This window comes from Pleurodeles waltl, chromosome 9 (genome assembly GCF_031143425.1).
Source record: "Pleurodeles waltl isolate 20211129_DDA chromosome 9, aPleWal1.hap1.20221129, whole genome shotgun sequence".
Lineage (NCBI taxonomy): Eukaryota > Metazoa > Chordata > Amphibia > Caudata > Salamandridae > Pleurodeles > Pleurodeles waltl.
This window is the reverse complement of record NC_090448.1, coordinates 767,734,561-768,311,276: the sequence shown is the minus strand read 5'-3', so window position 1 is coordinate 768,311,276 and position 576,716 is coordinate 767,734,561. Positions and strand designations below refer to the sequence as shown.

At 45.8% G+C, this 576,716-nt stretch overlaps 1 protein-coding gene across 1 annotated transcript; it reads right to left on the bottom strand.

Moving 5' to 3' along the window:
• Positions 1-143,724: 143,724 nt before the first annotated feature.
• LOC138258715 (somatostatin receptor type 1-like) lies at positions 143,725-427,058 on the bottom strand. The gene is made up of 2 exons (XM_069206000.1): positions 426,610-427,058; positions 143,725-145,783 (listed from the first exon to the last, which is right to left on the bottom strand). Exon 2 carries the CDS (start codon positions 145,493-145,495, stop codon positions 144,410-144,412), a length of 1,086 nt encoding a protein of 361 aa, XP_069062101.1. The 5' UTR covers positions 145,496-145,783; positions 426,610-427,058; the 3' UTR covers positions 143,725-144,409.
• Positions 427,059-576,716: the final 149,658 nt, after the last annotated feature.

Genomic DNA, 576,716 nt, shown 5'->3' with positions numbered 1-576,716 from the left:
CTGAAACTTGTGGTTGTCCATTTCCCTACAGGGTATGGACTTTACAGTGGAACGCAGAGCACGGACTGACCATGACAAGGCAAATGGCCTCTGCAGGTTTCTCCACTTAGGCGAGGAGAACTACCAAGGTATAGGTTAGTTGCTATCCCCCTTTTGTCTGGGGGGGGGTCTTGTGGGAAGGTGCCACTTTTTGCATGGTCACCCCCCACTTTTTGCCCTCAATGCTGATATGTATAACTCTGTTAGTGCATGGAAAGCCTGCTAAACAGGGCCCAGTGCCCTCTCTCTAAATTATGTTGACTTGTCAATTACCTGATTAACAATATTTTACCCCTGCACAGCCCTAGTAGGTGTTACCCTTGGTACCCAGGGCATAGGTGGTAAAGGAGTCCCCAGGGATGCAGCACAAGTTTGTGCCACCCTGGGTGACCCTCCCAAAGTATTGATGACAGACCTGCCATTGCAGACCGCTAGAGCAATGCAAACTGCTTGAGTTTGACTATGCCCTCACCAAGAGTACCTTATATGTGCCAGACACCCCTAAGGTCGGCTTCTTGAACCCAAGTTGCAGGATGCATTATATTTAAGATCAAGGCATGTAAGCAGGAGCGTCCATGCCTCTGTAGCATCCTTTCCATAAGTGTAGGTCAGTCCATAGGATAACATGGGACTTAAGACTTGGTTTACCAGGGGTGCCAGCTCTGTGATGGTACCGCCTAGATATGTCAAGTTTGGTGTCAAACACCATCACTTCTCTTACCCAACATGATTCTTGTATTATTTGAGAAAGAAACAGGGACCAGGGCACTCTGAGTCTCTATAATAAATATATAGTCCAAAATGAGTAGAGTTGCAAGGAGTGTTTAATCCAAGAACAGACAACAGCCAACACGTGTTTCGTCCTAGTGGACTTTTTCAAGGCTGAAACATAAACAGATGGCAATTCTTATACATGAGATGATACAATGTATGAGGATCTGTCACATGGATACACATTTTTGCACGAGGGATGAACCCTTTAGAATACACGAATATTCTACCAGAAAGGCGATACCCCATTGTTTGAACAATAAAGCAATTATAGTAGACTTCTTTAAACTTTTTTTAAAAACAAAGGGAAGATAGTGCACGTGAATGAGATAGGTGAAAACCACCTGGAGGTGCCTTTTCAAAGTGGGTAGAGAAGTTTCCCTTGTGCAATAGGGAAGCATGCAAATAAACCTTACATTTCAAACTGGTGTCCAAGACAGAGATAGATGCATGCATGGTAGGTGGCAGGTAGGAGGAAAAACCGTGTATGCAAGCCAAGATTAGAATAGGAGTACTACACAAACAGGTGGTAGTTACCTCATAGATTCAGACTTGGATGAAGAATAGTTTCACCAGGGCTGCTGTAGCCCCTAAAATATAGCATTGGTTCTAGGGGGAGAAACCAGATGAGACATGTTTATGCTACTGAAATATCATAGGCTGGGTAAACTGGATAAATCAGTAGGAAAAAGAAAATAGTAGTAACCTACCCAATGTAAATAGTCAGTCTTGCCATATTTTGTGGCTAGTGCTCCTGTCTTTGGCACTATGCGGCTTGCCGTACTCGTAAGTATTGGTCAAATAGTATATTCGTAGTTACATACGGTGATAGACACGGGGTCCCTCTGGGCCCAACCTGCAAAGAGTGACATAAAAAGAGTGGGTATGTCAAGGAAAAATTGAGATGGCAACTCCAGCTAGTAGTCCAGAAATAGTATGAGAGCTGCTGCCTACACTCTCATTCTTGTTAAAAATAACTGGGTGGTTACACGTCTTCATCAATATAATTCGAATGGTCTAAACTAGGCAATATTGTGTTCTCCTGGTGCTCGTAGTTAAGGCTGACAAATACTAAAAAAAAGGAATCGTGCCATAATGGCTGCCAAAAACTGCAGGTCGCGGTAGAAGAGAGAAAAAGCCGTAATGGCCAAACCAGAGAAAAATAATAAATATAAACACACGTATCCGTCTCTCCATTATGGTTCATGAAGGACGTGGGCATGGTCAGCCCGGCTATATTTAAAAGAGCGGGAGAGTCCAGACTCGTTCTAATCTGGAATCCCCGTCAAAGTACTTGCATCAAACTAAGCGAAAAGAAGGGAAGATCTGCCTCGTCGGGGTTCCTGTAATTAATGCTCAGAAGGGATAAAGTAAGAAGGGAAACGAATGCCGGTGCGGTTCTGCAGCTGCTGGGACTGGACTGCACATACCTTATTTCTTTCAGTCACTATACGTTTAGTAATGCATCCATTAGTGCGGAGAGCGCAAGGACAGCGCGTGATAACGCTGTCTTGTTGCCGGTGTATTCTGCGTCCTGCAGATTGTCGGCGTCTATATGCGCGCGCCGAAAACATTAAAAAAGGACTACGACCTAGTCCGATAGAGCGCTTAGGGAGCCCTAGTGCAGATGGGCATTGGCAGGCGCCATGTTGGTGGTATTCCGGGTCAGATAGGAAATGTCCATATACAGTTAAAGAAAAACCTGCCAAGAGTTTGAAAAAAGGGGAGAGAGCTACAAAGGAAAGGACTGATACAATGGTATAAACGTTGTAAACAGTATAGAAGGTGAAAGATAGTAGAGTGGATACGTAGCTCGTGTGTATTATAAAGGTGGATGTAAGTGAAAAAAGGAAAGATGAATATTACCCGATGCCAGCATGCTTGTATAGTGTTGCCATTATCCAACTGTTTTCGGCAAACCGTGCCATATGAGTATGAGAGGCATGTCACACATTTAAAATAGATCATAGATCTCTGTGTAGCGCAGACACAGTAACATTTTCGACATAAAAGAGACAAACGTAAGTAAACAGCCTTAAAAACGGACTAGTTAACATAGCAGTTTTGAACATGAGAGATGAGATATGGAAAATAAGAAATTGCTTTTCTTTTTACATTGTAAGAAAAACCGCCTGTGAATGGGGTGATAGTTGTTGATATGTTTTACAATATCAATAAAAAGGACACAATGCAAAGGAAAAAAATGTCAATATATGCATCAAAAAAAAGAAATTGTGGTTATAAATACGTCGTGTAATATCCAGAGTCAGTACAGACCAAATACACAAGGGACGACATCAATTATATACAGTGAAGAGCATCACAACAGCCCGCAGATGCTCATAAGAATACATGCAGGTCCTTGTGGATATTAAGGCCCTGTTCTACTGCCCGTAGTTTTATAATCCATCTGCTCTCTAAGCGTCTTAGGGCCAGTGTGCGGTTGCCTCCTCGGGGCATATTATTTAGAGAGTCTATCCCGTGTATAGTTATATCCAAGACTTCTCTTTGTCCATGTTGTTCATTATAATGTGATGCTAAGGGGTAGTTCGTATTGTGTGTTCTGATGGCTCTCAGATGCTCCTGGATTCTCTCCTTGAGAGGGCGGATGGTGCTGCCTACATAAATGAGTCCACAGACGCATACAATGCAATACACCACATGGCTGGTATTGCAATTAATGAAGTTTTTGATTTTATGTTCGACCTGGGTATTGTACCGAAATTTCTGTGTTTTGTCCTTAATGTAATCACAGATGCTACAGTGTCCACATTTGTAAGTGCCTGGTGGCAATTTTGGTAGCCAAGTACCTTTTTTGACAGAGGGCAAAAAGCTGTGGCATAGCTGATCCCGTAAAGTAGTGCCCCTTTTGTAGATTATGCTAGGTTTCGTAGTAAGTCCTTTCTGGAGCACATCATCTGTTAAGAGCAGTGACCAGTGTTTGCGTATGGTTTTGAAGATTTGAGAGCTGAGTGCACTGTGTCTGATGATAAGAGAAATGCGTTTGTGTGGGTCTTTCTTTTTTGGGTTCATAAGTAGATCCGGACGTTTAATTTTCAAGATCCTATTGCATGCCTTTTTAATGATCTGTGGGCGATAACCTCTGGATCTGAACCGTGTTTCCATGTTATGTAGTTCTTCTTTGAACACCTGGTCCTCGCTGCAGTTACGACGTATTCTAGTACTTTCTCCATAAGGAATAGCATCAATTTGGGGTCTCGGGTGAGAGCTAGTAGCATGAAGTACTGCATTGCAAGCTGTTGATTTTCTATATAATTTGGTGCATATTTTGCCCTGTTTGATATAAATGGTGAGATCCAGGAAGTTGATGGAAAAAGGGCTGACTTCATGGGTAAATTTAATGTTGTAGCTATTGTTGTTTAGATGTTCTGTGAAAAGTGTAAATGCGTCTAACTCGCCTGACCAAAAGACTAGAATGTCGTCGATGTACCTGCCCCAATACAGAATATGTTGCGTCAGAGATGGTGGACAGGTACGCCATACATGAGTTTTCTCTAGAAATCCCATGTAGAGATTAGCGTATGATGGAGCAAATTTGGCCCCCATCGCCACTCCTTGCATTTGGCGATACCATATGCCATTATGCATAAAAATATTGTTGTCTAGGACCATTTGAATCAGGTCCATCAACATGTTCGAGTGGTCTAGTAAGGAGGCATCCCTGGTGTCTAGATAGTGTTGTATGGCAATGAGACCTTCTGATCTAGGGATGCTTGTGTACAGAGAGGTGACGTCTAGTGTGGCTAGATAATGTCCTTCCGTCCACTCATAATCTGTAATTTTACAGAGTAGATCTTTGGTATCTCTAATGTAAGAGGGTAGGTTTTGGACAAAAGGCTGTAGAAAGATGTCAATATATTCCGATAGTTTTTCTGTAGGAGAGCCAATGCCGGAGATGATGGGCCTACCCGGGGGAAACCCACCCTTTTTATGGATCTTGGGTAGGATATATATACAGGGTACCGTTGGTGTGCAGTTATATAGATATTTAAACTCCATGTCCGAGATCAGATCCTGGTTCATAAATGTTTGGAGCCTCTGTAGGATGTATCTGTTAACATCTGGCATGGGATTGTAGGTAAGTTTACGGTATGCTGTACAGTCTGATAGTTGACGGTCCACTTCAGATATGTAATCTTTCCTGTCCATAATAACGATGTTCCCCCCCTTGTCAGCTTCTTTGATGACAATATCATTGCATCTAGAAAGAGAAGAAATAGCTCTTTTTTCTGCTAGTGTAACATTGTACGAGGAGATGGACTTGTGTCCCAAAGTGTATTGTTCTTCCATGTGGTAAAGGTCATTAGTGACCTTCCTACAAAAGGAATCAATGGCATAGTCCCTGGGAATCACAGGTGTAAATTTGGAAGTGGTCTTAAGACCGCTGAGCGTTCTGATGTTGGAGTCTATGTTAAGATCAGTGAGGATGTCAGTAAGTGATGGTGCGGAGCCCTCTGTATGTTCTATTGATAACAGAGTTTGGATATCTTTGACATCTCTAATCGTCATGTTGCTAGGGGTGTGGTAACCCGTGATAAGTGGACAAGCAGGGGTGTTAGAATCATAGAAAAATTTGAACAATTTGCATTTCCGAATAAAATTGAAGAGACTGATATGGAGTAAGGTGAAATCTGGGAGGGTAGTTGGAACGAACCCCAAACCTTTTTTGAGAATGTTGGTTTGATCTCGGTCTAGGATTTTAGAGGATAGGTTGATGATACCGATGGAGTCTGGAGTGTCAATACCTAGTGTCCTCTCATCATCAATGTTGGGCATTGCGAGTGCTGGAGCGTGTGGCTACCCCCTCTATTCGACTGTTTGCGTTTATGTTTCCCTCGTCTTGTGACCTTATGGTGCCCGTATCTCTCTTTTGGATTTGTTTTTGGCCCCTCCGGAACCTCTCTAGCTCCAATAAAAAAGGTGACCTATGTGTGGAGGGAGATCTTGGTGTCTGGTCCCTCATATCCTCACTCATCCCACTGGATATACTAGATACATCTGTATCGCTATTTACTGGGTTGCACGGTGGGAGATTTTTTTGGATGCCGGCTGGTTCCCTAGGTATGTCAGGTTTTGTATTATCATATTTGCGTGCAAACGTGAAAACCCTTCCATTTTTATAGTCACTGTCGTCTCTCCTAAGCTTGCGTAATTTTTTGTCCTTAATATATAGTTGATGCTTTTGTAGGACGTCGCTGAGGATGTTGAAGTTCTTTTGTTTGATGTCAGGTGAGTCTATGTCATTAATCTCTTTTTCTAGTAGTGCAATGTCTTGTAGGAGTTTATCCCTTTTTGCTTTGGCATCTCGGATGAGAATATCCATCATCCCGTATGATGAGGTAATTAGCAACTGTTCCCATTCCCTTAGTAGGTCTGGGCTGAGGTCGTCAAAGGATGGAAATAGTATGACCATCAGGCCCCTAGGAATATGTTGGTTATCCATGTATTTCTGTAGGATCGTGTAATCCCACCAACGGGAAAGTTCCTGTTTTTTAAGTCGTTCTAATTTAATAAACTTAGTTTTAAGACCTTCGTGTGGTGTTTTGGAAGTGCACGTTTCAGTGGTCTGGGAGTCAGATTGAAATAGTTCTTTTAGCAGGGTATCCCTATTGTCATCGAATTTGTCCATTTTTAGTATGTTAAGACGATGCTTATACGTAGTAGGTTAGCAATTAAACAATACGTTTGATCCAACAAAGTACAAATAATTAGTCACAAAATTAGTGAACCTCGAGTTCAAGGGCGGCAGAGTGCAAACAGCATCAATTTGTATTCAGTACACATTCATAACAAGGAAGTGGTTAATGCTATATTGTCGCACATCTGAAGCCAATCAATTTAAAATCGCGTAGCCTGTATTTGTGCGCGGTGCCAACCTGGTCGGAGAAACCCAACCACAAAGGGTTTCAAAATTGCGGGGTATTGAGGGAGGGTTGTCATCGACCCAGGTGCACACTAGTGCTGGGCCACCTGTTTGACCCCCATCTTTGTGCTGTGGCCGAGCAGCCCATGCTTCTTCCTGCACTTGCTGCCAGCAAGACAGGTTTCTGACCTCCTGCCAGGCAGCCTGGACACTCTGAGGAGTCAGAACGAAGGGCTGAGGCAGGCAGGGGGTCACACCTCCCTTTTCTCAGCCTGGCCGGTGAATACAGCCATCAGGGGGATGAGCTTCAAAGGCTTTGCCGCCCCTAGTAGCCATCAGTGCTGTCCTCTAATGAGGAATCAGCCCTCCCACTGCCACCAGGCACATTTGCTTGTGGTCAGGGGGTAGATTAGGTATGCAGGACTGTGCACACCCCCAGCAGGCTGATAACACCTTTAGGGTAAGGAGGCCAGTCTGTGAACTTAATTTTGATTTCTACTGTCTTAGGAGTGGCAGAATAGAGGGTTCTGGGTAGCTAAAGGTGACCAGTCCCACCGGATGTGGTCACCTCAAGGGCGAATTAGCTGTAGGAGCTAGCAGCCCATTGGCCACTAGTCTCCACACCTCTAAGTCCCCTAAATCCAGGATTTAAGGGGCACTGCTGATGCTAGAACCTCAAATTTGATTGATCATTTTCGAAGGACCTAAAGAAGCTCTGCATCACCGACAGCCGGTCTCTGCCCCCTGCTACAAAGCAAAATAGGGAAATTCTGGCCCAGAGGCAACAGACTGGAAACTGCATGATTGACCTTCATCCTTGGCCTAAGCTCATCACTCTCTCTCTGACTAGAGGGACTGAAGCCAGAAGCACTTTCAGTCTCCCTTTGGGCTGGTGGCACCAATCCCCTGCAAAGTGCAGGCAGAAACTGCAGCAGGATCCGAAGTTTCACCAGCCATCGGGCCTGCAGCGGGATCAATGGAAACCAGGTGATCCAGTGTCTTCTGGAAGTTGTAGTCCAGTCTGCCTCCAAGTTGCAGGCTGCTACCCCACTTCCTCAGACAGGGGTGACTTCCCAAAGAATTTCTGTCCCCTTACTAGTACCAAGGCTTGTTGGTTGCCAGTCCGGTAACGAGCCCCTTTACTCGATGCTGCAGAAGCAGAGCACAGCGTGCAGTGTGCATCCAACATCTGCAACCCGGCCCCAGCAGAAATTCTGCATTCCTTTGTCAGCATTGTCATGCCAGCAGGAAAAACAGCACCAGTGCAAGCTCCGTTCAGCACCATAGACAGCCAGGACAAGTCTACACTCAGACCGCATTTGCCTGGTAGGAGCAAACTGACTGTTGTAGAAGGGCCCATACCACCTTTCCCTTGTAAGGGTTCACCGCAGCTTGACCTCCAAGTGGTCGATTTCTACCAGTGTCATCCCTACCATTGACTTCAACGCAGGTCTCGTTCAGCACCGCGCACAGCCAGAATAACTCTGCACCTGGACTCCATGAGCCAGGTAAAACTGTTCAGACTGTAGTGATCTGGTGCCATGGATTGCACTAACTTCATCTGAAAAGGGTTAACCCACTTCCTAAGTGCATTTTCTCAACATCTGACATTTTCCCACTGACTTCAATGTAATGTTTAAATGCCATTTCTGCAGTGATTTTGTAATGCTTTTAAAATCGATACCTCCAGTTCTCCCAAACCTATACTGTTTGTTTTGGTGTCTAAAATTATATAAAAATAAGCTCTATTCTTTTGAGTTGTGTCCATTACTTATCGTTCATGTTTGTGCTGTGAAATGCTTAACACATGTTCCTCTGAGAAATGCCTGACTGCTCTTTGCACACCACCCAGACTGAGCTTAGGATTTAATAGTGTGAATCCAAGAGCCATCTCTGAAGTATTGTGACAGTATTACATGGTGAGGGCTAACCTCCACACCACATAATACTCCACTTTCCTACAAGCACCCTCTAAATCTGGGTGCCCGTCTAGTGGTCTCATAGTATGGGTCAAAAAGACACCAGAGCTAACCATAAAAAAGCTGGCTATCAATAGCAACGACATTCTGGGATTGTCCCTTAGGGGTAGAAATGGTAGAAGGGTAGATCTTTATACTTTATCTTTATGTTTATACTATTGAAAACTGATCTGTACCACGTAACAAAGAATCCACTACACTACACTCAGTTGCTCATCATCTTGCTATGAGAGTAGACAGTTCTCCGTTCATAATTGCCTGTGATTTTAATACCATCATTGAGCTGATGGACAGTTTAGCGTCTATCATAGGTCTAGAAGGTGAAGCTAGAGGTATATCCCTATTTGAGAGTGAACCTTTATTATCTTGGCCAGCAGTAGCTACACAGCTTTTGTCAATAACATTGAATTAGGGCATGCATGTGAGAGAGCATAACTTGGCTGTGACATTAAGGCCCTCATTATGACCCTGGCGGTCTTCTGACCGCCAGGGTAAATGTGGCGGTAGTACCGCCAACAGGCTGGCGGGACATACCGCCACATTATGAGATTGGCAGGTTGGCTGCACCCCAGCACTCACCTGATGCCCCCACCTCCCCTCCATTCAATATCACCCCCAATACACACACGAATCCCCCACTCCCTCCGATACATTCACACAAACCCATACACGCACACACCCGCAGACACGCACACACCACAGAACTGACACAACCCCCTCAGCCACACACGCATACATCACCCCCTCCCTGCATAAACGCACACAGACACCCACATGCAGCATGCATTCATACACACACTGGCATACACACATTCATACAAGCATACTTCCAGACATACTCACACACTATCTTACACACAATCACACTGACATGCAGACACGCACTCACTTCACCATTCTTATACGCATTCACTCACATGCATACAACCACGTTACACCACAACACTCACAGTCGCATTCACACACACACTCACACTTTCATGCGCACACACACACAACACCCCCTAACCGCCTCCCCTGTCGGACGCCCGACTTACCTTGACCGGCAAAGAGGTCGTCCGGCAGGGAACAGGAAGGGGTATTGCTACCACCAGCAGTGCCCTGCAAGCATAACACCGCCAGGCCGTATCACTGGTCATAATACAGCTGGCGGCATTCTACTGGCGTGGCAGTCCTGGTGTTGGCAGCACCAGGTTACCACCTTTCGCCACTATTAACACTGCCGGATTTATTGTGGCAGAAGTCAGGCAGTGCTCATAATATGGCAGACGGATGGTAGCTGCCGTGGCGGTATGTTGGCGGCCCTTACTGCGGCAGTAGGTGGTATTTACCGCCAATGTTATAATGCGGGCCTATGTCTCTTAAAAGGTAAAATGAAGGAGTAATTATTTTCCTATGCAAATGTATGAAAATGGCTTTTCATTTAAACATGGTGCACTAAAATGCATACAAGTGCGCGTATGAATATGACTTTCCATGCAAACCACATTTATAACCTTTTTGCTAGTATGTTTATGTTATAGTGTTTTAGAAATTTTATTTCTATAATAACTTTTGTATTCACCCTGAGAAACATGTGGAAAAACTCTTTAAACTAAAAGTGCATTCATGTTCATTTTAGTTTGGCCAAAGTGAAGGCACAAGTTATTTTTGTATTTCTAACTTTCAACGTCAAAGTTTGTTTTGTTGCATATCTTCCTAAGCTGATGGTGTGATGGCACGAGTCTTTTGCTAATAATGATACTATTATGTAAAGCGATAAGAAGGCCTGAGAAGTTGTGTTACCAAGGTCGAGAGGAGTAATTTGAAGATGGCAGCCAAACTCCCATCTGAAATTCTTGAGCATGGGAGTGAATCAGGGCTGAACTGATTTTGTTTCAAAGGCTCAACTGTCATTTAGACAAATGATTTATAAAACAGTTGTTCATTGGAAGGTTTTGGCTGAGATGTTAGCTTCTGGAAGAATCAAGATTTAAGTTTAATTTGGTTAGTTGTAGAGGCAGCCCCTTGATCTCTCTGAGGTTCAAACATCTTCTTTATATTAACTAAGTGACTTCATGCTACTCCCACCTTTCTTGACAGAAACTTCTACAGAAGTTCTGTTGTGCTGACATTTTTCTCTGAACTTTTTATAGATATTAGAACACTTAGCCTGTATTCGAAACATCCTACACTGTTTCTCATTTTCTGTATCGCTGTTATTTATGTGTTGGTTTCTAATATGCTTGTTGAATTTAGGATGGTACATCGCTTTTTTTCTTCTTTGGTAAACCTGTATATCTATAGTATATTTAGAGACTCATATTTGTAAGTTTGGATTTGAGTCTGTAATTAACTTTTAAACTTTAATTTGGTCTCTAGGATTCAATGTGTGGCTGACAGGTTTTGCACTGTAATTGGCATTGAGAAATATTGATGCATGTCTCCTCACCGCTCGGAGCTTGGAAAAAGATTAATCGGGCCCCACATTTAAGAAAGAGTGTCCAGAGCCAGATCAGGTGCATGTAATGGGAGGTTCTTGTCTGATACAAAATGTGCTCATACATTTGCCTGTGGCCATATTCAAAGTAGAATGGGTTATGTGTTCCTAGGTCTTGACCTATGGCATATGACAGCAGACTTTGACATTCCTACCTGGAGAGACAGTGAGCACAATGGACTGAAGTTTACATTGGGTGACCTTTTTCTGAGTTATTCTGCTACCACGGGTGACAAATCAGAAACAAATATAACTTTGGGCAACAATAGGAAATCAACCAAATTTTCTAAATTGCGCCTTGAAATGGAAACTCTTAACTGGCATTTATGATGTTTTTAATGACACTCTCGAACTATTTAATGATCATCCCTGCGATGCATCCTTATTGTCGGACCATCATTGTGTTTTATTTGCTTCCCGAAGCTCTGTTTCACTAAGGCCCAAAACGGTGAAAGAGACCCTTTTCTGCAGTCTCCAGCATGGTACTTCATGGAGTGTTGCAGGCCAAAGGCCAACTAATCAAAGCTCTCATAAAGGGGGCCCAGGAGGAAATCTGTGCTGCACGTACAAACTACGAACAGATAATTACAACCAGCAATCAGAGCTGGATGGATTCAAATTGTCTAGCTTTGATTGAGGTATAAAAAAATCAAAGATTCTCAGACATTTTGGCACATCTTTGCACATGGCTGCCCTAGATCGCACAGCTCTGTAGAAATAACAATTCAACCACAACAGTGGGTAGAACTTTTTTCTTCAAATTATGCTTAACCTAGTACAGGGTTGGATGTACCTGTGACAAAAAAGTTCGACCTGGAGAGTATTACTGTAACCACTCCAATTTACTATAATCTCCAAGAAACCCTAGGACTACTCAATATGCCCCCTGGAAAGGCACCTAGCCCTGATAGAGTTCCCAGTGACCTGTTTCCATCGCAACCTTCAGTATGGCCCATATATACTGTACATGCACTTTTGATCAAGATACTGGCAGGTGGGAAAGTCCCGGACTCTTGAAAAAATGCTGAGATCATCCCAGTCTAGAAAAAGGGAGATAGAGAAATTCCAAATGAATATTGGCCTAACAGCCTCATAGATAACCTTCAGAAGGTTTTCTCTCAGCAGATTCTAGTTCGATTATAGGACGGGACTGATGAAGCCTCTATCCTGTCTCCGCTACAGACTGGGATTCACTCCAAAGTGAGCATAATAGATTGTGGCAAAATATCTCAGGCTGTCCAGGGGCCACCTGTATTTGACCTTCGTGAACATTAGGGCAGGTTTTGATTTGGTCCCCAGGCAGCATTTCTGGTCCACATTAGCTGCTATGGGTTGAGATCATGCTTTGCTGGACATACTCATTAGATTAGATAACAATACCTATACACAGGTTAGGTGGGGGTTGGGAGGTGACCTAACTGATCATATACTAGTGCAGCGGGGGTGCGACAAGGGTGCGTACTCGTACCAACGCTGTTCTCACTGTACGTAAATGATGTGGCTAGATTCCTAGGTGACTGTGCTCCTGATTCCCCAAGGCTAGGTAGCTGCTCTATCCCTGCACTGCTTTTTGCTGACAGCACCCTCTTGCTCTCTCAAACCCCATCAGAGCGTCAAAACCTCCCTAATAAATTCACTGAGATTTGTGATACTCGTGGTTTGGAGGTCAATACCACACAAATTAAGAATATGGTTTTCAACCTGCACAGAACCTGCATAGGCAATTATCCTTAATGAAGGAGATGCCTGTGCAAATAGTAGGAAAATTTGATTATCTGGGTATCAGAACTGATAAGAGCGGAATCTTTAAATCACATATTGAGAAAAGTGAAATAGAGCTGTTACACTCTACCTCAGCAATTGCTAAGAGGCTGAAAGCAAATTCTCCCAAATCTGTATGGGTGCAGTGCTCTATGGCGCAGATATCTAGGGGGCTACAAATACTGAAGGTCTGACCATAAAAGAAAACTTTTTTGGGAGATAATTATTTAGCCAACTGTAGAGCACCTCTATGCTTCTGTTATTTTTCAATACAGGCCTTAAAAGGGCTGGAGATTTGACATTGCTGAAACCCCTTCTATATTGGTCAGGCTGCAGTTCACTACAAAGCTACATCATTATAGGCTGGCAGTGGATGCGTTTGTGAGCCTGGGTAAAGCGCAGCTTCCACCCTAGCTGAGCTTGTCAAATTCCACCTTAATGACTTAGGCTTGGCTGGGTACTGGAGTAGTTCATCTACAATTGTTGCTAGTGCAAAGGGCAGCTTTAAACCTGGCTTTTGGGATAGAAACGCTATTGGGAATCATTGCAAAGCCAAATCCGGTGGTCTGGTGGAAGAATTTTTATTTTTCAAGCTCACCCCTGCTACAGAAATGTATGCAGACTTGATTCAACCGCACATAGCTTGCATATTATAACATTTAGGTTGGGTACCCTATTAGTTAATACATTTATAAAAAGCTGGAAATCTCACCAATCTACCTCAGCAGGATGTGTGTTATGTAACCATGTAAGAGAGAATGTAGAATATGTGTTATTCTTTTGCCCTAAGTACGACAGGCCTAGATGGAATTGCAAACCCTTATGCATCTCCACTGGGGAGAGACAATACAGGGAGGCTTATTTTATCTTGCACTCTGACACAAGTCAGTTTTTAGTATATGGAATCAACCGATATTTATATGCAGTATGGTTACATAGGAAAAGGTCGGGAGTAGCGCTCTAAATATTACATGAACTACATTTATGTATTCCCTCTTGGCTGTCATATATTATCATAAATTCAGGGAAATGATAGGCGCTACGTTTTGAAAATTGTACAACTCTTTTTTATGGAAATATCATTGCTTCCATATTTATATTTTTTATGTTTTCTATTTAACCCCTGGTAAACATGTTTTATACTTTAGTGGGAATATTAATTATATAATAAATATTTTTATGTGGTGTACTTTTATGGTGTTCGTTGCATCCGCCCGAAATAAACGTGATGATGATAAAGTGGTGCTCAATTTGCAATTGTGGATAAAACCACACCCCACACCAGTATTTTCAGCTCTGTTGAGGTACAGATGTTGTATTTTGATATGACTTCCCCGGCAACAAACTAACCTAAAGTATTGCGCAGGGGGCAGTGAACACCATTAGCATGATTCCACCCAGGCATCTGCACGTTCTTTTTAACCCCTTCTTCGCTGCCAGGCCTTTTCCCCTCCTGTGCCGAGCCTTTTTTTTGTCTATTTGGGGCAGTATGCCTTAAGGCCCTCATAACTTTTTGTCCACATAAGCTATCCACACCAAATGTGCGTCCTTTTTTTCCAACATCCTAGGGATTCTAGGTCTTTTTTACACACTGACTTCCATGTGGAAGGAAAAAATGGAGAGAAAGACAAGGGGCAATAAAACTTGTTCTGCTATTCTGTGTTCCCCCAAGTCACCCGAAAAAAATGGTACCTCACTTGTGTGGGTAGGCCTAATGCCTGCGACAGAAAACGCAACATGGACACATCACGTTTTCCCAAAGAAAACTGACGCGTTTTTTGGAAAGTGCCTAGCTTTGGATTTTGGCCTCTAGCTCAGCCGGCACCTAGAAAAACCTACCAAACCTGTGCATTTGTGAAAACTAGACACCTAGAAGAATCCACGCTGGGGTGATTTGTGGGGCTCTCACCAGTTTCTGTTACCCAGAATCCTTCGCAAACCTCAAAATGTGGCCAAAAAAAAACTTTTTCCTCACATTTTGGTGACAGAAAGTTCTGGAATATGATAGGAGCCACAAATTTCCTTCCACTGAGCGTTCCCCCAAGTCTCCTGATAAAAATGGTATCTCACTTATGTGGGTAGGCCTAGCGCTAACGACAAGAAATGCCCTAAAACACAACATGGACACATCACATTTACTCAAAGAAAACAGAGCTGTTTTTTGCAAGCCTTTTTTTTTTTTGGGCCTCTAGCTAATCCGGCTGCTAGGGAAATCTACTTAACCTGTGCATTTCTGAAAAGTAGACACCAAGGGGATTCCAGGATGGGGTGACTTGTGGGGCTCTCACCAGGTTCTGTTACTCAGAATCCTTTACAAACCTCAAAATCTGCCCCAAAACACTTTTTCCTCACATTTCGGTGACAGAAAGTTCTGGAATCTCAGAGGAGCTAGAAATTTCCTTCCACCCAGCGTTGCCCCAAGTCGCACAATAAAAATGGTACCTCACTTGTTTGGGTAGGCCTAGTGCCCACGAAAGGAAATGCCCCAAAACACTATGTGGACACCACATTTTCCCAAAGAAAACAAAGCTGTTTTTTGCAAAGTGCCAAGCTGTGGATTTTGGCCTCTAGCTCAGCTCACCTACGGAAACCTACCAAACCCGTGAATGTTTGAAAACTAGACACCTAGGGGAATCCAGGATGGTGTGACTTGTGAGGCTCTCACCAGGTTCTGTTACCCAGAATCATTTGCAAACCTCAAAATTTGCCCCAAAAAAACACCTTTTGCTCACATTTCGGTGACAGAAAGTTCTGGAATCTGAGAGGAGCCAGAAATGTCCTTCCACCCAGTGTTCCCCCAAGTCTCCTGATAAAAATGGTACCTCACTTGTGTGGGTAGGCCTAGTGCCCGTGAAAGGAAATGCCCCAAAACACTATGTGGACACATCAAAATGATCAAATACCAAACTACCTGTTTTTGCGGGTTCCTGCAGATTCCGGAAGGTTCCATCACAAAAATGTGGGAAAAATGTGTGATTTCCAGCAGAGTTGGAGGTTTGCAGGGCATTGTGGGTAAGAAAATGGTGCGGGTGCATTTGAAGCACACCACCCTGGAATCACCCAGATGTTTAGTTTTTAGATGTGTCTAGGTCTTGTGGATTTTTCTACATGGCAGTGTCCCAAAGTCCAAAAAAGTGCAGCCCTCACCATTCCAAGTGGGACGATTTAGAGAGTTAGCCAAACCCTGATGGCCCAAATGTAAAACCAAAACCCAAAATAATAAAAAGTCCTCTTGTTTGCCATGGGATGCCATAAGATGTTTTAGTGTGTGGGGGGAGAGCTGAAAGACTGTTACCCCCTACAGTTGGGGTGAGAGCATAACCAGGCCCATACTGGTTGGTAGCCACTACCCCACTATTTTTTTTTAATTCCCTGGCATCTAGTAGACTTTCTGCCACCCCAGGTGTGGATTGGGGGTAATTGCCCCATCTGCCCACTGGTAGGCAGAACAACTTTGGCTCCATTTATTTGGGGTGGGTGTATAGCCATACCCCACCCTCTTAGTTTGAAAAAAAATCTTCCCTGGTCTCTGGTGGGCTTTCTGCCCCCCTTGGGGGCAGATGGGCCTTCCAAAATTAGGCTAATCTGCCCCTAAGGAGGGCAGATATGGCCAACAGTAATGTGCCCCCATAGGGAGCGACCCTTATCCAAGGGGATTCCCCCCGCCAAACAAAACACACACATACACACACACCAATCCCTGGTGCCTAAGTGGTTTCTGTCCCGGGGGCAGATCGGCCTAATAGAAATAGGCCGATCTGCACCCAAGGGGAGCAGAGCAGAAATGGCCTAAAATAAATTTGCCCCCCAGGGGAGCGACTCTTGCTTAAGGGGTCGCTCCCCTTACGTGAAATTGGTGCAAAAAATAATAATCCCCGGGGCCTAGTGGTTTCTGTCCCCTTGGGGGCAGATCGGCCTACTAATAATAGGCTGATCGCCCCCCAAGGGGGGCAGAAATGGCCTAAAATGATTGACCCCCTGGGGAGCAAACCTTTCCCAAGGGGTCGCTCCTCTCATGCCAATTTCACCAATAAAAATCATCCCTTGTGTCTAGTGGGCATTTCAGCAGCCAGATCGCTTCACGATTCGGCTGCTGAAATGCTCTGAGAGACTTCAAAGGGAAGGAAATAGCGCAATGGGGGACGGCATGTGATGAAGTCATCAGACGTCACAGAGGGGTCGGGGGGGTCGGGGTGGAAGGGGAAGTGATTCCCCTTCCAGCCCTGCCATGGGGGGTGGGGGGAAAGCCCACGAAGGGAGCACTAGCCCTCCCTCTGAGTTCCGGTAACCATTACGTCCCTGACACAGAACCAGTTAAAAATGTCTTCTCAAGTGGTGCACTGAGATCTCACGTGGGCACATGTTGTTTATGATTGACTTGTTTTGGACACTAGAACTTTACTTTTGCGTTGGACGAACGAGGCATGAAGGATTTGGGCTAGGAGCAGCCAGGGTATGGGAGGAAATTACATAAATTAACTGGTATTGGTGTACAAGGCCTTTTGGAGAAGTGATCCCATCCAGGTCAGAACTTGTATTAAGCCAAGTTGGAGTGACGTGAAAGTTGCAGAAGTTGGCTAGGTCCCACAGTGCAGTCTGTTGTTTCACAAGTTTGAATTTCTGTAGTATTTGAACTTTCTATTGTAGAAAAGTTGAGTGGATTATTATTTTGAACATTATAGAAAGCCTAATCTATGTGCGCTTTCTCCTCACAGAATAGGATAGGCCCAGGAAGGGGAATGAGGGGGGGAATACGCACTTACTGGTGATAACATCAATCTCATTCTTGATGCTGATCCGAGTGAGTCCCTATTTTCCCATGGTGGCTTCATGATTGTTATGACAGGGGAGGTACAAATAAGGCCATATATTTATGGCATCAATTGAGGTGGCAAGTTATGAGGCTGTTTTTTTTATAACCTGTAATAGATAATAAAGTGTCTTTTTGGGCGGGGTGTCATTGTGTGTCATATGCCTTAGTGAAAGGAATTAAATGCCCCCCCCGGCTGCTGTTTGAACTGTGAAATACATAAAGAAACAGGGTTCAGTAGGCCCCTCAGGCCCCTGAGCACCAGTGCCACTGCATCTACTGCACCAATGGAAGCTACGCCCTTGGGGTACATTAACACATCCCATTAGAAAGAGTTAGGAAAAAGGAAATAGTATTGAGATTACTGGTTAGGGATGGCTGAATTGCCCTTTCAACACTACTTGGAAGTATGTGCTTGATTTTGAGTTTGGCGAAGGGAGTATGTACTGTTGCCATGGCAGAGTACTTTACTCCTTCTGTGGAGAGGTTACTCCACCTGCCAAATTTAGAGATGTCCACTGGCTCAGTGGACATATTTTGCATTCCCAGAAGTGATATCCAGGCAGTTCCTGTAAATTAATTGAAAGTTTCAGGGACAGATCAATCAACATGACGGATAAGTGCGTCAAACTTTCAACATTTTTTAATTTTCAAAAACAAATTCCAAATTGTGATTCTGTTTTTGGAAATAAAAAAAACAATGCTCCAACCATGGACGTTTTCTTCTAAAGAGTGGGGATCATGTAAAGGTTTTTTGTTTGACACACTGCCACGTTTTCTATGCTGCATTTGAAAGCAAAAACTGGCTATGTGTTTGCCTACGCTAGATAGGGTGGGAGGACACATGCACAAACCCCCGACTGCCCTTACTCTGTCAGGCCACAGGAGGTGTAGTCTCTCCGTCTCTGTTGTCTACATACTGAAGTTCTGCCTGCCTCTAAATGAGGTGGGCAAAACTTTGCTTTGGCAGAGAGGGCACTCTGTCGCCTTCGCCATGGAGCCCCCTTCCTTGCCAATGTCTAGTTCAGGAATTAAATGTTTGGTACTACTAGCAACCTTGACACTTATTTGATTTTGCAGCAATTTATCTAAGAATTGAGCACACATTTGCCCACTTTCCTTCATGGGCGATAAGCATCAACTTTGTAAAACCTCTATATGCACTGTAAGAATCATTCTATATGGTCCTAATGGGACTGCTCCACTGGCACCACTTGGACTGCATATTCATCTTGCCCCTGGCTCTGTGTGGGATGGCTGATTAGTGGACATTGTACCAGGCGTGACATAGAATCCCAATACTCCTCAGCTCTGTGAGGGTCTGTGCTGCATCTCAGAGCCTATCCAGGCTGCTGGAGACTGAGCCTTGCATGGACAGTTCCATGTACAATGTAAACGCTCAGGTTCCTCCGTCTCCAGTTTCACACCCTGCCCAGATTGTGGCTGCACTGGACAGCCATACTTCATAGAGGTCCTTTGGACAGCTAGGCCTCAAGGAAGAGCAGATAATGAATATCTACCATTGGACTGGATGTATTTCCAAAAAAGAAGTTTTTTGATCGACAGAGCTCAACAGGGACTTTTGCAAGAAAGTTATAAAAGAGTAATGTTTCTGCACCCTGGAAACATAGGCGTGACACCAAACCCTGCCTTGTTGTGGGTACCTCGACAATTGCACCGTCCCGACATATCCAAAAGCTGTGCATCCTATGTAAAAAACCTTGGAGGACTGTCAGGTGCTTCGACAACCACTTAGGGCCGTATTTATACTTTTCGACGCACAACTGCGCCAACGCAGTTGTGCGTCAAAAAAGTTAACGCCGGCTAACGCCATTCTGAAGCGCCATGCGGGCGCCGTATTTATTCAATGACGTTAGCCGGCGTTAGCCGGCGGAGCTGCCTGGTGTGCGTGAAAAAAAAATGACTTACACCAGGCAGCGCCGGCGTAGGGGAAAATGGAGCTTGGGCGTCAAAAAATGGGGCAAGTCAGGCTGAGGCAAAATTTTCGCCTCAACCCGATTTGCGCCATTTTTTTAGACTCCCAACCCCCATTGAAATGACTCCTGTCTTAGCAAAGACAGGAGTCATGCCCCCTAGCCCAATGGCCATGCCCAGGGGACTTTTGTCGCCTGGGCATGGTCATTGGGCATAGTGGCATGTAGGGGGGCACAAATCAGGCCCCCCTATGCCACAAAAAAAAAAAAAAAATACTTACCAGCACTTACCTTAATGTCCCAGGGGTGGGTCCCTCCATCCTTGGGCGTCCTCCTGGGGTGGGCAAGGGTGGCAGGGGGTGTCCCTGGGGACATGGGAGGGCACCTCTGGGCTCCTTCCGAGCCCACAGGCCCCTTAACGCCTGCCCTGACCAGGCGCAAAAAAACGACGCTAAAGCGGCTGGACGTCATTTTTTTTGACCCGCCCACTCCCGGGCGTCATTTTTGCCAGGGAGTATAAATACGGCGCACATGCCTCGGAGTCATTTTTTAGACGGGAACGCCTACCTTGCATATCATTAACGCAAGGAAGGTGTCCACGCAAAAAAATGACGCAAACTCCATGAACTTTGGCGCTAGATGCGTCTAACGCCAAAGTATAAATATGGAGTTCGTTTTGCGTCGAATTTGCGTAAAAAAAAACGACGCAAATCCGGCACAAACAGAGTATAAATATGGCCCTCAGTATCTCCCTTGGGGTGGAGGATCCATCCCTGCATCTGCGGGCCCTGACCGCATTTTTCTGGAAACTTGTTTTGCTGGCCATCAGGCCCACTGAAGGAGCAACATGCCAGGAGAAGGTCACTGTAGTTCCAAGAGATAAGCCCCATCTCTTCAGCACGTTTTGAGATGCTGGACCCTCCAGGAACCCCATTGCACCAATACCCTGGGTACCAGAATCTTTGCCAAAACCAAGGCTTGTTGAGTCTCCAATCCAGACACCACTGCCGCAAAAGTTGACCTGCTGATGAGGGACTTCAGCACTGATGAGGCCCTCATTGAAAGTGGACCTGCTGTCTTGTTTTCTCTCCTTTTCCAGGTCAACCCAAGAACCATAAGAGGTGTCTAAAAATATGTAAAAACCGGTTATTTTTAAATATTGTTCTTGGATTTCTTTTTGGGTGTGTGTAACATTTATTGTCTCTGTGTGTTCAACAAATGCTTAACACTCTCCACTGATACGCCTAAGCTTCTTGACCACACTACCACTAATAGAGCACTTGGTATTATTAAAGTAAGCCCTGTAAACCAAATAGGGGTTGTCTGGACTTTTTGCATGGTATACTCTTACATTGGTACATCATATAAAAGCTAGCTTTCTACAGAATGTTCCTTTGGGGATTGACTGGATCACTGCCAGTCAACCCTTAGGACAGAATCTACATAAGACCTTGGTGCTCTCTTCCCAGCTGCCTGCCTATCAGATAACTTACTTGTGCAGCTGCTAAAGAGAAAGGTGTGCCCTAAAGAGATCCACTGTATACAACCCACACATCCATCCACCTTTACCCAGGGATTGGAAGACCCGGGACTGGGGAAATAAAACACATTTAAATGTGCCTTATATCCCTTGTTGTCATCAAACTCCAAAGACCACAATACATCCTTACCGTTCTTGCTGGTGTATCCCTTCACACTGAGGCACATATTTATGAAGCCTTTGCGTTGTCCTTGCGTCTTGCACAGCAAAGCAAGGACAATGCAAGGACTTCAGTAATATTTACAAAGTCACTCTAAGCTTGATTTGTGTGGCCTTGCGTAACTTTGTAAAGAAGTGTAACTCAAGGCAGTTTCTTGCGCCACTTTGCATTACATTTCAACTTGGGAGGTATTCCGTAGGTGGTGTAGTGGATCCTAGTTGGTTTTATTGGGAATCAGGAGAAAACTTAGCCTTCTAGCTTGCAGGCCTGTGCTCCCATCACATAGTGACTTTTAACCTACTTAGCCTGCTCTGTTTTAGCACATTTACTTTATTATTTCTTCCAAGATGGCTGCTATGTTTATAGTAAGGGCGGTGTTTTGATTTCACATTATCAGTGCCATTCAATGAAGGCTTCATTATCAATGTCAGAAATAAGTAGGTATTCACATCATGTAATTTTCCTCTTACGTGTGACAGTAACATAATGTACTTTTCAGGGAATTATTTATAAAATTGCTGCCCCATGCATGCCTTCTTTTCTATTGTTTGGGAACATACCTGCGTCAGGGGTCCTACATACCTCTGACACAGACAAGGTTATTAGAGGAATTCCTACCAGATACCATCACCGCTATCTATGCTACACGTCACCTTGATGCAGACCCAGCCTTTGTGTACCCACGGAGTATGATATAGAGACCTGATTCCAAAGTAATGAGGGTTGGGGGGGCGCTTCTCAAGGACATGGTACTGGCAGATTAGGTTTATCACACCTAGCTCTCTTTAGGTTAGAGATTAGGTTCATCATGTTAGGGTATTAGGGCCTGTTTCACATCTCATGCTATTGCAAGATGGGGGGGGGGCTATATTCATGACTCATTTTTACAATTCTGTTTCTTGCATTGTTCATTATCCTAATAATTATTGCAGCCCATGCATTTCACAGTATATTGCGGTCTTGTTAATAAAACCTATTGAAAACTTTACTGCATCTCCTTCATTGCCTGAGTGTGACTGAGACTTGTTGCTCATGTGAGAAAAGGATCATCTTTGTTTAATAAGACTCCCCTGAGATGTCGCACTCTTGAGTCCATGCGTAGAGGCTGCCACAAATCACCTTTTACTATTTAGGTTTTTGGTGAGGTACTGCTTGTGAGCTGGGAGGGTTGGGCCGACAGTTGTGACTTGTTTTAGGATTGGCCTAGCCGCCTGTCATTACTAAACCAGCAGTCTTGCCTAGAGCAAGAGTCCAGCTATGACATGGCACCACCAACGGTTGTATTCAGGTGCTAATTTACGGATGCCCTGAGTATCTCTGTCTCACACACAACAGGTACCCTAAGTACCATTATACGGAAAAGTCAGTGGTCTATGGGAAGATCCTCCTCAGCTGAGCAGGGAGCACCTAAATAGGCTCTAGGTTGTTCAAGCTCGAACTCTTAAAAATACTTTTTCCCCATTTTGTGTTCCACCTCTTTACCCATTACACAATATTCCTGAGAATGTCAGACATGCATTAACACTACATCTGATATGGCACGGCTTAGGTGATGAGGGCGGGGATGTCACATTCATTGTTGACGCTCATGAAGCTTATCAGACAGAAACATTCTATTCCAGGGTTATCTTTCCTGAGGAATACCCTAGCATATTCACATTCCACACATACAGAATTGCAAATGTACCACAACAGTACCAAGCATACCAGTATCTTGAAATACTGATTACTGATCAAGAACATCAGAACTGGTTTAATGGCGCCCTAACACACGTAATACAACCCGTGAGATTAGGTCTCTTAGGTAATGAAGGACCAATGTGGCCAATATTTGCCACATATACACCTCACCATGGTGTCCAAATCATGCAGGCAGCTGATCTGCGCAATCTTTACAATGAGCTAGTAACACTTTATAGAAAAATTGTTCAGTTCGTAATGCGAGATCTGAACACAACACCAGCGCATCTGGCACCACCAACACCCACTGGATATCAATTGGCCACTACTGGGATTAATCCACAAACAGTACATTCTATCGCTGACAATGTGCCACGGAATGAGAGAAAATCCTGTTCTGGATAGCTTAAAAAACGAATCAGCTGGAAGCTGTGTTTCCCCATACGGGACCACAGGAAAAACATAGAATTCTCACAATGTGCTTGCATTTGGAATGGTTCCCTCAGTGGATGACTGCGCCACATGGGGTACAGTCTTCGCTGCAATTTATACTACCACACATGGTACCCCGACACTTGCCAATTTACTGGAAGTGTTAAAACAAATACAGAATGAGCATGGGAATTGCTCCAGCCTTAGATTTGGGGATGAGATTGATGTGTAACTTTGACGCAGTCTCCTCAGTAATACTTAGTAACATGAAAGGGGAAGTGGTAGCATTGGTTATATGCCAGCAGCTCCGATAGATTCCACACTTGGAACAAGAGAAAGAGCTACCGAAAATAATTTCAGATACCTATTCCAGTATAGGATGGGATAGTTTGGAAACCAAGCCAAAAAAGCCTGAAATACAGCAGAGTAACACCCCTAAGGAAGCACTCGAGGGTTCTGAAAAAAACTGGGATAGACAAAAACAAATTAATGATAGACGAAGTCAGAGAGCAGATTCTCCACACTAGGAGAACTCCAAAAGGAGACATAATCTGAGAAATAGAGAAAATATAAAAGCTACACACAGATATACTGATTCACGTCCCACTCATTCCTTTTAGGACGCACCGGATAGACGTAGCGAGAGAGTGGGCCGGTCAGAGTAACATCCTGACTATGTAATACAGAAGAAAGACTCACTGCGGTCTTCAGACAAAAAAGAAGACAAGTCCCCAGAGCAAAAGCCACAGCTTAAAAAGAAAAAGATGGCAGCGTTGTCAATTAAAAATGCCAGTAAACTTGAGAACATTGCTGAATAACAAGACGTGGGCTGTGACACTGCTGGACAACGCGGCAGAAGTCACAATATGTCGCCAGAGTCTGAAAGATCATCTGGATGCTACAGCAACTTTATTGCATTATACCGCAAACATTGGGATAGGGATTCTCCTTATCATGTAATGCCGATTAGGTCTACACCTCGGCCTCTGCCATAATATCCTGCTAAACACGAAGCTAAAGCACCAGTGAGGGAGATCCTCACTCAACTCAAGTACAAGGGATTAATTAAGCCCTGTGCCTCTGCAATGAATAACCCGTTATTCCCCGTTGCAAAACCCGACCGTTCATATAGAATAGTCTTAGACTACAGACACTTAAACAGTTTAAACACGGACATACGCAATTCGAAATTCACACAGCTCAGCACTAGTTAACAACATAGTGCATAAAAAATATTAAATGAACTTGGATATTTCCAATGTTTTTTTCTGCCAAAACTTAGCACACAAAAGTCGGGACCTGAGTGCATTCTCATTTGGCTCGCAAAAATGCTTCTGTTGTTTGCCCCAAGGCTACAAGGATACAAGAACAGCCCAGGGCTGTACTCAGCCCGTGTAACATCAATATTGCATGATACTGATCCTGAGGAGTTGTCCTATGTGTATGACATCTATCTCACAAATGACGACCTCTACATTCATCTTGCAGGGTCAATTGTTTCATTCTGGGATTCGCAGCACTTGGTTACAAATTTAATTTTAGGACACTAAAATAGCCTTTCTCAGCTTATTGTTCCTGGGATATAAGCTATCAAACGAGGGCAAGATCCTGGCCCAGCACTTTTTAGAAAAATGTGCTCAACACCAGCCACCAAATACTATCAAGAAACTACAGTCTTTACTTGGTTTCTTCAATTTTGGCAGAACATACATTCCTGATTATGCACAACGCATCAAGCCACTTTATGATTTAATACTCCCTGATTTTTCTAGCAGACCCTGGATAGTAGAATACACACACATTCTTAGAGGATTGAAACAGGACATGCTAGAAGCAAAACATTTACACACCTGTGATAACAAAACAAATTTGGTCATCAGAATAATTGCTGGTGCTATTGGGTTCACTCTTGTCATCTTTAACAAAGGCGACACAGTGCCCATAGCATGTAAATCACATTTATATTCCAATGCAGAACAACGCTTTGCACCAACAGAAAAACTTCTAATTGCAGTGCAGATGGCATTCATCAAGGAGATTCCACTTGCCCAAGGGAAACACATTATTGTTGTTACCCCGGTGCCAGCCTTAGAGGCCATCGCCAAGGCAAATGCTCCTAAAGCTAAAGCATTACATCCACGTTTGATTCAATGGGCAACCTACCTGATTGCCTTTGATGTTGATAACATCTTTGATTCAAAACTTCAGACAGAAGAATTTCTCCAATACGAACAGAAGTACCCCGCACCTCTAGACATCTTGCCTCTTGACAGATACCATATTGTCATTTACACTGATAGTTCAGCACAACTAGCTGTAGGTACTAAACATCAGTACTCAGCTGCTTGCGCAGCTGTGAGTGGAGTGATGAAGGATGGTACATTCCATACTCACAATACCTACATGCAGATCCTGGGGAACTGCACAGCTCAACTGGCTGAACTTAAAGCCCTTATCCTAGTGCTGGAATATACGGATCTAGGAAAACTCACATTGATTGTCTGTGATTGGTATTACTTTGTCCAATCTTACAATGATTATCTTAATAATTGGCGATTGAACAGGTTTAGATACTCAAAGGGGAACACCATAAAACACAACCACTGTGGGGGAGGGTGGCTGATCTTAAGGATAAGCTACCTAGTGCTCATGTAGTCCATAAATTGGGCCACCAATGTGTAGGTGTACACGTTATAGGCATTAATTTGGCTGATAAAGAGGCCAAATCCGCAGTAGCTACGGCTTCTGTTGCTGCAGTTACTTGTTCCCAGATGAGATTGGATAATGAAATATTAGCTGCTGTGAAAGCTTTGGCTGAATGCAAGCCTCTCCCAAAAGCATACCCTACAAAATACTCATACCATATCAGTGCACAGAATGTTGCCTAGGCAACACTTCCTGGAGTTGGAGATTGAGTGATTCCCAACCAAGACTAGAGATTGGATCTAATCAAAGTAGCACACAAGGCTGTCACCTCTGCACATGCTGGTGTTGCAGCCACAATAACACTCTTACAGAAATGCTTCTGGTGCCCGGGTCTATACAAGCAGACCAAGCAATATGTTCTTTGCTGTGACATTTGCCAGCAGATAAAGGGCTCAAATATCAAACCCCCACCGCAGACATCCCTCTTATTGTCCAACAGGCCACTACAATGTGTGTACCTGGAACCATTGTGGTCCCCTTCAACCTGATGGTGCATACAAATACATCTTAGTCGCTGTAGATTCTTGTTCTAGATTCCTGTGGGTATGGCCGCAACGGTCAGTTGACGCTCAAACTGTTATAAAAGACTTACTGATCTTTATTGGTACATATGCGGTTGCAGCATTACATTTGGACCAGGGCCCTGCCTTTGACTCTAAGGCATTCAGGGACACCATGAGGACGATGAGTGTTTAACTTGATTATTCCTCACACTACTATCCCAAGGGAAATGTGGTTGTGGAGAGGAGGAATCAAGATCTAAAGCAGTCCTTAACAGGTAGCGTATTAGGTTCTGCCCGCAGTTGGTTTCATCACCTATATGGGGTCCAGAGAGCACTGAATATTCTGCCAAGATGGTCCTTGGGAGGACGCACGCCTTATGGGTTCTCTTTGGGATACCTATGTATGTCCCAGATCTAGATGGCCCTGGTTTGGTGGCAGCAGATACACCTTTTGACATACGTGAACCTCTCACTTCTTACAGGAGGTTCAGCAATATTGTGATGATAATTCATCCGCCAGTGCTGCCACTTTAGGAATATGGGATTTGCCAACAACTTGTACTGGCTCGGTTCCTAAAGTTGGGGACCTGGTTCATGAGAAGATTGCTGTGAAGAAGGAGTTCGACCCATCCTACAGAGCACCGGTCCAAGTCATGTGAATACAAGGTACCAGAACTGCCATCCTGCCACTGCTGCCTGGTTCCAAAGTAAACAGATTTGTCTCCATTGACAGCATCAAACTAAACCATGTGGCCGATACTGCACAGTAGAACCAGAGGTCCCTTGGATAGTTCCCGGTCCCCTCTCACTACCCAATAGGACATACCTTTTCAAAGAAGAAAAAACAACACTTCTGACTACACAAGCATGTACAACGATGCTACAAACGCCTCCTCGAGCACGGGGAGGGCAGAAAATGAGCTTTTGCTGATTTCTGTTACCACTTCACCGACAACAACTGTCCAAGATGTGGCTGTCTTCTACTCTAACTCTGTAAAAACTGACGACATTGTCTACTATGAGCCTCCACGCGAAGTGGATCCATTCACCAGTAATGCACTGACTTCTGTGTGTGCAGAGACTGCTTCTGGTTATTTCATCGATCTTGATGACTTTTCTTTAACTTCATTCCCACCTGAAAGTGTTTCAAAGATACGTAAACTGTACAGATGGCTGAAAGATAACTATTTAATTTATCCATGGACTGTTTTCTTTCTCCTTATAAATGGTCAATAGCTTCCTGAACGGTCTTCTGTCATACCAGTGGATGAAGTTTTAACTCCGTATCGTTCCTCACACAAGGTCCGCAGAGACTTGTTCCTTGTGAACATTTCAGCACTACCAATTCCTGATGAGATTGTATGGGATAAAGTTCCATTTGATATATATGGGACCACTGAGGTCATTCAAATTCCATATGTTTTCAAAATTTCAATGACTGATGTAATTACACCTGGTGTTGTTTCTGATGTCTGGGATATTCAAACAGTTGCTTCCATGCTGGCTGAATTGCAGGATTACACTGTATTTGAAAGTGATGATATGTACACCAACACAAGGAATTATGGGGAAATGTTCTGTTACAATAATTGGGGACATTACTACCTGCACCGAGCACCTAGACACAAATCAGTAGTTAATTACACACAGTGGGAACACTGTTCAATTCCGCCTGTGGGGAGTCCAAAATAATATTCAGATAAATTCACATATTTTTCTGGGCATGACATGAATAACAAAGAATCATTCTACTTCAGGTTACCACATTATAAATTTAGGAAGACTTTGCTAACAAACAGAACATTAATCTATTCTGATTCCCTTGTTTCCTGACTTGCAGTTGAAGGATACAAATACTGTAAGAACACTACTGATGTGAAGAGTGTATGGGGAACGCAAGATTGGCAAATTGAAGGTATTCAAGGTTTATTTAGAGCCTGCCTTATTCCTGTTCAAATGATCTTTTTGAATGACACAATACAACAGACGTTTTGTCTAGGGTTAGCAAAAATAAAGGAAATGAATGCGCTGAGTATTCCCACATAGGCAAAATTCAACAATTGGCCGTCCTTTCTAAGTGTCACTGAGAAAGAATTAGATGCAAAGGTTCAAGCTGGTACCTAAAATTCTTCACTTTCCAGTCTCAGTGGGTGGTTCTTGTGGCCAGTAGACACAAATGGGTGTCAGATGTGTTTTGCGAATTCCCCAGGGTGTTTAAAGATTAGCTGACAGAACCAATGCTTTGTCTCAGGTCAACACTCGGGTATTGTTACTACATACAGTGTGGGTAAACTGTGCCAACAATGGTTGAAGACTAACACCTTAGCAGACGTTAAAGAACATCCTAATGCTCTATCAGAAGATAAACACTTACAGGACTTCTTGTTAGCTCCAAGAAAGCTAAGCTCTTAAAGATTCATCTATGCCATCTACAATGAGATCTGGAAGCTTTCTCAAATGGAAGCAGCTGCATGTTTAAGGCAGAAAGATAAGGAAAATTTGGAAAAGACTTTAACAGTTGTCGATAATCGCATGAATACTTTGTCCAACAGAACATACTCTCTTAATAACTATGGCCCTTATTACAACTTTGGCGGGCGGCGGTTGCCGCCCGCAAGTTGTAACTGTCGTGCGCCCGCCAATGCGGCGCACTTCCGCGGTGGCCATTTCAACATCCCTGCTGGGCCGGCATGCGGAAACCTAGTTTCCACCCGCCGGCCCAGCGGGGATGTCGGCCGCAACACGGGAGCTGACTCCAAATGGAGCCGGCGGTGTTGCAGCAGTGCGACGGGTGCAGTTGCACCCGTCGCGCTTTTCACTGTCTGCTATGCAGACAGTAAAAAGCTCCATGGGGCCGTGGGAGGGGGCCCCTGCACTGCCCATGCCAAAGGCATGGGCAGTGCAGTGGCCCTGCGACTCCCCTTTCTGCCAGCCTTTTCATGGCGGTTCCTACCGCCATGAAAAGGCCGGCGGGAGGGGGACTCATAATCCCCTGGGCAGCGCTGCAAGCTTGGAGGATTACAAGCGCCGGGACCAACGTGGCGGTAAACCAACAGTCCCGGCGATGCGACTGCGGTGCACCCGCCGCTGTCGTAATACACAGGATTCCACCGCCAGCCTGTTGGCGGTGCAATCCGACGAAACAGCCCTGGCGGTCTTTGACTGCCAGGGTTGTAATGAGGGCCATAATGTCAACTGCCAAAGACATTATTCAGAATGACATGTCATTTTTACAGCACGGACAGAGTTAACCGCGTTCCAACATGCAGTTAGGTTGGACACTACAGGTTCTGAAAAATGGCTGCATTCCATGGAAGTACATTAACAGTAGTGACCTATTTGCTGCTTTTTATTTATCCACAGAACAACATACAATGGCTAAAAGGGAAGCAAGTGTCACCATACTTGATTTAGAAAAGTTGGAAAAGTTGCCTTTCATGGTTGCAGAAAGTCCATCAACAGTATGCCTCATACAATGGCATTATAAATCTGCCCCTTTCCACCTTTCATTTTTGGAAATTCTTGAAACAACTGGCTGTGGGCCGATATGAGTGGCTAGGTGATAGCTGTATTAAAGCAGAGTGGAAGTTGACCTTTGAATATAAATGTCTGAACAGGAAAACAGAGATCTTTCTCAGTGGAAGCGAATTTGAGACTGCTGTTAGTTATTCAATGATTTGCAAACATGTGTCCCTTCGTGGCCTTTGCAATGTGGGGGTCACTAACATGGCCTGTTTTCTGAAGGGTATTCCTGTCCCTTTGATTCCTCCAGTATTTCATATACTTTCGAATGGAAGTTATGTGGTCCTGAACGAACAAAGCTGTTGTTGTATGAGACCCGAAATTGCCTATGCAATTTCAGCCTCTAAGATCGTAACATGTTGCGGACATGTTTTATTCCCACCCCCACATGCGATAAGAGTAGCAGAAATGTGGCCTCACATTGATATACTTATGTAAATGATGACAAGCTGAGCAGACTAAAGGCGCTACTGTTCCAGAAACAAGTTGTGTTGACATCGTCTAGAGAGCCGTATGCTCTCCAGATAGCAAGATCATCAGCTGAGATACAAGCCCTATTAAATACCAACTTCCCCAAGCATTTTGGATAGCTGATGTCCAGAATATTCAATGCTTCGAGCACTACAGGGATTGTGCGCTTCATTAAGGCTGTTGGATCTGATTTCGTGTCCATCTTCCAGACTGTCTTTGGATTCATTCCTTCAGCCATCCATTTACTCTTTTCAAGTGTGTTTGGCAGCTTTCCTGTGACTTTGGCATTGATCAGCGGGACACTACTGTTGTTGTTCCTGATATGCAATGGTTGTGCCTTCCCAGTAATGCGTGTGATGGAGCTACTACCACCAGCCCAGCTGTGCCGAGATCACATGGTGCACTTTTTTGGTGCTCCTTTGCTGGAAGAATTGGAGCATGATTGGTCAATGTCATTCCGACCAGTCTTGTGGTGTGTGTGCAACCAGACTTTCACTTCACCTGGTTCCTCTTCCTACTTTCGGTGTGCCTTGCTGTTCCACCAGTGCCTCCTGTGGACCAGGAACTGCTGATGCTCCCGATGAGGGTTCATTCACCGCCGTGCCCATGAGACTGAGGCTGATTTGTGAGGCCACTTATGAGCCGCCCTTGGTGGGCTATCTGGCTCCTTTAGGCACTTTGGATGGTGCTACCCTCGTGGGTGATCCTGCATCTGAGGCTGCCTCGCACTATTGCTTCATGGGTCCATCTGCCAATCCTGTCATCGATCTGACATCTAACAATGTGGTTTCTTTCCTGAATGCTCTTCCTTTCAATGGCTTTGAAGACATTCTTCAAGATCATGACTACTGCTAAATGAAATTGACCATTGGCTTATTCTAAAGTTTCAAGGTTTTGCCAAACATTGCCTTTAACTTTGGCCTGCTGTGCTTGTCATGATCGAAATGTTGTCTCTTTGTATGTTTTATCTATTTTTAACTAGTTTTAATTAGATTTGAATAGTTTTATAATTTTTAGCTTGATTTAGTCCAGAGCATTTTAGCTTGGGTTCATTAACCTTCTCTGCCATCATCATTATGGCGTCAAACCTGTTCTGGCAATGGGGAGGATGTAGTGGATCCTTTTTGGTTTTATTGGGAATGAGGAGATAGCTTAGCCTTCTGACTGCAGGCCTATGCCCCTGTCACCTAGTGACTTGTCACATACTTAGCCTCCTCTGTTTTAGCACATTTATTCAATTATTTCTTCCAAGATGGCTGTTACGTTTATAGTTAGGAAGATGTTTTGATTTCATGTTATCAGTGCCACTCTGTGAAGGCATCATTATCAGCATCAAAGACAAATGATATACGTTGGTATTCACATCATGTACTTTCCCACTTACGTGTGACAGTAACATAATGTACTTTTCAGGGAATTGTTTATATAATTCCCCAAGCATGCCTTCCTATCTATTGTTTGGGAACATACCTGCATCAGTGGTCATACAAGATCTGTATCAATACATCTCACACAGACAAGGTTATTAGTGGGATTCCTACCAGATGCCATCAATTATATCTATGCTACACTTCACCTTGATGCAGACCCAGCCTTCGTTTCCCCACGGAGTCTGATGTAGAGACCTCATTCCAAGGCAATGAGTGTTGGGAGTCTCTTCTCATGGACATGGTACTGGCACATTAGGTTTATCACACCTAGCTCTCTTTAGGTTAGAGATTAGGTTCATCATGCTAGGGTATTAGGGACTATTTCATATCTCATGTTATGGCAAGATGGTGGGGATCTTTATATTCACGACTCTTGTTTTAACAATTCTGTTTCTTGCATTGTTCATCATCCTAATCATTGCAGCCCGTGCATTTTACAGTAGATTGCAGTCTTGTTAATAAAACCTATTGAAAACTGTACTGCATCTCTGTTATTGCCTGTGTGTGACTGAGACTTGTTGCTCATGTGAGAAAAGGGCAATCTCCGTTTAAAGAGATGTCACACTCTTGAGTCCAGGCGCAAAGGCTGCCACAATTTACCTTTTACTATTTGGGTATGTGTTGAGGTACTGCTTGTGAGCCGGGAGGGTTGGGCTGACAGTTGGGACTTGTTGGAGGATTAGCCTAGTAACCTACAAACAAAAGTGCTGTCATCCCGAAACAAACAGCCTTGCCTAAAGCAACTACGACAGTGGAGAATGGGTGTTCCCTTATTTGCAAAGACTTGTAAAATTGGAAATGCGTAAAAAAACTACACCTACTCAAGGGAGGCATAACGAGAAGAAATATCTCCTCCTCCTACATGTGCTGCAACCTGCAGTGCACACAGAAAGAGGATAATGCCTCGAAGGATTGCTTCTGTGCAGGAAGGTGCCCCTTCCTGCACAAAAGCAATTCTGCTTGCAATGCAGGCACACTTGAACTATGGTGCAAGTGTGCATGTGTTGGCGCGAGGCTGCACACAGTGCACTAGCACAAGGAGAGAGCAGAAATACTCCATATATTTGTAAATATGAACCATTTCTGCTTTCTCACTTTCACGCAACGCAGCACAGCAACTTTGCTTGCTGCCCTATTGAATGGTTAGTAATTATGTCCCTGAATTTCTATATACTTGTTGACCCACCACAACCGAGTAAAGCAAGATACTGCGGCCTCTTTGAAATAGAATGACAACAAGGTAAGAAGGGCATATTTATCACAAAGGAACAAGATTGCTTGCGTATTTAGTGCACTATTTGCCTACCTTTTGAATACTATTTATTTCACTTTGAGAGGGAAAACGTATTGTTTATTCAGATGTGTACTGAGTTGTCTTTATAGTCATCAAGTGTATGCATTGTTCCAGATGTCATTTCTCCACAGTTAAGTGTTGTCTATGCTGTCCTGTAGCCAAACCTATCATTCCTGGCCTGTCTTATATTTCAGTAATGAGGTCAACTTCCTTTACATATTCCACACCAGGTAATGGACAATGAACGAATCCACTGGAAATTGAATGTTAACTGATAACATTCAGTGGCGAACAAGTACTCTCCATGTGATCCATAATATAATATATTAGCCTAGAGCAACAGCGGTTCTCTTGTCACAGATAAAGAATACATACTCCTAGAAGAGTAACCCATGTTAGCAGGGGAGACCCTGTAAAATAAATAAATCAAAGACAGTAAAAAGCAAATAAAGCATTTGTCATTCAACAGACCTGTGACTTGGGGTGGGAGACCTCATGTGGTATGTGAAACAGGCAACAATCATACACAGTGCATGCGGTACTTGCAACAAAGGTACAAAAGGTATGATACACAACAATATGACTATGAGAAAGAGTACAAAAACTGCTGGCTGTGTATTCAGTCGTTCTAAGGGGGTACACAAATGTCAATTTGAGTAAAACTACATATCACAATAAGGGTCCAAGGAATAGCCATCAATATTTAAACACAGGTGGTCTGGGTCGGGGGCCATAAGCAGAAAGGGTTAGGAGGCAATGCCTGAAGACATCCTCTATGTATTGTAGAGATTAAAGAGGTCAGGCCTAGTTTGGTTGATTCTCTTCAGTAACCCCAGTCAACGAATGAAATGAAGAGAAGGGTAATCTCTGGACTATTCTTGAAATTTGAATTACACTGATTCATACAAAAAAGACCGTTCCTACATTTTGTTCTCTTTTTTCAACCACAACAGGTACAATGTGTGATCACTTTGCCAGTACACACACCATGTGTGCCCAAGGGCCAGATGTACTTAAATGCAATTTTGCTTTTCCTAAATAGCGACTACATAGAAATTGCTATTTAGGAAATGCAAAATGCAATGTACAGAGTAATAGTGATGCCTACAAAGTACCAATCGCTATTAGAAAATAGCAAATAAGGAATCCCATTACATTTGTGTCAATGGGCTGGTTTTGCATTTCACAAATAGCGATTTCCTATTTGGGAAATGCCAAACCAAGGATGGCAATGAGCATCCCAAAAATAGGGGCGCACATGTGCAGCACACATATTCCCAAGGGGCATGTGTGTGCTCTATTGCAATTTACAAAAGCATTTTGGGGTACTTTTTTAAAATTGGGCATGGTTACCATCGACTTCAGTTCGATAGTGATTGCATTTCCGAAATGCCCAAATCGCATTTGAGAAATGCTTTGTACATCAGAATAGGAATTGCAAATAAGTAATACCTATTTGCAATGTCCACTTCTGGGGGACCGCAAATTGTGATGTCTACAGTGTAGAAATTGCAATTTGCGTTTACCTGAAAGGCCTTTGTACACCAGAAAAGGCCGCCTTGTATTTCTTAACAGCCCAAAATACCAATTTGGACCATTAAGAAATGCAAAAGGACTTTGTACATCTGGCCACAAGTTACGTATGTATTGAATACAAAGAAATAACTGGTGTTTTAACTCTTTTGATTTCTTTGTTTCATTGGATACCACTTCTGGTCTTAAAGTACTAAGGGCAGCAGGTATGAAATCCAAAATTTGTGAGTCAGTAATTGCGAATTCATGTGTATTACAATTACAGAATCGCAATTTGGATGTACATAGGCAGGGATCACCTATTTTGCGATTCAGTACAGAGTCACATCGCAATTTGCATATTTGCTAATTGCGATTACCAACATTGAGAACAGGCTGCTTACTGAATTGAAAATTGCCACCCGGAATCACAGTTTGCCACTGGGAGCCGCAAATAGCGTATGGGAGCCAAAAACAGGGAAACTACACTTACTGGTGCTGGATAATGAAGCCTTCTATCCGTGTGGGAGAAGTATAGCCAGCACACAGAGCAAAGGCTCATCAAGCAGAGAAGAGTAACTGCAGCCATGACCAGTCAAACAAAGGACACAAACCCAGAAGGAAGAAAGAGGAGCTTAAAGTTTTCTGAATAAGAGTTGGAAGCCATCACTGAGGAGTGCTGTCTGCGTCATGATGTGTTGTTGGGAGGGCAGCAATGACCGTACCTGACTCCCAAAAAAATAAATGGCAGGAAATACAGTCAAAAGTAAATGCCATTGGAGTCATCCACCACTCAATTGATGAAGTATGCAAAAGGTGGAATGACCTTAGGTCAAGGACAAAAATAAAAAGTTGGCAGAACAGATAAAGAAGTCACATGGAACTGGTGGGGGACCATCTACAGTACCACCATCCATAGCATTAGAAATCATGGTGGAGATCACACTGGAGCCGAAAGCTGTCATGGGAATTGGGGACCTGAACAGTTCAGCAACAGGAACCTCCAAATGTAAATGGCACCGATGACCTATTCACACTTCTCAGGGTACCATACACACAATCACAAACGCATGTATCAGTCACAAATTCCATGCCTAAAAGTCCAGTGCAAGTATAGTGCTTCATGGGTAATGTAGTCCAGTAATCAACTTAGGAATAAAAAGTCATTTTAATGAACCATTCATCAAATAGTTATTGACAATGTATCCCCTGTGTCCCACAGATCTCCCTCAGGAATCGATTGATGAACCCAGTGATGATGCCAACATGGCAGCAAGGGAGGCAGTCAACATTGCTACAGAGGAGTGCAACGCATTAAACATGTTTGCACTGACCCAGAACCCACAGAGGACACAGAAATGGACAACGAGGATGTAATCCTGCCTCATAGTCCACATACATAGAAAGGTGAGAGCCACCCACAGAGATTTGCAGGGCATGGGTGCAGAAGGCATCATCTGGCATATGATGCAGGTGAGGAGGAAGGCAGCACAGAACTGTTCCTGGGTCTCGAGGCATTCCTACTCACAATCAAGGCCTGCAAAACAAACAGTTGTGCATGATGAACAGAAATCTACATCAAATGCAGCAGACCCTAAAACATGGCTTTGGGAGTCTGGGGAGACAATTGGCCACCATGACCGGGAACATGGTCAGCCCTATCAATGGCCTATGTAGGGAAAAAGTGGTGGACCGTACCCCTGTAAGGTGCCTTGAGCGCATCGCTGCTGCACGGATGAACCACCTGAGTCAGTCCATTGGCTTTTTGGCCACAATGACAACATGCCTGTCGCGACACACAGTCACACTCCAGATGGAATTGTGACATTGTGCTTGAGATGTGGCCAAGTGACTATCCCACATTACTGCAGCTGTTACCTACTACAGACCTCCCAGGCAGCAAGAGGCACTGGTGACATCCCCAGGTCAATGAGGAGACTTTCAGTGTAAGCAGCATTTCAGACTCTGAAGCCCGCATCCTGTAGCGCAGTTGTGCCCGTCATACATCTGTAGAACAACCAAGCACTGGCCATGTAGGTCGTAGCCAAAGAAGGGTGTGATGGCCTAAGTTTTGTTTTGCTAATGCACATGGCTAGATTGTGTTAGGTGATGTAACCCATTTATGTTGCATTATTTGTACGTGCTACTTTATTCACATTCAGAAAAGGCTATCCTGAGATTAAAGGATGTTTGATTTGGACATCTTGGCTAAGTGTGTTTAATATTTGTGAGGGTAGTGTCAGTCGTCACCTACCTGACAAAGTAATGGGTTGCCATGTGATCCCGTCTAACCTCCATAGCTATGCTACCATCCCGAGGCTGTTGTAGTGGTCGGTCATGCGACTCATCCTTAGAATCTTCGTCATCTATGTTTAGATGTAGCCCATGCCTGGTTGCAATGTTATGTAAGGTGTCACATGTAGCCACAATTTTGCATGCAATTTAAAAAGCATACTAGAGTACACCTCCACTTTTGTGCAGTCATCGAAAATGTGATTTTAGCATGCCAAAGATCCTTTCCATGATGGCTTTGGTGTGCTGTTGTGCTATGTTGTACCGCCTCTCATTATGATTTGCGGGGCTAGGTATGGGGTCAGTATCGATGGCCTCAACGCATATGCACTGTCACCTATGTGACAAAAATGCGATTGTGAGCATGGCTTTACCTTGTTATGCACTGACACATATCTACAATTTAGGTTAAAACTTCATGTCACCTAGTAAATATCCATCATCAAACTCACCATGTTCTAGGCATTGATGTATTCCACTGTGCCTGAAGAAATATGTGTCATGTGTGCTTCCTGGGTATTTTGCCACTATGGGGGTCATTCCGACCCTGGCGGTTGACTACCGCCAGGGCCGGGGACCGCGGATGCACCGCCAACAGGCTGGCGGTGCATCCATGGGCATTCTGACCGTGGCGGTACAGCCGCGGTCAGAAACGGGAAACCGGCGGTGTCCCGGCGGTGTCCCGCCGGTTTCCCGCTGCCCTAGGGAATCCTCCATGGCGGCGCTGCAGGCAGCGCCGCCATGGGGATTCCGACCCCCTTACCGCCAGCCTGGTTCTGGCGGTTTTGATCGCCAGAACCTGGCTGGCGGTAACGGGTGTCGTGGGGCCCCCTAACAGGGCCCCACCAAGATTTTCAGTGTCTGCCAAGCAGACACTGAAAATCGCGACGGGTGCAACTGCACCCGTTGCACCCCTTCCACTCCGCCGGCTCCATTCGGAGCCGGCATCCTCTTGGAGGGGGGTTTCCCGCTGGGCTGGCGGGCGGCCTTCTGGCGGTCGCCCGCCAGCCCAGCGGGAAACTCAGAATTACCGTGGCGGTCTTTTGACCGCGCAGCGGTATTCTGACGGTGGGACTTTGGCGGGCGGCCTCCGCCACCCGCCAAAGTCAGAATGACCCCCTATATCTCTGATGATATTGTGGGCATCGCATACCACCTGGATATTCATAGAATGAGCAATCTACCTATTGCAGAACACATATTTAAGATGTGCAGGAGGACAGATGGGTACATGTATCCCATTAACACACCCTAATACATGGGGGAATTTGGCAATCCTATAAAAGTTCAATTTGGTGTGGTTTATTTCCTCTGCATTTCTGAGACGGCAAATGTAGTTGTGCATGTGTGAGAGTATGGCATCATCATGTGAAGAAACATGACAAGGCACTTTAGGACACCCCTCCAGCAACAGCAATCACCCCCTGGTAGCTACCCAAGGCCAAAAGGTGCAGTGAGCACTGCACTTGCATGTGTGGGGATGGAGCAGCTGTGCAGGTTATGACTTTCTAGCTACAGTTTTAGCAGTTCTTTCAGGTCTAAGATCACTGTGCTGCTCACCCTATATTTCTCATATATTTCCTCCACTGTCTGTTGGAATATGGTCTGCCTGGTTCTTTATATCCTCTTCTGTCTCCGTCTCCTCCTCCTCTGCTGGGCAGCCTGGAATCGCATTTTCAATGCAATCACGTAGAGAGCAGCCATTGTGGAAAACACAGAAGCCTTCTGGGTCTGCTTTTCTACTTTGAATCTGCTTACCACCTGTTTGGAATCAGTGCTAATTTGGATGTGCAAAATAGCCTATTTGCGAATAGACACTAACTGTGACTGCTGTGAACATATGATTTGTGAGTCGCAAATTGAGATTTCTTAATGTTACTCGCAAAATTCAGTCGCAACATTTTGCGATTCGGTAATTGGTCACATTGTTATTTGGGATTCGGAAATGTAGTTTGTGGATACCATTTTACCATTTCCAAGGTTGCAAATAGCGATTCAAGCTATTACCAAATCACAAAACTTACGTATATGTGGCCCTAAATGCTTTTCCTTGACATTATTGGCATGAGAATGAATTTTTAGACCATGACCTAAGAAACCAATGTTGTCTAATGAGAAACTCTACTGAAAGCAATACATTTTTTCTGGATAACCTTTTCCGATGCAGTCAGAATCCCAAACTCACACTTGGCCCTACATTTCACTCAGGAGGAAGGAAAGATAGAAATACCTGTTTACTTCACTGCTAAATACCTGCTACAGCTGTAAGCTTCTTACATGTGTTTCAATTTCCTCTCTCGTCCTTTTTGTTTCTACATTTAGCATCTTTGGACCTGAGGAACTACAGTGGTATTGGGAGGACAACTGGCATGAAAGAGACAAGCTAAATCACTATACAATTTCTTCATCATTTTCCTGTTTTCCTGTCAAAAGCAAAATAGTGCTGCCATTGCATTGCTGTACATGCATTCTTACGTTCCTATTTTAGTCAGAAGTGAAATATTTCTCCTCATTCCTGTCCCCATGTCATGGTACAGGTGCTCAACCCCTCCTCCTTCTACTGTCCACTTTGCTTTCCGACTCATTCATCTGCAGTGAAGCGACGGCAGATCCAGTATCACCAGGGATTCGTTTTGGTACCAAATAAAGGTGTTACATATTTCTATGTTCAAGATGCCAAATTATGGAATTCATTAACCCCAAACATAAGATCATTGGATAACTATCTAATCTTCAGAAAACTGCACAAGAATTGGAGCTTTCCTACTTAACCACCACACTCAAACACAAACGTGCAGCATATCCCTCTGTATGTAAAGAGTTATAATTTGATCATAATTATATATTTAAATATTTGAATATGTGTATTTCATTGTACAAATGTGTAAACTAACTACGCTCTTTAAACATATATACATGTTCTTTAGGCGTACTTAACAAATGTATATATTACTTATGGTTAAATATGTATAGATATTATTTTATGCTTACCATGTATACAGGTCACTGCATAGTGTTCATATAAGTTATGTTCAACACTTAAATTAACTCACATTTCCCTATCCTAGTCCACCACTAATCGTTTGTGCTTTCCAGAGTAGTGTGCTATTAGCTAAAAAACACTTTGACACCTCATCAAGGGTAGTAAGTGCTACATAAATACAATTACAAATACATCAATTGTATTCTCCCATACTTACAAGGAAGCAGTGGCAGTCAGTAATTAGAGAAAGGGGGGCAGGTGGGTGCACACAAACCCATGAACCCTCACACACACTCATGCATTAGCATGCACACACACACACTCATTCACAACACACACTCACAAATGCACATGCATTCATGCATGCACACACCAAACATTGAAAACAAAAACGTACATGCTCAGCGTCTCAGAGAGGGAAGCCTTGGTGGCTCCAGAAGGGTTGGGACTGCTGTCTCCTATGATTGGCTGCCAATGAGAGGAGGCGGCAGTTACATCTTCATCACAGAGTGGAATGGGGTCCGTGAAACAGGAGTTGCTAATACCCATTCTGCTCTCGGCACTTCAGGGCTTAAAACAGAAGTGCCTAGGCCTGAGGCAATCACTAACGCTCCCCTTCGTCATGAGGTGGAGGTCCTCCAGGTGCTTTGCAAGGCTGTGACATCCTCAGACTGGTAAGGTTCAGCAGAGGTGCCTGATCATTCAGTGCATGTATAGCACCTAGCTGCTTGACCTTAGCGAGCAGAGTGGCTGTTAGGCTGATCATTGCTCAACCTGATAGACACACTTCATGTTGGAGAAAAGGCAGGGGTAGGGCCCTCTACACCCTTGACGAGGGGTCCCGGCTGTAAGGAAGGACTAGATAGAAAAACATACTTATGTACTAAGATAGATGCAGAAGGAGATGGTTGCATAAATTTGTTTGAAGATGTGTGTTAGGAATGGGGTTTTTGGGGCAAGATGGTAAGCATGTAGAGACGCTGATAGCAGGTCCCGCCCAACAGTGACGTGCGAGCGAGCTCTCGCTGCTGTGAGCACAGACTTGGAAGACGTGGAGCCGGCGCGTCAGGGTGAAAGGCGGAGACGACGCAGGGAGGCTCAATGTTTGTGCGAGAACCCCTCGGAGTCTTTATACCGGGAAGCAATCGAGGCTGGTGCTGCGTTATGAGAAGGGACTAAGGAACGGCCCCCCAGGCAGCAGTTTATGGATGCTGATTTTACCAATAAGGTGCATACTTTGCCTTGTAGCGAGTGAAACGGATCGTGTGAGCACGATAATAAGGAGAATAACAAGAGGAAATTGGTCAGTGAGGCAGGCGGGCGAAGTGGACATGGTGCCAAAAAGTGTGCGGACTGCAGGAGAGAAGGTGGAGAAAGGAGATAACACCACTATTGAGGGCTGCTCGACGAGCGGGGTTCGTCAAATGCGAGGAAAGAATGGGAGCAGTAGTTGCCCAGCAGGTAGGCGGTCTGCTTTGGGACCGATTAAATCACTCAGCAAAACCGACGGGGGCTCTTAAGGATAGTTTGATCATGGGAAGGGAGGTTCAGCCTGATCATAGGGCCAAGAGTAGGCCAAAGCCCAATATTACTAACTTATTTTCTAATGGTGGTCAAGAGATTGTCACCACGGAGCCCTTGCCCCCATCGGAAGACACACTAATTAACGCAAAGGATAATCAAGAACTGATAAACTCGTTAGTGTAGAATTACCAGCAGTTCTGGATACCGACATGCCATTAACATGGGGGAAGAGACTGCTGGATGAATCCAGGTGGTGGATGGAACAGACCGAAGAAGCCAACGGGGCAACCACTAATGTAGGCACGCAACCACAAGCAGATATCGTTAACGAAGGCACACAAGATATACGTGGCATGGTTGACAAACCCCTGAAACCCCATGACAAAAAAACTTACATCAGGAACAGCAAGGAGCTAAGTCTGGAAGATGGCCAGGCCACAAACGGCCAGGGAGGTGAGACAAAAAAGACCGAATGGGGCGGGAAGAGTGTGGATTGGTCTTAAGATGGTGCTGAGAAGTTTTACTCATTAACTGAAGACTCAGAGGTCATCAGTAGTAGCTGTAATTTAAGCAACGATGAAGGAAGCATTTCAGCTGGCTCTGAGAGTCTATCATAAGATACAAGCCCAACGGTAAAACAACAACAGCGACAGCAGAGGTGCACAAAGCTGAGATCTGGGTCAGCTACTGGAACTGGCAATTTAGACGGTGCGCCATGACTCTTAAATGGGACTATTCAGGGATCAACCTTTCTAGCCAGGAGATAGGCCCAGAGACCATCCTATCTTCCAATGAGGTACTAGGAGAAAATAGTATGGAGGATCCCATGAGAAGTACAGGTAGTATAGACAAAGCAATGTTGCAATTGATATATGGTACAATACAGGAACTGCAAACTGAAACGCGAATGGAGAGTCGGAGAGCATGAATGGCTACCAAACAACTGCAGCTTACTTTATGGAAAGTGGCAAAAACTTGTAGGGAAATTGAGGAAAAACTAAACACAATGGAGAACAGAGCTTCTGTAATAGAGGCAGAAGTCGAGGGACTGAAAGATCAGGCAGAAACCCACGGGGCAATTAACCAATATCATGTGGAAGTTGGAAGACTACAAAAAATCGACAGAGGAGGAACAACTTGCGCTTCTTGGTCATAGAAGAAGGGGTGGAGGGCCTTTTCAGAACTTACAAAATGGGATTGGAAGGTGGAAATACAAAGGGGGTTATTACAACTTTGGAGGAGGTGTTAATCCGTCCCAAAAGTGACGGTAAAGTGACGGATATACCACCAGCCGTATTACGAGTTCCATAGGATATAATGGACTCGTAATACGGCTGGTGGTATATCCGTCACTTTACCGTTACTTTTGGGACGGATTAACACCACCTCCAAAGTTGTAATAACCCCCAAAGTGCCCATTGATTTCTATCAGTCAGGTGAAAAGAGTACAACCCTGAATCCAAACACCCAAGAGCCATACTGGTGTTCTTTGGCAACTATTTGCTAAGACAAGCTATCTTTGAAAAGGCCTGACCAGGTGCCCCTCGATGCATGGACAATCTCACTTTTTTCACTCGACCAGACTATTGTCATGTGACTGTAGAGCGTAGATGGAAAATACGACTATTGATCAAGCCCTATCAGGATGCTGGGGGGAGGGAGCTTTTTTGTTAGCTCCAGCACGGTTGAAACTGATAATCAAAGGGAAAATTAGAGTATTTACCTCAGAGATTCAAGAAAAGGAGTATTTGAGTGAATTGAAGCAGCAGAATCTGCACAAAATTTGAGCAGTGACAAAAAGGGAACTAATATACAGCGAAAATGGGGGTTAATTTTTACGGACTATGGTGGGATCACATCCCGGTGGGGGGTGGGGAAGCTGTGGGCGGCACTCAGTGAATCATCACTCAGACCATTGGTGGTCTTATTGGTCCATTGACAGGGGGCGTGGGGTGGAAAGGTGGGTGGTGGAAGAGGGGGCAGGGTGGGGGGAGTGTTGGGAGGTGTGAAGAGGGATGGGTGGGAGGATGGGTTAGGGAGGGCCGTGGGCAGGCATTGGGGAAAAAAAGGATGAATGGGAACAGGAGGTGGCAGAGGACGATAAGGGAGGAAGATGTTACAAGGCAGGAGGAGAAGGATAAGGCACTAAGGGGGTCATTCTGACCCCGGAGGGCGGCGGTTGCCGCCCGCCTGGCGGGAACCGCCATTTGGCCGCACCGCGGTCAAAAGACCGCTGGTGCCATTTCAACTTTCCCGCCGGCCCAGCGGGAAAGAGGCCTGCAACACTGAAGCCGGCTCCGAATGGAGCCGGCGGTGTTGCAGGCGTGCGACGGGTGCAGTTGCACCCGTCGCGCTTTTCACTGTCTGCTAGGCAGACAGTGAAAAGAATGCTGGGGCCCTGTTAGGGGGCCCCTAGACACCCGTTACTGCCAGCCTCTTCCTGGCGGTGACAACCGCCAGAAACAGGCTGGCGGTAAGGGGGTCAGAATCCCCATGGAGGCACTGCTTGCAGGGCCGCCATGGCGGATTCGCCCAGCCGGGGGTAAACCGGCGGGAAACCGCTGGCCCCGGTTTTCTGACCGCGGCTTTACCGCCACAGTCAGAATGGGCAAGGAAGCACCGCCAGCCTGTTGGCGGTGCTTCCGTCATTCGCGGCCCTGGCGGTCTTTGACCGCCAGTGTCGGAATGACCCCCAAAGAATGTTGAAAATCGATATACGGTGCAAAAGACCGGTTGCTAGGAAGGGTGAAATGTATGTGATTATCCACAACTGTATAAGCCCAAGGGTAATTTGTGAAAAATGGTGGGCAAATGGCTAAAATGTGAATTGCTGCTATAAATATTCGTGGGCTAAATAATTCCCAGAAGAGGTGGAGAATAGCTGAAGATATGAAAACACAAGAGTGGATATATACTGTTTACAGGAAACACATATAGATTATGGTAAAAGATCTATTTTCGATTCCCTTGGGATGAGAGTTGTGAGATGCGCCAAACGGAATTTCAAGACAAAAGGGGTGGTCTTATTAGCCGGCAGTGGTAAATATTAGTTCACACGATGAGCAGCAGATAAGTATGAAAGATGGCCCGTGGTAGAATGCCAACAAAGTGAAGGATGGTTCACCTTATGTTCCCTTTATTGTTCAGCGATGGACGATCCATCAGTATTAGATTGTATATCAGCAGAATTGGCGGAGTGGCCGGCCCCATAAATAGTGTGTGGAGATCTGAATTTTAATGGTTCTTGGCATGGCTTGAAAGACCTAATTGAGATCAACCCCAATGGATATAAAGGACATAAACCTAGAGTGTATAAAGCTCTCTGTAGTCTGTAAAAAGAAAGGGGATTGGTGGATGGCTGGCAAAGGTTGTGTGTATCAGACCCAGGACACACATGCTGTTCGGCCCCGCATATGAAATTGGCCCAATTAGATTATTTTGTCATGTCTCCCGAACTGCTGACAGGGGTTTGTATGGAATTATACCCATAGTTAATGTCAGATCATAACCTGTTAATATTAGAAATAAATATGAAGGATTCTAAATGCAACAGGAGGGAGTGGACCTTTGAGAGAGGGCTTTTCAATTATCTAGAGTACCTCCACCATAAGAACATACGGCTGAGGGAATCTCTTGAATTTAACAAGGGGTCCGCCCCAGTGGAGATTGTATGGGACACCTTAAAGGCATGGAGACATTTTTAGCTTTAGTATCAATAAGCAGAAGTATGCCCAAAGTCAGGTCAAGGAGGCACACTTCAAACTTAAGAGGCAGAAAATCAACTTATCCTAGCTATCGATGGGGACATGGAGGTAAAGGTTGCGTTACAGAAAATTGCTATAGCCAAGCAGCAATAAATGAAATTCCAGCAAAAAAAGTGGTGGAAAAATATCTCTCAAATTGGGCTGAATGCTATGAATACAGCGAGAAGGCGGGTTGCCTATTGGCGATACAAGCTCGCCAAAAGGCAGCGGCTGGTATTAATAGATAAATTAAAGATCCGCAGGGAAGGCTTGCCTCCGATCTTGAAGGTATTAGGGAAGCTTTCCACAGGTATTATGCAGAACTTTATAAGGCCACCCCCGGTAGACGTGGAGGCAGTTAATAGGTTTTTCAGCACGGTAGGGGCCGGCATTACCACGACGGAGGATCAGGAGGCACTGGGGGACAAAATCAGGATGGAAAAACTTGAGGAGGCAATCTGCGGACTTCAAATTGGAAAGCCGATGGGGATGTATGAAATCCCCCTAGAATCTTATAAACACTTTAAGACTATATTGCTGCTTGTGATGCTTGAATTGTTTACTTAGGTGCAACAAGATAGTAAGGGTCCTCCCTCCCCCGCAATTGCTAAAACAGTAGTTTTTCTGAAAAAGGGAAAAATACCACAAAATCCCAGCTCATATAGGTCTATTACTTTAATAAACAGTGACACTAGGATATATTCTAAAATTTTTGCACCACGTTTATCTCCTATTATTAGGAAACTAGTCACACCAAATCAACACAGTGGTGTTCCCCGGAGGGACACCTCTGATCACATTAGAAGAGCCACATCGCTGTTGGATGCAAGTGTGGCAGAAATCTATGTCAGTGGCACTATTAGGCACTGAAAAGGCCTTTGATAGGGTTCATTGGCAGAGTTTTAGAGATGTACAGACTCGGAGACAAGTTTGTGAAGGCAATTAAGGCTATTTTTGGGCAACCGAATTCTCGTGTACAGTTGATGGGAGGGCAATCTGACATCATTTAAATTGGGTGGGGTACCAGACAGGGGTGTCTGTGCTCCCCACTGTTGTTTGCACTGTACATCGATCCCTTGCTCAGGCAGCTAGAAAACAACCCAGCCATTTTACCAGTTAATATGTAAGCAGCTGATATAGCAGTTATAACAGCCAACCCAGACAAAGCCTTAAGGGAAATAGAGAATGTGGCAAGCAACTTCGGTGACATTTCTGGGTATTTATTGAATACACAACTGCCATTGACACCCATAGAGTGGATAATGCAGTATATGTAGGCATAGATATTAGCCCCACAATGGGACAAATAGTCAATCTAAACTTAATGCCGATTTTAGGGAAAGTTAAGCAAGACTTCATTAGATCGAACAACTTGCATTTGTCTATAATCGGGTTTGTAATATGATTAAAATGATTTATCTCCTCAAGGTGCTGTACCTGTTTTGGACCAACCCACTGGACTTTGAAAAGTCATGGTTTGTAATAATGGATCATCCAGTAACAAGATTTATTTGGGCATATGATAAGAGCAGAAGAGCTAGCAGATTAATGCCCCTACCTAAAGAGAAGGGGGGATGGGACTTGCCAAATCTTAAATTATATCAATTGGCAGCCGCCTTCCATTATAAGTGCCTGTTAATGACAAGCACAGGAGATGTGGCAGGGGAGGGACATCGGCCAAATATTTACAAATTATTAATTAGGCCAATAGCTAATGGGGAATTGTTGACCTTGGTACAACCCAGTTACTATAAGAAAATACGGTTTAAGGTGCTAGAAGCCGCTTTTAAATGCTGAAACCCCTGGCAGAAGAAAGCTGGACTCTGTAGATTTAATCGTTATACGCCAACCCATAATAATCGTTCCCTACCAGAGATTTTTAAGGATCATTGCTTTGCAAAATGGAGCTTGTGGGGTGCAGAGGTTAGGAGATTTTTGTGAGGGAACTCTGATAAGAACATTCGAGGACCTCCAGGAAAGATATGGGATGGAACAGCAGGAGTTTTGGAATTTTTCAAGTACCTGCAAATAAAAGATTTTTTATGCAAGAAGACTTGCGGGCCGGTTGGGTTTACTAAAAACCCACTTATGGAGTTGATAAGAGGCCCAGCCATCAATAAGCTTCCTGTATTCGTTATTCATATCAGAACAGCTTGATCACCTATAGCAAGAAGTGGGCAGCTAGGCTAAATGGTGGGGGCAAAACATTTTATGAATCCCTTGAATTGGGGCGTACAACTTTAATCACATCAGCATTACAGGCACAGCATTATAAGACAATATATGACTTATATTTTACCCCATCTAAAATAGTTAAATAGGGAGGACGGTGGGGACTGGTTGTCCAAGGTGTTCGGTACTCGGGGCAGATCTCATACATATTTATGTATTATGGCACAACACACTTTGGGGGTGATTCTAACTTCGGCGGGCGGCGGAGGCCGCCCGCTGAAGTTCCCCCACCAAAATACCGCTCCGCGGTCGAAAGACCGCTGAGGGTATTTTGGGATTTGCCCTGGGCTGGCGGGCGGCCGCCAAAAGGCCGCCCGCCAGCCCAGGGCAAATCAACCTTCCCACGAGGACGCCGGCTCAGAATTGAGCCGGCGTAGTGGGAAGGTGCGACGGGTGCAGTGGCACCCGTCGCATATTTCAGTGTCTGCATAGCAGACACTGAAATACTTCGTGGGGCCCTCTTACGGGGGCCCCTGCAGTGCCCATGCCATTGGCATGGGCACTGCAGGGGCCCCCAGGGGCCCCGCGGCACCCCCTACCGCCATCCTGTTCCTGGCGGGAGTCCCGCCAGGAACAGGATGGCGGTAGGGGGTGTCAGAATCCCCATGGCGGCGGAGCGCGCTCCGCCGCCATGGAGGATTCTGCAGGGCAGCGGGAAACCGGCGGGAGACCGCCGGTTTCCCGCATCTGACCGCGGCCGAACCGCCGCGGTCAGAATGCCCTGCGGGGCACCGCCGGTCTGTCGGCGGTGCTCCCGCCGACCCTGGCCCCAGCGGTCTCTGACCGCCGGGGTCAGAATGACCCCCTTTATTCTGAATTTATTGTGTAACTGCTCTACCAGATGATAGCTTATCTCCTTTACTGTGTTGGTAATGAATTATTTCTCATTCATCCATTTAATAAAAGAAGGTAAAAAAAGAGAAAAAAAGGAATGGGGTTTCTTGTTGGCTAGGGTAGCTTGACCATGATACAAGGGGTGAGCACAGGTTATCTTCGGTGTGTAACTCACTCGCCCTCACTAGAGTGGTGGGTTCTGCGTGGCTCAGGTGCATACCATAGCCAACCAAAAACCCCATTCCTTACATTGGTGATCAGCTGTGAGGATTGGACTTACGTTTGTGTTATACCACAGTGACTCAGTTTGCACTACAACTCTACACTTCAACCATTACGTGTTGTATTTTGTGATGCTCCTGTTGTCTCATATCAGTCATTTTTACTTATTACTCCTATTTCAGTCAGTCAGTCAAGAGAACTTTATTAAGGCTACAAGAGCTACAAGAGCCAAAAAAGCATATAGCAGCAGTAAAGAAATACACAAGGTTATATAAAATATTTACACTACATTTCTCTAAATAAAATTAATAAAATTAAATGCACTCCCAGAGAGAATTGATACATTATTGCTAAAACCATTATACAGATAAATGTTTTCTTTTGACAATCCAACTTGCCCCAAGAAACTTACTAACGTCCGGCGAATGTCTGATCTGAGAATTTGGAAGGCTATGTCGGACCTTCGAACTCCCAGCAGTCTACAAGCCGTGGCCAGCCATTTCCTTCGAGAGGCAGCGTATGCAGGGCAGACAAATAAGACATGAGGGAGGTTTTCAATGAGTGCTTTGCAAGCTGGGCAGATGGTTATTTCTTCATGTGACCAGTGACTGGTAAGTAATCTTAGTGGCAAGGTGCCTATGAGGAACTGGAAGTACAACTTCCTTTCTCTTGGCACCATAATTATGTCCCAGAAAGCCTCATATTTGCACGTCTCCTTTAGGTTGGCAAAATCACATGATAGTGTGGAGTGAAGTGCAACCCCCAGATCTTCAGAGACTACCATATGCCAGTACAATTATTTGAGGTTGCTTTTCGAGGGAAAGGAGGCAGTAGTTAGAGAGTCCCAGAGTTCTCTAAGCCCAAGCGAATAAAGTAGCCCCTTGATGTGTCTGACCCAGGGGATGCTATAAGAATGGTCAGCTTCTAAAATGACCTGAAGGGCTACAGTAAAGCTACAGTAAAGGAGGCAAGCTCTGGGGTAGTCCAAAGACGCTGCCAGTACAAAAGGGGATGTAGGTGGGTCTTATGGCCAATACGTTTCATGCCTAGGTCCTTAAAAAGGGGGAACAGTGGAGTACTTCGCAGGAGGGACACGAGATTTCTTAGGAAATTATTTTCATAAATCGTTATTTCTTGGGCTTTGGCATAGCCCCACAGTTCAGCCTCGTAAAAGGCTGAGCTCACAACCTTGGCTTCATATATCTGGATTGCAGGGTGTATTGGTTTGGTATGAGAGAGGTTAAAATCCTTTATTAAAACCCCTGTTGTTTGCTTTAGTTTTAGCGCTTGCTTTGCAACACGTGATTTCTAAGAAATTTTTTCAGTAAACATTATGCCCAGGTAACTAAGGGGGTCATTCTAAGTCTGGCGGGCGGCGGAGGCCGCCCGCCAGACTTCCCCCTCCGAAATACCGCTCCGCGGTCGAAAGACCGCGGAGGGTATTCTAAGTTTTTCCCTGGGCTGGCGGGCGGTCGCCAAAAGACCGCCCGCCAGCCCAGGGAAAAACCCCCTTCCCACGAGGATGCCGGCTCGTAATCGAGCCGGCGGAGTGGGAAGGTGCGACGGGTGCTGTTGCACCCGTCGCGTATTTCACTGTCTGCCAAGCAGACAGTGAAATACTTGTAGGGGCCCTCTTACGGGGGCCCCTGCAGTGCCCATGCCAGTGGCATAGGCACTGCAGGGGCCCCCAGGGGCCCCGCGACCCCCCCTACCGCCATCCGGTTCCCGGCGGGCGGACCGCCGGGAACTGGATGGCGGTAGGGGGGGTCGGAATCCCCTCGGCGGCGCAGCTAGCTGCGCCGCCTTGGAGGATTCCAAAGGGCGGCGGTACACTGGCGGGAGACCGCCAGTGTTGCCGGTCCGACCGCAGCTTTACCGCCGCGGTCGGAATGCCCTTGGGAGCACCGCCGGCCTGTCGGCGGTGCTCCCGTGGTCCTCCAACCCGGCGGTCATTGACCGCCAGGGTTGGAATGACCACCTAAATGTGCCCACCTTTTCAAGTGGGGTACCCTCGAGAATAAAATTCCCTCTGAAGGATCTGTGGGGATTGAGCGTCATTAATTTAATTTTAGAAGCATTGATTTCAAACCCCGCATGGAACAAAATTCCTTAAAGCACGTTTGGAGTGTCCGTAATCCGCTTGGGGTCTTGGATATCTGGAGTGTATCATCTGCAAAGATCAAGACCAGACTTTTTTGTGTGCCAAACGATGTTGCGTCAGCCTCCACTCTGAGTCGAGGGGACGATATCATTAATGTACAAGGAGAACAAAGGTGGGGGCAAGGACACACCCTTGCTGTACACCCATTGACACCTAGATTCTGTCAGTTAGCTGCCCCTTGTCATCCCACCTGACACGTGCATAATTACCCTCATGGAGCTGAATTAATGGTTCAAGAATGTGCTCGGGGATTTCCATTAGGGAAAGTTGTGATATGCGGCAGTTTAGTGATGTTCTAGTCCAAATGGTTAAACCCCAGAATGCCTGCCATTGGTACTGGGCAAAGCAGGGATATAAAAATGTGAGTAGCCAGTTCGAAAAAGCCTATAAGAATGGTCAGCTTCTAAAATGACCTGCAGGGCTACAGTAAAGCTACAGTAAAGGAGGCAAGCTCTGGGGTAGTCCAAAGACGCTGCCAGTACAAAAGGGGGATGTAGGTGGGTCTTATGGCCAATACGTTTCATGCCTAGGTCCTTAAAAAGGGGGAACAGTGGAGTACTTCGCAGGAGTGACACGAGATTTCTTAGGAAATTATTTTCATAAATCGTTATTTCTTGGGCTTTGGCATATCCCCACAGTTCAGCCTCGTAAAAGGCTGAGCTCACAACCTTGGCTTCATATATCTGGATTGCAGGGTGTATTGGTTTGGTATGAGAGAGGTTAAAATCCTTTATTAAAACCCCTGTTGTTTGCTTTAGTTTTAGCACTTGCTTTGCAACACGTGATTTTTAAGAAATTTTTTCAGTAAACATTATGCCCAGGTAACTAAATGTGCCCACCTTTTCAAGTGGGGTACCCTTGAGAATAAAATTCCCTCTGAAGGATCTGTGGGGATTGAGCGTCATTAATTTAATTTTAGAAGCATTGATTTCAAACCCCACATGGAACAAAATTCCTTAAAGCACGTTTGGAGTGTCCGTAATCCGCTTGGGGTCTTGGATATCTGGAGTGTATCATCTGCAAAGATCAAGACTGGACTTTTTTGTGTGCCAAACGATGTTGCGTCAGCCTCCACTCTGAGTCGAGGGGACGATATCATTAATGTACAAGGAGAACAAAGGTGGGGGCAAGGACACACCCTTGCTGTACACCCCTTGACACCTAGATTCAGTCAGTTCGCTGCCCCTTGTCATCCCACCTGACACGTGCATAATTACCCTCATGGAGCTGAATTAATGGTACAAGAATGTGCTCGGGGATTTCCATTAGGGAAAGTTGTGATATGCAGCAGTTTAGTGATGCTCTAGTCCAAATGGTTAAACCCCAGAATGCCTGCCATTGGTACTGGGCAAAGCAGGGATATAAAAATTTGAGTAGCCAGTTCGAAAAAGTGGATTCGTCGACCATGTCTCCTGGAGAAGACATATGCTGTGTTCCTTAATAAAGGTGGTTAAGGACGGGAGGGGGATGATAGATATCAAACCTGCCAGATTCCATGAGACAAGTCATACCCCAGTGATTGGAGGGAACGCCCTGTCCACTGATGTGATATTTGAAGGTTTAGCTACCAAAAGTTGGTTTGGCAGGTGGAGTTGTTTGAGGGGGGAGGGGGCCTTACCACTATTGCCCAGCAGGTCCTGGGTTGAGTGGTGGTATCCATCTAGGGGAGCTGGCCTAACCCAAGGTGAGGTGTTCTCATGCTTAGCTGTCTGTTCTTGAATTGGTAAGTGATGTTCATGGGGAAAGGAAAGTACAATGTTATCACAGTTTTGCAGTGGGTCATGGGCGGTCTGGTGGAATCTATTAGGAAGAGGAACATGGGTGCTTGTGGTGACAATGTTGGAAACAGCAGCCAGACCAGGGACAGTTGTTTTATGTAAGTCGGTGGTATAATTAGTTTACACCTGTTTCGCTTATTTAATTTACCTGTAAGTCTCTTGTAAAGTGATATACCATATACCCAGGGCTTGAAAATTAAATGTTATTAGTGGGCCTGCAGCTCTGATTGCGCCACCTACAGAAGCAGCCTTACAAACTTGTCTCAGGCCTGCCACTGCAGGGCCTGTGTGGGCAGTTTACTGCCACCCTGACTAGGCAAGTCAAACTACTTGCCAGGCCTGAACTCTCTTTTTGCTATACCTAAATGTAGGTCCCAGATTGCCTCGTGGACAGGGCGCTGTTTACAGAAAAGTTAGGACATTTATTTGTATGTGTTACACGTCCTAAAAGTGACAAATAGCCTACATCATTGTTCACTTCTGTGAGTGCTGCTCCTCTCATAGGTTTGCATTGGGTGGTAATTTCTGACCTGTGAGGAGGAATGTAGGCATGTTTGGTATGTTTGGAATGGTAGTGGTAGTGCTTACTGCTTTAAGTGGATTTTACATTACTATTTTAGAAATGCCCCTTTTAGAAAGTGGGCATTTCTCTGTGTTTATAACTATGGTACTTTGCAGCCTAACTTCAGTCCATGTCTAGGGCAGAGTGACAGATCTACTTTGTGCACACTCTCCAGACAGCCATCAATCAGGGAGAGTTAGGTGTGACAGGGTTACACCTGCACTCATCTACATATTGATCAACTTCCTAGGCTGAGAGAGAGGGAGGGTCGTTTATACTTTACACTTGAATAGGTTGTGCCCTCTGTGTTTTTTACCCACTACTGATGTTTGGAGCCAGAGTAGGGAAGAAGGGAAATTCTTGGAACTGGTCAGATCAGACTGGAACCTTCTCCCGCCTTTTAGAAGCTGGACAGCTGGAGTATAAGTACAGGGGCTCTCGCCCCATGATGTAGAGAAATCTTTTGGAACCGGACGGAATCTAGGTTAGAAGGACTACTTGACTGAACAAAGGACACATCTGGACTGCTCTATTGTTTCCCTGCTACCTGCTGCTGCTGGGTGACATAAAGGACTCCTCTAGATTGCTTTTCTGCATGTTGCCCTGCTGCCAGCTGGCCCATGACCCTGTTCTGCCAGGATTCTGAGGCACTGTAAGGAGAGCTCTCCCTTGCGAGTGTAGGTCTGTGGGTGTTGGTCTGCCTACCTGTCACTGGAGTGCTACATTGAATGCACCTCTGGGAGAAACGCATTGCGGGGAGAATGCTTCATGTACTTTGATGAACAAGAAAGCGCATGGCTGACCACTGGGGATTCCCCCTCTTCTGTCACATAGCATTCCTCACTGCTTTTGGAGAGCGTGCCCCCCAGTAAACCTCAGCATGGTGTTTGGGTAACCACAGACCCTGGGTCCCTCTCTTGTGTCTGCACTCGAGCTACAGGCTTCCTCCAAGTTCGGTGGCACACTGCCCGATGAAGTATTGCCAAGGTGACAAGTGCGTCTTTTGGACCTGTGTCCCCACTGCTTGAAGCCTTAATGTCACTCCTGAGCTGCGTGACTGCTACCCACTGTAAGGCACCATTGGATGCATTCAGCAGGGCTGACCCGTATGGCCAACGCTGCTAAATTTCCCAGCTGCTGTGCCTGAAGGACACACTTTCCAACTTTGTTGGCCTTTCACCGCATGACCACTAATGAGAGCCCAGCCAGCTGAGGAGTGGTCTGTGCCACTGACGCCGTTAAATTTCCCACTATCATGCCTGAAAGGTACCCTTATCAACTTAATTAGCCTTTTGCAGCGTGGCCATAAAGGAGAGAGGAACTTGCCCTAAAACTACTGTATCGCCCGAGTAGCAGCACAGATGATTCCTTGCCTCTTGATCTAATCATCATTCCCCTTCTTGACTGAGTGCTCCTCAACGGCTGTAACTGCGCTAACAAGGGTGCCAGTGTATTTATTGTGTTTGGGCTTTGGAGCCCAGATATGCTGATGGTGAGAAGTGGTGATTGGGGTACTTGCAATGAAACATGGTGTTTTGTGTCACTTGACATAACTAAATTATGTATTTCATGTCCATATACCCTAGGGAATATCGCTTTGCTATTGACAGTCATGTTATGATTCAGGTGTTGCTCATAGGTCACCTCCTCATATAAGATACAATGAGCACTACCTCAGTGGACTGCATAATATGCACAGTGATATATTCTTTCATGATGTTTGGTAATCCAACAGTAGTTTCCTTATTGCACTCATGATTATGTTTGTAGCAATTGCTTGGTGATGAAGATATCACTGAGTTATGTCATATTGGTCTATTATATGTGTGCAATATACTTCATATTTGTATATATAATAATATTGTGTGGAGTCTCTTTTGTGGTGTATTTATTGTGTCACTGGTGTGTGTGGGTAGCTCAAACGCTTTGCACATGACCCAGGGGATAAGCCTGACTGCTCTGCCCCAAGCTACTGGGGTTGAGCACAGGTTATCTTTGGTGTGTAACTCACTCACCCTGACAAGAGTGATGGGTTCTGCCCGGTTGAGGTGCATACTCTAGCCAACCAGAAACCCCATTTCTAACAATGTGCATCAACATTTGTAAGCTTAGTAGTTAGAGTAGCTCAAAGTCAAACTGGCTTCACATAAATATTATACAATGAAGGTCGGAATACCGTTACAGCCTAGTAGTCACAATTGTACTTAGCAGCAACATACGTGTAAGATGGATGCAAAGCGCAGGAACTCAAATCAGTTCAGACATTATATGACCCAATATTGAGTATACAAGACTTTCTTCAATACAAACAATTCATTAAAATTTATGTCAAATGTCAAACCGCCACAAGAATACCACACAGTATTTTACGCAGATGACTCCTCTCAACTAGCACTGAGTATAAAGCAGCACTACACATCTGCTTGTGCTGCCCTTGAGGGAAAGTTTGTGGAGAGGGCGTTCAACATTAAACACATTCGTGTGATGTGAAACTTTCAGGTGATTCCACTGCTCAAACTGCAGAAATGAATATGTTGCTTCTAACTTAACAGAATCAGATTTGTCAGTACCCACACTTTCATTAATTGGCCCGGGGGGAAAAATTCACCTAGTCCGCGGTGTTTGCAGAATTTGGCCACTCCATACTACGTGGAGTAATGCAGAGTTCTCAAAATTCTGCCATCTGGTGGGCGGTGGGATTTTCTTTTTCCGTTAGCACATTTGAGAATTTTTTTGGCCACTCACTTGCCAGCACCACAATAGTCTCAGGTTGCTTGCGATCAGGTGCGAGATTTCGCTCCCGCAGCCTCTGGCCATGACAGCGCCACTATAGTGCTGCTCATGAGCGACCGCGGGTGCACCTCGGGCAGATTCTCTACTAGAAAAGTAGATAAATCCACTCCAAAGGATGTTTTTGAGTGGATTTTCTACTCCAATGGACCGTTCGAATTGTTTTTTAATGCAAAATTGTTTTTAAAAAAAACATTTTTCTAACAGAAAGGAATTGCCCCTGAGACTCCAACTTCCTGTTTCGGTCCAGCAGGCTCTTCCCATTACTCTCTCCATCTCCTGGTCACTTTTTACTTAGATGTTGAGGGGAAAGGATCACTCTTTGTCTGCTGAATTTAAGGACTTTGTTTTTGTGATATCACACATGTAAGTTCAAAAGCAATTGTAAGAGGGTGTTATTTGTTTGATAAGGAATGCACCAATATTTCTTTGTACTTTTCTTTGATTTTTACATTTCATTGTGGTGGGTGGACTGGAGGTTCAGTAGATGCCTAGTTATTTTTTGTATTTCATTTTTCACCTTTTGTAAAGGACAAATCTGTCACAGTTCAGTAACTTTTCTCCATGCTTGTTACATTTGCAATATTCATTTATTTTACTATGTGGCTTAGTCTTCCAATGTGCTGTCCCAGAAGTAGGCCCAGTACTAGTCATCAGTGCAGAAACAGAAAAGAACTGTTTCCGTGGTATGTGTTTGTAAAACATAATTTAGGGCAGGGATGGCATTGGATTAAATTACATTTTTTGGCTATTGCCTGTATTTCATGTTTTATTTCTGCACAAAGTGTATATGTGGGGTAATATTTGATGCCATAGGAGGATGTATGTTGTAAATTTTTTATAGTTCAGTTAATTTTTGTGTTTGACATTGCTGAATTCATGGCTGTATTTTCTTCAGTGTTACCATACCTCCTTTGGCTGGTCAGTGTGTGTTTGCCTTAGGCCACCATTTGTCTTTGTTCTCCATGCCATGTGTCCAGGGTCCATTTTGTGTAGTCTGTGTTCATAGACTTGAATGTGTTCTTTGTTCTCCAAGCCCTGTTGCTCATTTTTGTTGTTTGACCATGCAGCAGGTGGCTATTTTGTGTAGCCAGTCAGTGTGTTTTTACCATAGGCTTGTATGTATTCTTTGTTCTCCATGTCTCCCTGCTCGCTTTAGGTTTTTGCCCATGTGGCAGACAGCCATCTTGTGCAGCCAGCCAGTGTGCTTTTGCCAGAGGTTTGCATGTGATATCAGTTTAATAATATGCTTGAGGATCATTGTAGTATATGTATATTACGAATATGATTATTGTATTCTATTGTAATTGTATTTATATAGTGCTAACTACCCCTGATGAGGTGCTGAAGTGCTTTTCGGCGAGTTGCACACTACATCGGAAACCAAAAGTAGTAGTTTAGTATAGGGAAATATGAGTACAGTATTAGTATTAGTATGAGTTAATATGAGCGGAGGATATGTGAGTTTGTTAGTTGGATTGAATAGACTAATGGAGGTATAGAGGAGGGAAGAATCCAGAAGTGTTAATCTGGAGGTTATAATAATAGGATGAGGCTTGGGATGAGTAAAGGAGAGATGGAGGAGGAAAGAGTCTGTAGAAAGGGGCTAGGGAGATCATAGTAGTAGAAGGGGTTTTGGATGAGTCAAAGGCGAGGTAAATGAGGAAGAATTTAGTAGGGTTGTTTGGGAGATCATAGTACTAAACTGAGGTTTGGGGAGAGCCAGGAGCGGTAGAGGAGGAAAGAGCTTGGGTAAGGTTATTTTGGAGATTATGGTTGTAGGGTGGGTTTGAGATGAGTCAGAGAGTGGGGATTTATGATAGATTGATAGAGGTATAGAGGGGGTGGTTCAGATAGAGGTACAGGGTGATGGGGAGACAAGGTAAAGCTTACAAGAGCAAAATGTATTTCTTTTTTTCACTAGGACTAGAATAATAAATATGTAGATACGTAAATACATAGTAAGGGAATATACGTGCAAGGAATATTATAATGGAAATAATATTTTGAGATTTAAAGTAGTATTGTATAAACACAGTGTAGGAAGTTGGCTCTGTACATACTATACCAAATTGAGTGTGCACAGAGTTCAGGGGTTCCCCAGAGGCTTAACAGAGGCTAAAGAAAATAATACTAATGCTATTTTTTGTTAGGCTTATCATAGAGTAGTAGAAAGCATTTGTTGCACACACACAGTCAAGAAGTGAGGCACACACTCAATGACCAAGTCCAGGACAATTGTTTTTACACAGCAATAATATATTTTGTTACTTTATTACTGGAACTAAAAGATCTTTGTTGCAGGTAAGTACAGTTGTAAGTAAGTATCAAGCATAGGTATGAAATGTACTTTGGGTTTTGCAGATAAAGACGTTTACAAGTAATTAACACTTTTCAATTTCAAAAGTTGAGACAGTGCAATTTTTCATAGGAGTCAATGGAGTCCTGGGAGGGGAGAGGGAGTATTAGCACAGATAACAGGTAAGTATACAACTTAATATTCCAGTCTTCAGTGGTTAGGATGTCCACAGGTCAAAGTTTAAGTTGACCCAAAAACTGTACCACCAGCCACACAGGGCCGGCTGGGTGCAGAGGTCAAAGTTGGTGTCAGTTTTGCAGTGAAGTCCTATGAGGCCTGGGGGGACATGGTAGGAAAGAGATTGCAGGTAAGTACCCGTGGTTTCAGGACACAGGCCTGGGGGGTTCAGCTCACCACCAGGAGGGCCAGAGGTTAGCACCAAACACACACCCTCAGTGGCACAGGGGCAGCTGAAACAAACACAGCGTCGGGAACCCAATGCTTTTCAATGAGGGAACCCCAGGGGGGGTCACAAAGATGCTGCAGGCTGGGTCCAGGGGTCAGTTCCAGAAAAGCCAAGGCTGGACAGGAAGAAGAGGTGCCCGCTGGACGTTGTTAGAAAATTGGTTTGATTCCCCAAGGCGAGGGGGCTGAGGATGCAGGGGTACCTGTAGGCGTCTGGAATCTTTGTCGGATATGGTCGGAGTCATGGGGGCCTCTGGATTCAGGATGCAAGCGTCAGTGTGGTGGCCAGGAAGGGTCAAGCCGGGGTGGACTCGAAGTTGGAATCATCTGGGGACCTTGTCTGGGCCAGTGGGCCACCTGGACTCGAGCAATGAGCATTGAGTGCAGTTTGGACAGGGCTCGCGGATCCAGTGAGGTTCTGGAGGCCTTTTGGAGAGTGCCTCTGGAAAGGGCATCTGTCCTTGGGAGTTCTTGGTCCTCTGCTGGCAGGGAGTCTTCTGGGGGTTTGTAGAGGTTGCTGGTCCTGCAGGATTCATTGCCTCCTTGGATCAGCGGTCTTTGAAGCTGCAAACAGGCCAGAAGTGCTGGGGCCAAGTCAGTGGTCGTCTGGAGTCTTTACTACTGGGGTCGGCCTAGCAGTCCTTCTTTCTTCTTGAGGTCACCAGGAATATGGTGAGTGAGGTTCAGGGGAGCCCCTAAATACTAGATTTAGGGGCGTTACAAGAGTCAGGGGGGCAGTATCCCATGGCAACTGTCCCTGAGGGTGGCTACACCCTTCTGGTGCCCACTCCCTTTGGGTAGGGGGATCACATTTCTAACCCTATTGGTCCCTACCCTCCAAAACAAGATGGAGGATTTTGCAAGGAGGGGTCCCTTCAGCTCGGGACACCTTAGGGGTGGTCCTAGCTGCAGTGGTCACTCCCCCCTGTTTTACCTAATTTTCCCACCTGACCTGCCACCAAAAGTATGGCTTGGTCCGGGGGGCCGATATCTCCACTAGCTGGAGTGCCCTGAGACACTGTAACAGAAGGCCTGAGCCTTTGAGGGTCCCCACCAAGTACTACAGTTCCTGCAGGGGGGAGGCATGAAGCAAGAGAGGACAAAAGCTCTCACAGCATGGGATCAGAAACGTGTCTGTAAGTGGCAGTCTGGTACAGACTGGTCAGCCCTTCACTAAAGAGTTGGGTAAAATACGGGGGGCATCTCTAAGATCATCTCTGTGTGCATTTTACAATAAATCCAACACTGGCATCAGTGTGGGTGTATTATGCTGAGAGGTTTGATACTAAATTTCCCAGTCTTCAGTGAAACCATCATGGAGCTTTGGAGATCGTAATGACAAACACACTGCACTTAAGAATGGTCTTAGGCTATGTGGGGGCATATTGCTCATGCAGCTATGCCCTCACCTTGGTATAGTGCACCCTGCCTTAGGTCTGTAAGGCCTGCTAGAGGTGTGACTTACCTATGCCACAAGCAGTGGTCTGTGGGCATGGCACCCCGAGAGGGATGCCATGTCGACTTTACCTTTTTCTTCCCACCAACACACTCAACGTGCAATGGCAATGTGCATGTGTTTGGTGACGGGTCCCTTAGGGTGCCCCAATACATGCTGCAGCCCTTAAGGACCGTCCCTGGCCACAGAGCCCTTGGTACCACTAGTACCTTTTACAAGGGACCTAGCTGTGGGCCCGGGGTGTGTCAATTGTGGAAACAATTGTACAGTTTAGGGAAAGAACACAGGTGCTAGGGCCTGGTTAGCAGGATCCCAGCACATACTCAGTCAAGTTGGCATCAGATATCAGGCAAAAAGTATGTGGGGGGTACTTTTCTAACTTTATTTTATCTTTCCTCAATATTTCAATAGTGAAATGCTTGCAGATAAATAGTTAAGATAACATTTGCTCATTGTGATAGATAAAAGGAAAATAGAGATTCATACGTATCTAATCTAATAACTTATCTGGGAACTAGGCAATGATCTATGAACATGTTCAGCATAGAATAATATATATTTATATATATAGTTATATATATATATATATGTATATATGTATATATATATGTATATGGACACACATACATTATATACATACTTATGCATATAAACATATATGCACACATATATACATACACACACACACACACACACTGAGTAAAATATACATTTGTTAAACTGACTTAAAGAGTATGTATATATTTTGTTATTATAAAATAGTAGTTATAGTTATTTTTTAACTAACTACACATATCTACATATACATATACATAAGCAGACATATGCAGTCCATTGCTGTTTAGATATAGTGGTTATGAAGAAAAGAGCCAACTCTTGAGTAGTCTTCTGAAGATAAGATAGTTATCCATGGATCTTACATTTGGGGGTAATGAATTCCATATTTTGGCTGCTTGAACAGAGAAGGACGTACCACTTATTGTCCTTTTGTTATATGGTGGTGTTTTAAGGTGGGGGTGCCAATCTTGAGCGGAGGTTTGTTTGTTGAATGTATTTGGTGATTTCTTTTCCTATTGAAAAGTGGTCCTGTTCCATGTATTACTTTGTGGGTGATACAAATCAGCTTGAAGGTGGACCTTTTGGCAACTGGTAACCAATGTAGTACCCTCAAGACAGGAGAGATGTGGGCCTGTGGCTTTACAAGTAGTAGTAGTCTGGCAGCCGAGTTCTGAATGCGTTGTAGTTTTTTCATTGTAGATAGAGATGATCCATGGTAGAGGCCATTGGCGTAATCTATTTTAGATAGCACAAGAAAGATAGTAGCCTGGACTTTGTGTGGAAATCCGAGGTGGGGGAAGATGCTTTGCAGACCTTTCAAGGTGATGAAGCTTGATCTGATCTTGCCAATTTGTCCACCTGGGCATTCATTGTTAACCTGGAGTCCAAGGTAATTCCAAGGTTTTTAACTTCCTTAGATACTTGAGTAGGTGTTCCCAGATCATTAGCCCAGGTGCATTATGGGTCATAATGTTTCCATTTGCCACATCTGAGTATTTCTAATTTGGAAGCATTCAGTTTGAGATGGCTCCAAGTCATCAACTGATCAACTGCTCTGAGGCAGCTGAATATTTTTGAGTTTCCAATGTCTTTGGGGTATTCCAATTTAAGGAGTATTTGTGTATCATCTGCATAGTTGTAGCATGTGAGTTGAAATTCATTGATCAATCCCGGTAATGACATCAAATATTGAAATTGAGTTAAAAAAAAACAACCATTGGTGTGTACATTTTTATCTCTAACTTCTAACTATGGCAGATTTTTTAAAGCAATATCCCATTACGTCCGCTGAACTCTTCTGGTTGCGGGAGTATATAGGGCTTATAGTTTCACCAAGAACACTAGTTATCCAGAGCTAATAATTGGGCCTCACATTACAATGGTGTATCATTGTGTACCAGGTATACAGAAATTCATTTGGTAAAATATAAAGAGTGAGAAATGGGTATCAAGGAAACCTATGTATTCCCAATATAGGCACAAGACATGGAGTCTAGAAGCCGTAGTTATTTGCACATCTCTAAATTTGTGGGTTACCATACTAGCATGTGAATTACAGGGCATTTCTCAAAATAAAACCTGTCTTGCATTTTGAAGGTTCCAAATGCAAATCAAGATAATTGGTAATAACAATCGTTCTACAATTCTGTGTTCCCATAAGTCTCCTGATGAAAATGGGACTGAACTTGTGTGGGTAGACCTAGTGCCCATGAAAAGGAAACAGCCCAAAATGCAGTGTGGACACATCACATTTTCAATCCAAAACTGACCTTTTTTGCTATGTGCCTAGCTGTGGATTTTGGGCCCCAGCTCAGCTGGCACCTAGGAAAACCTAGCAAACCTGTGCCTATTTGAAAACTAAACACCATGGGAAATCCAGAATGAGGTGACTTTTGTGGATCCCACCAAGTTATTTTACCCAGAATCCCTTGCACACCCCAAAATGTGTCCTAAAAAGGAAACACACACACACACACATTCACCTCACATTTCTATGATGGAATGATCTGGAATCTGAGGGGAGCCACAAATTAGCATCCAGTATTCCCCTAGGTCTCCTAATAAAAATGCTACCTCACTTATGTGGGTGGGCCAAGTGCCTGCGACAGGGAAGGGCCCAGAATGTATTGCGGGCACATCAAAATTACCAATCACAAAACAACCTGCTTTTTCAAGGAGGGACTTGCCTTTTTGTGCCGGGCTCGCAGCCATCTAGGGAAACCTACTGAACACAGACACCTTTGAAAACCAAACACCCGGGGGAGACCAGCTCCCACCATCTAGACATCTCATTCTTCTTAAGTTTCTCTAACCTAATAAACTTATCCCTAAGTCCTTCTTTCTTCTTATGATTCCCACCAGTGGTGGAAGAAAGAAGGACTTAGGGATAAGTTTATTAGGTTAGAGAAACTTAAGAAGAATGAGATGTCTAGATGGTGGGACGCAGTCACATTACAACAATATAAGAAGCTGGAGAGGATACCACGGGGCTTACGCTCACACATATTTCCTACATATGATGATTTAGAGGGGGATCTTTTAAGAAAATGGGAAGAGGAGTTGAAATCTAACTCATTCAAACTAATGGACATTTTGATAGAAAACGCAGAAAGGAAAGTGGGGAAATTACAAGCAGATATAGATATATTGGAGAAAGAAATTATGGAATTAGATCTCAAGGAAGCTACTGAGAAGAACTATCATATCCTGAATGATGTGATTATAAGATATCAGGAGGAGATAAAACAGAGAAAAGCTAGGAAGTTCAAAAGGGATGAATTAGATTATGCTAATGGTAGGGTATTTACTTTCTCACGCACATATGATCATTTAGTTAAGCACACAACTATGACGGTAGAATCAAGTACCTCAGTGGAGTCATCATCCACCTCAAGGAGTAGTCTGGCGACAGATATTAGTGATACAGAAGGAGGGGACTCACATGGGGGTTTAGATACACAAAGTGTGGGTTTTTTACAAGAATTGAAGAGAATAAAGCAAGGCAATTGGGAGTCAAAAAACAGGACAGAAAGACAAGAAGAGGGAAAAGAGGAGGAAAAAAGCGTAGTGCGTTCAGGAATGAGAACGAGGTCATGGAACAAAAAAATGTACAATGTATAAAGGATCTGGAAAATAATGTGGTGAATTTGTCAGATAAACCATTATCTTCGGATATGATAAGTCTTCTAAATAAGGGTTTAGGTTTCTGTCCATTTTCAGTTGGAGATATATGCAAATCGAAGATAGATCTGTATAAATTTATTAGAAAATTGAAAATAAAAAAATACTTTGAATCACGAATCAAGGATACAGAGATAATCTCACATAAAAAACGGTACTTAGTGGTTTGTCTATTCAGGACATATATGACACAGTGGCATTAATGACAATTACAGACTATGAAGAATATCCCACAACGGTCTCCACTGTGTTACAGGATTTGAATTTATCATCCAATATACATGTCACTAGTGGTTTGAAACAAAGATCAACTTGGGTACCAAGACCAATATTGGACAGCAGTATAGAAACCTTTTATAAAATGGTATGGGCAGACCTAAATAAAGAAGAGACGAGAAAGACATATTCAAATAAACTAAACTTGAAGGGTGAGGAATTTATTGCACTAAAATCTCTTAAATCAGATGATGATGTGATTATTAAAAGAGCAGACAAGGGTGGAAATATAGTGATCATGAATCGTAAGGATTATGAGCAGGAGATATATAGGCAACTGAATGATGAAAATTGCTATGAGAGGATAGCCTCTAATCCTATTAATATTTTGACCAGAGACATAAATAATATGTTGAAGAATTGGAGGGAGAGGGAACTACTAGATGAAGATGAATACCTATATCTTCAGGTCTATCGACCTAAATTTCCCTGCATATATACGTTGGCTAAGATTCATAAACAATCTGTATTTCCACCTGGAAGACCTATAGTTTCAGGTGTGGGTGGTCCCACTGAAAGACTGTCGGAATTTGTAGACACTTTCTTACAATCATTTGTTTGTAAACTGCCCTCTGATATTAAGGATACCAAACATATACTGAGTGTGCTTTCAGATATACAGTGGGATACAGGTATGATTATGGTCACCCTAGATGTGGTGGCACTGTACACAAGTATACAACATCAATTTGGGATTCAAGCAATTGAACATGTCCTGTATAAGAGGTCTGCTAGTCTGATGGAACATACGATGATGATAATTAATATGATAGAGTTTATACTTAATAACAACTATTTTTTATTCAAGAATGAATGGTATAAACAAAAACAGGGCGTAGCAATGGGTTCAAAATTTTCCCCCTCATATGCCAACTTATTTATGGGGTGGTTCGAGGAAATTTGGATTTGGGGCCCAGGTGCAGCGAAATGGCACACGAATATCTTATATTGGGGACGATACATCGATGATTGTTTTATGTTATGGACAGGAGATGTTAGTACACTGGAGGAATTTTGTAAATATCTCAATAATAATGATGTGAATATAAAGTTTACATACGAATACAGTGAGACTCGGATAGAATTCCTGGATGTGGAACTGTTTGTCGAAAATAACAAAATAGAGAGTAGACTGTATCGGAAACCGACCTCATGTAACAATATATTGTATGCCACTAGTGCTCATCCACAACATCAAGTAGAGGCAATACCGCTTGGAGAAATGATTAGAGCAAGGAGAAATTGCAGTAAAAATAGTGATTTCTATGAGGAAATTGATAATATGGGACGGAGATTTCTAGCAAGAGGTTACTCAGAAAGCATTATTAAGAGATCATTGCAGAGAGTGAAAAAAAATTCACGTGAACAGACACTAGGTCCGGGTATCCATAAGGGTGACACATCTGACAAAAAAGAGGCTCAGAAGATTAGGGTTATTTTAGATTATACGGAGAAATCCAAAATACTTATTAGAAGTATGAAAAAACACTGGTCAATACTAACTCAGGACGATACACTTAAGAAATATATAGGTAACAGACCTGATGTTGTATTTAGAAGGGGGAATACCCTCAACAATATATTGAGCCCTAGCTATCTACTGGAGAAGAAAAAGATAGATTGGCTTGGGAAGCGTAGTTTAGGTTTTTTCAAATGTGGTTCATGTACAGTATGCAAATGGGCATGGCAGCCCAAAATGGACTTTTCCGATTGTATTGGCAATACAGTATCCATTAAATCACATATAGATTGTAATACGAAGTTTGTGGTATATATGATTATATGCAAATGTGATAGGATATATGTAGGTAGCACAATACGACCGTTAAAGGTTAGAATTTCATAACACTGGAGGGCAATCAACTTAGAGGATGATCGTTACCCCATAGCATCTCATATGAAGTTATGTAATGTACAGGCTAAGTATAAAACATTTAAATTTTTTGGTTTCGATCAGTGTGCAGCCAACCCTCGTGGTGGGAATAGAGATTTAGCTCTCAGGAGAAAGGAGTCATATTGGATTTTGAAACTAAAAGCTGTAGAACAGGGTCTAAATACAGATTATGAAATGGAGTATTTCCTGGGAGACACGTAATTTATAATTGAAGATTAGTACATATTAGGTTGGGAGGATTATAATTTATTTTATTTTATATGTTAATCTCACCTACTTGATAATTGTTATTTATGGATAATAATGGGATACCAGCACGTATATGGTAAACTGTAGTAGGGAGTATAGAATAGGGGCAGTAATATACTGTCTTTATACTATTTTGATAATAGATTTATATGAATATATTGTTGAATTTACCATATTTTACAAAGGAATGATGAAAGGGGCTCTAGATCAAAGAGGCGACGTGGAGCCTCGAAAATAAGCATACTAAAGAGGAAATTTCGGACTTGCGGAGTCCGTTTTCTTTTTTTATTATCAGGAATACACGGGCGTCTTTACGTAGTAGTCCGTCTTCGATTTTTAGTATCAAGATACCGGCATAAAGCGTCGGTAGCCGAGGAGCTTCGGCTTGGTTGAACTTTGAGACGGATCTAGGAGCGTACTCGCGTGTAGGACACAATAATATTGAAGATTTACTTAAATAGGCATTCTGGAGATTTATAATAGCGGTAATAGACAAAATGGGCATAATTTGAGAACATATGTAAGTGTATTTGGTGGAGAGTTGGAGAATTTATATCTAACTTCCTTTTAGCAGAAGTTCCTAACAAGATAATTAGAGAACAAGGGATATATCAATATTTCAACAAGTGGAGCCCTCTAAAAAGGTAGGGTTATAGCATGGATTTGGCTCACATGTAGGCTATAAAGGATAATGCTGAAGTAGGAAGAGGGGCACAGTCACCAATGTGATGTCACTTTTAAAATAAGCTTGTTCACTAAAGTGGTATCTGTCACAGATAATATTGTGTTCACCCAGGTTTGTTGTATCACAAAGGACACAAGAAAAAGAGGTGTGATGTAATATGTTATGTAATATAACAGGGTTCCCACTGCACTTTTAAATTTTAAATATGATACAGGATATTATTGTGATACTTATGATATGTATTACAAGAGTATATATGTAAATATTGTTGTAGGAGGTCCTGACGAAATCCAAGGGTACTCCCTGGATGAAACACGTGTTGACAACAGGACGACGGGAAGGACATCTATTTCATTAATAATATTTGGATGGAATTTATTAATTTTGGACACCTATAAACATCTTTTCAAATTTAAAGACAACAGAACGACGGGAAGGACATTTATTTTATTAATAATATTTGGATGGAATTTATTAATTTTGGACACTTATAAACATCTTTTCAAATTTACAATTGTGAAGTAATTAATATTTCAGTGTGGGAATATGGACTATTGGATAATTAATCCTATTGATTTCATGTTTGGATAATTATTCTCATTAATTTCATGTTTGTATTATAAATAGGATCCATTGTAACTTTTTCTGGACTGTATCTAATTTAATGAATATTAGCATCTGCTTACTGACTTGGTGTATAATGATTCATAATTAGTACATATGTGTGAATACATACTATGCCAAAATTATTAGTTTGCTTAGAACATTTCTGATCTCACAATTTTGTTCATTTCTGTGCTAAGGTACTTTTAATGCTGGCATAAGATCGACAAACAAAACTTTAAGATGAGTATGTAACTTTAGTACTTGATATTCTGATATTGAGAAGTGGAATGACCCCTGTATTGTTTTGACTGATGTTCAGAATCACACGAAGATGAGTATTTTGTGTTACTTTCATAACTCTTACACTGATCAGAGCTTTATATTGCATTCATTTTTCATTCGCACCTCCTTGCCTCCCAATAGGTTTCTCATACTCCTGTACAAACATCAGCAATTCGTTTTCGTTTTTTTTTTATATATATATATTTTTTTAATTATAATTGTTTCTATTTTAATTGATTTCTATTTTTATTTTTTTTATTTTAATTTTAATTTTGTATTTGTGTATTTCTTTTTTTAATATATTTTACCATGATCCATCCAACCCCTGACTGCCATAGGTGCACAGATGCACAACAGCATTTGTTTTTCCCTCTGGACCCCCTTCCTGCAATTGAGTAGGTGCACACACCAGCATCATTCATTTTTTAATGATTATTCCATTTCCCCCTTGACTACATTGCCTGCCATAGGCACACAGTAGCCTTCATTTTTTAAGGATCATTCCATTTACCCATGCACCTCCCTGACTGCCACAGGTGTCCATCTCCTTTAGAATAGATGCACATAAAGCAAAGAGCTATATCTGTATTTTGTGTTATCCTGGTTGGGAATTAAATTGTACGTTATGGTGGTGTGGTTTGCCTTAAAATCGGTTGGATAAATTGTTGTTATTTATTACCTAAGTCATAAACCACAATAAATAATATAGCCTTTGTCTGTACCAATACAAACTGCAACAATTCCACATTTCGCTAAATGCTTTTCTTACTTGTTTGCTTTTATCTGCAGACGAGAAGAGACCTAACCCACAGTACTGCCAAACAGAGGGCCTGTCCAAAACACATGACCACACAACACAAGGTCAGTCCTCCAATATCTTCCCGCTTGTGAAGCTCAGTGCCACTGCAAACAGCTTTGAGGTGTCCCTCAAGAAGGGTGCTGCCAAGAATTAAGAGGGAGCAGCTTTCTGCCACTGGTGTCCTGACCACAACCTTTTTTGGGAGACATGTGCCTGCCGCACTGGCCTCTGGGTAAGAACCTGGGAGCATCACTCCTGCATTAACAGCACAACCTCAACCTAAACCCAAGCCCATGTCTGTCAGTGAGGCAGCACCTGCAATCATAGTGACACCAATGAGCAGTGAAGTTGAATGGGATTTATCCCTTTCATAAAGTAGTATCCAATTGTTTCAGGGAACAGAGCAAAGTGGACAACACCCGCAGCCAGCAATAGTAGATCTTCCTGAGGTTGAAGCAGACAGGAGGCTGAGTTTCCTGCCTAGCAAGAAACTCCTCTTTTAGAATCATTGGCTCCCACATCGTCTGCAAGAAAATGAAGGATACTCCACCATCTTGTCCAAGCACCCTCACCTACCTCCAGTTCTTCTTCAGGCATTGGTACTGGCACACAAAGAAAGTACTCCTCTTGAATTTGGGACTTTTTTATGCTTAGCAAGCAGGAGGAGAAAATTTCAACATGCTTCATTTGCCACACGTGTTCGTCGAGGTAAGCCTGGTTCAAACTATGGTACTGGAGGCCGAACGACCCCTATGAAAAAACATCATGCAGTCTGGTGGGAGGAGTCCCTTAAAAATTGCTGAACGCGGTGGTAGTGATGGTAAGGAGAGCACGGAAACATGAGCTACAATCATGGTGGGAGGTGATAAGGAAGAAAAGAGTGACATCTTTACACAAAGCAGCCCTGTCCTTAGCAGTGCGCCAGCATCATATGCCTCAGCGACTTCAAAATGGCACACGACTCAGAGTGAGATGGACACAGCATACAGTGACTGCCCCAAGACACACATTGACTCAACCACCTGCTACTTCTCAGACGTTGCCTGTGTCAGTGGCCCCAGAAAAGAAGAAAATCCAGGCTACTATTGCAGGATTATTTAGGCAGGAGGGGCCCTACGACCGCACCAACCAGTGCCCTGTTTGTGCAATTGAAAGCTATCTAAAATGTCAGCACTTGACCTACTCCCTTTTTCTTTTGTGGAAGGTATGGGATTTTTAGAGACTGTGGCACTCATCTGCCCAAAATGGAAGGTTCCAAGTAAGCCCTATTTTGCCAGAGTTTCTGTTCTTGCGCTACATCACAATGTGCTGAAACTGGTTGGACAAGCTTTGCAGCAAAGTGCTGTTCTCACTATCCACCTGACAACAGATAGGTGGACCTGTGGTCAAGCAACTGCCTACATGTCTATCACTGCACACTGGATCTATTTTGTGGGGGGTAGGAAACAGCTATCTACAGGTCTCAGCAGTGAAGATACTTTTAAGGGTGCAAGGCGGCATGAAACAGTAGCCATGTTCGCGATGGGGAAATCACATACAGCTGCAAACACTTTGGGTGAATTTAGCTTCAAGGAGTTTGAATGGCTGGGATCCAGAGGACTCAGAATTGTATTTGTTGCCACAGACAATGTAAGAAATATAGTCAAGGTCATGTCAGGTGGTAGCTCTTTCAGGGTCTTGTGTTTGGTGCATTGCATCTACCAGGTTGTGCAGAAGTTTCTCTAAAAAGAAGACCTAGTCAGCAACATACTGACCACCTGCAGGAGAATGTGCACTCATGTCAGCATTTCTTTTAAACCTCGGAAGGAGCTGAGGATTATTCAGTGTGCTACTAGAGTACTAGCTAAAGTCCTCATACACGAGGTGCCGAACCATTGGAAGTTGGCCTATTACAAGTTGCAATGTCTGTTTGAACAGTAAACTTCGCACTTGTATAGCGCACCACTTACCTGTGAGGGTCTCAAGGGGCTGTACGCATACTGCTGTGGAACCCCTCCTGGCTTTTCCCTGTGAGGTGCCCACTCCTGGACAGCCCCAGGGTGAAGACAAGCATCCAAGCGATGTGAGGGCCGTTGTGGAGTTTAAGCAAGCTATTGCCCAGAGTTACAGAGTGGGACACATTAATTAGATTAGGCACTGAGGCGAGAATTATTTGGTCCAAGGGAATTGAGCCCAAGACCCACTGAGGTGGGAATTGAACCCTGGTCCTGGGCCAGATTTCTGCATCAGGGTCTGCCGCTCTAACCATTGTGCCACACTTCTCACAGACTGATCAATCGTAGTCATTGGTGTGAACAAAAAGGCAGAAGCACATGCCTTGGTTGAGAGCTTAATCTTTTGCTTGGCTTGTAATGCAAGGCTGCAAAATGACATCATGTTGTCCTGAGAGTACATCTGTGCCATATTACTTGATCTACGGTAAAGAAATATTTTGGCCACTTTCATTCCTTTTTCTGAAGAGGAAGTTTTAAAATGTAAGAGGTGGGTTTTTGAGCAAGCCGTAGACCTTGAAGAAGAATGGCTGGAAATCACTAAAGTCCCACTCACAGGCAGAAGTTCTGGGGTACTGCCTTCACCTTACAGAGAAGGCAGTCTTGTCTCACAGCAACTGACACCAGCAACAAGAACACCAGAAAAATCCACAATTACAGGAACAGAAGAATTGGCCGCAACCTCTGAATTGGCTTGGTTTCAAGAGGCAAGTCTTAAGGCCAGTACAGAGGTGAAGACAAAAGAGGCCAAGCAAGTGGTAGCATTGAGAGGATGTTCAAGGAGTATCTGGATGACCTAAAAGAGGTTATGTGGATCAAAACACATTGGTGTATTTTTATGAAAAGATGTGCCAATGGCCAGTACTCTGCAGGCTGCCAAAAAAGTATCTGGCTTGTTCTGTAGCCAGAGTACCTGCTGAGCGTGTGTTCAGTGCAGCTGCAGCAGTTGTCACAGTGAGATTGACCATGATCAAAATTAACCAACATTTCATACCCCGCGATTACACTGTTCCTGAAACAGCAAAGGAGGAGGAGGATTGGTTAGAATCAAGTGCTTAGCTAACCAACGTCTGTGTGAACCTGTTTGAGGATAACCTCTACTTCCCTGACATAATATGCCACTGTAGTACTTTTTAATTATAAATGTCTTTGCCCAAAAATAAAACAAAAAAAGCTATAGCTAGTGGAACACCATGTTTGTGTTGGATTTATGCTGCCACACCATTTTAGTCAGCTGTATGGCCGGATTAAAGTTCGACCAGTGTGCAGTGAAGAAGCTCCCACGTTCCCTTCTGCATGCCTATCTTTTTTCTTGTATCACCTAGCAGGGCTGACCTAGAAGATCAATGATTTACAAGATTGCCAATGTCAAATTCTAATGTGTTGCTTGCATCACAAAGGAGATACAATTGTGTACCTTCCACCGTGCTTGGATTGGAAGTGGCGACAACTAGCTAATGCTAACTAGCTAATACACCAATGAGTTATGATATACTCTTGAGTGATTGTTAGTGATGATTGATTATTTATGTGGTGGCAAACAGTGAGGGAGATTGTCACTGTTATACAATCCGCAGGTCTTCTCCTCCCTACACAAACAAAAGGCAAACGCTCAACACTTGTGCTTACCTACTGGATAAGTTCAGCCAGGCATGCAAGAATGACTGACATCCCGAGAAGAATGCACTGCCCACTTTGGCAATACTGTATCATTATTCTTTTAACAATCATAATTTTTAGAACTGGTTGAGTTGACATCATTCCTCTATAATTTGAATTTTTCAAACCTAGATGACAGAGCATTTAGATATATACTAACTTGGGTCTCTAGGCCTGAAGGACTGTTTGCAATACATTTAACTAAACTATGTCGGATTAATTCTTTCATTTCCTTCCACAGCATTTGATTGATGGTGGTGTGCTGTTCAGAGCCCTGATGAAAATTGGTGTCCGGTAGTGTTTGTCTTTGTCACACCTTTCCCCAAATTCCCTTTTCCATTCATTCATCGAACCCCTAACCCTCTTTCCCCAGACAGCATGATTTATTGAGATGTGACTTAATTTTACACCATAAATGGATCACACACTTGGTGGGATGGATGTGGCGAATGTGACACCAACTCAATGCAGGATCTTCTATGACCTGAGCAATAGCCCACACCAGCCCCATTTACCTATCCACACATCATTCATCAACATCATCATTCAGGCCTTGTGTTGTGTTGTGTAAACGCTTGACCTGGTCCACTCCACTCCTGAATCTGAGTCAATTTTTCCTGACTTGAGGATTTTGTAAGTTTAGCTTTAATTCAATACTAATTAAATATTGCTCAGAGAAGTTACTATTGCTATTTTTTGTTATAATATCAGGTCCTGTTTGTTGTGTCTTGGTGGTAGTCTGGTCTCAATCTTTCTAAAGTTATGATTTAAATAATATTACCCACTAACTCTGTGTTTTCGTTCAATGTAGTTGCCTTTGATGAATAATCCTTTGATTAATCCTACAGTTGAAGTTCACCTAGGTGGGAATGAAACCTCACTTGTGATGTCTTCACTGTTAGCATGCTAGCCTGCTACTACCACCACCACCATAAGAACGCACCTTGGGAAACCCTGCAGTAAGAAGACTGAAAGAGGTAGCAGCCATCGCTTCATCTATTTAAGTAGGAGAACTATGAAGTTAAGTGAAATAGATTAGCTAGTAACTAACTCTACTAAAGATGTTGTTTGTGTGTATCTAGGATGTTGTAGGTAAGATAGGCAATGGCAATACCCCCTACTAGTGGTTAATATAGTTACAGAGGGTAGGGCAAGGGTATAATCAACTGGCGTACACTTTTTAAAGCAGATTTTAAAAAACAGGCAACACTAAAAGACAGTGTCCAAAGTAAAACACCAAAATTTGAGGCATAAATAAAGTAAAATAAATTATTGCCCTTTTATTTTTAACAATTAGAAACCCCACCCTTTACACCCACAACAGGCCTACCCCTCTCCCCAAACAAATCACTCAGGGGGTCATTCTGACCCTGGCGGCCGGTGGCCGCCAGGGCCACCGACCACGGGAGCACCGCCAACAGGCTGGCGGTGCTCCCACGAGCATTCTGACCGCGGTGGTTCAGCCGCGGTCAGAAGCGGAAAGTCGGCGGTCTCCCGCCGACTTTCCACTGCTCGGGGGAATCCTCCATGGCTGCGGAGCGCGCTCCGCAGCCATGGGGATTCTGACACCCCCTACCGCCATCCTGTTCCTGGCGGGTCTCCCGCCAGGAACAGGATGGCGGTAGGGGGTGCCGCGGGGCCCCTGGGGGCCCCTGCAGTGCCCATGCCCATGGCATGGGCACTGCAGGGGCCCCCGTAAGAGGGCCCCGCAAAGTATTTCAGTGTCTGCCATGCAGACACTGAAATATGCGACGGGTGCAAACTGCACCCGTCGCACCCCTGCAACTACGCCGGCTCAATTCTGACCCTGCGTCCTCGTTGCAGGGTCATTTCCTCTGGGCCGGCGGGCGCTCTTTGGAGAGCGCCCGCCGGCCCAGAGGAAATGTTAGAATGGCCGCCGCGGTCTTGTGACCGCGGTGCGGTCATTTGGCGGCGGAACCGTGGCGGACGGCCTCCGCCGTCCGCCAAGGTTTAAATCAGGCCCTCAGTCCCCAACCAATGGCTAAAGAAAACGTACGTGTTCAAATTAGTCCAAATCCTATTCCCAACCGTCAACATCAGGGAAGTGTGCGCTCTACGGGCGACTAGAATGCAAAAACCTAACAATTTCAAGCTAACATAATTTATGCATTGTGCTGATATGATGTTGGTTAACCTTTTGCATTGCAGAGTTTAATCTTGAAGACTTATGTTCAGCATGCATATAAATACTGTTCACATGTAATGTACTGCTGCAGGCTTTCAGACTGTCAGCGTATTGTCCCCTTCCAAGGCCTTCTAGAAGTTTTCCCTGCAGCATGCCTGGGTGTGGTTGGTGGGCTGGGCTAAGACTCTATAAAAGGGAGCCAGCCCAGCTCCATGTGCTTACTATTCATAGGTCCCGGTGCAGAGCAGAAGCAACTTCCTGAGCTATTGTTCCGGAGGCCTACTTTGACCTTCCAGTCCTTGCCCTTTCGATTCATTTTCTCATGCTTTAACCCTTGATATTCATTGTGCGCTACCATTCCTTGGCAGGTACATGGTGGCATTCGAATCGGCAAGACGCGTGATTCGTTTCTCGTGCTCTAACCCTAGACATTCATTGTGCGCTACCATTTCTTGACAGTTACATGGTGGCATTCGAATCTGCAAGACGCGCGATTCGTTTCTCGTGCTTTAACCCTAGATATTCATTGTGCGCTACCATTTCTTGGCAGTTACATGGTGGCCTTCGAATCGGCAAGACGCGCGATTCATTTTCTGTGTGTAATTCATGATATTCATTGTACGCTACCATTTCCTGACATTCATATGGTGACATTCGAATTGGCAAGCCGAGCGATTCCTTTTCTGTGTTTAAAATCACGGTGTTCATTATGCACTACCATTTTAAGGCATTTACTTGGTGGCTTTCGTGTTGGCTAGACGCGTGATTTATTAGAGTCTAATTTATTTTATTCATAGTGCACAATCATTTCATGGAATTTACAACACTGTGAAGATCTGCAATGTGCGCAATTCGTGTTCCGGCAATTTTGAGAAAACAAAAAAGCTAGAGTTCTAGATGTAATGTTGTGTGTATATAATAAGTTTCTCAAACACGATTCATATGATGGTTTAGAAATCATTCAGATTATTTCCTGATCCTCATTCAAAAGATAATACTTGAATTTGAAAGTTGCATTTAACCTTTCTTGATTCCCTCACAGGTATCCAGTCATCTTGAAGCCTAGTTATTTAAGTCTGTGCTTAGGTTGTCCATGTTTTCAGAATGACAATGCTTAGACTCATAGCCTAGTATTGATTAATATGATATAATCTTGATATTGTGTTTTAACCTTTTTGCTTCCTACAGGTCTCCTTCCCAGCTGTTCCCTTCCTAATCCTCTTTTCCCCACTTGGACTCTCTTAGACTCTGTGACAATTCTAATCAGAGTATTGGAGCTGTCTTGTGGTGGAAGTGTTGGGAATGTGCACAGACCCCGAGGATCTGGTGACTCTGACAGAATAGTGAGCCCACAAATTATTATCCCTCTGGTTTGTGTATGTTCTCAGCATGGCCACACTGGACGAGCTAGTCAAGGCTATCACTCAGCTCCAAGCAGAGGTGGTATCATCAAAAGATGTGGCCACTAGCCTGGCTGAGAGAGTGAGTCAGTTACAGGATAAGGTAGAGAAGAAGGAACAAAATCCCACAGGTGTGTCTTGGCCAGGTCCTTCTTCTCAGACTTCTGGAGGTAATCCAACAAACATTTCCCTCAATGTTCCTCCAGCCATTCCTTTAGCTCCCCCAGAAAGTTTCTCAGGTGACCCCTTGAAAGCGCAATCTTTCCTGGTTCAAGTGGAATTACACTTCATCTGCAGACCACATACTTTCCCTGATGCCCAGTCCAAAATATCATTCTTGTTATCATATCTGACTGGAGATGCAGCTACCTGGGCTATTCCTCTTGTGCGTAAAGACAGTCCCCTGCTGTACAACTGGAGAAATTTTGTTTGCTATGTTTGAACAAGTGTTTGATCGTAGAACTGTAACATTGTCTGCAGATTGTGAATTATTAGACTTACAACAAGGGAATCAGGACTTAAGGGGTAATTTCAACCCTGGCGGTACAGGACCACCAGGGCTGAAATGACGGAAGCACCACCAACAGGCTGGCGGTGCTTCCAGGGTCATTACGACTGCGGCGGAAGCACCGCGGTCGCACCGCCGGGGCCGGCGGTTTCAAGCCACAATGGCCCCGGCGGCAGTAATCCGCCAGGGCAGCGCTGCTAGCAGCGCTGCCCAGGGGATTACGAGTCCCCGTGCCGCCAGCCTTTTCCTGCCGGTTTGAACCGCCAGGAAAAGGCTTGCGGTACGGGGAGTCGCGGGGCCCCTGCCACTGACAGGGCCCCATGCGGCTTTTCACTGTCTGCTATGCAGACAGTGAAAAGTGCGTCCGCAACATCGCCGGCTCCATTTGGAGCCGGCTCCCATGTTGCGGGCCATATCCCCGCTGGGCCGGCGGGCGGAAACTCTGTGTCCGCCTGCCGGCCCAGCGGGGATGTCATAATGGGTACCGCAATGCGGCCGCACGGCGGTTACAACTTGGGGGGCAGCGGTTGCCGCCCACCAATGTTGTAATGAGGCCCTTAGTGTCATATTTAGCCAGCTTTAATTGGTGGTCGCCGAAACATCCTGGCCTGAAGAAAAACAAGCAGCCTTGTTCTACAAGGGACTCAAAGAGAAGCTAAAAGATATCCTAGCTCAAATAGACCCACAGCCCATAGACCGTCAAGAATTGATAAACCTTGTCTTGAAGCTTAACAGAACGAAAAGGAACACGCATAATAGAGACTCAAGAACTCCGAAAGAAAGAACGCCGGAACCGATGGAAATTGGAACCATCAGGAGACCTTTGACCAAGGACGAAAAGGACCTACGTAGAAAGAATGGACAATGTCTCTATTGTGGGCGCAAAGGTCATTTTGCCAAAGAACGTCCAATCAAACCAAAGAGCAAACGAGGTCCAGTTCAGAAGGTTGCAGCCAATGTTCAAGTCGGGTCGGAAAACTAAAGCACCCAAGATGCAGAGAAGGGTTGCTCTTGGGTGTCACCGTGGACCCTTCACAATCTAGACATCTCAAACTGGGTATAAAAGTTCAGGTAAAGTAAAAGACCTATTTCAAGAAGGCTCTAGTTGATTCTGGGGCTACCGGGAACTTTGTTGACGCCCAATTGGTTTGTGCATGGGGGATGCCATGTATTGAAAAAAAGACCCCTGAAATCATCCAGGCAGTCGATGGAAAACTCTTGACTGGAGGTCCGGTAACTCTTCAGACTGTCCCTGTGTTGGTGATTTGTAAAGATAAGAATCAAAGAAAGAAACATAAAGAGAAACTCATCCTTGACGTGGTCCATTTTCCCCAGTTCTGAGTTATCCTTGGCTTACCATGGTTAACTCATCACAATCCAGAGATTAATTGGGCAGAACGAAAGGTTTTGTTCTTATCTGTGCTATGTAAAGAACAATGCCTCCAAAAGTTTCAAGTATCAAATGTTTGCAACTCCTACATAGCCACTGCACGGAGAAAGAAGTTAAATTGCAAAAACAGTATTCATCTTATTAAGATGTATTCGATGAGAAAGAAGCAGAGAACTTACCTCCTCATAGATCTTATGACTGTCAAATTGATCTAGTTCCAGGTGCGATACTTCCCAACTGTCGTGTATATGCCCTTTCAGAACATGAAAATCAACATTTACGAAAGTATCTAGATCAATTCTTGTAGAATGGTTTCATTCGTCCTTCTAAGTCTCCTGCAGCTTCTCCTTTGTTTTTTGTTCCGAAGGCGAATGGAGAACTTTGAACTTGTATCGACTATAGGGGATTGAGCAAAGTCACCATCAAGAATAAAAATCCTTTGCCCCTAATTCCGGTCTTGCTGGAACAAGTAAAGAAAGCAAAAATCTACACGAAGCTTGATCTTCGAGGTGCTTATCATTTGGTCAGAATGAGAGAGGGCGATGAATGGAAAACCTCGTTCAAAACAAGATATGGCCTCTTCGAATACACTGTCATGCCTTTTGGTCTGTGTAATGCTCCAGCAGCATTTCAATTTTCCTTGAATGACGTTCTTAGAGAGTACCTCAACATATTTGCTATAGTCTACATCGATTACATTTTGTCCTACTCAGACAATGAAAATGAACATGTCCAACATGTCAAGAAAATTCTTGCAGCCCTTCGAAAGCACCATTTATATTGCAAACTAACCAAGTGTGAGTTTCATGTTACCACAGTTGAGTTTTTAGGGGTTATCCTTACCCCTCAAGGTATGGTGATGGCAGAAAAGAAAGTAAAGGCCGTATCTGATTGGCCCACCCCAAAAACTGTTCGTGTGGTACAATGTTTCCTGGGGTTTGCAAATTTTTACCGGAGGTTCATAAATAATTTCTCCCAGACCGTGGCTCCAATCACTAAGCTATTAAGAAAGAAGGAAAAATTTGTATGGTCCCCAGAAGCTGACCAAGCCTTTTCAGCTTTGAAGGAAGCTTTCTCCACTGCCCCAGTCTTGACTCATCCTGATCCAGATCAACCCTTCATAGTGGAAGCTGATGCTTTAGATATGGTAATAGGAGCAGTCTTGTCGCAACAAAACAAAGACACTGGTCAACTTCATCCTGTAGCTTGCATGTCTCGGAAGTTGAATGAAGCCGAACAGAACTATGTAATTGCTGAAAAAGAGCTTCTGGCTATTCATGACACCTTTAAAGAATGGAGACATCATTTTTTGGGTGCCAAATACACTGTCACAGTGTATACTGATCATCGCAATCTCCAGTTCATGAGTTCCGCCAGACTTTTGACTCCTCGGCAATTACGCTGGATGCTGTTTTTTGCCAAATTTTATTTTGTGGGAACTTTCCGGCCTGGTAAAGACAATCGCAAAGCTGACGCCTTGTCCCGCAAAGAGTCTACCACGTTGGCTGCAGTTGAAACCTCCAGAGCTATCATTGCTCCAGACAAGGCCCTATGTATCATAAAAACTGAAGATTTCTTTGAAGACATCTGCAATTCTTTCACTGTTGAGAAATGGCAGATATGGGCCCAAGCAGATCCCAAAAGGTCAATCAAGCAAGGATTACCTTTTCATGACGCTCGTTTGTTCGTGCCCACTACCAAACTTCGCAAGATAGTGTTTAATTGGTTACATGTTATACCTACGGCCGGTCATCCAGGTACTCCTAAAACGTTTGAATTAATCCAACGCTATTTTTGGTGGCCTACCCTAAAAAAAAAAGGTGTAAAAGCGATGGTAAACAACTGCGAAGTCTGTGCTCGCACTAAAACAAGTCATTGAAAAGCGAAAGGGTTGTTGCATCTACTCCCAACTCCAAGTCGTCCTTGGTGGGAGCACATTTCTTTAGACTTTATTACAGGTCTACCAGTGGTTCAACAACATTCATTAATCCTGGTGGTAGTAGATAGTCTCACGAAATATGGACATTTCATTGCCTGTAAGAAATTGCCCACCTCCAGTGAACTGGCAACTATTTTACTGAATAGAGTGGTTCGTTGTCATGGACTGCCGAAAATGATCCTCTCCGATCAGGGTCGCAATTTGCCTCCAATTTCTGGAAGACTGTGCTGCTTTACTCTTCAGAATATCAAAACTATGCACTTCAGGATATTTTAAGGCACAATGTAAAGCAATCACTCTCAAACACCTTCGTAAGTAGAATAATCAAGTTTATTTAAGGGGCAAGTTCTCAGCTAGCAAAACTAAACCACACTAATATATATATATATACATCAGGAGAATAACATGAGAATAATGATAAAGATATAAGCACTCTGTGAATAATTGCAAGAGTAAGTGCATATAATACAAGCACACACAATATACCTCAATGCTCAATAGCATGAAAATGACTGCAAGAATAAGTGCATATTACGCGCGCACACACAATATACTTCAATGCTCAATAGCATGAAAATGACTGCAAGAATAAGTACACATTACGCGCGCACACACAATACACTTAATAAATTGAAAAGCTTCACCGAAAAGAGCGTCTGCATCCCTCCGCCGTACACAAAGCTGGGGAACCCAAATCAGCTGACACAGGGAGCCTCTGTTCGGGACAATCAGTCCTCCTGGCGTTGCGTCCAACCCAGAAGAGAGTTCCTAAACCAGCCCATCCAGGCCCCCAACTTTTATAGTATTTACTAACGCCCAGGAGTCTTTTCTAGAAAAAAGACCCCCTCCTTTACAAATTGTGCAATCGGCGGTACCTTGTTCACCCTTCGAGACGTCTCCTCAGAACGGGCCAAGTTCCCAGGAGAGGACTCCAAGGTGAAGCTTGCATTCCTCCTTGTGTACAGGCGCATCCCCCTGTTGTTCTAACTGATAGCTTGTGGAATGTAAATAGCGCCCTTCGTACCAGGCAGATGGAGCGAAGTTGAGCAGAAAAACACCCCACCCTTCAGCTTGCCGAAGCTTGTGGAAAAACACAGAACAGTGCCTTACGCACTGAACCAGACTCGACAAAATGGAGTCGTGAACCAAAATGGAAGCGAAGGCCCATGAAAGCAGAGGCCAATGGTCCACACTCTGCACCACTGTTTACCTTGCACGTAGTGCTGCCGCATGCACGTAGTGCATGTAGCAATACATTTCCACCCTTGGACCATTTGGCCAACTTACAACTAAGTATATCCTATAAGCTGAAATGGCAATGCTCTTGGGCGAAACTGAGATAGAAGATTAGGCACACACTGAATACAACAACATAATGAAATTAAAATAACTGTTATGATAATGATTACACCAAAGATATAACGCAGTTGGCCTAAATTAGGCAGCCATCCCAAAGCCCAATCCCACCACCCCTTGTCAACATCCTGCTGCACCCCCTTCACCAACTTATGCAGGGCCTCTATGTGGGAGTTGATTGATATGGAGTGGTCGGATAAATTGAAGCAACATAATCCTTCAAAATCACTGCAGCCATGGTTGTGTTTAAGCAGTAAATAATCAATAGCAGCGCGATTCTGCAAAGCAGCTCTTCTAATTCCCTGTACATCTAATAACAGCTCAGCTAAGGCAGCTGATGTGTAGTTAATATTCTTGACTACTAAACATGCAAGTTTATTAATAACTCTGGTATTATATACTGCAAGTCCTGGCACCCCTACGATAGAACTAGCTAAACTAACATATTCTGTTTTGGACAGCAATGAAATTTCAGAATCACAGTCCGTAGGTAATTGAATAGTGTCTCTGGTATAGCGAGGGTGTAGAGCAGTATCCATGGGAAACATGAGAAAGCCTAAGCGTGACCAGGCACAAGGCCCTCCGGTTAGATTGGCTGGAATATAAGTAAAAGAAAGATTACCACAAGAAAAGAGCCAACCTTTAGGCAACTTAACATTTTGAATGTGGCTGGCAGCAGGCACCACATGTTGGCAAAACATTGAATTATTTACATTCAAACAGGTTAGGTCAGTCCGTGAGTGGCACAACGTCCGTTGTGCAGCAGTTAAGTTTTTGTCTCTTTGCTCCAATTTGAGCTGAGCACATTTACCTATTTTCATAGGATCACAGGTCAATGAATAGCACACATCCCCACTTGAGATGTTAAACGTGAGTATAGATGTCATGTTCCTCCACAACCGCCTGCCCACCTCCGGGCAATGACGGCAGTACTCATAGAGTGACAGATGGGAGCGAACGTCACTCACATCCACCATTCCATCCTGGTTTGTATTGTTAAAGATGTGTAATAATACAGCAGCAGGAGTGGGCACTGCCACTAGACAAGTGGTAATCAAATCTTGAACGCTTTGCATGTTACTCGTACAGAAGTGAGATATATTCAGCACTTCCTGCGCTAGATGAATCCAAACATTGTTCGGTTGATGCAGCAGCGTTGGCATCTGCGGCTGACGGTTGAATTTTTGGGCTATGAGCCCCTCCCGCTCCCCGGTGGAGTCTCCCGAACGGGCTCCATACACCACACTCATGGCACAGGCACTCCACAGGATGATCTGAAAAGAATAAAGGACAAAACACGTATTATCATTCTCGCAGATAGCATTTGTCAGCAGGAACATGTTCCCATTTGTCTTGACCAGGTCGCATAACTACCAGGACATTGTCTGGTCCAGTGGCGATGACATCAGCGGGTTGAGGAGGGTTATTTGGGGATTCAATCCACACTTTGGCCCCTGGGTTCTTGTCAGTAGATCCGAACCCTCCTTTGCCTCTCACAGTGAGAAGAGCTGGGGCGCTCCCCTTCTTAACAACACCTCCATAAACCGGCATGATGACAATTTGGGCAACGCGATCACCAGGTTGCACCACTAGGTCTGTGTCACCACTGTTCAAGAGAATGACTTTCAACTCGCCTTGGTAGTCTACATCTATCACGCCTCCTAAAACTTGGATGCCCCTCAAGGCAAGCCCAGATCGAGGGGCGATCAGACCGTAATGCTCAGGGGGAATCTGAATTCCCACCCCAGTTTCAATCAGAGTGATGTCTCTAGGTTTCAATCGATGCATGTGTAAAGCATGTAAGTCAAGTCCTGCAGATTCTGGTGTAGCTCGATATGGGGCCAAAGCTCCTGGAGCTGTTTCCCAATACATAATGGTATTGCTCGTTGTAAACGGATTAATCTGTAAAGCAGGTGTGAGCATCCTCATGAGAGGTGTCTCAGCATTTGTAAGGGGTCGGTTGTTCAAAATTTGCAAAGCATCATACAAATTATCTCTCCACCCCTTCAGTGTCCCATCATTCAGTTTACGCAATTGTTCTTTCAGCAACCCATTCATTCTCTCAATCAGTCCCGCTGCTTGGGGGTAGTAAGGTATGTGAAAAATCCACTCAATATTGCGTTGTGCACAATAGTCCTGCACTAGTCTGCCCTTGAAGTGGCTGGCGTTATCACTTTGAATCTGGAGTGGCACTCCATAGTACAGAATCAACAGATCTAGTGTTTTCAGGGTGCTCTGTTGAGTTGCGCGCTTGCAGGGAAAGGCTATGAGATAACCAGAGTAAGTGTCTACCACAGTGCAGGCATACTGACACCCTCTGCTCACTGGCATTGGTCCAATGTAATCAATCTGCCAAATCTGTCCTGGCAACTTACCTCTACCTAGCTGGCCTCTCACCACCTGTGGGACTGGTCTGTGCTGTGCATGCTGACAAATGGGACATTCAATGATCGCTGTTTTAATCAAATCTAGGGGAAGATGCATCCCTCTAATCTCAGCCCACCTGTGAGTAGCCTTTTCTCCAAGATGTCCGCATTTCTGGTGTGCCCATTTAGCCATTCCCACCAAATCAGAACTCTGCGCCTCCACTTCAGCCTCTTGAATCTTGGCTCGATCGTCTGCAAGACAATTGAACCATCGGTCTAATGAATCAGTTGGACAGTGAGCGTCCACATGATAGACAGTCACGGTGCTTTGAGGTAACATTTCCCAGATCTCCTGCCATAACTCCTTCCCCCATACCTCTTTGTTATGGATTTTGTACTGATGTGCATGCCACGTGGGAAGCCAAGTAGCTAACCCATTGGCGGTAGACCAGGAATCTGTATAAATGTGACATTTTCCGGGTAGCTCCTGTTTTAAAGCCTGATACACGGCATAAAGCTCTGCATACTGGCTACTTTTTCCCTGTCCTGTAGTTGTCAAAAGCTTCTTGGTAACAGGATTATAGGACACTGCCTTCCAGTGCCTTTTCGCTCCAACATATTTTGCTGAACCATCTGTGAACCACACATGTTTTTTGTCATCTGCAGACAAGTCTGCGAACGGCTGGCCCCACCCTACTGGGGATTCACACACTGAAGGTACATCATGCAACATTTTGGAATTCTCCATTGGAGCCTGCGCTACCTGCTCATGCAAAACGGCGGTCCCTTTTGGACCCGCTCGTGCCCTGTCCTGGACATACCATTTCCATTTTATAATGCTGGCTTCTTGCGCATGTCCAATTCTATGAGTTTTTGGGGAACTCATCACCCACTGCATGATGGGAATTTCAGGCCTTAAAATCACATTGTGTCCCAGTGTAATTTGCTCAGTATCAACCAGGGCCCAATAGCAGGCCAGCAGCTGCTTCTCAAAGGGAGTATACCGCTCTCCTGCCTCAGGTAACTTCTTTGTCCAAAATCCCAGGGGCACCCTCTTTCTTCCTTGTTTTTGCCATAAACTCCAATTGGCATACTGCCCCTGGACTGTCACATTCAACTCAATGTCTCCCTCTCGAATCGGCCACAAATCCAAAGCATGCTGAATGGCGTCTTTCGCCAATTCAAACGCGCGCTGCTCCTGCTCTCCCCATTCAAACGCATTTTCCTTTCGTGTAACTTTGTACAATGGGGCCAAAATCTGAGACAAATGGGGTATATGTTGTCTCCAATACCCGAATAGTCCAATAAAACTCTGGGCTTCCTTCCGATTTCGCGGTACTGCGAATTCCTTAATCTTTTGTTTCACTTTTGGCAACACTTCTCTGTGTCCCTGATTCCACTGAATGCCCAAAAATTTCACGCTCTGAGACGGTCCCTGCACTTTCTCGGGGTTAATCTCCCACCCTTGATTCTGCAAATGTTCCACCACCCTGTCTAGCTGAATTTGCACCTGTTCTTGCGTCTCTCCCTGCATCATCACGTCATCTATATAGTGGGAAATTTGCACTCCAGGAACCACTGGTACTTCATCCAAATGCTCTGCCACCAGCCGGTGGCAGAAAGTGGGGCTATGTAAATACCCCATGGGTAATCTACAGAAGGTGTACTGATGCCCCGCCCATTGGAATGCCAGCTGAGGCTGGCTCTCAGTAGCTATTGGTATCGTAAAGAAGGCATTGGCAATGTCAATGGTTGCATACCAAGTCCCACTGTGTTTCTGTATGTTCTCAATCAAGGTAATGGTGTCTGGGACCGCTGCAGTCAGAGGAGGTGTATGTTTATTCAATTGGCGATAATCAATGCAAATCCTCCAACTGTTATCACTTTTACGAACAGGCCAGAGGGCCTTATTCCACGCAGTGGTGATGGGAACTATTACCCCGGCCTCTAGTAAATCATGTATAGTCTGGCTAATCTCCTCATGTCCTCCCGGTATTCTGTACTGTTTCATTTGAATCACTTTAGTAGCTTGGGGAAGTGTTACCGGAGGAATCTTCAACAGCCCCACCCTTGCGGCGGCTATTGATATAAATCTTTTGGAACCAAATTGATAACATCCATCTTCCAAATGTAGGGTCATCCCTTTCAAAATGTCAATTCCAATAATGTATTCGGGAATGGGCACAATCAGGACAGTGTATTCTCTGTTTGGAAGTGCCCCTATTTTCATGGGAACCACTATCTGCACTGCCGGGGTTTCTTTTCCGCCCAATCCCGTAATGGTGAAGTACTGTCCCCTGAATTTTCTTGGATTGCCATGAATCAAAGTGGCCTCCGCTCCGGTGTCAACGAGGGCTCGAACTTTTTGAACATTTCCACGTTTCCAATAAATTTCTACTTTGACATGAGGTCTGTTATCTTTGCGAGCCCATCCCTGCACCGGAGTTTGGCCTGTTTCCTAATCTATTTTCACTCTGCGCACATCAGAGTCTGCCCAAGTTAAATCTGGATACAGTTTGCGGTAATTCTCAGGGAACTCCTCCTTCCTGTCTCTGCTTCGCAACCTCTCTGAGCTTACCAGCTCCCTCTCCCACTCTCTTCCTCGAGTTTTCCCAGAACCTGTCAGTTCCCGGTCTCTCTCCCTGCTCCGGGTTCCCTCTGCGCTTCGGTGCTCTTCCTCCCAATTTCCGTCCTCTGGGGATCTCTCTCTACTGTGGGGTTTTCTCCCTCTCTCCCCCTTTTCACTCTCACGCTCCTCCCCTCCTGCCTTTCTCTGGTTCACCACTTTGTTATCCTTCTTGTTCCCTTTCCTACTCCCCTCCTTTTTATCCAAACCGCGTTTGCGGTACATTTCCCACATGTCCTTGGTGCTTATCCCATCAATTTCATTCCTGGTCACCCCATCTCGCATCAAGGCCTGAAACATGTCTCGCCTTGTCACCCTGTTGTTATCAGTACGATTCTCAGACCGTGAATTCCTCTCTGGCTTAGCCCATTCTCCTAAATCACTTAAGTCACGCACCGCTTCTACCACCTGAGACAATGGGTTACCTGTCTGATTAATTAACAAAGTCATGATGACATGCTTATATGCAGGAGGAGCGGCCCTAATCAGCCGGTTTCGCACAGACACACTTAAAATTCCATTCATCAAATCATGGGCATTACCCATAAAGATAGCTGTTTTCATCCCTTCTTCCTTCAATCTCTGTACTGCATCTCTCAAAGTATACCAAGGTTTATCATTAGGCGGCCAGTCTGACTCTGTCGGATACTTCTGAGCACACCCTTGCGCAGCTAGCTCTAACAAATTGGTCATGGGACCATTCCCTGGATAGGTTCTAAACTCATTTTGAATAACCGGGTCTGTACTTAACATACAAAGCCTCGGGGCGTCGCCGTGATCCAATTGGACCCCCTGGCCCCCCATATCGTGCACCCGCACCAACCACTTAAGCAATGTTTCCCCAGACCTCTGTCGAAATCTGTCTATCACATCACTTAGTTCTTGCTGTGTATAATCCTCCAGGGCATCCAACATCACCCCTCCAGGATTAGCTGGGCTATGCTGTAACTTTCGCCGATATATGGGCTGCGCACGGACAACATTCCTGCGCTCTGTCTTCTCCTGTCTAACATCTTGGCAGTCATCGCCCCCGGACCCATCTGAAAAATCAGCTGTATCCCAGATGTTTCCATCCCAAAATTCAGGGTCAAAGGCTAATCCTGCCTGAGAGATAGCTAAATGCACCTTCTTTTTATTAACTTTCCCTCTTCGTTTCTTGTGTTTATATTTAGCTACGCTAACAGCCGTTCTCTCTGCAACCAGTTGGTACATTTCCAACTTATCACTTAATAATTTATTTTGACAAGCTAGCATGGTAGAGGAATTTCGGGCTTCCACTAACTCCTTCTCCAGCTGCTCGTGGTCTTTTTGTAACTGTAAACATTTTTCATACAACTTTCGGTACGCAGAAAGCAAGATCCAGCCTCGCCTCCCCAACGCACAAACCTCCCTTCCCTTGTCAATCGAAACTTTCCGTAAACAAATGAGAAGATCTTCAGGTTCCACATTTAACATACACGCATTCCAATTTTCACACAAACCAGCACAACGTGACCATTCCTGAGCTAATAGTTTATACGGAGCGGTTTCCCACCCCGGTATCTCTATGTCTGGATTTGCTACCTGAGAACCTGCTTTTGAGCTCGCTTTGATCTTATTAAGCATTTTCCCTTTTTTTTTTTTTTCGAATCCTGCAAACGACTACGCCAATTTGTGCTGCTTTACTCTTCAGAATATCAAAACTATGCACTTCAGGATATTTTAAGGCACAATGTAAAGCAATCACTCTCAAACACCTTCGTAAGTAGAATAATCAAGTTTATTTAAGGGGCAAGTTCTCAGCTAGCAAAACTAAACCACACTAATATATATATATATACATCAGGAGAATAACATGAGAATAATGATAAAGATATAAGCACTCTGTGAATAATTGCAAGAGTAAGTGCATATAATACAAGCACACACAATATACCTCAATGCTCAATAGCATGAAAATGACTGCAAGAATAAGTGCATATTACGCGCGCACACACAATATACTTCAATGCTCAATAGCATGAAAATGACTGCAAGAATAAGTACACATTACGCGCGCACACACAATACACTTAATAAATTGAAAAGCTTCACCGAAAAGAGCGTCTGCTTCCCTCCGCCGTACACAAAGCTGGGGAACCCAAATCAGCTGACACAGGGAGCCTCTGTTCGGGACAATCAGTCCTCCTGGCGTTGCGTCCAACCCAGAAGAGAGTTCCTAAACCAGCCCATCCAGGCCCCCAACTTTTATAGTATTTACTAACGCCCAGGAGTCTTTTCTAGAAAAAAGACCCCCTCCTTTACAAATTGTGCAATCGGCGGTACCTTGTTCACCCTTCGAGACGTCTCCTCAGAACGGGCCAAGTTCCCAGGAGAGGACTCCAAGGTGAAGCTTGCATTCCTCCTTGTGTACAGGCGCATCCCCCTGTTGTTCTAACTGATAGCTCGTGGAATGTAAATAGCGCCCTTCGTACCAGGCAGATGGAGCGAAGTTGAGCAGAAAAACACCCCACCCTTCAGCTTGCCGAAGCTTGTGGAAAAACACAGAACAGTGCCTTACGCACCGAACCAGACTCGACAAAATGGAGTCGTGAACCAAAATGGAAGCGAAGGCCCATGAAAGCAGAGGCCAATGGTCCACACTCTGCACCACTGTTTACCTTGCACGTAGTGCTGCCGCATGCACGTAGTGCATGTAGCAATACAAAGACATGGTGTAAAACCCTCCAAGTGACATCTACCCTATGTACTAGCCACCATCCTCAAACAGATGGTCAAACGGAGAGACTAAATCAGACTTTGAAGCAATACCTACGTGCTTACGCTGAAAAAGCACTTCATTCTTGGACATCAATGCTCTGGTTAGCTGAGTTAGCCTACAATAACTCATTCCATACTTCTACTGGCGTTACACCTTTTTTTGGCTTCTTTGGCTATCATCCTGACACCTTGCCCATCACAATCCCTCAAGAAAGTTCTCTTACTCCATCAGTGTCAGAAACCATTCAACATCTGCATCAAACCCAGAAATTGATTCAACAGCATTTAGAAAAGGCCAAACAAAAATACAAAAAGCATTATGACAAGAAACATTGTGAGGGGCCGCAGTATCAATCAGGTGATAAAGTGTAGCTTTCCACAAAACATTTAGATTTCAAAAAGAAGCACATGTTCAACCCCAAATTCATAGGTCCTTACACTGTCCTTCAGCAAATCAATCCTGTGACCTATAAACTGCAATTGCCAAGATCATTACGGATTCATCCAGTGTTCCACACTTCCCTCTTGAAAAAGGCAGTCCACAAGGTTCGCCCTCATCCAGCTCCAGTTCTAGTAAAGGGGAAAGTAGAATACGAAGTCAAGAAAGTGTTGGATTCTAAACTGAGAGGGTGTAACCTATGGTACTTAATCTCATGGAAAGGTTATGGCCCTGAAAGTAACTCATGGGTTTCTGCATCTGATATCCATGCTCTAGTACTTGTGAGGCGTTTTCATCATCTCAATCCAGACAAACCAGGCCCTAGAGCGCGTCTGGCAGAGAGGAGTACTGTCAACATCAGGGCAGTGCACGCTCTACGGGCGATTAGAATGCAAAAACCTAACAATTTCAAGCTAACATAATTTATGCATTGTGCTGATATGATGTTGTATAACCTTTTGCATTGCAGAGTTTAATCTTGAAGACTTATGTTCAGCATGCATATAAATACTGTTCACATGTAATGTACTGCTGCAGGCTTTCAGACTGTGTCAGGGATTGGTCCCCTTCCAGGGCCTTCTTGAAGCTTCCCCTGCAGGATGCCTGGGTGAGGTTGGTGGGCTGGGCTAAGGCTCTATAAAAGGGAGCCAGCCCAGCTCCACGTGCTCACTATTTAGAGGTCCCGGTGCAGAGCAGCAACAACTTCCTGAGCTCTTGTTCCGGAGGCCTACTTTGGCCTTCCAGGCCTCGCTCTTTCACTTGGCTGGGTGATTCTTGATCAGGGCGGTAAGACGGAGGTCAGGCTGGGCCCCGATCGCATTCTCCAAGGCTTTCGAGTTCTTGGGCCTAATTTTGCATGATAAAAGTTTTACTCTTGTGCTTGTGAATGTACACTTGTTTTTTCATGGCATTTACATGCTGATACTCAAATCGGCAAGACGCGCAATTCTTTGCTTGTGTGCAACTCTTGATATTCATTGTGCGTTACCATTTTATGGCATTTACAAGGTAGCATTCGAATCGGCAAGACGCGCAATTCATTTCATGTGCATAATTCATGTTATTCATTGTGCGCTACCATTTCTTGACAGTTACATGTTGGCTTTCGAATCGGCAAGATGCGCGATTCATTTTCTCATACTTTAACCCTTGATATTCATTGTGCGCTACCATTCCTTGGCAGTTACATGGTGGTATTCGAATCGGAAAGAAGCGCAATTCATTTTCTCGTGCTTTAACCCTAGATATTCATTGTGCGCTACCATTTCTTGACAGTTACATGGTGGCATTTGAATCAGCAAGACGCACAATTCGTTTCTCGTGCTTTAACCCTAGATATTCATTGTGCGCTATCATTCCTTGGCAGTTACATGGTGGCATTCGAATCGGCAAGATGCGCAATTCATTTACTCATGCTTTAACCCTAGACATTCATTGTGCGGTACCATTTCTTGGCAGTTACATGGTGGCCTTCGAATCGGCAAGATGCGCGATTCATTTTCTGTGTTTAAAATCACGGTGTTCATTATGCGCTACCATTTTAAGGCATTTACTTGGTGGCTTTCGTGTTGGCAAGACGCATGATTTATTACTCAAGTCTAATTTATGTTATTCATGGTGCACAATCATTTCATGGAATTTACAACCTTTGTGAAGATCTGCAATGTGCGCAATTCATGTTCCGGCAATTTTGGGAAAACAAAAAAGCTAGAGTTCTAGATGTAATGTTGTTTGTACATAATAAGTTTCATAAACACGATTCATATGATGGTTGAGAAATCGTTCAGATTATTTCCTGATCCTCATGCAAAAGATAATACTTGAATTTGAAAGTTGCATTTAACCTTTCTTGATTCCCTCACAGGTATCCAGTCATCTTGAAGCCTAGTTATTTAGGTCTATGCTTAGGTTGTCCATGTTTTCAGAATGACAATGCTTAGAGTCATAGCCTAGTATTGATTAATATGATATAATCTTGATATTGTGTGTTTTAACCTTTTTGCTTCCTACAGGTCTCCTTCCCAGCTGTTCCCTTCCTAATCCCCTTTTCCCCACTTGGACTCTCTTAGACTTTGTGACAATTCAAATCAGAGTATTGGAGCTGTCTTGTGGTGGAAGTGTTGGGAACGTGCACAGACCCCGAGGATCTGGTGACTCTGACACCAACTCCCTTTCTCACCCTCCCCAATCATAACAAATGTCTCTCCCACCGAAACAAAAAAATGGGCTAAAAGAGAGTGTTCGCCATGCGGGTCCTGAGATCTTTGAGGATTCCCTCAATGTGTGCCACCCTGCGGTCCAGACACTCCAGATGTTGCAGAACATGACTCTGAAATATGAGGTCTGAACGGGAGGAAAGGCAGCAGTGGTATGACTTGGAAGGGTGGCTACCATCTGGTGGCAGCACTGTTGATGTTGTTGCTGATGGGAGGCTGGAGGTGCTGGCAGGTGGCTGGAGGAGCTGAGACCCACAGTCAATGCACTTGCTTCATCCTCTTCCTCCTGCAGAGCCACCAGTCGCTGGTACTCTGAATGGATGGCCTCCAGCCTCTGCTGCCACTGCCGGGCTGCTATCTCTGAGCTTGTAGGTGGTCCAGCATGAGTACGTATATCAAGAAAGAAAAAAAAATACATTGTAAACAGTGCTCTTGCAAACATTTGTTTAAAATTAGAGTGACCCAGTAGCAATGCATTGCTGGTCTCCTAGGGCCATTGAAATTTGATGCAACTGAATGTGAGTCACAGGGCCATTTTTTTACCCACCCATGCCTCACTGCAGTTGATGAATGTTGAAAGGGACACATTTGAACAGACATTAATTTGTTACAGAAGCCATGAAACATATGAGTCACTTGTCCAGAAAAATGTGTCACATGCCAAAAAGGGATTTTTCAGTTTTTTTTGTAGGCTGGGACAGAACTTATAAAAGAATAAATGACTGAAGTACCAGGAGGTGACCGAGTGTGCCCTGGGAGGGAAGGGAAATACACTTTGTTTTTGGTTTGCAATATATTGAAAGCTTTGTAAATGCAGCATTGGTTGAAGCAGATGCACATTGCACAGACAACACTATTTTACTGCTGAACTGAACCATGCTGCAATTAGGACATGGCATGGGTGACTAAATGCCACTGGCAGGGAGGTGATGAATGATGATGAGTGGGAGGATACATATCTGCCTTGCTTAACAAATACAGTGAGTTAAGGAAGTTGACAGAAAATGAAAATACCCCACACTTTAAACCAAAGCTTTGATTTACCAAGCAAAGTATGTGAACACATCCCTCTCCAGATGAGCTCCCTTATTTCTTCATCCAAGCAATTATCCATTCATCCTTTCATTGTTCTATTCACTCTTTGACACCCACCATGTAAGCTTTACATTCTATCATCAAGTCTTTCACCATTCCAATTCATCTATCCATATATCCACCCATCCATGCATGCATCCACCTATTTACCCTTTCAATCATCCTTTCACCCATCCATCCATTTACCCATACATCATTACTCATCCACCCATCCTTTAACCACCTGAGCAACCCTTTACTCATCCACCCTTCACCCATCCAGGCATCCTTTCACCCATATTCCCTGTCATTCATATTTTAACCCACCCATGCATCTCTTATTCTAACACCCACCAACACATCTTTTCACTCACCCACACTTCCCTTTACTCATATACCATTTAATCTATCCTTCCTTTTAACTGTTCATCCTTCTTTCCCTGTTCCATCAACCCATCATTTGTAGCGTTCATTATGAGCTTTTGTGTGCTGAGCTGCAGGTAGAAGAGGCTAGTAAGAGCTCAACTCCCGCTATAGCTGCTAAAGCAGGGGGTTCGCAAGCAACACCCTTGTAGTGAGTATACTAGTAATTGTCAATAAGCAAGCAATGTGGCTTACCAATGCCCGTTCCTGCTGCAGCTGGTTCTCCCCTTCCAACCACTGCTGCATCTGGCACCTTGGTGCTGCCAATGGCCACTGCACTGGTGGTCGGTGCAGCTGGAAAAAACCTTACACATTTTAGATGCCAGATACGGCTCCCTTGTTCTTTTTGAAGAACATATTCAACAAAATACAACTGCAATAGTTCACTGCAATTCTATCTTCTTCTATCATTCAGTTTCAGAATCTATTTGGTAAACTATGTTAGGAAACCCAGGTAGTCATGTCAGGCCAACCGCAAATGTTTCGTAATGGAGGGGCAGAGGGAAGTCACTGAAGTGCAATGGAGAGGTGAACAATTAATCAATCAAGGACATATGGTGAGGTCTTGGTTGACAAATCCAATGTCACCATCTTCATGCTACTTTCCAGCCATGACGTACTATCATCAAAACTGCTGGTATGGTATACTACTGTAAGAATTAATAATAATACATACAACACAACATTGGCGAGGCACCATGACCATGGCTACTCTCTCATTTTATTGTTTGAGTATGAGCAAGAAAAACAAAGCCTTCTCAACAAACATGTGTAGAAAAGATAACCTGGGCATGCAGTCTTCATTGTAGAGTGCCCGTCCTAAAATCTGTCCTATTAGTCTTACAGTACCAATCCACAAGCTATATAAGGGAAGTGGAAAAGCTTACTAACAAAGCAGAAGAAAGCTACAAAGTACAACAGGAGGAAGTCAGCTACAGAAACATGAACTATAGAAAAAAAACAGGATAATGCTGGGATAATAAGAATTTAATAAACCTTAGAACGAAGATGAGTATGAAAACAAGGAGACAGGCACAGTAAACAAAAGGAAAGTTATTCTAAATGGGGAGAGGTAAAAGTTAGGGAAATAATAATAGGACAGGAATACTTACTGGGACTAGCAGATCTACCAGATGCCACAGTGGTGGTGTCAACGCTGTCTCCCTGACCCACCTCTGAAGCCCTCTTCTTTTCCTTGAGTGCTGAGGTAAGAAGTAAAGAAGATTTAAAAAAATAAATTAGTGTTACAGTTAATATCCCCCCAAAATTTTGAAAGGCAAACACAGTTACATTGTACTTTTCTAAATCAGATTGCCTATAGTACTAGTACCAAGTTGACCGATTCTTAATTTCCAAAACCTGAGCCCTATTCCAAATTCCCTAAACCTAAACTGCATTTGGACCTACTAATGCATTGCAATACATGATCTTTGCTGTTCAACTACCTTTGATGGGCCAACTCAGTCCCACTTTTCAATGCATAGATGTATACTACACATCACTGTGAGGTTGTGGTTCAGACAGAATGAACTACAAAAAGAAAGGCACAGAGAACGCTAACTCCCTGATATTACTCACCACTACTACCACTATCTTAGAGACAGGAGATTCTGGATGGCTTCTTAAATAATCGGCCCAAGTAAGTGCTGATGAGTACGATTTGGTAACGCCGAGCACCTGGCTAGCTCAAACTGGATTGCATAATATTTTTTGTAACGTTAACTTAACTTACGTCTGAGTGTGAGCAGCATGCTCTTAGAAACAAAATAGCATTGTAGAACACAACAAATAAATAATTACTCACAGAGCCCGACACCTCAATGCCCATCAGGCCGAGCAGCTCCTGCTCCCTGTCCAGTATGTCCGCCCAATGGTGCATTAAGTGTTGTTGGGTGGGCTGGACCTCAGTGTGCCTCCGCCGCCGCACACACCAGCACACCTTCCACAGAGCAGGTGATGCTCCCGTAGGGCATCGTATTCCCAGGCCTGCTGCCAGCATGGAGGGGGGTTGGCACTGCACATAAAATTACAAGTGCTGCCACTTCAGCCTCAGACAAAATGTCACAGGCTGCACCCCTTGGTGGCACTGACGACCCCAAGGTGTGCAGCAAGCAGCTGCCCTGGCACCTCCACTTCCTCTCTTGCCCTTCTCTGCAATGGTGCTGGGTGATAAAAAAATTGAAGAAATAAAAGAAGGAAGGAAGAAAGGAAAAACTAAAGAAGGAAAGGAAAACCCAAATAATTACCAAAAAGTCATGAGAAACACAAAAAATGACACAAACGTAAAATACAGAGAAACAAAGACACTCTAATTCAATAAGGGAAAATGAAGGGTAGATGAATCAGATAGGAGGAGGATTGAAAAGATTAAGGGTGGATTCAAAACATACCCTAGTACCATGCACAGAAGAAAACAAAATGGCTGCGCACATGCGACCCGCATGGTCAAATTGCCCCTCAGTTTCCAGCACGAGAAAGTGCATCACACTCCTAAACGTCAAACACATAGCGCAAATGGGTGTGTTGAGTGGCTCTACCCGCTTGCGGAATTCTGCTAAACCTTGCACAGTTTTTGGCCCGCTCAATGGAATTCTGCGTACCAGAACTCCGAGAGGTCCAACCAGGCCTAATCATTATGAGTACAAAGACTCATGAAGCAAAACAATAAAAGCTAAGCAGCTTTGAGTAGAAATTGCTGCCTTCAAACTTCAGCTTCTACTGGTGAATGTACAGCACACTCTGGCACACCAGCATGAGGGAATCTACTCAAACAATATCTCTGCTACTGACCAAGTTGAATAATCTGAACTTCACATCAGCAAAGTAGCAGCAATGATTAGTTTCCAAACTAAAATCGACCCCATAATAACCTCAGTGATGCAAGCACCACACCACAACAAAGCCTAGCAGCCACGAACCGTCCTTTAGGGCGAAGGGGCCACGCCCCCTCCACTTTTTACCCCTCATGAAGAGTGCCTGTCAGGCTGAGCAAAGGTCAGTCTGACAGGCACTCTTCATGTTCAGATTAGGCAGCCAGGACCGAGTCATGCGCGATTTGCGCAGACTCCTGACTGCCTAAGCTGAACTTTGCTGGGCTGAAGAGGGCACAGCTCCTATGGGCGTGACCTCCTTGCCTCAGAAAAGGTGGCTCGAGGCCCTTCCCCTCGATGACGAGGGGAAGTGTCACCCATTGACTTCGACCTGGGTGCTTCAGGTTTAAACCCTGAAGCACCCAGGGTGAGTGTCAATCAGTGACACCGCATCACAGAGTGCGGTGGGGTCAGCAGTCTCACTGACACCATCCCACTCTGTGACGAAGTTAGGACTGCTGCCTTCCCTCATTGGCTGTTCTAAGGTCAGCCAATGGGGGAAGGCAGCAGTCCCAACCCTCCTGGGACCTCCAAGCTGAAGGTAAGTGTGTGTATCTGTGTGTTTTTTTAATTAATGTTTGGTGCGTGTGTGTATGTTTGAATGTTGATGAGTGTTGTGAATGGATGTGCGTGCGAACGTGTGTGAATGAATGAGTGTGCTTCCTGCCCGCCCCCCTCCCTCCTAAAATTACCAGCCGTCACTAAAGCCTAGCCCCCAGGCTCCCCAGGGAAATATATTTACAGCTTGGGACAGAACGCGCTTCCTAAATGTACAATGCATTGATATTTACTACCATGTAGAGCAGCCCAATTGACTAAGCCTTCAGCAATTTAACACACTTTGCAAATGTTTGTGCAAAAGCAGCTACACTATTTAAAATAGTTTGGTTTGAACACTTTGGTATAGTCCTACCAGTAAATAAGTAAAAATACTTACCAGTAGGTTACTGCATCGACTTCACATGGGGACTGCCTCAGAGCCAAGCCCCAACTTGTGCAGTCACAAAAGATCTGTTGTGCTTCGTAGTATTGGATGGAGTGTAGGTTTTTCATTAGGATCAAGGGCTGGTTGTTACTTGCAAGATATTTGTGGAGACTCTTGCCTAAGTAGAGTTCTACTAAGATTTCAAAACACATTCAAAACTCAATCAAACGTCAGCGACAAATGAAATAACATGATCATGAAGGCCTTGAATACAAAGATTTTAACTAGACGTGCATCAAGGCCAAATAACCTGTATCGGGCTCATAAAGGAATGCACAATTTACCAAGGAATGTATTAATGAACCATACACCTTTGGAAATTCTATTTGTTATAATGATGGGGAGGTGTTAGAGAGGGATATTTTTATGATTAATCAAAGCCTGATCTACTACAGGAAGTATACCATACCCAGACAAATTAGTTTTGAAGCCAAGTTCCTGACCCTTCCACTTCTACTTTTGCTATCACTGGCTGGCTATCTAGCTTGTACCTCGATTATTTTTTATTGAATTAGAGAGATACCATGATGTCGATTTTGCTGTTGTTGTGCTATCAGCACCAACCACGTCATCGGTGATGGGAGTGGATGACATTGAACATGAAATTTAATTTACTGAGCAATGCGTAAAACCCACCAGACACGGACTCAAAACTGTCACATTGTAAAATTCCTTTATCAAAGCAAAATAACAGAGAAGGACAAGATAATATTAAAATTGGCAACTTTCAATAATACAGATTTGAATTAGAGATGTGTCAAAGTCTGAATTAGTTAGATAAATGTGCACTATAGAGTAATGCATTTAGTGATTATACAGGACCCATGTACACTGATTTTAATTATCATTATATTCACAATATGGATCACAATGATGGGGTTTCTTGTCCCAATGGTGCCTGGAGATTTCATGGGTTATGAGGAACAAAACCCAGTTACATTGCAGTTAAAGGGACAAAGCTCATCTCATTGAACTCATTGACCTCTGCTGTTAAACTGACAGCCATCCTGTTGCATGATGGTGCCTACTGGGGAGGACTAGAATATTGGATTCTGGGATCTACAGATGCAGTGCAGATTCCTCATACCTCTCGTCTTAACCTTGGTGACATCATTTCACTAGGACCTTTTGCTTGTAAATGGAAGTTACACGATGTCAAGAACCTTCTCACAGACTCACAATATGCTTCCTGAGAACACTTCTTGCTGTATCTAAATTCTGTTACTTAAAAAGAGGTGCTATTTCAAGAGATATGCACACTGGTTTTTATATCGCTCTGCCATTAACAGCCTTCAGCTTTCTCATTTGCAAAGGGGAGCACTGTTCTACAATAGGCTGGAATACTTCTACTGAATTCATAGCCAAGCCACCCTATTTAAAAGCCCCAAAACAGTGGGAACACAAAACAGGTAAATGTTCCTACAATTTTGAAACCATATATTATTAAGAAACATCTAACGTGTCTTTCAGACTATTGTGTTTATGCATTAATGTGTCCTTGTAATAAATTCTACATTGGAAGTACTATCCACACAGCAAAGAAGAGGGTACTGGAACATGCCCGAGCTATCGTACATCAGGATAAAACGTATTCAATAGCCAGACATTTTAAGGAGTTCCATTCACAGAAAGTTAACTTAATGAGGTTTGTAGTTCTGGATAGAATTGCAATCAGTGAAAGAGAAGGTAATAGAACCTTACTGTTGAGAAGATTGGAGTCAAAATACATGATAAGGTTCAATATACTAGTTGAGAAATAGGTCCTTTTATATGATCTGATTGTTTATCTGCAGGTTACGTCTTTAGTATGCTTTAACGTTTTTAATGTCAGTTTTATATTTGATATTTGTTAATTGGTTTTTTTTCTCCACAGTCACAGTGGTGGTAGAACACAAAGGTACATATTGATTGATTTCCAAGCAGGCCGAGTACGAGACTGATGGAAGGCAAAAGAGCTATTATATCCTTTTACATGGGTTGAATAAATGAATTAGTAGGTCAATATAAATAACATGTTTTACAGATGGTAATTTTTAGTAACAATATGTGCAAAATTGTTTAACACAGATAAAAGTTTGTTTTATTTTCTTTCCTTTTTCTACATTAGCTTATCAATTATTGGTGTAGATGAGACTCAATTGTCTTTGGGGGTAACATCAAGCCCCCATGGACAGCTTTTACCACAATTATGGGTGATTAAATTATTGGTGTTATTTAAATTGTCATTGTTAACATTTGGGGGAAAATAGCAACTCTAAGATGGCCGCCAATGTTTGCACTTATGTGAATGAATTTATAGCATTATTGTTAATCGGATGGGGAACTTTGACAGAGAAGAAACTGTCGTAGCAATTGTTGTTAGTACCATGTACCTCTGTAATGTAGTTGAAACGATTATAATATGAAGCAACCTGTTTTATAATGTTTAATAGCCTTTTTGAATTGCCTTTGTTATTGTTATTGTACGAAATCTAACCATCGAAAGATGGCCGCAACAATTTCGGTCCTGCTGGGTATAGAAGATTATGTAGTCCGTTTTCTGTGTTAATTGTAGTTTGGAGTAGAGGGATATAAACAGAAACTGTCATTATGTCCGTTGCTCGTGAACAAGGAAATTTAGTTTCCGAAACGCGTTGAGTATTTTTGTGTGTCATTAAAGGCTCAAAGCCATTGTGACTGGGACTTTTGTTGTTTCTCAGTGGATAGTGATTGCTTGAAGTAAGATACAATTTTTGGGGAATTTAATAGGGGTTGCTACCCCGTCCCGGTCTGCCGTGTTGTGGCATCAGGTCTAAGCAACTTACTTAAACAGATATATATGTGTGTGTGTGTGTGTATCTTGTACTCACGCCACATTGACTCTAGTGTTTTCGTCCCACATCATCCTGAACTACATCCCACCATGCATACTTGATTCCGCATATATTTATACATTTTGGGGTAGCATATTAGCATCATTGAAACAGAAACTGTTGAGTAACATAGGGCCACATTTCTGAATGCATACATTGACAAAATCTTGAAATTTAGAATACAACTAATTCTTTACAGATGATTTGGCAACCAGAAGTATAGCAAATTCAAAGAGCTATCGCACTGTTTTCTGCATGTTATTTTCCACGAGTTTTTGTTCTCTTAAATGACATAATACAACAAACCTCATGGTTTAGTTTTGCTACTCCCAGACATTTTATTCAAATTTTTAGCACCAAGCCAAAATTATTATTTGTTTCCCTTTCTAAAGTGGGATAGAAGTTTGGGAGCTTCTGAGATTAAGGCATCACTTGAAAATAGTCCATTTCCTACTGTAACTGATGTATCTGGGAAGCGTGTATTTGAAATTTACACAGAATTGAGCATTATTAACGGTGCGTAAAGGGAATTGTAAGACTACTTGAGAACAAAGTTGACCCTAGGTATAACATACTATGCTGATAAACTCTCTTAACTAAGGCACATGATCATTGTCTGACTGCTGTCACCAAGCATATTGAAACTTTAATGAAAACTCTAAGGTGTTTTTCTCAAGGGTTCACTTTGATCCAATAGATCTAAAAGGAATGTCATAGGGGGCGTCTTCTCCTAAAGGAAGCTGGCACACACATGCTTTGATCGCTTGGGTCCAGACCCGCCATTTATCCACCTTAATCCTTTCCTTGTCAGCCGCACAGGCAGCGATTCTCGGACAGCCACAGCAGTGGTGTAACAAAGGCCTCTGAAGCCCCAAGGTGCAAAGGCCTCAAGCTCCAGGGGGCCCTTTTACCACAGTACATGGTGCACAGATGTCAGGCCCCTGACTGGGTCCAGGGGGATGGGCCACCTCCAGGTGCTTTGCAGGCAACCCCCCTCAAGTTTCGTTGTGCCATTGCACCACAGCCCAGAGACATTGTGGGGTAGAGGCAGCCAGGTTACAACAGCAAGCCAAGGTGCTATGGTGCCGAGTGCCTGGGCCGCTGTGCCAGTGGCACAAGGCACTCTGCAGGGCCTGAAGCGGCAATTGAGGATGTCACCCAGACCCTTAGGGCAGGAGAGTGCCTTGTAGAGGCATTACATTTCCCGAGAAGTGGGACCAAAGCTACAGACCCTGGGCGATAGCCCTTTTGTCAGCTGAGCTGGTGACACCAATTACATCTTCTGCAGCCCAGAGCCTTTACAGGGTGGAGGGGGCTGAGCCAAGATTCCATTCAGGAGAATCAAGGGGGCCCTGGATACTGATACTTGGTGTGCCAGGTGCCTGGACCAACGCGCCTGAGATGTGGGGGCACACGTCGGATCTTGGAGACACAGCAGGGATCACCCCACGGCCTGGCAGATGGTGGAGATTCCCTATGTTCAGGGCAGAGACAACATAAAGGGTGTGGAGGGGCAAGAGACTATGCTCCCCTGCATGATCACCCCTGCATCAGAGAAAGAAAACATCCTTATTGTGGTGTTATGGCAGGGGACTTAAGGAGGTAGGCCCGGCCTGGTGACATTGTGGCGGTCATTCCTAGATTGGCGGGCGGCGGTCGCCGCCAGCCAAGCGGGAACCGCCAGAAGACCGTACCGCGGTCAAAAGACCGCGGCGGTCATTCTGAGTTTCCCGCTGGGCTGGCGGGCGACCGCCAGAAGGCCGCCCACCCGCCCAGCGGGAAACCCCCTTTCACAAGGATGCCGGCTCCGAATGGAGCCGGCGGAGTGGAAGGGGTGCGACGGGTGCAGTGGCACCCGTCGCGATTTTCAGTGTCCGCATAGCAGACACTGAAAATCTTAATGGGGCCCTGTTAGGGGACCCCTGCACTGCCCATGCCAGTGGCAAGGGCAGTGCAGGGGCCCCCAGGGGCCCCACGACACCCGTTCCCGCCATCCTGTTCCTGGCGGTGAAAACCGCCAGGAACAGGATGGCGGTAAGGGGGTCGGAATCCCCATGGCGGCGCTGCAAGCAGCGCCGCCGTGGAGGATTCCCTGGGGCAGCGGGAAACCGGCGGGACACCAGCGGTTTCCCGTTTCTGACCGTGGCTTTACCGCCGCGGTCAGAATGCCCACGGAAGCACCGCCAGCCTGTTGGCGGTGCTTTCTCCGTCACCTACCCTGGAGGTCATAGACCGCCAGGGTAGGAATGACCCCCTGTGTGTGTAAAGTCAGGGTACTGCTGACCCACTGGCCATCACATAGGACCGAGTTTCCCTGCCTGTGAGTGGAGAGGCACTCAATCCCCTGCCTGGTACTTCACTTGGGGTGCAAGGACAGAGGAGGCCTCAAACCCTAAGCCATGAGGCCGAATGGGCCCCAGGGAGAGCCTTGGAACAATACGCTGAAAACAGCCCGGCTTGAGGTCATCCAGGGGCTCCCTTACCACCTACAGGGGGAGCATGCTTGACATAGGTCAATAGCCTTTTCTGCTTGCAACATAACCCTGAGGGCCAGGACCTGTGATTACGAGGCCTGTAGACCTGGTGGATGGCTGGGCCTGATGCCAGTCAGAGGACCCGTGTGTCCCTCCTTGACCCTTCCTCTCTTTGCCCAGAAACCCAATGATGAGCTATCAGAGTCATCCTTGAGAATGGCATAGGCTACAACACTGTTTAAGTAGATGAGGATTGCTGCCCGCCGTGACTGTCCTGGTTAAATTGTGACTGAAATCTGAGTTGGGGAGTGCTGGTGCTGGTGTTTTGGCTGGCTGGGACCTGCAGTGAGCAACATCTGCTGACCTTGAGAGTGGATCTCAGACACTGGAGAGTGACTGTCTTTTGGGGTCATGCACAGAAGGCACAACAATGGGCAAATCCAGGATTAGACATACTGGCATGGCCATGGGATGGCTGGGGACACCCACGACAGATGACCTGCTGTATATGAGTGGTGCAAATCAGGAGTCTCCTGTCCTTCAGCAGACTCTGGAGAAAATCCTGGCTGCCATTTCACACTCAAAAGCCTCCATGCAGATTCAGATAGGCAGTGTCTCAGAGGAACTGGGCCTTCTGAGGTTGACCATCAACAAAACGTGGATATGATCAAGGAAACAGAGGTGGCAGTTGAGGAGCTCAAACCAGCACAGCAGTCCTTGCAGTAGCAAATGATGGACCTTATTGAAAGAGTGAAAATTCTGGAGAGCAGAGCGGAGGACACTGAGGGCCACAGCCAGCACAGCAACATGCTGCTCATGGCGCTAACTGAGGGTGATGACATGATTGTATATCTGGAATGCTGGATGAAAACTCAAGGGGCCCCTACAGAAGCTACCGCCTGCTTTGCCATCATCCGTGCGCACTGAGTTCCTGCAAGGCCCCCTGCTCCAGGCCCATGATATCTTGCTTCAGAAAGCCTGTACAAGTGTCCCCTTCAAAGTGGAAAATACAGCAGTGACCTTGTTCCCTGACTTCACTGCAGCAGTGCAGGCTAAAAGAGCTTCCTCTCTGGAGGTTAAGCGAGAACTGCAGGAATTTGGCAACCGATATTCCCTCCTGTTTCTTGCTAAACTGTGGATTTTGTTGGATGGAACTGCCCATATCTTCCTGAATCCCGCAGACATCTGGGAGTGGCTTGACAAGTATCGAGCAGAGGGCATGAATGGCAGTGCACCGAAATGATGACCTCCCCCGTGCCGGCATCTGAGGAGGAGACATTGGGATCAGTCTAATGCAAGCCATGTTTGGGGTCCAAAAATTGCCAAGGACGATAGGAGCACAGTGATGGCCCTGCTGGCAGTGATGCAAGTTGTCTGCTAGCAAAAGCGCGGACTCAGATGCAGGGATTCACTCTGATATACACTCTGTAGGCTTTACCTCAGAGGATACGTCGATTGGTATGCAGAGTATGCCACTTGTGACACCACAGACGCCAGACAACCTGTTTTGAATATCTCACTGTATGTTGGTAAGGCAGATACAAGGAAGGGCGGTAATACATGATGGGCTACAGGGTGCCCAAACACCATGGGAATTTCAGACAGATCTGTGGAGGCTGTGGAGGGGCTTTGCTTGCCCCATTTGCCCTATTCCTAGTTTGTGTGTGAGAATCGGCTGGCTAAAAGTGGAGGTGATGGGTCAGAGCAGATGCTGACGTGCGCTACTTGTGCAGCTCACCCACACACTCACCCATATCCACTGATCAGTGGGTAATGGTCTCATGCTACATATTTTTTTCATCATGCTTAAGTTTGTCAGTCTGCTCTGGGGTTGGGAAGTTGGGGATTTGTATACCTGTTATGTGGGTTCCAGAGTTGGTGCAGTCATTCTCCAGGTGATGTGCACTGTGAAAGGGAGGGGGTGGGCCCTGAACTGGCATACACTGCATGCCTATGGCCACGACACACGCTGAGTTTAAATTAATGATCTGGAACATTAAAGGCATGGGAACTGCAGCACAAAGGCACAAGATATGCATGTTCTTCAAGAGAAGGGCAGTACATATAGCTCTTGTGCAGGAGGCACACCTCACCACTGTGGAAGTACAGCACCTCCAGAAGAGTTGGAGGGGTCAAGTGTACACCACAGGTATTTCTCATATACTTGAGGCATCTTCACCTGGGTCCGAGCAGGTGCCCCCTTCAATGTCACATAAGTCTGAGTAGATAGCGATGATAGATGTGTTTTAGTTGATAGAAGGTTACATTGTAAACTCTGGACGCTTAGGTGTGTATATGTTCCTAAACAGTACTAACTGCCGCTTCTGACCCGCTGGTTGGCATATCTGGGTTCTCTTCATGGAAGGGACATGATTATTGGAGGGGACTCTAACAATGTGGCGGACACCACCATGGTTTGCTCTACCCCGCTGCTCTGGGGAGCGCCAGTGCATAGGATTGTCAAGAGGTTTCAAGACTGGGCAACCAGTTGGGGTTTGAGGATGTTTGGAGGATGCAACATGGTGGGGGAGGGATTACTCTTTTTACTCTAGCCTATACTATCTTCATGTCAACCTTTATAAGGTCCTATGTTTTGCACCCCTTTGCCAATTTATTCATCACACTGAATTTCTTGGTCACACTATCTCACACCACAACCCGCTACTGATGGGAATCTGGTTGGGCACACCTAGGCTTGCGATACCAATGTGGTGCCTTTGCTTTGCTCCAGTGTCTTGGAAGATGACACCTACTGAGAGGGCCTCCAGGAGGCCATCTCAGACTATTTTACACATAATTTGGGTATGGCCTCTGATTGCCTCATCAAGTGGGAGGCCTTTAAGGTAGTCATTCGTGGGTACTGCATGGCTGCGACACTGGGTGTCCTGAGAGAACTCAACCGTGAACTGGTGTCACTGGTGTCACTGGTGTCACTGGGTGGGACCATACTTGATCTAGGCAATCGCATAGACACTGACCCTCATTCAGGAATACGACTGGCAGAAGCCAGGGAATGGTACAATTGTCGTAGTTTGGACTCTTGCTCTGAGCAAGACTGCTGGTTTAAGGATGACAGTTCTTTTGTTTGTAGGCGACTGCGTCTTTCCTACAACAAGTTGCAACGGTTATCCCAACTTTACCGGCTCACTAGCAGCACCTCACCAGAAACAAAATAGTAAAAGGTTATTTATGGCAGCCGTTTACGCATGGACTCGAAAATAAGATATCTCAGAGAGTGTTGTGGTTAAACGGAAATTACCCTTTTCTCACAGATATATTATGTCTCATACAAACACAGGCAATGACACAGATGCAGTAAAGTTATGATAGTTTTAATTTAACATAACTGCAAGTTGTGATAAGTTGCATGGACTGCAATGATTAGGATAATGAATAAAGCAAGTAACAGTATTCTGAAGACAAGAGTCATTGTTACGAAGACCCCAACCATTTTGCAATACGTAGAAAAGATATATGAGATGTAATATGCCCTAATACCCTAATGTGAAAGGCCTAACCTCCTACCTGAAGGAGAGCTGGGTTTGTTAAACCTAATCTGCCAATGCCATGTCCATGAGAGGAGCCCCCAACCCTCGTTACCTTGGAATGAGGTCTCTATCTCAGACTCCACAGGGACACGAAGACTGGGTCAGCGTCAAGACGACTGCAGCATCGGTACCAGCGATGGTGGCGATGCCCTCTGGTCGGAATCCCTCTGATTATCTGTCTAAAGTGTGATGTATTTATATAGATCTACAAGGTCCCCTGACGTAGGTGTATTCCTAAACAATAGATAACAGACATGCTTGGGAAGGCAATTAATATCAACAATCCCTTGAAAGTATAGAGAGGGAAAATCCCTAAGTGTGAACACCTACTGTTTGTTTGTCTTTGGTGCTTGATCTTGACGCCTTGGCACGGTGACCCTGATAATGTAACTCATAACAAGTGGCCTAACTATAAACAAGGCAGCCATCTTAGAAGAAAGAAATCATTAAATGGGCTAAGACAGAGCAAGCTAAGTAGGTTAAAAGTCACTAGGTGACGGGGGCACGAGTCTACAAGTCAGAGGCCAAGCTAACTCCTGTTATTCCATTAAAACAAACTAGGATTCACTACACCCTCCCCATTGCCGTAACAGGTATGACGAAGGTACAGGAACCCAAATGCTAAAAAGTTGCTTCTGAACTAAAAGCTAAAAGCAAAACCAAGCTAAAAAAGCATTTGCATGTGTTAAAAAATATGTGAAAACAAATCTGTTAAAATACATACAGAGATGTTAATGTCAACCATGACAAGTACAGCGTGCAACAGCAAATGTCAATTTAAATGCATAATTTGGAATCGGGAATGGCAAGTCAATTCATCAAATTATTTGTTATATGCATGATCTTGAAGATTGTCATCGAAGTCACCAATCAAGGATCTCAAAAAAGAGTCAACATCGTCCGAAGTTAAGTCGAGTGCCGGGCGGACAAACGGATCCACAGAGCAGAAGTGAGCCGTATTTCCTGGTGTATCGTCATTCGTTGCAGTGTCCTCATCGATGGTAGATCGAACAACGGAAGGCTCATAGGTGGCCTCGCGGAGCAACCTCAGTCTCAAGGGGCATGACCGTGTATGAACCCTCATCGGGGACATCAGCAGTTCGTGGTCCACAGGAGATGTCGGTGCAACAGCAAGACAGACCATAGACAGATGTTCAAAGAGACACCATATGCAGCAGAAGACTGGTTGTACACACCAGAGAAGTGGCTGAAATGACAACGACCAGTCAAGCTCCAGTTCCACCAGCAAAGGTGCACCGAAGATCCGAACCATGCGCTCCCGGCACAGTGGAGTTGGCGGAAGCAGCTCCATTGCTCTGCGTTGCTGGAAAGAAACAACCACTGCGAATCAGAAGAAATAGCAGTAGTAGTCCGCCAATCAAAGCCAAAATAATAGGAAAGGCACCAAACACACTTGAAAAGAGAGAATGGATTGCTGATGGGATGACTCTGAAGACAATCTGGAAGATGGACACGAAACCCGACCGGACAGCCTTAAAGAAATAAGCAATCCCAGTGGTGCTCAAAGCATTGAATATTCTGGATACCAGCTCTCTAAAGTGTTTGGGGAAATTGGTATTTAAAAGGGATTGTATCTCGGCTGATGATCTCTCAATCTGGAGAGCATACGTCTCCTTTGCGGATGCCAAGGTGACCTGTTTTTGAAACAATAGCGCCTTTAGCCTACTCAGCTTGTCATAGTTCACATTAATAGTATCTATGTGGGGCCACATGTAAGATACTTTTATCTCTTGTGTGGGGAAAACAAAACATGTCCACAACACGTAACGACCTTCGTGACCGAGATTGCGTAGGCAATTCCAGGTCGCATGCTGCAACAGCTTTAATCGTTCAGTACCACATAACTTCCATTGGAAAGTACATGAAACACCGGACGAATCAAGGGGACAGGAGTACCCTTCAGAAAACAGGCCAAATTTGCGACCCCCGCATTGCAAAGTCCGTGAAGAGACACCTGTTTGCATATCATAGAATGACGAACAGCAGTCTCACATTCGCTTCCGCTAAGAAAGACCTCCTTTTCGCCGTTCAGACATCTATAGTCAAAGGGCAACTCCCACTCTTCCTTAATAAAGCTATGTCCTAGTTGCTCATAACGTCCCACTGTTTCAGGCAGCCCGAGAAATGAAAGGTCGAAATTGGTAAATTAATAATGCTGTGTAAGAGCCAGATAGTTGAAGGACTCTCTGCTGCCATGAAGGGCAACTTATCTAATTTCTCTACTTGAAGTAGGGTGAAACTAGCCTCCCTTTTAGCAATTGTCTCTTGTTCCCTGGAAAAATTAAAAGCAGTGAAGAATTCACTCCCATTAATATACTTCCATAGAATGTGGCCACTTTTCAGTGTCTGCAACGTCCAACCTAGCTGCATGATGGAACGTAGCTGTGTTTGCCCATGATATAACCGAGACAGGTCTGTCTGAGTGATATCAATAGTAGACAACACTATATTTGATTGAGAATAAATCCTGTTGGACAGTGTATTCATGCCATTGTCGACAACAGCTAATGCTTTTTCCAAATTGTCCTTATCTAGTTGCCTTAAACGCGCAGCAGCCTCAATTTGGGAACGTTTCCAAATTTCATTGTACATAGCATATAAAAACCTTTTCGAGCGCTGTTTTCTAGGACCCAGCAGAAAATCCTGCAAGTCTATACTGTCAGAAACAGTGTTCAGGTGTTTCTTAACTGCGGCTAACGTGTTCGTTTGCACCCATTGCTGGCACAGCTTACCCACACTGTGGGGGTCATTCTGCCAACGACCGCGGAAGCACCGCCAACAGGCTGGCGGTGCTTCCTGGGCCATTCTGACCGCGGCGGTAAAGCCGCGGTCAGAAAAGGGGAACCAGCGGTTTCCCGCCGTTTTTCCCCTGGCCCAGGGAATCCTCCATGGCGGCGCTGCTTGCAGCGCCGCCATGGGGATTCCGACCCCCTTCCCGCCATCCCGTTCCTGGCGGTTTTTACCGCCAGGAACAGGATGGCGGGAACAGGTGTTGTGGGGCCCCTAGGGGCCCCTGCACTGCCCATGCCACTGGCATGGGCAGTGCAGGGGCCCCCTAACAGGGCCCCATAATGATTTTCAGTGTCTGCTTTGCAGACACTGAAAATCGCGACGGGTGCCACTGCACCCGTCGCACCCCAGCAACTCCGCCGGCTCCATTCGGAGCCGGCTTCATCGTTGCTGGGTCTTTCCCGCTGGACCAGTGGGCGGCCTTTTGGCGGTCGCCCGCCCGCCCAGCAGGAAAGTCAGAATGACCGCTGCGGTCATTTGACCGCGGTGCGGTCTTTTGGCGGTCTCCGCCCGGCGGGCGGTGTCCGCCACCCGCCGGGGTTGGAATGACCCCCTGTATGTTGTAACTATACCTGTTTCTTGACCCGATATAAAGCGAGGGTCTGGCCTGTTAACTGAAAAACTCCCTGAAGAGTTCAAGAAACGCTTTTGACACTCATTAGTGTCGGTGGGCCATACCAACCACCCGCCGGGAAAGTTAAGTGAAGAATTATAGGTACCAGCCTTTACCATTGTACCTAGCCTTTCCTCTGTGATATTAAGGAAGTGTTGCCAATCTTTAAACCTTGCCGAAGTAGGGATACTGGGCGTGTTCAGATCTTTAATTTTTGCTAGCCCCAGACAGGATGTCTGCTCAATAGTGCCATTTAAGAAAATCATTTGCACAGGAATGAGGCATGCTCAAAACAAAGCCTACCTACCCTGTATTTGCCAATCTTGTGTTCCCCATACACTTTTCAAGTCAATAGTGCTCTTCCAGTATTCGTAACCCTCAATCGAGAGCTGGGAAACAAAGGGATCTGAATAAATCAGTTTTGTATCTGTCAGCCAAATTTTCCTAATTTGTGCTGGATGTATTTTAAAATAATACGACTCTGCTTTTCTTGTATCATGCCCAGAAAAGTATGTAAATTTATCGCTATAATACTTTGAACTCCCCACCTGTGGTGTAGAACAGTGTTCCCACTGTTTGAAGTTCAATACTGGCCTGTATCTAGTGGCACGGTGTAGGTAGTGATGTCCCCAATTGTTATAGCAGAACATTTCCCCATAATTCATTGTATAATCATATACATCATCACTTTCAAAAGCGGAATAGTCCTTCATCTCAGTTAGCATGGAATCAACTGTTCGGACATCCCAATCATCAGAGACAACATCAGGTGTAATTGCATCAGTCATTGAAATTTTGAACACGTATGGTATTTGAATAATTTCTGTAGGCCCGTATATATCGAATGGAACTTTGTCCCACACAATCCCATCAGTAATTGGTATTGCTGTAATATTTACAGGGGACAAATCTCTTCGGACCTTATGTGAAGAATGATGTGGTGTTAAAACTTCATCAACAGGCTCCACTGAAGAGTGATCAGGAATATAGTGACCATTTATGAGCAAAAAGAAAACAATCACAAAACCAATCCATAAAAATAATGCAATAAGTGTCAAACAGAACCACAAGTAGTTCAAGGGGTAGATCAAATAGTTCTTTTTAAGCCATTGATACAGCTTGCTACTTTTTGAAATATCGTCAATCACTGTAGAGGATGAATCCAAAGAAAAATCATCAATGTCAATGAAATAGCCAGACGTATTCTCTGCAAACACAGGAGCCAGTGTACTCTGATCCATCGTACGTGGAGGCTCTTGGTAGACAACGACATTAGTCGTGGAAGTGTTCGTGTAAAATACAGCCAAATCTTGAAGCGGGGTAGTCACCGAAGACGTGACTGGAACCAACAAAAGTTCATTTTCCGCCCTCCCCATGGTCGGGGAAGTGTCTGGAACAGCAGTTGACATAGTTGCATAGTCTGTAGTAGTGATGTTCATCCTACTATGCAGATGGATGTCCTGTTGGGTAGTGAGAGGGGATCGGGAACCACCCAAGGAACCTCCTGGTCTACTGTGATGGATCGGCCACATGCAGTCCTGGTGCCTTGTATTCCCAAGACTGGTACAGGTGCTCTATATGATGGACCGAACTCCTTTTTCACAGCGATCTTCTCACGAACCAGATACCCAATTTTAGGAATCCAGCCAGTCGAAGTTTTCGCCAATTCCCTTATTCCTAAGGTGGCAGCACTTGCAGATGATTTATCATCACGATGTTGAAGCTCCTGTAAAACAGTGAGACGTTCTTTTATGTCAAATGGTGTTTCTGCTGCCACCATACCAGGGGCATCAAGATCTGGGACATACATAGGTATCCCAAAGAGAACCTCATATGGAGAACGTCCCCCCAAGGACTGTCTTGGCAGATTATTTAGTGCTCTCTGGACCCCATACAGGTGGTGTAACCAACTGCGGCCTGAACCTAATACTCGAGCTGTTAAAGACTGCTTTAAATCACGATTCCGCCTCTCCACGACCGAATTTCCCTCGGGATGGTAGGGTGAGGAGTAATGGAGTTCAACACCCATCGTCCCCATGGTGTCCCTGAATGCCTTAGAGGCAAATGCAGGGCCCTGGTCCGGATGGAATGCTGCAACCGCATATGTACTGATAAAGATCAGCAAATCTTTTATAACAGTCCGGGCGTTAGCCGACCGCTGTGGCCATACCCACAGGAATCTAGAACAGGAATCCACAGCCACTAAAATGTATTTGTATGCACCATCAGGCTGTAAGGGACCACAATCGTCTAGGTACACACACTGAAGTGGCTTGTCAGACACTAAGAGAGATGTCTGCGGAGGGTGTTTGATATTAGAGCCCTTAATCTGCTGGCAAATGTCACAGCAAAGGACATACTGCTTAGTTCGTCTGCATAGACCAGGCCACCAGTAGCATTGCTGTAGAATTGTTATCGTGGCCTGTATACCAGCATGTGCAGACGCGACACCCTCATGTGCTGCTGTAATCAGCTCTAATCTCTGGTATTCATTGGGGATCACTCTATCACCAATCCCAGAAATGGTTGTATAAGCAACATTCTGTGCACTGATATGTTAAGTATAGATTGTAGGGTATCCTTTCAGAAGGGCCTTGCCTGGCGCCGAAGCTTTAACGGCAATCAATATTTCATTATCCAATCTCGTCCGAGAATGAGTCACTGCAGTCACAGAAGTAGTAGCTACTGATGCTTTGGCCGCTTCATCAGCCAACGTATTACCGGCAACTTGTACTCCTACACGTTGGTGTCCTAATGTATGTACTACGTGGACACACGGTAGCTTATCCTTAAGATCAGCCACCCTCCCCCACAATGTTTTGTGTTTAATGGTGTTCCCCTTTGAATCTCTAAACCTGTTCAGTTTCCAATGATTGAGATGTGAATTGTATGACTGGACGCAGTAATACGAGTCACAGACTATCAAAGTCTGGCTTCCTGTCTCAGTATGTTCGAGTGCTAGAATGAGAGCTTTAAGCTCAGCCAACTGTGCCGTGCAGTCCCCTAAGGTCTGCAAGTAGGTATTGTGAGGGTGGAAAACGCCATCTTCCATCACTCCGCTCACGGCTGCGCAATCTGCCGAGAATTGATGTTTAGTACCTACAGCCGGTTGTGCTGATCCGTCAGTATATATGATAGTATTGTAACTGTCTAGTGGCAAGATATTTAGAGGAGCGGGGTACTCTTGTTCATACTGGAGAAATTCTTGCGTTTGAAGTCTTGGATCGAATATATAATCGACATCAGTGGCGGTCAGAGACGTTGCCCATTGAATCCAATGTGGATGTAATGCCTTAGCATTCGGAACGCTCGCTTTAGTGACAGCCTCTAAGGCCGGCACCGGGGAGACAACAATAATGCTTTTCCCCTGGGCAAGTGGCCTCTCTTTTATGACGGCCATCTGAACTGCTGTCAGAATCTTTTCTGTAGGTGCAAAACGTTGTTCAGCATTTGAATATAAATGTGATTTATATGATATCGGTATTGTGTCATCCTCATTGAAGGTGACATAAGTAAATCCAAGGGCACCAGCAATTATTCTGATGACCAAATTTGTTTTATTGTCACGTGTGTGTAAGTGTTTAGCTTCTAGCATGTCCTGTTGCATGTCCCTAAGGAAGTGTGTGTGTTCAATTGTCCAGCGTCTGCTAGAAAAATTGGGCTGAACAAAGTCATAAAGTGGCTTGATGCGTTCTGCATAATCTGGAATGTATGTTCTGCCAAAATTGAAGAAACCCAGTAATGACTGCAATTTCTTAAGTGTATTTGGAGGCTGTAGTTGAGCACACTTCTCTAGAAAGTGCGGGCCAGGCTCTTCCCCTCGTTTGATAGCTCATATCCCAGGAATAATACACTAAGAAAAGCTATCTTGCTTTTCTTAAAATTGAATTTATAAACAAGGTCTGCAAACCCCAAAATGATCCGATTGACCCTCGCAAGATGAATGTCGAGGACGTCGTCTGTGAGATATATGTCATCCACATAGGACAATGCCTCGGAATCAATATCATGTAATATTGATGTTACACGGGCTGAAAACAGACGTGGGCTATTTTTATAGCTTTGAGGTAAATGAAAAAAGCGTTTCTGAGAGCCAAATGAAAATGCACTTAGGTCCCGACTTTCATGTTCTAAATTCTGGCATAAGAATCCATTAGATATGTCTAATGTAGTTTTATATTTTTTACGCACTATATTGTTTATCAGTGCTGTGCAGTGTGAATTTTGTATAGCATACGTGCGTGTATGACTATTTAAGTGTCTATAATCAACGACTATTCTATATGAATGGTGTGGCTTTGCTACGGGAAATAACGGATTATTCATTGCAGATGTACAGGGCTCAATAAATCCCTGGTACTCAAGTTGTGATAGGATCTCCTTCACCGGAGCTTTCGCTTCATGTTTAGCAGGATATTGTGGCTGCGGTTGGGGTGTAGACCTAACGGGAATAACATGACAAGGAGACTCCTTGTCCCAACCTACATGATTGCGGTATAGTGAAGGTGCCTGCACTAAAGCCCATTCAGCAGCATAGTTTTCTTTTGCTGCTTCTAGAACAAGATCGGAGAAAGAAGGCAAAATTACATCTTCCCCATTCGGGAGCTTGCGGACGTGTTCAGGTAGCCAGTCTCTCTCGGCCAATACGATATCACTAGAAAGTTCATCCCAAAATATTACACTAATAGTGTGCTTCACGTCTCCCTCTATCTGAATTTTTAAATCATAAACCCTATCGGGGGGAAGAATGCGGCCATCCGCTGTTTCAACCGCGATGTAATCGCTAGTTGCTGTCGCATCCAGATGATCTTTCAGACTCAGGCGACATATCGTGACTTCTGCCGCACTGTCTAACAGAGTCACTGCCCACATCTTGTTCCTCAACTGCGTTCTCAATTTTACTGGCATTTTTAACTGTCAAAGCTGCCACCTTATCTGTTTTAAACTGTGGCTTTTGCTGAGGAATCTTTTCTTCTTTTTTAACAGTAGACTGTTGTGAGTCTTTCTTCTCTTTCACGTATTCCGGACGTCGATCTTGACGGCCCCCTCTCTCGCTACGTCTATCCGGTGCGTCCTGAAAGGAACGAGAGGGACGTGAATCAGTATATCTGTCTGGGGTTTTAATATTTTCCCTATTTCTGAGTTTATATCTCCTTTCGGAGTTCTCCGGGTGCGGAGAATCTGCTCTCTTATTTCTTCTGATGTCCTTGTAATCTTTTTGTTTGTCCCAGCGCTTCTTAGAGCCCTCTTGTGCCTGCTTTGTACCTTCCTTATGAGGGGTACTTTGTAACTCCAATTTTTTAGGTTTGGCTCCCAAACTATCCCGCCCTATACTAGTATAGGTATCGGAAATTATTTTCGGTAGCTGTCTCTCTTGTTCCTGATTTGGAGTTTCCCGGAGATGCTGGCGTATTGCCAGTGCTACCGCTTCCCCTCTAATATTACCGAGTATTATTGATGATACAGCGTCAAAGTTAAGCATTAATTTCACCCCCAAATCCAGTGCTGGTGCAGCCCCATGCTCATGTTGTATTTGTTTTAACACTTCCGGTAAATTGGCAAGTGTTGGGGTACCATGTGTGGTAGTATATATGGCAGTGAAGACTGTACTCCATGTGGCACAGTCATCCACCGAGAGAACCATCCCAAAAAGCAAGCACATAGTGAGCAATCTATGTTTTTCCTGTGGTCCCGTATGGGGAAACACAGCTTCCAGTTGATTCGTTTTCTGGGTAATCCAGAACGGTATTTTTTCCCGTTCCGTGGGCACTTTACCCATAATAGTATGCACTGTTTTTAGATTAATCCCAGTAGCCAATTGATAACCACCAGCTACTGGCGGTGCTGGACGCGCTGTTGCTGTCTTCAATGTCCGCATTATGAACTGAACTAAGTGTCTATATAATGCTACTAATTCATTATATAAAACTCGTAAATCTGCTATTGGTATATTCTGTATGCCTGGGTGAGGTGTGTATGTGGCAAACATAGGTCAGGTAGGTCCATCATTACTTAAGGGACCTAACCTCACTCTCCGTAGTACATGTGGTAGGGTGCCTTCAAACTAGTTCTGATGCTCCTGGTAGGTGAGCGATATTTCATGATACTGGTGTGCTTGGTACCGTAAAGGTAGGTTTGCAACTTCATATGTGTGGAATGTTTTTGTTCTTTGGTCAACCTCAGGAAAGGTGACCCAACAGTAAAATGTTTCTGTTTGGTATGCTTCCGTAGCTTCTATTATCAGAGTAACATCCCCGCCCTCATCTGAAGGCCTTGCGTTAATAAATGTTGTGTTAGTGCATGTCTAGCATTTTCAGGAATGTCTATGGCATCAGCCATATTTGTTTAGAGAAATGGAACACCAGAAATGGTAAGTATATTCCTTTTATGAGTTCGAGCTCGTACAACCTACAGCTTAATTAGGTGTTACCTTTTCAGCGGAGGAGGATTCTCCCAAAGACCACAGACGTCTCCGTATAATGGTACTTAGGGTACCTGTTTGTCTGTGAGACAGTGATAGTCAGGGTATCCGTAAATTAGTGCCTAAACACCATCGTTGGTGGCGCCATGTCGTAGTTTGGACTCTTGCTCTGAGCAAGACTGCTGGTTTAAGGATGACAGTACTTTTGTTTGTAGGCGACTGCGTCTTTCCTACAACAAGTGCAACGGTTATCCCAACCGTACCGGCTCACTAGCAGCACCTCACCAGAAACACAATAGTAAAAGGTGATTTATAGCAGCCGTTTACGCATGGACTCGAAAATAAGATATCTCAGGGAGTGGCGTGGTTAAACGGAGATTACCCTTTTCTCACAGATATATTATGTCTCATACAAACACAGGCAATGACACAGATGCAGTAAAGCATATAATAGTTTTTATTTAACATAACTGCAATTTGTGTTAAGTTGCATTGACTGCAATGATTAGGATAATGAATAAAGCAAGTAACAGTATTGTGAAGACGAGAGTCATTGTTACAAAGACCCCCACCATTTTGCAATACGTAGAAAAGATATATGAGATGTAATATGCCCTAAAACCCTAATGTGAAAGACCTAACCTCCTACCTAAAGGTGAGCTTGGTTTGTTAAACTTAATCTGCCAATGCCATGTCCATGAGAGGAGCCCCCAACCCTCGTTACCTTGGAATGAAGTCTCTATCTCAGACTCTGCAGGGACACGAAGACTGGGTCAGCGTCAAGACGACTGCAGCATCGGTATCAGCGATGGTGGCGATGCCCTCTGGTCGCAATCCCTCTGATTATCTGTCTAAAGTGTGATGTATTTATACAGATCTACAAGGTCCCCTGACGTAGGTGTATTCCTAAACAATAGATAACAGACTTGCTTGGGACGGCAATTAATATCAACAATCCCTCGAAAGTATAGAGAGGGAAAATCCCTAAGTGTGAACACCTACTGTTTGTTTGTCTTTGGTGCTTGATCTTGACGCCTTGGCATGGTGACACTGATAATGTAACTCATAACAAGTGGCCCAACTATAAACAAGGCAGCTATCTTAGAAGAAATAAATAATTAAATGGGCTAAGACAGAGCAAGCTCAGTAGGTTAAAAGTCACTAGGTGACGGGGGCACGAGTCTACAAGCCAGAGGCTAAGCTAACTCCTGTTATCCCATTAAAACGAACTAGGATTCACTACACAATGTCATTCTAGAGAAGCTCCAATACCATAACCATAAAGATTATATCGCCAGGGCGCACATAGTTGAGGGAAAGGCGGGCAGACCGCTGGCCTGGTTGGTATTCCCTGTACGTAGAGACCGATAACTTGCATGACCCAGTTTGATGGGTGATAGGTGCACTCTCAGGTGGCAATCAACAATTGCTTTTGGGAGAATTATCCGACACTCTACAGGAGATGATCTGAGGAGAATGTTTGGAAGCTTTCTTGGCTCCCCTGGCACTGTGGAGCCTAACTCTGACTGCTGTGGAAGAGCTAGGAGGTCCCATTACACCTCAAGAAATTGAGGGGCCACTAGACTATTAAAATACCAACCCTACTGCTTGGGTCCGGATGAGCCAAATCGGGCTGGACTTATATTCTAAAATTAGAAAGAAATAGTTTGATGTACACCGAAACTTTTCCCTGCTTACAAGGGCCAATGTTAATTTTCTATGCCCATGTCAGCCACGACAGGAATGGTGGACAATAGAAGGGAAAATCATCAGCAACAGCCTCACTCTAAAAAGTGTGGGACTGCACTACAGAGACTTGGCGGCCATGTGGTAGATGGATTGGCAGTTCAAGACTTATAACGGAGGAGGCAGCTGTGGCGTCAATATCCAAACACTCACATGTTCCACCTATGCTAATTAAGGCAGGAGAACCACGTTTTTGGCGTGGCCGATGCTCCTCCAATTTATGGTTGAGCTTGCGCATTGAAAACTTTAAGTGAGACCCTCATTCTGAATCAATCTTTGGAAGTGCTGCTCTTGTTGAACTGCATGTTGAGGAAGGCATGCCTGTTTGTGGAGATGTTGTATTGCAATTGCAAGGAAGAGTGATTGATTCCCAGTGAAGGTCATAGTTAAGCTGCTGTAAGTGACCTGGGAGCGTCATCCCAGTGTATTGCATCTGCCCTAGAAACTCAAATTCAACACTAGCCATTTAGCTAGGATCAAGAATAAACTACATAATAACATCAGGGAGCTGGGAAACCGAGTGTCTTCAATAAGTCACCAAAGGAACTACCAATTTTGAGATTGGATTGTATTTCAAACCCCTGGTTTGTAGCAGGAGAAAAGCCTTGCATTGCCTCTTTTCTGCATATGCTTATTTTAAGTCTGGTAATGCCAATGGGGCACGCAGCTCGCGGAGGGCATGCTGTAGGTCACCAGATACAGTGGGGTGTAGAGAAAGAATGTCTGAATGCTGATGCTACGTATTTTGCCTGCAATGTGTATGTTCAGTGCGAGCAAATGGAGGTCTCTGTTTTCGTGATTCTTTCTTGTACTAGGACATTTAATTAGAGAGGCATTTGGATGTGATGCACTTCTCAGTGGAGTCGATCACCATCAAGATGGGATAATACTAGTATCTGGATCAGGGGTTCCAACCAGCAGCTCAGCAGCTTCCATATAGCTCCTCGGCTGGTAGTAAGCCTCTCACGGCCATGGATCCGAGCTTATTATGTCTTTCAGTGGATCTGGAGTAGACAGTGCAACTCAGCTCTAAACACTCAGGGGTGCAGCCAGGGTAACCAGCGGCAGAGTCCCCGCATGATTGTGCACGGGTGTACACTCGCACACAGGCACACAAACACACACACACAAAATGTATATGATTGTCTGTGAAATGCTCACGTTTTTACAAATATCCTTTTCACAGTATTTGAAGCACAATATTTGTCTTTTAAAGACAGATAAAGTTGTGGTTGTAAATTCGCATTTATTTACATAGTTAAAAGAGTATTAAACTTTACCTGCAACCGAACATCATTTCACATCCTAGCAAGCTTAGGTCTTGATTGCTGGGCCACTGCTACCATAGGTGAGCAAATGCAGATAAGGATGCTCTTTATATCCCCATGTTTACACATCTTAACAGTTCTTCAGTAATTTAATCGACAACATTAGACGTTATCGATAGGAAAGCTGTACATCTAATGTAAGTGTAGCAGTGTCTCTCGAGGGTTGCCATACTTTTCTTTAGTCTGTGGCTGCACTTTTCAGCAGAACTATATCATACTTAACAGGCATTACTGTCACTTTTCCACAAGCCTGCATTAAATATGGCGTGGCCTCGCCGGCAATTTCAGCAGAACTGCAACTCTTGAATGGGGCAGCACTTCTCAAGAGGGCTTTCAGTGCATTAAACAAGACAGCAGCAATACTTAATTATGTATGCGTGTCACTGTTTTTATAGCGCTGACTGTGCACCTGAAGGCATTTTTCAGCATGGCTCTGATGCTACGACTCGGATAGTGCTGTGTCATTGGGAGCAGGGATGATGACTGCGATACATGAAATGTGAAGACAGAAAGAGGACGGCAATACACATCTTTCCTGTCTATTTCCTAACACTGACAGCAAAGTTTCTTTATCTAGTCTCCAACTTTGTTCTGCCATTGCCTCAGCTATCTAATTGTTTGTAACTAACACCAAGATGGTAATTTTCCCCTGTGCTGGGGCGTTGAGTGTAGTTTCTTTCCACTGAACCGTTTCCTCTCCATCACAACTGAAATGAAAGTTTGGACACTGGCTGTTGAGCGTCAGCATGGCCGGGAACATCAATATATATTTATGCAGATGCATCTGTAATCATGTTTCTTTAATGTGCTGATTCAGATCCCTGATCACGTGTGCTCATAGTTCCTATTAAGGTGGTCGAGTTCACTATTCTCGCACTTAGATATGTTTGTAATAGCGCACATTGGCTCTCATATAATTAGGTACACATCACATTTCTTTTTATAAGTCTTTTATTTTCAGTACAACCATGCTACCGTGGCTAACTGAAAATTTGCTAACTTACACGAGGCTTTAATTTGCCCTCATACATTTACGCATTTTCCAAGATGTTAATCCTGATGTAATTGTGGATGAAGGAACAAATACCTTTATTGGAGGCCTTTGTCTGGAATAAGTAGCTTGTGCGCTGGTTATCATCTACGATTCTGCCTATTTCAGTGATATATGCGGTCTAATGATTTCCTTCTCTGTGTAGTCTGTTGGTGTCTTTCTATGTTTATGATTTATATCTTCATAAAAAATAATAACATCTTTGCACTGAAAAACATTGGAGCATGGGCGTTGACTCATACAAATGCCATTGGGTGGCGGAAGTGACATCACATACCCTTTGATACAGGATGAAACCAAACAGTTAAACTTTTCTCACTTTTAAACCTTCACGTACCTCTTGTTAGCTGCTGAGTGGCTGGGGTAAGAGCAAACTGAAAAAAGTATCAGAAGTTTAGCCTAGTTAATACTCGGTTCCTGGTTCTGCTTTTCTGCCTCTGAGACCAAAGTTGTCAATGTCAGTAACATGGGTCAATAGCATTTTCTGCATGCAAGCACAACCCTGGGGGCCAGGACCTGTGATTACGAGGCCTGTAGACCTGGTGGATGACTGGGGCTTGATGCCAGTCAGACGACCCGTGTATCCCCGCTTGACCCTTCCTCTCTGTGCACTGAGAACCCACTGATGAACTATCAGAGTCATCCTTGAGTATGGCATAGGACACAACACTATTCAAGCAGCTGAGGATTGCTGCCCTGCCGTGACTATCCTGGTTAGATTGTGACTGAAATCTGAGTTGGGTAGTCCTGCTGCTGGTGGTTTGGCTGGCTGAGACCTGCAGTGAGTGGCATCTGACACTGGGGAGTGACTGTTTTGTGGGGTCATGCATAGAAGGCACAGCGATGGGCAAATCCAGGATGAGACATACTGGCACAGCCATGGGATGACTGGGGACACTCGCGACAGATGACCTGATGTATAGGAGTGGTGAAAGCAGGAGTCTCCTGTCCTTCAGCAGACTCTGGAGAAAATCCTGGCTGCCATTTCAGACTCAAAAGCCTCCATGCAGATTCACATAGTCAGTGTCTCAGAGGAACTGGACCTTCTGCGGTTGACCATCAACAAAACGTGGACATGATCAAGGAAACAGAGGTGGCAGTTGAGGAGCTCCAACCAGCACAGCAGTCCTTGCAGTAGCAAATGATGGACCTTATTGAAAGAGTGAAAATTCTGGAGAGCTGAGCGGAGGACACTGAGGGCCACAGCCAGAACAGCAACATGCTGCTCATGGCGCAAACTGAGGGTGATGACATGATTGTATACCTGGAATACTGGAGGAAAACTCAAGGGGCCCCTACAGAAGCTACCCCCTGCTTTGCCATTAACTGTGCGCACTGAGTTCCTGCAAAGCCCCCTGCTCCGGGCCCATGATATCTTGCTTCAGAAAGCATTTACAAGTGTCCCCTTCAAAGTGGAAAATACAGCAGTGATCTTGTTCCCTGACTTCACTGTAGCAGTGCAGGCTAAAAGAGCTTCCTCTCTGGAGGTAAAGCGAGAACTGCAGGAATTCGGCCTCTGATATCCCCTCCTGTTTCCTGCTAAACTGCGGATTTTGTTTGATGGAACCGTCCATATCTTCCTGAATCCTGCAGGCATCTGGGAGTAGCTCGACAAGTATCGTGCAGAGGGCATGAATGGCAGTGCACTGAAATGATGACCTCTCCTGTGCCGGCATCTGAGGAGGAGACGTTGGGATCAGCCTAATGTAAGCCATGTTTGGGGTCCAACAAATTCCCAGGAGGATAGGAGCAGGGTGATGGCCCTTCTGTCAGTGATGCAAGTTGTCTGCTAGCAAAAATGCAGACTAAGATGCAGGGACTCACTCTGATATACACTCTGTAGGCTTTACTTCAGAGGACACTTTGTTGGTATGCAGAGAATGTGACTTGTGACACCACAGATGGCAGACAACCTGCTTTGAATATCCCACTGTATGATGGTAAGGCAGACACAAGGAAGGGCGGTAATACATGATGGGCTACAGGGTGCACATACACCAGGGGAATTTAAGAGAGATCTGTGGATTCTGTGGAGGGGCTTCACTTGCCCCTCTTGCCCTATGCCTAGTGTGTGTGATAGAATCGGCTGGCTAGATGTAGAGGTGATGAGTCAGAGCGGATGCTGACATGCGTGTGCTACTTGTGCAGCTTACCCACTCCCACACACTCACCCATATCCACTGATCAGTGGGTAATGGTCTCATGCTAAATATATGTTTCATCATGCTTAAGTTTGTCAGTCTGCTCTGGGGTTGTGAAGTTGGGGATTTGTATACCTGCTTTGTGGGTTCCCGAGTTGGTGCAGTCATTCCCCAGGTAATGTGGACTGTGAAAGGGAGGGGGTGGGCACTGACCTGGCATACATTGCATGCCTGTGGCTGCAACACATGCTGAGTTTAAATTTATGATCTGGAACATTAAAGGCATGGGAACTGCAGCACAAAGGCACAAGATATACATGTTCCTCAAGAAAAGAGCAGTACATATAACTCTTGTGTAGGAGGCACACCTCATCACTGTGGAAGTATAGCGCCTCCAGAGGGGTTGGAGGGGTCAAGTGTTCACCACAGGTATTTCTCATACACTTGAAGCACCTTTATCTGGGTCCGAGCAGGTGCCCCCTTCAAGGCAACACAAGTCTGAGTAAATAGGGATGGTAGATATGTTTTAGTTGATGGAAGGTTACATTGTAAACTCTTGACGCTTAGGTGTGTATATGTTCCTAAACATTACCAACTGCCGCTCCTGACCCACTGGTTGGCATATCTGGGTTCTCTTCATGGAAGGGACATGATTATTGGAGGGGACTCTAACAATGTGGCGGCACCACCATGGTTTGCTCTACCCCGCTGCTCTGGGGAGCGCCAGTGCATGGGATTGTCAAGGGATTTCAAGGGGTTTCAAGACTGGACAACCAGTAGGGTATGAGAATGTTTGAAGGATGCAACATGGTGGGGGAGGGATTACTCTTTTTACTCTAGCCTCTACTCTTTCCATGTCCACCTGGATAAGGTCCTATGTTTTCCACCCCTTTGCCAATTTATTCATCACACTGAATTCCTTGGTCACACTATCTCAGACCAGAACCCGCTACTGATGGGAATCCGGTTGGCAACATGTATGCTTGCGATACCAATGTGGTGCCTTTGCTCCAGTGTCTTGGAAGATGACACCTACTGAGAGGGTCTCCAGGAGGCCATTTCAGACTAATTTACACATAATTTGGCTATGGCCTCTGATTGCCTCCTCAAGTGGGAGGCCTTTAAGGTGGTCATTCGTGGGTACTACATTGGTGCAACAGTGGGTGTTCGGAGAGAACTCAACCGTGAACTGGTGTCACTGGGTGGGACCATACATGATCTAGGCAATCGCATAGACATTGACCCTCATTCGGGAATAGGACTGGCAGAAGCCAGGGAAAGGTACAATGTAATTCTAGAGAAGCTCCAATGCCACAACCGTAAAGGTTATATTGCCAGGGCGCACATAGTTGAGGGCAAGGCGGGCTGACTGCTGGCCTGGTTGGTATTCCATGTACGTTAAGCCCGATAACTTGCATGACCCAGTCTGATGGGTGACAGTGGCTCTCTCAGGTGCCACTCAACAATGCCTTTTGGGAGTATTATCCGACACTCTACAGGAGATGATCTGAAAGGGGAATGTTTGGAAGCCTTTTTGGCTCCCCCTGCACTCTGGAGCCTAACTCTGATTGCTGTTGAAGAGCTAGGAGGTTCGATTACACCTAAAAAAATCAAGGGGCCACTAGAGACATGGCATGGGGGAACATGCCAGGACCAAAAAACCTGTCGGCTGAATTTTATCCCACATTTGGTGAGTCGCTGGCCCCTCACTTAGCTGACATGTATAATAGAAAACTGGAAAGGAAGGCAGTCCCAACTACTACGAGGGATGCAATAGTTATTCCCCTCCCAAATACGACCACACAAGTGGTTCCCCCATGGTGTATCACCCGTTGTCCATGCTGAACATGGATTTTAAGATCTGAAGCAAGATATTTGCCATGCGCCTCCTCCTGCACATGCAAGCGTTGGTTCATCCCAACCAATGTGTGTTTATCCCACAATGTAACAGTTCACTTAATCTACACTGCTTGTACTCGTTACTGTTTCCTCTCTAGCAGGATAGAGGAGCCGGGGCAGGCCTGATATCTGTAGACCTGGAAAAGGCATTTGGCACCGTCAGTTGGCCCTCTCTGGAAGTCTGTGTAAACCGAATGCAGTTGGGGGGCTTGTGGGTCAGACTATTAATATACCAGCCCTACTGCTTGGGTCTGGATGAACCAAATCGTGCTTGACATCTATTCTAAAATTAGAAAGAAATAGTTTGATGCGCTCAGAAATGTATCCCTGCTTACAAGGGCCAATGTTAATTTTCTATGCCCATGCCAGGAACGGGCGGACAATAGAATGGAAAATCATCATCAGCAGCCTCACTCTAAAAAGTGTGGGACTCCACCACAGAGACTTGGCGGTCATGTAGTAGATGGACTGGCAGTTCAAGACTTATAACGGAAGAGCCAGCTGTGAAGTCAATCTCCAAACACCCGCTGGTTCCCCCTACGCTAATTAAGGCAGGAGAACCACGCTTTTGTCATGGCCGATGCTTCTCCAATTTATGGTTGAGCTTCTGCATTGCAAACCTCTAAGTGAGACCCTCATTCCAAAATCAAGCCTTTGGAAGTGCTGCTCTTGCTGAACCGCGTGGTGAGGAAGGCATGCCTGTTTGTGGAGATGTTGTGTTGCAATTGCAAGGAAGAGTGATTGATTCCCAGTGAAGGTCATAGTTAAGCAGCTGTCAGTGACCTGGGAGCGTCAGCCCAGTGGATTGCATCTGCCCTAGAAACTCAAATTCAACATTAGCCAGTTAGCTAGGATCAAGAAAAACAACATAATAACATCAGGGAGCAGGGGAAACCGAGTGTCTTCAACAAGTCATCAAAGGAACTACCAATTTTGAGATTGGATTGTATTTCAAACCCCTGGTTTGTAGCAGGAGAAAAGCCTTGCATCGCCCCTTTTCTGCATATGCTTATTTTCAGTCTGGTTTTGCCAATGGGGCACACAGCTCGCGGAGGGCATGCTCTAGGTCACCATATACAGTGAGGTGTAGAGAAAGAGGCGGTGATTCTAACCGCGGCGGGCGGCGATCGCCGCCCGCCATGCGGTTACAGCCAAATGACCGCATCGCGGTCACAAGACCGCGGCGGCCATTCTGGCTTTCCTGCTGTGCTGGCGGGCGACCGCCAAAAGGCCGCCCGCCAGCACAGCGGGAAAGACCCAGCAACGATGAAGCCGGCTCCGAATGGAGCCGGCGGAGTTGCTGGAGTGCGACGGGTGCAGTAGCACCCGTCGCGAATTTCAGTGTCTGCTAGGCAGGCACTGAAATTCTTTTTGGGGCCCTCTTACGGGGGCCCCTGGGTACCCCCTACCGCCATCCTGTTCCTGGCGGGAGACCCGCCAGGAACAGGATGGCGGTAGGGGGTGTCAGAATCCCCATGGCGGCGGAGCGCGCTCCGCCGCCATGGAGGATTCTCAAGGGCAGCGGAAAGTCGGCGGTACACCGCCGACTTTCCGTTTCTGGCCGCAGCTGAACCGCCGCGGTCAGAATGCCCAGCGGTGCACCGCCAGCCTGTTGGCGGTGCTACCGCGGTCATTCGCCCTGGCGGTTTTTACCGCCAGGGTTAGAATGACCACCAGAATGTCTGAATGCTGATGCTACGGATTTTTCCTGCTATGTGTATGTTCAGTTCTAGCAAATGGAGGTCTCTGTTTTCGTGATTCTTTCTTGTTTACTAGGACATTTAGTTAGAGAGGCATTTGGATGTGATGCACTTCTCAGTGGAGTCGATCACCATCAAGATGGGATAATACTAGTATCTGGATCAGGGGTTCCAACCAGCAGCTCAGCAGCTTCCATATAGCTCCTCGGCTGGTAGTAAGCCTCTCACGGCCATGGATCCGAGCTTATTATGTCTTTCAGTGGATCTGGAGTAGACAGTGCAACTCAGCTCTAAACACTCAGGGGTGCAGCCAGGGTAACCAGCGGCAGAGTCCCCGCATGATTGTGCACGGGTGTACAAGCGCACACAGGCACACAAACACACACACACAAAATGTATATGATTGTCTGTGAAATGCTCACGTTTTTACAGATATCCTTTTCACAGTATTTGAAGCACAATATTTATCTTTTAAAGACAGATAAAGTTGTGATTCTAAATTCGCATTTATTTACATAGTTAAAAGAGTATTAAACTTTACCTACAACCGAACATCATTTCACATCCTAGCAAGCTTAGGTCTTGATTGCTGGACCCCTGCTACCATAGGTGAGCAAATGCAGATAAGGATGCTCTTTATATCCCCATGTTTACACATCTTAACAGTGCTTCAGTAATTTAATCGACAACATTAGACGTTATCGATAGGAAAGCTGTACATCTAATGTAAGTGTAGCAGTGTCTCTCGAGGGTTGACAAACTTTTCTTTAGTCTGTGGCTGCACTTTTCAGCAGAACTATATCATACTTAACATGCATTACTGTCACTTTTCCACAAGCCTGCATTAAATATGGCGTGGCCTCGCCGGCAATTTCAGCAGAACTGCAACTCTTGAATGGGGCAGCACTTCTCAAGACAGCAGCAATACTTAATTATGTATGCGTGTCACTGTTTTTATAGCGCTGACTGTGCATCTGAAGGCATTTTTCAGCATGGCTCTGATGCTACGACTCGGATAGTGCTGTGTCCATTGGGAGCAGGGATGATGACTGCGATACATGAAATGTGAAGACAGAAAGAGGACGGCAAGACACATCTTTCCTGTCTATTTCCTAACACTGACAGCAAAGTTTCTTTATTTAGTCTCTAGCTTTGTTCTGCCATTGTCTCAGCTATCTAATTGTTTGTAATTAACACCAAGATGGTAATTTTCCCTTGTGCTGGGGCCTTGAGTGTAGTTTCTTTCAAATGACCCCTTTCCTCTCCATCACAACTGAAATGAAAGTTTTGACACTGGCTCTTGAGCGTCAGCATGGCCGGGGACATTAATATATAATTATGCAGATGCATCTGTAATCATGTTTCTTTAATGTGCTGATTCAGATCTCTGATCACGTGTGCTCTTAGTTCCTATGAAAGTGCTTGTGTTCACTATTCTCGTACTTAGATATGTTTGTAATAGCGCACATTGGCTCTCATATATTTAGGTACACGTCACATTTCATTTTCTAAGTCTTTTATTTTCAGTACAACCATGCTACCGTGGCTAACAAAAAAATTGCTAACTTGCACGAGGCTTTAATTTGCCCTCATACATCTACGCATTTTCCAAGATGTTAATCCTGATGTAATTGTGGATGAAAGAACACATACCTTTATTGGAGGCCTTTGTCTGGAATAAGTAACTTGTGCGCTGGTTATCATCTACAATTCTACCTACTTCAGTGATTTATGCGGTATAATGATTTCCTTCTCCGTGTAGTCTGTTGATGTCTTTCTATGTTTATGATTTATAGCTTTATAAAAAACAATAACCTCTTTGTACTGAAAAAGCATTGGCGCATGGACGTTGATTCATACAAATATCATTGGGTGGCGGAAGTGACATCACATACCCTTTGATACGGGATGAAACCAAACAGTTAAACTTTTCTCACTTTTAACCCTTCACGTACCTCTTGTTAGCTGCTGGGTGGCTGGGGTAAGAGCAAATTAAATATAATCCTTCACCTACCACTTGTTAGCTGCTGAGTGCCTGAGTAAGAGCAAACTTAAGAAAGTATCAGAAGTTTAGCCTAGTTAATGCTCGGTTCCCGGTTCTGCTTTTCTGCCTCTGAGACCAAAGTTGTCAGTGTCAGTAGCATGGGTACCAGAAGTTAAACCAGGGAAGTGATTTGTGTCTTCTCTGATGACTTTAGATTAGCTAACCCAATCATTTCATACCTTTACAAGTTCCTTCAGAAAACAGCTGATGCCTGGCAGTAGTGAGAAAAGTCTGTGGAATGATCGTATTCTGGGTTCCTGTGTTTTCTGAAGTTTTCTCTTGGTCCTCTATGTCTCTCATAATACCAGGGACACAGCCAATTCACCATCAGGCTCTTATAAGATAGGCCAGGTCAGATTTATCAAGCTGCATATTGAGTAATTGTTGAGGTGTAGCCCCACTAACACCTGGACACTCACAAAAATTAGCAGGACAGGGACAAATTCAATAATTATTTCAAAAAAACAATATTGACTCTTGGTTCCGGGAGGTAAAGTTATTTCCCCTTATTTATTCCATTTAATAATAAACAACAGCATCAGAGTCAAAGGAAAGTTACCTATCTACAAATCTGTGACACTCAGGCGAAAATATATACACTTTTATATGCATTTACATTTATAACAAACGTGTATAACAAACAATCCATACAATTTCTTAAAAATAAAAGAACATGTGCCCAACTGCAACACTTTATATGATAGTCACTATCCCGCCTGGAGGGAAGCGCCGAATGACCGCACCGCGGTCAAAAGACCGCGGCAGCCAATCTGGCTTTCCCGCTGGGCTGGCGGGCGACCGCCAGAAGGCCGCCCGCCGGCCCAGCGGGAAACCCCCCTCAACAATGAAGCCGGCTCCGAATGGAGCCGGCGGAGTTGTAGGGGTGCGACGGGTGCAGTGGCACCCGTCGCGATTTTCAGTGTCTGCAAAGCAGACACTGCAAATCATTATGGGGCCCTGTTAGGGGGCCCCTGCACTGCCCATGCCAGTGGCATGGGCAGTGCAGGGGCCCCCAGGGGCCCCACGACACCCGTTCCCGCCATCCTGTTCCTGGCGGTAAAAACCGCTAGGAACAGGATGGCGGGAAGGGGGTCGGAATCCCCATGGCGGCGCTGCAAGCAGCGCCACCATGGAGGATTCCCTGGGCCAGGGGTAAACGGGCGGGAAACCACCGGTTCCCCTTTTCTGACCACGGCTTTACCGCCGCGGTCAGAATGGCCCAAGAAGCACCGCCAGCCTGTTGGCGGTGCTTCGTCTGCCCTCTGCCCTGGCGGTTTCAAACCGCCAGGGTCAGAATGAGGGCCATAGTGATCTAATATCATATGGTGGCCAAGGGTCTTGCATCCAGCTGTATAATACCTATATATTTTTTTGGGAAGGTAATAAGTAGTGCTAAACAAATTTTATAAATCAATTCATTATTTCTCCAGACCACTTGGTCCCATTAGAAAGATGTTGACGCGTTTCGGCCTAAATACTCAAGGCCTCATCAGGACTGTCGGAGGGCACTGGCACCGCTTTCTATCTATTATGGTAAATGTCCAAGCTTGTTAAATTCATTCTCGAGTGCTATCTGCTCGCGTCACTCGGTCTTAATCGCAGCATATATATGCTAAGTCGTTGTATTTTCCTCTATTATGCCAATCCGAATATGCTAACGGTCCCTGCGTTACCGGCCAAATCCGAGACGTTGCTTTTACTCTTCCAAGAGTCGCGAAAACACGGTCTCAAGACAGCCACACTCGCAATGACGGTCGGACCGCCGCAGACAGGGGGGTCTGACCGCCTATTATGACCATGGCAGATGGGCCACAGTCCGATGACTGGCACCGGCAGGTTGCCGCCTGTCGACGGTCTGGTGGTCTCGGCAGTTGCAATCGGATTACGAGTCCCCTTTCCGCCACCCTTTGCATAGCGGTCTCACCGCCATGCAAAGGCTGGCTGAAAGGGGGTGTCGGGGGCCCCATGGCACAGCATGGGCAATGCAGGGGCCCCCATGTACAGCCCCGTCGCATATTTCCCTGCTCGAATTATGGGCAGTGAAATGCGCGACTGGTGTGCCGCACCCGACACACCACAACATTGCTACCGGCTCGATTACGAGCCGGCGTCAATGTTGTGGTGAGTTTTCCACTGGGCCAGCGGGCGGAAACGTTGTTTTCTTTCGCTGGCCCAGCAGAAAACTCCTAATAGGACGGGCAAAAGACCTCCATTACTGGCTATCTTTTGCCTGCCGCGGCTTCAGCGGTCATATGAAAGGACCGCCGAAGTTGTAATGAGGCCCCTGGTGTCTAAAGAGGAAAGCTGTGAAGGATCGTATTTAGAGCATAGTTGTGGATACATGGATTCCAGTAATTGGTGTTCGGCCAACACAAGTGTCAGTACCCTTGCTTTTCATGTTTTGATACTAAATTGATGCTGGTATAGAGGTTAGATGCTGGAGCTTATGAAGTGTCTAACTATCACGTTTTTTCTAACTAAACTGGATGCTATCTCTGGAAGAGATAAGGCTCAATATGTGATTACTTGAATGGCCAGGTCTCTTCCAGGGTCACTCCTTTTTCATCCCAGGAAATAGGAGTCCTCATTGTTTATGTTTTAGAGGCAGCTGCTTTGTATTTCCATAGGCCTTTCTATAATATGTTGGCACAACCTGGTTAAACAGTAATGTGTGCTTACTATTGGTGCATGAGTGGCCATTTACATTTCCTGTGAACAATGCTCCTTTGGTTACCACATTAACATGAATGTTCACCCTAAGATCACTGTCTTGGTTAATACCCTGGCCTTTTATCAATGCGTCAAAGGTGACAGGTTGTGTGGTTTATGAATGTAAGGGCCATATGTACGAACACATTTTCCCATTGACACAGAATGGGGAAAACCCTTTGCTACATCTGGCCCTAAGTAACAAAGACAGACACTCCTAGAATATTAAGTGGGATTTGCGTTTCCTTACTTTTATATCCACTATACCACAGTCCAAGCACTTATTTTAGCTGAGCACTCCATCTCAAACTAGAATAAATACTAGTTTAGAATTGAGGCAACATGCAGACCCACAAAATAAGAATCTTTTTCTGGGGCTCCTTATATTGGGTAATCTGCTATGTGTAAAAGCACTCCTTCCTGAGTACAAGTTTCCATTTTGTGCATCAGAAGTAGTATATTGTTTAGGCATTTACCTGGCCTTAATTTCTCCCCATATTCTGGGGCTCCCAAATCGTTTTCTGGACTCTTCTTGCCAGATTCTCTCTGAAGTCAATTTATTACTTTGACCTTTTATTTATTTATCTGCGGGTCTGTATGATATCTTTTATTTTAAATTCATTTACATATGCATATAATCCATATAGTTCTTCTCATACCTAAATACCGGGTAATCCAAAGATATTAACATTGCTTTTCCTTGAGCAAAACAACCCAGCTCAAGTTGTCACCCAATTTGTCTTTTTCTGCGTCTCTGCCCTCAAAATTTGTGCCTCTTCAATATTCAATTAGGGCTACTCTTTCTTCCAATTAAATGATGCTTTCTGTCATTCCTAAACCTGCTTCTATGCCCCCCTTTTCTTTGAAACCTCAAAGCTGAAGACCTGGCTCTTTGTATAGGCATCTTGGGGACCACAAATCTACACATCTGCCCAAGCACCTGGATTCCCTCCTTGGTGATTTTTGCACTATCAAATCAGCATAACACAACATAACATAACATAACATAACATAACATAACATAACATAACATAACATAACATTACATAAGTGCCACCTCTGCTACTAAAAGGGTTAAGCAGGACCCTCTTTCTCCTGAGACGTCATCCTCATGTCACATTCACCTGTTTCTCTAGAGATCGTGCTAGAAGAAATTAGAGCTCTACATTCAGTTGTTGAGGAAACAAATAAAACGTATGCAGAATTTGAATGACAAATGGTTATAAATAGAGGCTAACATTTTTTCAGCTGAGAAAAGAGTCAACAGCATCTAGGATGAAACAAATAAGAAGGAGGTAGCACAGGTGATGAATCAGAGAAGGAATAGGTGAAACAATGTTTGAATTTATAGTCTTCCAGATGACATTGAAGGCAAGGACCAAATTCTTTTTTTCACTTTTTATGCCTCAACGTTTAGGTCTGCTGCCTTCAGTGATACATATTCACAGAGACCACAGGCTTGGTCAACTCTTTCACTGAAATGCCTCCATACAAAAACCTAGAGGAGTTATTATTTTATTCCTGGAACTCTGACCTGATATACTCAACACTGCTAAGTACAAAAATGAACTATTCTGATCATAAAAAAATATTCTTCATGCAGGACATTTCCTGACTAACAGCCAGCAGGAGACAATAATTATTTGATCTTCACCCACAACCTTACTCTGTAGGCCTTCGAGATGGATTACTTAACCCACCTTTATTCAAAGTGACTTATTAGGATAAATCTGTCACCTATAAAAATTATGCAAATCTCAAATAATTCCTAAGAATTCAAAGAAGTGATACCATTGACGAATCTGGTCCTTCTAAGAGTTGACATTTATTATTATTGCTTATAGGATGCTTGATTTATTCATCTTCTCTGTCATCATTTGCTTGTGGTGGAATTATGTTTCATTATCTTTTTTCATCAAATATTTATAGTGTTCTAATCAATGGTTTCCTTTTGCAGGCGTATTTATTGTACTTTGTCATTGTCTCTTCACATATGTATCAATACACTTTGTCATCAATGTGTTTCGCTTCCTAGATGTGCAATATTAATTTAGTGCTTTCACCAACCCCAGTTCATTTTTATTCAAAAAGGTATGTTGTTTTAGTCAGCATTTGTTTGACATGTACTATCTTTTATTCCATCCATCTCAGCCCCTTATTCTTTCCTCTCTGTATACCTTTTTTTCTTTTCTCCTCTCTTTCACAGTTTCGATCGGCCATCCCTCAAATAAATCTGTTTGATTCTTGGAGACTCTGTAATCTGTCATCATGGGCCTATAATTTTCACTCTCCAGCTCATGGTCACTCCCTAGATTAGATCAAATTTTTCGTAAATATTTATCCCAAAACATTGTTGCCACCACTATTGGTCCTGGATTGATTTCAGACCATGCACTATAGATTACTGATTTGGCCCTAATACCAGTTCAGTTGATGGAAATTCAATATTTTTGCTACAAAAAGGTTAAGCTTTCTTATTCTTTTGTATCTTTTATTTTATATATTTTTTTAGCTAGATAATGACCATGAAATCTTGCCTCAAATCCTTTGCAAGACATTGAAAGTAACTGCTCTTAGCTGTATGATTGCTTTATGTGGCCAACAAGAAGAAAAATGTTGTAGAGAACAATTTTTTTTACTTTACACTGTCAAACAAAGAAGTTTTGTTGAAGGATCTTATTAAGACCAAATTATATTTTAATCAAATCACTAGAAATTATGCCTTCTTAATTTTGCATAAGAGTAGTGTTTGTTATTGCAGTTGTCATAGCAAAGTAGCCAAATTACTAGCTAACTGTTGCAGGATCAGGCAACTACACGCAAAAATAAATTCCTTCTATAGTTCCCGGGAAGTTCCTTCATTTAATGATGATGCTATAGGAGCTACAATTTGAAATTTTTATAAAAATGTTTATACTCCAGACATTATAACACATCAATCTCATATTGATTCCTACTTACAAGAAGTGCATAAAAGTGTTGAAGAGGATCTTGACTTTTCTTCTCCAGAGGAGGACATTTCTATACAAGAAATATTTGGTGCAATGAACTTACTTAAGAAAAGTAAAATACCTGGACCTGATGGATTTACGGTCGAGATTTTCCTCCATTTCCCTAATATGCTATCACAAAGATTTCCCCTATAATATAATTGTTTTCTCAACTTCCGGTATGACAGAGGGTACATTCCAAGAAGGTACAATTTGTTTATTCATAAACAGGGAAATCATCCTACCCGTTGTAAAAATGCAGTCACATTTGTCTTGTGATTGTTGATTATAAAATGTTAACCAAAATCCTTGCCTTTTTACCTAAATTAATTGGAAGAGAGCAATCGGGTTTTATAAAAGGCATATTGGCTTCAGATAATGAGGTTAATTTTTAATGTTTTAGGTAAGTCCTCCCTTTTTAAATACCCACTGACAGCAATAACTATTGAAGTGGAAACATTTTTGAGAAAATAAATTGGAATTTTAAGTTTAAATCGTTAACCTTGCATGGCTTTGGCCCTAAAATGATTCCTCTAATTTCTCTGTTAATTAAATTTACCAAAACCCTCAGTCTTGATAAATGGGAAGACTTCCATTAGTTTAAACTTCAAGAAAGTGTTTGTCAGGGCTGCCCTTTGTCCTGTTATTATTTGTACTGGCACGTAAACCTTTTATTTCCCAAATTTGTAATAATCCATTGATATTGAGTATTCAATATGGAGATTGTCATTTATATTTATCAGCATATGCTGGTATTTTCTTTTTTTTCATTTCAAATCCAGACATTTTCCATACGAGCTGTACTTGCTGAATATTCCATGTTATCATCTATTTCAGTACATACAAATTAATCCTGGCAAAACTGAAATTCTTCCTCTCAATAAATTATGTCTTGAGCATGCCTTTCATTCCTATGGGTTTCAATGGTATTGTTCTGTTTTTTAATATCTGGGTAGTTGGTTTTTAAACTCAAATAAAGAATAAATTAACATTAATCTTAAGGAGGAATTGGGTAGACCTGAGTCACAGCTCTCCTCTTGGAATCCCTTGTTTCATTTCTGGTTGTGGCATTTTGAATTGATTGAAATTATGATTTTACATCCTCTGTCACATATGTTCTCCATGATTACTGTGAATATTCCTTATTCTTTTTGAAATAATTATTCTATCATCTCTAATTGTTATGGGGGAAGAAAGACTTCTAGATCACCTTTATCTAAGCTCAGGAAATCTAAATAGGAGGGTGGCACAAATTTTCCAGGTTTTCACCTAAATCACAAAGTCGTCTATTTGCGGCAGGCCTTTTATGAATCCACAAGATTTTCCCCCCCTTTTTTAATCATTATGGCTTGATATTGACAAACCACTGTTAAAACATTTTTCTCCTTAGGAGGTGGTTTATTTTCCTCACATTCCTCTCTTACAGGTTCTCCTATTTTAAGCACATATGTAGAATACTGAAATCCTTTTGTCTCCCTGATACCATACAGTGCAATACCTTATTGCATTTGCCTTTATAAAATAACAAGCTAATTAAGCTAAAAAATAAAGCAGTTTATTGGAAATATTGGACAGAGATGGGTATTATGTTTGTCGCAGATTTAATCAGGATGATGTTCCCATATCTTTTCCAAAGTTTCTGAAGTGTTTTTAATGTTCTAAGTCATTTCAAGCTAGATTTCTCTTCTACTAAATATTCTGTTGGATGTTTTTATTCACCAGAGGATACCTTGGCCCCTGCTTCAACTAGTTCAGGGATGTTTTGTAATTGGCTTTCACTCCTGGAGCCTCTATCATTTGTAAATAGTTTTCCTCCATAAATAATTATGGGCCTAAGTCCAAGGTGAAACATCTCTTGAAAAATTAATTTGGGATGTAACTGGTCTTTTGCATCATGGAACAAAATATGGTCTAGAGTACATAGGGTTTCTTTAACAACCAATACAATCCAAAAGTTGGACCAAAAGACTAAAGTTTTTTGTGATCCGACTGCTAGTTACGAACCAACCCATGTACTAATAAGTTGGTATGATACATCAGAAAAAAAAGCCTTTTGAGTCACAAAGACCTTAATCTGCAAAGCCGGAAATTTGCGACCACATAACAGCTTCATACATCTGGCCCATTATTGTTTATTTAGTATATACTTTATATAACTCCTTCGCATTCAGACAAATTCACTCAAGATAATAGAAGTAATAGTTGGGCATGTGATCATTCAAACAGTAATATTATGCACATATACCGGTGTGTGTATATATACTTTATCTTTTTGCCATAAGGTTTGTTTGCAAACCAAAGCAATTTTTCATATCCCGGTCCATCTGCATATTTTAAACATTTTTTTGGTACTCTAGCTGAAGATAGTAATACAGTAATATATAAAAATAATTGTTTCAATCTATTGTTGGCTGTTGCCTTCCAAAAAATAACTGTTAATTGTTCCTATAATATTTCTTACAAAGTTTGGTATATCACTATCAGAGATTGTATAGTGTTTTTATGCCTCATATTTAATAAGAAGCTGTCTTGATTGCAATAACAAAATTGTTACAAACACAAATTGTACATTATCGGAGAATTTGAAGTCTGCATGAACAAGAAATTCTGTATTCCTTTCATCGTCTCTAATTTGATGATGACATTTATTTGTTATTATTTTGCATTTATATATTGCAGGGTTAGTCTTTAGTCTCCACATACCTTATTACCTACTACAATTCTACATCAATTACGCATTTTACAACTTAAAAAACAATACATTCTCCATCATTAAGAAAATGGGACCCCTTTCTCAAGACTTTAGGACTATAATGCTACTGCCCCCATATATTGACAACCTAGATTAACCCAGATGGTACATCTGATCTGTTATCCTTTGCTGTATTACCTTCTTCATTACATTACATTGTTTTATTTAACCAGGGAAAGTTGGATTCCATATCTATAGATAGTCTGTTTACAAATGCTTTAATGTCTTATCCTTTACTTGGACTTATGCTGTTTTGCTGTGCCTTTTGTCCTTCCTTCCTTCATATCTGATTTGGTGTCTAGTTAGTATATTTTTGACATGTGGAATTCATATAGGATGTTGCATGTTGGCTGTTGTCTCCTCTTCTTTCACCGCTCCTGCCTAACCCATTCCCCTTTTCTTACTACTTTCGTTCATCCTGTGTCTTCACTATGACCGTCATTCCTATCAACTATTTACCCTATGCCTCTCCCTCCTTTTTGTCTTTGCAGATTAATATTGCTCCACCCTACTTCTGTCGTCTGGATAAGTATACACGTTTTACTAGCTTTTTCTTTAACATAAACTTATTGCTATATTTTTCAATCACCTTCTTAACAAATTGTTACATTACATTTCTATCCTCTCCTTCAATACAACTATGGCTGATTGAGACTACTTACAGCCTAAGACAGTGTATTTTACTAATATTTGTATGGCTTGAAATATACTATTATTATTACTTCTATGGTATGTGTTTACTTGTAAGGTATTATCAGCTTTCTCAAATAAAAAATGTTGTTTTTTAAATAATAAAATACTGTTGTTTTTCTCATACATACAGCCAAAGGGAGACCTAGAATTTAAATGTAGAACAAAAAAAACATACATGTTAGATATGTCCTCTCCAGGGGTTTGTTTACACTATTTGAATGGCTGTTTTGGTATCACCCTCGTAAACATCATTCCAGAGAGAGAGATTGACTCTATTTCCTGGGCCACACGCATTACATGCTTGGACTTTATTTCTCTTATCAGGTTGCATGTGTTTGATATCTCACGATGATGATGATGATGAAATCTAATAAGTGCTCTTGTGGTGTTGAGGAAGGGAGCTGACGAGTAAGCCAAGCCTACTAGAAAGTGATCTTTAGGTATTGGGGTGGGAATCTCAGCTGAGCGGTCATCATGAAAACCAAAATTCCTTTCCCTCAAATATATAGACCCTTATTTCAGTGCAGTTGTCAAAAACACACATATTGATTCTTAACTAGTCCAATCATCCAAAAAGGCAGTAACAAGGTAGAGTTATCCATCTCTATGCAAGAAACAATAATGCACCTCAATAGGACTGCACATCGGGTGGACGGAGCAGCAAATACTTTTTTCCAGGTCCCTAAGCTTTTCAGGCACGTTCCCCTAATGCTAAAATAATTTATAAAATAAATATAAAAGCAGACATGGCTTGTGCATTCACAATGAGGTAGCCAAATGCTGGAGCTACCCCGTAAAATTAGACTCCTTCTTTAGAAAACATTTTCTGGTCATAGAATGGAGTACTCCGTATATTAAAACTTGAGTGGAGCCCCGCAGAAAGTTTTTGAACTGGGCCCCACAAAAGCTTTTGACAGGTCTGCGCCTCAGAAGAGACAAAGAAGTATGAATGTGGTCTGCTTTTAAGTTACCCAAATGAGCTCCATATTTTCTGTCATCTGTTGAATTTGCATGCTTGATCCATTATTAAAATTACAATTTGGTTAGGCCCTGCTTAGGGATAGCCATATTTTACATGCTGTAATTATCACAAATTCTGACACCAAGGTGTATGGAAATTATAGAGCTCGGTAATTATTGCATATTACAGATTCTGCCCTTAAATTTATGAATAACATGTATAATATTGTGCATACCGCTTGGAAATCCACATATCCTGCTATTCACTAGGCATTTTTCCCTCAGTGTGACCTGCTGAGATGTATCCTGTGGATGCAAGTTATATCACACTCAGTATGTACCAGGTGTGATAACAACACAAAATTCAGTAGTGGGATTTATGTGATAACCGGAGTTTCGGCACAAGCCAGAAATTATCGGGCTATCGTTGATGAGGGCCCATGTCTCTTAATCCTAGAATGTCTTGCCTTCAGTAGTGTTCGACTTTAATGATAAGAAATCCTGTTAGTGAATTAAACAAGATGAAATACACCTGTAATTGGTTGAGTGCAGGAGGACTATTTACAATTTTTTTTTATTTTTTCAGTTTTACAAAGTTTTAGCCCTCCTTTGCTTTTTTCCGGAAACACAAAGACTTTTTCATTATCAGAAATATTGTTCACATTGCACGTTTGTTGGCTCTGTATTGAGCTATTTCTCCTAAAAAAATTATATTCTTTATAGCAATTCTTTGGGCCTCTTTCCCTCTTACCCACCAATTTGGTTAGTATTACAGTGGCCAGCAATATAACATACCAAGAACTCTTTATTTTTTCCCTCTTCTTCGTTACTTTTATTACAGAATTATATTTCCTTCTTTGTTGCATTGTCATTGCTTTCAGTGGCTTTTCAATTTCTAATTTTCAATTCCCTAATTTAATTTTCGTCCCTGGGTGAAATTACTTTGCTTTTTAATCAATTAGGCTGTAAGACCTTTTGGGTTTTTGACAGGAGTTACCTGGGTCAGGCTTGATTAATCAAGGTGTAATTCACCACAAATTAGAATTTTGTGAGAAATCACATATTTATTAGGAGGGCACTTTCAGTGTCTTTGATAAATTCTACATTGTTGTATGTCTAATGTGTGTAGAGTTTTCCACTGCTTCTTGAGTTGAGCCACTAGTACTTTCTCCAGACATACTGGTGACAAGTGTGTGGTTGTTTGGTTTACTTAATTAGTTTCTAGAAGTGTTTAGGACAATCTTAAGTAAGGAATTGATGATGATTCAAGGAGTGAACAAGGTGTCTTTATTCTTGTCTGCAAGAGGGGCCAAGAAATCTTCCCAGAATTTATTGAGAATGACCAGAGTTATTAAGAGGGGTCTGGAATGGTTCTGTGAGGGATCTGACAGGTGAAGAGTTTCCAAGGAGTGTTTTTCCTTGGTCATCTCTAATGAGTGAGGATTTGGAAGTGTAGTCGTGTCTACATGATTGATGCAGATACTTAATGTGAGCATAACGGTATCTATATGGAAAATATCAGATTTATTGTTCCGTATAAGTTTGTTTCTCTGCTTCAGACTTTGGCATAATTTGCAAGAAAGTAGTTCAAGCAGAAAACGTCTGGCATACTAGTGGTTGCAGAATAGCCATGCTAGCAACATTTATGGCTCCAGTCTAGAAACTGTATGAAAAATCCGTTGTGCAGGTATCTCAAGTGGCTATTGTACAAAAGGGTAGACGTTACGTACAAGTTCCAAAAAGATTACATCAAAGCATATTTCTTGTACAATGCATCATTTTCATAAACATTATACTTACCTTGTGTGGAAAAAAATATTGCAATTGCACCCAACCCTAATCTAAAGTTTTGTCACAGATTCTTTAGCTGTCTCAAGCTACTTTAGTGATAAAGTTGATGACATCTGTCTATATAATTTGTTATGCAAGAACAGTTGCTTATGAAGATGTCTTTGTTTTGCAGGGTTTTGACTTGCTTCTGTCTCCTTGTTGACTTTATCTTACACAAAGTTTCCTGCTTGTAGCTGTACCATATATAACTGTTTGTAGCTAGTGAATTCTGTGAGGCACCATTTAGCATAGTAGTTGGGTAAATGTGCGTTTTAAGAGAGAGTAAATTGCCCGCTAACATGATTGCCATGTCCCTGAGGAGGCGGATAGGTTTAACTATGAAGGTCAGCGTGCAACTTTTATGTGACACAAAGTGGCTGAAGCTGATTTTCACCATCGGACTGAAGAGTGTGACCACCACGATGGTTGTGATATAGTTGGTGTGAGTGGTCCTATAATGATATTGCAGATAAGGAAAGGAGTGTTTGGAACAGATCTAGGGTGTCTTGGCTGGTTGCAGGGCGAAGTCTTAGTAAAGGAAGATATCTAACCAGAGTTCCTTGGCGTGAGAAACTATGGCAGAAAGTAGAGTTGGACTATGATCATTGATGTCATGGAATATAGATGTGACTGGATTGCTGCTGTTGTCCACTTAGAAGTGAAGTAATCTTGAGGCACATGCCCAAAAAATAGCACAATGAAGCGCAACAGCAAACGTTGCAGTGCTGTAGCGCTATGGGAAGAGAATATTGCAGAACCATGGGCCAGATGTAGGTAGGTTTCCTTTTGCGAGGTGCAAATTGCGAGTACCAGCGACTCGCAATTTGCACCTCGCAAAAGGAAATGCAGAAAGGTGTCTCAGACACCTCCTGCGACTCGCTATGGGGTCGCAAAGACCCACCTCATAAATATTTATGAGGTGGGTTGCAGTTTGTGACCCCATAGCGAGTATGGTCACTCACGGGGATGGTGGCCAGCTGGAGACAGCAGACCACCATGTCCGTGACTGCTTTTCAATAAAGCAGTTTTTTTTTTTCTCTTTGCAGCCCGTTTTCCTTAAAGGAAAACGAGCTGCAAATAGAAAAAATACCGAAACCTTTTAGTTTCGGTTTTTTCAGAGTAGGCAGTGGTCCATAGGACCACTGCCTGCTCTGAAAAAATATTATTGTGAGCATTCACAAAGGGGAAGGGGTCCCATGGGGACCCCTTCCCGTTTGCGAATGAATTGCGAGTTGATTTGCGAACGCTTTCGCGGTCACAAATCAACTCTACATCGCGGTGCGACTCGCAAATACGTAGGGAACACCCCTTCCTATTTGCAAGTCTGAAACACATTTTGCGAGTCGGTACCGACTCGCAAAATGTGTTTCAGCATCGCGTAGGGCCTTTTCGCCTCGCAAATGGCGTTTTTCGCCGTTTGCGAGGCGCAAAAGCCTTCTTACATCTGGCCACATATCTACTAAAATATGACACTGCCTCATGCTTCACTGACATTAGCCCACAAGCAGCCTGCAAAGACCCACCTCATAAATATTTATGAGGTGGGTCGCAGTTTGCGACCCCATAGCGAGTATGGTCACTCACGGGGATGGTGGCCAGCTGGAGACAGCAGACCACCATGTCCGTGACTGCTTTTCAATAAAGCAGTTTTTTTTTTTCTCTTTGCAGCCCGTTTTCCTTAAAGGAAAACGAGCTGCAAATAGAAAAAATACCGAAACCTTTTAGTTTCGGTTTTTTCAGAGTAGGCAGTGGTCCATAGGACCACTGCCTGCTCTGAAAAAATATTATTGTGAGCATTCACAAAGGGGAAGGGGTCCCATGGGGACCCCTTCCCGTTTGCGAATGAATTGCGAGTTGATTTGCGACCGCTTTCGCGGTCACAAATCAACTCTACATCGCGGTGCGACTCGCAAATACGTAGGGAACACCGCTTCCTATATGCAAGTCTGAAACACATTTTGCGAGTCGGTACCGACTCGCAAAATGTGTTTCAGCATCGCGTAGGGACTTTTGCGCCTCGCAAATGGCGTTTTTCACCGTTTGCGAGGCGCAAAAGCCTTCTTACATCTGGCCACATATCTACTAAAATATGACACTGCCTCATGCTTCCCTGACATTAGCCCACAAGCAGCCTGCCTAGTGCCACACTATAGTGCAAATTTGTTTGCAAGATGCTTAGCATAGCCTTTGTACTCAATACAAAATAGTGTGCTTAAACTCACTTTAAAGCATTGGATGTGAGCTGTACAGTGCAGCACATATGAAACGTGAGAAACGTTAGGAGAAATACAATTATTTCTCCTTGTTCGCACCTGCCAACCTTGGGTGCTAGAGTGGGAATGCGCATGTTCCATAGACACCCCTCAATGTAACTTAGTGCAATATGTTGTTTTTGTTACTTTTAGGGATACTTTCCAGTTCAAAAGTATTTTGTGCTGGGAAGTAAATACTTTATCAACACTTTGCACCACTTTGTGTCACTTTCTGTAGCTTTGCAAAAGTATGAATTGTTGATAAATCTGCATCCAAGTGTCATAACTTGCTATACAATGCAAACCTGGAGGGTGAGGTCTGTGATTTGTTAGTTTGGTTTTGTGTCATCTAGGACCACCGGTGGCCTATATATTTAGGAAGGACAGGTGCATGGGATCACACATCCACATAACACACTCACTCACACCTATGCATTCACACACATGCACACACACCCATTCAGAACACTCACTCACAATTGCACATATATACATTCGTACTACATGCACACATGCATCGAACTACATAAAACTTACCTTCACTACAGCTCTCCTGCAGAGAAGCCTCAGAGGTCCCAAAGGGGACTGGGACTGTTGCCTTCTCTCATTGGCTGACCTTAGGTCCACCAATGAGGGAAGGCAGCAGTTCCTCGTTCATCACAGAGTGGGATAAGTCAGTAAGACTTGATGACTCCCCATCTCACCCTTCACTCAGTGACGACGTGTCACTGATTGACACTCAGCCCTGGGCACTTCCGGTCTTAAACCTGAGACCCCAGGTCTGAGGCTACCAGTGATGCTCTTTCTCGCCACAAGTGGGAGGGCCTTGAGGAACTTTTGCCAGGCTATGGAGGTCACTTCGACAGGGCTCTGGACTCCTCAGCCTGGCAAAGTTCATCTCAGGCAGTCAGGGCCCAGCACACTTTGAGCATGTCTTGCTCCTGGCTGCCTGACCTGAACAAGAAGAGTGTCTGTAAGTCTGACCCTTGTTCAGCCTGACAGACACTCGTCTTGTCAGGGAAAAACTTTGGGGGGTGTATTCCCTCTGCCCATACAGAGGGGATGCGTCTGTCTAGGAGGCTGGCAGTTGAGAATAGTTTTAAAGCGGGATGTCACTGAGAAGTGCATATTGAACAGGGGCGGCTCCTTCGCTATGGCAAAGGAGTGACGCCCCACTGGCTGTGCCAGAAGCAGAAAAATAAAACAATAGTTTAATATTGTTTTATTTTTCTGCTTCAGGCTCAGCCAGCAATGCCGAGTGGGGTTGGGCCAATGGAGGTGGGAGTAGGAGGAGGAGAGAGTGCATCTAAGTGCGCATGTGTGTTTGGCCAGCTGTCTCAAGCCGGCCAAACACACATGTGCACTTAGGTTTCTCCAGCCTGGCTGTGTTTAATAGCCAGGCTGGAGAAACTGCACAGACCCTAGGGCTGTGTCTGACCAGCAGTCACTGCCGCTCAGACTAATCCTGGTGCTGCTTTCATGCAAGGTTTTGCATGAAAGCAGTGTCAGGGTTGCTGGGGAGCCTGTGCTGGTGTCCCATAAGTGAATGCTGGGTCCCCAGAAGAAGAGTGTGAGGCAGCAGGAGGCGGCAGGGATGGAGGCAAGGTAAGTGTTTTTTTTAATTTTTACCTCGTCTCTGTCCCCCATAATTCCCCCGCCCCTCCCCATGAGTTAGGCGGCTGCCGCTGCTGATATTGAAGGTTTGGTTTTAGTATCTTCAATAGTGCATGTATAAATATTTCCTTCACTGTGATTGAGTTCCTGTCCATGAAGTAGTAATGTGGTAGTAGTCTGTTCGGATAACGAGAAGTGAGTGAGTCAGTTCTCTCCTAATTACAATGTGTCTAGTTGTAGTCATGCGGTTTTTGTCCAGGTCTTAGGAAGCAAAAAGAAGGGAACTGGTAACCATTACCGTTTGGGGTCAAACAAGAAGAAATTCAGAATTGGAAGTTTCATGTTCTAGATGTACATTCATAGATGGTATTTAATGACAGTTGTGTTTATTTAATGATCCGCTTTATTGTCGCTCATTTGATCTACATCTCCAGCACTGGGAGAGGGCGAAAGGCCATCAATAAAATGTCCCGACATTTCTTCCGACTCCCCAGACATAATAAGGGAGAAGAAACCGGAAGGACAAACTTGTTTATGTCTTGTGCATCGTTTCTCTGTCTCCTGTTTCCTGGTCCTTGCAACCAGCTGAGAAGATTGGCATCTTTCACCGTGAAATCTGCCCAGTGCAGGAGGATCTTGAACAAATGCAGTAGCGTGACTAGTTTGCTTATCTATGACACTTTTTAACAGAAGGCAGAGAGGGAAAATGGAAGTGAAAGGAAAAAAGGGATGAGGTGAAGGCAATAAACGAGAAAGGAGGGGGCAACATGGACTAAAATGCCTACATAACAAAAGGTGTTAAACAGCTGCTGGTAATGGAAAAGAATGGGGGAACGTATTAGAAAAAAAAAGAGATTGGTTGGAATGAAGGAAAGACTTACCAGGAATGGCAAAAGTGCAATATTATTTTAGTCCATCTTTCACAATTTCTCCCTATGTTTTAAATGTGTTGCTACCTACTCATACACCACCTACGCCTGCACCTTAGATTGATAGCCAGTTTTGATAGCAATGATTGGTCTATGAGCTGTTCTTCAAACACTGGTGCAGAAGCCCCAGCATCAGATGATCTTCCACTCAAAGCATCGTGGTTTTGGTGGCACAAGTCCCATTCCTGTAGACCATCTCAGAGCCCAAGTAATCCTGGGGAAAGTCTCTCTGCTTGCACACCCGATTCTTCAGGGCCACAGCACAGTAGTCCATGGGCTCCTCAAGCCCACCATCCATCCATCTGAAGCAGATGATGCGCTGGAATGAGCGGCGGAAGTTATCAGAGACAAAACCGTACAGAATGGGGTTGGCACCACTGTTGGCGTAGCTGAGGATGACGAAAAGCTGAGTGACCAAAGGGTCAGGTGGGTGGAAAAAGACACTGAAGAGCTGGATGATGTAGAACGGCATCCAACAGACCACAAACACAGCCACCACTAGCATAACCATTCGAGTGATGCGGCGCTCTGACTTGCGCCTCTGCAGCCAACCTGCCTTGAGTGCCACTGCCCTCATTTTCACCACAATGAGGCAGTAACAGAGGCAGATGGCCACAAGGGGGATAAGAAAGCCCAGGAGAAATGTATAAACCACGAAGGCTTCTAGCCAGAGAAAGTTGGAATTCTCTGGCCACAGGAAATTACAGTCCACCCCTCCATCACTTGATGGCACCGTATCTGCAAAAATTATGATTGGCAAGATGACCACCAGTGATAGGATCCAGACGCAGAAGTTGATGACTTTGGCAACGGTTGGTCGCCTATATTTGGCTGCCTTGATCGGGTGCACTACAGCAATGTATCGATCCACACTAAGCACCGTCAAGCAGAAGATGCTTGTGAACATGTTGATGGCGTCAACACTGAGCACCAGCCGGCACATGAATGAACCAAAGGGCCAGTGCTGTAGAGCTGTGGCGGTAGCCAAGAATGGCACACTGAGCATGAAGAGCTCATCCGCAATTGCGAGGTTCAGAATGTAGATGTTGGTGGCAGTCTTCATTTTAGCATAGCGCAGGATTACGTAGATGACCATGGCATTACCTGTTAGCCCCACGCAGCAGACAATGGCATAAATAGATGGGATGATAATGCGACTGGCTGCGTGGTCATGGTAAAAGGGATCGGAACTGTTGGGGAACGGCCCATCTGTGGTGTTGAGTGGCGCCACCATGGCACATCCATTCCCCCAGAGTGCCTGTTATGGTAGAGGCAGGCGTACACAATTACTGTTTAATCTACATCTTCAAAACAAAACTTTTTTTCTCTCGTGATCACACCACACAGGATTTGAAGACTCCCAATGAATCTTTAGCCATTTAGTACATTTGAAGATCTTTAAACTCCAACCCTCCAATGGAGCCCTCACAACTTTCATTGAAGTTCATGCCTCAACCAGGCATAGTCTGCGATAGACATCAGCTGATTCAGCAGACAGGTGTTGTCAGGAGACGGAGAACTTCTGGAAGAAAAAAAATGAAAGGAAAATTATATGAAACAGATGAAAACTTATGTGTGCGTCATTGGTGCAACGTATCATTTGAATTATTTCAATCGCAATGTATTCCTTCTGTCTAGAGCAGTATGCAGATATAGCCTGGCTGAACGTACACAAGACTTCTGGGTACACATCTAATAGATATTACACAAATGAGCCAGTATTGTTTAATTTGAAACATTTTGTTGGGGTCCTGAAACCAGTGCTGCCAAATGCAGTTGTGGAATAACCAAGAATGCCCAGTCATTCTTTCACCTCCCTTCTTTTCCAGCCTCCTTATCTCACTCTTGCAGGTTACTGATTTTGTCCTTTCGCACTCTTTCTCTTTCTCCCACATTTCTGGTTTCCTGATTTCACTTTCTTACCCTGAATCAAATCCTAAAAAGAGATATTAAAGCCAAGCTCATCTAGAAAAATTAATGCCAGCCCCCACGACAAGCAACCAATGGCAGAAATTAAGCACTGGGTATAGTTATTACCCATTGGATACTGAGAGGGCCAACAGTTTGCTTACAGTTTGTTCTGTGCTATTTGATGTTTTGATCCATACCCCTGGCAAGGAGGGGTTTAATTGGTGCAGTGCAGTGGAAGAGGTTTGATGTGGCAATATTTATGCCATGGCATTGAAAATAAATATGGCCTGATAAGTAAATGGTATTTAGAGGAAGTCTACTAATAGACACACTGCCACTTTTTCTACCTCACTGCTAAATCCCAAAGTCCAGTTTATTACAAAAGTAAACCAAAACTGGCAACAAAAAAGGGTGCTTACTGCCTTACAGAATGCATATAGCAATTATTTTACACAAGAGGAAAAACCTTCTGAATGTCAAAAGGCCTCTGAACTGAGAATTTAACTTACTGTATTAGTTTAACACCTTGCATCCTGGTTTTGTTTAAATACCTTTTGTTAAAAACGAGTGCACATGAAAAAAGCCAAGGCATAAAACCTTATATGCAGATGTGCAGAGTATAATAAACTATTTATTACCATAGTTTTGGGGTAAATGATGACCCACTTGAAGCAGTCATGCCCACTACCCACACTCAACAACAGTAATATCTATCTATCTGTCTATCGATCTGTCTATCTATCTATCTATCTATCTATCTATCTATCTATCTATCTATCTATCTGTCTATCGTTCGTTCGTTCGTTCGTTACTTTATTTCGGCAAATATTGCCATAAAAGTCAGGACAGGAAATAAATACGACATACATAAATACATTATACAATAAAATATAAGATACAATACATACAGTTGGCAAGAAGTATATGGATGTCCCCATGATTAAGCAGTATCATTAAGTGTATAAAAATATAAATAGCAATTTATAAAATAATTAAAAGCCAGAACTAAGAGGAAAAAAAAAAAAAAATTCAACTTGTCGATAAAACAGTGCATCATATACCTTTGCAAGGAGGGGGATGAGCGGGCCACCTGACAAAGCGTTACAATTTGTGACCAAGTCGATTCCTGATAAGGTACACATTATATAGGAATCTGCTTGTGCCAAACACCACTAGTTGTGAAGTATTGGACTGAAATATGCGCACTGCTTCTTTATAGGATCTGACCCCCACATATTTACAAACGGGTTTGATCCACCGATCCCTTGGTTTCTTGTATACTGGGCAAAAGAAGAGTAAATGAACAACGTCTTCTTTAGCCCCTAAGGTACAGAGAGTGCAGAGTTCACATCCTTTTACCCCTCCCCAATTGCATGTGTAAGCATTAATCTGTAAGACCCCGTACCTAAACTGTAAATAAAGTGTTTTTGCCAGAGGAGGGCCGACCTCATCCAAAAATTGTTCGAATTTAGGTGTATCTTTTATGTTTAAAAAATTCAAAGTCAGAGTACCAATCGATGAACTATGCAATAGCTCTCCGTTGACATAAGACCAAAAAGTGTCCTTTACATTTTTCCTGGTACATGTTGTCATGTTCTGTGGGGCTTCCCATAGGTGTGATAAACCTAATCTCTCGTACCACTTAGATACATATTTTAACCAAGGGGTATTCATATGTCCATCTATCTGAGTTAGTTCAGTCAGTCCGTTCTTGTAATCACTCAACTCCGGGGTTACCCATAGCCTGACCCAATACAGCAATGGTCTTAATAATGCTTGATAGTCTGCTCTTTTAAGATTAATATCAAGGAAAACAGGGACTAGGGGGGTTCTTGTCGGTATTTTAAGTAGCCTTCGTACAAAATGGTTTTCCGTTTTTCCAAAGTTGTTATTGCAATGGAATCCCCAGAGTTCAGCGCCATAAAGGGCGGTCGATTGGGCCTTTGCTTTATATCTGTCTATCTATCTGTCTATCTATATCTCTACCCATCTTTAGTTTTGCTTTATAGTAGTATGCCAAATGCTGCTGTTGGGTTAGTCCAGGTTAGTAACTGATGCAAAATATACAGAAGCATATTTATACTCTGTTTGTGCCAAATGTGCATCAAAAATTTTGACGGGCACTCGGCACAAACCTTGACCCATATTTAAACTATAATGCCCGACCCCGCGGACATCCCAAAAACCTCTGTGTGCATAATTTTTTGGATGCGGGAAACCAACTTGTGTTAATGACATGCAAGGTAGGCGTTCCTGTCCAAAAAATGACTTTAAGACCTGTGCGCCTTATTTATACTCCTGCGTCATTTTGACGCACAGGATGGGGCGGGCCTTAAAAATCGACGCACAGCCTGGGTGAGGGTAGGCGTTAAGGGACCTGTGGGCTCACTTCCATGGTCTCAGACCATGGAAGCTGCCCAGAGGTGCCCTTCCCTGCCCCCAAGGACACCCCCTGCCACCCTCGCCCACCCCAGGAGGACACCCATGGATGGGGGGACCCATCCCAGGTAAGTACAGGTAAGTTGAGGTAAGCATTTTTATTTTTATTTTTTAAAGTGGCATGGGGGGCCTAATTTGGGCCCCCCTACATACCACTGTGCCCAATGGCTATGCCCAGGGGACAGAAGTCACCTGGGCATAGCCATTGGGCAAGGGGGCATGACTCCTGTCTTTGCTAAGACAGGAGTCATTTCAATGGGGGTTGTGTGTCAAAAAATGGCGCAAGTCCGGTTTGAGCCATGATTTTTTACTCAAACCTGACTTGCACTATTTTTTGACGCACAACCCCCATTTTCCCCTACACTGGCGCTGCCTAGTTTGAGTCTTTTTTTTTTTACACTGACCAGCCTCCAGCACCGGCTAACGTCAATCCTTAAATAAGCCGGCGGTAAATATTTTGACGCAAACCAGCGCCGGTGCTGGTTTGCGACAAAAAGTTTAAATATGGGCCACAGTGTGATAAATTGCACACATGTAAAAAAACAATATGCAGACAATTGCTTTTCATACGGCCTTAAAAAGTCATGAATTGGACTCATGTTTAGGCAGCCTCGATGTTTGGCAACCACAACACTTGGCAGTATTGGCTGTGGGCTTCTAAAAAAAACTATGCCTGCATGCACTTCGTTTAGCACTGTAAATTTTCTCTCTCTCTCTCCTGCAATCAGAATATTTATATATAAATATATATATTACCTAGTGGCGGTCACCACTAGGTAGTTATAGTTAGGACCATGTTTCCATAGAAAAAGCCTTTTTTGATTTGCCTATATCTTTGACAACGTTTGACAAACCTTCCCAAAATCTTCCCAAAAAGTGGCCGGTTTATTCTTGTTGCACTTGTAAAGTTTTGGGGTGATCTGCCAAGCCGGGGTTGAGAAAAAGGTTTTGGGGGGGGGTCATCTACTTAATTTCCATAGGACCTCTAGATTCGAATACAACCGGAACCGCTGGACAGAATTACACCAAATTTGGCAGAAAGCTAGCTTTGGGTATGCAGATCACGTTTTTGCTTATTTGGTGGAAATTCATTAAGTAGTTTTGAAGATACTAAAGGGAAAATACATTTGTACATCTAGGGCAGCAGATCCTTCGCGATGATTCATGAAAAAAGGCAAACCCTTGCAGGGAAATGCCCAACTCTGATTGGCTGCCAACACTTCAAACCAGGAAGTGTTGGCAGCCATCTTGGGGTTCAGCTTCAGCCGAGTCCCAGAATAAAATGCTACAAAAAGAAAAGGGGCACAGGTAGGGTCACTCTGACCCCTTAGCTCTGGTGCTGGAGTCCCAGAGGGCCATTCGCCTCCTCAGAGCTAAAAAGCATTTTTTTTAAATGTTGCTGCAAATTCACAAAGTTTGCAGCAAATTTGTTTAAAAAACAAGGGCAGGCTCCCGCACTTTTCTTTGAAACCCCAGAGTGGGCCAGGTCCTGGGGCCATTTATAATTTTGAATGCGGGGGCAGGGGCGGCTCCTGGCCTGCTTACAGCTCCGGGGACCACCACATCCCCGGGGTGATTTTTGCTATATGTACAGGGGGAGCTGTGTGGCCCCCCCCATGACCCAGGGACCACCACCTTCCCGGGGCAAAATTCTTTATATGAGTTGGGGAGGACTGACAGCCCTTCCCCACAGCCCGAGGACCGCCACTTCCCCAGGGCATTCAGTATAAGTAATGCGGGTGGCATGGCCCACCAGGACCCCCCAGGGGCCACCACCCCCCTCAAGGAATTTATAAAGGAATGAATGGGGTCTGTTTTGGATCCCCAAGCCCTGGGGACCTCTACTTCACTGTGGTTATGTTCATTGGAGGGGGGACACGTGGACCCCCTTCCAGGAGCCACTGATGGCCTTGGGGACCACCATCCCCCGGGGTCAACTCCTGCTATGTCCTGGGGTGCCCACCCCTGGGACATAGCTGTTTACCATGGCTTGGCTGCAGTTTAGATAGCTGCAGCCAAGTCACAGCAAACAAAGTCCACTTTCTGACAGCAGGACCTGTCAAACAGGGCCCGCTGTAAGAAACTGGAGTTTTCATCTGTCTTTCCTGCACCCAGATATGTGCGCAGAAAAGACAGATGAAAACATTGCTCCAGCAAGCAACAAGCTGCTATGAAAAGCAGCTACCTGCTTGTTGGATCAATGCCAGCTCGCGCAGGAGGCGGGAGCCGGCTGGGAACGCGGGGGAGGCCTTGAGGCTCCAACTGCGGTTAAGATAGCCCATAAAGGGCTGAAAATTAAAAACAAAACGTTTAAACAATCAGGTGGAACCACGGGGGAGGACTTGAGGCCCCCCCTGCAGTCCCAGATAGCCCATGAAGGGTTAAAAACCAAAACATTAAAAAAAGGATATGGTAATGGTGAAGGCCCCAGACTTTCACACTGATGGTTTGATTCTAGGTGTATCCATAGTCATTTTCCTCCTTTAGTTTCTTTCAACTGCAAATGTTTAAGGCTCATTCTGAAAGGTGATCTTACTCATTTTCATTGACAAATACAATTTTCTTTTCAATTTGTGCAGAAATATCTAAATCTAAATATATCATCCTTCAAAGCCTAACAAACTCTCTATCTCGCTCCCTCTCACTTTCTTTCTCTCACTCTCTCTTTCTTTCTATCTATCTCTGTCTCCCACTCACACACCCACTCAGACCCTCACACAGCCACAGACACACGCAGACACTCAAGCATCTACTTACAGACCCACTCAGGCCCTCGTGTACTCACTCACAGCCCCTCTCAGACCTTCATGCAACCACTCACAGACTGACCCATACACTCACACAACCATTCACAGACTCTCACATACCCCCTCACAGACCCACTGACACCCTCCTTCACCCACTCACAGACCTGCGCAGACACTGACACACCCACTAAGAGACTGATGCACACATTCTCACATCAAGACAGAGGGCTTAATTCCGACTACCCCCGCCCGCCAGGCGGGAACCGGCATTTGGCTGCCATGCGGCCAAAATACCGCTTCCCGCATTCCGACATTCCCGCTGGGCCGGCGGGTGCTAGCCAAGTTAGCGCCAGCCGGCCCAGCGGGAATGGGGGCCGCAACACAGGAGCCGGCTCCGAATGGAGCCGGCGGTGTTGCGGCGGTGCGACGGGTGCAGTTGCACCCGTCGCGCTTTTTACTGTCTGCTAAGCAGACAGTGAAAAGCTTCATGGGGCCCTGTTAGGGGGCCCCAGGACACCCCTTACTGCCAGCCTCTTCCTGGCAGTGAAAACCGCCAGAAACAGGCTGGCGGTAAGGGGGTCAGAATCCCCAGGGCAGCGCTGCTTGCAGCGCTGCCCTGGCGGATTCGCCCAGCCGGGGCAAAAACGGCGGGAAACCGCCGGCCCCGGTTTTCTGACCGCGGCTTTACCGCCACGGTCAGAATGGGCTTGGAAGCACTGCCAGCCTGTTGGCGGTGCTTCCGTCATTCGTGGCCCTGGCGGTCTTGGACCACCAGGGTCAGAATGATCCCCAGAGACTCTCACAGCCACTCTCATCCCCACATTCACCCACTTACACCTATTCTCACACCCAAGAAGACAGGCTGTGGTCAACTCCCACCATGTACAGCCAAAGGGCCGTGCACAGTGTGGGGTTGGGTTGTTAGGGGAGTAGGCCGCATGGTCTGGCTGCAGACCAGGCCTTGCTGGCAACCCCTGACATGCAATGGCCAAGGCAGTGCACAGTGCAAGGTTGGGTGCTTATAAGGTGTTGGCCTCAGTGCCTGGCTGCAGGCCAGGCCCTGGGGCCTAGCACTGTCACGCATGGCCAAAGGACATGCACAGCGGCGGTTGGATTAGCGCATAGTAAGGAAAATCAGAATCCGTTCAAACAACCATAGAAATTAATCGAAAAAAACAAAGGTTACAGGGAGGTTATAGTTAGGAAATAGAATTTAAAAAAAATAGAAATTCACTTAAAAAAAAGAATATTACAGGGACGTTATAGGTAGGCTCACATTTTAAACATACAAATCTACAGAAATTCTCCACTTATAGTTATAATTATCTCAAGTAATTATAACTCATGCCCTAAGGTAACTATAACTCACGATGTTGTCATGCACTGCTAATTGCCCCAAAAATTACAGCACTCATGACATCTTTGATAACATCATGGATAATATCACTGTAATATCTATAGTAAAAATGTTGATTAAATAATTGTGCCTGGCAGGAGCATTGGCTCCCTTAAGCGAGCTGAGACCAATACCATAGCAAGCCAGCACCCTCGGAATGCGCTCTGTCTTCAAAGCAAATAGTGCACATTCCAAGGGCGGTGGGCATGGGAAGTGCAGGCGCCCCTCTGTGGCCCCCAGCACACCTTTTCCGCCAGCCTTTCCATGGCAGTGAAACCGCCATTAAAAGGCTAGCAGAAAGGGGACTCGTGCCCAGCATGGGAGTGCTGAACGCAACACTGCCGTGACTGAGCATGAGTCAGGCGTCCTTCAGCCCATCGGGAATCATGTTCCTGGCGGGCACAACCGTCCCCTGGCCGTCCAACCGCCAGGGCTTAATGTGGTGGTCAAACCGCCTGGAGTGCATCGGCCCTGGGACCACCAGACTTGTAATAAGGCCCTACGAGTTGCTCAGCGACAGAACCAGCGTTCGGTTCTGTCAGATGTGAGAAATGCTTTTCCTTCACAAAAATGATGACTATAAAAGTATGGAATGGGACAGAATAGTTCACTAGTAATGTCTGACTTTCCAATTTACACTTTGTGGATGCGCTGATGCAGCAAAGGGGTTAAAACACAAGTGTGGTGTGTGAGTTAAATCTAAGGAGGCAAAACCCCAAATTCTCTCAAGCCCTTTTAGTTTTTTTTTTTAACAATAGACTAGCAGTGACAGTGCATATGACTGAATGAGCCGCAGATAAGGATTTGCTAGGAGCACACTATATGATCATAGAGGGAAACCAAGACTGGAAATTAAATGCATCTCATCCATACTCAGCAGCGTTCCCACTAGATCACATCTTCTCTTTCTCTGGTTACTATTCTTTAGGATCATCAACCTGTAAAGTTCTACAAAAAATTGCCATTAAAATGTGTAGACAAGATGAACTACTAGCGGCAGCAATTCTCTTATCAGTGCTACTTTTAAATTTTAGAGAATTATAGCCCCCATTCCATTCTCAGAGATCACACCCGCTAAGTGTCCAACTCAATTAATCCATCATTTGTATAGTAATCACCCTGCCTATTACCCTACTACAAGCTTCAGACCTGTGCTATTTAAGGTATTGCTACATTTGCACTATACAAGTACTGTGCAAACATAAATGTATATACTACATAGAGCGAAACAATAACTTGGGAACCTGTGCCTTGAGTTCAGGGTCTGATCTCGCAGTGATGGACAACGATGGAATGGGATGAAAGTGATGCGTACATTTTGACAAGGAATCTCGTTTCACCACTTGATTTCTTTGATACCAAAGCAAACATAGGGCATTTGACAAGCTTAAATCATGCGCCTGTCCAGGACTCCTACATCATGTCATGTGTTTGTGCTCATAAACAGCATCATCAACAAAATAAACGGTCCTGTGGTTATGTTATCAGCTCTAGGATGGGTAAACCAAAGTTCTAATCCTGAAGCCCCTAAAGGACCAGATTGTTCTATAGTGAGTGCAAAAAATGTAAATGTTTACAAAGCTGCAAACTCCCAGGCACTAAATGAAACGTGTACAGAAACACATTTCAAAACTTCTTGAAGCCACAAAGAAACAATGCAGTTATGTGGTAACCCAATGCAGGGACTGCTGAGAATGTCACTGTTGATAGTGTTCTAAAACTTCTAAAACAAACAAGCAATAACAGAGCAAGCTAACGACGGGGGAATCACTTCTAAGGAGGTTTAACAAAAAAGGGCACTAATGTGAGTGCGAGCAGTGGAAGACACTAATAACAATATTAACCAGAAATTGGTCCATGCTCCATCAAAAAGATGAACTCACACAAAGAGGAAGTGATGCCTGCATGCCCTAACCAACAAATAGCAAGAATTTCACAGTGACGAAGAAGTCAACCAATGGTAACTATAGAGTAGTAGAGGTTTTTTCCTAAGGAACAATACACCTTCGCCAAGCAACAGTGTATGTGAGCTCCAGGCGGTACCAACAAATTACTTTACGTTAAAAAAAGTCTTAGAAATTCACACAAAAAAAACAAAGATTAAAGTTTTGTTATAAATAGGTGAAAATGTCAGTCTCTACATAACATTTTAAACAAAAATAACACTGAAAATCACCACTTACAATTATCAGAAATAACTATAACTGGTGCTATGAAGTAACTATAACTTGTGCAACTGCCATGCACTGCTTAACCTGACATGTTCGATGGCAGCATAAATCACACTCTGAAGGAACAAGTTACTCCATGTGTTGGATTATCATTGGAAGTTGGTCAGGCATTTAACTATGTTTGCTTGGTCAGAGTGATGCCCAAAGCTTTTCACGATATTGAGATGGATCTGAGAAAATCAGCATACATCTAAGATTTGAGCCTGTGTTGGATTAATTTTCCAGCCAGCGAATATGTGTTGACAATGAAAAGAAAGCCAACGGTGCTGGTCCACGGGATGCATTTGGAGATCTATCTTTATTTGATCTGACAGGATTGCTGCCAGACAAATTTGCTGAGATTCATTTGAGAGGAAAGGATGGGTTTACTTTAGACAGAACAACTACTTAGCAATTTATTCTTTTCTACTGTGGTGAATGCGATCACAATTTTAAGAAGTTAAAAGTAGTGTGTTAATGAGATCGCCCATTGTTTATTTATTATGTTGTTTTGGCTACTACACGGCCCAGATATTTTAGCAACGCGGCGGTGCACAGCGGAGTACATGGCAAGAGAGTATTCAAGGAGCCAGCCATGTGCTTTGGAGTCCATTTACATTTTGGTCCACTGGCTAAGTCTTTTCTAAATAATGTTAAGTATTCATTTCCGGGTTTCATCAATGAACGGGCTGCAGGGAGACTTTAGGGATGGAGGTCGAGTTGTCACTGATGGTTAGGTTGATGGCCGGACCTGTGCTTGGTGATGTCGTGGGAAACTGTTGAATGGAATGTGTTTATTTGTTTCCGAAGTGGAGGAGGTTCGCGGTCATGCGAAGGTCGAGTGGGAGAGCATGTATTTTATGTATTGCACAAGCGGCCGATAAAGAAGACTTCATTCTGGCAGTGCTTCAATTGAAATAAATAAAAACTTGAAGGGTCTCAAAGTTTTTTCTTTGGTACTCACCGGTTCTCTACCGAATGCCAGGATTGCCGAGTTCCACGGCTACACAGTCTCGAATCGGGCACTTGCTTCTTCCTATGACTGCTTGTCTCTTTATCTCACCCTTGCATCCTTGCTTTCTCCCCTTTCGCCTCTTTTTTCTATATTTGTACTCCTCCTTCCTTCTCACTTTTCTGCCTTTCTTTCTCTTACAGTAAATGAAAGTCTGGTGATGGAAAATAAGTTTCAGGTGCCAGAAATGAGTGCAGGTGCCCACCACCTACAATTGGAGACACAAATTAAGCATGACCTCTGTGTTCTTCTTTTCGTTTGATGGATTTCAAGTTAGAAAGAGGAACTATTTGTGGTGGAACTGGCATGGAAGCATTTGGTGAGGTATTAAACCTCAAGGGGGGTGTCTAGGCAAAACTTCCATGGTCACGATCTTCTACAACAGTAGATCAGGAAATTGACCTATAGAGCTTTAAATCTGTAACTGGCACCACAGAGGTCCTCGGAAATAGAATGCTAGTGTTCATAATTGGACCAAAATACAACACAAGTCTAGAAGCGATGTATGACCAAACCACACATGCCATGAGCCCGCATGCCTTTACAACGTGGTCTTTACAACACATGCCTCTTTACCAATCATGCCTTTATCACACAACTTTTTACCACGCATATGCATTTAACACACACACCTTTAAATACATAAAGGCATGAATGTTAAAGGCATATGGCTGGTAAAATATACCCTAAAAATCCCCTTGCCACCCAAAAAGCCACACCCTCCCTAAGCCCTACAAATGCCCTTGCGATCCACAAACCCATATCCATACTAAACCTAAATGGCCCTTTCCACAAAAAAATCCACACCCACCCAAAACCCTAAACATGACCTTGCCACCAAAAAACCCATACTAACAAAAAAACAGAAAAATGCCCTGGCCACCCAAAAATCCATACCCGCCCTAAACCCTAACAAATACTTTTGCATCCAAATACCCTTATACACTCTAAACCCTGAAAACGACCTTTTCCTGACACGCACACATATTTCTAAAATATATATCTTTAAATAAGTAAACAAAAGACTTACAGCCAGATGTATGACACATTTTAATGGTCGCAATTTTGGTAAGTACCAAAGGCAAAATTCGAGTCAGTAACTTATTACCGACTCGCATTTTCCTATTGCAATTCGGTATTTGGAAGCAGCATGTAAAGGGCGTTCCTTCCTAATAACAAGTCGCACTGGTATGTATGAATGTTTTGTGACCAATCGCAAAACATTCATACTTTACAGACTCCTTGAAGGAGGCGGTAACCTGTTTGCAAACAGGAAGATTTCCCTAAGGGAACCCTTCCTGTTTGTGAATGGATGTGCCAACATTTCTTCTGAGGAGGCAGTGGCCCCATAGACCACTGCCCACTCTAAGAAAAGGAGAAGCAGGCTTTTCATTTTTGTTTTTGAAATGCTCCCGATTTTCCTTTAATGAAAATGGGCTGCATTTCTTTTTATTTAAAAAGCAGTCCAGACATGGTGGTCAGCTACCTCCACAAGGCCACCATCCATGTGAGTGCTAGCCATCCCAAAGGGTCGCAAAATACGACCTGCCTCATGAATATTAATGAGGCAGGTCCTTTGCTACCCATTTGGGAATCGCAAACAGTGTCTCAGACACTGCTGTACATCAGTGTTTGCGACTCGCAAAAAAATAAAAAATTGCGAGTCTCAAACACTGAGGGTAGTACATCTGGCCCTGAATACATGCTAAATACTTAAATTTACCTGTAAAACGATTACCACACATATGCCTTTACCATTCACACCTTCAGCACTAAAGCACTAAAGTTAATTGTAAAGGTATGAGTGGTAAAGATATATGCATTGCAAACATTTGCATGGTGAAAGCATGGGTGGTCAATATGCATGCATTGTAAATTCTGCGCAGTAAAGGCATGCATGGTTCTGACCGTGTTGTGATTGCTCTTTCCAAGGCGGCAAGAGTATAAGTTCTAGGATGTAGTGTCTCAATCAGCCCACTTCCACTGGGATGTCTGTTTGGAGTTTCTCTGTAGAGAGATTCCAATGGTTTTAATGACCTGAAGAAGCTGTCAAAAGTATGACAAAATTGACACACATCAACCCTCTTAAGACAGGTAAAAGAAAGATCTCTGGTTGACTCTTGGATGGGTAAGCAAAGCAATGAAGACCTGCATGCCGGAACAATGTTACCTCATACCACACAGAAAAGGGAATATCCTGTAGAATTTCAACTGGAAAAACAGGTCCTCACAGATAATCCCTATTCTGTCTGGATTACTTTGTAATAGATATAGATGCAGAGATTCTGGCCAGAATCAAAATTGTTATTGGGGCGTTTGAGGCCTCTTAGGGACACCAGTGGTTTAGGACTGCCGTATGTGTCCTTGAGGTGACATTTTGTACTCACACTTTTGCTTTGTTTACAGTAAAACCCTTTAAGATATATATGATTGTTTTCTACTGGGTACATCTTCACCACAGAAAACCTCTGAAGGTCACTGTTCATGTGATTAGCTTCAGGCTAAGGTATTGGGCTACATTGAGAAGAGACTTGTTCAATAGGTAAAGAGCCTTGCTAGGAGACCGTTTTCAGTGATGAGCCTATTGTGATCCTTAACCCCTTCGCTGCCAGGCCTTTCCCCCCTCCTGTGCCAGGCCTTTTTTTGGCTAATTGGGGCAGTTTGCGCATAGGCCCTCATAACTGTTTGTCCACATAAGCTAGCCAAGCCAAATTTTAGAGGTACCCAGACTTTGTGGGTTCCCCTGAAGGAGGCCAAGAAATTAGCCAAAATACAGTGAAAATTTCGTTTTTTTAAAAAAAATGGGAAAAAGGGGCTGCAGAAGAAGGCTTGTGGTTTTTTCCCTGAAAATGGCATCAACAAAGGGTTTGCGGTGCTAAAATCACCAGCCTAAACATTTCTGAAAAGTAGACAATATTCTGAATTCAGTGTAGATCCTGCAAGGGTTTCCTACAGAAAATAACAACAGAAAAAAATAAAATATTGAAATTGAGGTGAAAAAAACAGCAAATTTTCTCTACGTTTTACTCTGTATCTTTTTCCTACAATGTCAGAATTTTTAAAGCAATATACCGTTACGTCTGCTGGACTCTTCTGGTTGCGGGGATATATAGGGCTTGTTGGTTCATCAAGAACCCTAGGTATCCAGAGCCAATAAATGAGCTGCACCCTGCAGTGGGTTTTCATTCTATACCGGCATACAGCAATTAATTTGCTGAAATATAAAGAGTGAAAAATAGCTATCAAGAAAACCTTTGTATTTCCAGAATGGGCATAAGATAAGGTGTTGAGGAGCAGTGGTTATTTGCACATCTCTGAATTTCGGGGTGCCCATACTAGCATGTGAATTACAGGGCATTTCTCAAATAGACGTCTTTTTTACACATTCTCTTATATTTGGAAGGACAAAATGTAGAGAAAGACAAGGGGCAATAACACTTGTTTTGCTATTCTATGTTCCCCCAGTCTCCAGATAAAAATGATACCTCACTTGTGTGGGTAGGCCTAGCGCCCGCGACAGGAAATGCCCCAAAACACAACGTGGACACATCACATTTTTTTAAAGAAAACAGAGGTGTTTTTTGCAAAGTGCCTACCTGTAGATTTTGGCCTCTAGCTCAGCCGGCACCTAGGGAAACCTACCAAACCTGTGCATTTTTGAAAACTAGAGACCTAGGGGAATCCAAAATGGGGTGACTTGTGGGGCTCTGGCCAGGTTCTGTTATCCAGAATTTTAAATTTTATATTCTTTCTTAAAAACCTCTATACTTTTATAGGGCGACGAATAGGAACGAAAGACTGGGTCATAATGGACTCATGTAAGTGACTGGTGATAATTATACTCCTCCCTTTTCTGATTATCAGTTGACAGAGGCAAGAGTCACTCTAATTTATTTGTAGAGAAGCATCATGTCTTGTAACTAGGTCCTGAGGAAGCGTCGCTGGATCCTGTGGGACCTCATAGACGCGAAACATGTCGACCCATTGTTGAGGTGGGTCTTGTAATACCTTGACTTCCTCGTTATGTATAATACAGTCTGAGAGTAGTCGAGCATTATATCGACTCTACCCTCCTGTTTACCGTTTTAATCTTGTCCAAGACCCCACATTAATAAAAGGTAACTTTGAGTAGGGTACTTGAGCCAATTTTAATTTTTCAATCTAAGTTTTTGCTCTCTCTTTTTCCTTTCCCCTTCACCGATTTGTGGGAAAGGCTGGCATCATCATAAAGATCTCCGGCAAAGAGCCCCCCGAAAGGGTGGTGCCCGCCAGACATTGCAGCGCCAGTCTGGCGAGGAGCTGGTCCAATGATGAAGCATGACACCTAACTAGGTGTGTGAGGACTCTTGCTCCTACTTAATGGGACCCTTTTTGACTCTCTCTGTCGTTTCCTTGCTTTCTAGGAACAGTGTATCACATTATAAATAACCGTTATTGGAGGACATACACTGGACCTCATAACCCTCCGAATCCCCTTATTTTTTGATATCTGTTATCCAGAATCCTTTGCAAACCTCAAAATTTGCTAAACAAACACGTTTTCCTCACATTTTGGTGACAGAAAGTTCTGGAATCTGAGAGGAGCCACAAATTTCCTTCCACCCAGTGTTCCCCTAAGTCTCCCGATAAAAATGATACCTCACTTGTGTGGGTAGGCCTAGCGCCCGCGACAGGAAATGCCCCAAAACACAACGTGGTCACATCACATTTTTTAACAGAAAACAGAGGTAATTTTTGCAAAGTGCCTACCTGTAGATTTTGGGCTCTAGCTTAGCCGGCACCTAGGGAAACCTACCAAACCTGTGCATTTTTTAAAACTAGAGACCTAGGGGAATCTAAGATGGGGTGACTTGTGTGGCTCTGACCAGGTTATGTTACCCAGAATCCTTTGCAAACCTCAAACTTTGGCCAAAAAAACACGTTTTCCTCACATTTCGATGACAGAAAGTTCTGGAATCTGAGAGGAGCCACCAATTTCCTTCCACCCAGCGTTCCCCCAAGTCTCCCAATAAAAATGATACCTCACTTGTGTGGGTAGGCCTAGCGCCCGCGACAGGAAATGCCCCAAAACACAACGTGGACACATCCCAATTTTTGACAGAAAACAGAGGTGTTTTTTTACAAAGTGCCTACCTGTGGATTTTAACCTCTATCTCAGCCGGCCCCAGGGGGGGGCAGAAATGGCCTAAAATAAAAAAGCCCCCCAACCCCCGGGAGCGACTCTTCCCTACGGGGTCGCTCCCCTTGCGTGACATTGGCGCAAAAAAAAAATCCCTGGTGCCTAGTGGTTTCTGCCCCCCTTGGGGGCAGATTGACCTAAAATCGGCTGATCTGCCCCCAAGGGGGCAGAAATGGTCTGAATACAAATTGCCCCCCAGGGGAGCGACCCTTGCCTAATGGGTCACTCCCCATCTCTAAAAAAACAAACAAACAAAAAAAAAAACATTTTTTTTTAGCCCTGGCGCCTAGCGGTTTCTGCCCCTCCCCCTGGGGGCAGATCGGCCTAATAACAATAGGACGATCTGGCCTAAAATAAATTTGCCCCCCACCCCCCCAGACCCTCCCACGGGAGCGACCCTTGCCTACGGGGTCGCTCCCCTTGTGTGACATTGGCGCAAAAAAAAAATCCCCGGTGCCTAGTGATTTCTGCCCCCTTTGGGGGCAGATTGACCTAAAATCGGCCGATCTGCCCCCAAAGGCAGCAGAAATGGCCTAAATACAATTTGCCCCTCCAGGGGAGCGACCCTTGCCTAAGGGGTCGCTCACCATCTGTAAAAGAACAAAAAAAAAAAAATTCCCCGGTGCCTAGTGGTTTCTGGGGGGCAGAAATGGCCTAAAATAAATTTGCCCCCCAAGGGAACGACCCTTGCCTAAGGGGTCGCTCCCCTTGCGTGAAATTCACGAAGAAAAAAAATACTCCCTGGTGCCTAGTGGTTTCTGTCCCTCTTAGGGGCAGATCGGCCTCATAAAAATAGGCCAATCTGCCCCCAAGGGGGGCAGAAATGGCCTAAATATAATTTGCCCCCTAGGGGAGCGACCCTTGCTCTCCACCTAAAAAAAAACAAAAACAAAACAAAAAAAATAAATAATCCTTGGTGCGTAGAGGTTTCTGCCCCCCCTGGGGGCAGATCGGCCCAATAATAGGCCGGGGGGGTAGAAAAGGCCTTTAAAAAAAATGCCCCCCCTGGGAGCGACCCTTGCCCAAGGGGTCGCTCCCTTATGCCAGTTTCCCAATAAAAATAATATCCCTGGTGTCTAGTGGGCGTTTCAAAAGCCTGATTGCTTTGCAATCCGGCTTTTGAAACACTAAGAGAGACTTCAAAGGGAAGGAAATGTATTTCCTTCCCTTTGAAGCCTCTCCGGGCCTCCTCCATGTGATCGGAAGAGAAATGCTTTGCAGGAGGCCTCTGTGACAAGCAGCGTGCGATGTGCGCTGACGTCACGGGGGGGTCGGGGGTGGAAGGGGAAGGGATTCCCCTTCCATCCACGACCGGGAGGTGTGGGTGGGGGGCCCATGGGGGGAGCGCTAGTTCCCGGGTGCAGGACGAGGTGATCTTGTCCACGGCACCCGGGAACCGATGCCTTGGACGAGATCACCTCGTCCAAGGCACTGTAGGGGTTAAAGAGGAGGGTGGTGCAGTGGTTTAATTTCTTTACTCCATCAATGCGTGTTTGAGGCATTGAAAGATTCTTAAGAGTGTGAAAAGCAATGCTGTAGGGATACCTGGAAGTAGAAATTTGTGGCAGGATAGACCAGCCTTAACAGTGTATTTTATGGGACTACAGAGTGAAACATAGGCTGGATTGGAAAGTTCTTGATTTAATGGAAAAAGGGCAGCTAGTAAATTATTGTAGTGTCGGTTTGACTAATGCATCTTGGAACTGGACTACCTGGTCTTTGTTCACAAAATTGTGGGATATTGGTAATAGACAGGAGCATAACTTGCGGGCTCTGTCTTGCTTGAAACCGAGGGAATTAGCGTCCCGCTATTTTTACTGAGGCATTTTGCAGGACAGGGCCTGTTCACAAACATTTACACTTGTACACCCAATCCAACACACAGGTATAAATGGACAACTTACAGGAATTCACAAACATTGTGAGGAAGGCGAGGGGGGGAGCTGCGCGAGTTGAAGGTTTCCAACGTACTACTGAGAATATCAGGCAAAATGTTGGTATTTTGCTATTCCTCAAATGTAGTAAAGTGTTTTATTTCAAAAAGGCAGATTACACATTCTTTCATTTTAGAAACCCCACACCCCATATCCCCACCCTACTTTCCCACTACGCTTGGGTATGTTGCATTCCCCTTACTACCTTGGAAGTGGGTTTATGCCACCCTTTACTTGAGTAGATTGCCACCTATTTCTAGGACAGAAGAGGTTAGAGGGGAGTTTGTGAATGGTCACAAACTCTCAAGTTTATGGCTGTTCACAAACTCTTAAAGCAAACCACGGGCTGATTCGACCACTCCCCACCCATAACACGGGGATTTACCTACATAATTGTACAATTTTTTGGTGTGCAAGTACACAGTCTGAAATGCGTTTAATCCTTAAATCCAAAAGTAGCTTTGTGAATCAGAATCCGGGTGTTCTGTCACTTTGCATGTAGAGGGTTGTCATTTTGTTTTTATCAAATTATGAGATTTGTGTTGTTAATATATTTCTCCATATCAGAAAGGCATCTTTAAGTCTGATTATGTGTATGGGTCTAAGCAGAACCTTACTATGGATTGGTTTCCTTATCTAACTGTAATATCCACCTTTTATTTAGCAGGTTTCAGTAGTTTCTAAAAACAACAGGCATAAATCGCAAAGAATGTGCTCTGTAATCCCGGTAGGCATGGACTAAACTAAGATTACTGCAAGAGTAAGTCAGTCGTACCCCCAGCAATCAAGCCCAATTTATTGTTGGGTAATAAATAACTATGAAGAAATTCTCCCAGGATCACAAAACGGGAGTGAGATCTTCCAGTTCTGTGATCAACAGTGGTGTAACAAAATGATGGCCCCCTTGCAGAAGTGAAGAGGGGCCACCAAAACTCTTGCCTCATCACACTATCCATATTCTTCAAACTGAGTGGAGAAATCCTGAAGGTGCCCCCCACCCCCTCGCTGCAGGGACTGCAGGGGTCTGTGTTTGCCCCTGGGGTACTATTATGTATAGGGCACATTTTCCCTGTTTGTACCATGGTGCACCTTCAAGCAGGTATGCCGTGTGCAGACAGGGAAAGTGCACCCTATTATGTTGAATGCTTTGCCCTCAAGGCAGCTATGAACTCATGCTGCCTTGGGGGCAGCACATTTAAGTGAAATATGGAGCGGCTGCTTCATAGCTGTTCTGTGTTTCACTGTGCTGGCGGCAACCTGCCTGCACTTTTAAGAGGGGAGAGAGATCCCCTTGCAGGCACGTGACTGAGTGACTGCACCATAGGACCCCCTTGACCCACTTCAGAGGGCTGCCATCAGGGGCCCCATTGACAGTGCACCACCTTTTTGTGCCATATCATCAAAACGCCTCCTAACAGCTTCTTTGTCTTTGCGACTGCGTCCACAAATGCAGCGGGCACAGAAGTAAAGAGATTCTCTCATTTGCATGGAGCCATGCCCAATGCTATAGAGGTAACACCCTCTTGAGATAGCACTGGCACTTCATGTGTGTCAGCGCCTGATATATTACAGAAGCGGGCCGCACAAGCGCCTGCCCCTTCTTTATTACCGAAGTGTCCCAGGGGCACAAAAAGCAGGCGCACATGCCTGTTGCACCCCCAGGGCTGTTTCTATAATATGGCCCCTGGTGGTCAATATTTGTAGTGCCTGGTCTTACAGCTGTAGACACTGTAAGCATCCCTCAGAAATATAAATCTGAACAGGCTTTGGAAGGGTCTTGGGGGATGATGTGCAGAATTTCTAAACTTTCACTCAGATTCATGTTTCCTTTAGTTGGTTTGTAATGTGTTCAGCCATTCTACATTCTTCTCTGCCTCATGCACGTTGAAAGAATGCAACCACGCATCAGTGTTCACTGAATAACTAACTTATTACTCTGAAGTAAGGGTGTACGAAATTTATGCAATTTGCTTGCAGTTAGTTTTTAAAAAATCTTGGGAAAATTATGGAAAATTACATTTAATTACACAAAAAGCAAATTTGGGAATTTTTCTTTTTATTTCAGTGTGAAATGAATCCTTCTGTCTATATCGGATGCATGAGCTCATTTCACTTTAAAAAATACCATCTAAAACACAAGTATAACAGCAATTATTGTTTTGCTTATTCACGTTGTTTCCGCGTTCCTATACTATCTTTTTTGCCATGCATTCTGTTGAATTATGTGACATTGCATAATTTTGGTAACTGTGTAATAAGGGTAACTTGAAATTACTTGATTTACATCAGGAAAATTTAAATTTTGCCATTGTCGTTAATGAAGGTGGTGGTGATAGTACGTGTCCAAACGCGCATGTCTCTGTGGGTGTTTTAAAGGAGTTACAGAAACCAGGGATGCATGCAAAATGGCCGACTCTTTGCATTCTTCGCCATTTGATATCAGTCTTTCAGTCAATCTGATTTATGTAAGAGCAAACTGTAAACGCATGCATTAAAATCAACCACAAGACAGTTAATCATAAATCAATAAATAAAGCACAATTAAAATGTTACGATTCATTATTTAAAATTAAAATCCATTGATAGCATGATTAGTTTTTTTCTTGCTTCATGGGTATCATATAGACGATTTCCAAAAAACACTTCCTACATACCATGGACTTTTTAGTCATTGGGAGACTCCCCATGAGAATGGGGATAGCAGACACTTCTCTCCAAAACTGTAATGTGCCTCACCACCAGGATACCCTCTTGAGTGATGGTGCACTCTAGAAATCTGAATAACATACAGGTGTAGTCAATTTTTGTTCAGTAAGCATTATAACCACCTACACCCTCTTTATGAGAAGGCCAATGGAGAATGTGGGTGGAGAGTTGGGATGTAGTGCACCACTCCTAGCCAATTCTCAATGGTTTGGTGTTCCCGCTGCCAGCAGGTGGCTGGCCCAAACATTAGGAACACACCTAACACAACAAATTATTTGGTATGAGCCTGCTGAAGATTTTAGATTAAGAACCACTGAAAGTGGGCATCCCACTGTCGGGCGGCGCCACCTCCAAACTCTACCTGTATGCTGACAACATCCTGCTTACTTTAACTGACTTAGACCGCTCACTGCCTGACCTTATAGCAATCATAGATGACTTTGCTCCCCTCTCTGGATATGGGGTAAACTGGGATAAGAGCGAGGCCCGTCCTCTGTCGCGAGAGACGACAAAATCAGCGATCCTGGGCTTCCCCTTCCACTGAACCCTGAAACGCCTTAAATACTTGGGGATCCTTGTTAACCACGGCCTGGAGCGCATGACAGCGGACAACCTAGACCCTCTCACTGCCCGTATGAGACTCGACTTTGACAAATGGGCACAGCTTGACCTCTCCATGTGGGGTAGGCTGTAGGCGGTGCGCATGGTCACAGTCCCGCATTTCACATACGTAATGGGACTTCTCCCGCTTCAGATACCCCTGTCCACGTTGATGCCGGAGGATGACGCAATCAGGGCCTTTGTTTGGGGAATCACACGCCCCACCTAGCATCGGCCAAGCTCATAGCACGTAGGTCGCACTGTGGAATGGGACTCCCTTTTGTGAAACATTATGCCCTAGCCCTCCATCTATCACCACTGGCTGCCACTCTGCATAGTCCTGCAGAATCGTCCCAATGGGTGTCAGTGGAGAGGGAGTTGCTCTCCCATAGGGGAGGCCTTAATGGACTGTACCGCAGGACCACCATCCCCCCGACGACCCGAATCCGAGCTTGAAGGAGACGGGTGTAGGGTGGCAGAGGACCCATCACCTTTTAGGGGTTCACCCCTCCCTCCAGGCCCAGGCCCCCCTATGGCATAACGATAGTATACACGTGGAGGGTGCAGCCCTGAACTGGCCACATTGGAGAGATGCCGGTATAACTAGCCTAGACCAGGTATTGGAGTCCAACAGGCTCAAACCCTTCACTAGTCTGATAGAGGAATTCCATCTCCACCCCACGCAGAAGTGGAAATATTTACAACTCCAGCATTATATGCGTCAAAATCCTGATATTATTCATTGGGGACTGCAACCCTCACCCAAAATAGCCTACCTGAATACATAGGGGAAACATAAGGGTGTTATGGCTGGCTTGTATGAAGTCCTTATCAGCCATATATTCTCTGGACCTGTCTTGGATAAGATACGTCTACAATGGCAAACCCGCCTCCAGCTGACCTTCGAGGAGGAGGACTGGGCAGACACGGTGGAAGCGCTGGACAGAGGGACTCGCGAGGCTTGCCTAAAGTTTTGCCACTTCAATATACCACATGATTGGTACTGGAACCCGATTAAGCTACATAAGGCCAGCCTCCTTCCGCATGCGTCGTGCTGGCGCTGCACGGAACCATGTTGCGATCTACTTCACATGCTCAGCAACTGCCCATTGGTGCAGCCTTTATGGAGGGCGGTGGAGCATGCCCTGGCGGAATCTATGCTGCTTCCAAACCCCTTGCCCCCTTCATTGCTCATGCTACACGACATGACCTCTCTCCCGGCTTTATCACGACCGCAAAAAAGACTCCTACACACAGCCCTGGCAACTGCGAAAATGTGTATCCTGCGACACTGGAGATCTGTGACACCACCCACGCCCGAGGAATGGACTGTGGCTATGTTTAACATTGCCACACACGAAAGAGTCATTTATAACCTTCAGGATCAGGCTGCCATTTTTGCTGAGATATGGGCTCCCTTACTTCCTGCTGTCTAACCGACATCACAGTCACTACTGCTGCTCACCAGCCGACCCCATGCACGTACCTTCTGCTCTCCCTCTCTTTCCCCCGTTACCCTTCCCTCCCTTCTTTATTTTCCTAGCCCTGGGACCACTGCACTTGGCCGATTGTCTCTCACACCCCTTCCCACGCTTCCTCTCTATTCCTCCCCTCCTGTCTACTTATCTCTTCCTTGTTGGCCCTTCTTTCCCCTCTCTCTCCTCTCTCCGACACCAGATCTTTCCCCTTCCGCTCTCCCAGCCCCTCCTTCTTATTTTTCTTTTCTTTTTCCCTTTTCTTCTCCCTTCTTCTCCTTTCTTTTCTTTTTCTTTCTTCTCTTCTCCTTTCTCTCTCCTCCTTTCTTCCTTCTCCTCGGTTTTCTTCTCTGTATCATCCCTTATCTTATCTTCTCCCTCCTTCCTCCCTTCGTTTCCCACCGCTTGCCTAACACTATAAGACCTGGACATGCCACCCTCATACCATCCTAGCCACCGCAACCGCTGCTATCGTGCTACCCGACTATCATGGAGCAGTTCTATTATTCCCACTTATGTGGTCTCGGATAGCCCCCGCTACTATTAGAAGGATCCCGCCTGTAAAAGATGCAAGCCCATTTCTCTACCTCAATCATAAACCAGGGAGAAGATGATGAACGGAGACGTTAGACTCACAAGTGGCGGACAAACTTCGAAAATTGTCCTAACCCGACAGCTGATTTCCTCTACCCCTTCTCCCCCCGCTTTCTGTCAGCAGATACCTGAAAGGTTTGCATCCCCGCTCATACCCACCCCCCTCCCTCCACTTCCCAACTCCCTCCCCTCCCACTACCCAACCCCCTCCCCTCTTAGTATAGATTAGTATTCTCTGATATGTTGTTTACTGACAATCGCCTCCGATGTCACTATTGTTATTACTAGTATTATAAGTATAATTTTTGCTATTATCATTATTACTATTATTCATTACCCCACATTGCTGGTCTCTCCTGCTATCCCTCTATCTTTTTTCCCCACCAAAAATGTTAGGTCCCACAACCACTGATATACGTGCCATGTACCTACAGATGTATCTTAGATGACACTCAAGTGCTCCCTTTAGAACATGTTATTCATGAATTGTTATCCTATAGCCTAACTCAGGTGGACTAATTACCCTTTTCGCCTTGTAAGGTTGTATTATGTCATATTGTATTGGTTTGGCATGTTATCTGCTGTTAAACGCAATAAAAAACTACAACAACAAAAACAAAAAAGAACCATTGAAAGAACTGATTTATAGGTGTAGGTACTTGGCTCACCTTTGAACCAGGATGTGCAGCTTCTCTGAGTACAAACACTAAACTTCCTTTCAGAAAAGCAAACAGTGATTGTTGGAAAGCTAAAATTAATCTTAGCCTTTGGTAATTTCTGTGTTTCTCATTCCGGACTATTGTGCTTTTTCACCACTGTGCCTCTCCAAAAAATACCTACCCTCATGCAAATTAAGTTTGGTCCTGAACCAGTAAGAGCAGTTCAGCCCTGACTTGCAGACTAGGGGGCTGATTTAGAGTTTAGTGGAGAGTGTACTCCGTTACACCAATAAAAGAGCAATGTCTGCCAAACTCTCAGTCAGCCTGCCTATTTTAGAGCTAAGGGAACCACCAGGTTTGCACTGACGGAGTAAAATTTATCCTGTTGGCATAAACCTTCCCTCAGCAAGTCAATGGAATAGGGGCTGTCCGATGTAAGCCACTAAACCACTTGCCCCTCTTAGAGTGGGCAGTCCGATGGCTTTTAATTGCGGTTTGTCACCTCCAGGTATATCCTGGTGGTGAGTAACAGTAAAAACAGTAAAAAAAGAAAAATTACTCCCACATTATGGCAGAAAACGTGGCATAGGGGTCATTAGGTTTTTATTTTTCAAAAACTAACTCCCACTTTGAGAGTTTGTTTTTTAAAAGATGTTTGATGGCCCAATGTCATGTTTGATGGAGACATCAGCCAAAATGTTCCTACGCTGACAATGTTTCCAGTCAATATAAAGAGATGTTCATGGGGCTGGCAGACATCTTTAAATTTGGCACCAGAGTAAAGACAGGGTGGCGGGCCTAAAGTCCTTTGACACCATGTCTGCCATTACTCTGTTTGCCAAACCCTAAATCAAGGCTTAGGTCTCCTCTAACTAGGAAACATGCAACGCTGGATTGGTTTTTAATGTTTTTGGGTCTCTTCAGTGAGATGAAGCCTAATTCCCATTGCACAGTGAGCATGGTTCCAATGTCTGGGCCCCACCCATCTCAATTAGGACATCGGTGTAATCCTTGACTTATCTCAGCCACTGCTAATCACTCTGGATGTCATTCCAGTAAATTTTGTTTTGCACCCCGTACCACTCCAGGCAAGAGCCACCCATCGTAGAATTAGGGTCACCCCTGCTGTAAACAGAAACAGTCTTTCCCGAAAAGTTAGTCTACATCCCCTCTGTTTTGAAAACAAGCAACACCAGACCAGTTGCGCATAGAATGCTACTCCAGTTAACAATGACTGAATTAATGTAAATATTCTCCCCATCACTTGTTGGTTTTTTTATGTGTTCACTATGTTCACTCAAGGTCAGCTTCCCTAGTAGTATCTGGACCCCAAATGTAAATATTACTTAAATAAAAGCCCGAAGAGACTTACTTTAAACTTTACTCATGGCCTGGGCCAAAGTAGCTTGCACTACCTCACCTGAAAAGAAACTGATCAAGGTTACTGATAATCACATTGCCTCTACTGTGTATTAGGCATACCCATAACTCATTTGCTTCATTGCTATTTAAAGTAGAAAAATAATCATACCAACAGTTTTAAAGTAAATTAATCTTTTGGAAGAATGCCATGCAAGTGTTCCAGTCGCTATTATGTTCTGATATAACTTATTGTCCTTGGAGTCTATTGCTTTGTTAAGAGACTCCTACTATTTGTCTATTGCCTCTTCCTTGATATTTGTGACTACACACCTTTATACCATGTTGTAAAAGGTACAAAACTGGTTCATTCCATGGACTGTTCATCTTGATGAAACTGTAGGGGTCACTATTTCACGAGTACTATCCTACTCTACAACATTCTTTAGCTCATATTAATTCTTTTACTCATATGATAAGCTACAAAGCCAATTTAAATGCTTGAATATTACAATAAAAAATCAGAGACAGTAATGTTATTTTAAGTGTATTTGTAAAGTGTGATATCACTTGCAAGGCTATCCTGGTGCTGATTATGCCTAGCCATACCTATGGTAGGTTGAGTAATTGAAAAGCCAGGTCTTCAGCTTCGTTGAATTGAGAGTGTTTGTGTATAGAAAGCTAGTGTAAAATTCTGAGGTGTGGTATAATGTGAGTTGTGTGTGGGAGGTTGAGTCTGGTTGCTGATGTGAGTGACAGTTTTTCTTGTGTTGCTTGGGAGGCATTTGAAGATCTTCCTGGGCATCTTCAGGCTGTGGATGCAGGCTGCAGTGACGGCATTGACTTGTGCAGTCATGCCCAGTTTGCTGTTGATGATTATTCCAATGTTCCTGGTGTGGGTTCAAGGTGTGGGTCTGAGGTTGTCCTAACATAAGTTGGAGTCCCATGGTGAGATGTGTCTGCTGAAGACTACTACTTCCATCTTGTCTGTATTGAAATTGAGACAGTTGGCTTTCACCCAGCCAGCGGCTTAGGTCACACAGGTGGTGAACTTGCTTATGGTGTTGGGGGTCTTGCCTGAGTCAAAGAGTATGATTTTCATGTCATTTGTGTAGGAGAGGATGTTGATGTTGAGTGCACGGATAACATGGGCCAGAGCGGTCATGTATGCATTGAAGATGGTTGGACTGAGAGATAAACCTTGAGGGACACCACAGATGAGTTTGTGGGCTTCCGAGAGGTAAAGTGCCAGGCTTGGAGCTTCTATTCTAAACGTTAAGAAGGAGCAGATCTATGGGAGAGCGGCTCCAGGGATGCCAATTTTGTACCAGCTCCTGATGAGGATGAGGTGTGAAACTGTGTCAAATTCTGCAGGGAGGTCCAGGAGAATGAGGGCTGCTGCGCGAACTATTCCAAGGATCATACGGATGTCATCTGTGGCAGCACTGAGTGTTGTTTCTGTACTGTGGTTGGGCCTGAATCCAGACTGCATGGCACCAAGGAGATAGTGGTTGTTGAGGTGGCCAGCGAGGGGTTAGTTGATCAGTTTCTCTAAGGAGAAAGATAGGTCTGTGGTTGGCAAGCATGGCTGGGTCAGTGGATGGTTTCTAGAGTATGGGAATGGCAGTGGCATGTTTCCCGGTGCATTGGAATGTGGATAAGTAGATGGTAGCATTGATGGCAGGTGTTAGTGCTTCACTGATTGGTAGGAGTCCCTTGCTGAAAGCTTGATGAGGACAAGGGTCAGATGGAGTCTGCAAGTTGATGACTTCCATGGTAGCAGCGATTTTGATAGTGGTAACAGCAGGCCATCAGGTCAGGGTTCATTCTTCAGCTCTGGTGGGAAGTTGAGTTGCAATGTTAAGGGGGACCACTTTGGGTTGAAGTGGCTGTATATGGAGGTGATTTTGTACAGAGAATTCTGACAGCTTGTTGCAAAGCTCTTGTGAAGGGGTGATGTTGCTGGGAGTGGCAGAAGGCATTTGGAAATTTTTGATGATGTTGAAGACTTCCTAGTTGCTGTTAGTGATGGCATCAATGCGGTCTGCAGGAACTCTTGAGTTTGCTGTTCTGTATCTGCTTGTGGTAGCTTATTAGGGCTCATTTAAAGATGTCTTTATCTGAGGTGCCTCGACTTGTTCTTCATTTGCACACCAGCTGCTTGCACTGCATTTTGTCACCCTGAGTTTCTCTGTGTACCAGCTGGCCTGTGGTTGGGCTCTTGCCTTTGGGTTGTGCTTGAGGGGAGCCAAGGTGTCAGCAAATGCTGTGATCGAGCTGGTGAGGTTTTTGATGGCTTTCAACAAATCACTGGTGTCCTTTGGTCGATGCTTGTGAAAGAGTGGAAGCCCACTCCTCTTCTGAGATGCTTTTAGAGGTCCGGCCAGCCGTTCCTTTGATGTTGGTTGGTGATGGTTTGGGATTAGTATGCAGAAACTGACAAGGGGGTTGGTCTGTCCAGGTGGAAGTTCCTGGCTTGTCGAATGAGATGTTGCTGATTGAGGAGAAAATCAGGTCCAATAGGTGTCTGGCAGTGTGGGGGTGTTCAGTAACGTGCTAGCGGAGGCAAAGGTTTGTGAGTTTTTCTAGAAGGACCCTGGAGTTTGGGTCATTGTAGCGGTTCACAATCTTCTTCTATTCTGCCTCCATCTAAGTAGGTGAAAGTCAAAAGCAGAAGTGTGTGAAATTTGCACAATTTCCATTTGCGTAATTTAGGGAAATTTCAGGAAAATTATGTAAAAGGCAATTCTGTCATATAGCTCTACAAATTACTGGGAAGTGCATCACAGCGTCCATTTTGGATGCACGGACACAATTCATGTTAAATAAGCACAAAACACAAGTGCCATAAACAACAAATGCTTTCAATTTATTCATTTGCACGATTACGATGCTTCAGCAACTGGACTTTTATCCGAACTGACTAGAAATTTTGCCAAGTGATATAATGCTGTAATTTCATGCATTATACTTAACAGGCATAAGGCAAAATACCAGAAATTATGCAAGATTATGTCGGTTTAACAAAATTTTTGCCTGACCCTACTCAAAACCAATAGATCAAGGATGTTTCTACACACATTTTTGCATTGAGATCCTACACACAATTCCAGGTTTCTAAGCATACCATGGTGAAGTTTACTTTACCTTGTTTGGCACCAACAGTATAGACAACACATTGTGTTCAATCAGACCTACTTCTTAATATTAATTAATATTTTTATTATACTATTAGGAATATGATATATGATACATCCTCTAATACGTTTAAATATATAAATTATATTATACAGTGTATATAAATTAATATTAAAGTACTAGCTCAACAGATGCCTTAAAAGTATGAAATTTACATCAAAAATACAACAAGAAAAAATGTATCACGTGGATTCACATTAAGAAAATAAAAACTGGATTTTTGTCAAAAGTAAGAATGACTAGTTTTTTTCACTTCAGGAGCTCTCACATCGGCCCTTGAGAAATCACCCCTCATTGAATGGATAGTTTGGGACGAGCAAACATATAAAAAAGAAGTCAGAAAATGCTTGATACATTTCATAAGAAAGGCTACCCAACATCCTTCACTTCTAAGTACATCAGAAAACTCAGCATATTTAAGAGACAGAATTTACTGAATGCAGTAAGCGAAAACCGAATGGGAAAACATGTGTTTGTATGAAACTATTCACCACAATCAAATCAGCTTAAAATATTTTCACGAGGAACTGGACATCCTTCAAAACACAATGAACAGGCGTGGTCCCCCGCCAGCAGCAGCAGCTGCCAAACCTTTACAATAAAACAATAATAAATTATGTTTATTATTGTTTTATTGTAAAAGGGGTGGGCCATGGGTTGTGACGAGCACTGAGGGGGAGTGCAGAGCACTCCCCCTCAGTGTGTATTTATGTTTGTTCGGCCGTCTTGGGCTTGCTAAACATACATGTGCACTAGGCTCTTTCCAACCCAATACTATGGGCCTGATTCTAACTTTGGAGGACGGTGTTAAACCGTGCCAAAAGTGGCGGATATACCACCTACCGTATTACGAGTCCATTATATCCTATGGAACTCGTAATACGGTAGGTGGTATATCCGCCACTTTTGGGACGGTTTAACACCGTCCTCCAAAGTTAGAATCAGGCCCTATGTTGCCTGGTTGGAGACAGCAGGCAGACGCTCTCAGTCTGGCTTGGATCGCCCTGGCTGGGCCCGCCGATCAATCAGAACTCTGCTGTAATTCTTCCAGCAGCATGACAACAGTGTTCCGATTGGCCAAAGGGCAGGCCGGGAGCCTGTGCCTACGGCCTGCAGAGAAGGGAAGAGGAGCGGCGCAATGGTGGCGACGGTGATTCAGGTAAGTTTTTTTTTTTTATTACATTTTTCTTCCCCCATCTCCCGCCATGCGCCGCCCTGCCCTTGCCACACGCCGCTAGCCGCTCCTGATAATGACACAATTACACAATCTTATTTTTAACATTGAGGGAAGGTATTTTAAAAATAGAGATTTAACCACTTTAGAATCCATAGATACATAAATTAATCCACCCTCCCACACCACCACCGTCAGCCAAATCTATTAGATTGTACAAATTATGCATTAAACATTATTTTCATTCCAAAATAAGAGTAGGTTTATAAGGTTAATTACTAAAGTTAGAGTCCTACATGGTTATCAAGTGACCGTGCTTATCTTAATCATCATTCCTCATTTTTTCCCCAACTTGAGCAACCATAGTTTAGGAAACCAACTCACCTATCTGGTATCCTCTGGAGCTATGAAGTGACAGTACATTTCTACAGATAAATTCATCTGTCTCAGCCAATGAAAGTGACAGTGCTTATACAGTACAAACCAACCAACATACAATTCACCGTTAAAACTAAAGCATCTATTCCCTAATTTATGTAATCTACTCTGAGCAGCGTGGTGGGGGCGGGGATTGGGGTGGGATGGTTTCTAAAATCCGTTTTTAGCATGCCCAATGTCTCCAATTTCTGTAATCTATGGATAGTAGGTTTTACCCAGCTGGTTCAAGGCTTCTCACTGACTGTCTCCGCATTTTAGCAGCACATTCATCAAATTTATGGCCTACTGGAGATTTCCAGTAAGCAGTGATTACAGACCGTGCTATAGGCATAGCAATAATATCATTTTTTATATACTGATCTTCCAGCTCGATGTGTCTACCTATCTATTCCTCTTTCTGGGAAGACGGGACAGCCTTGTGTATCCTGTCACTCGCTGTCTGGAGTATACCTCCACAAATGCCAAACCGGAAGATACGTAGCCAGTCCCCTTCCAAGCTACATTAAGGACACCTTTCGGCAGCGGTGCTGAGTATTTTATTCAGGATCCGTTTTATTAGATATATAGCATCTACCCATTACAAAACACCAGTCGATGAAAATTCACCCACCAATGACAGACAGGCTAGTGAAGATTGACATTTTATTTAGCGAAACAGAGAGAGCGTCCCTTATCTCTAGGGGATTCAAAACATTTTTCATAACAGAATCATACTTATTAAAATAGTTCCTCCCGGCTTTCTGAATATTGGACCCCTATGTATCGTTTTGGGCCGATACTATAATTTGCTTATCAAGGTTGGTGGGAAAATTTCGGGGAAGTATTAAAAGAAAGGCACTCTGTCTTCAACTCATTAACCTATGAGCCTCCCAAGTGGTTTGGATGGAAAAGTCCTCTGCATGATTAAGGATGTGTACCACTGCCCTGAATGAGTAACTGTACTTTTGTATCCATCCCTAATGCTGACTCTTTGTTATGGGAAAACAGGGCTCATGCATCTGTGCCATGACATAGGCCTTTCTTACAAAATGCAGTCTTTTTGCACCCTAAGGGCAACCTTCATAGTGGTTAAAGGCTACTGTCTTCACCAAGAGTTGAGGAGCACAAGCGCAGTAGTGGCAGCATACCATGTATTGATCAGTAGTAGCGAACAGGTCCTTTTTACCCGGTTTCACGGACAGAGTCCTTGAGGCTCACACACATTTATAAATGTTCTGCAGCTGTGTGCTTAACTCACCCTTAGCCTACATCATGTAGTTGTCAAGTGCTGCGCACCGGCAGGTGTAGCAACTTGGCACTGGATGTATGGGTGTCTGGAAAGGGTACAGTACAGAGTTAGAGCAGTACTGTGCAGTATATGTGTGGTTAGTGCATGTAGCAAGTGTATATATGGCTGAAGGAAATACATTACACAAGAGATGTAGTGCTGTTCAGTGCCTGCACAATGGAAGCTTTTGATGGGTGGATGCATGCTTTTGTGAAGGACAATATATGAAGCGTGTGGTGTTGTGCAGTGCGCACATGGTGAGTGTGGGTGCTGGCAGTGTGTGTGTTTGCACCCTGATATAATAAGGAAAAGCTACAGTACTGAACAGTGCATGCAGATCAAATGTGTGTGCGGAATGTATGTGTGTCTAAAATGGCTAAATGCATGAAGGTAATAGTGCTAGAAAAAAGGGCCATATTTACGTGTCCCTAGCGCCACAGGAGCATCACTTTTTGTGCACTGCGCCATATTTAAAAGGCAGTGCTAAGCAACTTTTTGTGACTTAACGCCGCCTTGGAAATATGGGCCCCTCTGACGCAGTCTTCTGCAGCGAAGGGGCATGCAATGGGTGTTGCTGTGGGCGTTCTACTGTAACACCCATTGCTTTTCACACTGCCCCAGATTTACAAGAATTCGTAAATCTGTGGCAGCACCAAAAACTAATGCAGACACCTTCCTGCACATAAACAATCATTCCCTTCAACGCAGACACCCTTGCACTATGGTGCAAGGATGCCTGCGTTGGCATCTGGTAGCTAAATTTAGCACCAGCGCTATGGGAAACACAAGGTTGCGCCATACTTGTGTAAATATGGCTCATCCCTGAGTTTCAGAAGTGATGCAGTGTGGCGCTGCCAATTTCGGTGCAGCGTTGCACTGCGCACTTCTGTGTAAATATAACCCTAAATGTGCTGTGAAAGTACAGTGAGCGCAAGTGTGTTTGCAATGGCACATTAAATTAAGGACCCTGGATTCCTTTTTGAGAAAGGCAGACTTCCCTGGTGAAGATATGAGGAGTAGAGGAATCCTTCCAAACATATTTGTGTATTGCTGCATTCCTGTGAGTTGGGTGGGACATACACTGGAAGAACAGACTCCCCTTTATGCTTCAAAAGGGTGCTATTTGATTCAGTTATAGATCAAAAGGAAGGGGCCTGGACAGATTGAAGGAAGTAGATGAGATCATAAGAGAATTATAAAGGGTAGTGCTGGAAGCCCATGATTAACCTTTTGATGCACAAATCTCTGTGCTGACATCCAAGTGTGAACTCTGGTCACTCCCATAAAGCCTGTGTTGCGGGCCTACCAAATCTGGAGTCTTTCCTGCTGTGACAGACAGCCTCTCAAAATTTAACAATAAAAGGAAAAATTTACATTTCAAAAGAAGCCAAGCCCAACATAAAAACTTCAAAGACTCAGACCCTAAATCATATTTAGTGTTTGGAAATTGACTATAAGAAGGGGAGATTGGGACTCCAAAATTTGTCAGCTGCCGAGCAGCCAACCATGCTGTGAGAAGCAGAAGTTCTGCAAGTCTTCTGCCTATGATCAGGACTGGGTGCAAAGGCCTGCTAGTCTACCTGCTGGGTAAGAAGACATCACCCAGGCAAAACCAAGCTTCCTTACCAAGCCTGCCTGCTTGCCATGACCAGAGTCCTCTTGGTGAGGGAAAGAGTTTCAGTGGGGAGCACTACCAAGAGGACTTGTTGAATGAGGTGTGAGGGAACAGCTGTGCACTGGCTGGGTTGTAACCCCTGTGCAAGAGTGACTGGGTGACCCCTGTATGACAGGAGATGGCCTCTGTGATCTGAGTGGTGTAGTGAGCGCTGGACAGGATGTGCCAGACCCGCACCGCCTCTTTGCAGTGCCCCATATGCAACAAAGGGCCATTGTTGAACAACTTGTTGCCAGAGCGTCTAGACTTGTGTCTGTCTTAATTGGTAACTCCCATATGCCAGGACGGGCCACTGTGATGAGGGAGAGTGCACTGGAGGAGCCAGCGCCTTGACTGGAAATACCAAGGCAACCCCATATGCCAGAAGGGGCTTCAAGTACCAACACTGACAGAAGATTGTGGCTGTGAGCGGCAGGACTAGCCACACACTAAGACCTGCACCTGAAGAATTCCCCCTAGGATCGTGAAGGACGCCGCCAAAGATGTTGCAGCCTGGCCGGGTTCCAGTTGGAGGTTGAATGATTTAATTCACCCCCCCACCGTTCCCTGTGAGGGGAAAAGTGACTTGCCTCATCTTTGCATTGGAGGAACAGTTCCAGTCAGTGGCACAAGCCGGCAGCACTGCCTTAGGGACAGAACCGCCACATGTGCGTCGAGCAGCCCAACTTAGACTCAAAAGAATCAGGACTTGTGCGTGCCCGCAGATAAGGCACTCAGTGCACTGCTGAATGCTGTCATATTGCCAGAGCGGGTAAGACTAGAATTGGTCATGTGGGGCTCCCGAGTACTCGCCGCTGATGGTGCTGCGGCACCACAAACACTTTCATTCATGAAGCGTTAAAGGGGAAGTCTTTAGTACGGCCCAATAGTGAGCATTCCCTGGATGCCTCCATCACTTAATGGGGGATAACCCCAACCCCATTATAAGGAATAAATGGGACAGGGATTTATCGTCAAAGACTAGGAACCCGAACTGAAGGAGATTGTGTTGCTGCTGATGAATGTCATTATACCTATGAATGTGTATAGAGTTAGAAATAAAATACTTATTTTTCTTATAAAGGTAAATATTTGACTGTACATTGATTTATTGTGTGCACTTTGAGTTATGAGTTGTGTCCACTCCCCTGTATCTACACTTCTCCCCCTGAGTGAGTCAGCTACCTCTTAGAGTCAAGTGCAGAAGGAGAACATGGCCCATTTGCTTGTGCAGAAGGGTTTCGTGGCCCAGTTGCTATGGATCAATAGTAGTTCAGGTTTCGGGACATCAGGATTTAAAGGCTTCAACCACTAAAGTTTGGCCAGGTAAGCCTCTGGGTGTGCCGTGGCCCACTGAAAGAGGTTCTGACACAAGCCAGTAAATATTTTATTAATCTGCAGTGAGTAATTTGTATTGATCTGATTTGGGAATGAAAACAATGCCATATTATCTGCATACAGCTTTATCTTAGAGACACCAGTCATAGGTGCTAAAATATGTCTATTCTGATGGATATACTGAGTCAAGTGCCCAATAAAAAAAAAAGTAAATAATAATGGGGGAGAAGGCATCCCTTTCAGGAGCCCGCTTAAGAATTAACAATTCTACTGCTGGTGAAAGAATCTGCCACAAACTTATTTAGGAATATATCATTTGCATACACAAGGTGAGACAATCTCAAAAATCTAATCACATTGGGGGTCTATTCACAAAGTGGGTCTTGTAGAATCTTTAGTATTACTACCAGTAGTACTACTCATGTACTACAAACTGCTATTTACACACCTACATGTGTAGGTCTCTTCCTCTGCTTTTTCTACATGTTCTGTGGGAAGATCTCCACCCGACTCCAAAGACCTCCACACACATGTGTTTTTGTAGTAACTGTGAGAAGGACTGGAGGGAGTTGTTCGAAAGTGGGTAATATGTACGAATGACTAGGTGGAGTTTGGGCTGGAGTAAGAAGAGGTTTAGGAAGGGCTAAAGAGTGTTTTAAGGAGAGACATGCACCCACCAACAACAGAGTAATTTGGGGGCATATTTATACTCCGTTTGCGCCAAATTTGCGTAGTTTTTTTTTACGCAAATTCGGCGCAAAACTAACGCCATATTTATACTTTGGCGTTAGACGCGTCTAGCGCCAAAGTATGAGGAAAGAGCGTCATTTTTTTGCGTGAACGCCTTCCTTGCGTTAATGAGATGCAAGGTAGGCGTTCCCGTCCAAAAAAATGACTGCGACGCAAATGCGTCGTATTTATACTCCCGGGCAAAAATCACGCCCGGGAGTGGTCGGGGCAAAAAACCCCGCATTTGCGCCTCTTTTTAACGCCTGGGTCAGGGCAGGCGTTAAGGGACCTGTGGGCTCACAATGAGCCCACAGCTGCCCTCCCATGCCCCCAGGGACCCCCCCTGCCACCCTTGCCCACCCCAGGAGGACACCCAAGGATGGAGGGACCCACCCCAGGGACATTCAGGTAAGTTCAGGTAAGTATACATTTTTTTTTTTATATATTTTTTTTTTGTCATAGGGGGGCCTGATTTGTGCCCCCCTACATGCCTCAATGCCCAATGACCATGCCCAGGGGACATAAGTCCCCTGGGCATGGCCATTGGGCAAGGGGGCATGACTCCTGTATTTACTAAGACAGGAGTCATGTAAATGCCGTCTGGGCGTCGTTAAAAATGGCGCAAATTGGGTGGAGGCGATTTTTTTGCGTCAACCTGACTTGCACCATTTTTAAGACGCCCTAACGCCATTTTTCCCTACGCCGGCGCTGCCTGGTGTACGTGTTTTTTTTCCACGCACATCAGGCAGCGCCGGTCTGCTAGCGCCGGCTAACGCCATTCAATAAATACGGCGCCCGCATGGAGCTTCAGAATGGCGTTAGCCGGCGCAAAACTTTTTGACGCTAAACTGCGTTAGCGCAGTTTAGCATCAAAAAGTATAAATACGGGCCTTGATTTCTACTAAGAAACTGTATTACAAAAACTACTATAGCCATAAAGGGCCTAAAACACTTGTAAATGTACTCCACCCCAGACATATACTAAGTCCAGCACCACACAAAGCCGACCACTGACATTGTAACACCCTCATATAGAAAATAATGGAGGCAGGGATTTTTAGGAAATAACGTTAAAGTAAATTAATTTATTTTGGCTTCTTAAAAATATTCATAAACTTAATTTAATGGTAAACAAAATACATATGTAAATAAAAAGTATGTATTACTTTTATTATGATTTTATTATAAATTATTTTAATAACTCATTTTCAATTTAAAAATAAATGTAACTTTTCAAATAATCAAATTATTTTGTTCTATACATAACATTTAGTAATTTGTAATACTTAACAATACATATAAACATTTGACTTTATGTCGTCTTTATAAAAACAAATCTTTCAAAAATGATTGTAATTTTATTGATTATAGTTAAACAAGGTAAACATTTATTCAAAAATTATGTTAGTAGTGTGGTAGCATTTTTTATTTTGTTTTACATTTGAAATAAATATATAACTTTAATTTATATTTATTTGTGTAATAAAATGTTAAACATTTATTTGTACTTTACCATAGTGAGGCCTCAGCCCCAGTGTTGGAGACCTCTACCTATGTGTGAAAAAAGTTACTAGTAGTAACTTAACACTTGTAAAGTTGGCTCCACCCCGTGTTTCTGTTTCAAGGGGTGGAGACATGCAAGGCTACAATTTATAGTAAATTTATCACATGCAAATAGGCCCCCTTATCTGACTCTTAAGTAGACTCATGGAAAATGGCTTAAATATTAAACCACAACAGGGCTTTTCCAGCACTTCAAATCAAATAACTGTTGCAACATTATGAAATATTCACAGGTACACACAGGTATAGCAATGATACTCAAATGCCACAATACTTGTATTAGCATAAAGTGTTTGTGTGGATTGCTATATGTTTGGAAAACCAACAAGTAATTTGTAGTTTTAAAATAACAAACCCAAAGGTAGTATGATTATCTGATATCAGCAAAATAGTTCATGTAAAGTTTAGAATTTTGTATTCCAACATTAAATACTATCTGACCAAAAGGGCTGATTAAAAGGCATGTCCTTGAAGCATTTTTTCAGCTATTCAGTAAGTGCAATAAAACTCTAGCTATGATGAAAGAAAGACTTCAGAAAATTATGTTATATTAGTCGTAAATGGTGATGGGAAATCAAGAGTCTGCTTTTTAAATGGCAAGGCTAACAGTATATACACTGGCATTTTAAATATAAACTGCAAGAACAGAAATACTAAGACTACAGGGCCTCATTTACTAATTTATGCTGCATGGCAGGGCAGCAAGTCTCTTTGCTGCCCTGCCCTGCGTCAAAAGAAAAGGGCAGAAATGTGCTGTATTAATGAAATACAGTGCATTTCCGTCCCTTTTGCCTGCGCCGGTACAAAAATTAATGTCTAGCGCCAGTGCAGGCACCTTCCTGCACAAAAACAATCAAAGGAGGCATTTTCCTCTTTCCGTGGGTGCTGCAGAATGCAGCACACATAGAAAGAGCAAAAAACGAAGAGAAAAAGGTATTTCTCCTTGTTATGCCTCCCCTGGCGATTCTTGTGAATCTGGGAATGTGTCACAACTCATGGATGTTGCATGGGAAATCCCACTGCAATGCCCATGGAATGCCTCCTTGATGGAGAATAAGGCAACACAGCGGTTTGCACTGCCTTGCCTTACTCCATATCTATGACGCCATTCAAAGCCATTCGTGATGGCTTTGCGTTGCCCCGTAGATATGATTGAGAAGCATGCGCTACCAGAGCATCTTAAAAAGTGACGCTCTGGTGGCGCAGGCCTCTTGTAAAGGAGGCCCACAGTTGTAAGAACTATTTTGAAAAATGAGTGCTTAGAAAAAATAAGTACGGTTTAGAACAATATTTTTGTGCTTAAGGGACAACTGCTGTGAACGCATCCAGTGCACTCAGCATCTGAGATTACAAACTCATAGGCAACACTCTAAAGGTATGTTTGGCGCCTGTGCTGCCATTTTAGTGAGACATTTTATAGAAGGGACATTACGATTTCATATACCACAAAATTTGATTCCACTTTAAAGAATTTATATTAGTAGACAATGGTCAAATTAAGCATGATAATCACAAAGGCCATTACTGATGTTTTTGGATTGCACAAGATCACTAATTAATCCATAAAGCATTCATAGAACTAGAGAGGGCATTTTCAGCCATGAAGACTGTTTGAGATAACCAACGTTTGATTCTCATTATTGGTATATTCAACTATATGGAAGTCTTTTCACCCTGTTTCTATGATTAGTATTTCACAAATAAGATGAAGTGCAACCCAAAGCAACAGCCACGCCACGAAAGCCTCAACCGACATATCTGTATTGGTATGGTTGTGGCTTAGGGACTGTAGGTGTCTAAATGAAAATGGCCAAGATGGCACAGTGGTCAGTCTACTAGGCTTGTAAGTGATCGTGCTGCTGCAGTGAAAGTGGGGGCACTGATGTATCAGCACGGTTCTACTGTCTAAACTAGCAGGACACACAATTCTGCTTACTGATCTAGCATCTCTGAGAGGAACCATTCATGCTTGAAAAAAAGTAAATGGTTCCTATAATTTTTCTCTCTAAGTTTTGTTTTTAAATTAAAATCAACAAAACCATTCTCAGATGGGTTTTCAAATGATAGCAACCCTTGTGCAAAAGTACGTCAGACAACTGGATCCTTATAACATAAGAATCACTGTTCACTGCCTGCCTTGTTCACTGAAGCAAGTACTTTGTGACTCTTAAATACAGTGACACACATTGCATATCCAGTTTATCTCTTGGTATTTTGTTGAATCTGTGGCCTCAGACTGGTCCCTTTTAATCTGGTGATCCCTGTCATCAATAGACTCTTGGTTTTGTTAGGTGCTCTTTTAAGATGGGAATGTCTGCTGCATGGTAAACAGACTTGTAGTCTGTCTCCTAGTGCTCAACTGCATTTAAAATTGGAATTCTGACTATTATTTGGGCCACAACATAACTCTGGTTTAGTGTGTGGGCAGGGGCCTAGGCCTCTTGTTGTCGACTGTAAGTCCAGGACCTGTCCTATGACCTCCAGGGGTGACCAGAGTGAGCCCTCATATTAGACAATGCCCTACTGTACTTGTCCTAGGTGTGCCAGATATAGCGGTGGTGGCAGCATACTGTGTTTTGTAAATTCTTAGTGTTACCAGACCTTTTTCTCTGTCACAGAGAGCGCAGTCTTACGTAAAATTCTGCTGTTACTTAAATACCAGAACCTCGCACTGACATTCTCTGCATAAGTCCCGTGTGTGTATGTGCAGACTGTGTTTAGTACTTGTAGGGTAGTCAGACTCTGTATGTTGTATAAGTCTGAATACTGGGGCTGTTGGGGCCTATTTGTGATGCCCCTTGTTTGGGATGGCACATCATAGATGTATAGATAGCGTCCCCTAGACAATGGAAGTGTAGTGCCTGGTGGAGATCCAGATACAAAAGTTAGGAGGATAGAATCTAGGCTGCCTTTAGAAATTCATTGAGGAACATGTTGGCAAAGGACTGCTGATTTGTTCTTACTTAACACCGTTAGTGCTTGATTTGAGGCAGAGGTGGCAGAAGGGTCCACTAGCACTCATACTTGGCGACATTCACTTATTTTTCCTCATCAGACTATGAGCAAGAGAGAGAAAACCTCAAAAGGAGGAAAGGATGAGGAAGAGAAATATGGAAAAACAATGCAAAAGGGAGAAAGCAGGGTTGAAAAACTTGTAAGAATGAAATAAAGCAACATGGAATGTTTGGTGGTGGAAGAAAAAGGCATGAAGTGGAATCAAGACTACTCATCCTTGACATTTGGCAACCCTGGCATTTAGCAGTGACAGTCACACGCTTCTAAGAAACCTTTAGGCATTTAGGTCCCAACTATGAGTTTGACGGATGGGAACACCCATCCGTCAAACTCTAGACAGGGTGGTTGCCACCATGCTGGCTACCTCCCCGCCACCAAATTAAGACTTTCCCGCTGGGCTGACTGTTGCACACCAAGGTTTCAGCCAGTCAGCTCATCGAGAAAGTGGCGCCAGCATTGTCACTGGCTCATAATCGAACCAGTGGCAATGCTGCCACCCGCAGGCGTCACCAGCACCCTCATAATGCGCACTGCAGACAGTGCGCATTATGAGGTTGCTGGGCAGGGGGGGGGTCTGCATTGCCCATGCCTGTGGCATGTGGGCCCTGTGGCACCCGGCACCTGTTCTAAGCCAGCCCTTTCATGGCAGTGAAACTGCCATGAAAAGGATGGCAGAGAGACAGGTTTTAATCAGCATGGCGGCACTGAGTTAAGCGCCACCCTGGCTGATTCCAATCTGCACTGTCATCAGTCCGTTGCGATCTCCGAGCCCTCCGGAGATGGCGGTAGGTTGGCGGGGCCGCCCGCCAACCTAGTTATGTGGCAGTTAGACTGCCACAACCACAGCACTCTGACAGCCACCGCAAGTGTGGTGGTCCGAGGACCGTCACACTTGTAATTAGGCTCTTAATGTGTAACAAATTAAGCAATGAGCTCTGCCATTTGGTCACTGTTAGACACAAGGGGCACTTCTGCGGTTTCTGTCACTGATTGTTGCTCAAAAAGGCTAATGACAGCAGTCCACATAGAACTCACACTTCGTTGGACTTATGGTTTGAATGCTCCCCACCACATTCCAGTTCGTCCTGTTGTGAGATACATTCATTTACTCAAATTCAGTGTCTAGAGAACATCCTGAATATGAATCTACGTTCTGAACCTTAAAGGACAGTCTATCCACTTCCCATCAGGAAAACATGAATACAATTTGACCCTTACAACCCCATTTTGTCCTACTCCCAAGTTCTTTATGACTACAGAATACTCAGAGAACTGCTGGTTGACAACTGCTGGTGTCTATGTGACAGCCAGTCTCTAAGACGGTAAGGAATATCACCAGAATTTGCACAACTTGCTGGAGATTCTGAAGATATGCCTAGAAACCTGCATGCCTTCTTAGAGAGGGAAGAGAAGTGCCTAGCCCTGCAGGAGAAAAAACTGCCCAGGAGGAGAAGCCACATATAATTACATCATGAGGAGTAACCAGACGTTGCTGAGTGCTCCTGGGACTAAAGCCAGAGTTGACCTGTGGCAATAGGGGTCTCCTATTAATACTCCTGCAGTGGACCACAACCAAAGATCAAGCCAAGAAGGCATTACATGCACTCCAGTATCCCTGCAGTGCCTTAAGATTTGGTATTACTGCTGCCCGAATATATCCAAAGTAGGAGCTGACATTGGAGCAGAAGTTGAAACCATCCTATCTTCTGCAAGTGCCAAAAGAAGTACAACCTTCTATGAATGTAGCCCGGAGGCCACAACTGTATGAGTAGCATTTGTCAAATCTTGGCCAGAAGGCAGCATCTGCTTGGATGGGCACCTACTGATCAGTCTAGCCATATTGCTTCATCACCCTGACTCCAGCCCCCAGAGAAGCTGCTACCACAGTTCTCTGTCAGCTGAAGCTCAGCTGAGGGCACCAGACCGTGAAGCGCCATCTTGGCAATGTGAACCAGTAGAGGGACCTCGAACAAGCGGCTAAGGCAGACATGCAGACCATGCAGTGCAGCGGAATAGTGACTGTTACCTAGATCATTCCTTTAATTTTAGGGCAAACTCTTGATATAAACTGTACAAGCGCGCCTGGTCCTTAGTAAGTAAACTTACAAGGGGATGCGTATAGGTCGATGAACCTTTTGAGTCGCATGGAGTATCCTAGTCATGCAGTGACTAATAAATCAATAACTAACATCAATAATCAAAATATATTCTATGGAAAACAGCTGAACCCATCTACTCATGAACAACCACAACTCAGTCATGAGTTAAACAATTTTTATTTCCCTATTGATTACAATTCTAAATGATCTGTTAGTTCAATCTTTATTCAATTCATTCAATTATTAATTTGTTATGAAAAACATCATAACATAACTTGAAAAAAAACCATATGCATAAACGCATCTACATAATTCAAGAATACCGGCAATGATAGCAGAGTTCAGCAAATAGCTCATCAGTCAGGTCTCACTGTCAACATCTCCATTAACAGCCTACCTAACCAAGATTAGCATCAGCATGTTGGCCTTCATGCAAAAACATTTTAGCGAAAAACATTAATTTGGAAATAAAATCTTTCTAAGTGAGAATTCTATACCTATGCAGGATTGGCCATATGGTGTAACGTGACATTGTCGATTGAGACAAAGTGATTTTCTTTAAAACCAGGCAGTGGTGGTAAGATGACAGTTCTGGTACGGTGTATTCCCAGGATTGGAACCGATGCACGATAGGAAGGACCAAATTCCTTTTTCACAGTGATCTTTTCTCACACTAGATCCTCAACTTCTAGAATCCAGCGGGTCGATATTATTGGTACATCCCTTATTCCCAAGGAGGCCGCACTGGCAGATGCGTTTTCGTCACAGAACTGTTGTAAGTCCTGCAAGACTGTGACACGGTCATTTATGTCAAAAGGTGTATCTGCTGCCTCCACGCCAGGACCATGAAGGTCTGGAACATACATTTGTGTTACGAACAGGCATTTGTATGAAGTAGTTCCCCTCAGGGACCTTCTGAGTGGATTATTAAGTGCTCTCTAAACTCCATACAGGTGTGTAAGCCAACTAAGACCCGTGTCTCATCCAAGGATTGCTTTAGATCCCAGTGTCTCTGCTCCACAACACTATTTCCCTCGGGATGAAATGGAGACAAATAATGCAGTTGGACCCCTAGCAAAACTATGGCGTCCCTGAAAGCCCTTGAGGCAAAAGCAGGGCTCTGGTCCGAGTGGAAAGACACAACAGCATATATGCAGATAAAGACTTGCAAATCTTTAATAACAGTTTGAGCATCAGCCAAGCATTGTGGCCAAATCCATAGAAATTTGGAGCATGTGTCAATAGCAATTAAAATGTATTTGTATGCACTATCGGGTGTCAGAGGACCAGAACAGTCCAAGTACACAGATTGTAATGGTTTGTTGGAAATTAGGAGGGGTGTCTGCGGTGGACGTTTGACGGTGGATCATTTAATTTTCTGGCAGATGTCACAACCAAGGACATACTGCTTGATCTGGTTGCAGAGACCTGGCCAATAGTATCATGTTTGTAACAATGATATTGTAGCCGCCAACCCAGCATGTGCAGAAGCAACCCCCATGCGCTGCTTTGATCAATTATGGTCTTTAATCTTTGTTGGGAATCACATGATTATCCACCCCTAGTATATCTGCTAGGGCTGTATTGAGGCATGATATGCAGTAGGAATATTTAGCAGGATATGCTTTTGTAAGGGCGTGCCATCAGTCAAAGCCGTAGCTACTGCTGATTTGGCTGCCTCATCAGCCAAGGTGTTGCCTTCAATGTGTATTCCAACACGCTAATGTTCTAGTGTGTGTACAACGTGGACATTGGGTCACGTTTCTTTCAGATCCGCTACTTTTCCCTCACAAAAGTCTATGTTTAATGGTGTTACCTTTTGAATCTCTGAACCCATTCCGGCACCAATAATGCAGATATTCATTGAAAGACTGGATACAGTAATACGAATCACAGACAATCAGCGCAAGCTGTTCAGTATCTGCATGTTCCAGTGCCATCACCAGATCCTTGAGCTCTGCTGATTGTGCGGTGCAGTCCACTAAGGTCTGCGTGTAACTAAACTGTGGATGGAACTTACTATCATTCATGTAGCCACTCACGATTGCGCAAGCGGCAGAGTATTGATGTTCTGTGCCTGTTGCTGGTTGTGCTGAACCATCAGCGTACATAATTGTTTGATATTGTTCAATAGGCAATGTGTTTGCTGGAACTGGGTATTCAAGTTCGTATTGCAAAAATTCTTGAGTTTGTAATTTTGAGTCAAAAATATAGTCAACATCACTGGCCCTCAGAGACGTTGCCCATCCAACGTGGATGTAATGCTTTAGCATTAGGAACACTAGCTTTGGTAACAGTCTCAAGGGTCGGAATAGGGGATACGACAATGATACGTTTCCCCTGGGCCATAGGTCTCACTTTAATGACAGCCATCTGAACAGCAGTGAGAATTTTCTCAGTGGGAGCAAAGCGTTGTTCTGCTGTAGAGTACAAGTGTGATTTGTATGCAATCGGGACGGTCTCACCCACATTGAATGTTACATAGGTGAAACCAGTGGCACCAGAAATTACTCTGATGACTAGGTGTTATTTGTTGTCCCTTGAATGTAGGTGTTTTGCTGCAAGCATGTCTTGTTGTAATGCGCTAAGAATGTGTGTGTTTGACTGCCTATTATTTACTGGAAAAGTCAGGATGTATCAAGTCATATAAAAGTTTAATACATTGTGCGTAATCTGGAATGTAAGCTCTGCCCAAATTTAAAAAGCCCAATAAAGACTGGAGCTTTTTGATTGTGTTTGGAGGTTGTAATTGTGTAAATGTTTCCACAAATTGGAGCGCAAGGCTGTTGCCTTAATTTGATCATTTGAATCCCAAGAACAGGACACTGAGGAAGGCTATATTTTATTTTTTTGCTAATTAAATTTGTAGCCGAATTCGGCAAATCCCACAACAACGTGGGCTATCCATCTTATATGTTGCATGAGGTCGTCATCGGTAAGATAGATATATCATCCACGTTTGACAACGCCTCAGGGTCAATGTTGTGTAAAATAGATGTAAAACGAGCTGAAAACAGTCCTGGGCTGTTCTTGTACCCCTTTGAGAGTCAACAGATTTTTTTTCTAAGATCCTAAATCACTGAAACTTGTTTAGTCCCTACTTTCAGGCGCAATATTTTAGCAGAAAACCCTGTTGGAAATATCCAGGGTCATTTTGTATTTTTTGCGCACTATATTGTTCTTAAGTGCTGTGCTGTGTGCATTTTGTATAGCAAATGTGCGTATGGGGCTGTTTAAATGTCTGTAGTCTAAGACTATTCTGTATGATGGTTGGGTTTAGCTACGGGGAACAATCGATTGTTCATTGGTGGGACACAGGGTTCAATTATGCCCTGGTACTCTAACTACGTGAGGATTTCCCTCATGGGTGCTTTAGCTTCATGCTTTATTGAATATTGGGATGAGGCTGAGGTTGGGATTTAATTGGTATTACATGATGGGGTTAATCTTTATCCCACCCTATGAGGTTGCGATATAATGCCACTGCCCAGTAAATGGTGTGAATTTCTACGAGCTTTCTGGGAACAAGGGGCGAGAAAGATTTTTCAGAAATTTCTTCTCCATAGGGGAGATCACGGACAAATTTTGGTGGCCAACCCTTTTCGGCCAGTAAAATATCATAAATGGTGACAACGCAGTCCCAAAAGATGGCGTTGATTGTGTATTCAATGTCTCCCTCGAACTGTAAAGTTACTTTATACACCCCGTTCGGTCGTGGAGACACACATGTCTGCAGTTTCAACTTGTAAGAAGTCATCAGTTGCTTTCACCTACAGATACTCTTGAAGATCCCGATGAACTATTGTGATCTCTGCTGCACTGCCTAGCAGTGCTAGTGCACACTCCCTGTTCTTCAGCAAAGCCCTCTTCCTGAGTGGCATGTCGTATTGCAACTGCTGCCACTTTCTTCTTTTTAAACTGGTTTTTTTTGGGGGGAAGTTTTGTTTCTTTCCTTCCAAAATCTTCAAACTAGCATTGTGAGTCCTTTCTCTGTTTCATGTACTCTGTTCACTGCTCTGACCACCCACCTCTCTCACTGTGTTTTTCCGTTGAGTCCTGAAAGGAACGAGATTGACGCATATCATTATATTAATATCTGTCAGGCATTTTAATGCTATCTCTATTTCTAAGATTATAGTGATTTTGAGGAGTCTCCGAATGCAGAGATTCTCCCTTTCTTTTTTAGGTCTTTGTTGCTTTTTATCCCAGCGTTTTTTAGATCATTCAGGTGCTTGCTTAGTAGAATCTTTATTAGATCTACCTTGTAATTGTGGTTTAATGGGTCAGGCCCCCAGACTATCTTGACCAATACTAGAGTAGGTCTCAGCAATAATCTTTGGCAGGTTACATTCTTGAACCTGTTCTGGAACGTCCCGGAGCCGCATACAGACCGCTGTTGCAACTGCCTCCCCTTTTAGATTACTCAATATTATTGAGGATACTGTGGCAAAATTGCCCATTAATTGCTTCCCCAAATCCAGGGCCGGGGCAGCCCTATACTCATCTTGAATTTGTTTTAACACTCCCGGAAGATTGGCAAGTGTTGGTGTACCTTGTGCGGCAATATAGAGAGTAGCAAATACCTTGCCCCAAGTGTTCCAGTTATTTACTGTAGGAACCATCCCAAATGGCAAGCACATAGTGAGAATTCTATGTTTATCCTGAGGACCCGACTGGGAAATGACTGATTACAGTGCATTTATTTTTTGCGTTAACCAAAACTGAATTACCTCCAGCTTGGCGGGTACTTTACCCATGATCAAATGTACAGTTGCAGGGCTAATTCCTGGTGTAACTGCATGTGGTTTTACTGGGGCAGCACATGCTGGGTTAGTATTTAATGTTTGCATTATAAACTGTACTAACAGTCTGTATATTTCTATGAGCTCTGTATATAAGTGATGAACGTCAGCTACCGCCAAGGTTTCTGCATCAGTGTATGGTGTATATGTGACCAATAAAGGTCAGGTCGGGCCGTCATTGCTCAGAGGACCTAACGTGTAATATTGTATGTGGTAGGGCGGCATCAAGCCAATTATTATGGTCTTGATAAGATAAAGGTATTTCTAAATATGCATATGCTCTGTATTATGCTGGTATGTTAGCATGTGTGCAGTGAAAAAATGTATTTGTGTTCCCATCAACTGATGGAAAAGTGACCCATGAATAAAACGTTTCTGTTCTGTAGGCTAGATGAGCCTCAAAAACAAATGTAACTAGACCCCCTTGACTATGTGAGGCCATTTGTCATTAAATGTACAGTAAGGCGGCGTTGCATGTTTACTGGGATTACTACCCGTGGCGGATTTGCTATAGTTGATGTAAAGGAGATAAGGACACCAAGTGGGGATTAATCCTTTTAAGGTTCAAGCTTGAACAACTTACAGCGTTAGTTAGATACTACCTACTTAGCTGAGCATGAAATCCTCAATACCACGGATGTCCCTGTATATAGTATTGAGGTGTCCTTAGCCTTTAGCAAGACAGCTATACTTAGGAGGAGCTGAGAATTAGTGCCTGACCAAACCTTGACGTCACTTTGTCACGTATGTTCTCATTATCCTAATGAGGCTACTGGATTTGGGAGGCAGAATCACCTGAACTGTAAGCTACTGAGTACAATCCCACGCCAAGTGACACCTGTCGGCTTAATCTGGGTTTTCCGGCTAACTAGCAGCGCCTCATCTCTGCCCAAGAGCAGGGATGATTGTGGCAACTGGGCGCATGACAACAAGGACTCCTAAGGGGAATCGTGGTCAATCAGTTCTCTCACTTCTTTCTCTCGGTCACATTAGTCTCACACAGGCGAAGACAAACAGAGGCAGAACATAGTTCAATAAGGGGTTATTGAAGTAACTGCATCTTAGATAAAATGGCATGTATTGCAATAACTAGGATGATAAAAAACCATAGAAGCAAAATTGTGACAAGGAGAGTGAAACACAAAAACAGTCCCACCATACTGTCACTAGGAGTGATATATATCTTTCCTACCTAAGCTATGTTAGAGCACAGCGTGATAAGCTCTAATCCGCCCTTGAGGTTTCCTCCCTGGGACAACATCATTTCCCACACCTGAGCAAGGAAGCCTGTTGTCTAAAGAGACACCGTCCCCATGTAGGCGAGGGGTTCGGTAGTCTAAGCAAGCAGCTGTTGTGAAGACGTTCAGCAATCAGCATGCAGTCGTGGTTATCTGGGTGGAATCTACCTCAAACATGCATGGGACAGAGAAGTGTCTTTATAATAAAACATTGAATGTTCTAGGAAAAATGTCCCCACTTAAGAATGTGTATGTTTCTGTGAATGTTGGAGACACAGCGTACCACTTTTGCTGGCAACCCTATCTGACTGCATCCTTGAGGAAAGCACAGAGTGCAATGCTAAGAATATGATGCTTTCCTAGGCAAAGGAACAAATACATAGAGCAAATAAGACAACACCACAAATGTGGCTAATGCTAGAAAAATAAAGTGATGTTGAATAAAATGTGACTAGGCTGAAGTGCACAACGGCAGGCCTAGTTTGATAAAATATCGTGTCTAAAACATGCCTAGAATAGATATATAACAGCATGTAGGCCCTGTTCCAGTTACTCCAATCACCAGCACAGTAGTCACATGCCCCAACACATCTGTTTCTCTACTCACAAATGAAGTTTACTCTCCTAGGGGATTAATATTTTTCAAGTGTGTCTAGTAGAGAGAGTGACCTGACTGCAACTCCCAGCAGGCCCTGTTTCTTTAACTCCAACCACCAGCACAGTGGTCGCATGCCCCAATACATCTGTTTGTCAACTCTCAAATTAAGTGACTCACCTGTGGGGATAAGATTGAAGTGTGTGTAGTAGAGAGACTGACCTGACTTCAACTCCCAATAGGCCTTTTCTGTTACTCCAACCACCAACACGGTGGTCACATACCCCCATATATCTGTGTATCAACTCTCAAATGAAGTTAACTCACATGGGGAGATAACATTTGTTAAGTGTGTGTAGAAATCAGAGTGACCTGACTGCAACTCCCAGCGGGCCCTGTTTCTGTAACTTCAACCACCAGCACAGTGACCAGATGCCCGAATACACCTGTTTGACAACCCTCAAATGAGGTGTACTCACCTGGGGGGATAACATTGGTCAAGTTGTGTAGTAGAGAGAGCGACCTGACTGCAAAGCAGAATAGGCCCTGTTCCAGTAACTCCAACCACTAGGACAGTGGTCACACGCCCCAATACATCTGTTTGTCAACTCTCTTATGAAGTTTACACACCTGGGGGATTACATTTGTCAAGTGTGTGTAGTACAGAGAGTGACCTGACTGTAACTCCCAGCAGGCCCTGTTTCTGTCACTCCAACCACCAGCACTGCTCTCACATGTCCCAATACATCTGTTTGTCAACACTCAAATGAAGTTTACTCACCTGGGGGATAACATTTGTCAAGTGTGTAGTACAGGGAGTGACCTGAATGCAACTACCAGGAGGTACTGTTTCAGCAACTCCAACCACCAACCCAGTGTTCTCTAGTCCAAAGACCCCTGTTTGACAACTCACAAATGAAGTGAACCCACCTGGGAGTGATCAAGCACAGATCATGCTCAAATCAGAGATGTGTCTGTCTATCTAGCTCAATCTTGACTTGCTAACCCAAGATGCAACTATTGAGGACAGGAAAGATAGTTTACCCAGTGTGTGCAACAAGTATTCCTAAGGTCTCAAGATGCATTACCAGACTGGCAGCAGACACATTGACCCAGCACTGTGCACATGACAACTCCAATCACATATGCAACCAAGTCCTGGGTCTGCCTGCATTCTACTCAAAATGCCTCCATATGGTCAAAGCCATATCTTGCCCATCCACTGTGTTGGCTGCATTGGTGGCAAGATGTAATTTTCTGGCCATCCTCCCAAGTGCACCTGATCTGCACATCTCAGCAGCTGCTTGAGTCTAAATGAGTTGGCATGCTTCACACATGGCATGTCAATTCACACAATACCATGGTTAATTGTCACAACTGGATTAACTACAACTTTACTTTGCACAGGGTTTCTGCTTACTGTAACTCTAAATCATTGGAGTTAGATGCCACAAAACAACCAGCAACAATGTATGTTTTACATCAACAGGTGGATCTGCTGCTGGGCAGACAGAGGCCATGGAACAGACAGCCACTACCCCCCTGGATCAAGCCCTCAGTGACAACAACACTCCTGGACATCTGGACATAAAGTACAGTTCTGGCCCATCTGGCAAGCTAGTCAGACGGCAACAGTGAGTCTCACTGTGCCCACAAAGTCACCTCCCTGCCCGGTTGTGTCAACATCACAGGAAACCATTTGCCCCCCAACCTTTGTCCCGAGCACAGAATCTTCCATCTTGTACCCCCCAGTCCTGGATCCTGAGTTGCAACGCAACACTTCGGACAATGAGGGTCCAGGAACAAGTTGGAGAGGGCACCATGTAGCAAGGGCACAGGCCCGTGCGGGTAGGGTGCATGGGAGGGATGCTGTGGGCTATCAGGGTGAGGCCACCGGGGCTGCTCTTGGCCAGAACACCATAAGCCACGTCTTCAGGAGTCCCAAGGCGTGATGGGCCAGGTGTTGACAGAACTCAAGCAGCTGCAGAGGGACATGCATGGGGACATACGGGAACAGATTGAGGCCCAAAATACCAACATGGCCTCCCAAACAGGGGTGTTGAGGGACATACATATCACCCTGAGCAGGGCTTTTCAGCACCAGTCTACCCCTTCCTTTGGCCAATCAACAGCAGGCCCAGCAACATTGGTGCCAGCCACTGGAAGGAAGGCCCTTCCAGAAGAACAACAAGGCCCAGGTACCCCTGCCTCTGTAGCAACAGATCCCCCCCCCACACACACAAGAGGGGCCATCCAGCAAATAATCCAGGAGGTGTGGATGGCAAAGACTCCCGCCACTGCCAGTAATAACCCTCTTCCATAAGGACCTCCTTTGTGTGTTACACATTCACTGTGGACTGATCCTGAACCACCTACCATTTACAATGGGAGGAGTACTCTGAACTTTGGGCTCCCAATGGTGTGGCATCTACACCAATGATTTCACTCACCATGACTGATCCCCTTCACATTTGCTTTTTGTTGAGTCATGTCACATATATTTTCTGTTATTCATATCTGCTTAATAAAATCACCCTTCACTGACTCTCTATCTGCTGACTTTGATTTCATATTAAGCCATACACCCAGCGCCTTGAAACCCTCACGGGTGAGTAGTGCTCTCTATAAAAAAAAAATTAGTTTGATTTGATTTTTGATTGGTTTTGATATGTAAGAGCATGTGAACCATACAATGATGATCCAAGCTACTTGTTCAAGATGGGATATGTTGCATGTACACAGTGTCCAGCTCAGGATTAAAACCCTCCCACACAAACACATACATACAAGTGCCTGCTGAAACTAAAATGCTATTACAGTGTTCAGGACATAGGCTGTCAATCTGTCAGGACTATTGAAAAACAAAAATGATTGACTCATACTGAGTAAATGAACATGTTGACAGGTACAGACCTCCAGACCATGGAAGGAAGGGGTTTGTCAGACATTATCCTGTACAATACACAAACATTGATGTGGTTGATGTGAGCAGCTTGAGCCTTATCACATACCACACCAGAGTAATTCAACATCTCATAATCCAAGATACAGACAAATGGCAGTACAACAGTCCCTGATCACAGGACCATCATAATCCAATGCCCATGCATCTGGTGGTATGCCACAAACATATCACAAACATATGCCGGTATTGTGGCACAGGCACTGTGGCCTACGATGATGAAACCCATCTTCAGCTTCATACAGGTCATACAAAAAGAGTGTTTAGCCAAGGTGAAAGAAAAATGACTTGGTTGTAAGCTAGCACTATATATTTCATGCCCACGGGATGATACACATGATGCATCAGGCCCACCACAGCTCACAAATCAAGTCCAATGGGTACTTCTATCCTTCCACCCAAACACTGTGCAAGCTGTCTTGGCACAGGTCTCGTATACCCAAACTCTGTGACCTATATTACCGGGAACAATCCATGCCCACTTCGTATGTCAGAACAGCATCACATACCTGCCAATGTCACAACTCTAAAATTCTCACATGAAGATTTCATGGTGAAGGTACCTGTACAACAAACAAAACAAGGAGTATTGGTTTGAACCCATACATATGACACAAGTCACATAGCAAGTATCTAGAAAACAAAGTACATTGCAAGGAAACTGACAAACAAAGCAATATCATTAAGGTGGAGATGTTTCAAAAGCTATCTCATTAAGCATCCTTTGGCTGATTACTGGAGAGTATCATCTCCCTAGTTGTACCCAAAACACTCAAATCAAAATACTCTCACAACTACAGGTCATTGGACGTTCACAGTCATGACATCAAAAGACATATTTACACTTACAGTCATGAGAAGTAACCGCGGATGAGGTCTTCTTGCAAGCCAGCTCCTTCCTCTTCACCACTGTCATCTTCAGTTAGCATTTCAGGATTCTCAACAGGTGGCACTGGAGGATCCCCCTCCTCTCAGATGTACAGGGTATTCCTCCTTCGGGTGATTGTTGTGGAGCATGTAGCATGCTACAGTGATCTGACACACTTTACCGGCTGAGTAGAGGAGGGCTCCCCCAGTGCATTACAGACACCTAAATCTGGCTTTCAGGAGCCCTAAAGCCCACTCCACTGCCCTACGTGTTCTTCCTTGGGCCTCATTGAAGCAGACTTCGCCCTGGCGTAGTTGGAATCCTCAGCGACGTCAACAACCAACAACTGTTTTGATATGCTGAGTCTCCTGTTAAGGAATGGAACATAAGTGAACCAAAAAGTCCCTCACTACATGATTGTAGCACCTGACATTGCTCACACATAATCAGGCTGAACGTAACTTTCTCTCTGGGTGCAGTTGTGACATCAGATGGGGTATGGTGCTGTTTCGCATCATAAAGGAATCATGTGCTGGTGCAGGATAACGGGCACACACATGTGAGATGTAGATATCTGCCAAACAGACAACTTGCACGTTGATGTAATGGAAGTTCTTTCTGTTGCGATAGATTTCTTCATTGGCCTGCAGTGGCACCAAGCCAACAGATGTGCGATCAATGGCCCCCACCCCATATAGGAGGTGGGCAAAACCATAAAAGTCAGCCTTCACACTAGCTAAAACTTCACGTCAGGGGTACCTGATATAACTGTCAATATGTTTCAACATTGCTGAGAGGAAATCGATTAACCCCAGACTGAGCATAGGTTGGGACATACCAGCAGATAGGGTCACGTATGTTGGAAGGACCCTGTGGCCCAGAAGTGCAATATTGACATGACTTGTACAATGGGTGGTTTGCAGGTTGAATTACTATTAGCTGGCATCAGATCTGACTCCAACTGGCGGCGTAGACCAATATTGTTTGCGTATCCAGGCGGTATAAATGAAATATATGCTGTTGCTCCATGGTCTAAGAGTCTGGCAGTGGATGTCAGACAGGAGGTTGAGGGTGTCTATGTGCGACAAGGCATCATTTACAACATTAGTCAGTGTGTCCACAACAACATACATGATGCATGCCAATAATATCATGTGACAAAGCATTTCTGACTGGATATACATGACACACAGTACACATCCCAGCTGGCAACTACACAAGGGTCACACGTGACCCCCTGGTTGTCAATACATATATCCATAATATGGATTTGGTTGCAACTCACCTATCTGCTACACAATTGCCCCTCGAAATGTGACTGTATTTTCCAATCACCAAAAAGACCGTCGATGTAATGGACCGTGCTCCGCTGTCAAATGCCATGTGTGCCCTGCAACACACTACACTGGTGGCTGTGTAGTAGGACCTACATGACAAAACAGAATGAGGATGTTTGTGATGCTACAACACATATATTGGAGGTGTGACGCAATTTACAAAGTCAAATACAGTATTTCAGGCTGCCAAAATAACGGATGCCTGACCTACTCCACTGGACATTAGGAATCATCAATGACTGCTGGGGGAAGTCATCTGGGCAGTAGGTGCTTCCAACCACGGTGGACACAGCCTTGGGATAACGTGTTTGCCTGTGGCAGTCACGGCCCAATGGTTGTGTCCGTTAGCGGTTCATGACCGCGTACGTGGCATACGTGACTTCCATGTTCTGCAAATTCCTTCACTTGATTCCTGATACTGCTGACCTCCTCTACTTGAGCTGCTGTGTGCCGCCTCTGGGAGCAATCATGCCACATCCAGCAGGTGACAGGGTCCCTGCCTTGTCTCCACAGGAGCTGAAGAGGCTTGATAATGAGGTCCTTTCCCTGCGTGGACAGCTCTATGGCTCACCAGAAGAGTAGGTCAGTACCTCATGTGCACAATTTACTCTATTCAACACTACCCTTTCCCTCCTCACAGGCTACAGTGTGCCCTTGTGTGCCAGTTAGGCATATTTTGTGCCTGTTGTTGCAGTCTGTGTGGCATCAATGGGTTGTGCATTGTTCAGGTATTGGTGGCCTGTACTATATGTTGTGTTCAAGAACATAGGGCCTGATTACAACTTTGGAGGAGGTGTTAATCCGTCCCAAAAGTGACGGTAAAGTGACGGATATACCACCAGCCGTATTACGAGTCCATTATATCCTATGGAACTCGTAATACGACTGGTGGTATATCCGTCACATTTGGGACGGATTAACACCTCCTCCAAAGTTGTAATCAGGCCCATAGTGTTGTGTGATTTTGTTTGTTGTCCTAGATCCTTCCTGTGTTGGATGCACATAACTAGGTAGGGACACTTTATAAACATCCAATAACATCTCTTTCTTCATGATGGTTGTAAATGTTGGACAACATGTCTGTGCATGACAGCATGAGCTGTGTATGCATCTTGTCTGAGTCATTTGAGGATCTTGTAAATAATGTGTATAGTACCACACATCATTCAACCCACATCTCACCTTGCAAAACTGTTGTCTGGAAGGCATATCATGGCTCACTCTGCCCTTCGGGTTGCCACACAAACCACATGATGGCCACATGATGTACTGTCATGCATGGAAGTTATGGAAATGTGAGTGTTGTGTAGGTTCTGCATGCCCAGCCGGTAGAGACCAGGGCCTGTCAAATGTATCTCCCAGTATGGGTCCTAGTCCATGCTTTGGGAAATTCACTGTGGCTCTACAACTGTGGCACTGTGCCCACTCCCTGTAAACCAGCAGACCCTGTCATGTGGACAAGATAATGCTAACTAGTGGCAACCTTGCACTAAATGCCTCAGTCCATTGACAAGATTAGGAATGGGTACAGAGGTACATCCTGAAGTGGCATGAGTCTGCATTTGGTAGGCCACATCTCCACACATGCACAGGCAAGACACTTTCTGTACCCACCATGCTAGCTCCTTCATTGTCACTCAAGTTTAATGGTGAAGTCTGTACTATGGAAGTTGCCTCTAGGGACTCAATGCAGTGAGTCAGTCTTGCAGAGTGTGAATGTATTGGTCCATTCAGGCCTAAGGAGTTTACCCTTCAGACACCACATATGTGTGCAGTGCTTCATTGTGGTCACATCACAGTACATGTTGCTGGAGCATGGGCTACCTGATGTGAGTAGGCTTGCTTGGTCATTGTAGTCCCTGAGCACGTTAGTGGGTCAGTCTGCAGATGGATACAAACGTCTGTAGTCATGTCTCTGTTCTTATTGACTTGTGTGCTTGAAGCTTGTGGTGTGTTGACAAATTGAACGTTTATAGATTAGTGTTTCCTACATGTGTGTAAAACAACCACTTGTGCCAAAACTAGTGATTGAAATTGCTTGATTTGTCACTTGCATCCATACAGGTAAACGCCCATAAGAAGAAGGAGCTGTAGAGAGAGCCAATATCCGGAAGATGCGGATCCTGGGGGTCCACATCCGGAGGAGCACCCACTGTCACAAGAGGTGGAAGGACCTAAGACACTAGGCCAGGAAGATTGCGGAGGTGCAGCTGGGGCTATCCTCCCAATATGGGTGAGGCACACGTCATACCATGACCGCCCTATTCGCCCGCAATCTGGAGGTGGTGTACCCAGACATTAATTGGCATTTGAGGGGAGCACAGCATCCACAAAGGGGTAAGTACAGCGCATATTCCTGTCACATTGCCAAGTTAATGTGTTAGGGTCTGACATCTTCCCCTGACGATTAGGGATGAGCCATGCATGACACAGTAGATGAGTAACTGTTTGGGCAGATATGTCATGTGGTACATACTGATTTGCCTTGCCTATTGGCCCAGGGACCTTGGACACAACTGGGTACAATCCACAAACACTTTGCTCTTCAGGGACAAAACATGGCTGTGTACATTCAACAATCAAGTGATGTTTGCTGTTGTGGGTATAAATTCCACCCACGCTACAGGCCACTGCTCTTCAGTGTTACAAGCCAAAGGAAAGGAAGTGATGGATCACTGTCCTCAGCCATGTGTCTGGTCAAATGAGTATATTGGCATATGCTCCCCACAGGCTACTTGTCCTCAGCATGTGACGAGTGCTGGTGCCTCACTACTGTCTATAATGTGAAAATGGCCATCATACCTGTGGCAGAGCATACATTGTTATTTGGGTCAGCTACAGATCAATACTTTCCCTAAGTAAGTGGGGAATGTCCATTGACATGATTTGTGTTTCATGACTGCTGTTTCATTCATGGTCTACCTGTGTTCATGGGATGATTTCTGTATTCCCTCACATATATGTGCATGTCAACCTCTATTAGAATAGGACATTTACAATGGGGGTACATTTCTTGTGGTGCCACAGACAGGAGTGTGTCACCATTGATTGTTGGCTGACACATACCCTCCCCCGTTGTTGTATGTCATTTGGCATGTACAACTGCAGTAGCAATGAGGGACATCACGTATGACTCGATTTTTTTCATAATGTGCATTTCCATGCCATTGGTGTCTCATAATATGGAAAAGTGCACTGCACATGTGTAATGGGGAAGATTTGTAACCTGACTCTTGGCGTGCATCACAGAGTGACATTCATCCACAGACATCTGGGTTTGTAGACCCAAAATGGAGACAGTGATGTAGTTTCCCATTGTGGAACATGTTGAGGGCTTTCTACTAGTACTTGCAAATCTCTGTCCCTCTCCAACATACAGAATCAGAGTATATCATTGTAAGGGGGACCAGACATTACTGGTGATTTCCCTGTGTCTTGCTGAGTCCTTGTGTTGTGGAGTTTAGGGACATATCTCCCTGACATTTAGCACATTTTGTCTACAGTGTCCATTACCATGCCAAATGTATACCATATCTGAGCAACATTAGTACTACCTCCATGACTCTATTAGGGCAAATTACACTTGGTGAAGTGTGCATTGTTGATATGTTTCTAGTGTTTCATGAGTATATCTATGTCACCTTCTCCAGGTTACTGTACTGTTGTCAGCAACATATCAGGTATTGGGAGGATCTTTTCATATTGTTGTGTTATTGTGTATGTGACAAATAGATGTCTGCATAACCTTGTGAGGGATCTGTTGGAATGAAGTTGGCATTGGGCTACTATTGTTTAACTACAGGTAACTGAGGTATGCTCCATGAAGCAAAGCGCTAAAAGTGATGTGGTCTCCCACTTGTTCAATGGTTACTGTGATTGCACAACTTGAGCCATGCAATTATAGTTGTCTGATATCCAGATTTTCCTGTGCGCAACCGTTGACAGTTCATATGGCATGCATGTTTGTTGCTGGGGCCTACTTTACATCACAGTAATGTTTGCTAATCACAGCTGTTGTTTAAGTGTGTTCAGAAACATGTGGTGACCCTCTACCTCTTTGCATTTGCAGCATCTTCCCAGGCAAGCGAAGGAGACAGGACATAACCAAATAGAGAAGCATCTGGTCAAGGTACCTCCGGTCATGACACCACCGACACGGAGGAACCCAGTGGCCGGAGGGTGAGGGTGAGGGGAGTGCCACGGAGGAGACAGGATCAACATCTTCATCATCAGATTCTACTTCCAGTGGCCACTCCCTAGTGGTGGCTAACCAATCGTGACCTATCTTGTACCACCTTTGTACACCACCCCGTAGTTCTATCACCACCCTCCCTGTTGCTCCCCACCCATTTGGCTGTGCCCGCTCACCCAAGAGGATGGGCGTCTCCTTTGCCACAGGCACCTCCCCCCAATCCCCTGTTACCCCTACTGCCCAGAGTGAGGAGGCTATAGACCTCCTGAGGAGCATCCCTGTGGGGCAGACCGCCATTGTGAATGCGATCCAGGGGTTTGCCAGTCTACTTCAGCAGACCATTGCTTTCCTGGAAGGCACTTATAGTGCCATTTCTGCCCTAGAGAGATCTTTTCTAGCGCTGGCCTCCTCACTAACGTCAGCCAGTCACACCCCATATTCCTTTTCTTTTTACCTCCCTCCCTCTTCCCAATCCAAATTCCCCATTCCCCTACCTATCCCAAGCACACAGACACATCTACATGAACCCGCCTCATCACACACAAGCAGGACATATAGACACAAACACCACAAGACACACCGGCATGCACGCACTCAAAACACACCAACCAACACATCAGCCACCACTTCACCAGACATCCCCACACCTCCAACGTTCTACACACCACAACCAGCATACCCACAGGCACCACCACAACAGCCAGTGACACATACACCACACCCACAATACCCGCAGACACCACCATGACACACACAGACACAGCCACCACATCCAGCATACCTGCAGACAACACCCCAACAGACACACAAACATCCACCACATCCAGCACATCCACAGACAAAACCCCAACAGACACCCACACATCCACCACTCCATCACTTAGCACTTCCACCTCCCAGCCCCCAAAACACACAAACGCCCACACTCACACTCCTAACAGACACCACCCAAACAGAAGCAGACCTCACACATGCACACACCCAAGACATCTACACCCACACACCTGACAACCACTCCCTCAACCTCCAAATCCCAAACCCATTCTGATGACCATCCTTGTGCTCCCAAGGAGAACTTCCTTTTAAATCTTACCTTTTCCCCTGTTACCTCCAATCCCCCAACCAACCCCAAGAGGCCCCACCCAAATCCCAACCCATCCCTTCTACATCCAAGTCCTCCCTTATCACACCTGCCTCTAACAAACCCTCATACCCCTCCCCCAAGAAGAAGCCCACCCCTCCAAAGAAACAGTCCAACCCATCCCAGATCCGACCCACCCCACCCAAGGATGATTCCTGAGGTGCGTGCTGACCACTTGATGCCCCTTCCTGTGGCGGTTCCCTGGGGGTGACAGGAGTCAAGTGTGGACACAATACTGTGCAGGGGCTTTCAAATGGACTGGCCAATAAACCCAAATTGTTGTGTTTTGGGTACACATTTGTCCTGCAATTCCTTTTCTACCTTTATGTTGATCCTGAGTAACTTGTGCTGTATGCCTAGAGTTGTGTGTGCTTCAGCCTGATTTCTGATCCATTTGCTGTTGTTTACAATATCTGAATTTGTGAACATTGCTGGTGTCACCCAAGACAAAGGTACATGTTGGCTGTTTGGATATGTGGGTGTTAATCCGAAAGTGATGTCATTGCATTGTCCTATGTTTGGTACTTTAAGTATTTGGGGGGTGATTCTAAGCTTGGCGGGCGGCGGTAGCCGCCCGCCAAGCGGGAACTGCCAGAAGACCGTACCGCGGTCAAAAGACCGCAGCGGTCATTCTGGGTTTCCCACTGGGCTGGCGGGCGACCGCCGAAAGTCCGCCCGCCAGCCCAGTGTGAAACTCCCTTCCCACGAGGACGCCGGCTCAGAATGGAGCCGGCGGAGTGGGAAGGTGCAACGGGTGCAGTTGCATCCGCCGCGAATTTCAGTGTCTGCAAAGCAGACACTGAAATTCTTTGTGGGGCCCTCTTACGGGGGCCCCTGCAGTGCCCATGCCATTGGCATGGGCACTGCAGGGGCCCCCAGGGGCCCCACGCACCCCATACCGCCATCCTGTTCCTGGCGGGCGAACCGCCAGGAACAGGATGGCGGTATGCGGTGTCAGAATCCCCATGGCGGCGCAGCAAGCTGCGCCGCCATGTCGGATTCCCATGGGCAGCGGAAAGTCGGCGGTACACCGCCGGCTTTCCGCTTCTGGCCGCGGCTGTACCGCCGCGGTCAGAATGCCCGGCGGTGCACAGCCAGCCTGTTGGCGGTGCTACCGCCAACCTCCGCCCTGGCGGTATTTACCGCCAGGGTCAGAATGACCCCCTTAATCTTTTGAGGTCCAGTGTCAGCATTTATGGTGTTAGACTTGTCCCCTTGACATGGATTGTAGATTCATCTCATGTGTGGCAGCTTGAGTTGTATTTGTTCAGACATGGAGGGTGTTTAATTGTGACAGCTTCCTTTGCATCAGACTGTGCATGTGTGTATTTTGCTGTGTGTAGCTTGCAGCTTCTTTATCTAGATGTATGGCCCATGCTGTTGCAGTTGTATGTGCTTTCTCCACTTGCTCTGTCACATTATGCTGATGGGCATGTTACTTGGCTCTAGTTGTTTGTCCTTGAGATATCTGAAAGGCCAATTCCTGTGCAAATAGTGTTTTAGGGACATATGCAAAGTGTAATGTGTCCCAGGGAAGCATTCATCCATGAGTGCTCCGATGCCCCCATCCCTATTGCGAAGGTATTGTTTGCATTGTGAGGTTTGGATATTTGTCTCTCTTGAGTACTGTGCATCCCATTGTCCTTCCACTGTGTTGCAATGTGGGTGATGTGTCAGTCCATTGCAGGCCTGTTTCATGGGAGGGGTGTTTGTGTTCCATGACACTTCCATACATATGTGTGTTCATTCTGACGACAGTTCATGGCATATGTGCAATATGAGGGTGTCAGTTGTATTGGTAGATAAGAGGTTCTGTACACATCAATGTCCATGTGCCTAAGATGTGCAGATGTGGTATTTTGAGTAGTGAGGTGGTGCAGATGTGGAATTTTGTGTAGTGTGGTGGTGCAGTGTGAGTGACCTGCCCAAAGGAGGTGTTTCATGGCTGTGAATGTGTCCTTCTTTGTGAATGACTCCGACTGTGGACACAATGACACATGTACTTAGTGAAAGGTTAGCATTGGCCCCATATCATGTGAAGGATGGCGCAACGATCTGTTGTTCAGGTAAATGGCACAGGTAGGCGTCTGTCTTACCGTTGGTTGTGTCCATGGCATTGTGGATTTTGTGCACCTTTGATGAAAGGCAGCAGTAGCAGGATGTGTGTAACGGGCTCCGTGGCAGCACAAGACACGTAAAACTGACTGCAGGTAAGTTGCTTCCTTTATATGTTCTGTTTCCTCCAGTGTGGATGTGGTGGTTGGAATGCCAGGGTCACATTGAGGGTGTGCAACATCATAAGTGGTCCGGTGGAAACACTGGCTTTATCGGCCTGTTTGTCCTGCCTTGTCACTGCGGCAGTCTGCACTACCTGGCGGTCCCAAAGGAACAGTGGCGGTCCTTGCTCCATAGACCAGCCAAGATGGTAATAGAGTATTCCGACCGCCAAGCCGATGCCGGTCGGACCGCCACCGCCACCATGGAGGTGCATGGACCACAAAACTTGTAATCAGGTCCTTAGTTTAAAAGTCACTTACATATAATTAATTCAAGTTTAAGCTCTGCCCATAAATGAATTTTAGAAGCGTCTCTGAAAACGTCTTGTACTGAGACAACCTGTATTTCAAATATTCACCACTTTCACTATGTGAAATAAGTGTCCAATGAAGTCTCTACGTGTTGGGCTGAGTGGGTGGTTTATGCATTGAATTAGTGGAAGTAGCGTACACAGTAGCCGTCTTACCAGGTATTTGCTGAAAAGGTAGTTAGAGGTCTGTGGGGAAATGTCCATAGTTTGAGGTGCTCTTGTAATTGAAGTTTCACCCTCCACCACCACAACCCATCTTAGAATCAGCGAGGATTCAAATGATGAAGAATGAAGTATTTAAAAGTTCAAAAAGGATGGCCTTGCTCTTCTTTTATTGGCAACTTGAAGGCAACAATGGACCCGTCTTTGGTTTGGTCTTTGTACATGGCTTGCACATTTACATGTACTCATCCTTTTTTCAGATCTCACTTGATCTATTCCCAGCAACCGCAATGAAGAAGGTGGGGGTGTAACTGTAGTTGTGGTCCTGACACATCCTACGTCTGTCTGACCCTCATTTGGGGTGTAGGAATTCCATTGCTTATTTTTCACATCAAGGTTAATGTCAGAAGGTAGAACTGTGACCATTGCTTGTCCACACACAGCATGTATATTGCGTTAGATTCATTCCCAGCAGCTGAACCCGCAGTGGCCAGGTTATAACATCCGATGTGTGTTGACTTGCAACATTGGCTCATCTTGTGCATGGCATATCTCCTTCCAATCCCCATCAGATGATGAGGCACCCTAAACATCATACCTCTCAGCAGGACATCACACTAAGGTTAATGTTTTGAACTGTCCACTTATTTATGACACCCATGTGACCTTTGTCAGGCACTGTCCAGAGTTAGCACTGACAATGCATTTCTTCCAGTATGATGATTATATATACCACCAAATTGGGGAGATTGCTATGGGCTCAATGTTTGCATCAAGTATGGCTAATCAATGTGTGCCCTCCGTTGAACAATCCAAGACACTTCTATTATAGAGCCCATTCTTGGATAAGATTAATAATTTTCATTGATATATTGATGGTATCCTGGTATTCTGAAATGGAGATCAACAGTCAGTGACTGTGTTTGAGGCATTGACTAGGTGCACATTTAAAATGTAATTTCACCTCTAGCAAAGGCCAGATGGAGTTCTTCAATCTATGGACTATGGGTAGTGTGGTTGACCAAAAAATTCAGGTATACAGCAATATTCCCCATACAAATTTACTACTTTGTTACAATAGTTTTTCCCACAAACATCTGAGGGAAAATTTGACACTGGGCTTCAGACGGGCAGGTAGATAAATGAATGATGAAGTTGACAGTCAAAAACTACTCCCACAAGCTACTGAGGGTGTGGATCCTTGATATGGAAATCACAATATCCATGGTTCAGAATATCAAAATCAGAAAACCAGTATATTGAGGAATGGAATATTACTGCTAAATGTATCAAAGTAATTTAATTTCAAATATCTTTAATATTGTTGTATTTATATTGTTTTTAGATGCATTTTATAGTAAATGTTTTATTTGTTTATATATATTTAACTGTATTGTAACTTTGGCATTCATGGGATGCGTCTTTTTAATTTGTTTTAAATAATTACATTTTGTAATAACGTTTTAATGTTTTATGGGTTGATGGGCTAAACAAGATTTGGGTATTTTTTGTAGAGTTATTTACATAAAATTAATTGACTAATCCTTTTTTTATACTATTCAATGAAATGTGTTATTTATTTGTTTATTTTATTAAGTGGATGGGCTTTATATGGGTCTTGGCTGGATAGCGTATTAAAATGTTTTCTAATGCTTCAATGTTTGTTTGAAATTAGTAATTATTTTACTTTTTAAAAATATCTATCTGTTTTCATGTTTCTGAGCTACTGGGGTTTATATGGGTTTTATTGGGGTTGAAGGTCAGTAGAGTACTGAAACATTTTTTTATATTTAAATTATGATTTGAAATATCCAAAAGTTAAATTTGTTTTAAATTAAAAGGATCTCCTTTCATGCTATTTATACTTCAGGTTGTCAGGTTTTATATGGGATTTTGAGGGTAATATTTTAAAATATTGATCTTTTTACTTTATTTTAGGTTTGTTTTAGAAAAAATAAAAATAGTTTTAAGTTTATATGTTTTGTTTTAAATTATTTATTCTCTTAGGTGTTGGATTTGATAGTTGTTTTCAGTATGGATTTTACAGAGCTTTCATTATTTCTTGAAACATTGATTTTAAACAACTTGTATAATTGTATTATCCATATTAAATGATTATTAGTATTAAAATATATTTTATTACATTCTTTATTAATAAGGTATATCTTCGCTATTTCTTTTTCATTTTTTTAAATTAATGCGTTGATAAATGTTTATAACAATATTGTTTTATAATAGTTGTGAGAGTTATCTTTAATTACTTTGAGCGTAATATATTCAAAATATTTTTCAAAATAATGTAGATAATAATTTTGAATTTATCACAGACAATGTAATCATGATGACAATAACTGTTTTTATATATGAACAAAACTCACTTTTCAAATTTATTTTGATATATTGGGCCTGATTAAGACCTTGGTGGATGGGATACTATGTCACAAATATGACGGATATCCCATCTGCCATATTACAAGTTCCATTATATCTTATGGAACTTGTAAAACTCCGAATGGGATATCCATCACGTTTGTGACGGAGTATCCCATCTACCAAGGTCGCAAATAGGCTCATAATTTTTGGAAAATACATTATTTTCATGTTAATTACATTTGGTTATTTTTTTATAATGTGTGATATCATAATATAAAGCCAAATTGAAAGTTAATTTTGAAAAGTATTTTCTCATATTTGATTATGATTATTAATATATATTATTATGGTGTTTACTTTGGAGTAGGAATAGTAAATCTGACCCAAGTTTGAGTTCAACACTTTCCCCATTGTTAGTTACTTTGGAGTCAGATTGGTAAATCCATTTTACCACGCTCCATCTGCCATACTGTAATATTGTTCCCAGTGTTGCTTAGTTTTAGGTAGGAAAAATACATCTGAACCCCTCCATCATTTAAACACTTGCTTAGTTCAATGTGGGCATAGCAAGTATGATTGGCCCTGAGTGAAACACTTTAATCAAAGTTGCTTAATTTAATAATAAATATGACCAACCCAGAGTCCAACATTTTCCCCAATGTTCTTTCATTTGGAATAGGAATAGTAAATCTAACTCTTTCAGTGCCTAGAACTTTCTCCGATATTGCATATTCTGCAGAATCCAACATAATCTAACACTGTACCAAATGTTGCTTAGTTTGAAGTGGAAATAGTGAATGTCCCTCCCAGAGTCAAACAATTTCCCCAATGTTGCTTAGCTTGAAGTGAGAGGAGTAAATCTGAATCTAACATTTTGCCCAATGTTCTTTAGATTGAAGTTCGAATAGTAAGTCTCACCACCTCCTGAGTTCGAAACCTTCACAGTGTTGTTTAATTGGGTGTGAAGATATTAAATCTGATTAACTCGGAGTGCAACACTATCCTCAATGCTGCTTTTATTTTGTGTGGGAGTAATATGTCTGACCTCCTCAGCATCTAAATCGTTTTGCAATGTTTGTTAATTTGGAATGGGAAAAGTAAATTCTAACCTCCCTTCCTCCAGAGCCCACACCTTCCCCAATATTGCTTAGTTGGGAGTGTGAATACAAAATCTGACCTCGCCCCACACCCATAATCCAACATTTGTTTCAATGTTGCTTAGCTTGGAATGGGAATAGTAAATATATAAAACCATTAAGTTTTCAGGTTTGTAAGAATGATTTCCACTACATGTATTTCAATTTTGACTTTGAAGGATATTTATTGAAAAATTGAACTTAAATAATAACTTTTTTGGGTGCTTTAAGTGGATTAATGACTGCTTAGGAGATTTTTGACAGGCAGTACACTTCTCAGTTTTGTGACAAATAAGGGAAGCCTGGATGGTGTCCTCTCAAAGTGTCTTCCACTGCAGGGGAGATTTTGTGTCTGCGGTCGGGGTCCCTCAGAACATGGAGCTAGGAATCAACCATAGGAACTCTCTGCGCAATCAGTTATCGGTGAGGAACAGTACCTCTCTGCATTCCCCACAGGCCTCCCCCAAGTCACACCAGGAGTAGTTTTTAGATCGAGAGTAAGCAAACAAACTCTTGCATATACTTTGGTGTATACTCCTTTATGGGTTCTCTGCTTTTTCATTGGTTTTTTCAGTGTCCTTAAAAAATCCTTGCTTGCTAGTGGTCAATCCTTCCTCTTTGTCCCACCTTTTCCTCAGTTTTACACTCCCCTGAAGCATGGCCCTAGTACTTGTACCACTTGTGCCACTGTAGCATCTGCTTAGGGACTACTAATCCTTAGGCTAAGTTCATTTGACCAGACCGCTGGATGCTTTCAGTGGTTTCTGTGAACAGGGCTGTAAATCATGTTCTTATCCGGTTACATGTTCTGTGCTTTCAAAGACTGAGGTCAAATGTTAGAGGCTGTTTTCTGGGGCACCTGTTTCCGCCCCCTGCCTCCGTCGCACAAAGACAATCATGGCCACAACTATGTTTACATTTTGCGATGCCGATGCATAGAGAAAATCGCTAGCATTACAACATTTAATGTGTGCTGCCCCAATTTAAACCAGTGACCGCACGTCATACGCGATGACGTCTTTAACGTCAGGTGCGATGACGTTATTAGTGTCATGATGAGACCGTCTCTTTTCCTTCGCTGTTGCTTGTTTATTTAATTGTCTTTCTGCTACTCTCTCAGAATCCCTTCCATCACGATGCTGTAAAATAACTATTTCTTTGTAACTGGAACGCCACCCTAAGTAAGCTTCTCAAGACACAGTAAAAGTCATGTGCAAGTTCATGTTTCCAGGAAACACAGACTAATTATTAAATACATGCAAAACACGTCTTTCGAGTGATCATTTTTGTCATGTGCAACTTCAGCTCCTCCACAGACGCTGCTGTGCTCCGAGATGGGGATGGGCCAGAACGGTTAGGTGCTCTCTGATTCCAAGTATAAACCCACTTTCTTAACCCGTCAAAAGGTTCTACCCATGTGGGCTACCTGTCCGTCTGAACCAATCGCCCATCCAGAGGCAAATAAGATTTCTTAGCTAGGCCACTTTAGAAACCTGTACGTTTCATTTGTTGCGTTGTAACCAAATGCCCTCATTGCAGACCCATGTGTTAGATTGTATAAAGTGTGCCCTAGCTTTGTGAAAGGAGCTTCCCTCCAACTTGTCTAGGTGAACTTCTTCAGGTTTAACCTGCTATTAGATTTTTCTTTTGTTAATAAACCTCATTCAGACTTCAATTAGGGTGTGAGCAGATTTTCTTTCACAGTCTCAACACTATTGTAGCACCAGAAGGTCTCATTTCAGTTACTGAAAGCAAAGAGAGAACCTAGAGTGACCACCACGTTATTCACTGTCAACTTAAATCTCTCTGGGACAGCCCTCTGACACAAGGTTCTACTTCAGGTAATTCTTCTACATCTCAAGACACTCCTGACAAATATTGAGCACAAAAAAAGTACTGCAAACCCAACCACTGAACTTGTCAGTGACCAAAAAGCAATTCCACCTCTAGCAGACATAGACCCTCCATGCCGGGGTCCCTACCAAAACAACTCTACTTTGACCTCATCACCAGCAAGCGAGATGGTCTAATTCTGAGGTAAAACTACATGAAATGTCTTTAAAGTAATGTTGCCTCAGAATTTTGTACTTTAACATTTATATGCAGCAGCTGTGTTACTGCATAGCAGTTTAAAGCTATTTTCTGTTTTGAAGATGTTTGTTTTTTTGGGCCGCTAGGAAAAATAAATTATTTGTTTGAGCACAATATTTCAACTTTACCAAACACCTTAATAAATACCTTTGAAATTTGTGCACTGAGTTCGCTTCCACACCCTGTGCAGGCAGCCAGCACCAGCTTGAGTGCTGTAGCTGAAGTCCGTGATGAAAACAATCAGGTAAGGTGCTGCAATCCTGTCTTTGCCTTGTTTCTACTTTGATACACTACTATTCAAGAGGGCATTCCAACAGTAATATTGTAAAGTTGGAAGCCAGCCCTTGGAGTAGTATTCATAGCATTGTGCAGCTCCCTAGTTCAAAACATGTTTCGTTCATTTAGTTTATGTTTCTGCTTTGCATTTTGGGACTTGTAGGTTTTTTTACGTGATACAAGCTGGAAACCAGCCCTTGGAGTAGTATTCGTAGGGTTGTAAAGCTGCCATGTTAGATGCGTAATTCACTCATTTAGTTTATGTTTCTGCTTTGCATTCTTGGACTTGTAGTTTTTTTATAAGGTGATACAAGCTGTGAATACAAATCAGAAACCTGACTAGAAGAACTACACATGTTGAAGTCTGTGAAACCGGAGCTGTGTGTGCTTATATTTATAAAAACAACCTTGAGGGACAGGTCACAGTTGATCTTACTGTACAATGGTCAATATTTTATAATTAATATTTCAGTTTAAGACTGACTGCGGATCAATTTCGTTATGTCAGATGCCTCTCCTCTAGTGGTGTGTGGGGAGCTCTGCTCTGCTGCCAGAGCTGCTGGAGCTAATGGCGTTTTTGGAAGTCTGCGCTCCGCTTGAAGCATGGAGTCATCCAAAAACCTCTGCTAGCCCTGCCAGCGGAGCTCACCCGGTGCGCGCTACAGCTCAGTATGGGCTGCACAGCACAAGCGCCGACAGTGTGCACTTGCATTGTGCAGCCCATAACTGGGCTGCATTGTTCACCGGAGCACAGGAGGCAGCTGCTAGAGAGGACTCGTCGTCGCCGTCGGACAAAGAGGAGAGGAGGACCCCTGGGAAGACCCATGTAAGTCCTTATCTCCTTCTCTTTGTTCTGTTGTCGTTTCTGCCCACTGGTGCACAAATAAGGACTGAAACAGCAGCCTTTGCTGCCTATGGCCGTGGCCTGCTGTTTCAGGCCTCTTGTGTTACTGGCCTGTCTCGTTTGCAGTGCACCTGGGGCAGGCTGGTGCACAACAGGTTTGGCAGCTTTCACTGCCTATGAACCAGGCCTGAATTCAGGCCAGGGCCATAGGCAGTGAAAGAAAGCTGCCTTTCAGGCCTCTTGTGCACCGGCCTGCCCTGTGTGCACTGCACACGGGATAGGCCAGTGCAGAAGAGGCCTGAAACAGCAGCTTTTACTGCCTATGCCCCTCATGAATGTGTCCATCTCGGAAGTGCTAAGCAGGGTTGGGCCTGGCTGACCAGGCCCAATCCTGCTTAGTGCTTCAGGAGTGTTCTGCGGGGCATGGAACTCCAGCTTCGTGGAATTGCACTGAGTCTTTTTTCAACTTTGAGAAAAAATCATGGGCGTTTTGTTCAACTCCCCAGGCTGCAGTAAAGTGACAGTGATCAAGTTAGCACTCATTCCTGTAGTACAATTATTTATTTGTTGTCCCGCGGGCAATATCGCCTGTACGAACTACCATGTATATATGTTTTGCACTTTGGGAGTAGTTTGTGTTTTAAGGACCTTGTTTAAAAAATATTCCAGTAGGCCTACTAGCCCTTTAGTTATAAGCTGGGCTACTGGAATTATGTAGCAGAAAGGACCAAAATATGTGGAAGGGTTGACCAATGAATGAGGCAAAAAAAAGTTCAGTTATGCATTTACAATGCCAATAGCTTCACGTCAGGGAAATGCGAGACCTATTGCATTGGAAATGCTTGTTTACTTAGTCAACAATACGGACTGCAAGTTTGGAGTGACTGGTTCATCTGACTGAAGTGTTAGTGGGCCTGACAGTGTCTGGCTCCAAAGATGTATCATTTCAAAAGGTAAGCTCTTGAGCGCAGAGTGATATGGAGTCCTTTCATCATTGCGCTCGTCAGAAATCAAGAACAAATCAAAGAGTCAGCATAAGCCCTAGAACTAGAGAATCTTAAGAGAAGAAAAATACCCGGACATTTGGTCACAGGCCATAGATGTGCACACTGCAAATATGCACCTATTAAACTAACTTTGCAGCTTTCTACAGCTGTATGCTTATGGCTTGCAAAGATGGAACTGGGACACACATCACAGTGACACATGTTGTCTTCTAAAACACAATTCCAGTCTGTTGTACCTACCAATAAAACTGTGCAAAGTGATTTAGTCAAGCCGAGCGACTGTCTGTCACGGCAGTGCCATGGGTAGCTCATGGGTGCAGTACTGTGTACACAACACACGAAAACGGTTTGTATGCTACACGAGGGACTCAGGGTTAAGCCAACCAAAACAAAAGATGTTTAATCAGTGCACTCTTTTGCTATTATGCCATGCATATTACTGTATGTCCACATCAAACCTCAATAAAAGATTAGTGATGTGTTAAAATGTCGTCCCGCTTCTGAACTTTAAGGACTCATGAAAATAAGAGTGCGAAAAGCCCAAACTCTGCTTCTTTTTTGGTCAGTGAATGGAGAAATGTGAATTAATTAATGTGCCCTCAACTCACTGGACAAAACAGCTGCGTACCCTCACTATATACTTACACTAATGCCCTGATTTATAGTTTTTTGGTGCAAAACTGCAACAACTCAGTTTTGCACCAAAATGTTTAGCACCGGCTTGCACCATTTCTGTGCACCAGCTGGGCACTATGTTTGTGAAATGGTGCAAGCCGGTACAAAGGGTAGGCTAGCGGCAAAAAAATGACTTTAGTCGGGTTGGGCTGGCAGTATGGAAGAAGGGGGTTTTGCACCACAAAATAGAGTAAAAAATGACTCTAACCTTCCTAGAGTCATTTTCTGACGCAAAACCATCCATACCACATGAATCCTGTCTTTGAAAAGTCAGGAGTCATGTCCACCACCTCAATGGCCAGCACAGGGGACCAGGGTCCCCTGGGCATGGCCAATGCACCCAGTGCCATGTAGGGGGGGCCATTTCGGGGCCCCCAATGGCAATTTAAAAAATAAAATAAACTAATTACAGGTACTTGCCTGTACTTACCTGGGATGGGGTCCTCCATCCTCCGCTATACCTCTGGTGTTGCACCATGGAAATAGGTCCACAGGTCCCCTAACGCCTGCTCTAACCCAGGTGTTAAAAAATGGGTCAAAGCAAGCTTTGCACCATTTTTTTTACTCCTCCTCCCTCCCGTGCACCATTTTTGCACTGGAGTATAAGTATGGCATTAAGGCCATAGAGTCATTTTTTGCACAGGGACGCCTACCTTGCATCTCATTAAGGCAAGGTAGGTTTCCACGTCCAAAAAATGACTTTAGCTCCATAACTTTGGTGCTAGACAGGTCTAGCGCCAAAGTATAAATATGGAGTTAGTTTTGCACTGAATTAGAGTTTTAAAAAAATTACACTAATTCGGTGCAAACAGAGTATAATATGCCCCTACGTGCCTCTACATTTTATGTTAAAGAAATACTTAGAAAGCTGACGAAGCTAAATACTTAAAAATCTGACGAAGATCAAGTTGACACCCATAAGGATGACTGTGCATATGGATGTCACGCTCAAATCTGCCTCCTTTTAGGAACACAGGAAGAGCTGTTTAGTGATATTTAGTCATAAATGCAGGGCGAGCGCTAGGCATGGTCAGTGTCTGAAACTGCCCTAGACCGTTCTTAGCTCAGCACTATGGAACCCACAGCAGGCCATCCTCAGTGCCTGTACATGTCTGCCAGGCACAGGGGAGGGCATCCCTTCTCCTGGGCCTCGCAGCAATAAACCATGGCCTGGGGGGGCTCCTCTTGGCCTGACTGCGCTGGTTTATAGCTGAGGGGCTCAGGAAGGGGGATCTCATCCACTGGGATTTGAACTGCTATGCCATGGCAGTGAGGCAAAGGATAGAGGGCCCCCTACCTATTGTCTCACAGTGCTAGACCATTGATGTGAGGCCAAGGGAAGGGAAACCCTCTCTCCTGGGCCTCATAGAGTCAATCCCTCATTAGTAAGGGCATCCCTCGGCCTGATAGCGTTGGGTTTTAGCTAGAGGAGAGGGGTCAGAGAAGGAGGCTGTCATCCCCTGGGCCTCAAAGCGCTAGCCCATGACTGCAAGGCCAATGATAAGGTGGCCCCTTCCTTGGGCTCTATGGCTGTGAGGCCCAGGGGAGAGAATCCCTCTACCCGGGCCTTACAGCACTGATCCTTGCCTACCTTCATGTCCTTTCACATGCCCTACCATCTCCTCCCCTTTGCCTGACAGCACTAGGTTATAGCTGCAGATCCAGGAAGGAGACATTCATCCTCTAGGCTTCCCAGTGCTAGGCAATGACTGTGAGTCCCACGGAAAGTGATCCTACTCCTCTATCCCTCACATGTTGTAGACAGAAGACCTAGGTTAGGGGGATTCCCCTTTCCTGGACCTTGCTGCGCTAGATCATGGCTGCAATTCAAAGTCAATAGGACCACTGTTCCCTAGGGTTCTCAACACTAGACCATGCTTGAAGGGATCCCTTCGATGGGCCTTGCAGCTCTGGGTCATAGCTGCCCGGCCAAGGAATGAGATATCTCCTCCCCTGGGCCTTGCAGTACTACACCATAGCTATGAGTTATGGGGGGGAGGGGGCGGGTCCCCTTTCCTCTGCCTTGCTGTGCTACACTGTCGCTGTGAGGCCCATGGGAAAGCACCCCTTCATCTGGCCCTCACAGCACTAGACCACGCCAGTGAGGTCTGGGGTGTGGAGATCTCATGGTGTGAGCCAAATCTATGTATGGACCCATATGAGGAGCATAACTATTGGTAGTGCAGAAGGTGCATAGGAACCAAGTTCCAAAGCTATTAGATGCATAGTGTCCGCAAATCCCAAATTCTGGCTGTACATTACTATACTTGCAACCCCATCCACTGGCTGCATAGTAAAATACAGATATAGTCAATAGTGTAGCAGGCCCAGGGGTATTAAGGGCCCGATATTCCCAAATTAAAGCTGTATTTTATTGGGTGGGGTGGGAGATTTACTTTGCAGCAGGACCCATGGCACAATCTGTTTGCTATTTTCCCCCTTTCCATGGGCCACACAGCCATATTCCAGAGCTGAGAGACCATTTCTTACCCGGATCTTATGCCCTGGGTCATGCCCAGGAGTTATGGCCCTCTACCCTCAACTTCACAGCGCTGGACCATGGCTGCGAAACCCAAGGGACAGGGTACTCTTTGGGTGTAGCTATCAATAATACACCAGGTGAAGTGGCACCAGGGTTTATGTATGTTAGGGACCCAATGTGCCCAAATTATGGTTGTGTTTTACTCACCAGCAAGTGGACAGGTGGCCAATTCACGTTGATTTCCTCAAGACCCATTCTGCCATTGCTGGGCTCTCTCCCTTAGTGCTTGCAGTCATGATCCACAGCTGTGTGGTCCAGGGGGGCCCATCCTTCCCTCGGCCTTACAATGCTGGTAAATGGCTGCAAGGTCCAGGAGAAGAGGCCTCTCTAAGGGGTGTAGCTATCAATAGTGTAGCAAAGTGTGGCACTGAGTCCCTGTGGGATTATGGGGATTGTATTTAATGGAAAAGTAGAAGTGCAGACACCCTCTAACTAGAGTACCTGTATGCTGCTGAACAGTGGCAGTACTCTCCCATTAAATGTATTGCAGCAGTTCAGAGAAGTGCAGGTACTATTTATTCTAAATTAAGGAAGTGCATGTACTCAGTACCAGGCACTGTCTTCCTATTTAAAGCACTGGTAATGGGGCAGTACATTCAAACAATGGCTGTATTTTACTATCCCACCAGTGTACAGCTATTGGTGACAATTTACCTTGTTTGCACCGGGGTCTATGGCACCACTGTTACATCATTACCCCCCATTCTGGGCCTCTTTGCCATGTTCCTGTGCTGCAAAGCCTAGGGGAGAGGACCCCATATCTTGGGCCTTGGAGCCATCATCCCATGTTGAGAGGACCATAGTTACAAGGCCCAGTGGATAAAGCACCTCTTAGGGGTGTAACTTTCAATAGGGTAGTAATTGCATTGGCACCGGAGCCCTCAGGTTTAGGGACTCAATGCAGCCAATTTCTCGCTGCATTTTTTTAATGTCTCTTAAGTGAACGGGGGCGAAATATTGACCATTTACCTTGCATGCACCAGGGCCCATTGCAATATTGCTATGCCACTAGTCCCTCTCTCATGATGGGAGGAATCCTTTACTTAATCTCTGCCACTGTTATTTTTTTGGATGAAATTCCGGTGAATGTTTTTTATTCACTGTATCATTGCTGTCAGGGTCCTACCTTGTGGAAATAGGTTTGGCCATCTAGAAACACCCAATCCATGTTATGCCATGTTCCCTATCACTGGAAACAGAAGTAACGCCCTGACTGATCTCAGCCTTGTTAGGCCATCTCGGTGAAGTGTTTATGTCTTACAGCCCCCTGAGCCATAGGGAAAAAATGTGGGCATACCCATGGCCCCTAGGAAATTTCACCAAGAAGAAGAAAAAGGTGAAGAGTGAAATGCTTGAATTCATTTCAGCCCCTGCTAATTATTGTAGAAATAATTCCAGGCCATCTTTGTTTTAGTCTGTGCACTACCGACAGGTATCAATGATATGTAGATCAGCCTAGGATAGGAAAATACAAGCTTTTGCTCCTTTATAAAGTTTAGATTATGCATTAAACATTGAATTAGTGACCATGTCAGTAAATATTAGCTAGGATGCTAAGGAGCTGAACTCCATCTTCTGAGCCTGCAGCCATAGTCCAGTACTTGAGGCTCAAGAACAATGGCCAGTTTGTGAGACAGACTCACAACATTGTTGAATTTCATTTGGATGCTTTCCAGGTGTGCTGCAGAATTGGTATGAACCATTGTATGTAGGTGAAAACATATGTAAATTGAAAACCGGTTAATTGAGCCTGCATCATAATTTACAGACTGAAGTGCACTCTGGATCAACCTAACTGTGTACCAATAAATAGTATTATAATTTGTAAAGGCTGCGGAAGAGGTGGATACCCAGGTGTAGCTATGGCTCAGGGCCCATGCCATTAAAAGTCTTTAAGCCTACTTATCATTGCATTTTGGTAGTTTCACATTTAGCGTCATGAAAAATTTAGCTGAATAATCCCACAATCCCACTCACACTCAGAAATGATGATAATTCTTTGGTTGCTTGGCACTCTGCTGGCCTTTTCCCAGGTCTGACATGCACTTAATAGTCTCTCAAATAAAAAGGAAAATGTACCAGACTCAGAATTATCTCATTAGATCTGATTGCTGAATTTTAAAGTGACAAGCAGTATCTGTTCTGTTTGCTTTCATATCTTTCTTGCTCAGAAAGATTCTGTGTCACACACCTTAACTTGCACTGGGTATGTAGGAAACCATCTTGACGTCCACACTGACTCCCTTAAGTCCATCCTGCAGCACTCCTCTTAAATCCTAAAGAACTGTGACCACATCATCGCACCATGATAGAGCTCCACATACTGCCCTTGCCAGCCAGCACTACCTTCAAAACGTCCTGCATCATCTACAAATCGATCATGATCGTCACTCCTGATAACTTGTATTACAAGTTCACCATCTCCAGCGGCTCTCTGCACACCTACAGCCAGGAAATGTTCAGAAGGGAGGCAAAGAACTGCAAAACAAAAGTGCACTGCATAGTGGAGTTACTGTTGATTCCGGGAGATGGCTCGGTACTGCTGAAAGTGATGTTTACTTTGGACAAACACAAAAGACGCATATGTCTCAGAGATTCACTTATGGATATATCCATACCTTAGTAAGGCGGGATCCATTGCTGTGGCTTGTTGAGAGGAAGCTTGTGTCATCACTTTGGGAGACCTGTACATTAACCATAAACTCACTGCTTTTGAGGAGTTGTTGGGAGGTATGAAAACCTGAGTGGGTCACTTCTTAGTGTATGGGTTTTTGCTGGAATACCTGAAATCCACTTGGAATTGGGGAGAGGGGGGATTCGCCCCATTTCTGTTAACATATGATGACACCAGGAGAGATATAAGAGTGTTGTATAACAGCTTAAATGCAACATCTAAGGTATATATCTCCTGTTAAAGGGAGCATGGCAAAGCGATATATGGTGAGGTTTTGTTCCCAAATAGTTGTCTGAAATACTTGAATACCCCTTGAAGGTTTCCAGAAATACTCAATGTCAGTTCATACCTTATACGACACTTCATAGAATGTACATGACACCTAGGAGGCTGCTTCGGATCTTCCAAGCAGGAACAGAGTTTTGTCTCAGATGTCGCAGTCCTCATGTGGCCTACGTACTTATGTTCTGGAGTTTCCCTGATCTCAAATAAACTGGGGCGACGAGTGGAAACTGATTAAAGAGATTTCTGGGCCGCACAATGAGCATGTCCTTGTAGGAGTCATGTTGTGAACTGATTAAAAGATTGAAGCTTACTAGGCTTGAAAATAGGTTTGCTGACTTGGCCTGGCTGCGAGGGCAGCTGTCCCTCCTCCTCAGCACTTGTTGAGAGAATTGATACAGACAGTGACAGAAAGTGATACTTTGGCCGCCTTGCAAAGGCAAACCAGAGGATGGGTGAATGTGACCATGTGGGAAGATATGGTTATTATCCTGAAAGCCCGGATGGATGAAAGATCGCCTTGAGATGGTAGCATTGGAAGTACGTGGAAGTAACGAAATGCATCGGAGAGGACAGCATGGACCTGGATTATCTACAAGCAAGATGTGTGTGACCGGAATATGTTCCTTTTCTGCAAAATGAATCACTCCGATATTGATGAATTTTCATTCTCAGAGTGGGAAAGCTATTAAGACCGGGAAAGACAGATACAGGGACTATCTCTGGGTTTCGCGATAGCCGTGCTTGCCTACCTCTGACTAGAAATGTGAGTTAATTCTATGCAGTCTTCTACAGTTGGGATGATTAGAATGACATTTATGATGCCTTGCCAATATCTCTAGGCAAATTTTGTATAGCTGATTATTGTGCTAGGAAGGCCATATACCCGAATAACATGGAAATGTGATGTTGAATCTATAATGAAGGGAAAGGAAAATAAATAATTTAAAAAAGAAAAAAAAGAACATTGCATCATGGAGCACTAACAGTCACAAACCAGCTACACTTGACAATGTCTTTGCCTTTTGCCCCTGTACAGCTCTCCACTTTGTTTTAGTTACACTTGAGCTACATAAATACCATATATATACATAATAAAATGCTAATCTGGAAACAATGTGTTAACATTGAAGTAGAAACATAGCTGCCGAGGTTTCAGCAGTCGTATGATTGACATTTCTATATTTTTATTGTGCTTATGAGTGACATTCAAATCTATCATGTGTGACACTTTGATTGACACTTTATGGAGTGCACTTAGTATGAAAAGGGTATGGAACACCACAGCACATCTTTCACATTTTGCGTGACCTTGATGAGATTATCGACTCTTTCTTGACATACGACACCCTTTTTAAATCGTACATTCGTCTTTCTTCAAAAGGCAGGCTGGATCTCATGAACTTAAAATTCAGTGATATTTTTATTTGCTCATTTCCGAACCCGACTTTAACCGAAGGTTTTGGAGAAACATCAACCAAGATTTTCAACTCAGGGTGACTAATACAATGCACATCCAGTTAATAAAGCTTTAAAATACATGTACCAATTTTATTAGGGCTATTGTTTATGTTTGTTTTTTTACTGATATTCACATTTCACACAAGGAAAGTTGCTTCTTGCAAAGTAGTTTCAAGAATGGAGACGATTAACAGTAAATTGATGTCACTTCCTGTGATGAAACTTCCTGTGATGTAACATTGCATGCAATTTAGAGAAGCCTCTCTCTATGCCTTTCTGTCTGGGTCTCGAAAAATTCTAGAACTGGTCCTGATAAATGTATTCTTGACCGTACCCATGAAGGAGTGTACAATCATGCAGTGAAGTTCACATAAACATTACAGTTATATGTGATAAGAGATCAAATTTTACTAATACATTAGTGGCATAGACGTTAGCATATAGTGACTTATAGACCTTTATTTAAAAGTCTAACAGAGCAATTAGCATGAAAGTAAAAGTTTGCATGTTTGAATTGTGGTGGACACTGTGACTTTCATTTCTTTTGACATTGTGTTTTGCCATGAAAGATGTGCATTTATATTCAAATTAATTACTGATATGAATTCATATTAAAAGTATTATTCTTAGAAAAATAGTATACATGAAGTGTATTTGAGTATTAAATGAACATGAATAAATCATAAACATATTGATTTAAATTAATTTATCAACATGAGTTACATTTGTGCGGAGAAATAAATCCATGTTTAAAACATTTCTAATGTAAATAATATTTGCAATTAAATAATTTTCTTTTCATATTTGATTTAAACTGTAAGGTGTGCAATAGAATGTATTTGTATTAATTGCATTAACATGTATTTAGGCTTTCTCAGCTAGGCTAGGAAAAGTACTAATTCATTCTGCTACCTTCAACCTTAATAATTCCTAGGTTGCTGATCTGCTGGTGAGTGGTCTATTGTATTAAAGACGGAATCATGTTTTGATTAATAACAAATGTAACAGTATTTGTTCTAGCTGTCGAACAAGACAGGCAGTTTTGTTAAATTCACATGAGAATTGTAAGAATCATCCTGTGTACTGTGGGAAAGAATTGCAAAGTTTCAGCTGTTAAACAAGTATTATATTTTGGCAGAACTGTATGAATTAATTGAGATGACTACACACACTCCCTGAGAAAATCCAGAATAGTTGCAAACATGATTTTGTCAACAATTTTCCATTGGAGATTGAATAATTTGTACATGATGGGCCAGTGAACCAATTAGAACTTAATGGAAATTTCTAGTTAGGAAGAGACTTTTGAAACTTAGAGGGTGTTCTTTTGGGTGTTTGTGCTGTCACCTCCATTTCCTCTCCAAGTCTTCTGTCATTTTTAGCCTTTATGTTATGAGTTTTGTTTTAGTCTTATGTGTCCCGTTACTTATGATAGTCAGTACTAATATGCCCAATAAATTCTGAACTGCTGACTTGCCCTATGTGCAGCTTGTGTTCTGCGCTGCTCTGAAGCTGCTTTGTACTGATGCTATGAAGCTCTGAGTGATCTGACAGACGAATCCTTCATGTCTGCTGTCCCATGAGGAGAGGTATAATTTGCAATGTTGTTTTCCTTGTCTACTTTTCAGCTAAAAATGATTACAGCCGTGAATTTTTATAGTGTGTTACCCTAGTTAGATGATTTTCCAAATTATTTTTGGCTCTTATTTTGTTCTTTTGTTTTTGCCCGCATGTGTAAGTCCATTCCCACACATGCAAGTCCAAATTCATATTAGGGGTATGGATGGCCTAGCCCTTAAAACTGATTGTTATCAATTGAATTTTGAAGATTTACTGATGCCACCATCATCTGCTTTGAAATCAGATTTTCTAGTTTTGTTAATTTGTGTTATTCTCTAGGAGTTTTTAATAGCATTGATGTTTAGTAGGCTTAATCTCTTTAGATGTTTTGGTCAGCCTGTGATTTTCATGTAAGTTTATAACTTAGTTTTGTGCACCATTTACGTTACATTGGCTTTGTGGTTACAATAAAGCTTCGAAACTTGATTCAGTTTGAAGTCTTATTTTTGTGGTCATGGTGTTTAAATTGTTTATGTTTCTTATTTTGGTGATCCGTGTTTAATAAATCTGATGACCACACTCCTCATTGAGTCCAAAGATCTAGTCGACCTCTAGTGTAGATGGGACAAGTTGTGGCATCTCACCTGAGCATGTGTGGTTTCTGAACCCGAGGTAGGAAGAAGACCTCCGTGTTGCGCTCCAGCAGGTTTGGTAGCAGAGTTATGGTTTTGCCTCATGAGGAGGGGAATTGGATTTTGCCCACATTGTGAGTTATTATTGGTGAAGTGTAGGGCTGGATGAAATTCCAGCATTGTGATGCAGGAATGCATACTACAATTGAATTTTGCGCTCTGTGCTAAAAATTGCTACGGGTTGGCTGAGAGCCTCGCTCCACTGGTGGAGCTCACAGAGTTTTTGGCACTGGCTCCGCTTGGAGTTCACCCAAAAACTCCACTAGCCCCGCCAGTGGAGTGGAGCTCGCTGCGTGCGTACTGCAGCCCAGTTATGGGCCACACAGCACAAGTGCAGACTATCTGCGCTTGCGCTGTGTAGCCCATAACTGGGCTGCCTTTTGCACTGACCCGACGTCAATGGAGCTGCTCGCCAGCAGCTCTGGAATTGATTCTGGATGCAGGGGACAGAAGGAGGCAGACAGCAGGGCTGTAGCGCTGGCCACGAGGACCCCCTGGAAGAACCCAGGTAAGTCCTTGTCCCCCTGGCCTGAATTCATGCCGTAGCGAAAGGTGCAGTTTCAGACTTCTACTGCACCAGCCTGCCCAGGCCTCTTGCGCACTCGCCTACCCTGTGTGCAATGCACACAGGACAGGACGGTGCACAAGATGCCTGAAATGGCAGCTTTCACTGCCTAAGGTCCTGGCCTGAGTTTGGACAGTGCTGAGGCAGCAAAAGAAAGCTGCCACATCAGGTCCCCTTGTGCACCGGCCTGTCCCACAGCACAAGAGACCTGAAACTGCATCTTTCACTGCTTACGGCCCTACTCCAAAATGCACTTGATCTTGGAAGCACTAAGCACGGTCGGGCCTGTCTAACCAAGCCAATCTTGCTTAGTGTTTCCAAGATCGGACACATTCGGGAGAGGGTGCCACTCCAGGAAATTCCACAGAGTATTTTAGAATCCCTGCAGAATTCCGCAGAGTGGAACTCCGTGAACTCCGCCTACGCCTAAAAACTGCCCACGTGGTTGTTGTTTATGGGTCCTGTGTGGCCTAAGACTCCGGAGTATTGCACAAGTGTATGGAGACACTTAGGCCCATATTTATACTTTTTTACGCAAACCAGTGCCGGTGCTCCCCTGGGGGCAGAAACCACTAGGCGCCAGGGCAAATTTTTTTGGGGTGTTTTTTTTCTTTTTTTTTTTTTTTTTTAGAAATGGGGAGCGACCCATTAGGAAAGGGTCGCTCCCCTGGGGGGCAAATTGTATTTAGACCATTTCTGTCCCCCTTGGGGGCACATCGGCCGATTTTTAGGTCAATCTGCCCCCAAGGGGGGCAGAAACAACTAGGCACCGGGGATATTTTTTTTTTAGCCAATGTCACGCAGGGGGAGCGACCCCGTAGGCAAGGGTCGCTCCCCGGGGAGGTTGGTGGGGCAAATTTATTTTAGGCCATTTCTGCTCCCCCTGGGGCCAGCTGATCTAGAGGCCAAAATCCACAGGTAGGCACTTTGCAAAAAAACACCTCTGTTTTCTGTGAAAAAATGTGATGTCTTCACGTTGTGTTTTGGGCCATTTCCTTTCGTGGGCGCTAGGCCTACCCACACAAGTGAGGTACCATTTTTATTGGGAGACTTGAGGGTACGCTGGGTGGAAGGAAATTTGTAGCTCCTCTCAGATTCCAGAACTTTCTGTCACCGAAATGAGAGGAAAAAGTGTTTTGTTGGGCAAATTTTGAAGTTTGCAAAGGATTCTGGGTAACAGAACCTGGCCAGAGCCCCACAAGTCACCCCATCTTGGATTCCCCTAGGTTTCTAGTTTTCAAAAATGCGCTGGTTTGCTAGGTTTCCCCAGGTGCCGGCTGATCTAGAGGCCAAAATCCACAGGTAGGCACTGTTTTCTGTGAAAAAATGTGATGTGTCCACGTTGTGTATTAGGCCATTTCCTTTCGTGGGCGCTAGGCCTACCCACACAAGTGAGGTACAATTTTTATCGGGAGACTTGGCGGAACGCTGGGTGGAAGGAAATTCGTGGCTCCTCTCAGATTCCAGAACTTTCTGTCACCGAAATGTGAGGAAAACTTGTTTTTTTGTTCAAATTTTGAGGTTTGCAAAGGATTCTGGGTAACAGAACCTGGTCAGAGCCCCACAAGTCACCCCATCTTGGATTCCCCTAGGTGTCTAGTTTTCAAAAATGCGCTGGTTTGCTAGGTTTCCCAAGGTGCCGGCTGAGCTAGAGGCCAAAATCCACAGGTAGGCACTTTGTAAAAAACAACTCTGTTTTCTGTGAAAAAATGTGATGTGTCCACGTTGTGTTTTGGGCCATTTCCTTTCGTGGGCGCTAGGCCTACCCACACAAGTGAGGTACCATTTTTATCAGGAGACTTGGGGGAACGCTGGGTGGAAGGAAATTTGTGGCTCCTCTCAGATTCCAGAACTTTCTGTCACCGAAATGAGAGGAAAAAGTGTTTTGTTGGGCAAATTTTGAAGTTTGCAAAGGATTCTGGGTAACAGAACCTGGCCAGAGCCCCACAAGTCACCCCATCTTTGATTCCCCTAGGTTTCTAGTTTTCAAAAATACGCTGGTTTGCTAGGTTTCCCCAGGTGCCGGCTGATCTAGAGGCCAAAATCCACAGGTAGGCACTGTTTTCTGTGAAAAAATGTGATGTGTCCACGTTGTGTTTTAGGCCATTTCCTTTCGTGGGCGCTAGGCCTACCCACACAAGTGAGGTACCATTTTTATCAGGAGACTTGGGGGAACGCTGGGTGGAAGGAAATTCGTGGCTCCTCTCAGATTCCAAAACTTTCTGTCACCGAAATGTGAGGAAAACTTGTTTTTTTGTTCAAATTTTGAGGTTTGCAAAGGATTCTGGGTAACAGAACCTGGTCAGAGCCCCACAAGTCACCCCATCTTGGATTCCCCTAGGTGTCTAGTTTTCAAAAATGCGCTGGTTTGCTAGGTTTCCCAAGGTGCCGGCTGAGCTAGAGGCCAAAATCCACAGGTAGGCACTTTGTAAAAAACAACTCTGTTTTCTGTGAAAAAATGTGATGTGTCCACGTTGTGTTTTGGGCCATTTCCTTTCGTGGGCGCTAGGCCTACCCACACAAGTGAGGTACCATTTTTATCAGGAGACTTGGGGGAACGCTGGGTGGAAGGAAATTTGTGGCTCCTCTCAGATTCCAGAACTTTCTATCACCGAAATGAGAGGAAAAAGTGTTTTTTTGGTCAAATTTTGAGGTTTGCAAAGGATTCTGGGTAACGGAACCTGGTCAGATCCCCACAAGTCACCCCATCTTGGATTTCTCTAGGTGTCTAGTTTTCAAAAATGCGCTGGTTTGCTAGGTTTCCCCGGGTGCCGCTGAGCAAGAGGCCAAAATCCACAGGTAGGCACTTTGTAAAACACCTCTGTTTTCTGTGAAAAAATTTGATGTGTCCACGTTGTGTTTTGGGCCTTTTCCATTCGAGGGCCCTAGGCCTACCCACACAAATGAGGTACCATTTTTATCAGGAGACTTGGAGGAACGCTGGGAGGAAGGAAATTTGTGGCTCCTCTCAGATTCCAGAACTTTCTGTCACCGAAATGAGAAGAAAAAGTGTTTTTTGGGTCAAATTTTGAGGTTTGCAAAGGATTCTGGGTAACAGAACCTGGTCAGATCCCCAGAAGTCACCCCATCTTGGATTCCCCTAGGTGTCTAGTTTTAAAACATGTGCTAGTTTGCTAGGTTTCCCCAGGTGCTGACTGAGCTAGAGGCCAAAATCCACAGGTAGGCACTTTTCAAAAAACACCTCTGTTATCTGTGAAAAAATGTGGTGTGTCCACGTGGTGTTTTGAACAATTTTCCTTTCGTGGGCGCTAGGCCTACCCACACAAGTGAGGTACAATTTTTATCGGAAGACTTGGGGGAACACAGAATAGCAAAACAAGTGTTATTGCCCCTTGTCTTTCTCTACATTTTTTCCTTCCAAATGTAAGGCAGTGTGTAAAAAAGACATCTATTTGAGAAATGCCCTGTAATTCACATGCTAGTATGGGCACCCCAGAATTCAGAGATGTGCAAATAATCACTGCTTCTCAACACCTTATCTTGGGGCCATTTTGGAAATACAGAGGTTTTCTTGATACCTATTTTTTACTGTTTATATTTCTGCAAATTAATTGCTGTATACCCGGTATAGAATAAAACCCCATTGCAAGGTGCAGCTCATTTATTGGCTCTGGGTACCTAGAGTTCTTGATGAACCTACAAGCCCTATATATCCCCGCAACCAGAAGAGTCCAGCTTACGTAACGGTATATTGCTTTAAAAAATCTGACATTGTAGTAAAAAGTTACAGAGAAAAAACGTGGAGAAAAATGGCTGTTTTTTTCACCTCAATTTCAATATTTTATTATTTCAGCTGTTATTTTCTGTAGGAAACACTTGTAGGATCTACACAAATGACCCCTTGCTGAATTCAGAATTTTGTCTACTTTTCAGAAATGTTTAGCTTTCTGGGATCCAGCATTGGTTTCTCACCCATTTTGGTCACTAACAGGAAGGAGGCTGAAAGCACAAAAAATAGTAAAAATGGGTTATGTCCCAGTAAAATGTCAAAATTGTATTGAAAAATTGGGCTTTCCAATTCAAGTCTGCCTGTTCCTGAAAGCTGGGAAGATGGTGATCTTGCCACCACAAACCCTTTGTTGGTGCCATTTGCAGGGTAAAAATCACGAGCTGCCTTCTGCACCCCTTTTTTCCAATTTTTTTGAAAAAAAAAACATTTTCACCGTATTTTGGCTAATTTCTTGGTCTGCTTCAGGGGAACCCACTAAGTCTGGTTACCTCTAGAATCCCTAGGATGTTGGGAAAAAAGGACGCAAATTTGGCGTGGGTAGCTTATGTGAACAAACAGTTATGAGGGCCTAAGCGCAAACTGCCTCAAATAGCCAAAAAAAGGCTTGGCCCAGGAGGGGGAAAAGGCCTGGCAGCGAAGGGGATAAATAAGGCGCACATGCCTTAAAGTAATTTTTTGGGCAGGAACGCCTACCTTGCATGTCATTAACGCAAGGCAGTTTCCCGCATCCAAAAAATGACTCACACAGATGAATTTTTACGTCCGCGGGCTCGGACGTCAACGTTTAAATATGGCGCACGGTTTGCGCCGAAAGTGCGTCAAAATGGTTTATGCACATTTGGCACAAACAGAGTATAAATATACCCTTTAGGCCCACTTTTAAAGTATTTTTTTTACACTAATCTGGCGCAAACTTAACACCATATTTATACTTTGGCACTAGACCTGTCTATCGTCAAAATATCCTAGTGTGCGTCATTTTCTGGATTAGTGAAACCGCCTTGCATCAATGAGATGCAAGGTAGGCGTTCCTGTCCAAATAAATTACTTAAACACCCGTGCGCCATATTTATCCAACCGGGCAAAAATGGCACGCGGCTGGTAGGCGGAGCTGGAAAATAACGCAAATCCCGATTTGTGCCAGATTTTAACGCCTGGGTCAGGCGTTAAAATGAGGCATACACACCACTACTTAAGGAAAACTCACACAAGCAACATCATTGTTCAAAAAGGAACACATGGAGGTGCTACTCATGCATCATGCTCGAAGACGCAGAGCACAGGACCAACAGCAGCAGCTAACACCACACCAACATGGACCCCAAAGGCAATGCAGAAGAGGATATTCAGGACCAGGACAACCCTTCAGGGCCTCAGGGAACATGACATCATCCAGAGGTACAGACTAAACTGGCAAGCCATACAGCAGCTGCTGTGCCTCATTGAGCCACAGTTGGCAGCCAGCTTGCAGACACCCCACATCATTCCACCTGGAGACCAAGCTGCTAGCTGTCCTGCACATGTTGGCAAGTGGCTCTTTTCAAGCTACTGGTGCCTTGGTTGCTGGGATCTCGCAGACCTCATTCTCTGCCTTCCTTGCCAAGGTACTTGATGCCATCATCTCCCTCACACCCTGCCACATCAGCTGGCCCAACACACAGCAGAAGCAGCAGGAGACCAAACAGGGGTTTTATCAGATTAATGAATTCCCGCAAGTGCTTGGTGCCATTGACTGCACACATGTCCGGATTGTGCCACCTGCTGCAACTGAGCACCTATACCGCAACAGGAAGCACACACACTCCATCAATGTGCAGGCCATTGTGGATCACCGGGGATTGTTCACCAACATCAGGGCAAAGTATCCTGGGAGTGTACATGATTCATTCATCTTCCGCCACAGCACCATCAATCGGCACTTCAAGGATGGATGATATGGCAATGGCCTACTTGTTGGTAAGTACAGAAACCTAGTCATTTACACACAGCACGGTAACCCTGTGGGACATCCAACACATACACCACTACATTGATACTTGGGCAGGAAGACACTGAGGTGTGACACAGGTAGTCATGTTTGATATCCTGACCCAATGGGATACACACCTATTGGCAATGACGGATAGAAATAACAATAGATGGCACTCTAGAGCCACATGGGACCAATTTAAAACCACACAGTGACAATGACATGGCCTTAACTGGCAGTACAACTTGGAAGATGAACCTTTCAATATCACATAAGGTTACAGTCAATCACACATACTTCCAAGCAATACGTCCTGTGTAAGGGGTGTGTAATGTGTGTTTCTGCAGGTCAAACACCATGAGATACATAGCATGATGACGCTGACTCTAATGAAGGTGGCATGGAATTATTTAGGCAGTATCAACATCTCACATCACTCTGGGGTGACATTGCCAGCTAGCAATAAGGACGTGGACTGTGCAAAGAAAACATGTGGATGTGACACTAATACAAAGTGCACACTGCTACACATATGAATTGAGACAATTCCCCATATACATAACAGATGTACAGGGAGATGGACCTTCCTACACTAAAAACTTCACCCTCACAACCAAGTTAGCCAGCCTACCTGGATCAAGTTTAGTAGTGTAGGTGGACGGTTGCACATGAGCCAACTGGGTGAGGGAACAAAAATAGGTTTGGATAGAACTTGTCACACACAGGATAATTGTGCATTGTCAATAGTGAACACTTCAGTGCTGCCAACATATGGAGATGTGTTGTGCATTGTCACCTAGCAATATAAAAAAAAGGGCCTCACTGTTGCATTTCATCTGAAATTACATATGTCGAATTGGATGGGATATTCAGGCCATATAGTGCAACCATGTTACCACCACAGTGGAATCTATTGTGTGTATGGAAGTATCATGTCACCTCCAGGGAATGCACACAGACACTTCTTTCTCACTACATAACGCATGGGAGATACACACTGAACTGCAAGTTTCTAAATATACCACAGATATCATATCAATCAGCCAAACACCAGTTTTGCTAGTCAAACAACCCAATGCAGAAAGAACATCACAGAAACCTAGGATCCCACACAATACTACAAACACAGATGAGTCACAGACAACACAAGATAACAACTGCCATGCAAAGTGACAATACCGGTGCAACCAACAACAAAATATTTACCCTCATTTTCTCTTTCAGCTGATCAGGATTACGGGATCCAGCAATGGATCATGACCCCATTTGCCAACCAAGCAGCAGAGTGTGCCTATAATGAGGTACATCGTAGGACACGCACCATAGTTGAGCGGACTTTTGGCATCCTGAAGTCCAGGTTCAGGTGCCTGGACATCACCGGAGGCAGCCTCCTATGTTCCCCTGAAATGGCCTGCAAGATCATTTTGACCTGTGACATCCGGCACAAAATTAGTGTGAGGAGGAACATTCCTCTCTATGAACCGGATCAACAAATGCCTGAAGAGGAGGAGGAGGAGGATGCTGTCCGGGAAAATGAGAGGGAACATCCAAACACAGTTGAAGGACTGAGTCACAGACAACAGATCGTACAAAACATCTTCTAACTATAGTCACCATCACCACTTTGTTATAATATGGAATCAAACACCTCACTTCATCACTCAATCATGCTCTGAGTAAATATTTATGCATCACATGATCTCTAGGAATCATAATCAGAGTTTTGCCTCATGGAGCATTGCAGAAATACAAATGTGCATACTGCAAAAGCCACATCACATTTGATGGGTATGAATGTACAGCAAACATCACACACAGTTTTTATGACATATATCCTGTCTATTTCACATTTGAAGGGCAATATCAGAGGACCACAGCTATCAGACACATCCATGTTGCCAACATAGTCCATTGCAGCATATGACACACAACTAAGACACCACCAATCATAAGGTAAAAAAGTGCATCATACATGAGGCAGTGGATGTGCAATTGCATTGGTAACAGGAATGTATGACCAGACCCTTGACAGCAGTAAGTGTGACGTCAGCTATCTCTGCAAGGAGCATGTGTGACAAGAAGTGCATCAAACATGACAATGGATAGCAATTGTGCTCCATGTATGACAAGCTTTGCTCACAAGACATGCCCCGCGAAGTCCATCCCAGGTAATAAGTCCTGCCACTGTCAAGTTTTAAGTCTCTCCGCACCCTTCCCCTGGGGGTGCTGTAAATTGACTATCTGTACCCTGAGAACCATCATCTACACTCACCCAGACTCCCATTCTGACTCCTGTGTGCTTCCCTTTTCAGGATGGCATGCCATAGTTCTAGTTCATGAGTCTGCATGGACTTCAGGTCCGATAATGCACTTCCTGGTAGTCGGTAAGACCTGTAATCTGCTGTCAATTGCTTCTGATGTGAAAGGTCCGGTTGGCCCTTTGAACTTGATTCTCAACTCCAGGACTTGTGAGAGACTGAAGCTGCACACCTGTGAGCACTTCCATGCAGACCAGCCATTTGAACCTGCCCTGCCCTTGCTGCTGCCTGGAACTGCTTGAAGCTGCCATTTTCTGAATCTCCTTGTTGTGCATTGTTGTACAAATCACTTGTATATCAGAGCCCTTGGGGGACTGTGTAACAGTGCAGACTACATCAGAAACTGTTCTTTGTTCCCACAGTGTTGTTCCTGCTTGTGCCAGTCAGAGTCTGCTCACTGTGTATTTGCCTTGTTCATGTTTGTTCCTGACAGAGTCTGCATCCTGTTAGCCAGACTGGTTCCAGTCTTTGCGTTAACCGTGGACGTTCCCTGTGGGTACATTTGTCTCATAGTTGCTTTCCATGCCCTCTTTTTCCTCCTGGGGTATTGTGTCTGGTAGGTCTACGATGAATTCTCAAATGTATAGCATAGTTCAATCAGTTTACTTATCGTATTTTGTTCTGGGACATGTATTCAAATGGCCTAATCCAGCCCCCATCCCTTGACTGTGGCTTTGTCTTGACTTGTCTCTGTGAATATTGTGAATTTGTCTCCTGTGTGCTATTTTTATTGTCTTTTTGTGTTTTGTGAGTGTCTGTGGTATCCTGTGTAAGTGTTTTTTTGTCATTTATTGTATTTAGTTTTGTCTTTGTACTGTTGGGAGTCTGTTTGTGGGTATTGTTAGTTGGGGTATTGTTGGGCTGTCTGTGGGTTAGTTAAGTTTCCTTTTCCTACCTCCTTTCCCTGTTTGTCATTCTTTATCTTTTTCTTTCCTAATTTTGTTGAGATGTTGGGAAGGCCACGGCTGGGGCGAATTGGTGAGGAGGAGCTAGGGGCATTTGTGTGGCTGGTGTGCCACTTCCTCCCCCTGATGTTGGAGGCTGGGGGCCGTGTGATACAGGGGTATCACACGGAGGCAAGAAGGCTCAGGTGGGCAAAAGTGCTGTTCCACCTGAGGTGCATATTCAACAGCCAGCGCAACGACCACCAGCTGAAGCATCACTGGGCTGACTTGGTGGCCTGAGAGCAGGACCTGCTGGACCACCTGAGTGTGGGGATTGGTGGCCCAGTTGGTGAGTACAAAATTGACTAATCTGGACAGTAGAATGCTCTGGAGTGACAGTAACAGATTTTGTGACATGCTACATGCAGTGTTTGTGGACATGTGGAATGCAAGTTGAGCAAACTGTGGCCCTGATTTATACAATTTTTGCAACACATTACCATCATTTGTTGACGCAAGAGCTGCGCAAACTTACAAAATACAATTGTATTTTGTAATTTGAGGCACAAACAAAAGTATGCATCAGGGCCTGTGAGTGTACCAGGAATGGGATGTATTTCACATGGTAATACATGGAAATAATGTAGTCCCCAGTTTTGTGGAACCATGTCCGAATAGTATTCATGGCCATACGTACCAAGCTCTTCATAACCTCCGCTATTATCTTAAGCCCATATTTCTACTTTGTTTGTGTTGCATTTGTGTTATTCCTGGTCGCTAACGTATCGCACACTTGCTACAATCAAATATATTTTGCTAATTTCCATAGTTGTAACGCAAACAAATGAAGCAAATGCAGCACAAGAAAAAATGACACATCTGGCCCTAGGTTCACTGTTTCTGTGTGTTTACATCTGGACAGATAATCTTTCACATGGCCAAACCCAAATGAGCCATGATGCTACCAGATTGCAATAGAACAAAACAGGTTCATATTGTGGCTTTTCGAAGTAGGCATTTAAATTACAGCTGCCAACATGAATGCCCAGGAGATACGTGAATTTCATTGGCGGGCAGTGTGATACCGCCACATCCTCGATATGGAGGCTGGGTTCCGTATTATGGCAAGGAGATATTGTCATGAGAGAGCCATAGGGGCATGGAGGGCATTTAGCCAAGGGGGGGGCGGCATTGCCGCACAACTGCCAACACCACAACAGCTCAGATCACAGTGGCCCCAGGGATGACAGCCACTCCAGCAGGTCCTCGACCGCGTCAGCCCAAGGCCCACAAGCAGCACCTTCTGCACCTCCCCCTCCAACCACGGCACCACCACCAGCTTCAACAAGTGCTACCCAGACGACCCCAGCTGCAGTATTGGACATGAATGAGTTCAGGACACTACAACGTGACATGCAACATATGTTCTGCCGGGTGGACAGGCTGCAGCAGGAGGTGGCCCACAATTGTAGGAGACTGCGTGGGATTAAGAAAATCCTGAGGAGGGCCAATCTGTGCCTTTTTGATCCTCACCCATAATTCCGCCACCTTCCTCATCTTTCCTCGTTCTTTTCATTAGTGGGTTTAGGGGGCTTAGTGTTAGGTTAGAGTAGGCTGTTTGTTTAGTTAGGATAAGTGGGTTGGGGGTGGAGGGTGTTATATTATTACATGTTTTTTGTGGGTGGGTGGGGGATGATGTTGGCGTTTATGTGTATAAAAAAAAAAAATGCTTGGGGATCAGGGCCTTTGCATGAGTGTACAGTGTCAATTTTGTATTTGCCTTTGTGTTCCATCCTGCATCCAAATCCCATTTTTGACATGGTTATTCCCACTTCCAAATGAGCTGTCACATTGGCAGCTACTACAAAGTTACTTCTCTATGTATCTGCCATCCATTGCACCTACCACTCTAAGTAACTATTGTTCCCAATGTGTTGTAAAGATTGGTGTGATTTTCAAACTGTCATCGTTTGAGTCCTGTGTTGGAATCTTGGGCATTGTGGGACGTGTGCCTGCAGCCTGATGTTCATGTGAACTCTGAGAAACGGAGTGGTAACATAATCTTATGAAGTTCAGTATACATAAATCACACTTATGATTTCTTACATTGTACTCCCAGGTTACGTTATTGTCCATACACTCGTACACATCCATTCCTGCTGTATGGGGTGGGTGTGTAATTAAAGTTTAGAGTCAGATGTCACATACATAAGGATTGTCTTAGAGGGAATGTGGGCCACATTGAGTTTTATCTTGTACATACTTTGGACCTGACATATTCAGTTCTACACAGCATTATACTGTTTGTGATCTTTTAACTTCAGAAATAAGCCTAAGGAAGCACAGATGATGATGCAGTCCAGACCCTTGTGCCTAGTTATCAGCCCACATTCTTTCTACACTGTTTTATTGACATTCTGTGGCCATTGACGTGTTACATGCATCACAACACTCCTACACAGTTGATGTGTCACATTAAACAGGGACAAAGTGGTTGTGTAAGTGCTATTTATTTTAAAGTGCTGTTGTGCAATATTTGCATAGTCCAGGATTGTAAGTCCATTAGTGTGACGCCACATATTGTGACACAACACAAGTGCAATGGTGAGGGACATGTCATTGGACATGCTGTGGTGAAGTGTCATTCAGTGCAGAGGAACATGAATTGCCAATGAGGTGGTGACAGACAATTGCAGTGCATAGTGGTAAGGTAAACAGTGTGCTGGGGAGAACAGTGCCTGTTACCAACTGTAGCAAGACTGGCATGTTAACAAGCACAGGACTTAGGAAATCAGTGCCCATGTAGCATGGACTGGTGCTACTGGGTACTCCTACGGGAGAAGGTGATCTGTTCCACGTCTTCATCTTCTGATGTGTGTGTCATCTCCTCTGCCCTTGGTGGTGGTGGGTTTGAAGGGGCAACACACACTTCAGTGTTTGAAGAAGTGGACTCAGAATTCCCGGTAGCTGCCAACTGTGGGACTATTAAGGGCATTACTGCAGCGAGGAGGAGCTGCTGGTTCTTGAGTATAGCAGCTATATCGCCGTGGTAGGCAGCCAGGTCGGCTTGAGGGGGTCATGATTGCAGTCGCGCACGCTGTGAAATGTTTGGGATGCCAGTTGTTGTGGCAACTCCCTAACTGCTGCCCTCACACACTGTTGTAGTCCTTGCAGAAGGGATTGTTGCACTTGCATGGTTGCTGACTGTTCTGCGGATGAGATCATGCACATGCACATCCCCTCAAGGCTGGCTGCCATATTTTGCATCCCCATCCACACCTCCTTGGCCAGCTCCCGCTGTACTCCCACTACTGTCGTCTCAAAGGTGGTACCAGGGTCATCAGAATCCTCATCTGGGTTTGAGCTGGCAGGTCGTACTATTGGGGTGGTGGGTGGGTCCTCCGTGATGGCTGCTACATCTGTGCTCCTCCTTGCAACTGAAGGTGGGGTGTGGAGGGTTCCAAGGACATCTTGGAGGGTTTGCTGGCTAATGATTGTCAGCTCTTCATCCATGTCATCAGGGAAGTCCAGGGCAGACATATCCACAGGAGAGCCATCGTACTCTGCAATGAGATATTGTACAGTTAGTGTGTCTGTGTTGTGGCAGCTGTAATGTGACGTCACTGACTTCCTATTAGTGGGACATTGTAATCTTGGTTCCTGTTCATTATTTCTGTCATTTATATTAGCATTCTCACAGGCCTATGCCCCACCTGCATGTCACATGTAGTGTGGGCAGTTTGGGGAATTGTCTGCGTCACATACTCTAGGTGTAGGTTCTGTCCAAATTGTGTGTTGCCACCTTCTTGTCCTACTCAACCCTCCCTCTACTTCCATTAGCATGGTGAGGCCTTGCAATGGCTGTGGGTGTTCTGATGCCACTTGCACCACACTTAACAATATGGGACTGACCCAGTCTCTGATATTTCACATACAACTATACGTTGCTGAGACCAAGCACATACTATGTATAGCATTGGCATGGCACGATACAGGTGTCAGCATTGGTAGTGTGTTATGTTGATGTTTGCCAATGTGTGCTACATTGCATTGCACTGATGGGCCTGGCAGTGTTCCATTTCCTCTTTTGACTGTGCAGGTGTGTTTCACTAGCTAGACACATATGTCCTCCCCCTCAAAGCTGTTGTCTTAGCAGTATGAGAGTTGAGATGTTGCAAGGTAGCATTGCAGCTATTGTAACACAGGCACAGGGTGGGCCCTGGAATGGGCAGCATGGGTATGAAATTACTGCTGTGTACTTCATAATGTAAGTAACAATACATGATGTTTATTGCGCCTGTAGACAGGAGCATTTGACAGGATTCACACTTTGTTAGGAATTAAAGGGGATTGATAACGTCGTCATCCTGAACCCTCTATTTTGGATGTGTTTGATCCATGGGCACTTAACTGCCATTTGCTACTTAACCAGCACACACAGCACAGGTGGTAGTGGCAACTGTTGTCAAAGGTAAATGCCACTTGCGGATATTGACTGGAAATTCAGCCCTAGATCTTGTTGTGACAATACCAGCTGTCCTGTGACAGCAGACCAGTTTTACATTCTAGCCTACCCTCCTGGACTGGCTTTGCCTTTCCAACAGCCTTGGCATGGCAGAGTATCCCCATGCAAAGGTTGTTGGTGTAGTGTTGTGCCCCTGGTTTCCCCTGCACAGCACATGCAGCCGTCCCGTGCCCCTTAGCCCTTTCCACTGCCTGATTTCCATGGCTGACATGCATTGTGTAGTAGGTATGTACCTCCCCCTGCTTTCAGTTAACATTTAGGCATTTTTATCCCCCACGCAACTTACCCTGCATCTGTGTTGTTTCCTGGTAGTCTGTGCTGTCCTGTCCTTGGATTCCTTTGACGATCTCCTCTGGGATGATGGCTTCCACCATCTCCTCCATCTGGTCCAGGGCCTCCTGTGGTGCTGGACTCCCACCCCCAGTCTGCAGTGCTGCCTTCCTGTTCCTTGCCATTTTTTCCTTGGTCCTGGGCTTCCAGTCATGCCAGCGTTTCTTGCACTCCGTGACTGTTCTACGGACCTCTGCCACACTGTTGATTTTGTCGACAATTTGTTGCCAAATTGCCTCTCTCCTCCCAATTGGCAATTTTGAGGTGACAAAAAGTTGATGCTGGTGTTCCGTCACCTCTCTAACCAGTATTTCCTGCTCCGCTGCACTGAAACAACACTTCCTTTTGTTCTTCGCCCTCTCTTGGGTCTTGTCTTTGTCCTCCTGGCTGGTTCCTGGTCGAATGGGGCCTCCCTGGGGTCTCTCCTGGCTTCTGGGATTCCTTTTGGGACTCCTTAGCACTGTTTGCTCAGTTTGCGCTGCTTTTTGATGCTATTGCGGGGAAAAATGGTTCGTATCCGGTTTGCGACGTCGTAAAGCGGATTAGAGTCATTTTCCCGCGTTATTGTCATTTTGCTTTACGACGTGGTGCAATGGTTAGAGTAAAAAATTGACTCTAATCCATGCTTTGCGCCACCATGCATCAAAGTATAAATTTGACAGCCGGGTGGCACAAAGAAATGGCTTTAGCCGGTGTTAAAGTTTTTGACGCAAAATTGCGTTCGCGAAGTTTTGCGTCAAAAAGTATAAATATGGCCCTTAGTTAATTTATTGTCTGCAGTGAGGTGCTGGTCGAGTGAGCGCTGTCGGCAATGCCTGTAGATTACTTGAGTGTGTGAGTTGTTGGTTAGTATTGGGTGCATCCTGAGTGTACAGGGAGCATCTGTATCAACTGGAGTGAGATTTGTGGGTCAAATCTTACTTGCGAATGTGCAAAAGCCACAGTTGGAAGTGTAACCATACAGCTTTCAAAGCATTTGAGTCCTACTCGTAGTGAGCAGACAGGTTTGGTTTTTGTGCTCGCAATATTTGCATTTAGGGTGCATATGTGAGTGGTGTATAAGATGGCTCTGAAGTGAGTGGTTGCTGCAGAGTGAAGATTGTGATGTCATTTGGTCCATGCTGGGATTGGTTGTTTAGTGAGAAGAGCTGCACACAGATTGATGAGCAAGACTGAGCTGCTATTGGCTGAGGACAGTTTGTGAAAAGGATTGTGGGATTGAAAAGTACTTCCTGGCTTGGTATAATTTGTGTTTGTGAATTAAATTTGGGAAAAATTAAGTTTATCAAAGCTTGAAGGATTGCGTTGATTGATAATGTTTTTATTCCAGTTAGAGAGGGTGAGTCTACTCCACCTGAGGGTATACCAGCATTTGAAGCTATGGAGGAAAGAGGAGTTTCAGCTTGTCTTTGGGTAAAACAGTGGTGCTAAATAACTGAGAAGGAAGGTAAGTGAGCTTTTCCCTGTTTCTGAACCTTCAGTGAAGAGGGTGTTATACAAATCGAAACCACTTCCTAGACCTGCACAGTTTGAAGCAATTGCCATTTAGGAATTAGTTGAGAGACAGAAAGAGGCTCAGAAATTTGAGAGGAGAATGAGAAAAGCAGAAAAGATGTTGGCAGAAGCGCAATGAGATGAGGAGCAGCGGATTTGGAGAGCAGGCACATTACATAGAGTGAAATTATTCCCAGCAATAACACAGTTGGGTAATGGAAGTGTTAGACCTAAAGCTAAAAAGAAACCTGCAGGAGATCTAGAGAAGAAGTTAGATGAACACAAAGGGGTAACAGCCGCCAAAAGTGATTCATATGATGAATTTATAACTCAGCTTTTGCAGAATCGTCCTCCACCATATAACACAGTTGAATCAGTGAATCAGAATGTAGTCCCGAGTATTGCCACAGTTCCAGTTGCACAAAGCTAGGTTCAAATAGCTCCAAGCATACCTACTGCTACTATAGTGTAGGTGCCAGCAGTTTATCTGGCAGTTCCAATTGTTAATACAGCCCAGAATGTCACAGTTCCAGTTATGTCACAGTCAATTCAGAATTCAGGAATGACTCAAATGGAGTCTACACCAAATGTAAAGACACCTGCGCAAACTGTTAATCAAAGGCAGACAATGCTCATGTATTCTCCAGTAACAACACCAAAGAATATTGTCCCGAAACAAACAAATCAGACTTTTGCTACAGTATTAACTGGTCAAGTTACAGGACTAATGTTTCCACCAGGTCAATAAAAAAAATTGTCAGGACCAGACACATTAACAGGTACCGTGACAATAGGTCTAGTTGTCCCGTTGTCTGCCCAGGGTAATAATAAGAGTGGTTCACAGTTTTCAAATCCAGCATCAGCAGTACATTAATTTTTTTGAACTAATGCAAAAATTTAAAGACTGAGCCATTCATGACCCCTTTGAATTATTTTGGTTTTAACCAGACATGCGACAGAGTAGGTCCGCTGATTGATATGAAAAGTCCCCCATTCTCAACAGGTTCCTCTCTATTGGCCCAGGAGCAAGCTATGAGAGCTCCATATAATATTCCACAGCGTGCACCTCGAGATAGTAGTAATAATATTAGTTTACAAGGATTGACAGCTCTACAACTAACTGATTGATTGGGTAGTCTAAGTGTAGTATCAGTTTGGGGAAATGCACCAGGAGGGAAGACATTGAATATGGCTAGATTAAAATTGGAATTGAATGACATGATTGAGGGAACACTTGAACTGGACAGATTGGATTCTTAAAATGAAAACTAATTGCATTTTATGTGAAAGGATGTTACGCATCTTGCAGAACAGACCTATGAGAAATCAGCTGATTTGGCAGAGAAATATGAAATTGAGATGAATAAATCCAAACAATTAAGAAGAAGCTACAGATTAGAATTAGATTCATAAGATATTGCAAACATGAGATCACCTGGTATGAAAGTTCATATTAAGGAATTGATTCAGGGTATCAAAACATGGGGAACAGTGGATAAATGGAACTGTAGATGGGCTAAGAAAAGAGATCAGAAGAAAAAGCCGACTGCATCTTCAAATGATGTACAGCAGGCTGAGGGAACTGCAAAAATGGGGCCAATGAGAGAAATTTCAGGAGTGAATTTTGTTCATGTCTCATGGAGCAAAAGTGACATATTGTTATTTACTAATGATTACTGGAAGCTGAGGAAGAAACCAGTGGAATGGTATCAACAAACGGAGAGGTTTGTTAAGCTTGCAAAGTGTTTATGGGAAGATTTGATCACTTTATTTGAAATTGTGGTTCCAGCAGATTTGTAGGTCGAATGCAAGCGGAATGTTGATTGGCCAACTCGTGAGCCGCCAATGGGATTCAGTGACTGGTGCGCTTTCTGATGAGGTGATGAAAAGTTATTATAAGTTGATTGAATTTTTGAAAACTAGAGTTTCTCCCAAAGATGTTATTTTGTGGAGAATTGACAGGACAGCTCAGGAGTCAATAGAGTCAGTTCATGCTTATTACGAGAGATTGCTGCAAGCATTTAAATAATATAGTGGCACTGAGAACATTGAACCGAGAGATATGATTCATTTGTGTTCAGATTTGTACAAGAATTGAATCCTGGCACTATCAATATGATCCGGAATCATTTGATTAGCTGGCATGGTAAATCGATTGATGAAGTACTGCAGTACGCAAAACACTGTAGTGATGAAATTTAATTCAAACAGAAGAGATTAAAGGAGAAGGCAATGGTGATGCAAATTGAATCTGCCCAAGCAGCACGCATGCAGGGTTCGCAAGGAATGGTGAACACAGGAGGAATGCAGGGAATACAACAACAGGGCAAGATGGTGCCTCAGTTTAGAGGTAGAGTTTGTGGAATTTGAGTAGATCAGAATGTCAGTGTGGGTGATGTTCAAAACTTGAAGAGAATGGTTCCTTGTCATGCGTTTGGGGAACGTTGGACACTGGAAAATGAAGTGTCCATAAAATAGTGTAAATAATTTAGTACAAGGTGCATTTTTGTTTCGATAGCACTTGGTGGTGTTGCGCAGATGGTTGACAACAGTCAATTTCAAAATCAAAGAGTTCAAAGGCCCCAAAATCAAAACATGAATGTTCCTACAGGAGCAGTACAATTGCAAGTTCCCCAAAGCAAGTGCAATTTCCCTAACAGCAAATTCAGGCCCCACACCAAATGCAGATTCCACAAGCTCTGATGGCACAGCAACATGTATTGATTCCTCAGCAGAATGCAAACCAAAGAACACATGCAATTGTAAATCAATAAATCACGCAATACCCATTAATGGATATCAGTGATGATGAAGTTAGTGAAGAATATCTGAGTGAGAGTTCAGAATAGGAAGAATGTGTGTTGGCTGCCTCACTGAAGGTAGATCAGTGTAGTACGTATGTGGATGCAAGTGTTATGGGTCATGATGTTTCATTTCTAGTTGACACTGGGGCAACTCGTACCACTGTCAGATCTGCCGAAGTTCCTAAAATGGACCCTTCTGGAAGGACAATTCATGTAGTAGGTGTGGCAAACCAGCATCTGATCAATCCTATTACAGAGTACATCCCTGTCAAGATAGGAACATTTGAGGATTTACACCAATTCGTAGTCTGCGATTCAAGTCCTGTGAGTCAGCTAGGAAGAGATTTGCTATGCAAATTAAAATGCTCCATCACTTGTACTCACAAAGGGATAGCAATTTACACAAATAGTGATGATGAAACTTCCAGCCAGATTGATGAAATGTATCCTCTGATTTCATTGTTTCTTGTCATAACAGTCAGAGAATTGTCTGATGTATTATAGGACCCAGTGATGTTGAGAGCTTGGGATATCTCCGGAAAAGGTATTGGACTCATACGAGTTGTTGAGCCAGTCAAAGTGGCTATAAAGCCAAATGCAGTCTTTCCCAGAATGTCACAGTATGACATGACCCCAGAAGTAATGGAGGGAATTACTCCAACAAATACAGGGAGATCTAAAAGAAGTGATGGGTAGCCATGTAATTCTCCTATTATGGGACTGTGAAAACCAAGTGGGAAATACCGCATAGTTGAGGATTTGAGAAAGGCGAATTAAATTGTGGTATCCAGTTGTCCCATGGTGCCAACCCAACAGTAATTTTATTCCAGATTCCATGTGAAGCAGAGTGGTTTTCTATTATTGATTTGTTTAAAGCATTTTTCTCAGTGCCTTTGGACGAGGAAAGTCAGTTCTTATTTTCCTTCAAATTTGGTAGTTGTGTGCATTGCTGGTGTCATACTCCACAGGGATTCTCAGGATCACCGTCCATTTTTAACCAGATCCTGAAGAAGAACTTAGGCCAGTATTTATACTTTTTAGCGCCGCATTTGTGCCGCTTTTTGACGCAAAAGCAGCGCAAACTTACAAAATACAATTGCGTCAAAAAATGAGGCGCTATACAAGTATAAATATGGGCCTTAGAGTCCTTAACTATCCCATTACAGTATGCTTTGGTACAGTACATTGATGATTTGATTGTTGCATCCAATACACGTGGAGGTTGCTGACAAGATACCATAGTATTATTGAATCATTTGAGCGAAAACAGACAGTTTTTCCCCTACCAAACAACAGTATTGCCAGAAGGAAGTAAATTATGTGGGTCACAAAACTGAGAAATGTGCAAGGAAAGTGTCCCGAGAGATAATTGCAGCTATTATTCAGATGAATGACCCAATTACACAGAGAGATGTCAGAATGTTTTTGGGCATGTGAGCTATTGTCGCCAATGGATCCCAAATTCTTCAGTAATTTTCAAACCACTGCAGAAGTTAAAACATAACAAAATTACCGACACAGTCCCATTTGAAGAAGAATGCATGAAAGCTTTCACTGAGTTGAGAGAGAGTTTGTGCAGAGCTCCAGCTTTGGGAATGCCTGATTAGAAGAAAGGTTTTTCACTGTTTTGTCATGAACGTGATGCTTGTGCTCTTTCTGTTTTGACACAGTTGAATGGAGGAACAAACAGACCTGTGACATATTTTTCCACCACATTTGATCCTGTCGCTGCAACTTTGCCCAGCTGCTTAAAGAATATGGCTGCCACTGGTAGTAGCACAATGGTCACTGCAAAGGCATTATCATGGGACAACCTTTAACTGTCTAGGTCCCACATTCGGTTGAGGTCCTTTTAACCCAAACCGAGATCCAATACTTGGCTAATGCCTGTCTTACCCATAATGAGTAATTCTTGGCTTTTCCAATGTGTCTATCAATAGTAGGGGTGTACTGGGAGCTCCGCATCGCTGACGGAGCTAACGGAGTTTTTGGAACTCCACGCTCCGCTAGCCCTGCCGGTGGAGTGGAGCTCACCCGGAGCACACTGCAGCCCAGTATGGGCTGCAGCATGCACTGCAGCAGAGGAGGGAGGCAGCCGTTGAGAGGCCTCATCACCACTGGATGACAAGGAGAGGAAGGCTCCAAGGAAGACGCTGGTAAGTCTTCGTCTCTTTTGTTGTCATTGTTTGTGAGCACTGGTGCACAAACAAGGACTGAAACATCAGCTTTTGCTGCCTACGTGTTCGGGGCAGGCTGGTGCATAAGGCAGTAGGCAGTGAAAGCTGAAGTTTCGGGCCTCTTGTGCACGGTCCTGTGTACACTGCAAGAGACCTTCACTGCTTACAGCCCTGCTGAATGTGCCCATCTCATAAGCGCTAAGCTGGGTTGGGCCTGGCTGACCAGGCCCGACCCTGCTTAGTGCTTCAGAGATGGGACCATTCAGGAAGAATCCGCAGGGCTTTGCGGAATTCCACTGAGTTATTGTTTCAACTCTGCGGAATTCCGCAAAGCCAGACTCCATGCTCTCCATCCAGGCCTAATCAAAAGGTGCTCATCTTTAAATCCTGCTACATTGTTACCTGTTAATGTTGATGATCCAAATGATGTTAATGAAATGGAACATGACTACCTCAATGTCACTGAACTACGCACCAAACCCAGACCTGATATTCAGGATACTCCTTTAGAGGAGAATGATCAAGTTGTATTTGTCGATGGCTCCTGTTCAAGAGACTATGAGGGAACCCCGAGGTCAGGAGTAGTCGAAGCTTCAAGGATCTAAGGTTTCATTTCTGCCCAAGTAGTGGAATTAGTTGCCCTTACAAGAGCATGCGGTGTATCTGAACAGCTCAAAGTGACAGTATTCTGTACATCAAAGATCAAATGATTATGGGGGTGATTCTAACTTCGGCGGGCGGCGGAGGCCGCCCGCCAAAGTTCCCCCACCAAAATACCGCTCCGCGGTCGAAAGACCGCTGAGGGTATTTTGGGATTTGCCCTGGGCTGGCGGGCGGCCGCCAAAAGGCCGCCCGCCAGCCCAGGGCAAATCAACCTTCCCACGAGGACGCCGGCTCAGAATTGAGCCGGTGTAGTGGGAAGGTGCGACGGGTGCAGTGGCACCCGTCGCGTATTTCAGTGTCTGCAAAGCAGACACTGAAATACTTTGTGGGGCCCTCTTACGGGGGCCCCTGCAGTGCCCATGCCATTGGCATGGGCACTGCAGGGGCCCCCAGGGGCCCCGCGGCACCCCCTACCGCCATCCTGTTCCTGGCGGGAGACCCGCCAGGAACAGGATGGCGGTAGGGGGTGTCAGAATCCCCATGGCGGCGGAGCGCGCTCCGCCGCCATGGAGGATTCTGCAGGGCAGCGGGAAACCGGCGGGAGACCGCCGGTTCCCCGCATCTGACCGCGGCCGAACCGCCGCAGTCAGAATGCCCTGCGGGGCACCGCCGGTCTGTTGGCGGTGCTCCCGCCGACCCTGGCCCCGGCGGTCTCTGACCGCCGGGGTCAGAATGACCCCCTATGTCTTGTTGGGGAAACGCTATGCTGATCAAATTGCCAGATATTGCACACTCTATTGTGTCACCTTCAATAAAGAGTGAGGTGGTGGAAGTGACACCGCTGAGACAAGTCAAAGCTTCCTAATGTCAATGGTTAATACCTGGGATGAAATTAAGAGATTGCAGGAAGAGGCACCAGAGTAAGAAAGCAGAAGTTGGAGCAGAGCAGGTTGTGTGCAATGAGAGTAAGATGATATCTGGATTTCAAATGAAGGGAAAGTAGTGTTGCCAGATTGCTTATTGACCTCTATGGCTGGATATTATCATGGTCAAGTTCATTGCGGTAGAGATGCAATGATTGTCACATTTAAACAGAGATGGAACAACCCAGAGTTTAGGTTAAGTGCTGAAGCGATATGCACTATGGTTAATTTAAGCCATATATGCAGATTAGGAGGACCATATAATAGACTGCAACTTGATTTTTTGAAATGCCTGGTGATTGTGTGTGTATTTTCACATTGGATAGAGGCCTATCTAACATGCAGGAATGACAGTATTATTGTAGCCAAACTCCTGTTCAGGGAACTGAAACCGAGGTTAGGTTTCCCGACTTCTTTGGAATCAGGTAGAGGAACTCATTTTAATAATGAGATCATAAAATGGTTGTGTGTAGCACTGAACATTGACCAAACGTTGCACTGCAGTAACTGATCAGAGGCATCTGGATTGGTGGAACAATTAAACGGAATATTGAAAGCCCAATTGGAAAATATTAATACCTCTACAACGTTGAAATGGCTAGATGCATTACCACTTGTCCTGATGATAATGTGTAGCATCCCTAACAGGAAGACAGTATTGTCACCACATGAAATCCTTATGGGGCGTGCAAAGAGGTTACCAGCAGTAGCTGCAAATGCACTTGTGACCATAACAGATGGCTTAGTGCTGGGTTATTGCAAAGGTCTGGCTGATGTGGTTTGCTCTTTATCTCATCAGATTGAAGCAGCAACAGTTCAAACGGCACAAGAACGGTGTCACTGCTTGAAGGTTGGAGAATGGGTGCTTATCAAAAAGCAAGTGAGGAAGACTTGCCTAGAAACAAGATGGAAAGGACCATATCAAGTTATCTTGGTGACAATAACAGCTGTGAAGTGTGCTGCTCTTCCAAAATTGATTCATGCAAGCCACATATGCAAAGTTCCTTGTCCTCCTGAAGACATGGGGTCTAATCCCCCAGGAGTGAATGCAGAAGAAGAAGGCGTTCAGATTGACCAAGCTGTGAGGACTGAACATGGGATTGAAGCAGAACATGTGTGAAATGGCGAAATGAAAGCATTCCAAATGCAGATAATGATGCAGGAGAGCAAAGTCAAAGCCAACTGACTCCTGTAAACACAGCAAACTTTGTGAGTCCAGTTGCACCCAGAAAGAGAACTGTAAAGGGAAATCAATGGCCTGCATCCATACCTGACTTGGTTGCTGAGAAACTCACAGCTAAAACAGAAGCAGTTGAATAATTAAATCAAATTGAAGACAGGATTGGTGCTGTGAGGAGAACAAAAAGGAAAAAAGTGCCAAGCCGCAAATACTCTTCACCTGAATGGATCTATCTTGCTGCAAATGAATGGGAGAACAAGTTTTTGGCCTTTTGTTCTGACCATGAGAATTCGGTTAAACATTCTGGAACTTGAAATCGCATTTGAACTAAGTTTTGAAATAACCTTGTCAATTGACCAACAGAGACATTACACACCAGAAGTGATAATAAGTGATCATCAAACTGTGATTTATTAAAGGCAAACATTTTGAACTATTTTTCAGAACCTTTTTAGTTGAAACAATGAACTTTCCAGGAGATTGAGAACTGTTGTAAATAATTGCAAAAAGACTTCTTGAAAGCTGCTTTGAATTTTTGATTTGGTATGCTTTTGCCTTTGAATTTTTCCTCTTTCTTTTCCCTCTCCTATTCTACAGAAGCCATGAACCCAGAACAGGGTAAACGTGGTAAATGTAAAAATGTGAGTATTGGTTTAGTTATAGTATGTATGATTGCGTGCATTTTATTGATTGTGGCATTGAGTGTTTCAGTAAAAGAAGATATGCAAAGCACAGCAACTCCAGTGCAAGAAATAACACCATCTAAGCCGGATAAATTTCATAAGGATGAGGTATTGCTTCATTTAGATGACGCAAAGGGAGATTTATCTTCCAATGTTTATTATTGTCTGCTGTATGAATATGTAGATACAATGAATGTGCGTGACTGTTATGAGTGCACACAGATTCCTTTGTCAGCACAAGAAGGGATCACACATCACAGCTTACCACTGACTTATGGTTATGGCCTATTGTTAACACGTTTGTACAATCAAGAGTCCATTCAGTATTTCTATTCAAACTTTGACCTTGTTTACTCTTTTGTTCCTGTTATTCAGCATTTAAGTAGCATTGCGAAGGCTAAGAACAGAGATATAGTATGTGGGTTCTTTGAAGCAATACTAACATTTAGCACAGCGTATGCATATAGAAGTAATCTCACATGTGTTCCCACATAAGTAGAAAACAAGTTTATTAATCAAATGTATGAGAGATGGACCGTAATGAAAGAAAAGATAGATAAGGGTGTACTTTCATATGATTACAAAAAGAGATCCACTCATAACATGCCTGATACACAAGAATGCTTATCTTCAGATGGGCAACATGTAGGGAAGCTTTGTATTTATATAGGCCGCAATCAAAAACTGACAACAAGTTTGTAGGAGCTAGTGAATGCAGACGTGTGTTTGTGTTTAAGAATGTATGGGATTTTATGTTAAATGGACAATACCCAGCTGTGCCTGTTTTATTACATTTATGGGAAGAAGGCTTATTACAGGTTACCAAAAGGTTGGTATGCTCACATGGGAACTGTTAGAATCATCCTGTGTACTGTGGAAAAGAATGAAAAAGTCTCAACAATTAAACAAGTGTTATATTTTTGAGGAACTGTATGAATTCTTCGAGATAACTACACACACTCCCTGAGAAAATCTGGAATAATTGCAAACTTGATGCCCTCAACGAATTTCCATTGGATATTAATGAATTTGAACAAGATGAGCCCACACAGTCAACCAATCAGAAACTTAATGGACATTTCTAGTTGGGAGGGACTTTTGAAACTTAGAGGGAGTTCTTTTTGGGTGTTCGTGCTGTCACCTCCTATTCCTCTCCAAGTCTTCTGTCATTTTTAGCCTTTATGTTATATGTTTTCCTTTGATCTTATGTGTCCTGTTACTTATGCTGTTCAGTACTAATATGCTCAATGAATTCTGAACTGGTGACTTGCCCTATGTGCAACTCATATTCTGCGCTGCCGTCTACTGATACTGTGAAGCTGTGAGTGCTGTGACTGGCGAATCCTTTCTGTCTGCTGTCCCATGCGGAGAGGTATAATTTGCAATGTTGTTTTCCTTGTTTCCTTTTCAGCTTAGATGATTACAGCAGTATATTTTTATAGTGAGTTACTCTAGTTAGATGATTTTCCAAATTATTTTTGTCTCTTCTTTTGTTTTTGCCCGCATGTATTAGTTTGTCCCCACACATGCAAGTGATGACCCGGCTGTGTGTGGACTACAGCATTAGGAGTGTTTAGGGGCCAGATGTAGCAAACAGTTTGCGAGTCGCAAATGGCGAAAATCGCCGTTTGCGAGTCGCAAACATGTGTTTGCTATGCAGAAATGCATTTTGCGAGTCGGAACCGACTCGCAAAATGCATTTCAGAGTCGCAAATAGGAAGGGGTGTTCCCTTCCTATTTGCAAGTCGCAGTGGTATGCAACTCCATTTGCGACCGCGTACGCGGTCGCAAATGGAGTCGCAGTTACCATCCACTTGAAGTGGATGGTAACCCACTCGCAAACGGGAAGGGGTCCCCATGGGACCCCTTCCCCTTTGTGACTGGACCCCAAATAATTTTTTCAGAGCAGGTAGTGGTCCAAGGGACCACTACCTGCCCTGAAAAAATCTGAAACAAAAGGTTTCGTTTTTTTTTTCTAAGTGCAGCTCGTTTTCCTTTAAGGAAAACGGGCTACACTTTGAAAAAAAAAAAATGCTTTATTTAAAAGCAGTCACCGACATGGAGGTCTGCTGACTACAGCAGGCCTCCATACCCGTGAGTGCCCATAGTCGCTATGGGGCCGCAATTTGCGACCCACCTCATTAATATTAATGAGGTGGGTCTTTGCGACCCCATAGCGACTGAGACACCGTTCTGCATAGCAAATTGCGAGTTGCAATTTGCGAGTCGCTCGGACTCGCAAATTGCAAGTCGCAATTTGCCAACTTCCTACATCTGGCCCTAAATCCCTAGTCTGTCCCCTGACGAGGGCTGACACCTGCATCAAGGTGAAAGGTGCCATCCCTACTTTCAGGGCAGGACACTGACATCTGTTTGCATTAGCTGACATTTTGTCACTTTACAACACAATGCAACAGAAAGGAGTGTAGGGCTCTGACTATGTCTCACCTCTTCCAAGCCCCCTTGAACTTTCTGTAGACCACTTCTTCGATGATTCATAGGCATGGAGGTACATTTTTAAACATTTCTCATTATCAACCTAGCCAAAGTGAGAGCTGAGCACTGTCTGGTTCCTTATAAATAAACACCATAATAAAAAAAAAAATAGTATTTAACAGGATAATGTTGGTGATGCTTTGCAACCTTTTTCAGAGGGGGATAGTGACAAATGACTGAAATTTGCCAAATGAGTAAAATAACAATTTGTGTAGTGATCGATGATGGTGACTTGCAGCAGCAGTGCAACTTTTAAATGCAGGGATACCTTCTGCCATATATGTATGTTAATTACAGTGCTTAATTTGAGTCAGTGATTCCTGGTGAGGGGCACCGGCACTTATTTTTGTGGGCCAGCACTTTTTTTTCTGCATCAGGCATTTACTGCGAGCAAAAGACACATATGGGAAAGAGGGGGGAAGAGAAAGAGGGAAAAGCCTCCCAAAGGGAGAAATCATAACGCTGCAAGAGTAAGCTGAAGGGGCAAGGAGTGGCTGTAAATGGATTAAAGAGGCTCAAGATGGCTTTAGGATTACAGTGCCTCAGTATTCTGTGCTTGCACGTTTACTTGCAGCATCCGTGTATTTCAGAGGAGAGCTTTGGGCATGGCACGTTTTTATTTACAAATTAAGCACTGGTTAACTAAATGAGATAACAATTGAAAGAGCTATTGTGGTTGGAAAACTGAGCAGAATCTGCAAAGCTGTTTAAAGGTTTAGAGTTTAATTACTCCTCTGAGACTGAGATGCCCTATTTTGAGCAAGGTTTTCCACCGCTAAGCCTTTCCGATGGTCCAGAAGAACAGGAATTGATTTTACCTTCTCCTCCTTTCAGCAGATTTCCACATTAGGCTCAAGTCACAGTCACAACAGATACCACAACCTTTAAGTGTGGGAAAAGTAACACTCAACTTTTCTATAGAGAGCAGAAATTTGTTTTGATCATGGACTACTTTGGCTGCTCCAGGGACAAAGGTTATCTCAAGAGGCAGGGGAATAGGCTAGCTTCATCAATTCCATGAAGGGGTCAGAGTGCCAAGTCAGTGACTGGGTTCTACAGCAATGATGTTGACCTGAGTGATTACTTCCCCATCACCTGACACTCTCAGATGGAGCTATTGGTGATTCTGTGTCAACCTCTACCCCTTCTTTCAAATCTGCCATTGCAGTAATGCAGAAGGATATGCATGTCTTTTGTAATGAAGTACTCGGCAGCCGAACTCTAGGAAAGGCCCTAAGAATATCTGCAATTCCTAGATTAGGCAAATAAGGAACATCATTTAATTTACTTATATATTTGTTTGTTTATTTAGAGTTTTTGTTAAAGCACTGTATGTTTCTTTCTGGCTGCTTCAAAGCAGAGGTTGTTAAAGAGACATGGGCACTCACACATGAGTTTGAAGGACTCCTTGCATCCCTTAATGGTGAAGCTTTAATAAACACAAGATTAAGAGGCTATGAAAATGCTTAGTCTAATCTTGCACCTTGTGGAGGGTGCAAGAAACAAAAGCTAGTCTTAGTCATTTGATGGAGCATTGCAAGGTGAAGCGAGGGGAACTCAATGAAAGGATGATAAGATTGTGTTAGAAGAATGTTGTTCTGCCACAGTCCCAATGTTAGTGCAGGAGTGAGTCAATGCTCTATGAAAACCCAGAAGGCTTTCTTTCAGCTACAAGGATCTGTGAGGGGGCTCCTTAGGACAGGTTACTTAGGTTGATGAAAAACCGTATATCATCTACATACATGCATAACATGATCTTTAGGGTATAAGCGATGATCGATCATTGAGCCATACAGTGGTTAAAGACAGTCAACAAGGGTTTGTTTGATCCCGATGCATTCCAGATGTTGCTGCATATTGTAGAAGAGAATTGCCCCAACTATACGAGAACAATCAGGTTATGACTGGCCTTCTGTTGGACCTGGCTTTTTTGACAGGGTCATCCCCAAACTTTTTGCCTCCTTCCTCCTATTTTTTCTGACCTGTTGTTGTTGGCTTTTGAGCTCTGGGCACTTTACCACAGCTAACCAGTGCTAAAGTGCATATGCTCTCTGAATAGATTGTACTGTTGATTGGTTTATCCATGATTGGCTATTTGATTTACTTGTAAGACCCTAGTAGAGTGCACTATATGTGCCTAGGGCCTGTAGATTAAATGCTGCTAGTGGGCCTGCAGCACTGGTTGTGCCACCCACTTCAGTAGCCCCTTAACCTTGTCTCAGGCCTGCCATTGCAAGGCCTGTGTGTGCAGTTTCACTGCCACTTCGACTTGGCATTTAAAAGTACTTGCCAAGCCTAAAACTCCCCTTTTTCTACATATAAGTCACCCCTAATGTGTGCCCTAGGTAACCCCTAGAGCAGGGTGCTGTGTGGGTAAAAGGCAGGATATGTACCTGTGTAGTTTATATGTCCTGGTGGTGTAAAACTCCTAAATTCGTTTTTACACTACTGTGAGGCCTGCTCCCTTCATAGGCTAACATTGGGGCTGCCCTCATACATTGTTGAAGTGGCAGCTGCTGATCTGAAAGGAGCAGGAAGGTCATATTTACTATGGCCAGAATGGTAATACAAAATCCTGCTGACTGGTGAAGTTGGATTAAATATTACTATTCTAGAAAGGCCACTTTTAGAAAGTGAGCATTTCTTTGCACTTAAATCTTTCTGTGCCTTACAATCCACGTCTGGCTAGGTTTAGTTGCCAGCTCCTTGTGCATTCACTCAGACACACCCCAAACACAGGGTACTCATCCTCACTTGCATACATCTGCATTTTGAATGGGTCTTCCTGGGCTGGGAGGGTGGAGGGCCTGCCCTCACACAAAGGACTGCCACACCCCCTACTGGGACCCTGGCAGACAGGATTGAACTGAAAGGGGACCTGGTGCATTTCTTAGCCACTCTTTGAAGTCACCCCCACTTCAAAGGCACAATTTAGTATAAAACAGGGCCTCTGCCCTACCTCATCAGACACTTGCTGTAGAAGAAACCTGAACCAGAAACTACATCCTGCCAAGAAGAACTGCCTGGCTGCTCAAAGGACTCACCTGTCTGCTTTCTACAAAGGACTGCTGCCTTGCTGTTGGCCTGCTGCCTTGCTGAACTCTTGTCTGGCTGTAAAAGTGCTCTCCAAGGGCTTGGATAGAGCTTGCCTCCTGTTCCCTTAAGTCTCAGGACCAAAAAGACTTCTCTTTTTCATTTGGACACTTCGTGCGCCGAAAAGTTTGACGCACAGTTTGTTCCGCGGCAAGAAAATCGCCGCACGCCAACGCTGCTCAACGCAACGCTTAAGGGGCGGCCGGAACTTCGACGCACAACCTCGCATGGACAACGCCACCCGACTTCCAGAGAGGAAATCGACGCGACGTCTGCTGTGAGAAAGAAAATTCCGCGCACAGCCTCCCGGAACAACATGCAGCCGGAAAACAAGCCGAAGAATCCACGCACAGACCCAGGGACATCTGGTAATCCCGCGATCCATAGAAGGAGACGGTCCGCTTGCCGGAAAACGACGCACGTCTTCCCAGAGTGAAAAATAACGACGCAAGTCCGTGTGTGAAGGGGCGAAACCGACGCACACACCATTTTTCCTCCCACAGAACGACGCACGTCTCCCCGCGTGAAAAATAACGACGCAAGTCCGTTTTTGAAGGGGTGTAGCCGACACGCACACCATTTTTCCAAGCATCTCCTCTTCTGCGGCCCTCTGCGTAGATTTTCCACTCCAAACCAGGTACTTTGTGCTTGAAAGAGACTTTGTTTGCTTTTTAAAGACTTAAGACACTTTATATCACTTTTTAGTGATATCTTTACAAATTCATATTGCATCTTTGATCGTTTTGACCTGCAAATACCCAGATATATTTTTCTAAACACTGTGTGGTGTATTTTTGTGGTGCTATATTATGTTATTGTATGATTTATTGCACAAATGCTTTACACATTGCCTTCTAAGTTAAGCCTGACTGCTCGTGCCAAGCTACCAGAGGGTGGACACAGGATAATTTGGATTGTGTGTGACTTACCCTGACTAGGGTGAGGGCTCTTGCTTGGACAGAGGGTAACCTGACTGCCAACCAAAAACTTAATTTCTAACACCTTCTTTAGTCTGTGATTATTTCTAGGACATCTCTCAATACTGCATGGTCCGTAGCACACAATACTACTGAGACAGTGGTCTATTAGTTTGATCATGCATGCCTGGCCTGACTCGCTGGGTTTAGCAGTCCTCAAATTTGAAATAATTTTCTCTGTGGAGCCATAAATTGGGCATCAAGTTGTGGCAGTGGAAAGGAGATGGAGTCACGATGAGGGAAGTCATGAAAAGCAGAGGCTGCCAGTTAACTCATACAATTATTTTTTATAAACTCAGCCTCAAATAAATTGACAACAAGGAGAAATATGACTGCAAATCTGTTCTGAGTTACCTAATTGGTCACAAAGATGCTGCATTGTAAAATATCTTACAAGGTTAAGGCACCTACTGTAGATGTCTTTGGGCACCTAGCAATTTTTGGGGGATAATGTTAATGGTAAGGTAACTCCGGTGCCTAATGTGCTTGCTGGAGAGATCTCTGTTTTGTCGAGCACAGTTTTTACTTATAAAGTAGCATAGAGGGTTAAGGTGCCTAATGCAAATCATGTCATTTACCATGCATATCATAGATTTGTATTTTATGTAGATAGATGAGGGAGTTAATGCTTTTAACACAAAGACCATTTTGTAGTACAGACAACCCCAACCACAGCATTACTTTTTAAATCTCAACTTTGTGCTTTTCCTGTGCATACCTAACATATAGGGGGTTATTCCAACTTTGGAGGAGGTGGTAATCCGTCCCAAATGTGACGGATTTGCCACCAGCCGTATTACGAGTTCCATAGGATATAATGGACTCGTAATACGGCTGGTGGTATATCCGTCACTTTACCGTCACTTTTGGGACGGATTACCACTTCCTCCAAAGTTGGAATAACCCCCATAATGTCTACCAGCAAGGGCGATATATGACTCCACCATCTTATAACTCTCATTGTCTTATCCAGTGCAGTGATTTCCAGTACAGTGATTTTTTTTTTTACAGTTTTTCCATAGAATGAGCTTGACCCAAGGGCATTAGAGCGCTTTGTATGTGAACGAGATTATATTACACAAGGTCAGATTTTATTGTTTTTTAAGGCATGGGAGATTAGGGGGGTCATTCTCACCCCGGCGGTCATGGACTGCCGGGGCCAGGGTTGGCGGGAGCACCGCCAACAGGCTGGCGGTGCCCCGCAGGGCATTCTGACGCGGCGGTTTGGCCGCGGTCAGATGCGGAAAACCGGCGGTCTCCCGCCGGTTTTCCGCTGCCCATTAGAATCCTCCATGGCGGCGCAGCTCGCTGCGCCGCCATGGGGATTCTGACAGCCCATACCGCCATCCTGTTCCTGGCGGTTCTCCCGCCAGGAACAGGATGGCGGTATGGGTTGTCGTGGGGGCCCTGGGGGCCCCACTTTGTATTTCAGTGTCTGCTTTGCAGACCCTGAAATACGCGACGGGTGCCACTGCACCCGTCGCACCTTCCCACTCCGCCGGCTCAATTCTGAGCCGGCGTCCTCGTGGGAAGGGTCTTTTGCACTGGGCTGGCGGGCGGCCTTTTGGCGGTCGCCCGCCAGCCCAGTGCAAAAGCCAAAATACCCTCACCGGTCTTTCGACCGCGGAGCGGTATTTTGGAGGGGGGAACTCTGGCGGGCGGCGGGTGAGAATCACCCCCTAAGTGATTTACCCCAAATCACAGGATTGTAAACCGGCACTAGTTTTCAAGCCTGGTACCCCAGTTCTAAAATTTGCAACTCTGGCAGTTAGGCCACATTTCCTCACATTTTGCATGTATATAGTGCACAAATAGATTTCACTTATCTTTTTAGGTACAGGGAGATTAAGTGATTTGCCCAGAATCATAAAATGTCGAGCCAAGCACTCAGGATAGGTTGGAACCTGAGTCCATAGGTTTCAAAGTCAGCAGTAATAGCCACTTAGCTACATCTTGTCCTCTTCCATTAACACACTTGTATGATATATTGTCTCTATATAATGCATGAGTGTGATGTAAAGCACTCTTACACCCTACAGTGAGATGAGCAGCACTATTAAAAAATAAAATAAGAAAAGCTAAATTAGCGAGCGACATTTAATTAGTTATTTGTGTAATTACTTTTACAGATTGATACATCTGGCAATCTTACAGTGCATGCCTATAATGTATATACAGTAGTTGAACAAAGTCAAAAACCTCCAACCAACTCATAGTTTCTCTTAAGTACTTGTGTAGCATTCATAAGCCTTGTGCCTTTTTTTCTCTCCATTGGATTGGCATCTAGTTGATAGGTTCCAGATAGCTCCCAACCAGGATGTTACTCAAACGAAAATAGGGCTAATGGCCATTTAAATCAGGCCTTTGTCTGGGCCCAGCTGGAACAGAAAATAAGAAAGCCACCACACCACCTGTAGGTTGCTTCTCAGAATGGAAATTGCTGAATGTGTCTTGTATTTGGGGGCCCTCTTTGGGCAGCACCTGCAGCATGTGTAGCACTTATTTAAGCAGGATGCTTCAAAGTGGTGTTGTAAGTGTGCTGCCTAAATTTTACCACATTCTAGCCCAGTGGGGGATCGGGAATAACTGTGACTGGGCATTATTTTTCCTGTCTGAGTGTCTCTAGATAGGTCGAACTGTTGCTATCACTACCCTCCCACCCAATGGTCTATTTAGAACATGACTGTGTAGGAGAAAAAAGGAAGTAAGCCAGGAACAATTTTTTTTTGCCATTTCACTACTCTGTGCTTTTCACCACGACACAGGATACCATCATCTATTTTTGTTTTTTTTCAACCAGTGGTTTGTTGCATTGTGGGGCTTGAAGCTGTACTTTTATCAGTCTCGCCATGGGCTTAAACCCCTAGCATACAAATAGCAATTGGCTAAAATGTTAGAATTTCTGCTTGTCAACAATGTTCTAAAATTTTACAAAGTTGACTTGTCAACTATCGTGTAAATGTTTTTAAAGTTGACTGCTCCATATGAAAAAATGCTTGCTTCATGCATAAATCCAAAAGTAACCTCTGCTCATATATTTTGTAGTGGTTCACTCTTTCACTCACATCATGTATTAAAAAAAGCATTGGCAATATGAATCATTTTTTGTTCATGTGTGTAGTTGAACGTTTCAAACTGAACTTAACAACACAATAAAGATACAACATGATAACAGCAGCACAACCTTCCATCAAACAAATAAGCTTAAGACAGATGGCAGTAGCAGAAGGAATATAATAGATTCTTGACAGGTAAAACACATGTAGGTACAAACCACAGAGAGTGAGAAACGTTAAACAACTGAGGTACTATTTATATGAACATACAAGAAATACAAGCCAAACCTCTTATAGATTTAACATACATTCATGTATTAATATAGGATGATGAATGCTTGTCTATTTAGTGTGGTATGCTTTATCATGTGTTTCATATCGTGCACTGAGAATCATTCAAGAGTAGTACACATTCAAGAGTGGAACAGTTCTCTGGTTGTATAGTGAGTTAGTTATGAGTTCCCTAGTGTGGGTGCTGTTATGTCACTTATGTCGACATTTATGTTCTACTTTTGTTAAACTGCCAGATCTATATTACATTTGTAAGTGAATAAGCTAAAAATGTTGTTTATTGCCTTCTCAATACCACAAGATTAAAAACAGGAGGGCTGAGCAGTGGACCCTTCTTTTTTCCAGTAGCATGTTTCAGTGCTTGAATATTGCCCAGTGGGGTCAAGCATCTTTGCCTGGTATATGATTAGCTCACATCAAATATTGTGAAACAGTCTAGGCTTTCTACTTCATGTTTAGCAACCTCAGAAGGGAAATGGATGGAGAATTATGGGGCACATTTCCTCGTGCCCCACTCCTTGAGAAGGCCTTGCAATGAGCTAACGGCAAGGCTGCCCATGTGTGCAGCATGTTTCACAAGGTGAATCACTGCAGTCATATCCTGTGCTTGGAACAGGCCATACCCATGCTACCAAGCCACACTCGCAGTAGATTGATTGTGGGAGGTAGGAGTGCATTGGCCATTGGGCTGAGAACGAGGTGCCCAACAACAGGGCATCTCCTGCATTGCTACCTCTGCCAACGGGGCACTGATAAAAAGTCAGAGAAGCCCGGGTGTTGGACCTGGCCTTTTTTTGCAGGGTTACCTTTTGCCTTCTTTCTCCTATTTTTTCAGACCTGTTTTTGTTGGCGTTAGGACTCTGGGCACTTTACCACTGCAAACCAGTGCTAAAGTGCATATGATCTCTCTCTAAAATGTATTGACAATCGCTTTATGTATGATTGGCATATTTGATTTACTAGTAAGTCCCTAGTAAAGTGTACTATGTGTGCCCAGGGCCTGTAAATCAAATGTTACTAGTGGGCCTGCAGCACTGATTGTGCTACCCACATGAGTAGCCCTGTAAACATGTCCCAGACCTACCACTTCAGGGTCTGTGTGTGCAGTTTTAAACTGCCATTCAGACCTGGCAAGTGTACCCACTTGCCCGGCCCAAACCCTCCCTTTTACTACCCCTAAAGTAGCCCAAGTGTGTGAAATACTGCGCAATTTGTTTTTCATTATCGCAAGGCCTATCTCTTCCATTGAGGAAAATGGGGATTGCCTCAAAATACCTTTAAAGTGTAATTTCCCATTGAGAGCAGATAGAGAAATAGAGTTTGGGGTCTCTGAAATCACAATTTAAAAATACATATTTTGGTTAAATTGATTTTTGAATTGTAAGTTTGAAAATGCCACTTTTGGAAAGTGGGCATTCTTTGGTTTCACCATTCTGTGCCTCTGCCTGTCTGTGGAGTACATGTCCGGTTCAAGATGACAGTTGAGTTGTTAATGCATTCACTCTAGACAGTTACACAAAGAGACCTGAGGTGTGCCCTACATATCCTGATGGCCCATCACCAGGCTGATGGGTCTTCCTGATACAGAGTGGTGGGAGGAGCTGACACTTGCACCTGAATAGGGCTATGCCTGTCCTCACACACAGCAAGCTCTATGTCTGGGACGAGTCCAATGGCAGGGTCTTGTCCACTACAAAAACTTCTCTTTGAAGTTTGCCTGCTCCAAAGACAGCAGTGGGTGTCAGTGCTGACCTACTGCTTGCTGCTTCTGTCTTGGGAGTGAAAGTACTGGACTTTGCTTTTTACATCCTGCTTCCAAAGGCTCTCCAAGGGCTTGGGTTAAGCTTGCCTCCTGTTAAGAAGTCTCAGGGACATAAAAGACTTCACCTGCCAGCACCTGGGCTCTCTTGCTGAGAGTCCTGACTTGCCAAGTGGTGCAAATACAGTTACTGGGCCCTTGGAAATGAGCTCTGGTGCAATCAAGAAGAAACTAGGCACTTCGACTCTAGAGCGACTTTGTGGCTGCCTGCACTGGAGCCGTGGTGAACAACTGTGACCTGTAACACAGGCCCGATGCCCAGTGCCTCTGAAGTCCTGTCACAGCGTGAGTCCCAAGTACTGGGTCACGGTCGTGTATGACACTCGACTCCGCCACAGCACCTGTGGTCCCATGGTGTAATGGCTACACCGCCAAGATGACGCCTCACATCTTGACCTGCTGGATTCATCGACCCCACCTTGAAATAAGGAATCCATGCTTCTCCATCGACGCCGTATCACTTCCCCTGCATCCGTAAGAAACTGACGCCTTACCTCCCTGGTAGCAGTAAGGAACTGACGCTGCACCGGTTCCAGCAATGCCTCACCTCCCCATCTCCCTGCAATATTTGTTTCCTCATTGTTTCCAAGGTACTGTACTGTGGTCTGTGCGACTCCTTGACCAGCCCACATCCCTCGTGAGTGGCGTCGCACTGCTGGAAGTGACTCGGCAATACACTGTGATAGCCCCAGTTGGAACTATTGTGCTTCTAAGCACTATACTATAGTTCACCTTTGAAGATTCATATCTTGTGTATGTTGAATTTTTATCATTTTGGTCTTGTTTTACTAAGGTAGTTATTGGATATTTCTTTTAACTGGTGTGGAGTAGTTTTGTGGTATTTTCACTGTGTTAAAGTGTGTACAAATATTTTACACATTGCCCCTGAGATAAGCCTGACTGCTCGTACCAAGCTATCAAGGGGTGGTCAGGGGTTACCATAGCTGGATGGCTCCCTTACCCTGATTAGAGTGAGGGTCCCTACTTGGACATGGTGCAAACCACTTCCAACTAGATACCCCATTTCTAACATCGGGTTACATATTTTTCCACAGCCCTATGTGTGTGGAGGCCGTGGAGAACATCTCTTACCTCTTCAAGGACTTCATATCCTGCTGAAAGTGGAGCTGACTGCCACTTTATTTGAATTTGTGGTCATAACCTTTATATAAAAAGTGTATTCTCAATTGGTTCACTTTAGTGCCTTAGACCAAATCTTTGCGCTGAGTTGCCTTTGCTAGAATTAGTGAACCTTTCCCTTTCTGCTGTGACATTAATGACTCGTGAGACAAATTAGTTTTGCTTCTTTTATAAGTGTTTATTTGTCTAGATGGGACAACATTATGGTCTATTAAACTATACACGAGAGATTGCTGTATAGTGTGCATCCTGAACTGAAGTTGCTCTCATATGTTATGATGACAGAAAAGAGGCAGAGAGAAGAAAAGTATTTATCCAGGGTAACGAAATTTGGCCAAGCTGGGAAGCTGTGACTGAAATCAGGTCTCTGGGCTAGGACCCAACAGCTGTATTTTGTTCTGGTCCGGCAAAAGCTTCTGGTTGGCCGGGGCATCTTAGACAGGTTTAGTTAAAATATACTTTGCATTTTTATAAAATGGGGCTACATCATTGAATACACAACTCTTAACAGAAAAGCTACCCCCTAGTCAGAAACAGTACAAGCTTTCCAAAGTTCAGAAGACAGGCACAGATAGGATAGCATCAGAACAAGCCTGTCCCATTACACAACAGGTTCAAATTGGGCAGCTGAAGAGCAAACTTTGCTTCCTCACAGAACAGACTGTACAGCAGTGACAATGCAAGCTTCTCACTCTCATTGAAGGCCAAATGGGCTGCTTTAATTTCCTATAGAACATAGATTTGATCTCTCAAAGAACATCTACAGGCAGGAAAGACCTATAGTTTACAGACAGATCTCTGGAGTGCTTCTGTCACTGAGATGAATGTATAGAGTGAGCGAATTTGTGAGTATTGAAGACATTCTTGCTTAGGTGATATTCCAAGTCAGCATCCTGAAAGTCCTGCTGCTCTCAGTTGGAGACCTGCTCTATGTATTGATTTTTGGGCGCATCCGCCCTACAGCATAACTAACTGTGATCTAAACAGCCAGGCAATTACCACCCTCTTCAAAAAGGTTTTGAATACATGCATATCAGGTGCTGTACCATCCCAACATCAGTGCTGCAGCAGTCCAAATCTTTGAGAGCATGGGTGTCAATTTGCCAAATTGTCAGGTGTAGCGAAGGCAGCATCCCTCACCATTCAACCTTTATTTTGTCTTTCAGCCACACACGTTTACAAACTCACACATGCACACACCATCTCTCATATAAAGGACAGAGGGACAGAGGTGAGCGCGTTTTTGTGTTCACTGCTGTTGTTTTCTCCAATCTCGTTTTAAGATTATTGGTATGTATTTAATGCTTTTAGTATTTTAATGAACTGTTTTTAATGAATTTGAATGATTAATTGAATTTGAATTTGAAACTGTCATTACTAGGAAAGTTACGCGCTGCTTTTTTTAATATTCTTCTCACTCACCGCTTGATTATTTCATTCTAAAGGTGCTCTTTCACCATTTGGGGGACAGTTTTTCTGGAGGGCGGTCGGGAGGAGGCTTATTCCTCTTTCCGGCGGTTTTTACTATTTAGGATTCTTGGGGGCAGGTAGTTGGGCTGACTAGAACCCACTTCCGGTTTGCAGGTCGGCAGAAACCGCGGTGTGCGGTATAGTTGTTCTGCCTCTTCTAGGGGGATAAAATGAGGGCTGAAACGCGGCCGCGCAGCGGGCGCGCCGAAGGCAAGCCCGTCTGCGCCCGTCCGCGCCGGTACGGGCCTGAGGGCCAGGGACCCTATGTCTTGCACTTCAAAGTACAGGTATACTATTACGGAACTTAAGAATTTGGCAGGCCCCCGATGTATGAACACACTCACTATGGATGTTGCTCATACCTGGAAATGCGCACAGTGTAATTGGAGTGCATTAACTTCTTCTGTGGCGGGAAGGCAGACTACTCTGGGAGTGTGGGGAGGAGGAGGCGACAACATAGTACACGCCTCAGGCAAAAGTACTAGGGACTTTAAATCGACGGGCTCTTTTGCCCTTATTAATGCTAGATCCCTCCCCAAACATAAATTTGAAATTAATGAACTAATTTCCTCCCTGAATATTGACTGCCTTTTCCTGACAGAAACTTGGGCAAGGCCAGAATCTGATCCCGATTTTATTGCGGCGGTCCCCATGGGCTTTTCCTTCTATAGAGTGGATAGGAATACAGGCAGAGGAGGAGGCTTGGCTATAATATGTAGATCTGAGCTCACTTGTACCTGGAATAATGCTAGTCATATGCCGGAGGTCTGTGAAATTATGGCATTTAAACTTTCTTTAGGCAAATCTCTGATTTTTGAAGGCTTGTTAATCTATCGACCCCCCGGCCCCACTTCCAAGTTTCTTTCAATTTGGACTTCCTTATTGGAACCGTTAATTATGGCCTCTAAAGCCATCATTCTAGGGGACTTTAATATTCATTTTGATAATATGACGGATCCGCGGGTGGTGGAATTTCTTAATTTGATGGCGGTCCTGGATTGGGTCCCAAAGAATGGGATGGCCACTCATAGAACCGGCCATACCCTAGATGGGATTTTTGCCCACTCTGAGGTTGAAATTAATCTCCTAACATCCCCATTAGAATGGACGGATCACTCTCTCCTGACATTTAAATTTTTGGTCAGGCAGCAGCCGTCGATATCTACTCCCCAGAACAAATGGTTGAGACCATGGAAAAATATTAAAGCAGAACCTTTAGCAATCGCATTAAGGCACAATTGGAATGACCCTAAGGTATCCACTCTACCCCCTCTTGCTAGATTTAATCAGGGCATCATTCAGGCAATGGACTCGCTAGCACCGGCGAGGGCTGCGGCTCCTCGCATTACAAAAAAACGTAATCAACCTTGGTTCTCTAAAGAGCTTAAAATATTACAAAGAAAATACCGGCAGAAAGAGCGCTGCTGGAAACTTAACCCTCGGGATGAGGAGAGAGCGAAACTTAAATCAGCTCTAAAAATTTACAAAGAAGCTTGTTTGACAGCTAAATCGAATTATTTCACACTTAAAATTAGCGAGGCGGCCAATTCCTCTAAGGAACTATTTAAAACCATCAATGCCCTCACCACCCCCCTAGGTACTTCTAAAGGTGAAAATTCCCAAGACTTTTGCAACAAAGTCGCCAATTTTTTTTAATGTAAAATTCGTAACATCTACTCTAGTTTTGAGTCGGACGATGAATATGTTAACCTCTCCTTACGGTCAATTGTGCCCCCATGCCAGGGATTGACACCCCATGGGTCGCTGGATGAGCCACTTTTATTATCTAGGTTTAAAATGCCATCTAAAGAGGACATGCACAAGCTTTTACTTGAATGCAAATCTGGCTCCCCTATGGATCCTTGTCCTCCTGCTATCCTGCGACTTGTACCTGACTTAGTGGTACCTATGTTGACCCCTATTTTTCAGGAAGTTCTTATAACAGGTGTGTACCCCAAGGCATGGAAACAAACTACGATCATTCCTTTAAAAAAGAAGGAAACTGGTAAACCTGACGATCTGACTAATCTACGCCCTATAGCCCTTCTTCCCTTTGCGGCTAAAATTTTGGAAAAACATCTCAATAAAGGATTAGTTGATTTCCTGTCAGCCACTAAGGGCTTAGACAGTGCGCAACATGGTTTTCGGAAATTGCATAGTACGGAATCGGCTCTCATTGCATCTTCCGACACCATACGCAGATTGGTTGATGAGGGCCAAGGGGTCTTTTTGGTTTTGCTAGATTTGTCTGCAGCATTTGATACCATCGCCCCCCATATTCTATTAGATCGTCTGCATCAGGCTGGTGTAAGAGATCAAGCTCTCAAGCTGATTGAATCCTTTCTGTCCGACAGGTGGGCTATGGTTAGTAGTGGTGATTTTAGATCCCCAGCTTATCTGCTGCCGTGTGGGGTCCCTCAGGGCTCGTCACTCAGCCCTACGCTGTTTAATGTGTACGTGGCACCGCTGGCAGAATTAATTCGTACTTTCGGCTTCATTCCCACCTTGTATGCTGATGACACTCAGATCATCATCCCTATCGATAATGATTTGGAGGAAGTGGCTATCCGCTTTAATGCTTGTATGATAGCAGTGAACAATTGGATGAGAGCCAATTGGCTAAAACTCAATTGTGAAAAAACGGAAATTCTGTGTTTCGGGATGAAGAGGGATCTCTGGTCTTCCATGTGGTGGCCGAAAGAATGCGGCACCCTCCCGGAGCCAGGATCCACTTCGAAAAACTTAGGGTTATTGTTTGATGACCAACTGTCATTTAAACCGCAGGTTAATCTGATAGTTAAGTCCTGTATGTGGATGCTGAAGAAATTAAAGAAAGTTTTCCCTTTTATTCCACCCTCCTGTAGAATTGCCGCTACTTTGGCTCTAGTCATTTCTAGATTGGATTATGGAAATGCGCTGCTGCTTAACCTGGATAAAGCATCCCTCAACAAGCTACAGGTGATGCAGAACACCGCGGCTAGGCTTGTATTGAAGTTACCTCGTGGGGCCTCTGCTAAGAGCTCCCTCAGAAGCCTTCATTGGCTTCCGGTAGCCCAGCGGCTTTCTTTCAAGGCGCTCTGCATCACTCATAAAGCTGTCCATGGGATTGGGCCCAACGTTTTGACTTCCAAGCTGCAATTCTATAGGCCTAATAGGCCGTTGCGGTCTGCTTCTGCCTAACGAATTCAAACCTCCCGTACTAAGAAGGCGAAATGGGGAGATAAAGCGTTTACCATCGCGGCCGCTAAAATCTGGAATTCACTCCCGTTGAATCTTAGGCAAGAACATAACCATTTAAGATTTAGGAGATTGGTTAAAACGTGGCTCTTCCCGCAATAACTGGGGAGTCCCTGGGTATATGGATTCTGCCTCACCTCAGTCAGCGCTTCGATGCCCACGGGTTGGAATGCGCTTTACAAATACTCAATACATACATACATAAACACCCTCACCCACAACCATGTGCACAACATACAGTTAAGAGCACTTTTTACTTACCTCAGCAGCCAGGAAAGGTCAAATTCCAGCTAATTGTACTCTATTGCTTTACTACACTAATAGTCAATAATATTATTCAGTCTATTAATCATCATTAGTGTAACAACAAAATTACTAGAATCCAAGTAAATTGGAGCATCAACCGACATCCATAAGGACGAGCTGCCCCTGTGCTCCTGGCACTGATTTTGCCACTTCTGAGGCCAGGGGGCTCAAAGGCACTACCAGACGTTGTGAGTGACAAGCCAGAGGTTGCAGCTGTGACCCCCTAGATACCCCTAAATAAGGTCCATGTTGAAGGCCACCTGTTAGTAATTATATTAGGATGAAATACTGCATATTTTACTGGGTCCAGGCCAGATCCTAGATCTGGTTCAATGTTAGCTGCCGGGTACCATATCCGGCTGGATCAGACTCATTTCCTGCACTGATGTTCGGGAGATCTTCTATGATGCACAATTGCTTCCGTTGTTTACCTGGAGCAGATTTCTGGCTATTGGTTGTTAAGTAGGCTATGGTTCTCCAGGTGTGCAAAGATTTGTATGGTGATAAGTTTCCATTGTTTTAACTAAATGCTGTAAGCCCAATGTTGCCTGGTAATTAGCAGCATCTCTTGGCTTCCTTTAACCTTTTTCGGGAAACTAGTGATAATGGTGTGTTTAGATTCATGAGAATCAGTGCTCGTGTCTGAGGAGCATTTATAAGTATGGTCATGGATGGCAGAGGAACCAGCTGATTAAAATGAATCCGCCTAGCACTGGATCAGTTCGGTTGGAGCAATAGTTTTCAAGATGATGAAAATATATGCAGCTGATACCTCAACTGGTATAACCCTAAGGCTGCATGTGAGGCAGCCTGGTCCAATGCCATGATGGAAATTGGTCAGATGCATAACACAGGCCTCTGTAGCTAGGGACTTAGCTTCAAGGAGGTGTTTGGGGTGTGATACCCCACTTAATAAATGTTTTTTGGTAAATAGTTGGGTACAGGTGCTTTCGGTCGGGTATGATGAGGGATCTGTCGGATGTTACCAGGAACTTTTACAGACACACAGACACTAAAAAAACGCACAATCTCTCCCTTTCTGTTTTGAAAGTCTTGAAAAATGTTTATTTTACGAAATATGTTTTCTCTCACTTAGTACCCCTACCAATAGACATTCATCTTCCCTTCCACTGCCCCTTTAGCCCCTCTCATGCACCCCGCTTGTCCTATAAAGTATTTTAATATTACATGCCAGTGTTATTGTTGGAAAATCTGCACACTCCCCCAATCTTACTGACCCAGCTACGCCCCTGTCTGTAGACCCCAGCACTCTTCAGAAGGCTCGCAGTCTTTCAGGGGTGAGGGGGGCTATTAAGCTCAAGGTCAATGAATGTCTGTGAGATCTGGGAGACTCAGGGGCTCTTTATCACATTTTTCAGGGGGATCCCATTATTTTACGTTACCTCACTGAAACAGGTGGAAGCCCAGCCTCTGGGAATTGTTAGTAGAACGTGGGGCACAAGGGGCCACCATGTTTAAAGTACATGTATTTATGAAATTTAAGCAGCTTACTTACAGTTTTGTCCTCTATAAAAACTTGAGACAACATGCATTAAATCGTTACTGATACAGTCTAAAACTAACACGGTTAAAGCTTGTTAAGGCTAAGTAAATACTCCTATGTATCAATTGCACAATACTGTGTAGCCAAATGCATTTGCTACTTGCCACAGTTCAGGAGAAAGATGGCATTTATTGAAATGGCAGCCTGCAGCATGGGAAGGACGAGGTGTTGTTGGGTGTTAGCAGCAGATTCTATTAAGGACCCAATGTTGTGGCCTACCACGGATCAGGGCCATGGGAAGTCGGCACGTTTATCCACCCTCCAACAGCACACCAAGTAAAAGAGACGCACACTCTCAATTAAAGTCAGGGTGGAAGACCACATGCAATCTTCAGCCGTTTATTTAGAGCCTCTTGCCACGCCTGGCCACAGGATGTACTAGGTGTGCATCTGTAGGAAAATAACAAGTGATCAACTAGACAGGAGCCTGGTGGCTTATTACATCTCTCCCCAACTTGGTTTTAAATGTTCATCTAGTCATGCGACACACAAAGGCTCTGAGCCTCTGGCTTGGCTGTTGTTTTGGCTGGAGACAATACCACCGGTGGTGAGAGCAGTCGGTGTCTTCTTGGGCTACTTGACCATTTTAAATTCTCTGTCTATCCGCTGCCATACTCATGTGCTAGATCACAAGTTGGGTGGACATTTGGCTCTTGCTCCTCGGATGGTAGGTCCCAGGGGGTGTCCTCGACTCCTGTGTTGTCTTCTGGGAACTTGGGGAACGGAAACTTGCGGAACCATGATATATTCGGGGGCACTTGCTTGACCCCTTTTTTGGTGGTACCAGCCACAGAGAAAACCATCCACACTCCAGGTTCAAAGAGTGTCTGGAATTTTCATCCTGGTCCTCTATCCCTATGATCCCATGATCCCCTGGAACCAAATATCAAGTAGTCGCATACTGCCTCCTACTAGCCCATGCATTGTTTTCCAATCTTCTCGCCTGAGTTTCTTCAGGGTTATAGGGCAGCGGCAACCACCCGGGGCAAGTTAGTATGGTGTTACGCCTCACTCCGTTCAACATAAACGACAAAGGGGGCCATTGCATGGTGCAGTGTGGTGTCCCTCAGTATTCTCTCACGAACCGCTGCATACTCAGGTCAGCTGGCTTTAGTGTAGAAATTCAGGGGGCCTTGTTCAAAGCACGCACAAAGTGCTCAATTCACCATTCACCTGTGGACACGGCTGAGCGATGCATCAAGGCTTTATTCCTAGTCATTCTAGTAGATCTTTGAACTCTGTTCCCTGAATCGGCAGCCCATTGTCAGTCTTAATTTCCTCGGGGAACCCAAACATTGCAAATGTCTTTTCTAAGACTGGTGCCACATTGGTAAAAGCAGTGGAGTCAATTACTTCTACAGTTGGGTACTTTGAGTATCCATTCATGAGAACCTTGGTGATCCTCCTATCTGGAAAACTCCAGAAGTCCAATCTAACTTTTGACCATGCGGTCCCTCAGTTATAATTGGTGCTCGAGCTTCCAGTGTACGTGTCAGGTGGCATGCAGGGCATTGTTTCACGGAGTCATCAACCACATTTTCGAGGTGGGGAAACCATACTTTGTCACGCATACACAACTTTATCTTCGCTGTACCCTGATGTCCTCAATGGGCTAGCGTGGGCACCCGTTGTTGAACGCTGGCCAGGATGGACCAGCCAGTGTCCTCTCGGGATGAGACCATCTTGGGTTGTACCGAGCTCATTGCGAACTCTCCAGAGCTAGATTACCCTTTCCTTTTCTGTGCCTCTCCAGTTTTTAGTATCCTTTAACCCTTTCCAGGACTCTCCAGATAGGGCATTCTTCACTTTAGTTAGCACTGCATTGTTTTGCTGTTGCATCAGAGATTTCCTTCAGATCAAGCACCCTGGTGCAGGCAACCTGGACTAGCACCTGCACGTATGCATCCTCGGCCGAATTGCTGCTGAGAAATGTATCTGCTTCCTTATCCAAAATGTGAAAAGTGACTTGTACTTCCTTGTCATCGGATTTGACGTTTACCATCATGTGTCCTTTCAGTGGCAGAGGCTTTTGGCTCCTGTATATAACTTTTCTTGTGTTAGATGGCACTAGTGTAGGGTGCGTTTGGAGGTAGCGATTTTGTTCGAACTCCATCACATTGACTGAGGCGCCAGTGGCTATGAGCACTTTCAGATGGGACCCCTGCAATCTTGATGACACAGGTCGGTTGGGGTCTTGGGTGTCGCTTCAAGTCATCCGTGAAGGCAATGAGGAAGACATCTTCCTCTTTAAGTGATGAGTTCCTCGGGGGTGCTTCCACCTCAATACCTGCTGATTTCCTGCTGGTGGCTCGGGGACTTCCAATGATAGTCGTTTTACTGTTCTGGTGATTGTACACCTTCCTCTTGCTCCTCTTCCTCTGGCACCTCCCTGGCAGACAGTCACAAAATTATTCATTTTGCCACAGTTCAAGCACAGGCGTCCTTGTGCAGGGCAGTCCTTAAGGGTGTGTTCCTCTCACCCCCAGTACATGTAGCATGACCCGTGTCTTGCTGGGGGATGTGCCTTGGGTCTTCCTTTGGCATTCTGTGTTTGAATTGCATCAGTGTGTTCTGCCTTTATGGTAGGGGCTGTCTCCAGGACTTGTGATGTGCTGGTGTCCATTTTGATTGCTCTGGCTGTCAAGAGATCATGTGACCTTGCCATTATGAGGCTGTCATCCAGGCTAATGCCTGGCTGCCTCAAGATGAGGCCTCTGAGTGTCTTTTTGTGACATCCCTGAATGATCTGTGCCCTTACTTCATTGGGCTGGTGATCCACTATGCATATGCTGGCTAGTTCTCTATGCTGGAAATATAATTAGCCTATCAATTCTCCTTCTCATTGCATTCTTAGAGGAGTTTGAACTGCTCAAAGTCGAGGTTTAATTACGGTTCAAAATGAGAGTTGAGTGCTCTCTCATTGTTGCAGCGTAGGCATCTTCTGCATAGCTGTTGGGAAGGAGCCTGAAACATTTGTATATTTCTTCTCCTCCAAAATTTAATAGCAGTGATCTCTTGACAGCCCGATCTTGTTCCAGAGTGGCAATGAAGTAATTTCTACCCTCCCTATCCATATCTTTCCTTTCGGGTGCAGACTCTTCTAGCTCACTGAACGGTGGTAACGCCCCTACCATGGCGTGCTGTTGTGGAAAAAGCAGGGGGGTGCTGCAGCTGCAATGTTGGTTGTGGCGTGGGACACGCAAGAGGCTGATCGGAATTGGGCCCAGACACACCATGTGCTCACTTTCCACTGTTGAGGCAAACTGTATGCACCTTCATAGGCACATCCCTTTAACTTCCACTTCTTAGAGGCTATCCGCTTCACCCAACCGGGGACTCTCTTCCACCCCTCTACGATTCTACGGAGGCTTGTGGGAGTGCACAGTCTGGTGCCCAAAACATCCAGTGAAGTGCCCAGCCATAGCAGGCCTCGACAGTGCGCACTGCAACAGTATGCAGTCAGGAGGCGCTCAGGCCATAATATGCGCCAGCCGTGGCTAAGTCAGGCAATTGTACAAGAGTGGGGCGCAGCCAGGACACCCATGATGTGATAATGGTAGTGTAAAGTTCCTCTGATCACAGGTGTACTGGAACACTATAAAGTTCCCCTTATCACATGTGAACAACAACAGTATAACTGCAGTAGGTGCTCCACTCGTCCCAGCAGGATGGATGAGGAAGGCAGGGCCAGCACAGCACGTCTCTGAGTAGTGTGGGGCAGGGGGCATCATGAACGGGGTGCGCAGCCTGCCACCTCAACTAGAGTGATCAGTAAACACTAATGCGGACTCAGCAGAGGTGAGGTGCATGGGCAGAGAACCTTTGTCACCAGTGTTGTGGCCCACCAGGGATCAGGGCCATGGGTAAACGACATATATATCGGCACTCCAGCAGCCCACCAAGTGAAAGAGACCCACTCGCATTTAGGTATAGGGTGGTGTAGGAAAGTACCATCTTGCCTGGCATGTTACCCCCATATTTCACTGTATATATGTTGTTTTAGTGTATGTGTCACTGGGACCCTGCCAGCCAGGGCCCCAGAGCTCATAAGTGTGCCCTGTATGTGTTACCTGTGTTATGACTAACTGTCTCACTGAGGCTCTGCTAATCAGAACCTCAGTGGTTATGCTCTCTCATTTCTTTCCAAATTGTCACTAACAGGCTAGTGTCCAATTTCACCAATTTACATTGGCATACTGGAACACCCTTATAATTCCCTAGTATATGGTACTGAAGTACCCAGGGTATTGGGGTTCCAGGAGATCCCTATGGGCTGCAGCATTTATTTTGCCACCCATAGGGAGCTCTGACAATTCTTACACAGGCCTGCCACTGCAGCCTGAGTGAAATAACGTCCACGTTATTTCACAGCCATTTACCACTGCACTTAAAGTAACTTATAAGTCACCTATATGTCTAACCTTTACCTGGTAAAGGTTGGGTGCTAAGTTACTTAGTGTGTGGGCACCCTGGCACTAGCCAAGGTGCTCCCACATTGTTCAGGGCAAATTCCCTGGACTTTGTGAGTGCGGGGACACCATTACACGCGTGCACTACACATAGGTCACTACCTATGTGTAGCTTCACAATGGTAACTCCGAACATGGCCATGTAACATGTCTAAGATCATGGAATTGCCCCCCCCAATGCCATCCTGGTATTGGGGAGACAATCCCATGATTCCCTGGGTCTCTAGCACAGACCCGGGTACTGCCAAACTGCCTTTTCAGGGGTTTCACTGCAGCTGCTGCCAACCCCTCAGACAGGTTTCTGCCCTCCTGGGGTCCAGCCAGGCTTGGCCCAGGAAGGCAGAACAAAGGACTTCCTCAGAGAGAGGGTGTTACACCCTCTCCCTTTGGAAAAAGGTGTTAAGGCAGGGGAGGAGTAGCCTCCCCCAGCCTCTGGAAATGCTTTCATGGGCACAGATGGTGCCCATTTCTGCATAAGCCAGTCTACACCGGTTCAGGGATCCCCCAGCCCTGCTCTGGCGCGAAACTGGACAAAGGAAAGGGGAGTGATCACTCCCCTGACCTGCACCTCCCCTGGGAGGTGCCCAGAGCTCCTCCAGTGTGCTCCAGACCTCTGCCATCTTGGAAACAGAGGTGCTGCTGGCACACTGGACTGCTCTGAGTGGCCAGTGCCAGCAGGTGACATCAGAGACTCCTTCTGATAGGCTCCTTCAGGTGTTGCTAGCCTATCCTCTCTCCTAGGTAGCCAAACCTCCTTTACTGGCTATTTAGGGTCTCTGCTTTGGGGAATTCCTTAGATAATGAATCCAAGAGCCCATCAGAGTTCCTCTGCATCTCTCTCTTCACCTTCTGCCAAGGAATCGACTGCTGACCGCGATGGAATCCTGCAAAACTGCAACAAAGTAGCAAAGACAACTACTGCGACCTTGTAACGCTGATCCTGCCGCCTTCTCGACTGTTTTCCTGGTGGTGCATGCTGTGGGGGTAGTCTGCCTCCTCTTTGCACTAGAAGCTCAGAAGAAATCTCCCGTGGGTCGACTGAATCTTCCCCCTGCAACCGCAGGCACCAAAGAACTGCATCACCGGTCCTCTGGGTCTCCTCTCAGCACAACGAGCGAGGTCCCTTGAACTCAGCAACTCTGTCCAAGTGACTCCCACAGTCCAGTGACTCTTCAGTCCAAGTTTGGTGGAGGTAAGCCCTTGCCTCCCCCCGCTAGACTGCATTGCTGGGAACCGCGTGTTTTTCAGCTACTCCGGCTCCTGTGCACTCTTCCAGGATTTCCTTTGTGCACAGCCAAGCCTGGGTCCCTGGCACTCTAACCTGCAGTGTACGACCTCCTGAGTTGTCCTCCGGCGTCGTGGGACCCTCTTTCGTGACTTCAGGTGAGCTCTGGTTCACTCCACTTCGTAGTGCCTGTTCCGGCACTTCTGCGGGTGCTGCTTGCTTCTGAATGGGCTCCTTGTCTTGCTGGGTGCCCCTTCTGTCTCCTCACGCAATTGGCGACATCCTGGTCCCTCCTGGGCCACAGCAGCATCCAAAAACCCTAACCGTGCCCCTTGCAGCTAGCAAGGCTTGTTTGCAGTCTTTCTGCACGGAAACACTTCTGCACGACTCTTCACGACGTGGGACATCCATCCTCCAAAGGGGAAGTTTCTAGCCCTTGTCGTTCTTGCAGAATCCACAGCTTCTACCATCTGGTGGCAGCTTCTTTGCACCCACAGCTGGCATTTTCTGGGCATCTGCCCACTCCCGACTTGATTGTGACTCTTGGACTTGGTCCCCTTGTTCCACAGGTACTCTCGTCAGGAAATCCATTGTTGTTGCATTGCTGGTGTTGTTGTTTCTGGCAGAATGCCCCTATCACGACTTCTGTGCTCTTTGGGGAACTTAGGTGCACTTTGCACCCACTTTTCAGGGTCTTGGGGTGGGCTATTTTTCTAACCCTCACTGTTTTCTTACAGTCCCAGCGACCCTCTACAAGGTCACATAGGTTTGGGGTACATTCGTGGTTCGCAATACTCTTCTAAAGTATATGGTTTGTGTTGCCCCTATCCCTATGTGCCCCCATTGCATTCTATTGTGACTATACATTGTTTGCACTGTTTTCTATTGCTATTACTGCATATTTTGGTATTGTGTACATATATCTTGTGTATATTTGCTATCCTCATACTGAGGGTACTCACTGAGATACTTTGGCATATTGTCATAAAAATAAAGTACCTTTATTTTTAGTATATCTGTGTATTGTGTTTTCTTATGATATTGTGCATATGACACTAGTGGTACTGTAGGAGCTTCACTCGTCTCCTAGTTCAGCCTAAGCTGCTCTGCTAAGCTACCTTTTCTATCAGCCTAAGCTGCTAGACACCCCTCTACACTAATAAGGGATAACTGGCCCTGGTGCAAGGTGTAAGTACCCCTTGGTACCCACTACAAGCCAGGCCAGCCTCCTACAGGTGGAAGACCACGTGCAATATTCATCTGTTTATTTACACCCTCTGGTCAACTAGACTGGAGCCTGGTTGCTTATTACACCCAATGAAATTTAGCTGTTTTTGAATTGATAATGTGAGATTTTTTGGTGCCAGTGTTAGGTTATTTAAATTGCTGCAGTGAGTCAAAATGTATTTCTGTGTTGTTTTTACTGATTGTTTACCCATTTTGCGTTCTACAGTTGTATTTCATTGTCATCATGTAATTTCTTACAAAGACATGGTTTGATGCATTTTACACAGGATGACTATTGATTTTTTAAGTTTAAGGGCCTGATTTATACTTTTCTAGTGCCGCATTTGCGCACTTTTTTGACGCAAAAGCGGCGCAAACTTGCAAAATATAATTACATTTTGTGCGTTTGCACCACTTTTGCGTCCAAAAAATGATGCAAATGTGGCGTTAAAAAAGTATAAATCAGGCCTAACTTATGATATCATGATTATGGGGGTCATTCTAACATTGGCGGGCGGCTACTGCCGCCCGCCAGACGGGAACTGCCAAGCGGCCGCAATAACGCAGCCCCCATTCCAACATTCCCGCTGGGCCGGCGGGCGCTAACCATGTTAGCGCCCGCCTGCCCAGCGGGAATGAAGCCGCAACACAGGAGCCGGCTCCTAATGGAGCCGGCGGTATTGCGGCGGTGCGACGGGTGCAGTTGCACTTGTCGAGCTTTTCACTGTCTGCCATGCAGACAGTGAAAAGCAGGCCGGGGCCCTGTTAGGGGGCCTCTGCACTGCCCATGCCAGTGGCATGGGCAGTGCAGGGGCCCCCAGGGGCCCCAGGACACCCCTTACCGCCATCCTCTTCCTGGCGGTGTAAACCGCCAGAAACAGGCTGGCGGTAAGGGGGTCATAATCCCCAGGGCAGCGCTGCTTGCAGCACTGCCTTGGCGGATTATCACCGCCGGGGGAAAATCGGCTTTACCGCCGCGGTCAGAATGGGAAGTGAAGAACCGCCAGCCTGTTGGCGGTGCTTCCGTCATTCTTGCCCTGGCGGTCCAAGACCGCCAGGGTCAGAATGACCCCCTATATGTTGTTGCTGGGGTGTCAGCTAGGAAGGAGTGCCAGCAAGACCTGGCTGCCTACCTGAGTCAGAAGCAATAAAAATGTCTATGGGTTTCAGAACTCTCCGGGGCTGTCTTTAACATTAGTTGTGCCCTTTGCAACAATGTTTGTAGGTGTCTCCCACGCAAAATATTTTTGTTAAATTTTATGGTTTCTCAGCCACATATTAAATCTATACAGTATAAATTAAGTGTATTTAAAGGTATGGTCAAATACTGTTTTAATGCCATGAGACATAAGGAAAATTCATAAGGAATAGATATTAAGACACAATCAATCAAATGGTAACTGTTTTATTAGATAGCCTAAGATAGTATACGTTTCGTTTATGTAATTATTAACAGCTACTGATTGAGTTAATTTTGTAAATTACTTTTTTTGTAATTTGACCATACCAGTCCCCATTGAAGATGACCTTGAAATGTCTCTGACTGAAAGGGATGGGTTGGAGGGTCTCCTGTGAAGCCAAGTGAAGGTTAGATAGTTTAAGAAAAACATAAGGCTGCTCGCCCGGGTTGCTGCTACCAGATCAAATGTAAATATGAGCAATTGGGTTATCAGCTAATCTAAACGATACTTCAGAGCCAGTATATGCTTCAGTTGATGGAGTCACTTGAAACTTCAAGGTGACAAAGAGTTATTCTTTTTGAGAGGTAATGCAAGAGTGTTACCAGTAGAGTTCTGGACTGTGTCTTTCTAATGAACACATAAAATATTGCACTAGGAACAGTCTACTGTTTTTTATTAAATACTGACCAGTCTTGAACATTTTGCGGCAGCCTATCTTATGCTGTAACTAATGAAATTTTAAAATAATGACTTGCATATTCAAAGTGCTTTCTGCACAGGCTAGGACCTGAAGCACTATAGTTATATAAGTAACCACTCCCCCCTACACCAACCAGGATTCAGTTATGCGACTCTTTGTTTACACACACAGACTCCATAAATCACATTAACCAACTGAGGTCTTAAAATGTAAATTAATGCATTTTCCACTGATTAGTTTGTGTTGCATTAATTTTTCTTTTAAGCTGTGTATTATTTTATGCAGTTGCCAAAGGTGAAAGACCAACAAAACAATTACAGAATATTTTGTTTTTATTTAACCCTTCAACCCTTCCCCTACACTTACTTCATCCCTATTTCACCCAATATTGGGGACAGTTCCTATACTTGTTTTTATGCACTTTAACCCCGTTTTTATCACTTGTCAAAGGTGGCCAATTTATTACTCTACTCCTTTGCTTAAAATGTTCATTGTAGACCTATTATGTCATGCTTGCTGATTCCTGTTCCATGGGTCACAAAATGGAACCCCCTTCGAAAAACAATAAAAAATAAGTTAAGGGGAGTTTTTGAACGGAAAATCCAGCAGAAGTTGAGAGCAATGAATGTTTTTTTGGGGGAGGAAAAAAATGTATGCCCCAATTAAATGGGCTCAAAAACAAAATGGCTTCTCTGTCCTCGGACCCATTAAACAGTTTGGTATTCTCTGTATTTATCTGTCCTAACATTACCACAAAATGTTGCCATCATGGACTTTATACTTGATGCACAATATATCTCGTCTTTAGCCTGCTTAAGTGTGCTGTAGCATATTCCTTCTCAGGCTTATGCTTGGACAAGGTCGATAGATCCTTTCAACCAGCAGAAGGGAGTAGAAACAAGGGCATCAAAACTTCAACAATTAACTAAGTTCACAGTATGACTTATTTAGTCACACAAAGAATACTGCTAAAATAAATTCCAAGGGTGTTTATTACAGATTAATACTCAGAGTGGCATAGTTAATTCTCAAAACAAGACTGTAAAGGTACAAAGTATTGAGAAGTTCAAACAATTTAACATCAGAAATACTAGACATTCATAAGCAATACGAAAATGTGGAAAATAGGAAATAAACATTGTTTAATCCTGTTAATCATTTAGCTGTTAGATTCTAGATTCAATAACCTGAGCAATGAGCAACACTATGAATTTGTAATTCACATCATTGGGTTGCTGGGGCAAGCACGCGTGGGCAAAAAAGCAAAAAGCACAAAAAGAATTTGGAAAAAGTCAATCTGGGTAAACATGTAACTAGCTATGGTTGGCAAAAAGAAAGTAAAAAGGGAAGGCGTCAGCATTTCCAAAGGTCAATCAAAGGTTTTCTTCAAGGAATCAGGAAGAAAAATCTCTGTGTGCCTCATATCAAGGCTGGCGGTCTTGAGAACACCAGCATCACAGTGGTGGTCGAGCCACCACCCTCCTGGCGGTCCCCCCACCTCATTCTGACCCTGGCAGTCGGACTGCCAGGGTACCGCCGTCCCCGCCAGGAACATGGTTCCCAATGAGCAGATTGCAGTTGACCCTGTGGTCAGCCATGGTAGTGCTGAGTTCAGCACTGCCATGCTGGTCAAAAGTCCCCTTTCCATCAGCCTTTTCATGGCAGCTTAACCGCCATGAAAAGGCTGGCAGAAAGGAAGTGCTGGTGGTCACGGAGGTGACCCCTGCACTGCCCACAACCATGCTGTGGGCAGTGCAGGTGCCCCCTGCCCAGCACCCTCGGAATGCGCACTGTCTGCTTTGTAGACAGTGGCGCAGTTGGTGGTGCTGTTGTTCTACGGTATCGGTACGAGACCAATACCGTAGCACTGTTTCCGCTGGGCTGTGCGACGGGAAAAATGTAATATGATGTTCCCACCAGTCAGTCAGGTGGGAACTTTGTAATACGACTGGGGGTGAGGCTGCTGGTTGATGACAGTCTTATGCTTGCGAGTTTGGTGGTTGGCTCGACCAAACGCCAACCTTGTAATCAGGCCCTAAGTCTCAACAAGGCATCTCAAAGAGACAAAAGGTAGAGAGGACTATACCTCTCAGAGTCCAAGGGGTTCAACTCCTAAAGAGAAAGTGAAAAGGTCTTCTCTGCGTGGTCTGGAGTGGGACTCTGTGGCTAATCCATCTGGAAAACGGTATATTAAAGTTCATAGGGCACGATGATTCGTCCATCCATCACTTCATGTGATGTAAAAGTTGAAACTGTCCAATGGCAAGCAGTCATACGACTCAGAGAGAAACATCAGTAAAGGTTCTCAGGTTCTTCATGTGAAACAACTTCCACCTTAGCTCATGTATGCAAATTGAAACATTTGTATACCTATTTATTCCTCAGTACCTGTATGTACCACAATCAAAGTTGGGTTCCCGAGCCTACTACACCTAAAACAATAGAATATCTATTTCCAAGTTAACATTCTCTAGAGAGTGATGTCTAAAAGGAAAGTTCACATTAGCAAAAAGACTAAACATTTTCAACACAGTCACGAAACAGGGCCTTGCAAGCTTCACTTAGGCTAGTGCAAAGTGAATTAAAACGGCACATTCATTTATGCACCTAATACACATTCAACATTCTAAACCATACATTCAATACTTATAAGCTCTAATAGTATTCATGTTACAGGAAATTAAAACCCAAAAGACTTTGTTGACCCATTCATGTAACTTTAGTGCACAACTACATTCTCTATATTTGCATGTCACTTTAAAAACAATCTCCTCATGAAATCTATTATAGTTTTAAAGCAAACTCTTAATTAACATGGTAAGCTATAAAATGGAAATGAATTAATTATTTAAACTTAAACTTACAAGGCTATACCACATGCCCTTTGATTGATAACCTACATTGATGGCTTTTCAGTGCACCACTTAACAACAAAACTATTAGAACTTTGGCTAACATAATGTATAGATGATCACTCTGACATGTGGTACAGTACTAAAATTTTGGCTACATTAGTCCCCCCTCTGATGATGAATCAAGCCATCACACAAAACTTCAATCTCTCATTTTCAATGAGACAGCTTAAAATTTCGCAGGTCGTTCTAGGCAATATCTTCTGGGCTCCTTTAACTGCTTGATGTCAGTGTAATATAGGCATGATTTACTCTCCATCTCAAACCTCACACTCCTCTCAACTATCTCCTCTGCTTGCTCTAATTTTTTCCAGCTTCTTGATCAATTTACAAAGACCAACTGCAACTAAGGCACACAGGATTATAATCAATATAAGTCTTAAGATGGTTCCAATACGTCTTTTACTAAGCTCCCATACCACTTTCCAGCTGCAGAAAAACCATTACCTATTGATTCCCTGATACCTGCAGCTTCCAGCTCCTTCAGGTCCTTTTTTCAATCCTGTCATGTTAGAAATATACTTCTCTGCTCCTTACTATTATCGGGGATGCATGTGCAGCATTGTTGAAATTGTAAAGTTTTACAAACACTGCCCTCTTTTGCAAGAAGGATGTCTAATGCAAGCCGGTTTTGTAAAACCATTGAGCTTATGGCAACCATTTCTCTATCTACTAACAAGAAGGCACCTGCTGGAGCTTTAGAAAGCTTACCTACAACCGTTGACAACTTCCTTATCTTGTGATCATTTAGGATCACACCTACTGATGGAATGATGGCATCAAAATTATCACCTACAATCTCTGAAGCACTGGCACATTTATTATCTCTGCTGTTTGATTTCTCATCCCGACAGGATCATTGAAATTCTCCACATGATCAATCTTCGGAGAAACTACTCCTGGATAACATATAACATACCAACCTTTGAGCAGCTTGTAATAGGTGTTTTTCCCACAAATGAAATAAACACCTGGTATGGTGGGGTCTTGTCTAGCTAACATAAATGTCCACACACTTTTAAACAAAAATAAATGCCTACATTGGCTGGTCCCTACAACAACTGTGTCGGTTTTTGATTTGGGTCTATAAACACATCATTTCCCTACTAATGAATGAGTTTCTTCACTTTCCCAAGTTGGTAACACTATTCCCTTCTTTGTTTTAGTTTTTATAGCTCTTCTCCTGTCTCAACTTATCCAATGAATCCTTTCTCTACTGGGGTAAACATACAGGTCAAATTATTTCTGTGGGCAAAAACTGTTCCAAATGTTAGAAATCTCCTACTGTGTCAATGTTGTTCACCTTAGCAATGCTGCTTGATTGAGACAATTTGAGAAAACCAAATCATTATTTGGGTAATAATATTGATAATATTCCTGCTGATAAAAAAGTTTTAGCAACGGGCTACAGGAAATTCCATAGGTTAAGGGGATACTATGATAAGTGATTCCTTCACTAACTGAAGAAGGCAACACATAACAATCTATAATCTCCATTGTGTTTACATATTCATTCAGCAATTTGAAATAGACATTTGTGGACAAATCACCTTTGGATCCATCTGCATGTAAATCTTTCTCGATTAGAGACTTTTGATTCACTATTGGGCTTGCAAAATTCGGGGCATCTGTGGATTTAACCTTTTTCAAATCACTAAATGTAGGAAAACTTAATCCAGTGAGCCTTATTGTGATCGTTATGACTGTCACAACTAATAATCCTACACATATGTACCTAAGCTTGCTCTTTTTGCTTCAAGTGGACCCATGACTTCTCTAATTTCAGACTAGAAAGTTAAAAATGCAAAAATCAAAAAAACAAAAAATAAATGTAAAATGCACTCTTTCAGTCCTTTTTTTCTTTTTGAGCAAAGCAAATATCAAAAATAGTCTCTTGTGCAGAAGTTCAAATTGTTCACAAAAAGTTCCTTGATCTTCTATAAAGTTCATCAAGTGTTACTCTAATAAAAGTTGAAAAAAACATTTAATAAAAGTTCAAATGTCTCTAATAAAAGCACAGCTCTTAATCACTAATAATCATTTCCAGAACATAATGTCTCTGTTCATCAAGCGGTATCAAGATTTCAAAGTTCAGCTCCACCACTATCACAAGCTCAAGAATGTTGAACTGGGCTGTAATAGTTAAAGCAAAAGGTTGCAAACTCCCTCTCCCATTCATTTGCTGCAAAGTATGTTCATTCAGGTGCTGAGCATTTTCAACTAGAATTTTTTCTTCTCTTTGATCGCTGAGTTATTTAATCTTCAGCATCACTATCACTTTGACTTGGCTCTTCAGTTTCTTCAGCAATCATTGAGAGCACTTGTACAGCTGTCACAGTTTGCTTACTAGACCAATTGTTTCCTGGTACAGTTTTCCTTAATATAGTACTTGGTCCTTCATCAGTAGCTGAGCTTTCATGACTGATTCTGTCTCAACCCTTTTGTACCAACCACTACTGTTGACTTGATCAGACCCCCCCCCTCAGACTGGATTTGTGCTGTAGCAGCCACCTGTCCAGTCCCAACAGCTTGACTACCCTTATCCCTCTCACTCACTGTAGCTGGCCCTTCAAGAATAGGAGCTGAATTATCATGGGTACCTGGAACTTTGCAAGTGTGGCTTGCACGTACTCAGTTAGGGAGAGCACACTTCACTGCTGTTGTAGTGACCATCACTACCTGGGGAGGTCCTTTCCAATGTGGCTCCAAGCAGCATTTCCTCAAGTGCTTCTTGACCATGACCCACTCGCCTGGACACAGGTCATGGCAGAGATCCTGCTGCAGTTGTACAATAGCTTCTCCAACCTGATGAGACATAGATTGGACTACGTCAGCTAGGGCTTTGCAATACTTCAGTACCAAGTCATCTGTAATATTCCCAAGTGCATTCACAGGCACAGTTGTCAATCTAATGGCTATCTCCATGATTTTTTAATCAGGCAATAAACCAGTCTTTCTGTTGAGCGTAATGCGCATACTCTTAAAAACAAGAGGCAATGCATCTGGCCATTTCAAAGTGGTGGATGCACAGTCTTGATTTCAGAGTGCTGTTAACTTGCTCCACCAATCTAGAAGCCTCAGGTTTGTAACAGCAATGTAATCTTTGCTCAACTTGCCATACCGCACATAATAATTTTAGGACCTCACTGTTGAAGTGTGTCCCTTGGTCTGGCTCTAGAGAAGTCGGGAATCCGAACCTAGATATCAATTCCCTAAGTAACACTTTTGCTAATGTTATCCTATCATTTTTCCTGGTCAGGTAGGCTTCAACCCAACACGAGAAAATGCACACAATAACCAGAAAATATCTCAGTCCATTGCATGCAGGTAACTCAATAGAGTTTTGTTAGTGCGTTCTCCATGTCTACCTATGTGACTCAGTGTGACTACTGGGCATTTTCTTACACTCATCTGCTGGCATGTGACACACCTGTGATACACGGCTTATGCTATCAGTCTGAATATGTGGTTAAACCATGTCTGCCTAAAGGTCCTAATCATTGTGTCATGAGCTATATGAGCCTGTCCATGATAGTGCCCAGCCATGGGTGGTAAAAAGAATATTCATTAACACAGCACTTCCATCACTCGAAACCCAAATATCATCTTCACCTCTTTTGACACAGCTTGCTATAACCCAGCTCTACTGTTCCTCTTTTGACACTTCTTCCTGCAATCTTTTAATTTCTTCCCATATATCAACAGGAACTTTTGATTTGTCTCATCACTTGATTCATTGTTCCACTTTCTATTAAAGAAAGTGCAGATTAGGGCACAGTATCTCACCACTTCGCCTGCATACATATTTCCCATAGTTACATAATAAGTAGTCTAAGCAGTGTGCAGCACATTTCACAACTGCAATTTCTGCAGGCAACTGTAATGAATACAGCAAATTAAAGACTATATCCCCACTCCTAATTTGTGAGCCAGAAGAGGTTACAAAGCCTCTCTGGGATGATATCTGTCCAAAATTGTGAATTAACCAAAGCCATATTGACTACCAGTGAAAGTTGTCACTTTCAGCTATTCAGAAACACAGCATTCTCTTGTAAGTGCAACTAATTAGGCTACTTGGGTAGAAAAGAATCCTTGAAGCCATAAGACTTCGATCACACGTGAGACTATGCAAACTTCATAACCAGCTCTTGGTGTACCAGCTTTGTCTCCTAAACAGGATCCATCAACAAATATGACAATCATTTTCAGTTAAGGGAATGTCTTAAATATTAGGTCTCGGCTTGGTAAATAGTTCAGTAACATCGAGACACCCATGCTCAAACTCATCAGTACAATATTTTGCATTTTCAACAGGGGTAGGTAACACATTTCCTGGATTTAACTTAGTACATCTCTTCAAAAGAAAATTAGAAGCATGAGGCTAACTTGTACATAATAAGTCAAACATGCACTAGTGAGGTCCTTGGTTCGGGTAAACAATATTTCCACTGAGGAGGATGCAAAAATGTCCAGGAGATGACTCATCACAGTGCCTTCACTCTCTTCGATGCTGACACTAATAGCTGCAACTGCCTTTAAACAACCAGACAGAGCTGAAGCCACAGGATTAAATGTGGCAGAAAATTAAGCCACAGGCATGTTTGCACCTCCATGCAACTGAGTCAAAAATGAGAGAGTGCATCCCTCATTCTCATAGCAGTACAAGGAAAGACATTTGTTATAGTCAGGCATTCTGAGAGCTGGGGCAGAGCAGGAGTACAACAGAGATTTCTCAGCTCTGTAAAGGCACATTTGCAGTTGTCACCCAATGGTACTGGATCCGTCACATCTTTGTGTGTCAGCCTTTGCAAAGGATTATCCAAAAGGGAAAAGTTTGGAATCCACTGGCGACAGCGGCCAACCATTCCTGGAACATTCTGACTTCCTTCTGAGTGGAAAGGGGATTCATTTTCAACATTGCTGATATTCATTCTTGTGACACCTTCAGTACACTTTTTCTGTGTAGATGACGTAAGTACAGAACTTCTTTCTTACAATACTGTTGTTTTGTTGAAGAAACTCTATATCCATTTTCTCCTAAATGATTCAAAAGAGCAATTATGTCTCTCCTACAGGGTTCATGTATGTTTGATGCTACAAGTAGATCATCAGCGTATTGGACCAAGACTGAATCTTAAGACATTTTAAGGGACTCCTGATTGTTTTTTCAAAATCTGGTTAAAAATTGATAGACCCTTGTGGATCTTGGCACCATGATAAAACACAATAGCCTACCTAAAATGTAAAGATAAACTGGCTCTCCTCATTCAACGGTATAACAAAAAAAAACACTTGGTAAGAGTCAATCACGATAAACCATTCTGCTTCACATGGAATTTGAAATCAAATCCCTTTTGGGTTCGGTACCACGGGACAACTCAGGACATCAATTTCTTTAACTTTGCCAAAGTCTTGGACTATGCATGATTTTCCATTGGGCTTCCGCAGTCCCATAAAGGGGGAGTTACATGGACTTCCCATTAGTTTTTCAGGATACCCTGTCTTATTAAACAGTTTATCAAGGGAGTAATCCCTGCTATTGTTTTCAGTGCCATTGTATATCGGGAGTTTTTGGATACACTGCGTTTGACTTTACTGTTATTTTTTTAGTCTCAACTCCCTCCATGAGTCCCATCTCTTTTCCTGAGAAATCCCAAACTTCAGGTGACACAGTGTCTATCGGATCTTGGGCAAATCATTACATGCCAGAATTGGGTACAATGTGACACTTAGGTACTGTTTCACAGGTTTAGAGAGCATTTCTTCATCTATTGTCTGGATTTCAATTCCACAGCGAGTGCAGCTAATGGAACAATTATCCTTAAACAACAGATCACAACCTAATAAGCTCACAGGACTAGAATCACACACTACAAATTGATGCTCATTCTCATATAAACAGGGACATATTCTATTACTGGGTTGGACAATTGTTTATTTGCGACTCCTATAAATTGAATTTTCTTTCCTAAACAGGGTAAACTTGTTTTCCTGCAGTTCTGGCGCTGGAGTGTGTAGCCCCATTGTCAACCAGAAATGACACATGCTGACCCATAACATCAGCATCTACATAAGGGCCATGCTGATCTACTTCTAAAGATGCACCTAACATGCAATCAATGTCATCTGAGCAATCCACTTGAAGAATTTCTGACAAATTTGTCATCACTCAAATCCATTAAGGGAAAGTGTGAGGCCAGCTGGTTCACATCTATGTTTGAAACCTGATTTAAATTGTGTTGGAGAAAACCTATCTGCTGCTGAGCAATCAGAACTTGTGGTCCCTGCATTAGCTGTCCTTGAGCACATTCACATTTTGCATGAGGGGTCTTTGAACCCTCTGAATTTGAACTTGATTATTACCTTGTACTTGCATCACATTTCCATTTTGCATCTGATTATTATTCACATTAAGGGGACACACCCTCTTCCAATGTCCTAAATTTCCGCACATGTGACACAGATTAGTCCTTTTCAAAGTCTGGACTCTTCAGAGGGCGCACCAGTTACTGGATCTCTTGGAGGTTCACTTTCAGGCCAATCATCAAAAACCTTGCACTCATTTCACAAGTCACTTGGAACCACAATGTCAAACAGAGTATTCACATCTTCCCTCAGGCATTTCGAAAGTTTCATAAACCTTTCTGTCTGGTTATACTATTTCACAGGTTTTTCCTCTCAATTTCAAGTAATCATTTGTGAATGACAATATATTACTATTAGAAATGGGGTTTCCAGTTGGCTGGGGTATGCACCTAAGCAAGGCAGGACCACAACTCTAATCAGGGCAAGTAAGTTACAAACCAAAGGTAACTTGTGCTCACCCCCATGTAGCTTGGCACAGAGCAGCCAGGTTTATCCCCAGAGCAATGTGCAAAGCTGGAGGTCTTCATTGAGGATTCTCCCCAGAGGACAATAGTGACTCCAATGCCCTCAAATGGTAATGCATCAAAACCCCTAAAGGGCTACTCAGCAGGTGAGTGAAAGAAGTCAGCGCCACTCACAGGAGTAGTGTGGGATTGCGGTGCAGTGTTCTGGTGAGACCCCTACACACTTGCAGTACTTGCAACCGGGCAGGTTGAACCCATACTGACACCGGAGGCTTTCTCCTCGACTCGGTCAGTTTGGGTGCCAACTCACTGGTTCTTACTTTGTGGGAGGGGCCACCGGAGAGGGTGTCCCTCAGCAATAAAGGAAGAGGGGTTGCTGCTGGAGAGGGATAGCAGCTGACAATATCCTTCTGTGCAGCTAGAGCAAAAGCTGTGTGAGCTGTCTGGCCATCTGAAAAGTGGCTTGACCCTCTGGATGAAGAGTAGCGCTGGAGCGAACAGCACCTGCAGAAGCATGGTGAGTGCCTGTGCTGCAATGCTCGCAGAGGGAAGAAGTGTGTTGCTCCGGGACTGTGGTCATGCAGCAGTGGGAAGGCAGCAGACAAGCGAGGTGACATGGGACACGTTATTCACAGAAGTGCTGAGAGGCAACAGCACGCTTCTTAGGCACACAATCACTAAGAGCCACAGCAGGCGCACATTATGCACATTATGTACAAACATGTTAGATAGCATTGTATTCTTAACTCATCCTTGCTGTGCCGAATTCCCCCCTTACACTCCTGTAAGTTATTTCTCTCCTGTCCAATACTGCAGATTTCCAATTACATCCCAAAGCACAGAAGGTGATGGAATAGAAGATGTGTGGGGGATCTCTCTCCTTGCCCCTTCTCATATGTTCTGATGACTAAAGTCCTGTTTGGTTAGAGTGTGGCACATAGCACTACATTTGGTCCCACGCCTGTAGCTCACAGAGAACAAGCCACCTCAAGTTGTGCTTACAGGTGGAACATGTATGTTTGTGCCGGTTGCTACCAGGTAACTAGTGCGTGTTGCCTCCTCAGCATAGCCTCTAACACAGTGCTGTGCTAGAAACCACAGGAGTCTGTAGAGCACTGGTATGACTGATCTGTGCGCTCTCCAGCATTTGCTCCTCCTGGAAAGAGCTGAGCAGACTCATATCCTTCATTCTCAGAGTCAAGCCACTGGTCTCTGCAGCATACTCGCACTACTGATCTGAATCCCCTGCGCAACTCAGAGTCACTTCTTTTCTCCTGCTCTAGTGCTAATGCGGCCCAGCAAGAGCTGATTTTATTCCATCAGAGGAGCGGAAAAATGTATTAGCAATTCAGCATTACAAGAGTAATGCAGAATTACTAATTGCCTCCAATTCCGCGGGCGGAATAAAAAAGTATATCCTTGTCACTAAATTCTAATCAGTATCTTCTCTTTAAGGGCTTAGATTTCTCCAAATCAACATCATATTTCTTGGCCACTTCAGATAACTTTCATTAGCCTGTCCTTTCTCAAGAATGTTGTCTGCTTTTGCTCTGCAATTTGGTACGCCTGTTGGACCATCAGGACTCAAATTATTTAGCCCGTCTTTAATTGCTGTGCATTGAAACCGCCTTAACTCACTGGATTATTCTGTAACACTTCTGCACTTGATGGTCTTGCAATTTGCTGATACGGGGTACTTGCAATAAACATGTTTACTGGTGCGTTAAAAGTATTCTTCCTTGTGGGGTGTTACAATTAACCTTTGGTGTCCACTCTAACCTGGGCACAAAATAAGGTGAGAATCTCTGAGGAAACCTTGCATCAGGAGTAAAACCTGTCTGACTTGTCATTGAAGGTGGATATGAAACCTGGGTACAGGTTAATGGTCTTAAAAGAGAATGAACTCCCTTCACTTAGAAATCATTTAAATATACTGATCTCTGTATCCTGTATGGTGACATCCCATTGGATGTATCTGGAGTATTGGGAAGAGTCAGGACATTTAATTAGTGCGCATTACTTTCAGACTTACCTGGAGCTTACAAAGGAACAACAGGACCAATGGAGGATACATGAACTGTTAATGCATCTGGACCAATATAATTTGTCTGGTTATGGGGAATTGCCATTCCTACACTTTGCCCTAACAAGGTAGTACTTTATTTTGTCCTGTTTGAGTCAGAGGAACATTTGGCATGGGTTGATTTGGACCGGACATTTGTACTGGTTGATTTGGACTAAAAGTTTGTTCAAACTGATTTGAGCCAAAATTCTGTGAAAGCTGATTTGCATACAGTGTCTGTACTAACTGATTCATGTTAGAATTTGGTACAACCTGATTCACATTAGGACTTTGTACAACCTAAATTGTGCCAAAGCTCTGAACTGGTTGATTCACACTAGGTATCTGTGTCACTGAGCTTGCAAATATATCTGCCACTATCTGATTCAGGGTTTGTGCAACTGGAGCAGTAGGCACATTATGGGTTACGTCTAGTGCAGCTTCACTTGGTGCTCCTATTTCTATAGAGTGGTATGGAAGCGGACGATTTAACAATATCTGATTTAAATATTCATCATCTGAATCACTCTTGTATGTCTCAGTCTTTTTGTTTTTCTGTAGCTGTTACCTTTTCTGTTTTTCACTTACTCTTTGGTTCAGTGCTTTCTTCTTTTTCACTAGAAATAGCTGGATACAATCTAGTTTCCTCAATATTTTCTGCTCTCCAAGCTTTCTGCTCGTCATCCCATCTGGCCTCTGAAAACGTCTGTAAGGTTCTCTACATTCTATTCTCATATTTTTTTCAGTTTCTGACATGCTCCCAAATATTAAGGCCCTTATTTATACTTTTTGGTGCAAAACTGCACTAAGTCAGTTTTGCACCTAAAAGTTTAGCACCGGCTTGCACCATTTCTGAGCACCAGCAGGGCACCATATTTATGGAATGGTGCAAGCCGGTGCAAAGGGTAGGCCAGAGTTTAAAAAAAGGACCTTAGTCGGGTGGGGCTGGCGGTATAGAAGAAGGGGGTTTAGCACCAAAAAATGACTTTAGGCAGGTTAGAGTAAAAACAAATGACTCTAACCAGATTAGCGTCATTTTATGGTGCTAAACCTACCATGCCACATGACTCCTACCTTATAAAAGGCAGGAGTCATGCCCACCACCCCATTGGCCAGCACAGAGGACAAGGGTCCCCTTGGCATGGCCATTGCACCCTGTGCCATGTATGGGGGCCCATTTCTGGTGCCCCTATGGCACTTTAAAAAATAAAATGCAATCTTACCTGTACTTACCTGAGATGGCGTCCCCCATCCTCCGCAGTCCCTCTGGTGTGGGTGGGGGTGCCCCTCGTGCCTGGGATGGGCACCTGTGGGCTTATTCCATGGTGTTCCACCATGATAATAGGCCCACAGGTCCCCAAATGCCTGCCCTGACTCAGGCTTTAAAAAATGGGACAAAGCAAGCTTTGCACCATTTTTTGACCCCTCCTCCCTCCCTTGCACCATTTTTGCATTGGAGTATAAATATGGTGTTAAGATCATGGAATCATTTTTTGCATGGGAACGCCTACCTTGCATCTCATTAAGGCAATGTAGGTTTCCACTTCCAAAAAATGACTTTAACTCCATAAATTTGGCGCTAGACGGGTCTAGCACCAAAGTATAAATATGGAGTTCGTTTTGCACTGAATTAGAGTAAAAATAAATAACGCTAATTCAGTGCAAACAGAGTATAAATATACCCCTTAGTGTTTCAAATTGTGCAGTTCTCAGAGAAAGTTTCATCTTATAAAGTGCACGCCTCAGGTTCTCAAGAATTCTTGTATTAAATGTTCCATATCGAGGAAATGCTAATGCACCTTCTTTCTCTGTTATTTTGCATCACAGTTCAAGCCACAAACATTCATGAAGACCTTTTTCGGACCCTACATAATGAACTTGAGTACCTTCTGTTCGGGTTTCATTCCCTTTCTTACTGGAATAAATTAATCTCCCTCAAAGCACATTTTAATGCTTTAAAGAACTTAACTTTCAATCAAATTCAATAAATCGCTATAACTTTTTGTTTGAATTAGGAACCACAATTCTCTGCCTCACCAGTTTGTAAATGTACGTTATTGAGCCCAAATTACCACATTCTTGTCAATGTCAACCATCAGAACATGATTGTCAATAGGCTTCAAAATGAATTTACATTATTTTTGTGTTAAAACAATGTCCTCCTAGAGGAATACATCTTTCAACGCCTTGTCAGGAATAAAAAACACTTCATAATAAAATTCAATATGCTTACTAGACTAATGGGGTACAGTTACAACAGTTCAGCGATTTTTGACATTGTGGTGCCTGTCGCTTTTTTGAGAAAAACGTATTCAAATCCATTGGCAATGAGCAGTGTAGCCAATGTGTCATGGGCCCTGGGCTAAAGAAGGAAATGGGCCCACTGACTACAGCAATAATAAGGGTTCACTGGGCCCATCAGTCCTCTGGGACCTGACGGCACTGTCCAGCTGCATCAACGGAAGCTATGCCGCTTCAGAGAGTGAAAAAGCAGGGGTTGAAGTGCATAAAAGGAAATCTAGGAATTGGGACTGCCACCTATCTCAAAGAAAAACATTGGCGGGTTATTCAAGTTTAAAGTTTTAAGAGTCTGCAAATGTCTGGAAATACTAAAATAGAACTTTATGTATAATTGTTTGTAATAATTTTAACAAACCTTTTTGTGTTTGCTTACTTTATTTACTGCTGATGACTCAGACTGACCTTTAATATGCTGCCTAGAATGGAACTCGCTTCTTATAGCCACTGCCAATATTGAAATCAAATAGACACGAGGTTGTGTGCCCAATAAGCAATAAGCAAAGCAGTACTAAATTCACTGCAGTGCATGGGCCGGCCTCAAGACTGAGGGCCTCATTCCGAGTTTGGCAGGTGGCGCAGGCCGCCCGCCAAACTCATTAGGTTAGAAGACTGCCACTCCGATCTTATACTCACTGGCCCTATCATGAGTTTCTCGCTGGGCCAGCGCGAAACTACCCACAACATTGTAATTCAGGCAGTGAAAAATGCGACGGGGCTGTCCATGGGGGCCCCTGCACTGACCATGCCGAGTGCATGGGCTGCTCAGGGGTCCCCACGGGGTCCACAGCACCCCGTCTCTGCCAGCTGGCAGACACGGGAGTTGTAATCCACAGGGCAGTGCTGCTTGAAGCGCTGCCCTAGCAGATTGAGACCGCCGGCACCGCCAGGTCATCGGCTGGAGAAAAAGAGACAGTGCCTGCCATCGGACCATGGTGCTTTCGCCACGGTCATGATGTGGCTGTCGGACCGCCATTTTGGAGGTGGTCCGACCCCCACCGTGAGTCTGGAAGTCGTAGGACTGCCAGACTTGCAATCAGGGCCTAAGTCATCAGCGCTCATGTGGTTATGTCCCTTTTTGATATCCACGAGGATCAACGTCATGTAAATTAAAGAGGGACAGCAGTGCTCAAATTGCAGGATTTTGTGCGATGTGGCCAATGCTGAATTCAGAGCACAAATGGCATCCTCTGAGTTGGCACCCAGGGCGGTGATACCCATTATAAACTGTTCAGAATTAAATTGTTGCCCTACTGTTGAGAAACCTGCTGACTGCATATGTTGTCACCACCACCACCACCAAAGATTCAGCATGAGAAAAACAACGCATCATTGCTAAAGGATGGGAACTACCGGCAGAGATGCTGGAGTGCGGTCGGCGAGCCATGGACAGACGGCTATTAAGAGAGCAGCAGCGTCAGAGGTGCAGGCATCCTGGAGGTGTGGGGTGGTGACAACCATAAAGTATTAGTGAGGAGGAATAGCGAGGAGCAAACACCCCTTTGTCCCACCATTCGGCAGTGCTGGCACCTGCAGCTAGGACGGGGTTGCTGAGGAGCAGCAACAGGGAACCACAAATGAGGAGTCGCAGGAGGTGCACATCTGTCCCTCCGTATGGGCACCTGCAACCAGGACGGCAGTAGCAAGCGGCGGGCCAGCTTGAGGATGGCCTTGAAGTGGGAAGCCTGAGTAAGAGCAAGAGCAGGCGACGGGAGCTTCCACTAGGGCAAGAAACAAAGGATTGCATCGATTTCAGATTACGGTGAAAGAGGAATTGCAGGAGGAGCACTCCAGTCAATTCATAAAGGCACCTGCAGCCAGGAAGGTGGTGCCCAGGAGCAGGCTACAGGTGTTTAGGGCACAAAGAGGACATCACAACCAGAAGTACAGGCCTCACAGGAGCTCCTGGAACCAGCAGGGCAATGCTCTCAGGGAGCAGCCCACCAAGGGCACAGGATATGCTGACCTACTGTGGCTGACTTGAGGGATGATGGCAAGGTTAGTGTGGTCAGTGTTTAATTTGTGCTTGTTGTTTGCACTTATTTTTGAGGGCCGGCACTTATTTTTCTGCCTCAAGCATTTACTGCAAGAAAAAATACTGATGGGAAAGTGTCACAATGGGAGAAAGAAGAAAGCTGCAAGAGTGAGCTGGAGGGGCAGGGATTGGCTTTAAATGGATTGAAGAGGCCGGAGAGGGCTTCAGGATTCCTCTGCTGCAGTATTCTGTGTTCACACATTTAACTGCAGCAGCCACGTGGTTAAGAGGAAGGCCTTGGGCAGTGTTTATATTTACAAACTAAGCACTGAGGCCCTCATTCTGACCCTGGCGGTCTTTGACCGCCAGGGCGGAGGACCGCGGGAGCACCGCCGACAGGCCGGCGGTGCTCCAATGGGGATTCCGACCGCGGCGGTAAAGCCGCGGTCGGACCGGCACCACTGGCGGGCTCCCGCCAGTGTACCGCCGCCCCATTGAATCCTCCACGGCGGCGCAGCTTGCTGCACCGCCGCGGGGATTCCGACCCCCCCTACCGCCATCCAGATCCCGGCGGTCGGACCGCCGGGATCCGGATGGCGGTAGGGGGGGTCGCGGGGCCCCTGGGGGCCCCTGCAGTGCCCATGCCACTGGCATGGGCATTGCAGGGGCCCCCGTAAGAGGGCCCCTACATGTATTTCACTGTCTGCTGCGCAGACAGTGAAATACGCGACGGGTGCAACTGCACCCGTCGCACAGCTTCCACTCCGCCGGCTCGATTCTGAGCCGGCTTCATCGTGGAAGCCTCTTTCCCGCTGGGCTGGCGGGCGGTCTGAAGGCGACCGCCCGCCAGCCCAGCGGGAAAGTCAGAATGACCGCCGCGGTCTTTCGACCGCGGAACGGTAATCTGACGGCGGGACTTTGGCGGGCGGCCTCCGCCGCCCGCCAAGGTCAGAATGAGGGCCTGAGTGTGGTCTAGCAATGTACAGAGCTGCGCGTTGATTCTGACGAGCTGAGCGCGAGACGAACATTAGGGCTGCACTTCCAGGCAGACTGGGAGCCCGTGTAGGCTCTCTCCAGCCTGGCAACAGTGTCGAGAGAGCCTCCAGTGCATGTGTGTTTGGCAGGCCCAAGACGGCCGGCCTAACACACATGCACTCTGAGGGGAGTGCTCTGTGCACTGCCCTACGAGGCTGTCATCCCCTAAGCCCCGCTGCTTTCACCACGAAGGAATAATAAACCTAGGCCCATATTTATATTTTTTTAGCGCCACATTTGCACCGCTTTTTGATGCAAAAGCGGTGCAAACTTACAAAATACAATTGTATTTTGCAAGTTTGCACCGCTTTTGAGTCAAAATATGACACAAATGCGGCGCTAAAAAAGTATAAATATGGGCCCTAGTTTATTATTCCTTTGTGGTGAATGCGTTGCAGCTTATGCTGCTTGTGAGGGGAGAGGGCGACGCTCCTCCCCCATAATGGAGGATCCGTGCCTGCTAGACCCTTGAATATCTTAAAGCGCTTAGAGATGGTTGAAATGTTGGGATTCTGAAATACAAATATATGGCTTTTAAATAGAGAAATGTTACAGAATTGTCGAGCCCCTAAACTCGTGTTTGCACATCTGAATTAGTGTGAAAAACTGCTGCCCAATGTTTCTCAGCATTGAAGTCGAACAGTGACAGCATCAGTCCCTTGCAAGTGAGGTGTCCCATCTCTTTGAGATCACTTTGCACTAGCAGAGGGTGAGAGGCGAACGCAGCAAGAGCCCAGACACCGCGCGTGGAGTGCTGAACTGCAGGTCCTCACAGGCACTGGATGGCCTTAAAGAGACAGGCACCTGCCACAGAGGCGAGGACAAGGAGGGGCCCGTGGACATTCTACCGGGGACTTTCTCATCTGAGTGGATACATGCTTCTGGTTTGGAGACCTATGTTGAACCTGCAGGCCAGGTTCCAGTATCAAATCAATCAGCGTTTGATCATTCCAAGGTCCTTTTAATGATTACAATTGATTTTATTCATAGAAACCTCTTCTGTCAGGTAAGTATGTCCCTGTAACTAGTGCACTGAGGCAAGTCAGACTGTGGTCTGAACTCTTTAAATATTCAGTGTTAAAGACAGCCCCTACGAAACACTTACTCTAGGATTCCGGTCACAGTGCAGGTAATGCGTCCATTACTTACCGTTAATGGCATTACTCCTAGTCCTACTCCCTCGCCTTCCTTAACCAATGAGGCTCCCTTGCCTCACCCAGACCTCTCCCCTCTCTTCTTAAAAGAGCCCCCCTCCCCCACCCACTCCTGTACAGAAACAAGCCAACAAAAAACTCAGTTGTCCTGTACCAAGAGGGAGGGAGGGAACTTGAAGGAAGGTGAGGGAGTAGGACCAGGAGTAATGCCATTAACGATAAGTAATGGACCATTACCTCCCGTCCCTCCCTCGCCTTCCTTAACCAATGAGACATAGCAAGAAAAACAGGAGACAGACAACTGAGTTGCAATGCAGAAAAAACATATTTAATCACAACCAGGTCATACAAAGAGAAAACCCCTATTGCTTCATAGAGGACAAAACCCTGTGCCCCAAAACCGCCTCCAAACACCCCAATTCAGCAATACGGTAGTGTTTCACAAAAGTGGACGGAGACGCCCAAGTAGCGGCTCTACAAATCTCCACCACTGGAGCGCCCTGCAACTCAGCCACAGTAGTAGCCATACCCAGTGTAGAACGCCCTTGAATCCCAGCAGGAGGCACCACCCCTCTCAAATTATAGGCCAACAAAACCATTGACCGGAAGCAGTAGAAGGCTTTTCCCCTTACTTGGCCGAACCAAAATTAACAAACAAGGAATTCCCCTTACGGAAGTCAGTAACCACCTGTAAATAACAAAACAAGGCCCGTTGCACGTCCAAACATGTAATCGGACCTCCTCCACCGAGGAAGGGTCAGGACAATAAGCAGGAAGAATCACCTCTTGACGACCATGAAAAGCTGAATTAACTTTAGGCACAAAAGAGGGAACAGGAACCAGCACAACCTGATCAGGAAAGACCTTGCAAAAAGGAAAAGAGCATGACAAAGCACTCAATTCCCCCAAACGCCTGGCCGACGTAATAGCCACCAAAAAACAAGTTTTCAATGTCAAATGTCTTAAATCAATATCCCCCAATGGCTCGAAAGGAGGGTCCATCAACGCATCCAGCACCATCTGCAGATTCCAACCAGGGAAAGAACGCACCGGTCTCGGAAATAAATTCACCAGACCTTGAAAAAATGTGGGCATCAAATGACCCTCATCTGCCAGATTACGCTAAAAACTACGAGAAGCTTGGATCGCCGCCCATTGAACACGCAGCGTAGCCACAGACAACCCCATACGCATCCCATCCTGCACAAACTGCATGATCACAAACAGAGAAGCAACCGTAGAGCCATTATGCTGTCCCAAACACCAGGAGTAAAAAACCTTCCACTGATGTCCATAGGAACGCAACATGGACTGACGCCTAGCAGCCTGCAAAGTCACAGCCAAAGGACGAGGAACCCTTAGCCCCGTCAAACCCTGCCGTTCAACCTCCAAGCCGTCAAGTGTAGTCTCAGGAATGATCCCCTGGAGAGATTAGGAAACACCAGCGGAGAGGGATGGAGAGGAAGCGCCCACTCTGACCCGAAAGTTAACCGCTGAAGCAGAGGAAACCAATTCGCACAAGGTCATTGGGGAGCGATCAAAATCACCTGACCCCTACCTGCCGCACCCTTACAAGAAAAGATCGGATCAACTGAAAAGGAGGGAACACATAAAGAAGACCCTGTGGCCACTGACACGTCAGAACGTCCACAGCCCAGGCCTGAGGACATTGATACTGGGAGCAGAACATCCCCACCTTCGTGTTTTCCAGAGAGGCAAACCAGTCCACAGCCGGACAACCCCATTTACGAACCAGACAATGGAAGAGAGACACCCGAAGGGAGAACACATGGGAGGAAGGAATGACCCTGCTCAACCGATCCGCGAGAACATTGTCCGACCCCTGAATGTATGAGGCCTGAAGTGACAGAAATGAATGCTGGGCCCACAAAAAAATCACTGGAGCAACTAGATTCAGAGAATGGAATCTGGTCCCCCCCGTCTGTTGACCTGAACCTGTCCCGACCCCAGCCAAGCCACCCATCCAGAGAGACTGGCATCCGTCATTAATACTACAGGCAGCGGCGGAGACAAAGGCACCCTAATCTGTAGAGGTGCCAGCACCATCCACCAACCCAACTCCCTGCGAATGCAAGCCGATACAGGAATGCAAGTTCGTAGAGTGCAAGGATCAGGAGACCATTGGGATAGGAACAAATTCACCAGACAAAAAAGATTAAACCTTGCTCAAGGAACCAGGAAGATCACTGAAGCCAAGTGACCCTGCAGTAGCAACCACTGGAGAGCTCTTGGAGCCACTTGAGATAGCACAGTTGTCACCTGAGCCTGAAGACCCTCCCATCTCCTGTCTGACATCGTCACCAACCCCCTTAGAGTCAGTGATGGAGCCCCGATAAATACCAGGTCCTGGGAAGGCACCAAATCTGATTTCCCCCAATTGATCAAGAAACCGTTACCCTGGAGGACCCCAAGACTCTTCTCACATGCAACCTCATGAGAGCTTCATCTGGAGCCTGAATCAACAGATCGTCCAGATAAGGATGTGCAAACACCCCTTCCCCATGCAGAAGTACCACGAGAGGAGCTAGTACTTTCGTGAAGACTCTGGGAGCTGACTTTAGGCCAAAGGGAAGAACACAAAACTGAAAATGATCAGGACCTATTGCAAAGTGCAGAAACCTTTGAGAAGACACTGCGACAGGCATGTGGAGGTAAGCATCCTGAAGATCCAGAGATCCAAAAAATTCCCCTGGCAAAATGAGAGGAAGAATATCCTGAATGGACAACATTCGGAAGTGCACAGTCTTGATCCAAGAGTTCACCCATTTCAGATTCAAAACAGGCGGAAACCCCCTGTCAGTTTTGGAACAAGAAACAGAACAGAATAAGCTCCCTTTCCCCATTCCTCCACAGGCACCCTGCAAATGGCCCCTTTTCACAGCAAGGACCAGAGTCCCTCCACCAACGCCTCCTGCCTGCCACTCTCCACAGGTAAAGGAGTCAGACGAACCCCAGTGTCTGGAGGAACAAGATCGAACTCTATGGCGTATCCATTTTCAACAAAGTTCAGTACCCACTGATCCTTGACATCCTCTTTCCAGACGGACAGAAAATGTCTCAGCCTTCCTCCCACTGGGCACTCTCCGACACCTTGATTGTCAGGAACCCTTCTTAGCAGCCCCTTTCGACGAAGGAACATACCTCCTAGGAGAAAACCTAGGCTGAAACCTACGCTTCCTGGAAGACGAGGACAGAGGAACAGACTTCAGAGAGGACTTGGAGTGAGTCTTCCACCCTTTGCCAGATGCGGAACCACCTTTATAAGGCAAAGCATGCTTGGGGTCCTTAAAAGCCTTAGAGATCATTGCAGGTAATTGATCCCCAAATAGAGCCTGACCCTCAAAGGGAAGCCGAAGAAGAGCCGCTTTCTCCCTAGGATCAGTCTTCCACTGACACAACCAAAGAGATCTGCATGCCCCAATTACAGCCCCAGAAGCCAGAGCCAAAGAGCGGATAATATCTGAGGAAAAATCAGCCAAAAAACTGACCTATTGTTCCATCATGGACAGTAATTCAGAACATTCCGACCCCTCCTGCACAACCACCGCAAGCTTGTCAAAGTCCCGAACCAAGGACTGTGCAGAATAAGCTGAAAAAATACCAGCCCGAAGAGTCAAATTACAAGAAGAAAAGGACCTCTTCAAACCAGAGTCATCCTTCCGATCGCTGGCATCAGAAAGAGCACAGTCTTCAGGATTGACAGCTGTTTTACCAATCAAGGAAGCCAGCATGGAATCCAAACGAACAGAAGGAAGCAGAACATCCTCCCCTTCCAGCAAATATAACTTCTGCAGAAAACGGGGAACCAGGGCTTTGTCCACCTCCTTCCATTCCCTGAAAACAATGTCGTTAACAGACGCCAGGAAAGGCGTAGCAAACCAAGAAGGCGTCACATATTGAGGAAACAGGGAAGAATCCTCCCCTGCAGGTTAAAAAGCAGGAAAACCAAATCATCCCAGACGTGAGCCAGACTATTCCACATACCCTCACAAGACACATATTTGCCTCCAGAATAGACGTAGAAGGACCATCTCCTTCAGAAGAAGAAGAACCAGCGTCCACGGAGGTGTGGGCAGCCGAGGGACGACCTGCACAAACAGCTCCCGCCTGGAGAGCTCTGGAAACTGCCACTTCAATCATGTCCTGAACTTCCTCATGAGCCGTAAGAGGAGCAGAACCATTCACCTCAGGCCCAACTACCCTGTCAGACTGCAATGGCACCGGAACCCCCTCATTCTCAGAAGAGAAGGAGGAAGAAATCACTCTCCTGCGTTTAGCAACCTTCTTCGACATGATGAAACCAACCAAATGACCAAAAACCATAAACCTGGTTTTAAAAAGTCCAAAAACGGCTAGACCAATCACCAATCAGAGCATGACATCCAAAAGGTCCCCCAATCAGGAGAAATAATGAAAATATTTTAAAAACGCAGGTCCAAACGCCCACCTTACCCCCAGAAAACACAGGAAAGATGCTGCCGGGCGACCGAAGGGCTCCGCAACACTGCCATCCCTGAACCACAGCCCCAGCCACAGCAGAGCCGTCCGACCGCGTCAGACGACTCAGCAGGAAACCAACGAGAGGCAGCCTTGCATGCCTCCAACACGCCAGAAGCCGAGCGAAGGGAAGACGGAACCGGAGGTCCCGCGATCAGCGCCGAGGAAGAAAAACGATGCCCCACTCAGCCACGCCAAGGAGGAGAGAAGAGGTAAGTCTCACAGGTAAGGAGGCAAAAGAAAACAGGAGTGGGTAGGGGTGGGGGGCTCTTTTAAGAAGAGAGGGGAGGAGTCTGGGTGAGGCAAGGGAGCCTCTTTGGTTAAGGAAGGCGAGGGAGGGACGGGAGGTAATGCTACTGTGACCCTCGGCTATAATTTGTCAACCTACTTTACATCTTAAAGAGTTTCACCCGAGCTAGTGATAACTGCTCGAACGCTCTGCTCAGTGGCACACCGAAATGAGAGGGAGAAGTTCCTCCTTGTTTGAAAGAAAATAAATAGATAAATACAATCGTATTTACTCTCATTAAAAGGTCAGAAAGTATTTCGCCAGAAATTCCTAACAAACGACTGAAAGTGGAAAGCATTTTCCTCCCTGCGTGTTATTTAGGGGATGTCTGGTAATGTGGCACGACAAAATACATTAATGTAATGTGACCAGAGGATGCTGTGGAAAGATTAAAATGACCAAGACTGCAAGCTTTATACATGCACAACTCAGGGGAGCTGCCACTTCCTCGAAGGGAGAAATGGAAGATTTATGCAGATTTGTTCCATAGCAGTTAACATGAAGACAAGCTGAGAGTTAGCTGCGGTCCCTACTTTACATTTATCAAGATCCTCCCTAGAGTGGTCAAACCAGTGAAGGTAAATAATGCAGAGTGTTAACCAGAAATACAGGTAAAGGTGGAGGATTTCACTCAGAAATAACAGCAGGTAGGCAGGTCCTTGGGACAAGTAGGCCCAACCCTCTGCAGCACAAACCCTTTGGCTGCTTGTTTACAGAGAGTGGAACTCTCCGCAGTTGAGGTAATGTGTTTCTGAAAGATAATGCTGTTCGAAGTTGTATTTATGGTTCATTATTTGAAAGCCTTCATTATTAGGGTGGGTGCTGTAAATAAATGTTTTAAGGTCACACTTCACTACTGACGTTGGTTCCAGTACAAAAAATATAAAATGTGTATACACATGTTTGAAAAGTTTAGGCTATGAGTCTAAGTATAATGCTCCCAGAATGCTCTCTGATTAGATGCAAATGAAGTGTCATATATTAAAATGTTTTGATGCATGCTAGTATTTCCCAAAAATATTTCTAATGGAAAATCAGTGTAACCATTTTCAACACGATTATGGGAAGCATGAAAATAAACAAACACTGACAAAGCCAACTGATCTGTCATAATTTTATAAGTCTTTTAGTTTTATCAATGCGTGTCTTGTTTTGACATGGCTTTTGTAACACTTTATTGCTGTGGGAGCTACCAGGCCCTCAACATTGTAACAAACACTGGCAAAAAAAAAAAAAAACGTTTTTGAACTCTAAAAGCACACGTCGCCACCAGTGGCATAACAAAGGCCCTGCAGCCGCCCTCCAGGGGGCCCCTTCAGCACAGCACCTGCCCTGAGTGAGTCTGGAGAGGGGGCTCCTCCATGTTCTTTGCAAAGGGGCACCCTCCAGTTTCGTTACGTCACTGATTGCCACTGTAGTTCCTGACACTGAACAAAACTACTTTGTGTGCCAATATGCTCCTTGTGGAAGAGCAGAATGCGATCACTCACAGTAAAGCCAGCCGAAAGAGAGAGAAATAGAAGTTTAATAAAAACAAAATGTCTTTGTTAACACCAGACCTAATTAGGGACCAAGACCCACATGTAGGTAGCTTTTTGCATGTCGCAAACAGCGACTTTCGCTGTTTGCGACGTGCAAAAAGCACATTGCGATGCACAAACCCAGTTTTGTGATTCGGTAACCTGGTTACCGAATCGCAAAACGGGTTTGCGACTCGCAATTAGGAAGGGGTGTTCCCTTCCTAATTGCGACTCGCAGTGCAATGTAGGATTGTTTTGCGAACGCAAACCAATCGCAGTTTGCACCCATTTCAAATGGGTGCTCACACTTTCGCAAAAGGGAAGGGGTCCCCATGAACCCCTTCCCCATTGTGAATGTCACTGTAAACATTTTTTCAGAGCAGGCTCTGAAAAAATGAAACGAAAACGTTTCATTTTTCGTTTTTGTAATGCATCTCATTTTCCTTTAAGGAAAACGGGCTGCATTACGAAAAAAAAAAAAATAACTGCTTTATTGAAAAGCAGTCACAGACATGGTGGTCTGCTGTCTCCAGCAGGCCACCATCCCTGTGAGGGCCGCCATTCGCAAGGGGGTCGCAAATTGCGACCCACCTCATGATTATTCATGAGGTGGGCATTTGCGAAGCCCTTGCGAATCACAGATGGTGTCAGGGACACCATCCTACATTCTGATTTGCGACTCGCAAATTGCAAGTCACTCTGACTCGCAATTTGCGGGTCGCAAATCTGAACCTACCTACATGTGGCCCCAAATTCTTAAAGAAAGTCACAAAAGTGCGCCCATGGTATATGTCGTACCCCTATAAAATATTTGTGAACTGTATTTTAGCATGGGTAAATACGCATGTGTAGATTTGCTCATGTGAAAATCTATTGAGCATTTGCAAGTTCATTTTCCCTCCAGCCACTTTCTTCCCAACCCTGGAAGAAGTTCTAATTCTGCCATTGTCAGGAGTAAATGTCCAACCTTTCTTATTATGGGAAAATATTAGAGAGAAGCTGGTGAAAATCCTTAAAACATGCAGGTTAGTAGGTTTGCAGACTCAAAGGCATTCCAGCCCTGGAACTATTGCTTACTGCTTCCTCCAGCCCCAGTATGCAGATCTGCAGAAAGGTGGCAAAATAAGGAAATTGCTACAGTAGGGATTGAAACTGCAAGTATTCAAGCCCTACTATGGTAGTGGCCCTGGCATAATCAGAGGGGCTATTATCAGAGCTCTTACATAATGAGATTGCTGCCATAATTTGGCGCCACACTACATGGCACCAAAGGGACAAGTAGATCTTTTTACAGGACAAGTAGATTTGAGAAGCAACCTGTCCCCTGGACAAGTGGATATTTTAATAAATTCCACACCCCTGTTGTGCGACTCAATGTGCCACTTTATGAAATAAGCAACGTGACGAATATCATGGGGTATAAAATGAAGGGTAGCAGAGTTGTGTTGGTGCCTGGTGGTGCATATAGCTAAGCTGGAAGTGAGTAGCACCAGTGCTACAATTTAGGCTGGCTTTGTCCACAACTGGGTGACAGTGTCTGCTTTATGGCTGTACACGTATACGCAGTGGCTTGGGTGTTTCTGATAATGCTGGGGGGCCGTTGCCTTCGTACACCAAACAGGAAGTGCTAAAGTCATTCAGCAGAAGGAATATTATAATATATCCCAGCAAGTATGATAATCATAAAGTGCAATGATATAAATGTGCAGACAGACAATATCTACCAGCTCTGTCCCAGTCTATCCATATTACAGAAAGAGTGTCGTTTATTTAAAGGAGACACACAGGTGAAGTGGTTAGGGTGAATCCCAGACTTGCTTGATAACACTGGAATGTGAAAGGGCATATGAGGGATTACGATGCACAAGAAGGCATACAGCTATCTGCATTTCATCAGCATAGTGTAACCAGAGGTTGCTGGTACAAAGTCAAAACTAATACCAAATGCTAGGATGCTAATGGGCCAAGATTACAAAATACCCAACTGAACGGAGACAAAGGAAGTAGTCAGAGGACAGCAGCCCCTTGCCCTTGATCACACTGGCCCAGGGGACACATCTGAAGAACTGTGAGGCTATGCCATAATCAAGACCACTGAAGTTAGGCGATTCAGTGGGCAACATCCTTATCACATAATTTTGTTTTTGTCACACCTGCCACGTAGCCTATCCTTCCACAGAACGAGCTTCAATCTAATAACTACTAAAATAGCGATATGCAGAGGTGGGTCTTTTCTAGAAGGTCAACTGACCACCACCTGTCAAGAAAGGCAGCACTGCACCAATACTATGTAAATGAAGCATATGACCAGACAGTTAACAATTGCAGCGGGTGGACAATTGAGTAGTACGGCCATAAATGTTACATTGTGAGGCATATTTGCTATTTTTAACTCCATAATTGCAGTGGCCCTACCCACATCATACTACTGCTGCATTCTGACAGGCCCTCTGCAGGGGTGGTTCTTATGCAGGCAGGGGCAAGAAGCTACCCCATTCATAAGTCACAAAAAAAGTAATGGCTTCTGATGACAGCCCTTAGTCCAAGTGCACTATGCCAAACTCACCACCTTTGGTGGGTACTGTACTGCTTGGTAATGACCGAATTCAGTGATATCCATCCAGTGGTCCCCCCCCCCCAATAGCTGCACACAGGGGGAACAGGACTCAAGGTACGAATGAGAGTCCAGGGTCCAAGGATCAGGCAAATTAGCAAACTGTCAAAGATAACTGTAGGGATGGCTAACTGTAGGGATGGCTAGATGACCGGAAGTCATCAGGCCATGGAGATGAGGGGGTACAACATGGGGGTACTCCAAACACATGGCACTGCCAATGGAACTCATGGCCTCTGGTATAAGTCTCTCTCAGATGCAACTATACAACCTCGCCATTCACTAGTGGTCTATGTGTGTATAAGATCACCAAATTTGAGGAACTCCTTCGGTTGCTGCCCATAGCCGCACATAAGGGTAGGTGGGGCTTCAGGATATAATCTGGAATGTAGTATCAACCTGAGCCAAGCTGTTAGCAAAGGTTAAGGCTGGTAAATAAGTAACCACCTGCAGGAAAAGTAGCATGGGAGGTGGTAGAACAGATCGTGCTGAGGAGCTCAGGACAGAAAGGACCAAGTCATGGGTAAAGCTGCATGCGGCAACAGAGGCCCAGAAGGAAGAAATATGAGCCATGCAAGAGTGGACCACCTACCTTGACCATGTGGGTCGATACCTGTTTGCCCGAAGGAAGCTCACAAGTGCAGTGGGTACACATTGCAAGGGTGTGGTGGGGACTGTGTCGGATTCAAGTTTGTCAACCTCATAGTACCGGGCTACTGCTCAGAAGATGGGGTCCAACTCTGAGGTGGACTGGACATATGCCTCCAAAATATCACCTAGACTTGTGAACTTGTGTGGTGCAATTGGTGCTTTTAGACAAAAGGGGGAGCAAACCGGTAAACAAGGGGTTGAGGAGGTGGCGATGTTCAAACTGGGTAAGCAACTCCGAGTCCCATTGCTTGCGCAAACACCCTATGGTTCTGGGCAAATCATGTAATCTCCCAGGGCCTACAACACAGCAAGAAGGTATCTTTCTGTGAGCTAACTGAAGCTAATAATACCTTCTGGTGAGTTCACACCACATAAAAATAGCAAGATCCAAGTATTCTACAAGTCTCCGGATGGGTGGCTCCCGAACATCGTCAGGGCTCAGGAACTTGTGCGTAGAGATAGGTGCTTCTTGAAGAAAGGGGGAGTTGTCAGAGGTCGTGAAACCACTGACAGTGTGGTGGAAGCAGCGCCAATAACTGGCATTAATGACACAGTAGGGCGGCCAGTAGGCCGTCGGATGGGAAGAAGTGTGAGAGCGGTGTACTTGGGATGCCTCACAGCAGGGGCACCGAAGGGAAAAGGAAGAGCGAAAAAGGAGGGTAGTCACAGAGAGGACATGGCACTTGAAGCCCAGGCACGGCCAAGGAGAGCCGCAAACGTCACACATCAGTAGCAAGAGAAGCCTAGCCGCAGCACAATCGAAACCGCAAGGGGCTTCGCTTCCACAGAAGGGATGGGAACTGAGCCACAGAGTGCTGTCAAAGATGATTTATGGTGATGACCCATCAGCTTAAGACTGGGGATCAACGATTTGCGAATGAACAAACCGGGTCGCCTATCCGGGGAAGGTTAAGTAAAAAGCAAAGCATTAATAAATTCTCTGCAGTGCACGGGCCACCATCAAGACTGCTCATCCGTGCCTGCGTGGTTATGTTAACATGGTTGTCCCTCTTTGATTTCCACAAGAATCAACGTCAATAATGCTCACAATGCAGGATTTTGTACGATGCGGTCAGTGCTGAATTCAGAGCACAAATGGCACCCTCTAAGTTGGCGGCCAGCATGGCGGCACCCATTATAAACTGGTTAGAATGAAATGATTGGCCTATTGTTAAGAAACCTGCCTGCTCCAGTCTAAATTTAAAGCCCCTATCCAGAGTCGGGTGGAGTGCTGGGTTATCAGTTAGTGAAGCTCTAGGAAGTAAATCTGAGTGATGCTCCAGCGTCTTGCCATGGTCCAAAAGCGACCAGTTTGTGCATCCCACAGTATATATCTGCTGTGTTTCACCGAGCAATGTTGTTGCCATGTAAGTTTTTAACTTGCCTATGTCTAGCTACTTTCTCTCTTTTGGGAGATGCAGCACTCTGCACTGTATTCAGGGTCAAACCAGTAAATTGCATAATGTGATTGTGCAGCATGGCAATAATGCTCCGTGCCAGAACCTCAAAGCAGGGCCAGCTTTAACGCTGCTGACGCCCTGCGCGACAGTCTTTTTTGGCGCCCCTCCCCACCCCTTGACCACTTCCTCGGATTCCCTCACTACCACCCTGCTAATGTGCCCCTCATCTCTCCTTTGCCCCCTTTCACATACATTTGTTTTAAAGCGCTTGTAAAGTCTGGCTTTACTAATCCACTCAGCTATCCACATAAAATATAGCTCTGTTCTTTGCAGCAGGCACTTTAACCCTCTGTCCTACTTTATGGCGAGTCAAAAGTGCGGCTGGACAAAACTCCGATCTCTATATCGCAAGGAACATTTATCACAAGAGGTATTTTGACATTTTAATGGCTTCCTGAAGGCTGGAGTCAGAAGGAACTTTTCAGCAGGTGCTTTTAAATGCAAGTTTCGTAAGTTATTGCTATACATAGCGCCCCCCTGAGGTCAGCGCCCCCCAATCCAGGCCACCACCCGGTGTGGCCGCACCGCTCGCACCGCCCTAAAGCCGGCCCTGCCTCAAAGCCCTGTTCTCACAAGGAAGTGTAAGGTCTTCCCTTTGCAATTTGGAGCACCTGCCACTCCACACCAGACAGGTCAGCAGGACCTGCAATCAAAATGCTCCTACCCAGTGGGACGGATAGACTATTGAAAAGGTAAAGACATTTACAGAGCACCATCATCTTAATGATGGCTATCCTGCCCACAATGGACAGAGGTAGCACAATCCATTGTTCCACCCCGCTCTGTAATTTGTATATGCCGTTTTCAGCATTGATGGAAATGAAGCTATCATGCTATGGCTACATTTTATGTTAACATGTTGAGTTCACATGCACCTCTGAGGGGTCTCGTAGCTCTGTTGACAGAAAACAGATGTTTACTGTTAGCCCGTGCAATGACATTAATTTCTTTCAACCCCAGAAGGATAAAAGTCTGAGAAGACCCATTTGGGTTTGAATTTGTCTTTAGGACAGATCGCTGCAGTGGAGTCGCTACTTCACATAGACACTAGATCTGGTTGACAGTGTTTTCGATATTCTTTAATGGCTAGGATAAACCATAACAAGCATGCTTACATTAATCAGCGTTGTGCAGGCTTGGGGTTGTGACAACTGAAAGTCTCCCACACTTGCACTGTTCACATGTTATTTAAGCGTTGTGCAAATGGGAACATCTGTTGTGCTGGATAATTGTTAATATTCGGGCTTTGCACACTGGCTACAATTACCTTTTGGAGAGTGAGGGCATCTGCATTATTGGGAAAAAAAAATTCTACTGCAGTTTTGCAAATAGGGAAGGTTTTTTTATATTGGAAATTTGTCTCATCAGAGCTTAATTTGTAAAAGGATAGGTGCCGGGCCCACACTTTTGCTCAGAAACCCGCGGCTGGTTCTACAAAATGTTGGAGGTGCCGAATATCAAAACAGCCTAGTCTTCTTTCCTCCTTGTGTCTCTGTCATCCACCACCATTAACTTCCTGCCCCTTTAGGTCACTGTTCAGTGTTCATTTTCGTCACTGATTTCTTTATTAGTGTTTTCCTGCCTAGCAGTAAGTGCTGTCCCCAAAAATGTGTGCCGGTGAGCCCCACCTGTAACCACAGGCTAAAATTAAGCTTAGCTTTCAGAAACTTCAGAGCGGGTCTGCTTCTGTGTTGATGGTGCCTTATATAGGACGCAAAAAACAACAAGTGATGGACGGAATGCTGAACATTGTCGAACATTCACCCCCAGTCACAGATCTGGGTTTAATCCATCGTTTTTTTGCTGCCCATGCCATTCCAGTTTGGACCCAGCCATATGCAAATCAGTCTTGACCCTGTTCCCCATGGGAACAGTCCAGCCCGAACTGCTAGGCCAGGTCTTCCCTGGACTGGAAACAAGCATCCTGGGACCGGTTTCGGGGTTTCACCCCTCATCAGCCAGGCTAGCTTGAATCCAGTGGCATGGGAAGCACGTGGGTCCCGTGCTTCCCATGCCACTGGATTCAAGCTAGCCTGGCTGATGAGGGGTGAAACCCCGAAACCGGTCCCAGGATGCTTGTTTCCAGTCCAGGGAAGACCTGGCCTAGCAGTTCGGGCTGGACTGTTCCCATGGGGAACAGGGTCAAGACTGATTTGCATATGGCTGGGTCCAAACTGGAATGGCATGGGCAGCAAAAAAACGATGGATTAAACCCAGATCTGTGACTGGGGGTGAATGTTCGACAATGTTCAGCATTCCGTCCATCACTTGTTGTTTTTTGCATTTTTCGCCCTAAGTGGGAAGGGTATGCCCAGACGTGGGTCCCGTGCTTCCCATGCCACTGGATTCAAGCTAGCCTGGCTGATGAGGGGTGAAACCCCGAAACCGGTCCCAGGATGCTTGTTTCCAGTCCAGGGAAGACCTGGCCTAGCAGTTCGGGCTGGACTGTTCCCATGGGGAACAGGGTCAAGACTGATTTGCATATGGCTGGGTCCAAACTGGAATGGCATGGGCAGCAAAAAAACGATGGATTAAACCCAGATCTGTGACTGGGGGTGAATGTTCGACAATGTTCAGCATTCCGTCCATCACTTGTTGTTTTTTGCATTTTTCGCCCTAAGTGGGAAGGGTATGCCCAGACGTGGGTCCCGTGCTTCCCATGCCACTGGATTCAAGCTAGCCTGGCTGATGAGGGGTGAAACCCCGAAACCGGTCCCAGGATGCTTGTTTCCAGTCCAGGGAAGACCTGGCCTAGCAGTTCGGGCTGGACTGTTCCCATGAGGAACAGGGTCAAGACTGATTTGCATATGGCTGGGTCCAAACTGGAATGGCATGGGCAGCAAAAAAACGATGGATTAAACCCAGATCTGTGACTGGGGGTGAGTGTTTGACAATGTTCAGCATTCCGTCCATCACTTGTTGTTTTTGCTTTGTCGCCCTAAGTGGGAAGGGTATGCCCAGACGTGGGTCCCGTGCTTCCCATGCCACTGGATTCAAGCTAGCCTGGCTGATGAGGGGTGAAACCCCGAAACCGGTCCCAGGATGCTTGTTTCCGGTCCAGTGAGGACCTGGCTTGGCAGTTCGGGCTGGACTGTTCCCATGAGGAACAGGGTCAAGACTGATTTGCATATGGCTGGGTCCTAACTGGGGTGGCATGGTAAGCAAAAGAACGATGGATTAAACCCAGATCTGTGACTGGGGGTGAGTGTTTGACAATGTTCAGCATTCCGCCTGTCAACTGGTCTTGGTGCTTTAGTCAGTTCACTTCCATTTTATATATCAGTCTAGGTCTGGTGTTAGGGAGACACTGCGTAAGAGCTGATACACACGGAAGGATGCAGAGGTGCTTACACACAGTCCGGAGATCTTCAGCTGTCTCTAGCCCACTCTTGCAGCCTCACCTTCTCCTAATGTGACCATATAACCATAGACCTGGCACCTCACTCCTTCCTTCTCATGCCACATCACCCCGTGCTTCTGTCCCACGGTCAGCATTGGCTATAAGAAGCCAGGGGATGCTGACTATGCTTGCAGCAGCCTTTCCTCAGTGTGTGAGCTCCCTGAGGTGAGACACAGATATAGACCCTTGACAGTGGGCTTGAATATCAATCCCTGAACATAAGTGGGCTGAAATGGTCTGCCCTGCACCAAAAGACACCAAGAGAAAGACATGGGTGACAGAAGCATTTCCTGTGCAACACTCAACCTAAGAGCATCAGGAAATGTGCATCACAACCCTCAAGATGCTATTGAAAGATTGAATAAAGTGTAGTAAGTTGGTAGGCCACCCGCTGGACCGGACTTCAGGGGCTAGAATCATATGGTGCAGAAGAGAGGTGGGGCCAGATCATCAAAGCACCCAAAAGGCTCATAAATCCAGCTTTGCTAGCCCGCAGTACTGGACATGCCCGGGTGCATGCCCAGGCAAAGACCAGGTCAGGAAAGGGCCCATCTGCACCAGTCCGTGTCAGACGAGGCTGGGCAGGACCCTTTCTCTTGCATCTCTTCTGGGCCTTCCCCTTAATCAAAGAGTGAGTGCAAATTTATAAGCAGCTCTGTCACCCGTGCCGCTGGTGCCATTCCTACCTTCTAAGCCAGGGTGGTGTGGCTGCTCTCAAAAGAGATTGAATTGGTGGAAATGTGACTTTCTGTGGATGGTAACATCTCCTCTCTTCCACAATCCCCATGCTCTAATCCTACTGCATTTAGGGATTGCACTGTTGTTGTTGAACAGATTAGTCTATGACTGGATGAAGATGCAAGAAAGGCTGTCCAGCTCCAGAAGGCATAGGAAAAGACTGTATTTACATTGGGAACAAGTCAGACTTGCAGCTCTGGAGGATGACCTGCTTAACAATCTCTACTCCAGGTGTTTTTCAGCACTTGAGGAATGTTGACCTCTACTATGCATTAGACTGAACAAGATTGAAATTCTGCTTCTGAGGATGGTTTGAAAAGCAATGATGGGGCATGAGGAACTATGGACCTTAATAAGCATTTGATGACTCTACCAACCTATTGGTGACTATGGATATATGGTAACTATATACAAATATTCCCCAATCTGAAGCTCTTCTAGTAGTAACTTATATACTAGTATCCAGTGCACAGCCGGTACAAGCTCCCACTTTGTTTCTGGTGTAATTGATGGAGATTGCCTTAACAAAGAATTATTTTTTGTCTAACAATTGCTTCTACTTCCACACCAAAGGAGTAGCCATGGGGGCAGGCTTTGTCCCAGATTTGGTGAATTTGTTCGTGGATGAATATGAGACTCAGCCAATCTTTATCACAGTTAATCCCTTCAGGGATAATATACTGAGATGGTCTAGGTATGTAGATGATGTATTACTGATCTGGAGGGCTACGGTTAAGGACTTACAGTGCTTTCACCAATGGCTTAATTCAAGGTCTAGTGATATTCAGTTTACCATGGAATGCAGTAAAAATAACATCCAGTTTCTGGTACTCCAGGTGGGTGTTGAAGGGGACAATATATTTGTATCTCTGTAAGGAAAACCGACTGAGAGGAATTCCCTACTCCATTATAGCAGTAGTCATCCCAGGAGTTTAAGGCACAACTTGCCTTTTAGTTGATTGTTGCAGATATGTAGAAATTGTTCTAGACGAGTGGACTACTTCAAGGAATCAGATATACTCATAGGTAGACTGGTTGAAAGAGGCTATCCAAGAAAGCTGGTGAAGCAGGCTTGTAAAAGAGCATGATACAATCATAGAGATTTCCTTTTGGATCCCCAAAATAGGGACAGAACAATGGATAGGTTGGTGTGTGTCACTATTTTCAGTCCAAACAGTAATGAGATCATTAAAATTGTGGAGCAACATTGGGAATTAGTGGAGGACCACCTTATGATAAAATAACTCCCCCTTTTTTCATTCAAATGTGGCAGGAATTTGAAAGATGCACTTGTTAAAGCTACCTTAATACGTTTGACAACACCTACCTCGTGTTCCCCATGCGGTCTCCCGGCAGTAGTGGGGCATTTCAAATGTGGCTATTGTTCTGCTTGTAAGTTTAGCCTCTATATGAGTAGTTTTACCTGTGGTGATGAAGTTATTAATCTGAACTTTTTTTAGTAATTGTAACACCAGGGATGTCATCTTTGTAATCTGGTGTCCTTGTTCATTGATGTAGGTTGGCCAAACGATACAGAAGGTGACAAGATGGACCTGGCAACACCAGAGCAGAATTAAATGCAGAACTCCAGGTGCACCACTGGTTCAACACTACCAAAGGCTTCAACATAGCAGTGAAGATCTGAAGTGACAAGTTATTAAGAAGATTTCCCTCGGACCAAGGGGGTGGGACAAAGCCAACCTCCTGTGTTTTCGTGAACCTTTTTGGATGGACAAGTGTGGTACAATCACTGGTGGTTTAAATACACTAGAGGACTGGAGACAAGCTGCTCCTTCATGATTATTACACCACTGTGTATCAATTTATTTGGATATGAATGAGGGATAAGACTGTTGACAGCTCTGTAATAATTCGTCATGAGCATGTGCTTCAATTATGTGATGGATGTATTCCCTTTTTTATATGGAATGAGATGTTATTTCTCTTGTATATAGTATGAGATGGCTTTCCCAAGGCCTCTATGTGTCTATTGGTGTGCACTGGCATGGGCTTAGCTGTTAATGTTCCTCCATTGTTTGATATTATTTGGAAAGGAGTTTGTCATCTTTGTTGTTTGGTTCTCCTTGGAGGCGATGCTGAATGATTTTGTGTTGGTTCCTTTGTAGGAATCTGGCCCTCTATGTAGTGTGCAAAGCTAGGTACACTGTGCAGGGGGTTCAGGCAACCACACATTGGTTTGCAGAGGTAAAAAATAGATCAACTAATGCTCTAATTTTTAAAGTAGCTTGGTCGAGCAGTTAGGCCATTCCTGGAGAAGTGCAAAGCATTTGTTGTACTCACAGTATGAATCACGCAACCCACACACTCAAAGGAATAACTCTAGACCAATTTATAAAACTACTTCAGATGTTTATGTAATTTTTAGGACCAAGTTTATCAAAATTGGTTAAGTACTTTTTGAGATATGGATTTTTGAGGTTTAATAAAAATAGTATTTTTTGTGCATAAATACGTACCATTGTAAAATCACCATTAAAAATGCATATAAAATCGTACAGTTGTTTTACGAAGTTCTTCTTTTGCAGGTTTGTTGAGATCGTCGGTGGGCATGCTGTGCCAGCTGGAGAAGTTCGGGAAACTCCCGGTTCCAGCGGTAGCAGCGATGAAATGTCTCTGGGGCTGGTGCAGGGCCACTGCGAAGGACCACTTGGAAAAGCACTGCACGGGTAAGTTTAGAAGTGGTTCCTTGGGGTCCCCTTGGAGTGTCGAGGTCGCAAGGGGTGGGGGACCCTTCAGGCACAGCAGGTTCTTTGGTGCAAGGCACAGGGCGGCCAGGTGCAGAGCGAATCGATGAGCCAGGAGCTGTGCACTAAGATGTCCTTTGGAGCTGGATGCAAGTCGGTTCAAGGGTAATTTGCAGGACAACAGGGGCACTCTGACAGGGGGTCCATGGTATTCCTGAATTCCCTTGACTGGGGTTTCCTCCTGGTCCCTTTTCAGCCCCAGCCTCACCCTCAAGGAACAGATTGCCAAAAAACGAGGACGGCCTAGTACCAGCTCTTACTTCTAAAGAAAGTGAAGGTGTGTCATCCAGAAAGCAACTTCAGAATTGCAAGCCCTTCTACTTTTGCATCTAGATAATGATAACATTCTGCTCCAAGAGCTTGCAGACTCCACCACAACACCCATTAAGGGCATCCTACATGACTCAGCATACCTCATCTTGGGCGTAAAGAACTCTGATCACATGATCCACAACCTCATGGTACTCCACAGGCTCCAGTTGTCAGCTTCAAACCTTCATAATTTGAAAAGCCATCTCCACCAACATACAGTCATTTTTTGGACACGTTCACTATCTGGTTCTGACCACTCACACAGCAAGGACACTCTCAGACTGCAGACTAAGAAGTGTAAGAAAATACAAAATCTTCTAGACATGGTGACATACTAGAAAGAGGACCCAAACTGGAGCCCGTTTATGTCCTGACCATGTGTGCAGAGTAGAAGCTTCTCAGCTCAACATAGTGGGTCATGAAGAAGGACCAATATGTGATTCAATCAGCAAATGACTGCTTGTTGTTTCTTCTTCCTTATTTATCATTTCACCCGTTGATGATGATTAGCTGAGAGGTTAGCTCAATTAGGAGCCAGCATCAATGTTAAGGCCCTGTTAACCACAGGGCTGCTGGGCGGAAACACTGCTTCCACCCGCCGGTTCTGCCGTAAAGTCCTATCAGGGTGGCGGTTCAGGCCACACAGGTGGTCTGAGGGTAGGAAAAGTTTAGCAGGTGGCCTCCCCCTACCCACCAAACTCTTAATGACCACCATAGTCTCATTGTGTGCCCTTCTTTCACTCGTGGTGTGGTCAAGCTAAGGAAAGCAGCATGCAGAACGAAGCTGCCTAGCATGAAAGCCTAACTCCTACCCTTTGGAAGAATAGCTTCCCCATCACCCCCATCTCACTCGTCTCTTGGTTGGTGTCAATGAGTGTCTGGGAAGGCTAGCAAAGTACCAGCACAAATAGCCCTAAGAATGGACTTTGGCCCAAAAGAAGCCAAATAGGAGTTACATGAGGATGGAGGAAGAACACTCGATACTGGGTACCAGTTTCAGAATTAAGGGGGAAGCTGCCCACCAACTAAGGCAGCATAATAAGGATAAAGGTTCACAACCATCAAGCTCTGGAGAGAAGTGTCTAAGCAGACTGAAGGCAACAGAATAGGAAGTGCAGGAAGCATTTTGGTAATAGAAGAAGACATGGGTATAATTCTGGGTCTGTAGGCAGGAAAACTGTGAAGGTGTAGGACAGCTGGACCAGTGACACACAGCAGTAAGAACCACACCCTGAAAAAAACAGGATTCAAGAATGAAAAGGGCGGTGGCACAATAGGGATTGCCTGGCAGATTGAGGAGGCTGTAGTGGTATAACATACAAAGAAAGGAGGAAGGTGCTATCTCAGATAGGTCCCAAGACCTATTTAACCACACATAAAAGGACTCTAACTACAAACTATTCAAGGAATCCAAACTATGTATAAGTGGCTATATAATTGATTGACACACACAATGTGGTCCTGCTCCTTGACCCACACAGGTCCCACCATCTGCTCATTCCAGTACTGGTACCTATCATAGAGCAACAATCAAAAAAGATCAACCATTGGCCATTAAAATCAACCAAGGCTCAGCAGGGAAGAGCACCCCACTCAGACTGCCCCTGCAAGTAATTATTTCCAGAAATTCTAGGAATATCCCATATTCCTCCAGCTGGAAACACTAAGGGGGTCATTACAACATTGGCGGTAAAAGGCACTTACCGCCGTGCCGAAGACCGCCAATACACCGCGGCCGCGGCGGGAGACCGCCACAGCTATTATGACACACATCACGGAATCCGCCGAAATTGAGACACCCACACAAGTCCGCCACACCAAAGGTCAGCGATAAATATGCGGAAACAAATCCTCCACCTCCACGCCAACAGAAACACGCCCATGCTATTACGACCCACGAATCCACGCGGCGGTCTTTCAACCGCGGTATTCCATTGGCGGTACACACCGCCGCGCTCAAAATACACACACATCTCCAAAACACCGCCACATAGGACAATTCAAAATACCCACACCTTATACACATACAAACACCACTCCCACACATCCAATACAATATAAAACACACACTCACATCACTCAGAAACCCCTACGACCACAAATTAGAGACGAAGGCCAGAGAGAGACAGCACAGAATAGATAACACCATCACACAGAGGCACACTACACCATCACCCACACAACATCCACGCACAAAACACCACATACCACTACACCCACCACACTCATCAACACATTCACCACCCTACACATCACACACACCACCCCATGTCACGCCAAAGACACCCCCGCTTCTCCGAGGAGGAGCTCAGGGTCATGGTGGAGGAAATCATCAGGGTAGAGCCACAGCTATTTGGCGCACAGGTACAGTACACATCCATAGCCAGGAAGATGGAGCTATGGCAAAGAATAGTCGACAGGGTCTGTGGGACAGCACCCAAGAAATAGGGAGGACATCAGGAAGAGGTGGAACGACCTACGGGGGAAGGTGCGTTCAACGGTATCCAGGCACCACATCGCGGTACAGCGGACTGGCGGCGGACCCCCACCTCCTCCCCCACAACTAACAACATGGGAGGAGCAAGTCTTGTCCATCTTGCATCCTGAGGGCCTCGGAGGAGTCGTCGGAGGAAAGGACACTGGTAAGTCTAATCTTCACTATCATATCCCCCACCCTACCTGCATGCTATCACACACCCCAACCCTCACACCCTCCCTTATCACCCTAACTCCTCACTAATCTACCCATAACACCAACCACCCATCCCAACCCCAAGACCTGCATGACACAACTAAGCATGGACACCCATCACTAAAGCATGCCCACTGCACAGACCCACAACACCCCCAACCATCACAACACAAGCCCCCACACAGGAATGCCTGCACTGGGGTTCACGCACACCCATCCATAGCACACCATGAAACACATACATGCAATAATCATGTTCTCATACCCCTGCAGGAACCCGAAGGACCGTCACCACACCAGAGGGTCCACACAACACCACTCCACCCTCAGAAGAGGCCCACAGTGACAACAGCAGCTCTGCCCTACTGGATCTTGATGACCAGCCCGGACCATCGTGGGCCTCAGGACAGTCGGTTCCCCTTGCCCAGCCACAGCCCAACACCGAACTGCCACCCTCTGGGAACACCAGCACAGCACCCACCCAGCGGACCCATACCTCCCTACCCAGGACAGGTCAATCAGCGGTGTGTCCACCACTACAGGGCACCCAGGCTAACCCACCACCCCAACAACAACAGGGACCTGGGGGCAGTGGTAGTGGGCACACGGTCCAGGGGACGGAGGCACAGGAACACAGGGGAACTGGGAGGGCTGATGTGCGACAGAGGGAGGACAGGCCAAGGGAACCCACTCTCCACGAGGCCCTATCCTCCATCATGGGAGCATACCACCACTCCCAGGAGACGATGGCAACGGTCCAGGACAAGTTGCAGGAGACCCTGCGCCTGCAGGAGGAGCAGTATTTGGGGTTCAGGGAGGAGCTCAGGACCATCGGCTCCGCCCTGGGCACCATCATAGGGGTGCTGATGGACTTTCAAAAGACTTTGAGGGACACCATGGCACTCCAAGGGGCCCCTGACACTAGCCAGGACGACGAACTGCCCACCACCTCCGCCGGCGCTAGTGGACAGGAGGCCCGGCCACAGGACCACCATACTAGCACCCCACCCCCTGCAGACGGACAACCACCACGCAAGCAGGCCCTGAGATCCAGGAACAGGACACAGCAAGATGGCAAGACCCCCGCCAGGAAATAAGACTACCTTGATTGTCCCCCAACTGTCCCACTTTATTACCCTGTCCAGATTGGAACTGCCCCAGCTCCACTTCCAATGGCCAGATGTGCAATGTACCTGTGAGACTAATAGACTGGACTCTGCCATGGACATTATTCCACCATGACCTCTCCCCATTTCACAACCCCCCTACATTTTTATGCACTTCAATAAACACCCTTGAAGCCTCAATAGTATTGGAGTCAGTCAATGATTGTGAACTTTGTATTGTCAATTACAGCGTTAAAAAAGGTTAGCCATTGGAAGGTCAACATACCTATGTCACACATCACAAGTCTTTCAAGGGTGCAAGCTGTTGACACGTAGGTCAACACATTAGTGAAACTGAAATGGAAGGGGACAACTCAGTTAACAAATAGGGAGTGAAATGTAGGTACAGGATAGAGGTAGACGTGTGAGATGTAATATAATGTGAAACATGAAATTGTACTCACCTGTGTCTCATTGAAATTATCGCTGTATGACTGACTCCCTGTTGTCGTTTTCATCTTCATCAGCTTCATCCTCATCACTGTCCACAGGCTCCCCAGGCTCCCCCGCTGCAACAACACCGTCATCTGGATCATCCTCCTGCAGAAAAGGCACCTGGCGTCGCAATGCCAGGTTATGGAGCAGGCGATGATGATGTCGCACACCTTCTTCTGTGAGTTGAATAGGGACTCACCTGTCATATGGAGGCACCTGAACCTGGCCTTTAGGAGGCCGAAGGTCCGCTCGATTACCCTCCTAGTCCACCCATGGGCCTCATTGTAGCGTTCCTCTGCCCTGGGATTCCTCACTGGTGTCAGTAGCCAGGACAGGTTGGGGTAACCAGAGTCCCCCAATAGCCATACACGGTGCCTCTGGAGTTCACCCATCATATCAGGGATGCTGCTATTCCGCAGGATGTAGGCGTCATGCACTGAGCCAGGGAACATTGCATTTACCTGCGAGATGTACTGGTCTGCCAAACAGACCATCTGGACATTCATCGAATGATAACTCTTCCGGTTCCTGTACACCTGTTCATTCCTGCGGGGGGGGACCAGAGCTACATGGGTCCCATCAATGGCACCTATGACGTTGGGGATATGTCCAAGGGCATAGAAGTCACCTTTCACTGTAGGCAAATCCGCCACCTCAGGGAAAAAGATGTATCTCCTTACGTGTTTCAGCAGGGCAGCCAACACTCTGGACAAGACGTTGGAAAACATAGGCTGGGACATCCCTGATGCCATGCCACTGTTGTCTGAAAAGACCCACTTGCTAAGAAATGGAGCACTGACAGCACCTGCACATCAGGGGGTATTCCAGTCGGATGGTGGATTGGTGACATCAGGTCAGACTCCAACTGGGTACATAGTTCCCGGATTGTGGCACGGTCAAACCGGTAGGTCACGATGACATGTCGCTCTTTCATTGTCAACAGGTCCACCAGCGGTCGGTACACCGGCGGATTCCGCCATCTTCCAATATGTCCCAACTGACGGTGCCTGAGAAGGACAACAGCGAAAAAACTGTCAGCATTCCTCCAGGTATGTACCCACAGTCATACACAAGACTACACCAGACAATTAACCCATCCGGGAAAGGTTTTGAGTGTAGGCCTCGGTATGTGTGACGCAGTAGTAAATTAAGCCATGTGGGACCCTGAAATGGCGGCTGCCTGACCTCTAAAATGGGACAATGGAATTGTGGCGTAACTGCGCTGGCGTTGCACACCGTCACGGTAGGCGGTCGTAGAGCGCGGCGCAATGCTGCATTGGTTAACATTGGACCCTATGGGTCCCAGGAGCCAATGAACAGGTGCGCTGGCGGTGATGAAGCGCACCACCGCGGACGTCACTGCCGCGGACGTCACCACCATTTTCTATCTGTTCAATCACTAGATACCTGACCTTCGACAGGAGAGGACCTACACTGCTAGTGCTGCTGTGACCTCGGTCTGGAAGCGACAATGGCTGCTGCGTCTGGGGAAAGGGGCCCTGCCTTCACTGCACAGGAGTTGGAGAAACTTGTGGATGGGGTCCTCCCCCAGTACACGCTACTCTACGGTCCTCCAGACCAACAGGTTAGTACACAGGGAGCACGTTGTATGGGCTAGGCCTGGGTGGAGAGGGCTGGGTGGATGAGGGAAGGGGGCAGAGTACATAGAACAGTCATGCATGGGGATGAATGGGCCACAGGGATAGAGTTGGGAGGGGGCCAATTACAACGACGGTGCAGTAGGTAATGACTGTTCCTCTTTCCTTGTGCATGTCATGTAGGTCAGCGCCCACCAGAAGAGGGACATTTGGCATGCCATCGCCAAAGAGGTCCGGACCCTGGGAGCCCACCAGAGATGGGGCACCCACTGCCGTAAGAGATGGGAGGACATTCGCCGCTGCAGCAAGAAGACGGCGGAGGCTCAGCGGGGGATGGCCTCCCAAAGTGGGAGGGGTGCCCGTCGCACCATGACCCCCCTGATGTTCCGGATCCTGGCGGTGGCCTACCCGGAGTTGGATGGGCGCTTAAGTACATCACAGCAGACACAAGGTGGTGAGTTCAACCTCATGCAATGGACTTTGCGTGCTGTGGAGCTGTCTGGGTGGGGGTGGTGGGCTGTGGGTGTCCCTAGGCCAGGGCGAGTTAGGTAGGCAAGGCCCCTCCATTATGTAGGCCATGTGGCACTCTACCCCAGCTAAAAAAAAAGGCAAACTGGTGTATAGTTGGCCCTTTGCCATCCATGTGGGCAGATGTCTACCATTGCCATGTAGGCCATTTCCCAGGAATTGCATGTGCAGAGGGCAGGAGCACGGCGTAATGCAGGGGGCTGCTGCGTTTGTCTTGTCCGCCAACGGTAGCGGGATGCCATGCACTAAAACTCTCTTTCTTCTGTCTCCACCCTTTTTCTGCTCTCCCTGTCCTTCTGTACATCAGCATCATCAGGCGGAGGTAAAGTGGCACCGGAGCACGAGGGAGCTGCATCCCACATGGCCATGGAGGGCCACACCACAGACTCTGATTTCACCAGTGGGACGGAGGGCAAGGGGAGCTTCACGTCGGCCACAGGATCACCAAACAGCGATACGGACTCATCCCCCGATGGGAGCTCCCCTGTGGTGGCGGCACCATCTGTGCGCCCCACTTCTACAGGTACAGCCGCCACCTCCCCTACCAGCACCGCCCTCCCAGCAGCCCCTCAGCGTTCGCCCCGTGCCCGCTCACCCAGGAGGGTGGGCATCACCTTTGCCCCAGGCACCTCAGGCCCTGCCCCTGTCACCCCTGCTGCCCTCAGTGAGGAGGCCATTGACCTCCTCAGGTCACTCACTGTTGGGCAGTCTACCATTGTGAATGCCATCCAGGGTGTAGAACGAGAGTTGAAACACAGTAATGCATTCCTGGAAGGCATTCATTCTGGTCAGGCTGTCCTTCAGCGAACCCTGCAATCTCTGGCCTCAGCACTGATGCAGCCATTGTCCCTGTGTCCAGCCTCCCCCCTCCAACTTCCTCCACCCAGACCCAATCCCCTGTACCCCAGCCCATCCCAAGCACACCTACAGACCAGCATGCACACAAGTCAACACCCAAAAGTAGCTCAAGCAAACATAGGCACCACACTCACCAGAAGCACTCACACAAGCATTAGACCCATACAGACACAGCAACATCCACTGTCTCCACTGTGTCCCCCTCCTCCTCTTCTCCCTCCTCCCTCCCAGTCTCGTCTTCACACACACCTGCATGCACCACATCTACAGGCACTAGGACTCGCACCAGGACACCCAGCACCACAAGCCGCTCACCTGCAGTCACCACCTCCACTGCCATATACACGTCCCCTGTGTCCTCTCCCAGTGTGTCTGTGACGCCCCCTCCCAAAGTGCACAAACGCCGGCAATCACTCACCCAACATCCATCCACCTCACAACAGCCTCCAGTACCTGCACCTGCACCCAAAACACCTAAAGTGACACCTCCTACAACCACCTCCTCTTCCTCCACTCCCAGAGCCCCTCCAACTACCCATCCCAGTGTACGTCAGAAACTGTCCCTATGTCAAATTGACCTTTTTGCCCCCACCCCCCCCTCCAATTCATCAGTCCCGTCGTAGCGCCTCAGCCAAAATGCCTCCAGTACCAGTGGTGCGTGTTCCAGGTTTTTGGAGTGCCCCGTCCACCAGGGCATGCAGTAGGACCCGGAGCCAAGGCACTGTCAGCCCACCCCCTGTGAAGGCTCCGAAATTGGAGATTGGACGACAGGACCGTGTCAAGACTCCTGGTGGTACAAACAGTGAAATGGGATCCAAGGCGATTGGTGAGTCATCTGTAACTCACAAGAAGGTGGGGAAGGTCCTGAGGAAGTCTCCCCAACCTGTTGTGAGTGTCACGGCGGAGAAGTACGCCATCATTTCCGGCGGTCCAGACACAACCGCCAGCACCCTCGTTACTGGTCATGAGACCACCGCCAGAGTCATAGCCCAGGAGGGCTCAAGTATCGTTACTGGTCAGGAGACCACCGCCAGAGTCATAGCCCAGGAGGGCTCAAGTATCGTTACTGGTCAGGAGACCACCGCCAGAGTCAGAGCCCAGGAGGGCTCAAGTATCATTACTGGTCAGGAGACCACTGCCAGAGTCATAGCCCAGGAGGGCTTAAGCATCGTTACTGGTCAGGAGACCACCGCAACCGCCGGAGTCACAGCCCAGGCGGGTCCAGAATCTCACAGCCCCGCTGGGCAATGATGGAACGTCATGCCACACACCAATGTCAGTATCTGAACCGCCATCTTAGGCTACCGCTGAACAGTCCATAGGCAGCCATGGCAAAGCACCGCTGAACAAGGCCAAGACCGCCATGGTGAAGACCGCGGAACAGGGCAAAGACCGCCATGGCAAAGCACCGCTGAACAGTCCATAGGCAGCCATGGCAAAGCACCGCTGAGCAAGGCCAAGACCGCCATGGTGAAGACCGCTGAACAGGGCAAAGACCGCCATGGCAAAGCACTGTTGAACAGTCCATAGGCAGCCATGGCAAAGCACCGCTGAACAAGGCCAAGACCGCCATGGTGAAGACCGCTGAACAGGGCAAAGACCGCCATGGCAAAGCACCGCTGAACAAGGCCAGGACCGCCATGGTGAAGACCGCTGAACAGGACAAAGACCGCCATGGCAAAGCACCGCTGAACAGTCCATAGGCTGCCATGGCAAAGCACAGCTGAACAGTCAATAGGCAGCCATGGCAAAGCACCGCTGAACAAGGCCAACACCGCCATGGTGAAGACCGCAGAACAGGGCAAAGACCGCCATGGCAAAGCACCGCTGAACAGTCCATAGGCAGCCATGGCAAAGCACCGCTGAACAAGGCCAAGACCGCCATGGTGAAGACCGCTGAACAGGGCAAAGACCGTGTGGGTATGAATAGTCCGGCACATCAGGCATCGTTCTCCCATGTGCAGCTGGGACAGTGACAGGACAGGTACTTTCACGGGGAGACTCATCCAGTCTGGGCATCAGGCCCCCTCCAGAACCAGTGGAGACCTGCATCTACCTGAGAGACTGTGGCTTTGCACTCCCCAAGATATGGCAGTGGGCAATCCACCCACTGTAGAGACTTGAGAGACTGTGGCTTTGCACTCCCCAGGATGGCACAGTGGGCAACCCACCCACTGTAGACACTTGAGAGACTGTGGCTTTGCACTCCCCAGGATGGCACAGTGGGCAAACCACCCACTGTAGTGACTTGAGAGACTGTGGCTTTGCACTCCCCAGGATGGCACAGTGGGCAACCCAACCACTGTAGTGACTTGAGAGACTGTGGCTTTGCACTCCCCAGGATGGCACAGTGGGCAACCCACCCACTGTAGAGACTTGAGAGACTGTGGCTTTGCACTCCCCAGGATACATCAATGGGCATGGAGCCCCGTCATGGATCTGGCTTCGTATTCATGTGGCTGAGGTGCCCCCCCTTCCCTTCCCCCTGAGGTGCCTGTAGTGTTTCTATCTGATGCCCCGGCAGTGTTCTCTCGGATTTTGGTCAGGTATCTATTGTGGGCGTCGCCCATGCATTTTTGGACTGTTGGTGCACGGACATTGTTGTGTACATATCTGAACTACTTCTTGTTTTGTATATTTATTTTTGACAGATTTCGTGATATATATCTGTATATTTTTTAATGAGTCGTATATTGGCTAAATACAAAGTTTGGGCGCTATTCGCTTTGTCATTGCATTCTTCCGGGGGGGTTGTGGGTTGTTACTGTGATTTTTGTGACTGCATTGGTGTGTATGTTGTAATATGCGAGGGTGGGGGTGGGGGTGTGTGACCGGGCATCCCCGGCAACTGTGGCTCGTCATGACGCATCGGACCAGGCCGATGCGTCATGTCCGCGTCTCCCCGTTGCCGGGGCGACGCGATACGAGCGAGGCAGGGGGAAGGCCGTTGCCTGGGAAACCGGATGGGTTTCCCGGCACGGCGTAAACAAAAGGGAAGACGGCACCAGAAGGGGAGAGGAGGGGCAGGAGAGGAGACCCGAGGAGAAGAGACCGGAGGAGGAAGAGAAGAGAACCCAGCAGGAGAAGGAGCAGGAGAGGAGAGCCCAGGAGTGGAGACCGGAGGAGCAGGAGGGGAGAGCCCAGGAGAGGAGACCGGAGGAGCAGGAGGGGAGAGCCCAGGAGAGGAGACCGGAGGAGCAGGAGGGGAGAGCCCAGGAGTGGAGACCGGAGGAGCAGGAGAGGAGAGCCCAGGAGAGGAAACCGGAGGAGCAGGAGGGGAGAACCCAGGAGAGGAGACCGGAGGAGCAGGAGAGGAGAGCCCAGGAGAGGGAGACCTCAGAAACGACCGCAGGAGAAGAAACCGCAGCAGAGGAACGCCACAACGCCAGCCACGACCCAGGAGGATCGTGGCTCACCAAGGTACGGTCCTTGTGGACCAAAACAAAGGCCATATCAGACTAGGGGGGAGGGGTGGGGAGGAAAGATAGAGGAGGAAAGGGAGGGAAATCGAAAGGGGCACGATAACGAACACATATGAGCACCCCACGAATCTATAACTAAAGATTGAGAGCACTTATTCCCCAACTCCTCACAGGCACCCACCCCTCCTTAAACCTCCTACCCATACACAGAGAAAGAGTGAAATAACGTTGGTTAAAACCCCATACTTACCCGGGTGTTGTTTTCCTTTGTTTTCCGGTATCCGGGAATCCACCTGAGGGGATCCGCCAGAAGTCACCCGGGAAAGAAATTGAGACTAAATCAACAATACAGGAAACTGAACAACAGCACCGAAAACCCTAAGGAAACCCGCCCGCTTGGTTATATACTTCAAGTTTTGTCATTATTCCACCTTAATCTTAGAATAAACCCCACCATAAACTAAACGCATATCTCGTCGTCATTTGTATATTGTTCGATCTGTCACAGTGGTGTCAGAAGTGGGATCAGATTCTAGATCCTCCTCGACAATCGAACAGTATACACAATGAGTGACGCCCCCTCTCTGGAGGACATGATAAAACAGTTGGCCGAGGGCCAACGACACCTACAACTGGTGTGGGAGGCCCACGAGAGGGAGGCTAAGGAGGACCGTGAAGCCTTACAGTCGGCTTTGAAAAGTCAGGCAACCATACTGGCCAATAATCAACTGGTCCACGAGATGGCCATGAAGAAACTAACGGAGACTATTGCTACCACTAAGGTACACCCCAATGTTCCAAGTTCCGTCTTGCAAAAATATCAAGAAGGGGATGATCCCGAATCCTTTTTTACTAATTTTGAAAGGGTGGCCTCAACCGCACAATGGCCGGAAGATAGATGGGGCCAGTATGTCGCCCCCCTGCTTACAGGAATCCTACAAGCCGCATATCAAGCAGCGAACCCCGGGGGAACAACCCCATATTCCGAAATAAAGACCAGTATATTAGAGCGGGTGGGCCATGACACAGAATATTATAGAATCAAATTCAGGAAAATCAAATGGGGACCGAACGAGGATCCCCGAACCTTCTACTATCGGGTAAACGATTTGGCTTTAAAATGGTTGGGTCCGTCAGGGAATAGCCGGGAAGACGTAATCCAAACAATTGTCCTCGAACAATATTTAGATGCCTTGCCTACGGCTACAAAACACTGGATCCGTCAACATCCCAAGGTGAATACGGAGATGGCAATTGACTTAGCATGTGCATACCATCGTTCGGTGGATGTACGAAATATGCCAACCCGCCCCAGCATAAAACCGGGGCTCCCCAACCCAAAAAGCACTCCCAGAGTCCTTCCCGAAGAACCCATACCTCGCAGAACCTACGAGCATCCACCAGTACCGGGTCCTCAGTGTTATAATTGTGGGGAATGGGGACACATTGCCCGTATGTGTCCCAGGAAACAAGGCACTAGTGAACCCATGGAGGTTGGAGTTACCCGACGACGGGTGCTGTGTACAGGACGGGGCAACCCCAAATTTAAACAGTCCTTAAACGTCAATGGTCGAGTGGTTTGCGCCCTTATAGATGCCGGATGCAGTCAATCCGTGATAAGGAAGGAGCTCCTAGCCCTAGCAGACCAGGAAGTCGAACATTGGGTGACTATTTGCTGCATTCATGGGGATAAGGAGAGATACCCCTTACAGGCCCTGACAGTAGAGTGGAGGAATTATAGGGACAGCCTTCCTATGGGTATAATGTCAGATCTGATAGAGGAATGTATTATTGGGACGGATTACGAACATTTTCAGGAGATCCTGGACCACGTTCGGCAACCAACCCTGACCCAGGATTGGTGGAGGGATGCCCCTTTTTCTGACAGCAACCTAGAGCCCCCCTCTACCCGTAGGAAACTGTCACGTAGGGAGAAACGTGTAGAAAAAGCAAACCACCGAGAGAAAGAGACACATAGCACACCCTCAGGTCTGATTGCCGAGACACATGAGGTGCCTGTCGGGTTTCCCCAAAGACAAAGAGAAGATCCTTCTCTCGCCCAAGCTTGGAAATCGGCCAAATCGGAAGAAACCGAAGAGGTGGGTCCCTACTTCTTAATTAGAAAAAACCTCTTATATCGCATAACCACTAATCGCTCCGGGGACCGTAAGCAACAGTTGTTAGTGCCCGAGCACTATAGAGAACATGTCTTAACCTTAGCCCACTGTCAACCCGGAGGAGGTCATTTCGGAAGGGAAAAAACAGAGGAGTATCTCCTCCGGCGGTTTTATTGGCCGGGGGTTTTCGCCCACATACGAACATTTTGCTCCCAATGTTCCAGGTGCCAACTTACCGAACCCGGTAGACCTAGAAAAGCGCCTCTCATGCCATTACCCATCATAGACGTTCCATTTAGTAGGATGGGAATGGACTTGATAGGTCCCATAGTACCCTCCACGAAAGGACACACATATATCCTAGTCATGGTAGATTATGCCACCCGATACCCCGAGGCCATTCCTTTAAAAAGTATGACAACCAAAACAGTAGCCCAAGCAATGATTAATGTATTTTCTCGAGTAGGATTTCCACATGAAATACTCACTGACCAGGGAACTCCTTTCATGTCTACACTCATGAAGCAGGTGTGCAAAACGTTAGGCATTTCCCAAATTCGCACCTCGGTGTACCATCCACAGACCGATGGACTGGTGGAAAGGTACAACCGTACCATAAAAACCCTGCTAAGGAAAGTAGTAGAGGAGTCAGGTAGAGACTGGGATCAAAAGTTGCCCTTGGTATTGTATGCTATACGTACACATGAACAGGCGTCTACCGGACACAGTCCTTTTGAACTCGTGTTCGGAAGACAGCCCCGATCCCTGCTGGACATGGCCATAGAAGCTTGGGAAGAAGAGGCGGAGGAAGGGGGGAAACCCTTGTTAGAATATGCCCACGACTTACGGTCTCAGTTACAAGGGTTATGGGACACAGTCCGAGTAAATATGGAACATGCCCAACAGAACCAAAAACAGTATTACGATCGAGGGAGTAAATTAAGGGTTCTACTACCAGGAGATCAGGTACTTATAATGCGCCCCACGTCTGAACACAAATTGGTTGCAAAATGGCAGGGCCGGTTCCTATGTCCCAATGGGAGGGTTCAAATTGAATTTTGCCCGACCGAGACCACTATTGAGGAGAATCTGCCCACAGTGAACGCCTCATTAACAAAATTAGAGAGGGAACAGGTATTCAGTTTACTGGAACATTTCAGATCATTTTTTTCCATAGTGCCAGGCAAAACCTCTTTGATTGCCCATAAAATACGGACTACACCAGGTACAATTGTCCGGTTACGGCCATATCGTATACCAGAGGCCAGGAAACAGATTATGGAGGATGAGGTCCAAAAGATGCTAGAATTAGGAGTGATAGAGCCTTCTACTAGTCCCTGGTGCTCCCCAGTTGTCCTGGTACCAAAACCTGATGGTACTATTAGGTTCTGCATCGACTTCAGGAAACTCAACGAACATTCCATGTTCGATACTTATCCGATACCCAGGGTGGATGATGTATTAGAAAAACTAGGAAAAGCAAAATACATGTCCACCCTAGATTTAACTAAAGGATATTGGCAGATTCCACTAGCCGCAGAAGATAAAGAGAAAACGGCCTTTGCCACGCAGTCAGGTCTGTACCACTTCACAGTGTTACCGTTCGGACTGCATGGAGCCCCAGCAACATTTCAACGGTTAATGGACAGCCTCCTAAACCCCTTTCGACATTTTTCAGCAGCTTACTTAGATGACGTAGTTATTTTCAGTGAAACATGGAATGATCATCTACTGCATTTGCAACAGATATTCCATACTCTGAGACAGGCAGGGTTAACTGCCAATCCAAAAAAATGCGTTATTGGACAGCCTGACATATTATACCTAGGATACAAAATCAGTCAAGGGAACCTCCAGCCACAATCTAAGAAGGTAGAAGCTATTCTCAATGCACCTAGCCCTGCAACGAAGAAAGATTTGCGTTCCTTCCTAGGGTTGGTCGGCTACTATCGAAGATTCATTCCCAATTATTCCACCCTAGCCGCCCCCCTTACAGATCTTCTGGCTAAATCTCGTCCTAATCAATTAGCCCCTTTTTCAGATCAACAGGAGACTAGTTTTGAACAGCTAAAATCCTTTCTGACTAGGGAGCCCATCCTACGGTGCCCAGATTTCTCAAAACCGTTCCACCTCTATACAGATGCCTCTGATGTCGGGCTAGGAGGGGTACTGACCCAGCCCGATGGGGACGGTGGGGATCACCCGATAGTGTATATTAGCAGGAAACTGTTTCCTCGGGAGCGCCATTATCCCACGATCGAGAAGGAATGTTTGGCCATCAAATGGGCTGTAGACACCTTGCAGTATTACCTTTTGGGTCGCCCTTTTATTCTCTATACAGATCATGCTCCCCTCACTTGGTTGTCAGCTTATAAAGATACGAATTCACGGATCTTGAGGTGGTTCCTTGAACTCCAACCCTTTTCATTTCAGGTCCGTCATATCCCTGGTCCCCAGCAGGCCCCGGCTGATTATCTCTCCAGATACCCAGACTCTACCTCGGTCCTCGATCAGGACCGTTCTTGGGAAGGGGTGTGTGACCGGGCGTCCCCGGCAACCGCGGCTCGTCATGACGCATCGGACCAGGCCGATGCGTCATGTCCGCGTCTCCCCGTTGCCGGGGCGACGCGATACGAGCGAGGCAGGGGGAAGGCCGTTGCCTGGGAAACCGGATGGGTTTCCCGGCACGGCGTAAACAAAAGGGAAGACGGCACCAGAAGGGGAGAGGAGGGGCAGGAGAGGAGACCCGAGGAGAAGAGACCGGAGGAGGAAGAGAAGAGAACCCAGCAGGAGAAGGAGCAGGAGAGGAGAGCCCAGGAGTGGAGACCGGAGGAGCAGGAGGGGAGAGCCCAGGAGAGGAGACCGGAGGAGCAGGAGGGGAGAGCCCAGGAGAGGAGACCGGAGGAGCAGGAGGGGAGAGCCCAGGAGTGGAGACCGGAGGAGCAGGAGAGGAGAGCCCAGGAGAGGAAACCGGAGGAGCAGGAGGGGAGAACCCAGGAGAGGAGACCGGAGGAGCAGGAGAGGAGAGCCCAGGAGAGGGAGACCTCAGAAACGACCGCAGGAGAAGAAACCGCAGCAGAGGAATGCCACAACGCCAGCCACGACCCAGGAGGATCGTGGCTCACCAAGGTACGGTCCTTGTGGACCAAAACAAAGGCCATATCAGACTAGGGGGGGGGGGGAGGAAAGATAGAGGAGGAAAGGGAGGGAAATCGAAAGGGGCACGATAACGAACACATATGAGCACCCCACGAATCTATAACTAAAGATTGAGAGCACTTATTCCCCAACTCCTCACAGGCACCCACCCCTCCTTAAACCTCCTACCCATACACAGAGAAAGAGTGAAATAACGTTGGTTAAAACCCCATACTTACCCGGGTGTTATTTTCCTTTGTTTTCCGGTATCCGGGAATCCACCTGAGGGGATCCGCCAGAAGTCACCCGGGAAAGAAATTGAGACTAAATCAACAATACAGGAAACTGAGCAACAGCACCGAAAACCCTAAGGAAACCCGCCCGCTTGGTTATATACTTCAAGTTTTGTCATTATTCCACCTTAATCTTAGAATAAACCCCACCATAAACTAAACGCATATCTCGTCGTCATTTGTATATTGTTCGATCTGTCACAGGGTGTTTGGTGGGTGTCCCCGTAACTTTTGCCTCCCCCCTCCCCCGTGTCGTAGGTGCAGTACTCACCGGTATGTTCTGCGCCTACGTCGCTGTTGGTCATAGATGAGCAGGAATGCAAGGGCAGGTAAGATTTGTAGTTCCGGGTCCATGGAGTCCTCGTTCCTCGTGGGATGTGTTGAGGTGAGCGTTTTCCCATTGCAAAAGCTGTTTCCGCCGTGTTTTTATTCACGGTGAATCCGCCCCGGAAAAGGTGGCGGATTGGTGTGTTGTGATAGTGTGGGCGGTACATTGTCTTCCGCCTGTCTGTTGGCGGTGACCGCCGCGCTGTTTGTCTGTACCGCCCTGGCGGGCGATGTGTTAAAGTGGCTGTCTTTGTTGGCGGTTTCCGCCAGGGTCGTAATTCAATTTTTTTGTCCGCCGGCCTGTTTGCGGTATTACCGCAGCTTTAACACCGTCCGCCAGGGTTGTAATGACCACCTAAGAGTGGGGGAGCGTGGGGTGCAAAAAGCTTTCTGAACCCCAGCACAAAACAGGAACACTCATAACACTAACACTGGCACCATGAAAGACCAGAAGACCAAACCACAGCACCACCAACATTCCTCCCAATATCGCATTTCCCACCCCTACAAAAAAGTCTCTGGTGGTAGACCCCAAGATGAAGTCCTCATCTATATCTCTTAGTGAATCTCAGTTGCAAACTCAGCAGACTAGCCTCTTCTACCGCATCACCTATACCTTGATCATGAACCCCAAATACCATGCAAGTCTACTTCACAGCTCCATCTTTTTCTGGATGGCACATTTCCTGTCCACCCGAGTGGTGACCCCGAGCTCAGGTGAACTACTAAACTCCCTGTGGGATCTGCAGTCCTCCCACTGTATCCATCTGCCTAGCTCTCAGCCAATCAGAGGCTACCACCAGTTGATAAACCATACTTAAGCCAGTGCCCAGCAATGCTGAGAGGAGTTTGAGAAGTGTGCATTCTGTGAGATATAATCACATTGAAAAGGTAAATAGCAGATGGGGTTGTCATCGTGCTTCAAGGCTGTTGGACTGCTTATATTTCCAATGTGAATCTACATCACTTTTGCATATGTACATCAATCATGCCCTATAGCACCACTGCTATTCCAATAGCTCTGACACACAATCACAATTATGTACTGTAGCGACCCTTCTTGTCATTACTGGGAGTAACACATAGGTATCAGTACACCTAGATCTTGACCAGAAGAACACACTATTATGCAGCACTGAGACCCTCTCACCTCGGCATTTGTGCCCTAATCAAACACTGGAGAACACCTGTCATTCTTGGTGTTGCAACTCAGAATTCGGCCGGAGCATGTCACACATTGTCTAAAGCAGCCTTGCTATTGAAATGTCCCATACAAAGCTCTGCTCTGGTACCTCAGTGTAACCAGTTGGTATTACAATCCTTTAATCTTTACAAAGCAGTGGCATTGAATTTCAATCCTGCCTTTTTATGCCTGTTCTGTCCATGCACTTCAATCCTGCCCTACAGCACCATTGTCACGGAAGTATGGATCCCCACATCACTATCTACAAGTGTAGTTACATGCATTCAGTGGTTTAACAGTATGTACATCCTGGTCACGACACACAGTGATGGGGAAAACCCAGTATACTATCCTAATATTGATGACAAATTAAAGGATGTACACATTTATTGTGTCAGAAAGGATGGAAAATATTTTTAGAATGTCATTGACTCCTTCCACAATAGCAAACAAATGATCAACAACATATCTATACGACATAAAAAAACAGTGAAACATTTATTTTTATTCCGTCAATGTAAACAAGTTAATGAAATGAGGAACACTGTTGAAGTCACTGGCGCTCAGTTATAGTGTCAACTCATTTTGTGTCAAGGAATATATTTATAAGCGGTTGTAAAGCAAGTGCATTCCAGTGGAGTAGCTGGCAAGGTCACATTCATAAACAAAAGTAGCTAGAACAAAGGTGGTTTTACTCTAACACTTAATAATATGACCTGAGAGAACACACAAGCAGCAAGTGCCAGCTTGACCATGGGTAGTCCCCCTTTAATGTGTTTCTTATCAACCCTGGTCTTATTGTGCACAGCCGTGTCAGACAGCTAGTGCACAATAAACAATCTCAGCTACTCCTTCAGCCCTGCTTTGTAGAAAGTGGATGTTTTTACTGCATTCTCTGTGTGTTTTAATAAAGACGAACGAATTGAGCTGCCCGCCAGTCACATTATATAAAGTCTTGCAGACATCGACACTTGATGAAGCAGAAAAAGAAAGGCTAACAAATATTCATATATCATGTAACAAAATCGTATGAGGTAGTGTGATTTTAGCAAAAAAAAATAATGTATGTGGGAAAATGTGCCCACGAGGTAGTTCGCCATTATTATAAACGAGCTTAAATTAATCATGAAGAATTGACAATGTAGTAATCCATCATAATTGCAAGTGTATTCTATGATTTTCTTGTTGAAACTGTTATATGCTTAGCTTAAATTTAGTAGAGGCTTTGGCCTAGTTGCCTGGTCTCAAATTCGACTGCTTGGTTTTCACTTGTATTAACAAAAACGTATTTTAACTTTAAGGCTGTATTTTTCCAGTAGCAATGACTAATACACTTATCTCAAGGTTTCGTGCTAGGCCAGTTTCATCCCCTTTGAAGCAAGGTCAGTTTCTGCAGGTGCAGACAATAAAGACACTGATACAGAAATAATTGGCAAAATTTGTTGCTACTTGTGTTCCAAAGCTCCAATGACACCTTATGCCTAAATGAGTACTAGGAGAAAGACACTATTCATTAGTCAAAAGGAAGCCACCCTATGAACCCTCCAATGGAAGACCCTGAAGAATTTGGAATGTTTTCTTACTTAAACCCACCGGACAAAGAGAAGTCAGCCATTTTCTTCGATGCCATTTTAAAGCCAGATTCAAGACGCCATTTTAAATGACACTTTGATGCTTTTCTCTGTCGCAGAGAAAGAAACTTAAAAAATTCTCTCCCTAGAGACTTTAAACTTAAATGTTGCCCCGTCTTGTCCATGCAGTAACTTTTGCCCCATTTTCCTTGCTGCCGCAAGGAAACTTGCTTTAACTTTGCCCCTTTGAAATCTGCCCCATGCTGATCAAACCGGTACCTGAAGGACGAAGACTTTTCCTTGAATGCTGATTGTATTTGGTAATTATGAAAGGATAATTGTATTCTGCATTGTGTTTTCCTTCTTAGGTACCAACTGCTTATTTTGACAGAGCCCAAGCTAGAAGTTTTCTAAATTTGTGTTGACTAAATTCGTTTTGCATGAAGCCCCACATGCCAATGCTAATTAGAGGTTAGTTAAGGTATTCATTTGATGCACCATGCTAAATTGAAATCTTGTTATGCTGACCGATGTATGCAATAAGTCAAATTCAGTTACTTATATTAGTGATTTGCATTGCTATAACCGAGTGCATTATAATCCAGATTTTGCGTAGATTGCGTTTTTTCCGTCGCTATGGACAGCTAGTAATGTTCGTATATGTATACCATTTGATTTTGAGACTTACCTATATTGTGCTAGCTTTGTTAATATAGGGAAAATAAACTCATTAACCTTTAATAAGCAGGTGTGGTTATTCATGACTGAAAGGGCATGGTGTGTCTAATTACTGCTTTTCTGTTTAACAAATTTGTTGTTTGATCTATTAATTGAGTATTGGGTATTGATTATCATGGTTATTGATTATTGATTTGAGTGATCCGACTATTCTTGGATGAGGAGAACCCAACTCGGTCAAAAGGTTCATCGACCTCCGTTGTGTCCAAGTACAAGTAATTTATAAAGACTGGACGAGCTATCACACTCACCTGCACTGAGCACAGTAATCATTGAGGCACTGATAGAAGGTGCCGGGGAACTTAATGCCCCCTCTGTAGATATATTTAAAAGGCATGCACGCTCATTTGCAGTCTTTCTTACTTGTGCACTGCACGCCTTGCTGACTACAGAGGAAATAAATAACTATCCTCCTCATCCTCCCCGAGCAAACAGTAGGCATGGCTAATAGACCAGGATGACACAGATGGAGCTGGTAGGTCACACCTTAGTCTCTCATAAACCGAAAGAACTATGGGAGAGACAACATGTATGGAAACTGCACAGCGTAAACACGGCTGAGCCACGTTTTGTTTTTTGTTTTGGGACAGCCTGACTTCTGTGTCAGGGGCCACAAAGGCAGAGCTAGGAGTCGCAAAGTGCAAGCCAGGGTTCGCAGACCCCCCTCCCACTGGCGTCCATGCACATGCCCCTATGTCTTAATCTTGGCAAATGACCCGGTTCTGTATGCTAAATGTTTGGAAAGTGAAGAAAAGTTGAAACACAAAGTTATCAATTGGTTACCACAAAATCATAACTTAAATGTTTATGGTTCTGATTAAATCTTGCTCACTGGAAGAGTGTCTTGGGTGAGTCCTTTGCAGAACACCTGGGGGTAGGGAACTGTTTTGTTCATTTACGAAGGCCAAACTTTTGCACAGTGTAGAAATGTCCGCAGGCACGAGTCCTGTATCAAAGTTTTTCCACTTCGTCCTCACAAGCACAGCCTATCATTAAGGAGGCAGACCAAAGTCGTGCGCCAGTTTTCTCAAGGGAAAATGTGCTTATCACATACAACAGATTTTTAGCCTTGAAGAGCTTGGATGTCCCGGATTGAGCAACACAGGCACCTCTTACAAACTATTTAATGTTTTTTCTTCCTTGGATGTATAATTGTTTTTCAATCCTAAGTACTATAAACTATGACATTGTGGGCCTAAAAGCCAAGCTGGCCTCTGATGAGTGATTATCTTTTATAAAGACTTATCTTAGCTATTTTTCAAGAAACATGAGCTGTGAACGATCTTCTTCCATGTAATGTGGTTGATTGCTATTTGATGCCAGCCATCCCCTCCAGTTTGGGCAGGGCTTAGAGTGGGCGTTCTTCATGGTTCAAGTTATCCTTCAACATTTCAGCTTTCTACCTACCTAGAGACTGCCACACATTCAGGGGTTTCAAGTTTCATGCCGAGGTGTTTTTGTTTTCTACATAATCTTTTTTTATAGTGATGATTTTCTAATACCAATATTCACAATTTCAAAATTTTGTTCACTCTAGTGGATAATCTCTCTGCCCTTAGATGTTCTTCTAGTGGGGGTGCACAGTTGGCTATCTGTTGTGACTTTAATGTCAAATTATGGGGGTTCCATCTTTAATTACCGTGGTCCCCATGGCTTTGATGTTTTGGCATTGGAAACCGTGATTCGGTGGGCCCAGAACTCTCTAATTATATTTGGGAGTGTGAGCTCTTCTATATCATGAACATCAATGGGGGAGGCTCTGCCACAATCTTCTCAGGTCGGGGTTGTAAGTCTCATACATCATATTTTCATGTCCCAGAACCTTTTGGATTTTGTGTACTCAAGTAACATGATTGAGATTTTGTATAGTGATCACAACCTCACTGGTTTTGAATTATTCCCCACTACACTAAACCTGCATCAACGACCTGTGGCTGCATCCAATCTATCAACTGTGTCTGATAAGTCAAAGTTGGTGAGGAGATTTAGAAATCCAGAAAGATTATTACGTTCCCTTGTTCACAGGCCTTGTAGTCATCTTGAGCTTTGCCTGACATTCAAAGCTAAGGAAGTACAGCTGTTAGCAAGTTTTGACATTATCTGCCAGGAAATTGAAGCATCCCTACTAAATCCCTGCATAATAATGGCAATTCTACCTCCAAATGGTTTGATGCAATCTGTTCATTTGGTAGACGCTATTTATGGGAAGCATTAAAATGAATACTAGTCTGATTTCTGCTTGCCATGCCACCTGTAAGGCAGCCATTAAATCCAGAAAGAGAGATCTCGAAGAGTCTATGTGGAATCATATGGTGGTGGCCTGTGTTAATCGGAATTCTAGGGACTTTTTGAATTTTTGTGCATAATTTAAGAGAGAGTAATTTTAGATTTATCAAATTGTGTGGCTATATTATCTTTGACCAATAAGTCACCAACTTACTATTAGAATGCTAGTGACAAAACTTGCATTATTGCTTCTACAGCTGATCTTTTTCGTCCTTATATTTGACTTTCAATCAAGGAGGATCTTCTGGCTTTGCAGGAATGTACTTCCGGCAAAGCATCCGGGCCAGATGAATGTACTCAACTGTAATACTGCTCTGAGGGCCCTTTTACTTGCTAATGTTTTTAATAACAGGTCTGTGCACCGTTTTCTTAATTCATGGTTCTCATCTATTATTACACCTATTTTTATAAAAGGGGATCCTTTACCACCACTGTATTACGGACGTTTCTCCCTCATCAACTCTATATCAAAATCTTGGGTAGAGTCTTTTTTCTAAATAGGATCAGAGAATAGATGAAGGATAATGACATGACCAAACCATGTCAGTCTGAGTTTCATAAAGGCCAAGGTAGTGTGGAACAATGCCTGAATCTCCAATTAAAATTGGGGAAAATATGTTGTTTTCAAGAGTTGAATTTTACACCTGACCTTTAAGGACCTATCCTGTCTGTTTGACCCGGTCAACCAATCTCAAACGAGGAAAATTCTCTTGGTGTTTGGTCATGATGCTCCTCTGGTGCACTTCCTGTCTGACCTTCATAGGCACCTGGAGGCCAAAGTGTGCTATAGGCTGATCCAATATTCTTCTGCAATCAGGATGGAGCATGGTGTCCAGCGGGGGCTGCTGACTTTGAGCATGGGGACAGTGCCCTTCCAACCTCCCTGGCTTGTTTATCACAAATGTCGATCCCGATGCTACATAAAGCCTTTATGTAATTATGTACCATCCAGATACACATTTGTGAAATTATTAAATAACTGCAATACACATAGCATTGCAAAGTTGATTATTTCCACGTTCCTTGATGTCATCTCTGATCCTCACTTACGTGAGACTCAGGCAGTAACTAGACATGTGTGCTAGTGCGCATGTGCCCATCATCGTAGAGGATGAAGGGCTTACCTTACACCAGCCCCGGCCTTCCGCGGTCAGGGTCTTCGAGGTCCACCTACATATGATGTGCAGAATCCTTGCTTTTTAAGCAACTCCGAGCGTTTTCAGCAACAGCATGGTAACGCCCCTGGCTGCTAATGAAACATTGCTGCCTCCCACCTATTCCTAAATCATCACAGGATGGGTGTTGAAAGCAAACATCACTGACCCCACCCTTTGACGAGTGGGTAAAGCATGGGATTACAGTGAGTGCACAGAACAAGGTTTCCTATGTAGCAGTGTGGGCAGAGGCAAGTGTGAGCAAGTTGTGGTGTTGTGGCTATTGCGGCCACAACACCGTGTATTGAAGGCAGCGCGCTGCCGAACAGACTCACGCGACACAGTTGGTTTTCACGACGTGTCGGCATGGTCGGAACGGGCCTGGCACACCTTCCGTCCCCTTCCTAGCACGGGTCTCCTGCTGCTAGTCTCGAGCATGTCCCTGCCCTCCGGCCACACCCTGCTTTATTTATAGCTCCGGGCCGGAGGCCACGGAGCAAACCAACCTGCAGTGAAACAGGAGGGAATTCCACCACAGCATTCTAAATATACAATCACCCCCACACTCCAATACAGTGTCCACTGGTCGGTTACGTCACCGACCAGCGACACCACGTTCCTCCCCAAAATATGAAAAAACAAAACAAAACAAACCACACAAACAACTGTCCACTAGTCACACAGGTGATCACGCAGCCGAACAGAAGGGCACGGATTACTACGCACGTTATATCGGGTAGACTCTGAGCGATGAGGAGGCACAGCAGGACGCACGTCCCCAGACATCTGCTCCTCCGGGACAGGACCAGGTCCATCTTCAGGCTGATCAGCCGAACGGGATGTTGAACTATCCACACCAAACCCAGGAAGCACAGGTCCCACATCATCAGTATCACGGAAACTGTTCTCAACAGCATCTCCAGAAGAATAAAACCTTTTAAACAAAGAGACGTTGCAGGTCACCGTTTCATTCCCACGTTGGGTGACAACAGCAAATCCATTTCGTTGCACAATTGTCCAAGGGACAGAACCGAACGGCGTGCGAAACTTGCTCCCCGGCAGCACTTGCTTCAGCAACACTTGATCACCCACTCGCAGGTCGAACTGGACCGCTCGACGAGCATGGCTTGCCCGCTGGTTGGACACACGCCTTTTCTCCTGAACAACGTCAATTGACACAGCAGGAGGAATCCAAGAAGAATGATGAGCAATGGCATCCATCGACGCCCTCCCAAACGCGAGATGAGTCGGCGCTCTGTTCGTGGTGGAATGGGGTGTTTGCCGGTAATTCCTCAGAAATGAAAAGATAGCATACTCAACAGCCTGACCACCAGCTAAAGCGATCCGAATAACCTTGTTCAAAGTCCTCATGAATATATCGACCTCACCGTTAGCTTGAGGCCAACGCGGGGTAATCCGGCGGTGACGCGTACCTGTGATGTTAAGATACTCAGCTAGTTCTTTACTTTGGAACGGGGGCCCAATATCTGTCTTTATCTTGGATATGAGACCATGGGTAGCCATTGCCTTCTCGAGACCAGCAATCATGACATCAGCTGTAAGGGCAGGGATGATCTCCACTTCAGGGTACTTTGAAAAATCATCGATGAGGACCATGGTGTGACGACCATCAGGTAAGCTTCCAAAGTCCAAACTAGCCGACATCCAAGGACCAATCGGGGATGGCTCAGTCTCGATCGGAGTGGGCCTGCTCGACTCACCGGTGGCTTGACACCATCTGCAAGAACTCACCAGACTCTCCACTTGTTCGTCCATAAGAGGAAACCACACTTTCGACCAGAGACGGCTCTTCGTCTTAACCATACCTTGGTGACCATTGTGGGCCAACTCCACCGCTCTGGGAGTGAGGGAAGAAGGAATGACCAAACGACTTCCTCTTAACAGGCACCCCTCGACACCAGTGGTAAGCTCCTCCCTCACATTGTACAGACTCCTGATAATGCGTTGAGACTCTAAAGTCAGCAGAGGTAGTTGCCCTTTAAGGCGGTGCCACTGATTATTCTGCATTGCCACCATAACCTTCTGTAGAAATTCATCCTGTTTGGTAGCCTGAACAATCCCACCCTCATCGGCAATTTGTGGTGTTGTGGCTATCGCGGCCACAACACCGTGTATTGAAGGCAGCGCGCTGCCAAATAGACTCACGCGACACAGTTGGTTTTCACGACGTGTCAGCGTGGTCGGAACGGGCCTGGCACGCCTTCCGTCCAGCAGCATGGGTCTCCTGCTGCTAGCCTCGAGCGTGTCCCTGCCCTCCGGCCACGCCCTGCTTTATTTATAGCTCCGGCCGAAGGCCACGGATCAAACCAACCTGCAGTGAAACAGGAGGTGGAATCCATCCGGATACATCCGGGGATTCCACCACAGCATTCTAAATATACAATCACCCCCACACTCCAATACAGTGTCCACTGGTCGGTTACGTCACCGGCCAGCGACACCACACAAGTGATCCGAAGGACACAAAGTGGAAGAAAAGCCTGTTAGCCTCTAAATAACAAAGCTTTATCCTTGAAATTAAGAAATCTCTTCCGGAGATGAGAGACTCTTAAAAGCAAACAGGCTTTGCTAGAGCTGCAGACTTTGGGGAAGGGGACTCCGGTTCGAAGCTCGGCGCTGCTTAACACCCAACGATTCTGGGCAAATCACTTCATCTCGCTTTACCTAACACTCAAGTGGCCTTGCATAATGTAACAGGTGCTTGTGTAAAGTGCTACAATATTATTGGGTTTTGTATTTCTATGCAAAACTAAAAAGCCATTTAAAAAAAAAAAACGTTTTCAGACTCAAATATCGGCAATGAAAAACACATTCATTTAACAAGTGCTAAGACAGCCTCAGGACCCAGAGGTGATTTATTTGAATTCTTGAAGAAATATAAACTTGAATAGGATTTCTGAAAATAAGCAATCGGCGGAAATGTTTGTGCAAACGTAGTGGGAGTAGATTGTGCTCACTACGTTTTTACTTTCTCACACTGAATGGAACAGAAAAAATAAAATTCAGTCAGCAGTTCATTTATGTGGTTTAAATAACACACTTCAACATGGTTGCTCACATGAAAGCAAATAACGACAGATATAATAAATATACAAAAAAGAGGTGGGTAAGCCACTGAAAGCTTGACCAGATGACTGGCTCAACTCAAGGTCCTCTGAGAAACTTAATCCCAAATCAATCAGAGCTTTCACGGCAGAGACGTGCCCTAGTGGCAAAAACGAATCTCAGCCTCACCTCAACATCAAGGTGGTCATTCTGACCGCGGCGGGTGGCGGTCGCCGCCCGCCATGCGGTTGCCGCCGAATGACCGCCCCGCGGTCAAAAGACCGCGGCGGTCATTCCAAATTTCCCGCTGGGCCGGTGGGCGACCGCCAAAAGGCCGTCCGCCGGCCCTGCGGGAAAGCCCCTGCAACGAGAAAGCCGGCTCCGAATGGAGCCGGCGGAGTTGCAGGGGTGCGACGGGTGCAGTGGCACCCGTCGCGATTTTCACTGTCTGCTAAGCAGACAGTGAAAATCTGTATGGGGCCCTGTGAGGGGGGCCCCTGCACTGCCCATGCCACTGGCATGGGCAGTGCAGGGGCCCCCAGGGGCCCCACGACACCCGTTCCCGCCATCCTGGTTCTGGCAGTGAAGACCGCCAGAAACAGGCTGGCGGGAAGGGGGTCGGAATCCCCGTGGCGGCGCTGCAAGCAGCACCGCCATGGAGGATTCCCTGGGCCAGGGGAAAACCGGCAGGAAAACGCCGGTTCCCCTTTTCTGACCGCGGCTTTACCGCCGCGGTCAGAATAGCCCAGGAAGCACCGCCAGCCTGTTGGCGGTGCTTCCGCTGCCCTCCGCCCTGGCGGTCATGGACCGCCAGGGTCGGAATGACCCCCAAGTGACTCACCTTATCTATGTGCCCAAGCACTGTTTAAGGTAGTCTAATGCTGTGCAAGGTAGTCTATTGTGAAATGTCCTTGTGCCAGATTTCTGTTACGCAAATCTGTCAAAAATGTGGGTTCTGTCTGTCACCTTATACACCATGAATTCAATATAAAGCATTAACCTTTGATGAAGGCATACACATCTATGGGCTGTATTGCACAATATGGAACCTGAAAACCTGGGCTCAATCCCATCTTCCCTGTGGAAACCCAAGGAAACCGACTTCGGACGACTCCAGACCGACGCCGCTGCTGAATCCGGTGACGCCGCCTGCACCTGACGCCGTGACCTTCGTTGGAACGCGACGCTCTTCGCAGGCCCGACGCCGCTGCAGCCCCGCTGAAGTCCACGACTCCGTGGAAGTCGCCGCACCACGTCGTGACCGACGCCGCTCGAAGTGCGCGGATTCAACGTTTCGCACAGACGCCGCGATCCCCGACTTCGCGCATCAGCTTGTTTTCACTCTTCACCAAAGGTTCTGTACTTGGGGGTCTACGCGACTCCGTGTCCGGCGCCGCTGGTGTCCGCTTGTTGGGAACGACTCCGTCACGACGCCGTGTTAAGACCTTATCGAAGCATTTTTGTTTCTAAGCGCTATTTTTGAATTTAATCTTTAAAAATTCATAACTTGACTTGTGTATGTTGGATTTTTGTAGTTTTGGTCTTGTTTTGTTTAGATAAATATTTCCTATTTTTCTAAACCGGTGTTGTGTCATTTTGTCGTGTTTTCATGAAGTTACTGTGTGTGTTGGTACAAATACTTTACACCTAGTGCTCTGAAGTTAAGCCTACTGCTCTGCCAAGCTACCAAGGGGGTAAGCAGGGGTTAGCTGATGGTGATTCTCTTTTACCCTGACTAGAGTGAGGGTCCTTGCTTGAACAGGGGGTAACCTGACTGTCAACCAAAGACCCCATTTCTAACATTGGTTAGTGAATTGTTCAGAGCCAATTCACTGAACTTTGTGCGTGCGGGGACACCATTACACGCGTGCACTACATATAGGTCACTACCTATATGTAGCTTCACAATGGTAACTCCGAATATGGCCATGTAACATGTCTATGATCATGGAATTGCCCCCTCTATGCCATCCTGGCATAGTTGGCACAATCCCATGATCCCAGTGGTCTGTAGCACAGACCCTGGTACTGCCAAACTGCCCTTCCCTGCTTCTTGAGCTTCAGTCTGGTTTGTTCCACTCTCAATCTATTGAGCTCCCTTTCTAACAATCTGTCATCAGGGTGGGTGGGAGGGACATGCCTTGAAACAGAAGTATGGTGAGAATGGACAGAAGGAGACCTGTCCCTTACAGAGGACACCCTAACAGCTTGGTTAACAGAAACATCAGTACCACTGTGGTGTGAGTAAATGCTTTTGCTATGATGTGAGACAACACTATTTGTATGGTGTGACCCATCATCATTACCAACTATGCTAGACTGTCTAGTAATGGGCAGGCTAGGAAGTTTCTTTCCTGAATCTTTTCCTGGGGGAGTCCCTGGATCAGATTGGGAACCATTAGCTACCTTTTCAACAGATGGGGCACTTCTTGCCTTATCTTGTTCTCTAAGCATGTTAAGTAACAATTCCAAGGAAGGATTCTTCCCTACACTCAAACCTCTCTCTATGCAGAGACTCCTTGCTCCTTTCCAGCTAAGGTGATCATATGCAAGTTTGGACAGATCAACATTTTGGCCTGTGCCAGACATTTTTAGAGAGAGTTAAAGTGATAGAAAAAGAGAAAAAAGTTTGTCAGAGCTTTTAGAAAGACAGAGAGAAAAAAAACTTTTTTAACTTTTTAGAACTTTTTAGAAAGTTAGAAGTACTTTTCAGCACTTAGAAAAGAGTGAAAAGAGGAAATGCAAAACTTTTTGGCAATGTGTATATACACTGAACTTGTTTTGTATATTTTTCTCTTATGAAAAGTACAATGACAAGAGTGGTAAGTAGTCTCAAAGCACTTATCCCACCGCTGCACAACCAATGTATTTATTTTTGTAGGAGGCTGGACTGGCTTGTAGTGAGTACCAAGGGGTACTTGCACCTTGCACCAGGCCCAGTTATCCCTTATTAGTGTACAGGGTGTCTAGCAGCTTAGGCTGATAGATAATGGTAGCTTAGCAGAGCAGCTTAGGCTGAACTAGGAGACGTGTGAAGCTACTACAGTACCACTTAGTGTCATATGCACAATATCATAAGAAAACACAATACACAGTTATACTAAAAATAAAGGTACTTTATTTTTATGACAATATGCCAAAGTATCTCAGAGTGTACCCTCAGTGAGAGGATAGGAAATATACACAAGATATATATACACAATACCAGAAATATGCAGTATAGTCTTAGAAAACAGTGCAAACAATGTATAGTTACAATAGGATGCAATGGGGACACATAGGGATAGGGGCAACACAAACCATATACTCCAAAAGTGGAATGTGAACCACGAATGGACCCCAAACCTATGTGACCTTGTAGAGGGTCGCTGGGACTATTAGAAAATAGTGAGGGTTAGAAAAATAGCCCACCCCAAGACCCTGAAAAGTGAGTGCAAAGTGCACTAAAGTTCCCCTAAAGACAAAGAAGTCGTGTTAGAGGAATAATGCAGGAAAGACACAAACCAACAATGCAACAACGCTGGATTTCCAATCTGGGGTACCTGTGGAACAAGGGGACCAAGTCCAAAAGTCACAAGCAAGTCGGAGATGGGCAGATGCCCAGGAAATGCCAGCTGCGGGTGCAAAGAAGCTTCGACTGGACTGAAGAAGCTGCGGTTTCTGCAGGAATGCAAAGGGCTAGAGACTTCCCCTTTGGAGGACGGATCCCTCTCGCCTTGTGAATACTTATTTGACTGCACCTCTTTTGTCTTCATTTTCACGTATGGCAGCATCTTGAATTCAGACACACTGTGCATGCTTCTGTGCGCAAAAGCGTGGATCTAGTTAGAGAAGTTCATATTGAGCAGCTACAAGTTTCAGATTGGACTCTCAATAATGTATTGATGTGTCTGTCAGGCCCCTAGCATCAGCATCACCCAGCCAGGTTGTGTGAGTGAGCCATCAACCCCTCGGCATGGGAAATAGACGACACAAGACTTGGAGTAGAAGACTGCCAATACCTGGCATCAGCTAGGCTCTCATCTTCCCAGGTAGGCACTGAGTGGCAACCTCTGCCAGTGACTCACATTGAGGTACATTCAAATAAGTATGGGACTGTGATCCCGAGCGCAACTTGGGGAGGAAAGGATCCTTGAGGGCAGACATGATGAGAAGGACACAATATTCTGCAGATTTTTTGTTGGCTTTTCACTTCTCAATAAATACATTTAAAACAAACACATCAAAAGAAAAATACATGCAACTGTAAAACAAAATGTTGGGAATTGCAGTCTTACATTGTGGCAGCTCAGTGAGTGCATATGTCAGTTTGTGTAATCAGCTAGTCTCAGAAATAAATCCTGTTTGGCCCAGTGCAGGTAATAAAAAGTGATATGCATATTTATAATGCTATGAAGTCCCAGTCTGTGACTAAGGGCCTGACTTAGATTGCAGCAGAGGGGTTACTCCATCACAACTGTAATGGATATCCTGTCCGCCAAAATATAATGGGATTATATTTTTGTGGACGGGATATCTGACATCATTGTGATGGAGCAACCTGTCCTCCAAAATCTAAATCAGGCCCTAAAAGTGCTGTGAATATGCAAGCCATTATTTTAAATGTGTATTATAACAAAGTATAATTTATTGATATCCTTGAGCTGCTTTAGCAGAATGGGAAGGGATCAGGGGTGCTCTGTACTGTCAAGCCATAGGAGAGGCAAAAAGTGAAAGAAGGAAAAAGCCAACTTTGCAGTTGGTTAATTGGCAAATCTAAAGGAAACCAGTATGTGTGTGGCTTTAATTGATGAAGCAATTTGAGACTTAATGGAGTCATAGATGTAGAGATGAGTTTTGGAATGTGTCCTAATAAAAGAAAATTACAAATAAAAGTGTGTGCACAGAGGACAGTCTGATTGACGATAAATATTTTTAAAGCATTTTGTTGACCTTAAACAATACATCTTTTTGCACATCGGGTGAGTTGATTACACCAGGGCTATGCATTTTATTTGAACCTGAAATGTTTGTCTGAAGGAGTGGGGTGAGGACTAATGGTAAATTGGTACATTGGAGTGCAAAGGCAGTGCTGGCCAAGCAACCAAGGTGTCCAGTTCGCTACCTGCTCCCAAGACATAAAAGAGCAGAATATAATGTGGAATGGAGGCTGCAAGATGCACTCTGTCAATTCCCAGTACATGGACGCATCACGCAGTGCAAATGTCACCTCCTCGAACCATAAACAAACCCTGCAAGTGTTAACGTATTTTATTTCACAAGCTCTCCCAGCACTTCTTTTGCACCCTAAAGAGTTCGATTACCACCAGTCCCCCTCGTCAACAAACAGTTTAGGAGCATCTAAAGCACCGAAGCCCAGTCAATCCATTCCACACAGACCAAATGTCTTGGGTGTGAGGGATGCCTTACAAATTTAGAACAGAAACTGCACTAGAAAGTGGGCCATCTTACACCAGCTTATAATTATATTTTTGAGGGGGCACTTCCCTGTATCCCCCTGCAAAATTCTCAGCTCAGAGCTCTCTTGCATGCCAATCTTCTTTAGATGATTTTACACCCCAACATTTTCAAATTACACCAGCCACCACTGATGGTGTCCATTAGAGGTGTGTAGTGGCACCATTTCTGATCTCTCTGTACATTAATAACTTGGATACGTTTTTAATACAGAGTTTAATCATATTCTCTATGCTTGACATTTCATTGTTTGCACATTGCTCTTTTATGATTACATCTGTAATCTAATAAAGAATTTATGACTGACTGACTGGTGGGCCACCCTTGCATAGAAGAGCCTGAACGCCATGTGGCTCATCTTGGGTGAGACATAATATTTTCTATGGGAGTGCATGGTGTCTGTTAGCGTTTCTATGGTGAGGCTAACCTTAGCCTCAAACTGTTTTCATGAAAATTAATCTAAAAACCCATGGCAGCTGCCATTTTGGGAATAGATATGGTTACCCATCAATCTACACCTACCACACTGTTTACCCCAGTTTAACAACGATGGTACTATCTTGAAAGTCACTTATATTAGTTGCCAGCCAGTCAGCCTATGTCTATGAAAGGGAATGTGGCTTCACTGGTATTACCTCATTTATTATGACACTGAAGTCAGATGAATCTGGTTAGGGTCGGCGACAGTTCCACAGCAGACAGACAACTACTACCTAAACAAGGTGCAGACCATAAGCCTGGACACACTCTCCTTACAGTTTCCTGGCCTGTTTGTTGACTGAGAAGCTACCACATGAACCTTTCCTCAAAGTATAGTGTTGTGATGATCCTCAAGTGCTTATGAGCTGTAATTGCTCTTCTATATGACAATCTGACACCCAATTGTGTCTTGTTCGCACTAATCATGGATCTGCAAATAAATAAATAGTTAGAAAATTCGAGACCTCCTTGTGAAGGTATCCTTCTTAAAAGCAAAATATGTGGGCGGTGGGCTTCACTCATGTTTCGTGCCTGGAAGCTTTACTAAGCACCCGGTCTTCAGTTCTGTCTCGAATAGTAAATCGTGTATTTGTACTGGGAAGGACAGGTATGCTTAAACTGTGCTTGGTAGGACTTTTGTGCTCCCACTACATTTCTTCTGATTTACTGCCTCTCTGGGAGAGCAAGGCCTGCTGTCTAGATCACAGTTTCGTGAGAGGGACGTGATGTGACCAACTTTTCGTGATACTTGGCTGTTGACTCCGACCAGGCCTTGCACCCCTTAAAGTTAAGCCTCTGGTCCACTAAGAGCTACAGGTGGACTTTCAGTGTAGACATGGCCTGATGTTGTTTCTTCATCTTGCTTTTTTTCTTTTTTTCACTCTGGCTTTTCACCGTCTGCTGGGATCCCAAGTACCCGTAGAAATATTTGCTGTAATAGAGAATTGTGTATGTTTAGAACATATGCTAATTCGAGATTATTTAATTCTGGGCATACGAGGTAGTGCCATAGCACACTCTGAATAAAGAAAATCTTCTATACATTTATTGAGCAAAGATACACATATTGCTCTTGTACAGTGCAGTTGGTTTCGGGCAAACGTAATATAACTGCTACTGAAATATATACCCTATTAGAAAAGTGGGCATTACCCACTGTCTACCCTGCTTTAATTGTACACACTCACACTGAGAGTGGTGATAGGACGTGCAGAACCTTGAATGAGTCCCATTTTGATTTCTGACATTACCCTACTGTGTTTATCACTATCCATAAGTTACTGTTTATTCCTTGGGCAGTGTGCACAACATATTTTGTTGGTAGTCTGGCAGACCATAGAAATTCCCTGGAATATTCAAGCGCTGGCCTGATAGTCCTGTGGAAGCCGGTAATATATATGTTATGAGCACCCTGCATTCATTGAACAACAATTGATATAAATTAGTTGTTCTCTGGCATATGACTTATCATTATGTTATTCTTCTTTTTGGCACACAAATACTGATGGTATAAATTTGGCAAAAAAATTATGGAAGGCAATATATCTCCTAGTTCAATATTTACTTTTAGCGTAATTTCTACTTAGAACTGATTCCATTTGGTAATTTTCACACATGGGGAGAATCTATCATAATGGAACTGCTTTTCCTGAGGCACAAAATCTGCTTGGGGTACATCTAGTATTTCTTCCCGCGCACAATTCCCCTACATTTCCATAAATTTAATTGCTGAAGCTCAGGGACAACTCTCCCGAGCACCGTCAATAATCTTTATTAATGAGAAAAGCGTACGCTTTCTCTTTTAAAACTATTTTTTGTTTTAACTATCTTGTTGAGCGTTGTGGCTCTTCACTAAATGCAGGGGGAAAGAGTTCTGTTTTGTTACTATTCATTTTAATGGTGCTTTGTAGTTAGTTGCATGGATGTAAGTGGTATTTCTATAATGCAAGCCTAGCCAAAAAGTAGCAGAGCCAGTGGGCAACGTCCAGCATAAGGTCAACAAGTGACAAGAGAGGTAACTGATTTCAGAAGTTTTAATGTATTGTGATGTAGTGTTCTTGAAAACGGTGAGTCATCAACTCTTGCCAAAAAATAAGCAGGACTGGGGCAGTCCTGAAGGATAGATGGATGTTGTTCCAGGTCCTTGCTGAAGAGGTGGAAAATACCTGCCTTGTTTTTTCTTAGTCTCCAGCCTAATGGTTTCCTGGCTGCTGATGTGCAGAGAATCACCAAAGATAATAAGCTTGCCTGTAAAATAAGTGGGCTGTTGTTTGAGATGGCTTTGTAAATTATGCCACAGATTTTTAAGATAATGTGGACCAACAAGGGGAGCCAGTGAAGTTCAATCAGGAAGGGGTGATGTGATCATATCGCTTCAGACCCTGGATGAGACGTGCTCTGGTACCTAGGATGCCCTTTAGTGGTACAAGTGTTGAGTGTGTGAAGCCATATAGTAGGGCATTCCTACAATCCAGATGTGAAAGTACAAAGGACTGAACATTAGTTCTGAAGTCACTGGCTGGAAGAAATATTTAGATTTTCTTTAGAAGAGAAAGCCAGGCCGTCTTTGATTTTATGTAATTTTTTTGTAGTGGGTTCCTTGTAGTGAGTTTAGTATCCAGGTTGGTGTCCCGAGTGTTACCAAATGACATTCAATGAAAGTTAGGGTTCAAGACCATCAAGGTTCATGTCAATGGCACAGGTTTGTAATGATTTTTGTTGTTTTTCTTTGGCAATAAACAGAACTTAGTTAGGTTGAGTTCCAGGTAGGCACTGGGCAGCCAGGTCCATAGATGTACAGGCAGTGTTTGAGGCATTGGTTGTCTGAAACAGAGTACACTTTGAGGTAGAGTTGTGTATCATCAACATATTGGTGAATATTGATGATATCCGGGAGAGGAGCAGTGGCTTGGTCTGCTCCCTCAGTCACAGACAATTTAATGCTCTCTCACAGCAGTGAGTTTGTCATGACACTGTTGGAGATATGAAATACCTCTTGCTTTAGATTGAAGGATCTCACTACTGATAGTGGAATGCACAAAGCACTTCTGCACCTCACAACATGAAAAGTAATGGGTGACTTAGGTTGTAAGTGCACCTGGCCCGTCTGTGATATGCATCAATCATCTCTCTGTGTTTTGATTGCCCTTACGTTCTATTTCCAAACAGCTGCTGTCTTCACTGTTTGTCACTTTCATTTCTCTTGCCAAGGTGACAGACACAGCATGATTCTACCACAACTCATGTTGGCCCTTCTTGCCACCTGTTTTCCATTTAACATTATCTTTTCTGCAATGGGTGCTTCCTCCACTTGACTTCTACTTCTGGTACAAGCCATTCACTTCCACATATGCAAGTACTCCAGTTCATACATTTAACAATTTGACAACAACCACTTCTGTGTATCATATGTGGGACATGACTATTCTATTCACATTGACTTGATGTGGTTTTCTTTCAGCTTAAAAACAACTTATAGTTATGAATGGAATTGTTCCTTGTTTGGCCTGCATACAGCTCAGGAGCTTCCTTGCACTTCCTATTACACAAACAGCAGTTCCAGCTAAACTGTTTTTCCCAACTACGCCTTCATGTCCCAGGGGTGTAGCTTCAGGGGGGTGTTTAGGGTGTTACACCCCCTAATAAATGTATTTTCTGTTCAGTAGTTGGGTACGGATGCCCTCAGTCAGGTATGGTGAGGTGTTTGTCAGATTGCAACAGAGATGTTTGCATATACACAGACAAAAATGCACACATACTCTCTCCCTGTCTATGTTCTGAAAGTCTTCAGAATGTTGGTTATTCTGCCAAATATTGTATTTTCTCTCACTTAGTACCGACATCAACCCATATTCTTCTCCCTTTCCACTGCCCCTAAAGCCCCTCTCATGTGCTTTGCCTGTCTCTAAAGTTTTCTAACATTCTATACTAAAGTGATTGTTGGAAAATCTGAAGCTCACCCCCGCCCCCTCAAACCTAGGGACCAAGCTATGCCCTTGACAAGTCTATGGAAGGACTTTTAGGGTGGATAGATGGGCTCTTTTTGTACTGTCTTAACACAGACAATCCTAGGAGCATTATGGGCTACAATGAGCCATTTTGTTCTTAGGCATCCAACTGCTGTCACATTGATTCAGAAGTCATAATGCCACCTACCACTAGGGGCGCCCTAGGAGGTGCCACCTGGTTCTCAGAAAGCAAACTGATATGCAAAGCTGCATAGAGTAATGCATGGTACAAGAAAAACCCACTGGCAGGCTGAAGGATAGGCAGTACTTAATTTGTAGGAGTGATTGCAGGTGGTTGGAGCAACAACCAGACTAAAATTTTGGGGGGGCCTGAGACTTATTGTTTTTCATCAGACTTTGATCCAGAACAAGAAGAAGAAAGTCAGAAACGTAAGGAAAGAAGAGGAGGAGAATGATAGGAAAAAAGTGACAATGGGAGAAAGCAGAAATGAAAAATGACATGTGGCATGAGATAAAGAGATAGAAAATTTAGGGTAGTGGAAAAAAGAGGCATAATGTGGAATTAAAACTTTAAAATCCTTGTTATTGGCAGCCCTGGCATTCAAAACACCAGAACTAGGCTCCTAAGACAAACGTTGTGCCCCTGCACTTATTATTTTACAAATGGGTCCCTGTGCCTCATCTTTGCCTACAGTGCAGCATGATCTGAGATGTCGGTGTCATCCTTAAAGATCTGCCTGGAAGGGTGTGTGATCAATCTTACTGTGCTACCCAGGGTGGGTGTTTTACAAGTGTAATCTCTTCTGCAGGGTTACTTTTTATTGTGTTCTGAAAATACTAAAATATGTTGCAAGGGGCCTACCTGTCAGCATAGTGGGTTAGACTAACACAAACAGGTGTAAGTTACTACATGCCTAAGTTATAGGTATGCAGGGACATATTCACAAAGGCATTTTGAACTACCTTAACAAGTAATTCTATAGTACTCTCTTACGCACTTTTACATGCCTTTGTAAATTACCCCAAACATCTTAAATAGGATTAAAATGGTACTTCTAAGGGAATATTGATGTAAAATTAGTACAAACACAAAGGGGTGTGCCTTCTTTGCGCTTTTAGTAATAGGGAATTGCATGTTCTAGAGCTGAGTCAGAAAGGCAAGTAAGGGTACGTGAAGGGTACTCCAGTAATAATTCTTCACAAACTCATAAATGTTTTTGTGAATCAACCCGAATATGTTCTCATATTAGCATGTGTAGTTTACGCATGCTGCTGTTACCAATCATATGTAAATGAAAAACTTTACCAAAATGTGATCTCACAATTGATTTCCTAACCAGTGTGCATACTCTGTTTCTTAAATCAGAGAGATTCCTGATTTGCCTATAGACGTTTTTTTCTCGTTCAAATCAACAATTTTTCTATAGACTGTCACATTCTTATACTCCATATGAAAACTTTGTTAACTGGCACACTTGCTCACACTTTCAGCAATATTTACTGGGATTGTCTTACTACAGTGCCCCGGGTTTACAATAGTCTTTCGTCCCCATTTTTTGGACCCTCAGAGCACTGTATTATTGCAGAAGGTGCCATAGATGCTACAGCAGCCCCTTTGTAATACTAATAGCGCTGGGATGCATGTAGCACCAGAGCTATCTTGAGAAGGTGTTGCCTAATGTGCTTAGGGGTATGGACTATGCAAATGAGAAAATCACCATGCAGAGAGGAACAGTGTACCTGCTACGTAATATGGGAACATGTGTACCTTGGATAGGCTGACACGCATGGGAAACACCTTTACAAATATTTGTGATTTACTACTAAGTTTAGAGAGAGTTTAGAGAGAGTGCGTATTCAAAATGATATGTGATGCCTATTGTTATACTACACTAATCACCCTAGAGGGTATCTAGGTGCTTGCTCATAGGTAGGCTGTGCCCACCTAGGTAGTGGAAGAGCCAGGTCTTCAATTTCTTGCAGAGCTCGAGAAGTGATGAGGAGGCTCTGATGTTCTGTGACAGGTCGTTCCAGGCCCCACTGTGCCTGAGTAAGATACCTTAACCATTTCTCTGACAAGCAATGGTTTAACTGTGGTTGGATTCTGATTAAGCAGTGTGCTTATGAGTGAACTGCATAGTCATAGTCATACATCACATGCATTAACAGCTGCCTCACGCTTTGTGACTAAGCTGTAAATTAACCAGAAGTTTGTTCTTTTTTCCAAGTGCGAATCAGATTTACACATTTTTAATTTGTCCATAAGAACATAGTGATTGCACGATGTTGCAGCCACTGACCTTCAAAAGGATGGGGAGAGGACTTGCTGTCGGGGGTTAGGGGTGCCCACCCCACCATTCTCTGAAAGAAGCCCTGAGACACCAGCGCACACTTATTGTGATATGTACGAAAATTACTTAACAAGTAGTGCCAGGCACTACAGCCATGAGACATGGCATGATTTTTTTCTTCACAACCCACTGTAAATCTTACAGCATTTAGGAAAATATATCGGGAAAATTTAATCTATCGGCCACACGTATTAGGAACTTTTCCTCACGTCATCTGAGTGGGTCGGGCTTGCCCCCATGATACTCTACTTGGTTCTGCGTGGGCAGGTATTAAGTCATTTTGTTGGCATGCTTAAAGCTCCTGGTCCTTTCCTTTAGGGCTCATATGTCACCGAAAAGGAAAACCCTTGAGGCTCTTAGGCTGTTACTTTCACGTTGGAGGCTGGTTTTGATGCTTTGATGTTTTGAATGAAAAACCTTTATTTCGATTATAAATGTAATGAAAAAAGCACAAAATCACGATTAACATTCATGTAATACGATAAAATCACAGCCTAAAAGAAATATATTTGATGTTTTGATTTTGGTTTGAATTTATAAGGCACCTGAATACCTACAAAGATGTCCTGGCACTAGCAGGAGAGAGGTGCCCTGCTCATATCAGGGTGGGTGAGTTTTCAACAGTTTGCGAAAAATTAAGATTAGATTCTGTAGGCATGGCTGGCGGAAGATTGTTTCGTGCATGATCAGTCTACGCATCTTGCTTAATTTGCGAATGTTTCCCAGGCCTAGCATCGTAGAGGTAGAGGCCTGGCAGGTCGGTAAGGGAAACGGGGGGACATCATGCAGCTGCAGTTAGGTGCAAGAGTGTCTTGAACAGGCAAAGTTATTCTTCATTCAGCTAATGAAGAGCAAATAGCTGAGGAAAACGCTGGTAGTATATTTATTGAGACCTCGAATGAGTCGAGAAGTCGCGTTCTGTATCAGATGGAGCCTGTAAGATAGTTGGCTATAAGTGTACTTTAGCTTGCATCCTGTGCTGAGAGAAATGGAGTATAGCCATTAGCCAAGCAGTTCACTTAAAAACACAATTTACCAGGAGGGCTGCTATCATGAGTCTTTAAAGGCACAAAACAAAAACACTGGCCAGACCCAGTGGGCAGTGTCACCCTTAGGCATGACTCTGCTTCTTGGGTTGGGCTACTAGGCCACCTCGGGCTCTCCTGGATTTACTCACACATTTACTTCACACTTTTCCAAAATTATGTCTTGTATTCAGTGCCATATGCTACATAAAGACATTGTTTCTAGGTGAAAATTGTTTGAAAATGTGTACATCTGATAAAGAATAACTGTGACAACACATCAGCAGTACATACAATTATTAAAGGAAAGGCCGGTGTAATGAATGAAACTTAATTCCATTTACAAATAACTGAAAGAGTAGAGTATGGTAGCAAGACAGCATTTTGAGCTAAAAGACAAGTGCAAGGGAACAGTAGTTAATTAAAATAAGTGTGAGAGAAAAGAAGTTTCAAATAGAAAAGTTGTACTTCTTTATAAAACTGTATACAGTGGTGGATACAAACAACTGATTATGGGCAGATTACAATCAATGAATGAATTGTCAACGTTTCAACCCCAGAGTCTGTAATTGGACAGGGTCATTCTCAGGACGAAAGGCAAAGCCACTTATTGGAACCACCAATCTGATACAACAAGCATTGGTACAGCGAATAGGTCTCGCCTTTGGGACCTTCTAAGTGTTTAACCATGCAGCACATTATTCTGAGTGCTGTGCCGTCCGAGATTGAAGATATCTCAAGTGACTTGAACAGGAGATTGCAGTAAATAGCTAGGTAAGTTAAGTCACTGAACAGCTTAAAAAAACTATGGTGGTCATTCTGACCTCGGCGGTAAAAGGCGCCTACCGCCGGTCAGAAATCCTCCATAATCCCGCCGCGGTCGCGGAAACCCGCCACGGTCATTCTGACCCGCAGAAGGCAAACCTCCGAAAATCCGACCGCCACAACAGACCGCCAGACCAGCGGTCGGCGGAAAGGTGGAGGTGACAAAACCTCCACCGTCACGCCAACAGAAATACGCCCATGCCATTACGACCCACGAATCCACGCGGCGGTCATTCAAACGCGGTATTCCATTGGCGGGACACACCGGCGCGGTCAGAATACACACAAACGAACTAAACTCAGCCACATTGGACGATTTGAATCCCACACACCTGATACACATACACACACCACTCCCACACACACAATACAATATAAAACACACACCCACATCACCCACAAACCCCTACGCTAAAAAATTCGTAAAGAAGGCAAGAGCGAGACACCAGCATCCAAAAAATAACAGCCACAGCCACTCAACACCATCACCCACACACTATCCACACACAAAACAACACACACCACCACACTCAACTCACTTAAATACACATACTCCACCCCACACATCATACACACCACCCCATGGCACCCCAAAGACAACCCCGCTTTACAGACGAAGAACTCAGGGTCATGGTGGAGGAAATCGTTCGGGTAGAGCCCCAGCTGTTCGGCACACAGATACAATACACCAGCATTGCCCGGAGGACGGAGCTATGGCAGAGGATTGTCGACAGGGTGAACGCAGTGGGACAGCACCCCAGAAATCGGGAAGACATCAGGAAGCGATGGAACGACCTACGGGGGAAGGTGCGTTCCATGGTATCCAGGCACAACATCGCCGTGCAGAAGACTGGCGGAGGACCCCCACCTCAACCCCCACAATTCACATCATGGGAGGAGGAAGTCTTGAACATCCTGCATCCTGACGGCCTCGCAGGAGTCGGCGGAGGAATGGATACTGGTAAGTTGAAGCTTCACTACTGCTTCCCCCCCACCTGCATGCCAAATCAGACCCCAACCCTCACCCCCATCCTCGAACCCCACCCTCACCCCCACCCCCACCCCCATCCTCACCCCCACCCTCACCCCCACCACCATCCTCACCCCCACCACCATCCTCACCCCCACCCCCAGCACACCTATTCCCCGCCAATGTCTCACCATCACAACCCACACATCCCAAAACCTAGGCCTGCATGCGTCCACTAAGCATGGACACCCATCACCAAAGCATGCCCAATGCATATACACATCCCCCCCACAAGCCACCCTCACCAAAGCCCCCACACACGAATGCCAGCACTTGGGGACACGAGAACCCACAGATACACCCATATGCCACTCATTGAAACTATAACCATACCTCTATACCCCTGCAGGACCCGACCGTCAACACACCGCGGCGGAGGGGCCAGAATTCTCCACACCCCCCACCCAAGAGGCCGTCAGCGATGACAGCAGCTCTGTCGACCTGGACACCGATGACCAGCCCGGACCATCGGGGACCTCTGGACAGTCGGTTCCCCTCACACAGGCCCAGGCCACTACAGACCCTAACCCCTCTGGGAACACCAGCACAGCTCCCACCCAGCGGGCCCATGCCTCTGTCTCCAGGGCGCGTCAATCTGCGGTGTGTCTACCACTACAGGGCACCCAGGATAACCCACCACCCCAACAACAACAGGGACCTGGGGGCAGTGGTAGTGGGCACACCGGCCAGGGGGCAGAGGCCCAGGGAAACAGGGGAACTCGGAGGGCAGCTGTGCGACAGGGGGGGGAGGAGAGGCCCAGGGAACCCACTCTCCACGAGGTCCTCACCACCATCATGGGAGCATACAACCGCTCCCAGGAGACGATGGCGACGGTACTGGCCCGGTTCCAGGAGATCCAGGCACTGCAGGAGGAACACTATCGGGGGTACAGGGAGGACATCAGAGCCATCAACACCACCCTGGTTACCATGGTAGGGCTGCTGCAGGACCTCGTAAACACCAGGGCGGACACTCAACAACACCCAAGGGCCCCTGCCACTAGCCTGGACCAAGAACAGCCAACCACCTCCGCCGGCGCTAGTGGACAGGAGGCCCCCGCACAGCAGCAGCCCACCAGACCCCCACCTCCTGCAGGAGAAGAACCACCCCGCAAGAGGGCCCTGAGATCTCGCAAGAAGACAGAGTAGGATGTCAAGACCCCCGCCAGCAATGGATACCACCTGATGTCATCCCACTGTCCCACATTGTCACCCTGTCCATCCTTGAACTGCCCATGCTCCATCTCTCCACAGGCCTCTGGACAATGCACCTGTGTGACTGTTACTCTGGACTCTGCCATGGACATTCCTTCACCATAGCCCCCACCCACTTGAAACCACCCATCCCATTTTGAGCACTTCAATAAACACCTATTTTGCACCAAAATATCTGGAGTCTGGCTGTGATTTCAATATATTGTAATTGACATGACAGTGCAAATATGTCCTTGTACATGGTGAAGTCAACAAACAGCTGCCACAAAGCTGTAGTCCATGGGGAAACGAAGCACAGGACTCGTAGTGGGGACCCCAGATCTGAAATAGGGAGGGAAAAGCCAAAACTCAGTCATCATACACTGGGGCAAATAGACAGGCAGCAGAGATGCAGGAGAGTAGTTAACATTTACTAAATTATCTTAGAAATGTTACCTGTGTCCTATTGGAAGTACTGTTCAATGATTCTGTCCCTGTTGTCTGTTTCAGCCCCGTCGTCTTCCTCCTCGTCACTCTCCTCAGGTTCCACCGCTGCCACAACACCACCGTCTCGACCATCCTCCTGCAGGAAAGGCACCTGGCGGCGCAAAGCCAGGTTGTGAAGCATGCAGCAGGCCACGATGATGTGACACACCTTCTTAGGTGAGTACATTAGGGATCCACCTGTCATATGCAGGCACCTAAACCTGGCCTTTAGGAGGCCAAAGGTGCGTTCGATCACCCTCCTAGTACGCCCATGGGCCTCATTGTACCGTTCCTCTGCCCTGGTCCGGGGATTCCTTACTGGGGTCAGTAGCCACGACAGGTTGGGGTACCCAGAGTCCCCCACTAGCCATACACGGTGTCTCTGTAGCTGTTCCATCACGTAAGGGATGCTGCTATTCCTGAGGATGTAGGCGTCATGCACTGACCCTGGGAATTTGGCATTTACATGCGAGATGTACTGGTCAGCCAAACACACCACCTGGATGTTCATTGAATGGTAATTTTTTCTGTTCCTGTACACCTGCTCCCTGTCTCTTGGGGGAACCAAAGCCACATGGGTCCCATCAATGGCACCAATTACGTTGGGAATATGTCCAAGGGCGTAGAAATCACCCTTCACTGTAGCCAATTCGCCCACCTCAGGGAAAATGATGTAGCTCCTCACGGATTTCATCAGGGCAGACAACACTCTAGATAACACCTTCGAAAACATGGGCTGAGACATCCCAGAAGCAATTCCCACGGTTGTCTGAAATGACCCACTTGCCAAGAAATGGAGTACTGACATGACCTGCACCAGAGGGGGAATCCCTGTGGGTTGGCGGATGGGGGACATCAGGTCGGGCTCCAGCTGGGCACACAGTTCATGGATAGTGGCACGGTTAAGACGGTAGGTCAGGATAATGTGGCGTTCTTCCATTGTCGACAGGTCCACCAGCGGTCGGTACACGGGAGGATTCATCCGTCTCCTCGCCCAACCCAGCGGACGGTGCCTAGGAAGGACAACATGGAGCACACAGTCAAGCAACCCACAGGTACGTACTCACAGCTAGCACAGTAAACGATTCTCTATGCAGTGAATGGCGTGTCTGAGTGGCTATGCAAGGCCTAGGCCTGTGTGACGCAGTTGAAATTGAGCCATGTGGGCCCTGGAAATGGCGGCTGCCTGACCTGTGAAGTGTGACAATGGGATGTGAGGTCAATGCGCTGGCGTGGCACACCGCGGCGGGCGGCGGGCCAAGTCCGCGGCGCCAAGCCGCATTGGTTAACATTGAAGCCTATGGGTTTCAGGAGCCAATGGCGAAGGGCGCCGGCGGTGGCGGGACGCACCGCCGCGGTACGCACCGCCGCGGACGTGACCGCCATTTTCTATCTACTTATCCACTTGCGACTTGAACTTTCACAGGAGAGGACCTATACTGCAAGTGTTGCTGTGACCTCGGTCTGGAAGGGACAATGGCTGCTGCACCTGGGGAAAGGGCCCCTGCCTTCACTGGAGAGGAGTTGGAGAAACTTGTGGATGGGGTCCTCCCCCAGTATGCGCTACTCTACGGTCCTCCAGACCAACAAGTGAGTTTAATTCAATCTGGATTTGGGGCCACTGGCTGGCTTGGGGGCCTGGCGGGGGGCCTGGCGGGGATGGGGGGCATGTTGGGCCTGGCGGGGGGCATGGCGGGGGGCCTGGCGGGGATGGGGGGCATGTTGGGTCTGGCGGGGGGCCTGGCGGGGATGGGGGGCATGTTGGGCCTGGCGGGGGGCATGGCGGGGGGCCTGGCGGGGATGGGGGGCATGTTGGGTCTGGCGGGGGGCATGGCGGGGGGCCTGGCGGGGATGGGGGGCATGTTGGGTCTGGCGGGGGGCATGGCGGGGGGCCTGGCGGGGATGGGGGGCGTTGGGCCACTGGAAAGGAAAATGCTGACAAACTTGAACGTGGTATTTCTCCCTCCCTGTACGTGTCACATAGGTCCGCGCCCATGAGAAGATCGGGATTTGGCGTGCCATCGCCAAGGAAGTCCGGACCCTGGGGGTCCACCATCGACGGGGCACCCACTGCCGCAAGAGGTGGGAGGACATCCGCCGCGGGACCAAGAAGACCGCCGAGTCTCTGCTGGGGATGGCCTCCCAACGTAGGCGGGGTGCCTGCCGTCAACTGAGCCCCCTGATGTTCCGGATCCTGGCGGTGGCCTACCCTGAATTGGATGGGCGCGTGAGGGCAGCACAGCAGACACAAGGGGGTGAGTACAAGCATTATCTACTCTGTTGTCGCGCAGTGGAGGTGTCTGGTTGGGGGAGGAGGGCTGGGGGTCCCCCTAGGCCAGGGCGATATCTGTAGGCTGGGCACCCCCGTAAGCCCCTGTGTCCCCAGCCACCACCCTCAGTAGTTTGTCAGTACAGCCATCCCTGGGCCGTGTCATCCATGGGTGCAGTTGTCAACTCTAGGCGTGTAGGGCATGTTCCACGGAATGCGTAGCGGACCCCAAGTGCGCAACTTAGTGCAGGGGGCATCTGTGTCTGTCATGTCCGCTAACTGTACCGGAGATCCATGTACTCAATATCCCTTTATTTCTCTCTCCCCCCCCCCCTTTTTGTTTGTCTTTCTGTGCTTGTGTGCATCAGCATCATCAGGCGGAGGAGAAGTGGCATCGGGGCAGGAGGGAGCTGCATCTCACATGGCCCAGGAGGGCCATGCCACAGAGTCAGACTGGACCAGTGAGACGGAGGGCGAGGGGAGCTCCACGACGGGGACGACTGGACCCTGCAGCGACACGGACACGTCCTCGGAAGGGGGCTCCCTTGCGGGGGTGGCACCATCCGTGCCCCCCGCCATTACAGGTACAGCCGCCACCCAGCGCACCATCTCCGCCCTCCCAGCAGCCCCTCAGCGTTCGCCCCGTGCCCGCTCTGCCAGGAAGCCGGGCATCTCCTTCGCCCCAGGCACCTCTGGCCCTGCCCCTGTTACCCCCGCTGCCCTCAGTGAGGAGGTCATTGACCTCCTCCGAACGCTCATTGTTGGGCAGACTACCCTTTTGAATGCCATCCAGGGGGTGGAGAGGGAGGTTCATCGCAGCAATGCGTACCTGGAGGGCATTCATTCGGGTCAGGCTGCCCATCAGCGATCGTTCCAGGCTCTGGCCTCAGCACTGACGGCAGCCATTGTCCCTGTCTCCTGCCTGCCTCTACTAACTCCCTCCTCCCAGTCTCCTGTTCCTCTGCCTGTCCCACCCACACCATCAGACCAGCCTGCACACACCTCAACACCCAAGAGAAGCTCATCCAAACATAAGCACCACAGATCACGCAGACATTCACACACGCAACATTCCGATGCAGACATGCCAACAGTCACTACCACCTCTGTGACCCCCACCTCCTCGTCTCCCTCCTCCCTCCCTGTGACGTCTACACTCACACCTCCATTCACCTCACCATCAGCCAGTGTTTCCATCACCAGCACACCCTCCACTCCAGTCCGCACACGTGCAGTCACCACCCCCACTGCCATTTACACGTCCCCTGTGTCCTCTCCCACTGTGTCTGTCACCCCCTCTTCCACACCACACAAACGCAGCCACCCACCCACCCAACAGCCATCCACCTCACGACAGCCTATCCCTCCTGCACCTGCACCCAAAGACAGCAAACGTGACTCACCTACAACCACATCCTCTCCCTCCACTCCCATTCCCACTGTACCTACCACTCTCCATTGTCCCAAGAAGCTCTTCCTCGCCACTACTAACTTCTTTCCTGACCCTGAGCCCCCCCCTCCTTCTCGTCGGGGTAAGAAGAGCACCTCAGCCACCACCAGCCCTGCAGCCCCCTTGACAAGGGTGCAGGGGTATTGGAGCCCGCCAGCCCGCATGTCTGGATCTTCGCCCAGCAGCAAGGGGACAGCCAGCCCACCCCCTGGGAAGAGGAGTAGAAGGCGGAAGGGGCGCCGCAGGAGCCCGCCTTCTACATCCCCCCCGGACACCACCCAGAGACAGTCACCAGCCACAGCTCCAAAGGGAGGAAAGGGCCACAGGCCCACGACTAAGGAGGGAAAGGGCAGCAAGTCGGAGAGGTCAGGCAGCAGGCCTGCTGCCCAGGAGGAGCCCACAACACCCATAGCCGCTGCCCCGGGAGGAACCGGCACAGCTGCCCCGGGAGAGCCCACCACCCCCATAGCCGCTGCCCAGGGAGGACCCAGCCCAGCTGGCCAGGAGGGCCCCACCACCCACAGCCCAGGTGGGCAGTGAAGGAGCACCATCCCCGCTGCCCAGGAGGGCACCACCAGGCAATTAGCAGTTGGCCATAGACCGGCCGCCGTCTCAAGAACCGCTGAACTGGGCCCTTCAAGGCAAGGAGCGCTGAACTGGGCCCCGCCGTCTCAAGACCCGCTGAACTGGGCCCTTCAGGGCAAGGACCGCTGAACTGGGCCCCGCCGTCTCAAGAACCGCTGAACTGGGCCCTTCAAGGCAAGGAGCGCTGAACTGGGCCCCGCCGTCTCAAGACCCGCTGAACTGGGCCCTTCAGGGCAAGGACCGCTGAACTGGGCCCCGCCGTCTCAAGAACCGCTGAACTGGGCCCTTCAGGGCAAGGACCGCTGAACTGGGCCCCGCCGTCTCAAGAACCGCTGAACTGGGCCCTTCAAGGCAAGGAGCGCTGAACTGGGCCCCGCCGTCTCAAGAACCGCTCCGCTGGGCCCCGCCGTCTCAAGAACCGCTCCGCTGGGCCCCGCCGTCTCACGCACCGCTCCGCTGGGCCCCGCCGTCTCAAGAACCGCTGAACTGGGCCCTTCAAGGCAAGGAGCGCTGAACTGGGCCCCGCCGTCTCAAGAACCGCTGAACTGGGCCCTTCAGGGCAAGGACCGCTGAACTGGGCCCCGCCGTCTCAAGAACCGCTGAACTGGGCCCTTCAGGGCAAGTACCGCTGAACTGGGCCCCGCCGTCTCAAGAACCGCTGAACTGGGCCCCGCCGTCTCAAGCACCGCTCCGCTGGGCCCCGCCGTCTCAAGAACCGCTCCGCTGGGCCCCGCCGTCTCACGCACCGCTCCGCTGGGCCCCGCCGTCTCAAGCACCGCTCCGCTGGGCCCCGCCGTCTCAAGAACCGCTCCGCTGGGCCCCGCCGTCTCACGCACCGCTCCGCTGGGCCCCGCCGTCTCAAGAACCGCTTAACTGGGCCCTTCAGGGCAAGGACCGCTGAACTGGGCCCCGCCGTCTCAAGCACCGCTCCGCTGGGCCCCGCCGTCTCAAGAACCGCTCCGCTGGGCCCCGCCGTCTCACGCACCGCTCCGCTGGGCCCCGCCGTCTCAAGAACCGCTGAACTGGGCCCCGCCGTCTCAGGAACCGCTGAACTGGGCCCGTCAAGGCAAGAACCGCTGGCCCTTTGGCAGACGTGGCAGGGCAGGATCTATCTCGGGCAGGGCTGCAGGATGTCCTCTGGCCAACTTGCCTCCTCCAGTGGCAGTGGGGTCTGTTATGGACTGTATGGACTGTGGCTTTGCTCTCCCCAGGATGGCCCAGTGGGCAGGCCACCCACTGTATGGACTGTTTGGACTGTGGCTTTGATCTCCCCAGGATGGCCCAGTGGGCAGGCCACCCACTGTATGGACTGTTTGGACTGTGGCTTTGCTCTCCCCAGGATGGCCCAGTGGGCAGGCCACCCACTGTATGGACTGTTTGGACTGTGGCTTTGCTCTCCCCAGGATGGCCCAGTGGGCAGGCCACCCACTGTATGGACTGTATGGACTGTGGCTTTGCTCTCCCCAGGATGGCCCAGTGGGCAGGCCACCCACTGTATGGACTGTTTGGACTGTGGCTATGCTCTCCCCAGGATGGCCCAGTGGGCAGGCCACCCACTGTATGGACTGTTTGGACTGTGGCTTTGCTCTCCCCAGGATGGCCCAGTGGGCAGGCCACCCACTGTATGGACTGTTTGGACTGTGGCTTTGCTCTCCCCAGGATGGCCCAGTGGGCAGGCCACCCACTGTATGGACTGTTTGGACTGTGGCTTTGCTCTCCCCAGGATGGCCCAGTGGGCAGGCCACCCACTGTATGGACTGTTTGGACTGTGGCTTTGCTCTCCCCAGGATGGGCCAGTGGTCATGGAGTCCCCTCGTGGATCTGGCGTCGTGTACTCAAGTGGCTGAGGTGCCCCCCCCTTCCCTTCCCCCTGAGGTGCCTGTCCTATTTTCTTTCTGATGCCCCTCCAGTGTTCTCTCCGTGGAGTTCTTGTCGTGGGACTGGGCCTTGCCCCTTTGCACAGGACCCCTGTGATCCACGGACAGTGGTTGGACTACATTTAGTAGCTGTATATATTTTGTACATAGTTTATTTATTTATTGGGATTACTGGTGTACATATTTCAATATATCTGCCCGTTTATGATCTCTTCTTTTGGTCTTTGCATTATTTCGGAGGGGGGTGGTTTGTGGGTTGTGACAGTGATCTGTGGGAATGCATTGATGTGTGTGTTGTAGTGGGTGTGGGTGGGTGGGTGTGTGCCGGTAATCTTTTCCCTCCCCTGTGTCGTAGGTGCAGTACTCACCGATGTCTTCCGCGCCGCCGGGCGTGCTCCTGGTATATGAGCAGGAATAGGAGTGCGGGGATGACCTGCAACTCTGGTTCCATACTGCCGGAATCTCGCGTGGAGTGCGTAGAGGTGAGCGTTTTCCCGTTCGTAGTCTGTTTCCGCCGTGTTCTTATCGGCGGTGCTCCCGCCCCGGAAAAGGTGGCAGATTGGTGGGTCGTAATAGGGTGGGCGGTACATTGTCTGCCGCCTGGCTGTTGGCGGGAACCGCCGCGCTGTTTGTTTGTACCGCTGTGGCGGGCGGAGTGTTAAGTTGGCGGGCTGTGTTGGCGGTTCCCGCCAGGGTCAGAATTGCATATTTTAGACCGCCGGCCTGTTGGCGGCTTGGCCGCCGCTTTATCACCGACCGCCAGGGTCAGAATGAGGGCCTATATGTTAAAACGTATAATATAAGTTAAAAAGTAAAACTACGAAAAATAAACTATGTCAAAAAGGCATACTAGAAGGTTGATTTCTTTCATGAGATCTACTTGGGTTGTGAGTGGTATTGAGATCTCATTCACCGGATGGCCCCCATAAGAAATTGTTTGACAGTATAACACAACTCATGAAAATTATTATAAACTGTGATAGAAAGCTAAAGTTTTTTCATTTGTGGTTTATAAAAAAAACGACAAGTCCCAGAATGCAAATTAACACAACTGGGCTGAAGAGCTAGTCTCACCTTGGCCTAGGAAACATTGCAGGGCTGTTAGAAAGACACTTGATCACGTCAGACTCGTAAACAATAACTGGTGCTAATGTTATAAAAATAAACTGCTGACGCAGTGTGAACTGCAGCTTCTGAGCCAGACAACCATCCCTTCACAGTAAGTAAAGTCTGCATTTCCCTGCTGTGAGGAACAGCCCCACTGGGTTGTTTTCTTTGCCATGCCAGGCACAGCCCACATTCCCCCAGCACCTAAAACAGAGTAGTTTAATGGGCCTGCCTGCCTGCCTCTAGCTGAACTCTGCATGCCACTTTCACACCTGAAATAAACCAGCCTGTGGCCTGTACATAATGGGGTATGGTGGGTGGGGCATCCCTTGGAATGTGCCTGCAAGTCTCGGGTGACTCAAGACGTGCACTATGAACTTCTTGGAGCTGTATACGCCCCCTGGGTCACAAAAAAATTAACTACAAATACGACATGTGTGCCTACCATCCACCGCCTATCGCCAGCGGCCGTCACGGAATGGTTGGTGGAGGGGGAGGAAGTGAGTTAATATGGTGGGGGAGCAAGATGAAACAGCAACATGGCATGAGGGGGATCGAGATAAAGCTGGGTGCCAAGATGAGTCATGGAAATGCTAGTTCCAATGCCCACAGCAGTCTACACGGCGGCTCCCACAAAAGAAAGTGGCGCCCGACCCTCATAAGCACTAAAAGAAAATCCACAAGGCAAGGAAAGAGTGCAGTACCACAGGCTGCTACTAGGTGTCCCTCTGGAGCTTTATAGGGACCTCTACTAGCCAGATAAGGTACTGCACCCTTAATGGAGCCTACTAAAGGATGTTGTTGCCGCACTCTTTTCTGTTGAATGCAGTATCACAGGTGTGGTGACAACAAAACTCACCCATTATTTGTAGCTCTCACTTCCATTTACAGGCACAAACATGTAAATGTGGCCATACGCTTTCAATATAAAAGGAAGCACATATACCTTCATTGCATAGTGGAAGGAGAGAGAAACCAATGTGCTGAGGTTAAACTGCGGAGGCAGTGGTGTCATTTCAAAAAAGCATATGGGACAAACTTTAAACCAAAAATAAAGTTGCAAATCCTTATACAACAAAAGTAAACAGATGCACTTGTAAAACAATCAATCAACACAGAAGCACTTAGAAAACCCCAGTTACATGAGACGGGATTCAGAACACCGACTGCAGACAGACGACAGAAGCTAAATAAAAAAAATAGTCCAATGAAACTAAAACTGATGGCCAGTAGTGAAAGGATCCATGTGTCAGTGGCAGTCTCCAGGGCTGGAACAAAACAGCCAAAAGGTGGGACGAATGTAGGTATTTACTAATGAAACCAGAGAAATTTTGAAAGGCAGACAAAACAACCAATGAAAAGCGGTGGGCGTGTTCAAAGCCCACTGAGAGAATACAGCATGTCTTGAAGACAGCAAATGCGCAATGCCTCGGCTCGACATAAAAAGTAGGCCAAATCAGTGGTTAATTTGTAATTGTAATTTCTAAATTAGGTGATGGGTGTTCTCTTTCCAGAACATTTTTTACTGGCCTTGATGTGAAACAGGGATGTGTGTTTGCGCCTCTACTTTTTAATTTGTTCATTGAAGATTTGTCATCTTCTCTTGATGCTGTTAATTCTCATCCCCCCAAGATAGGTGGTCTCAGGCTTAGCCATTTGCTCTATGCCGACAATCTTGCACTGTTCAGTTACCCCAAGATAGGTCTTCAACGACACCTTAACCAACTTGCATATTATACTTTGGTGAATCAATTAGAAGTCAATTTGCTTAAATCCAAAGTGGTCTCCTTTGGAAAAAAAAAACATTTGGGACTCAGCTGGTATTACAAGAGCAGCAAACATGTTTCAGATCAGTCTTACAAATAGGAGTGCATTTTGATTCTAGGGGCAGCTTTGTCAAGCATAAGAAGGAGATTGAACTTAAAGCTGTGGCATTGCAGGTGGCCTTTACTAAATTATTTAAAGTTTTAAAGGGGACGAATCTTCTCCCTCTTATTGAAGTCATGAGAGCAAAGATCTTTCCCTCACTTTCTTATGGTCAGGAAATTCTGCTAGATAAATGCTCTTGTTTATTAAACAGGTTGGTCAATAAGATCTATAAGAGAGTTTTCCACGTATTGCATCTTGCTTCTCCAGCACAGGTGCGGTTGGATTTGGGCTTTTGGATCAGCAGGTAGTTGGCGCTGTCGCCTTCCTGAACTTTGTCATAAGCTGCATCGAGCCAAGGAAGGTAGCCTGGAGGCAGTTTTGTGGCAGGAAATCAGTGCATCGAAAATAAAGGGGTCTCATTTTTACTTAATTATCATTGCTGTGCAACTGTCTTTCATAGGAGCAGGCTGGCACCAAAGGCACCCCTAGAATCTTTTCCAGATCCTCTGCTATTGAGGATACATGAATGAGAGAGTTCTGGGTTTTTCACTGGCTCATTGATCACCACACTCAGTCTGCAATTTCCACTAGGCAGGGTATGAGACCTTTTCTGCCTTGACTCTCCTAGGCACCCAATGATCCTGCCCCACTTGGGTTACTCAGGAAGCTATGTGAGTAGATTGGAGGGCCTACCATTCGGGAAGCCTCTCTCTGCCCTCAACTGGGCACCCACAAAGTATATAGAGATCAGTGTCTCCCCACTGGATCCTACTGCAGATGGGCTACCATATACTTTGTTTACAGTCCCCTGAGGGTTCAGGATGCCTGCTTCCCTTTCCAACTTTATGGCCAAAAGAAAGTAATTGATTGTCTGTCCCTTCCTGGTGGCTCCCCTGCTTTAAAGAGCAGTCCATTTTCTCCACAATCGGTTACCGTTGCTGAGAAGGCTATCTGCTTACCTTGCAGGGTGTGTCTTAGTCACGGATTATCTCTAGTGAACTTCTGTTGGATCTCAGGGCAAATAATCTGCCACGGGTGGGGCTATAGCACATGTTGGTCCTTCTTGTGAAATACAAAACCCACACAGTGTTTTACTGGATATGTTAGCATTATATGTTAATATAAACCACAATATGTGTACCACTGTTTAATTTCGATCATCTAAAGCGGCTTTAGCACTTCCCTCAAGGTTCGATTAGTGGAGTAGTAGCATTAGTGCTTTTTGTAAAATTGATGTATAAAGACGCATTGTCTGTTGGGAGGTAATCTATCTGTGTTATTGAATCACGGAGATGGGTTTACTCTAGTGTAATCTGCTGTTTGGGTTATTTGGCAATCATGAAATTATGTTTACTCCTCTGAACTCGCCTTTTAAAAAAAATCAACTTCAATTTCTTAATTCAACGAAATAGCATATGTATGTTCAAATCACTTGGTTTGGAATATGCTTAAAAAATCACTGAATTTATAGCATTTATTGAAAATGTCATTTGGATTAGGAGGTATTTAACCTTTGCGCGTAACCTCCGACTAAAACGTTTATTGTTCAAAATGAGTTTAGGCTTGACGTTCTCCCCAATCAGATTAAGTAGGGCTGTGTTATTTCTCAAAAGAACACATTTGATTGTGAATTGAAAAGTGCTATTGATATTTCCCATGTATTATTTCTCTGTTCTGGTTATAAACATTTTTAGGCCATTATATAATGAAAATTGTGGAAGATCATTTGAAGCGGCAGAGTCCTAGAGTTTCCAGTTAGCTTCTTAGATAGACATTGTGCAGGAGCAGTGCATTAGAGAAATTCAATCATTTTAATCTATGTAATGATGTATCTTCTTTCTTATGTATCAGTTGTCTGTTTATTTAGACTATTTTAAAGGAGAGAGCTGCATCCCTGGAAGAGAGAGGTGTGACGTGTACCTGTATGACTGTGTGTGCACGTGTATTTTTGTTTTACATAGGTAAACGTTTTTTTGACTGTTTCCAGTGGATTCAAAGTTCTTTTTCACAGAAAATAGGCTTTCGCCGTGATTTTGTTCATAATTCACAGGGCTGACTTCATTTGCATGGATTTTAGCTCCAGAATAGAAATAAAACAGATCAGTGATGGTCAACTAAGCATTTCATCTTTCTGTGCTGGTAAAAAATGCTTTCACAATGCCAGTGCTACTCTTAGAGCATTCATCGGGCACCTAACAAGCTCACCCTTGCAGGCTGATACCATGAATACTTCCTATTGTGTGAAAGTAAAAACTGTAAATGCTGTCAAGTAAAAGTTAAATACACTGTCCCACACTGCACTTTATTTTCCCATTTCGGTCTTTTAAAACTTCCTCTCTATAGTGCCAATGTATCAAAAAAGAAAAACATTTTTTAGAATGTGGCTTTAATTTTTTTCTTACAATGCTGCCTCATATTTAAAATGTAATTGATAATAACGCACGTTGTTGAATCAAAACACAACTTAAATATTCAAATGAGTGTAGAGTGTATCTGCCCAAAATTCCAAGTCTCATAGTAATCCAATGCATTCAGTTACTCAATTCGCTTATAAATGAGATTGACAAGTCCTTTTATTTTTTTAATGAGGTTTCTGCTATTCTTCTTAGGTGTTTTCTCATAAGTTGGACCTGGTAATGTTCACCATTTGTAGAACAATGTTGACATCTGGACATGTGTCCCTTTTTACAGGGTGCTTTCAAGCTATATCGGGTACATTCAGGTTGTGTCAACACTTGTTTTGCCCCCTGCATGCCTTTGAGGCCTGGGGCTTTTTCATGGCTGTAAGTATTGAAATGATTGTAAAGGTAGGAGTGGTGACCCAAGTTTAGGTTTTAAGGTAAAGTATGTATTTGTGATATACTCACTTAAACTGTTTAGCCATTTTTGAGAGGTTCAAATTTTGTGCTATTGAGGTGTGGCCAACAAATTTGATTGACAAGCCGCAACATCAACAGGAATGTCTTGGTCCTGTTTTGAGGACTCTGGGACTTGGTCCCATTGTCCTGAGATTATTAAAAACAATAAGGTACAAGGGGAAGGGTAGTGGTGCCCTGAACCTCTGTCTTTTGTAAGGGGAAGGGGGCCCAGATTAACCCTACCATGGGTTAAAATATTTTTTCTGTACCACTGCTCCTGCCATACTCTGGACTCCTGCAGTCCTGTGAGAGTACTGCAGACCGAAAAAGTGTGGAGTAGGTGTCCGTGGGGTTGGCCGCCCTCAGGGGGTTCGGTGCAGGGGCTGTGTTGACATTCCCAACTCACAGCTGAAGTATACTATATAAGTGGAGAATGGTAATAAGAGCTTTCTTTACGTTAAACGCCCCCCTAGAAACTCACAGAAAAAAGCAACAGTTAAAATGAAGATAGGTAGTTGAGGCACAAAGATTTTAACTTACATTAAAAAAACTTTAGAAATTCACTGAAAAAACAAAGGTTAAAGTGGAGTTTGCATTCTTGGTAAAAATATGAAAACTGATGTTTAAAAACCGAAAAGGACAGAAGTTATAGGTAATTGACCTAAGTATAACTTGTACCCTCACGATGCACTGTAAATGATTTTACATATCGCATCATTCATGATGACATTTAAAACCACATCACTGATGACATCACTAATGACATCACCAATCAATGGGGTGCAATAAAGCTCTTCTGCCTCCTAGGACTAGACCACCATCATAACAACTCTCCATACACAGACCGGAAAGAAAGTGGAAGACAGACTGACTTTTTATGATATCATGAGCTAATGTCCTACTGTGCGGCATGCAGATACCAGATTATATCAGCCAAAACAAAGTAATATACCAACACCATCAATGAAGCTGCCACGGAAGCAGATGTTAGTGCCAGAGTTAGGGACACTTTGAGGGTGAACGTTTCAGTGGACAGGAAGAAGTGATCTCATGCAAGTTATTAAAATGTTATGCATTTCTATAAAACCCAATAATGGACACATACGGAATCTAATGGTCAGATGTATGAATATCTGATCACAACAATTCTGATCACAAATTGCGTCCAGTATTTTTGCGACCAGTAAACATTTCTAAGAACTGACCAATCTATTAATAAGTTAGTTTGTGAAAATCTGAATTGTAGTGGATCATAATCTAGGGTGATCAGACGTCCCCGATTTCCCTGGACAATCCCGGTTTTTAGAGGACTTTCCCGGTGCCCCAACACTTCTCTTAATTTTAAATAAATGTCCAGTTTTTTGGGACAAAGGTCAGATCATCAAGGGAAGCATAAGTTAAAGGCATGCTCTCCTTTAGCAGTCACCTAAAAAGTATGAAATACCGTATTTATCGGCATATAACACGCACTTTTTCTCCCTGAAAATAGGGGGCAAATGATGTGTGCATGTTATACGCCGATATAATGTTAAGGACCCATAGTAAATACTGCATAGCGGCGCGAATGGATGTCATCGGCGCACATTGCAGTCCCCGGCAGCCTTCCTCTGCTACACTGGAATGTGTCGCATAATGTAAGCAAGTGGAATTTTTCTTGAATGGCGCGGCATTACAGACCTCCAGTGCAGCCTTCCTCCTTCCTGCTACAGGGGATGCGTCACACCAGTAAATCTTGCGGCCGTCGGAGCGTAACCACAGCAACGGCTCTGCATTGCTTGCGAGAGTTACTCGGCGAGAGTTTCACTGAGGTACAGGGATTTAGGGAATGGCATTTAAGGAATTTCAAGAATGTGACAAGTACGATATTGCACACAAAGGTTAGGCACTGCCTGACAGAGCAAGGGGGAGCAAGAGACTACTACATACTACTACATACACTAGCTGACCCCCCTCCCTGCAGTGTGCATTGATTTTAAAGGGTACCAGAGTATTAAAAGAAGTCTCCCAGGGGGGAGCAAAGAAACACTGCTGATGGCTAGTGTCTGTCTCCCTACCAGGCAGTGTTTCTTTGCTCCCCTTGGCAGACTTCTTTTGATAATCTGGTCCACTTTAAAATCAGTGCACACTGCTGCCTTTGGGGGCCTGTCAGGTAGTGTGTGTCTCTTAGCTCCCATCCCCTGACAGGCCCCCCTCCCTGCAAAGGCATCAGTGTGCATGGACCTTAAGTGCCGGTTCACACTTGTGCGATGTGGGAACGCTGCGAATATGCAGCTTTTTCCCGCATCGCATCCGCACCTCTGGCAGTTCACACTGCCATATGCGATACGCAGGGGATGTCAATTAAAAGTTAACGACACCCCCAGTTGAGATCGCATATCGCAGTGCGATCTGCAAGTTCGCACAGAATCGGATCGCCCTAGTGTGAACCACTATGCGATCCGATTCTGCTGCGGTTAAAAAAAGGGTCATGTGCGTGTTTAGTGCGGATGCGGTGCAAATTCAGCCATACAAACTGTATGGCTGAAATTTGCACCACACATGAAATCGCATGTATGGTAATTTTAGGAGCAGTGCGCTCCGAATTACATGCGATCTCTGTACTCTCACTAATGTGAACCAGCACTTAAGGGGACCAGAATGGCAAAAGAAATCTGCCCGGGGGGAGAGAGTAAAGAAACACTACCTGACAGGGGGATGGGAGCAAAGAGACACACAGGACCCCATTTCTGTCTTTTTACCCCACTCCCCCTTTCAGGCGATGGGCGTGTTTGCATTGAGCCCGCCAGGAAGCCGACACTGCACCCTATCAATCATAAGTAGGGAAATGCCTCACTACCTATGATTGGCTTCCTGGAGGGCTCAATCTGAATACGTCCGAGCCCATCCTTAATTTTACCATACCATACAAATACATGCTAACAAAGCCATCCTACAATACACACTACACACAGCCATCCTACAACACCCAGATATAACAAGAGTACCGGTAAATTTACACACCCCTGATACTACCTTACTCTTTTTTAATTTTAACTTAGGTAAAAAGTATACCACTGCAGTGTGACTCATCCTGACATTCCGACGCTGAACTCTGCACTATCATACGTGCATTCATTACTTACGATATTTCCCTAGTACGGTATCCCTAATGGAATCAAAGCAAAAACGTGCAGCATACAGGGAGTGCAGAATTATTAGGCAAATGAGTATTTTTACCACATCATCCTCTTTATGCATGTTGTCTTACTCCAAGCTGTATAGGCTCGAAAGCCTACTACCAATTAAGCATATTAGGTGATGTGCATCTCTGTAATGAGAAGGGGTGTGGTCTAATGACATCAACACCCTATATCAGGTGTGCATAATTATTAGGCAACTTCCTTTCCTTTGGCAAAATGGGTCAAAAGAAGGACTTGACAGGCTCAGAAAAGTCCAAAATAGTGAGATATCTTGCAGAGGGATGCAGCACTCTTAAAATTGCAAAGCTTCTGAAGCGTGATCATCGAACAATCAAGCGTTTCATTAAAAATAGTCAACAGGGTCGCAAGAAGCGTGTGGAAAAACCAAGGCGCAAAATAACTGCCCATGAACTGAGAAAAGTCAAGCGTGCAGCTGCCACGATGCCACTTGTCACCAGTTTGGCCCTATTTCAGAGCTGCAACATGACTGGAGTGCCCAAAAGCACAAGGTGTGCAATACTCAGAGACATGGCCAAGGTAAGAAAGGCTGAAAGACGACCACCACTGAACAAGACACACAAGCTGAAACGTCAAGACTGGGCCAAGAAATATCTCAAGACTGATTTTTCTAAGGTTTTATGGACTGATGAAATGAGAGTGAGTCTTGATGGGTCAGATGGATGGGCCCGTGGCTGGATTGGTAAAGGGCAGAGAGCTCCAGTCCGACTCAGACGCCAGCAAGGTGGAGGTGGAGTACTGGTTTGGGCTGGTATCATCAAAGATGAGCTTGTGGGGCCTTTTCGGGTTGAGGATGGAGTCAAGCTCAACTCCCAGTCCTACTGCCAGTTCCTGGAAGACACCTTCTTCAAGCAGTGGTACAGGAAGAAGTCTGCATCCTTCAAGAAAAACATGATTTTCATGCAGGACAATGCTCCATCACACGCGTCCAAGTACTCCACAGCGTGGCTGGCAAGAAAGGGTATAAAAGAAGGAAATCTAATGACATGGCCTCCTTGTTCACCTGATCTGAACCCCATTGAGAACCTGTGGTCCATCATCAAATGTGAGATTTACAAGGAGGGAAAACAGTACACCTCTCTGAACAGTGTCTGGGAGGCTGTGGTTGCTGCTGCACGCAATGTTGATGGTGAACAGATCAAAACACTGACAGAATCCATGGATGGCAGGCTTTTGAGTGTCCTTGCAAAGATAGGTGGCTATATTGGTCACTGATTTGTTTTTGTTTTGTTTTTGAATGTCAGAAATGTATATTTGTGAATGTTGAGATGTTATATTGGTTTCACTGGTAATGATAAATAATTGAAATGGGTATATATTTTTTTTTGTTAAGTTGCCTAATAATTATGCACAGTGATAGTCACCTGCACACACAGATATCCCCCTAACATAGCTAAAACTAAAAACAAACTAAAAACTACTTCCAAAAATATTCAGTTTTGATATTAATGAGTTTTTTGGGTTCATTGAGAACATGGTTGTTGTTCAATAATAAAATTAATCCTCAAAAATACAACTTGCCTAATAATTCTGCACTCCCTGTATACAGCTGGTTTCAAGATAAAGGTTGTGGAATATGCCAAGCAACATGGAAATAGGGCTGCAGAAAGGCATTTTGGAGAGCCACCAACAGACTGTACAATACGAGAGTGGCGAAAAATGGAAGAAAAACTCAAGACATTATCAAAAACAAAATGCAATTTTCGCAGCGGTATTGCTAAATGGCCAAAATTAGAAGAACGGGTGAAGGAATTTGTACTTAATCATAGAAAAGCGGGCATTGCATTATCAACAAAAATGATCATCATTCAAGCAGTGAAAATCAGCAAAGAGTTGCAAATACAAGATTTCAAAGGGACAGCATCATGGTGCCAAAGATTTATGAAGAGGCATGAGCTTTGTATGCGAACAAGAACCAGGATTGCCCAGCGTATGCCAGAAGATTACGAAGAGAAGATAATACATTTTCATAAATTTATTATCAAACAAAGGAAGAGACAACATTTTGAAATTGGTCAAATCAGCAACATGGACGAAGTACCACTCACTTTTGATGTTCCTTCAAATAAAACTGTTGAAGCAAAAGGTGCCAAGACAGTAACAATTAAAACATCAGGGCATGAAAAAAATCGTTATACTGTGGTCCTTGCTGTCACTGCAGACGGAAACAAGCTGCCACCATTGGTCATTTTTAAAAGGAAAACTTTTCCTAAGGAGAAGATTCCAAGTGGCATACAGGTGCATGTTCATCCCAAAGGTTGGATGGACGGAGAAGGCATGGGGCTTTGGATCAGAAATGTGTGGGAGAAGCACCCAGGTGCTTTGTTAAAGAAGCCGTCCTTGTTAGTACTGGACTCATTCAGATCTCATCTTACAGAACCAACAAAGAAAGAATTTCAAATGTGCAAAACAGAAGTAGCAGTCATTCCAGGAGGACTTACATCACAATTGCAGCAATTGGATGTTTCCATTAACAAGCCCTTCAAAGCCTTCATGCGTGAAGAATGGAATAAATACATGTGTGATGAAAGCCAACATGAAAGTACAAGTTCTGGGAGAATGAAAAGACCTGGCATTTCAAAAGTGTGTCAGTGGATAAAGACTTCGTGGGACGCAGTTAAAGAAGATATTATTATCAAATCTTTTAAGAAATGTGGCATAAGCAATGCTTTGGATGGTGAAGAAGACGAGCTGATTTATGAAGACAGTAGCAGTGAAAGCAGCAGTGTTCAGTTCAAAGATATTGAAGATAACAGTGAAGATGAAGAGTTTCTTGGTTTCCCAGATAGCAGCAATTTCTGAGTAAACTTTTGTAAAAACATATAATATCCAAGATTCTTTGTTAAAACAGTTGCTTTTACTATCATTTTACGTTATTTACCTTATAAGCGTTAATAATATTAATAAAAAAAAGTTCTGAGCTACCCTTATTTTGCTTCAAAGTTCTTTATTTGAAATGTAAGTTTTTTTCTCCTGAAATTTCCTTCTTAAAATGAAGTGCATGTTATACGCCGGTGCGTGTTATACGCCGATAAATACGGTAATTGAAGCCCTTTTTCTGTTAATGTCATGCAACACATCTAGCAGAGAGAAGGAGTGGGGAGCAGAGGGAGGTGGGTGGGGACGGATTCGGGATGCAGGATGGGAGGTCAAACCATAGCTAATTTTATATATGTAGTCTTGTAAATGTGTGTGTATATGTGGGTGTGTGTGTATATATATATTTATTCAGTTTATATATATATATATATACACACACACATGTATAAGCAAACATTCACAAAGCTACACAAAAAAATGGGACAGGCCAGGTATAAAAGTGAGAGTAAAGTCTTTAGTCCTTCTTTTATGTATGACCAGTCCCGGTTCTTGCTCCTCAAAATCTGGTCACCTTAACATAATCCGACCTACTGCATGAATGTTAATGAGGTAAGTCGCAAATTGCAAATCACTGCTATTGGAGGACATCACAGGGATGGTGACCTGCTGAAGCCAGCATGCCCTTCAATAAAGTAAACATTTCTAATTACCAACCTAGTCACTAGTAGGTTGCTTCTTTAAAATTCGAAAGGTAGTCAGTCGTAATCCAACCTATCTCATTAATTTTAATGAGGTAGGTCACAAATTGCCAGCAGACTAAATCTGTGAATTATCGTAAAGTTTTTTTAAGCAGTGCATTTTCCTTAAAGGATATAGGATTGCATTTAAAAAGAAAAGTTAAGAGTAGGCAGCATGAGACTCAGAAAAGACCTGGCTCAATATGGAATCTTCCATGGTTACCTAAGCTAATAAGACCAAAATCATTATGGCCCTAATTATGACATTGGTTGTGAATCCAACTTACTGCCATGCTGACTGCCGCCAACATACTGCCGCTGAGGCGGATATCCGTTTACCATACTATGACATACACACACCAATCTGTCACTATTCAGCCACAGACACAAGTCCGCCACACCAAAGGTCAGTGATAAACTGGTGGCATCAAAACCCACACCGTTACACCAACAGAGCAACGCCCATCACATTATGACACACAAATCACCACGGCGGACATTCAACGACAGTAAACCATTGGCGGTACATACCGCTGTGCTCAAAATACACACACATATACAAAACAACACTACATTGGTCAATTTAAATAACAGTATTAAATAAAGGTACACTGTTCCAACGTGCTATAACATACTAGGAGACCTGATGTCTCAGGAGCAAGAGCCCTCAAGCATCACAATGGATGACTGGCATCATCATCGGGAATGCTCCCGCCAGGCCGGCGCTGCAACGCCTGATTGGCTCCCCGGTAGGGGGCTCTAAGCCGTGCTGATCTGATAACGACTGGTGGGTTCAAACTATACAGACCAAACATTAGTGGAGAGAACAGAAGTTAAGAAATTTAAAATTGGTTATTCATCCAACAAAATACATTATAATTTTAATCAGTTCAAAATAGGATGAAGACCAAGATTAAAAACAACCTGGAAAGTAACAGAATGAGTTATTATGCTCAATTACTTTCAAAGAGCACAAAAGCGACACAGAGGACTCCAACTATTATGGTGCCTCTAAACTAGTTTAGAGGCACCATAATAGTTGGAGTCCTCTGTGTCGCTTTTGTGCTCTTTGAAAGATAAATTTCTAATCTTCTGTTCTCTCCACCACTATAGAGCCTCCCCCATCTGGAAACACCACCACAGCACCCACCCAGCGTACCCACACCTCTGCCCCAGGACACGTAAATCAGCAGTGTGTCCACCTCTACAGGGACCCCAGGTCACAGCTCATACCCAAGACAATCAGGGACCTGGGGTCAGTGGCAGTGGTCACACGGTTCAGGGGGCAGAGGCAAAGGACAACAGGGAAACTGGGAGGAGTGCTGTGCGCCGGGGGAGGACAGGCCCAGGGAACTGACTCTCCACGAGGCACTCACCGAGATCTTGGGAGCCTACCAACATTCCCAGGACACTATGGCCCAGATCCTGGACAATGTGCAGGAGAACAGGTGGCTCCAGGAGGGACAGTACCAGGGGATCAGGGAGGACTTGTAGGCCATCAACACCACCCTAGTCTCCATTGCAGGGGTGCTGGCAGACATGGCAAACTTTATGTGGTACGCAGTCTCACAACAGCAGGCCCCTGCCACTAGCCAGACATCTGAACTGCCTTCCACCTCTGTTGCCGCTAGTGGACAGGAGGCCCCGCCACAGGACTCACAGGCCCCCAGCACCCCTCCCTCTGCAGAAGGAGAACCACCCCACAAACGTTCCCTGCGATCCAGGCAGAAGCCAGAGACAATTGCCAAGACCCTGCCAGGAAATGAGACTCTCCTGATTGTCACCCTTGTGTCCCACTCTGTAACCCTGTCCACCTTGAACTGCCATTGCTCCCCTTCCTATGTCCCAATGGACAATGCACCTGTGCCACGAATAGACTGGAACAATACCCTGGACTTTCCTCCATCATCGCCCCATCCCCTTGCACTTGCCCCTCTTCTTCTTAGCACTTCAATAAACACCCTTGGAAAAAAAACAAGTATGGAGTATGTTACATTTTTTAAGTATGTATTCGCTTAACCAAGTTCAAACATTGCAATTCAACTGTACAGAAATTGTGCACATAGGAAAGACCTGTATTTGGCTGCAGTGATCACACCAGGAGCGATAGTTGGGCACCAACATCTGTAAAGTGAATTGCCAAAGGGTACAGTAAGTTGGCATAGAAGTGAGAAATACCAGCAAGTCAGTGCCAAAGATATACAAATAATTGAAAATGAAATGTGAAGTAACACTGTATTACCTGTGTGTCATTGGAAGTATTGTCGTATCACTGCTGTTCTGTTGTCCTCATCCTCATCCTCTGCCTCCTCATCATCACTGTCCACAGGGTCCACTACTGCCACACGACCATCTCCAGCCTTCTCCTCCTGCAGAAAGGGCACATGTCGTCTCAAGGCAAGGTTGTGCAACATGCAGCATGTCACAATTATCTGGCAGACCTTCTTGGGTGAGTAGCACAGGGATCCACCTGTTAGATGGAGGCACCTGAACCTGGCCTTCAGGAGGCCAGAGGTTCTTCGATTATCTTTCTTGTTCTCCCGTGGGACTCATTGTAGTGTACTTCTGCCCTTGTCCAGGCATTCCTCACAGGGGTCAGTAGCCTTGATAGGTTGGGGTAACCAGTCACCCGCAAATATCGAGGGACAACATTTAGCCACACACTAGTCCCTTATGGCCCACACCATACCCATACTCCAACACCTACTGGGTGGGAACCAGGGCTCACCTATTAGCCACACCCTGTGCCTCTGTAGTTGGCCCATCACATTTGGGGTGCTGCTATTCCTCAGGATAAAGGCATCATGCACCGACCCAGGATACTTAGCATTGACATGGGAGATGTACTGGTCCACCAAGCACACCATCTGTACATTCATGGAGTGAAAACTGTTATGATTTCGGTACACCTGATCATTGTGACGGGAGGGCACAAATGCAATATTAGTTCCATCAATCACCCCAATTATGTTGGGGATACGTCCCATTGCATAGAAGTCAGCCTTCAATGTGGCCAAATCCTCCACCTGGGGAAATACAATGTAGCTGCACATGTGTTTAATCAGGGCAGACAACACTCTGGTCAGCACTACTGAGAACATTGGCTGTGATATTCCTGCTGCCAAGTCCACTGTCCCTTGGAAAGAACCAGTTGCCAGGAAATGGAGCACAGACAGAACTTGCACAAGAGGGGGGGTCCCAGTGGAGTGAAGGATAGCAGATATCAGGTCAGGCTCCAATTGGGCACACAGCTCTGTGATTGTGGCCCTGTCAAGTCCGTAGGTGTGGATGATGTGCCTGTCCTCCAGTGTTGCCAAGTCCACCAGGGGTCTGTACACTGGGGTATGTCTCCATCTCCTATTCATCCGCAGTGGTAGCAATCTAAGGGGCACAAGAGTGAGGAGCCGGCCACAAACTGAACAATGGAGCTACATCAGTACAATGCATGATGTCAATTTGTATTGGGTAACTGGGATTTGTCCTGTATGTCCAAATTTTAACTGTGATGCAGTTATTATCCAGGGCCTGCCGTCCCCCCGAAATGGCGTCCACCTGCCCTGTGTGGAGTGACAGATGGAAGTGAGGTAATTCCGCTGACGTTGTGCACTGTTACGGGAGGCAGTCGGGAACCGCCGTGCAACTCCTCATTGGTTAACATTGGGCCCTATGGGGTACATTGGCCAATGGTGATCTACGCCGACGGAGACAGTATGCACCGCCGCGGACGTGACCACCATTTTCTATCTGATTCCTCACTTGCTACCTGACCCTCAAGAGGAGAGGACCTACAGTGCATGTGCGGGGTACGGGGCACATATGTTTTATTACTGCAGCTGATTGTGTGTATGGTGTTGGAGGTGGGGGGGTATGTGTTGAGTGTGTGTGTCACTCTCGTTTTCCATCCTCCCTCCCTTGTGTGCTAGGCGGCTGTACTCACCGTCATCGTCTTCGCCGTCGTTGGTGTTTGTGGTGGAGCAGCACGTAGAAGAGCATTGGGAAGCCATGCAGCTCGGGCTCCATGGCGGTGTGGTTGTTCCCTGTGTCTCCAATAGAGAGTCCTTTCACTTTTGTGCAGTGTTTCTGCCAGGGTTTTGATGTCTTTGGTACCGCCCCAGAAAAGGTTTCAGGGTCTTAATACGGTGGGCGGGACATTGCTTCCGCCTGGCAGTAGGGGGCTACCGCTGTGGTGGCTGTTGCTAGTGCCCCGGCAGTCGGTGTGGTAAAGTAGCTGTCTATCTGTGTTCTCACCGCCATGGTCATAATTTGGCAGTAATTACCACCACCCTGTTGGCGGTATTACCGCCACTTTATCACCGACCGCCAGGGTTGTAATGAGGGCCTGTATGTCTCTGAGGTAACCAAGACAGCTCTGATTATATGGGATTGAATTGTAGTCAATCAATGCCTTTCTATGTCTCTGCCCCCCAACACACTGATCCACCTGAAACAACAGTTTACACTAGGATTGGCTCTGAAGGGGGGGGGACAATATGGGAAGGAGGAAACAGTAGCAAAGTACTGAATAATCACATATTTGTAGGAACTACAAGACTGAAAACACTTTATTGGAAACAGATGGATGCTCCTCCTATAGGGCTCTGAATGCACAACATATGCCATACACTGGCATTAGAGATCCTATTCTATGAGCTTCTGAAAACAGAGAAAAGGTTTGAGAATATCTGGTCTCCTTTACTCATTTTTCTCCATTAGACAGAGTGTTCCACCAGAAACCCAGTTGGCAGGTATAAGACCCAGTGACTAAGAGTGAAGGGACGTAGAAGGGGTACAGAGGTCCATTTAGATGCCTCATAGGTTGGACAGTTGGAAGTTCAAAGGCAGGAAGTTCAGAGGCATGGGGTGGGTGGAGGAGGTGAGGAAGGGTGTAGTATATATTTTAGGGGTTGTTCATTCAGTGCACCTCTTGAATAATGATAACGCTTGACAAGTATAAGGCATGTTAACATTAGCTATCCATGTACAGATTATAACAAAAAATGTTTTACATATTGAGCCACAAACTATTTTTTTACAATCACAAACGAGAAGGAGTCCTTTGGAACCCCTTCCCTTTTCCGAATGTTTTATCACCTCATTTGGCGTGTTTATAAAATATCAATGATTTGTCATTGGATTTAGGTTGCAGAGCATTGATACATTAGATACCGATTTGGCATTTGAAAGGCACACCTACAACATACCCCTTCAAGATAGTGAATTGGTATCCAGTCGCAAACCCATTTTAGGAGTTGGAAAAACATTCTGATGACCATAAAGGGATCGGTACATAACAAAAAGCACTTTACATGGTAGAAACAGCTGAACTGGCGCATTTTCAACCTTTAAACCTTAATACATCTGGCTGAAAGTTGCATAACTATAACAAAATAAATGAATGGCACATGTTTATGAGAGGCACCTGTGTGTGTAACGAGCAGCATACTGCAAGCTTAAGGTCCCCGAACAGCTTTAGTATGAGCAGGAAGGAGGATGGAAAATGAGTAATTTATAAAATGTTCATAAACCCTATCTATAAGTTTATATTTTACATGAATTCCTAGTATCATTGTCTTTGTACATTTTTCATGTAATATTTTCCTTGATGAATTATGTTTATAGTTTCTTCTTTCTATTTGTGCCTTTCATCATTATCTAATGTTCTACATTCATTTCATATTATATTATGCATATATTTTAGATTTTATGGAAATGAGTGTGTGGCATAGAGTAGATGCTCGCTTAGAATTTAAATATGTGTATTGTTCCAGGATTGCTAATATAATGCAGTAACATTCCAATTGGGGGTTGCTGCTGATTCAGTGAATGGGTCTTCTGTAATAAAGCCTTCTTAGTATGCATGGGGTGATTTCATCTATTTTACAGCAGAATTCCCTTTAAGACAATCAAGTGCTGTATCAAACCCCTGCCGGTCCCCATCTCACACTCCAAAGACAACTAAAATGCCACTAACCACTTTTCAACTACAATTACAGAATATCTGTCAGACAACCAACAACGCCTTGCCTGCTTCCCTCTTGCACCCATCTCTGTGCTGAGAATCTTTAAATAGTCATCCTTCAAACCTCTGTCTCTGGCAGATCTCATAGAAAATATGAGGGGGTCATAGGACCACTACTATGAAAATGATGTCTTACTCTCATCTTTCATCAAAACCCTCTCTGGACTAGCTCTTTCATCTTTTATCATCATTGTCAACCAATCTTTAACTCAAAACATCTTCCCACCAACTCTTGAGGCAGGCTAGATGTACTCACTGCTGTTCAACCCACACTAGACCTTGATTGTCTCAAAGAAACTAATGGTCAATCACTCATCTGATCTTCTTTGTCAAGATAACTGAAAATCAGCCCACAGTCAACTCCAAGATCACATTTATGCCAACCACATCTCCTGCATGACTATTATTCCAGTTTCACATCATGATGGAGCACGGCGACCAATGCTCCAAGGTGGTGTGTAGTTTATATAATGCAACCTTAGTTCATGGAAACATACTTTGGTGAATTGAAGGGGAGTATGTGGCTTTGTAACTTATAGTGGATTGTTGGAAATTGCCCTTTTTGCAGGGTTACCCCCAAACATTTTGCCTCTGACCTCCTGTTTTTGACTGTGTGCTGCATTTCGTTTTTGCTGCCTTTAATTCTCTGGGTACTTTACCACTGCTGAGCAGTGCTAAAGTGCAAGTGCTACCTGTCTAAATGGTTTTTGGGATTGGTATATCCATGATTGACACATTTGATTTGCTAGTTAGTCTCTAGTATAGTCCACCACGTGTGCCAAGGGCCTGTAAATCAAATGCCACTAGTGGGGCAGCAGCACTTATTGTGCCACCCACAGGAGTAGCCTTGTAAACATGTCTCAGACCATCCAGTGCAGTGTCTATGTGTGCAGTTTTGAACAGCCAGTTCGGCCTGGCAAGCACACCCACTTGCTAGGCCCGAACCTTCCCTTTTACTACATGTACATCACCCCTAAGGTAGGCCCAAGACAGTCCCATGGGCATTTAAAAGGGAGGACATGCTCTAGTGTATTTTGCAGGCCCTGAAAGTGAAATACGGTTACATTTGTTTTTCACTATCGCAAGGCCTATCTCTCCCATAGGATAAAATGGGGATTGCATGGAAATATTTTTCAAGTGTAATTTCCCATTGGTAGCAGATAGTGATATGGAGTTTGGGGTCTCTGAACTCACAATTTGAAAAAATACATTTTTGCTGAAGTTGGTTTTTAAATTGTAAGTTTGAAAATGCCACTTTTAGAAAGTGGGCATTTTCTTATATTGCCATTCTGACCTCTGCTTGTCTACGGAATACATGTCTGGGTCAGGATGATAGCTGGCTGTTTGTGAATTCACTCAAACGGTCACACAAAAGGAGCTGAGGTGTGCCCTGCATATCAAGATAGGTCTTTATGGGCTAGAGTGATGGAAGGAGCTGACACGTGCACCTGAATAGGGCTGTGCCTGTCCTTACACAAATCAGTTTCCAACCCCTTGGAGTGTGTCTGGAGCCAGGCCCAGAAAGGGTCTTGGGCACTACAAAGACTTTTCTTTGAAGTTTGCCTACTTCAAAGGCAGAGATGGGTATAGGTACTGTACCTTTGACCCACAAAGTTAGAATCTTTCTGCACTGAGGATATTCGGCTGGGAAGAAGAGCTGGATGCTGTAGGAGGGGCTGTCTCTTTGTATGTTGCTTTGTTCTGCTGGTCTCCTGCTTGCTGCTTCTGTCCTGCGAGTGAAAGGACTGAACTTTGCTTTCTACATCCTGCTTCCAAAGATGCTCCAAGGAATTGGACTGAGCTTGCCTCCTGTTAGAAGTCTCAGGGACATCAAAGACTTTATCTGCCAGCACCTGGACTCTCTTGCTCACAGTACTGACTCGCCAAGTGGTGCCAAATCCAGTTTCTGGGTCCTTGGGAGTGAGTTCTAGTGTAACCAAGCACATCGATTCCAGAGCAACTTCGGATCCAGCACTACTGTCTGACTCCATGCCGGAGCAATGATCTGGCTGAGTACAAGAACCGCAGCCGATGTTACAGGCATGACGCAGCCACAGCACCTCTGAAGTCTCGCCACAGTGTGAGTCCAGAGTGCCGTGTCCTCAAGTCTGGGACACTCGACTCCGAGCTCACCACAACACCCATGGCCTCGTGGTGTGATTGCAACACTGTGAAGTCGACACCTCGCATCTTGCCTTCTGAATTCATCCACCCACCAGATAGTAAGGAACCAACGCCTCAGCACTGACGTGCATCACCTACCCTGCAACAGTAAGGAACCGATGCCTCACCTCCCTTGCCTATCATAAAGGAACTGATGCCTCATCTCCCCAGTAGCAGTAAGGAACCGATGCCGCACCGACTCCAGAAACACCTCACCTGCCCGACTCCATGCATGGTCTTTGTTTCCTTCTTGCTTTCAAAGGTACTGTACCTGGGGGTCCGTGCGACTCTGTGACCGGCCAGCACTCCCTCGTGAGTGACATCTGACTGTTGGGAATGACTCCATCAAGAATCTGATGTAGCCCCAGCTGGAGCTATTGTGTTTCTCAGCACTATACTAAGATCTAATCTTTAAAAAGTCATATCTTCTTTCTGTCATTTTGGTCTTGTTTAACTTAGATAAATAGTGGATCATTGACTTCTATGATAGGCGCTGTGTTAAAACAAACTGCAGCAAACTAATTGGCCTCTGTGAAATGTAACTTATGCTGATAACATTCACAAAATTCACAAAGTTCACGTTAAGTAAAATTCTGGAAATATCTCAACATTTTGCATTACAGGATTTTGCATGATTTGTGCAGAAAATATCTTGCTGAGAAAAGCTCTTTTTTTTTGCATGAACTAATAGCTTTCTGGCAAAAAAGCCAACTCCTGACGCCTCCACCTGCTCTAATTACATCCCGCCAGGCGTGTCTCCTCCCTTCCCTGGAGGAGCGTCGCACCCTAGCCAGCAGCAGCCGCTGCAAATCACCTTTAGCAAATGAAAAGATAATAAACTGTGTTTATTATCTTTTCGTTTGTTAAAGCTGCGGGGCATTGGGGATGGCGAGATGAGTATGTTTGGCCAGCCATCTCTGAACCGCCAAACGTACATGCGCAGTAAGAGCCTTAGTGTAATCTGTGAACACGCTGCATTTAGAAACTGGTGGAGTTTGATGGTGCTAAACTGAACTTCACTGGAATAAATCACCTTTTATGTTTACATGCCAGAAATATGTAATTATCTTGCTAGATCTTCTTATTCACTCTCAGACATCCAACTTCTTCAGCAAGGTCAACTAAGGGTAAATTTTGCACAAGCCAACAATTCTGTACTGTTCAGCTTTGCCTAGCAGAAGCAATGAGATATTCCAAAAAGCATCAAACATCGACTCAAATAATGTCGTGCTGTAACAGTAGTCTAGCGAATACAATAGGTTAAACAACATGCTAAGTGACATTTAAAAAGCTTCTTCACTTGTAGTCCACCACTTAAAGACTGCTTGCTGTTTGGGGTTTATACGTTTGCTCCTGCATCTTATGAACTCAGAGCTTACTGTGAGAGTAACTTGCCTGCATCAAGGATCAAATTATAGGTTTATAGCTTGCTCCCAGTTGTTAAAGGCCCTTTACCCAAGTTATTGTCCCAAGCCAAAGGTGAGGGCCTTTAACAAATGTTATAGTCTGACTCTTAAGAACTATAAGGTTATTCGAACATTTCACCCACTGAGGGTAGAATGTTCTCAATTAAACTGGGAGAAACAAAAAAAGCAAACTCAATGCTGGAGTTGAAGGCCTATTCCAGCGATTATTGCCTGTAAGCCACTCTCTAGACTTCTATTGATATCTCAAAATTCCAATGTTCTAATTCAGATTGCAAGGACCTTTTTATATTTGTTATGTTATGGTATATTAACAAAGATTTGTATTCAGCTGTGTGAGAGTGTGGATTTTCTAACATGTTTGTTAATGATTTCCATATTAAAAATGTGCAATGAACTAACATGTAAAATGAGAAACTTCTGAAATGTCTGTTTTTCTGTTCTTGGCTGTGCAAAATTATATTCAGATGTTGTAGTTATTTTCCAAGATTCAAAGCTTTTATAATAAGTGTTTTCAAAACTTGTGTAAATGTATCCACAGCTACCCCTAGTGGGTTGCCGTGTCATGTTTGACAAAGTTGTGTATTAACCAAGCATTGCATAAGTTGAAGTGTCCTATTGTTTGAGAATGTTACTAATATCTAGTCTTTCCTCAAGGATGGAAGTAAATGAAACAGTAAACGTTTCTTCCTGAGAACAAGATACACAAGAGGCGGATGAGACTATGGAGGTACAGACGAGAAGGAAGAAGCGTGGGTAATCTGAAAGAAAATGTTATAGTTAGCGTAGATTTGTTAAGTTTAGGTAATCAATTTAGTTGCCGATTGGCTGAAATAAAACCACCCCATAGACTGCCCAATCAGGAGTTAATTAGATTTTAGTATAACAACCTGTGTAGACTAATTGGTGTAGAGTCATTGGTTTGTTGTTCTTCTGGAGCAGAGATGTTTTGAGACTAGCTTTCGTTAGGCCCAAAACTTCTGATGAGATAACTGATGGTGTCCTCAGGCTGAAGCTGATCATTTGCTGTTACTACTTTTGTGGTAATGTATGTTATTAAATTGTGTCTCTCTTGCTTTCCAGGTATATATTGTTACAAATTAATCGTTTTTTTTTATATATCATAATCAAGTTAGGGGTTTTCTGAATTTGTGTTACTAAATTCTTTTTACATGAAGTCCAACATGTAATGCTAATCTGTGGTTAGTTAGGGAATTAATCTTGATATGCTCATGATCTGTTTTGAAATCATTTGATGCCGAACTAATGCATACTCTACCACTACTACCAGTTTTTGTATTATTAATAAGTGTGATTCTTTTGGAGATAATTTGTTTAATTGTATTAATCAAATTAAGATATATACCTCATTTTAACCAACCGCTATTGATCTTATATTCTTATCATTTGTGTTTGAGAGTTATTTTCGTGACTTTAGCGTTGTTAATAAAGGGAAATAAATCTATGAATTCTTATTACTAAACTGGCGTAGTTATTGACTGAAAGTTTATAATATTGAATGTTGTTCATTTGATGGTCCTCACACTTCCCATTGATGACTTCCTCTCAAACCTATGTCGCTTCGACCCATCGTCCTCTAGCGTAGGCCACTATTCAGTATTGATAGTAGCTAGGATCTCATGACGCGTAGGCAGCTGTTTTGTCATTCGTATAGCCTCTCAGCGATGTGAGTGATAAACGTCCATAGCGCAAACTGAGCTGTGATGCGATGGAGAGCTGTACCTAGTTAAGAAATGAATTATTTGGACACTGGATGTAGTAGGAAGAAGTGGGTTCTAGGTAGGATTTGTTCAAAGAAATAAAAGTCAGTAAGTTAAATACTAATAGATTTATGAACTTGTTTTTCAGAGCACTGCATTTCTCTCTGAGATTACATCATAGCTCAAAAAATGAGCGACTGCACACATAGAATACATTTCAGGACTGTTAGTGCACACTTACGTAACAGGAGGATGCACTAACCAATAGCCTTGACTCTTCTTCAGTTGCTGGATCGGATCAACTCTTCAGTCGAAAGTCCATATTAACGTGGGAATGATTTATAATTTGGAGGATGGATTGGACTCTGTCAGGGTGAGAGTAAATGATTCCATCCTCTGAGTACCCGCCTGCCAAATTCAGAAATGACCACCAGCCTGACTGATATTCCTATCATTCAAAGGAACCTCCGTCAAGGTGGTTCTTGTGAATATTTTGGAATTTTGCCATACAGCTCCGTCAAACATCACGGAGCCGTATGGTAAAGTTTCAATACTTTTTAATATTTTTTAAAACAAAACCCCGAAGTAGGTTAATGTTTTTTTTAAATAATAAAAATGAATGCCCCCCCTTGCAATGGGTCATCTCCAATGGCAAGGTTGGCAGTTTTAGTTTCTTACTGCCCCTTTACTGCCAGGGTTTGCCTGGTAGTGATGGCCAGTAGTAACAGCTATATGTCAGCCCATCTAATTATGATTTCACATTGTGACGTTAGGGTAGCAATTGGGAGCTCACATGTTAATAAAATATCCATGCAAGACAGCAGGCGATAAACAAATTATCCTACAGTGGTGTGCCGTAAAGTTAAGAGGATGTGGAATTAAACCTCAGCCAACAAAAATCATCTAGTAAAATGCAAAGGATCAAAGGCATACTGAGCCTTTTTGTCTACCTATATAGATACTGCCCTTATTCAGTATCCAAGCTTTTGATCAGCTGAAGGATGGAGTGATGGTTATGTCCCTGTGGGGGTTTTGGCCTAATTGATTTTAAGTTGTTGCAGTTTACATTTGGAAAGATACTTGCCTGAGACCACATACGTGCTGACATTATAGTTATTGTATTCATGAGGATTATATTGAATGGCCGAAGAAGTTGGTGAATAGAGAGGACGGCTAGACGGTGGGCATGAATATGAACCAGAAGAGGTATCGTTTGCTAGAGCAGTGGGTGGCATGGTAGGAGATTAAAGTTTCGAAGGAGAGATACAGGGCACATTCAAAAATTTAAATTTACAATTTTAGATTTACTCATGTGTAAATGTACTCTTGCACTTAGTTGTAAATCAAAACGTTTGCATTATTCTCAATTTTTGGGTGTAGAATTAAACTTAAGTGTAGACTTGGATGCCTCCACCTACAGATACCAGTGAAGGAAACATATGAGAGCAAATTTACGAGTATTAACTTACTAATGGTAAATTTTCACATATAGTGGGATATCTCAGGCTCCTCGGTGGAGAGCTCTTTAGGGTACAGTGTAGGGAAAATTAATAAAGTTTGATCTTTTTTAAATGTAAAAAAATGTAAAATAAATGTGGAAATTATTTCAAAATAGTTATTAATAACCTAGAACTAATGCAAAAAATGTTATTACATAAACTATTTTATTATTATAGAAAATTGAAAATTATTAGATTTTTAATGTAGCATAACTTTTTTACCACTATAAAATAGCATTATATATTTAATATGAAAGGAAAAATAATTTTATTTGTGTAACATTATTTTGTCAGGGGTTTTAGTTAACATCCCTGCCTGCTTTTTTTCGATGTGAGTGTGCTGAGGTGAAGTACAATTACCACTTTTTTCTGACCTTCTGGGCTTTTGTAACCTTAGACATGTAGTTTGTGAATAGGATTGGGTTTATGTTTTTTGTGGGTGGATGTTTGTATCAGCATGTCCCTCCCTAATTCACCCAAAACCCTCCCTAAACATCACCTTACTCCTCCCTAAACTCCTCCTATTTTTAGTAAGTGCTACTTCCACTGATTCCTCCCACATTTACTAAAAAGAAATGTATACTTACCAGTGCAGAGATTTCTGTCCCTTGGGCAAAGATTTCCACATAGAAAAAAATAGAAGCGACAAAGATCTCTGCCCAAAGGTTAGTGAATAGCATTTTGTAGTCAATGAGTAGTACTGCTGTAGTACTACTTCACTTACTACAAAATGTAGTTTGTGAATAGACAACCAAAGTAATTAGGAAAATGTTTCCCCTTTGTGCTGCACAGTAAGTGAGAAATTAGGATTTATTTGCATATTTCTGCCTGTTTGATGATATGGTAGGATGAACATTCTGTAGTTCAGTGGCCTCATCTTTCTCTAGCAGCAGTGTCTTAGGCTTTAGTTGGATAAAAGGGCTCCTGCTGGCTGTCGGACACAGCTTTCCTGGCCAGAGGTGTAATACTAACTAGTATTAGGTGTGTCCCAGATGACACAGAAATTCAAGAGCATGTAGGATGTTTGTTGTGGGTTGGTTCCTGTAATATCTTTATGAGCATGGACATCATTTAGGGGTCACACCTGCAATCCCTGGCTCAACCCTTGCAAACCCAGGCTTTGTGACCCATGGCCTCAGAGGTGGCAAAATCAGTGCCAGCAGCACAGGGGCAACTCTTCCTTATGGACGTTGGTTGGTTCTTCACTTTGTTTTCTGTTTATTTTTTCATTACACTAATAGTGTATTATATTATTCACTATCAGTATAACTAAAAGCGGTGTACAATTAGCGAGACTATGCCCCTCATTCTGACCCTGGCGGGCCACGGCAACGGAAGCACCGCCAACAGGCTGGCGGTGCTTCATTGCCCATTACCGCCGCAGTCAGAAAAGGGGATCCGCGGTTTCCCACCGGATTTCCCCTGTCTGGGCTGAACCTCCACTGGCATGGGCAGTGCAGGGGACCCCTCACAGGGCCCCAGCATGATTTTCACTGTCTGCATAGCAGACAGTGAAAATCGCGACGGGTGCAACTGCACCCGTCGCACCCCTGCAACACCGCCGGCTCCATTCGGAGCCAGCTTCTGTGTTGCAGGGCCTTTCCCGCTGGGCCGGCGGGCGCTCCCTTGGCGGGCGCCCGCCGGCCCAGCGGGAAAGTCTGAATGGCCCCCGCGGTCTTATGACCGCGGAGCGGTCATTCGGCGGGGTAAGTTTGGCGGGCAGCGACCGCCGCCCGCCAAACTCAGAATGACCCCCTATGTCTCTCCCTCTCCCCGGCAGTTCAGGCTTTTAAAAACATATTTTTAAATGTATGTTGTGTACATGCTAGCAGATGAAAATGTGTTTAGATCAGAGACAGTGCGTGTGTGTTTGAATGTGTGTATGTGTAAGTGCATCCTGGAAAGTATAGGTCATTTGGTGTGTGATGTCACTTCCTCTTTGGCATGAAAATTACGTCCATGCTTATAACATGGAGCATTTAACTCTGGATCAGCAGAAGCTCATCTACAAGAACCACAAAGGAGGGGTGGAAGTCTAATAAAAAGTCAGGTGTATTAGTTGGGAAGTGGTCTTTTTGCCCGGTGCATTGGAGGCACCGCTGCCAGAGTCACTTTAATATTACATAGATACGCGTCCAATGGCGCTTTCAGTTTGAGATAAGAGTTAATGATTTACCCTGACACAGCTAAAGTGGCAGGAGAGCACCTTCACTCTAGAGCACCCAGGATCTTTGCTAAGGATGGTTCAAGACTGCATGCATAGGCAGATGAAGGTTCTAGGTTTCTGACAGGAGTGGTGATTTTGCATGGTGTGGAGTGCTGAGCAATATACAGCAATGGGGCTGCCCAGTCCCACTGCACCTCGAAGGATGGCTCTTAGTAGGAAGGGCACCCATATTATTTAGACACTTTCCCTGCAGCCTCAAGACTGGGTGAGTTCAAGAGAAACACTATCTTTACGTGGCCCACCGGTTAGCTAATTTTGAGACCTAGTGTTTGCCTTCCTTGACTACTCATTTCCCTAACCATTTATTGTCAGTTGCCTCATACCACTTTTGTGTGACATGTCATCTGTCATCGGGCGGGGGCTAAGACCCGCTCAATAGAAAACAAAAATTGACCTGAAGGTTGCAAAATAGATGTTAATGTATTGAATATATTGATTGAATATATTGATTGGCCCCTGGTACTTTAGAAGAGCAAACTTGCGACACAGCTCAGTTGCCCATGTGGGCTTAGGCTGTCAAAAAAACACAGAACTTCTGGAGATGTGCAGGGTAAGCCGTAAGGAGAGTTGTGAGAACTACTGCTCCTGCCTGAGGGACTCTCCCATACTCTTCTGAGCCTTCAGGGATTCTACTTCCCTGTGTTCACAAGCCATAAGCTTTGCACTATTTGGAACTCTGCCATGCAATGTGAATCTCGCACAACCCTTCCATAAAAGACTGAGTCCACCATTAAGCACTTTGTATCCTGACCTTTTAAATAGACCTTTGTGAATCTGTCTTTTAAATTCATGATATTCTTCGAATTTTGCACCTCTGAAAATTCAGACTAATTTGTTCTGTCGGTGACGGGTTTGAGTAGAAAATATCTTGCAGGAGAGGAAAATATCTTGTAAGAAACATTACCCGTTCAAACCAGTCCCCCTGCTGGTATCTTACTTGACGTCTGACCACTAGGTATGGCTGCACGTAAATTTTTTAGGCAAGGTAACGCCTAACTTATTTTCATTAAGTTTTGCACAATTTTCATAAAAGTTTTGAAGCGGAATTTTACAATTTCCCAAAGGCATAAGTTTAACCATCCACGTATGGACTGGTGATGGTCTCTGAAGATATAAGAAGATCCCTGTGAAGAACTTCAAGAAGGATTCTAGCTACTTAACCCAGGCTACGACACGACTGATTCTTGGATGTACAACAACCCAGTAACTGGGCACATAAACCTCCCACTAAAGACTTTGTGACACATCATGTGCCTTGACTTTCTCACTGATTTCAACTGGCCTCCCCAGCATCTACTGCAACAAATGTTCAATTTGGCCAAAACAATTCTATTATATTCTGCCCTGAGTCTGCAGGAACAGCCTATCATCCTTGTTAGAGGTTATTGTATTTTTATTTCCCCCTCTTGAAAATGTATGTGCAGATTATGTCACTGATCAATTCTTTCCAGGGGAACTGGCAGTTAGCCAGGAAAAGCAGGTCACTGTCCTCTAGGGACTCTTAATTTTCTTTTTTTAGCATTTTCCTACCATTTCAAAAATGTACTCATTATTTGTTTAATTATTTAGTATTTATAGAAATATCAGCCTCCTCTGCGACATAGGCATGATCCTCATCAGTAGTCCATCATTAAATCTATGAGCTAGATTCCCACTGATGAGCGTGAGAGCTCCTCCCACACCTCAGCCGACGGCTTCATCTTACAACACCCGCGTCCCGCACCCTAGACAGAAGCTTTGAGGCTCTGCTCATTCTGAATCTATAGGTTGTAGCCCACTTCCACCTCTAAGCTTGTGAGCTACCCGAAGACTCTAATTCTCGAGCAAACAAGCTATTAATTTCTATGTTTTATTTCTTTGTTCTGTTTAAATATTTTTATTGTTAGGCCTCCTGCGTTTATGGGATTTGTTTTTTGACATTTCCATCTGTATAGATCCATATTTATTTTTTGATTATTTTTCCTTTGTTTATCTATGTATATTTTGGTTTTGTGAATAAAATGAAGATGCAACAAGCATATTTATGCAGTTATTTATTTGATTAACATACGTTCATATTTGAATGCCTAATGGGTTTTGATAAAACACACACCAATTCTTGACACATAAAGACACTCATAAATACACCAAGTTCACACACTTTCATATATTCATCTCTTTAAGGAAACTGGGAACTTACTACTTTTTTAACTCCCATAACTATCAGTCTGCATAGCTACTGGATTCACAATGTTGGCTGATGGCACTGAAAATCCATATTTAAACACAAATTGAAACAGTGAAATGGATGGTTTTCTGTGATTGTTTATAAGTAAACATGGGAAAACTGGGATCCTTAATTAACAAAGCGTTTTTTTGTCAGTGCTGATTTGTTGTGCACGTGTCCTTTTGTCCTTTACTGGAATTCATTGCTTAATTTGAGCTGGTGGCTTCCGTGCTCGGCACCAGCACTTAATTGCCAACATCTGCACTTGACAGCTGTCAAATGGTGGGGGTGTTTTTTGTAATTTAAAGATGAGTAGAACAACCGATATTAATTCACTATACATTTTAAACAACTAATACCTGCCACCCAAGTCATTCTTATAGCTTTAGGGGCCTGGAACAGTCTGAATTGTCACGCTTGCAGCACTGTGATGGTTAGGAGTTGTGGAGGTACAGCCACTGACAGCGACAATGTGTGGTACAAGCTGCGGTGGCAGCCTCCTGATGAGGGCCCTGGCACGTATTTTTTTTACAAGTTAACCACTGCTGAAATTGTTTCCAGATTTTTCCGAACAGTAACATTTATCACATTGTTGTGGTATTTGGTAGAAAGTGGGTCTCCGCTCAACACGTTTGCATGTGTATTCACTCTTCTGCCAATCTCTTGTTCCTTTGAGATGATATGTCAGCACATGTCCCTGGTGGCTCCTTGAGCCGCTCTGTGAGCTCATTTCACTAGAGCTCCAGTTTTGCATTCTGAATTTTGATTATTCCTTCCTCTGTCTGTGCAATAGCAGATCCTCTTATGTGTATTAAGGGCTTTCGTGAGCTGAAAGTGTTGAGGAAGGGCCTGGGAAGATGGTTGGTAGCAATTTTTTTTTCTTTTTTCATTGTTTCTTCAGAGACTTTAACTGCTCGTTTTCTCTTGGTAAATACTTAGCTTTTGTACCAAATCATGAATTTCCCTCATTTGCCACATACCGTACCGCCTGCTGCATAATTAGAATATTTCACCAACAAAGAAATTTTGTTTCGAGTTCAAACAGAAAAAAAGTTATTAAACCAAAAGTGCTACATATAATTCTAAGCAGTGACAAATCCTTTGCAGAGTTTCACCGGTCACCTTTCAGCTGCTGATCTGTATTCAGGGGTTAAGCTGGTACTTTAGCCAGATACATTTAATAGACGCTAAAATGACAAAAAATAAATAGTACTTTTACCTATTGCGCCACATTATTGCGCATGATTCCCCTTTCTTAGCTGCATAATTTTGTCAATCACTGCTTCATAAGCCCAGTAGCCCTGCATACATCGTTCCTCACTTTTCGTCCAACAACCTTTTGCATCGTGGCCATGTAGTTTTGTTTTCAGTGCTACAATTAAAGGTACAGAACATCACCATGCAAAGTGACAAATGGCCTAGGGTGTTATGCACGACATTAACCACACGTCAGCTGTGTTTTAAATTGTTACATCATCTATTCTATTTTTTTTTAAACTGCTTGTTCACACCTAAACCAAACGTAAAATCTGCTCGCATATTTTGTGACGGTTTATTCTTGCATGCATATGATGCCTAAAAACAAGCATTGGCAGTGCAAATAATTTTGACTTTTCTGAAGCGGAATGTTTAATACCGTGCTTCACAGCATAAAAAGGTGCAACGTGCAGCATGAGCAAAAACGTCTCTAACACTCAGAACAAGTAAAAGATAGATTGCACAAACACGGGGGCCTCACACACTTCACTCGCACAGACAACAGAACACGAACAATACAGTTGGCTAACACACTAAAGAGGGAGTGAGGGTAGTTAACGGTTAGAAACTCTTTGTGAACATGATTGTGAGAGGACGATTCTCTCTCACACACACACAGAACAGGTGCAATATAAGTGGCTGACACACTAAAGAAAACCCCCAAGAGTGGGTGAGAGGAGTTACAGAATTCTTATATGATCTCTGTAAACAGAAGGAAACATACAAGAAGAACAGGCCTGGAAGAACCAAACCAGAAATACATACATTAGTGTTCTCACATCGGATGATGATCCCTCACCTTCTCGGTGTGATATGCTTCATCAATGGATTCAACATTTAGTACCAGGAAGCATCCGAGAGCATTACTCTTCACTGGTTGTGCAGTTTCCTAATGCTGGGTTTCCTAGTTTGGGTGAGGTTCTCCTCTTCATGTTGAAATGTAAGTTCCCTCTTTGTTACACTCAGACTTTACATTAATCCAATGTATGGGTAAGCTTACAGTTTTTTACCTGGTGCCTCCCTTCTACAAGATTAAAAATAGGAGGATCGAGCAACACATACTGCTTCCTTTTTCCGTCGTCATATTTCTGCACTTGGCTATGGGCCCTGCGGGGTCTGGTGCTTTCCATAGGACATGTTATTCAGGTGCATGCAATATAGTATTTTTTCATGAGATGGAGCAACAGGAGTAAAATGACAATTCTTCATTGAACAGGCACATATTGGGCAGAAACGACGTAAACTTCAGGGCTTCAGAGGAGAGGTACAGGTAGGGCAGCAGGAGTGAACATCTTCCCATCACATGACACACGCCCATAGGCACCAGCAGAGCAAGCTTTGCTTCTTCACAGAACGGCTGCAGCATTGAAGTAACAAAGCAAGCTTTCCTTTCGCAGTTGGAAGTGCAATCTTCCGTTCCCGCAGAACAGATTCAACAGGGCAGACTAGTACAACTTCCATTGCTCACAGAACATGCACAGTGAAGGCATGAGTAACGTGTGGATTGCAGACAATATCGGGAGTGGGTGCATAACTCACTGAGAGAAATGCACAGGTGGCGGAGTGAGTGAATAGGTGAGTTCTATCACCATTCTCTCTTTTTATTTAAAACTTTTTTTTTTTCGCAGGTGAAACTTACATTGCATACATTCGGCCAGCTCCTAACATTACCTTTTACATTAATACTAAAGTTATTTGCGAAAAACATAACATAAACATATTTTAAAATTTAAGACTTCAGCTTCCCCTACCCTCCACTTGATTTATCATCATATTAGTCATTTTGGCCCATATCCCCATGTATCTTTTCATAGTTCCTACCCGCTGCGCGTACAATTTTTCTTTAGCCCCGATAGATTCCATTTTCTCCAGCCATTGTGTTTATGTCGGGTGGACTGGTGATTTCCATGCCTGAAGAATAAGTGATAAAGCTATTAGAGTTCCCACAAAGATCATTTGTCTACATGAAATTGGCAAGTTTGTATAGTGCGTAATGCCCCAAAGAGCCACCAATGGACTAGGGGCAATCACATGGCCAATCCAGGAGCTTAACCTCTGAAAAATCGACTCTCAATATTTTGCCAATAATTCACAAAAAAAGCTCATATGTATCCAGTCCACCTGAAATTTTTGACAGCGTGGACATAAGCCCGATGATTATGGATACATTTCTTTTATTTTGGCAGGAGTGTGGTATAACAACCATTTGGAGAAAAAGGTAGTCCTTTTAAAATTAGCCCCTCTAAGCGCTTTGTACGACACCTCATTATGCTTTCTCCAATGCTGTATCTCTATCTTATATCCTGTCATATTGGCTACTTGCATCAAAAGCTGGAAGATTACCTTAGTTGTTTTTGCATCCTGAAGTAGTTTATACTATTTACCGATACCTAATTGGTTCTCATAAAAAGCTTGAGCTATAGCTTTATTCACGCCGTTCAATGGTTGTTTCACTGAATATAAGGAGTGCACAATTTGGCAATATGAAAATTTTAAATAAACTGGAGTATCATTTACCCCACTTACACACTGTGCCCATGCTTTCAAGCGATCTGCCAGATAAAAATCCTCTAGGGTCGTAAAGCCTAGCGCTTCCCATTGCTGTATGTTACTTTGAGTTAATTCCACTCCTAAAAGCCAAAAATCCCTTACTCGTAAAAAAGAGTGCGCTTTGTCAATTTGGTACTTGTCCTTTATCTGTAATATGGTTAATTGAATCATGACCGGTAATTTATAACTGACCCTTTTTGGTAAGCGAGAAAATTAAAAAAAACGTGAAATTGAATGTTGAATTCTAGCAGCATCTGATTGAAATAGAAATTATGTTTAGGCTTTTGCGCTGCTCTGAGCACCCAATCCAGCATTGCTGCTTCATAGTACACCTTCATGTTGAGAAGAGCTAATCCCACATCTTCCACTGCCAAAGACAGCTTTACCAGCTGAAGCCTTGGCTTCTTGTGATTCCAAATGATTTGTCTGATTAATGTGTCCAGGTTATCAAAAAACGTTTTTGGAACTCGCAAAATCATGCTTGAGAAAACAAATATTAGTAAGGGAAGGATCGACATTTTAACCAATGCTACCCTCCCAATAATAGTCATGGTAGTCTCCTGCCATTTATGTAGTAATCCTTGGATTTTTTTGAAAACATTCATGTAATCCAGCTGGAACAAATCGGCCGAGCTCGGGATACATATATACCCAGATATCTAATGGGATGGGATAATGAGGATGCAACACGAATACCTTGTAGCAGAACCGATGATTCCATATTATACAACAAGGCCTCTGACCTAGAATGGTTAATCTTATACCCTCCCAACTCTGAGAATGCCTTGATCTTTGCCAGTGCTCTATCAATATTGTATTGATCCCCCCAAAGATACAAAATCATGTCATCCGCAAATAGCTTTATTTTAGGAGCTGAAGGCAAAGGGGGTTGAATAGCTACATCTTGTCGAATCGCTGCGGCTAGAGGCTCAATGAAAAGTGCAAATAGTACTGGAGAAAGAGGGCAGCCCTGACGCGTGCCTCGTGTTATTTGTACTGATCCAACTGTTTGGGCATTAACTGAGATCTTGGCTTGAGCCCCAGTATACAGAGTCTGTATTATCTTGACAAACATCGCGGGAAATCCAAACTTTGCAAGTACCGAAAATAGCACCTGCCATCTGACTAAATCAAATGCCTTTTCAGCATCGAGCATCATAATTACCGCCGGATGGGAACTATGTGATAGATAGTCTATGGCCTGTACTAAAAAAATAGTATTTGTAGATAGTAACCTGCCTGGCAGGAATCCACACTGGTCCTCATGTACCATTACCAATGCCACCTGAGCCACGCAAACTGCTAGTATTTTAGTAAAAAGTTTGTAATCCTGATTTAGCAAGCTAATTGGTCGGTGTGAACCCAGATATTCCGGTGGTTTATCTTTTTTTATAAAACTGACCACTATAGCGCTTGAAAACTCAGGGGGAACCTCCGCTCCTTGTAATATTGTGTTGAATAAATCTAGTAATATACCCACTATTTGGTCTTGCAAAATTTTATAGATTTCCACCGGAAGGCCATCTTTCTATCACCATTCTCACACAGATGATATTCTGCATCATCATCTTAAAAGCCCGGCGGTTGTCACTCGAAGAGCTGCTGTCATTGTTTTAACTCCTGCTGTCATATCCTGCAGTCCTACTGCTGTCACCTCCTTTAGATTAAACTGCTGGCATTCTCCTGCACATTTGTTAATGGACATTATACTTGAAAGGATGAGACATTGCTATATTAACACTGAGACCTTCCCTTGCTATGTGAAAGGCGGTGGAAAAGGCAACATGTGACCCATTTAAAGACTAAATGCAAAAACAAGAATAGTACATCTCTATAGGACTCTTTTGTTCTACCACCATTGCTACTTCTGTCTCTTCAATCCACCTCTCCCTACTAGATATTCCTTTCTCTCGCTCTGCCCAGCCTCTACCTCTATCTATTCTCTCCTTTCATACCTTTTCTCTCTTTCCATCCCTGTTTCTCATGCGCGCCTCTCTGGCTTCCATATCTGTCTCTTCGTAGTCTCTTGTCATTTTCTGTTATTTCACCTTCATTTGTCTTTTCACCCTTTTTCTTACTCGCAATTCACGTGCACTCTTCATTCACAGCTGCTTCTCTTTCATCCCCTTCTAACTCAGTTTAATCTATTATACATACTTTTTGTCATACGCTTCTCATTTTCCCACTCTCCCACCCTCTCTACTACTCAAACTGCACCTCTCTTTTGTACTTGTCTATACTACTTCTATCTCCATCCACACCACCTAGGGCCACACAAGGCTTCAGTTAAGGGACATTTTTCTGTATCACCCATTCTAGCCATGGTGCAACATTTTCTGCTTGTACTAGAAACAGGGCAAAACTTACTGGTGGCAGCCAGGGAATCCACATTGTCTTTCCAAGACATTTACCCCGATCTCGTGTTTCACAATGTTCTCTCTTCTCACAGCTACTCCCTTCTACTATTTTTTTTATCATTCATCCCCCTTCTTTTTCTTCAATGCATGAGTATCACAGTTTCTCTACCCAACCATCAACCTCCCTTTGTATATCTCATATACCAACCTCTCACACTTTTGCACTTTTCATTTGCAGACTAATTTTCCTCTGCCCTCTGATACCCTGCTTCCTCACTTCCCCCATGAACAACTCATACACCTACTCTCTCTAAAAGCCATCTCACTATTCTAGCTCAAACACTGCTTTCTCACTTCTTTTAAAAAATCTTCTAGTTTAATGCTCTTCTCATACCCTTTTTTCACAGTCCCTCTTACCACCGCATTTTCACTCACACTCACTCTAACACCCTACCCTCTCAATTAATTGCCCCTCTCACAAACACATGCACACATCCATTCTCTCTTCAAATTCTCCTTTTCTCCATTTACTTGTCCTTATCAAGTTTAACCTCCCTTACAACAGGCCGACAGGAGGGTTACGGACTTTAGGCCTCTGTCCATGCTCAACACTGACTTTAAAATCCTTAGTAAAGCCCTTGCTGCAAGACTGCTGCCCCACATGAATACCCTCATCCATGGGGACCAGAGTGGGTTCATTCCAACCCGCAGCACATCCAATAACCTCCGTAGGTTATACTCCCTGCTCTATGATGATTGTCATCCCCCTAATCCGACGGAAATGATTGTGTCAGTGGATCTTGAAAAAGCCTTCAACACAGTGAGCTGGGAATTTTTGGATGTCACTATGTTGCGGTTGGGCTTGGACGGGGCCTGGGGTGACTGGATTAAGTTGCTCTACACCTAACCTACGGCTCGAGTCAAGATGGGATGAACGACATGTATGTATGACATACATAGAGGAAACCGACAACAATGCCCTCTATCCCCCTTGCTATTCGCCATTGCCAGAGAACCCCTGGTGGCAAGACTCCGAGATAAGGCCCAAGAATGGGGCATATGTCGACATGGACGTTTCCATGTAGTCTCCTGGAATGCAGATGATCTACTTATCTATCTTCACAATGGTCTAGAAATTTTACCTCAGGTGTTCCAACTGCTAGATGAGTTTGGGGTCTGTTCTGGTCTCCAACTAAATAAACGTAAGACTTACATCTTCCCGGAAGTCCGTGGAACGATCTGTCCGTCTTCATGCCCGGAGGAGGTATCTTGGGCACCACATACCTACCGCTATTGGGCATCCAGATCTACCATGAGACACAGGACCTCAGAGAAGGTAACTTGGGTCCAGTGATTCGGGCATTGCCGCCCTCTTGGTTTCGACCACTGGACACGCTGCTTACGGAATTGATTCGGGATGGTGGCACTGGCCACTCTGCGACTGCCCCGGGACGCTGGGTGCTTGGAGTCCCTGACTTTTAGTTTTATTTCCTGGCAGCCCAGATGCAGTGGCTTGCACAGTGGCTCAGTGTAGTGGTGCTTACGGAACTGACAGCAGACGGGGGAGATCTCAGCAACACTGGACTGGTAGATGGGCTGCTTTTGCCTACCTTACGCAGCACTAAGACGGGAGTATTACTGACAACAGCTCTTGCCAACTGGTGGAGAGTCCTTAGAAGAACACACACGGAGGTGCCTTACGGGCCAGATATGCCACTAGTGGGAATGCCCCATAGCGACCCCTCTCTTGTTTTACAAAACGACAACTACACTTCTGAACAACCACAGACTTGCATACGCTGGGTGCACTGTATAGACAGGGATCGCAGATTCTTTTTGAGGATCTTGCGGACCAGACTGGTCGGCCTCGTGGGTAGTTTCTGACGTGCAAGGCGATAATAGGGTCTATCCGGGCCCTCTGGAGAGGTATAGAGGGTGAACCTCCCACACACAAGGTCTTACAGACTATGCTGTCTATTGGGGGGCTCGCACTTCGTCTCCTGGCCATATAGGGCACTACTGGCAATGGTACATAACCCGCTGGATGCTTTACGGGCCAGGTGGGAGAAGGAACTAGATAGACATCTCACTGATGGAGAATGGAACAGGATTCTTGCGTACGATCCCTCAGTCTCCCTAAACACCCGACTAAAATATATACAATATAACTACACACATAGGACTTACCAAACCCCACGTCAGCTGACACTCATATACGGGGGGCTGGGTTGGGTTGCCCATGATGTCGATGTTGGATGCGGGACTCGGACACTTGACATGGGAATGTCCACAGCTGCAAGAATTTTGGATGGGGGTCATCCATAAAATTAACCATGCACTGAATAGACGACTGGAGACGACGATGGAAACATGCCTCCTGGGGTTATTTACTAGGCCACGCCCCAAAAAAGTGGGCAACAGTTTTGTTGATTTGGCTCTGGTGCTGGCTAAGCGACGATTATCAATGGCATGGAAACATGCTGAAGGTCCTAGCCTACAGACTTGGGCACAAGATGTCACAAGATAGGGTAGAGTGGAGGAGAGAGCCTTGAAGAGGGAGGAAGGCAAAGGGATGAGGCGTAGGCCATTGGCCCCACTGTGGACAGAGGTTATGGATGTCTGGGAAAACAGTGCTGCGGGACTAGACACAGATCATGAAAGCAAAACCGGAAGCACCACAACGAGTGTATAGGAGAGAGATGTAGGGAGAGTACCCTTGAATTAACTCCAGGACCCCCAGGGGAATGACACATGTGTAGGTAGTTGCCCTCCCTGCACACCCACCTCATTGGAGACCCATCCCCATGCACAGACTCCAAGATAGTACTCAAAAGCTGATTCCATATCTATTGTCACCACACAGCCTGCTTGTGTACATACGAGGACCGCAGGCAGATTGTTAGTTTTTGTTTTTCTTAGCTTTGTTATATTGTTGGCTTCATTTCTGATTGGCTCTCTTGATAAGTATTGCAGATAACGAAGTGGATTGGTAATCCCTAGAGAGCATGAACACGTATTGCTGAAGGCATTAGACAGTGGCCTTAAGTGACATGATTATTGCTACCCCCACTCCCCCACTGCCCTAGGTCACTGTTAAGAACCATTGAACAGCTGAGTACTACTGGCATACTAACAAAGGGGTGAGAACTTTAGCGACAAAACAGAACTACTATGCTCTGATGTAAGTTCATTATGGCCCTCATTCTGACCCTGGCGGTCGGCGGAGAGACGGCGGTCGGACCGCGAACAGACCGGCGGTATTAAAAATGGCATTCTGACCGCGGCGGTCCCCGCCGCGACCGACCGCTACTTCTCCACTACGACCGCCGCGGCGGTCATGACCGCGGGGCTGGAGTTTGCGCACTCCGGCCCGGTGGTCGTCCCAAGACCGCCAAGGGTATTATGACCCTGCCTACCGCCGCGGTTTCTTGCGGGCGGGAACCGCCGTGCGAACCATGGCGGTAAGCACTATCGGGGCCAGGGAATTCCTTCCCTGGCACTGATAGGGGTCTCCCCCACCCCCCACTACCCACCCGAGTCCTCCCCCCACACCCTCCACCCCCCTGCCACCCCCCAGAGGTGGTACGAACCCCCTCCCCACCCCCACCCCGACATGCACATACATGTACCCCGACATGCACACACCCCCAACATGCACATATACACACCCCCTACACACACATACACAACGGGGACACATACCCGCACACATACATGCCGACATGCGCACCTGCCGAACAGCACACATTACCCATAGACACAGCAGCACCCCACGCCCGCATACACGCACTCACACACCCCCTCTACACACTCACACGCACACCCCCATGCACGCCCACATCACACAACACCCCCCCCACCCCCTCCCCTCACGGACGATCAACTTACCTTGTGCGTTGGTCCTCCGGGAGGCGACGGGAGCCATAGGGACGTGACCGCCAACAGAAGACCGCCAACAGAAGACCGCCACACAGAAATGTGGGTCGTAATTCTGTGGGCGGTGTTCTGCTGGCGTGGCGGTGGAGGTTGACCAGTCTCCACTTTCCCGCCGACCGCCAGTGTGGCTGCTGGCGGTTTTCCGGCGGAACGCTCCCAGCGGTCAGAATGCGCACAGCGGCACACCGCCGCGGTCGGCGGTCTTCACCGCGGCGGTAACTCAGCGGTCTTGCGAAAAGACCGCCAAGGTCAGAATGAGGGCCTATGTCTGTAAGCCTGTGTGTCACTTGTACAAATGTCAAGAAGTATGTCACAAAACGAAAAAGGCATTATGTTATATCTGCTTAACTTCAACTGAAATGCCAATAAAATAAGTTTTTCTTTTTTTTAAAACCTCCCTTACACTGTGCCTTCTCTTGTGTATATTATTTCCTTTCTCATCTTCTGTTTCTCACAGACAATGTCACTTTTTCAGTCTCTTTCATATGCAGATGTGCTCAAGCAAGGATGGCTGTGGTTTAAGACTCCTTACTACCAGTTTGAATGTTGAAGAATCGTTTTTGAAAATTACTCTGGTGAAGACAAAACTGTATTCCACAGTTTGTCAACACTGAGTTAGAAGCCCTGCTGATGAGATCTGAAGAGAAAATACTATGCAGGATTGCAGACTTAAATCAAGACAGTGATGATTTCAAGAACATGGATATTTAGTTGTGAAATTAGAGAAAAATTAAACTATTGTGCCATTTATAAAATACTGGAATTTGTGTTGCTTTTTTGTTTTTTGGAGTACTGAGAAGTAGTCGTTACCTAGTGGAAGATTGTTATTTGGAGCAGTCCGGTCTCAGGCTAAGTAACTATGTTATAGATAGGCACACAGGTGCAAATGTCTTCAAAAATAGTTTGAGTGTGAGCGCACGATGGGCTGTGCCATCCTAACCTTGGTGCTGCACCTTTAAATGGTGAGGGCCACCAGTGCCAATGTGTCTTTCCCTTTTAAATTGCTCCCTCAAACACCCAGTCTCTTTGTTTCTCCATCACATCGCAAATCATTCTTCCCTCCAGTTCCATCATGATTCTTTTGCTTACTACCTCAGAAGATCTCACACTTCTCAGCTCTTCTGCATTATCGCCCTCCTTCTCCCATCCAAATCACTTCATCCCACTCTCTCCACTTCTAAATGAATGCTCTCCCACTCATTCCTTCTCCTCTCTCTGAAACCCTCTTTCTCTATAAGGACTAGAGCTTTTGCTGTAGCTGTTCAACCCTACAATGTTTCCTTCCACCCATGGCTACAACCAGCTTGCTACCAGCAGATCTGTCTCGGATCCTATGCACAAATCAGGGGTCTGCTTCAAAATGCTGCCAAAAAGAGTTCAAGGATGTGCCTGCCTGATAGAAACTAAATGCACTTCTCCTTTCATCCTCGAAGAGTAATATCTATAATAGTTTTTGACTTTGTTGGCTGTGATTTCTCTAGTAGGGATTTCTCCTTCTTTACTGCAGCCCTGGGGCGAGATCTACTTCTTGCTCAAAATGTGTATGTATGAAGGGCACAAGTCCTAAACATAGAGTGGAGGGTGGGGCTAAATCACATAGAAAATGTGCAAGGATGTCACGAGGAGTTACTTCACTGAAGCTATGTCAGGGCAAGAGATAGACTTACATTACAGTAAAGCTGAGACGCAGTTTCAAATAGAATGTAGTACTATAAATATATGTCTACAATAAATTTGCTAGAGGCAGGCGAAATATTCTGTTCTGCCCATGGAATTGGTGGCATTTTGGCCACTCTGTGTTACCCTTTAACCCCAAGTTCTCTCTAAATTCTGCCAATCGCTGCTGGCATAAATTTTCTCCCACGAGGCTCCAGAATATGGGAGATGGCAAGCAAACTTTGGCGTCCTCTAGCACGATTTTCTAACAGGGGTGTTTGCCAGAGTTTGAGAGTGTTTGCGGTCAGAGGGCTGCAATTCGTGTAGATTTGCTCCAGCTCGAGTAGATTTTCTACACTAGTAGCAGCAAAATCAAATTAAATGGCCACATGCCCTTGCGCAACACATGGTGCTGTTCACACTGATTTTCAGTGCTGTTAACGCTATCAGCATTAAATTGCACCACAAACTGCATACTTTCCACCCATTGGTGGAATTCCACAGAATCTGGCAGAATTTTTCTTCAGCTCCATGAAATTCCACAGTGTGAAACTCCACAAGTTTCGCCCATCCCCCATTTAAGACTGAACAAGAGGTACATGTATTTCTTTATGTTTAAAGACTGAACCAAAGGGGCCTGTGTACTTCTAAAGATTTATTTGGTGCTCCTGCACTTCTTCTGTTTGCTTAACTAGTATGTAATCACAAAAAGCATCTATGTTTTACATAATTAAGAAACTGGTGGTATCAATGATGGACAGTCCCTCCTGGGCCTTACTAATGGCTAAAAAGGTAGATACTTAAAGAGTCTATTAAAAGGGATACATTTGAGCTTCTTTATGCCTCCAGCTAAGGAGGTGATGTTCCCTCTCTAACATTAGCGCCGGGACTCGTTCACCTGTGTCCACCCCTGACTTAGGCTCCTTGTGTGTGTGGATCCTGATAAAAGCATCAAGAGCATGTGAGCGTTTTCATGTACTCTGAGCCCTAACAGATCACCTGAAGTCAAAATAACCAGGAATGGAAACCTTGTGACAATGAGATGGATTGCAAATTCCAGGAGTAAATGCATTTGTCCACTAAACTTCTGACCCAGCTTGAAATTTGACTTTGGCTCTCACGTAGGTCCGTAGCCATGAGCAGCAGGCAGTAGGGTCACACTGGGACAGAAAATGGGCCCAGGTACCAAAATAAAAGTGGCCCCTATTAGTCGATTTGATAGCTAAAAAAGTGGTCAGCGGTTTTGAACTTGTAAAGAAAAACTGTTTTTTTTGTACAGTATTTGTAAAGCTGTATTTTGCAAACTAATTTGCAAGTCATGGAAGACTGCATGGATTTGAGATTGCTGCTTGCAATATTTTTTTTAGAAGTAGGGAAATTAAAAAGAAACCGGCCTAGTAATCCACAAAATAACCTCATACGGAGCCAAAAACCTGTCAGACCAGCCCATCGGGCGCCGCCTGATTGCCCTAATGGCCAGTATGACCCAAGCGGGCAGTGCTGGAATTGGGGAAAAAAAATACTCTGGGAACCCAAAAATTTGGGGTCCGGATGTGGCAGTGAAAATGTGTTCAAGTCACAAGTCACAAGGGGTTTAGTCTGACAGTCAACAGATACATTTACTTTTTTTAAACTCTACCTAAAAGAAATTGTCAACTAGGAAAAACGTGACAGGAAATGTGTTGTGGCTTATGTAATTGGCCACCAAGAGGCTGCATTTTAAAATGTCTTACTGGGCTAAGCACCAACTGCAGAGCTCTTTGTGTGCCCAGCAATTTTGAGGGGATAAATATAGGGTAAGATAACTCTGGTTAAAGGATTTGCTGGAGAGGTTAGTGTTTTGTCTAGTCACAGTCTTATATATTAACATATATACTAGCATAGCGGCTTAATGTGCCCGCTGCAAAAAAAATGTAGTAATAAATTCTGATTAGTACAGACAACCCCAACATTTACTTACATTTTAATTCCTGACTTTGTGTTTCTCCCAATCCTGCAGTCATAACATATAGGGCCTGATTCTAACTTTGGAGGACGGTGTTAAACCGTCCCAAAAGTGGCGGATATACCACCTACCGTATTACGAGTTCCATAGGATATAATGGACTCGTAATACGGTAGGTGGTATATCCGCCACTTTTGGGACGGTTTAACACCGTCCTCCAAAGTTAGAATCAGGCCCATAATGCCTAACAGTAACAACGATATGTGACACCTTCACATTGTAATCATTGTCTAACATATCCTACGCACTGATTAACACATGTACATGATATACTGCCTCTGCATAATATCTGCGTATGATGCAAATTGCTCACACCCTATAGTGGAATGACTAGCGTTAGAAAAAAATGTAATTAAAAGAACGTGCTATTTAAATTATTATTTTGGTAATTACTCATGCAGACAGATGCTTCTGACATTCTTCACAGTGCTTGCATATCTCTAGAGACATGAGTTCAATAAAGTCAAAAACCTGCCCTCAAACTAAGGGCCTGATTTAGGTCTAGGCGGAGGTGAATACTCCATCACAAATGTGACGGATATTCCCTTCACCTTATTACGATCCCATGATATCCTATAGAGATCGCAAGAAGGCGGACAGGAAATCCATCACGTTTGTGATGGAGAATTATTTCCGCCAAGACCTAAATCAGGCCCTAAGTGATAACAAGCTGTGTGCCTATATTTCCAACCATTGGATAGACAGCTAGGTGTTATGCTCTAGATCATGGGTACTCGCAAACATTTTCACGGGGGCTGCAGAGTTTGGTCTTTGATGTGACCGAGGGACGCACTGATGGCAGCAGGGTGGCAGTCGGGGTTGGTAGTAAAGTGGGTGTAAGGGACGCAAAGCTATACTTCTAGTGTCTGAGTAGCACAACGTGAAACCATAAACTTGGGAATAATCATGGCTTCTCCACTTAACCAAACTGTGTGATCCTAAGTAAATGTTTTATTTCACTTTCCCTGCTTTTTGTTCATTATCACATATGAGGACCTCGCATGACTTTAGGATGTGTGCTGCACAAAACCTTTTTTGTGTTTGATTTAATAAACTATAATGTTTTTGTATAATTGAAACCTAGGCCACCGAAAGAGTGCACATAGCTGACTTGCCTCTTAGCTCACCAAAGGCATTGTTGTCGGGGTGGAGATGGGGGGCTAAATGTTTCTAAATTCTGGTTAGAAAATTATCAATTTGAAAAAATATATTTCTTCAATGCACTGATATAATCTGGTGTACTAAGGTGAAGTTTCTGCGTGTTAATGAAATAAACTTTTTGAATTTTGAGCAGACTTGATCATGCTTTTACATTTTTGCTTCAAATAAGGTGTTTCTGATGTTACATTGTACAGATCCCCTCTCTTATCTCTTTTCGTTACCTTCAACTCACCTTAAATAAATGCTTGCCTGTTTATTTACATTGTTTTAATGTTAGTGCCAAGTCTAGTTAGGAGCAGCCCAGTGCTGCTGGGCCGCATGCAAAGGTCAGAAGGGCTGCATGGCCCCCGGGCCGTACTATGAGTATCACTACTCTAGATAGATACAGCCAGGCTGATACTTGAATTAAAGTAGGGCTGATGCCCCTGTATATCAGGCCATTCTTTTGGGCCCAGTTGGAGGTGAAAATAAGAAACCGCCTGCAGGATGATGCTGGGAACGAAAAGCAGACATTACTGAAGGTACCCCGGTATCGGCAAATTACACTTGAACAAATTCAGCATCCTTCACTAGCTTCAGCCCTGATCCGGCTCAATTCTGGATCCAGTGGGATCCCCCTCATTTACTGCACTTTCAAAAACAGCACTGATCTCCAGGAGGTGCACTCCTCTGCCTTCAAAAGTCACACCCCTTAGGGCTGGACTTACAACGGCAGGGAACATGAGCCAACGGCTGCTGCCTAGTGTTGACCCATTCTTTGCCATAAACAGCAGCAGCTGGAACATTTTACATAGTCATCTATAGCATCTTATCCATGCACCTTTAAAAAAAAAAAAAAAAAAAAAAAATTCACATGCTTCACACTTTATGACGTGCTAAGTTTTTAAAAAATGATGCCAAGTTGAGTAACACTTGTCTTTGGAACTTTGTGTAAGCATAAAAAGATGTTGTTTAGTGGATGTTTGGCATAGACACAGACTAAGCTCATCTTGTCCCCTCCATATCAGTTCCTCCAGATTTGCTTGAAAGAAAGGGCATAAATTAACCTATTTGTTGTTTGGGTGGACGCCAAACTTTTAAACCAAGTTCCTGGGCTGATTCAAGTTTGATCGTTGTCCAGCTCACTCTAAACCTAAATGAACGTCACACATGTAAACATGTGAACCAGAAAGACAGAGAATATAATCGGGTGGGATTTATTTTCTCCACTGACTTGCAGTGAAATAGTAGCAATATTAAGCGTGAGAAAGATAAAGTAAAGCCATTCATGGCTTTAAATGTTGTGAGTCTCCCGTCAAAATAGCTTCTGTTGGCGGACATAAAAATACTGGGCTCCTTGGTGCAGCATCAGGAGGAGAGGAGATGTGACTGACGGCTGGAGCAGCCATCATTGGAAGTTAGGAAGCAGGTTTGAATCCTGGTGTTGCCTCAACAGCTTGTGATTCTAAGCTGATCTCTTAATCTCCCTATGCCTAAAAAACAACTAATCTAACTTTTTATGATGTAGTCTGCTGCTCATGTAACGTTCTCTAATGCCCTTGAGCCAAGTTCATGCAATTTGTATATATATATATATGTATATATATATATATATATATTGCAGGAAAATGGGTCCCTGTTGCAGTTACCCCCCACTTTTTGCCTGATATTGATGCTGACTTGACTGAGAAGTGTGCTGGGACCCTGCTAACCAGGCCCCAGCAACAGTGTTTTTTCACTTAAAATGTACCATTGTTTCCACAATTGGCACACCCCTGGCACACAGATAAGTCCCTTGTAAAAGGCAACAGCGGTACCAAGGGTCCTGTGACCAGGGAAGGTCCCTAAGGGCTGCAGCATATGTTGTGCCACCCTAAGGGACCCCTCACCTAACACATGCACACTGCCATTCTAGATTGTGTGTGTTGGTGGGGAGAAAAAGGCAAATTCGACATGGCATCCCCCTCAGGATGCCATGCCCACAAAATACTGTCTGTGGCATAGGTAAATCACCCCTCTAGCAGGCCTTACAGCCCTAAGGCAGGGTGCACTATACAACAGGTGAGAGCAAGCTGCATGAGCAATATGCCCCTACAGTGTCCAAGTCAATTCTTAGACATTGTAAGTACAGTGTGGCCATATTAAGTATATGGTCTGGGAGTTTGTCAAAACGAACTCCACAGCTCCATAATGGCTACACTGAATACTGGGAAGCTTAGTATCAAACTTCTCAGAATAATAAACCCACTCTGATGCCAGTGTTGGATTTATAAAAAAATGCACACATAGGGCATCTTAGAGATGCCCCCTGTATTTTACCCAGTCCTTCAGTGCAGGACTGACTGGTCTGTGCCAGCCTGCTGCTGAGAGATGAGTTTCTGATCCCCTGGGGTGAGGGCATTTGTGCCCTCTGAGGCCAGAAACAAAGCCTGCTCTGGGTGGAGGTGCTTCACACTTCCCCTCTGCAGGAACTGTAACACCTAGCAGTGAGCCTCAAAGGCTCAGGCTCCGTGTTACAATGCTGCAGGGCACTCCAGCTAGTAGAGATGCCTGCTCCCTGGACACAGTCCCCACTTTTGGTGGCAAGTCCAGGGGAGATAATGAGAAAAACAAGGAGGAGTCACCCACCAGTCAGGACAGCCCCTAAGGTGTCCTGAGCTGAGGTGACCCCTGCCTTTATAAATCCTCCATCTTGATTTTGGAGGATTCCCCCAATAGGAATAGGGATGTGCCCCCCTCCCCTCAGGGAGGAGGCAACAAGAGGGTGTAGCCACCCTGAAGGACAGTAGCCATTGGCTACTGCCCCCAGACCTAAACAGACCTCTAAATTGAGTATTTAGGGGCAACCCTGAACCCAGGAAATCAGATTCCTGCAACCTGAAGAAACAAGGACTGCTGACCTACAAGCCCTGCAGATAAGATGGAAGACGACAACTGCTTTGGCCCCAGCCCTACCAGCCTGTCTCCTGACTCGAAAACCCGCAACCAGCGACGCATTCGACAGGGACCAGCGACCTCTGAAACCTCAGAGGACTGCCCTGAACCTAAGGACCAAGAAACTCCTGTGAGCAGCGGCTCTGCTTAACTTCAACAACAACTTTGAAACTTTCTTGCAACTTTAAAGAACTTCACTCTTCCCGCCGGAAGCATGAGACTTCACACTCTGCACCTGACGCCCCCGGCTCGAGATCCAGAGAACCAACACCACAGGGAGGACTCCCTGGCAACTGCGACCCCGTGAGTAGCCTGAGACGACCCCCCTGGACCCCCGCAGTGATGCCTGCAGAGAGAATCCAGAGGCTCCCCCTGACCGCGACTGCCTGGAACAAGGGACCCAACGCCTGGACCAAGCACTGCCCCCGCAGCCCCCAGGACCAGGTGGAACCGAACCTCCATGCAAGAGTGACCCCCAGGCGACCCTCTGCCTAGCCCAGGTGGTGGCTGGCCCGAGAAGCCCTGTGCTCTGCCTGGACTGCTAGAGTGACCCCCCCCCCGGGTCCCTCCATTGAAACCAATACAAAACCTGACGCCTGCTTAGCACACTGCACCCGGCCACCCCTGTGCCGCTGAGGGTGTGTTTTGTGTGCCTACTTGTGTTCCCCCAGTGCTCTACAAAACCTCCCTGCCCCCCGAGGACGCGGTTACTTACCTGGTGGCAGGCTGGAACCAGAGCACCCCTGTTCTCCATAGGCGCCTATGTGTTTTGGGCACCTCTTTGACCTCTGCACCTGACTGGCCCTGAGCTGCTGGTGTGGTAACTTTGGGGTTGTCTTGAACCCCCAACAGTGGGCTGCCTATGCCGAGGTACTGAGACTTGTAAGTGTCTTACTTACTTTACAACCTAACCAATACTTACCTCCTCCAGGAACTGTTGATTTTTGCAGTGTCTACTGTTAAAATAGCGTATTGCCATTTTAACAAAAACTGTATATGTTATTGCTCTAATTCAAAGTTACTAACTTACCTGTGTGGAGTACCTTGCATTTTATGTATTTACTTCAAATCTTGTGGTTCTAAAAATAAATTAAGAAATATATTTTTCTATATAAAAACTATTGGCCTGGAGTTAAGTCTTTGAGTGTGTGTTCTTCATTTATTGCCTGTGTGTACAACAAATGCTCAACACTACCCTCTGATAAGCCTACTCCTCGACCACACTACCTCAATATAGAGCATTAGAATTATCTAATTTTGCCACTATCTTACCTCTAAGGGGAACCCTTGGACTCTTTCCACACTATCTCTTACTTTGAGATACTATATACAGAGCCAACTTCCTACATTGGTGGATCAGCGGTGAGGTCTAAGACTTTGCATTTGCTGCACTACTCAGCCAATACCTGATGACATGACTAAATTCCAAAAATTGTCATTAGAAACTGATTTTTGAAATTTGAGCTATTTTTCTAAATTTTTAAAAGTCCTGCTAGGGCCTTGTGAAAGTCCCTGTTAGCATTTCTTTTAGAGTTTAAACGTTTGTAAAGGTTTTGATTTAAGTTCTAGAAGTAGTTTTTAGATTCTTAAAAAAGTTATCCCAACTTTTAGAGAAATAGGCCCTCATTCTGACCCTGGCGGTCTTTGACCGCCAGGGCGGAGGACCGCGGGAGCACCGCCGACAAGCCGGCGGTGCTCCAATGGGGATTCCGACCGCGGCGGTAAAGCCGCGGTCGGACCGGCACCACTGGCGGGGTCCCGCCAGTGTACCGCGGCCCCATTGAATCCTCCGCGGCGGCGCAGCTTGCTGCACCGCCGCGGGGATTCCGACCCCCCCTACCGCCATCCAGATCCCGGCGGTCGGACCGCCGAGATCCGGATGGCGGTAGGGGGGGTCGCGGGGCCCCTGGGGGCCCCTGCAGTGCCCATGCCACTGGCATGGGCATTGCAGGGGCCCCCGTAAGAGGGCCCCTACATGTATTTCACTGTCTGCTGCGCAGACAGTGAAATACGCGACGGGTGCAACTGCACCCGTCGCACAGCTTCCACTCCGCCGGCTCGATTCCGAGCCGGCTTCATCGTGGAAGCCTCTTTCCCGCTGGGCTGGCTGGCGGTCTGAAGGCGACCGCCAGCCAGCCCAGCGGGAAAGTCAGAATTACCGCCGCGGTCTTTCGACCGCGGAACGGTAACTTGACGGCGGGACTTTGGCGGCCGGCCTCCGCCGCCCGCCAAGGTCAGAATGAGGGCCATAATGTCTAGCACAGATGAGATGGTGGTGGAACTCAACCTCACCCCTTACCTACATCTAGGGATGTCAGAGTTAAGGACTCTCTGTAAGCTAAAAAAGAAAAAAACTGGGTCCAACCCTACCAAAGTAAAGCTCCAGCAGCTTTTGGCAGAGTTCAAAAGGGACCACCCCTCTCAGGATAATCCTTCAGATGGGGAAATTAGTGACCAGGAGGATGATCTCCCCCCTCCTGTCCTAAATTGGGAGAACAGGGTCCCTCAAACCCTGACTCCTCAATTCATAGTCAGAGAGACTGGTTCTGCCACAGGGGAGACCAGTACCTCTGGAAACATTTAGGGCAGCCTCAATGAAGATGACCTCCTGTTAGCCAAGATGGCCAAAAGATTGGCTTTGGAGCAGCAGCTCCTAACCATATAAAGGGAAAGAAAAGAGATGGGTTTAAGTCCCATCAATGGTGGCAGCAACTTAAATAGGGTCAGAGAGAGTACTGACATCCTAAAAATCCCCAAAGGGATTGTAACAAAATATGAAGATGGTGATGATATCATCAAATGGTTCACAGCTTTTGAGGGAGCTTGTGGAACCAGAAAAGTAAACAGATCTCACTGGGGAGCTCTCCTTTGGGCAATGTCCACTGGAAAGTGTGGGGATAGACTCCTCACACTCTCTGGTAAAGTTGTAGAATCTTATGACCTCTTGAAGGCTACCCTGATTGAGGGCTTTGGATTCTCCACTGAGGAGTACAGAAGTAGGTTCAGGGGGCTCAGAAAACCTCGAGCCAGACCTAGGTTGATTTTGTAGACTACTCAGTGAAAACACTGGATGGTTGGGTAACTGGAAATGAAGTGCACGACTATAATGCGCTTTATAATTTGTTTATGAAAGAACACATTTTAACTAACTGCTTCAATGAAACGTTGCATCAATATCTGGTAGATCTAGGTCCAATTTCGCCTCAAGAAAGGGTCAAAACTAGGGTAACCAAAACTTCCACTGGGGGTGACCAAAAGAAAGGGGTTACAAAGCCTCCCCAGGAGAAAGTGGATGACACTCGAAACAAAGAAAAGTAGTCCTCTGTAAGCCCCCAAAAACCAGACCAGGTAAGTGGGCCCCAAGACACAACCCAAAACAAAGGTGGGTACCAGGGTAAGAACTGGGATGCCGCTAAGGCATGGTGCCAAAACTGTAGACAGAGAGGGCACCACACCAAGGGCACTTCTTGTCCAAAAAACAAACCCCCTAGCAAACTCCCAGGGGTGACCAGTGTAGCCATTGTGGATGACTCCTCAGATGAGGAGGTCATCATAGCCTTCAACTGGGAAAAGGGTCCAACAGGTGAGTTGGAGATTCCAGAGGGAAGTAGACACTTCCACCACCTACTGGTGAATGGAATCCCAGCCACTGCCTTGAGAGACACTTGTGCCAGTCACACAATTGTGCATGACAGGCTGGTGTTCTGAAATCAGTACATCCCAGGTGAGACTGCCAGAGTATGAGTTAGCCTAGACAGGGTCACTGATAGGCCTGTGGCTTTTGTGCCCATAGAAGTGGGTGGGACTTTTAGCTGGAGAATGGAGGTACTCACTATAGACCTCCCCATTGAATGTCTCTTTGGAAATGACTACCCAGAGGTTAGTCAGAGCCCAAGAGAGGAACTGGTCCAGTGCCAGTCCTCTCCCAAGGATTCTGGAGGTGCTGTCCCTGCAGTAACTGCAAGTAGGCCCCAGAAGAAAAAGAAAAGAAGACAGTACAGGAAGGGTGGACAACCTTTAGTCAAGGTTCCAGCAAGCCAAGGAGATTCTGCTCCAGTAGGGGAGAAATCCAAAAGTGGCACTGGTAAAGTCCAACCTGACCCACAAGAAGTCCTGGCTAGTCAGGCAACTGTTAAGTCTGAGTGGGTGGCTCCTCAGCTAACAGAAGAAAGAGTGGAAGAAGGGTGTTTACTACAAGATGTAGTAACACCCCACTCTAAAACAGCAGACAGGCACCCTGAACCCAAAGAAGCCTGTAACTTAGCCCCCTCCCTTGTAGGTGAAGAGCTAAAGGTGTGGTTCTGGGCACTGACAGCTGTCAGTGGCCTCTGCTGGGTGTTAGCCTATATGGCTGCACTATCCTTGGCATGGTGGTCTGACCCTATGCCAAATAGCAAGTTAGGCCCTGTTGGACTTTTTCCCTTACGCAGGGTCATCCCCAGTCTTTTTGCCTCCTTCCTCCTGGTTTTTATGACCTCTCGCTGTTGGCTCCAGGACTCTGAGCACTTTATCACTGCTGACCAGTGCTAAAGTGCAGGTGCTCTCCCATCTAAAGTTGGTATGATTGGCTTATACCTAATTAGCATATTTAATTTACCTATAAGTCACTTGTACAGTGGTATCTCTATACCCAGGGCCCGTAAATTAAATACTACTAGTGGGCCTGAAGTGCTGCTTGCGCCACCCACTGAAGTAGACTTTCAAACCTGTCTAAGGCCTGCTAGCGCAGGGCCTGTGTGCACAGTTTTCTGCCACAGGGACCTGGCATCTAAATTTACTTGCCAGGCCCAGAACTCCCCTTTTACTACATGTAGGTCACCCCTAAGGTACGCCGTAGCTAGCCCTATGGGCAGGGTGCCATGTATGTAGAAAGGCATGACATGTGCCAGGTTGCGTGGCCTGTCCTGGTAGTGACAAACAGCCTAACTTAGTGTCTCACTGCTGTGAGTGCTTCCTTCTCATAGGATTGCATTAGAAATGCCCTGCCTTATGTGTAAGGGGTATTGTCTGACTTATGAGGGGTAGTGTAGGTGTGTTTGGTATGATTGTGATGGTGATAATAAATGCTACTTACTGGTGTAGGTGTATTTTTTACTACTATCACAGAAATGCCACTATTAGAAAGTGTTCATTTATCTGTGCTTATGACTCTGGTGTTTTGCAGCTTGACTCCAATCCACGTCTGGGCAGAGTGACAGTTGGGGCTTTGTGCATACTTTTCAGACAGCCTGTACACAGGAAGGGTGGTGGTGTCACAGGGGTGCATCTGCATACTGAATAGTCTTCCTGGGCTGAGAGAAGGGAGAGGCGGGGCACACCTACATTTGTAAAGGCTGTGCCCTGGCCTCACACAATAGGGTCGTTAACCCCCCACTGATGTTTGGAGCCTGTGCTGAAAGGAGAGAGGGGGCACTCCCAGAACCAGTTGTAACTGGCTGGAACCTCCTCTTCCTGCCATAGCAAAACATTGTAAGGACTGAGTATAAGTATGGGGGAATTTTCCCCACAATTTGGAGACTCTTGGAATCATCTTGGAACTGGACCCCACAGGCTGAAGGGACTCACCAGGAACCGCCATGGACTGCTGTATGTGCTGACCTGTGACCTGCCTGGTCACTGTGAAGGACTTGCCACTTGCTGCCTTTCCCTTGTGCTGGCCTGTTGCTGGGCCCTCCACCTGAGGACCTTTTCTTAAGACTCTGCTCCCCAGGGGCAGGGTGTTGTGACCCCTGACCCCTGCATCCATTTCTTCCCGAGGGGTGCTTCTCCGTGGTTGTGGCTGCCATAGCGCTGATTGCAGCGCGCTTATGGAGCCCTGGGAGCTCGTAGGCTCCTTGCTGCATTGTGCCCTGTAAAAAGGGAAGATTCACCGCCGCAACCCGGGTTTCCTTGGAGTTCCAAGCACGTCGGAGACGCGCTGCAGTTTGTGCCCCCGGGGCACATTCAGGAAAAATATCAGAGCGAACGCGCTCCTAGCGTGCCCCGGGTGAGGTTCGCTCTAGGGAGCTCCCCCGGGGCACAAGCAGGCACCTACCTGGGTGCCTGCCGTCAGCTGCAGCCCGGACGGGCCGCAACGTACAAGTTAAAGGCGGGCAGGGAGAGAAGTCTCGTCTGAGGCTCCCTGCCCCACCAGAACCCTTGTGTGGGCCGCGCACTGATCTTGGGCCCCAGGAGGGGCCCGGTCAACCTCCTGGGCAGAACGGGTGGGACGGAAGCCTCATCGGAGGCTCCCTGCACCGTCGAGCCCCATGTTTGGTGCTCTGGGCTTGTTTCGGTGCCCCCCCCCACGTGGGAGGGCCAGTGGAGGCCCGGGGAGGGCCCCCAGTGACCACGGGCCACCGGAGGGGTCTGCCCTGAGAACGGAGGGGGTGCGTGGTGCCCCCCTCCTTCACTGAGAAACGACTTCCCGACTTTGGCCCCCCCTCGTGAGGGCCGGTTGAGGCCCGGGGGGCCCCTAATGATCACGGGTTCCCAGAGGGGCCCATCTACCAAAGAGAGGAGGTGCGTGCCGCCCTCCTCTGGTTTAAGGAGCAGGGAGGCCCCCGTTCGGCGCAGAGGAGCGCCGGGGTCCCCATTTTTTTTTCCTTCTGCATTTGGTGGGAACTGGAGGTGCCTTTACCATCTACCAGGTATTTCAAAGGGACAATATATATCAGAAGTTCTTATTAGAGACTTTATTGTATTATATGTTGCCTACCTGTTTTATGATGTTTTTGTGTACATATGCAAATGTTCCTTTTATGGACATGCTTGCTAATATGTTTTTCTAACTTGCCACATGTTTTCTAATGTTCCTACTATGGGCATTTTATGATTTTCTTATGACAAGTGCTTTGGTATAATAACGTGTTTCCTGACTGCTGCTTATGTTGCAGAATACTGAGTAACCTGTGTGTTATGTGTGACTACTGCTAGTTTGCAGAGTAACTAATGTGTAACATTCTGACAACTGCTAAGGTAGCAGGATAGTACTGATATGTGATGTTTGGTCTGATAATTACGTTGTGTACAATACAGTATATTTTCATGTAAGCTAGTGTTGTGTTTCCTTTGTGGTGGGGATATTGCATCGTGTGTGTAGTGTGGGTTGTGCAAACGCTTTACACATTGCCTCTAGGATAAACCTGACTGCTCGTGCCAAGCTACTAAGGGGGTGAGCAGGGGTTACTCTTGGACGTGTAACTCCCTTGCCCTGACTAGAGTGGGTAGGTTCTGCCTGGCTTAGGTGCATACCCTAGCCAACCAGAAACCCAATTTCTAACAGGCCCCCTGACCCTGTCCGCCATGGTGGGGTTACTCCAGCTCTGGGCAACCTCTTTGGGTAAGCTAGGGGTGACCCTGGCTAAGATAAGATTAGCAGAGGTGGATACCACTAACTCCAAAATAGAGAGAATGGATGAAGACATTAAAAACTCAGACAAGAGGCAATTCAGACTAGGTCCTATCACTGTGGAAGTAGGTCAGTTCCCCAGTGGGAATGACCTGAACAGGAGGATGTAAGGCAGAGTAGGCCCTGCAACAAACCAGCCTGTTTTCCTTAGTCTTCCTCGCCTGACATACTAGGAAGACTCCCCCAGCTTTGGCTGAGTGTCCTGGCCTGTGGGCTGGGTGGGGGGGGGCTTGTGTAGGAAAATGGCTCCCTGTTGCAGTTACCCCCCCACTTTTTGCCTGATATTGATGCTGACTTGACTGAGAAGTGTGCTGGGACCCTGCTAACCAAGCCCCAGCACCAGTGTTCTTTCACTTAAAATGTACCATTGTTTCCACAATTGGCACACCCCTGGCACACAGATAAGTCCCTTGTAGAAGGTACCAGTGGTACCAAGGGCCCTGTGACCAGGGAAGGTCCCTAAGGGCTGCAGCATATGTTGTGCCACTCTAAGAGACCCCTCACCTAACACATGCACACTACCATTGTAGATTGTGTGTGTTGGTGGGGAGAAAAAGGCAAAGTCGACATGGCATCCCCCTCAGGATGCCATGCCCACAAAATACTGCCTGTTGCATAGGTAAGTTACCCCTCTAGCAGGCCTTACAGCCCTAAGGCAGGGTGCACTATACCACAGGTGAGGGCATAGCTGTATGAGCAATATGCCACTACAGTGTCTAAGTCTATTCTTAGACATTGTAAGTACAGTGTGGCCATATTAAGTATATGGTCTGGGAGTTTGTCTAAACGATCTCCACAGCTCCATAATGGCTACACTGAATAATGGGAAGTTTGGTATCAAACTTCTCAGAATAATAAACCCACACTGATGCCAGAGTTGGATTTATTAAAAAATGCACACAGAGGGCATCATAGAGATGCCCCCTGTATTTTACCCAATCCTTCAGTGCAGGACTGGCTGGTCTGTGCCAGCCTGCTGCTGAAAGACGAGTTTCTGACCCCCTGGGGTGAGGGCCTTTGTGCCCTCTGAGGCCAGAAACAAAGCCTGCTCTGGGTGGAGGTGCTTCAAACCTCCCCACTGCAGGAACTGTAACACCTAGCAGTGAACCTCAAAGGCTCAGGCTTCGTGTTACAATGCCCTGGGCACAGCAGCTAGTGGAGATGCCCGCCTTCTGGACACAGCCCCCACTTTTGGCGGCAAGTCCAGGGGGGATAATGAGAAAAACAAGGAGGAGTCACCCACCAGTCAGGACAGCCCCTAAGGTGCCCTGAGCTGAGGTGACCCCTGCCTTTAGAAATCCTCCATCTTGATTTTGGAGGATTCCCCCAGTAGGAATAGGGATGTGTCCCCCTCCCCTCAGGGAGGAGGCACCAAGAGGATTTAGCCACCCTCAAGGACAGTAGCCATTGGATACTGCCCCCCAGACCTAAACAGTATTTAGGGGCAACCCTGAACCCAGGAAATCAGATTCCTGCAACCTGAAGAAACAAGAAGGACTGCTGACCTACAAACTCTGCAGAGAAGACGGAAGACGACAACTGCTTTGGCCCCAGCCCTACAGGCCTGTCTCCTGACTTGAAAACCTTCCACCAGCGACGGATCCGACAGGGACCAGCGACCTCTGAAGCCTCAGAGGACTGCCCTGAACCTAAGGACCAAGAAACTCCTGTGAGCAGCGGCTCTGCTCAACTTCAGCAACAACTTTGCAACTTTCTTGCAACTTTAAAGAACTTCACTCTTCCTGTCGGAAGCGTTAAACTTCACACTCTACACCTGACGCCCTCGGCTCGAGATCCAGAGAACCAACACCACAGGGAGGACTCCCCGGAGATTGCGACCCCGTGAGTAGACGGAGACGACCCCCCTGAACCCCCACAGCGACACCTGCAGAGAGAATCCAGAGGCTCCCCCTGACCGCGACTGCCTGTAACAAGGGACCCAATGACTGGACCAAGCACTGCATCCGCAGCACCCAGGGCCAGAAGGAACCGAACCTCAGTGCAGGAGTGACCCCCAGGCGATCCTCTGCTTAGCCCAGGTGGTGCCTGGCCCGAGAAGCCCCCGTGCCCTACATGCACCGCTAGAGTGACTCCTGGGTCCCTCCATTGAAACCAATATAAAACCCGACGCCTGCTTTGCACACTGCACCTGGCCCCCCCTGTGCCGCTGGGGGGGGGGGGGCGGGGTGTTTTGTGTGCCTACTTGTGTCCCCCCTAGTGCTCTACAAAACCCCCCTAGTCTGCCCCCCGAGGACTCGTGTACTTATCTTGTGGCAGACTGGAACCGGAGCACCCCTGTACTCTATAGGCGCCTATGTGTTTTGGGCACCTCTTTGACCTCTGCACCTGACCGGCCCTGAGCTGCTGGTGTGGTAACCTTGGGGTCGCCTTGAACCCCTAACAGTGGGCTGCCTATGCCCAGGAACTGAGACTTGTAACTGTTGTACTTACCTCACAACCTAACCAATACTTACCTCCCCCAGGAACTGTTGATTTTTGCAGTGTCTACTTTTGAAATAGCTTATTGCCATTTTAACAAAAACTGTATATGTTATTGCTCTGATTCAAAGTTCCTAACTTATCTGTGTGGAGTACCTTGCATTTTATGTATTTACTTCAAATCTTGAACTTGTGGTTCTAAAAATAAATTAAGAAAATATATTTTTCCATATAAAAACTATTGGCCTGGAGTTAAGTCTTTGAGTGTGTGTTCTTCATTTATTGCCTGTGTGTGTACAACAAATCCTTTACACTACCCTCTGATAAGCCTACTGCTCGACCACACTACCACAATATAGAGCATTAGAATTATCTAATTGTGCCACTATCTTACCTCTAAGGGGAACCTTGGACTCTGTGCACACTATCTCTTACTTTGAGATAGTATATCCTAGCCAACTTCCTACATATATATAAATATATATATATATATACATATATATATATATATAGAGAGAGAGAGAGAGATAGAGAGAGAGAGAAGGAGATAGATAGATAGATAGATAGATAGATAGATAGATAGATAGATAGATAGATAGATAGATAGATAGATAGATAGATAGATTTACAGATGAACACCACTGGTGTTTCTATGGCATTGTAGCTTCTACCCTTCCTATACCACACCCTCCAGCTGAGTGGAAGAGTTGTGCCTGGGCCACAACCTGTAGCATAACAGGAGGGGTATGGGCTCTGTCCCAAGCAAGTAAAATTACTCCTTTCACTGTTGTTGGGGCAGTAAAATACAACAGTTATTGGGCTTCAACTGGCCCCCTTAGGGCCCTTGGCCTCGTTGCCACTGCACCAGCTTTACCAATGGTAGCTGAGCCCTTACCACCAACTGGGGTGTTACTGAAGAGTTTGTCTGCAGACCCGAACCATCTCACCAGGAGGGGGACTTCAGAGAACAGAAATGCCTGCCCTGACCATGTGAAACCTCCCAGAGTTTGAGGTTGAGCAGCAGATCCAGCTGACTAGAAAGACGAGGATAGTCTTGAGATTTTGCATTCCAAAGGGGTGATTCTTGATGAGTCTGCCTCCAAGGGGGACAGGCTGCTGGCCGACCACATGATCAGGGACACCACCTCCTTAGTGTACAAGAAAATAATCAATAACTTACCAGACGTCCTGGGTCAGCTGAAGGCCGAATGGGACATGATCTTGGGGATATGGAGAACGAATGGGAGGAAGTTATCCGGGGCCATAGACAAATCGCCATTAGAGTGGGGCTCCTGCTGCTCCAACTCTGGATACTGCACAGAGCCTGCTATTCTCAAGTATCGCTGCTCAGGATGGGAAGAGGTGCCTCGCAAATATGAGGCAGGGCATGCAGGCCGGTGAGCACTTTCATCCACATAGTGTGGGACTGTCCTAAACTGCAGAGCTTTTGTTAGAGAATGACACACTGCATTCACAGGTGACAGGTTTTCCTGTAGTTCATGTGGCCAAATTATTTCTGCAAGTATATGAGGGGAAGCAACATTACCAAAGTACCCTAAACTGTGGACGCATAGAGCCACATAGGGTCTAGTGACCGCGAGACTCGCAGTGGCGTTTGGACTGCCGACAATAAGGTGGTCCAACCGCCACATTACAACCCTGGCAGTCGGGCCACCAGGAACTGCCAGAGAACTGCCAAGGAACTACCGGCTCCACCAGGATCAGAGATTCTGGAGGTCTGGAGGTTGGTGGAAGTCCTAATCCACCAGGGCAGCGCTGCCCTGGGGATTACGACCTCGTTCTCCGCCAGGCTTTTCATGGTGGTAGCACCGCCATGAAAAGGCTGGTTGAGAATGGGTGCTGGGGGCCTCAGGGGGCCCCTGCACTGCCCATGCACTTGGTGTGGGCAGTGCAGGGGCCCCTTTAGCCATCACCATTGCCCTGCAGGCTACAGCATTGCCGCCGGCTCGATTATGAGATGGAGACAATGCTGTAGCCTGTTTCCCGCTAGGCCAGCGGTTGGAATCTTAGGTTTCCACCCACTGACCTTGCGGGAAACTTGTAATGACTCCGGTGGGGAGGTCACCACGTAGGCGCCAAACTCGAAATAAGGCCCTTAGTGTGGAAACAGAACATAGCCCAGCGCTGGGGGGAGGGGAGAAAGCTACGCCAGAACTGATCGAATGGGAGAAGGACATGGACTGGTGTACAAATGGAGGAGTGGGTGGTTTATGAGGGTGGGGGATGCCTCAAGAAATGGGACGATGTGTGGTTTGCATGGTGAACGAAGAGGGGATTATGAGAGGCAAAAGAAGAACTGCGCTCGGCATGGATCCACACCCTTTCGATTGATGGCACATTTTTCCTAGGTTGTTTGGTTTTCATTCATGCAATAAAAATAGTTTTTACTAAACAAAAAAAGGAAGGCAGGAATAGTGTGCAGGACAGCACACTCCAAACACACTTGTGTACTTTCGCTTGGTGGCATATTTTTCTTAGGTTGTTTGGTTTTCATCCATGTAAATCGAATAAAAAGAGTTTTTACTAAACAAACAAGGAAGACAGAGATAGTATGCCCCACACAGGTTCTAAGGAAAGTGGTGCAGGCTGATTATCATATGGAAATAGCAATAACGTGGCAAAAAGTGACATTACAAGAAGTGATACAAGCAGGTGTAATAAATATTTTTTAAAGATCATGGGTCTATAGTACAAAAACGATAAATTGACATAACAAACAAAAGTGAAACAAACGTTTTTGGTTTCATTTTTTTATACATCAACAGCGTATTTTTTCCACAAATAAATTTGTAACTGACCTTCGAAATGTCTGAAAGGGACAATATGTTTCAACGACAGGTGGGCATTGGAGAGTAGGTGTTTCAACTACTTTAAGTGAATAAACAAAATGTGCTAGATGTATATTTTAACATTAAACTCGCTGTTGATGCATGGTTTTTCCTGTTAGCATTATTTACCCAGCTCCAAATCACAGTGTTTCACATTTGAGGTTTGTTAAGCAATAGAAGAGTTAATGTCAAGTTCTCTGGGCCTCAGAGAATACATTCAAAGATCAACTCTCCTCGGGCATTCGCACAAATGAACTTGAAGCTGCAAGTGGGTTGGAGCTTTCGAAACACCCTGAGGCCAGGTTAGATGCAATCTGTGTTTGCAGATTAAAGCAGCAGCGGTCCTGTGAGCACATGTAACAGTGAATCTATCTGGTGAGTTCAATTTCCTGCATCAAGAAGAGACCATGTTAACCTCTGGGTCCAGTACCATTAGACCAAAGTACACACCCTCCGCCTTCTTGGCACTGACTGGAGTCTGTGGGTCGATTATGATGTGCTAGGACTGTGTATGGAGGCACTCAAACACTCATCCCCAACCAACCCAACTTGGAGTCAGGGTCCAGAAGCAGGTAGTCAAGTACCAGATCAGGTTTCTGAACGTATTTGTCACTCTAGAGAAATTGAAGTCCCCCTTAACCTTGGAGGCCACAATTGTCCAAAGGGCCCCTAAAGAACTTGGCCTACGTCTATTTGAAGTTTTCACAGTAGTCCTAACACAATACAAAAAAATCCCCATAATCCAAACAGCACCAAAAAATCTGGGTACGACTAGCCAGTTCTGAGGTACACGCGCAGCTATGGAATTATGGGATTCTGCAACTGAGGCTGCAGCGCATTCCATGCAAACATGTGCTTGCTGAATCTGCCACATAATCCATCATCTGGTGCATAATTGACGGATTACCAAAAAATATGTTTTAGCTCAAACGGATCACCAAGCAGCTCAAACGGATGTTACCAAGCAGAGGAAGGCCCTTCGCAAAATTCGACTGGTCACATTTCAATTGCCTATTGCTGCATTTGAGTGTTAAACTGTTACAAATTATGTGGAACCTTTGTACAGATAGTGTTAACACATGGCAAAAAGACAAAATAATGCAGTAATAATGTCACAAAATACGTTGCATTACACAGGATAATCTAACTTTTCTTGCCACATAATTTGGTCAACCCGTGATGGACCCTTATACAGAATGTTGAAGCAACGATCTCGTTATTCCTGTAACCCAGAGCCCTAAAAACAAACATTAACATACCTGGCCACTTGCAATGTATTGGTTTATTTCTCCACCTGGGTCCCAGTCGGGAACCACAAGCAGACAGCATATCCCACAAACCCTCCTCCCCTAAAAAGCACAGGCGACCAGCACAAAACAAGCAAACAAAAACAATCCAAAAACCCTTTAAAAAACCAAGCAACTTTTAAAATAGGTTTATTTGACTCTTACTAGACTTATAACCAGTTTAGGTGCCACGAATCCCTAGTTGTGAATGCACCTGTCTTGTGCTATGAGACATATTCTGTACTTGAACTGGGTGCTGGTAAACAGCAGTGATTCTCAAAGACCTAAGCGGTTCACTGTGACCAGCGGAGCCAGGTACCACTGGACTGCCCTATTGACATATTAGGGTACCATGGTTCCCAATACTTGCAAGGATAACTGCCCCTCCATTCCCCCGGATGTGGAGTGAAAGGCAGGCATGATGGTGATTCAGTGGACCCATCATATCCCTGGGCTCGGTTGCTGCTGCACCTGGTGCACTATTGGTAGCTGCTGCACTTATGTAGCTGCAACTCTGCACAGTGCCAAGGATGGTCGTCCGACATTTTGTTTTATGTAGCATGATTCGTCTCTGGTTTTCACTTTACCTTGTCTATCAGTTTACTGTGTAGAAACGACGTATTCCTTGTGGGCGAATTGCTCTGACTGGACTTTTCGCCATTACTGTGACAACGTATGTTTTAGTATGTAGTGGAAAGTATATTCGTAAGCAACGTTCACGCCGTTGTCTCGAAGTAGGCCCTGGCTGCTTGGTCCTTGTAAACACTTGCGTCAAAGAGTCGCGATCGGGGACCTGGCTAGTCTTTGCAAGCGGTAGTATCCGGTCATCGGGGCCAGAAGTGAGAAAGGGTCGTTTTATTATAACCTGATCAGTGCTCCCCTTTAAATTCCCAGACTTGCGTTTAAAGCCCGGCTATCTCCCCATACGCTCGTTTTCGACAAATACCCGAATCACAGCCCTCCCTCTCCTCTGCTCACTCACATCGACCCTTTCGAATTTGTCCTGTAGTCCAGGCCACCGCTGTCCTCACTACACTACCTAAAAATCTCCCTCCTTCACCCCTCACCACTTACCATCGCTTTTATCCCCTCTCCTTTACCCAGCAAACCACCTCTCTGTTTTCACAATACTTCCTTGCTGCACCAAATCATTCCCTCTCATTCGCCCACCCCACTAAGAATCGCAGTTCCTCACTCCCAAGCACGACCCTTCTTCTCCTCCACTCACCCTGACCACCCTGCACTCTCCCACACTACCCTTCGCCCCACACTGACAAAAACATCACTACCGCCTCAGGTCACTTCTCCGGCTCCCAGGCCTATCTGTCACTTTCACCCCAGTACCCCCGTCGCCCCTTCTTCTCATATTCTTTTCCGATATGTCTTATCATCTCTCCAAGCCTGTCTCCCTTTGCTCCCTCCAACCTCTTCACTACTTCTCTCCACTGCCCAAACCAAATTACCTTCTACCCACTCACTGAAGCAATCCCCCCCTTAAACCCACGCCTTACCCAGACATTCACCATGCACCCATCATATACAACAAGCAAGCCGCACCTGAGGTGCTTAAGGGGCAGTGGAAAGGGAGAGAAATGTGTGTGGGTAGGAGTACTAAGTAAGAAAAAGCGCATTATTTAGTGAAACAGACAACATTTTTAAAGTCTTTCCAAACGGAGAGAGGCAGTGCGTGAGTGTGTATTTTTGTCTGTGTGTAAAAATTCCTGGTGAAATCCGACAGACACCTCACCATACCCGACTGAAGGCATCTGCATTCAACTATTTATCACAAAATACATGTATTATGGGGTGCAACACCCCACACACACACCCTGAAGCCACGCCCCCGCATACACCCATAAACTACCCCTCCATCCACCCCACTGCCCCAAGCCTGCACGAACCTCTCCTCCTGCCCCCACCCCGGATTTATCATACATTCCCCGTACTCACCTCCCCATGCGCACGCCGCTGCCTTCTCGCAATCCGATGGGTGAAAGCTGCCGCAGGTAATCCACAATGCGCCTAGAGACGCGCCTCTCTGTGCACTGGGTCCAAGCCGCCAGAGCCCGTCTCCGTCTTCAGAGCCTGAAATGTGCACGCGCCCACCTGTAGACCGCGGCAGGGGGACCGCGGGGATCCCGCTGGGATCTGCACAGGTCCTCGGAGCACCTGACTCCCTCCTCTGCGAGTCGCCAGGCGCACACTCCAGTGTTTCCCAGTCAACTGCTGCAGAGACAGCGGGGAGGCAGCCGTGCGCGAGGGAGGGGCAGTGGGAGAAGACAGGAGCGCGAGAGGGTAGTAGGAGAGAGCAGGGTAGAGAGCAGCATGCGGGGCTCCACGCGCAAGAGGAGGGCATCAGAGAGAGCTGCAAAGAAAGAGGCGGGAACACCAGGGATTGTAAAGGAGAGGACTCGGGAGGCGGGAAAGAAAGGGACAGATGGAGAGGTGACTGCACTAGCGAGAGATAAACGTGCAGGCAACAGAATGGGAAAACGAAAAGCAAAATAGAGAGTGAGCGAAGCGACGGATGGTAATAAGACAACTTAAGAGGGAAGATACTGTAGACTGTGAGGGGTGAACGAGACACATATGACACGAAGAGAGGCACACACGCAGCGCAGGTGCAATAAAATAGTGAGGCATGGGAAACGCGGATCGTGAAAGAGAATATAACTGAAACAAAGGCGGTGAGATATGAGGTGAAATGCAGAGAAAAGAATAGATTAAGACAAATGGCAAGGGGAAGAAGCGAGGGAGACAGGTGGCAAAGGGTCAAGGCAGTTAAGATGGACGAGGAGGTTCAAGGGGCAGTGGAAGGGAGTGGGGTTAAATCAGAACAGTTAAAGGGCAAAATAGCATGGGAGGAAAGGACTGTCTTGGAGAAGGAAGCTTCAGCTGTAGAAAGAGAGAGCAACGGACCGTGGCGGAAGAAGAGGCAATCAGAGAGGGATGGGGGGGTGGGATCCGCAGGCTCCAGAGAGAAAGAAGAACCGTGGGAAAGGGAGATGGAAAGAAAGAGACAGAAACTCGTTAATGAAAGAAGAGGCGGGAAACGAGAGGACCATGTGGCGGAGTGATAGAGAAGGAGCAAATAAAAGGATGAGTTAACACGGAGATAAACCCGAGGTACAACGTGACGTAGTAAAAAGACAGGCAGAGGTCAGAGGTGAAACGAAGTGTCACAGGTTGAGGTGTCAGAAGGTCGCTAGGAGATTCCGGGGTCAGTGGAATCTCATGGTAGAAGGAAACACGGGCCCGTATTTATACTTTTTTTAGCGCCGCATTTGCGCCGCTTGTTGACGCAAAACGGCGCAAACCTACAAAATACAATGGTATTTTGCAAGTTTGCGCCGTTTTTGCGTCAAAAAACGACGCAAATGCGGCGCAAAAAAAGTATAAATACGGAAGTCTCTACGAGAGGAGAGAGTAAGAGGCGCAAACAGACCAGTGAATGGAAGTGAGGAAGGTGGATAAAAACACGAAGTGGGAGGGCCCAGGGGGGTCCGAAGAACACTAGAGGCACCAGAATGAGATGGGGGGGGGGGGGGCACAGGTTAGGCAGCTGTGTCACTGAGGTACTGTGGCAGCGGGTGGGAACTGGTGAGTGTGACAGAGGGCCTTTTTCAACAGGATGGGTGGGGGAGGGCAGTCAGACAGTTAAGGTGAAGCAGGCAGGCTGGTTAATGTCGTGCTCACTCACGACCAGGTGAGTTACAACTTACACCTCACAAGCACCGAGAACACATTCCTTCTGAGGCAGTGCCGGAGCCAGGGCCCGCCCTTCTCCCTCCACTGTGCGCTCGCTGTCACAGGTGGGTGCCTGCGCCCCGAAGCAAGCGCAGCGGCTGCTGAGACAGAGAGGCTTGCAGCGCACTCTGACAGACGCAGAGCCGCTGGCCACGGAAGGAGGGTTTTACGGTCCTGCAGAGGACTGATGTCGAGGAAGGAGGCAAGGCCTCCGTCCCTCTCCCCTTCCGACATTAAAACATGCAGGTGCCTGCAAAACGCAGACTCCTGTTGTGGCGCAAGGACCAGCTGTGTCACTGAGGTACTGTGGCAGCGGGTGGGAACTGGTGAGTGAACGCAAAACGCAGACTCCTGTTGTGGCGCTAGGACCAGACTCGGCCTGTCGACGTTTGACAGTTTGCCGTCTGTCCCGCTGGGCCGACGTTGATCACCCTCGGCTTTTAATATCCCATCAGGCTCTACAAATCAACGTGATTCAATCTCGACATGCAGCAACCCTGCCATTTGAGCCACGGTTCTACCGATGCGCCCCAGTCCTGTACTCTCTTATTGTAATTACAATGTTTCCAAAATACCTCCAACATGACCCGTAGCACGCCTGCCGATGGATCACATCTCTCAGTGTACCTCAATAATGACCCGTGGCACCCCGTAAATTGGAGTCACAGTCCTGCCAAGACACCCCAATCCTTACGTGAGGCTCTACCGATTATGTAAGTCACAGTTCTGCCAAAGCTCCTCAATTCTATTCAGTGGTGCCTCTACCCTCTGAGTCATCGTTCTGCTCATGCACCTCAGTTATGGGCCTTCGCACCCCGTGTATCCGAGTCACTATTTTGTTAAATGCCTCTTAAAATAACCTGTGTGATCCTCTGCCGTTGGAGTCAAAGTGCCAGTATAGCCTCAGAATCCTGAGCAGTGGTACCTTCTGCCATTGGAGATCTGTCGATGCACCCCAGTATTGAGATTTGTACCCACGTCATTTGTGTCACAGCTTTGCCAGAACAAATCTTTGTCACGAACCGTGACACCCCCTGCATTCGAGTAACAGTTCTGCCAGTGTACCTCAACCCAGAGATGAGGCACGCCTGCTCTTGGAGTAACATTTCTGCACCACAGTTCTGATTTTGGGCACGCCTCACCATTGAAGCCTCAATTCTACGAAATTTCTTCAGTACCACCATTGGCACCACTGACATTCGAGCCGCCTGTTGCACATCCTGCCATTCCAGTTACACCAATAGGCTTAATTGCAAATCTGTGACACTGCTTGCCACTGGAGTCACACTGACTTGTGGCACCACCTGCCATTCGAGAAACATTTCTAATCAAGTCACATGGACTAATGGCACCAAGGTCTGCCTTTCCTGTCATATTGATCTGTGACACCGCCTTCTGCCATGCAAGGCACGTTGACACGTGCCACCTTCTGCTATTCGTGTGACATTAACCTGTGGTACTCCCAATCATTCAACTCAAATTTATCAGTGCCACTCACAGCCTGACGTTGGTTTCACAGTCACTTGAGAAATGTCCTGCCAATCGCATCACTTTGAACTGTGATACTGCTTACCTTTTTAGTCACAATGACCTACGTCGTCGCCTGTCATTCGAGTTATGTTGACCTGTGGAACACCTGCATTCAAGTGACATTGACCTATGGCACGGCCTTTTATTCCATTCACAGACTCGTGACACTCCCTACCATTCAAGTGACATTGACCCGTGACACCTTTTGACATTCCAGTCACACTGAACCGTGACATTGCCTGCCAATCGAGTCACATTGACCTGTGTATGATCTGCTTCTCGAGTCTCAATGACCTGTGGTACTCCCTTCCCTTCCATTCTGTCATTCAACACACTGGACTCTGGCACTCCCTACAATTAGATACATATAGTCATTACAACCATGGCGGTCGGTGTTAAAGCAGCGGTAAAACTGCCAACAGGCCGGCGGTAAAAAAAATGGAATCACGACCGTTGCGGAAACCGCCAACATAGACAGCCACTTTAACACTCCGACCGCCACGGCGGTACAAACAAACACCGCAGCGGTAACCGACAACAGACAGGCGGAGGACAAAGTACCGCCCACAGTATTACAACAGTCCAAACCGCCACCTTTTCCGGGGCAGATTCACAGCGAACAAAAACACGGCGGAAAAAGGACTTGGAAGGGAAAACGTTCACCTCTACACACCCCACGAGGAACCAGGACGCCATGGAACTGGAACTCCAGATACTCCCTGCCTTTGTCTTACTGCTCCTCTACCAGGAGCACGAACGCCGGCAGCGAAGACCACGGTGAGTACTGCACCTACGACACAGGGGAGGGAAAAAACAGGGACACACACACGCAACACCCCCACCCCCACCCTCACCCACGACAACACACACACTAATACATCATGATACATTACAGTTACACCCCCCAAACCCCCCGGAAGAATGCAAAGACAAAAGGAAATTAGTTGAACGTTTGTAATCTATTAAAATTCAGTATTCAAAAAATATATATACACTATTAACAAATATATACACCAATAATACAAGTCCAAGGTATTCCACCGTTAAAGTCCGTGGACCACTGGGCCCAAAATGCATGGGCGAGGCCCACACAAGATACCCAATCAAAACGGAGAGAACACAGCTGGGGCATCAGTTCGAAATACAACAGGTACCTCAGGGGGAAGGGAAGGGGGGGCACCTCAGCCGGATGAGTGCACGACGCCAGATCCACGAGTGGGCTCCATGCCCATTGATGTATCCTGAGCCACAGTCTCTCAAGTCTCTACAGTGGGTGGTTTGCCCACTGCTTTATCCTGGGGAGTGCAAAGCCACAGTCTCACAAGTCTCTCAAGTGGGTGGTTTGCCCACTGCTTTCTCCTGGGGAAGGCAAAGCCACAGTCTCACAAGTCTCTACAGTGGGTGGTTTGCCCACTGCTTTATCCTGGAGAGTGCAAAGCCACAGTCTAACAAGTCTCTCAAGTGGGTGGTTTGCCCACTGCTTTATCCTGGTGAGTGCAAAGCCACAGTCTCTCAAGTGGATAACTGTCTCCACTGGTTCTGGAGGGAGCTTTGTGCCCAGAGTGCTTCATCCTGCCAAGGACTGAGGTAGTGGATGGGATACTCCACTGGTTCTGGAGGGGGCTTTGTGCCCAGAGTGCTTCATCCTGCCAAGGACTGAGGTAGTGGATGGGATACTCCACTGGTTCTGGAGGGGGCTTTGTGCCCAGAGTGCTTCATCCTGCCAAGGACTGAGGTAGTGGATGTATCTCTCCAATGGTTCTGGAGGGGGCTTGGTGCCCAGAGTGCTTCATCCTGCTCGTCGGAGCTTTTGGCGCTCATTGGCCTGTGGTGCTTGTGGCGGCGGTGTCCTTGGCAGCGGTGCTTGTGGCAGTGGTGTCCTTGGCAGCGGTGCTTGTGGCGGCGGTGTCCTCTGAAGTGGTGCTTGTGGCGGTGGTGTCCTTGGCAGCGGTGCTTGTGGCGGCGGTGTCCTCTGAAGTGGTGCTTGTGGCGGCGGTGTCATTGGCAGCGGTGCTGGTGGCGGCGATGTCCTCTGAAGTGGTGCTTGTGGCGGCGGTGTCCTTGGCAGCGGTGCTTGTGGCGGCGGTGTCCTTGGCAGCGGTGCTGGTGGCGGGCTTGTCCGCCGTGCAGGTTTTCTTCGACTTGCCTGTCTTTCTGTGCCCCTTCCCCACCGTGGATGGTGGCGCAGCTGTCTTCCCACTCCCAACTGTACTCCGGGGAGAGGCTTTGGTGGTAGATGTTTTGCCTTTCTCCCGCCAGGCACTGGCCAACTTTTTTATGCTTTTGAGGTGGGGGACTGTCCGTGGTCTGGCTCCTTGGCACACTGGCTGCCCTGCTGCTTGGCGCACTCCATAAGCCGGTTACTGCTGGCACCACTGTGTCCGGTGATGTGGTGGCTGAGGTGCTGGGTTGGAACCTGGAAAGGCGGGCCCTAGGGGACTGAAGGAGTGGGGGAGGTGAGGGGAAGAGGTCAAGGTTGGACAGGAAAAGTTTTTTGGACACACTGGGACGGGTAGATGGAGGGGGTTTGGGAGTGGAGGAAGAGGTAGTGGTTGTAGGAGGTGTACGTTTGCTGACTTTGGGTGAAGGTGCATGGGCTGGAGGCTGTCGTGAGGTGGATGGCTGTTGGGTGGGTGTGTGGCTGGTTTGTGTACCTTAGGAGGTGGGCTCACAGACACACTGGGAGAGGACACAGGGGATGTGTGAATGGTAGTGGGGGTGGTGAGTGCAAGTGAGAGGGTGTGGTGATGGGTGTGCTGGTGATGGACGTAGTGGCTGAAGATGTAGTGCATGCAGGTGTGAGTGGAGACGAGACTGGGAGGGAGAAGGGAGAAGTGGAGGAGGGGGACACAGTGGAGGCAGTGGATGTTGGTATGTGTGCATGGGTATGATGCTTGTGTGAGTGCCTGTGGGATGTGTGGTGCTTAGCTTAGAAGCCAGAGCTACTCTTGTGTGTTGAGATGTGTGCATGCTGGTCTGATGGTGTGCTTGGGATAGGCTGAGGTACAGGGGTTTGGGTCTGGGTAGAGGAAGTTGGAGGAGGGAGGCTGGACACAGGTACAATGGCTGCCATCAGTGCTGAGGCCAGAGTCTGAAAAGCTCGCTGTCGGGCTGCCTGACCAGAATGAATGCCCTCCAGGTATGCATTGGTCTGTTGCAACTGCCTCTCTACACCCTGGATGGCAGGGAGCTCCCATCAGAGGAGGAGTCCGTGTCGCTGGTCTCAGCTCCTGTCCCCGCCGTGGAGCTCCCCTCACCCTCCGTCCCACTGGTGGCTTCAGACTCCGTTGTCTCGCCGTCCAGGGCCATGTGGGATGCAGCTCCCTCCTGCTCCGGTGCCACTGCTCCTCTGCCTGATGATGCTAATGCACACAAGGACAGGGAGACCACAAAAAGGCGGGGGGGGGGAGACAGAAGAAAGACATGTTGAGTGCATGCAATACCGCTACCGTTGGCAGACACTACAGACACAGAAGCCCCCTGCACTACGCCGTGCACTTTGAGTTCCCTAATAAATCACAGGGACATGGGTTACAAGGCCTATGCCCGATTGCTGCACACGTGGAAGTCACAGGGGCCTGACTAGGTGTAGTTGGCTCTGAACACAGGTGGGGTGGGGTGCCACATGGCCTTGCCTACTAAACTCGCCCTGGCCTAGGGGAACTCACAGCCCACCTCCCCCAACCAGCCACCTCCACTGCGCGCAGAATCAGCTGAATGTGACTGTACTCACCCCCTTGTGGCTGCTGTGATGCCCTGAAGCGCCCATCCAACTCCGGATACGCCACCGCCAGGATCTGGAACATCAGGGGGGTCATGGTGCGACGGGCACCCCTCCCACGTTGGGAGGCCATCCCCAGCTGGGCCTCCGACGTCTTCTTGCTCCAGCGGCGAATGTCCTCCCATCTTTTACGGCAGTGGGTGCTCCGTCTGTGGTGGACCCCCAGGGCCCGGACTTCCTTGGCGATGGCACGCAAATATCCTTCTTCTGGTGGGCGCTGACCTAAAGGAATAGTACAGGGGAAAAGGAGAAGATATAACCGTCTGCACCGTCACAGTCATTGGCCCGCATCCCTACCCTTGCCATGACGCACATGCACTCACCGTCGTTTCATGCACGCCTCATTCTCCCCCCCCCCTATCTCCAACCACACCACTCCACACAGGCATTGAGCATTCGGCATGCTCACAGTGTACTTACCTGTTTGTCTGGAGGACCGTAGAGTAGCGTGTACTGGGGGAGGACCCCATCCACTAGTTTCTCCAACTCCTCCGTGCTGAAGGCAGGGACCCTTTCCCCAGACACATGAGCCATTGTCTCTTCCAGACTGAGGTCAAAGCAGCACTTGCAGTGTAGGTCCTCTCCTGTCGAAGATCAGGTATCAAGTGATTGAACAGAGAGAAAATGGCGGTCACGTCCGCGGCGGTGCGTACCGTCACCGCCGGCGTACATCGTCATTGGCTCCTCGGACCCATAGGGCCCAATGTTAACCAATGCAGGATTGCGCCGCGGTCTACGACTGCCTACCACGATGGTGTACAACGCCAGCGCAGTTACCTCATATCCCCTTGTCCCACATTACAGGTCAGGCAGTCGCCATTTCAGGGGCCACACCTATCTAGGCCTTGCATACACACTAATACAGGCACATAGCGGTTTAAAAAAATTGAGGAATAAAGTTGTGTTAACGTACCTCAGTATTGGTTGACTCTCTGCTCGCTGTTCTCCTCCATAGAGCACGTCCGCTGGGGCAGATGAGGAGGTGGTGGCATCCTCCGGTGTACAGACCGCTGGTGGACCTGTCGACAATAGAGGAGCGACATGTAATTGTCACCTACAGACTTGATTGTGCCACAATCCTGGAACTGTGTTGCCCAGTTGGAGCCAGACCTGATGTCAGCTATCCGCCATCCCACAGGAATCCCCCCTCTAGTGCAGGTCGTCAGTACTACATTTCCTGGCAAGTGGGTCTTTTCAAACGACAGTGGCCATAGCATCAGGGATGTTCCAGCCTATGTTTTCCAACGTGTTGTCCAGAGTGTTGTCTGCCCTGCTGAAACACATGCGCAGCCACATCGTTTTCCCTCAGGTGGAGGATTTGCCTACAGTGAAAGGTGACTTCTATACCCTGGGACATATCCCCAACATCATAGGTGCCATTGATGGGACACATGTGGCCTTGGTCACCCCGCAGGAGTGAACAGGTGTACAGAAACCAGAAGAGTTACCATTCAATGAATGTGCAGATGGTGTGTTTGGCCGACCAGTACATCTCCCATGTGAATGCCAAGTTTCCTGGATCAGTGCATGACGCTTACATTTTGAGGAATAGCAGCATCACTTATGTGATGGGGCAACTCCAGAGGCACCGTGTGTGGCTATTAGGTGAGGACATGGAGCCTATACAGTGTGACTAGTTGTCTGGGTCTGGGAATGTCCCTAAGAGTTAGTGTGTGTCTAGCAGATTTCCCTCTACATTTGCAGGTGACTCTGGCTACCCCAACCTGTCATGGCTACTGACCCCAGGGAGGAATCCTAGGACAAGGGCAGAGGAACCCTACAATGAGCCCCATGGGCGAACTGGGAGGGTTATAGAGAAGACCTTCGGCCTCCTGAAGGCCATGTTCAGGTGCCTCCATCTGACAGGTGGTTCCCTACTCTACTCACCAAAGAAGGTGTGCCAGATCATCGTGGCCTGCTGTATGCTTCACAACTTGCCTTTGCGACGACAGGTGCCTTTTCTGCAGGAGGATGGTCCAGATGGAGGTGTTCTGGCAGCTGTGGAGCCTGTGGACAGTGAAGAAGAGGAAGCAGAAGAAGAGGACATTGTCAACAGAAACACGGTGATCCAACAATACTTCCAGTGAGACACAGGTAAGAAGACATCACTGCCTGCTACATCTGATATAAATGTTCGACCTCTCATCTGTCTGTCACCTTCACCCAGTGTATGGACCCTGAGTTGTCCCTTTCTCTTTCAATTTCACAGATGTGGGTCCCACTGTGTGACATCTGCTTTGTTTCCTCATGGACTAGAGCTGTGTGACATAGGTATGTTGACAATACAATGGATATATCATTTTTACACAGTTATTGCAAATACACATTTTCGAAAGCACAGACTGACTCCTGATTGTTTTGTGCTTTAAGGGTGTTTATTTAAGTGCTAAATATTAAACGGGGTGTAAAATGGTCAGGGGTGATGGTGGAGGAATGTCCATGGCAGAGTCCAGTCTAATAGTCTCACAGGTGCATTGTCCAAAGGGGCATAGGAAGTGGAGCTAGGGCAGTTTAAGGATGGACAGGGTGACAAAGTGGGACAGAAGGATGACAATCAGGGTGGTCTCATTTCTTGGCGGGGGTCTTGGCATTGTTCTCTGTCTTTGTCCTGGATCTCAGGGACCGCTTGCGGGGTGGTTCTCCATCTGCAGGGGGTGGGGTGCTGGTGTGGTGGTTCTGTGGGGGTGCCTCCTGTCCACTAGTGCCGGCGGAGGTGGTGGGCAGTTCATCGTCCAGGCTAGTGTCAAGGGCCCCTTGTTGTGCCACAGTGTCCCTTCTGGTGTTGACGAGTTCCTTCAGCACCCCTACAATGGTGCCCAGGGTGGTGTTGATGGATTTGAGTTCCTCCCTGAACCCCAAATACTGTTCTTCCTGCAGCCGCTGGGTCTCCTGAAACTTGACCAGTACCATTGCCATCGTCTCCTGGGAATGGTGGTAGGCTGCCATGATGTTGAAGAGGGCCTCGTGGAGAGTGGGTTCCCTGGGCCTGTCCTCCCCCTGTCGCTCAGCAGCCCTCCCAGTTCCCCTGTGTTCGTGGGCCTCTGTCCCCTGAACTGTGTGCCCACTACCACTGCCCCCAGGTCCCTGGTGTTGTGGGGTGGTGGGTTAGCCTGGGTTCCCTGTAGTGGTGGACACACTGCTGCTTGACGTGTCGTGGGGACAGAGGTATGGGCACGCTGGGTGGGTGCTGTGCTGGTGTTTCCAGAGGGGGGGAGGCTCTGTTGTGGCTTGTGCCAGTGTGAGGGGAACCGACTGTCCCGAGGTCCCAGATGGGCCGGGCTGGTCATCTAGATCCAGTTGGACAGAGCTGCTGTCATCACTGTGGGCCTCTTCTGTGGGTGGAGTGGACATGTCTGGACCCTCCTGTCCGGTGACGTTGGGTAGGGGTCCTGCAGGGGTGTAAAGACATGATTATTGCATCTGTGTGTGGCATGGTGTGCAATGGGTGGGTGACCCTGTATCCCAGTGCTTCCATTCTTGTGTGGGACCTTGTGTGATAATTGTTTAGGGGTGTGTGTGGGTATGTGCAGTGGCCATGCATTGGTGATGGGTGTCCATGCTTTGGTGTTGCATGCAGGGCTTGGTGTTGTGATGGGTGGTTTGTGATAGTGGGACATATGTGAGGAGTTGGAGTGATAGGGGTGAGGGCGAGGGTGGGGGTATGTGATAGCATGCAGGTAGGGTGGGGGATGTAATAGTTAAGACTTGACTTACCAGAGTCCATTCCTCCAGCTACTCCTGCGAGGCCCTCAGGATGCAGTATAGCCAAGACCTGCTCCTCCCATGTTGTTAGTTGTGGGGGAGGAGGTGGGGGTCCGCCAACAGTCCTCTGAGTCGCAATGTGGTGTCTGGATACCACGGAACGTACCTTCCCCCGTAGGTCGTTCCGCCTCTTCCTGATGTCATCCCGTGTTCTTGGGTGCTGTCCCACTGCATCGACCCTGTCCACGATTCTGCGCCATAGCTCCATCTTCCTAGCTATGGTGGTGTGCTGCACCTGTGATCCAAATAGCTGTGGCTCTACCCGGATAATTTCCTCCACCATGACCCTGAGCTCCTCCTCAGAGAACCTGGGGTGTCTTTGCGGTGCCATGGGGTGGTGTGGGTGGTGTGTGTTGTGATGTGTGGGGTGATGTTTAGGGGTGTGTGGTGTTTTGTGCATGGATGTTGTGTGAGTGATGGTGTTGAGTGCCTGTGGATGCTAGTTTGTAGATGGTGGTGTCTCTCTCTGGCCTTCAGTCGCAATTGTGGTTGTAAGGGTTTGTGGGTGATGTGGGTGTATGCTTTATATTGTATTGGATGTTTGGGAGTGGTGTGTGTATGTGTTTCAGGTGTGTGTATTTGGAATTGTCCAATGTGGTAGTGTTTTGTAAATGTGTGTATTTTGAGCGCGGCTGTGTGTACCGCCAATGGAATACCGCGGTTGAAAGAACGCCGCATGGATTCGTGGGTCGTGATAGTGTGGGAGTATTCCTGTTGGCGTGACGGTGGAGGTTTTGTTATTGCCAGTTTATCACTGACCTTTGGTGTGGCGGACTTGTGTGGGTGTCTAAATTTTGGCGGATTCCGAGCTATGGGTCATAATAGCTGTGGCGGAATTCCGCGGTCGCGGCGGTGTGTTGGCGGTCTTCTGCACGGCAGTAAGTGGCATTTACTGCCAATGTTGTAATGACCCCCATAGTCCTTTGGCATCTACAGTGATTCAATTGGCAGTGATCTGCAGTACCACCCGTCATTTGAGTCATATTGACCTGTGGCACAATTTGTCAATCAAGGCAACTTGGGCTACGGCACAGCCTGCTAAGCAAGTCACACTAACCTATGGCACTCCCTGCCATCTTAGTCACAGTGGCCCGTGCCACCGGCTGACCTTCGAGCCACATTCACCTGTGGAAATGCATGCCATTCGAGACACATTCACCTGTAGCAACGCGTTCCAGTCAAGCCACATTTACCTGTGGCAACATGCCATTTGAGACACATTCTGTCCTGCTTAGTTGTCCCGCTGCTATTTCAGACATGACTACAGGGGTAGGGTCAAAGTGTACTGCTCGGTTAAAAAGAGGCATGTACCTAAGCCAGCCAGCAGCTAGAATATGAAAAAAAGCATTTGCAATGGAGTCAGTCTCGCATTTGTGAAAGTTACAGCTCTTAGCATTGAAACTGGCATTTTTTTTTTTACTTTTGTATGCAGTGGAGTGATGATATTTGTATAGTGCTATTCCATTCGAATGACCTTGCAGTGCTGGAGAACCCAAAAATGGGAAATAGGTTATGAGGGAGAGGAGACAAAAGTGATATGTTAGCTGAGAAAAAAAGTAAGTAACAGCATCCTCGGAAAAGCAAACACTGATAGAGAATGTAAGATTAAGTAAAACATGTGAAAGGTAAGCAGGAACAACATGGTTACATTATTGCTTTTACACTTATAATATGCAGCTGAAAAACCCCCTGCAACATTTACTGTTTTAAAGTGCATGGATCAGGGAAAGTGTGCAGTACCACAGGCTGTCCCTAGGTGTCCTTTGGGACCTCTTTTGGCCACATAAGGTACTGCACCATGCAATCTTAAATAGAACACATCCCTGTAGTATCCCATTAGCATTTTTCTCTTTTGAAAGGTTTCTATTTTTGGTATGTTCCTTTCTTCCCCTTATCTTCTCACAAAAATTTATCGTTCCTATTTCATTCTAAGTTGGAATGTTACCTTTCAAATGAGGGGAACTAAGGAAAGCCAGTGCATGTGCTATCTCTGTGGTTGGAGTTTCTTCTGTTAAATAAAATGCCTAATTTGGAGAAATCTGGACTTACCATTGATGGGTTTTACTTCAAAAAAACTTCAACACAGTATTTGGTCACCTTTGCATAATAACGACGTTTGAGGTACTGAGATGCTATCATTGCTGCGCGCTTTTATTGATAAATCGCTGTGCTTTTTGGGCACCAGTTACAGCAAGTTTTCCGCTTGTTTCTCCTAGCGCGCTTCCTCTAAAGTCACTTCATTCAAAACTCCATTAGCTGCTATCCTGTTTGGTTGTGTTCTGTGCGAGCTGTGCATTGTGACCAATCAACGGACAAGCCACTTTCCCCGAAGCTGGATTCGGTGTAATCTCCACGAGCCATTACTTTCCTGCAGTACATGAAATTTTAACAAACGTTTCATCGCAACAAACGTTGGCTCTGTTCATACCGAGTTATCCTTTGCTGCATCGTCTCCTTTAGAAGGGCTATTATTAGCAACATAGAAAAAGGACTACAAGCATCCAAGAAGCAAAACTGAAAAAGGATAACGTCTTATTACTCGACAATCATAAACAGCAGAGCTTTGCATGAAAAACACCTTTAATTTAGACTATTAAGATTTTTTGAAACTCCTATCTTTATTTTCTATACCTACAGGGGACCTTGGGTATAAAATGTGTGCACCGGAGTGATAATTCTTACAGTTATATTTTAGTAATGATTAAATATACTGCCAGTGGTGTAATTATGTTTCCAATCTTTTCTTTTCTTTTTTTTGTAATGCAACACATTACTTCACCACCTTTCTTCTTTCGGGTTCCTGGAGAACCACAAATTCCTTGTCCTAAATAGAAAAAAGTATTTTTAACATATATTTGTGTGTGTGGAAGTACTTTATCAGCTGAAAGAAAAACCTCCCTACTATAGCATTGTTTAGGTGCTGAAGGGCAAGAAGTTTTGTAACCTTTACCGCCTATTACAGCATCTGAAGAAAGTGGGGGTGATGTGACATTAAATGAATTTGAATGTACATTATTAAGATTAGACAAACACTATTTGCCCAAAAAAATTCTATTATTGTACAAAGATATCATTTTGGCAGATGCAAACAGATGGATGAGGCAAGTGTAGAAGATTTTGTTACTGCTCTGCCTAAATTAGCTGCATCTTGCAATTTTGGAAACAGTGAGGAGGAATGGATACAAAACCAACCTCTGTTGGAGTGTAAAAGTGATAAAATTAGAGAGGAACTATGGTCTAAGAGTGATCCCAGTCTTGATGAGGTTTTGGCCATAACAAAACAAGTAGAGCATTCCATGTCATGCATTAGAGAATTACAGAAATCGAAAGAAATTGCTTCTAGCGTACAAAAACTAGAAGGTAACACAAAAAACACATTTCCTCAAAGGGAAAACTGTTATGTTATAGGTGTGCATTGATCAATCACCTTGCTAACTCAAAAATGTGTCCTGCTCTGTGGTAAAAAAAGGCATTTTGCCAAACGTTGTAAATCAGTAGTGATAAATAAGTTGAAAGTTAATGAGGTTGGGATTGTGAAGAATCTGACTTTGTTTTGCAAGTAGTGAATTATGTAAATTGTGTTTCCAATAAACGTTGCCAATATCTGTCAGATGAAGTCATATTGAATGGTATAAGCGTATCCATGATGATGGATTCAGGAGCCAAACTATCATTGGTTTCTGAATCTGACTATTATAATTATTTTGAAGTTGTGGTCCAATTATTCAAACCTGATGTTACACCTTATAGTTATGGAGAGAAACCCCTTGAGTTAATAGGATATTTTAATGCCAATATTATATTCAAAGGAAACAAAGCTACAGAGAAAATGTATGTGCCCATGAAAGGAGACAATATTTTGAGTTGGCCACACCAGAAACTGCTAGGGATTTATTTAGATCCTAATTCAGTTCTTCAGGTTCATGTTCACAAAATTGGAATCTTGAAAGAACAACTAGTAAAATAATTTTCTGATGTAATTGATTCAAAATTGGGTGTATTAAAGGATATAAAAACAGCATATGCCTAAAAAATGATGCAGTACCCCCGGCCTGAAAAGTGAGGAATATACCTTTGAGTTTGCAAGAAACTGTACGCACTGAATTTAAAAGATTACAATCTGGAGGGATTATTTAAACAGTTGAGGCTTTACAATGGATAGCTCCTGTTGTTGTAGCTACCAAAAGTTCAGGGGACATCAGAATATGTGTTGACCATAGGCACTTGAATAAAGCAGTAATAGAAGCTACATTTCCTTTGCCCAACATCACAGAGATGATTAGTTTATTGAACAATGCAAACTTTTTTACAACTTTGGATTTAAATTCAGCCTATCATCAGGTACTGTTAAGTGATGAATCAAAAAATTTGACAGCTTTCATAACACCTTTTGGAGTGTACAGGTTTGACAGAATGCCATTTGGCTAATGTTCAGCCGCATCAAATGAATGACATACTTGGTGGGGTTGAAGGAGTAAACTTTTTTCAAGATGATGTTCTTGTTTTCTCTGATACAATGGAAAATCACACACATCTAAAGTGAAAGAGGTCTTGAATATTTTCCGGTCAAAGGGAATAACTTTAAAGAATGAGAAGTGTAAATTTGGATGCTTGGAAATAACCTCATGTGATTTCGGCAGTAGGGGTCAAACCTAAGGGAGAATTAGTTATTGCTGAATTGAAGAGTCCAGAAAAAAGAAGAAATGCAAGTGTTCCTAGGTTCCCAATTTTGCTAAACATTCATGTTCAATCAGGGATTTACTCAAAAAAAAGTTCAGAATTTCGATGGTCAGACTCGTGTCAAAAAGACGCTCCCCCTGCCGCTGCAGCTCCTCCAGGTTCCTGAGCTCCTGAGTTCCTGAGACCCACCTCACCGTAAGTACCCCCCCTCCCAGCCCCTCGTTCTGCCCCGCGCTACTCACCCTCTCTCCTGCTCCTGCTTCTTTTCTTCTTTTCTTCTTCTCTGTTCTTCTCTTCTTCCTCCTCGCTCCTCGTCTGTAATCTTCTTCTGTACTCTTCTTTCCCCCGTCTTCACTCTTCTTCTCTTCTTCCTCATCTTCTTCTGTGGTCTTCTGCCCTCTGTTCTTCGTTTTTCTGTATCTTCTTCTGTGTTCTTCTGTGTTCTTCTGTGTTCTTCTGTGTTCTTCCGGTCTTCCTTTCTTCTCTCCTTCCGGTCTTCTGATCTTCCTTTCTTCTCTCCTTCCGGTCTTCTGTTCTTCTGTTCTTCTGTTCTTCTGTTCTTCTTGTCTTCTGTTCTTCTGTTCTTCTTGTCTTCTGTTCTTCTTGTCTTCTGTTCTTCTTGTCTTCGGCTCTTCTGCCTCCTCCGTCCTCTTCTCCCCGCGCCTGCCCTCCTGCTCCTGCCTCATCACCCTCCCCCACTCGCATCCCCCTCTCTATCTCTCCTATCTAACCCGTTCACTATCTACCTCCCTCACTCCTCCTATCTACCTATCTCTCTATCTCTCTACCCACTATCTAACTCCCTCACTCTCCACCTCCTCCTATCTTCCTATCTCTCTATCTATTTCCCTATCTATCGATTTCCCTACCTATTTTCTCTATCTATTTCTCTATCTCTCCCCCCTCCCTCACCCCCTCTATTACCTATCTTCCTATCCTCTCACTCTACCTCTCACCCTCACCCACCTCTACAACCCCCCCTCCCCTATCTTCTCAACCCTACTCCTATCTTTCTCCCTTATCTCCTAAACCTCCTAACACTCCCCCCCTCCCCCAGCTCTTCTCACTCTACCTGTCCCCCCCTCCCTCGCGCTTTCCCGCCGCTACCTCCTGCACGCCCCCGCCCCCCAGCTCCCATTCGCCCCCACCTGACCCCTCCCCCCCCTCCTACCTCATATGGCGGCCGCTGCGCGACAGTGGTAGCGACCCTTGACCCAAGGGTAGGTCGCTCCCCCTGCCGCTGCAGCTCCTCCAGGTTCCTGAGTTCCTGAGACCCACCTCACAGTAAGTACCCCCCCCTCCCAGCCCCTCGCTCTGCCCCGCGCTACTCACCCTCACTCCTGCTCCTGCTTCTTTTCTTCTTTTCTCCTTCTCTGTTCTTCTGTTCTTCCTCCTCGCTCCTCGTCTGTAATCTTCTTCTGTACTCTTCTTTCCCCCGTCTTCACTCTTCTTCTCTTCTTCCTCATCTTCTTCTGTGGTCTTCTGCCCTCTGTTCTTCGTTTTTCTGTATCTTCTTCTGTGTTTTTCTGTGTTCTTCTGTGTTCTTCCGGTCTTCCTTTCTTCTCTCCTTCCGGTCTTCTGATCTTCCTTTCTTCTCTCCTTCCGGTCTTCTGTTCTTCTGTTCTGCTGTTCTTCTGTTCTTCTGTTCTTCTTGTCTTCTGTTCTTCTTGTCTTCGGCTCTTCTGCCTCCTCCGTCCTCTTCTCCCCACGCCTGCCCTCCTGCTCCTGCCTCATCGCCCTCCCCCACTCGCATCCCCCTCTCTATCTCTCCTATCTAACCCGTTCACTATCTACCTCCCTCACTCCTCCTATCTACCTATCTCTCTATCTCTCTATCCCACTATCTAACTCCCTCACTCTCCACCTCCTCCTATCTTCCTATCTCTCTATCTATTTCCCTATCTATCGATTTCCCTATCTATTTTCTCTATCTATTTCTCTATCTCTCCCCCCTCCCTCACCCCCTCTATTACCTATCTTCCTATCCTCTCACTCTACCTCTCACCCTCACCCACCTCTACAACCCCCCCTCCCCTATCTTCTCAACCCTACTCCTATCTTTCTCCCTTATCTCCTAAACCTCCTAACACTCCCCCCCAGCTCTTCTCACTCTACCTGTCCCCCCCCTCCCTCGCTCTTTCCCGCCGCGACCTCCTGCACGCCCCGCCCCCCAGCTCCCATTCGCGCCCACCTGACCCCTCCCCCCCCCTCCTACCTCATATGGCGGCCGCTGCGCGACAGTGGTAGCGACCCTTGACCCAAGGGTAGGTCGCTCCCCCTGCCGCTGCAGCTCCTCCAGGTTCCTGAGTTCCTGAGTTCCTGAGACCCACCTCACAGTAAGTACCCCCCCCTCCCAGCCCCTCGCTCTGCCCCGCGCTACTCACCCTCTCTCCTGCTTCTGCTTCTTTTCTTCTTTTCTTCTTCTCTGTTCTTCTCTTCTTCCTCATCTTCTTCTGTGGTCTTCTGCCCTCTGTTCTTCGTTTTTCTGTATCTTCTTCTGTGTTCTTCTGTGTTCTTCTGTGTTCTTCCGGTCTTCCTTTCTTCTCTCCTTCCGGTCTTCTGATCTTCCTTTCTTCTCTCCTTCCGGTCTTCTGTTCTTCTGTTCTTCTGTTCTTCTGTTCTTCTTGTCTTCTGTTCTTCTGTTCTTCTGTTCTTCTATTCTTCTTGTCTTCTGTTCTTCTTGTCTTCGGCTCTTCTGCCTCCTCCGTCCTCTTCTCCCCACGCCTGCCCTCCTGCTCCTGCCTCATCACCCTCCCCCACTCGCATCCCCCTCTCTATCTCTCCTATCTAACCCGTTCACTATCTACCTCCCTCACTCCTCCTATCTACCTATCTCTCTATCTCTCTACCCCACTATCTAACTCCCTCACTCTCCACCTCCTCCTATCTTCCTATCTCTCTATCTATTTCCCTATCTATCTATTTCCCTATCTATTTTCTCTATCTATTTCTCTATCTCTCCCCCCCTCCCTCACCCCCTCTATTACTTATCTTCCTATCCTCTCACTCTACCTCTCACCCTCACCCACCTCTACAACCCCCCTCCCCTATCTTCTCAACCCTACTCCTATCTTTCTCCCTTATCTCCTAAACCTCCTAAAACTCACCCCCCTCCCCCAGCTCTTCTCACTCTACCTGTCCCCCCCTCCCTCGCGCTTTCCCGCCGCGACCTCCTGCATGCCCCCACCCCCCAGCTCCCATTCGCCCCCACCTGACCCCTCCCCCCCTCCTACCTCATATGGCGGCCGCTGCGCGACAGTGGTAGCGACCCTTGACCCAAGGGTAGGTCGCTCCCCCTGCCGCTGCAGCTCCTCCAGGTTCCTGAGTTCCTGAGACCCACCTCACAGTAAGTACCCCCCCTCCCAGCCTCTCGCTCTGCCCCGCGCTACTCACCCTCACTCCTGCTCCTGCTTCTTTTCTTCTTTTCTCCTTCTCTGTTCTTCTGTTCTTCCTCCTCGCTCCTCGTCTGTAATCTTCTTCTGTACTCTTCTTTCCCCCGTCTTCACTCTTCTTCTCTTCTTCCTCATCTTCTTCTGTGGTCTTCTGCCCTTCTGTTCTTCTTGTCTTCGGCTCTTCTGCCTCCTCCGTCCTCTTCTCCCCGCGCCTGCCCTCCTGCTCCTGCCTCATCACCCTCCCCCACTCGCATCCCCCTCTCTATCTCTCCTATCTAACCCGTTCACTATCTACCTCCCTCACTCCTCCTATCTACCTATCTCTCTATCCCACTATCTAACTCCCTCACTCTCCACCTCCTCCTATCTTCCTATCTCTCTATCTATTTCCCTATCTATCGATTTCCCTATCTATTTTCTCTATCTATTTCTCTATCTCGCCCCCCCTCACCCCCTCTATTACCTATCTTCCTATCCTCTCACTCTACCTCTCACCCTCTCCCACCTCTACAACCCCCCCTCCCCTATCTTCTCAACCCTACTCCTATCTTTCTCCCTTATCTTTCTCCCCTATCTCCTACGACCCCACCACCCTCCACGCCCTCAACCCAGGACGCTCCAACACCTGCTTCCAAGCTCACCCCAAACGCACCCATGGACCCTTCGCCTGCAACTCCTGCAAACGCACCTTCCACCACGCAACAACCACGACCACAAGCCCACGCGCCATCAACCACCTCAAGTGCATCCTAGTCAACGCTTGCTCCGTCCACAAACACGCCATTGAACTCTGGGACCTCCTGGACTCCATAGCACCGGATGTCGCGTTCATCACGGAGACCTGGGTGAACGCCTCCTCGGCCCCTGACATCGCCACTGCCATCCCCGAAGGCTACAAGATCTCCAGAAAAGACCGCACCAACCAGGTAGGAGGAGGTATCGCCATCGTCTTCAAAGACTCCATCAGCGTCACCACCTCCACCGAAGACACCCCTCTCGCCGCTGAACACCTGCATTTTCAGATTCGCACCGATCCGAGGACCACCCTCAGAGGATCCCTCGTCTACCGTCCTCCCGGGCCACGCGCCCCTTTCAGCGACGCCATCGCCGACTTCATCTCCCCGCACGCCCTCGCCTCGCCGGACTACATCCTCCTACGTGACCTCAACTTCCATCTGGAACAAAACAACGACCCCAACACCACCACCCTGCTCGACAACCTCGCCAACCTCGGCCTCAAACAACTGGTGAACACCGCCACCCACATCGCCGGACACACGCTTGACCCCATCTTCTCCGCCAGCAAACACGTCTTCTTCAGCCACGCCTCCGACCTACACTGGACCGACCACAGCTGCGTCCACTTCACATTCCGACGCGAGACCCGCCACCTCCGCACCCAACCCATCCCTCGTCGACAGTGGAACAAGATCCCCGAAGAGCAACTCTTCTCCGCACTCGCCGCCAACCAACCCACCCTCACCACCGACCCCAACGACGCAGCCCTCAACCTCACAAACTGGATCTCCAAATGCGCAGACATCCTTGCTCCCCTCAAACGCACGCATCGACAGACCAACACCAAAAAACCTCTCTGGTTCTCTGACACCCTCAAAGAATCAAAGAAAACTTGTCGCGCCCTTGAGAAAGCCTGGCGCAAGGACCGCACCGCTGACAACATGACCGCCCTCAAGAACGCTACCCGCGAACACCACCACCTGATCCGCGCTGCCAAAAGGAACTTTTTCACCGACAGACTGGACAAAAACAGACACAACAGCAGAGAACTCTTCAGCATCGTCAAGGAGTTCTCCAACCCCAGCGCCAACGCCAACGCCTTCACGCCCTCACAGGATCTGTGCGAATCCCTCGCCACTTTCTTCCATCGCAAGATTAGCGACCTCCACGACAGCTTCGGACACCAGACCCAACCATACACCACTGAACCGGCATCCACGACCATCACCCTCAACAACTGGTCCCACATCAACACGGAAGAAACCAAATCCATCATGAACTCTATCCACTCCGGCGCCCCTTCGGACCCCTGCCCGCACTTCATCTTTAACAAAGCCGACGACATCATCGCCCCGCACCTCCAGACCGTCATCAACTCTTCTTTTTCTTCTGCTACCTTCCCCGAATGCTGGTAACACGCCGAAGTCAACGCCCTACTAAAGAAACCTACGGCTGACCCGAGCGACCTAAAAAACTTCCGCCCCATCTCCCTTCTGCCTTTCCCAGCCAAAGTAATAGAGAAGACCGTCAACAAACAGCTGACCACCTTCCTGGAAGACAAAAACCTGCTCGACCCCTCACAAACCGGATTCCGAACCAACCACAGCACTGAAACCGCATCATCTCAGTCACTGACGACATCAGAACCCTGATGGACAACGGTGAAACAGTCGCCCTCATTCTGCTCGACCTCTCGGCTGCCTTTGACACCGTCTGCCACCGCACCCTAATCACCCGCCTCCGCTCCACCGGGATCCAAGGCCAGGCCCTGGACTGGATCGCCTCCTTCCTCTCAAACCGTTCCCAAAGAGTTTACCTCCCTCCGTTTAGCTCAGAACCCACCGAGATCATCTGCGGCGTACCCCAAGGCTCATCACTCAGCCCGACACTCTTCAATGTCTACATGAGCCCCCTCGCCAACATCGTACGCAAGCACGACATCATCATCACCTCCTACGCCGACGACACCCAACTTATACTCTCCCTCACCAAGGACCCCGCCAGCGCCAAGACCAACCTACAAGAGGGTATGAAGGACGTCGCAGATTGGATGAGGCTCAGCCGCCTAAAGCTGAACTCTGAAAAAACGGAAGTCCTCATCCTCGGCAACACCCCGTCCGCCTGGGACGACTCCTGGTGGCCCACGGCCCTCGGCACCGCACCGACCCCCACAGACCACGCCCGCAACCTCGGCTTCATCTTGGACCCTCTTCTCACCATGACCAAGCAAGTCAACGCCGTGTCCTCCGCCTGCTTCCTCACCCTCCGCATGGTCCGCAAGATCTTCCGCTGGATCCCCGCCGACACCAGAAAAACCGTGACCCACGCCCTCGTCACGAGCCGCCTGGACTACGGCAACACCCTCTACGCCGGGACCACAGCCAAACTCCAAAATCGCCTGCAACGCATTCAAAACGCCTCAGCCCGCCTCATCCTCGACATACCCCGCAGCAGCCACATCTCCGCATACCTGAGACACCTGCATTGGCTCCCTGACAGCAAAAGGATCACCTTCCGACTTCTCACCCACGCACACAAAGCCCTCTACGACAAGGGACCGGAATACCTCAACAGACGCCTCAGCTTCTACGTCCCCACCCGCCTCCTCCGCTCCTCTGGCCTCGCACTCGCTGCTGTCCCTCGCATCCGCCGCTCCACGGCGGGTGGGAGATCTTTCTCCTTCCTGGCGGCCAAGACCTGGAACTCCCTCCCCACCAGCCTCAGGACCACTCCACTTTCCGGAGACTCCTAAAGACCTGGCTGTTCGAACAGCGATAACCCCCCCCTTTTTCCCCTAGCGCCTTGAGACCCGCACGGGTGAGTAGCGCGCTTTATAAATGTTAATGATTTGATTTGACATAAAAACTGCTCTGTCTTCAGCACAATCTCTTAAAAGTTTTCAACTAGGTTTACCCTGTTGTGTTATAACAGATGCCTGTATTAAAGGGTTAGGTTGCACTCTTAAACAAAGAGAGAACAATAAAGAAGTAACAATAGCTTTTGCTTTGCGAGCTCTCAGAGGTGCAGAATTACATTATTCAACTATTGAGAAAAAAGCATTAGTGTTTTTTTGGGGCTTTGAAGAAGTTTAAATGGTTTCTATGGGGAGTGCATTTTATTGTTCAAACTGATCATAAACCTGTACAAGAAAGTTTTGGCAAGAAGCGTTTAGATTTTGATCAATTGCATATTTGTAAATGGATAGTAGGTTTAGAAGACTATCAGTTTGTAGTAAAGTATTTATCAGTAGGAGCGAACAAGTCTGCCAATTGTTTGTCCTATTTAAGAAGAGACAATCAGGGAAAAGAAGAAGAAGTGGAGTAGTCGTGGGTGGATGAGGAAATTAAAGTGTGTCTACTGACGGAAGGTTGCATTTTAGAGAAAGAATCTATGGAGGAGTTAAATAAAGATGAGGAATTGAGCAGTGTGAAACATTGTATTCTTTCAGGGAAAGCTAAGTGAAAACAAAAATTTGGTGAAGTGTGAGAAAATAATGAATGAACTATCTGTGGATAATGGCCTAGTTTTAAGAGGGGGTCAATTGATACCACCTTGCGGGCTTAGAGAACATCTGGTGTGTTTGGCACACAATGGTCATCAAGGCCAAGAAAAGAGTAAGATCTACTTATTGGTGGCCTGGAATGGATTTAGTTGTAGAAAGGAAGATTAGAGATGGTGTGGAGTGTAAATTGTCTGATAAATCTCTCAAAGTTAGAACCAATGCTATAGTTGTAAGAGATATTCCTAAAGAAGTATGGGAAGATGTATCTTTAGACCTGGTGGGTCCCATAAGTTGTGGAACTTCTAATAAGTATATTGTGGTTTTAATGTATGCTCTCTCTAGGTGTCCAGAAATAATGGTGACTTCTGACATAACTATGCTGTCTGTTTTGAAAATTTGAGTGAGATATTTGCTAGAGAAGGCAACCCTAAAAGTATTTTAAAGGACAATGGGGTGCAAATTACATCCAAAAATGGATACATTCTTGACTGCAAGGGGAATTGTACACAAAAGATGTGGTCTTTATCATCCAGAATCAAATCACATGATAGAGAGATTCAACAGAACTCTTAAAGAAACTACTCAAATTGCAAAACAAAAAGGTGAAAATTGGACTGAAATGATAAAATTAAGAGTGGAAGAGTCAGGTACACTCGCTATTCAACAGCAGGATTATCTGCTTATGTTCTGTTTCGAAAACGTGTTCCAAACCCAAAGATGAGCCCTTCTTGGGTGAAAGTATATTTTAGAGAGTTTTCTGATTTAGAAGAACAAATATAAGGTGTCAAGAGGAAGGAAAGTTGAATTCAAGAGGAAAGGAAGTTAAACTATGATTTGCGAAAATCGGTTAAGAATTTGGATGTTAAAGTGGGGGATGTGGTGAAAATAAAATTGCCACGAATTGTGGAAAATGGTCATTAACATTTTAGTACACCATATAGAATTGTTAAAGTGTTCAAGGGGGTGTTCAAAGTTGAGGATGGTCGTATTTGGAATATGAATCGAGTTGTGAAACCTAAATGATTGCATTATTTTTCTATCTTGTTTTAGGCTTTTGTTTAGGTTGGGGAGAGGGATGTGTGGTATCTCATTTGCTATTTTCACTTTTGAAATATTTCTATTTTTGGTATGTTCCTTCTGTCCCCTTTTCTTCTCTCAAGAAATGTATTGTTCCTATTTAATTCTAAGTTGGAATGTTAACTTTCAAATGCGCGGAACGAAGGAAAGCCAGTGGATGTGATATCTCTGTGGCTGGAATTTCTTCTGTTACAATAAAACTTCAAGTAGTCACGCTCTACTTATTTCATCCAGATTCTTTATTTCATCATCCTTACCACAATCCCCCATGACTTTCGGGCGCTGTGCTGAAAAACGAAGCCCAACACCTGTTTTGTGAAAAGTTTAACGCTGTGCATTAAGGTTATGAGCGAAGGGAAACAAGTAATATGCTGGCTGAAAAAAAAAATTGACAACGTCCTGGACAAAGCAAACACTCATAGAGAATGCTACAGTAAGTGAAGCATATGAAATGTAATTGGGAAAAACATGGTTACATTAACGCTTTTACACTTATAACATGTTGGCTAAAAAAACCTGGCACATTTACTGTTCTAATGTGCACGAAGCAGGGAAAGTGTGTAGTACCACAGGCTGTCCCTAGGTGTCCTTTGGGACATCTTTTGGCCACATAAGGTACAGTGATGCCAACACAGAAAAAAAGTGTGGTTATTTTCCATTGGAATTTAACAACCAAGTGCTGTACTTTGTAAAACATCCTGTTCCTGAAACTGTTAAATCCTAAAGGAATAACCAGCATATTTTATTTGCAAAATGCGAAAAACAAAATAAAAACAGCAACTGTTAAAAAAGCAATTCAGACTAAAACACAGTTACTACGCACGTGGGAAGTTCTAAGCACATCAGTATAAGTTTTGAAAAAATATATAGCCTAGTGAGCTGAAAACTCCATGTAAAAATTTATGAAATGAAGCTGCACCAGAGAGTGCTACATTTCAGTTAGTTAATAGGCTGTGAATCGTGCCGGCTCTAGGGTGGCGGAACAGGTGCCACTGCACCGGGTTTTGACTTCAGTTAGGGGCGCAGTTTAGCTAGTGTATTATAATTTAAAAAGCACCTGCTGTTGCGTTTCTAGTCACCAGCTATTTTTAGGCAAAAATGAAAATGTCAACATAACTGTGTGATTAATGTTCTTTCTGGAGCAAGAGTGGAAATCGGTCTAGTGAAAGTTTTGACTTTACCGTAAGGTAGCACAGAGGGTTAATATGCCTGCTGCAAAGAATGGCGGTGTGACCAGTGCCACTGCATTAGCTGTTGACCGGGTGTATGCGCAGTTTTTGCAAGTGTATTATATTTTCAAAAGCACCTGCTGTTGGCGTTTCTTGACACAAGCTATTTTCAGGTAACAAAAAAATTTCAACATAACTCCGTGATTAACCTTAAGCTGCTGGGCCTTTCCCCCACAGTGCTGAGCCTTTTTTTGGCTATTTGGGGTAGTTCACTCTTAGGCCCCTATAACGTTTTGTCCACATAAGCTATCCTCAGTAAATTTGTGCCCTTTTTTCCCAACATCCTGGGGATTCTAAAGGTACCCAGAATTTGGGGGTTTTCCTAGAGGAGTCCGAGAAATTAGCCAAAATACAGCTAAAATTTGTTTTCTTTGGGGGAAAAATGGAAAAAAAGTGCTGCAGAAGAAAGCATCTATTTTTTCCCCTGAAAATGGGACCAATGAAGCGTTGTGGCGCTAAAATCACCATCTTTCCAGTTTTTTGGACAGGCAGACGTGAATCAGAAAAACAATTTTTTCAACACAGTTTTGGCATTTTACTGGAACATACCTCATGTTTACTATTTTTTGTGCTTTCAGCCTCCTTCCAGTTTGTGACAGAAATGTGTGTGAAACAAATGGTGGATCCCAGACAGCGAAACATTTCTGAAAAGTAGACAAAATTCTGAATTAAGCAAGGGGTCATTTGTATAGATCCTTCAAGGTTTCGCTATAGAAAGTAACCGTTGAAGTAATAAAATATCGAAATTGAGTTGAAAAAAACAGTCTACATTTTCTTCTGTAGCAATATACCATTACATATGCTTGACCCTTTTGGTTGTGGGACTAAACAGGGCTTGCAGGTTCATCAAAAACCCAAGGTACCCAGAGCCAAAAAATGAGCTGCACCTTGCAATGGGTTTTCATTGTATACCGGGTATACAGCAATTTATTTGGTAAAATATAAACAGTGAAAAATAGGTTCCAAGGAAACCTATGTATTTCCGAAATGGGCACAAGATATGGAGTTTAGAAGCAGTGGTGATTTGCACTTCTCTGAATTTGGGGGTACCCATACTAGCATGTGAATTACAGGGCATATCTCAAAATGACTTCTTTCTTACACACTGTCTTAAATTTGGAAGGCACAAATGTAGAGAAAGACAATTGGCAATAAAACCTGTTCTTCTATTCTGTGCTGCTCCACGTATCTTGATATAAAGGGTGCCTTACTTGTGTGGGTAGACCTAGTGCCCGCGACAGGAAATGCTCGAAAACGCAACATGGACACATTACATTGTTCCACTGAAAAAGGTCTTGTTATTGTCATAGTGCCTAGCTGTGGATTTTGGGCTCTAGCTCAGCCGGCACCTAGGGAAACCTGGCAAGCCTATACATGTTTGAAAACTAGACAGTTAGGGAAATCCAGAATGTAATGACTTGTGGTGCTCTCACCAGGTTCTGCTACCCAGAATCCTTTTCAAACCTAAATTTTTGTCTAAAAATCACATTTTCCTCTCATTTCGGTGCTGCAAAGAAGCGAAGGGGAGCCACAAACTTCCTTTCATCTAGCATTCCTCTATGTCTCCTGATTAAAATGGTACTTTACTTGAGTGGGTAGGCCTAGTGCCCGTGACTAGAAATGCCCCAAAACACCCCAAAAGGCAATATGGACACATCACATTTTCCCACTGAAAACTGATGCATTTTTTGCAAAGTGCCTAGCTGTAGAATTTGCCCTTTAGCTCAGCCAACATGTAGGGAAACATACCAAACACAGATATGTTTCAAAACTAGACACCCAGGGGAATTCAGGATGGGGTGACTTGTGGGGCTCTCACCAGGTTCTGCCACCCAGAATCCTTTGTAAACCTCAAAAGTTGGTTAAAGCAATTTTACCTCGCTTTTCGATGATGGAAACTTCTGAAATCTGAGGGGAGGCACAAACTTCCTTCAACCCAGCATTCCACAATGTCTCCCGATAAAAATGGTATCTCACTTGTGTGGGTAGATCAAGCGTCTGCAACAGGGAAGGACCCAAAACGTATTGTGGCAATAATGATAACTGAGGTGAGTGTACTAATAAGTCCTGGTATCCAGAACCAATTAGGAAAACCTACCAAACCCATACATTTCTGAAAACTAGACACCCAGGGGAGTCCACAGGGTTGTGGCTAGTGAGGATTCCCCAAAGATTTTTTTACCTAGAATACCCTGCAACGGTGAAAAGTTTAATAAAAACACTATTTTGCCTTACAGTTCTGTGAAGTAAACTACAGGAATATGCATGGACCCACAAACATCTTGACTCCTAGCGTTCCCCAACTTGACCCATTAAAAATGCTACCCCACTGGTGTGCCTGGGCCTAGTGCCCATGACAGGAATGGATCACACAAGTTGAACATCTACTAAGCTCTGACGGAGGATGAACATATCAAGCAGGTCAAACACTGATCCAGACGTGTCATTGTCCTTCAGTGCCACCGTGGCACCAAATAGGTTTGAATCCATAGGTGTAGATGATGTCCATCTGTACTACCTTCACCATCTGCCTTCAACCTGTGAAATATCCCTTGGAAAGCACACCTTCTGTCAGCTTTTATTAGCCGTTATGTATAATTGCCAAGTGAACATATACTAATGCCTTCCGTCCCTGGCTACTTGAAGGACAAGAAAATGTGTCTTTCATGTGTCATCAGCGCACTTACTGTGCTAAATCTAGCTCCTTCCAGTTTGTAGATGCAAGTTGGGGGTTTCCAAGTATGCCTGGAAAGGCCTATTACTAGAACTGAGTGAGCATATCTACAGTTGAAACTAAGGCAGACATGATGGTGAATACTGCTTAAGGTCTCTAATGTAAAAAGCCAAACAAATATCCTATTGGACTCATTCAACAACACTTCTACTTTTGCTTTGAAAGTGAAGCTACAAATTGAGTTTGCACACCTTCAAACAAGTAAAATGCTGGTGAATATGTCTCACAGAACATTTGTTTGACTTATTACACTTTGGTTCTAATTGACAACCAGGGTGGTCCTTGTGTAGCATACATAAGTTCCCTTACAAGCACTTCAAAATTCAATCACACCTTTAACATTAACATAGACATTGCATTTTGCCAACTGGATCAGGCGGGTAAATAGTTTCTTGTACCAAGTGCAAGTTTCACAACACGCACTGTATGGTTGAAGAACCTAGTCGTTCTTGTGTACTCCATTCATGTACTTACTGTAATCAGATATACAGGTGGGCTTGTGGACTTCGGCCATCTTACCCCAAACCATGATGGGGAAAGTGCTCTCATCATGAATTGTAGTGAGCTCGTATACATCATGCCTATCCGAGAACTTAGCTGCAAGCAGTTCGTTGGAACGCAACACAGTACTCTGGAATTTCTTGAGCTTCTTGCAACCAAACTCCTGTGGGAATCCTTTACAGTCACAACAATCTGTACTGCCGGCCACAGTGCCAGCTTTGTAGAGCTCACGGGAAAGCTCTACTCCGATATAGACATTGTCCACATAAAGGTTATACCCCTGGTGAAGGAGTGGCTGGACAAGCTCCTGTACAATCTCCCCTGTGACACTTAACGTGGGAAGGCAATCCACAGGGTTTAGCATGTAGTCCTTCCCTGTATACACTCTCAAGCTGTACACATAGCCAGAAGATCTCTCACACAGCACATACAGCTTCATGCCATAGCGAGCTCTTTTGCGTGCAATGTACTGCCTGAACAGCAGTAACTATCTTTGTACAAGATCAACGACTATAACAATATATTCAGCTCTGTCAGCGAAGTGGCAACCCACTGGTGTATCCTAAAATGGGGCCCTAGAGTACCTCCATGCTCCCTCAGAAATTGTTCAGCACACAAATTTGTTTGCTGCACAATTTGCCGAAGGAAGTCAAGATCCAAAAAGAGATGGATGTAGTGGACTGGAAAAAACTTGGATGTATCGATTTCACATTCAGCGTCACCAGTAGAAGGTGGAATTCGGGGCTGAAGAAAATGTTGGGGCTGCCAAGAGAGCACTCTGTCTGTGCTTCCCGCAACACACACCTTCTCTACGGGCTGGGCTAACCTGCTGTTGTCCTGCTGCACAGACTGTACTTGCGAAGGGACAGCATGACTGTCCTCTTCATCTTTCTCAGAATCACTCGAAGAGGAGTCTTTGGATGGGACTCCGCCGACTGAAAAATCACTCCTAGATTCTGCTTTATTGTCCTCTCCCTCAGATACTGTCTCATTATCTGCTGTCCCAGTCTCTGATCCTGCCTCTGAGCTGTCTTCCATAACCTAAGTTACTGCTTCAGCAGCAGTCATCCAACAAGACGCAGTCTCTGCTAGTGGCTAAACTGTCCCTCTAAAACACTAGCCTACGTAGAAGGCAGATATGGTCGCAAAATTGCTGGTGGGTGTGTGTGTGTGTGATGTGTGCAACAGTAAATGTCAGTCACCTTACCTTCGCTTCTTCCCTCAATCAGCAGGTGCTCTGAAAACATTAAAGAAACAAAAGAGACACACTGTTTTCTTCACCTTGCCACATACCCATCATCACAACCTTTAGCGCTGGTGGCGCCCTTAGCAACAAGTATATTTGTCGCTCCCCCTGCCATGATCTCTTCCTTAGATTCCCTCACTACCACCTAGCAAAATTGCCCTTCATCTCTCCATAGCCTCCTTTACACATACTTTTCATTTGTTTTAAAGCACAGGTAACAGCTGGCTTGACTAATCTCCTCAGCTATTCACAGATCTGTTCTTTGCAGTAGGAATATGAACCTTCTGCGCTACTTTATGGCATCAAAACAGTCACTAGCCAAAAGTCCAATCTCCTTCTCTAGCAGGAACATAATCACAAGAGTTATCTTGATATTTTTATTGCCTAAAAGCAAAATGTATATTTATATATATATAATATATATATATATATATATATATATATTTATTAATTCTTTAAAATATATATACATATATATATATTTTCACTGAAAAAACAAAGAAAACAAAGGCATAGTTACCTTAGGGGCAAGTTTTAATAACTTGAAAGAACTCTAACTATAACTGCTGAATTTCTATGGCTTTGTACGAGTAAAATCAGGACCTAACTATAACATCCCTGTAACCTTTGTTTTTTCAAAGAATTTCTATGTTTTTTTAACCGGTTAGTAGTTTTCATTACTATACGTTAATCCAACCACCGCCAAGCACTACCTTTGGCCGCGTGTGGTGGAGGTTGGCCACAGGGCAACTCCCTATAAGCACCCAACCTTGCATCATGCACAGCCTTCTCCCATGCACAGTAGAGGTTGCCCAAAGGAGCTGGCCTGCAGCCAGTCCCTGCTGCCAACCCCCACTAACCACCCAACCCGATGCTGTGCACGGCCCTTTCCGCATGCACTGCGGAGGTTGTCTGTGTCCTCTCTGGGTGTGAGAGGCTGTATCTGGGGGTAAGAGTGGCTGCAGTATCTGTCTGGGTGGAAGACTGCATACATTAGCGTTTTAGTGGGCACGTCAGTACGTTGGTGGGTCTGTGAGTGGGTGCATCAGGGTGTCAGTGGGTCTGTGAGTGGCTGTGTGACGGTCTGAGGGGCTGTGTGAGTGGGTGCGTACCTATGTGCATGAGTCTAAGTGGGTGCGTGTGGGTCTGTCTGGGGCTCTGAATGAATGCATGAGGGTCTGAGTGGGTCTGGGTCTGTGAGTGTGTGCGTGATTGTCTGAGTAAGTTTGTGAGTGTGTGCGTGAGTGTCTGAGTGGGTCTTGAATGGATGCGTAAGTATCTGAGTGGGTGTGTGAGTGGGATAATTGATTGAAGGAGAGACAGAGAGCAAAAGAAAGTGAGAGAGGGAGAGAAATAGTTTTTTAGTCTTTGATGTCTGAAATGCTTAGAAAGAGTTATTGCTTTCCAATTTAAAATAAAAAATGTTTTTTTTTTTTTTTTTTTTTTTCATTAACAAAAAAAAAATTAAAATGAGTCCACCTGGACTCAAACCCCCAAAGCTCAGCATGAAGGTCTGAGACCTTTACACTGAGCTACAGTTTTCAAAACTCCGTGCTCTAAGTGGAGCGCAGAGTGGGAAAAACTCTGCAAACTCCGCGAGTGGAGCAGAATTCACCACCCACCCCTAATATTAACCCTCTGCTCTACCTTACGATAGAGTCAAAACTTACACTAGACAGATTTACGATCGTTCTCCAGAAAGAACATTAACCCTATCCATGCATGTGTCGGCCAATGTCCAACACATGCACACCCTCTCTGGTGCAGGCCAAGACCATTGGCCAACACCAGAGAGGGGCTTTAAAAATCCTCTGGTACTTAGCGCTGACGGAGTTCTTTTATTTAAAAACCCCTGGGAAGACACGGAAGAGCTTTCATGTCTCCCCCCTTACTCCCACCCACCCATCTGTGGCGCGCTGACATCACAGTTGTTTTCCCCATCAAAGCAGCAGGTAAGGCTGCTCTTTACTGTCGTGGGGAAAACAGGCCTCAAACGGCATACCCAGCTTTCAGGAAGGGCTTGTTTGAAAGGGGAGACTCTCCCTTTTCAACCGAGGCCATCCTGAAAGGGTTTCCTGACTGTGGATCACAGCCGCACTGTGATCCACGGCCAGGAAACCCCAGTAGATGCCAGGGATTACATCTCGGGGGGTCGGCCCTCATTTATTTTGACGCAAATTCGGCGCAAACTTAACTCCATATTTATACTTTGGCGCTAGACCCGTCTAGTGCCAAAGTTATGGAGTGTGTGCCATTTTTTGTATGTGAAAAACCTATCTTGCGCTAATGACATGCAAGGTAGGCGTTCCCGTGCAAAAAATGACTCTAAGGCATGAGCGCCTTATTTATCCTCTAGCGTCAAAATGATGCACAGGAGGAGGCGGGCCTTAAAACATGGCGCCAAGCCGGATTTAGACCGTTTTTTAACGCCTGGGTCAGGGCAGGCGTTAGGAGACCTGTGGGCTCATTTCCATGGTGGGAGACCATGGAAGCAGTCCACAGGTGCCCTTCCCTGCACCCAGGGACACCCCCTGCCACCCTCGCCCACCCCTGGAGGACACCCATGGATGGAGGGACCCATCTACGGTGAGTACAGGTAAGTGAAGGTAAGTATTTAAAAAAAAAAAAATTAAGTGGCATAGGGAGGCCTAACTTGGGCCCCCCCTACATGCCCCTGTGCCCAATGGCCATGCCCAGGGGACAGAAGTCCCCTGGGCATGGCCATTGGGCAGGGGGGCATGACTCATGTCTTTGCTAAGACAGGAGTCATTTCCATGAGGGTTGTGCATCAAAAAATTGCACTAGTCAGGTTAGAGCCAATATTATTGACTCTAACCTGACTTGCACCATTCTTTGGCACACAACCCCCAGTCTTCCCTTCGCCTCTGCTGCCCGGTTACCGTCATTTATTTTGACGCTAACCAGGCCGCAGCGCCGGCTACCGTCATTCCATAAATAAGGTGCCCGGCTGGTGCCTTGGAATGGCGGTAGCCGGCGTTAAACGTTTTGATGCAAATCTGTACTAGCACAGATTTGCATTAAAAAGTATAAATATGGGCCCTAGTTTCTATAGAAAGAGCTGTTTTTGCTTTCCCCATAACTTTGGCACCATTTATTAAATCTTCGTGACATTTTCAATGTATACTTTGTTAAGATCAGTTTCTGTCTTGAAAGTTTTTGCATGATCTTTCAAGCAGGGGCCAAGAAAAAAGGAGGTCCCAAGACGTGTTTTCCCCATTCATTTTTCCATAGGACCTTTAGACATGTCTACTGCCCGAACTACTGAATGAAATTACACCAAATTTTGTATGAAGAAAGATTCTGTTACGTAGATCACGCTTTTTGAGATTTGGTGCGAGTCTGTTTCAGTAGTTTTGGAGAAATTTAAGGCCAAACATATAGATATATAGTTACCCTGATCCTCCGCGGATCCAACTGTCCCCGTGCTGATATATGATTGGCTGGCAACATTTCAGCAAGCAAGTGTTGATAGCCATCTTGGGACTCAGTATTTTTATTTTACGATTGGATCCGTAAATCCACTGTAAAATTAAAAATCAAACAATGTGTGGTCTCCTGCGCTTCGTTAGCATAAAGCCCCAAGGTGGGCCAAGTCATGAGGGCATTTGTTAATAAATGCGGTGGGGTGTGGGCTCCTGGCCCCTCCCCCTTCTCTGGCGACGCCACCTCCCCAGGCCTTACAACTTATGTGCGCATGCCCTGCTGCCCTGGGGACCGCCCCCTCCCCAGGGCTGTGTCTTCAATATGCTGGGGGGTCGCCCGGCCTCCTCCAGCTGCCCTGGAAAACACCACCTCCCCGGGGTGATGAATGTAATTTATGCAGGGGGCCTGTGGCACCCCCGCACCCTGGGGACCACCACCCCCCCAGAGCGATAAACATGATTAATGCAGGGGGGGCTGTGGCCCCTCCGCACACTGCGGACCACCACCCCCCACTGCCCTGGGAACCACTGACCCCCCCCCGGCAAATATTTTGAAAAAGAAAGGGGGTCCACCAGCCTGTTGGGGCAACACTGTATTCTTAGCAGGGGGCCATGCAGCCCCCCCCACCCACTGCCCCAGGGACCATCACCCCAGGGCTATTCTCATTGGAGGGGGCTTCCTCCTTTGTGGATCCATTTATGGTTCTAGGGACCACCCCCCCCCCACCCCCCTCAAGGGCCAGCTCCTGCTATGTCCCTGGGTGCCTACCCACAGGACATAGCTGTCTGCTGTAGCTTGGCTAGGTAGCGTAGGGGGTTAATACATATATTATGAAATAAAGCAAATCAGAGAAAAACACTCACAGAAGATGATTACTGTGTTGGAATGTAGCAACGTCAGCACCGACTGACTGGGAATTCCATCAATATAAGCACAGAATCTGAATTTCAGCAAAAACAAAACATTCCAAATCCAATAGTAAAACTGTTTCAAAATGTGTGAATTGCGTATTTAAACAAAATAAACAATATAAGGAAAATATGAGCCAGCATTTGAAATCCTATGCAAAAACAAACAGTCATAAAAGCAAATGGCTGAAAGAAACTTGGCACATTTACCGTTCTAATGTGCGCAAAGCAGGGAAAGGGTGCCATACTACAGGCTGTCCCTTGGGACCTCTTTTGGCCACATAAGCTACTGCACACTAAAATCATGAACGAAACACATCCCCCATAACTTTTAGGCGCCATGCTGAAAAATGAAGTGTGGCACCTGTTTTGTAAAATGTTTTACGCTGTGCTGTCAGGTTATGAGGAAGGGGAGAAAAGGGTGATAAGATGACTGATAAAAACGAACACTCGCAGAGAACGCTAGATTAAGTAAAGCATTTCAAATGTAAGCAGGAACAACATTGTTACATTAGCTGAGAACAAGAATGCTGTAGAAATGAAAAGGGAAGCTTTGCTGAACACGAGCCGGTAACCAAGAAAAAAACTCTGCCGAAGTACAGATAAGGACGACAAATCGTAATTATACAGTAGTTAGTCTCTACTCCCAAAGAGAAAAAGGAGGGACAAAGAGGCATGGCTGACCACTAGCAAGCAAGGACTTTTAAATGACACTGAAACAAGCAAATTAAATAAAAATTAAGCCCACAAAAGTAAACTAAAAGTATACAAGAGGCCAAATGCTTACACTCGACCTAACAAAAACTACATGCCCCCGCATGCACGATCTTGTAAAAAGACATACAGAGTTCGATTAGGTGGGGAGAGGATTTGGCGTATTGGCCAGAGCTAGGATTTTGGAACTGGGGACTAGGTTTGAGTCTCAGCATCGGCTCAACATCCTGTGATTCTGGACAAATCACATTGGCCCTCATTACAATATTGGCGGTAAAAGCCGCTTACTGCCATGCAGAAGACCGCCAACACACTGCCGCAGCAGTGGAATTCCGCCACGATCATTATGACCCACTGCTCGGAATCCACCAAAATTGAGACACCCACACAAGTCCGCCACACCAAAGGTCAGTGATAAACTGGCGAAAACAAAACCTCCACAGTCACGCCAACAGAAATACGCCCACACTATCAAGACCCACGAATCCACGCGGCGGTCTTTCAACCGCGGTATTCCAGTGGCGGTACACACTGCCGCGCTCAAAATACACACACTCTTACAAAACACAGCCACATTGGACAAATCAAAATACACACACCTGATACACATACACACACCTCTCCCACACACACTTTACAATATAAAACACACACCCACATCACCCACAAACCCCTAAGACCAAAATATCGAAAGAAGGCCAGAGAGAGACACTACAAACTACTACCAAGCATCCACAGGCACACAATGCCATCACCCACATAACTTCCACGCACCTCACACAACACACCACTAAATATCACCCCACTTATCACTACACACACCACCCCACACATCACCCACACCACCCCACGGCACCGCAAAGACACCCCAGGTTCTCTGAGGAGGAGCTCAGGGTCATGGTGGAGGAAATCATCCGGGTAGAGCCACAGCTATTCGGATCACAGGTGCAGCACACCTCCATAGCTAGGAAGATGGAGCTATGGCGAAGAATAGTGGACAGGGTCAATGCAGTGGGACAGCACCCAAGAAATAGGGATGACATCAGGAAGAGGTGGAACGACGTATAGGGGAAGGTGCGTTCCGTGGTCTCAAGAAACCACCTGGCGGTTCAGCGGACTGGCGGCGGACCCCCACCTCCTCCCCCACAACTAACAACATGGGAGGAGCAAGACTTGGCGATTCTGCATCCTGAGGGCCTCGCAGGAGTAGATGGAGGAATGGACTCTGGTAAGTCAAATCTTAACTATTACATCCCCCACCCTACCTGCATTCTATCACATACCCCCACCCTCACCCTCACCCCCCATCACTCAAACTCCTCACAAATATCCCAATATCACAAACCACACATCCCAACACCAAGCCCTGCATGCAACCACAAAGCATGGACACCCATCACCAAAGCATGGCCACTGCACATACCCATACACCCCCCTAAACCACCATCACACAAGGTCCCACACAGGAATGCAAGCACTTAGGTACTCGGTCACCCACCCATTGCACACCATGGCACACACAGATGCAATAAACATCCTTTTATACCCCTGCAGGACCCCTACCCAACGTCACCGGACAGGAGGGTCCACACATGTCCACACCACCAACAGAAGAGGCCCACAGTGATGACAGCAGCTCTGTCCAACTGGATCTCGATGACCAGCCCGGCCAATCTGGGACCTCGGGACAGTCAGTTCCCCTGACACAGTCACAGGCCACCACAGAGCTTCCTCCCTCTGGAAACACCAGCACAGCACCCACCCAGCGGGCCCATACCTCTGTCCCCAGGACACGTCAACCAGCAGTGTGTCCACCACTACAGGGAACCCAGGCTAACCCCCCACCCCAACAACAACAGGGACCTGGGGGCAGTGGCAGTGGGCACACGGTCCCTGGGAGGGCTGCTGTGCGACAGGAGGAGGACAGGCCTAGGGAACCCACTCTCCACGAGGCCCTCTCCAACATCATGCGAGCATACCACCATTCCCAGGAGACGATGGCAACGGTACTGGCCAAGTTTCAGGAGACCCAGCGGCTGCAGGAGGAACAGTATTTGAACTCAGATCCATCAATTCCACCCTGGGCACCATCGTAGGGGTGCTGAAGGAAGTCCTCAACACCAGGAGGGACACTGTGGCACAACAAGGGGCCCCTGACACTAGCCTGGACGATGAACTGCCCACCACCTCCGCCGGCTCTAGCGGACAGGAGGCACCACCACAGGACCACCACACCAGCACCCCACCCCCTGCAGAGGGAGAACCACCCCGCAAACGGTCCCTGAGATCCAGGACAAAGACAGAGAGCGATGCCAAGACCCCCACCAAGAAATGAGACCGCCCTGAATGTCATCCTTTTGTCCCACCTTGTCACCATGTCCATCCTCAAACTGCCCCAGCTCCACTTCCTATGCCCATTTGGGCAATGCACCTGTGAGACTTATAGACTGGACTCTGCCATGGACATTCCTCCATCATCACCCCTCACCATTTTACAGCACCCTCCAATATTGAGCACTTAAATAAACACCCTTAAAGCACAAAACAATCTGGAGTCTGTCTGTGATTTCGAAATAGTGTCTTAGCAATTACAGTGTCAAAATGCTCTTTCAATTGTAATGACAACATACCTATGTCACACAGCTCTAGTCCATGAGGAAACAAAGCAGATGTCACACAGTAGGACCCACATCTGTGAAATCGTAAGGGAAAGTGACAACTCAGTGACCATACACTGGGTGAAAACGACAGACAGTAAAGAGGTAGCAGTGTTAAAGGACATGTAGTAGGCAGGTTTGTACTCTTACCTGTGTCTCACTGGAAGTATTGCAGGATCACTGAGTTCCTGTTGTCGATGTCCTCTTCTTCTGCTTCCTCGTCTTCACTGTCCTCAGGCTCCACAGCTGCCACAACACCTCCATCTGGACCATCCTCCTGCAGAAAAGGAACCTGTCGTCGCAAAGCTAAGTTGTGAAGCATACAGCAGGCCACGATGATCTGGCACACCTTCTTTGGTGAGTAGAATAGGGATCCACCTGTCGTATGGAGGCACCTGAACCTGGCCTTCAGGAGGCCGAAGGTCCGCTCTATAATCCGCCGAGTTCACCCATGGGCCTCATTGTAGCATTCCTCTGCCCTTGTCCTGGGATTCCTCACTGGGGTCAGTAGCCATGACAGGTTGGGGTAGCCAGAGTCACCTTCAAATGGCGAGGGACAACTGTTAGACACACACTAACCTGTAGGGATATCCCCAGACCCAGACAACCATTCCCACTCACTTGCTTCCAGGTGCTCACCTAATAGCCACACACGGTGCCTCTAGAGTTGGCCCATCACATAAGGGATGCTGCTATTCCGCAGGATGTAAGCGTCATGCACTGAGCCAGGGAATTTGGCATTCACATGGGAGATGTACTGGTCTGCCAAACACACCATCTGCACATTCATTGAATGATAACTCTTCCGGTTTCTGTACACCTGTTCACTCCTGCGGGGGGTACCAAAGCCACATGTGTCCCATCAATGGCACCTATGATGTTGGGGATATGTCCCAGAGCATAGAAGTCACCTTTCACTGTAGGCAAATCCTCCACCTGAGGGAAAACGATGTAGCTCCGCATGTGTTTCAGCAGGGCAGACAACACTCTGGACAACACGTTGGAAAACATAGGCTGTGACATCCCTGATGCTATGGCCACTGTTGTTTGAAATGACCCACTTGCAAGGAAATGGAGTACTGACAGCACCCGCACTAGAGGGGGATTCCTGTGGGATGGCAGATAGCTGACATCAGGTCTGGCTCTAACTGGGCACACAGTTCCAGGATTGTGGCCCGATCAAGCCTGTAGGTGATGATCACATGTCTTTCCTCCATTGTCGACAGGTCCACCAGCGGTCTGTACACCGGAGGATGCCGCCATCTCCTCACATGTCCCAGCGGACGGTGCCTATGAAGGACAACAGCGAGCACAAAGTCAACCAACTCAGAGTTACGTACCCACAGCTCACACAGAACACGATTCATAATCCGAAATTTGCATGTATGAGTGTTGAGGCAAGGCCTAGGTATGTGTGACTCAGTTAAAAATTAAGCCATGTGGGCCCCTGAAATGGCGGCTGCCTGACCTGTAAAGTGGGACAATGGGATGTGAGGTAACTGCGCTGGCGTTGTACTCCGTCGTGGTAGGCGGTCGAAGACCGCGGCGCAATTCCGCATTGGTTAACATTGGACCCTATGGGTCCCAGGAGCCAATGACGATGGACGCCGGCGGTGACGGTACGCACCGCCGCGGACGTGACCGCCATTTTTCTATCTGTTCAATCACTCGATACCTGATCTTCGACAGGAGAGGACCTACACTGCAAGTGCTGCTGTGACCTCAGTCTGGAAGAGAAAATGGCTTGTGCGTCTGGAGAAAGGGCCCCTGCTTTCAGCACGGAGGAGTTGGAGAAACTCGTGGATGGGGTTCTCCCCCAGTACACGCTACTCTACGGTCCTCCAGACAAACAGGTAAGTACACTGGGAGCATGCTGTATGGGCTATGCCTGTGTGGAGTGGGGTGGATGAAAGATGGGGGGGGAGATTGAGGCGTGCATGAAACGACGATGAGTGGATGTGCCTCATGGCAAGGGTAGGGATGGGGGCCAATGACTGTGACGGTGCAGTTGGTAATAACTTTTCTTTTTCCCCTGTACAATTCATGTAGGTCAGCGCCCACCAGAAGAAGGACATCTGGCGTGCCATTCCCAAGGACGTCCGGACCCTGGGGGTCTATCACAGACGGAGCACCCACTGCCGTAAGAGATGGGAGGACATTCGCCGCTGGAGCAAGAAGACGGCGGAGACCCAGCTGGGGATGGCCTCCCAGTGTGGGAGGGGTGCCCGTCACACCATGACCCCCCTGATGTTCAGGATCCTGGCGATGGCGTACCCGGAGTTGGATGGGTGCTTGAGGGCATCACAGCAGCCACAAGGGGGTGAGTACACTCTCATTCAGCTGATTCAGCGTGCAGTGGAGGTGTCTGGGTGGGGGAGGTGGGCTGTGGGTTTCCCTAGGCCAGGGCGAGTGTACTAGGTAGGTCCCCTTCTTCTGGCAGACCCTGTGTCACCCCACCCCACCTGTGTAAAGTGCCAACTACACCTAGTCAGGCTCCTGTGACATCCATGTGTGCAGATGTCCTCCATAGCCTTGTAGGCCATGTCCCAGGGATTGAACAGTGTACCCCAAGTGCTCGGCATAGTTCAGGGGGCTTCTGTGTCTGTCGTGTCCGCCAACGGTAGCGGTAATGCATGCACTCAACATGTCTTTCTTCTGTCGTCGTCCCCCTTTTTGTGGTCTCCCTGTTCTTGTGTGTATTAGCATCATCAGGCGGAGGAGCAGTGGCACTGGAGCAGGAGGAAGCTGCATCCCGCATGGCCCTGGAGGGTGAGACTACGGACTCTGAATTCAGCAGTGTGATGGAGGGCGAGGGGAGCTCCACGGCGGGGACAGGAGCTGGCACCAGTGATACGGACTCTTCCTCTGATGGGAGCTCCCGTGTGGTGGCGGCCACACCTGTGCCCCTCGCATCTACAGGTACAGCCACCACCCCCCCTACCAGCACCGCTCTCCCAGCAGCCCCTCAGCCTTTGCCCCATGCTCGCTCACCCAGGAGGGTGGGCATCACCTTCTTCCCAGGCACCTCATGCCCTGCCCCAGTCACCCCTGCTGCCCTCAGTGAGGAGGCCATTGACCTCCTCAGGTCCCTCACTGTTGGGCAGTCTACCATTTTGAATGCCATCCAGGGTGTACAGAGGCAGTTGCAACAAACCAATGCATTCCTGGAGAGCATTCATTCTGGTCAGGCAGCCCTTCAGCGAGCTTTTCAGACTCTGGCCTCAGCACTGATGGCAGCTATTGTCCCTGTCTCTAGCCTCCCCCCTCCAACTTCTTCCACCCAGACACACACCCCTGTACCTCAGCCTTCCCCAAGCACACCATCAGACCAGCATGCACACACCTCAACACACAAGGGAAGTTCTGGCAAACATAAGCACCACACATCCCACAAGGCACTCACACAAGCATCACACCAACATCCACTGCCTCCACTGTGCCCCCCTCCTCCTCTTCTCCCTCCTCCCTCCCAGTCTCGTCTCCACTCACACCTTCATGCACTACATCTACAGCCACTACTTCCATCACCAGCACACACACCACCACACCCCACTCACGTGCAGTCACCACCCCCCCTACCATTCACACGTTCCCTGTGTCCTCTCCCAGTGTGTCTGTGACGCCACCTCCCAAGATACACAAACGCAGGCACACACCCACCCAACAACCATCCACCTCACGACAGCCTCCAGCGCATGCACCTTCACCCAAAGTCACCAAACGTACAGCTCCTACAACCACAACCTCTTCCTCCACTCCCAAACCCCCTCCAGCTACCTGTCCCAGTGTTCCCAAGAAACTTTTCCTGTCCACCCTTGACCTGTTTCCCTCACCTCCCCCACCCTGTCAGTCTCCTAGGCCCCGACTCTCCAGGTCCCAACCTAGCACCTCAGCCATAGCATCTCCGGGACCAGTGGTGCCAGTAGTCACCGGATTCTGGAGTGCACCAGGCAGCAGGGCAACCAGTGTGGCAAGGAGCCACAGCACGGATAGTCCCTCACCTGTCAAGCATCAAAAGTTGGCCAGTGCCCGGCGGGAGAGGGGGAAGACTCCAGCCACCAAAGCCGCTCCCAGGGGTACAGGTGGGAGTGTGGAGTCAGCTATGACATCTTCCAAGGTGGGGAAGGGGCACAAAAAACCTGGCACGTCTGGGAAGAGCAGCACGGCAGAGAAACCCGCCATCATCCCCGCTGCCTAGGAGGCGACCACCATCATCCCCGCTGGCCAGGAGGCCACCGCCATCAGCCGCGCTGGGCCACACAGCACGGCCAGCCCCAGCCCCGCTGGGCCAGACAGGACCGCCAGCACCAGCCCCGCTGGACCAGACAGGACCTCCAGCACCAGCCCCGCTGAGCCACACAGCACCGCCAGCACCAGCCCCGCTGGGCCAGACAGGACCGCCAGCACCAGCCCCGCTGGGCCAGACAGGACCACCAGCCCCGCTGGGCCACGCAGCACTGCCAGCACCAGCCCCGCTGGGCCACACAGCACCGCCAGCACCAGCCCCGCTGGGCCAGACAGGACCGCCAGCACCAGCCACACTGGGCCACACAGCACCGCCAGCACCCGCCCCGCTGGGCAAGACAGGACCGCCAGCAGCTGAGTCGCTACCAAGGACCCCGCCGCAACAAGCACCGCTGCCAAGGACACCTCCACCACAAGCACTGCTGAACAGGACACCTCCGCCACAAGCACCGCTGAACAGGACACCTCCGCCACAAGCACCGCTGAACAGGACACCGCCACCACAAACACCGCTGGCCCATGAGCGCCAAGGGCACTGACGCTACTGAGTCCGCCACGAGCAGGATGAAGCACTCTGGGCACAAAGCCCCCTCCGGAACCAGTGGAGAAAGGAATCCACTACCTCTGTCCGTGGCAGCATGAAGCACTCTGGGCACAAAGCCCCCTCCAGAACCAGTGGAGAGATACATCCACTCACACAGTCCTTGGCAGGATGAAGCACTCTGGGCACAAAGCCCCCTCCAGAACCAGTGGAGACTGTTATCCACTTGTGAGACTGTGGCTTTGCACTCCCCAGGATTGAACAGTGGGCAAACCACCCACTGTAGAGACTTGAGAGACTGTGGCTTTGCACTCCCCAGGATTGAACAGTGGGCAAACCACCAACTGTAGAGACTTGAGAGACTGTGGCTTTGCACTCCCCAGGAATGAACAGTGGGCAACCCACCCACTGTAGTGACTTCAGAGACTGTGGCTTTGCACTCCCCAGGATTGAACAGTGGGCAAACCACTCACTGTAGAGACTTGAGAGACTGTGGCTTTGCACTCCCCAGGATTGAACAGTGGGCATGGGGCCCCCTCGTGGATTTGGCGTCGTGCACTCAACCGGCTGAGGTGCCCCCCTTTATCTTCCCCCTGAGGTGCCTGTTTTATTGCTATCTGATGCCCCTGCAGCGTTCTCTCCGTCATGTTCGGGTATTGAGTGTGGGCCTCGCCCATGCAGTGTGGGCCCAGTGTTCCACGGACTTCAATAGAGCAATACCTGGACTACTATTCTTGGTGTACTTATTTGTTTATAGTGTATATATATTTTGCGTACTGGATTTTAATATATTACTATGGTTACACTAATTTCCTTTTGTCTATGCATTCTTCTGGGGGGTTTGGGGGGTGTAACTGTGATGTATCAACATGTATTAGTGTGTGTCTTGTAGTTGGTGAGGGTGGGGGAGGGGGTGTTGCGTGTGTGTCCCTGTTTTTTCCCTCCCCCCTCCCCTGTGTCGTAGGTGCAGTACTCACCGTGGTCTTCGCCGCCGGCGTTCGTGCTCCTGGTAGAGGAGCAAGAAGATAAGGGCAGGGAAAATGTGAAGCTCTGGTTCCATGGCGTCCTTGTTCCTTGTGGGGTGTGTAGAGGTGAGCGTTTTCCCTTCGAAGTCCTGTTTCCGCCGTGCTTTTGTTCGCAGTGAATCCACCCCGGAAAAGGTGGCGGATTGGTAGGTTGTGATACTGTGGGTGGTACATTGTCTCCCGCCTGTCTGTTGGCGGTGACCGCCGCGCTGTTTGTTTGTACCGCCTTGGCGGTCGGAGTGTTAAAGTGGCTGTCTTTGTTTGCGGTTTCCGCCACGGTCGTGATTCCATTTTTTTTACCGCCGGCCTGTTGGCGGTCTTACCGCCGCTTTAACACCATCTGCCAGGGTTGTAATGACGACCATAATTTTTTCTGTGCTAAAAATTTTTTTTATGTCTCCTTTTGTAATGTAACTGGTGCTCATGTAAAGCACTCCAATACCTTTGGGTCGAGTTTGCGCTATATAAAACTGCAAAAACAGGGGGCAGTCACACACGCCATGTTTTTTTTTTAACAGTGTATTTTAATGTTCCATGTGAAAAAAGCATCCAGAGTCTTTGAAAGGGAGAGATAATTCTTTCAAGGATTCCGAGGCATCCCAGTATTGAGGAGGTGGTAAAGATGGCATTTTAAGCACAGATGTGCTCATCAAAACGCTAATAATCAGAATGTAACACTCACCAAGAACAAAGGGGTTTGCTAACAGGCATTATTGACCAGTACAGGGAGAACCCTCCAGGATCCCAAGATAGGAACACCCTTTGGCTCCACCCCACTTGAGAAGTCTGTAGTGGAAGAAGAGTGTGTCTGAGAAGACATATCACTTTGGTGTCTGTTTTCTCATCTAAGCAAAGGCTACAAAGGGAAATGATGAGCTGAACCTGCAGGCACCTGCTGCACTTCAGAAGCACTTTTTTCAGTAAGCATAGAAATGGGGTTGCATAAAAGAAATAAGAACTGCAACCCCGATCCCAATAGTTCCAGCACACCAATGCGCCTCAACCGTTTTTATACTGAACCAGACACACCTCTTTCATAGTTCTCATGAAAAGGGTAGTGCTACAACACTGTGGATACCGAGAAACGCAGCGCTGCATTCTTATGTCCGGTGCAGGTACATTGACAGCTCAGTATTGGGGGCTCTTTTGACAGACTAACTTGTGCTTTGTATTGGTATTTGTATCTAGCAGTTTCTTTACCTCCTAATGGGGTGGACAGGGAACCAGAAAAAACACTGGCAAAAATATTCGAACCAGTCCACTCACCCCCTCCCTTTTCTCTTTCCATCCATGTATTTTCTGTCTCTTTCTCGCTCATTCACTTTCCTCTCTCTTTGATCTCTCCCATTTCTAACATTCTGTCTTCTTTCTTTGCTTATGCACCCCGCTTATGTGCCTGCTGCAATAAAGTGACAGTAGCCCCGGCCCTTCGGCCTAAAAAATCCCCAAAGGCTCCTGGTCACCAGAAAAATACCTGAAGAAATAAGAGACCAGCCTGGCCCTGAGTCTCGAGAGTCCTACAGGGTTTTCTAAGTGGTTTGATTGTATTGTTTACATAGTGTGTCTGCATGGGAATAGCGTCACAGGTGTGGATGGGGGGTTACATTACCCAAATAAATACACTCTTGGCTTGGTAATTGTGCTGGGGTCCTGAGTCCAGCCTATGTCCGTTTTTCTTGGTTATGAGCCAGGAATGAAAGACAAAACAGTGACCTTTGATGTAAATGGAAGACAGAGACAGAAATACTTATTTGATAGCTGAATTTCAAAACGTGTAACTAGATAATCTGGAATCAATACCTGCCTCTCTGCTTGTCCAAATAATGTGATTTTGGGCAGATATTTTATGTCACTGAGCCTCCTTTTCCTTCATTATCACATATGAGCACACTTTTAAAAGCTTGAATTCAGGCTGGGCACGGTACAAGAACCTTTTATGATTGATAGAACAGACTACAATGTTGCTCCATACAACAATATAGGCCACATTTAGGGTTTATATGACTACTGACCTATCTTTTAGTTCAATTATGGCATTGTCGTGGGGGGGGTGTGGCGAGTCATGAATGTTTCTAAAAACGATGGGCCTGATTCACTAACAAAATTACAACTCATAACTTTACGATCGCCTGACTGTGGAGCCTCTGCAGTCATAAAGTTACGAGTCGCAACTCTGTTAGTGAATTAGACCCTATCACTTTTTATAAAGTCTGTCCACTCACTGATATAATCTGGTGAACTAAGGTGAAACACTGCCACATGTTAAAGAAGTACACTTTTTTTAATTTTTAAGAGATTGACAAAGGCTACTCCAACTCAGGGGAGCTGCACATATGCCAGGGAGCAGGACCCAAATCGGGGTTGCGGCGTAGGGTGCCGCGCCTTCCAGGGAAGGTTTGCGCAGAATTGGCTGGTTAGAGCGCAGCCCCGGAAGTACTAGAGTGCTTCTGGGGTCGTTCCTAGGATATGTGGCAGGGCATCCCATAAAGGCGACACAAGGCGATGAGTGGGTCTCTTTTTCCCGCTTGCCACCTTGGACAGGATGCACCACCTGGAATAGGGAGTTCCCATACATCTCTCACAATTTCTTTGTTTTCTGTTCTTCTTTTCTTTGCATGGCAGCCGTAGATTTCTGATCAGGATGCTCCACTTCCAGCCACAGTCCAGCAGGTGCCTCCGGGAGCCTCATTTGCTCGAGAGCCTTTTCTCGCCTGACCCAAGCTGCATTTTTTTAATTTCTGCACTTGGCAGCAGCTCCGGTGGGCACGCTGGGCTGTGGAGGTGTTGGACACTGGTGTGTTTTGTGGAGTATAGAAGCAAGTATTGTGCTCCTTGTCAAATGGTGGCTTAGGTGAAAAGCATTAGACCCTCAAACGAAGGATAGTCATCCATTTCCATCAGGTTCAGGGTGGAGCAGCAGTCTGGGGGGGGGTGGAGGGGTGGGGATGGGGGAGAGTCATAGACTCATGTTAGGATTTTAATGGGGCGATTCTTTACCCGACCCCATGGGACATGCAAGTTCAAGCATTGCTGTTCCTCCTGTGGCCTGCCGCCACACCTGGAGGCCAAGTGTTTCAAAAAGTCTTGGGACAGAGGTGCCAAAAAACAAAAGTGATCACCCTCTCTTGTTCAAGGCCCCCTCCCCGGTTAACTGGCAGGCAATGGTTTCTTAGCTCATTGTCAATAGTACCCCCACAGCAGCTCAGGCATTGTACAAAACTTTCAAGAAAGGTTCTAGGGTTCCAGCAGCGGGGTGTGTAGGTGTCAGTTACTGCAAGTATCAGAAGTCACTCAGGTCCAATCATTGCATCCCCAGGGCTAAGGTCCTCAAAGAGAGGAACCTAGAGAGGGTGATGGATCCCTTTGAATCAGTCCCACTTGAGAATCTTGTCTGCTTCCCCCTGGGGGTAGTCCTCAAAAAAGAGCCCAGAGAACACAGATTGATACACAACTTATCAGCACCTAAGGGTCAGTCAGTCAATTAAGCTACAGGCTTTTTGCCCTGTCAAATATGCTTTTCGTGACCAGGCGATTCAGATGTTTCAGGAGCTTAGGACGAGAATGCTCTTAGCAAACTCAGACATAGGGTCAGCCTTCTGCTTGCTCCCTGTGCATACTGATGACTTCCATCTGCTGAGTTTTCAATTTGAGAGCTCATTTTATTTTGACAAGTGCACACCTATGGGCTACTTGGTTTCATGCACCTATTTCAATAAATTCATCACTTTCCTTTAGTGGGTGATCAAGCAGAAGTCAGGGAACCAGTGGATGTTGCACTACTTGGATGATTGCCTGTGTTTTGGACCCGCAGGATGGGGGAAGTATGCTTGGGCCTTACAGTCTTTTCAAGAACTGATGGGAACTTTTGGGATACCCCTATCACAGGGTCAGACCTTTATGATGGTGACAACTATCGAGTTTCTAGGGATTGAGTTGGACTCAGTAGGAGGGAAGTCTAGGCTTACCTTACCTTACCTTACCTTACCTTACCTTACCTTACCAGATAAAATGTCTAGGAGCTAAGAAGGTGACCTTGCATCAGTTGCAGGTGGTGATAGGGTAGTTGAATTTCGTTCTGCGCACCATTCCCCTAGGACGCCCATTTTCCCGATTAATTGCACAGGCCATGTCTGGCTTGATAGCGAAACACAACCATACCAGGTTATCATGCGAGGTCCGCCAGGATGTGAGGGAGGTATTTCATAGGGAATTCAGTGGGACGGTAGTGTGACCCAGCCTAGCAAGGTCCAACGAAGAGATAGGATTGTTTACAGATTCTGCAGACAGTAAAGGTTTTGTTGCTATTCTGGGCCCAGCATGGTGTGCTCAGCAGTGGCCAAAGAAATGGTGCAGCCTGGTGACAAATATTGGCTTTCTCAAGCTCTTTCACATTCTAGTTGCCCTGATGTTCTAGCCAGAACAATTCCACAACCAGTCTGTAGTATTCTGGTCAGATAATATAACGGTGGTGGAATGCATTAATCAACATGCAGTGAAGTGTAAAGTGTAACATGATCCTTAGACTTCTGCAAGTGACTGTGATACTGTGTCTGAAGCTAAATGTCACCTTTAAATTCAAACATGTGTTGGGTGTACTGAACAATGCAGCGGATGCTTTATCTTGTTTTGAGATGCAGGCCTTCAGGTACCATGACCTAGGAGTAGCAGCATTCCCTGTGCCTTTTCCAGAGCAGCTGTCATGGCTTGGTGCCCCATCTACCAGACCTCATAGCAGCCAGTTTAGTGCCCAGGATAAGGCATGCCTATGAGGTGGCACTTGGCGCATATTGCAAGTTCTTAGGGCATGCTGGGACAGGGGACTGATTTGCTCCTGAGTCAGTGATGGCATTCCTGGGGTCTCCAAGGGAGGAGGGGTGACTGGTTTCATAGGCCAGGCACCACACTGCTGTAATTTAATTTTTGCAAAGATGCAGGGGCACACAGATGAAGCAAAAGCTTTCCTGGTGCAGAGGGCCTTGAGGGGTTGGCAGCGTCTAGAGGAGATCAAGTCAGACTCTAGGCACCCTGTTGATGTGGTTAAGCTAGCGGCAATCATGTCCATCTGAGGGAGCATTTGAAGGTTGCAGGATGAGGTCAGCCTTTGCCCTCACTTTTTATGGGACTCTGAGGCTAGGGGAGCTGGTGGCCAAAAACAAAAAGGTCACTTATGGGAGTTTGCAGGGTGCTGACATCTAGTGGCCGAATAGCTCCCTAGCAATCACTATTCCCAGTTCAAAGACAAACCAGGTGATAGGGGTGATCACCTGTTGCATAGGGCTCCAGGTAAGGAATGTTGTCCACTGGGGAACCTATAGGCTTTTGTGGCACACCAATCTCGGTACAAGGGGGTCCCCTTCTGGTGCATGCAGATGAGACACTTCTCACTAGTACTTAGCAGTGCCCTGATGGCAGCAGTGTTTGATCACACGGAGTGTGGCACACACTGTTTTACGATTGGGGCTGCTACCACGGTGGCAAGGATGAGGGAAGGAGGTCTGGGAGTGCAAAAGATTGGCAGGTGGAATTCTGAATGGTACAAGCATTTTGTAAGATAGAACCTGTTGTAGGCACCTGCAGCTAACTTCCTCTTCTCCTTTCTCTATTCTCATGTTGACGCAGGTAGACGGTGTGGGGATTTGGGTCAGCTGCTGGATTCCTTGACACCTCCTGTTAACACAGGAGTGGGATGGGTTACAGAAGTGCTGGTGTCAGGCTATTCTATTGTGTGGAGTGCAAAAGTTTTTTTACTGCGCAAGCGGCTTCGTGGCCATGGCAATGAACACAGGATTTGGGCTGACTTTCTGTGGCCCATTGAGGACACTGTATTGGACAAACTGTTGCCCCAGGGATATACGCCCGCATGGATCATTATTCTACATTTTAGTTAAAGGCTTAGCGGAGATCAGTAGGAAGGGCTTGTTTGAGTTGGTGATCTCTGAGATTGGTTGGCTTGCAAAGAAGTTTCCGGAAGCTGTGCTAGCATAGTCCAATATCATTCCCACATTGCAGTGGAGAGATGGTAGGTCAATCAGGGTACTCAACGACTCGTTGAAGTGAGTGACTAATAAGATTGGTAAGTTCTTCAGGTCAGCTAGGCTGTCATCTATACCTCATGGTTGCATAAAGGGTGAGCGTTTTTTCACACAGGACGGGGTACACTTGTCGAAAGAGGGTAATGAAATATTCCTTGAGAATCTGCTGGCTTGGTTGATTCATCGCTGAAGTTAGGGCCTTTGGTGGGCAGATAGTAGGTGAACTGTGCTGGTCTGTGGTGCGAGAGGTCACAATTGGTGGAACAGTTCGTGTCCATGTAAGGTATCCTTCTCCTTTTAGACCAAAATAATTAGCAGTGCCACGGGACCCTCCAAGGGGTGCTGGCAGCAAGTCAAAATGAGAATGCAGAGACACAGGGTGGTTGGGGGTGGTCACTAATACTCAGTCCTTACCTGCCAATCACCCATGCAGGTCCACTGGGCGCAAGCTCTCACAGACCCTTGGGTGCAGGGGGTGTCCAAGAAAGGGATCCTAGCGGCAGATGGACCCCTTGCACAGGATTATCCTGGTAGAGGAGATCGGTGGGTGGGGTTCTCCTCGAAGGAGGGATCTATCCATGTCCATTTTGATTGGACAAGGGATGTTAAGAAGAAGGGGCACTGGGACCAGTCATGATCTCACTGAAAAAACTATTTTGAAGGATGCACAGGAACAATTTTAGCTATGGCTGGGTAAATACCTGCATTAGCGTCTCTGTTAAGGCTAGGCTTTATTTCCTGGAAACAAAACTGTACAATTGTGGGTTACTCTGCATAAAGTAAAGTGTGCTTTTGTGTATAGGTGTGAATAAATACAGCCGGGGGTCTTAAGACTTCTAACCCAAAAGAAATAACTTGCTTTTGTTTCTTGCCAATTACATGGATTTGTTAGGGCAAAAGTGTTTAAGGTCATTTAACCAGGGGACAGTGGCGATACATGGCCATATGAATCATATTTACATTATGTTTGCTGCACGTTTTCAGGGCTTGAACCACACATTTTTATGGTTTGCCTCATGCACAAACCTTTAGACCGACCCCAGACCTATAGCTCGGCTCATCTCACCCTATTCATTTGCCTGTGCACCAACCTGTATTTGTTACTTGGGCTTTGTACATTGGTCGCCAGTCATTTGATAAAATGAATTGTAAAAGGTAAGGAATAGATGCAAAAACAACAGATGATGGACGGAATGCAGAGCAAATCAAACATTCACCCCCAGTCACAGATCTGGGTTTAATCCATCAGTTTTTTTGCTTGCCATGCCATTCCAGTTTGGACCCAGCCATATGCAAATCAGTCTTGACCCAGTTCCCCATGGGAACAGTCCAGCCCGAACTGCCAGGCCATGTTTCCCTGGACCAGAAACAAGCTTCCTGGGACCGGTTTCAGGGTATCACCCTTCATCAGCCGGGCTAGCTTGAATCTGGTGGCATAGCAAGCACAGGACCCACGTCTGGGCATACCCTTCCCACTTGGGGCAACAAATGCAAAAACAACAGATGATGGACGGAATGCAGAGCAAATCAACCATTCACCCCCAGTCCCAGATCTGGGTTTAATCCATCAGTTTTTTTGCTTCCCATGCCATTCCAGTTTGGACCCAGCCATATGCAAATCAGTCTTGACCCTGTTCCCCATGGGAACAGTCCAGGCCAAACTGCCTAAACACCCCACTGGGGGTGAGTGTTTGAACAGTTTCAACACTCCGCCCATCATTTTATTTTGTGATATTCCCTTGTGCGCCCTAAGTGGCCATGGTATACCCAGACGTGGGTCCCTTGCTTGCTGCGCCACTGGATTCAAGCTAGCCTGGCTGATGAAGGGTGATACCCTGAAACCGGTCCCAGGATGCTTGAATCCTGTCCAGGGAGGACCTGGCTTGACAGTTCGGGCTGGACTGCTCCTATTGGGAGCAGGGTCAAGACTGATTTGCATATAGCTGGGTCCGAACTGGGGTGACGTGGCAAGCAAAATAACGATGGATTACCCAGATCTGTGACTGGGGGTGAGTGTTTGAAAAGTTTCAACACTCCGTCCATCATTTTATTTTGTGATAAAGGCAAGGAATAGATACATGAAGCCCTGCCCACATGCATATATGTGTTTGGGGTGTTAGACCTACCTAATAAATGTATTATCTTATAACTAGTTGGGTATAGGTGTTTTTATTCGGGTAAGGCGAGTGTCTGTCAAATTTGACTGGGAAATTTGCATACACACAGACAAAAACACACACACACTCTCCCACTCTGTTTTTAAAGTCCTCAAAAATGGTTATTTTACAAAATATTGAGCATTCTCTTAATCAATCAATCAATCAATCAGGCTTCATAAAGCACCCATGAGTGTCTCACAGTGCTCACTTACTATTCCTACCAATCCACAATACTCTCTCTTTCCACTGCACCTTATCCCCTTTTAGACACCCTGTTTGTCCTATAGGATATTTTAACATCAGATGCCAGCGTGATTGTTATAAAATCTGCAGCTCCCACCTCCCTAATCTTACTAACCAAGTTACGCCCCTGTTGAAGGGCCGGTATTTTTAGTCCTTATAGTGATTGTGGCAGGCTAGTGATTAATTTATTTTTACTTTCAGTAATTTAGCTGCTGCTTTTGTATGGCTTGGGATTGAAGAAACACGTTTCAAGACTGTATTCATTGATCTAGTGCTGTTTCATTATAGTCATTTTAACAATGCTGGTATGAAGTTAAGGCGCCAAATTAATAGAGGAAGATGTCATTAGGAGATTCACCTATTTTATTCATTCATTCATTTGACAAAATGATTCATGTCAACCGAAATGACTAGGTTTAGTGTAAAACTACAATTCTGCTCCTTTAGGGGACACCTTGCAGGATGATCTTCAATTATGAGTTTCATAGCTTTACAGTCGAACTTCCAGCTATAGTTGCGGCACAGCTAAATCATAAATATGTCGCCGATCCCAAACTGTCTGAGCAATCCAAACACCTTCATTTCAAAGCACCAGCTGCTGACAATTCCTCCTAAATGAAGATCTCGTAGGGATCCTGGTGTCAATGATCATTTTAAAAATATTTTGTTTAGAATTTTATGTTAACTACTTTAAGGTACAGTATTGTTTAAATAATTGTATACGCATCAGCGCTCTCTGCTCACTCTGTAATCTTCTGGAAAGGACAGGAGGAGGAACATACAGTGAGATGCCAGAGCCCAAGTGGATTGAAAACCTTGGGTACCACAATGGCCACACAGGAGCATTGCGGTACCCAAGGGAAGATCTTGGGCAGATCTTACAGAAGGCTGAGACAGTGATAATGGTAACACACACCCCAAAATAAAAGAGCCCAGTGGCTAGCTTTTAAGAGAGATACAGTAACCAGGAAAAAGTGATTAGTAAATCAACTGGTCATTTATTCAGGAATGAGAAAAGGCTCTACATCCTCTCACCCTACAAGCTAGAAAGCAACAGACACGATATATATCGATGATTTAGGATTAGCTGGATTGAAGCAGGCCATGTATTTTTAGCATACGTGAATATTAATAAGATGTAAAACTCCCCTGCTTTGTAGCTGAAGCCTTATTTTACTGAGCAAGAAACATCAATTGTGATTTCGAAACTGCCAAAGAATAAAGCACAGTGGCACAACTACTTTCTTATAGTGGTTGACAAGGTCTGTGTAGCTGAGCTGGTACCAAATCTAAACTGGCACCTTGATCCACTGTTAGTTGGCAGACACATCCCTGCTTCCTGTCTGATTGGCGATTGTTAGCTTTTCTAAGCCTAATGAGCCAGAAGACTGCTGCAGGTCCTTCCAATCAATAACTCCGTTTCACGCAGACTATAACATCCTGGCGAAAGTATTGACCGACTGCTTTACCATCTATTTTTCTGATCAGGTCCACATCGATCAATGAGGATTAATTCCCGGTAAGTTATTTTCTTCCAATACTATATTCATACATGAAGCATTGGATTATGAAAGTCATCATCCAATACTCTGTGCAATAATATTTTTGCGTACAGAGAAGGTGTTTGATCGGGTAAACTCAGAAGTAATGGACCAAAATGTAAATCGTATGGGATTTCACCCCCTGTTTGCATAATTGATAGCTGTACTATACTTTGGATAAAGAGCTCAGTTTGTGATCAATAGGGATCCAGGAGGTTCAGGTGATAAACAGCCGAAACACCTGCCCCATCTCACTGCTGATAATCGAGCCACTAGGAATATGAATGAGGTCAGCCCCCGGCTTTGATACATGTCTAAAATGTGGAAAATTATAACATAATAGCATATTCATAATCATGTAACAGTGTCACAGTATGGCTAATTAAAACATCAGTTCAGTGAAGTGAAGACAGAGATCTTTTTAATTTTTTTCAATGCTTAAGATTCTTTCTGCGACTAAAGGTGGTAGTCTCAACAGACTGATCTTCTACTCTTATATCCATATCATTAAATAGCCTTACAAATTCCAAACTTCTATTATATTCCTTTCCAGTTAAAATACAGGGTTTTTCGAACAGTGGCAAACACTCCCATTGTCACAGATTGATCTGTAAATTTGATTAAAATTTCTATATTGCCACGTTTTGATCGAAATGTCTATCTTGCCACATTTTCTGCTTCTTTTTCAATCTATCATCTGCCACGCTCTTGGCGTATATTCAGCTAAGAAGAAACAACTTTACACCAGCTTTATTTAGGTGAAGAATAGGGTAAGATCCAATATAAACAATTATATCTACCTTTGGAGAAAATTATTTGGGCTCCCCAGATTCTTCAAATCTATTGCTGGGTGCAATATAAAATACAAATTGACCGGACTGTTCATTGAAAACACATTTCCAATGCTTCTTCAGTAGGCCTATCTGTTCCCAACCAAAAAAGGAGCAGTCCTGTGTATCCAACAGTACATAAGGCACAACACTGTAGGTGACTTAAAATTATTTATTGTTCAAACAGCAATGCTTATGATCCATTTGTAATGTTACAACAAGATATATAAAGAATAAACGGTTTCGTGGCAGTTCTAGACAAATAAAAAACAAGAGGATTGAGGACACAGACGAACTGTAGATTGTTTTATTGAGATCAGTGGTGTTTGTCAGGTGTGTCCTCCTTGAAATCAAGAAAATGGGTGTGGAGAGAGGGAATTACTATTCGCATACTCAGATACAGCAGTAGCCCAGTTCATTGAATTTGCCAAATATTACCAGTAGTTGCAACTCACCAGAAGGAATACATCAGTGGGAGCAGGAACCATATCTGACTCAACTCCATACCACGCACTGCTGGAAAGAGAAATTAAAATTCCTTTAAAATTTGGGAGTATTGTCTGAGTATACCGAAAGTAAAAAAACTAGAGCATTTGTAAGGCATAGCCACCCCAGAATGGGCATCTCAGGGCATAAGTGAATGAAGTGGGGACTTGTTCCCACTCCATCTAAACCAAATAGTGCTTTAGGGCTCGGAGAAAAGCCAGGTTTTGAGGAGCTTTCCGAAAGTAACAACATTTCTAGCTTGTCTTAAAAAGACTGGAGGCTGGTTTCAAGTCTTCTCCCCAAGAATAGAGATGGATCTGCTTTCCCTGGTTTGTAACCTAAATTAAAGGATCAGTAGTATGTTGTTGTTAGCAGATCTTAAAACTCTGTAGAAGGGTAAGGAACAAAACGGTCTGAATTTTTTTTTAGACCAGTTTGACAGAAAGCCCTGTACGCAATGGTTAAGGATTTGAATAAAATCCGTTTTGCCACGTAAGTCAGTGGAGTTTCCTTGAACCACTGGCAGTGGAGGAAATTTAAGGAGATGTCTGACAGCCGCATTTTGAACAAACTGAATCGTAATTACATATTTGGGCAAGCCCAGATAGAGAATGTTAGAGTAATCAAGTCTTGAGGTGATCAGGGCATGGTTTACAGTCTTTCTTGCTGACAAGGGAAAAAAAATCAAAAAAGGTTTTCAGGCACTGCATCAAGGAAAAAGATATCCCCACGACAGAACTAGCATGTTGGTGGATAGAAAAATCATCGTCAAATTTAACTCTTAAGTTTCGTTGCTATGTCTGTAGGCAGAGAGGTCTTGGTAAGATCATCTGGCCACCAGTCAGAGGCAGATAATCGTTTGTTGTTTCTGAAGTAGAAAATTATCATTTTTTCCTAATTGCAGTTTAAGTAAATACAGTTCATCCACCTAATTATGTCAGAGAAGTAGTTTTTGAGATTTCATTCAGAACTGGAAGAACCACGGGACAACATCAATTGTGTATCATCAGCGTATGACACTGTGGAAACACCAAATAATTTGATTGATACTATAAGGGGGGCATACATACATTAAGGGGGTCATTACGACCCTGGCGGCCGGCGGTAAGGTGGCGGTAACACCGCCAACAGGCTGGCGGTGTTCCACCAGCAATTATGACCGAGGCGCAATAGCCACGGCCATACTGCCAGCCCCTCCAACATACCGCCAGGCTTCTGCCTGGCGGTCATAATCCCCAGGGTAGCGGTGCAAGCACCGCTGCCCTGGGGATTATGAGTCCCCGACCGCCAGCCTGTCCGTGGTGGTAAACACCGCCATGGAACGGCTGGCAGTAAGGGGACTTGGGGTGCCCCTGGGGGCCCCTGCACTGCCCATGCACTTGGCATGGGCAGTGCAGGGGCCCCCAGGCATAGCCCCGTCGCGCATTTCACTGCCCGAAATGCGCGACGGGTGCTACTGCACCCGCTGCACATCAGCATTGCCGCCGGCTCTATTACGAGCCGGCAGCAATGTTGATGTGACATTTACGCTGGGCCAGCGGAAATGTCATAATAGGGAGCCAGGAATACCGCCGGCAATGGCGATATTCTGTCTCCCGCAGCCTCGGCGGTCTTTTTCCAAGACCACTGAGGTTGTAATGACCCCCTAAGTAAGGTAGGGCTGAGGGACACAGTAATTCAATGATTTTTACTTTGATCTAAAAGGGCCTATAGAAATCACCTGTTTTCTGTTCTCTAGAAAAGATTGTAAGTCATGCCCATGCATGGACCTGAATTCCTATGTCGGCCAGACATTGAAGTAAGATATTGAGCGATATAGTGTCAAATGCTGTCGACATATTGAAAAGAATCAACACCATATTTTTTCCAACGTCTAGCATAAACGTCATAGAGTCAAAGACTTCTAGTAGTGCAGATTCAGTGGAATGCCTTGGTCTAAGGCCAGCTTAAAAAAGATGAAAGCGATTATGTGTTTCTAACTAGTACACGAGTTAGGAGTTTATCAATTTTTCCAGGTTTGTTTCTAGTCCCAAGAGCAAATAAATAGGTGTAAAATTAGACAGGATCTTAGAGTCAGCACTGGCTTTCTTGAGTAGCAGTTTGACAAGGGCTAACTTCCATTTGTCTAGCATAGAAACCAACAGTAGTGACTGGTTGAGAATGGAATTCAAGATTGGGTTGATTTTTAAGCAGTTTGTAGAATAGAGAGAGGAAAAGGATCGGTGGGAGAACCTGATTTACAAAGGAAGGTAGCACGTTCAGACTGTTCCAAAGTAATGGAGCTAAACTAAGTGAGAGTGGAATCAGTGGATGGCTCCAGTAAAATCCTCTCAATCTCCACCTTTGATGTCTCATTAGGAGTGAAGATAGCATGAATCCGCCACCTTCCCCGAGAGCTGGAAACACGCAGAAGTCAACGCCCTCCTGAAGAAACCCACGGCTGACCCCAACGACCTAAATAACTTCCGCCCCATCTCTCTTCTCCCCTTCCCGGCCAAGGTCATCGAGAAGACCGTCAACAAGCAGCTGACCAAGTTTCTCGAAGCTAACAACTCGCTCGACCCTTCCCAATCAGGATTTCGAGCCAACCACAGCACAGAAACCGCCCTCATCGCAGTCACCGACGACATCAGAACTCTGATGGACAACGGAGAAACAGCCGCCCTCATCCTCCTGGACCTCTCGGCTGCCTTCGACACCGTATGCCATCGCACCCTAATAACCCGACTCCGCTGGAATCCTAGGACAGGCCCTTGAATGGATCATCTTGTTCCTCTCGGACAGAACCCAAAGAGTCTACCTCCCACCCTTCCGCTCAGAACCCATCGAGATCATCTGCGGTGTACCCCAAGGTTCCTCACTCAGCCCAACCCTCTTCAATATCTACATGAGCCCCCTCGCCGGCATCGCTCGCAAACACAACATCAACATCATCTCCTACGCCGACGACACCCAGCTGATACTCTCCCTCACCAAAGACCCAACCACCGCCAAATTCAACCTACATGAAGGAATGAAAGACGTCGCGGAATGGATAAAGCTCAGCCGCTTGAAGCTGAACTCAGACAAGACGGAAGTCCTCATCTTCGGACAATCCCCGTCCGCCTGGGACGACTCCTGGTGGCCCACGGCTCTGGGCACTGCACCAACCCCCTCAGACCACGCACGCAACCTCGGATTCATCCTGGACCCCCTCCTCACTATGACCAAGCAAGTCTACGCCATCTCGTCATCATGCTTCCACACCCTTCGCATGCTCTGAAAGAATTTCCGATGGATCCCTGCCGAAACCAGAAAGACAGTTACTTATGCCCTCGTCACAAGCCGCCTGGACTACGGAAACACCCTATACGCAGGGACCACCGCAAAGCTACAGAAACGTCTTCAACGCATACAGAAAGCCTCCGCACGCCTCATCCTCGACATACCACGCCACAGCCAAATATCCGCCCACCTGAAACACCTGCACTGGCTCCCCGTCAACAAGAGGATCACCTTCAGGCTCCTCACCCACGCACACAAAGCTCTCCACAACACGGGCCCGAATACCTCAACAGCCGCCACTCGTTCTACACGCCCACCTGTCAGCTTTGCTCAGCCAGCCTCGCCCTCGCCACCGTCCCATGTATCCGCAGAACCACCGCAGGAGGTAAATCCTTCACCTACCTGGCAGCCAAAGCATGGAACTCCCTCCCCGCACACCTAAGAACTACCAAGGACCATCTCGCCTTCAGGAAACGCCTCAAGACCTGGCTTTTTGAGCAGCAGTAACCCCCCTCCCCAGCGCCTTGAGACCCTCTCGGGTGAGTAGCGCGCTCTATGAATGCTTTGATTGATTGATTGATTGATTGATGAATGGCTTCAGTCTTTTGCTCAAAGCAATTGGCCATCTTATCACAAAGTTCTTGTGAAGCGTCGGAGTCAAATGAACAACTTTTAGGCTAAAGAAAGATTCTAAAGATTTGAAAAGTTGTGCCAGAGTAATTTTTTGCTGATTCAGTCTTCGCCTAGAAATACAGTTATTTTGCTTTTGGAATAGATTTAATATGATTTATAGGGCAATTTTTTATATATGTCCTTATCCACTTGGGAGTATTTGGCACTAGGGATCAGAAAATGCCTGGTTCTTCCGACGGCCAATACTTGGGGGTAGTTGGTTTTGGATAGCCTCAGTAAGCCAGCAATTAAGGCTGGCTATGTCAGTGGCTGTATCAGTGCTAAATTTGAGCCTGTAGTTTCCGGTGCTCAGCACTGACACTTAATAGGCAGCACCAGCTCTAGTGACAGTCCAACACATGGTGGAACTGTGTGTCAAAATCTGAGATAACAATAGTGTTTAATATGTTAGCATATATTAAACATGAATATCACTTGTCACTCACACTATTAATAAAGCTTTGGGTGGCCTGAAATAGTTTGAATTGTCACACTTGCAGGAGTGTGATGGTTTGTACCTGTGTTGGTTACCTCCTTTAAAATGTGATGTCCCACCTCACTCCGACCTCTTTAGGCGAGATGAGGATGGTAGGTCGACAGCGCTCGGAGCGCTCCGGACCCATGAGTGCTATTGTCGGTTTCTGGGTCGTACTTTTGAGTCTATAGAGTCCACCCTTGCCAGTTGTGTATACATTTTTACTTCTCTTACAGTTAACAGCAATGCGTTAACCTTGTTTTTTGATCTAAGGTATGATGTCTGAAAAACTATAGATAGTGCCATTCCGCAGTGTGACACTTGCCCATATTTGCGCTTCACACCTGGTGATGCTTGCGTATGGTCATTCTGTTTTGTTTGTTCAGTCCTGTCTTATTTTTATTATGTTTGTGTTCACCTGGTCACTATGGGGGTCATTTTGACCTCAGCGGTCTTTTTTCAAGACCGCCGAGGGACCGCCGTGTGGAAGACCGCCAGTGGTGGCGGTTTGCCGCTCGGCCTATTATGACCGTTGGCAACTCTCCATCCTTTTACGGACAACAGCCATACTGGCGGGCGGCGGGGAAGTGGAGGTTGCTCCACCTCCACCGCCACTCCAACAGAACACCGCCCAGCGAATCACATCCTGTGATTCGGCGTGGCGGTGTTCTGTTGGCGGTGTGGTGTCGGCAGAGCAGCCCCCATGGCTCCCGTCCCCTCCCGGAGGATCGTCGGACCAGGTAAGTCGATCGTCCGTGAAGGGAGGGGTGTGGGGGGGTGTTATGTGTTGTGTGCGTGCATGCGGGTGTGCATGTGTGTATGTAGAGGGGGTGTGTGAGTGCGTGTATGCTTGCAGGGGTGTTGTGTGTATGGGAATGAGTGTGTGTATGTCTGCATGTGGGTGTACGTGTATGACTGTGTGTGTGGTTGTTGGCATGTATGTCGGTGTGTGTGCGTGTATGTGTGTTGGTGGTGCCTGCGTGTCGTGTGTGTATGTGTGATGTTATGTTGGGGTTCGGGGTGGGGAGGGGGGTCCTGCCACCTTTGGGGGTTGGCAGGAGGGTTGGGAGGGTAGGGGAGGGAGTCGGGGTGGGGGTGGGGGTGGGGAAGACCCCTATCAGTGCCAGGGAAGGGGTTCAAACCGCATGAAATCCATGGCGGTCAGCCGGGTCCAAATACCGCCGGCGGTATAGTGACGGCCGCCGGGCTGGAGACCCTGGTCTCCAGCCCGGCGGACGGAACGGAGAACCGGCGGTTGCCGCCATGGTCATGATACACACGGTAAAGACCGCCAGCCTGTTGCCGGTCTTACCGCCGCTTCTCCGCCGTCCGCCGTCCGCCAGGGTCGTAATGACCCCCTATATCTACCAAATGTGATTGATTACACGCCATCTCTTTCAGCATGTGCATGTTGTTATCATCAAGCTCACTTGATTTATGCCTTTAATTTTGAATGTACAAAATACAGCAACATGATTTTTATTTATGTTCCTCCCTTATTATTTTGATTATTCTTTCCATTTGCAGGTGGAACATTCATGTACACATCCTATCTTGTTAATTACAGGTTTCCCCTCTAGTGACACATCTGTCAAGTCCAGAGTTTTTTAGGTGTGGGATGTTCTTTTGTCAATTTGATCTAGAAAAAGCACCAAGGATCCTTTATTTGGGTCAATAGGTGTGAAACATGTTGACCATGTACTACAAATTAAGTGTTTGAGGCCACATGGGTACATTACTTCCCTACGGTGGCCCTGTGAACCCTTGTGGAGTTTTAACTCCATCAAGAGATTCATTACATTAAAAAGATTTGGCTCGCTTACTTGGTTTTAATAACACATCTTTTTATTTCACACAGTGCTTCACACCTGATTTAACCCTGCCCTATCACGAGACCCACACATTGACGACTCATCATACGGCATCATTTAAAAGATCTCCTATAAAGTGACCCTTCGGGGGCCCGTAGGACATTGCAGCGCCGGTCCTACGAGGATCAGGCCTCATGATGAAGCATGACATCCCATTGGGGTGTGTGAGCGCAGCATGAAATAACACATAGGGTTACCTTTTGAGTGTAGCATCCTTGTCCGCCCTGCAATCTTTATCTTTATGGAGGAACAGTACCTAGTTTTTATGATATTATCTAGCATGTACCCTGGTGGCATCCTTAGAAGATGTTAACCAAGTTGCCAGCTTTCTCTTGCCTTGTGGGTTCTCCTTTGCCATCTGCTGCCAAGCTAAGAGTCTGCCCTCTTATTGGTTTTGCTACCACTTCCCCCAGGCTGGAGACCTTAGCATAAAGGAGGTCTCACCTCTGCCCTCCAAGGATGGCTACTGTTTACAAAGGCTTTCATCGTCCTTGATATGTAATCTTTGTCCCTCACTTGAGGACAAAGTCCTTCCCGTCCTGCCCAGGATGCCAGGAGGGGAAATTAGTTATTCAGGAGGCGTACACCTCCAAGAGGCTAGCCACCATTCAGGGTGAGCGAGGAGGTCTGTACAGCAGAGGAAAGGTCCTGTCATGTTGGCAAACCTTGAAATTAGAGAGCTGTGGGTAGAAAAGTGATGTGCTCCCACAGGAAGTCAATACCTCTGGGGCAGACTAGCCACAGAGACCAATAGCCCACTGGCCACTGTCCCTCACACCCTTAACACTACTAAACTAGGATTTCAGGGGCTCCCCTGGCACTAGCACCTTAGTTATGACTTTGAATCCAAGAAGAGGCACAGAGAAGACTCCGTCACCAACAACAGGATTTTGGACTTCACTGCAGCACAAAGAGAGGACACTTTAGTGCCCCGAGGAGACCATATAATTGAACCATGTGTTCAACGTGTGCCCATGGCAAAAGCTCACTGCCCCAAGCAAGAGGGACTCCAGTGGACTCCAGTGAAACTGAAGCAGACTCCTCTGACTGGTGGAACCAGTCACCTGCAGCCTGCAGAAGAATTGTCATGCTGTGTCACAAGAAGTGCAATCCATCTAACCCTTCTTAAGTGAGCCCAAAGAAAATCGGTGACCTGTACCCCGGGAGTTGTAGTGAGGCTCACACCTAGTTTCAAGTTGCTACACCATTCCTGTTGATCTTCAGCCAACAAAATACCCGTGGATTACTTTTGCAACTGCCAAGGATTGCGGGTCACCACCCCGGTAAGCAACCTGTCCACGGATGTCACCAACTCCAGAGCATTTCCCAGCAAGAGTGACCAATGTTGGCAACGACCCCACTGCTGAGACCCTGCATCCTGACCAAGGCATCTTCAACTAAGTGGCAAAGCATCTTTGGTGCTTCTATCCTGTGATTCACAACTGCAACACCACCTCTGCACCTAGAGCTGCCAGAGTTGGTGGCATAGTGCCCACTGTAGAATTCAGGTCCTGGGATCCTGAAGACCTCTACTTTCTGAGGGTAGAGTGTAACTCCATCTCCAAGTGATGCATCTTTGATTGACACCACTTGCGGTTCCTGGTCAGCAAAGCTACTTCTGCACCCAGACTCCCTGGGAAAGATAAAGAGGTACTGTCTGAAGAAACTCTCTGGAACTCACCCTATAAGTGACCGATTGCACACTGTGCTTTCCCCAGTTGACTTCAATGGTATCCGTTTGACAACAAAAATTTGCTTTTTTTCCTGTTGGTGTTGGATTTCTTTTGAGCCGTGTCAATTACTTATCATCAATGTTGATGTTGTGAAATGATTTACACATGTTCCTCTAAGTAGCCTGACTGCTCTTTGCCACTCTAACAGGACTAAGCTAAGGTTTTCTGGTGTGAACCTGAGGTCCACTTCTGGGTAAAGTGTTAGCATTACATGGTAAGATCCATCAGTCATACCACATAATAACTGCCACCTTGCTACAAGGGGCAGTTAGTCCTGTCACACTTGGTTTGGCCCTTTCACTGCGCAAGTGGCCCGGCTAGGTCTGGTTGCAGCTTACGGCCAAGGGAGAGCTCCCACCCAAAATATTCCTCTGCTCCATCTTGTATTTATCTTGCTCTGTACTGCTGTATGCCCCCTCCCTTTCCATTTTTTCACGTCCATCATGACTGGCGACACAATGACGACAAGGGGCACTTGAGGGGGATCGAGTGAGGAATGTCCTATCAGCAAGTAATTTCATATCCCAGCTCACAACAAGTATAGAGCCTTTGCTACTTCAGGAGCACTTTAGCAGTCCTTCAGTAGACCCACGCCCTGCACGCTGTGCACCTGGGCCACATGTCCTCCACATCCTGCACTCAACTAAGCCAGCAATCGACAGCCTTAACAGCCTCATCAGCCCCCCAAAACACAGGCTGGGAAAGGGGGTGGCCACTGGAAACAACTTCAGCCCACTCATGTGGTGGTGCATCTGCGGAACAGCAAGGCTGCTGGGTTTACCCAGAGGGTTGACCTGGGCTGTCCTGGTAAGGGTGTTGAGGGCCAGGCTAGGTGCGGTTTGCCTCCTCTTCATGGGCTCCCCCGCCCTGCCTCGCAACTCCACGCCACTCCTCGCTACTCCACGTAATTTAAAGAAGATAGCCTGACTATCTCTCTGCCCCACCTGTTGAGACAGCGATAACAAAGACAGCAAAGAGCAAGGAGGCAATGAGGACACAAAGCTCTCTCCTCCTGATGGCCCATGACAGGCCTAGAACCTAATGAAAAAAAAGAAGAAGCCTACATAGTACAAGATGGAAGGATGTAGGTGGGGAGACTACTCCCATGCCCCAGAGGATGGCCAAGCTCAACAGGGGGGAGTGGAAGTGCCAAAATACTCACTCAAGACTTTTTGGAAGCTGGGGAAGCAGGCAAGAAAATTAATGCGTACTTCACTCCCCGGGGTAATAAATCCTACCAGAAAGTAAATCAAGAAGAAGTAACTTCGGGAGGACACCCGGGTTGGAGATCTCTCAGTGACAGCGCAATCACCTTGGGCTTTACATGGGAGGAAATGCCCTCCTACAAGCCAGTGCAAGAGTCACTGCCAAATCTCTTGTCAGATCTTTCATTTCAAGGAGGAACTCAAACTAAAATACTACAAACTTGTCAAATTCAGCAGGATAGCCATTCACCGAAATGATGTCCACCACTATCTCCAATATTCATTTTAAAGAGACATGAAGAACCTCCTACGGAAACAACCGAGACCCCAGCGCAAAGCTGGAAAACAGTTAAAGAAGCTCAAACAAAAGATCCAGTTAGGATCTCCTCAAAAAACTCATTCACCAAACGTACTGGAGGAAGTTTTCATCCGTGAGGAGGTGATGGTCCTAGAGCATGCTGATGCCAAAGTCCAGCATGGTTATCCTGAGGAAAAGCCCAAACAGCACCCTCAAATTCTACAACAAACATCAGAAATAATCCTGACAAGGGGGGAATGGGAGCCCTTAAATAAAACTATAATTGCCATTACCAATGCAATAATATTAAACACTGCTAACTCAACATCGAAATCTCAACTCTGCAAACCTTGGCAACTGTCACATTGGCAATAGATAACAAGTTAGACAAATTGAACACACTAATTAATACAGCAAAGGTCCAGGCAGAGTCAAAGGCTGCCCCAGAAATCTAAGCCTGCCAATGTAGCCCTATTCTGGGCAAACTTGCAGAGCTACTGGGAATTATGGCCCTCATTACAACCTTGGCGGGCGGCAGAGGGTGCCCGCCAAGGTTTAACCGCCGAGGGGCAGTCAATGCGGCCCCAATCCCACCAGCTGCATTATGAGATCCCCGCTGGGCTGGCAGGCGGAAACAGAGTTTCATGGGAGCGGTGTTATAGCCGTGCGACGGGTGCAGCTGCACCTGCACCTGTCACGCTTTTCACTGTCTGCTGTGCAGACAGTGAAATGCATGGTGGGGCTGTGCCTGGGGGCCCCTGCACTGCCCATGTCAAGTGCATGGGCAGTGCAGGGGCCCCCAGGGGCCCCGCAACTCCCCTGGGCAGCGCTTCAAGCAGCGTATTAAAACCGCCGGGACCACCATGGGGGGAAACTGCCGGTCCCCGCGGTGCGACCGCGGCGTCGTAATTCACCAGATTGTACTGCCAGCCTGTTGGTGGTACAATCGCCGAAACAGCCCTGGCGGTCTTTGACTGCCAGGGTTGTAATGAGGCCCTATGTCTTCATCGATAGTGGAACTAAAACACGAAATGGAACAAATAAAATATGTCAAAAGCCAAACTCATGAGCTTTAAATGACTGAACAAACTGACACCCATGAGGAGCTTAGCGAATCATTTCATAACAGGGAAAGCACAGAACAGCAGTTCCCAGTGGATATGTAAAGCCCATCTGTATATGGCAGTACAAAAGCAGGCCCCTTTATCCCATTTCTACCTAAAAAGAGACCTAAAAAATGCATGAGAAAAATTGGCATCAAGCAAGCCTCGAGTCAGCCCAACAAACTCTCCCCCAGTCTCATTCTCTACAGCATTAGATCACCTCAAGGGAGTAACAAACAAATCAACTACATAAGGGAAAGAAAGGGAGAGAATGCTCCCGTTCACTCCCAAACAACCATCAATAGTGCCCCTACAATGGTGACTCCTGCCACAATGGCATCAGAAGATTAGAAGACAAATCTCATTGGTGACAAGAAACAGGGCAGCAAGAAAACATAACAACTAGCTCCCCCTCCCACGAGAAACACCAGGGGCAGGACAAGACATCACAGAAAACAGGCTGTGAAGGGCTGACTCCAAGGAGGAGTCCCCTAGGGGATGACCTCAGGCCAGAAACGTCAAAGGCCATCATCCATGACCCATTCCACTGGTAGCCTCCCGTAAGATCTCTAGGTGAATCAGGAGCTCCACCTCTTGCCGAAGCCATGGTTCAGGCAGAAAGGCCCCTGTGGTAGTGCAGTACAACACCCGGGAGTGCTTTGAGTGAAATAATACCAGCAAAAAAACAAACACGCTTATTGAGGTAGAAGGGTTGGATTCCCAAGACTTCCAGATAATGTCCTCCCTGCATGCATCCAGCCGCCACCAGAAATCAATCATCCAATCCACTGCAGTATCTGCCAAGCGATCCCATATTCTATCTTTTGCCCAAGATACAGATCTCTTGGCCCCCGGGACATCCTTAACAAGGGTAATCTACTGAAACTATGCAATTCATTGCAAGACTTAGAATACGTAAAGAGTAAAGATCTAGAGCATGTAGCTTTTATAGAACACCACCATACAAGAAAAAGACTATAGGTGGTACATCCTTCTCCGTTCAAGCAGCCAAACTATGGAATTCATTACCCCCAACTATAAGATCCACAGATAACTATCTTGTCTTCAGAAGACCACTCCAGAGTTGGCTCTTTCCTTCCCACCATTTTCAAACAGCTATGGACTGCCTATGCCTGTGTTGATGAATATTTTTTATCTGATTATGTGTATATTCTAGATATATATAGTTTCTTTAGAAAATATGTATTGCTACTATGTCATAACAATAAACTACACACATACTCTTTAAACCTGTTTATATGTATATGTATGTACATATATGTGCGTATATGTGTGTGTATTTGTGTGTGTATGTATGTGTGTGTGTGTGTGTATATATATATATATATATGTGTGTGTGTGTGTGTTGGTGTGTGTGTTATTCTATGCTTAACATGTTCATAGGTCATTGCATAGCTCCTAGATAAGTTGGTTTATTAGATACTTATGAATCCCTGCTCTCATTTTATATCACACTGATCAAATGTTTATTATCATAGGTATTTGGCTATTTGAAAATTGAGTAAAGATAAATAAATGTTAGAAAAGTACTTTTATTAATCAACTTCAAATATTACAAATCTTGAAAGTCTGTGTTTACACAATACTACTTTTCTTCTCATATTATACCCATTATTATATTCCATGGAGATATATTCCCTTACTAAGTACTCACATTTCTATTTATTTATTACTCTAGTCCAACTGTATTAGAGAAAAAATTAAATAAAAATAAAATAAAATCTATAAATAAAATTCAAATTATAAATAAATCTAATATATATATATATATATATATATATATATATTTATATAAATAATAATAAAGAATACATAAATTAAATAAAAATAATGATCAAAAATGTATATATATATATATATATATATATATATATATATATATATATATATATATAAATTATAAATAAAAAATATTATATCTTTACTCTTTTGTAGGCTTTACTTTGTCTACCCATCACCATATGTCATGTCTCTATCAATCTATCCTCCATTCCCACTCTGACTCATCCCAAATCCATTCTACTACTTTCATCTCCTAAATAACCCTGCCTAAGCTCTTCTCTCCTCTTCCACACCTAACACCCAAACCTCAGTTTACTACCATGATCTCCCAAACAACCCTACTAAATTCTCCCTCATTTATCTCACCTTTAACTCATCCAAAACCCCTCCTGCTACTATGATCTCCCTTACCCTTTCCACAGACTCTTCCCTCCTCCATCCCCCCTTTACTCATCCCAAGCCTAAATCCTATTACTATAAACTCCCAATTAACACTTCTGGATTGTTCCGCCCTCCACCCCTCCATTACTCCAGTCAATCCAACTAACAAACTCACATATCCGTGGCTCAAATTAACTCATAATAATACTAAAACTGTACTGATATTTCCCTATACTAATCCACCACTAATTCCTTTTGGGTTCCAGAGTAGCGTGCTACTCGCCGAAAAACACTTCGACTCCTTGTCAGGGGTAGTAAGCGATATATAAATATTATTACAATACAATACAATACAATAATGCCTGTGAAGGGTGAATGCAGCAAGAGCACTAACATGCTTCAGCAACCAGGAGATCATGCAGACACTGGTGTATAAAGCAAAAGCGCTCGAAAAATGGGGGATTGCGCTAAAGCAAAGATATAGAACTATCCAACTTCTTTTCATTCCCAAGCGGGCAAAGAAATGGTTGGACATGATTACCCAATACACAACTGCTCTGAAAACAAGTGGTCAGTACTGCACCATGCCTTGGGAGTGTTGTCAGACCTCTCTAGATTCCCAGGAGGATACACAGTAGCTACAGTCCTAGATCAACTGGGCAAATGACACTGCAGGATATTGAACTCCCAAAACAAGTGGGTTCACCAGCTAGAAGATCTCCACCATCAGTCATGACATGGTTGGAAGCAGGGAGACATTTCCTAATCCAGCAATGTTAGGGACAACTCAGAACACCCAAAACCCCACTGGTTCTAAACCTCGATTTATAAAGTTAATTTAATGGAACATAGCGGGGTCCAATAAACTGAAGCATGACCCACATAAGATTACATAAAAACTGCAACAGTTTTTATGTTATTTCATTATCATCTGTCTCCAAGAAACCTGGTATGAAATTGACCATCCATGTCCAGGAAACGTGGAATTCTCAAGCGCAGTCGAAAAGGCGAAACCTAAAGGTCATCTGGAAGGTGGACTATCAATGTACATAACAGCAAAATACTTAACGTGAGTCAATTAGATCTGTAGAGTTCCCACATGCTAGCAATCATTACCAAACTTTGGAGATCAGGACCTAATGCTCCATCCATCATAATAATAAACATTTGTATCCATCCTAGTGATGCACAAAAATAAAATCTAATTAATTACACATAAAAACAACTATTACATCTAAAGGCATGAATGGCAACATTCCATGGATCGTTACTGGCGACTTCGATATAAACATGGCAAATAATGGCAAAAGAGCCACATGAGAAAAGGCCCATGATCTGGGGCTGGGAATTCCGCCTCACATATCACATTTCATGACAATCAACAAATGCGATCACACCCTTCTACTAGCCATGGAGGTCCAAGGGCTTAGGGTCCTCAATGGCATATTTGCAGCAGACTCACCAATGGCCGCAACACACAAGTCAAGGAACTCAGAATCGACATTGGACCACACCTTCATCTCTGCCTCAATATTCCATGACATTCAGAGCTTCCATAAGGAGGTCAGATATGAGAGTGATCCATCATCACCAGATCACGAAAATATCAAACAAAAATCGGCATGTGGATCACTTGAAAAATCTCAGCACACAGGATCTGAAGAGCCACTGGCTATGAATTTGATGGTCCAAACTAGCTATGGAGAACTTGGAGACATGGAAAGCCAACCTACCAACAGAGCAAATGAGAAATCTGGACTTTCAAACAGGGAGAACATGTTGGTTTCATTGACATAACAGCTTGTTCTCCAACAGCGACAACCCTTTGTGAAGGGGGCTCGCAAAAAGCAATGGTACTCCAATGTCAAAGGCAACAGAGGCAGCAACTCAACAAAGCAGCCATCATAAATAAGTTCCATCATACGAAAAGTGCCAAGTCCAATTTTTTTCTTGGAAATATGAAAGGAGTTTAGAAAGGTGATATGGGAGGCAAAACAGGCCCAGAATGACCAGGGGTGGGTAAGAGTGGTAGAGGCTTGAAAGACAAAAAACAGCAAGCCTCTATGGTCTATCATTTATCAACTTGAGCGAAGGTCTACTGGAGACCTAGGAAACACAGAGGCAGAGGAACAGTGGGTGGAGCATATCTCTAAATTGTACTAAAATAAAAACGCAGTGGGCCCATCCCTCAGCTCAATCAGTGGAGTACTGCATTTAACCTATGTGAAACAAAAGTTCTAAGATAGGTTACGATCCTGCAGAAACAGTGGTGCTCCAGGCCCTAACAGTATACCTGCTACAGTATTCAATTCAATCAAGCATTTTGGAGCAGTGAACTAGTAACTAGGAAATTAAGGTCCCAGATTCATGGAAAAGGGTCAATCGTTCATCCCATCTATAAGAAAGGCCCATATGAGAAACCCGATTGTTACCACTTGATCGCCCTACATAATATTGATGCAAAGATATTTACAGGTCTATTATTAGAGGGCCTGGAATCCAAATAAAATTCAAGTCTGCTAAATCGAAACATTGCACAACATTGAGCACCATTGCCAAGTTGGCATTATAGGAGGTTATAGTGGGTACCTTGTGGTACTTACACCCTGTGCCAGGTCCAGTTTTCACTTATTAGCAGAATAGAGGTGTTTCTAGCAGCTTAGGCTGATAGAAGGTAGCTATGGAAAAACAGCTTAAGCTGAACTAGGAGACATGCAAAGCTCCTACTATACCACTTATATCATTTAGCACAATATCATAAGAAAACACAATACACAGAGTTACTAAAAATAAAGGTACTTTATTTTTATGGCAATATGCCAAAAGTATCTCAGTGAGTACCCTCAGTTAGAAGGTAAGTAATATACACAAGTCATATGTACACAAACCCAGAACAGGTAAGTAATAGTAAGAAAAGTAATGCAAACAGTGTAGAATTACAATAGGATGCAATAGGTGAACATAGGTCTAGGGGCAACACAAACCATATACTCCAAAAGTGGAATGCGAATCACGAATGGACCCCAGACCTATGGGAGCTTGTAGAGGGTCGCTGGGACTTTAAGAAAACAGTCAGGGTGTCCAAGATACCCCACCCCAAGACCCTGAAAAGTAGGAGTAAAGTACACCTACTACCCCAATAGGACACAATAGTCGTGATAGGGGGATTCTGCAAGAACTACAAACACCAGCAAAGCACTGAAGACGGATTCCTGGACCTGAGGACCTGCAAGGCAAGGGGACCAAGTCCAAGAGTCGCGATAGTGTCCAGGGGGGGCAGGAGCCCAGGAAACCCCAGATGAAGGTGCAAGAAGGCTGCCTCTGGGTGTAAGAAGCCAAGAATTCTGCAACAACAAAAAGGGCTAGGAACTTCTCCTTTGGATGGAAGATGTCCTATGGCGTGCTGGAGGTTGCAGAAGTATTTTCACGCAGAAATACCGCACACAAGCCTTGCTAGCTGCAAGGGTCATGGTAGAGGTTTTTGGGTACTGCTGGGGACCAGGAAGGACCAGGATGTCGCCCCTTGGAGGAGGAGACAGAGGGGGCACTCAGCAACTCAGAGAGCCCCCACAGAAGCAGGCAGCACCCGCAGAAGTACCAGAGCAGGCACTTAGAAGATTTGTGAACCAGAGCTGGCTCAGAGTCACAAAAGAGGGTCCCACGATGTCGGAGTCCAACTCATAGGGTTGAGCACTGCAGGTCGGGGTGCTGGGGACCCAGGCTAGGCTGTGCACAAAGGAATCCTTGGAGAAGTGCACAGAAGCCGGAGCAGTTGCAAATCACACAGTACACAGGTTTGCAGTCTAGCGTGGGGAGGCAAGGACTTACCTCCACCAAACTTAGACTGAAGGATCACTGGACTGTGGGGGTCACTTGGATATAGCTCATGTGTTCCAGGGACCATGCTCGTCGAGATGAGAGGGGACCCAGAGGACAGGTGATGCAGAAGTTTGGTGCCTGTGTTAACAGGGGGAAGACTCCGTCAACCCACGGGAGATTTCTTCAGGATTTACAGTGCAGGGTGAAGGCAGACAGCCCTCAGAGCATGCACCACCAGGAAGCAGTCGAGAAAGCCGGCAGGATTAGGCGCTACAATGTTGCTGGTAGTCGTCTTGCGACTTTGTTGCGCTTTTGCAGGCGTCCTGGAGCAGTCAGCGGTCGATCCTTGGCAGAAGTCGAAGAGGGAAGTGCAGAGGAACTCTGGTGAGCTCTTGCATTCATTATCTGATGAATACCCCAGAGGAGAGACCCTAAATAGCCAGAAAAGGAGGTTTGGCTGCCAAGAAAGGAGGATTGGCTGCCAAGAGAGGTAAGAGCCTATCAGAGGGGGTCTCTGACGTCACCTGCTGGCACTGGCCACTCAGAGCAGTCCAGTGTGCCCCCAACACCTCTGTTTCCAAGATGGCAGAGGTCTGGGACACACTGGAGGAGCTCTGGGCACCTCCCCTGGGTAGTGACCTATGTATAGTGCACGCGTGTAATGGTGTCCCCGCACTCACAAAGTCCGGGGAATTTGCCCTGAACGATGTGGGGGCACCTTGGCTAGTGCCAGGGTGCCCACACACTAAGTAACTTGGCACCCAACCTTCACCAAGTGAGGGTTAGACATATAGGTGACTTATAAGTTACTTATGTGCAGTGAAAATTGGCTGTGAAATAACGTGGATGTTATTTCACTCAGGCTGCAGTGGCAGGCCTGTGTAAGAATTGCCTGAGCTCCCTATGGGTGGCAAAAGAAATGCTGCAGCCCATAGGGATCTCCTGGAACCCCAATACCCTGGGTACCTAAGTACAATACACAAGGGAATTATATGGGTGTAGCAGTGTGCCAATGAGAATTGGTAAATTTAGTCACAAGCCTGCAGTGACAAATTTAGAAAGCAGAGAGAGCATAAACACTGAGGTTCTGGTTAGCAGAGCCTCAGCGATACAGTTAGGAACCACACAGGGAACACATACAGGGCACATCTTATGAGCACTGGGGTCCTGCCTAGCATGATCCCAGTGACACAAGGGCTAAAACAACATACATACAGTGAAAAATGGGGGTAACATGCCAGGCAAGATGGTACTTTCCTACAGGCATCCCTAGCTATGTTAACAAAAAAATATACCAGGAAAAAAAAATTCTTGTATGCCTGCTGTGTAGATTTATCCAATGCATTTGACTTGGTCGACAGACCTCATCTGTGGAGAAAGTTAGCAGAATGGAAAATCCTGCCAAACTTACTAAAAGGAATCCAGTTGCTATACTCCGAGAACTAGGCCAGGGTAATACTTAGCTGTAATAAGAGAGTCACATCTAAAATCCGAAAGGAGAGTGCTGGCCCGACTTTATTTTACCTATTCCTGGCTGATTTGTGCTGTCAACTGGATTCTACCAACTCCCATCCTCCAAAACTGGGTGACCAATTAATCATCTCTCTACCATACGCAGATGATATTGTTTAATTCAACTTTTCCAGTACAGGCCTGCAAAACCTGCCAGCCTCCCTACATCAATATTGTTTGGCTAAGGAGTTATTAGTCAACCCGGAGAAAACAAAGGCAATCATATTTGGTAAATGGGTAGTCAAAGAAAAGCTATGACACTGCGGGGGAAGCACAGTGGTTAGATTCAGAAATTATAAATATTTAGACATTTGGCTCCAGGCTCAATGGTCCCACCTACTGCACTTAAACCCTCTGAAAGCAAGAATGGCATCACAAATCTCAACACTGCGAGTCTTAGTAACCAAACTTCAAAATCAGCTTACATTAACATACAGCATGGAAATTTTCCCCGGCAAGCTTGTAAGCTTCCTGAGCTTTGCTTAGGGCAAACTTTTCCGCCTAATTTTTTTCTCTGCCACGAAGTACTTCTCTGGCACAAATTAGACTGGGATTTGGCCTTCAGGACCAAGAATTGATGCAAAGATCATTCCTCAAATATGTCTTGTTGCTGAAGCAGGCTCATCCAAACTCTCTAATGGCCTTATTATGGTAAGACATTGTTTCCAATACCCCTCTGAACCAAAACTCTTGGTCAGAAAAATTAGCGGCAACATGCAAACTCTTACAGATGGATCAACTTTGGCAATTAAAACTACCTCACCAGGCCATTAAGAGAGCTCTGCATAAACAAGTGAGGCATCTCCTTTGGCACAAAGACAAAGCCAAGTTCAGACTGAGCAACCATACATGGATGTTCATTTATACAGATGAGGGTCCAACAGCTCAGTCATACATGGATGCCTTTCTAAGAAACCACTTAAAAATAAAAGTGGGGCTTCTCCTTTCCCTTGTTGCTGCGCCAAAAAGGCACCATTCTTCAGAGTACAAAGGGTGCAGGCTGTGCCCATACCCATGGTAGAACTTCCTGCACCTGTTATGTATGCCCAGCTCTACTAAATTGGCTTAGAGTTTACCTCTGAAACATCTTTAATGCCAACGGCATCATGTCCTGTTGCCAAGTAATTTTGTTCTGCCTGAAGGGGTCTACTCCTCAAATTATGGCTTGCTTTTAAAATGTCTCTTAAAAGCAGATTCTCTGAATACACAGTCCTTAATCAAACATGCACCAATTCAGAATGATGCAAGATCACAACCCCTCACTTAGGACTTATTACCGTCCCCTCTCTTGTACGGGACTTAGAACTTGTTACTTTCCAAAAGCACTGCATTTTCAATCTGCTCATGAACTACAAGTTTCTCAAAGTGATTATGCATCCAGACCCAGGCACCAATGCAAAGGGCTGACCTTGGGAATTGGATATTTTACGCCTTGTTGGGTTCTGGCAGTCCATTTCCTTCCACCCTACATTCCCCAGTTGGGAGATTAATGCTGCAACATTGTAAATTCCTGTGTCCTTGCCAGATTTCGCACTTTATCCCACTATGATGATTTTAACTTTAACTTTAGCTTTTTAAACATTCTCTTTCTGAACTGAATTGATTAATAATGATGTACCCAGTGCACAGCCAAACCCCTTTGTAAATGTCTTGTTCTTTTATTGATTTTGCAATAGTTTTTATTATTTGCGCAAATGAAATACTACTACTACTCAGGGCAAGCTCCTCCACTATGGTGGAGGAGCGTCACCCCCCCACCCCCACCAGTAAGAGCAGCAGCAAACTTTTAAACATAAAACGATAATAAACAATGTTTCTTATCGTACACTTTTTAAAGGGGCGGGCCATGGGGGGATGCCGGGTTCGAGAGAGCAGGCCCATGCTCCCACTCTCCCTTATAGACCCCAGCCAGGACACTCCAGCCAATCATAATGCTGCTCTGAGCAGCCTCTTGATTGGCCACAGGGCAAGCTGGGAGCCTGTGCCTGCAGTGCGGCCGGGAGCAGCGGTACACTGAAGGTAACTTTTTTTATTGTATATATTTTTTATTTATTGTTTTGCTCCCTTTGCCACCGCCCGCCACTTTGCCCAGTTGCCAGCCACAACTGCTACTACTAGATGAAAAAGAAAGGGAGTGGGGATGTAGGCCAGTAACCGGAATCTAAGATAGGGCCAGTGCCTGCCACAGCTTTGTGAAAAATGTGCTACTCCTTAGGAAGCCATTGGTCATTGCCTCTGGAGTTTTAACCATGTTAGGCTTGTAAAGGTTTAGGAGAAGGCAGATGGGTCCGCTTTGTGGTACCAATTATTGTGTCATAAGGAATTTGGGTAGGCCAAGGAAGATAACACTACATTAGTCAACTGCAGAGGATATGATGGCCTGGACCACCAATCGATTCTTAAGAGGTTGGAGAAATGGACACATTTTTTAAGGCTTCTAAGAACAGCAAAGCAGTAGTGTATTTGACATGGGAACAAAGAATCCTGGTAATCCCAACGGTTCCAATAGCGCAAGCAGCAAATCTAGTGATCCAAGGTATAAAATGCTGCAGAGAGTTCTAAAAGGATTATGACTGTGGTGCTGCTTTGATCCAAGATTGTAAAGGCATCAACAAAGGCAATGACCAAGTCTGTGCCAGTGTTACATTAAGGAAAAGAAACTGACAGCAGCACAGTGCCAGAGCTCACTAGAAAGTTGGACATTTAGGCCCTCATGACTTTGGGGGACAGCTGACTGCCAAGCCAGCGATGGCGGTAGTACCGCCGCAATGGCTGGGGGTGCAGACCCCCATATCATGACCACGGGGTGATCCCTCCCATATACGGGCAATATACCACTTGAACCGCCAGTGCGGTCTGGCCACAGACCACTGCGTTTGCCATCTTCAGGGTGGCAGAACACGATACACCGCCCACCATATTACGACAAAGCAGGCCCCCAGGATTTCCAGGGTGGGACCACCACCACCACAAAAAGCCTAGTGGACGCGACCCATATGAAAGGAGACACTCACCTCCAGGGACACAGAGAAGTCGGTTGGCAACCATGGAACCCGAGCTGGAAGACCTGCTGATGCTGTACCACGTGATGGCAGTCGAGGGGCAGCGATGTTGATGAAGATGACGATGGTGAGTACAGCTGCCTAGCAGATAAGAGAGGGAGGGGAGAGTGACACACCCACACGCACAACATACACCATACACACATACCACACACTGAGAACAATCCGCTGAAAAATCCAACAGCAACATAAGCCAGAACTAAAGAAAACCAGGACATGTACCTTTGGGCCAACCACTGTATTCAGTGGGAATAGCAACAACATTAAAAAAAGGGAACTATGTACATTAAGGGCCATTGGCCAGTCCAAAAGTGTCCATTACACTACACAGGGCAGCGCGTGAGGCCCATCTCGATTCCTGACAGCCCAAGTGACTCCACTTGGCAGGCCCATCAATGTGTAAGGCAGGCACCTCAGGGCGTGACGGGTGGGGGTGGTTTCTTTTTTGAAGGGGGGTCTTTTGCTTTTGGTTTGGGAGTGGGCTGGCTTTTGCTCCTCTGTTGAGGGGGTAGAGGAGTGGGCTTGGAGCAGGGAGGGGGTCAGAGTGGCTGCCCTGTGCCCAGTAGTGGGCGGTCATTTAGCAGGGGTAAGGACATTCAAAATACTAGGAGGGCCATGTGAGGACTGGGAGCTGGAGGGACTGGGCTGGGGGAGAGGGACCTTATGTTTTGAGACAAAACAAGGTGGGTCAGGTGGAGAGAAGAGGTCAAGGCAGGAAAGGAAAAGTTTTTTAGGTACAGTGGGGCGGAGTGTGGGAGGAGGTTTGGGAGCGAAGGTAGAGGGAGTGGTTGTAGGAGGTGTACGTGTGCTGGACTGTGTTGTAGGTGCATGTACAGTGTGCATGTGTGAGGTGCATGGCTGTTGAGTGTCTGAGTGGGAGCGTTTCTGTGTTTTGAGAGGGGCAGTGAGGGTGGGCGAGGACAAACAGGTCGTATGCATGCATGTTGGGGTGGTGTCTGCAAGTGAGGTGGGTGTGCTCCATGTGGTTGTGATGGTGGTGGTGGTGACTGCGCATGTGGTGAACAGGGTGCTAGTCTGTGTGTCTGCTGCTGTGGTGACTGTGGGAAAGGCTCAACAGGTGGCATGATCTGGGACTGAGGATGCAGTGCTTGCAAGTGTGAGTGCTGATGTGACTGTGAGGGAGGAGGGGAAGGGGGAGATAGTGGAGGTAGTGGTTGTTGTTGTCTGTGCTCCTGGGTGTTGGCTGTGTGTGTGCTTGTGGTGTAATCTGTGGTGCTTGTGCTTGCCTTTCTGAGTCCTGTCTGTTGTCTTGGGTGCATGCTCGTCTGATTGTGTGCCTGGGATGGGTGAGGGGAGAGGGCTCTGGGACTGGGAACAGGAAGTTGGAGGGGGGACGGAAGAACTAGGGACACTGGCTGCCATCAAAGAGGAGACCAGAGCCTGAAACAATCTCTGTAGGCCAGCCAAGACACCATGAATGCCCTCCAGGAAGTATTTGCATTGCTGCATCTGGGATGGCATCCCCTAGATGGCATTCACTATGGTTGACCGCCCTACAGGAGGTCAATAGCCTTCTCAGTGAGGGCAGCAGGGCTGACTGGGGCAGGGGCTGAGATGCCTGCAGCTAAGGAGACGCCCACCCTCCTGGGTGAGCGGCCACGGGCAACTTGGTGACAGGCTACTGAGAGGGCGGTGCTGGTACGGGGATGGCGGTGCTCCCAGAAGGGTCCACCACCACCAGGGAGCTTCCATTGGAGGAGGAATCAGAGTCTGTTGTAGCTCCTGTCTTCCCCGTGGTGCTCCCCTTGCCCTCCAACCTACTGGTCCCCTCGGCGTCGGTTGACACTGTCTCATGGGTCCTGTGGGCTACAGCTCCCCCACTCGCCGGTGCCCCGGCTCCATTGCCAGTAGATGCTAATGCACACAAAGACAGGAGAAGAAAGAGGGGATGGTGGTGGAGAAAGAAAGGGAGCACAGGGTCAATGGCAGCAATGACATCACATATGGCAAACGCATCATATTGACTCACTGGTACCTACACTATGCAGTAACAACCACAGTACCAAACCATTGTCTTTGAACAACAGCTGTGAAGAATTCAGCAGACACAACTATCTGCACACCTACTGGGACTCACTAATCCATGTCTGCATGTTGACAAAGGCACAGCTACACTACTCGACAAAGTGACTGCGCAATATACAATTGCCAGGTCACACCACCTAGGCAGTGGACATCAGAGCATCATTCCAACACCGGCGAGTCAGGATGTAGGCCCTTACTGAAGCTGGAATACCAGCTAATTACCAATACCAATTGTACATACCACTCACCATTGCTAGGCAGAACTTGACTAGATTATCTACAGGGGCATATTGAGGCAAACACGATTAGTACCTTGCAGCCAAACACCATGGCAGGCATCAGGAATTAATTCCACATGGTGTGTGTACTCACCCCCTTGTGGCTGTTGTGCTGCCCTCAAGCGCCAATCCAACTCCGGGTTGGCTACCGCCAGTATGCAGGCCATTACGAGGGTCAGGGTCCGATGGGCACCCTTCCCTCATTGGGAAGACGTCCCCAGCTGGGCCTCCTCAGTCTTCCGGGCCCAGAGTCGCAGGTCCTCCCACCTCTTTCTGCAGGGGGTGCTCCACCGGCTATAGACCCCCAGGGTCCGCACGTCCTTGGTGATGGCACGCCATAACCCTTTCTTCTGATGGGTGCATCAGAGGAAAGCAGCCTACAGACTGCTTTCACACAGTTTGGCAGATGGTGACTTGTGGCATGATCTTACACTGGTCAAGTTGACTGTCCATTGGATGGATGCACACTTTATGTTACATTTGCACAGGACAATAAAGGTCATAACATTGCATACTGTTGAAATTAATGCACAAATATTCAGTTGTGGTTAGGTGTGTTTATTGAATTGACAAAAAGGAAGGGATAGTGCAAAAGAATGGGGTAATGGTGGACCAAATCTTCAGTGTAGTGGCCCAGTTGATTTGTGGCACAGGTCCAGTATCCCTGGGGCAATCGGAAAAGGAGAAATGGCAGTCAAAGTAAACAAGGTGTCTCACTGACACACAAGGGACACATGTAGGAGAGGTTCACTTCCTGGAACTGGTTTGGGTCTTGGCTACAGTCTCTGGTGGCTGTCTGGGTTGCAGGGAATGTTTGCAGGGTTATTCTTCTGCTGCAGAGGGAGGGGTGCTGGTGGTCTGTGAGTCTTGTGGCAGGTCCTCCTGTTCACTAGCTGCAGCCGATGTGAAGGTCTGGACAGTAAACTGGCTAGTGGAACGGGCCCACTGGTGTGTTGTGTGCTCACGCATGATGGTAGCCATATCACTCAGCACCCCTGCAATGGAGGCCATGTTGGCATTTAAAGCCTGCAAACAGCTCAATGACTTCCTGCTGGTGTTCTCCCTACAGCCTATGGTTCTCCTGCAAGATGGTAAGTACCTGGCCCATCCTGTCCTGGGATTTCTGGAATGCCCCCAGGACATGTGACAGTGCCTCCTGGGCAGTCGGTTCCCTGGGTTGGACCTCCCCTTGGTGCATAGAAATCCTCCAACTGGCCCTGGGCCCTTGTGCCTGTGTCCCCTGGACTGTGTGTAACTCCCAGGACCTTCATCATCTTGCCTGAGTGGTGTTGGCTCGGGTCCCTGTACAGGTGGGCACACTGTTGATTGATGTGTCCTAGGGACAGAGGTATGGGGACGTTTGGTGGCTGCTGTGGTGGTGGTGTCTGATGTGGGGTGCTCTGGGGTGGACTGGGTGTTGCCTGTAGTGTTCGACTGACCAGTGGTACCAGGTGGGCCAGGGAGATCATCCAGACATCCAGAGTTGCTGTCATCACTGGGGCCTTCTTCTGGTGGAGGATTGGGTTGACGTGGCACATGCTGCCAGCTGACATTGGCTGGTGTACCTGTGAACATTTATGATATTTGTTAGATTCATTCTCAGATACATATTCAGCATTTCTGTGGTTCCCCATGAGATGGGTGTGGTGTTTTGCCACCTTTGGTTTGTGTATGGTGATGCATTGTTGGATTGATAGTGCTACATGCTGCCCATGCATTACTGATGTGTGTGCACGCTGACCTTGGAGAGGTGTGCTTGCAGTGGGTAGGGCATGCAGGGGTAAATTGTTTAGGATGGTTATGGGAGGTGATTCTCTGTTTGGGTTGAGGTGGGATGAACGGAGTTAGGGTGACAGGGAGACATGCCATGCAGGTATCGATGGTGGTGGGGAAGTAATGGTGAATTACCAGTGTTGAGCTCTCCAGTGATTCCATTGAGGCTGTCTGGATGCAGGATAGCCAAGACTTTCTCCTCCCATGTTGTCAACTGTGGGGGAGGAGGTGGGGGTCCACCGCCAGTCTTCATCACGACATTGTGGTGCCTGGATGCCATGGAACGCACCTTCCCCGTAGGTCATTCCACCTCTAATGTTGTCCCTTGTGCATGGATAGGTTCCCACTGAGCTCACCTTGTTCACGATCCTCCGCCGTATCTCCATCTTCCCGGCAATGGAGATATGCTGGACCTGTGCACTGAACAGCTGTGACTCTACCCTTATCATTTGGTCTACCATGACCTGCAACTCATCTTCAGTGAAACGGGGTTCTTTTGTGGGCCATGACAATTGTGTGGTGTGTGTTGTGCAGAGGGTGGAATGTTTGGTCGGGATGCAGTGTGTGTGTTTGTGGGATGCTGTGAAGTAGTGATTGTGTCCAGTATTATTGGGTGTGTTAGGTGTAGAGATATGGTGTGTGGTGTGTGATGCTTGACGGGTGTATAGGTGGTTGTGATTTGTGTGTGCAGTTCAGGAAATGTTTTGGCTGGCAACGTGTAGCTAGGTTTTCGTGTTTGCAAAGGATTGTGGGTTGCGTGGGGGGATGTTTTATGGTGCTGTTGGTGAGTGTGTACGGTGCGTGTATATGTGTCAGGTGTGGGTTTTTCAATCTGGCCAATGTTGGCTTCTGTTGGTGTGGAATGGCAAAATCAATGACAGCAGTCCGCAGTGCCAATAGGTAACTGCCGTTGAGTGACCACTGTGGTGATTCGTGGGTCATTATTTGGAGGGCGGTGTGTTGAAGGCATGACGGGGAGGGTGGTGGGACTGACTGTTGAAATGCCTTCATTGAGTCTGGCGGGATTGTATTTTTGGCTGCTTTCTGGCAGTTTTGTGTTTGTGAGACGTTATCTGGTGGATGGATTGCCGCCTCCGTGGTGGTCTTTCGGCAGCCATCACCACAGCGGTCTTCGGTTAAGACTGCCAAAGTCATAATGAGGGCCTTAGTCATTAACATTTTTCTCCATCATCTTAATCTGGAGTGGCAAAAGAGAGAATTTGGATAGGATACTGGGATTTACTATAATTTGTCCCCACATTAAAAGTGGTTCTGACATGTTAGAGTCTTTTTTATGTAGTTCCATTAAAACTGCCGTAGTTTACATGGAGGTTTTACAAAAAGGTAGCACCACCAAGAAAGATGGTGGACTGGCATATCTAATTTCCGTTGCTAGTCCCATACTCTTTCTGGCAATTTCTACTCCACCTGGAGATATCCCTGATAGCAGACCCAACAGTGGCTTTGCCATTAAGAAAGCTGACTTCCCACATCCTCGTAATAGGCCTGTGGAAAACAGAGGTGGGAGGATGCAACTTTTGTAATTTTTGCAAGATGTCTAATTACCTCCCACAATCTCCCCTGCCATACCTCAAAATCAAACTCTGAAAATTTTGCAAACCAAGATGAAAAAGCAAGAAAGGTAAACATTGGACATCGCGCCCCTTTAGAAGACCTAGCCCATCCACTCCTCAAACCAACTCACCTTCACCTCCAAAGGAACAAGCTGCAATCCAATTTCCTTCTGGTCGTGGCAGCCAAGCATTTTATCCCGCATTAAAATGTATTTTGCAGCCGCAGTCACACTCAGATAATACTACAAGCCTGAGAAGTCCTGAGGTGGCTGTGATGTAGAGTAATATAGTGGCCTTTTGATGTTTCTTTCACATCCCCGGGCTGCATATTGCATAACTGCCTTACTGTATGATGTCCACATTGGGCTACTTCTGTTGATGCTTCTTCTCAGCATGTTGCAGGGATGGTAGACCTGTTATAGCACTGGCAACCATGCGACAAGTAGTGGTGGGGGTAACTTGTGTAATTTACTGTAATTAAGCGAAATTTTAGCAAAGTAATGTTGTCTTATGATGTGAGCGTAACCCAACATTTGGTATTACTTTCTTAGCACAAAAGGCATCCTTGCATCCAAAACGGACCAGAGGATGCATTTTGCTTTAAGAAAATAGGACTAAATTCAACAGAATCAGAACAGCAGTAGTCAACAGCTGCTCATGCTCATTAAGTTTGCTGTTCCTCTGCTCTTGTAGTAAGATTTTGTGCCAAATTGCTCATAATTACGGAAACTTAAATAATTGTGTAATTTAGCGCTATGTTGGCTACAAAGGAGTAATGCAAAATTAATGAGCTTACTCCAAGTACTCTGGTATTACTAAAATTTTGCCAGCGCTAGTGATACCCTGACTCCACCCCTAACTTTACTTTTCCAGCTGAAAAAAGAAACAAAACATCAGAAAAAAAACACCAGAATAGACATTTCTGAACAGACAGCATTTGTCAGCAGAGATGCTAGTAGTAGGAAAGCCAGAAGGTGTTAACACTATTGGTATTTTTCCCCTCCTTATGTTGCTTTAACTGTATTGTCACCTCTTCCTAGATAGCTCCTGCTACCTAGAGTTTCTGTTCTTGACCTCTTCTCTCTCTCTTTCTCTCTCGCTTCCTGTCTACCAAAACACCCATCATGTCCTTTCCTGTCAATACAGGGGCGGCTCCTCCATTATAGCAGAGGAGTATCACCCCCACTGTTAAAAATACCCCTAGACACTGCCCAGAGATGAGAAATAAAATGGTGATAAGGTTTATTTATCACAATTTTATTTTTCATCTTCCGTCCTGAACCGAGTGTCAGACCGGGGCAGGGCTAGCTAGGTACCAGCAGCAGTGAGAAATGGTGGGCTGTCCCGGCACTTGTTTAAAGTGCGCATGTCCCTTTGGCCGGCCTTCTTGTGACAGCCAGCCAGACATGGGCAGTTTGAACCTCTCAACTCAGTTGCCTTAGACAGCAGGGTTGAGAGCAAGCACAGGCTTCCAGTGCCCCCCGGAGCACTGAGAGAGGCCACGCCCTCCAATCCTGGCACTTCTCTCATGCTGGTTAACAGCATGAGAGCAGCACCAAAATAGGTTAGGGGATTTGGAGCCCGGACAGAATACGGAAACAGGAGTGCAAAAGACGTCACTTTGCAAGCAAAGTTATTTCTATTTTATTTATTTTATGTGTTTTATTTACCCCCTCCTTACACCCACCTCCACTCATTCCCCCCCCACCGTCACTTCCAGTAGTTGTCGACCATCCCTGCGTCAATGACTTGCTGATTGCATTCATATCTTATTCTTGTGTTTCACCCTTCCTTGTCCACAAAGGTTCTCACTGGTCCTCTGATTGATTTACCACATTTCCAAAGCAAGCTCTCCTGCCCAGCTGGAGGCTTGTAGCCGTATTTCGGTCTTTCTTGATCATTGCATCCATGTTTGTCAAACTGAGAGCTGCGTCGTCCATGAACACATTTAGAAGTAATATCCTCAAAATAGCAGCCACACAAAAAACAACAAAAAAGAGATCCTGTGTCTAGTCCTGGTGGTTGTTAGTCACAGTCAGTCAATCAACAACAATGACAATTGTTGGACAAGAATTTTGTTTTTCTTTCTTTGCTCAAATAGTGTCTCATCACTTCTAGAACAATATTACCATCGTCAGAGGTGATATTATCGTTTATGTCGCAACCATCACGGTGTCTACCAAATAGTAGTATCCTGTCAACACTTATCTGCAATTTAGCAGCAGAGAATGAAGACTTTGAAATAACCAGATTTTTCCAATTTCACTTGGACTTTTACCGGGACTAAGGCCCCCTGGGATGTGCGGTCCCTGCAATAGAACCAGGCAGACACGGGGATTGGACGACGCAAGGATGAGATTTCAAGGCTACGATTGGAAGCCCCTGTGTATTAGAAAGAGGAAAAAAAAGAAGCAAAGAACGAAAGACACCTATGAGGAAAATGATGGCAACCACAATGTTCCACTATTCTGACTCAGGTCTATGCTGCAGGAGGATTTGATATCCAACATTCTCAAGGACACACATCATGACAGAGGTAAACTAAACAAATATCAACTAATGTAACATAACCTACTTTCACTTCAGTGGTATCTTTCTCTGTTCTATTCCCCTGTTTAACGGGGCCATCCTCCCACTATTACATTCCAGGTTTACTTCTGGAATATGACGACGTGTAAGTGGAATCTGTTTGTGCTCAAAACAGTTTACCAGGGTGTCTTACTAATAAATCCTTAACATACTTCAATTTTATGTGTTTATTTGGATATGATTTTAAGTTTAAGGAAGCCCTTTCGGAACTGACCTTCTATGTCTTGGTTTCATACATTACCTTGCAGTTTTATAGAGTGCAAAAACGACCAGAAGGAAATAAAGAGCTTCACACGCGCACCCGTTACGTTATATAATGTGACGTGAATTTTCTGAAGGTACTGGGAGGGCAATTTGCCCAGACTCAGGCGATGTTGAGCCGGCGCCGAGCCTAAAACCTGGCTCCACAGTTCCAGAGTCGGCAGCTCTGGTTGTAACGCCACTTACTATTTATAAATTGACAGGCATGTCTTCCCTAAGGCATTCTTCTTAAAACTTCATGGCAGCCCTGTGATCATGGTACTCCTCTGGTCCCCCATCAGTTTACGGGTGAGTCAAACACCAATGAAATGATGCATTTTCTTAACTGTCTTTTCCTACAAAACCATCTATTCCTTGAAGCTTTAAGGGCCCTGACTTGAGCCACGTTTGGGTTTTCACAGAGCAGACGAGAGAGGCCACCTCCTCTGCCAGTGATAATTCACTTCTCTGGCCGCACCTCAATAGCATTTTATATCCATGTCGGCTGAAGAAGGCTTAAGAAATTCAGAAAAACAGATAAAATCTCAAAAAACAGAATGAAGCGTGGACTCATATTCAAAAAAGAAATTGAGCCTATACCGGAGAAATCTACAATTCACAGAGGTCTTCGTGACATTTTACTGTTTAGGAAATAACTTTGCAAATAGAATTTCGAGTGTAAAGTGTTGGGTGAGCACAAAAATTAACATGCTATTTTATTAAGGATAAGCTAAAATCTCTCCAGAGGAAATTCAAATTTTATCTGCAACATGATCTGATTTCAGTATATTTTGGGGCTCTTCCTAATAATCTTGGCTTGCCGACCTCTACTCCTGGCACTGTTAGTTCTATGTAAGAAGAAGTAAGACTTTAGTCCTAATTTAGTGAAAATGGATTTAATAGAAAAATCAAGGGTAGGAATACACTCAACAGTGTAAGGTGCGGGGGTCATTATATATGTCTTTCTATATATGTCTTTCTATGCTGAATTCATTTACGGATTCAAGCAAAGCTACTGGGGTTTTCCTCAGGCGTGGTTTAGGTACAGTATCTGAACTGGGCAGTTCAATAGTCTCACTTGGTTCAGTATAACCACACAGGCAAATTTGGGAACCGGAGGTGGGTCGCCTGCGTTTACCACTCACACTTCTCAAGCAGCAGAAGTTATTGGGTGTAAGGCTGATCAGAGGGGCCCATAGCTGTAGAATAAAGAATTGTTGTGTCCAATTCCCAGTGATCAATGGGGTCTCTGGCTACAGAGGTTTAATGGCCTTGAATGCTTGCAGTCAGCAGCAGAAGAAAATATAACTGGGAATATTGTGGATCTTTGCATACTATGTAAGGTGTACAGTGTTTTGCTGAAATGAGTCACTGAACAGACCAGGAACTGGTCTTCAAACTATCCAGAAAGCTATTTTCCTCAATAACTTTGGGGTGTTTAGGGCTAAGGACTTGAGACTTTTAACCATTCATTCTCAACTGTTATTCCCTTTTACATCACATATTCCCAACAAGTAATATGTATTCATTGTGTGTTAAATAAACAATCAATGACATATTCAATCATAGTGTCTCTGACTCTAACTTCAAACCATCTCCCATCTCCCATGACATAGACTTGGACTTCTCAAAAAAGTTACCCCTGAGATCAAGGATGCTTTGGAGGTCCAAAATGCACTCTCTCAATATCTACCCAGCACCCTAGCCAGTTAGGCAGACAAGTATGTACTTTCCAGTCTTTTCTTCTATCTTTCCTTGTCTGGAAAGTTTAGAGTGAAAGGCCAGTGAGCGGCATCACTAGGACTCAGCTTTCCCCTTAACCTGAGGTGAGAGGTCAACAAGAAGAATTGAACCTAAGTGAGGTTACCTGTAATAAATCCTAATCTGCTTTACGTTTGGAAGAGTCAACTCTTTGTTTCGGAAATATTCAGAAATGTAGAAACTAGAACACATTATACCTCAATAGGATCCCCATAAGCAATACTGAAGTCTGGAAAATTATTTAGCACAAACGGGCCTCATTTAGTGGATGGTGATAATGGTTTGGCCCTTGATTATTATTTTTAATTAATATAGTCAAATCTTTCCAGCCTCCTAATGACTTCCACAGGGATTTTATGAGCCTGGAGGGACACTAATTATTTATTATTTATGTACGTTTTCATGCATTTTTTTCTAGTTCCCAATCTAGCAAAGCTACTAGTTTACACATGAGTATATCATTGTTATATTGTATTGACTAGAATGGCCAAGTTTGAATGCTGTCCTTCTAATTTTGCATTGAATGTGGGTGGAAGAGAGTAAGAAAGAAAACAAGTTGTTTAATTTACTGACACCAGAGCACATAATCTTCTCTACGAAATGCTACTGCTCTTGATGACCAGCAAGAAGTAAAATGGTGCACCTAAGACACAGGCTGCTGCTAAGAAGTTGGCCAGTAAGGAGAAGAAGTCCATTGGCACCACTGGCATCAAACCTTCTTCCTTTTTTCCACCAAGGTGCACAGCGTGGCATAGCTAGTGCACCACCTTCTGGGCATAAAGGCATTTGAACCATCACCCATGGTTCAATAACAGTATTACCGCCACTAAACCAAAGCAAGTGTCTCTTACTGCTGCAGTCATGGCTGACACCAGTCATTCTGAAATGGTCAAAGCTTTCAATTAAATTTACCAGAAACAAGACGCTACTGCATCTGTTTTCCATGGGTACTGGCAGAGTATGAAGTTGAGCTTTCAGCAAAGGAGGATGTTGTGATGGCTCTTACAACACTCACATTGTCTTTACCATCACGTTCTTGCAAAAGAAAGACCACTTTCCCATCTTCCAGCCCTCACTTCAGATCAAGGGCACATGGAGTCTGCCACAGGAGAAGAGTCAAGGTCACTTTTATTCAGTCTGTTCCACTGTCACTGACACTTGCTTCCATCTTCTAAAAAATTAAATTCATGCACTAACAACCTCCACTGCAGTTTCAGGGCACCTTAAGGATAAGCAAACTCAGCAGAGTTCCTCCACAATCACTTGCTTTGGATCTATACTGAAGCTTCCATCCCCAGGCTGGGACTTCTTTACTTTTAGTGCAAAAAAAGGACCACTTTGCAGACTGCAGGCTTTTTCACAGATCTGTACTTCAAGGTAAAACAGGGACACATTATTGTTCTGGGATGAAAAACAACATCCATTCCTAAGGGAAGAGACCCTAAAAGATATGGCAGTTGGTGAGAGAAAGAACCTGAACAGGTGGAAGGAGGTTTTGATAATGATTAAGCTGTCATTGTCATGAGAAGTAGCCTTGTTGCTCATAGTGTTTACTTTCAGGAGTAGTTACCGCATCTTGGCCCAAGGAAAGGAAGGATGTCACAACTGCCTCAAGCCATTCAAGCAGACTCCCTTCTCCATGGACGACAATTGAGGTGAAATAGTCACAAAAAAACAACCACTACAACCAACCATCAAGTGTGTGTTGAACAAGGAGTCACTGCTTCACCAAATCCATAAACTGGTCCATTTATACAATGGGAAACTGGCCAAAATGTTAGTGCTTTGCCACCTCACTTTTTCTTTAGTAGAAGAAGCAAAGGTTCTAGAATTTGGGGGGGGACCCTGAAATTAAAGTTTCCAAGCCAGCCACATTTTTCAATTGTAGCTGTGCCACATCTGCACCATCAAGTGCTAGAATTGGTTGGTGACACAATGAAGGAGAGCACTGTGCTGTTGATTTATCTCACTACAGACATGTGGTCCATTTGTCAAGCTAAGAAGTACACATGCGTTACTGCACACTGGTTATCTTTCAAGGGCACAGCCACTGGTGTCAAAGTTGCTGATGCTTTTCAAGGCATTCATCAGCAAACCAAAGTTGCAATGTTTTGCATGGTGAAAGCACATATAGCTTCCAACAACCTGGAAGAATCCATAACAAAATTCAAAGAATCACTTCAACCCACAGATCCAATATGAAAATCTATGAATCATTTCAAACCAGAGGTCCCAGCATTGGATACATTGCCACAGATAATGCCAGTTATATTGCCAAGAGGCATAAAAACTAAAGTGATGGGTGAAATGCTTGAATTAATCTCAGCCACTTGCAATCGCTCAGGCCACGTCATCTTTAGAGTATATAATCATTGGTAGACCAGTACTGTTCATATGGGCTTCGCCACACAGCAAGCACGGGACCCACGTCTAGGCATTTCATCCATCACTTTGTTTCCGATGCACTAAGTGTGAAAGTATGCCTAGATGTGTGTCCTGTGGTCACTGTGGCACTGAAACCAATGCTATACTGGCTGATGAGCCCTAATAAGGGCAATGCCAGCCCTGTGTTGCTTGTTTTCTGGTTCAGGTTAGGACCTGGCTTGGCAGTTCGGGCTGGGCTGTTCCCGTTGGATCAGGGTCAAGACTGATTTGAATGTGGCTGGGTCCAAAATGAGTTTGCATCGTGGGTGAAAAATGATGGATTGGGATGCAGCCTTTGAACAATTGCCAGTGACTGAAATTAATTCAAGCATTCCATCCATGTTTTTGCTTTTGATGGCCTAATTAGTAGTGTCAAAGTCATCACCATTGTAGGATACTCAAGAGTGCTATGTTTGCTCATTCATGAACCTAAATTTTGCATGGTTTCCTCAAAGAAGAAGAATCAGTCAACAACATACTGGTCACTGTAAAATTTGAACTCATGTAGCCACTCCTTTTAAGACCCAGAAGCAGTTGTGGATCATTTGCGGTGCTAATACAGTCGGTGTAACCCCATCATACAGATGATCTCAAACCAATGGACATCTGGCAACACCCATTTGAGCAGTGCAGGTCTACCAATGATTTGATACAATATGAGAAAGGATGGGTGAAACTGCGAAAGGCCATATCAGTGAAGGTTGCAAAAAAAGGAATAGCAGAGTGCCTGTTCCAAATGTACTACAGAATAATACACTCTTTGCATATAGCTATATAACTTTGTTATATATAATACACAATTTATTTATTTGAAAAATATAGAATTATTAATTTAGTAAAAAGTTACTTTTTCTACTGTGTTGATTTATCCTAGCCTATGTTTTGGGTTTATCGCTTAATCCCTCTTCTTTCATGGTGCAAAATCCTTGTTACTAGTCCACCTGCTTAACTCGAAATGAGAAACCTCGATTCCAGTTTCCAGTTAAGGCTTTCAGCAGTTAATTCCCCAGGCAAAACCCCTACATCAATGGCTACTCACAGGTAAGCTGAGTTCAATGCCATCCATACTGAGATACGGAAGAAGAGAATTGGTTTTGGGAGCATAGCATCTACTCTATGCTTACTACAAGTTAGAGGTGATTTCATAGGGTAAGGCAACAGCCTTTACTAATAGAAAGGGGCTCATGTTACAGCAGTTCACCCTGGAGGAAGTGAACATGATCAGATTTCCACATTGGTGGAAGAGGGAAGTATTCTGCATTGGGGATGGTCAGGCAAGGGAGATCATGTACACAGAGTTAGAGAGAAGACAATGGAATTACTTTGTTTATGATTGGGCTTGTTTGAGCCTCTTTTAGTAGGTAGGTGAACCGGGCTCGGTTTACACTGGATACTACTGAATGAAAAATAGTAAACCAAACCTATAAACTAACAAAGGTGAGACTATTTCATATAAAATAAGTATATTTTAAAACAATAATAATCCGGCACCCCACACCATCTGCAACAGACCATCTCCTTCCTAAACAATAACAAAGTATTTTAACCCTTCACTGATTCATCCCACCCACAATACCCGCAAAAGACCCAACCCTTTCCTAACCCATACACTGCAACACATACTGCTTCTCCTACTCATTCCACGCACACCAACCTCAACAAATTATCTCATCTCTAAACCCTAAACAACACACTATCCTACTCCTTCCACAACTCACCTCACCCACACCACCAGCAGTAGACTCCCCACTCGCAAAGACCCTAAACAACACATTACCATGCCCCTTCCACAGAGAATTCCAACTCACGTGTGCCTGGTATGTTTTATGCATCCATACATAATATTTGCAGTACTTGCCAATAGGTAATTCACTACCATTTGCATGATTATTAAAACATGTTTTTACACAAACAGCTAGAAAGATTTTTTTTTTTTAAATCATGAGGCAACACTTATTCCAGATACCGTTAATGGTTATTTTAAAAAAGTAACAAAACTACAAAAGTAAACTTCCACAGCAATGTGTGGCGCATTAATTCCCGAAGCACAATTTACTGGACTTTTTCGCACAAAATAAATAATTGAGCTAACCAGACCCAATGATTTTTGGACCACTGTTGACACATAATAATAACTCCAGTGGTCTAACATTTTCCCTGCTCCACACCCAAATCATACCACACCCTGCTTCTTGTCCTAATTTATTATCAGTATTACAAACATTGTTCTTGGGTTAGGGAGCAAGTGAGTGATCTGCAAGGTTGACCTTAGGTCAGGGCTGGGGCTAAGCTTAGGTTTGGCTATGGACGGGTTAGGTGGTGTAGGGAAGACACGAGAAGGACCAGTGTACGGCATGACATAAGACAAGAAACTTAGGAAGAATACCATTGGAAAAATGTGGCATATGCCAGGACAGGATACGAAAGAATGGGCATGAGACCGGATGTGGAAGGTACAATTAAGCAACTTCCTCTACCCAACCATTTAAATGACTGAAAAATAGGGAAACAAATACAGGTGGTTAACTTAAAAGGGGCTTGAGATAGGACTTATGGGCTAAAAATAAAAAAAAAATTTATGATTAACAAATCGATATTACTAAGGTATTATCTCGACTTATCACTCGTCCCTGCAGCCTCTTCCTACTGTGCTCCCTGTCTGCGGTCGTCCTCCCACTCATCTTCCTCCTCCTCTTTCTCCTTCTCCTCGTCCTAATCGTAGGTTGGCTCTAGAAAAAAAAATACTTATTTATAAACATATCTCAACCCTGAAGTACTTGCGCGGGTAAAAAATGCCGAAAGAATTTGAAATTATTGCTAACCTAAGTAAAAGTTAGAAATGTTAATATCTACTTTTTTTAAAAAATGAAAGAGTTCATATTTAAAGGAAAAATAATTGTAAGCATGGGTAACGTGCCCAGCAAAGGAACAGAAAACAGTGAATGAGGAAAAGAGAAGAAGGGAAGGAAACTAAGACACGGGTAATGCAAAGTTTGTTTGCTGGCTCAGTAAGAAAAAAGAGTGGAAAGACATTTTAAAAAGTGGATGTAATACAGAAAGGAAAAAGGACATGTAAAAAGAAACAAAATGAGGTCTGAGGGGTGAACCCAAAATAGATAAAAGGGGAAGTTAGGAAACAATGAAAAAGCACACGTAGAAGGACCTATTTTATAAGAGAGATGCGAGAATGATTATTGCTAAATTAAAGAGTAAATAAACATGGCTTACCAGCTACAGGCACACCTCCCGTTGGTGTGTGGCCTTACTTGACTATGGTTGTCCCAAAGAAGGAAAAAAATAAGACACTGATTAGTTGTGTCTACTTGGTAAGAACATGTAAAAATTAAAAGGCAGACTAATGGTATCCACAAAATCAGAAAACTTGCATCTCACAAAGTCAGAGTACTCATGGAACAACCCTGTCGGCCTCTGGATAGCACATGCTCATTTTAAAAAAATTACTAAAAACTGGCTAGGGGCTTTCTCACTTTTCTTCCTCTGGTGAAGATGGCATTGGGCTTATCCTAGCTTAAAAACTCTGCTAGAAAAACAGACATTTAAGGTAAGCAGAATTAGAATATTGGTGGTATTGTAGATATGCTCACTATAAAGGAGTAGCTCACCATCTACATATTATGAAATACACTGGGTGCCCTACATTTCTTTTGCATAACTGAGCCATGCTGATATTGAGCCAGAACTTCAAGACTTCGGAGGTGTCATAAAGTTGTTTTGTCAGCATGGGTTCCGCACTTTCAGCGAGAATTGCCATATGCTTGGTATCCTAGTAGACTTTTGAGCTTTGGCCATCATAGTTTTTCCTTTTATAAACATTATGATGCCAGCTCAGCAAGATTCATGGTATGCTCATGTAAAGCATGCCGATTCCGTGAATACAGGTCTTCATTTCAGTCCCAATGATGGTCCAAAGAAAATCTTGAAAAGGACTGAATTGTGAAAGTTTCCACTAATTATGTGTGCATTACCTGTACGAACACTGTTCATCTGAGATGCTGACGTGTGTCCAATGGTGATAGTATTTCTTGAAGAAATTATGATTTTAAAGTAGTTCAGTGTATTCTTGCTTCCCTTGTGGATGGAAGGTGCTGAGAACGGCACTTCAGGTAATTATGAGTAATTGTGTGTATTATTTGGTTATTTCAATCAATTTCTACAAAATAAATATCATGCGTTTTGCCCGAGTTTATAAAAAGGATGCGTTTGAGTGAAAGGAGAAAGGTATGTGCATGATGTCTGCTGGTATATGAATGTGTGTGTGAAAAACAGTGGGTTGGTAAGGGAGCTTTAGAGGAAGATGGTGTTAGACAAGCGAGATTAGAAGGCAGGTGAAAGGAAGTTGTGAGGGATGGTGGTGAGATAATGGTCAAGGAGACAGAAGGTTGTGCTCGCTTGAGCTAAGCAAAAGCACAGTGAGAAAGCAGGAAAGAGCGCAGGGTGTTAGAGGATGGAGAGAGGGGGACAGGCACTGAAACGTGTGGGGTGAGAGAAGAGGGTTTTCTGAGAGAAAGAAAGGGGTGAAAGATAATGGGGAAGGTATTAGGAGCATGCATTCAAAAGGTGAAGAGGGATTGTTGGACCTGGCTTTTTTGACAGGGTCATCCCCAAACTTTTTGCCTCCTTCCTCCTATTTTTTCCGACCTGTTGTTGTTGACTTTTGACCTCTGGGCACTTTACCACAGCTAACCAGTGCTAAAGTGCATATGCTCTCTGTGTAAATTGTACTATTGATTGGTTTATCCATGATTGGCTATTTAATTTACTTGTAAGTCCCTAGTAGAGTGCACTATATGTGCCTAGGGCCTGTAGATTAAATGCTACTAGTGGGCCTGCAGCACTGGTTGTGCCACCCACTTCAGTAGCCCCTTAACCTTGTCTCAGGCCTGCCATTGCAAGGTCTGTGTGTGCAGTTTCACTGCCACTTCGACTTGGCATTTAAAAGTACTTGCCAAGCCTAGAACTCCCCTTTTTCTACATATAAGTCACCCCTAATGTGTGCCCTAGGTGACCCCTAGAGCAGGGTGCTGTGTGGATAAAAGGCAGGACATGTACCTGTGTAGTTATATGTCCTGGTAGTGTAAAACTCCTAAATTCGTTTTTACACTACTGTGAGGCCTGCTCCCGTCATAGGCTAACATTGGGGCTGCCCTCATACATTGTTGAAGTGGTAGCTGCTGATCTGAAAGGAGCAGGAAGGTCATATTTAGTATGGCCAGAATGGTAATACAAAATCCTGCTGACTGGTGAAGTCGGATTTAATATTACTATTCTAGAAATGCCACTTTTAGAAAGTGAGCATTTCTTTGCACTTAAATCTTTCTGTGCCTTTCAATCCACGTCTGGCTAGGTTTAGTTGACAGCTCCTTGTGCATTCACTCAGACACACCCCAAACACAGGGTACTCAGCCTCACTTGCATACATCTGCATTTTGAATGGGTCTTCCTACGCTGGGAGGGTGGAGGGCCTGCCCTCACACAAAGGACTGCCACACCCCCTACTGGGACACTGGCAGACAGGATTGAACTGAAAGGGGACTTGGTGCATTTCTTAGCCACTCTTTGAAGTCACCCCCACTTCAAAGGCACAATTTAGTATAAAACAGGGCCTCTGCCCTACCTCATCAGACACTTGCTGGAGAAGAAACCTGAACCAGAAACTACATCCTGCCAAGAAGAACTGCCTGGCTGCTCAAAGGACTCACCTGTCTGCTTTTCTACAAAGGACTGCTGCCTTGCTGTTGACCTGCTGCCTTGCTGAACTCTTGTCTGGCTGTAAAAGTGCTCTCCAAGGGCTTGGATAGAGCTTGCCTTCTGTTCCCTGAAGTCTCAGGACCAAAAAGACTTCTCTTTTTCATTTGGACTCTTCGTGCGCTGAAACTTTCGACGCACAGCTTGCTCCCCGGCCAGAAAAACGCCGCACACCGACGCTGATCGACGCAATGCCTTTGGGGCGACCAGAACTTTGACGCACGGCCTCGCAAGGACAACGCCGTCCGACTTCCAGAGGGTAAATCGACGCGACGCCTGCCGTGAGAGCGAAACTTCGACGCACAGCCCAGCAGAACGACGCGCAGCCGGAAAACAAGCAGGAGAATCCACGCACAGACCCCGGGACATCTGGTAATCCCGCGACCCACAGAAAGAGAATGTCCGCGCGCCGGAAAACGACGCACGACTTCCCCGCGTGAAAAAAATAACAACGCAAGTCCGTGTGTGCTGGGGAGAAATCGACGCACACACCATTTTTCCACGTATCTCTTCTTCTGCGGCCCTTTGCAGAGATTTTCCACTCCAAACCAGGTACTTTGTGCTTGAAAGAGACTTTGGCCCTCATTCTGACCCTGGCGGTCTTTGACCGCCAGGGCGGAGGACCGCGGGAGCACCGCCGACAAGCCGGCGGTGCTTCAATGGGGATTCCGACCGCGGCGGTAAAGCCGCGGTCGGACCGGCACCACTGGCGGGGTCCCGCCAGTGTACCGCGGCCCCATTGAATCCTCCGCGGCGGCGCAGCTTGCTGCACCGCCGCGGGGATTCTGACCCCCCCTACCGCCATCCAGATCCCGGCGGTCGGACCGCCGAGATCCGGATGGCGGTAGGGGGGGTCGCGGGGCCCCTGGGGGCCCCTGCAGTGCCCATGCCACTGGCATGGGCATTGCAGGGGCCCCCGTAAGAGGTCCCCTAAATGTATTTCACTGTCTGCTGTGCAGACAGTGAAATACGCGACGGGTGCAACTGCACCCGTCGCACAGCTTCCACTCCGCCGGCTCGATTCCGAGCCGGCTTCATCGTGGAAGCCTCTTTCCCGCTGGGCTGGCTGGCGGTCTGAAGGCGCCCGCCCGCCAGCCCAGCGGGAAAGTCAGAATTACCGCCGCGGTCTTTCGACCGCGGAACGGTAACCTGACGGCGGGACTTTGGCGGGCGGCCTCCGCCGCCCGCCAAGGTCAGAATGAGGGCCTTTGTTTGCTTTTTAAAGACTTAAGACACTTTATATCACTTTTTAGTGATATCTTTACAAATTCATATTGCATCTTTGATCGTTTTGACCTACAATTATTCTGATAAATATTATATATTTTTCCAAACACTGTGTGGTGTATTTTTGTGGTGCTATATTATGGTATTGTATGATTTATTGCACAAATGCTTTACACATTGCCTTCGAAGTTAAGCCTGACTGCTCGTGCCAAGCTACCAGAGGGTGGGCACAGGATAATTTTGGATTGTGTGTGACTTACCCTGACTAGAGTGAGGGTTCTTGCTTGGACAGGGGGTAACCTGACTGCCAACCAAAAACCCCATTTCTAACATTGGTGATCAGCGGTGAGGATAGGACTTGTATTTGTACAGTGACATACAGTAGCTAAGTATTTCACTACCTACCCACAGTTGAAGGTCAACTTGATTTTTCATCTTTTTGCTTTTGGTTCTCTGATGTCCTCCTGGATATATTATTGATATTTTGGACTTTGGATTTTGGTTTTTGTCTGTGATACCTTATCAAATTGAGAATGGGTATCTACCGTGTGTCATTCTTTGTGCCTACCGAACACCTCACTAAGGCTGACCTAAGGAGGCTTTGCAGAAAATGGGGCCTTCCGATATCAAGGAGATCTACTAAGATGGAACTGCTAGATACCTACAGAAGCTGGGGGGAAGAAAGATGGGCAGAGGAAGAAGCAGCAAAAAACCAAATGACTAAGTACTCCTCAGATGAGGAGGAGGACTGCTCAGATGAGGAGGAAGACTACTCAGATGAGGACAGAGAACCAGTGAAAGATGAATGGCTCCTAACTCAAGAGCGGCAGGAGCAACAGCTAGATGAGTTTCTTGAAAGAGCTGAGGCAGCAAGCGCCTTAGCCCTGGAAAAAGAAAGGATTGCAGCTCAAGAGCTGAGCTGTGAAGAGCTGAAACTGGAGGCCGGAAGGGCTGAGTCCAGTTCAGATGGTGGCAGCAAAAATCTTGCATCCAGTACTGCTGAAGAAGGGCACAAGCCCAGAGATGTGGTGCCCAACTTGAAGAAGGGAGTTGACACACCCCAGGCAGTTCAAGGGTATGAGGTAGCACCCGTTATGCACAGGGTCCCTGAGAAGGATTGGGGAACTGGCACAGGGAGTCATATTCCTACTGGGGGGAGGGACACTTTACTGGCTCTAGAAGAGAGTGACAGGGAAAAGGGTTCCCCCCTAGTGGACGTCCTGGATATAGAGTGTGGAGACATCCCAGAAGAGTATGGGTTGAGTGTCAGGGTCAGTCAGATACTGTCTCACCAGTCTCAGGAGGGTGATGTAGAATGCTTTTTCAAGGCTGAGTCACTGGATGGTTGGGTGAAGGGTACTGTGGTTAATACATGTGAAGGGCAGAGTGATGTAATTGCTGGAGAGCATATGTCTGGTCCTTATTTTCCAGAGCTACGCCAACACCAGGTGGAGTGTGAGTTCTCTGACCCCAGGGAGCTTACAATGGAGGCAGACTTCTGGGTGAATACCAGAGAGTCTGAAGAGGCATTTGGGGGTGCTCCTGAAGGGAGTGGTCTAGGTGTTTCCCAACCAAGTGAGGTGTGAGAGGATTTTAGTGTCCCAGGTAGGTCCCAGGTCCTAGAGGGTTCCATGAGGGAACGCCAGGAGGGAAGCCTAGCCTGTACCGTAGGGCCACCTGTTGAGGGAAGCCCCGCAGTGTCAGAAGAACTTGGGGGGGGTGACTGTAGCCAGCATCCCAACAGTTCTGGTGCCTGGCAGTACCACTCCTAGTGAGGGGGTGCAGAAGTCCAGACAGAGGGTTGAGAGGGGGTTGCGGACCCCAGTGGAGGACCTGGAGAGTCAGGGGTCAGCTGTGAGAGCAGAGCCCCCCAGGAATGTCCCAGGTGAAACTGTTTCTGGTTTGGGGGAGATCCAGACTCTGCCGGATGGGCAGAGGTCAGGAGACCAGCGCCAACCAGACTCTTGTGTGGCCCTTGGGGACGGTGTGTCCCTTGTGGGGGGTGTGTGTGCCCCCCAGGAAGTCCTGGCATGCCAGGCAATGGTTCAACCTCAGGGTGGTGACTCTGGGTTGGATGACCAGGTTCAAGGGTTAAACTCTGACCTGGTGGGGGGTAGGCGTGCCCCCCAAGAAGTCCTGTTGTGCCAGGCAATTGTTCACCCTCCGGTTGGTGACTCTGGGTTGGATGGCCAGGTTCAGAGGTTAAACTCTGACCTGGTGGGGGGTCAGTGTGCCCCCCAGGAAGTCCTGGCGTGCCAGGCAATTATTCAACCTCAGGGTGGTGACTCTGAGTTGGATGGCCAGGTTCAGAGGTTAAACTCTGACCTGGTGGGGGGTAGGTGTGCCCCCCAGAAAGTCCTGGTTTGCCAGGCAGTGATCCAGTCTGAGAGTACAGACCCTGGGCTGGAAGACCAGGTTCAGGGTGTCGCCCCGGACCTGGAGGGAGGGGCTACTGATAACAGTGCCCCTACCATGTTGTCTTCTGAGGAGGCCACTCCTAGTTGGAGGGTGCTGGACCCCAGAAGGGAGGGCAGGGGGAGGGAAGCCTCACCCTGGGCCCTAGTCCAACCTGAAGGTACAGACCCCAGGTTGGAGGGCGAGTTGCAGGTTAACAGCCCTGCACTGGTGGAGGAATGGTGCAGGGCGGCTTCTATAAGCACCCTGACCATGTTGAACTCTGGGGGTACAGCTCCAGGAGGGAGGGTACGGAGCCCCAGAGGGGAGGACCAGGTTCAGGCTGTCATCCCTGACCTAGTGGACGGGAGAGTGGTTAAAGGGTGCCCAGCACCTGGGGCTACCGCCCCCCACTCTCCACAGCCACAGTGGTGGGAGAGCTTTGAGAGGCCTGGGGCCTGGCTTTCATCCCTGACAGCTGTCAGTAACCACTGTGGCTTGCTGTCCAGGTGGACAGAGTTATCCCTGGGGAGGGGACAAGAGTCACACCCCGGGGGTAGAGTGGGCAACACCACTGTGTTGGTCCTGGTGGTACTATCCTGCTCCTGGGATACATCTGTGGGCAACGTAAGGTTAGGTGCTGCACAGATGGTATCTGCAGGTAAGGAGAAAGGTTCCCCATGGGTTGGCTTAGTGGACCCTGAGAGTGTGGACAGAGGGATCCAATTGGAGTCAGGAAGGCGAAGAACTGGAGCATGCCCCTGCTGTTGTGGGCCTGGGTCCTTGTTCTGTCGCCTCAAACAGGGAAGTACATCAGGATAGTGATTGTTCTCCCCTGGTTTTAGGCTGGTAGGGGGTCATGTTGGACCTGGCTTTTTTGATAGGGTCATCCCTAAACTTTTTGCCTCCTTCCTCCTATTTTTTCTGACCTGTTGTTGTTGGCTTTTGACCTCTGGGCACTTTACCACTGCTAACAAGTGCTAAAGTGCACATGCTCTCTGTGTAAATTGTACTATTGATTGGTTTATCCATGATTGGCTATTTAATTTACTTGTAAGGCCCTAGTAGAGTGCACTATATGTGCCTAGGGCCTGTAGATTAAATGATACTAGTACCCCTGCAGCACTGGTTGTGCCACCCACTTCAGTAGCCCCTTAACCTTGTCTCAGGCCTGCCATTGCAAGGCCTGTGTTTGCAGTTTCATTGCCACTTCGACTTGGCATTTAAAAGTACTTGCCAAGCCTAGAACTCCCCTTTTTCTACATATAAGTCACCCCTAATGTGTGCCCTAGGTAACCCCTAGAGCAGGGTGCTGTGTGGCTAAAAGGCAGGACATGTACCTGTGTAGTTATATATCCTGGTAGTGTAAAACTCCTAAATTCGTTTTTACACTTCTGTGAGGCCTGCTCCCTTCATAGGCTAACATTGGGGCTGCCCTCATACATTGTTGAAGTGGCAGCTGCTGATCTGAAAGGAGCAGGAAGGTCATATTTAGAATGGCCAGAATGGTGATACAAAATGCTGCTGACTGGTGGAGTCGGATTTAATATTACTATTCTAGAAATGCCACTTTTAGAAAGTGAGCATTTCTTTGCACTTAAATCTTTCTGTGCCTTTTAATCCACGTCTGGCTAGGTTTAGTTGACAGCTCCTTGTGCATTCACTCAGACACACCCCAAACACAGGGTACTCAGCCTCACTTGCTTACATCTGCATTTTGAATGGGTCTTCCTGGGCTGGGAGGGTGGAGGGTCTGCCCTCACACAAAGGACTGCCACACCCCCTACTGGGACACTGGCAGACAGGATTGAACTGAAAGGGGACCTGGTGCATTTCTTAGCCACTCTATGAAGTCACCCCCACTTCAAAGGCACAATTTAGTATAAAACAGGGCCTCTGCCCTACCTCATCAGACACTTGCTGGAGAAGAAACCTGAACCAGAAACTACATCCTGCCAAGAAGAACTGCCTGGCTGCTCAAAGGACTCACCTGTATGCTTTTCTACAAAGGACTACTGCCTTGCTGTTGGCCTGCTGCCTTGCTGAACTCTTGTCTGGCTGTAAAAGTGCTCTCCAAGGGCTTGGATAGAGCTTGCCTCCTGTTCCCTGAAGTCTCAGGACCAAAAAGACTTCTCTTTTTCATTTTGACTCTTCGTGCGCCGAAAATTTCAACGCACAGCTTGCTCTGCGGCCAGAAAAATGCCGCACACCGACGCTGATGGACGCGATGCCTTCGGGGCGAGCGGAACTTTGACACACGGCCTCGCAAGGACAACGCCGCCCGACTTCCAGAGGGGAAATTGACGCGACGCCTGCCGTGAGAGCGAAACTTCGACTCACAGTCCCGCGGAATGATGCGCTGCCGGAAAACAAGCAGGAGAATCCACGTACAGACCCCTGGACATCTGGTAATCCTGCGACCCACAGAAAGAGACTGTCCGCGCGCCGGAAAACGACGCACGACTTGCCCGCGTGAAAAATAACGACGCAAGTCCGTGTGTGCTGGGGAGAAATCGACGCACACACCATTTTTCCACGTATCTCTTCTTCTGCGGCCCTTTGCAGAGATTTTCCACTCCAAACCAGGTACTTTGTGCTTGAAAGAGACTTTGGGGGTTATTCTAACTTTGGAGGAGTGTTAATCCGTCCCAAAAGTGACGGTAAAGTGACGGATATACCACCAGCCGTATTACGAGTTCCATAGGATATAATGGACTCGTAATACGGCTGGTGGTAAATCCGTCACTTTTCCGTCACTTTTGGGACGGATTAACACCTCCTCCAAAGTTAGAATAACCCCCTTTGTTTGCTTTTTAAAGACTTAAGACACTTAATATCACTTTTTAGTGATATCTTTACAAATTCATATTGCATCTTTGATCATTTTGACCTACAATTATCCTGATAAATATTATATATTTTTCCAAACACTGTGTGGTGTATTTTTGTGGTGCTATATTATGGTATTGTATGATTTATTGCACAAATGCTTTACACATTGCCTTCTAAGTTAAGCCTGACTGCTCGTGCCAAGCTACCAGAGGGTGGGCACAGGCTGATTTTGGATTGAGTGTGACTTACCCTGACTAGAGTGAGGGTTCTTGCTTGGACAGAGGGTAACCTGACTGCCAACCAAAAACCCCATTTCTAACAGGGATAAATTATAGGAAGGTTCAAGAAAGGAGGTTTAAGAATCAAAGGAAAGTGTGAAATACAAGAGGGAGCAATTTTAGGAAGAAAATACGAGGTTTATGCCTAGGCTGTCACCATCAAGGGATGTCATGATACCAGTAGAATTAGCATCAATGGCACCATTTCTCAAGGAAAATGGTTGTTCGCCTTTCATGGAAAACAATCCTTTCACTAGGTGATAGGAGGAAGTAAGAGAGAAGGTACATGAAAAATAGAGGGGGTATTGAGCGGGAAAAAGTAGAAGAGTGTGTGTAAGCCAATGGTGAAATGGAAGATGCAAAGGCCAAAACAATTGGCATTGCCAAAGTTTGTTTTAATGCATTTCGGGAATGAAGCACAACCCTCGCAAAATACGTGATTAATATTTAAGTTTTGAATTTACATATGAAATTTGTTATGTTTTTGAAATGGACTAAATCACTGACTTGTAGCTGTCTAGTAGATCAAAATACTTTGGGACACCTTTTTAGCCTACATGTTGCGGGTTCGGGTTTTTGAGCCCCATATTGATTGTGTTTAAAAGCAAAACTGCAATCCCCAGAAGGCAAGATTATGTTGACTGAAAAGCCAGGACTGGCCAATGGCACCACATGTCGCTGACACTGGACAGCCCTGCCCAAAGCAAAACAAAACTCATTTTGTGATTTTCTTCTCATTCGTCTTGGGCCAATTATGAGTGAAATAGTTCAGTGTGCGAGAGAGAGTGGAGTGAGTATTCAGGTGCAGATGCAGTAATTTCGGAGCTAATGGTCTAACTCTATTCCTGCTTGAAAGCGAAGGAGCTCGTTGAAGACTTTGTTGCCCAGAACAGTGAGTCTAGCCCGTGTTTGGGCACACAGGCATAACAGGGGCTGCAGATTCAACAGTGAAGCATCTCCATGTGTTTGTCCTTGCGCTTCCCTTTTTGAGTACTGGCTCAGCCTGCAGTATAGTGCTTAGCTTGGCCTGCAAAACGTGTGCGAAGCGGCCTCATTTGAATAGGTGCAACACATGTTGCCGGTGCTGCCCAGCGATGGCCACCAAGTGGGTTGGCATTAGTTACCTTGTTACTTGCTGTCTGCACTTGCCTCGCGCTCTGTGATGCTAGGCGATTTCGCATGGTAGAACAAATCTTACATCTAGACAGTGTGGCCAGGCTTAGCCACCCAAACAGACTGTCCAATTGGACTCTGTTAAGCCCCAACAAGGAAGAATCATCCTCATGGCTTACTGCGGGGGTCCCTGCAGCGAAATTAGAGCACATGTATGAAGCCCTTGGTTTCCTATATTGGCAGCCTCCTGGAGCTGAAAGCAGCTCTTGTTGTGCTGAGTCCGTGTGACCGCTGAGGATCAATAATTTGTGTTGGGAAGTTGAATAGTGGCGTTACCTTTCAACTATCCTCCTAGTCTCAGTCCTTAAACTGTGAAGAAGGACTCCCGTCCTGAGGCAGACATGTTTTCGAGCCTGCAAACTCAAAACGCACCACCTGATGGTCCGTGTTCCCTTTCCAGCATAATCTAGCATAAACCCCTCTTCCCTCTCATGGCCAGAGACATTTTAAGGCGGGGACAAAGTGGGCGCCGGCCCAGGGCCCCATTCTTGTAGGCGCCCCCCATGGAGCCAGATATGTTCTGCAGACAGCTTGCCCTTATGATCCTGAAAGAGTCTTAAAAATATTGTTTTAAAAACGCTCTCCTTTAAATTATTACTGTTATGTGTGATGTGTGGGAGACCATTACAGATGATTTGCAGAGAAATGTTTTGTTTATGATTTTCAACACCATGCAACGTGCATAAAAACGTTTTTTTTTAGATCACAACAGATACTCACATAGGAGGGGGCCAGAGAGATTATTTGAAATAACATTAGTGAACTGCTGCTGTTTTTCAATTTTGAAAGCATGTTACTATCCTAGAATTTTATATGTACACACGTGTATAATTGGACAAGTGTGCCTGTACACTGTAAGAGGGCATGAAAAAACTGCAATTGGATCATAAATTCATAGCTGTTCAGAACAGGCGCCCCCAGAATAGGTTTGGCCCAGGGACCTGAAATCCTTAAAGTGCCCCCATTCATGGCAGTCCCGTAACAAATACAGTTCGTATTGGAGGTGATTAAAATAGGGCGCAAAGGAGCGTAGGTTGGGACAAGGAAGACTTGGACACAGGGTAATGGGAGTTGATGTTCCATGGCTTAAATGCCCTAGATATTCACAAGCTTTTCAAACCCTGTTTCCACCCTGGAAATTGTCAGTTTTACTCATGTCCGAGACAAGACTAAGAGCGTGATTTAAAGTTTGTCAGGTGGTCCAACTTCGATCTGGGCGGCAAAGGAGAAGTCATGCGCCACCTCGACTGACTTCCACCTGCCATATTTAGAGATGATTGCCAGTCTAGCGCTGAGGTCTGTGCCTTGAGTGGGCTCCCCGTGATGGTGGTTCCTCTTATGACACAGCATGTTTGGTGTGCACCTATCGTCTTTCAGGCAGCATTCGCACCAAACATTTTTGTTTACGAAAACCAAACTCCCAAAGTGACAGTTTGTATTTGTAACACAAAACACTGAGGACCCCAACACCCTGGATATTTTCCTTCAGGGTGCGGGAGTCAATTAGCTTTATGTTTAGTTCAGTTTTTCTGGTGCTAATGAACAGAAAAAAAAAACATCAGATGGTCTGTTTTAAATATGGTGATTGGGGCTTCACCTCAGAAAGATGACAGTTTGTGTGACTCTGAATAGAGCAGATGGACTAAGGGTTCACCAAGTCTGTGATAGAGTGCCCTGTCCACCAAAATCTAAATCAGGACCTAAATCTGTTTCAAGGGTGGATAAGGGAAGGGGTACCTGTAGGTGGTTGGCCTGGCTTATAGTGGGTACCTGATGGTACTTACACCTTGTGCCAGGTCCAGTTATCCCTTATTAGTAGATTAGAGGTGTTCTAGCAGCTTAGGCTGATGGAGGTAGCTATAGCAGAGCAGCTTAGGCTGAACTAGGAGACATGCAAAGCTCCTACTATACCACTTATATAATTTAGCACTGTTAGAAATGTTTTTTTTGGTTGGCAGTCAGGTTGCCCTCTGTCCAAGCAAGAACCCTCACTCTAGTCAGGGTAAGTCACACACAATCCAAAATCAGCCTGTGCCCACCCTCTGGTACCTTGGCACGAGCAGTCAGGCTTAACTTAGAAGGCAAGGTGTAAAGCATTTGTGCAATAAATCATACAACACCATAATTTAACACCACAAAAATACACCACACAGTGTTTAGAAAAATATATATTATTTATCTGGGTATTTTCCGGTCAAAACGATCAAAGTTGCAATATGAATTTGTAAAGATATCACTGAAAAGTGATATAAAGTGTCTTAAGTCTTTAAAAAGCAAACAAAGTCTCTTTCAAGCACAAAGTACCTGGGGCCAGATGTAGGAAAGGATTTGCAACTCGCAAACGGCAAAAACTGCCGTTTGCGAGTTGCAAATCGCATTTTCCTATGCAGAAATGCATTCTGCGAGTCGGACCGACTCGCAAAATGCATTTCAGAATCGCAAACAGGAAGGGGTGTTCCCTTCCTATTTGCGATTCCTAGTGGTATGCAATACCATTTGCGACCGCATATGCGGTCGCAAATGGTGTTGCAGTTACTATCCACTTCAAGTGGATGGTAACCCACTCGCAAATTGGAAGGGGTCCCCATGGGACCCCTTCCAGTTTGTGACTGGTCCCAAAAACATTTTGTTCAGGGCAGGGAGTGGTCCAAGGGACCACTCCCTGCCCTGAAAAAATACCGAAACTAAAGGTTTCGTTTTTTTTCTAAGTGCAGCTCGTTTTCCTTTAAGGAAAACGGGCTACACTTAAAAAAAAAAAACTGCTTTATTTAAAGCAGTCACGAACACAGAGGTCTGCTGACTACAGCAGGCCTCCATGTTTGCGAGTGCCCATAGTCGGTAGTCGAATATTCATGAGGTGGGTCATTGCGACCCCATACCGACTCGCAGACGGTGTCTGAGACACCGTTCTGCATAACATTTTGCGAGTTGCAAATAGCGAGTCGCTATGACTCGCTATTTACAACTCGCAAAATGTTTCTTTGCTACATCTGGCCCCTGGTTTCTGGTGGAAAGTCTCCTCAGAGGGCCACAGGAGAAGAGATACGTGGAAAACTGGTGTGTGCGTCGATTTCTCCCCAGCACACACGGACTTGCGTCGTTATTTTTCACGCGGGGAAGTCGTGCGTCGTTTTCTGGCGTGCGGACAGTCTCTTTCTGTGGATCGCGGGGATTACCAGATGTCCCGGGTCTGTGCGTGGATTTTCCTGCTTGTTTTCCTGCTGCGCGTCGTTCTGCGGGGCTGCGCGTCGAAGTTTCGATCTCATGGCAGGCGTCGCGTCGATTTCTCCTTGGAAGTCGGGCGGCGTGTGCGAGGCCGTGCGTAAAAGTTTCGGTCGTCCCGAAGGCGTCGCGTCGATCATGTCGGTGTGCAGCATTTTTCTTGCCGCGGAACAAGCTGTGCGTCGAAAATTTCGGCGCACGGAGCATCCAAGTGAAAAAGAGAAGTCTTTTTGGTCCTGAGACTTCAGGGAACAGGAGGCAAGCTCTATCCAAGCCCTTGGAGAGCACTTTTACAGCCAGACAAGAGTTCAGCAAGGCAGCAGGCCAACAGCAAGGCAGCAGTCCTTTGTAGAAAGCAGACAGGTGAGTCCTTTGAGCAGCCAGGCAGTTCTTCTTGGCAGGATGTAGTTTCTGGTTCAGGTTTCTTCTCCAGCAAGTGTCTGATGAGGTAGGGCAGAGGCCCGGTTTTATACTAAGTTGTGCCTTTGAAGTGGGGGTGACTTCAAAGAGTGTCTAAGAAATGCACCAAGCCCCCTTTCAGTTCAATCCTGTCTGCCAGAGTCCCAGTAGGGGGTGTGGCAGTCCTTTGTGTGAGGGCAGGCCCTCCACCCTCCCAGCCCAGGAAAACCAATTCAAAATGCAGATGTATGCAAGTGAGGCTGAGTACCCTGTGTTTGGGGTGTGTCTGAGTGAATGCACATGGAGCTGTCAACTAAACCTAGCCAGACGTGGATTGAAGGGCACAACAAGATTTTAGTGCAAAGAAATGCTCACTTTCTAAAAGTCGCATTTCTAGAATAGTAATATTAAATCCGACTTCACCAGTCAGCAGGACTTTATATTACCATTCTGGCCATACTAAATATGACCTTCCTGCTCCTTTCAGATCAGCAGCTGCCACTTCAACAGTGTATGAGGGCAGCCCCAATGTTAGCCTATGAAGGGAGCAGGCCTCACAGTAGTGTAAAAACGAATTTAGGAGTTTTACACTACCAGGACATATAACTATACAGGTACATGTCCTGCCTTTTACCTACACAGCACCCTGCGCTAGGGGTTTCCTAGGGCACACATTAGGGATGACTCATATGTAGAAAAAGGGGAGTTCTAGGCTTGGCAAGTACTTTTAAATGCCAAGTCGAAGTGGCAGTGAAACTGCACACACAGGCCTTGCAATGGCAGGTCTGAGACAAGGTTAAGGGGCTACTGAAGTGGGTGGCACAACCAGTGCTGCAGGCCCACTAGCAGCATTTAATCTACAGGCCCTAGGCACATATAGTGCACTCTACTAGGGACTTATAAGTAAATTAAATAGCCAATCTTGGATAAACCAATCAATAGTACCATTTACACAGAGAGCATATGCACTTTAGCACTGGTTAGCAGTGGTAAAGTGCCCAGAGGTCAAAAGCCAATAACAACAGGTCAGAAAAAATAGGAGGAAGGAGGCAAAAAGTTTGGGGATGACCCTGTCAAAAAGCCAGGTCCAACATGACCCCCTACCAGCCTAAAGCCAGAGGAGAACAATCACTATCCTGATGTACTTCCCTGTTTGAGGCGACAGAACCAGGACCCAGGCCCACAACAGCAGGGCATGCTCCAGTTCTTCGCCTTCCTGACTCCAATTGGATCCCTCTGTCCATACTCTCAGGGCCCACTAAGCCAACCCATGGGGAACCTTTCTCCTTACCTGCGGATCCCATCTGTGCAGCACCTAACCTTACTTTGTTCACAGATGTATCCCAGGAGCAGGATAGTACCACCATGACCAACACAGTGGTGTTGCCCACTCTATCCCCGGGGTGTGACACTTGTCCCCTCCCCAGGGATAACTCTGTACACCCGAACAGCAAGCCACAGTGGTTACTGACAGCTGCCAGGGATGAGAGCCAGGCCCCAGGCCTCTCAAAGCTCTCCCACCACTGTGGCTGTGGAGAGTGGGGGGCGGTAGCCCCAGGTGCTGGGCACCCTTTAACCACTCTCCCTTCCACCAGGTCAGGGATGACAGCCTGAACTTGGTCCTCCCCTCTTGGGCTCTGTACCCTCCCTCCTGGAGCGGTACCCCCAAAGTCCAACATGGTCAGGGTGCTTATAGAAGTCACCCTGTACCATTCCTCCACCAGTGCAGGGCTGTTAACCTGCAACTGGCCCTCCAACCTGGGGTCTGTACCTTCTGGTTGGACTAGGGCCCGGGGTGAGGCTTCCCTCCCCCTGCCCTCCCTTCTGGGGTCCAGCACCCTCCAACTAGGAGTGGCCTCCTCAGAAGACAACATGGTAGGGGCACTGTTATCAGTAGCCCCTCCCTCAAGGTCCGTGGGGACACCCTGAACCTGGTCTTCCAGCCCAGGGTCTGTACCCTCAGACTGGATCACTGCCTGGCAAACCAGGACTTTCTGGGAGGCACACCTACCCCCCACCAGGTCAGAGTTTAACCTCTGCACCTGACCATTCAACCCAGAGTCACCACCCTGAGGTTGAACAATTGCCTGGCACGCCAGGACTTCCTGGGGGGCACACCTACCCCCCACCGGGTCAGAGTTTAACCTCTGAACCGGGTTCTCCAACCCAGGGTCACCACCCTGAGGTTGAACAATTGCCTGGCACGCCAGGACTTTCTGGTGGGCACACCTACCCCCCACCGGGTCAGAGTTTAACCTCTGAAGCCAGTTATCCAACCCAGAGTCAACACCCTGAGGTTGGACAACTGCCTGGTACACCAGTACTTTCTGGGGGGCACACCTACCCCACACCGGGTCAGAGTTTAACCTCTGAACCTTGTTCTCCAACCCAGGATCACCACCCTGAGGTTGGGCAATTGCCTGGCACCCCAGGGCTTTCTGGGGGGCACACCTACCCCCCACCAGGTCAGAGTTTAACCTCTGAACCTGGCCATCCAACCCAGAGTCAACACCCTGAGGTTGGACAATTGCCTGGCACAGCAGGACTTCCTGGGAGGCACACCTACCTCCCACCAGGTCAGAGTTTAACCTCTGAACCTGGGTATCCACCCCAGAGTCACCACCCTGAGGTTGAACCATTGCCTGGCATACCAGGACTTTCTGGGGGGCACACCTACCCCCCAACAGGTCAGAGTTTATCCTCTGAACCTGGTTAGCCAACCCAGAGTCACCACCCTGAGGTTGAACCATTGCCTGGCAGGCCAGGACTTCCAGGGAGGCACACCTACCTCCCACCAGGTCAGAGTTTAACCTCTGAACCCGGTTATCCAACCCAGAGTCACCACCCTGAGGTTGAATCTTTGCCTGGCATGCCAGGACTTCCTGGGGGACACTCTCACCCCCCACAAGGGACACACCGTCCCCAAGGCCAACACAAGAGTCTGGTTGGCGCAGGTCTCCTGACCTCTGCCCATCCGGCAGAGTCTGGGTCTCCCCCAAACCAGAAACAGTTTCACCTGGGTCATTCCTGGGGGGCTCTGCTCTCAGAGCTGACCCCTGACTCTCCAGGTCCTCCACTGGGGTCCGCAACCCCCTCTCAACCCTATGTCTGGACTTCTGCACCCCATCACTAGGAGTGGTACTGCCAGACACCAGAACTGTTGGGATGCTGGCTACAGTCACCCCCCCAAGTTCTTCTGATACTGCAGGGATTCCCTCAACAGGTGGCCCTACGGTACAGGCTAGGCTCTGGGACCTACCTGGGACACTACAATCCTCTCCCACCTCACTTGGTTGGGAAACACCTAGACCAATCCCTTCAGGAGCACCCCTAAATGCCTCTTCAGACTCTCTGGTACTCACCCAGAAGTCTGCCTCCATTGTAAGCTCCCTGGGGTCAGAGAACTCACACTCCACCTGTTGTTGGCGTAGCTCTGGAAAATAAGGACCAGACATATGCTCTCCAGCAATTACATCACTCTGCCCTTCACATGTATTAACCACAGTACACTTCACCCAACCATCCAGTGACTCAACCTTGAAAAAGCACTCTACATCACCCTTCTGAGACTGGCGAGACAGTATCTGACTGTCCCTGACACTCAACCCATACTCTTCTGGGATGTCTCTACACTCTATATCCAGGACGTCCACCAGGGGGGAACCCTTTTCTCTGTCACTCTCTGCTAGAGCCAGTAAAGTGTCCCTCCCCCCAGTAGGAATATGACTCCCTGTGCCAGTTCCCCAATCCTTCTCAGGGACCCTGTGCATAACGGGAACTACCTCATACCCTTGAACCACCTGGGGTGTGTCAACTCCCTTCTTCAAGTTGGGCACCACATCTCTGGGCTTGTGCCCTTCTTCAGCAGTACTGGATGCAAGATTTTTGCTGCCACCATCTGAACTGGACTCAGCCCTTCCGGCCTCCAGTTTCAGCTCTTTACAGCTCAGCTCTTGAGCTGCAATCTTTTCTTCTTCCAGGGCTAAGAGTCTTTTTGCCTCAACCCTTGCAAGATACTCCTCTAATTGTTGCTCCTGCCGCCTTTGACCTCGGAGCCATTCATCTCTCTCTGGGTCTCTTTCCTCATCTGAGTAGTCTTCCTCCTCATGTGAGCAGTCTTCCTCCTCATGTGAGCAGTCCTCCTCCTCATCTGAGGGGTACTTAGTCATTTGGTTTCTTACTGCCTCTCTCACTGCCCATCTTTCTTCCCCCCAGACTATGTAGTTATGTAGCATTTCATCCTTAGTAGATCTCCTTGCTACAGGAAGGCCCCATTTTCTGCAAAGCTTCCTTAGGTCAGCCTTAGTGAGGTGGTCAGTACGTACAAAGAATGAGTAGGTACACAATCCCATTCTGATAAGGTCTTGCCAGCAAAAACCAAAATCCAAAGTCCAAAATATCAATAGTATATCCAGGAGGACATCAGAGAACCAAAAGCAAAAAAGATGAAAAATCAAGTTGACCTTCCACTGTGGGTAGGTAGTGAAATACTTAGCTACTGTATGTCACTGCACAAACACAAGTCCTATCCTCACCGCTGATCACCAATGTTAGAAATGGGGTTTTTGGTTGGCAGTCAGGTTGCCCTCTGTCCAAGCAAGAACCCTCACTCTAGTCAGGGTAAGTCACACACAATCCAAAATCAGCCTGTGCCCACCCTCTGGTAGCTTGGCACGAGCAGTCAGGCTTAACTTAGAAGGCAAGGTGTAAAGCATTTGTGCAATAAATCATACAACACCATAATATAACACCACAAAAATTCACCACACAGTGTTTAGAAAAATATATAATATTTATCTGGGTATTTTCAGGTCAAAACGATCAAAGTTGCAATATGAATTTGTAAAGATATCACTGAAAAGTAATATAAAGTGTCTTCAGTCTTTGAAAAGCAAACAAAGGTGGTCATTACGACCCTGGCGGATTACTTCCGCCAGGGCCGCAGGACGCGGTGGCACCGCCGACAGGCCGGCGGTGCCCCGCAGGGCATTCTGACCGCGGCGGCTTAGCCGCGGTCAGAGAAGGGAAACCGGCGGTCTCCCGCCGGTTTCCCGCTGCCCCCAAGGAATCCTCCAAGCCGGCGCAGCTTGCTGCGCCGGCTTGGGGATTCGGACTCCCCCTCCCGCCATCCAGTTCCTGGCGGTTCTCCCGCCGGGAACCGGATGGCGGGAGGGGGAGTCGCGGGGCCCCTGGGGGCCCCTGCAGTGCCCATGCCAATGGCATGGGCACTGCAGGGGCCCCCGTAAGAGGGCCCCAAAATGTATTTCACTGTCTGCATAGCAGACAGTGAAATACGCGACGGGTGCAGTAGCACCCGTCGCACCTTCCCACTCCGCCGGCTCGATTACGAGCCGGCTTCATGGTGGGAAGGTCGTTTTCCCCTGGGCTGGCGGGCGGCCTTTCGGCGGCCGCCCGCCAGCCCAGGGGAAAACTTGGAATACCCTCCGCGGTCTCTGGACCGCGGAGCGGTATTCCTGATGCGCAACATTGACGGGCGGCCTCCGCCGCCCGTCAATGTTGGAATGAGGGCCAAAGTCTATTTCAAGCACAAAGTACCTGGTTTCTGGTGGAAAATCTCCTCAGAGGGCCACAGGAGAAGAGATACGTGGAAAACTGGTGTGTGCGTCGATTTCTCCCCAGCACACACGGACTTGCATCGTTATTTTTCACGCGGGGAAGTCGTGCATCGTTTTCCGGCGCGCGGACAGTCTCTTTCTGTGGATCGCGGAGATTACCAGAAGTCCCGGGTCTGTGCGTGGATTTTCCTTCTTGTTTTCCGGCTGCGCGTCGTTCTGCGGGGCTGCGCGTTGAAGTTTTGATCTCACGGCAGGCGTCGCGTCGATTTCTCCTTGGAAGTCGGGCGGCGTTGTCCTTGCGAGGCCGTGCGTAAAAGCTTCAGTCGTCCCAAAGGCGTCGCGTCGATCAGCGTCAGTGTGCGGCATTTTTCTTGCCGCGGAACAAGCTGTGCGTCGAAAATTTCGTCGCACGGAGGGTCCAAGTGAAAAAGAGAAGTCTTTTTGGTCCTGAGACTTCAGGGAACAGGAGGCAAGCTCTATCCAAGCCCTTGGAGAGCACTTTTACAGCCAGACAAGAGTTCAGCAAGGCAGCAGGCCAACAGCAAGGCAGCAGTCCTTTGTAGAAAGCAGACAGGTGAGTCCTTTGAGCAGCCAGGCAGTTCTTCTCGGCAGGATGTAGTTTCTGGTTCAGGTTTCTTCTCCAGCAAGTGTCTGATGAGGTAGGGCAGAGGCCCGGTTTTATACTAAGTTGTGCCTTTGAAGTGGGGGTGACTTCAAAGAGTGTCTAAGAAATGCACCAAGCCCCCTTTCAGTTCAATCCTGTCTGCCAGAGTCCCAGTAGGGGGTGTGGCAGTCCTTTGTGTGAGGGCAGGCCCTCCACCCTCCAAGCCCAGGAAGACCCATTCAAAATGCAGATGTATGCAAGTGAGGCTGAGTACCCTGTGTTTGGGGTGTGTCTGAGTGAATGCACAAGGAGCTGTCAACTAAACCTAGCCAGACGTGGATTGAAGGGCACAACAAGATTTTAGTGCAAAGAAATGCTCACTTTCTAAAAGTGGCATTTCTAGAATAGTAATATTAAATCCGACTTCACCAGTCAGCAGGACTTTACATTACCATTCTGGCCATACTAAATATGACCTTCCTGCTCCTTTCAGATCAGCAGCTGCCACTTCAACAGTGTATGAGGGCAGCCCCAATGTTAGCCTATGAAGGGAGCAGGCCTCACAGTAGTGTAAAAACGAATTTAGGAGTTTTACACTACCAGGACATATAACTATACAGGTACATGTCCTGCCTTTTACCTACACAGCACCCTGGTCTGGGGGTTACCTAGGGCACACATTAGGGATGACTTATATGTAGAAAAAGGGGAGTTCTAAGCTTGGCAAGTACTTTTAAATGCCAAGTCGAAGTGGCAGTGAAACTGCACACACAGGCCTTGCAATGGCAGGCCTGAGACAAGGATAAGGGGCTACTGAAGTGGGTGGCACAACCAGTACTGCAGGCCCACTAGCAGCATTTAATCTACAGGCCCTAGGCACATATAGTGCACTCTACTAGGGACTTATAAGTAAATTAAATAGCCAATCATGGATAAACCAATCAATAGTACCATTTACACAGAGAGCATATGCACTTTAGCACTGGTTAGCAGTGGTAAAGTGCCCAGAGGTCAAAAGCCAACAACAACAGGTCAGAAAAAATAGGAGGACGGAGGCAAAAAGTTTGGGGATGACCCTGTCAAAAAGCCAGGTCCAACAAGCACTATATCATAAGAAGCACAATACTCAGAGTTACTAAAAATAAAGGTACTTTATTTTAGTGACAATATGCCAAGCGTATCTCAGAGGATATACTCCCTTAGGAGGTAAGTAAAATACACAAAATATACACACAAACCAAAATCAGGTAAGTGAACAGTTAGAAAAGTAGTGCAACCACTGTAGAATACAATAGGATACAATAGGAGACAATAGGCCTAGGGGCAACACAAACCATATACTCCAAAAGTGGAATGCGAACCACGAATGGAGCCCAGGCCTAGTGTAGTGTGTAGAGGGTCGATAGGAGTGTAAGAAAACACTAAGGGTGTCCAAGATACTCCACCCCAAGACCCTGAAAAGTAGGAGTAAAGTTACCCTACTACCCCAGAAAGACAGTAAAGTCGAGATAGGGGATTCTGCAAAGGCAACAACTGACTGCAAAGCACTGAAGATGGATTCCTGGAGCTGAGGACCTGAAAAGGAAGGGGACCAAGTCCAAGAGTCACGCAAGTGTCCGGGGCGGCAGGAGACCACTAAACCCCGGCTGAAGGTGAAAAATGGCTGCCCCCGGGTGGAAGAAGCCAAAGATTCTGCAACAACGGAAGGTGCTAGGAACTTCTCCTTGGGTCAGAAGATGTTCCACGCATGCTGGAGGATGCAGAGTTGTTTCCACGCAGAAAGATTGCAAACAAGCCTTGCTAGCTGCAAGAGTTGCGATTAAAGATAATGGGTGCTGCCTGAGCCCAGGAAGGACCAGGAGGTCGCCCCTTGGAGGAGGAAACAGATGGGTCGCTCAGCAGCACAGAGAGCCCACGCAGAATCAGGCAGAACCTGCAGAAGAACTTGAACAGGAATTCAAGAAATCTGAGCATGGTGGTCATCTCAACACAACAAAAGAGGGTCCCACGAAGCTGGTGGTCAACTCAGCGAGTTGAGCAATGCAGGACGGAGTGCTGGGGACCTGGGCTGTGCTGTGCACAAAGGAATCCTTGCAAAAGTGCACAGAAGCCTTAGCAGCTGCAAATCCCGCAGTACACAGGATTACCGTCTGGCGTGGGGAGGGAAGGACTTACCTCCACCAAATTATGACAGAAGGACCACTGGACTGTCGGGGTCACTTGGATCCAGCTCCTGTGTTCCAGGGACCATGCTCCTCAAGATGAGAGGGAACCCAGAGTACCAGTGATGCAGAAGTTTGGTGCCTGTGTTAGCAGGGAGAAGATTCCGTCAACCCACAGGAGATTTCTTCTTGGCTTCCAGTGCAGGGTGAAGGCAGACAGCCCTCAGAGCATGCACCACCAGGAAACAGTCAAGAAAGCCAGCAGGATTAGGCGCTACAATGTTGCTGGTAGTCATCTTGCTACTTTGTTGCGGTTTTCCAGGCGTCCTGGAGCAGTCAGCGGTCGATCCTTGGCAGAAGTTGAAGAGAGAGATGCAGAAGAACTCTGGTGAGCTCTTGCATTCGTTATCTGACGAGGAACCTACAGGAGAGACCCTAAATAGCCCCCAGAGGAGGATTGGCAACCTAACCAGGTAAGAGCTTATCAGGAGGGGTCTCTGACGTCACCTGCTGGCACTGGCCACTCAGAGGTCTCCATTTTCCCCTCACACCTCTGCATTCAAGATGGCAGAGTTCTGGGACACACTGGAGGAACTCTGGGCACCACCCCTGGAGTGGTGATGGACAGGGGAGTGTCCCCTTTCCTTTGTCTAGTTTTGCACAAGAGCAGGGGCTGGGGGCTCCCTGAACCGGTGTAGACTGGCTTATGCAAAGAGAGCACTATCTGTGCCCTTCAAAGCATTTCCAGAGGCTGGGGGATGCTACTCCTCCCCAGCCCTTAACACCTATTTTCAAAGGGAGAGGGTGTAACACCCTCTCTCAGAGGAAATCCTTTGTTTTGCCTTCCTGGGACTGGGCTGCCCAGACCCCAGGAGGGCAGAAACCTGTCTGATGGTTGGCAGCAGTGGTAGCTGCAGAGAAAACCCCAGCAAGCTAGTTTGGCAGTACCCGGGGTCAATGCTGGAGCCCAGGGGATGCATGGGATTGGCACCCCAATACTAGATTTGGCTTGGGGGGACAATTCCATGACCTTAGACATGTTACTTGGCCATGTTCGGAGTTACCATTGTGAAGCTACATATAGGTATTGACCTATATGTAGTGCACGCGTGTAATGGTGTCCCCGCACTCACAAAGTCTGGGGAAATTGCCCTGAACAATGTGGGGGCACCTTGTCTAGTGCCAGGGTGCCCTCACACTTAGTAACTTTGCACCTAACCTTCACTAAGTGAGCGTTAGACATATAGGTGACTTATAAGTTACTTAAGTGCAGTGTAAAATGGCTGTGAAATAACGTGGACGTTATTTCACTCAGGCTGCAGTGGCAGCCCTGTGTAAGAATTGTCTGAGCTCCCTATGGGTGGCAAAAGAAATGCTGCAGCCCATAGGGATCTCCTGGAACCCCAATACCCTGGGTACCTAGGTACCATATACTAGGGAATTATAAGGGTGTTCCAGTGTGCCAATCAGAATTGGTGAAAGTGGTCACTAGCCTGCAGTGACAATTTAAAAAGCAGAGAGAGCATAAACACTGTGGTTCTTTTTAGCAGCGCCTCAGTGATACAGTTAGGCACCACACAGGGAACACATATAGGCCACAAACTATGATCACTGGGGTCCTGGCTAGCAGGATCCCAGTGACACAGGCAAAAACAAACTGACACACAAGTAAAAATGGGGGTAAAATAGTCCACGGAAACTGCAAATGTCACAGCTTCCCAGGTGTACTACTAGAAGCATTTTAAATTCACACAAAAATAGATATTTATTCCAAACCGTGCAAGAAGGACTCCAGAGGTAAAGATTCTGTTGTGACTCAGGACCTTTGAATTTTGCAGTCATGATATCTGACACATCTGCTGAATATCGAGGTAGGAAGTTTGATGGCACCAAATATTGTAGATACAGCAATAAAGAGCAAAATATCAAAAGGTAAGTTATTATTGATTTTCTATACCCACTTCCGAATATATGTACCTTGATATATATATATATATATATATATATATATATATATATATATATATATAAATCTTCAAGTGCATAGATTTGGACTTGAGAGTAGTAAAAATACTTCCTCTATGTGAATTTACCTTTCAATATTTTGTCCCTCGAAATTCTGTACGTTTGGTATATATCCATAGTGCTAGCCTTTCTATTCTGTAGTACAAATATCCACATTTACCCAATTGCCATCCTTTACTTTTAACTTCACCATCCTAATCAAATTTCCTCTCACTCTAATTCAGTCCCTTAACTTACACTCCTTCTTTCTACCCCCACCCCAGCAAACATCCACCCCCAAATCTGCACCTTTCCTTCCACTTGAATACTCTAAATGTACATCACCATCCTTCAAGCTCATTCTCCTAACTAATGTCCTCATTAACCCAACTTCTGCCTATCTCTTATCTTCCCACCTCAATCTCCTAACTCGTATCTAATTTACTCCATCAAAATAACTATCTTCATCCTCAACCAGTCTTTGATTCAGTCCCTACACCTACCTTGCATTCCCAAACTTTCCACAACAATCTTTCCCTGAACCTGCATTCCATTCTTTCAACCACATTACCCAAACATGCATCCATATTCTAACATTCTGTTACTCGAAACCTGCACTGCCTGCTTTCTAGTCAGTTCTCAAGTCATGTATCCCATCCTTCATTGTACTACTCAAGCAATATTTCTTCTACAATATCCTCCAACTTACATCAACCTTTATTCAACAACCCTCTAAAACTGTGCCAACTTCCATTAATTATATTTCTCTATCTATTCTCATGTTACATTATATTTATCAAATGTATCTTCTTCCATCCACTTTGTCCCCAAATGAGCGTCCATAATGCCTCTCTTGCCCTCCAAAACCCACCTGCTCGCCAAACATCCATCTTTTGTTTCATTGTGATCCTTAAATTTGTATTTCCTCCCTTCTTCTTCACTCTCGAAATTAAATTCTCTCATTTAGCCCCGTCCACAAACTTACTTTGACTTTGTTCCACCACATGACCCCAAAGTGAATCCAATCATTCCTCCCGCTTCACCTATATCCCTTTAATCCCAGCCATCTTCTGAATCTACACCAACTTTATGCCACTCCAATAAACTACTTGCATTCCTTCCTTTAACTTCCTAAGACTCACCTCTTGCCAGCTTAGATCTCCCCCTACCACCTAATCCCCCAAACTGAATCTCTGCTTCACACAATGTTCCAGTGACCCGAATCATCATCCTTGCACACACTGCCCCATAAATGCATCCCATGTCTCCTCTTTCTAAATCACTCTGCCAAATCTGCAACTCCTCTTTTAACCACAAGCCTTAAACCTGCTTATCACCATGGCCAATGGAGCTATGTGATTCTATGGTGTTTTCTGCATAGTTATGCATTTGCCGCATTTGCCATATAGTCCATCATCAGCTGTATAGTCTTCAGATTTCAGCAAAAAGAAATACGTTTCTAACTCAAATGAATCAAAACGAACTAAACATGCAGCAACATGTGTTACTGAGCAGAGAACAGGCCTTTGCAAAGGTTGAATGGCCACATTTCTGTTGCTCATTTCTGTGTTTAGGTGTCAAAATGGAACTCATGAGTTCAAACGTTTGCCTAGATATTGCTAACATGTGTAAAAAAGCAAAAATCATAAGGTAATACTAACATAACGTGCCGCATTAGGCTGCATAATTTACCTTTTTGCCACAAAATTTAGTCAACCCTGCTGCATAATATGGTCCTCCCCGTGCACATTATTCAAGTAGCCCTGCTCATCTCTCTACCTGTTAGTGGCTAATTATAGTAAAGTACTCAAATTGCTGGTGAGAACCAGAGGCCTAATGCAGGCCCCTAACGTGTGGTGGGGCACACATGCAGGCCCCTAAAGTGCAAGAGGGGGCCAAACGCTCCAGGGCCCCCTGTCCTTTTGGGGGCCCCAAATAGCCCAAGTCCAATGAATATATGTGATATTTGGGGACTCAGGGGCCCCTATCACATTCAGCAGTGGAGCCACATCATTTTGCGTTACTCTACTGGCCCGAGCAGTCTTTAGGTTTGTTTAGGAGCTGACAACTCACTATAAAAGTGGTCACATAGCCCGTGCCACTTCAACCCTTACCCCTGAAGATGGGTCCATCCCATCACCAGGCCTCGCCTTTATTCATCCCTTATCGGGTTTGCCATCCTTTCTCCCATGGGGGACCCCCTTCACAGCCCATACAAGCTCTATGCATAGATGCCAATATTGGTAAACATATAGGAGGGAGATTTAGAAAGAATATGTGTTTTTTTTAATTTTAGCTTACACTGAAATTATGGTTTTTTTTTTAATGAGATAGAGTTTGAATAAAGAAATGTTTTTGTTTTCGACTCCTGCTTAAGAGTGGACTCTAGTCTCTCCCGTCCCACAACCGTGTACACGAAGACTTTCACTTTATTCTTATGTTATTCTGCTGGTGTGAAAATCAGCATGTGTTTTCTTAATTCGGAGATAGCCTCACCTTGCAGCTTCTGCCAGACAGTGTGAGCAGGGGCGCCTATGAATGTCAAAGTTCGAGTCGAAGAAGGCCTGTGGTAGGGAAAAGGTGTCCCACTTCATTGCCACTCCCCTTCTTTCTTGTAGTCTCTACCTCCCAGGAATTTCTGCAGACAGAGCTTTGGTATGGCAAACCCCGTCACCGCTGGATGTTTCAAGGCGTCGGCATGGCAACACTGACTTGTCCACGCCACTGCATCAGGAGAGGATGGGAGACCAACCGCAGCTGAGCGCCTGCACTTCCTTCTCGGAGAATCGACGTGTGCGTGTGCGTAACAAGGCCGACTACACGCGCTTTGTCAGATAATCCATAAAGCGCAGGGATTTTGAGTCGGGACATCAAAGAGGCAAAGTGCCGTGGGGGTTAGAGGAATACCTGTGGGGGGAAGCTTGATGGAGGACCACTAAGAAAGTGATGTACAAACCTCTAGATACTAGGATAGAACAAAGGAAGAGCGCTACAGGCAGGCAGTCACAAACACAGGGAGTACGCGAGAAAGAGCGCATTAAGAGGATGATTTCATTGAGGTCTTGAATTAACACTTTTTTTAGGATGATATAGGTTTGACATATGGTTGAATCCGTTAAAGGTGGCATTTTGCTTGTCAGGCGGTTGAATGTAAAATGCGATTGATGCTCGCCCATTGTAGGTGAGTCGACAGATATGGGAGTGTCACACACAAGCGGTAGTCTCAAATATACCAGCACCACGTGCTTACTTTGGTCAACCATACCCCTACAGTGTGCCTCTTTTCCGCCCTTACATTTTGTACCTCCTCATTCCCACAATCCTGAGCAGCACTCCTCCAGCCACAAAGAAGACTGCGCACATCGGGCCATATTTGCAAGAATGTGGCGCATCATAAACGATGCGCCACTTTTCTTGCACCCCCACCAGCACCTAACAACACCATGGTTGCGCCGTATTTACAATATGGCAGACCATGCCGGTTGTTGGCACACTAGCATCAAGATTTTTGACGCTATTATGGTGCTTTGCTACACTAGTGTAAAAAAAATGGACGCTAGTGCAGCAAAGCATAGAGAGGCCCAATGAATATAATGGGTGCATCGTTTTAATGCCAACTCTGTGCAGGTGTTAAAAAATGAAGGAGAAAAATGGCACAATGAAATGTTGTAAATTTCACTGCACCATTTTTTTCGGGCCTCCCTGCGCAGGGATGTCCCCTTTCATACATTATACCTGATGCAGGTATAATGTGGCGCATGGGTTCTCAAAGTGGTGTAATGCAAGCATTGTGCCGCTTTGTAAATGTGACAGGGCAGAAAAGCCACCTTAGCATAAAAGAATGACGTTATGGTTGCGCTAAGATGGTGCAAGAGGCTTGTACAAATGTCCCATCGTGTTTTATTAGCAGTGCTCGCCTCACTTTTTTCTTTTAGAGACAGTGTTATGTGAATGAAATCCCATGTCCCTTGGCACTACAAGCCCGCCACTGGGTGCCTAACTGTGTGGATGTCTGCCACAGACCTGTATAGGAATGAGGCGATAGGTGCTGGAACTCAGTGCATAGGGGAAATATTTAAATTTGATGTGCATGAATGGCCTTAGTCAGTAACGTAATTCGTAAACCATGTATGTACATATAGTATACATAGGGCCTTATTATGAACACGGCTGTCCAGACCGCCATGCCGGCGGTGGTGGAAATTACCACCACCGGCATGGTGGTCTGGGCCGCTATATTATAAACACAGGGGGGACTGTCACAGGCGGCCCCCCTGCCAGGATATCACCGCCAGGCAACCTGATGACGGCAGAGTTCTTTATCCGACAGGGCTGCTGCCCTCGAGATAAAGAACCTGTGGTCTGCCAGGGTGCTCTGGGTCCCCTCTGGGGACCACTGCACTGCCCATGCACTTGGCATGGGCAGTGCAGGGGCCCCCGTGCACAGCCCGGACATGCAGATCACTGCCTGATTTACGGGCAGTGATATGTGCGACAGCTGCCACTGCACCCGCCACACAGCAGCATTGGAGCTGTCAGCAATGTCCAGGCCCAGCATTCCGCCGGCACAGAGGAATATTCTTTATTGGGCCAGCGGGGTCCTCAACAGGCTGGCGGTCTGTGTTCAGACCGCCAGCATGAACACGGTGGGGATTCCCGCCATGTTCATAATGAGGGCCATAGTCTCAGAGTCAAATATGACATTCATTGGCATTGTTAATTGTTGGGAGGGGCCATGATTCATGCCAGGCAAAGCCTTGAGTGCGTGGTGAGGTTTTGCCCTTCCATCAACAATGATAATAAATCGCACATTGCACTATTAGACCTGAATGTACAGTTTATGTATGCTTTATTCATGTGCAGCTCTTATACACAGATACATACCATCTCCAGAGCACAAGGGGTTACATCTGTGTACTGAGATAAAATAATAATAACTAAACTTTTTGAGTATGACCCATGTGAGACAATGTTTATTGATTTCTCAAAAACACAATTATCGTGAATAATGGTGGCTCAAGTTCTGATTGATTGCGTTGTTCCTGTGGTCCTGGCGTGATATTTATGCAAAATTCCATAATGACATAATGTCAAGAAGTTCGTATAGCATGCGTAATGCAGAAGTCCCGAAGTTACTTGAAATACCCGAGTGCAATTTAAATATTGCTTGGTACTACTATCGTCACCTCGTCTTCTGAGCTCACTCAGCCTCCCCTTCAGCATGTCGATAGCTCTCTGGATACCATGCTACAGACCGGTCGTGCCCTAGCCCCATGGGCATCAGGGTAGCTGTACAGAGCATTCAAGAGTGTACAGGTGGATCGGAGAATGGCTGCCCGGGCTGCCCTGCACATCCTTCAGCTGTACACAGAAGGCTCTGAGTGCAGGCCCTGATCTGTGGCCAGATTCCGCTCCAGGCCCAGGTCCTCATTGCTCATGGTATTTAATCCTATATAGACTCACAGTGATACTTTTTTTCATGTTTTCAGTCTTGGTCAAAAAATTATTTAAATTCTAAAACATGTGCTGCCGCAAGTACAATTTACTAATTCTGAAAGATAATCAGATCATCTGCATTCATGAACCCTCTGGGGAAGCACGGATCCTGCATTGATCGAAAGGAAATAAATGTTCCCAAATCCAAATGGGTCTGTTTATTTTTCAAGTGAGGTGCTCAAACTCTTCCCAATGCCAGACCTGTGGATTGTCTCTCAACGTACTACAAGAAATACAACTGATGTAACCCTTAAAAGCCTGCTGACACTTTTTACTATGACAGATATTTAAGAAATTACTGAACAGATTTACCCAAAAGACAAAACGGCCCTGTTCCGACTAAAGGTCCACGTTCATGCCAAGTTTGGTGTAATTCTGTTCAGCAATCTTTGTCCTGATGCAGAACTAACTTCTCTGTAGATGCTAGAATGGGCAGTTCTTTCTTTCTTTCTTTCTTTCTTTCTTTCTTTCTTTCTTTCTTTCTTTCTTTCTTTCTTTCTTTCTTTCTTTCTTTCTTTCTTTCTTTCTTTCTTTCTCTCTTTCTTTCGTTCTTTCTCTTTTATTTCCATGGCTTTTATTTTCTTATTCTCTTTCACTCTCTCACTTTTTTCTTTCACTTTTTCTTTCATTCTCTCTCTGTTTTTGTTTTTATTTTTATTTCTCTTCCCCTTTCTTTCTCTCTTTTGTTTTCTTCTTTCTCTCCTCTTTCTTTCATCCTTAATTTCTTTCTCTCTTTTGCTCACTTTCTCTTTATATACCTCTTTCTCTCTGTCACTTTCTCTTGCTTTCACCTTTTCTTCTGTTCTCATTCCCTTACTTTTTCTTTTTTTTGTTTTCCTACTTTTTCTTTCTTCAATTCTTTCCTACTCTCTCTCTTCCTCTCCTTTCTTCTCTTGCCGGGGCATTGAAGTGCATCAGTTCATAAGGAGGTGTACCTGTCGTGCTAGGATATCGCATACCATAGTTCTCTGAAACAGGGATCTTGTGAGGTCATTTCAGGAGCAAATGCAAGTATGATTGGATCAGTGATTGCACCCCCCTTGGCCCGTTAAAACAATGGTAGGATACTCTAGTGGGTAGAGTGGCAGCGATCTGTGAAACCAGCAGATCACATATTTGAATGAATCTATTTTACGTTTATGAACTGTTACAGGGTCTGTCTGTCTTTCTAGAAGGTTGATCTGGAGTGGGTGGTGTCTCTCACCAAAAGATTTCCAGTAAAGTGGTCTATGCAATAGGCATTGTCCGCTATTAAGCCTACTTGTTTGCTTTCTTTCTTACTCTAGTAGAATTTAAGGTGTTGTGTCTGATACAAAGAGGGTGTGTGACATGTCCACATAGAATTACAGAACCTGGACTGTTATCTAGCTCACCCCTCTGAACCAAATTGTATGATGCGTGGCAGTAGATTCTACCTATTACTCTGCTCCTTCACCTGCCAAAACATATGAAGGATTAGAAGCAGGCTAAAGGCCAAGTATCCAGACACGTTGTGACATATCCTATATTGCTTCTTTCGATAAGTAGACCTTACGTAGATACTGTTCTATACTTCAAACATTTCAGGCAGAGAAGTGCCAAGATGTAGCCTGTTACCCTACAGGAGCTGCTTACATCACACATGAGCTGGAATTTGTGGTGCAAATAGTACTAGCTTATGGGGATTTGTACCTGCTCTTTCACCAGATGTGGTGTTGCATGATTGAGATATACCCACTTGAAACTCGGGATGGGAGTGCAGCTTCTTCCCACCTCCGGAACATTTCCAAGGTGTTAGAAATGGATTCTTTGGATGGCAGTCAGGTTTCCCCCTGTCCAAGCAAGGACCCTCACTCTAGTCAGGGTAAAAGAGAATCACCCTCAGCTAAACCCTGCTTACCCCCTTGGTAGCCTGGCACAAGCAGTAGGCTTAACTTCAGAGTGCTAAGTGTAATGTATTTGTACCAACACACACACTAACTTACTGAAAACACTCAAAATGACACAACACAGTTTTAGAAAAATAGAGAATATTTATCTAAACAAAACAAGACCAAAACGACAAAAATCCGACATACACAAGTCAAGTTATGAATTTTTGAAGATTAAACAAAAAAAAAATAGCACTTAGAAACACAACATTCTTCGATGAGGTGTTAATACTTCATCGTGACAGAGTCGTTCCCAACAATCCGACACCAACGGTGCTGGCCACAGGGTCACGCAGACCCCCAGGTACAGTACCTTGGTGAAGAGTGAAAACAAGCCGATGTGCGAAGTCGGGAATCACGGCGTCCATGCGAAACATTGAATCCGCACACTTCGGGCGGACTCAGTCACGAAGTGGTGTGGTGACTTCCACGGAGTCACGGACTTCGGCAGCACTACAGCGGTGTCGGACCTGTGAACGGAGTCGGTTGCAGATGGCGTCACCAGATTCAGCAGCGGCATCGGTCCAGAGTTGTCTGAAGTCGATTTCCTTGAATTTTCACCAGCTTTTCCTTCTAAGGGCCCAGGGACTGAATAGGGCACCACTTGTCAGGGCAGGAGTCTCAGCAGAGAATCCAGGTGCTGGTAGGGGAAGTCTTTGATGGCCCAGAGACTTCAGAACAGGGGGCAAGCTCAGTCCAAGCCCTTGGAGAGTCCTTCCCAAGCAGGAATATACCACAAAGTCCAGTCTTTGTCCCCTTGCACAGGCAGAAGCAACAACTGCAGGATAGCTCCACAAAGCACAGTCACAGGCAGGTCAGCACTTCTCTTCATCTCTTCAGCTCTTCTCCAGGCAGAGGTTCCTCTTGATTTCCAGAAGTGATCTAAAGTCTGTGGTTTTGGGTGCCCTTCTTATACCCAATTTCTCCTTTGAAGTAGGCCTACTTCAAAGCAAAGTCTCTCTTGAATGTGAAATCCTGCCTTGCCCAGGCCAGGCGCCACACACTCACCAGGGGGTTGGAGACTGCATTGTGTGAGGGCAGGCACAGCCCCTTCAGGTGTAAGTGACCACCCCTCCCCTCCCTCCTAGCACCGATGGCTCATCAGGAAATGCAGACTACACACCAGCTCCCTTTGTGTCACTGTCTAGTGTGAGGTGCAACCAGCCCAACTGTCAAACTGACCCAGGCAGGGAATCCACAAACAGGCAGAGTCACAGAAATGGTATAGGCAAGAAAATGCTCACTTTCTAAACGTGGCATTTTCCAACACACACTCACAAAATCAACTTTACTAAAAGATGTATTTTTAAATTGTGAGCTCAGAGACCCCAAACTCCATGTCCATCCACTCCCAAAGGGATTCTACACTTTTTTCTACATATTTGAAGGTAGCCCCCATGTTAAACTAGGAGAGGGACAGGCCTTGCAACAGTGAAAAAAGAATTTAGTAACATTTCACTATTAGGACATATAAAACACATTACTATAAGTCCTACCTTAACCATACACTGCACCCTGCCCTTGGGGCTACCTAAGGCCTACCCCAGGGGTGTCTGACATGTAAGAAAATGGACGGTTTAGGCCTGGCAAGTGGGTACACTTGCCAAGTCGAATTTACAGTTAAAACTGCACACACAGACACTGCAGTGGCAGGTCTGCGACATGATTACATAGCCATTTATGTGGGTGGCACAACCAGTGCTGCAGGCCCACTAGTAGCATTTGATTTACAGGTCCTGGACACCTCTAGTGCACTGTACTAGGGATTTACCAATACATCAAATATGCCAATCATGGATAAGACAATTACATACATATTTTGTAAAGGAGCACTTCACTTTAGCACTGGTTAGCAGTGGTAAAGTGCCCAGAGTAACAAAAACAGCAAAATCAGAGTCCACCACACATCAACAACCTGGGAAACTGAGGCAAAAAGTTAAGGAAGACCACACCAAGGATGAACAGTCTAACACGAGGTGAAAAGTGTAATGTTGTACTTTTAAAGCAGAACTATAGATCAAGGTTAATTTGAAAACGTCATGCTCAGATTTTTATTCAGTTTTCCCTTGGAAACAAGAAACATTTTGCAGCCTTCCAACTGTGAAAAAAATACATGTTCAGTAACAGAGCACTGGTTCTGATAGTATAATTCATGAGAAGGTGCATATACTTTTACCTATTGGCCTTCATGTCAGTGGTGATATTGTACTTAGTGTGCAAAAGTTTGGCGTTTTTTAAAAAACCTTTAGCTAACCACTGTTACATATGAATGTTTGATCAAAACTGCTATGTATGATCCGAACAAACACATATGAACCTATTATGGCTTGTACTTGCATTGGCTGTCTATTCATGTTCTTCTGTCTTATTGCTTGACCTCTTCAAATATGTCTATAATATTGCAATTCAATGTGTGTGTGTATGCGTGAATGATTTTAAATTGAATAACAGCACATATCTAGCTGCCTGCATAAACCAGTGACTAGACATGTCAACAGTTGAAGCTCACCAATTCCTTTCTTGCTTGAAAAGCCAATCACGATCCATAACCCTCACTGGGAGTTAAGTACACATTGTAAATGCTGCTACTACAATACCAAGGATACTTGTGAAATAGCAAGTTTAGATTGCAGTAATCCTGCGTACATTTAATGGAAACCACAATTTTAAGTAAATAAATTGAAGTATTAAACACAATGTAGAATTGACTTCCAAATAACGATGAGTGGTGCATATAAATAATCATTTAATGCAACACTTGACAGAGTAAGACCCTAATCACCAGGGGCAAAGGAACAGAGGTGGTACTTCCGCACCCTCTGAGTTACTGATAATAGCAGTATGTAGTATGTTAGTTGGCATTTGTATTTGTATAATGCTAATAATGTTATTGTATAATGCTAATAATGTTATAGGCCTTACCTCTGTATTGTTATATGGAACCCCGTCTCCATTGGTGGCTTTCTTTGGGTTCTGGAACCTTGGTCACTGAGTTCAGTTGGCCGTTGTACCTGGAGCCAGACACTGCTGTGTTTTCTTGGGTCCTTTTCTTGGGACGTGATAAATCCTGTTTCTTCGTTACCACGCTTGGTGTCTCTCCTGCTTCTAGACGTGCTGCCACCCCATACTACTATTTGGTACCAGGAGTGGGGTAGGTGCCTTGTTGTGCAGTGAGGAGGCGGGATCCACCGACATCTTTGTTGTTCCTGCAGACAGTCCGGTTGTTCCTGCAGCTGTGAGCTATTTTCCCGACGTTTCCAAGCCGATCGGAGCGTGGGGTGTACTTGGAAGCCGCTGTGAGCCGTTTCTCCCGACGCCTTCAAGCTGACCTGAGCCTTCGGTGTACTTGCCGTTCAAGTTTTTGCTTCCTGGTCGCGAATTCTCCACATCGTGAGACATTTTTTTTTTTTATGTATTAGAGGCATTTTGCGCACGTGTTGAAGCAGATATGCTAATTAAAAATATTAATGATAATATATGTGTGTTTACTAATGAGAAAAATGTGTAGAGAAATTAATTGCAGAAAATAATGTGCACCCTTGAAAATGTGCCCTCGAAGAGCGATCACCATGTATACTAAAATGACTGAAAAATATGCAAATAATGAAAATATATGAGAAAAATGTACTAATATGTCATAATAAGATGTGTAACCTATGCTTTATATTGATTCATAGCCTTAAATTACTAAAGTCCTGGTTTCAACTGGGCCTCACACACCTGAACATGGAGAAATCGGATGCTTTGCAAAGGACTGGTAACCGGGGACTGCAGCCTTGAACCGCTCAAAGTTCAAGTAGCTAGAACATTCTGCAATGTACAGACGGACAGGAGATAATGAAGACAATATGATACAATTACATGTAGAGTAGGCTAAATGTACTTTCCAGGGACTTGAACAATAGAAGCAATGACTGGAGAGCCATATGCAACAATTTTGATACCTGAAGAGCTGGATGATGTCCTCATCGCGAGAAGAACCAATCAGCTTTCTGTGATTTGAACTGTATGAAAATTAGGAGATTTGGTGAACAAAAACTATAGGTTAAAGTCATATCTGCTGACCAACTGACCAATTAGCAAATAGTGGGATGGACTGGGAGACCCTAATAAAAAGTCATGACAAGGGGCTAAGACTTCAGAATTCAGGGAGAAATTGATGACGTCAGGAGACGCTATCCGAGGTGCTGATTTTGGGTTCGTACTCTGTGAGCCTGATCCGTAGCTGAATAATTGATGACCTGAAGATGAAGACTGACTTGTTGCTGATCCATCCTGGATAGGTAGCTATGAAAATGTGACTAATGATTTTTGTGCCTTTTCTTCTAGGTACCAACTGCGCTGTTTTTGGAGATACTCTCTTAGGTAGATTTTTCCAAATTGATGTTTTCTCTAAATTGTTTTCGCATGAAGACCCCCATGCTGATGCTAATCTTGGTTAGGTAGGCTGTTAGGGGTGACGTTGACAGGGACAAATGACTGACAAACTTAATTGCTGAATAACATTATTAATGCTGGTAGTCATAGCTTACAGTATTGCATTGTCGCGTATGTTTTCTTAAGAATAATGGGGGTCATTCTGACCCTGGCGGTCAGCGTTAAAGCGGCGGCCAACCCGCCAACAGTCTGGCGGTCAAAAAAATGGAATTCTGACCCTGGCGGAAACCGCCAACACAGGCCGCCGCTTTAACACTCCGACCGCCACGGCGGCACAAACAAACAGCGCGGCGGTCACCGCCAACAGACAGGCGGCAGACAATGTACCGCCTACCCTATCACAACTCACCAATCCGCCACCTTTTCCGGGGCGGGAGCCCCGCCGATAAAAACACGGCGGAAACAGACATTTCCAATGGAAAACGCTCACCTCGACACACTCCACGCGGAATCGGGACAGCATGGAACCGGAACTCCACATCCTCCCAGCCATTGCCTTCCTGCTCTTCTTCCAGGATCACGAACGTCGCCGCAGACGACAACGGTAAGTACTGCACCTACGACACAGGGGAGGGGGGGAGAAGGAAAGGTTACGGGCACACACATACGCCACACACCCACCCCCACCCTCACCCCCACCGAAATACCTACACACCAATGCAGATTGAAAAGTCAGAGTGACACCCCCAAACCCCCAAAACAAAAATGCAAAGACAAAAGGCAATGATTGTAAAAATAGAACTATATTACATCAATAATTAAGTATAGCGAACTTACCAATATATAAAGAATTAATACACATCTAGAACTATATATATACAAGTAGCAAAAGTCCGGCACAGTTTTGCAAAGTCCAAATGTCCGTGGGCCAATGTGCACCAACACATGGGCAAAGCCCACACACGAGATCGAGTCCATTGGAGAGAACACTGCTGGAGCATCACAAAAATAAAAAACTGGCACCTCAGGGGGAAGGGAAGAGGGGGCACCTCAGCCACATGAGTCCACGACGCCAGATCCACGAAGGGCCTCCATGCCCACTGTGCCGTCCTGGGGAGTGCAAAGCCACAGTCTCTCAAGCCTCTACAGTGGGTGGATTGCCCACTGTGCCATCCTGGGGGGTGCAAAGCCACAGTCCATCAGGTGGATTACAGCGGAGCGGTGCTTGACAGGAGGGCCCAGCGGAGCGGTGCTTGACAGGAGGGCCTAGCGGAGCGGTGCTTGAGATGAGGGCCCAGCGGAGCGGTGCTTGACAGGAGGGCCCAGCGGAGCGGTGCTTGACAGGAGGGCCCAGCGGAGCGGTGCTTGAGATGAGGGCCCAGCGGGGCGGTGCTTGACAGGAGGGCCCAGCGGAGCGGTGCTTGACAGGAGGGCCCAGCGGAGCGGTGCTTGAGATGAGGGCCCAGCGGAGCGGTGCTTGAGATGAGGGCCCAGCGGAGCGGTGCTTGACAGGAGGGCCCAGCGGAGCGGTGCTTGACAGGAGGGCCCAGCGGAGCGGTGCTTGAGATGAGGGCCCAGCGGAGCGGTGCTTGAGATGAGGGCCCAGCGGAGCGGTGCTTGACAGGAGGGCCCAGCGGAGCGGTGCTTGACAGGAGGGCCCAGCGGAGCGGTGCTTGACAGGAGGGGCCAGCGGAGCGGTGCTTGAGATGAGGGCCCAGCGGAGCGGTGCTTGACAGGAGGGCCCAGCGGAGCGGTGCTTGAGATGAGGGCCCAGCGGAGCGGTGCTTGACAGGAGGGCCCAGCGGAGCGGTGCTTGACAGGAGGGCCCTGTTCAGCGGTGCCTGTCTTGGCGGGGCCCTGTTCAGCGGTGCTTCTCACGGCGGGGCCCTGTTCAGCGGTGTTCTTCACGGCGGGGCCCTGTTCAGCGGTGCCTGTCTTGGCGGGGCCCTGTTCAGCGGTGCTTCTCACGGCGGGGCCCTGTTCATCGCTGCTCTTCACGGCAGGGCCCTGTTCAGCGCTGCCCTTCACGGTGGGGCCCTGTTCAGCGGTGCCTGTCTTGGCGGGGTCCTGTTCAGCGGTGCTTCTCACGTCGGGGCCCTGTTCAACGGTGCCCTTCACGGCGGGGCCCTGTTCAGCGGTGTCTGTCTTGGCGGGGCCCTGTTCAGCAGTGCTTCTCACGGCGGGGTCCTGTTCAGCGGTGCTCTTCACGGCGGGGCCCTGTTCAGCGGTGCCTGTCTTGGCGGGGCCCTGTTCAGCGGTGCCTGTCTTGGCGGAGCCCTGTTCAGCGGTGCTTCTCACAGCGGGGCCCTGTTCAGCGGTGCTCTTCACGGCGGGGCCCTGTTCAGCGGTGCCTGTCTTGGCGGGGCCCTGTTCAGCGGTGCTTCTCACGGCGGGGCCCTGTTCAGCGGTGCTCCTCACGGCGGGGCCCTGTTCAGCGGTGCCTGTCTTGTGTTTCGAGTGAACCACACCTGGCCAATACTTCCTGCTCAGTCAGCATCGGACCTTTCCGTTGCGGGGCCCTCCTGTGATGGAGTCCTGGGGCCCTGGGTCTCCTCCGATACCCCCGGAATGGGGCTGGTGGGGCCCTCATGGCAAGGTCGGCTGCTCCCTGCCTTTTGCGCTTTGCTGCCCTTGCCCTCCTTGGCAGACTCTCCGTGGCCCTTGGCTCCCTTACCCGATGTGGCAGGTGACGGTGCAAGGCTACCCTCCTTGGGGGCAGGCGTATCAGGCCTGTCGCGCCTGCCCTTCAGTTTTTTGCTCCTCTTCCCAGGGGGGGGGGCTGGCTGTGCCTTTGCTGCTGGCCGATGTCCCTGCACAAGGAAAGGGCGGACTCCAAAAACCAGCCACGACGTTCTTGGGAGTTGCTGGGCTGGTGGTGGCTGAGGTGTTTTTGGAACTCTTACGAGATGGAGGGGGTGGGTCAGGTGAGGAAAAGAGGTCCAGTTTATAGAGGATTAGTTTTTTAGGAGCCATTTGAAGGGTAGCTGGAGTGGGTATGGGAGTGGAGGAAGAGGATGTGGTTGTAGGAGAGTCAAGTCTGGTGACTTTGGGTGCAGGTGGTTGGGCTGGAAGCTGACGTGAGGTGGACAGCTGTTGGTTGGGTGCCTGCCTGCGTTTGTGTGGTTTGGAAGCGGGGGTGACAGACACACTGGGAGAGGACACAGGGGACGTGTACATGGCAGTGGGGGTGGTGACTGCACGTGTGCGGACTGGTGTGGAGGGTGTGCTGGTGATGGGTGTACTGGCTGATGGTGGTGTGCATGCAGGTGTGAGTGTAGACATCACAGGGAGGGAGGAGGGAGACGAGGAGGTGGGGGACACAGAGGAGGTAGTGGCTGTTGGCATGTCTGCATCTGTATGTTGCTTGTGTGAATGCTTGTGTGTTCTGTGGTGCTTATGTCTGGATGAGCTTCCCTTGGGTGTTGAGGTGTGTGCAGGCTGGTCTGTAGGTGTGGATGGGATAGGCAGAGGAAAAGGGGAGTGGGACTGGGTGGAGGGAGTTAGAAGAGGGAGGCTGGAGACAGGGACAATCGCTGCCGTCAGTGCTGAGGCCAGAGCGTTGAACGATCGCTGATGGGCAGCCTGACCCAAATGAAGGGCCTCCAGATATGCATTGCTTTGATGCACCTCCCTCTCCACACGCTGGATGGCATTCAAAAGGGTAGACTGCCCAACAATGATGGTCCTCAGGAGGTCAATGACCTCCTCACTGAGGGCAGCAGGGGTGACTGGGGCAGGGCCTGAGGTGCCTGGGGCGAAGGAGATGGCCGCCTTCCTGGCCGTGCGGGCACGGGCCGAAGGCCGAGGGGCTGCTGGGAGGGCGGAGCTGGTGCGCTGGGTGGCGGCTGTACCTGTAGTATCGGTGGGCACGGATGTTGCCGCCACCGCAAGGGAGCTCCCATCCGAGGACGTGTCGATGTCACTGACGTCTGCACGGGTCCCCGTGGTGGAGCCCCCCTCGCCCTCCGTCTCACTGGTCATGTCGGAGTCCGTTGCATGGCCCTCCGGGGCCATGTGTGATGCAGCTCCCTCTTGCGCCGATGCCACTTCTCCTCCGCCTGATGATGCTAATGCACACATTCACCGAAAAACAAAGAAATTGGGGGGGGGGGGATGGAGAAATAAAGACAAGTTGAGTGCATGCATTGGGGACACTGTTGGCGGAGAGGACAGACACAGAAGCCCCCTGCAGTACGCTGCGCACTTGGGGTACACTACTCATTCCCTGGGACATGCCCTACAAGCCTATGGGCGACAACTGCCCACACAGAATACACAGGTCCATGAATAGCGTTACTGGGCACCCTACAGAGGTGGGGGGCGGGGGCACAGGACCATACCTCACGGAGGGGCCTAGCCTACAGAAATCGCCCTGGCCTAGGGATACCCACAGCCCTCCTCCCCCACCCAGGCACCTCCACTGCACGCAAATTTAGCTGAATGTGCTGTTACTCACCCCCTTGTGTCTGCTGTGATGTCCTCAAGCGCCCATCTAAATCGGGGTAGGCCACCGCCAGGATCCGGGACATCAGGGGGGTCAAGGTACGACTGGCACCCCTCCTAGGTTGGGAGGCCATCCCCAGCAGAGCCTCTACGGTCTTCCTGCTCCCGCAGCGGATATCCTCCCACCTCTTGCGGCAGTGGGTGCCCCGTCTGTTGTGGACCCCCAGGGCCCGGACGTCCTTGGCGATGGCACGCCAAATATCGATCTTTTGATGGGCGCTGACCTATGTGACATGTACGGGGGGAAAAGAAACATCATCACTTTTCTGCATGCTCGATGTGTGGGGCCCCCCCTCCCCAAACTTGCCAGGTGGCACATGCTCTCATCTGTCGTGCCATGCATTCGTAATTCGCTCCCCTCCCCTCCATCGTACATCCACCCCACTCATCACAGGCATTGCCCACTATGCATTGGCCCCCGTGTACTCACCTGTTGGTCTGGAGGACCGTAGAGTAGCGCATACTGGGGGAGGACCCCGTCCACGAGCTTCTCCAACTCTTCGGAACTGAAGGCGGGGGCCCTTTCCCCAGTCGCAGCAGCCATTGTCACTTCCAGACCGAGGTCACAGCAGCACTTGCAGTATAGGTCCTCTCCTATGGATGGTCAGGTCTCGTGTGATTAAGCAGAGAGAAAATGGCGGTCACGCCCGTGGCGGTGCGTACCGCGGCGGTGCGTACCGCGACCGCCGGCGCACATCGTCATTGGCTCCTGAAACCCATAGGGTTCAATGTTAACCAATGCTGCTTTGCGCCGCGGTCTTCGACCGCCTACAGCCACGGCGTGCCACGCCAGCGCAATGACCTCACTTCACATTGTCACACTTCACAGGTCAGGCAGCTGCCATTTCAAGGGCCCACATGGCTTAATTCCCACTGCGTCACACATGGATAGGCCTTGCATCAACACTCATTCAAGCTATTCAATCCAGAGTGATTCGTGTACTGTGCAGGCTGTGGGAACTTACCTGTGGGTTGATTGACTCTGTGCTCCATGTTGTCCTTCCTAGGCACCGTCCGCTGGGACTTGCGAGGAGACGGAGGAATGTTCCCGTGTACAGACCGCTGGTGGACCTGTCGACAATGGAAGAACGACATGTCATACTCACCTACAGACTCAACACTGCCACTATACAGGAACTGTGTGCCCAGCTGGAGCCAGACCTGATGTCACCCATCCGCCAACCCACAGGGATTCCGCCTCTAGTGCAGGTGCTGTCAGCACTCCATTTTTTGGCTAGTGGATCATTTCAAACTACAGTGGCCATTTCATCTGGGATGTCTCAGCCTATGTTTTCAAAGGTATTGTCCAGAGTGTTGTCTGCCCTGATGAAATACATGCGGAGCTACATCATATTCCCTGAGGTGGGTGACTTGCCTACAGTGAAGGGTGATTTCTATGCCCTTGGACACATTCCCAATATCGTTGGTGCCATTGATGGTACCCATGTGGCTTTGGTTCCCCCAAAAGACGATGAGCAGGTGTACAGGAACCGTAAAAATTATCATTCGATGAATGTCCAGGCGGTCTGTTTGGCTGACCAGTACATCTCCCATTTAAATGCCAAGTTCCCAGGGTCAGTGCATGACGCGTACGTCATGCGAAATAGCAGCATCCCTTATGTGATGGAACAGCTACAGAGACAGCGTGTGTGGCTAATTGGTGACTCTGGTTACCCCAACCTGCCTTGGCTATTGACCCCAGTGAGGAATCCCAGGACAAGGGCAGAGGAACGGTACAATGAGGTCCATGGGCGTACTAGGAGGGTGATCGAGCGGACCTTCGGCCTCCTGAAGGCCAGGTTTAGGTGCCTGCATATGACAGGTGGATCCCTAATGTACTCACCAAAGAAGGTGTGTCATATCATCGTAGCCTGCTGCATGCTTCACAACCTGGCTTTGCGACGCCAGGTGCCTTTCCTGCAGGAGGATGGTCCAGATGGTGGTGTTGTGGCCGCTGTGGAGCCTGCGGAGAGTGAAGAGGAGGAAGACGAAGAGGACGACACAGACAACAGGGACAGAGTGATACTGCAGTATTTCCAGTAACACACAGGTAAGAATCTACTCCTGCATTTTATTATATCTGTAACAGTACTGGCTCTCTACTGTCTGACCTTTCACCCCAATGTATGGTAACTTAGTTGTGATTTTGCCTTCCTATTTCAGTGATGTGGTCCCCACGGAGTGCCCTCTGGTTTATTTCCCCATGGACTACCGCTGTGTGACACTGGTATGTTGTCATCACAATGTATTTGGACATTTTTGGTTGGTTATATCGAATACATTTGGTTTAGAAAAATAAATAGCGGACTCCTGATGGTTTTTGTGCAATAATTGTGTTTATTGAAGTGCAAAAATTGGTGTATAGTTCAAAAAGGGTGATGGGTGATGGTGGAGGCATGTCCATGGCAGAGTCCAGAGTCTCGTTCGCACAGGTGCATTGTCCATATGCCTGTGAAAGGTGGAGCAGGGGCAGTTCAAGGTTGGACAGGGTGAACAAGTGGGACAGTGGGATGACATCCGGGGGGATCCGTGCATGGCGGGGGTCTTGACATCCTACTCTGACTTCTTCCTCGATCTCAGGCCTTTCTTGCGGGGTGGTTCATGTTCTGCAGGGGGTGGGGTCCGGGTGGGCCGTTGCTGTTGTGTCGGGGCCTCCTGACCACTAGCGCCGGCGGAGGTGGTGGGCTGTTCTTCCTCCATGCTAGTGGCAGGGGCCCTTTGGGGGGCCACATGGTCCCGCAATGTGGTGACAATCTGGTTGAGTGCCACCACGATTGTACCCATTGCGGAACTGATGCTGCACAGTTCTTCCCGGAACCCCATGTACTGGCCCTCCTGCATGGCCTGGATCTCCTGGAACCTGGCCAGGACCGTCGCCATCGTCTCTTGGGAGTGGTGGTACGCTCCCATGATGGTGGTGAGGGCCTCTTGGACAGTGGGTTCCCTAGGCCTGTCCTCCCTCTGTCGCACAGCGGCCCTCCCAGTTCCCCTTTGTTCCTGGGCCTCTGTCCCCTGGACGGTGTGCCCACTACCACTGCCCCCAGGTCCCTGTTGTTGTTGGGGTGGTGGGTTGCCCTGGGTGCCCTTTAGTGGTAGACACACCGCTGCTTGACCTGTCCTGGAGACAGAGGCATGGGCCCGCTGGGTGGGTGCTGTGCTGGGGTTTCCAGAGGGGGGTAGGTCTGCTGTGGCTGGCTGAGGGGAACTGACTGTCTAGAGGTCCCCGATGGGCCGGGCTGGTCATCAGGTTCTAGGTCGACAGAGCTGCTGTCATCACTGGGGGTGGGATGGACATTTCTGGACCCTCCGGGCCGGTGTGTTGGCGTTTGGGCCCTGCAGGGGTAAAAGAGTATGGTTATTGCTTCTGTGTGTGCCATGGCGTGCGAATTGTGGGTGCCCTTGTCCCCCAGTGCTGGCATTCCCTTGTGGGAGGAGTTGTGAGGGTGGTTTGGGGGGGGGGATGGGTATGTGCAGTGGTCATGCTTAGGTGATGGGTGTCCATGGTTTGTGTTGGCATTCAGGGGTTGGTTTGGGTGGGTTGTGCTGGTGAGACATTAGCAGGGATGATATGTGCTGGGGGGTTGGGGGTGAGGGTGGGGGTGGGGGTTGGCATGCTGGTGGTTGGAGGGGGGGAAGTAGTTGAGATTAGACTTACCAGAGTCCATTCCTCCGCCTACTCCAGCGAGGCCCTCAGGATGCAGGATGTTGAAGACCTCTTGCTCCCATGCTGTGAATTCGGGTGGAGTGGGTGGGGGTCCACCGCCAGTCTTCTGCACAGCAATGTTGTGTCTTGACACCATCACCCGCACCTTCCCCCGTAGGTCGTTCCAGCGCTTTCGGATGTCTTCCTGATTTCTGGGATGCTGTCCCACAGCGTTGACCCTGTCGACGATCCTTTGCCATAGCTCCGCCTTCCTGGCTATTGTGGTGTGCTGCACCTGTGTGCCGAAGAGCTGGGGCTCTACCCTGATTATTTCCTCCACCATGACCCTGAGTTCTTGGTCCGAGAACCTGGGGTGTCTTTGGGGTGCCATGGGGTGGTGTGGATGAGGTGTGGGGTGGTGCTTGTGGTGATGAGTGTAGTGGTGTGTGGTGTTTTGTGCGTAGATGTAGTGTGGGGGATGATGTTGGGTTCCTGTGTGTGTTGTGGTTTGCGTTCCCTGTGCTCTCTCTCTGTGTATTGCACCTTGTCTCTGAATTTCGATTTGTGGGGTTTGTGGGTGATGTGGGTGTGTGTTTTATATCGTATTGATTGTGTGGGAGTGGTGTTTGTATGTGTATCAGGTGTGTGTATTTTGAATTATCCAATGTGGCTGTGTTTTGTAAAGGTGTGTGTATTTTGAGCGCGGCGGTGTGTACCGCCTATGGGATACCGCGGTTGAAAGACCGCCGCGTGGATTGGTGGGTCGTAATGGCATGGGCGTATTTCTGTTGGCGTGACGGTGGAGGTTTGGTCATCTCCAGTTTATCGCTGACCGCTGATGTGGCGGCCTTCAGTGGAGGTCGGATTTTTGGCGGTTTGGCAGTTGTGGGTCAGAATGACCCTGGCGGGTTACCGCGGCCGCGGCGGTGTTATGGCGGTCTTCTGACCGGCGGTAACTGCCTTTTACCGCCAGGGTCAGAATGACCCCCTATGTGTTTCTATTAATGGATTAATAAAGATTGAATTAACGGATGATTAGAATTGTAATCAATAGGGAATAAAAATTGTTAACTCCTTCCTGAGTAGTGGTTATTCTTGAGTATTATGGTTTAAGTTGATTTAAATTGAATGTTCCTTGATTATTGATGTTAGCTACCATTACAGTGGTCACTGCATGACTAGGATACTCCATGCGATTTAAAAGGTTCATCGACCTATACGCGTCCCCTTGTCCTTACTAAGGACCAGGCGCGCTTACAATTTTTGGTAGCAGCTTGATGGTTAGTTTCCTTGGAGAACTATTTATGTGGTGATTATCGGTTATGGTAGAAGTTTAAGTTAGGGTTAGTTGTTCATATTCTATGAGGTTTGAATTTTGTTTTTTTGAAATGGCAATGTTAGTAAAGATGATATCCCCTTAAGCCCAGAAATGACTTTCCCAGATCCTGAATTCTGCTAGTAAAGTTGGGTATGTTCTCGCCGTGTTTTATGTTAGTGTGAAAGTGGTAGGTTGTGCTTGCACAGGCTTAAGCAAACTGCAGGTGAATTGTGATGTATGTGAGGTAAAGTAGGGAGTCTGTGTACTCCAGTTGAGGTTAGTAGGGCTGTGTGTATTCCGCAGTATGAGAATAGGGAAGTCGTCCAACTTCATATGCGCGTGGCGCTTTGTGCTGAAAAATTATCCACATGGTTGTTGGTGATGTATGGACCCTGCATGGTCTAAGACTCCGGAGTATATTGACAAGTGTAGGAGACACTTGGTTATATGTTGTAATCTGTCTGGTTTAGTAGGATGATCGGGCGTGGTTCACAAGTCGGTGTGTGTGATAATTGAGTTAAAGACATTTTGACTGAGATTTGGCTAGTTCTATGGGCACCAGGACAGACCCATTGATCAGTTGAGAGTAAAAATTTGTGGGTCGAATTTTGCTTGCGAATGTGGGAGACTGAGAAAGAGGAATAGCTACATGATCAAAAGAGCCATTAGTGAAAATCCGTAAGGTCTCTGAAGCGATTGTGTCCCTTCCTGTAGTAAACCAGCAGGTTTGTTTTAGTTATTATTTGGTTAAGGTGCTCACAATAATTTGTATTAGTTGTGTGAGTTGAAGTAGGAGGACGAGCAGCAAGACTTTCAAACGCAGTGTGTGGGTGTGACATCAGAGTGAGCCGTGCTGGTATAGGTTGGTTAGTGAAGAAGAGTCGTGAGCAGATTGGCAGCCGTCCGTAAGAGGCAATTGGTCAAGTAAGCGGGTGGAGGGAATCTTGGGAGTAAAAGTCATTTAATTATTGAATCAAAGTAAATAAACAGTCAAAATGAAGTTTTTCAAAGTATTTAGAAGTGCAATGAAGGGTGATTCTTACATTAAAACGTCAGTGGGGGAGCCGACTCCACCGGAAAATTCTCCGGCTTACATTGTAATGGAAGAGCGAGGTGTTGCACCGTGTTTGTGGTTAAAGCAGTGGTATAAGCTGACCAAGAAACGAGGGTCCTTAGCATTCCCAGAGCATGGGACATTTAATTTGAGAATTTTGGATGAGTTGCGAATGGCATTATATGAGATTAAGCCATTACCGAGACCAGCACAGTTTGAGGCTTTGGCGGTTTGGGAGCTGGTAGCCAGGCAGCAACAAGAGATGAAGTTCAAAAGGAGAATGAAGCGAGTAGAGAAATCGTTAGCTGAAGCTAGATGGGATTGGGAGCAGAAGAGATGGAGAGCAGAGCCACTACAGTGTGCTAAGTTATTTCCTGCCATTACGGAGGGAGATGAGGCAGAAAAGGAAGATGGCGCTAAAGAGGATGAAGGTGCAAGAAAAAATAAAAAGAGGAAGTCTTATGTTGATGATGAGTATTCAGATGTTGAGGATCTCATTACACAGCTGTTACAAGATCGACCTCCACCTTTAACAACCTATGCAGGTGGTCCAGGCACTGGTACTACTACTATTGCTGCTCCAGTACAAGCACAGGGAGCTGAGGGAGCAGTACAGGCAGAGGGAGGACAAATACCAGGGGTAGTACAGAGTACACCTAATGTAGGAACTACTGCTGTGGTTCAAGCGCAAGTGCATCCACCTTTGGTACAGAGAATTTATCCAGATGTACCAGTTCTTGAGACAGTCTCGAACATAATAGTGCCAAGGGAGCAAGTGCTTCCGAAGCCAATGATAGTTCAGACAGAACCGACCCCAATGCTATTGCCTTCAGCACAGGCGCAGGGTTTGCCGAAGTTTACACCAATGACGGGAACACAGTCAGGTATTACACCAGTTGTAAACCAGGCACTGGGAGTAACATTTCCACATGGCGAGAGTGTTAGGGCAGCTCCAGATGCAATATCGCTACCAATTACTGTTGGTCCAGCAGTACCTTTATTTGCGCAAAAGAAATCAGACGCAGGAGAACAGAATGAAATGTAACAGAGTCTTGTGAGGAGGGGAGTAAGTGATCATGTGCAGATGATGTCGTCCGCAGGACAGACTTTCGATCGATCGAGACCTTTAGTGGATCTTAGTCCACCTGTGGCACTTCCAGATGCAGTAAATGGCCTGAACGCGAGTCAGGGTTTGAAACTTTTGACGCTGCAAGCTTCAGGAGCAGTGGTGCAACAGTTAGCAGTGCCAAACGCAAGTAACATCTCATTACAGGGATTGTCAGCGCAGCAATTGAGTGAATGGTTAGACAGCCTGAATACACCACAAAATACAACAAAGGGTGAAGCGAAGATAAACCGTGTAAGATTAAACATAGAAGCAACCGAGTTAGTCGAGAGAACAATGGGTGTGAATAGGCTAGAGTCCTACACTGAAGAAGAGCTGAGGTACTTGTGCCCAAAGATTACAAGAGAAGTGAGTAAATTTCATCAGAAATTGGCAGAGCTAGCAGAGAAACATGATATAGAGATTGAGAAAACTAAGCATTTAAAATGCAGTTACAGATTAGATTTTGAGGAAAAGGATTTTGAGCATATGAGATCAGCAGGAATGAAGGCACATTTGAGGGAATTGTTGCAGAGCGCTCAGATTTGGGGAGCATTTGAGAAGTGGGAAGGTAGATGGACAAAGAAAAAAGAAAAGCGGAAACGGGATACACAAGAAGGGTCTGAGGAAGATCAAAGACAAAAGAATCAGTGAAGATGCTTCCGATAAGAGAGATTCCAGGAGGGCAGTTTGGTCATGTTCCATGGCACCGGAGTGATATATTGTCATTTACAAATAATTACCCAAAATTGAGAGAGAAGCCAGTTGAGTGGTATCAGCAAACAGAGAGATTTGTGAAACTTTCTAAATGTTTGTGGGAAGACTTGAAAACACTATTAGAGATAGTCGTGCCAGCTGACTTGTGGGTTGAATGTAAGAGAGCAGTAGACTGGGCAACAAGAGAACCAGAAAGGGATAGGTAACAGGGGCACCTTCACCTGAGGTAATGAAAAATTATTATAATGTGATCGAGTTACTGAAGACAAGAATTTCTCCCAAAAATATTGATTGGCAAAGGATTGACAGAACGGTCCAAGAGTCTAAATGATCAATACATACTTATTGTGAAAGATTGTTAAAAGCATTCAAGGAGTACAGTGGTAAGGAAGCAATTGAGCGAAAGACATGTTGCATTTTGTGTTCAGATTTGTCGAAGGGTTGCGACCAGAAGTATGACAGATTATTAAGAATCATTTGATTTGCTGGCAGGCAAAGCCGATTGATGAGGTGTTGCAATATGTAAAATACTGTAGTGACAAAATTGAATTGAAGCAGAAAAAGTTGCAAGAGAAAGCGATGGTGATGCAAATAAAGACAGCACAATCACGAGTGCAAGGAGCTATAGTACCGCGTATGCCGCCGCCGCAGCAGCTGTTATGTTTCAGCCTCAAGTGAGGGGTAGAGGACATGGAATTGACATGATGCGTGGTCCGGACTTAGGGACTGTGGTTGTTCAGAATGACATGCAGGGATGAAAAAGATGTTGCCATGTCATTTGTGCGGAAACGTGGGACACTGAAAGCGGGAGTGTCCGTTGATAGCGCAGGATGGTGTTGTTCAGCAAGGTGATGTCAGTACATTTGAAACTGTGAAAGTCACAAGAATGAAAGGATTTATTCCTAGCGTTCAGAATCGAGGACAGAATTTTCTGCCAGTGCAGCAAATGCTGGTGCCACACGCACAATTAACCCAATTGCAACCAATACAGCAGCAGGTCCCCATGGTACCTAGACAGCAAATGCATATACCTCAAGCCCCGATGGAGCAGCAACAGGTGATGCTTACTCAGCAGGTCACAGGTCAGAGACAAGACAATAGTAATAACACAGTGCCTCAATTTCCATTCTATAGTGAGGATTAAATAAACGAAGAATGGATGAGTGACAGTTCGGATGAAGGCGCTTGTATGCTTGCCGCTTCCCTAGAAGTAGATCAGAGAGGACCTTTTGTGGTTCGGATGAAGGAGCTTGTATGCATGCCGCTTCCCTAGAAGTAGATCATAGAGGACCTTTTGTACAGGGAAAAGTGATGGGTTACAAGGTCTCATTCTTAGTGGATACAGGAGCTATGCGCTCTACGGTGAGGAGAATAGAAGTTCCGAATTTACCTCTATCAGGCAGGACGGTTCAAGTTGTGGGGGTAGAGAATAGACAGTTGACGAACTCAATCACAGAACCAGTACAGGTTGAAATTGGAAATTACCAGGGGCAGAATAGATTTGTGGTGTGCGATTCAAGTCCCGTATCCCTACTGGGAAGAGAGTTACTGTGTAAGACAAAACGCTCCACTAATTGTTCGAACACTGGGATAGAAGTTCAGACAAATAGTGATGATGAGGAAGAGCAGGTGACTGAAATGATGTTTAACAATGCCTATGGCGAATACCCATTGATTTAATTTTTCCCGATGTTTATTGTGAAAGAATTGCATGCAGACTTGCAGGGAACAGGGAAGGAAGAAGTCTGGGATCTGACAGGTAAAGAAGTAGGTCTGATTAAGGGAGTGGAGCCGATTAAAATGACTTTGAAGACCAATGTAGTATTCCCGCGGCTTCCACAGTAAAACATGCCACAAGATGTTCTAATGAAGGTGGCACAAATAATTGGAGACTTTCTTAAACAAGGAGTTTTGAAAGAAGTGTTAAGCAACCCATGTAATTCACCAATAATGGGTTTAAAGAAACCATGTGGGAAAGTGCGTGTAGGACAGGACTTGTGAAAAGTGAATGAATTGGTGGTTAAATGTTGTCCAGTGGTGCCAAATCCAGCAGTGATACTGTTTCAGATTCCTTGCGATGCAGAGTGGTTCACAGTGATTGATTTGTCACAAGCTTTCTTTTCCGTGCCACTTCATGAGGATAGTCAGTTTCTTTTTAGTTTCAAATTCCTAGACAGAGTCTACAGCTAGTGCAGGCTCCCACAAGGGTATACGGAGTCGCCATCTCTGTTTAATCAGATATTGAAAAAGAATCCAGAACAAGGGACGAGTGTAAACATGACTCATTTGCCCTGCTGAATCATTTAGGAGAGTTTGGACATAAAGTTTCACCTGTGAAATTGCAGTATTGTCAGAAATCAGTAAAATACCTAGGACACCAGATTGAGAAGGGATTGAGGAGAATCTCCAGGGAAAGGATAACCATGATTCTGCAGAGAGGTCCCCCGACTTCACAGAGAGATGTCAGGATGTTTCCGGGAATGGTAGGGTACTGCAGACAGTGGATTCCGAATTTTGCTGAGATTGCTAAACCTTTGCAGCAGTTGATACGTAAGGAAGTTACAGATCCCATTACCCTAGATGAAGATCAGATGAAAGCATTTACTGAATTGAGAGAGAGTTTGTGAGGAGCTCCAGCGTTGGGAATGCCTAATTACACAGAGCCTTTCACATTATTTTGTCATGAACGTGATGCTTGTTCTTTGTCTGTTTTGACACAGGTTCATGGAGGTGCTTATTGCCCAGTAGCCTATTTTTCAGCTACCTTAGACCAGGTCGCAGCAGCTTTACCAGGTTGCCTGCACGCAGTAGCCGCAGTTGGTCAAAGTCTGTCCCAATGTGAGGGGGTAGACATGAGATACCCTTTGACGGTAATGGTACCATACTCTGTTGAGATTTTACTGACAAGGACGAAAACCCAATATTTGACGGGTGCAAGACTGACAAGGTATGAGACAAGCATATTGGGTGCTCCAAATGTAACATTGAAAAGATGTACAGTGTTGAATCCAGCAACATTGCTTCCAAGTGATACTGTTGAAATTGAAAAAGAAGAAGATATTGAGCATGATTGTCTTCAGGTAACTGAATTATGTACCAAACCGAGGCCTGATATTAGAGACACGCATTTAGAGGAAAATTACCAAATTATCTTTGTCGATGGTTCATGTCTCAGAGAAGGAACAGGCACACTGAGAGCAGGATATGCACTGTGCACAATTACAGGCACATTAGAAGCTTAATGGCTTCCGGGTGTATACTCTGCACAAGTAGCAGAATTAGTAGCTCTTACTAGAGCCTGCTATGTCTCTGCAAGATTAAGAGTCACAATCTACACTGATAGTTAATATGGATTTGGAATTGTTCATGATTTTGGCCAGTTGTGGTCGCACTGGGGTTTCATGACCTCTACTGGAACACCAGTGAGAAATGGCGACCGGATAAAAGAATTGTTGTACGCAATACAGTTACCTGAAGAAATTGATGTGGTAAAATGTAGTGCACACTAAAAGACCCAGGATTACATTGCATTGGGAAATGGATATACAGATCAAGTCACAAGGTTTAGTGCATTGAACTGTACATCGTTTAAAGACAAGTGGAAACTAATGCCCGAAGAAGAAAATAATTGTGCAAGTTTTACCTTAAAGGTGATTGATAATTTGGAAGAATTAAAAACATTGCAGGAAAATGCAGACAAGGAAGAGAAAAAGCTTTGGATTAAGTTAAAATGCATTCAAAGACTTGATGAAATTTGGGTTTCTGAGGAAGGTCAGATGGTATTGCCAAACAGTTTGTTGACCCTGATGGCCAGGTACTACCATGGCCAAGCACATATTGGAAGAGATGCCGTGGTCAGACTGTTTAAGGTTGATTGGTTCAATCCGAAATTTAGGCAAGCAGCAGAGGCAGTATGCCATCGATGTGTAATCTGTCAGCAGATAAATGTGGGGAAAGGGACAGTGGTAAATTTGGCCCACACTGGAAGATCAGGAGGACCATTCAGCAGAATGCAGTTGGATTTCATTGAGATGCCTGCATGTGGTGGATTGAAGTACATGTTGGTGATTGTGTGTGTCTTTAGTCATTGGATTGAAGCATACCCTACACGGAGAAATTACAGTCTCACAGTAGCAAAGCTGTTGCTCAAAGAGTTAATACCACAGTTTGGATTTTCAATCTCTTTAGAATCAGATAGGGGAACTCACTTCAATAACGTAGTGATCAAACTCTTATGTGTAGCATTAAATATTGAGCAGAAGTTGCATTGCAGTTATCGCCCTGAAGCATCAGGACTAGTGAAGCAAATGAATGGTACATTGAAGTCAAGAATTGCCAAAATGTGTGCCGCAACCAATTTAAAATGGCCAGGTGCCTTACCTTTGGTATTGATGTCAATGCAAAATATTCCTGACAGGAAGACGGGACTGTCTCCCCATGAGATCCTCATGGGTAGAGCAATGAGGTTGCCAGCAATTCCAGTCAATGCACTTGTAAATATTACAGATGATATAGTGTTGGACCTCTGCAAGTGTCTGGCTGATGTGGTTTCCTCTTTCTCTCAGCAGGTGCAGGCTGTTACCCTGCCACGCATCCATGACCCAGTTCACAATCTGAGAGCTGGAGATTGGGTCGTCATCAAAAAGCATGTTCGAAAGAGCTGTTCAGAACCACGTTAGAAAGGTCCATACCAGGTGGTGCTAACAACTACGACAGCTGTGAAGCGTGCAGGACTGCCAAATTGGATACATGCAAGCCATACAAAGAGAGTGGTGAGCCCACAAGAACATGAAGAAGTGTTGTTGAGAGCACCAACAGCAGCAAAACAAGTGGCTATATCTGAGCCAGAGCAAGAACAAGCTGATCTTGAAGTTGATCCTGAGCTGGTAGAAGATGAGTCAATCACCCCTGTAAGAGACAAAAATGAAGAATTACAGGCAGGTGAGCAAAAACCTAATTCAACGGATACAGCAGGAGAACCGATCACAGCAGGGGTTCTCCCAGAAGCAGACAGTGCTGAAAGACAAGGAGAGCAAGTGCCAGATCCAGAGGGTGAAAGAGTTGAGGTGGATCAAAGACAAAGTGGTCCGACTCCTCCTTAACCCGTTGCAGGTCCATCAAGAGAAAACACCATAGAAAAAGAAAAAGAGAAGAGTCCAATACTGAGGAGAATATTAACTGAAGGAACGAGAAAAGGAGACAATTGTCCTGAGTCGCAAATTGGGAAGAAAAAGGAGTTGGTCAAAAAACGAACCAATAGAGGAAGAAGTGGATACTACGAGAAAAGAAGAATTAAGTGAAGGAGAATGTAATGGAGAACGAAGGTAGAAGAAAAAGAGAGTAGCAAGTCGAAGATTTGCAGGTCCTGAGTGGGCATACGCGGCAACAGGTGAATGGCAAAACGAGTTCATGTCGTTTTGTTTTGACAGAGATGTTCCGAATTAGTACTTTGATGCAACCTGAAGGGAATCAATAGACTGAGTTGTTGAGCTAATCTGAAGTAACTTGAAATGAGAGACTATTAAGATAAAACCGGAAAAGACATTGATGGCCTGATGTGACAATCGAAAACCCGGATATGACAAGCTGCTAATCGATTTTTGACAAAGGAGTGTGTGAAAATGAACTGTGAGAAAGAAATATTTTTCTTTTCTTCATTTTTATTTTTCTGTTGCACTTTATCTAAGAGTTGATTCTACTTTCTGATTCTTTATAAGATAATGACTGAATTAAATAACCGTGTTAGGAATATTAGATGTTGTAGATATTTGAGTGTTGGAATGGCAATTATGTGTGGAATAATGTTTATAATAATGATTGTGGGAATGTCTATTCATGAAATGAAGGAGGCTACTATTGCTTCTGTTCCTGAGACTACTACACTAACAGCTTTAGAGAGGTTTAAGTTAGATGAAAAATATTTGCATGACTATACTAATGCACGAGGAGCGCTTTCTTCTAATGTGTTCTATCGGTTGCTGAGTGAGTATGTAGAAACGATGGATGCGAGAAGTTGTCTTGTGTGTATGCAAATTCCTTCCTCTGTGGAAGAAGGAGTTACGTATCCTAGTCTGCAATTAACTTATGGCATAACTTGTAGTTTGCTACTAACCAGATTCTATAACCAAGAGTATATTCAATATTTGTATTCTAACCATGATGTTGTGTTTTCCTTTGTTCCTATTATTAGACATTTAAGTAAAATAGCTAGGGAGCATGATATAGTATTATTTAGAGGATTCTTTGAGCTAACACTAATCTTTGGTACTGCTTATGCACATAGGAATAACCTAACTTGCTTACTAACCCCATTAGAAAAGAGATTTATAGGGCATACTGATGATAGAAGGAAGGCATTGGAGGAGAAATTAGAGAAAGGATTGGAGAAAAGGACTTATAAGAATGTTTATGCTTACACTGCTATTAAAAGGCAAGGGAAATTAGCCTTAAATGCATTACATGTAGGGAAGCTTTGTATATGTAGGCCAAAATCATGCACTGATACTTTGTTTGTGGGAACAAGTGAATCTAGGCATGTGTTTTTGTTTCAGAGTAAATTGACTTTTATGCTGTATGGTCAGGACCCTACGATTCCTGGAATTTACTATATTTGTGCACTTAATGCTTATTACCGTCCTCCTAAAGGATGGTATGGGACATGCTATTTGGGGAGAGTTTTCCCTAAAATTTATCAGATAGATGATTTAAAGAAAATTCCGAAAGTGACTGTCTTACATCATAAGCAACAGAGGAGGGATAATGGTGCAATAATTCCTTCTGTAGGAGTTATTTTGAATGCAATCAAGATACGAAACTTGTCTACTATTGTGCATAACATGTTGACAAATTTTACAGGGGCATTACTCCTGTTAGATACTGAATTGGGTGCGGACAGAGCTATGATGCTTCAAAATAGGCTTGCTTTAGACATACTTTTAGCGAAAGACGGCGGAGTCTGTAAAATGATTAATGCTAGGCATTGTTGTTCTCATATACCCGAAAATGATAAAGAGATAAGTGGCATAGGGCCAGATGTAGCAAAGGGTTTTACCCGTTCTGTGTCTATGGGAAAATGTGTTCGTACATATGGCCCTTACTTACTAACTTAACTAATTCAAGCAAGGATTTGAAGGAATTGAAGGAACCAAGGGTTTGGGAAAAGGTTGGAATTTGGTTTGCTTCTGTGGGTAATTGGTTTAGTCAAATTTGGAATGGGGTTTTATGGAAAATGGTACAGGGAATAATAATTGTGATTGTTACTATATTAGGATCATGGGATACATGCAAATTATGGCAAACAATAAAATTAAGAAAATCTAAGAATGTTCAGAGGAGGAAGGAACAACCCAGAAGAAACATTTCTAGAGAAAACTCAAACAGAAAGAAAAGTACATCTGAAACAGAATTGTAAAGTAATGTTAAAGAAAGGTGTGATGACATATTTAGTCATCAGAGGAGGGACTGTTGAAGCAAATATGCTAATTAAAAATATTAATGATAATATATGTGTGTTTACTAATGAGAAAAATGTGTAGATAAATTAATTGCAGAAAATAATGTGCACGTTTGAAAATGTGCCCTCGAGGAGCGATCACCGTGTATACTAAAATGACTGAAAAATATGCAAATAATGAAAATATATGAGAAAAATTTACTAACGTCATAATAAGATGTGTAACCTATGTTTTATATTAATTCATAGTCTTAAATTAGCTGAACTAAAGGCCTGGTTTCAACTGGGCCTTGTACACTCTGAACATGGAGAAATCGGATGCTTTGCAGAGGACTAGTCACCAGGGACTGCAGCCTTGAACCGATCAAAGTTCAAGTAACTAGAACATTCTGCAATGTACCGACGGACAGGAGATGATGAAGGCAATTTGATACAATTACATGTAGAGTAGGCTAAATTACTTTCCTAGGACTTGAACAATAGAAGCACTGACTGGAGAGCCATATGCAACAATTTTGATACCTGAAGAGCCAGATGATGTCCTCATTGCGAGAAGAACCAATCAGCTTTCTGTGATTTGAACTGTATGAAAATTAGGAGATTTGGTAAACAAAAACTATAGGTAAAAGTCATATCTGCTGACCAACTGACCAATTAGCAATTAGTGAGATGGACTGGGAGACCCTAATAAAAAGTCATGACAAGGCGCTAAGACTTCAGAATTCGGGGAGAAATTGATGACGTCAGGAGACGCTGTCCGAGGTGCTGATTTTGGGTTCATACTCTGTGAGCCTGATCCGTAGCTGAATAATTGATGACCTGAAGACGAAGACTGACTTGTTGCTGATCCATCCTGGATAGGTAGCTATGAAAATGTGACTGATGATTTTGTGCCTTTTCTTCTAGGTACCAACTGCGCTGTTTATAGAAATGCTCTCTTAGGTAGATTTTTCCAAATTTATGTTTTCTCTAAATTGTTTTCGCATGAAGACCCCCATGCTAATGCAAATCTTGGTTAGGTAGGCTGTTAGGGTTGACGTTGACAGTGACAAATAACTGAGAAACGTAATTGCTGAATTACATTATTAATGCTGGTATTCATAGCTTATGGTATTGCATTGTTGCATATGTTTTCTTAAGAATAATGTCTTTCTATTAATGGATTAATAAAGATTGAATTAACGGATGATTAGAATTGTAATCAAGAGGGAATCAAAATTGTTAACTCCTTCCTGAGCAGTGGTTATTCTTGAGTATTATGGTTTAAGTTGTTGTAAATTGAATGTTCCTTGATTCTTGATGTTAGCTACTATTACAGTGGTCACTGCATGACTAGGATACTCCATGCAATTCAAAAGGCTCATCGACCTATACGCGTCCCCTTGTAAGTTTACTTACTAAGGACCAGGCGTGCTTGCACATGCTTTCGCCTTTGCGTGAGGTGACGTGACTCGTGAGCTCTGATGAAAGCGCTGCCTTGGTTACCTGAGTAAACTCTTACCAGGCAGCCATTTTAGGGGTCTCCTTACAGCGTTGCCTTGGTTACCATAAACATCGCAACGCATGAGCTCTGTTCAAAGCGTTGCCAATAATGTTATTGTATAATGCTAATAATGTTAAAGGCCTTACCTCTGTATTCGTGTATGGAACCCCGTCTTCACTGGTGGATTTCTTTGGGTTCTGGAACCTTGGTCACTGAGTTCAGTTGGCCGTTATTCCTAGAGACGGACGCTGCTGTGTTGTCGTGGGTCCTTTTCTTGGGACATAATAAATCCTGTTTCTTCGTTACCACGCTTGGTGTTTCTCCTGCTTCTAGACGTGCACAGGTGCCACCCCATACTACACAGTGCCAGTAACTCAAGCAGCGGGGAGTATCAGGCCCATTATGTGTTGGAAGCTGAGAGTACACTACGAAGTGAGGAATATAACGGGAAGTAAGAAATTCGGGGTCCTGTGCCCTTGGCAATTCTTCATTTTGCTTCTAGAAATATATGGGTTAGTAAAAATAGACAGATTTGCAGTAACTTTAAACCTTTACCAGCCCCATTAGAATTAAATGGACACTTGTATTGTAGAGCTAAATCTGTACTGGAAATTAGAAACATTCTTCAAAGTGTACATTTAAATTCTCTGCAGAGAGTGACAAAGGCAGAAGGAAGATAATTAATTGCCTAGGAATGTAAAACAGCCAATTATTTTTTCCTTAAACTTGAATCT

Excerpts from the sequence above, each read along its gene's own strand:
- LOC138258715 (XM_069206000.1), bottom strand. The coding sequence starts at position 145,495 with ATGGTGGCGCCACTCAACACCACAGATGGGCCGTTCCCCAACAGTTCC.